The sequence below is a fragment of the Melospiza melodia genome, chromosome 15, assembly GCF_035770615.1.
Source record: "Melospiza melodia melodia isolate bMelMel2 chromosome 15, bMelMel2.pri, whole genome shotgun sequence".
Classification (NCBI taxonomy): domain Eukaryota; kingdom Metazoa; phylum Chordata; class Aves; order Passeriformes; family Passerellidae; genus Melospiza; species Melospiza melodia.
The window spans coordinates 2037169-2503282 of record NC_086208.1 but is presented as its reverse complement, the minus strand read 5'-3'; the positions used below and the strand labels follow the sequence as shown (position 1 = coordinate 2503282).

At 52.7% G+C, this 466114-nt stretch overlaps 20 protein-coding genes, 1 long non-coding RNA gene and 1 other non-coding gene across 40 annotated transcripts; 14 read left to right on the top strand and 8 right to left on the bottom strand.

The window, feature by feature from the left end:
• Window positions 1–2154: 2154 nt before the first annotated feature.
• On the top strand, window positions 2155–4084 carry LOC134425493 (uncharacterized). Of its 2 annotated transcripts, none has more exons than XM_063170162.1 (7): window positions 2155–2233; window positions 2359–2376; window positions 2606–2680; window positions 2814–2831; window positions 3101–3302; window positions 3413–3645; window positions 3738–4084. In XM_063170162.1, the coding sequence occupies exons 2-7, from the start codon at window positions 2359–2361 to the stop codon at window positions 3756–3758; spliced, it is 567 nt and encodes a 188-aa protein (XP_063026232.1). In that variant the 5' UTR covers window positions 2155–2233; the 3' UTR covers window positions 3759–4084. The 2 variants fall into 2 exon arrangements, with proteins under 2 accessions (XP_063026232.1, XP_063026231.1); XM_063170161.1 differs by having other exon boundaries at window positions 3065–3302.
• A 2085-nt stretch (window positions 4085–6169) lies between these two features.
• Window positions 6170–18267, top strand: AP3B2 (adaptor related protein complex 3 subunit beta 2). Of its 3 annotated transcripts, none has more exons than XM_063169339.1 (27): window positions 6170–6332; window positions 9132–9207; window positions 9318–9392; window positions 9503–9598; window positions 9685–9845; window positions 10387–10453; window positions 10994–11176; window positions 11281–11460; window positions 11694–11791; window positions 12068–12122; window positions 12203–12274; window positions 12430–12492; window positions 12709–12841; window positions 12924–13033; window positions 13107–13283; window positions 13368–13554; window positions 13658–13776; window positions 13985–14096; window positions 14405–14606; window positions 14683–14848; window positions 14932–14986; window positions 15566–15672; window positions 15804–16035; window positions 16132–16216; window positions 16654–16751; window positions 17416–17554; window positions 17784–18267. In XM_063169339.1, exons 1-27 carry the CDS (start codon window positions 6220–6222, stop codon window positions 17932–17934), a joined length of 3312 nt encoding a protein of 1103 aa, XP_063025409.1. In that variant the 5' UTR covers window positions 6170–6219; the 3' UTR covers window positions 17935–18267. The 3 variants fall into 3 exon arrangements, with proteins under 3 accessions (XP_063025409.1, XP_063025408.1, XP_063025410.1); XM_063169338.1 differs by having other exon boundaries at window positions 6171–6332; window positions 9318–9401; window positions 9512–9598; XM_063169340.1 differs by having other exon boundaries at window positions 6172–6332; window positions 11284–11460.
• A 7763-nt stretch (window positions 18268–26030) lies between these two features.
• CPEB1 (cytoplasmic polyadenylation element binding protein 1) lies at window positions 26031–59677 on the top strand. Of its 6 annotated transcripts, none has more exons than XM_063169331.1 (12): window positions 26031–26096; window positions 27009–27186; window positions 36761–36949; window positions 51234–51448; window positions 52891–53140; window positions 53382–53495; window positions 53609–53713; window positions 54510–54646; window positions 55579–55777; window positions 57244–57338; window positions 57530–57610; window positions 58257–59677. In XM_063169331.1, exons 2-12 carry the CDS (start codon window positions 27111–27113, stop codon window positions 58365–58367), a joined length of 1572 nt encoding a protein of 523 aa, XP_063025401.1. In that variant the 5' UTR covers window positions 26031–26096; window positions 27009–27110; the 3' UTR covers window positions 58368–59677. The 6 variants fall into 6 exon arrangements, with proteins under 6 accessions (XP_063025401.1, XP_063025403.1, XP_063025402.1 ...); XM_063169333.1 differs by having other exon boundaries at window positions 26032–26096; window positions 53609–53662; XM_063169332.1 differs by having other exon boundaries at window positions 26033–26096; window positions 53609–53698.
• Window positions 59678–60471: 794 nt separating this feature from the next.
• RPS17 (ribosomal protein S17) lies at window positions 60472–63085 on the top strand. Its single transcript, XM_063169330.1, has 5 exons — window positions 60472–60555; window positions 60755–60906; window positions 61385–61490; window positions 62532–62597; window positions 62961–63085. The coding sequence occupies exons 1-5, from the start codon at window positions 60553–60555 to the stop codon at window positions 63039–63041; spliced, it is 408 nt and encodes a 135-aa protein (XP_063025400.1). The 5' UTR covers window positions 60472–60552; the 3' UTR covers window positions 63042–63085.
• On the top strand, window positions 61089–61216 carry LOC134425504 (small nucleolar RNA SNORA71). Its single transcript, XR_010029697.1, has one exon. It is a non-coding gene; the product is annotated as a small nucleolar RNA SNORA71 (small nucleolar RNA).
• A 471-nt stretch (window positions 63086–63556) lies between the features above and the next one.
• On the bottom strand, window positions 63557–68713 carry TERB2 (telomere repeat binding bouquet formation protein 2). Its single transcript, XM_063169329.1, has 7 exons — window positions 68650–68713; window positions 68154–68235; window positions 66657–66802; window positions 65740–65798; window positions 64148–64236; window positions 63951–64039; window positions 63557–63882 (listed from the first exon to the last, which is right to left on the bottom strand). The coding sequence occupies exons 1-7, from the start codon at window positions 68711–68713 to the stop codon at window positions 63740–63742; spliced, it is 672 nt and encodes a 223-aa protein (XP_063025399.1). The 3' UTR covers window positions 63557–63739.
• Window positions 68714–70712: 1999 nt separating this feature from the next.
• B2M (beta-2-microglobulin) lies at window positions 70713–73307 on the bottom strand. The gene is made up of 4 exons (XM_063169328.1): window positions 73196–73307; window positions 72781–73059; window positions 72281–72316; window positions 70713–71120 (listed from the first exon to the last, which is right to left on the bottom strand). Exons 1-3 carry the CDS (start codon window positions 73263–73265, stop codon window positions 72303–72305), a joined length of 363 nt encoding a protein of 120 aa, XP_063025398.1. The 5' UTR covers window positions 73266–73307; the 3' UTR covers window positions 70713–71120; window positions 72281–72302.
• Window positions 73308–75647: 2340 nt separating this feature from the next.
• Window positions 75648–81562, top strand: PATL2 (PAT1 homolog 2). 2 transcript variants are annotated; one of them, XM_063170160.1, is made up of 19 exons: window positions 75648–75688; window positions 76399–76501; window positions 76639–76919; window positions 77038–77106; window positions 77215–77277; window positions 77647–77814; window positions 77927–78013; window positions 78205–78359; window positions 78460–78537; window positions 78613–78751; window positions 78866–78980; window positions 79060–79160; window positions 79438–79482; window positions 79658–79800; window positions 80046–80205; window positions 80484–80624; window positions 80698–80795; window positions 80873–81025; window positions 81191–81562. In XM_063170160.1, the coding sequence occupies exons 1-19, from the start codon at window positions 75665–75667 to the stop codon at window positions 81228–81230; spliced, it is 2163 nt and encodes a 720-aa protein (XP_063026230.1). In that variant the 5' UTR covers window positions 75648–75664; the 3' UTR covers window positions 81231–81562. The 2 variants fall into 2 exon arrangements, with proteins under 2 accessions (XP_063026230.1, XP_063026228.1); XM_063170158.1 differs by having other exon boundaries at window positions 76624–76919.
• Window positions 81563–84345: 2783 nt separating this feature from the next.
• On the top strand, window positions 84346–97081 carry SNX1 (sorting nexin 1). The gene is made up of 15 exons (XM_063169327.1): window positions 84346–84483; window positions 87348–87450; window positions 88261–88394; window positions 88914–88980; window positions 90689–90732; window positions 91640–91781; window positions 92234–92312; window positions 92558–92633; window positions 93656–93769; window positions 93895–93988; window positions 94880–95085; window positions 95662–95805; window positions 96115–96195; window positions 96483–96554; window positions 96664–97081. The coding sequence occupies exons 1-15, from the start codon at window positions 84352–84354 to the stop codon at window positions 96712–96714; spliced, it is 1539 nt and encodes a 512-aa protein (XP_063025397.1). The 5' UTR covers window positions 84346–84351; the 3' UTR covers window positions 96715–97081.
• A 543-nt stretch (window positions 97082–97624) lies between these two features.
• On the top strand, window positions 97625–101393 carry SNX22 (sorting nexin 22). Of its 3 annotated transcripts, none has more exons than XM_063169323.1 (6): window positions 97625–97696; window positions 100257–100340; window positions 100429–100533; window positions 100638–100691; window positions 100853–100929; window positions 101037–101393. In XM_063169323.1, exons 1-6 carry the CDS (start codon window positions 97625–97627, stop codon window positions 101188–101190), a joined length of 546 nt encoding a protein of 181 aa, XP_063025393.1. In that variant the 3' UTR covers window positions 101191–101393. The 3 variants fall into 3 exon arrangements, with proteins under 3 accessions (XP_063025393.1, XP_063025395.1, XP_063025394.1); XM_063169325.1 differs by having other exon boundaries at window positions 100638–100732; window positions 100856–100929; XM_063169324.1 differs by having other exon boundaries at window positions 100638–100732.
• A 183-nt stretch (window positions 101394–101576) lies between these two features.
• On the bottom strand, window positions 101577–103476 carry PPIB (peptidylprolyl isomerase B). The gene is made up of 5 exons (XM_063169322.1): window positions 103321–103476; window positions 102759–102872; window positions 102536–102629; window positions 101989–102173; window positions 101577–101901 (listed from the first exon to the last, which is right to left on the bottom strand). The coding sequence occupies exons 1-5, from the start codon at window positions 103474–103476 to the stop codon at window positions 101779–101781; spliced, it is 672 nt and encodes a 223-aa protein (XP_063025392.1). The 3' UTR covers window positions 101577–101778.
• Window positions 103477–104864: 1388 nt separating this feature from the next.
• CSNK1G1 (casein kinase 1 gamma 1) lies at window positions 104865–204488 on the bottom strand. 2 transcript variants are annotated; one of them, XM_063169320.1, is made up of 15 exons: window positions 204425–204488; window positions 184742–184849; window positions 162545–162960; window positions 156964–157004; window positions 152721–152790; window positions 135019–135170; window positions 129222–129456; window positions 126597–126682; window positions 124501–124585; window positions 122760–122908; window positions 120665–120769; window positions 115920–116027; window positions 113191–113297; window positions 111066–111089; window positions 104865–108169 (listed from the first exon to the last, which is right to left on the bottom strand). In XM_063169320.1, exons 3-15 carry the CDS (start codon window positions 162720–162722, stop codon window positions 108115–108117), a joined length of 1395 nt encoding a protein of 464 aa, XP_063025390.1. In that variant the 5' UTR covers window positions 162723–162960; window positions 184742–184849; window positions 204425–204488; the 3' UTR covers window positions 104865–108114. The 2 variants fall into 2 exon arrangements, with proteins under 2 accessions (XP_063025390.1, XP_063025391.1); XM_063169321.1 differs by lacking the exon at window positions 111066–111089.
• Window positions 204489–211907: 7419 nt separating this feature from the next.
• PCLAF (PCNA clamp associated factor) lies at window positions 211908–215632 on the bottom strand. The gene is made up of 4 exons (XM_063169319.1): window positions 215534–215632; window positions 214556–214642; window positions 213623–213764; window positions 211908–212316 (listed from the first exon to the last, which is right to left on the bottom strand). The coding sequence occupies exons 1-4, from the start codon at window positions 215577–215579 to the stop codon at window positions 212259–212261; spliced, it is 333 nt and encodes a 110-aa protein (XP_063025389.1). The 5' UTR covers window positions 215580–215632; the 3' UTR covers window positions 211908–212258.
• A 344-nt stretch (window positions 215633–215976) lies between these two features.
• Window positions 215977–246111, top strand: TRIP4 (thyroid hormone receptor interactor 4). Its single transcript, XM_063169317.1, has 13 exons — window positions 215977–216105; window positions 216442–216608; window positions 218104–218234; window positions 220648–220881; window positions 222055–222133; window positions 224069–224198; window positions 225230–225445; window positions 225768–225894; window positions 226536–226723; window positions 227679–227803; window positions 228104–228195; window positions 242026–242128; window positions 245868–246111. Exons 1-13 carry the CDS (start codon window positions 216020–216022, stop codon window positions 245933–245935), a joined length of 1746 nt encoding a protein of 581 aa, XP_063025387.1. The 5' UTR covers window positions 215977–216019; the 3' UTR covers window positions 245936–246111.
• On the top strand, window positions 245944–312334 carry ZNF609 (zinc finger protein 609). 3 transcript variants are annotated; one of them, XM_063169315.1, is made up of 10 exons: window positions 245944–246055; window positions 262406–263270; window positions 296325–296550; window positions 304530–304617; window positions 305036–307391; window positions 307806–308172; window positions 308332–308507; window positions 308968–309184; window positions 309296–309374; window positions 309520–312334. In XM_063169315.1, exons 2-9 carry the CDS (start codon window positions 262524–262526, stop codon window positions 309367–309369), a joined length of 4251 nt encoding a protein of 1416 aa, XP_063025385.1. In that variant the 5' UTR covers window positions 245944–246055; window positions 262406–262523; the 3' UTR covers window positions 309370–309374; window positions 309520–312334. The 3 variants fall into 3 exon arrangements, with proteins under 3 accessions (XP_063025385.1, XP_063025384.1, XP_063025386.1); XM_063169314.1 differs by lacking the exon at window positions 245944–246055 and adding an exon at window positions 248917–249003; XM_063169316.1 differs by lacking the exon at window positions 245944–246055 and adding an exon at window positions 248952–249003 and having other exon boundaries at window positions 262409–263270.
• Window positions 312335–313718: 1384 nt separating this feature from the next.
• Window positions 313719–325963, bottom strand: OAZ2 (ornithine decarboxylase antizyme 2). Its single transcript, XM_063169313.1, is given in 6 exon segments — window positions 313719–314449; window positions 316173–316258; window positions 318055–318230; window positions 322597–322677; window positions 322679–322754; window positions 325821–325963. Coding segments are annotated over 6 exon segments (573 nt in total). The 5' UTR covers window positions 325841–325963; the 3' UTR covers window positions 313719–314315.
• A 16305-nt stretch (window positions 325964–342268) lies between these two features.
• On the top strand, window positions 342269–348204 carry LOC134425083 (uncharacterized). The gene is made up of 3 exons (XR_010029599.1): window positions 342269–342516; window positions 343368–343525; window positions 348109–348204. It is a non-coding gene; the product is annotated as an uncharacterized LOC134425083 (long non-coding RNA).
• A 3142-nt stretch (window positions 348205–351346) lies between these two features.
• On the top strand, window positions 351347–375740 carry RBPMS2 (RNA binding protein, mRNA processing factor 2). 3 transcript variants are annotated; one of them, XR_010029597.1, is made up of 9 exons: window positions 351347–351481; window positions 363322–363399; window positions 363985–364023; window positions 364615–364677; window positions 365477–365627; window positions 366186–366334; window positions 368776–368938; window positions 374194–374263; window positions 374492–375740. XR_010029597.1 is itself a non-coding variant. In XM_063169312.1 (8 exons), exons 1-7 carry the CDS (start codon window positions 351422–351424, stop codon window positions 374254–374256), a joined length of 603 nt encoding a protein of 200 aa, XP_063025382.1. In that variant the 5' UTR covers window positions 351347–351421; the 3' UTR covers window positions 374257–374263; window positions 374492–375740. The 3 variants fall into 3 exon arrangements, 1 of the variants encoding a protein (XP_063025382.1); XR_010029598.1 differs by having other exon boundaries at window positions 368776–368943; XM_063169312.1 differs by lacking the exon at window positions 368776–368938.
• A 15672-nt stretch (window positions 375741–391412) lies between these two features.
• On the top strand, window positions 391413–410131 carry SORD (sorbitol dehydrogenase). Its single transcript, XM_063169309.1, has 9 exons — window positions 391413–391536; window positions 394932–394965; window positions 395659–395823; window positions 398592–398751; window positions 401531–401649; window positions 401849–401914; window positions 406835–407010; window positions 407796–407917; window positions 409055–410131. The coding sequence occupies exons 1-9, from the start codon at window positions 391477–391479 to the stop codon at window positions 409218–409220; spliced, it is 1068 nt and encodes a 355-aa protein (XP_063025379.1). The 5' UTR covers window positions 391413–391476; the 3' UTR covers window positions 409221–410131.
• A 224-nt stretch (window positions 410132–410355) lies between these two features.
• On the bottom strand, window positions 410356–444684 carry DUOX2 (dual oxidase 2). Of its 2 annotated transcripts, none has more exons than XM_063169304.1 (34): window positions 444547–444684; window positions 434576–434663; window positions 433790–433873; window positions 431045–431209; window positions 428741–428928; window positions 427481–427682; window positions 426781–426947; window positions 426639–426699; window positions 426050–426146; window positions 424296–424383; window positions 423853–423955; window positions 423545–423708; window positions 422980–423146; window positions 422718–422836; window positions 421794–421931; window positions 421059–421172; window positions 420288–420490; window positions 419908–420093; window positions 419262–419487; window positions 418579–418672; window positions 418236–418411; window positions 417551–417620; window positions 417011–417106; window positions 416094–416272; window positions 414952–415182; window positions 414612–414711; window positions 414444–414493; window positions 414166–414293; window positions 413798–413951; window positions 413446–413678; window positions 412153–412311; window positions 411810–411965; window positions 411577–411705; window positions 410356–411193 (listed from the first exon to the last, which is right to left on the bottom strand). In XM_063169304.1, the coding sequence occupies exons 2-34, from the start codon at window positions 434637–434639 to the stop codon at window positions 411071–411073; spliced, it is 4614 nt and encodes a 1537-aa protein (XP_063025374.1). In that variant the 5' UTR covers window positions 434640–434663; window positions 444547–444684; the 3' UTR covers window positions 410356–411070. The 2 variants fall into 2 exon arrangements, with proteins under 2 accessions (XP_063025374.1, XP_063025375.1); XM_063169305.1 differs by having other exon boundaries at window positions 411810–411935.
• Window positions 441718–448183, top strand: DUOXA2 (dual oxidase maturation factor 2). Its single transcript, XM_063169308.1, has 6 exons — window positions 441718–441878; window positions 442740–442797; window positions 444907–445041; window positions 445205–445418; window positions 446884–447098; window positions 447466–448183. The coding sequence occupies exons 1-6, from the start codon at window positions 441732–441734 to the stop codon at window positions 447645–447647; spliced, it is 951 nt and encodes a 316-aa protein (XP_063025378.1). The 5' UTR covers window positions 441718–441731; the 3' UTR covers window positions 447648–448183.
• Window positions 448184–449615: 1432 nt separating this feature from the next.
• LOC134425079 (dual oxidase maturation factor 1-like) lies at window positions 449616–458039 on the bottom strand. Of its 2 annotated transcripts, none has more exons than XM_063169306.1 (7): window positions 457929–458039; window positions 456799–456969; window positions 455901–455958; window positions 454346–454480; window positions 453969–454182; window positions 450532–450746; window positions 449616–449973 (listed from the first exon to the last, which is right to left on the bottom strand). In XM_063169306.1, the coding sequence occupies exons 2-7, from the start codon at window positions 456943–456945 to the stop codon at window positions 449765–449767; spliced, it is 978 nt and encodes a 325-aa protein (XP_063025376.1). In that variant the 5' UTR covers window positions 456946–456969; window positions 457929–458039; the 3' UTR covers window positions 449616–449764. The 2 variants fall into 2 exon arrangements, with proteins under 2 accessions (XP_063025376.1, XP_063025377.1); XM_063169307.1 differs by having other exon boundaries at window positions 456799–456953.
• Window positions 458040–466114: the final 8075 nt, after the last annotated feature.

The following is a 466114-nucleotide window of genomic DNA, read 5'->3' as shown; positions in this document are numbered from 1 at the left end:
TGACCGCCGCCATCTGCGGCAGGGGCCGCCTCCTCCTCCCGCGGCAGAATTATGACGCTGGGCTAATGCAGAAGGAGCAAGCTGTCACCTCCCTGCCCGGCCCCTGGGTGCCTCCACACCTCTCACCCAAGGGTGGAACACTCCTGAGGATGCAGGGACCCTGGCATACCGGGTGCCAGCCCTTCCGTGGGGACACGGGCCACCAGCACCAGGGACAGCAGGGAGGGCCGGCATGGCGGTGCAGCTGAGTTAGGCTAATTTACCATCCCCTCCTTGCTGTTGGGTAAAAGCCAGCTCTGGAGCAGGGATTTGGGAGGGGGATTAGCTGGGCCAACCATCTGCTGCCAGCCAATCATCAGCACCCCAGGAAAGCCAATAATTACAAAAATATGGTTTCCCACCCCGTTTCTCCATTGCACCCTGATGGGCGCTGTGCCTGTGGTGGAATCCCCATGGAGCAGCACCCTGTCCTCTTCCCAGGGATGAGGGCTCCATGAGCACCCAGCTGGGCCCTGCTGGGAGCCCAACCCAGCCCAGCCTGTTTGGGTGGGACACGAGCAGGCCTGAGGCCTGGAGGGGCTCTGGGTGTGGGGGGGGGTGAAGGAGCAAACGTTAAAGCCCGAGGCGGGGTCGTGACTCGGCTCGGTCACAGATGCTGGGGCAGATGCCACAGGATTACCCAGCCTAAAACCTTGGGATCTGCCCCCCTTCCCCCCAGCAGGCAGAGAGCGTTTAATTACTAATTTACTAATTACCTAAAGATGCTGGAGATGGGCTGGAGAGCTGCGGTCAGGAGCAGCCCCAGGGCTGCAGCCACCCTAATCCCACTGGCTGTGGGGAGCTGGTGGATGCACCCTGGCCAGGGACAGCTTGGCTGGGGACACTGAGTGACCCAGGGAAGCACCACTGTCCTGGCAGTCCTGCTCTGCTGGTGATGGCATGGAGTGGTGGGGAATGGGACAGGACAGTGGGGACAAGGAGGGAGACAATGGGGACAAGGAGAACATGATGGGAACCAGGAGGAGATATTGGGGATCGAGGGGTGCATCCCCCCAGAGGGGATGATGGAGACCAAGAGGAGCCAATGGGGCAGGAGGGGAGATGATGGGGACCAAGAGGTGACAACAAGGATCAGGAGGGGGTGATGGGAACAAGAAGGAGGTGATGAGGACTGGGAGGCAATAATGAGGATCATGAGGGGACAATGGGAACCTGGATGTTTAGATAGTGACCCTGAGACAACGACAAATGGGAAGAGCAGGAGGTGACAGCAGTGACCAGGAAGGGATGATGGAGACCAGGACATGGCAATAGGGACAATGCAAGGATGATGGGGACCAGGAAGGTGTGACATAGATCATGAGGGGGCAGTGGGATGCAATAGGGTGATGGAGATCATGAGGGGATGGTAAGGACTGAGATGGGACGCTGGGGACTGAGAGGGGAGGATGGGAATGAGAAGGATGTGATGGGTACATGTGGGCAAGACAACAGAGACCAGGAGAGGATGGCGGAGATCAGAAGGGGACAAGGCCAACAAAAGGTGACATGAAGTTCCAGGAGGGTGGCTGTGGGACCGGAGGTGGCTGGGAAGGGTTAATGTGGCCGCCTGCACTGAGCTGGGCCCAGGCCAGGCTCGGGTTTCACCTGTAATTAGCTCTTGTTTATTGGAGGCTCCTTGATAAATGATTCTTTGGAGGTTGCCCGATGACAGAGGGTGACAGTCACCCACCTGAGCCCTGCTAAAGCCTTCACTGACCCCTGGCACCAGGATTAAAGTTTAATGTGACTCTGGAGCTGACCCCGGGCATGCACCATTCTGGGGTGACAGGGCTGGGGACAGGCTGGTGGCCATCCCTGGGACATGGGGCCGGGCACAGGCTGATGGCCTCACAGAGCCAGAGGGTTTTGGCACCCAGAGGTGATTTGTGATAAGCCCGGTGGCCAGTGGTTACCAAGGCATTGTGGCCACAGGGCTGTTTCCTGCCTCCTTTGGGGTCACCCAAGAAGTTTGTGGATGAAATGTCACACCAGGTTGGGTTTGTCCCCTGGGGACTGGCCCTCCAGGATGGGCACGGTGCCACGGTGCAGCCGGTCGGGGCACATTCCCAGAGCCGTGTGCCACCGCCAGGAGCCACCGCCGTGCCGGGGGCGGGCCGAGCTCCTGCCCCGCGGGCACCTTGGGAGCTGCGGCAGCTCGGGAAGCACCGAGGGGACCCTGGAGGTGACCAAGGTGAGGCAGCAGGGAACAGAACGAGCCCTGAGGGGTGACGTGTCACCACAACTGTGGGGACAGAGTAGACCCCCAGGTATGGGGTACCTGTCCCCACTCCTGGACATGGTGTTTTCTCCTTGCAGATGAATCTCCTCGCCCAGGTAAAGGGGGAGCCAGCAGGAAGGACACCTGCAGCAGGTGATCCCAGCCCTCTGCCATGGTACCCAGGGCCCTGGTCCCCACAGCTGGCACCTGCCTGGTGCTGGCTCTGGGCTGGGGGGGCAGGCTGTGGCCTGGGGGGCTGGGCTGTGCTGGCAGAGATGGGGGTGGCAAAGGACAGGGGTCAGAAGGGGACGGGTCCTCGTCTTGCCCTGCCCTCTCTCCCCACAGGTGAGCTCCCTCCTTCAGGCCCTGCAAGCCCTGGACTGGCTGTTCCTCCAGCCCTGGCACTGGCTGGGCTCCTGGGTATGGCAGGTTTGGGGGTGCTGGCATGAGAACCCCAGCCAGGTGCTCGGGCAGGGGGTGGCAACAGCCCAGGCCAGGGCTGAGCCACGCCACACGTGCCACTGGGGCTGACGCAAGGTGTTTGTCCCTCCAGGTGAGCAGCTCCAGGCAGGTAAGTGCTGGCATTGCCCCTGTGCCCTGCACTGCCATCTCACCCCTGGCACAACTGAGCCAAGTCCTGCCCACCCTGCCTTTTCCTTGGCACCCATGGGTGCCTCAGCACCTGGAGGAGGCAGCGCCTTCCCAAAGGGTTTCCATCCATGGAGACCTGAGACCCAAGCTGTGTTTAAGCCACCAATGGTGTGGGATGAGCCAGCAGGTCAGTGACACTGCTGGTGTCCCCAGGGCACCGGTGGCCCTGAAACACAGCTGGGTCCCCAGGCAGTGAGCGGGGCAGTGACCACGGCAGGGTTCTTCCTCTGCGAGGGGCTGCTGGGACAACACTTCCACATCGTCCCCAACGGGGTGGCTGAGCCCCAGCCTGGGGACCTCTTCCTCTTCCCGCTGGCCTCGGGGGGCCCTGGCTGGTGGGGCGCCCACGCTGGCATCTACTGCGGCGACGGGGAGATCATCCACCTGGAAGGTGAGCCCTGGGAGCTGGCACGGCATGGGACATCTCCATGGAAGGGCATCTCCATGGAAGGACATCTCCATGGAAGGGACGCGGGGTACAGAGCCCTGTTTGCCCTGCAGGCAGCTCAGGGGTGTCCCCATCGGGCGTGGTGGCCAAGCACAGCAAGAGGCACCTGCTGCGGACGCGGGGCCGGGCGCGGGTGCTGCGCAGGAGGGTTGCCCTGGACGTGGCCGCGCTGCAGCGCCGGGTGCGCGCGGCCATGGAGCAGCCCCTGGACTACGACGCCGTCTCCTGCAACTGCATCCACTTCGCCCTCGCCCTCCTGGGGCTGGGCCACCTGGCTGGTGCCATGGTGGGTGCCGCCCTCAGATCAGGTGTCACCAGCCTGGGGTGCTTTGGCATCTGCTCCAGCCATGTGTCACCAAACCTCTCCTGTTTTCCCAGGTGTCCCCAGCGCTGCAGTGATGGAGGTGATGGTGTGTCACAGACATATTTCATGAAAAATCCTTTTGCCAGGATCATTTCTCTTGAGAAGCTGAGAAGCTTCAGCTTCTCTGTGTTTTGCTGCTTTGGAATGTGATTTGGAGAATTGTTTAGCCAGCATGTGAAATTGTTTTTACTTGATGACCAATGACAGCCACCTGTGTCAAGGCTGTGAGCAGTCACAAGAATTTTATTATCATTCCTTTTCATTCCTTCTGATGAAATCCTTTCTTCTATTCTTTTAGTATAGTTTTAATACATAATTTTCCTTTAATATATATCATAAAATAATAAATCAGCCTTCTGAAGCATGGATTCAAGATTCTCATTTCTTCCCTCGTCCTGGGACCCCTGTGAACACCACCACAATGCGGAATATGTGGGGCTGGAGCGTCCTCCCCTGGGCACCAGAACTGCACCAGAACTGCACCAGTGGTTTGCCAGTCCTCCTGTGTGGCAATAAACAGTTGCATGGAAACCCTGTGCCAAGCCTGTTTGATTTGTTGTTTTCTCACTTTTCCCAGAAGCTGCTGTCAAGGCATGTCCCACCTTGACACCCCTTGAAGGGAGAGGCTGCTCTTTGCTCCCTGTGGCCTCCTGAGACAATCATCTGCCTCTTCCACTGCTGACATTTAATTTTGAGCGTAAAAATGAATATTCCATGGGCTGCTGGGTTGGAAATGGGCCAAAAGGCTGCATCAGGTGTACCCCAGGGGTCAGCTCTGTGTCCAGTCCTGGTCAAGCTCTTCGTTACTGGTCCGGTTGATGAGGTGGAGTGTATCTGCAGTGAGGGGGAGCATCACCAACCCATGGGGGTGCTGGTGCCAGAAGGGGAGTGCTGGGTCTGTGCTGGGCTCTCCCTGATGAGAGACACAGGGACACGCTGGAGAGACACCACAAGGGTACACCGAGGCTCTGGAGCATTTCCCTGGGAAGGGAACCTGAAAGAGCTGGGAGAAGGGAATGTCCAGTGGGATTTTATCACTGTTTATTGCGCGGGGGAAGAAAGGGGGAATCTTCTCTGCGTCTTCTGAGGGTTGGGGTCTCCAGGAAGGTCTGAGCTCCAAGCAGGGCTGGGGGCCCTGGGAGGGCTGGAGTGAGTGTGCTTCTGTGCTAAAGATTAATTGGTGTCCATTAATATTCAATTCTGCAATCTGAATCATGGCCATTTTCCCTCGCTGCCCCATTCCTGTGGGATGGGGTGAGTGCTGCCCCATCCACACAGCTCCAGGGCTGGTCAGTTGCCTGGAGAAACAATAATGGGAATATCTGCCAATAGTATAAAGTACCTGGGAAAAATCAAAGAAATGCAAACAGAATCTCAACTATAATAAATAATGATAACTTATGACTGATATAATTTATATATATATATAAAATATATATATATGAAACATCATAGTCATATCTACAATAATATTTGTATTTAACATCTGTAGTATAGTTAATATATGATCATATATCTAGTATATCATTCCTATCATGTTATTGATAATAATATTAAGTATAAATTACAATATCTATAAGAATAATATAAATTAATACCATACCTAATATATATAATAATTTAGATATCATACATCACATATACTACCATGTGGAATATAGATCATAAAATATTAAATTTTATAATATAGTAGATAATACATAATACAATATGTAGTATGTACCACATTAAATGCTATATAATAGAATTCATATAATCTGCAATATAATATAACATATAGCAAAACATATAGCATATATAACATACTGCATATATTATATAATATATAAACTGTAGAATGGTTTATGGATTATCTATAACACAGTATGTTATAGATATGCCATTGAATATAGCAAATATATAGTATTGCATACTTAATGAAATCTGTAACGTATTATAATGTAATGTAACAAATAACATGCAATATACGGTATACAGTATGCAGCATGTAATAGAGTCTATAAATTATATGTAATGCATGAATAAATGTATATTATGTATACTGCACACTGTATTACATTAAAATAATAATAAAATGTAATACAGTAGGATTTAATAATACATATTATAACAGCCGAACATATAGCATTCTTTACTATAATGTAATCTATTTTAAACACATCTAATTATAACCATACACAGTCATGCCTATTGCAATAATGATAGATTTTGGTGGTTCTGGACGGGTATGTGTGCGGCTGTGAGCCCAGTGGCTGTCACTGTGTCACAGCCGCGTCCCCAGCATTGCTCTGCTGAGGCGCCCCGTGTCCCGCTCCCAGAGCCGCGCAGGTGCGGGCCCGCAGGGACCCCTCCGGTGCACCCGGGCTGCCCTCGGGCCGCATTCCCGGTGTGGCGGGGTCGGTGCTGTCCGGGGGCCGGGCCCGTCCCCGCCCGCGCTGACATCAGTTCCCTCCCGCGTCCCCCCCGCATCCCGCATCCCGCATCCCGCCCGCCGCCATGGCCGCCAGCCCGGCCTACGGCGAGGAGAAGGGCGGCTCCTCCAGCCTGGGCGAGCCCGAGTACGGCCACGACCCCGCCAGCGGCGGCATCTTCTCCTCCGACTACAAGAGGTGGGGACAATGCGGGCGCAGGGGACAAGGGCGAGCCGGCCCGGGCGGCCGCCGCTGAGGCCTTGGCCGCCGGGCTCGGCGGGATGCGGGACCCGAGGCGGGCTGAGGCGGCCCCCGACGAGGGGACAGGGACGGGGACGGGGATGGGGATGGTGATGGGGATGTGGATAGGGATAAGGATGGGGATGGGGACAGGGATGGGGCAGGGAATGCGGTCACGCCGCCGCCACCGTCATTGCAGGTTGCAAAGGCCGGAGAGGGTGGGAACCCCGCGGGATTTGGAGATGGTGTGGCTGGGGGAGATGTGCGGGGATCCCCCCTGAACCTCCCTCCCACCCTCGGGCTGGGGCATCCCGGGCACGGTGTTCCCCCCACGGGATCTGCTGGCTCCTGTGGCTCTCCTGAGCTGACACCCCCCCACCGCATCGAGGGTGGGATGTTGGGAATGTCACCCTGCCGTGGGACAGGCTCCTGCGGGGGACAGGGGTGAAGAGGAACGGGGGATGTGCTCCTGGAGCTGCAGGAATGTCTCTTGGCCCTCCTGACCATGTCAGTATCCCCCACTCTGGCACTGTCCCCCGCTCCCTGCTGCCCCAGCAGGAAATCACTGAATCACCGTCTGACAGCATCACGCTCTCTACCCCGGCTGTGTCCCCCAGCCCAGCAGGGCCTCCCCATCCCTGCCCCTCTGGTGGTGTCCCCCCATATGACAATGTCCCTCCTGTCCTGATTCCCTGGTAGTGTCCCCCATCCCGACCTCTTGGCAATGTCCCCCGTTTGGGAGTGTCCCCTCTCTCCCTGTACTCCTCCCTTGTGCTGCCGAGTGTCCCCCATTCTGGATGTGTCCCTGATCTGTGATCTGCTGGCAGTGTCCCCATCTCACTGGGTCTCCCCTTCCCTGAACCCCTGGCAGTGTCCCCTTCCCCCTGATACTCTGGCAATGTCCCCCAGTATGACAGTGTCCTGCCAGTCCTGAGCCCCTGGCACTGTCCCCCACTCTGGATGTGCCCTCCATCCATGACCTTCCAGCAGTATCCCCATCTCATGGTGTCCCCCCCTTTCCTGATCCCTTAGTAGTGTCCCTTGCAGTGTGACACTCCCTACCCCTGGCTGTGTCCCCAGTATGACAATTTCCCCCAGCCCTGATCCACTAGCAGTGTCTTCCAGTCTGGCAGTGCCCTCTATCCATGACCCACTAGCAGTGTCCCCATCTCAGAGTATTTGTCCCTCCCATGTGCCCTTGGCAGTGTCCCCCAGTTTGTCCAAGTCTCCCCCTCTCTGATCCCTCCTTGGCAATGACTCCCAGCCTGGAAATACTCCCCTGCTCCCATGTCTGCCAGTGTCCCCTGACCCCCACTGGCATGTCCCCCACTCTGGAAGCATCCCCCAGCCCTGACACCCTGGCTGTGTCTCCCCGTCTGTCCAGGTTACCTCAGTGATCTGCCATGAGTGCCTCCCACTCTGGCAGTGTCACCGCCCTCACGGCAGTGTCCCCTTACCCCTGACCTCCTGGCAATGTCCCTCACACCCACAGTGTCCCCCACACCCATAGTGTCACTATAATCTGCATGCTGCTCTTTGCCAGAGCCACACCAGGTCTGTCACCAGTCCTGTGAGCCATCCATGGCATCCATGGCACATGGGACAAGACAAATGCACCAAGTGTGATCCCACCTCCCAGGCTGGACACCCACGGGTGCCCCATCATGCCACCCTACCACCCAGGCAGAGTGTCCCACCATGATGTGCATTCCCTGCCCAGGACTGAGCCACTCAGCACTGGGGAAGGAGCTCCCTGCAGTGTCCCCAGGTCCCAGCTGCAGGTCAGATGTCACTTTGGACCTGACATCCCAAGGTGGCCTCACCCACTGGGAGCTGCGTCCTGATCTAGGCTGCAACCCAACCCCAACCACGGCATCAGGTTTCAGCCCACTGTGCTGGGCAGAGGAGCGGGGCCACAGCCCTGTCACCATCCCCAGGGCCACTGCCGCCTGTCACAGCCATGATGTCCCTGCCGCCAGTGCAGAAGCTGCTGCGGCAGCTGCCGGTGGTGCCGGCTGGCTGGCCGAAAACACCAGAGGGTGCTGGTGTGGCCGAGGAGGTGACAAGCCCGGTGCTGGCCCCCGAGGCTGGACAAGCCGCCTGCTACAGCGCCCTGCGAGCCGATGAGCTGCGGCCACTCGCCGGCACCAAGCCCGCAGGGGACACTGGCACCGGGCCACCGCCGCGGTAAGACTCCCCCAGGGAGCGCCCCCAGGACCCTCTGGTGTTGGTGGCTCTGGACGAGCATTGTCCCATGGGTGTCACCCTCAGATGCAGCCTTGCAGGGGCCCCAGTGTAGGGGGTGACCAGTGTCCCTTAGGAAAGAGGACAGTGGTAACAACTTTACTAAAGGCTGGTGGCATTTTCCCAGTCCAGGGAGGGGACCAGGGAAGGACTTTGCATTGGGGTGTGCTGGCACATCTATGCCACTATGGCCATGAGGGGACAAGGGACACTCAGCCAAGCCAGGATGGAGCTGGTGATGGGCACCTATGGTTTAGGGTGACAACCACAGCCAGGATGGGACAGGGTTCTTGTCCCAGTGCCTGCGATGAGGATGGCACTGGGTGCTAGCACCATGCCAGTCCCTCCGGTTCATCTTTCACCTTGCTGTAACCCAACTCCTGTCCCCATAAATATTTCATGATGAAGGGTTGGATTGCCAGCCTGATGGAAGGCTGGAAGCAGAAAAAAAAAAAGACTAAAAACAGGTAAAAATGTGAAAATGGTATTTTTTTTCCTCCTGGTGTGGTTCAGGCATGATGATCTCAAGGAGATGCTCGACAGCAACAAGGATTCACTCAAGCTGGAGGCCATGAAGAGGATTGTGGCGGTGGGTGTTGTTGTCACTGGTGGGGACATTGCTGGTGCCAAGCTGTCTCACGCTGTACCAGCCCCTGCTGTGCCAGCTGCCCAGTGTCACACCACTTCTTTTCCCCCTAGATGATTGCCCGTGGTAAAAACGCCTCCGATCTCTTCCCAGCTGTGGTGAAAAACGTTGCCTGCAAGAACATTGAGGTGAGGAAGGTCTTGGGTGGCCCTGGCAGCATGCCAGGGTCTGGCACTTTCCCTGTTTTTGGGGATTGGCTGGAGTTTGGGGGCTCTGAGGTGGCACCTTCACCCTGCAGGTGAAAAAGCTGGTGTACGTGTACCTGGTGCGCTACGCAGAGGAGCAGCAGGATCTAGCCCTGCTCTCCATCTCCACCTTCCAGCGAGGACTCAAGGTGGGCTGCTCTGAGGACCCAGGGGAGGTCTGGAGGAGCACTGAGCCTCCCACAGCTGCACTGCAGCCCCCCACATGTCCCCCCAGGACCCCAACCAGCTGATCCGTGCCAGCGCCCTGCGGGTCCTGTCCAGCATCCGCGTGCCCATCATCGTGCCCATCATGATGCTGGCCATCAAGGAGGCCGCCTCGGACATGTCCCCGTACGTGCGCAAGACAGCCGCCCATGCCATCCCCAAGCTGTACAGGTAACGGGCAGGGGATCAGCTGCTTTGTGTAAGGCACACCAATTGTTGTGATAAAGCAGCCAGGACTCGGTTTCTTCATGCAGAAGAGCCAATTCTTTAGTCACAAAGCTGATATTTGTAGGAAATATCAGAAGGCACTGTGTTAGATCTAATTGGCTAATAATACACTGACACTCAGTTTATTAGTCAGTAAATGGCTAGGGTGTACATTTGTCAAATCTCTCCATTTTTGGTTAGTTTACATATTTTGTTCACTGGTTCCCATGGGAGAGATTTCTTGTTTATTACAGGTGCAAATGGTTTTCTTACTAGAATAGTTTGTTATGCTAACTGCTTTCACTCTTGTGATTTTTCACATGGGAAGTTACAACCTAACTGCTAGCTTAGCTAGAGTAATAGGGCCTAAACCATATTTTATAAGACCTTTCTTTTATAATACCTTTACCTGTATGCAACATCAATAAGGGTCTTGGCTGCTTGGTACAGGCAGGGATGGGGAGGAGTTTGATCCAGTATCACCTGCCCTGTTCCTCCCTCACAGCCTCGACTCAGACCAGAAGGACCAGCTCATCGAAGTGATCGAGAAGCTGCTGGCTGACAAAACCACAGTGAGCAGGATTCTGTGTCTCCTTCACCCCTAAATCTGGGAACATCACTGGCCTTGTGCCCTCATGGGGCACAAGGCATGGGGATGGAGGTGTTCTCACCAAATTGGTGTCATCTTGGGGATGCAGCCATCCCCCACAGCGGGGATGCCATTGTCCTCACTGATCCAGCATCCATGAAGGGATGCAGCCATCTCCCAAACCAACATCTTTGTGGGGATGTCACTGTCCCTAGCAAGACAGAATCCACATGAGGATGCCACTGTCCCCACTGATCCAGCATCTTCACAGGAATGCAGATGTTCCCACAAAATAGTGTCCTTGTGGGGATGAAGCCATCCCTGGAGAGCTGGCATCCTTGTGGGAGTGCTGCTGTCCCTACTGGGCCAACAGCCTCACCAACTCCACTGAGCTGGCATCCCTACATGGAAGGGCTGCCCACCAAACCAGCACCCGTATGGAGATGCCACCATCCCCACCAAACCAACATCTTTTTGATGATCCCACCACTCCAGGAAGTCACCCCAAGCTTTTCTTTTGCAGCTGGTGGCTGGCAGCGTGGTGATGGCATTCGAGGAGGTTTGCCCAGAGCGCATAGACCTCATCCACAAGAACTACCGCAAGCTCTGCAACCTGCTCATTGATGTGGAGGAGTGGGGGCAGGTGGTCATCATCAACATGCTGACCCGCTACGCCCGCACCCAGTTCCTCAGCCCCAACCAGAATGTGAGTTCAGAATGCCCTGGGAGCCTTGGGATGTCCTGGGAGCCCGTGGGGAGGTGGGGTGAAGGGGGAGTGTTCTTGGGAATGAAAATGATCCCACCTGCCAGCAGGAGTCCTTGCTGGAGGAAAACACTGAGAAGGCTTTCTATGGCTCTGAGGAGGAGGACGCCAAGGATGCCAAGGCAGAGGCAGCCTCGCTGGCCAAGCGCAAGCCCTACGTCATGGACCCCGACCACCGCCTCCTCCTGCGCAACACCAAGCCCCTGCTGCAGAGCCGCAACGCCGCAGTGAGACCCTCACTCCACCCTGTTCCTCCCCCAGGGCCATGGGTGGTGTCCATCTGTCTGGGCTTATGATGTCCCCACAGGCTAGGACTCACTGGGATGGCTGAGGAACACCCAGAAATGGGTGTCCTCAGGGTCAAGCTACCTCCAAGTGCTGAGAATGGGGCTGGGGGACATGGCCATTCCTCAGGGTGTCCCCCATTCCCACCATGTGACACTTGGGTGTGTGTCCATAGGTGGTGATGGCCGTGGCACAGCTCTACTTCCACCTGGCACCCAAGGCAGAGGTTGGAGTCATTGCCAAGGCGCTGGTACGGCTCCTGCGGAGTCACAGGTCTGTGGCACCTCGGCTGTGGTGATGTCCTACCCTTCCACCCCAGTTGTTGGAACCCGTGGGGAGCTCCAAGACCCTTTTTGAGAGACCCCCAAAAAGCCCATCCCTTGAGGGACATCAGGCTGGAGGCCTTTTTTGGCTGGTCCAGTCCAGACATGGGGTGACAGCATCTTGGTGGCACCAGGCTGGTGGTGGGTCCTGGCCCATATTCACAGGGACTTGCTGAGGGTGTTTGACCCTTGCCCCAGTGATCATGTCCCCTCTTTGTCCCCACAGTGAGGTGCAGTATGTTGTGCTACAGAATGTGGCCACCATGTCCATCAAGCGGAGGGTGAGTCTCAGACTTGGTGTGGGAGGAGTTGGCCCTGTTGACCCAGAAAATGACACTAATGTCTCTGGCTGTACCTGCAGGGGATGTTTGAGCCCTATCTGAAAAGTTTCTACATCCGCTCAACGGACCCCACACAGATCAAGATCCTCAAGGTGAGCTGGAAACACCTGTCAGGAGTGGGTTTGGGGCTTCATTGAGCCCTTTCTTTGGGTCAGCTGTCCTCATGCCCTGGGGACACAGGGACATCAAGACCCCTGTGCCCTGTCACCATGCCCCTATGTCGCTCATCTCTTCCTCATTTCCACAGCTGGAGGTCCTCACCAACCTGGCCAATGAGACCAACATCTCCACCATCCTGAGAGAGTTCCAGGTAAGCCATGGCCATACTGAGGCTGCCACCCTGGCATGGCTCTTGGTGCCAAACCACCACCATGGAGGGGGCAGAGGAGACCCCTCCAGGAGGAGTGGGCTGAGGCCATACCAACCCCATCAGCGGTTCCAAAGGGCCCCAGTGTGTGACCACTGCCAGGGGGGATATCCAGCACTGGCACATGGGTGACATGTCATGTGTGCCCTTCATGTGCAGACCTACATCCGCAGCATGGACAAGGACTTTGTGGCAGCCACCATCCAAGCCATCGGGCGCTGTGCCACCAACATAGGGAAGGTGCGGGACACCTGCCTCAATGGCCTGGTCCAGCTGCTCTCCAACAGGGATGGTGAGTACACACAGCAGGGGTGAAATGGGAGCTCCATCGCTCTCAGGGCAGGACCCAACTGAGGCTGGGTCTCTGCCCACAGAGCTGGTGGTGGCTGAATCCGTGGTGGTCATCAAAAAGCTGCTGCAGATGCAGCCGGCCCAGCACAGCGAGATCATCAAGCACATGGCCAAGCTCACTGACAACATCCAGGTTGGTTGGGGTGCTGCTGACCCACAGGAGCAGGGGATGGCAGCAGTGCCACATGTCTGGGGGCATTTCACAGGTGCCAATGGCGCGGGCCAGCATCTTGTGGCTCATCGGCGAGTACTGCGAGCACGTGCCCAAGATCGCACCTGATGTGCTGCGCAAGATGGCCAAGTCCTTCACCAATGAGGAGGACATTGTCAAGCTGCAGGTCATCAATCTGGCAGCTAAGCTCTACCTGACCAACTCCAAGCAGGTACCGGGGATGTGATCCCAGCGTGGGCCTCGGTTTCCCTGCCAGGGAAGGAGAGGCCAGCCCTGAGCATGTTCTCTGCTGCAGAGCAAGCTGCTGACCCAGTACGTCCTCAACTTGGCCAAGTACGACCAGAATTATGACATCCGTGACCGGGCTCGCTTCATCCGCCAGCTCATTGTGCCCACTGAGAAGAGCGGGGCCCTCAATAAATACGCCAAGAAGCTCTTCCTGGCCCAAAAACCGGCTCCCATCTTGGAATCTTCTTTCAAAGGTACCCATCCCTGGTCACAGGGCATTGGGACATGGGGCACAAGCTGTCACCACAATGCTGCATGGCTCTACCTGAGCTGCTGCCTCCTTTCACCTTGTTGTAGATCGGGACCATTTCCAACTGGGCTCCCTGTCCCATCTGCTCAACGCCAAGGCTGTGGGCTACCAGGAGCTGCCTGACTGGCCAGACGAGGCCCCTGACCCCTCTGTGAGGAATGTGGAGGTGTGTGGAGCACCTTGGGTGCATGGGGGACGAGGGGCCAAGGTGGGGACACTGACTCAAGAGCCCCAGAAGGTGCCTAGGTACTGCTCACCTGCCCCTGTTCCCTCTCTAGTGCTCACACATCCGCTTGGGGATGGGGGGACAAGGGTGGGTGTTTGGATCCCCCAGTCATGGGGATGGCCCTGCTCCATCAACCCTGTGCCAGCAGGTTCCTGAGTGGACCAAGTGCACCAGCCGGGAGAAGAGGAAGGAGAAAGTGGAGAAGCCTTTCTACTCTGACTCAGAGGGCGAGTCAGGGCCCACGGAGTCGGCAGACAGTGGTGAGGACCTGAGGGCATGAGATATTGGGCAGTGGTCACTGTGGCCATCAGGCAGGTCCCACAATGGTGGGGCATTGGACAGGGGACATGACAGTGGAGACACCCCATCATGGGAGGGACATGGCAGGAGATGTGGAGGGAGGCAGTGGTGGGCAGTGGGACTATCCAGGAATGCAGTGGGAGGATGCAGTGGCAAGGCAGCAGCAGGTGTGGGGATGCACTGGGAGGATGGAGGATGTAGTGAGATGAAATGGGAGATGGAGGAATGTGGGGGGACACAGCAGCAAGGCTGAGCTGTGCCCCCACAGAGCCCGAGTCCGGCAGCGAAGAGAACGGCAGCAGCAGCAGCTCTGGCAGCTCCAGCTCTGGCAGTGAGGAGGAAGATGAGGAAGAGGAGGAGGACGACAGCGGGGAGCAGTCGGAGGACAAGGAGGAGGAGGAGGAGGAGAAGAGGCCAAAGAGGAAGGACAAGGAAGGTTCCCATAAGGCAGTCTTGGGGACTGCAGGCAGGTACGCCCTGGGAAGGCAGGGGGATGCTCCCAGTGAAACCCCCACCCCAACCCCCTGAGCTGGGCTCTCCCTGCAGCCCCAGCGAGGAAGAGGAGGAGGAGGAAGGGGCAAAGAAGGCCAAGAAGAAGGCCCCGCAGGGGAGGAAAGGCCGTGCTGAAACCTCATCAGAGGCCAGCACCTCCGAGAGCAGCTCCTCTGGCTCCGACTCGGGCTCCGAGGCAGAGACCAAGCCAAGGAAGGCGGTGAGGGCTGGGATGGGCTGGGATGGGGGCTGCACAGGGATACCTGGACCCCCTATTGAACTCCCATCTCTGCCCCACTGCAGCCCCCCAGCAGCAAGGCCAGCTCCAAGGAGATCTCCCTGCTTGACCTGGATGACTGTGAGTGGCTGCCTGGAATACACAAATGGCTGTGGTGGTGGTGCTGGGGAAACTGAGGCATGAGCAGTCATCCCAGTGCCATCAGGACTCCATGGGTCCTTTGGGAGCTGCAAAGCTGGGACAAGAACAGGTGTGGTGAGGGGTCCTTGTCCCCAGAGGATGGCTGTGGGACAGGCAGCTGTGCCTATTGGATTGTCCCTGTGTGGCTGTGCACAGGGACAGCCTACAGGGTTGTGTCTGCACCAATGGAGCTGTGCCACTGGGCTGTCTTTGTGTGGCTGTCCCCATGGGACTGTGCCACCAGGGCTGACCCCACATGGCTGTCCCCATGGGGCTATCCTCATGAGGCTGTCCCTATGGAGTTGTCCCCATGGCACTATGCCACCATTCTGTCCTCATATGGTTGTCCCCATGTGCTTGTCCCCATGGAGCTGTGGCATTGGGCCTGTGCCCATGCTATTGTCCCCATGGAGCTGAGCCACTAGAACTGTCCTGTGTGAGTGTCCCCATGGGGCTATGCTCACAGCCATGGGGCTGTGAGCTCTGTTAACCCTTTCCTCACCCTTCCCCACCTTGCAGTCACTCCGCCTCCTCCCCAACCCATCCCCTCCAGCAGCATCATCTCCACCAGCCTGGTGACTGACCTGGAGGGCCTCACTCTCACCGACACCTCCCTGACACCCACCGTAAGTGTCCCCCGTGCTCTCCCTGGGGAGGTCCCAGGCCTCCTCCTGTCACCTGTGGTGGCTCCTGGGCCCTCTGCCAGCTGCAGGGGTTGCAGGGAGCCCTGAGCAGCCCCCGCTGTCCCCTGGTGCAGCTGCTGAGCCCGGCGTTCAGCGCGGTGAAGACCTACGAGCTGCTGCACCGCATGGCGGGCGAGGGGCTGGCGGTGGAGTACTGCTTCAGCCGCCGGCCCTTCCCCAGCGACCCCCACATGGTGGCCGTGCAGATCCAGATCTCCAACAACACCGACACCGAGGTGAAGAACCTGCGGGTCAACGAACCCAAGCCACTGTCCGGCATGCGGATACAGGAGTTCCCTGAGATCGGTATGGCATGACACGGCGTGGCCGTGATGCTGAGGGGGGAGTGGGGACAGGGGTTGGGTGGGAATGTGGGATGTAGTGGCAGCCCTGTGGTTCCAGAGCACCTGGCGCCAGGGGACACAGCCACCGTGGTGATGGGCATCGACTTCTGCGACTCCACCCAGGCAGCAAACTTCCAGCTGTGGTGAGCATCTGGCGCCGGGCAGGGCAGGATGGGTGTTGCCAGGGATTCAGGGCATCAGGTGCTCCAGAGATGAAGAAAGTGGGATAGGTATCAACATCCCTCCACACAGCAAGAGACAGGAGACATAGCAAGAGCAGAAGCAGGGCATGAGGGGATGGAGGGCAGCAGGACAGGCACCAGAGTCCTTCCGGGGAAGGAGGAGACAGTCAGATGGGTGTGGGGTGGGTGGGGGACACCAGGAAATGCACAGGCCTCTCTGCAAGGGGACAAGGAGGCAGCAGCAGCTCCAGGTTCAGCCTGACAGGTTCCCCCCATTCCTGAGCCCTTTTGTGCCACAGTTTCAGCAGTCACCCCTGCCCAGGGCAGGGATGGGAAGCAGGACATGGAGAGGGGACATAATCGGAGCACATGCCCCTCTGACCCGCCTGTCTCCCCAGCACCCACACGCGCCAGTTCTACGTCTCCATCCAGCCACCCGTGGGGGAGCTCATGGCCCCTGTCTTCATGAGCGAGAACGAGTTCAAGAAGGAGCAGGGTGAGTGGGGCCAGGGATGGCGACAGAGTGCTGCACGGGCACCCACCACTGACACTCACCCCCAATTTTGTCCCCTCTGCCGCCCTCGCTGTGGCCCTAGAGCACCTGGCACGGCCGGGTGAGGGTAAGTGGCTGCTCAGCTGGCCCCTAGACTAGCTCTGCTCCCCTCACCCCCCCCTGCACCCCCAGCCTGTGGGCTGGGGTGACCACCCTGGTGCCAGGGTGGCTTTGTTGGGTCTCCACAAAGTGTGAAGGGCCCATGTCACCCTGGCGCTCCCAGAACTGTGTCTGTGAATGACACCCTGTGTCCCCATGCTTCTGGATCAGCACATCCCCACCCTGACCCCATGGATGGTGGCAGTGTTGAGTAGGGGGTGTTTGGTGCCCTGTAGCACCTGGCCCCATTGCTGCCACTATCCAGAGGAGCACATCCCCAGGGATGTGGCTGCTGCCACCAGGCAGGCACATGGGATGAGCCCAGGAAGGGTTATGAATGATTTTCCCAACTCCACTGAATGCTGAACCAAGAGCAAGCAGACCAGCCAGCTCAGGATGTCATGGGGAACCTGAACTCAAGCTGGTGGGCTTGCTTTGGGCGTGTCAAAGCAGGGCCCAGCAGGGTGTGTGGCCAGAGACAGGCAGGTGCCTCTGTTGCCTGCTCTAGGGAAGCTGATGGGCATGAGCGAGATCACAGAGAAGCTGACGCTGCCTGAGAAATGCCGAAGTGACCACACCATCGTCCAGCAAGTGACCTCAGCTGCCAACGTGGGCCGTGTGCCCTGCGGTGCCAGCAATGAGTACAGGTAACTGCGCCCCCAGACCTGGATCAGGCAGGCGCTGTCACCCCTCCGTTCCCACCCGAATCACAGGGGGACACTCAGGGCTTCCTTTAGGATGAGGAGCCTGCATGAACCCAAATGGGACAGCGGCCGTGGGTGGCAGGCACCTGCCTGTCCCCACCAGAGCATCCCATGGGACCAGAGAGTGACAGGGGACAGCTTGCCTTGAAGCCCTGTGTTTACAACCCAACAGGTTTGCAGCCAAGACGGTGACAAGCGGGAGCCTGGTGCTCATCACCCTGGAGCGGCGGGAGGGCTCCACGGCCCAGCTGACCATCAACAGCGAGAAGATGGTCATCGGCACCATGCTGGTGAAGGACATCATCCAGGCCCTGACACAGTGACAGCCAGGCTCTGCTGCGCCCATGGCCCTGCCCTCCCACCCCTTCTGCCCCATGCTGCTCCCCAAAACACTCCCTTGCCCCTGTTTCTGCCAGGTTGTTCCCTGCCCCAATCCCAAAAGGGGTGGCAGGCAGCGGCCCTCAGGCCAGCTTTGCTGCTGGGCGGAAGGAGCAGGATGCAGCAGATGGGATGCAGGGAGGTGTCCTACTCGGAAGGGCAGAAGCAGTTCCAGCCCCCATGGAGCACAGTGTGGCCCCAGTCCCTCACTGTCATCTCCCGATGTAACCCTTATTTATTATGTCCAGCATCTCCCAATAAAGTTCTTCTCCAACGTGCTCTGTTTCCCTCCTCTGTTCTGTGGGCACATCAACTCCAGATTCCCCCCATGCCGGGCTCTGCCAGCCTCCCCGGGGCAGCCACAGGGGACAGCGGGGGACCAGCCATCCCTTAGCTGAGTGGAAACATGCAGATTGTCCCAGGGGTGGGTGGCTGCTGCGTCCTGGAGAAAACCTGGCACATGGTGTGGGAGTGAACCCCCCAGGGCAGGAGGTGCTCCGTCAGAGCAGGGATCTGAGGAGTTTTGGGAGGGTTCCAGCTATTTATTCAAGGCAGAATTGCTCATGCTTCGACCGCAGAAATACCTGCTACGTCAGGGCTGGGTCTGTTCTGCAGTGTCACTGGAGGGATTCCTGGGGCCAGCTCGGGGAGGCGTTTCATCTCCAAACTGGGATTACAAAAAAAGAAGGAAATCTGACTCTTTATTAAGATCTCTCCTCCCAGCACAGGCTGGGTGGGATTTCAGTGAGCACTGGCTCTCTCCATCCAAAGCTGCAGCTCAGCTCAGCACAGAGTCAGGCCCGGCACCAGAGGCAGAGGATGAGCAAAGGACGCGCGGGAAGGTCTGAATCCAGAACCGCCTCCGCTGCCACAAAAAGGGTGAGGGGCTTTCTGCTTTTTCCGGGTAAGAGATGAAAAAAACCCCTTTGTGTTTTCTGATGGGTGAGGAATCCCTGGCTGGAGCAGCAGCAGCAACCACTGCGTGTCAAGTGCTTGTTCCATAGGGAAAAAGCCCATTCCCATAAGGACGGGGGCTGGAGCTGCAGCTGCCTCACAGGGAGCACAATGATGCCACCACCCTATTTTCTTTAGGGAGGCTGATTTAACCCTTGGGCTCCTATCCCTTCATGGGCTCAGCGAGTGCCGCAGCCTGTGTGCGGAGAGATGCCCTTGGGGACCTCACTTTAACCCCCTGGAGGTCCCATTCACTCATGGGGGGCTCAGTGAGCACCACAGCCTGTGTGTGGGAGCTGCCAGCACTGAGGCATCCCTGGGAGGGAGTTTGCAGCCAGGCATCACAGTGTCACCACTCCATTCTCCTTAGGGGGACTGATTTAAGCCCTTGGGAGACGCATTCTCCCAAGGGGAGCCCAGAGTGCTGAGCCTGTGTGTGGAGAGCTGCTGGAGCCAAAGGGGGTCTGGAAGGGCTAAAGCCAGGCACCACAGCACTGCCACCACCCCATTTTCCTTGGGGAACCCATTTTAACCCCTTTGGGTCCCATTCCACTCAGAGTGGGCTCAGTGAACACCCAGCCTGTGTGTGGCAAGTGACTGGCACTATGGTGGCCCTGGGGGTTGTGAAGCTGAGAGCCACAGCACTGCCACCATTCCAGTACCTCAGAGGAACTGATTTGAGTCCTTAGGGGCATGATTTTAGCCCCTGGGGATCCCATTCCCCACAGAGTGGGTTTAGCGAGCACCACAGCCTGTGTGTGGGAGCTGAGAGCACTGAGGTGTCCCTGTGAAGGCTCCAGATGGACACTGCAGTGCCACCACCATGCCATTCCCCTCACAGGGGCTCATTTAACCCCTCTGGGGTCCCATTTCCTCATGGGATGCTCAGTGAGCACCACAGCCAGTGAGGGGACAGGTACTGGCCCTGAGGTATCCCCTGGAGAGCTCCATCCAGGCACGACAGTGCCATCATCCCATTCCCCTTAGAGGGGCTCGTTTAACCCCTTGGGGGTCCCATCCCTTCACAGGGGTCACAGTGAATGCCACAGCTCATCTGTAGGAGCTGCCAGCACTGAGGCTACCCTTGGGGAACCCCTCTTTTAGTCATGGGGTGCCCCATCCCCTCAGAGGGGGCTCAGTGAGTGCCACAACCTGTGTGTGTGGAGAGATGCTGGTGCTGAGGTGTCCCTGGGGGGCTTCAGATGGGCACTGCCACCAACACATTGCCTTCATGGGGGGGGGTCATTTGAGAGCCCTTTGGGGGTCTCATCCATCAGGAGCACAGTGAGCGCCGCAGCCCGTGCATGGAATGCTGCTGGCACTAAGGGTCCTCAGAAGGACTCCAGCCAGGCAGTGCCACCATTGCATTCCCTTTAGAGGGACTGATTTAAGCCCTTGGAGGTCCCATCCCCTCACGAGGGGCTCAGTGTACATCACAGCCTGTGATTTGTGTGTGGGAATTGCCAGCACTGAGGCTGCTCTTGGGGAACCCCATTCCCCTTGACAGGAAAGATGTGTGCTCATGTATCTAAAAACAATTCCATGGGTGAGGGGACGGGTATGAAAGCCTTCGAAATGGTTCTTAATGTCTCTACCAACTTCAAGCCGCAGGTTTGTTAGAGAAACCAGACAGTTTGGCTCCTGAAACAGACAAACTCAGCCTGAGTTTCTGATCTTTGGGGGAAAATGACGTGTTTAAAGGGGGAATATGTGGTAGGCTGTTCGGGAAGGCTGCACCTTCCGAGTGCCTCAGCTGATGGGGAAAGGAAGAGGGCAACATGCGGCCGGGAGTTTAGGCTAAAAGGAGGCTGTGCCCTCTGAAACCGAGAGAGAAAGAAAACCCCACGGGTGTATGCCCCAGTGGACAATCTCTCCCTTTATTCTAATAAAGTTATAGGATTCTTCTATCTCTTTTACGGACACTGACTTTTCAGAATGTGATTTTCTGCACATCCTCACACAAGGGCACCCGGTGAACACGCAGCCTCTGTGTGGTGGGTGGCCCCAGAGGTACCGAAGCAAAAGTCAGAACCGCTACCATCCCCATCCTAGACGCCTCAGAGGGGCTGATTTAAGTCCTGAACTCCCGTCACTGGCCTTGGGGTCTCGCTCCCCTCAGAGGAACAAGAAGTGTTGCCAGTGCTGAGATGTCCCCAGGGGGCTCCAGCTGGGCAGTGCCACCACCATCCCACTCCCTTTAGGGGAGCTGAGTTAACCCCTCCAGAGTCCTATTCCCTCATGAGGTGTTCAGTGGGCACCACAGCCCATGAGTGGAGAGCTTCTGGTACTGAGATGACCTGAGGGGCTACAGCTGGGCACCACAGTGCCACCACCACCCCATTGCACTCAGACGGGGCTGATTTAACCGCTCAGGGCTTCCATCCCCTCTGAGGGGCTGAGTGAGCACCACAGCCCATGTGTGAAGAAATGGTGACACCAAGCCTGCCCTTGGGGCCCTCAATTTAACGCCTAGGGGATCCCATTCCCCTCACGGCGGGGGGCAGAGCGAGTGTCACATCCTGCAGGTGGCTGCTGCCAGCGCTGAGGCGTCCCTAGGAGAGTGGTTGAAGCCGGACAGCACAGTGCCGATCTCAGAGGGGCTGAGAGAATGCCTCGCGTGACGCCACGTCAACCCGCGGCTGCCCGCTCCCCTCACGGCGAGGCGGCTCCGCGGGGCTGTGGCGGGAACCGCCCGATGGCGGCGGGGCAGCCGCCACGCGGCCGTCGCGTGCTGCGCGCATGCGCAGCAGCCCCGCCCCTCAGCGGCACCCCCGCCCCTCCCTCCACGCCCTTACCCCCCCCCGCCCCCGCCTCCGGCCCGGCCCGGTCCATAAAAGCCGGGGGCCGGTAGAGGGGCTGCGCCGCTCTCGGTGTCCTCGCTCTCCGTTTGGCTCGTCCGTGCTGCATTTCGGGACCGCTCTGTCCGTCCGTAGTGCTGCCCATGGCCTTCCCGCCGGTAAGTGCGAGCACGTGCCGCCTCGCGAGGCCGCCCCGCCACGTGGTTCCACGCGGTGGAGCTGCCGGGGGCGGCGTTCCCGCCCGTTCCACCTGCCTGAAGAGGGCAGCGGGACACCGAGCCCTCAGGGCGGCCCTGCGGGAATCGCCCCGCGTGCCGGTGGAGCGCTGCCATGGGATCCCCGTTCCCTTCGGACTGGCCTCGAGGGGGCCCTGCTGCTGAGGTACCCGCGGGGAACACGGGCTCTGGTGGAGCTCAGGGAGCACAACTGACCCTGCCTTCAGGGAAACGCCACGGAACCGCTGCCTAGCCTAGCAACCTGCCCTTCCACCCTTCCCGGGGCTTTAGGGGGATGAAGCTGGGCTCAGGTGTGCATGGTGGGGTATATTTTGGCTAGAGTGGGCACTTGTACTCATGCAAGTGGTATTTTTGCCACTTCTAAGCTGCTTTTTTTCTTTTAGTGTAAAAGGTGACCAAAGATGCTGTTTTATTTGTAAACCAAACTGAAAGCTCCATGTAGTGTCTGGCTGGGGTGAGGGGTGACACAGGAGACTCGGCTCATAACTGAGTATGGACAAAGGTGATTCTTCTGAGTGAGACAAGTCTGCTGAAAAACAAGTTCTTTTTTTTACCCTTTGCCGTTCCCCAGCTGAAGCCAATTAACGCTCATTAGTGGTGCCTGTGTTACGGGCTAACAAGGTGTGCTGGCACCTGGAGTGCTGATGAGGGACTTGGGGTACAGCTGGGCTCCGGGAAGAGCTCCAGGACCCCGTTACTTTCCTGCAGTTTGTCCCAACTGGAACAGTCTCCCAAAACCAATTAAAACCTTATTCAGCTTTGACAGTCTGCTGCAACAGGCAGCTGTGGGTATTGCTCATGTACGAAGCTGCTGGTGAGTGATGCCACCAAAAATAAAAAAAAAGAAAAAAAATAGCTGCCCTGATGGTGAAATGCCTTTTAAAAAAAGGGATTTTGGCAAAACTGGAGTTGTTCTGAAGTCAGTGCTCCCCTGTGAATTAAGACCAGTCTTAATTCAAACCAGGTGTGTTCAAGATGTCTCTACTCACTGAACCCCAGGACAGCTGCTGGTCGTTAGCCTTGCTGATGGTGGGAGAGCTTGCGTGGCCTTGCCTAACACTTTTTGGGATGAGCTGGGGTGGGAGTGTGTGCCTGGTGGAAACAGTTACACCAATGTTGTGTTTTGCACGGGTGTAGCTGACTTAAATTTGGGAAGCAAAACATACCAACAATAAAGGATTTTCTGAGTTCCCTTTTATTGAAGTGCGGAGCCATCTCAGCTTGGTTATGTTGACATGGGCACCATTTTAACAGCATCTTAAATTTTGCCTTGGGATTGCAGGCTCTCTTGGCTGTAGCTACAGCTCCCAGAACCCCTCTAGGCATCAGCATGGTGCTGCCTGGGTGAGATTTCCATGGAAGATGTAAAAAGCAAAGGCTGGATTGTAGCTGAGGTGGATGAGCCTTGCCTGCTCCCCAGCATCCCCAGGAGCTAACGCACATCTTGGCCATCCTGGCAGCCAGGCTGTGTTTAATGACTTCCCTAAGGATTAGGCTACCCTAATCCTGTGCTAGTGCTGTTGTGATGCTGCAGGTTCTGCCTAGCCCTGGGATTTCATTATCTCCAGGTTTCCTGCAGGTGTGTGTGCCTCGGAGGTTCCTCATTTCCCCTTGCCTTGGACATCTTTGGGGTGTTTTGCTGCACAGGTGTGTGTTGTAGCACTGAGTGCTGCTGCCTGGAGTGGCCCCTCCTGCAGGTGAACTCTGCTTGGGGCTGGTGGGGTGGGAGCTCCAGGGACCTGCCAGCTTCCTGATGCACAGCAGGAAAACAAGAGCTCTCTGCCGTGGTGGTAAGGCTTGCTGTGCTCTGTTACTCTGAGAGAGGGCAGCTCCTCCCTGTTTCTTGGCGCTCCTTTTCTCAATGCCATGTGTTTGTTTGGGGTTGCAAGAGGGATCTGGAGCCTTTCAACACCCTCCTTGAAGCCTCAGTGTTGTTGGGAATGAATTTTCCTGCCTGGAAGCTCTTGGTTGAGTCAGGATGTGGACGACTGCTCTCCTGCCTGAGCTTCCTCTTGCTGTGTGTCTGTGTATGATGCTGCTTGGGTCTGTGTTTCTGACATCCAGGGACTTAACCTGCAATCTCACAATCATTTGCTCTGTGAGCCTGCAGCAAAGAACTGAGTTGTCCTTCTCCTTTGGTTCTTTTCCAGGGGCTTCTGTAGAAACTTGCAACTCTCTTAAGAGGCTGGGTGTCTTACCAGGTGTTAAGAAGTGGTGTTTGACTCCTGGTGGCTTTAAAGCACCTGTCAGCTGGATCAGCTTCTCCATTGACTCGTTTATCCCCTGATAAAACTGTCTGTGCCTCTGGATTGGGATTGTGAGGTATAGCAGGATGGAATGGCTGTTGGGTCTCTGCTTACACCCCAGGGTGTTCATATGGTGCCAGGAGAGCCCACCACTGGAAGCAGAGGGGGTTTGTAGTTTGTAGCTGCAGTGTGGAGCCTGCTAGGGAAGCCTGGAGAGGCACTGTGCTGAATTTGCCAAACCCTTCCAGGCGGGGCAGGGACAGCAAATCCTCCCTGGGCTCTGGAGTTGCTCGTCTTGGCTGGGGATGATGAGCAGCACCGGCTCTGGGGGTGCTGCCTCAGGTGTTTCCCTAGGATTTAGTGTTGACAGAAGCACTTGGTGGATTCTCCAGTTTGCAAACTCCTCCACCATCCTCTGCAGGCTCTTGGGGGTGGTTTGGGCAGGCTCTGAGTGCTCTGGAGACCTCTTCTCAAAGGAGTATTTTATTTTCAGGTTTAGGAGAGGGGAGGGTGCGCTACAAGCCCCTTCCTACAAGGGGTTGCAGTGCTGCAGGATCCCCCCACCCTGTGTCCAGCATGACTGCAGTATCCCAAGGATATCCTTGACAGTCTAGGGTTAAAATCTCTCCAGCAGAAGGGATTCTTGTGGAAAGGCTTGTCTGTGTTCTCGCTGGTTTCTGTGCCCGTTTGGAGCCGGACTGGTGCTGCCAGTCGTGGAGGCTAAAGGAGAAGGAGCGGGTGGGGCGTTCGGCTGGCTGCTCCGGGTTATTTTGTCTCGCTAGTGCAGACTCCTCGGGAAAAGCTTTGCCTCCCGCTGGAAGTGGTTCTTTTACCAGGAGCGGGAGTAGAATGCGGAGTTTCATCCTTAGGCCAAGGCAGCCTGATGCGGCACTCCTTTTTATTAAAGATGACTGGCAATACTTTTGTAATTTGAGCTTCTGTACTCCAGCTGCTCTTTATAAAGATGACTTAAAGCGCGCTCTGTCTCTTCTCTCAGCCTTCAGCTCGCTTTTAGCCTTACCTGTGTCACTCTTCTAAATGTTCACTTCTTTGGTGGTGGGCTCTGATATTCGTGCATTTGCAAACAATTCCATGGGTGTTAATTCTTTTAAATGGTTCTTAATGTCTCTCCCAACTTCAAGCCGCAGGTTTGTTAGAGAAACCAGACAGTTTGGCTCCTGAAACAGACAAACTCAGCCTTTCTGATCTTTGGGGTTAAAATGACGTGTTTAAAGGGGGAATATGTGGTAGGCGGTTCGGGAGGGCTGCACCTTCCGAGTCCCTCAGCTGATGGGGGAAGGAGGAGGGCAACATGCGGCCGGGAGTTTAGGCTAAAAGGAGGCTGTGCCCTCTGAAACCGAGAGAGAAGGAAAACCCGTGAGGGAGAAAACCTCAGTGGACAATCTCTCCCTTTATTCGAATAAAGTTGCAGGAGTCCTCTGTCTCCTTTATGGGCACTGACTTTTCATTGCGTGATTTTCTGCACAGCTCTGAGCATTTCAAAAGCCAAAGATCGCAGCCCTCAGCGCCGAAGAAATGCCAATAGCCGTAAACGGGCTGGAGTTCTGCAGGGATTGTTCAGGTCCCTGCTGAAGGCACGGTGCGAGCTGTCCGTGTTCCTGCTTCTCCCTGGTCTGGCTTTCCTGTGGTTTTTACCCGTGTGGTGGGTAGCTGGAGGAAAGGCTCACATCGTGCGCGTCTAATGACGAGCTGGGGGGTGGAATGCAAGTGCCAGGCGTGGGCTGGGCTAATGCTCCCGTCTCCATGTGAAGTTCAGTTTAGACCAGCCTCCTTGAACGATCCGCAAGGGGTCATTTGAAAGTAAAACCAGCTCGGTGCTCCAGGCTTGTTTGCGAGTGAAGCAGAGCGGGAGGTGAGTGAGGCCCGAGCCTTGCAGGAGCACAGCCCAGCCGTGCCTGAATTGTTTCCTTGACAAGAACAAACGGCCCCGTTCAGAGCGTCGGTGTGTGCTGCAGGAGCAGGGGCTCGCTTGCCACACTTGATGCTCTTCAGTTCTTTGGGTTTCAGTTTAACTTGATTCAGTGGAGGGGTTTGATGTTTCTCAGGCAGAAGCTTTACAAGGGGTGATCCTCTTTTAGGGTGCTGGTGTGTCCATGTCCATGCTGGGTTGTGCTAAAGCAGAGATGCTTTGGGGTAACTTCCTTTGTGGTCAGGTGCTGCTGCCTGAAGGGAAGATAAGGATTTTATCTTCTGCCTTTCCTCGGGATTTGGGGCTGTTTACCTGGGAAGGAGTGTTTTTTGGGTTTTTTTTTTTCTGCAAACCTGAAGTGATTGCTGCTGACTTAGATAATTTTGACGTACTGTTCAGAGCTCTATGGTGGGTAGTGAGATGAGCCTTGTGCTCCCTGCTGTGCATGAGAGGAACTGCTGTGGCTCCTTGTGGTGTCTGCCTCCACCGCGAGCATCCCGCTTGTCCCTTGGTGTCAGGAGACCGATTGTGGGGTAGAAGGTGTTGTACCCTCATTAATCAAATCTCTGCTGGACAAACAGCCAGGAGCTGTGTTCACAACCCAGCTGGTTTGCTGTGGCTGTCAGCCTGGAGTCCGTCCCTGCTCCCTGTGTGTGATGGGCACTCTGCTCCAGTGTGCTGTGCTGACAAATTACTGACCCGTTTGCTTAACTGCTTCTTTAATGCCACGAATTGGGTTTGAGTGTTGCTAAGACCTAAGCTAATGTGAATATTGGAGGCAGTCCAGGCTTTCCACAATGTGTTGAAAGCTGAGTGCTTGCCTATTTGACAAACATACTGGTTCTTTTTTACCAGAAAGAAGATCCTGTGAGGAGCATAAAAGACTGCTGGGATAGCCCGAATGCCCCTGCACTTTCCACTTGCAGCAATGCAGATATTTTCCGCCGAATAAATGCCATGTTGGACAACTCTCTGGATTTCAGTGGAGTCTGCACCACGCCTGTCACAAAAGGCAAATGTGACACCCTGCCAGGTGATGGAGGGGGGATGCAGGGGTGGGGAGGTGCTTGGTGGGACCTGGTGAACAGGTGGTGGTGGTCCTCAGTGGTGTGGGTGTTGGCATGCTTGGTACCAGGGGGTCTTTGCTTGTGTGCCTGAAATGAGTGCCCTGTGTATTCCCTGGCAGCGTGGAGGTGCCTGGGAAGGCTTGCTTGCCTCCCTGTGGTGCTGTGGGTTATTGTGGGCAGGATGTGAGTGCTCCCTGCCTGACCTGCTGGTGGGAGTACCTCCAGCAGACTCCTTTAGTCTGCCTCTCCTGAGGCAGCATTCATCTGCTCCCAAGGTCAGCCAGGCTGAGTTGCTGTCTGCATACATTGAAATTGCAAGAGTTTTGAAAACCACAGGTCAGCCAACATGTGTGTAAGAGCACAGGTGGGTGCAGACTTCCCTGCAAAGCAAGCTTGGTGTGATGAAATCAGTGCTGCAAGCTTCTGTTTGCTCCAGGCTGAGGGGAGTGGGCATGTTCTGCTGCCTCAAGACAGAAGGTCTGTGCCAAAGCAGAGAGTGTTTGGTCTGGTCTTACTTTTATCCAAGTGAAGGACGTGCTTTTGTCCTTTTGCAGCAGCCCAGGTCTGCCAGTAAATGTACCTGTGCCTGACTCTCCTTTTGCCAGCACACCTCTGAGCAGCAGTGCTTGCTTGTGCCAGGATTTGGGCACTTGAAAGGGATTGCTCTTGCCTCTCCAGCCTCTGAATTGTGGGGTCAATAAACACTTCAGCCATTATTGGAAACAAGCTGACCCCTCAGGATAGATTCCCAAAACCAAGTGGGAAGTGAAGGGCCGAGCCTCCCCAGCTGGTGACCTTGCAGGGTTCCCTGGGCAGAGCAGGTTTCTCTGCAGTCACATGGAGGCAGGGCTGCCTTGGCCCGGTGGGTAATCTGAGTTTAATCAAATGGGTGTGGAAAAAAGCTCTAAATGAGTGGCTGCACACCGTGTGGGTCTGCTTGATGCCTGTACAGTGCAACTTTGTTCTGGGCTAACAAAATGACTGCTACCAGATGACTTCCAGTGCAGCTTAATCTCCTGGGTATTTGAGGACTTAGCAGTGTGGACCTGGGGCTGATCTGGCCATGTGATCCTGTGCTGGCGCTGCAGAAATACCAGGGGAAGTGAATTGCCTGCTTGGAGGCCTGGATCCATGGCCAGCATTGCTTGAAACCTGTCTGGTAAAGTGGCACTGGGGGCTGTGCTGGCTACTCCTGAGCAGTGGTGTAGTGAATATTAACCCTTTCAGGTTAGTGGTGCATTGTGCTGGGCTGGTTTGTTGGTTTTTTTGGTGTTTTTTTTTTTTGGTCCCCTGGCACAGTAGTAGCCAGTGCTGTATCTGATCTGGATGCACTGGAAGCATAAAGGAGAAATAAATTTAATGCTTTTATCTCCTTGCAGTGGGTTAATGAAAGAGTTGTTTCTGGCTTCCTTGTTGAAATCTTTGCTATAGCCCTTCCTACCCCATTTGGAATGGGGATATTTCATAGACTCTTAGAACATGTTCATGGTATTTCCTGATTAAGTTTCAGCTTCCCAAAGTTAACCTGATTTATAAAGGAGGTGTCTCTGCCTGCTAGAGCAGATTGATCATGTGAAGGTGTGGGTTAGTTCTGGTTTTGTGTCTGGGCTTAAGAGCTGGCACAGCAATTTTAACTTGCAGTGCTGTGTCTGACTTGGAGAACTCTTCTCTGAGGGATGGGGGTGTTTGCCTGGCACTGAAGTAGGAACTTTTACTGACCTGCTGCTTGCAAATCTGTGTGCTCTGTCATTTACTCTGGTTTTTCCTAGGGATGTCTGGAGCAGAGGGTCTTGCTGGTGATGCCTTGTCTGGAAACTCCTGAGTTTCCCAGTGGTGTTAAACTGCTTGTTTCAGGTGATAAGTCCTGTGGAAGACCTCTCATAGGGCAAATACACTGGCACTGGGGTGTAAAACAGAGGGCCTTCCTCTAGCAGATGTTATTTTTGCTGCAGGGAAACCAAAGTTGTGCTTTGGGGGCACTCTAAGCAGCTTTTATTCCTGCTTTGGCAGCTGAGGACCAGTCTGACCAGTGAGTGCTGGGGAGCTGGGTGGGAGCCTTGCTCAGCAGTAGTTATCCACACAGGAGGGCTTTAGCTTGTGTCAAATCCCTTGTGTAGTGGCACAAATGCTTATGGTGTTGTGAGGAAAGAATTCTTCAGTTCTCAAAGGATGCTGGGCTGTAGGAGGGCTGCCTTGGGACAATAGAAATTGATAAGGGAGCAACCTGGGCCAGCAGTTATCAGCTGTAAATTCGTGGATGAGTCAGCATCTGCCAAAGCATCAGCAGCTCAGAGTTATTGGTCTCCTTGCAGTCTCAGCCTTGTTTCCTTTATGTTGGAGCTGGGTTCTCTGGGTAGGTAAGGAGGGCCTGAATGCAGCAGCTCTGCAGGCTTTGTCCTGTCTTTGGAGCTGGAAAGTGCAGGAGCTGCTCCTAATGTTTGGTAAGTTGCTAGTGAGAGTCTTCTCCATGAAAAAGCTGGCAGTGACAGCAAAGATGTGAATCCTGGGGCATCTGTGATCTATAAATGGGGGAGTGAGTTTGGCACCTGGACCTTGGCTTGGGTTGTGCAGAAATTCACACCTGATGGCTGTAAGGCTGAGCAGCTGATTGCTAAAATGCAGAATATGGTGCAGGTGGCTAAGCCTGGAACAGGTTGTTGGAGCTGCTTGCCTTGCCCTTGAATCACTTCTGGGTAGGTGATCAATGGAGCAGAGACCCTTCATCTCATGTGGTGTTTTGTCTCTGCTCCAAGTCAAGTCACTCCTGAAGAATTCCTGAGTCTGTGGGGTTTTTACTTGTGCAGGAGCCACTGTTAGACTAGATTATCATGTAATTCCTTGCTTCCTTGTAATTCCTTGTAATTCCAGGGTTTTGAATCTGGAGATCCACCATGAATGTAGTAGCTATAACAGGTGAAAGGACTGTCTTTTTACAACTTAAACTCTTTAAAGGGCAGAGCTTGGGGAAGAGACTTTATTCCAGCAGTAAATGCTTGGACTTTAATCTATTCATGGTCCCTCAAGCTTTTCAGTCGTCATCTTCAGGTCAAACTAAATTTATCCCAGCTTGCACTTGGGTTGAAGAAGCCCCTTTGAGCACTAAGAGGATTACACGTGGTGGAGAGGAGATGGCAGAAGTTTGTGACCTTTCACTAATGCTCTTGGGGAAGCACGTGTGGAGACACTTTACTGTAGGGCTGACAGCGAGGCTGTGCTGGGATCAGCCTGGGCAATGTGAGGGGGCGGGCTGATTCAGCACTCTGCATGCACACAGGCAGGGTTATCCATCCCCTTCTGGGCACAGCTGGGACTGCTGCTGCAGGTGCAGCCTCTGGGACTGCTGCTGCAGGTGCAGCCTCTGGGACTGCTGCTGCAGGTGCAGCCTCTGGGACTGCTGCTGCAGGTGCAGCCTCTGGGACTGCTGCTGCAGGTGCAGCCTCTGGGACTGCTGCTGCAGGTGCAGCCTCTGGGACTGCTGCTGCAGGTGCAGCCTCTGGGACTGCTGCTGCAGGTGCAGCCTCTGGGACTGCTGCTGCAGGTGCAGCCTCTGGGACTGCTGCTGCAGGTGCAGCCTCTGGGACTGCTGCTGCAGGTGCAGCCTCTGGGACTGCTGCTGCAGGTGCAGCCTCTGGGACTGCTGCTGCAGGTGCAGCTTGCCACAGCTACGGTTGGGTGTGTGTAAAGATCAGTTTGCAGCTGATGATACTCCTTGGTGAACTTTGCCCCTTGTCAGAGCCAGCTGTGCTGAGATGGCCAGGCTGACCAACCCCTGAGGTTTGTGGGTTGCTGTTCCAGGGGCTCTCCAAGCACCACGCTTGGGGTTGCAGTGGTGTCATTGTAGAACCTGTCTGGTGGCTTCAGGGACAGGGTCATGGTGCTTCACAACTGCTGCACGTCTGGCTCAGTCCTCTCTTGAGAAAGGCAGCACCTCCTCAGTGCAGGCTTTAACCTTTAGTGGCTTTTGTGTGGTGCTGGAGATGGGAGAGGCAGCGTGGCCTTGACAGAGGCAGGAGTCAGCATCTCCTGGAGCAGCTGCCTGTCCTTGAGCAGCTGCTGCACAAGGAGTGTGATTTTAAAGCTGTTGCATATGTTTATCACCTCTCTGGATAAGAGTGTGGGCAAGGACAGTTTCTTAGCTTGGCTGCTGGTTCGTTTTAAAGCCTGCTGCCAGGCTTTAAAGCTGGGCCTTGCTGGGTGCTGCTACATACACCAGCTTTTGAAACTAGGCACAACTTCTAGCTTTGGTAGAGCTGGGAGTAAAGCTCCCACGGTAGCTTTTGTGTACCTGTGGCTGGTTTCAGCTGAAGGCAGTGCTTTGTTTTCAAGGAACTTTGAAGACATGTAGGTACCCCAAATGTCCCAGCAACATTGATATCTCATTCATTAAGCTCTGCTCATTTAACAGCAACAAAGCAGGCATTATTTTGCTCTAACTTGACAGTCCATTGTGTGAAGAAATGGGAGATGCTTAAATGACTTCCTTCGAATAGGAGAGGCTTCAGGTGCCAAGTTTAAAGGCTGTTAGTTGTGGCCCATCAGGCTTTAATGACTCTGTGGCTGCTTTATTTAAGGAAAACTGAAGGACAAATGCAAACCCAGACTAGCTGATGACTAAATCGGCTTCCTGTTTGCTCTTAACTGCAGTCAATTAATGACCTATCACTTGTTTAGCTGTCCAAAAAGTGTCTCTGATACTGTAATGTAAATTCCTCTGCTCTTCCTCTGCAGCCCCAAGGAAACATTCCAGACAGCGCTGGATGCAGCTGACCTGATATACATGGCCTTGAATCAGAGAATAAAATGCTCTAGGATGCAGGGACCCCAAAGGTAGCTCTGCTTACCTGGAGGTACTGAGGCAGAGTAAGACCTCTGAACAGGAGCTCACCTGAAGCTGACAGAACCATTCTGCCTGCCCCAGAGAAATGCTGGATGCCACGTACACATCCAGAATAGGGAGATTCCACACCTGTGCCCCAGAAAAGGAGCACACTTAAATCCCTTGGTCTTGTTGGCCTTTAGATTTGGAGTGTCACATGGCCAGGTTTTTGCCTATACAATCATGATGCTTCTCTCTCCTGGAAAGTGCCTCTAGTAATTGGGTTTTGTATCAGAAATGCAGATAGAAGCAGGTCAGTGTTCTGCAGAGCAGGGACTTGGCCTAGAGCTGTCGTGTTCTGCTGTGGTCACAGGCTGGTGGTGTTCCTGAAGATCCAGCAGTTGTATGATTTGTTCTGAGCTCTGTCACTCAGGTTTTTGGTGCTGTAATTCTGTGGCAGTCTCTGTTACTCTTGGAAGAGGGAGGCAGAGCAGCAAGACTGTTGCAGTGTCTCTTCCTTGGTTTCTGAAGTAGCTGTTTGCCAGCTGCTCAAGTGTTTGTGGCTATGGAGTAAGGCAGACTCCTTCATCTGGCTGTGAGACAGGTCACACAGCAGCAAGTGTCTCCACTTTCAGATTACAGGGGAGATGCTTAGTTGTGTTTCAGAAAAGCCTCTTGTAACTAGTAGGTTTATGGTGAACAAGTGCTTTTCTAAGTCCCTAATGATCTCCACTGCACTTTGGGAGTACAAGTGACTCATCTGACAGCTTTCACTTGGGTATTTGTCTTGTGTGCAGAAGGCACTTGAGAGGCTTAATTTTCAGGGATGCAATTCCCAGCCTTTACAGTTGGAGGTGCAGGGAAGCATGAAAGGCAAAGCAATGCTGCTGCTGGCTGCTGCCTTCCTGTTTGTCTTCTGAAGGCTTCTCCCTCTGCCTCTGGCTTCTCCAGGTTTGCTTTGCAAGTTCAGCCTTGGTCAGAGCTCTAGTCCACGGGGTGAATCTGGTTTTGTCAGAGAGGAGAGCTTACAGCTGAGCTGGGCTTGTCATTCTACTGCCCTCAATGCTTGGGGTGCATTCAAGGAGGGGTTTCATGTGTATTCAGGCTCTGGTGGAAACCAGTGTGTGGGAGCAAAGGGAGAGCTGTCCTGGCTGTGGAGGTGGTAGGAATGGAATCTGACTTGGTTCGTGTTTGCTTAACAGTTCTGAGAAAACCCAGAGGAAGAAAAGCCCTGTTTGCTGGATTGTTAGCTGGCCTTCCCAGGTCTGGAAGGCTCCAATATCTGAACCCCTCTGTGCTAGGTGGAAGCACCACCTTTCCAGGCTGACGGCACAGAGATGCTGCTGCCATGGGCTGGGAACTGAATCGTGCTCCTCCTGCTCCCTTAACCCACAACCTGCCTGTGGATCACAGCTTCTGCTGCCAGGCCCTGTGGATCCTTCCCACGCAGGCTTAGGCTGTAATTTCCTAAATATTTTCTTGTTTGAAGTGCCTGGTTGGTGCAGCCATGCTGCATACCAGATCAGGGGAGAGAACCAGGTTTAAAACTAGCTCCCTGTGGCTTGGTTTTAACCAGACGAGCTCCCCAGCCCAGCTTCCTGTGTGGAAACTCACCTGCCTCAAGTGGTGTGAGTGGGGTGGGGACAGGGGCTGGGCCTGTGGGAGCTGTCCTTGCCTGCAGGTGAGAGCTGAGCTCTGGAGATCCTCATCTTCTAGACCCTTTGGAATGCCTTAAATCCAGGGCTCACAGTTAAAATCTGGAAAATGCAGCTTTCCATGTGGGCAGTGGTGTGGAAAGCTGTCTGGCGTGTGGTGTGCTACAGGGATCTCCTGGGCAGGCCAGGAGGGAGTGACCCGGGAGAGAGACACTTGCTCCAAGGCCAGTGAGGGAGTGTTTTGTTAAGGACTTTGTTCTCATAATGCTGTTGAAATCAAACCCAACAGGCTTGGGAGGCAGAAGCTCAGTCTCTCCCAGACGCTCGGGCACGAGCCCAGTGCAGTGCCGCTCCCTCTGCCAGGATGGTTGGCTTCCAGTGGCAACTCCAGGGAAAAATCCAGGTTGGAAGGGCTTGTGCTGGTGGTTGGGGCTTGGAAAAAGCTGCAGTGAAGCATTTGGGTTGGGCTGTGTCAGGTTGCAAAGTGAAGTTGTTCAGTATTTGGTAGTCATTTAGTTATGAATAACTTGAGTTTATGACTCTTAGACTGAATTTTTGTCAGAAATTTAATTCTTCCTGCTCTAGTATCTGATTAGTTTTTTCTGCCTACAACAATTGATTGCTTTGTAACAAATCTCCAGACTTTTGACTTTTAAAAATAACTAGTCCAGAAATCTGTGTAAGTTCTTTGTTTTTTTAGTTGACGTTTTGTCTGGATGACCTGTATCTGTCTCTCAGCCTGGCTGGGAGTATTAAAGGGGAAGCAGCTTGGGCTGGTTGTTGGCTTCCGATGGGAAAAGATCTAATTAAGAACTGCTGCTTATCTGAGTGGATTTTGCTGTGTGCTTCCACAGTTAGAGCTGTAACTGGATTGCAGGGAGTTTGTTTTTAATGTGAATTGAAGTCATCAGAGGGAATCATGGATCTTTTGCTTGAATCTGATTTGGTTTGATTAAATGAAACAGTTTATTTCCTGAAGAATGCAGATAGTTAGGGAAAGCTTGGCTGGATACTGTGGAATGAGTGCTTCCTGTCACAGATAAATTTGTTCCGTATTTTTCTTATTTTTTCATTTGTGGGTTTCATCCAAGCTGTTGGGATTCAGGTTTTGCTGTGTGTCAGTACTCTGTGTCCATGCTTTCCAGAAGATGAAGCTTGGTGGGATTTAGTCTTTTGAGACCTAGCAAGATCCCTGGTTCCCAAAGGGAAGGGAGTCTCCTGCTGCCGGGGATCTGTGCACAGCACTTGTGCCTTTTCATAAAGGCAGGAATGTTCCATATTCATATGGACAAGTTATGGTTGCTGTGGGAACTGAGTTGGCTGAGCACTGTGTCTTGATCCTTTCCTCCCTATGTTAGATGTCCAAAACAAGCCATCAAAAAACTGTCTGGGAAGAATTGATGCAGTGCAATACCATGCTGGAGATGCGGTGTGATGCTGTTACAGGTGCTTGGTAGTAATGTGACTGAATTGGCACTACAGCTTGTACTAGTACTACTAGGAGTAGGAAACACCCTGGTGGGGTGCTGTGGAGGAGGCTGCAGCTGGGAGGAGGGAAGGTGACATGTTGCCAGCAGGTGATGGTTTTAAATGCTCTGATCCTGCCTGTGGTGCCTCAGTCCCCTCCCTGGGGTCTGGCCATGCTGGTGCTCCCAAAGTGCCATGGGGTGGAGGGAAGGGTCCTGCCTCTGGCAGCAGTGGTCTGTGTCACACGTGGGCCACCCAGCTGCCACCAGCCTCTGCCTGGGCTTTGCTCGTGGGCATCCGAGTGGCATGGGATGTGGAAAAGGAGGCCAGGAACGCTGCTGGTCTGCCTGGGGTGGCTGGGACTGCACGTGAGGGATAATGTGACAGACCGGAGCGACTGCAGCGCCTGCGGAAGAGCCGGGAGCGGTGTGTGGAGTGAGGTGTACATCTGATGGCACAGTGGGAGGCTGTGGGGGCAGGGGGAGGAGGAGGAGACAGCTGCTGCTGCTTGGGAGTTGGCTTATAAATGCCCTCTGACTCAGATTTCGGGTAGCACAGCTGAGCATCTTGTGGTTTCACCAGCCCCCAGATCCCTGCGTTAAACTGGAATTCTCAGACTATGAACCTGCTGCGTTTCCTTAGGCTGTTGGCACGGGCTTAAGCCAAGGCGAGAATCCACATCTCCAGTACTGTAGGCTTGTGAACACCCTGCGAGGGAGGGGAGGGCTGGGAAAGGGAGGACCAGGCAGGCTAAAGGTAAACAGGCCGTGAAAAATTCCTGATGTGGAATGGATCTGCTTGGTCCTCTTCCTCCTGTACCAGTGGGATGTGCCCGCCTGGGCTGGAGCAGGGATGATGGGCTGCTCTCCGGGCAGTGGGGGTTGAAGGTTATCCTTGTTACTCAGGGGTAAACAATGCCGAGTCAGTGAGGCACAGTGGCCGGGCTCAACCAAACAGATTATGCCAGCAGAATTGCGAAGCTTTGCATCGGCTCTGAATCGGAGCCAGCAGCTGGAAGCTGGCCAGGACTAAAGTGTTTTTGGGTTTTGTGGGTGGAGGGAGGCGGGGACAGGAGAGCTGGGTAGCACTAAAACTAACTGTGCTCTGTCGCTGCTGCTCTCGTCGTTGCTGGGGGGATTGCTGCCTCCAGCCTGGTGTCTGCTGTGTCGACGAGCCCTGCTTTGTGCTGCCTGCCTCCCCTGATTTACTGGAACTGCTCCTCTTTGCTCCTGCTACCGTCTTGTCTGTCAGGGGAAATCTTCTCCTTTCTTCTTACCTTTATTTTGTAAGAGCTGATGCAGTTCTCTTGCATGGCAGAGTGACGTCACTGTCAGCACAGTAAGCATCAGCAGCCTGGTCACATGCTGACCCAGTCAGTAATGCAGACGGGATAGGAAGGTGGAGGGGCCGAGGGGGGTGGGGGGCTGGATTCTGGACATATGGTAGCCCTCCCTTTTGGGGTGCAACTGCTGGTTGCAGGAGCTGTGGCTTCAGAGCGACACGAGACCTGGCTTGGGGCTTAATGCTTTGGAAAACTCCTGCTTTAAAAAGAAAAAAGCAGCCCTGAACTCTCAAGCTTCTGTTTGTTCTCCATCCGAGCAGACATCCAGGACTCTGAAGAAGCAGTGGCAAGCAGGATGCTCTTCCCTACGCCCACGCAAGAGTCTTCCCGTGGCCTCCCAGACACCAACGATCTGTGCCTTGGCCTGCAGTCTCTCAACCTGACAGGGTGGGACAGACCCTGGAGCACCCAGGACTCTGACACTGCAGCACAAACCAGCACACAGTCCGGTGAGTCTGCTGACACATGCAGCAACAGTTGTTGGGTTGTGTGTGTGTTTTTGGCTGGTTTCAAGCTAACGTGGAGCGATGTGCTTGTGTAACAGGGCGCTGGCGGTGGCTAATGGGGGCTTCTCGAGCTGTGCTGCTTGTGTAATGTGACAGCTGAGTTGGGGAGGCTGTGGCTGCCTGTGCCACAGCCCCCTCTGCTCTGCTGTCAGCTCACTGCAGATGAGAAGTGCCCGGGGTTGTTTTGCTCAGAGCTGTAACGCTGCTGGAGGAATAACCTCACCGGGAGAGGAGAAATCCTCTTGCTGTGTTTGGAAGGAGTGGGTGGGGGGTGTGGTGTCAGGAGGCTGAACACGCTGGGTAGGAGTGAGGCTGAACTTCGCTCCGGCAGCCTGAGGAAATCCCTGGTGGCAGGGAGCTCTGCAGGTGGGGAGGGGTGTGCTTGCCAGAGGGTCCCCCCCGTGCCTGATTCCCAAAGTCCCGGCAGCCTCGCTTGCCCAACTCTGCCGTGGGGTGTGGTACAGCCAGCACCCAACAACTTCAGCCAGGTTGGGGCTGGGTGGGAGACTCGGAGGGATCCTTCACCACTCCCACGCTCAACTAGAAATAGCGGGCTGTGCCTGGCAGTGGGCTGCAGGAGATGCAGTGGAATGGCTTCTTGTTTTAACTCTTGTGGTCCAGCGCAAACCTACGTGATGGACAGGGTGTGGGCTTGCAGCCACGCGCTGCTGGCTGCTGTGCCCTTCCCCCTTGATCCTCTCCAGTCTGCTCTTGCAGCTGGGATCGGCTGGGGGATTCCAGGCGTGCTGGGTGCCCCCCTGGAGTGATGTGGGGTCCAGTTAACTGTTTGAGACACCGGCCTTCCCTGTAAAATCCCAGGAGGGGAGGAAGGGGTGCTGCATGCACAAACTTAATGCATCCTGTCAGCCTGGTGTTGGAGCAGAGGGGTAAAACAGGGAAGAGTTCACTTGGTAGCCTTTGAGGCATGTAAAAATCAGTTTCACAAACAGTGTGTTCGTTTAAGTATCAGTCTGTGGAAAGATCTAGTGCTTTGGCAGAGTTTGTACAAGTACAGCCTGGTTGCTACAGAAACTCATCCCTTTATAGCAGCATGCTGCTGCTTTGTTAAAAGGAGAGTGCATCGCTGTGCAGGCTTGGGTGACACTGAGGCCCCAGGCATGGAGCTGGTGCTGACAGGAGTTACAGACAGATTCTTGGCTGGGGGAGCTGGGCAGTGGGGCTTGCCTGTGTAGATGTTTGGAGGGGCAAGGGGGTGCTGTACTGAGCAGAGGAAGAGCTTCTGGGACACATCCCTGAGTTGCTGCCTGAGTTGTAAAAGAGAAAAAAAAAAAGTACCAGTGGGGTAGCAGAGTTTGAACAGCTCAATCTGCACAGCTCATTTGAGTTTCTGCATTTAATTTCCACGAGACTTGGCATGTGGGGCCTGGCATGGGCACTTGAGGTCTGCCTGCAGCCCAGCTGCGGTAGCTTTATTAAGCTTTGCTCTGCTCCAGTGAGCAAACCTCCACATGGTCCTGTGGGCTTCCCCTAATGAACCAGGGAATACCACACACTCCTGCCTGTACTTCCATTGCCAGCTGAGACCTTGAAGGAGGAAGGAGAGAAAAGTTGTTAGTGTGCAGTGGGCCAGCCAGGTGCCTCAGAGCTCTGCTCTGAGCCCCTTCTGGCTGTTGGCAGATGGAGCCCTGCTGTTCCCTGTGTCACAGGGTCTTTAATGGATGAAGAGCACGCCTTGAGCAGGTGACATCCCCTGGAGTGACCCTGGCACTGGGCTGGGTGCACAGCGCGCTGCGGAGCGGGGCTGTCACACACGGGGGCAGCCCCTTGGTGCGGGTGTCCCAGCTCCACCTGCTCCTCTGGAGCCATCTCCAGAGCTCTTTTGGCAAGTTCCTGCCAGCCTGCCTTGGCAGAGGCGTGGATGTCTCCGCAGTGCTCCGGCAGGCAGGCGAGCAGTGCTGGCATGAGCCCGGCGCGGGCTCTGCGCCTCGGAGCTTGGATGGCGGGGCTGCCATGGCCGTGCTGCTGGTGGGAATTCACTGCTGAGGGGGTGGAAGGGCTGCTGGTTTCAGGAGAGAGATTGAGTTGGAGAGGATTTGAAGGTGCTCTGGTGACCTCTCTGCTCACAGAGGGTGTATCTGGTGTCAGGTGCCCCCACTGACTGCAGTGCTTTGTGCTGGAGCTCCTGCCTGCCGCAGAGGCCTGGGTAGAGCTGTGGAAAGGACCTTGCCTCAAGCACAGCCCTGGGCTCTGATGATCTGTGCCCACTGGGTGGTTGTGACAAGTGTGGTAACAGCTGGTGGAAGATGGCGCCCAGTGCTGTCTGAAAAGGCCTGTTCCTTCACTTCTGACTCCTGGTATTCCCATTAGTACAGAGAGGGACTTGGTGGGGTGTGAGGCCTGCCCAAGTGCAGCTGTACTGCTTGTACAGAGCAGCTCTGGCCTTCAGTGGCTGTGCAGAGGGCCCAGTGCCCCGTGGCTGGCGGTGTTGTGACCCTGAGACAATGTTCTCCTTCTCACTCCCACACGCCCTTTGCAGGTGAGCAGCAGCTGGGCCAGGAGCGCTTCACGCTCTGGGCTGCTGTTACTCTCCTGCTCTGAGAGCTGTGGGGATGGTAGGAGCTGCCTGGGGAGGTGGAAAGCTGGTCCTGTGCACAGCTTTGTATTGCTTCAGCCACCCACCCCTCCCGTCTCTGCGGGGCCTTAGCCCTTCCTCAGGGCCCTGGAGGAGTGGCAGTGGAGCTCCTTGGGAGCAGAGGGCCTGTAGCTCAGAAGTGTTTGCTGGAAGGTTGTGGCACACTCTGGGTGGCAGAAAAGTGTCCCAAGTCTGACAGCTCTGTGGGTCTGAGGAGGTGTCGGGAGCTGGTGCTTCCAGGTGGCCACTGTGCACGCAGAGATGGAAAGAGGGAGGATACGGAGAGGATGTTGCTGTGCCTGGGTGCTGCCGAGGCCTCCATGGGGTGTCCTGCAGGCCGGTGAGGCTGCGGCAGTGCTGGCCATGGGGGAGGGCTGGCACTGCCAAGCAAACTGTTGTGCTGCTGGCACCCGAGCGCTTGGAAGGTTCCAGCAGTGACTCAGCTGTGCGGACCCACGGAGAGGTGGCTGGAAGGGTGGAAATGCAACAAAATAGCGAACAATCAGGCTAAAAATATTGCTGATGTGGTCCCCTGCAGTGCTGTGCTTGAGTACTGATGAGCTGGGACCTCTTCTCCTCTGTCTGGTCCCTGCCAGCTCGGAGCTTCCTCAGCTTGGGAAGGACCTTTGGCTGCAAAGCCTGCTGGTGTCACCTTGTGCTCCCAGGGCGTTGTCACCACACAGCTTGGTGCAGTAGGAGCACATGCCAGCTGACTGGAGGCTGGAGAGCAGCGGGGCTGGTTTTTTATGCCCCAGTCCTGCCTACACCCCCTGTTCCCAAAGGGCTGCTGAGCCCCCTGTGCCCAGGCAGGGTTATTTGTGAGAAGCTTTCCTTCTGCACCAGGCCTGTAAGGCACAGAGGGCGTGTGCTGAGCTCTGGGGAGCGTGCCAGAGGCACTGCTGGTGCCTGGAGAGCCTCTCTGGAGGCAGTGGCTGCTGCAGGCTCGAGCTGCTGGCACTTCCTGGCTGTAGCATGGAACTGCTGTCTCACAGCCGGCAAAGTTGTCTCAAACCCTCTGCTGCCGCTGGATCTGTCAGGCTGGAAATACTTCAGCAAGTCCCAGCAACCTGCTCTGTGACCTGGGGAGGGACTTGTGTGGGAGGCTGGCCTTTAACACTTGCAGTCCTGCTGTTCTGTGTTTCTTGAGGCCGTGTTTCCCTGTCTTTAGTCTCTGAGAAGGCAGGCAGGTGTGCTGAGATCTCTGAGGGGTTAAGAGGCAGCGAGGTGGGACTGCCCTTGATGGTATCCTTTACCTTCACTGCCCTGTTTCTCAAGAGGTGCAGGCAAACGGGGTCTTGATCCAGTTTTTGCCTGGAGAGCAGCAGATCTGTGTGCAGATTTTGGGTCTCCCTGCCTGGCTTTCAGCCTGCGTGCCAGCTGCTCGGTCTGGCTGGTCTGTCCTGCCCTACATTGGGAGCTGTCCCTATGTGGGACAGCAGACTTGCCCACAGGGAAATCATCCTAAAACCAGTCTGTTAACACTAAGTCTGCAGTGCTAACCTGGGAGTGTTTTTAGCAGGATCAGATCCTCTGGGAGAGGATGTTGGGCTCTCGAGGTAAGGTCTTCCTGCTGGCATCCGATGGAGCATCTTGCTGCATCTGCCTCTCTGCTTGTTGTGTGGCCCTAAAGCTGCTGGTGCAGCAACAGCTCTGAGCTTTTCCTTGGATTTGCTCTTGAGGCTGCAGCTCCAGCCTCATCTGTGCCCTCTGCGGGGTGGCTGCTGCTGTCTCATTCTCCAGCCTGCCCGCTTGCAGCTCCTGTCGCTCTGCTTCTGGGGAAATGGCCCATGGTAGGAAAATGCTGCTGAGTCTTTCCAGCCCTTGGCTCTTCTGCTTCCCAGAGCACAGCAACTCATTTTTGCAATAAGCTTGCTTATCTGTAGCTGCTTAAACTCTGCCAGGCTGGAGCTGCGGGCAGTCTGTTGTGTGTTGCCTGGCAGATAGCGAGGCCTCAGAGCACAAATCTCTCTGAAGTCTTCAAGGCAAAGCCCCATCTGAAAGATGAAAGAAAAGACCTGTTGCACAGGAAGAACAGTTGTTGTCATGGACTCCTTGCCTTTCTTCTTGATAACAGCAGGAGGGATTCATAAGCTGCTGCCCGAGGTCAGGCTGTTTTCAGAGTGTCCTCAAATGCTGTGTGTGGTGCAGGGCACCTGAGCCCCCCAGGGGAGAGTTGCTGCTCAGCCTGGGGTGGCTGTTTATAAATACAGCATGGCAATCACTGGCTTTCCTCAAGCTGCTGGTTTGAGTGGTCGGATGCAGAGCTTGGGGCAGAGGGTTTGGGTCTCCAGTTCTCCATCTGTTTAATTTGCTGCTTGGCTAACCCGTGCCAAGCTCCATAGATCTCTCCTTTGTGCATGCCCAGGTCTCTCTCTGCTGTTTTTCCTGCTGTCTTTTGGACAAGGTGTGTCCTCAGCTCCTGTGTATTCTGGTTTGGCTGTGTGTAAATCCTTCTCCTTGTGCTGGAGGAAGATTGCAGAGGTGCATCCTGATGGAGAGCTCAGTGTGTGGGCAACACTAGGTGGGCATCAGAGTGCCCAAGGAGGATTTTTCCTGCTCTGTAATGAAAGGGGTGCTTGGGGTGAGGAGGGGAGAGCACTTCACCTGGGTGATCCTTACTTCCATGTATGCCTAGGAAACTCAGTGAAATGTTCCTTTGTCCTGCTGGGATGAGCAGGGAAGGGCAACTCCTGCTGACCCTGGACCTGTGCCTGGTTCAGGAAAACAGGTATCCAGAGTTTTGGTGGTGGTCCTGAATTACATGTTCTTGGCATGCTTTGTTCCCTTGAAAGGAGGACAGACTTTCCAGCAACCTGGTTCTTTGGGAGCAGCTTGCTGGTGTTCAGAGTGCAGAGATGGAAGCAGAGATGTGGTGTTGCTTTCTGTGTGAAGGTTGTGGATGATGATAATGTACGGATGTAAAGGCACAAAGCTGGGAGCTGGTTTGGCTCTCTGGGTCTCCTGCTTGGTGCTGGTATTCCAGGAGTACCTGAGACAGCTTTACTAAGAGCTTGTCCCATGCCATCCTAGTGCTTGTAGCACTCTTCTAAGGATTTACTCGATGTGGGTACTTAATGGGCACTTGTTCCTTGAATGTGTTTCCATGAGAGCTGCTCATGCTCAGTGGTCTCATTCCTCAGTGCTTGGCTCCAGCCACCCGTGCTGAGGAGTGGGAAGCACTTAAAAGCTGCACACTGCTCATGTGGCAGCAGTATTTGATCCTTAACAGAATAAAATATGTATCAAATAAGTAAAAGAAGTATCAAACCTCAGCTTGCAATTGGTTTCTAAAGGAAGTTGCTCTCAGTCCAACTCTTGATGCTTCCATTTGAGCAGCTTCTCCTAAAACAGATTTATTTTTATCTGCGCTGATGCTGTAAAACAGAAGATGCAAATAGAGGGAGTAACTGGAACAGGAACCCAACCAGCATCTCTGCTTGTATCCAGCCAGGCCTGAAGTGGGTCAGGGCAGCTCCAGTCCTATGCTGGAGGCAGCCTGTGGGAGCAGGCAGGTACCACCCAAACCCTCCCCTTGGCTTCTGCCAGGGAGGGCTGTTTGATTGTGGCCTCTGGAGCAGCCCTGTGGCACTGTTCAGTGGTGATTTGGAGAACGTTTCTCTTGGCTCACTCTGGATTTGAGCCTTAAAAGGCACATTCCCTTCCAGGGAGAGCACTGGAGCTGCTGTTTGGTGGGTCTGAACTGCCCCAGGCAATTCATGGCTTAGTCTTTGCTGTGATTGATATGGAGGTAGCAGCAGGGAGAGTGGTTTAGTGTGTGCAAGCCCTGGCCTGGAGTATTCATCCCCAAAATTGCATCAGTCAAATGAGAGATGAGGTTTTCCTCCAGCCCTTGCACTGCTGCATGTCCAAGCAGTGGATGTGAGGGTTCCTTGCTGGGCAGAGCTGACTCCGAAGGCTGTGCTGCAGCTCCATCAGGAGCATGGGAGCTTTCTGGAAGAGGTCTTGAATGTGTTTTTGACTCAGTGCCTTTACTGCAAACTCTACAGCACGTGCTGACATGAGTGTTTCCACATGGAGCTGGGTAGGGAAAGTTTTTGGGCCTGCTCTCCCAATGTGCCTGTAGCAGAGGCTGTGGGCCCTCTGCAGTGCTCTTGGCAGGCTGGGGATTTGAGGGAAGCTCCATGTGGAAGGTGAGGTTATCCAGTCCAGCTCTTGCTCAGAGCAGGGTAGGAAAGCTGCTGGAGGGGGGCAGAAATAATGTAGCCCAAGGGGGCTCCAGAAATGAATTCTGCCTCTTGTTCCCACAAAAACAGTCTTGTAGTGGGTACCTCCCCTGAGCTGGCTCGGGAATGATCCCCTTCCAAAGGGTGCTGCAGTCCTTGAGCTGTCACTGCACAGAGGCTCAGTGGTGCTGCTGTAGGGCTGGGGTGCTGAGCAAGGCACCTCCAGCCAGGGCTGCACCTTCTGTCCCCATCTGCAGCTCACTGCCCTGTGCCTGGTCCCTTAGGTGGTGGCAAAAGAGCTGAATCACAGGTGCTGTGTGTGCTGCTGCCAGCGCAGAGGCTGCTCTCGGGCACAGCAGCTGGTGCCACACGTGTGAGATGGCCATGGGGACGTCCCTCCTTGTCCTTCTGCCTGGCTTGCTCCCCCAGAGTGTGGAGGGGAAGGTGAGGCAGACTCCCAAGCTGTGATGCTAAGGGGTGCAGAGCTCTGGAAGGGAACTGGGAGCCTGCATCCCTGGTGGGGCTTGGGAATGCCAGTCTGGCAGTGGCTTTATGCCAGCTGAGGCTTGTGTGCCATTTCCCAAGGAAAATTGAGTTTGGGACTAAAGTCTGTCTTTTTTTCAGTTGTTTTTCCCTCACTGCAGCCTGCAGAGGGGTCTGGCCAACACCCTGTCCCCTTCCAGAGAGTCCCCCCTTCCAAAGGTGCATCCTGGCCTTGGCACCCCCAAACTGTGATGCAGCTGAGGATGAGTCAGTCACCCTTGTTATCACGTCAGGTAACACACACAGCACAGTTTGCACCCTAGATGTTGCAGCAGATAATTGAGAAGAGTTTGGTACTTAAATATAGAAGTGTTTGTTCTTGAGGCTTGCAAAGCTGAAGCTTGTTGTGCAGAATTTGACCTGAATATGTTGGCTTTTAAATCTCTCTGGGAGTGATACATGTTAAAAACTGCTGTATTTCAGCGTTCTGATCTTTTTAAAGACAACTGTGGTTGTGGCAGCCTGCTTAGTGAATGCAATTACCTGGGCACTTGTAATCCTGAATTGCATTTTAGCTGTCTTTTCTGATTTTTTTATATTTACCTTGGGCAGCTGTTTTCTCTTCCTAGAAACACACAGGAGTAAATTCCCTGCCTCAGGAAGCTGTGAGCCTTGTTGTCAGCCAGGCCCTGCTCTCAGAGCCAGTGCTCTCAGATGTTAATGCAATAATCTTCTTCTTGTTCCCAGTTACACTGCTGTTTCCATTTTTCAGGGCAAGTGACTTTACCATGTTGGTGTCAGAACCAAGAATAGACCTCAGGTGTCCTGACTCTAATTCTGTGGTTCAGCTGTGGGATCATGCTGCCTTTTTTATTCCCCTGCCCCCTTCTTAGCAGACCAGAAATAGCTGCCAGAATATCTTCAGCTTTTCTTTGCCCCAAATGAAGAATCTGTGAGGGCAGAGGTTCCTCTTTTGTAGTTCAGGAAAAAAAATGGGCTGTGCTGTAGGTCCTACTTAGTTGGTGTTTGCTGCTGCTTTGATTACATCTGCAGTTCTGGGAGCTGCTTTTCTCCAGAGCTCAAGATTGTTGGGGCTTCTGTGGTGATACAGCTTGGAGAGGACAGTGTGCTTGGACTTTGCATGGCTCCTCTAATATCAGCACTGTTATTAGACTGTTTCTTCAGTGGAGTAATGGGAATGTAATGAAAGTTGGAGGATTTGAGCTGGGCAGATCCTCTGGATGTATCCAGTGTGCTGCTCAGGCTCTAAGGACACTGTTCCCTCTACCTCTGGGCCTTATCCCACAGCTGCTCCACTGAAGAGGAAGAAACTTTTGTGCCACTGCTCTTGCTGCAGCTTTTCCTTGGCTTTTTTGTGAGAATTTGGTAAACAGGGAGAATCCAGTGTCTGCCTTCCCTGTGCCAAGCAAAGCCTGTCCCTGTCCTGTGTGCTCCAGCTCCACATCTGCCCCTGCAGCTGCTGCTGGCCACGTTTCAGTCAATGTTCCTGTGCAGGCTCCTTGCAGGCAGCTCCAGGTCCCACAGCTGCAGGTGAGAAGTGCTGAAATTCAGGATTAGACTGGAGTGTTGATCACCCCTTCCCTGCCATGAGCTTTGAGCTGTTTGGTGAGGGTAAGCTGCTCACCCTGGCGGCTTGTCTGGCTGTGTCACTGCTGAACCACAGCTCTAGGAGCTGCTTGAGGTGCCCATTTGCTTTTCAGACATGCAAATGTTGCTCTTGCCACGGAGTTTCTCAGTGTCTGTAGGAGGTGCTGCTTTTTGGCTGACTAAAACATTCAGCTTGCTCCCACCCCACCAGGGCAGAGCTTGGTTGGGTGGTAAAAACTGCAGACGAGCTGTTTTTCTGGAATTGCAGCAGGCTATTGTTTAGGACATTAGCTTTTTTTTTTTTTTTTTTTTTTTTTTAAACTTTACAGGCTTATTTGATGCATGACAAAAGAAAGTGCACTGTATTCAGTCTCCAGGGCCTCAGTCACACTGCTGCTCTCCTCTGCTGCCCTGCCCCAAATGTGTGTATGGTGCTGCAGCCTCTGGGCATGGCAGGTGTCACTGAAGCCTGGCTGTTCCCCTGGTGGAGAGCATTCCTGTTCTGTGGGGAGATCCAGGCAGAAGGGTGGACTTCCAGCCTGTGTAGTAGTTGGTGGATGCAGGGGGAGGTGTTAACAGCCTTGCCATCCTTGTTGTGCTGAGTAATCTCTGAGCAGATAAACTTGTGGAGATGGCAGTGTCCCTCTTGCTGGAGGTGCCAGCCTGCAGAGGTGACCTAGCTCAGACAAGTCCTGGACTTTTCAAAGTAGGATTTCTCAGCCCTGCAGAAAGTTTATAAAGGCTGGAACGCCTCTCCAGAGCATTACTTCTGAGAGTGTGTGTGCTCCTCTGGCCCTGGGGCTGTGTCCAGCTGCCTGTGCACAGTCTGGGTGCCAGACACAGCTGGCAGCTCAAGGACTGGGCCTGGCACGCTGCTCCTGCAGCAGGAGGTCCTTGGCCCACTCTCCATGTGTCTGCAGGGCCCTGTGGCAAGTGTTGCTCTCAGCCATGAGGGAGCTCCCACTGATGTTCTGAGTGTGGAGAAAGAGCTTGAGTGGAAGGACCTGGGTAGCTGCAGGATAAGAGAGATTTTTTGCTCTGGGCAAGACTCAGTTTCTGGATAATTTGATTAAACTTGATGGACCAGGGAGTGAAGAGCATCAGCACTGATGTTGTATGGTGGTGGCTGGGTGGTCTCCCACAGAGCTGAGCTGAGGCATTTTGTTCAAAGGGCACTGTGGGGGTGGCTGAGGTTCTGGCCAGCTCTGTCCATCAGGCATGAACTCGGGGGATGCTCCATGTGAAATGTCAGGATGTGGCACTTGGTGCTCTGGTCTAGCTGGCAAAGTGGTGATTGGTCAAAGGTTGAGCTCTATATTGGAGGTCTTTTTCAACCTAAATGATCCTGTTGGCCTTAAGGTGTTATCCATGGCAATAAACTGTCATTTGTCATCAGCATAGTGGTTATTCTCCCAGAGCCCTTCTTCCCCTGAGCTGCCACCACCAGCAATCCTTGGGGCTCATTTTATATTCCTGTCTTACAGAATGGGCATGGGCAAAGCTGCTAGGAAGGTCTACATATCAAATGGCTGCAAATTACAGTGTACAGAGAAGAACTGTGTGCTCCAAGGTCCTGGGCAGGTGCTTAAATTGCATATTTTAACTAGTGGATGGAATATGAAAGCTGTTCTTAGTGCTTGGATTGGGCATCTTGCTGTTGGGACACTTTGCCAAAGTGTGCTCTGCATTGCAGCTTGTGCTGGATCTGCTTGTTAGTGTAAGCTCACATTCAGTGGGGTAGTTCAGTGCTTGGTAGTGGGATTTAAAGGATAACCTGGGCTCTGCAGGTAGAGATGACCTCAGGAGTTGAAACCAGCACTGTGGGCTCATTGATTGTTTCTGTCAGGTATCTTGGCTCAGGTGTGATGGGTCTGAGAGTCTTGAGTGTGCTCCCCTGGGCTTCTTTAGGGCCCTGGGTTGATGCAGGAATAATGGAATAACCCCAAACAGCAGTTACCAGGGAAAGCCCAGCTGAGGAAGAGAGGAGCAGTTTGAAAAATGCTCCTTCTCCAGGGAGTGGCCTGTGTGGCCAGGACCTGGCAGTGTCCTGTGGTGTCAGGGCTGCTCCACAGAGCCCAGAGGTGCCCGTGCTGGGCTGGCACACCCAGAGATGGAGCAGAGCTGCCTCTGTGTCAGGCACTGGAGCTGCAGCAGCCAGTCAAAAGGCAGTGCCCAGATTCTATTAAAAGCTGCTTTTCTGCTGTCCCCTGCAGAGGAGCATTGCCATGTGCCTCCCTTGCTGCATTGAGCAGAGGCAGGAGAAGTTCCAGAAGCTCTTGGTGTGTGAGTGGTGAATGGGGATGTTGACCCCCCCAAGTTAAAGTTTCCCCTCTAGGTGTGAAAAATCCTTCTTTGCACTCATGTTCTCTTCTTACCCTGAGTAGTTCCATGGTACTTGCTTTGTCACTTTGGGACTTTCAGGGATGCTCTTAACTCCAGGAATTGCTGATGCATCTTGCATGTGTGTTGGGAATGATTTTTCCCTTGCATGAGCTGTCTGCTTGGATGGGGGAACAAGGCCAACTCCCCTGGGAGAAGTGTGGCCCCAGTGCCTTGAAAGCTTTTTTTAGATGGGCAGCCTGTGTTGGGCTCTTGTGCCCCTTTCCTCAGGAAGGGTTTGGTGGGTTGGAGCAGGGGGTTAGATCAGGATGCCTTTGGGATAGTGCTGAGGAATAAGATCTGGGTGTCTCATGCAGGTGTTTCCTAGGCTGCCTGCACAGCTTGGCATCAGAGCCCACAGCCTGGTCACTGTAAAAATGCTGAGTTTGACTCATGGCTTTTCCTCCTAGTGTCCCTGTGAGGGGCTGTTGGTTCCAGGTGAAGCTGAGTCAGGCCCACTGGGGTGATGTGGGGTCTCCCATGAGCTCAGTTTGTCCTGCAGAGTGTATAATCAAGTGCTGCCAGTGCAGAGCTGTCAGAGCTGCTGGACTGGATGGAATCCATCCGTGTTAACAGCAGGATGTCAGCACTTCCAGGACGTGAGGTTAGGATTGGGGCAGCTGAAGCTGGCAGGGTTTTGTGTGGTGGTAAATGCCCAGACAGTAGATCCTTTTCAAGGCCAGTAATCCTGCCACTTCAGTGTGCTTGTGCTGGCCTTACTGGTTTGGTAGCTGCTGTGAGAGCTGAGAAATCATGGGAGACAAGGACGTCATAAATAGGGCAGAGCAGCTGGACCCTGTAATACCACTGGGAGCTCTTGATGAGCCCGAAACCCTTGCTGTTGCATCCTAAACAGAGTTCTGATTCCACATCTCTGCTAACCGGGAGATCCAGGGCAGAGCAGCATTATCTGGCAGCAGCCTGCTTGGCGTGAGCTGCTGCAGGTCTCAGGAATGCTGTGCAGCTGGGGTCAGCACAGGGCTGCAGCGTTCCAAGCCCACGGCCCTCGCTGGCCGGGCAAGGAGAGGAGGGTGTCAGCGCGGGAGCGTTTGTTGGCAGCAAGGCTTGGGCTGTGGGATCAGCTGCTTTGCTTTGCCTCTTGTGCTGTTTAGTGACTAATCAGATTTTGGAGCCTGTCGGACAGATTCAGCTGTCTCCCCAGAACAATACGCCGGCTGTATTTTTAAACACATCACGTGGCTTCAGAGAAGTCAGCAGAGCAGCAAGTGCGGCTTGCCGGGGCTGGGAGATGCTGTGCCCTGCTCGGAGCTGTGACTAGGAGGGAGCAGCTCCTCCCCAGCTGTGTCACATTCCCTCGGTCCCAGGGCTGCTGCTGCCCAGGTAAGGACTGCCAGGCTGGCTGCTATTTTCCTGTGGCTGCAGGGCTGGGTGTGAACACAGGTGCTGCCTGTCCAGGAGAGCCAGGGGCAGGAGGTCCCTTTCTCAGTGTGGTCAGAGGTGAGTTCCTAGTCCTGTGATGTAGCCAGAATAGGGGAATCTTGCAGGGATAAGGCTCTGCAAATGTGGGAAGATGTAGTGACTGTTGCTGAGGTCTCTGCCTTGAGTTGAGGGAGATACTTCAAGGAGCTGTACCTGTGTGCTGTTGGGGTGTGAGGTTTTTCCCCAGGTGTGGGGCTGGAGGTGCCAGCTTCACACTGGATGTGTGACTGGATAATGCAGCTTGGCATAGGGACATCCCAGCATGTTGCCTCCTCAGCTGTGCTCAGCAGCTCTCCCTGGCGCTGGCACCATGCTGTCCTGGTGTGGTGTGCCACTGGATAATGCAGTTTGGGATAGGGACATCCCAGCGTGTTGCCTCAGCTGTGCTCAGTAGCTCTCCCTGGCGCTGGCACCGTGCTGTCCTGGTGTCTGACCCACAGCAAGCTCAAGCACCGTGGTGTTGTCACTCTCCTGGTCTGGCTGGTGGTTTGGATTGTTAATCCTCATCTGCATAGGAGCTGCTGAAAATCTAGGTGAAAACCTCATGGTTCAGTTTGCTGAGATCTGGTGGGGCTTGGAGGATCTTGAGTGGATCCCAAATTTGCTTTGCTGAAAACTGAAAGCTTCAGGGCAAGCTGCCTTGTTTTGCAGCCTGTGAATAATTAAAACCATTTCTGAATGCTTTGCTCTTTTCACTTGGTTCTGGTACGCATTCAGCTTGCTGAGACTTGCTCTTTTTGAATAGGCTGCTTGGTGGTGTGCCCCTGTGGGATCCCTGCCCTGCATTCCCTCGCCTTGTGGGTGGCAGCTGCCCCCACATCACTGACCAGGATGTGACTTTGTGACCTTTGGATGGCCTGCTCCTCTGCTCAGAAGCAGCTCTCTTTGTAGGGAGGCATTTTCCTGGATTCTCCTCAGTGGGAGGAGAACCTGCAGTGTGAGGGAAGCAGTCTGACACATCCTTGTCTGCAGGCTCTGGGGCAGAGGCCTGACCAGACAGACTTGCTGTGAGCACACACCAGGGACAGCGAAGCCTCTCTGTCAGCAGCCCAGGCTGGCACCTTCCTGCCTGCCCACAGCCAGCTCCTGGCAGGGATGCTGGGAGCAGTGTCCCACCTCTGAGCATGGAAATCCCTGCTGCTGGGCCAGGTGTGTGTGCCCCCATCTCTGGGGAGCTGCCCCCTGAGCCCCAGCTTGCTCCAGGACAAGTGGCAGGGAATGGCTTGGACTGAGCAGAGGGCCCTGTCCCAGAGCCCTTCTGAGCTCTGTAATCTGGGACGTGGCATCTCTGAACTTCTCCCACATGAGGTGGGTTCTCCTGGCCTGTCTCTCTCATAACCCACCTTTGTGTTTGTCAGCCACACCAGCTGCTGTGGGTTCCATGCAGCACTGTGGCCCAAGTGATGGCAAACACCACAGGTGCCACCTCCCAGACATGACATTTGTGGGTTGACAGGAGCCTGGTGGCCTCCTGGGCCAAGGAGGAAGGAGCAGTGATGTGCTGCAGCCCTGACAGACTCTGTGTCCCTCTCTGTTGCAGTTCTCAGCATGCTGAGTAGCCCTCTTGGGAACGTCCTGGGGAAGCCCCCGCTGGGTTTTCTGCCTTTAGACCCCATTGGTTCAGACCTGCCAGAGAAGTTTTCCACGCCGCCGCTGAGGAACTCGCGCTCGCTCCTGGACTCCCGCTCCAGCAGCCCCTCGGACTCGGACACCAGTGGCTTCAGCTCTGGTTCTGACCACCTCTCAGACTTGATTGTAAGTGTGGCTCCTGGGGTCTTGCTGTGTTTTTTGGGGAACACAGAGCAGTGGAGCTGCTAGCCAGAGCCCTGCCTGCTCAGGAACGGGAGGGGATGCTGGGAGGACCTGTTGTGCACACACTGGCACAGCCCAGGGGTTGGGAGAAAGGCTGCTCATGCAGTCCTTCACCACAAGCCAGCAGTATCCTCGTATTTTTTTCTTCTAAGCTAATATTTTGGCTTTTTGGGTCTGTGCTTGCAGCCACACTGGGTTACAGTAGCTCCCAGAGGGATCTGGAGTGCTTGAGCTGGTGTGAGGCAGGGTGGTGTCTGTGCCCTGATCCCAGCAGGGAGGTGGCTGATCCAGCCTGGACTTCTGAGCAGCTACTGTCCTTTCATTGCTCTTCCCATTTGACTGCACTTCTCTATCTCAGGGCGGTTTCTTCTAGAGCAAACTGGGTCTGGCCTGCTCCCATTCCCTAAAGCACAGCTAAATTTGAAAGGCAGGGAGCAAGTGAGTGTCTGGCTGGCTGCCCCGGTCTGCTCTGAGGGTCTGTGGTGGGTGCAAGTGGCAGCTCTGGGTTGCCAGCAGGGCAGCCTGGCTCCAGCCAGCTCTGGGGTGCTGCTGCATGGCCTGGCCTTGGCACGGGAGGGTAAAGCCAGGAACTGCTTGGCCTCTGCTGTGGTGTTGCCATGGCCTTGGCCCCTGTGTTGGGGTGGGTGTGAAGGGCAGGCCTGACTGGCTGTGGGGTTGATGGTGCTGTGATGCACCCTGGAGGGTCAGGATGTGCTGGGTGCCTGCAGCAGGCAGGTGGTGCAGGGCTCTGTGCTGGCCTTGTTTGTGAAGGGCAGGGCTCTGAGCAGGGCCCGGCGTGGGCGGCTGCCGTGGCAGCGCGGGGACAGATCTGCAGCGCAGCTGGCACCGAGCTGTGCAGCATCCTGCCTCCCTGCTGTTCCATTAATCCAGCCTTCCCTCCTCCTGCCCTGGGAGGAGCTGTGGTGCACGGTGCTCGCTCCCTGGTCAGGCAGCCCTGGAGCTGGGCTGTGAGGATGAGATCCAGCTGGTGCCTGCAGAGTCCCTGAGCGCTTCCAGCAAGCCCTGCCCACTGCAGGCACAGCACAGAGCCTGAGGCTGGTGCTCCCCAGGGCTGACACTGCTCCTGAGGCTGTACAGCCAGGAGTAGCTGTTGGCTTGGTGGTCTCAAAGTGCCTCCTGCTTAATGATCCCTGCTGCTGATCATGGCCATGGGTTCAGTGGAGAACGGCCCAGGGCTTTCCTAGGGTGCCAGGATGTGTTGGGATTGCTGCTTTCTTGCCTCTGCCAAGCCTCAGAGGGACTCAGGGGATCCCTGAGAGCTCCCTCTCCTGCATGGGCAAGGGCAGGGCCCCAGTGTGATGCCTCACCACTGGCATTACGTGCTCTTACCAGAGCTGGAATTCAACATGGCCTCTCTCTTGCAGTCAAGCCTTCGCATTTCCCCTCCTCTGCCCTTCTTGCCTCTCAGTGGGGTGTCGAGAGACCCCTTGAAGATGGGAGTGGGATCCCAGCTGGATCAAGACCAAGCTGCCCTGGCTGCAGTCACTTCCTCCCCGGCCAGTGCATCGAAGAGATGGCCTGGAGCATCTGCGTGGCCTTCCTGGGATCTTCTGGACTCTCCAGAGGATCCCTTCAGCATTGAGAGAGAAGCCCGGCTTCATCGGCAGGCAGCAGGTGAGCTGGGAGGGGGACAGGGGACAGCCCCACACCTGGGGGGGCTGGTGGCATCTGTGCAGACACTGGCTGAGCATAGAGTTTGCTCCAAGCCCAAGCCTGGCTCTGGCTCCTGAGAGAACAGAGTGCTGCCTGTGGCTGTGCAGCTCTGCTCAGCCTGTAGTTGGGGAAGATGGGGAGACCTGTGGGAGAGAGGGAAGGAAATGATCCTGTACTGAGCATTACTGGTGTTTTCTACAAGCTGTGAACGAAGCAACCTGCACCTGGAGTGGGCAGCTGCCTCCCCGAAACTACAAGAACCCCGTCTACTCCTGCAAGGTGTTCCTGGGAGGAGTCCCATGGGACATTACAGAAGGTGAGCAGCCCTGGAAAGTGAGGCCCCACACCGAGGCCTTGGGTGCTGATATGGGGAGGGTGCAGGATGGAGCTTTCTGTGGGGAACACTGACCTCTCTGCTTCTCTCTGTAGCTGGGCTGATCAACACTTTCCGTGTTTTTGGCTCCCTGAGTGTGGAGTGGCCTGGTAAGGATGGCAAACACCCACGCTGTCCTCCCAAAGGTAATATGCCTAAAGGTAATAGCGAACACGGTAGGGTTACTTTTTTCCCATGCTATGTTACAGCACGGATGCTGGGATGGTACAGCTGCATGCTGGTGACTGGTTGGTACAGAGCACCTGGGGTAATCTCCTTCCCTCACTTGGGTCTGCACCTGGGCTGCAGAGCACTGGCACCCCAAACCCAGCCTCCTCACCCATCCATAGCAGTGTGGGACACAAGTGTGGGCTGGGGGAGCCCTCTCTGGGTGTTTTGGGAGGTCCATGTAGGGCTGTGGCTTTGGAGCAGCTGCCGATCCCACTGCCAGCATGTGCAGCTGGGCTGGCATTTTGTGTAAGCAGGAATTAGTTACAGGGTAGGAAGTGGCTGGTTTGGAGGCCCTGTAGTGCTGATGGCCTCATTCAGTCACCAGAGCAGCGTGAGGTAGAGCACTGACATCCATGGAAGGGACTTTATAACCCTGAACTGTATTTGAGCTGAGCCAGCCTAAATACATAGCAGGGTCTATTTCCTGCAGGTCTCATTTTGGCCAGGCTGGTGGTGCCCACCTGGGATGTCCACATGTGGTTTGTGGATGATGGACAGTGGCCCACATGGCCCTGGGCATCCTGCCCCTTGTGCTGAGCTTGGGTTTGGGCTCTTCAGTCTTGGCTTACATATTAAGAGAATAATATTGCTGGGAACAGCAAAAGCTACCACACAAATACTTCAGGTGGCACCCAGGAGTGATTTTGAGGATGTCTGCAAACTGGGATGATCTGCTCCTCCTCCACCACAGCTCTAACAGCTGCTGCTTTCCCTTCCCTTCCCAAGGCTACGTCTACCTGGTGTTTGAGTCGGAGAAGTCGGTGCGTGCGCTGCTCCAGGCCTGCTCCCAGGACCTGCTGAGCCCCGACGGGCTCAGTGAGTACTACTTCAAGATGTCCAGCCGCAGGATGCGCTGCAAAGAGGTGAGCAGGGCTGGGAGAGCAGCCTGGGGTGGCAGCAGGGAATGCAGAGGGACATCCCTGGAGGAAAGGGAAGCAGGGCTGGAACAGCAGCTGAAGGGGTGCTGGCTTTGACTGCTCTGTGCCTGTGTCAGCTCAGTGTTTGTGTCCCTCACACAGCTTGTGTTAAACCAACCTAGAGCTCCTGGGTTGGTGGCAGACTCTGCCTTCAGGCTTCAGCTAGCTGGGACAGAGCATGGAAATGGGGATTTGACTGCTCTCTGCTGCTTCCATCACACCTTTGCTTGCAGAAGCAGAGTGGGACCCCTCAGGTGCTTTGTCAGGCCTCCTCTGCATGCACAACAAGTAACTCACCCTCAGCAGGCAGATATTTTGGATCCCAGGCTGCTCCACAGTGTGGCCTTGGCTGGCTGACCTGTGTTTTGGGGGTGCTGGGGCTGCCAGAGGCTCCATTTGGGCTTATGGGAAAGATTGTCCTCAGATCATGGATAACTGCCTGAGTTCAGGGAGTTACAGGATGGAGATGCAGCTCTTAATGTAGACGGACACAAACTAATCGTGCTCTAGACAGCTCTCCTGCTGTCTGTCAATTGGCAGAGCTTCTGTGCTTGGTGGTTTAGTTCTGCCAGAAGCTTCTCTCCAGAGCTGCAGATGGAGCTGGCAGTGGGTGATATTCCAGTGGCCCCCTCCAACATTGGGCTCCTGTGCTGGGAGGTACCTGACTGGACCATATGGAGGGATGTGGGTTGTCCTCTGGCTGCCACCCCCAAGGAGCTGCTGGCTTGGGTTCCAGTTTGGCTGGAAGCAGAGTTGATTCTGTCCATGTGTGGGGTGTCTGGAGTAGGTGGATGTGGAGCCTGAGCAGCAATAGATAACAGATGACATTTGCAGCTTGGGGTGATGAGGTCTGAGGCTCAGGGCTGCTCTGGTTGCAGGTGCAGGTGATCCCCTGGGTGCTGGCCGACAGCAACTTCGTGCGCAGCCCGTCGCAGCGGCTGGACCCCAGCAAGACGGTGTTTGTGGGCGCCCTGCACGGCATGCTCAACGCCGAGGCCCTGGCCGCCGTCATGTACGACCTCTTTGGAGGGGTGGTCTACGCCGGCATCGACACCGACAAGCACAAGTACCCCATAGGTGAGGGATGGTTCCCCTGCATTGGTGCTCACCCCTGCCGTGCTGTGCTGCAGCGTGCCCTTGGCTTGTCCCGCTCTTGGAACGCTGCCCAGGTGCCAGGCTCAGGGAGCAGATGCTGTCCAACTCTTCTGCAGTCTGTGCTTGTCTCATCTCCTGGCCCTGGGGAGGCAAGAGCAGCCTTGGGGAGGGCTGATAGAGCTGATGTGCTGGGGAATTGGAAGGTCCTGGACCATTCCAGAGCAGACTGAAGTTTTTGAGTATGCCTTCAGGCACTGATGAAGGTTTCTCTGTCCTTGTTCAGTGCTGTTAGTGGTTGTTGGATGCTGCTGTAGCTGCTTTTCCCTTCCCAGGGCAGGGACAGTTGTGGGTCTTAACCCATTCTTGGGCTCTTGTCACCAGAGCTGAAACGTGGCATGTCATGATGTGTGTATGTCCCTGGAGACCTGATGGGCCAGGGGACAGCCCTGAGGTGGCTGTCTGTTGGAAAGGCCCCACAGCCTGTGTCTCAGGACCAGCTTTCTAGGCTCAGGCTGCAGCAAGTCACGGATTTGGAGAGATTGTGGATCTCCTGGTGTTGCCAGGCAGTAACAGCGTCAGAGCTTGGTGGTGCAGAGCTGTCACTGCTTGGTCACTGTGCTTGGATGGCAGTCAGGCTTTTCTGGGCAAGGCTCAGGTTTAGGGCCTGCATGTTGTGCTGCAAAGCCCCTGCAGTGCCTTCAGGGGGACAGTATCAAGGAGGGTGGGAATGGCACTATGAGACTTGAGGCAAATCCTCAGTGTGGCTGTGGATGAGGTGTCCCAGAACCTCCCTGTGCTGGCCCTGTGAGATCCCAGTGTGTGACACAGCCTCCTGAGGTTCATGCAGAGCTCAGGTTGCCCCAAGTAGGCAAGATCCATCTCCCACAGCTCAGTGGTGCTTTCACCTTTAGAGCTGTCCTAAAGTCACAACAATCAGAGCTCAGTTTTGGCAACTAAGCTGTGCCCTGGTTGGTTGTGCTGCTTGAGGGCATCTGTAACCCCAAACTGGATCCAGGCCCTCCTGCCTGTGTCCTGTGTGATGCTTTGGGAGTGGAATGGATGAGTTTTGGGTGGCACTTTGTCCTGTGGCTGAGCTGTGGGGATCTGCCAGTGTCAGTCCTGAAACTTAATAGATGTTGGCTGTAAGCAAGTGGTGCTGGAAAGCTGCTGACCAGCAATGAGGCTGCAGAACACAGGGCTCTGGGGTGAGGGGGCTGGGCTAAAAGCTGCTGTCTCAGCACTGGTGCATCTCAGGTGTAGCGTGAGGCACTCTGCTGATCCTGGGGATGTGGTGCCTGGAGAAGAGGCAGGAAGGGGGCTCTGGAAACCATCTCCCTGTCAAAGCTGCTTCCCTGTCTGAGTGGCACCAGGGAGGGGGTGGTGCTGGCAGGGGTTCCCTCTTGATCTCTGCTGTTCCTCTCTAACCTTTGTGGTCTGGCTCCTTGCAGGGTCGGGCCGTGTCACCTTCAACAACCAGCGCAGTTACCTGAAGGCTGTGACTGCTGCATTTGTGGAGATCAAAACCACCAAGTTTACCAAGAAGGTGAGTGGGGCTGGTGGGGCAGCCCAGGGAGGGGTGTGCATGGTGGGTGGGACTGCTGGGAGCACCAGTGTTCCTGGGGCTGCCCCACATTCCTGCTCAAGCACTGGGAAGGGGGGCTGCTGCTCTGCCAGCCCCAGGGGTGGTTCCAGGGGAAGGTGCTGCTCCATGCCCACTGCCTGGTTCTCCTGCAGGTTCAGATCGACCCATACCTGGAGGACTCCATGTGCCAAGTGTGCAATACCCAGCCTGGCCCATTCTTCTGTAGAGACCAGGTAAGGCCAGTTCTGCTGCAGCCTGTGCTTCTTGAGGAGGAGCAGGCCCTGCTGCTGGGTTTTGGGGAAATGTACACTGGTTGTTCCCCAGTGGGCAGGATGGGGCTCAGCTGGGAGCTGGGTGACCTTGTTTTGGAGGAGGTGCAGCCCTCATGGGGAGGACAGTGCTGGTGCTTGCCAGGAGGCCCAGGCAGGCAATGTCCAGCTGGCTTTGAGCCATGGGTGCTGCAGTTTGCTGGGGCTGTGCCAGCACTGGGACTTGGTGGTGCACCTGAGGGGAGGGGAGGCTGCTGCTCTGTGAGCCATGATGGGCTGGGGTTGAGGTGCATGGCCTTGGGGCTGGCTGAGGCACAGGGAGCTCTGGCTGCAGGCAGAGGACTTTGGCTGGGCTATGAGCAGGAGGCAGCAATGCCGTGGGAATGATGGGAGCCCTGGCAGAGCCCAGCTACTGCCCCAGTGCCCAGTCCCTGATTTTCAAACCTATTCAAAAGATGGAATCTGGGCACACCAGGCCCTGCACAGCATTGCTGGCATTCCCCGTCCAACCCACGGATCCACTGTGCTGCTGGGGGCTGCGAAACCGGGCGGGGGTGAAGGGAAGGGGAGTGGCTGTGCTGGTGTCACCAGCCCCGTGCTCTGCCCACAGATCTGCTTCAAGTACTTCTGCCGCTCGTGCTGGCACTGGCAGCACTCCATGGAGGTCCTGCGCCACCACCGCCCGCTGATGCGCAACCAGAAGAACCGGGACTCCAGCTAAGGGGCACCGGGCCCGGGGCTGGCACGGGCAGAGTCCTGGGAGAGCCTGCCACGAGGAGAGCGCAGCAGCGCCCGCCGGAGCCAGGCCCGGCTGGGGACGTTCTTCCTGAGGACTGATGGGGAAAAAACAAAAATCTTACATTCATGTTTGCACTTGCTGGTCTTTTTGTTTCTGCACTAATGCACAGTGAGTTTTGTTGGGGTTTGTTTGGGGGTGTTTTGAGGGGGGGAGTGCCCCTCAAGCCATTCTGCAGTTCCCAGACTTTGGTTCCTGGTTTGCTGACGAGAAGCAAAAATTGAAAACGAATAAACCCAACCAACCAAGGGCCATGTGTCGCGGGGGCGTCGCCGCAGGCGCCCCCGCCCTGGTTTTTTTATTTTTTAAAGGCGCTTTTTTACATTCCTTGCAATACTGGTGGAGAGAGCGCAGGTCTCATTGGTCATTGTTTTGCCGTTGCCATACAGTGCCTTTCCATTCATTTACCCCCACCTGGATGGTGTGACCTGGGTGTTCAGCTGGCGTTTTTTACTGTAACAACAAGGAGACTTTGCTCTTCATTTAAACGAAATCATATTTCATATTTTACGCTCGAGGGTTTTTACGAGTTCCTTTTTACACTCTTAAAAACAGTTTTTAAGTCGTTTGAAATGAGAGATTTTTTTCTTTTCCTGGCAGCTTTTAACATTATTGCAATTTGTGTCTGGGGGCTGATGGCAGGACGTTGTAAATCCAGGGGTTTGCAACGGGACAGGCTGGGCTTTTTTTTGTTTTTGGATTTGAAACTGGACGGGATGAGGATCTCTGAGCTGCTGTATATAGTTTTAAATAGTTTGTTGCACTTTTTTAAGTTGCACTTATGGGGGGTTGATAGAGGTTTTTAATCACACAAAGTCACAGGACTTACCTTTTCTTTTGTAACAAGCTAAAAAAGGGCTGCGTTTTGGTGGACGATGAAGGTTCCTGGGAGCCCTTTCTCTTAGAGGGGACAAGTAATTTTCCTTTCCTTCCCGAGATGTTTGGAGTATCAGTGCAGTCGACTGAAATGCTGCTGCTGGGATTTGAGACCTTAATTATGCTGATCACATTATTATTTTGTTACTTTCCCCTCTATTGGAAGCTGTGTGCCAAAGAACCAGTGTCATAATTTCTCCCTCTTTACTATGATTATTTTTTTTTCTTTCCTGCTGAGCTGATGTTGCATTGTTGCATATCCCAGCTGCTCTTTGTGGGGTTTTGTGAAGCTGTGTGTGAAGTCTCTACCTCATTGTAGTATATGCAGGCAAGACTGCACTCTCCTACAGACGTGTGGAGTAAGCTGTGGTGTAGTTTTTGGCACATAATAAACACGTTGCAGCAAAAAAAAAAAATTTTCTTGTGCCTTGTGTGCTTCATGGGAGATCTCTGCAGCTCGGAGGCTGTGGTGTCACTCCTGGAGGTGTGGAGGAAGGTGTGGATGTGGTTGGGGGGAGGGATGGATGGATGGAGCTATGAGTTGTGGATGCTGTTGGTGGGTGACTCAGCTGGGAGGGAGCTCTGTCTGCTGGGCAATGCATTTTTAGATCCTATTTACCTGAGGTCCCTGCAGGCTCCTGGGCTCCAGTCGGAGCTCTCCTAATTGCAACAAGAGGTTAATGAGGCTGATAGAGGGGCCTGTGCTGCCGTGTGCTCTCCCGCCGTGGCCGGGAGGTGTTAATCTTGCAGGGCTGGGAGGGGAGAGGGATCCGGGGCTCCTCTCTGTGGGGCTGGGGAGGGCCGAGTTGGACTGGGGCTGCCACAGAGGACACCTCGTGTGTCCCGTGTCCCAATGCAGGCTCCGGGCTCCTTCCCTGTCCCACAGCGGTGACTGCAGCAGCCTTGTCCTCACCCTCCTCCTCCTGTGGGCTGGGGGCTGCGAATTTGCGGCTGCTCCGCGTCCTCTCTCGGGACCGGCTGTGGGAGGGGCTGGTGCCGCTGGCACCGCCGCTCTCGGCAATTCCCTTCCCGAGCTGCTCCATCCTGTTCCGGGCCGCCAGCGCGGCGGGAGCGCCTCAGGCCGCGGCCCCGCCTCAGGCCGCTCCCGCCTGGGCTGGGCCCCGCCCGCCTTCCCGTCCGCCTTCCCCTCCGAGCCGCCAGGGGGCGCGCTGAGCTGCCCTGGCTTCCGGCGCCTCCCGCCACCCTCCGCTCTTTTTCCGCGGCCGCCGCCGACATGGTGAGTCCGGGTCCCGCCATCCGCCGCCATCCTCAGGCGGGCCCGCGCCCCCGCGGCGGGGAGCGACTGTGGGGACCGCAGGGGGCCGGGGCGAGGGGCATGAGGGGCGGTGAGAGCCCGGGCTGGCTGGGGAAGGGGGGGATTGCGGCAGCGGCCTCGGCGGAGCCTGACCGGCGGCCCTCCCGCCCACCCCGCGTAGGGACGCGTTCGGACGAAGACGGTGAAGAAGGCGGCACGGGTGATCATCGAGAAGTATTACACACGCCTCGGGAATGACTTCCACACCAACAAGCGCGTGTGCGAGGAGATCGCCATCATCCCCAGCAAGAAGCTGCGCAACAAGATTGCGGGGTGAGGCACTGCGGGCCCGGCTGGGCTTTGGGGGCTGAGGGGTACCGGGTGGGCTTTGGCTACCGGAGGGGTCGCTGGGGGTTCGGGCACCGCGGGGCTCCGGATGGGCTTCGGGCAGCTGGGGGTGTCCCGGGGGTTTGGGCATCGGAAGGGCCTGGGGGATTCGGGCACGGCGTGGGGGTTCCTGCATTCGAAAGTGATTACGGTCCCGCCTGTGGCCGGGTCATTGATAGTGCAGGGAGAGGAGAGCGAGAGTTTTCCCGTGTTTGGGGGAGTCTGTGTCTCCCCCAAACCCTGTTGCTGTCGGACACTTTGATCCTCTGGAGGTGATGGGATGGTGCCAGGGTGAGCGGTGGGACATTGCCGGGATAGAGGGTGACAGCTGTCCCCATCCTGCTGTGGTTCCGGGATTTGGGGTGTGGGGAAGAAGGGTGCCATGAGCCCTGGGAAAGCCCAGGACGCCGCCGTGTCCCCGCAGGTATGTCACCCACCTGATGAAGCGAATCCAGAGGGGCCCTGTCCGCGGCATCTCCATCAAACTGCAGGAGGAGGAGAGGGAGAGGAGGGACAACTACGTCCCGGAGGTGAGGCTCCAGCTTCCCCATCGCTCCATCCTGCCTCGCTGTATCTCCATAAATGCTCCCAAGTTTCTTTAAAACAAACCCCCAGCCAGGAGAAGCTGAGGAGGGTTTGGATCAAGGGGGTTGAGGTGGATCCCTCCAAAGCTGCCACCTGGGACAGGAAGGACAGCTGGCTTCTTGTGGTTTGGTTTTCCTAACTTTAAATTTGGGAAAAAAGAAATTTGATGGGAAGCAGGAGGATATTTCAGAATGGCTGAAAACCTGCCTTGCAGCTGGAATCCCCAGAGGGAAGTTTTGGTAAAATTGGGCGGGCTCAAGATCTCACCTGTCACCTGGGTGAGGTGGTCCAGGAGGGCTTCCCTTGTTCCAGAATGTGATCCTGTTGCTCCTAAATCCTGTAACCTTCAGGCACAGCACATCTTGCCCTTTCCCAGATCTTCCCAGTCAGCTCCTGGCAGAGCTGCTGGTTTCTGTGCAGGTGCCAGAGAGGGGTTACAGGGAAGGAATGTCCATGCTGCAGCTGTTGGTGCAGTGTTAGCACACAAAACCTGTGCTGTTTGTGGTTTCTTAGAAAAATCCTGGTCTTATGTAGCTCTTGGGGAAGGAAACCTCTGGAGGTAGAGTTTTTGGGGTCTGGAGGGGGCTGGAGGAAGTTTTGCTGGGATTAAAGAGCAGGAGAGCACAGGTGTCCTGGAGGTGGAACCGCCTTTGCTGGCACCGTGGTGGCCTTGTGTCACAAGGCAGCTGTGAGTGTCACTGCCCCGACTGGTGCAGTTGAGGGTCCAGTGCCAGCTCCTCCAGCCCTGGCCTGGAGCAGGTTGGGCCTCAGTTTCTAAAGATTTGTCATAAATCAGGCTGTGCCCTCTACTGCCAGTGGCCTCCTGCAGTGTTCAGTCAGGAAAGCTGTGTCCCATGAGGATGCTCCTGGCTCTGCTGCTGGAGCTGCTCCCCGCAGCAGTGGGATGAGACCAGAGTGGCTGTGGTGACATTTGGGTTGTTGTGGGGCTTTGTCAGTCACACCTTTTCTCTCCCCTCTGTCCCCAGGTCTCTGCCCTTGACCAGGAGATCATTGAAGTGGACCCGGACACCAAGGAAATGCTGAAGCTCCTGGTTAGTGGCCACAGCTATTCCTGCCCAGCTGCTGGCACATCCCTGGCACAGCTCCTGCTGCCCTGAGTGGCTGGGTGGTGTCAGGGGTGTCCCTCTGCCCTGGCTCCTGTGGGAGGATTAGTTCATATATGGCTTTGGGAAGGGCAGAGGCATGGGAGCATTGCCTCCAGCAGGGTGGGGGTGTTCCTTGCCCTCCATTCTGATGATTCCCTCTGCCAGGAGTCAATCTCTGCAGCACGGTGGTCTCTCCTCCTTAGAAGACCTTGTGCTGCCACAGCACCTTCCCACACCTCCCCAGAGGAGCCTGCCTCCACTGTCACTGGATGCTGTGACTGATCCCATTGTTGCTGTGCTGTTTTCCAGGATTTTGGCAGCCTGTCCAACCTGCAGGTGACACAGCCTACAGTGGGAATGAACTTCAAGACGCCCCGAGGAGCGCTCTGAGTCTGTCCCTGTGTGTCGCTTTTCCAATAAACGTGAGGAAACCACCCCAGCCTGCCTGGTCTTTAGACACCCAAGGGACGAGGGAGGGTGGGTTCTTGAGGACTCAGCACTTTCATGTGCACCAGCGTCTTTTTGGGTTCTTTCCTGGCAGTTTGGGGTGTGAGGTGCAAAGCTGTTTGATTTTAGAGGCTCTCCTGCCTTTGGGGCAATGGGAGAACAACCATGGTGGTTCCTTGGAGCCTGTGGGAGCCTGTCCTAGGTTTTCCTGTGTTTCCTTCAAGTGGACAACCCAAGGATCAGGCTGTACCACAATAAAGGTTGTTTGTGCAGCCCTATTGGTCATTTCCAAGTGCTTAAAAGGGAAAAAGTCTTCAAATTTTTGATTAAATGAAACTGAGGAGATGTCCCTCCATGGATTGTTCCTCCAAGAAAAACTTGCTTAAACTAGTTAAAACACATCTTAAACCACCACACACCCCACAGCCCCACAATAAAAAGAAAATATTTGTGTTTTGAGGAAAAATGTATTTATGTTTGTTGTGAAATTTAGTTTAGGTAGTTACTTAAAGAAGCAAAAACTGCTATAACTGTAGCCAGTATTTAAGTACACATTGAATGCTCTGAGCTGCAGTGGGATAATTTATAAATAATCTGGCAGCTCTTACATTGAAGTTTCTGCTGCTCCAGCCACCTGTTCCTTACCATTTCCTCTTCATTTTGGCCTTCTCACAGTAAATGCTGCATTTGCTTTGAACCCAGTACACTGCGTAGCCCGAGGTGCCAGGGATGAAGTCGTGGAGTTCCCCCTCATATTTCTTCATGTCCCGTGCAGAGGCATAGCCTGGGGAGGGAGGATGGGCTCACTGAGTCCTGCTCCATCTGCAGCCCTCTCCAGGTGCATTTATTTACCTGTCACCATGTTATTTATTGGGTATTCCTGGAGGGCACGGCATGGAAATTCTCCCTGGGTGGGTGCTTCAGACTCTGTTTCTTCAGTGCTGTATCAGGAAGGGAAAAAAAAAAAATCTGTGTGTTAGTTTCTATGTGTTAAGATTGGTTGGAATTGGAGGTGTATCCAAATCCCACCACCCAAGGTAGGAAAATACCTCTCAGCCAGGTCTAGCACTTCCTCCTCTGATTCTTCTTCACAGCTATTTCTTGTGGCTTCTGGTTCCTCTGTTGGATTTTCCTTGGGCTGTGAATGTCAGCACAAGAAGGAGTTAAAATTGTCCCTGGGTCACTAGAGCACCTAGGACACATTCCCAGTGCATGAATTTTTAGGGCTCATGATTTTAAGCATAATTCAGAGTTCAATTTTTAATTTAAGGGCATTCCTGCTTCAAAAGTGCTGGGAACTTGCTTTGAGAGGAGGGTGGGCAGTGACATGGGGAAGGAAAACACCAGCCCAAAGGGCTGAGCTCAGCCTGTGGCAGTTGGAATCCCTGGAACAGCACACTGGATGTGTCTGGGCAAGGGAGACAGTGCTTCCAGTGCTGTCCCCTCAGGGTGTCACGCAGGGACACACAACACAGCAAGCACAAGGAATCAGAATCAGCGATGTTGGAAAAGACCATCAGGTCCAACCAGTGACCAATCACCACCTTCCCAAGCAGACCAGAGCACTGAATGCCACATGCAGTCATTCCAGGCAGCCCATTCCAGTGCCTGATCATCCCTTCTGGGAAAAAATTCTTTCTGATGTGCAACATCAACCTCTCCTGGTGCAGCTTAAGACAGCGTCCTCTCATCCCGTCCCTTGGTCCCTGGGAGCAGTGCCTTGCCCCCACCCAGCTGCCCCCTCCTGTCAGGGAGTTGTGCACAGTCAGGTCCCTCCTGAGCCTCCTTTTCTCCAGGCTGAGCCCCCCCAGCTCCCTCCTGGTGCTCCAGATCCTTCCCTGGCTCAGTTCCTTCTCTGGACCTTCTCCAGCACCAAAATGTCCTTGAATTGAATTCAGGGGTCCAGAACTGGACACAGCACTCAAGTTGGGGCCTCAGCAGTGCCCAGTACAGGGGAGAATTCACTTCCTGCTCCTGCTGGCCACACAGGCCAGGTGCCACTGGCATTCTTGGCCACCTGGGCTCATGTTCAGCTGCTGCTGATCAGCAATCCCAGGACCTTTCTTGCCGGGCTGCTTTCCAGGCACTCCTCTCAGTCTGTAGCTCTGCAGGGTTATTGTGGCCAAAGTGCAGGACCCAGACCTTGGCCTTGACCCTCCTACAGGTGACCCTGGTCCATTGATCCATCCTGTCCAGGTCCCTCAGCAGAGCCTTCCCAGCCTCCAGTAGAACCAAACTCCCACTCAGCTTGGTGTCGCCTGTCTGTCTGCCAGTGGTGGGCTCAGTCCCCTCATGCAGATCTTCAGGAAAGGTGTTGAATAGGGCTGGGCCCAACATTGATCCCTGGGGGACACCACTGGTGCCCAGACACCAACTGTGTCCTCCTTTTATATATATAATTTATAAAAATATTATCCTTTATAGAGGTGGCCAGATTAAGTTCTAACCAAGCTTTCACTGCTCTAATTTTCTTCTTTCTGCATGACCTAAAGACTTCTTTAAATGCTTCCTGAGTTGCCTGCCCCTTTTCCCAAAATTTATATTTGCTCTTCTTTCCCCCCTGAATTCCTGTGCAAGCTCCCTGCTCGGCACAAGCTCCTCCTCCAGCACATACATGTGTAGCACAAATTTTTCATCTTACCTGTTCTTCAAGGGCATCTGCCTTCTCCCAAATAAACCGGCCAATTTTCCTTCTGATTTCTGACAAGAACAACAAAACTAGTGACTGTGAGAGCACCAAAAAACACAACTCTGGCACTTGCTGCCAGTGTGGTGCCCTGCAGGTACCTCTAGGGACAAGCCCAAATGCAAGGTGCTGCCCCTGGGCCAGGGCAATCCCAAGCACAAATTCAGGGTGGGGAAGAGTGGATTGAAAGCAGCCCTGAGGAGAGCTTGGGGGTGTTGGTGCATGAGAAGCTCATGGATGTGAGGTTCCATGTGTCCTGGGCTGCTCCCGCAGTGTGGGCAGCAGGTGAGGGGAGGATTCTGCCCCTCTCAGGAGCAGCAGTGCTCCTCCAGCTCTGGGTCCCCAACAGCAGCAGGACACGGAGCTGTTGGAGCAAGTCCAGAGGAGGTCACAGAGATGCTCCAAGGACTGGAGCCCCTTTGCTCTGGACAGCTGGGGGTGCTCACCTGGATGGAAGGCTCCAGAGACACCTCAGGGCCCCTTCCAGTGCCTAAAGGGGCTCCAGGAGAGCTGGAGAGGGACCTGGGGACAAGGGCCTGAAATGCCAGGACAAAGGGGAAAGGCTTCAAACTGCCAGAGGGCAGGGTTAGATGGGATACTGGGAAGAAATTCTTCCCTGTGAGGGTGGTGAGGGCCTGGCACAGGTTTCCCAGAGCAGCTGTGGCTGCCCCATCCCTGGGAATGTTCAAGGTCAAGCCATTCTGTGGTAATAGATGGATCATACTCTGTCCTCTGGGAGGAAGAGCCACTCCCAAGCAGAAGGAAAAGTCCCTCCCTGCAGACAAGTAACTGTCAGCTCTAGTTTGCACCAAGGCTGTACTCAAGGGGGATTTCCACGGGAAAATATCCCCAGATGATTGTTTGTGACTGACCTTCATGCAGGCAGGCAGGGGGCAGGATGAAGTGGCCCAGAACCACCGAGGGCCTCTCTGCAGCTCGGGTGCTCGCACACACTGAGAGGTAACGGGAGTGAAAGACCGTGGCTTTGCCCTCCAGGTAACTGAGGCTCTCGTGTATGCTGCAAGAGAGAAACAGAGCTGCTTTCCAAAGAGAACCTGGAAGCAAACCAAAACCAAAACGTTTAGACGGGTGTTATCATGAAACTTGCTCTGAATTTTTTGCCAAAAGCCCCTAATTTTCTGTGATTTTCTACCAGTCACGTCCTGGCTACCAGCACCTCCCAGGGGCAGCCTGGAGGAAGGACAAGGGTAAACGTATTTTTAGGGATTACACAGTCCCACTCTGCTCTTGAGGTGAAACTGCTTCGGGGAGGGCAAAGACAGGATTTTTCTACAATTATCCTTCACCACACTGGTTCCTGCTCATACAGCTGAGCTCCAGCCCTCACTGTCCTCCTTAGAGAGGAATTAAATCTTGTTTGCTGGGTTTAAGGATGTGTAGAATGATTGCATTTTTTCACAAGAAACTATCTAACAATATACATTGAATATATATATATATATATGTGTGTGTGTGTGTGTGTATAATTTTATAATTACTAATAGTATATATATGTTTATATATAGTTATATCATATATAGTATATATACTATACATATAGTATAGTATACTCTATATAAATAGTATATATACCATATATAATATACCATATATATAATTTATATATAAACATAAACATATATATATATGTAAATTATCCAAAATTCCCCTGGGGGAGCAAGCAGGTCTGGCAGCACATTGTTGCAGAATAAAAGATGTTATTCTGTGTTTACTGGAATTCCCCTCGCTTAGCTGGAGCAGGTGGCTGAAAGATTCCAAAATTCAAAGCCAGTTTTAAGCACTGGTCTGTTAGAGAAACTATTTAATTCAGCCTAGCAAAGCCTAAGGGAAATATTGCAGCTTCCTTCCCCATACATATGTTTACATGACTAAATAATGAATAAATACAAATACTCGCTGATATTGAGGAAGTGAGAAAGATCCTTAAGACTTTCCTTATATATGTATAAATGTTCCATAGCTCTCTATTTTTTTTAAGCATTTCTGTCCTTTTCTGTCCATTTTTAATCCAGGGCTTCCTTTTAGCATTAATTCACGCTGGATTTTTGGAACCAGCTTCCTTCCTTGGGAACTGTATCACCTCTGTTTTAGATGCTGATTTTCCAGCAGACCAGCAAGAAACCAGCACACTTAATTTAATTTATATCACTGTTAAGCCATTCTCAACCCATGGATGGTTTTTCTCTGTCTATCTATAGCTTAGTGTGGGCGTGAGTTCTCCTGAGCCCACTGGCCAATGGCAGATCCACACCCTGACTTTAAAAACACACCCTTAAATTTTACAGGATGTCAATATCCATGAAATACTTTTCACTAAATACATTAAAATTAAAGCCTCCTGTGCCCACCTGCGGGTGTCGGGGTGGGCAGCATCGCTGCTGAACAGGTAGTCAGCATCCAGCCAGTGGGCAATGGTCCCGCCGCCATCGGCTGCAGGGGACAGGGAGCCAGGTGAGCATGGCCATCCAGGGGTTCCCACCTCGGGGTGACCCGGGGAGGGGACAGCTGCTTGTGGGGCCACCCTGAAGCAGAAGCTCCCCATGCCTGTGGGACTCCCATTGCTCCCCTGAGGGTTGGGCAGGGCTTTTCCTCAATGTGGGCGCACCGTGGATTGGCCAAACTCGTGCTCTGTCCTGTTGTGTGGGTCTCAGTCCCACAAAGGGATGACAGGGCTGTGTCCCCACTGCTGTGCCCTGCTGAGGAATGATGGATGGGTTGTGCTCCCCCCCCCCCAGTTCCCTCTGAGCGGTGACACGGCCGTGCCCCTGCCAATTCCCCCGCGGATTCCTGCCCGCTCCGTGCCCCAGGGCTCCCCTGGACTTGGCTGTGGTGTGGCTCCCTCACCCCAGAGCCCCCGCGGGCCCGGGCTGACGCTCTGCGAGAACCAAGCGCGGTGTCCGCGGAACATCGCGGCGGGAGCCGCCCGGGGAGGAGACGAGAGAGGGAACCGCCCTGAGGGGCTGGAAGGAGGCAGGAACCGCCCTGAGGGGAACGGCCGTGAGGGGCTGGAAAGGAGGCAGGAACCGCCCTGAGGGGAGACGAGGGCGGGAACGGCCGTGAGGGGCTGGAAGAAGGCAGGGAACGGCCGTGAGGGGCTGGAAAGGAGGCAGGAACTGCCCTGAGAGGAGACGAGGGCGGGAACGGCCGTGAGGGGGTGGGGGAAGACAGGAAACGCCCTGAGGGGAACGGCCCTGAGGGGAAACGAGGGCGGGAATGGCCCTGAGGCGATGGAAAGGAGGCGGGAACCGCCCTGAGGGGAACGGCCGTGAGGGGCTGGAAGAAGGCAGGGAACAGCCGTGAGGGGCTGGAAAGGAGGCAGGGAACAGCCGTGAGGGGCTGGAAAGGAGGGAGGAACCGCCCTGAGAGAAGACGAGGGCGGGAACGGCCGTGAGGGGGTGGGCCAAGACAGGAACCGCCCTGAGGGGAACGGCCCTGAGGGGAAATGAGGGCGGGAGCGTCCGTGAGGGGCTGGAAAGGAGGCGGGAATGGCCGTGAGGGGAAACGAAGGAGGGAACGGCCCTGAGGGGCTGGAAAGGAGGCGTGAACCGCCCTGAGGGGAAATGAGGGCGGGAACGGCCGTGAGGGCAAGCGGTGGGGGGAAAACCCGGTGAGGGGAGAACGGCTGAAGCTGCGCCAGGAAGCCTTAAGCTGGATATTAGGGAAAGGTTCTTCCCCCACAGCATGGGCGGGCACTGGAGCAGCTCCCCAGGGCAGCCCCAAGCCTGACAGGGCTCAAAGGGCACTTGGACAACACTCTGAGGCACAGGGCGGGGTTTTGCCCTCACTCGGTGTCCCGTGCAGAGTTAGGAGCTGGACTCGATCCTTTTTCTCCTAAGACTTTTCTCAGAAAAACCCTTGCATTTTGCTGATTCCAGAAACTGCTTGCAGAAAAACTGCTTTTGTTTCACAAAGCACAAATGAGGCTTGTTTCATGCTCGAAGCTTCCCAAGATATCCCTCAGCATAACTCATCCCCTGGGAGCTGTTGCCAGCAGCAGCAGCGCAGCAAGATCCCGAGTACCTCAGAACCCCAAGGATGCTGGATAAAACTGAGAAGGTATTTCCGGACATGGTCCTGAAATCCACAGTTAAAAGGAAATGAGCCTCTGGTGTGGTCACGTGTTGCTCTCCCACAGACAGGGGATTTTTGAGTAAACCATCAAAACAGGAGCAGAAAAATCCCACAGATGCAATCAGGGCAGACCTCTCCAATGTGTAAAGATGATAATGTGCCCTTTGGAGACAGGGTCACTTCACATTGCTTCCACTGAATCTTCAGTTCTGCAGTTGTCTCCACTCCTGTCCTAATTAGGGTGAAGCTCTCTTGGTGGAGTGGTTACCCAGCAATTATTCTGGTGCTCTTGAGGATATGAAAGGTGGAGTGGAGGTGGTGGAAAGCACTTTGGTGGCCCTTCATGATCCAGGGGAGGAGGCCAGGATATGTTCCACAGCTCCTTGGGTTCACACAGCACCCAGTGCTGCTCCACTGGGGTGTCTGGGAGAGAAACTGAAACCTTGATCCCATACAAGTGCTCCTGGTTAAATCCATTTGGATACAATATTCCTCAAGCAATCATTCCGATTTCTTCATAAAATAAAAGTGAGCTGATGGCAGCAGCATTGCTTTTGGGTAGTGTGAATCCCCCACAGTGTAGCAGAGGACTGGCCTCAACTTCTCCATGGGCTCAAGCACAGAGAGAACCAGAACTGAAATTCACCTACACACATCTCTGCTTCCCCCAGGCTCAGCTTTACACCACACACTCCAAAATGCATCTGCCAGAGTTCTCCCCATCCCTCCTTCTGTGTCCCACCCTATGTCCCCAAGGTTCTTCATCCCTTGTGCCTTCCCTTCAGACCCATACAGGAGCCTCCAGCCAGGCAGATACCACACCAGCAAAAGAAAAATTAAAAAATTTAATTCTCTTTTATTGATGGAAAAGTGATCTTGCATCTTCTCACTGGGATAAAAAAAAAAGCACAACTGCCCATCATGCCACCAAGGCTACGTATCCACCCCACAACCCAGAGGCCATCAGAGCCTGTGAAATCAGCTTGTCAAATGACTCTGAAGAAACATTTTATGGACTAGCAGTTTATTAAAGGATAAAAATCCTCCAAAATTTTGAGCAATGAAAAGATATCATTTTTTAAGCAGTAAAATTTTTAGCTGAAAAAGCCTGCACAGCTCTTTGATGCTGTGGCTAAGAGATATTATTAGCAAATTTTGGAAAGAAGTTCATCAACCTCGTGGCTATGATGAAGAATGGACAGAAGCTCGAGAAGTCCCTGACTTGCATGAAGAATGTCTCAAATCTGCATGGAGAGAGTACATTGACATGAGTCACTCTAGTGACACCTTCAACTGCAATTATTTTAGGACTAAAAACCAGTTTCCTCAGAGCAGTCTGGTTCCCTGCAGAACCACCTTCCAGTGAGGTTTAGGTAAAAATCCTGCAGAAACTCCTTTTCTGTCCCCTCCTTGGTGGAGTTCAGAGTCCAACAAGTCAAGAGGATCCTTGTTCTCCACCCCAGGGAGGAGTTTGTCCTGCTCTCAACTCTTTCCAGGCCAGCTCAGTAAATCCTCATCCCCAGAGCACAGTGAAGTCACCCACATCCCCCTCCAGCCAGACGTGGCATCCCTCACCAGTGTCCCAGCAACCCAAGCCATGGTGCTGTGTGAGCCCAGAACATTCCAGACCCTGCCTTGGGGCCAGGCTCACACCCCACTGCCCAAAGGTGAGTGACAGACCACAGCAGTGACTGTAAACAACTTTTCATAGCTCTGCAGGAACTGGGGCAGTTCATATGAGGGTCCTGTCAAGGCTTGTCCCAGAACAGTTAATCATTATTCCAGCCTCTAACTGGACACATAATTTGGCTGTTTCAGCCAGGGTTACATCAGCTGAGCCACATATTCAGTTTCTTTTCCCTACCAAGTATTAAACTGGAATTTCCCCATTGCTACATCCAGATCAGTTACGCGCAGGCAGTTTGAACAACTTGGAGCCCTCACACAGAGAGACACTGGTGAATAAACCCCAAAATGTTTCTGGTTTGTGCCTCATAAATCCCACAGGGTGCTGGTTAACCACCCTGCCACCCAACCTGGGGCACAGGGACTTTGGGTACGGCGACTTCCGGCTCCTCCCCTGACAGGAAACAGCACTCGGGGCCTGAGGGAGCTTTAGGGACTGCGACAACTCTCTGCGGTATCTAGCTGACGCAGCAACAACATGCAGGGAAGATTTTCTTCAAAGCTCTCCTTTTTTAGGAGAAAAGGACTCTTGTAGGCACGGGATGGACAAAACCAGACCAAAATAGTGGGCAGAAAGGGTGTGGGAACAAGTTTCTTTGTGTCCCAAATATGATCTACTTTTAGGGTGTGGTGCTTTGTTTCTCGGCTTTTCAAACCCCCCCTCCCTACAGAAATGGGTCTGTGTTTCCCTTACCAGCACAACACGGGAATAACTCACCATGGATTATCCCAGACGCAGCTCAGAAGTCTGGTTCTGCAGGAAGGAAGTGCAGAGCGTTAGACCTGGGGCTAATGGCACCTCTTGTCCCCTGTCCCCACAAGGTTCCCCACGGAAACAGCCCCATTACGGCGACCAGAGCTGCCTTCAGCTGTAGCTGAGGCCAGGTCTACACCACCATCAGCCCTTCTTTATACTCACACAACATAAAGCAAAAATTCCCTGCATGACCCATCGCCTTCCAGTTAAATTCACCACGGCAGAGATCGGGTGACACGGCATCACCAAATCCCTGTGGATTAACGCCAGCGCGTGTCCTCCCTGAATCCTTCACAAGCACGTGTAACAGCCTTTTCAGCTAAAAGCAAGTTCGCTTTCTATCTCTAACACAAGACCTTCAAACCCCGCTCCATTTCACCCTGCTTCCCAGGAAAAGGAACAGACACAGCACGGATATAAAGCAAGGAGCTCCTGCACGCAGGAGGGGAGGCACAGCATACCCCAGATGTAACTGCGTGCCTCCGGCATGGTGGAATGCGCCACCCTACAAGAGAAGATGTCATCCTTCGTGGGGGTGAAGCGCGCATAGACCAGGCGCTGGAACTGCCACTTGTCGTTGAAGGACAAGTCCCCGTACGTGACGCCGGGAATGGGCACGCCGTTCTTCAGGAGTTCGATGTCAATCTTGGGTGGGTGAAAGCCAGTGACAAAGCAGTGGAGAGTGTTCTCCTTCCCCTCCTCGGCGCGGGAACGGGCGTACACTTCCACCTTCGGCGCCTCTGGAGAGAGGGGCGAGGGCGCGTCAGAAGCGGGGCTGCCGCGGGCACCGCCGCGATGCCAACACTCGCCCGCCCACCCGGGACCCCGCAGCCCCTCACCCCCGTCAGGACCCTTCGCGCCGCCCCAGGCACTCACCAGCGGCCGCCCCCAGACCGAGCAGCGCCAGCAGAGCGAGCACCCCGAGCGCCAGGGCCCTCCGCGCCATCGCCGCTCCTCTTTGCCCCGCCGTTTCCCGGAATGTCCCACCCCCGCCCGCTCTCCGCGTTTTATAGCCTCCGGAACACACGGCCAATCGTGGCGCGGAGCGGCCTCTACGTCATCGGTTTCCAGGTAGAACGGGAGCTCCGGGGTTGTGCGAGCCAGCGGGGAAGCGCTTTCGCTTTCAGTTGGGTGCTGAGTGGGGGGAAAATCCGGGCAGAGATCCCGGGGCGTCAGCGGGCAACAGCGGCTGGACGTGAGCCCGGATGGGCAATGGCACCTGCTCGGGACCAGCCCCGGTGTGGCCACAGGCCCAGGGCAGCGCCCGTCCCCTGTGCTGGGCACTGCTGAGGCCACACCCCAAACCCTGGGGTCAGTTCTGCGTCTTTCACTCCAAGAAGGACATCGAGGGGCTGGAGCGTGTCCAGGGAAAGGCACAGAGCCGAGGAAGGGGCTGGAGCACCAGGAGCAGCTGAGGGAGCTGGGAGGGCTCAGCCTGGAGAAAAGGAGGCTCGGGGGACCTTCTTCCTACAACTCCCTGACGGAAGGGGGCAGCCGGGATTGTGCTCCACCCCCAGGGAACAAAGGAGAGGACAAGAGGAAACAGCTTCAAGTAGCGCCAGGAAAGGTTTAGATTGGATCTTAGAGAAAAGTTACTCTCTGAAAGGGCTGTCCAGCCTTGCCACAGGCTGCCAGGGCAGTGGTGGAATCCACATCCCCTGAGGGATTTAAAAGCACTTGGGGACGTGGGTTAGTAGTGGCCTTGGCAGTGCTGGAGGAATGATTTGACTTGATGGTCACAGAGAGCTTTTCCAACCTAAATTGGGGTAAGAGTCACCTCTTGCAAATTTTGCATCCAGGGCTGGTATTACACCAACAGCCTGTGGTGGAGCAAGCCATCCACCTTCCTTTTTTAACCTCTTTCAAAACCTGTGTGTTATGGCTCATTCCAGCAGCTGCAGGGTGGGAAATTGACTGTTGTTGGAGCACACACACAGCACACATAAAACATGAGAATTCCCTGACATAAAGCACGAGAATTCTAACACCAAAGAACCAGGTTTTCTGCCAGAAGAACTGTGAGCACCAAAGCCCAGCAAGGCTAGGAATGCCACTGAGTGTCCCAGTAGTGCTGCTTGGAAGGAAAATAAAGGGAAAAGAAAGTCAAGTCACTGCTAGTGGGGAGAAAACAGCAGCATGGTCTACGTACCAAAACACTAAGTCCCCTTAGGACTACTTAATGTATCTCATTAAAACGCAAATTAAATTAATAAAGCATGTATGGTGAACACCCCAAAGACAGCAGGTAAATCAGGAGAGGCCAAGCAAAGGAAAATCTTGAAAACACTTGTTATCAGTTCCCACTGGCCCAGCTCCTGCTGGGTTTGCTGGCTGCTCAGTGAGCAGTGCCAGCTGAAAACACTCAATGTTTTCCTCAGTGTGGGATAAACAGATGCAGCTGTGGCCAGAGCCTTATCAGGGATCTCAGGCTCCAACAGAAATAATCCCTGAGTGCTCCGTTGGTGGCAGAGTTGTTGTTAGAGTCACCACAGCAGGAGTCACCAGCCCAGTCCAGCTGTCCCAGGGGTGAATCTGGCTCTGCCCACGTGAACACTCCCTCGCCTCGGGCAGAGGATGGCAGGACATGGATCCTTTCCATGGGCCCTTTGGGATGGGGATGGGAACCCCTGCCAACGACTCTGCTCTAACCCGCACCACCTGTCGGAATTTCCCAGTAAAGAGAAGCACAACTCTTCCACGTGATGTTTATTAAAAGCCGCAGTGATTTGGTTAGAGTAACCAAATCTTCCACTTTGGGGACACTTCTGCTTTTATTAGCAGAGTTATTTGGGAGTGGGTGACATGACCAATGTGCTCCGGGTATTCAGGGGGATAATTCAGGGAGATAAGGGCAACCCGCTATGCTTTGTGAGATGCAGACATTTATAGTGTTAGTGTTGACACCTGTGCTCGGCGTTACCCGCCAGAATACTCAGAGCACATCCCACCAGATTTCCATAACTCCTCAGAGGGATATCAGCTCTGAGAACAGCACGGTGGGAGCAGCGGGGAAAGCCGGGCTGGGCCGTTCTGCGCCCCGAGAGCCGCAGGTGCGGTCACCGAACCCCTCCATCCCCGCTACCCCCGGCTCCGGGCTCCGGTGCAGCGCAGTGCGCAGGCGCGAGGCTCCGCTGGGGGCCGCCATGTTGTACGGCAGGCTCCTGGTGCAGAGCAGTGCGCAGGCGCGTGGGCCGCTGGGGGCCGCCATGCTGTACGGCAGGCGCATGCCGGGGCGGTGGGGGCGGCCCATAAAAGGGGCGGCGGGGGCACCGTGCCCCCGTACAGGGACCCGGGACGGACGGAGGGTGGGTGAGCGGGAGGAGGAGGCGGCGGCACCACCGCGGGATGGCGGAGGGCGGCGAGCGCGTTGTGAGTGCCTGCCCTGCTCCGCTACCCCCTGCCCGCTGCCGCCTCCCGGCGTCCCGCTCCCTGTGCGGTGCGCGTTCTCCGGGGCTGGCGCTCCCCAGCGCGGTCGGTCTCGGAGCAGGCTCTGCCCTGGAGGTGCTGGTGGGATGCTCTCGTAGCGGGTGTTCACTCTGAAGCCTAAAGGCGTCCCAGCCCAGCTGCGCTGGTGCCGCTCCGTGCCGGCTTTCGCTGGTGCCGGCACAGCCGTGGGCTGAGCTGCGCCTCCTGTCCTCGCCGGCAGCGCCGCTGGCTCCTGCTTTTCCCTTTTCCAGCTGTGAGCCCTGGGGGTTGCTCCCGCTTTTCCCAGCTGTGAGCCCTGGAGGTTGCTCCTGCTTTTCCCTTTTCCAGCTGTGAACCCTGGGGGTTGCTCCCGCTTTTCCCAGCTGTGAGCCCTGGAGGTTGCTCCTGCTTTTCCCTTTTCCAGCTGTGAGCCCTGAGGGTTGCTCCCGCTTTTCCCTTTTCCAGCTGTGAGCCCTGGGGGTTGCTCCCGCTTTTCCCTTTTCCAGCTGTGAGCCCTGAGGGTTGCTCCCGCTTTTCCCTTTTCCAGCTGTGAGCCCTGGGGGTTGCCTGGCACCAGCAGTAGAGTGAGGGGGAGGTTGGGTGTTCCTCCCCGCTTTAGGAGTATACTAGGGGTACCTCTCCCTTAGAGAGGAATCTGCTGCTTCCAAATCCAGATTATCGAGGATTTTCTGCTGGTGGAAGATGCAGTTCTGCTGGAAGAGATGGCTGAGGAGGATGAGGAGCTCGACCTGTACAACGAGATGACTTTTGGGTTAGGTAAGACCTTGGGGGAGTCCTGGTGTTGGAGAGACCTGCCAGCACTCAGGGGGAGCACACACCCTGGTGGGCACTGCCAAAGCGTTCACCCACCCTGCTGTGTGCTGCTTCCCCCCTCTAAGACCGAGACTCCACAGAGGAGGATGTCCCAAAACTCCTGGTGGTACCAGAGATAAGCCCTGAGGTGGCCAAAGCACTGGAAGATGCAACTGGAAGAGCAGCTGAGCAGCTGGAGGAGCTGGCCGAGGAGGAAGGTGGGATGGAGGCAGAGATGGAGCAGGTTAACTCTCAGCTGGAGGAAGAGGTAGAGGAGCTGGGCACTGAGGAACAGGAGGAAGATCAGGAGTGCTTTGAGGAGCCCAGTGAACTGGGAGACCCAGCAGTGATGAGAGCTGTGCGGAGCAAACCCACGCTGGAGGTGATGTGTGAGCAGACAGGGCTCCTGCTGCTCCCCCTCCATCCCCACACCTGTGGCTCCTGCCCCACAGAGGGCACTGGGGCAGGGAGACAGGCCTTTAACTCCCCTTTCCTTGCAGAGCCAGGACTCAGCAGTGCTGGACAGTGGGATTGGGACTTGCTGGGAAGAGTTTGACAAGGAGGACATGGTAAAAATGTCCCCACCCATCTGGTGATGAGGCAGGGTGGCTCCTGTGGTGTTCCCTGCTCTCTCCTCCTGTTCACTTGGCTCATGCCAGCCTCTCCCTGTTTTCCAGCTGGCGATGGATCCCACGTGGGGCTCCTGCCCTGGCAGTGTCCCTCGCCACCTCATGCTGGAGGTGGGTACATGCTGGAGCTAAGGGCTCCCCAATACTCTGGAACAAGGGTCTCACAGGGAATTTGGGACACCTGGGGCATCTCCAAATGGCTCTAGAGGTGCACAGATATGTCTTGGGTACAAGGCTGTGAGTGCCCACCCAAAGCAGAGCATGGGTTTGAAGGCAAAGTTGTTGAGACTGGGGGGACTGGGACCCCCATGCTGGGTGTTCCCACGGGTCTCCAGCTGCTCCACACTACGAGGATGGGAGCACAGCTGCTCTTGGTTGAGCAGTGACCACAGGTTTTAGTGAGCTAACTATTGCTGAGGGACCTAAACTGTTCCCAGCTGTGCCTTGTTCCCTGTACCTGCTGCTGCCTCCTCCCCACAGGATAAAGCCATCCTCCAGGTGCTGGAGAGACCTCCACCATCTCCCAGCATGGCTCTCGACTTCCTCGGCTCTCCTGTGCAGAGGGGCTACGGGGGCTCTTCCCGGCTCAAGTGCCCTGATCTAAGACTGATGTCCCCCAAGCCTTTCCCCCAGTGCTTTCTCCAGCAGGTAACAGGTTTGGGGGTGCTCTTGCACCCCTTCTTTCTCTGCCTTCCCTCCTTGGAGGTGCAGCCTCGAGGACAGGCTTGTCTGACACCTCCTGTCTCCTGCTCTGCACCAGGCACCCATGATGTCTCCTCGCTCCCCGTGCTCTCCTCAGCCCTTCCCACCAGCCTGCAGACCCCCTGCACTCTTCAGTCCCAGCCAGGTAACGTGGTGGGCTCTGAGCCACTGCCACGGCCCCACTGAGGTGGCCCTGGTGTGGCAGGGGATGGAGACAGTGGCACTGTAGCACTTTGCCAGAGGGATGGGAGCCAGAAGCCAGCACAGAGCTGTCTGACCCCTCTGGGATGCTCAGAGGGGAAGGCTCACACCCTTTATCCCCTCTCTCCCTCTCAGACAGCAGGGTTTGCACCCCCAAGCCCTTTCCAGCCTGGCTCCCCCACCGTGGGCAGCCCACCCCAGCCCCTGGGCGTGCACTTCAGGCCCATGGCCTCTTCTTTGGACCCTGCTGTCTTCTTCAGCCCCTCAGCCATGGGCCAGCTGAACTTCAGGTAGCAGGAGTGGGATGTTGGGGTGGGGCTGGAGGGGTCCTACAAAGCAGCTGGGGGTGTCCCAAAACCTCCTCTGACCCCTGTCTGGTGTCTCCTGCAGCACACCCAGCCACATGACCCAGCTGCACCCCCAGCACCAGCGCATCCTGATGCAGCGGCAGGGCAGGCAGGTGCAGAGGTATGGGGGTCTTCTGGGTGCAGGGCAGGGGGGCTCTGGGTGGGCACAGTGGGCTGAGTTCTTCTCCTGTGCCAGTGTCTCCCCCAAGAAGCTGTGGTCTCGGAAGGTGGACCCTTATGCCGGGCTGATGACTTCCAAGGAGAAGGACTGGGTTGTCAAGGTGGAGATGATGCAGCTGCAGAGTGAGAATATAGATGATGACTACTACTACCAGGTGAGCTCCTGCTGGCAGCACCTGCAGCTTGTTCCCCTCAGGGTGGGGCTTTGGGAGCTGGAGAAACCCTTGAGCACTGGTGGAGGGGACTCCTGGCTTCTCCTGTTCTTACAGACCTACTACCGCCGGCTGGAGCGCAAACAGGCGGAGGAGGAGCTGCTGGGCAGGCGCAACAAGCCCCCCAAGCTGGTCACACCTTTCATCCAAAAAGTGGAGACCTATGACTCTGGTGAGAGGCTGGGGCAGGCATGGGGGGCTGGGTGAGGAGTTCTGGGGTGTGGTGTCACCGTGTTCCTGCTGTCCCGCAGTGGTGCGCATCGCAGGCTCCTTGGGCCAGGTCACAGTGTCCACCTGCTACAGCCCCCGCCGGGCCATCGATGCTGTGCACCACGCCCTCGTGGAGGAGGAGGTAGGTGGAGGGAAGCTGGGCTGGTTGGGGCTCTGAATTGCCAGGAGTGCTGCTTTAGCAGCTGTCCTGAGCAGTGGGATGGGGCACACAGTTGGAGGAGGTACCACCTCAGCAGTTGCATTTGTACCTGGCCAAGGGGTGAGATTGGGCTCTGGCCATGGTTTCCCCAGGGAAAAGTCACTTCTGATCCCCAGGGAGCAGCTGGCCCAGTGCTGGGCTGGTGGCAGTGTCTGGGGATGGCTGTAACCTTTGTGCCTTCCTTTCTACCCTCCCAAAGGCTGCAGGGACCCACCGGCTGCGGGCGCTGCACAGGATCGAGAAGGTGAGTGAGTGGTGATTTGGGGAAGGGCAGCATGGCCCAGGTTTTCTGTTTTCATCCATGGATTTCTCAAAGGGTATGACTACCTAGGCAGGGTCCTGGATAGCCAGTTGATAGAAGATGTCCAAGCTTCCTCCTTACCCTGTGACCTCCTGTGTACTCCTTCCTCCTTCTCCAGCTCTTCCTGCAACTGCTGGAAGTAGAGGAGGTGCAACAGAAAACGTCCCCAGGGGAGCAACAGCCCCAGAAGCAGGAGCAGAAGAGCCAAAAAGTGGAGAGTATCTACCAAGCCTTGAAAATCAGGGCTTGCAGCAGTGAAGAGTGAGTCTGTGCTGTGGGAAAGGGGAGCAGGCAGCATGTCCTGGTCCTCGTGGATCTGAGATGGTCACTGATGAGCAGGTCTGGGTCACAGGAGGATTGGGTCCTTCCTTCCATCCTGTCACTGCAGCCTGTGCTGACCCTGCCTGTGAACCTTGTCCTCCAGTGGAGCTGATGCTGGTCCTCTTGTGTGGACAGACATGCTCCAAGTCCCTTGGGATTTGTGCCAATGCAGGCTTTGTTCCCAGGGAGGCAGAAGATGAATTCCTGCAGCTGCTGTGTGTGCGGAAGGGCAAGAAGCTCGTGGCCCGGCTGCTGCCCCACCTGATGGGAGAGCAGAGGGAGAAGATCCTGCTGGCAATCACCTACCACCTGCCCTTCCTCATGAAGAAGGACGTGCTGGATGAGGCAAGCACCTCCAGCCAGGGCAGGGGTGACCTGGGCTGTCTCCCTCCTCTGTTCTTGCTGGGGGTGGCACCCTGGGCAATGAGGGGGGCCTGCCTTGGTGGGGTTAGCATGACACAGGAGCCCCTTCCCATCCATGGGGAGGAGAAGGTCTCCAGGAGTCAGCCACCAGCAGTGACCCTCTGCTGGCAGTGACCCTCCCCTCCACGGGCTGGGGTGGGGCTGTGGCTGTGACAGGTCCAAGGATCTCAGACTCCTGCTCTCCCCTCTGCCCTGCCCAGTCTCTCCCCCTGCTCTACAGCCCCTTGAATGAGGTGGTGGGTGAGATGACCTTCAGCAAACTCGTCGAGGTCCTGCAGGAGCTTACCCGGCCTCTGCCTGAGTCTACAGAGCTCCCCCTCACCATGGCCTTGAAGAACCAGGTACTTGGCCCTGAGCCTGTGTCCCTGGGGTGCCACTGCTGCCGGCTGTGACACTCCTGGTGCTCTCCTGCAGTTTGGCATCTCCTTGCTGTACTCCCTGCTGAGCCACGGAGAGAGGCTGCTGTCCTCACACACGCCGCTGAAGCCGTGCAGAGGGGACTTCGAGGCCTGGTGAGGGACGGGCTGAGCTGGGGGGAGGGTTTGTCACTGCTCCCCGGGGTGCTCACCCCCTGTGCTGGTGTCCCCAGGACGGACACGGTGTACCTGATGTCCCAGGAGCTGTCACGCCTGCCCACAGCCTCGCTGGCAGAGCCTCTCTTCCTGCCCAGCAACCTCGTCCTGCTCTTCTGCCGCTACCTGGACAAGCAGACAGTTTACCACCTGGCAGCCAAGATGGCTGAGTGAGTACTGCTGCAATGGCCCTGCTGGGGACAGCACTGGGGGCTCACTGCTTCCATCCCCCTCGGAATCATCTCCAGCTGGGCTGAGCTGATGCTGCTGCCTTTGCTGCTGTGTCTTTGGGGCAGATCAGCACCCTGACACCCCAATCCCATCCTTTCCTGCAGGTGCTCCCCGCTGCCCACCGAGGCCGACATGCTCTGCTGAGCCCCGGCAGCGGGGGTGGCGTCTGCAGCCGGGAAAGGGCAGGGCCCGATGCCGCGGCTTTGGAAACGAACACTGACCCTGGTGCAGGGCACTCTGGGTGACACGGGCAGCGGCGGGGATGGCACCGATGTGATGCCACCCTGTCCCGGTGCCCCGGAGCACGGGGGTGGGTGGGTGTAACTTATTTTGGCCTCTCCCCTGGCAGTGGTGGGTGCTGGGTCATGGCAGGGACCGAGGCAGGGCACAGGGGCGCTGGGAGCACCTGGGGAGGGGGTTTTGTCTATGGCACGTTCTGTACAGTGCTTGAAATAAAATAAAAAGGTGATGAATGAGCTCCTCTGGCTCCTGGGGCAGCTTATGTTGGATGCACAAGTGGTCCCATGGGCATTGCTGGGCAGGGAGACCCCTGGCAAAAGGCAAGGAGAAGGGAGGGATGCTCAAAGGATTGAGGAGGAGAAGAAAGGAGTGCTTGGAGAGGGGATTAGAGGCCCCACACAGCTGAGCACACAGGGAGTTGAATGGGCTGGAAAAAGGATGTGGTGGGGAAGGTAAGTTAGAGCTTGTCCTGATAGGGAAATAGAGATTGATGCACACCTGGGGAGGTGTTAAACATGTGGATGGGTAATAAAGCACCTCTTGCCTCTGATGAGCTCCCAAAGGCTGTTTAGTCTGAAGTCTTCCAGCTGGAAGTACTTTGAGGCATCCTGCTAAGCAATTCTGACCCCTCCAAGCTGATCCTCACTTTTCTATCTGAGGCTGAGTGCATACAATGTCTGCTCCCACTGTAGGAATCTTGGTAGCTCTTGCCTGGCTTTATGGTGGGATTTCTCCTGATCCTGTGGGAGAGCTGGGACTGGGCCAACCTCCACCCCCTAGAGTTCTAAACCTGACACCCAAAGCCTGGTGTGTACCCAAAAGAGATTTGCAGCAGAAAGTTGTCTCATCCTCAGACTGCCCAAGCTCTAACCCTGAGTGGATCAAACTATTCCTTTAAAAGGACATCCTTTAGGGGCCAAAGGGAGAATTTACAGAGAATAAGGCTGTGGGGGCTTGAGTGGGATTTATCTCCACTGCTCATCAAGGTAGCTCAGTTTCTTCTCCTTCAGAGAGTGCAGAGTCCACTGGCAAAACCTCCCAATCCTCCTGGCAGCTCTATCTCCTCCTGCTCATCCTAAAGGATGTACATGCTCCTCATGCTTTATCCTTAGGGAGTTTTCTGGCACAGCTCTGTTCATTCCTAGCCATCCTCTTCCAAAGAGTGACACTGGCAAGTTCTCCATGGGGTAAACCCCTTGTTCCAACCCCACTGAGGCAACTGGGGAGAATTCCAGTGTGGGTCTCACCTGCCAGTGAAAGAACAGACCTTGCTGTTACAAATCCCAGGGAGAATTTCAGGCAGGAGGGAATGAGCAGCTGCTCATTGATAGCAGGAGCTGGGGAGGACACTGGCAAGTCCTTCAGATAAAGATAAGCTGTGCTCTGTTTTCTGTTTGCTCCTTGCCTGAGTGGATGGAGGATGAAAGTGTGACCTGGCTGCAAATGTGTGCTATAACAAGTTCTCTAGCATGGAAGGTTGGAGATCTCTGCTGGATTTTGCTTCTCTATTACAGGAGAAAGCTGAGGGAAAAGAAGCAAAAGACCCATCTCTGTTACTCTCCCATAGCACCCAGTGCTTCCCACCTGCAGGAACAGACCCTCTCCATGGGCAGACCCAGGAATGAATCCAGCTCAGGGGTGTCTTGCAGGTCAGGGACCCCCAAATCATTCACCTGCATCTGGATGCTCTCCCTTAATCAGAGCTGATGGAAGTTTAGGGTGTCTCACCTGCCCAGCTCCTCCTGGTGCTCTCCTGAGAGCATTGTTGGCCCCACAGGATGATGGTGACCCATGACCATGGGCTGTCACTGTCCTGAGGGGGAACAGGGAGTGTGGGGCTCATCCTGGAGTGTTTTGGGGTGTATGGAGCTCATCCAGGGCCCCATACCTGAAGATGCCCCAGGATGAAGCCCATACACCTACCAAAGCCTCCCAGGATTAATTTCAGGATTAACCCCATACAATACCCAAATTGTATGGGGTTAATCCTGAAACACCTTCAAGGTGTGTGTGTCATCCTGGGATGTCTTGGGGTTTATCTGGAGATGTCTTGTGGGAGTGTGGGGTTAATCCTGGGATGTCTTGAGGTTATGGAGCTCATCCTGGAAGGTTTGGTAGGTGAATTTGTCTTCATCCTGGAGCATCTTTAGGATATGGGGCTCATCCTGGGCTGTTCTGGGGTCATTAAGGGCTCGTCCTGGTCTAACTCCAGGGTATGAGGCTTAACCTGGGATGGTTTTGGTGGGATAGGATTTATCTTGAGGTGCTTTGAAGGGTATGGGTCTCATCCTGGGATGTCTCAGTAGGGTGTAGGGTGCATTCTGGGCGTTTTTAAGGTCTGAGGCTCATCCTGCAAAATCATGGTGAGTATAGGACTCATCCTGGGATAACTTAAGTGTTTTAGGGCTCATCCTGGGATGTCTTGGCGAATATATGGGGTTCATGCTGTGCCATTGTCAGGGTCTGGGACTTATCCTGGAACATCCTGGGGGCGAATATAGCTCATCCTGGGACATCTTCAAGGTCGGTGGCTCATCCTGCGACACCTGGAGTGGTATAGGGCTCATTCTGGATGCCCTGGACTTTGTACGGGGTTCATGCTGGGGCATTTCTAGGTTATGGGGCTAATTCAAGGCACAGGGCTCACCCTGCGATGTTTTTGCGGGGGGGAGGGGCTCAGCCTGGCCTGTTCTGGGTGATACGGGAGCACTCCCCGGGCTGTGAGAGCACACGGGATCGGTGTCGGGGTCCCGCTGTCCCTCAGCCGGGGCGCGGCGGGGACAGAGCGCCCGGAGCTCCCCGCGCTCCTCCTTCCGCCGCCACAACGGCACGGCCGCACCCCCGTTTCCATGGTGACGACGCGCCGCCTGCCAGCGCCGCCGCCCATTGGCTGTCGCTGTCGGCGGGGGCGGGGCGAGCAGGGACGCTGCCCAATCCGCAGCCCGCCCGCATCCGAGGCCCCGCCCCGCGGGCTGAGGCGTGGCGGGCGCTTCCGGCGGGGCGGGCGCGGGCGGAAGCGGCGGCGATGGCGTCGGGCGGCAGCCGCGGGTCCCGCTCGCCCTCCCCGGCCGAGCGCCGCCCGCCCCCCTTCCCTGAGCACCAAGGGCTGGGCGCCCCCGACAGCGACTCGGAGGGCGAGGACATCTTCACCGGCAGCGTGAGTGCGCGCCGCCCCGGGGCGCTGCGGGGCCGGGCCCGTGTGCGAGGAGTTGCCCGGGGGCATCCTCTGGGCTTGGTGAAAATTGTGCGGAACAAATCCCCCGAGTAAAGCGTGAGGGGGCGATGCCTGTGGTGTGGTGTCCCCTCAGGGGGAGCCCGGGCGGGGCTCGGAGCGCTCCCGGGGCTGCGGGACCGAGGGAAGGGTTGTGCCCGGGCTGTTCCCTCTCCGATCCTGCTGAAATCCTGCCCAAGGCCGGGCTGGGTGGAGCTGGGAGCAGCCTGCTCTGCTGGAAGGTGTTGTGCCCATGGCAGCTGGTGGAGCAGTGTGGGGTTCAGGGTCCCTCAGGGGCAGCCACAGCTCAGCCTCTTCACCATGAGGCTTCCGTGGGGGAAAGGCTCCGTCTGCCTTCCCCACATCGTCAGCTCTGCTCCCCTCCACACCCACAGCGTGCTGCCGTGGTGCCTTCATGCTGAGATTGAGCCTGGTGAGGTGACAGGAGCCATCCAGTGTCCCCTGCTCACCAGGGCTCTGTGCTGGGGGGTTTACGTACCACCAAATATTCCAAAACCCTCCTGGGGCTGTGGGAGGGGTTTGGAGCCTCTGGTGGCACTGGTTCAGCAAACCAGGGGCTGCTGCACAAATCCGTGCTGAAGGGGAAGGTGTGAAGGGGGTCAGCAGCTTTCCTCGTTTCCAGCAGTCTCCTGTGCAGCACATCCAGGTTGCTGAAGGCTCCTGCTGGCATTTCCCGGGTTTGCTCCAGGCAGGGACCAGCAGGCAGGAGGGGAGCTAAAGCTGGCTGGTGCTTTCCCAGTCTGCTCAATTTGCCCAGTCAGCCTCTGGTCCTTGGAATCAGCATCTTCATGGGGCAGGGATCTCAGCTAGAGGGGCCCCAGAAGCCCTTCCTGCAGGCTGGAATGCTGTGGGGGTGATTCCCTGAGCTCTGGGAGCCTCTGCCCACCTCACCCAGGCTTTTTGCAGCCTACCAGGTCCAGCTGGAGGCGCAGGAGGAGTTGGTGTCTGTGGCAGGAAGTTCTCCAGGGATGTTCTGCTGTTTCCCAGCCCGGGGAGGCCTCGAGCAGGAGATTGTGGCCATGACCAGATGAACCTGCTGGGAATGGCCTGGCCAAGCTTCTCCTGCCCCTGCCACAAAGCCCTGGGGCAGCTCCTGCCTGCTGTCTGTGAGCTGTGCTTGTGCTGTGCAGCAGGGAAAAAGAGATTTGGGCAATGTGGATGGACTGTGACCTTGTGAGGGTGGAACTCACACTGCTCTGGGCAGAACAGCAGCTGGGTTTGTTTGCAGACCTGGGAAAGTCCAGCCCTGGGCCTTGCAGGAGGAAGGTGCTGGTCCCTGTGGCAGGCACCAGGTCACGGAGATGGTCTGGAACTTCACAGGAGCTTCCTTTGGTGAGGAACTGGAGGGTGTGGGAGGTGGATGGATGGTCTGCGGCCCACCAGGAGGGGTGAGCACCGAGTGCCGTGGGATTTCATGGGAACAACAATCCCAGTGCTGGCAGGGGAGGCTGCTGAGCCCCAGCAGCTTATCAGTGTTTGTGGAAGCCTGTTGTAACTAACACAGGCCTGTTCTTGTGACCTGGTGCCTTTGCTTGGCTGTGCCCTTGAGCGTTAGGCAAACACTCTGTGGGCAGCAGGGGAGGCAGATCAGCCTGGCTGCTGCTCAGGAGGCTCAGCAGCACCTGGGAACCAGCAGGGCAGGGTTTGGGTCAGACCTGAGCAGGAGCAGAGCTCACAGGACCTCTCCTGTGTGTTGGCAGGGTTGGATCCCTGTGCGAGCACAGCCCTTTCTGGGCTGCCCCCAAGGATCAGCCCTTCCCAAGGAGCTGTGTTTCCCTGTGTGAGGGTCAGCCTGGCACAGCAGGGGCACGTTGGGGTGCTGAATCAGCCCAGACAGGGCTGGTGTCCTCTATGGGCTGATCTGAGCAGGCCACAGCTCCTCTGCAGCAGCAGATGGAGAAGTGGGAGCAGGGCGTGGTGCTCTCATGTCTGAGGAACTGAAGGAACTGAGGAACTAAATTCAAGGCAAGCTGGGAAGCAGTTACAGCAGAAAACCACTTTGTCCATGCACAGTGGGCTTCTTTATGAGCCTGAATATTCCCTGGGGGAGCAGAGGAGCAGTGTGAGCCCTTTCCTCATGGGTCACCACTGGCACCAGGCCTCTCGTTGGCTCGGACACCAGTCTGGAGGGATGTTTGCCATGGAGGGCTCTGCTCCCCATTTCCATTACTAACACACACAGCTCCTGCCTTTAACTGCTGAGAGCCCTCCCTCCTCTAGGAAAACATCCTAAAATGCAGCAGCTCTTGCCACCAAGTGAGTGTTTTGATGGCTGTTTTGTTTTTACCACCTTAAACAAAAGCTGCCTCAGCACAGCCTCACTCCTTCAGGAGCGACCTGATCCCATGGCACTGCCCTGCTGGAGAGAGTGCCAAGGATTCTCTGTTAGAGCTCCATTACTGCCCATCAATGACCTGTTCTGTTCTCTGCTGGGACCTGCAGAGCAGCACTGGCTGTCCCCTTCTTCCTTGGGGGAAGATATCCTTGGGATATCTGCCTGCCTGCAAAATGAGGGATGGTGTGGGATGCAGGCGTCCGTAACAGGAATGCTGGAGCAACTCTGTCTTCTGCTGGGGAGGACTGGTTGGCATGAAAGCTCTCAGGTGGGCTGTCCCCTTGTCCCCAAGTCTGTCCCAGCAGACAGCATAGTCCTTTCTGGGTGGAGAGTAGCTCCAGAGTTTGGTGTGAGTGGCATTCCTTAAGAGTGGCTGAAGGGCAAGGAGGGTGACACATTTTCTCCTCCATCCCTCAGTGTGTGACCTGCCTTTGACCTTTTAATCCTCTCACAGAGCAACTCCACAGCCCTGAAAGAGGAACCTCCTCTCCCTGTGAGCAGCTCCTCCCAAGAGAACGGAGTTCATGTGGAGCAGGATGACCAGGACCTGTTTGCAGGTGAGTCTGGGTGTGCTGGGCCTCTCTCAGCCCCAGGCCTGGAGTGATAGCCCTGAAATCCCCATAACCAAAAGCAGATCATCAATCCTTATCTCAGACACATGTTTGAGTTTGCTCTGGTGTTCTGTTCAGGAAGGTTGGAGCAGCCCCTGCCACAGGAGAAACTGTTTGGGAGCTGAGGAGGATTAAAATGAGATTTTTGTTGCCTTAAGCCCTGAGGTGATGAGTGTCTCCTCAGAGTTTTCCTTCTCCACCTTCTCCTGGCTCCAAGCCAGTGGAAGAAGCATCTCTAGTAGAGACCTGGCTGTTCCCAAGGGACAGGAAACACAAACCCCCTCAGCAGGGGAAAGTGAGGAGAGTCAGACATCCCCCAGCACTGGCATGATGGGCTGAGAGTCAGTTCTGCATAATTCTGCTAAGAGGTGGGGGTTTTAACATATCCCAGGTGGAGAGGTGGCCTGGGAAGGATTCTTCCTCCCAGGTACAATCATCTGCCTTGGCTTTAGCTGCTCCAGGGTGCAGCTCCCCATCAAGGAGGTGATCAGTGAGAGGTGATGCCTGGCTCCTTCTGGAACAAGAACTTCCTTGGATTGCCATGCTGCTCTCCAGCAGGAGTGTTCAAATGCTCTTTCTGCAGTGACAGTGCTTTGTTGTGCTCTTCCACTGCTTACAGGTGTTCTCCCCATGGATTTCTTTGATCATTAGGGTTGTTGTTACCTCCTGGATCCCACAAATCAGAGAATATTGCAATTGCCTTTCCAGAAACCCCAAAAAAGAGAGAGGCTGACCCTTGCAAACTTCTTTTGGCAGATGCCACCGTGGAGCTGTCCCTTGACAACACTCAGAACAACCAGAAGAAGGAGGTGCCCAAACCCTCCAGTCCTGTGCCCTCATTAGATGTAGCAGCAAGTTCTTCTAGAAACCTTTCAAAGAGCTATGAGGAGGTGAGAATTCCAAACTGGCTTTGGCAGGGACCTCTCTGTGTTCTCAGTTGGAAACATGAATCTTAAATGATGTCATTAATATATAATTGCCTTATTGAATGCCCTGATTTGTATCTCAGGCCATCAGTCTGGGACTGATAAGCACTGCAGCGGGGCTCAGCTCAGCCTGGTGGCATTCCTGCTCCTGTGGAGGTCCAGATTCCTTCCAGAGCTGTCACAGTGCTGGATTCTGCTCCTGAGAGGGTCCCAGCTGTGAATGGGAGCTCTGCAGATTCTTCCTGGGGCTGAGCACTTTGTGCATCAGTCTGGGCAGAGAGTGGGGTGGGAACAACAAGCCCAGTGTGGGATCCTTGCCTGGACACAGCAAGGAGGAGCTGGAATGGTTTATAGGACAGTGCTGGCCAAACTGAGGTGCTAGAGCTGCCCTGCAGGAGGACAAGCTCACCATGATGCTCTGGGGTGGGTTCAACCCTGATTTCCTGTTTTCACTTGCTGTCCCTCTGTGCTTTGTCCAAACAGCTGGAGGAGGAGGAGCAGGAGGACAAATTTGACCTGACTGTGGGAGTGAGTGACCCAGAGAAAGTTGGTGAGTACAATCCTGTAGGGAAAAGGGCTGGGGGAGCCAGGCTGGGCTCTGCAGCTCCTGCCTCTGAGCACTAACCTGAGCCTTGAATAACATTTCCAAGGCTTCCTCTGGCATTTTAAAGAAATGATGCTGCACAAAGCCCAGGGTGAGAATGAGCCAGGCAGAGTTAGGTTCTGGAAAGCCCAGAGCCAGGTTTTTGGGACTGTGGTGACCAGCTTGGCATGACCTCCAGGCAGCACTGCCCCGTGTGCAGCTGGCATGGGCTAAGCAAAATTCCCTTAACCTGAAGCTGAGGGCATTGCTCCATGCTCTGGCACATTCCCTGGAAGCTGGGCTTGCCAGGGAAACGACTCTGGCTTCAAAATGAGAAGCAAGAGGGTTTCTGTCTGTTGAAAGAGGGGTCAGTGTCTGTCGCTGACGGACACGAAAGAACACAAGCACACTACTTCTTTCAAGGTGAAGGAAAAAAGGGAAGTTTTATTCTCTGATTCCAATATTTATAGTTTTACAAAAGTGACAGTGGATTGGAAGGTGACAGTAACACCTCTGCAATGGCACAGGTCAAACTAACAGTCTATCAACTCTCTCTTCTTCTATAAAGGAATGAAAAACAATGAGTTATTTACCGAAAGTGTGTGAGAAAGTTCACTACAAGAATGTCAACATCAGAAGGCTTAGAAAATCTCAAAAAACTAGGGCGACAAGTGTCACAACCAGCCATGTGGAAGTTCTGGGGTGCAGAAAACCCAGGGGGACAACAGATCCCAGGCAGCAGAGCAGCCCCACGAGTGTTCCCACTCCATGGCCCGTGACCCCTGGAGCTGCGAGGTGTCAGTCAGATGCATCTTAAGGGCAGCACTGGAGCTCAGAGGGTGCCCTTCAGATGAACTGCCAGGTGAACAAGGGGATTTCTGTGTGAGCTGGAGCAAACTGCCTGTGGTGTTCCAGGACCCAGCCCCATCCAGGCTGCCTTGCATCCCCTGAATGGACTGTTTCATGTGCCCCACAGCCCGTGAATTGTTGGGTGTGAGCAGATGTGTGGAGCCAGCCCAGAGGCTGCTGGCACAACAAGTGCCCAATTGTCAGGGCTGGCTCTGTAGGAAGTGTGGGGAGGCAGAAGCAGGTTGGGAAGTGGCTGCTGGGCAGGAGTCCAGGGCCATGCAGCAGGATGCTGCCTCTGGTTCTGCAGGAAGATCCAGGGCTCCATCAGACCCGAAATCAGGATCACTGAGGCAGGAAAAGGTCAGGAGCCTTGTGCTTTGTGCTCAGGGAATAGTGGAAAGTGCTGATGCTGTGATCCCAACATGTGATGGCATTCACAGGAATGAGGGAAGAGACAAAGATCTGACTCCGTGTTTCAGAAGGCTTGATCTATTATTTTATGATATATATTACATTAAAACTATACTAAAAGAATAGAAGAAAAGGTTTCATCAGAAGGCTGGCTAAGAATAGAATAGCCAAGAATGATAACAAAGGCTTGTGGCTCGGCTCTGTGTCTGAGCCAGCTGACTGTGATTGGCCATTAATTAGAAACAACCACATGACACCAATCACAGATGCACCTGTTGCATTCCACAGCAGCAGATAACCATTGTTTACATTTTGTTCCTGAGGCCTCTCAGCTTCTCAGGAGGAAAAATCCCAAGGAAAGGATTTTCCATAAATGTTGTCTGCAACACCAACACCTCCTTTCTGTTTTCCTTAGGGGATGGCATGAATGCCTACGTAGCCTACAAAGTGTCAACACAGGTATGTCTGACCCCTCTGTGTCTCATTTTCCATTATTTTTCCATGCTTAAAGGCAGCTGGACTGTGTGTCCTCAGCCAAGCCAGCAGTGACCTAAATAAACAGGAGGCCTGAATGCCTTGTTCTGTGGATTCAGGAGTTATAATCCACAAAGGATGAGCCCAGCAGAGGAATAGGGTTGGAATCTGTTTGAAAGGAGACTGGCTTTATTTTCACAGCCAGTTCCCTCTTTGCAGCCTTGGCTGAGAGGGATGCTCAGCATTGCAGGGAGCAGCAGGAATGGCATCCAGTGGGAGAGTCCCTGAGCCCGGGGCTGCTGCTGAGGGTTCTGTGCCAGTGGCAGCAGCAGACTGAGCTGACCTGAGCTCAGCACTCTCTGCAGAGTGCTGCTGTGGTTGCATTCACATCAGCACCTTCTCCCCTCAGTTTCCATGAGAAATGCAGCTGCTGGAATGCTTTGGAGTCTGGCTCTGGGCTCTGGAAAGTTGCTCCAGCTGCCTGTACCATGGCTGCTGGGCTACATCCTGTGGTCTGAAGAAGAGACAAGAGGATTTGTTATCCTTAATTCCTGCTCTGCAAACTCAGTCCAAAGCACTGGTGGGTCTAGGTGGCCTGAGGGGTGTGTCCCTGTTCCCGTGTGGAGCAGGGATGATGGGATTAGGCAATGGGCAGGGCTTACTAAGCAGCCCACGGCTGCAGGAACAGCTGTTTGTTATTTATTGCCAATAATTCTCCTGCTGGCTCCAGGGAGAACCCAGCTAGGAAAGAAACAATGGAAAACCTGGCCAAAACTTGCTCTGCTCACCGCTGACATCTTGCAGAGCTTGTGCTGTCCCACTCCAGCCCAGAGGTGCCAGCGGGGCCAGGCTGTCCTGGGGGAGTGTGACCCACGTGCCATGTGTTCCCCAGACCAGCATGCCCATGTTCAGGAGCAAGCAGTTCTCAGTGAAGAGGAGGTTCAGTGACTTCCTGGGGCTCTATGAGAAGCTGTCGGAGAAGCACGCCCAGAACGGCTTCATCGTCCCTCCGCCGCCCGAGAAGAGCCTCATCGGTGAGTCAGGGCTGCCCTGCACCAGGGCTGCCCCTCCACAGCTCCCCTGGGCCCAGGGACTGCCCTGCAGCAGCCTCAGAGCTGGCAGGGAAATTAATCTGGGTTCCGTGGCACACACAAAGCTCTGGCTCCACACCTGGAGCTCTGCACTTAAATCCTTGATGGAGTTCACAGGTGCCTCCCCACCTGCTTGGTGAAGAGTAAAACCTCAGTGGTGTCACTGAATTGCTGTTCACTTGAGTTCAGCCCATTGCTTTGCCTCTTTCCTGCATGTCAGTTCCTTGGGTGTGAGCAGATTTCAAATTTCCAAAGTCTCATTCCTATTGTAAGATTCCTCTCCTCCACTGTCACCCTGATAGTCTGTAATAAACCACTTTCCCTTGTAATAAACCACTTTACCTCGTGTGTAGAGTTTGGAGCAGCTCATTAATCACATCTTCCCTCTGTGCTAGGCATGACCAAAGTGAAAGTTGGGAAAGAAGATTCCTCCTCTGCAGAGTTCCTAGAAAAACGTCGGGCTGCTCTAGAGAGGTATGACCCCCTCAGCTGTCCCTGAGCTGGTGAGGGACCTCAGAGAGAGCTGCTCTTCATGGTGGCACCCCCAAATTCCCCAGGGAGACAGGAGAGCTGCTGGGTGAATCAGAACAGTTGCTGGCTCTGATTTCCAGCCCCCCAGCTGCTGTTCTGGAGTAAATACCGAGCTGTGATGGACAGATTTAAAATCAGAAGCTGGATTTGCTGCAGCCAGAGTGACTCCTGGAGTTGTTCTCCCACAGGTACCTACGGAGGGTGGTCAGCCATCCAACCATGCTGCAGGACCCCGACGTCAGGGAGTTCTTGGAGAAGGAGGAGGTCAGTAGGGTGCAGTGAGGAACGCTTGGGAGTGCTGAAGGAAATGGTTCTTGAGCAGTTAATGAGGCAGGGTCCCCCCAAAGCTCAGTGGGGAGTGGGAGCTGCTGCTGGCACCAGGTGCCCACCAAAGCTGCTGAACCATCCCCTCAGCTGGGAGAAAACAAACAAAAGGCTTGTGGGTTGAGGTAAGGGTAGGGAGAGATCACTCAGCAGGTGCCTCATGGGCAAAACAGAATCATCAGAACCACTTAATGTAATGGCTGCCAGATGAAGAAGGTGAAAGAACTACAGTGCCTTTGTAAATAACATTATTTTAGTATGGTCAGACAAGCATTTTATTCAACTTCATTCTGACAGGGTTGTTTTTGGAACAATTGACTAACCCTCACCTTTGAAGGTTGAGTAAATTCCTTTTTATTGTCTATATATATTTATTTTGACATCAGAATAGGTTCTGTTATACAAATGTTCTCAAGACAGATGTGATGTTTAAGTGCATAAATAGGTAAAGACAACACTGGAAAAGGAGGGAACAGGGCAGAAGCTCCTGCAGTGAGTCAATTCCAGATTGAAGACATTACAAGAAATATATGAACACAGTTTAAAGCTTCCAGCTTGGGCTGGAAGGGATTTCAAAAAGCCCAACTCATTCCACCCCCTGCCAGGGCAGGAGCACCTGCTGCTCTCCCAGCTTGCTCCAAGCCTCATCCACTGTCCTTGGACACTTCCAGGGGTGGGGCAGCCACAGCTGCCCTGGGAAACCTGTGCCAGAGGCTTATCACCCTCACAGGGAAGAATTTCATCCCAATATCCCATCTGTCCCTGCCCTCTGGCAGTGGAAACTCATTTCCTCTTGCCCTGTCACTCCAGGCCTTGTCCCCAGTCCCTCCCCAGCTCTCTTGGAGACCCTTTAGACACTCAGGGGCTCTGAGCTCTCCCTGGAGCCTTCTCCTCTCCAGGTGAGCACCCCCAGCTCTCCCTCCATCTCCTATGGCAAAGCAAACTTTTCCATTTCTTTCCAGCTCCCAAGAGCAGTAGGAACCCAGACCCTGAGTGGAGCAGGAATAATGAAGATGTTCAACAAAGCCACGGATGCAGTCAGTAAAATGACCATCAAGATGAACGAATCGGACATGGTGAGTGTGGGGCACCTCTGGGTGTCCCTGTCCTCACTCCAGAGCTCTGTGCCCTTCCCAGCTGCAGCTCTGGGTGCAGGGAAAGCCTCCCCCGTGAGAATCAGCCCTGCATTTGCCCATTGCAGTGGTTTGAGGAGAAGCTGCAGGAGGTGGAGTGCGAGGACCAGCGGCTGCGGAAGCTGCACGCGGTGGTGGAGACGCTGGTGAACCACCGCAAAGGTGACAAGGGACACGCCTGGGCTGGGCCTGGAGAGGGTCACCATCGTCCCAGGGACACTCCCGAGGAGCTGGGACAGTGCTGTAAAGGACCCTCTGTCCCTTCCTCCTGGGAGATCAGAAATGGTCACCCCCGTTCTTGTGTGCAGCTCCACAAGATGGGATGGCAGCGTGGAAGGGAACCGGGGTCCTGTGGGATCACGGAATCCCAGGGTGGCTTGGGGGCTAAAGGAGCCTTAAAGTCCATCTTGTTCTACCCCCTGCTGTGGGCAGGGACACCTCCCACTGTCCCAGGGTGCTCCAAGCCCTGTCCAGCCTGGCCTTGGGCACTGCCAGGGATGCAGGGGCAGCCCCAGCTGCTCTGGGCACCCTGTGCCAGGGCCTCAGTTCCCTCACTGGGAAGAATTCCTTCCCAATATCCCATCCATGCCTGCCCTCTGGCAGTGGGAGCCGTTCCCTGTGTCCTGTCCCTCCATCCCTTGTTCCCAGTCCCTCTCCAGCTCTCCTGGAGCCCCTTCAGGCCCTGGAAGGGGCTCTGAGCTCTCCCTGGAGCCTTCTCTTCTGCAGGCTGATCATCCCTAACTCCCTCAGCCTGTCCTCATGGGCCTGAATGCTGCTGCAGCAAACCTGAGCAGAGCTGACCTCTGAGACTGGGGATGTTTCCCTTCCTCTGCATTTTTCACCGACTTCTGCAAAGCTGTGCCTGTCCTTGGGCTCAGCTGCTTCCCTTTTCCTTCCCTTTCCTGCTTCCCTTTTCCTCACGGCTGGGAGCTGCTGGCTCTCCCTGCTGGTACCTCCTGGAGCTGTGGGGAGGCAGCTCCAAGGGCTGGACCCTCTGCTGGGGAGCTCCTGGTGCAGCCAGGCCCTTCTCCTGACCCCCATCCCGTTCCCCAGAGCTGGCATTGAACACAGCCCAGTTTGCCAAGAGCCTGGCCATGCTGGGGAGCTCAGAGGACAACACAGCCCTGTCCAGGGCCCTGTCCCAGCTGGCTGAGGTGGAGGAGAAGATCGAGCAGCTGCACCATGAACAGGCTAACAATGATTTCTTCCTCCTGGCCGAGCTCCTGGGGGATTACATCCGCCTGCTCTCGGTTGTGAAGGTGAGGATTCCTTTGCTCCTGCTCCTTGTGCCCATTGTAGGCTCAGGGATGCCAGGAGGTGTTCCAAACTCAAGCACAGGGCAGAGCAGAGGGTGTGCAGGGCATGGCCTCCTCAGGCAGAGGGAAGCCTTGCTGGTTGGGCAGGAGTGCCCTTGGGTGGGTTGGAAAATGGTTGTGGGTCAGGCCTGGCTGTGCTGCTCTTCTCCAGAGGGGATGTGGAGCAAGCTCAGGGCTTGTGGGTGACCCCAGCCCTTCCAGAGGTGAAGGCTGAAGCTGTGAGCTGCTAACCTGTGATACAGGGGTGAAAACTGACCTGCCAAGTGCCTGCTGTGGCAGGGCCTGAGTGCTGAGTGCTCCTGAACCTGGGCATCAAATCCACACAGCCCAGCTGGTGCACTGGGAAGAGCAAGTCCAGCAAGCTGACCCCTTCCTGCCCCAAAGGCCAGAACCACCATATCCTGGGCCCACTGCTCCGTACAGGAGCTGTGGATGCTCCAGTCTGTGGTGTGGCTCAGCTTTGGTCCAGGAGCTGCAGTGTCCCCTTGTCAGGAGAGCTGTGCCCCTCCTTCCCCCCAGGGAGCCTTTGACCAGCGCATGAGGACCTGGCAGCGGTGGCAGGATGCCCAGACCATGCTCCAGAAGAAGAGGGAGATGGAGGCCAGGCTGCTGTGGGCAAACAAACCCGACAAGCTGCAGCAGGCCAAGGATGAGATCTCGGAGGTAGGGAACGGAGCGTGGGGTCTCTGCTCTGCTCCTGCCCTCCCTGCTGCAGTGGGGAAGGATCTCCTGGGCTGGGGGGCCCCTCCTGAGCAGGAGGGAGAGGTGTTTGTGGCCGGGTTACACCAAGGACCAAGCCAGCCTTGAGTGAGGCTGCCGGTGCCTCCTGTGACTTCCACGCCAAGGCGGTGCCCAGGGCTGAGCTCTGCTCCAGCAGCCCCTCTCACAGGCACAGTGGTGGCTCCAAACGCCCATGGAGAGGGGGCAGGGGCTCCTCTTCCCGTGCCCACGGTGCCCTTGCTGTCCCTGCAGTGGGAGTCGCGGGTGACGCAGTACGAGCGGGACTTTGAGCGCATTTCTGCCGTCATCCGCAAGGAGGTGATCCGCTTCGAGGTACGTGGGGCAGCCCCTGGCACTGACCCGGGCTCCTGCCCCTGCTCCTGCCACAGCAGCATCCCTGAATCCCAGCAGGTGTGAGCTGGGCTGTCGCTGAGGGGGCTTCCCACAGGGAATCTTAAAATGGAGCTGGGTGGGCGAAGATCCTCTGTGTCCCTCCCGTGTGCTGCTCTCCTCACGGGGCCCCAGGAGGAACAGCAAAATCCTGCTGGTTTCTCCTTCCCCCTCCCACCCTCTCTGGAGGGTTTTGGTGGCTGCTCCAGCCTCATGGCCATCTCTTGCAGAAAGAGAAATCTAAGGACTTCAGAAATCATGTCACGAAATACCTTGAGACGTTGTTGAACTCTCAGCAGCAGGTGAGTGCTCCCTGATGTGGGTTTATGTCCAAGTTCAGGCCGTGCTTGTGAATCTCTCAAGCATGACCCATCCTCAAGGCTCCTGACTCTCTCCCTCTCCTCCCTGCAGCTGGTGAAGTACTGGGAAGCGTTCCTGCCCGAAGCCAAGGCCATTTCTTAATTGGACTGAGCAAACAAACCTGAATTTTGCCTTTTTTTTTTTTTTTTTTTTTTTTATATACACTATACCTCCTCCTCTTTTCCACGTGAGCGACCCCTCGTTCCACATGCTGGGGCTGGTAGAGGTGTCACCCCCAGAAGAACAGCTTGTGAGCCAGTAACTCTTCTAACTGTATATTTTTCATTTAGCAACATATATTTTCTTACTGAAGAGAAACTAGTTTCCTGCTTCCAGACCAGACCCGCAGCCAGGGGGTTAATGATATCTGGCAAATATCTATTTTTCAGGCTGGGTTTTAAGGCTCTAATGAATTATCTTACTCCTGCAGTGCCATTAAAGTTCTGTAATAAAACTTCTATCAGGGCAAGCAGGCTCTGGGTGTTTGGGGTGGACGGGGAGGGGTAAGGGTGCATCCCTGGAGGCAGCAGAGCCTCCCCCGTGTTGTGACGGGACAGAGGTGACCTTGGACTGCTCTGGCCACCTGTCCCCGCTCTTGATTAGGCTTTGGCTCTGTGCCTTTCCCCCGGTGGAAGCCGTTTTTGGGATCTGAGCTCAGCGGGGCTCTGTGGCGATCCCACTCTGTGGCGTTCCCCAGGAATCAATCCACGCTGGAGCTCTCGGGGCTGCGGTGCTCCTGCCCGCCCTCCCTTACCCGGGATTGCTCCTTCCCCCCCTCCCAGCCTCGCGTGTGCGCTTTATCAAAACCGATACCCGCTCAAAAAGCGAAAAGGCAGCTCGGGCTGACTTCCCTCTTTCCTTTCCCCTTATCCCTGGAGCCGGCTCCCTCAGAGTGCGCTCCGGGCCCGCCGCATCCCCCGGGCTGCCCGGGGCCCTGACCCGCCGGGGGCGCTCGGGGCGGTCCCTGCCCGGCCCCGGCCCCGCTCCGGGCCGTGATCGCCGTGTCCCGGCCATGATCGCCGTGTCCATCCCCGCGGCGGAGCCCCCGGCGGCGGCAGCGCGCAGCCCCGAGCGGGCGCACACGGTGAGGGACGGGACGGGACTCGGGGCTGAGGGCGGGTGAGGGTGGCTCCTCCTGCCCCGGGAGCTGGCGGTCGCCGCTTGTCCCCAGGGTGCCCTCTCGGAGTGCGAGTCCCTCCCTGCCTCTCCCCTTTCTCCCTGCTCTAGGGGTTCGCTCCCTGGCACTGGAGGTCCCCGAGTTCCGGCGGGGTGTCACCCTCCCGGGGGATTTGTCGCTCTCTGCCCCCGGAGTCTTCCACGTGCCCTGGGAATGGAGGTCCCTGCGTGTCCCTGGGGCCTCCCTGCCGGTGGCAGACACAGAACCCCTGCCTTTGAAAGGCGGTGGCCGTCTCTGCTCCCGGGGCTGTCCCTGCTCCGGGCTTGTGGGATCCAGCGTTTTGCTGTCCCCGCTGGCTGCGGGGTTTGCAGGTTTCTGCCTCTCCCCAGGGCTCTCTCCGTGCCCAGCGGGGCTTCCACCCTAACCCAGGGGCTGGGGCGCTCTCCTGTCCCACCTCCCCCATGTCCTGTTCGTGCCCGGGGTCGGGGTGTCCCTGTGGGCTTAGAGGACCCCAAACAGGCCGGGGAGAGTCCCCGGCAGCCCCAGCAGATCCCTGACCCGGGGCTTCGGGCGGGATCCCCACAGGGGCCGCTGCCCATGGGGACCCTTTGCCCTTGAAGGAGGGGATGGGGGACGTGGGCAAGGTGAGGTTGTTTTGGCCTGGGGAGGGAGGGGCTGCAGGCCTCTGCCTGTCCCTGCAGGGTCCCAGCCAGGGGAGCACAGACCCTTCACCTTTGAAAGGGGAGAGGTCCCTGTAGCCCCCATTGCTGGGGGTTCCCTTCTTTCCCCGGGATGCCCCTCCGGCTCTGGCACTGGAGGTCCCCTCGTTCCCTCAGGCCACCCTGAAGTGTCCCAGCCTCAAGGGTTGCAGGTCCTCAGGTGCCCCTGGGTGGTGCCCCCCTGTCCTGGGCCCTGCCGGGGGCACCTCCTGCCCTGGAAGTCGGGAGTGTGTGTGTGTGTGTCTGTCCCGCAGCTTCCCTGTCACCCCGAGGTGCAGGGTCCTGCCTTGTCCCCAGGGGTCCCCACTTGCCCCAGGGGTTGGAGGCTCTTTCTGCCCACCCCGGGGTCCTGTTCTGGGGATCTTGTCTCTCCCATGGGCTCCCCACCTGCCCCCGAGGGTATCTCTATGTGAGTAGGGACTGAGGGTCCCAGGTGTAACTGGGGAGCCCCACTTGGCCCAGGGGCTGCCCCAGGGGCTGTTCCTTTACCCTGGGGATCCCCTCTGACCAGGTGCCCCCTGGCCAGGATGTTGGGGTCCCTGTCTGTCTCTGGGTGCCTGCTTGCCCGGGTGTGGAGGGTGTGGGGCTCTTAATGTGCCACCAGGGTGTCCCCAAATCCTCCAAGTGCTTGGGGGGTTCCCAGCAGCCCTTACCTCCTCTCAGGGGTCCCAACTGTGCAGTGAGTGAGGAGGCACATGGAGAGAGGGGCAGATGGGATCATTGCCCTGAGGAGGAGAGGTCCCCAGCTGTCCTCAGGGATCCCTTTGTGGGAAGGGGGACACAAAGCCCTTGAAGGGGAGGGGATGGGGGTCCCTGGCCCAGGGGGTGCTGGGCAGAAGCCCCCACAGGGTTCCTGTCTGAGGTGGGTCCTCTGCCCTTCTACCTTGGCCTGGGGGGTCCCTGTGGGATGGAGATGTCTGTCTGTCCTCAGGGGCCCACCCTTGACAGCAGGGGCTGTCCCTGGCCTGGGGGATCCCCACTGGAGCTGGGGGGACCCCTTGCCATGGGGGAAAGAAGGGTTCTCCTGCCTTCCCCAGGAGGGTGGAGATCCATGACTATCCTTAGGTAGGGGACCTCACCTGCCTTGGGGAAAAGGGGTTGTCTCCCTCTGTCCCATTGGTTTGATGTCCCCACGTGTCCCTTCCTGGTGTCCCTGCACACCCCAAGGTGTTGGGGGTCCCTGCCGGCCCCAGGGTCGCTGTCTGGTGGGGTTTGGGATGTCACACCTTTCTGTGTTCCCCTTGGAAGGGGGGAATTGTGTCCCATCTGCTTGTGGGGGTCCTGCCTGGTCCCATGGTGCCCCCCTTGGCCATGGGGGTGTTGGGGGTCTGCCGTGGAGATTGGGGGTCTCTGCCTGTCCTGGAGAAGTGGGGGTGGAGTGTCCCACGTGCTCTCCACAGGTGTGTGAGTTGGAGGCCCCTACCTCCTCTGGGGGCTGATGAGTGTGGTGAGGGTGCTGAGGCTGGGGATGGTGAGGATGAGGAGAAAGGTGAAGATGATAAGGCTGCAGCTGATGAGCATGATGAGGGATGGTGAGGGTGATGAAGATGGTGAGAACAACAAGCATGGTGAGGCTGGGGCTGATCAGGATGGTGAGGATGCTGAGAATGCTGAAGATGATGAGGCTGGAGCTGCTGAGGATGATGAGAGGTGGTGAGGATGATGAAGACAGTGAGCACAGTGAGGCTGGGGCTGATGAGAAGGGTGAGGATGATGAGGGATGGTGAGGATGAAGACAGAACAGTGAGCCCGGTGAGGCTGGGGCTGACGAGGAGCACGCTGTCTGTCTGTCTGTCTGTCCCCTGCAGGTGTTCCGGGTGGAGGTGCTGTGCAATGGCCGGCGGCACACGGTGACCAAGCGCTACAGCGAGTTCCAGGCGCTGCACAAGCGGGTGAGAGCCCCCAGCTCTGCAGGAGGGGGTGAGGGAGGCCTGGCCTCACCCTCTCTGGCCTGCCCTGATCCCCCCACACCTTCCCCAGATCAAGAAGACCTGCAAGGTGCCCGACTTCCCCCCGCGCCACGTGCCCAACTGGATGCCCAAAGCGCTGGAGCAGCGCCGGCAGGCCCTGGAGGTTTACCTGCAGGTGAGGGTCTATGGCAGGGTCAGGCTGGGTTTAGGGGTGAGGAACACACGGTGGTGGGTTTGGGAGGGGTTTATGGGGTGCTGACCCCCCCTGGGGCATTGCAGGGTGTGCTGTACCACAACAAGGAGCTGCCCCAGGACATCCTGGACTTCCTGAAGGTGCGGCGGTGCCAGCAGAGCCCCAAGGGCAGCAGCCCCCCGTGAGTAATGAGTTCTGCTGGCACCAGGGTTATCCCACACGGCTCTGGGATTGTCCCCCTGCCCCTAACAAGTACCTGGGGTTGGGGACAGGCTGAGGACTGGTGTCCCCTCTCCCACAGCAGCACCAGACTCCTGCCCCCCCAGCGCCCCACTGTCGGCTTCTGCTCGGATCCCTACGTGCGGCCACACAGCCCCGGTAAGGAGCAGGGCTCCAAAACCTCCAAGAGGCTCCTACAAAGGTGCTTCTCCTTCAGTGGGGCCCAGGAGGGACCCAGCTGTTACAGCACCCCCATTTCCTCACAGAGCTGCTCCCCAACACCGTCCTCAGCGGGGTCCTGCAGGGCCTCTACCTCCCCCTGAGCCGTGTCCCGGCCTGGCAGCACCCCCAGCCTCTGGAATGATGAGTTCCACCCAGCACCTGGGGATGCAGTGGGGAGAGAAAGGATCCCTGTGGTGAAACTCACTCCTCCCTGCTGGGAGAAGCCAAAGGGATGTTGGGAATGCTCTCCCACCACCATGCAAAGTGCCTTTGTTGGCAGAGCAGGAGCTCTGCCTTCCCCCCTGCTGCTGTGGGCAGTAAGAGCCTTTGGATGCTGAATGGTGCTGGAAAACCTCTCTGCATCCAGGCTTTGGTGCAATAAATCTCCTGGATTTGACTGACTGGCAAAGTGCTGTGCTGTGGAATTCTCCAAAGCAAACCCAGGGCCAACTGTGGCACTGCTCCCAGCTGGATGAGATGATAAAAAAGGAAGGCTGGAAGGGGGGCTGGAAGGTTGAGGGGTGCATCTGGCTGAGGGATGCAGAGTGATCTGCACCCCTCTGAAGGCAGGAGAGAAGCAGCTCTTTAAAAAACACATTGGTCACATTTATTGGTGCATGTGCTTCTTACAAAAGTGATGGAAGAGCAGCCTGTGCCCTGTCCCACTGGCTGGAGGCAGCAGGGAGAGGGGCTGGCACTGGGGCACAGCGGGACCCAGGGCAGGGGAAGCACAGCAGCCCCATCCCACAGCCCCTCACAGCCTGGCAGGGCTGGTCCCTGGTCCCGTCACTCCTTGGCGATGGCAAAGGGCTTCTCCACCTCGATGGTGCCACAGTCGACGATGGTGACGTCCTTGAGGGGCTTGTCCCGGCTGTCTGTCTTTGTGCTCTCCACCTTCCTCACCACGTCCTGGTGGGGCACAGTGGGACACTGAGCACACCCAGCTCAGCCAAGCCCTTCCCAGAGCGCCAACCCCTCTCCCTGTCCCTGGCTCACCATTCCCTCCAGCACTTTGCCGAACACCACGTGCTTCCCGTCCAGCCACGGCGTCTTCACGGTGGTGATGAAGAACTGGGAGCCGTTGGTGTCCTTGCCAGCGTTGGCCATGCTCACCCAGCCCGGCCCGTAATGCTTCAGCTTGAAGTTCTCGTCAGGGAAACGGTCCCCGTAGATGCTTTTACCTAAAGGGGGGACGAAAAGGCCACAGAGGTCTCATGGAATATGGCAGGTAGGGGTGGTGGTGGTGGTAGCTCCAACATGAGGCGGGTGGGGGAATGAGCAATTCCAGAGCAGGGACAAGCACTGATGCCACAGGGATGAATGAGCCATGGGCTGCTGCAGGGAGCTGGGCAGGGGTGTTGTGCCAAGGGAGAGGAGCAGGAGGCTCCCAGCACTCAATTCTGAGGCCATGTCTTTGTGAGCTCCATGCCCCCTTGATTCCACCCAGCTCCAGCTCTACTCTGGTGCCAGGGACAGCCCTGCAGTGGTTGGAATTGCAGCTGCTGTGTCACTCCAAGACAATGGCTTGGATCCACCAGGTTACCTCCAGTGCCGTCACCACGGGTGAAGTCTCCTCCCTGGATCATGAAGTCCTTGATCACACGGTGGAACTTGCTGCCCTTGAAGCCAAATCCTTTCTGGGGGTGTGGAGGGAGAACAGGGAGTGAGGCAAAGGGCCAGACCTACACCAGAGCTCCGTGGCCCCAGCGCTGCCCCAGGGCACCAAGCAGGGGCAGGGGAGGCCCAGGGTGCCGTGGTCCCCTCACCTCTCCGGTGGCCAAGGCCATGAAGTTCTCCACAGTTTTGGGCACTGTCTTGCCGAAGAGCCCGATGACGACACGGCCCACATCCTCCTCACCGATCCGCAGGTCGAAAAACACCTTGAAGGGGGGCGGAGGAAGGTTAGGGGGAGTCAGGGGAGCCAGACTCACCCCCGAAAGTCCAACTTTTAACTCCAACCAGGCCCAAAGCCTCCCTAGGGGAGGTTGGTTGGTGCCCACAGCCCTGGCTGCATCCCCCCAGCAGCCTCACACGCACCCCAGCTGGAGCCTTCAGCCCAGTGTCCCCCCTCAGCTTCCCCAGAGCTGGGCTGAGCTCTCCCCAGGCCACCTCCCCCTTTCAGCTGTCCCCAATCACCCCGCACTGGGCCCTCCCTCCCTCCCTCAGGCCTCTCCCCATCCTCCCCATCCGGCCCCTCGATCCCAGCCCCATCCAGGGCCCCTCATCCCAAGCTCTCCCTCTCCAGGTCTCCCCCGCCCCATCCGGGCTCCCACTCCCCGGAGTCTCCCCCGATCCCCCCCGCCGGCCCCGCCTCGGTTCCCCCCTGACCTTGGCGGTGACCTTGGGTCCCTTCTTGCGCTCGTCGGCGCGGGAGGCCGCGGGCAGCAGGAGCAGGAGGGCCGCGCCCAGCGCCGCCGCCGCCACCAGCACCTTCATCCTGCGCCGCTCGCAGCCCGGCCACAGCGCCCGCCGCGCCGCCGGCATCCGGCCACGCCCGCCGCGCACCCCCGCCCGCACCGCCTCTTGGTACCGCCCGCGCCGCTCGCCCGCCCGCTCCGCCCGCCTGGGCGCGACCAACAGGGTCCCAGAGGGGGGGAAAGTAGCCCCTTCCGGCCGGGCGGAGCGCGGGCGTATGCCACGTTGCCCCTCGCTGGGCGGCCGCGGCGCTGTCAATCATGAGCGGAACGCCGCGATGATTGGTCATTGAGGGGGAGGAGGCGGGAGGGGGGCGGGACCGAGGATTGCGGTGGCCAATGGGCACGGGCGGAGGGCGGGGCTGAGGAAGGCCGGGGGTGCTGTCCCTGCTTTGTCCCCGCTCTGTCCTCGGGGCCCGGCGTGTCCCTGCTTTGTCCCCGCTCTGTCCTCGGGCCCGGTGTGTCCCCGGTAGCAGCAGCCGCGGCCCCCGGCGAGGTGAATGGCTGCGGTCAATGGCTGAGCGGGCGCGTTGCAGATGCCACCCCAGAGCCAAAGCGCCTCTGAGAGCAGCTGGCGCTGTACCCGCTCAGACACCTGAACCAAAGTGTTCCCACCCTTGGAACCTGCTCCACGCTCTGATCTCCCGTGTGACATTTTTTCCCCTAATTCCCAGCCTTAGATGCATTATTTTTAGCATGATCTTTCATTTCTTGCTCCCAAAAATTTGTCTGGGGACATGTGCGCTCTGAGATGAGCCTCCAAGATTCCCTCCCTGACCCTTGGAACCTCCCTCCCTCAGGCCTCACCCCACCCTCCCAATCCGGCCCCTCAATCCCAGCCCCATCCAGGGCCCCATTTCTACCTTTGAGGTTTATCTTTGTGGGGACTGACAGTGCCCCAGACCTGATGCAAACTTAATTCCCACATGTCTAACTGCCTGCAGGATTTGCAATCACAGACTGGTTTGGGTTCGAAGGGACCTTTACAAGTCTAACCCGTGCCATGGGCAGTGACACCTTCAGTGATCAGTGATGGTGCTAAGCTGAACATAGGCATCTGCAACACCACAGAAAATCCTGTGGGCTTCCATCTCGGCCTCTCCAGGTATTTAAGAGGAATTAGGGCTTCTCTCACTCCTTCCTTCAGTTTTTATCCCACAGCCTTGCCAAAGGGGCAGGTCCCAGTACCCTTCTCCCTGTGGTCCCTTCTGCCTCAGGGACAAGGCATCCTGCATTCCAGGACGGCTGAAGTGGGAATGTGTGTGCCCAGGGAGAAGGGACATCAGCACCACCATGCCCTGGCCCAGCTCCATAGGGCTGAACCACCCACGGCTGTAAAGCATGAAGAGTTGAGAAGGTCCCACAAGGTCCCACCCATGCATAGTCCCCTCCAAAGGGAACAGAGGGTGACACAAGCGCCCAGCAGAGCCAAAGGAAGACAAAACACAAGTGCCGTGGTCAGGCTGAGGTAATAAATACTTCTATTCATGGAGAACAATGCAGCAGTGCAATGTTTTATTGAAAAAAAAAAAAAATCATCTCACTTGATACCTCAGAAGACTGCATCGCAACGTTGGAGGGCCGAGAGCGGCGTCAGAGGCACCTGCACCAGGAGCCCCAGGAGCCCTCCCCTGCCTGGGGCCTCCTGGCTGCCAACTGCTCCCGGCACGGCGAGGAGGGATTGCCCAGGATAATGCCCTACATCCTTCCACAGCATGGCTGGCTCAGTCTGGCTGCTCACCTTGTCACCTCCCAGCTCCCCGGGGACAGCGGTTCCCTCAAGCACAGGACTTGCTGGTAACCTGCTTTCTTTTCTTTCTTTTTTTTTAAATTTTTTTTATTTTTTAATTTTTTTTTGTTAAAAAGCCACCCCACATCTTTGCCCTGTTTTTTTTTTTTTTTTTGAAGAGTCCAACGTACGATTATAGTGCAAGAGGGCTTGGTACAAGTGAGCATTACCAGCATGCCGTGGGGGGACAGTCCTCCCCTACAAACACATCATTGTAGGATTAAAAGAACACCGTTATCTCTGGAGAGAAGCTGTAGTGGGTCACCATGAAACAGCTTTCAAACCAACCCACTTAAAAACAAGGTCAGGAAAGTTTCTAAACGATCAAATACATTCACTTAAAAAAACAAAAAACAAAAAACAAAAAACCCCCCAAAAAACAACGAAACAAAAAGAAACCAAAAACATTTAGGAACAAAACCTGTTGAGATGGCCCCTTTCCCCCCCGCCCTCCCTCACCCTGCAAACACTTACATATGCTGCAACTACAAGCTGCTCCTTGAGTGGAGGCAGCGAGGAATGACCAAACACGGCAGGAGATGCAGAAGGAATCGAGTTCTGGTGACAGGCACTTAGTGGGGCTTGGGAGGGCAGCAACGGAAGTGTCTCAGGGCCAGCTCTGTGGGCAGCGGGCAGGGGGAGCGCCCCTGCCCCTGGACACCCTCCCAAGATGCCAAACCATGGTTTCCTACAGCGGAGAGAGGAATGCCTGTGCCACGGACGCGGCTTCTGGGAACCACTGGCAGCCGAGGAGTTGGAGGGAGAAAGGTGGAATGTGCCCGTGGCCGTGCCCTCCCTGCGGCACACCTGGCACCTGCCTGTGGGAGGGGAGTGTGCCCTTCCTGCCCCGCTCCCAGCCCAGCCCAGCCCACGGCCTGGCTGGAGGAAAGCTCTTTGCTGAGGGGGAAGGAAGGAGGTGCACGTGTGAACCGAGGGCTCTGCGCCTCCGTCGCGCTCTCTGGGGTAAGGCATGGAGAGAACGCAGCCGAGAATGGAGGAGAGATGCCCTGCTGGCATCGTGGCCAGGAGGGAGGCTTTAACACCCTGGCACCACACCAGTGTCTGCCTGACTCAGGAATGCACCAGGAGCAAGCCCAGAGCTTGCTGCCCAGGCTGATCTCGTGCCCTCTAAGCCTGCTCCTACCCAGCCAGGGAAACTGAACCTCCTGGCAATGCTGCTCTGTGAACTCCAAGCTACACAGCTTAGCATTAAATCCAATAAACAAGAATGAGATCTAGTCTCTCCCTTTCCTCCCTTCATGCTCTCCATGAGTTTTGGGTAAGCCAGGCCCAAGTTTATGACAACTGAACTATTCCAGCCTGATCTGGTGTCACACATGGAAAGACAAAGTCCAATTACTTATAACCTCCCCAAAGCTGCTTGAGTTCTCCCACAGCCCTGCCACCTCTCCAGTAACCCCTGGACAGCCTCCTCTCCAGTTTGGGAAACACTGCAGTTGGATGCATGATTTCAGTATTTTTCTGGGTGTGCAAAGCACCCCAAGCCCTTTCCTTGCTATTGGTTTGGCTCAAAGTGGTGCAGGAGAAGCGTGGCTGCTGCAGGGCTGGGATGGTGCCCCGTGCTCACAGAGAGGATGTGAAGGCGATTCCAGTCAAACCTATCTGACCACCGGCAGATGGGATCAGTGTTAAGGCATGAAGTATCCTCTCCCCTGCTGGGGATGCTTTCCTCCCACTAATATGTTCTTGCAGAAGGTTCCCAACCAGCCCAAGGAGGGATTTGGGAAGGCTGCCTGGCTACCCACACCGAGAAACGCCCACATTTCAGGAAATGGCTGTTTCCCAGGAACCTCAATCCTGATCTACCTCTCAGACCAGCACAAATTTCTCTGGCCTGGCAAAAGCCATGCCGCTCCCTCCAGCCCATGCCGGGCATCAGCCTCGCCTCTCTGGCCAGCTGGGTCAGGCACGGCGTAGGAAACCATGGCAAGGACATTCACTGGCAGCTAGGAAGGGTGATTGGAAATTCAAGTATGCTTTCCTCAGCGCGCGGCCCAAGGTGGGCGTCAGGAGCCCCAGACTGGCACGAGGGTTGTGGACATCCCCACTCCACCAAGGGCATTTCCGTGCACCCCACCATCCTCCCCGCTGGATGTCTGCCTGCGCTGGCGTGGCCACGCAGAGATCCACAGATACAATGTGCATCTGTAAATGCTAAAAATAATAAAAAGTGCAACGACGTCAGCTTCTTTAAAACAATCCACACTGCTCTGTTACTGTCACAGGAGGGAGGTGTCAAGGGAGCCGGAAAAAAAAACCCTAACTGGAACAGTAGATTGCAAATTTCTCACAGCTTGCACATTACAGTGTAACTGTTCCCAAGGAGCCACAGAGAGAACCCGTCTCTTCCTGCTGCAGCAGTCAGGCCCTTCTCCTAGCAACTCTCCTGCCTGCCCCGCATCCTCCTGCCCTCTCCACAGCCAATCGAGCCTATGGAATTTCTTCACTTAATTAAGGAGGGAGGAGGACAGAGGAGCAGAGTGCAGGGGAGGGAGGGGAGGAAAGTGAGCAGGAACTAAGCACAGTCCTCAGGTTTGCGTCAACGATGCCTTCACCGTAAACAATGGGAAGGAGGGTCAGCCAGCCAGCCCCCCTCCCAGGGCGACCAAGACCTGAGCCAGCCACAGTCCTGGTCCCAAAAGGAGCTTCAGGCTTGGAGTGAATGAGGGAGACCATTCAGCAGATCCACCCCAGAGTGGTTTGTTTTGGAACGTTTTCTTCTCTTTTTGGTTTAAAATGTCACTTGGGTTTGTTTTTTTTTTTTCTTTTTTTTCTATTTTCACTTTTCTCTCTTCCTCCTATGCCTCCTCCTCCTCCCTCCTAAAGAGAAGCCCCTTCCAGTAAGACAGGGCAGGAGCTGCAGGCGTGGTGGTTCCTGCAAGGCCCAGGAGGCACCGGTCACTTGTGACGCTGAGCCGTCTTCTTCCGTTTCCTCTTAAAGAAGCAGCAGCACCTGGGGCACAAAGGACAAGCAGGGAGAGTCAGCCCCACGCCTGGCAGCCTGTGATGTCCCCACAATGTCCCCATGATGTCCCTGCCGTCCCCCCACCTGTCCTCATGCAACAGCATCTCTGCCTGCCCGGCCTGGGCCCCACCACGCTGCTGGGATGGGTGACACCTCCAGCCTGCACTGGGACAGCAGGGGTGTCTCACTGCCAGGCCCCAGAGTGCCAGCCAGGCTTCTCCCTCCCAGCTGGGCTTCTCCCTCCCAGGCTCCACTGGAAGGCAAGGAGCCATCTGGGAAAGCAGTAAAACAGGGACCCAGGTGCTCCACTCCCTCTGTCCCACCCCAGAGGAACTGGGCTGGGGAGGTGAGCTCTGGCTGCTTTTCCCAGCCACAAACACACGGTTTTCACCACTGCTCACTAACAAAACAAGTTCCAAAGAGACCTTGGCTCAGGGACCAGGTTTCTTTACTGAACCTTTCACAATAACCAGAGCTTCCACCTTGGATCAATCACTCAGTGCTGGGATGCAGAACCCCTGCTTCTTCCCCCATCCGCTGTGAGGGTGGTGCACAGGGTTAGGGGAAGCAAGAAGGATGGAGAGTGGAGGCTGAGGTGGGGAGGGAACGCCCAGCGCAGCTGAACCGTGAGGAGCGGTGGGTTCCCTGTGGGATGCACTGGGAGCAGTCCTCCAGAGCCTGAACTCCTCCTGGCTTCCTGCAGAATTCCTTGGTGCTGAACATGTATCTACCTTCCTGCCCTGGGCCCACTGTCAGGAATGCTCTGCACATCTGTCAGAGTCCTCCCAAGCTACGTGTCTTTCTCCATCTGCTGGGACAGCTGTCCCTGGAGAAGCCTGGGTGTTGCTGGAAGACTGCTCTTTCAGGCTGCTGGAAGGGATGCTTGGATAAACAACCAGAGTAGACCACAGAGTCTTAGAAGATCCTGAGTTGGAAGAGACCCACAAGGATCATTGAGTCCAACTCCTGGCTGGACAGCCCCAAGAATCCAACATGTGCCTGAGTGTGTCGTTCAAATGCTCCCTGAGCTCTGGCAGGCAAACATGAGGACGCAAAGACTGTTTTTTCCTACAACCATCTGTTGTAGGCTAAAAACATTCCAAACCACTCTAACATCTTCTCCAGACTATTTTTCATTGGGTCCTTTGTGGAGTGTCAGCTTTACACCCCTGTCCTCTCAGAGCTGGAGGAACTCTCACCCAAACACTTGTCCCTGGGTGCACAAGCTTCACTCTGGGGTGCAAAAGTGATGTGTGAGCACAACCTGCCATGAGCTGAGCCTGCCAGCACAGATCCACTGCCTGGGAGAACAAACAGCTCTCCCTGTGACATGGAGAGCTCCCACAGCCCCTCAAGAGGAGGGACTCCTCCCAGTGCATGGACTGATGTCCATGATTTGTCTCTAGGCTCCTGAAAGGCCCAGTTCAGTGGTGGGACGAGGAGAAATGCGAAGCCCTTGTCCTTGCAGGGCAAGTGATGCCTCCATGGCTGCCCACCCACCCTGAGGTGTTTGTCTGCCACCTCAGCACCCCCACCCCAGGCTGGAACCCTCACCCCAGGACTGCTCTGGCATTTTGCTGTCCCGGGCCATCTGGCACCATCTCCTGCTTTAGCCTGTTGCAGTATTTGTCCCACAGCAGCCACCTTCCTCCATGGCTTGTGCGATGGAGAGTCAGGGGGACGTCACAGGGAGAGGATGGAGGATGCATGAGTGATGGTTTGGCATGCAGCGGGTAAGGGAAGAAGGGGCTGAGCAGCACTCGACTCCTTAGGCACCGAACAAAGGGAGCTGACTGACTTCTGGCTGGTTTTCTTGTGACTGTCTTTTTAGGCTCTTACTCAAGAGGTCCAGGGAAGGGTTCAGGAAAGGAAGTCCTGGCAGTTCAGACAGGCAGAGGCAAAACACCAAAATAAAAGGATAAGGCAGGCTGACAATTACAGAACGTGATCTCTCTGCATGCAGATGATGCCCAAGAGAACAGCCCCAGACTACGACATACAGAGAAGCCAGAGATGCCAGAGGTATTGGAGGCAATGCCTATGGAGAGCAGGGCAGAGTCAGTCTCCCATCCAACAAGGACATTCCTCGCCACACACAGCCCTGGCCCCCTCACTCTGTGGCAATTTCCACCCGTCAGCCCACCCTGGAACCTACAAACTCATCTGAGTGTCTGCATGGCCCTTCCCTTACTGGGTACGTGGCTTCCCCAAGGGGCACCTCCTGGGACAACCTGAGACTGGAACACTATAGCTTCAAAGGTCTGATAAAACCCCAAGCTGAGCTTGGACCAGTGCTGATCCCAACCTTCCCACCCCTTCTTTCTTGGAGAAGCCCATTCACCTGCACCTTAGCTGGCTGGAAAGGAGCTACCTGTCCTCTCTCAGTAGGGGCTCTGTGACTAATGAGGACTCCCTGGCCTTGTCCTTCCATCCTCTCTGGCCTGTGCTTCTCCAAGAGAAGACTTTCCAAGGAAGTGAGTGGCCCTTCTCCTCAACACTCAGTGCAGGGTTTTCCCTTTGTAACCGTCTGTGTGAGGAATTCCTGCAAGAGGCTCAGCCAGCCTAGGCCTGACTCTGCCCAACTCCATCAGGCATCATCTGCTCACAGACGTAAACGTTTGGGGGAGATGGAAAGCCAAATAGGAAAGGATTCAAATCTGATTTTGCATCCATCCATTCAGAGATCAGCCAAATCCCTCAGCCTAGTGTGGCCGGTCAGACACAGCCCATGCCCTCCCCAATATTGCAAATGGTCCTAAAATCAAAACGGCTCTGGGTTGGCTTTGACTTTGTGCCTTTTTAGCGTTTGGTGGGTTTGGTTTTGCCAACCCCAGTCTAGTCTGGTCCGCTCCCCCTTGCATGTGGACTGGAGAGAGGGACTCACCACAAGTTGAGCATTTTCAGGCAGCTACAGAGAGTATAGAGAAAAAACACAGAAAGGAAGAAAGAGCGATTAGTTCACAGAGGTGGGATGGAAGCGAGTCACTGCAGCCATGCAAACATGCAGTGCAGAGCGGCAGACACACAGCAGGCCTGCCCGCCGCCCGCCCCGGCACTCACACCACTCTGCCCTCAGGTCCTCAGCTGAAGGAACTCCAGGCCACCATCAGCTCTTGTCCCCTGCAGCTCCAGCAGCAGCAGAAGGGCCTGATGATGGATCTGCACCTGGGCCTGCCCTCCAGCGACACCCACTGCCAGGATCAGGAGCTTCTCTCCAGCACGCTCCAAGCAGGAGCGCTGGCACAGCTCTGCCTGTGGAGTGCCAGGGAAAGCCCAGCCCACTACTGCACAGCATCTCAAAACACAGAGCCCAGCTCCAGCTCCTGCCAGCTCTCTCTGGCACCCTTTCCTGCAGAGCAGAATCCCAAAGTCCTTTGTCCTTGAGTGATCAGATGTAAGGGAAGACAAACTCTCCCTGTGGCAAACAGAATGAAGTGACCTATGCCTGGGAATTACAAACCTGTCAGTGCAAAGCAACATATGCTCTGCTTCCCAGCACCTCCAAAACCGATCTGGGAGCACACAAACAAGGGCTGGAGAGAGACAGGACAGCTCCATGTGCAGTGGGATAGGGCCTGGGTGGCACAGCTCCTTCCCACCTGGCTTGATGTCTCCCTAGTACACAAGAGTGGGGCTGGACCTGGCCTCACTGCACAAACATGGGCTGGAGATGTTCCTGGTTCTTCCTTGCACTGGGTTGTTGGATCAGAACTGATGAGGATGACAATCTGCCCCATCCTAGGAGACACATGCCTGGGGGGACCCCCTTCAGAGCCCGTGATGCCAAGCTGGTGGTCTCTGCTGGCCACACAACCCACATCTAACAGGAATGTTGCCCACTCTGGAAGTTGCTCCTCAAGATCTCCCCCACCCTCCCAGCTTGATGAGGAGCCTGCAGCAAATGTGAGGCTTCCTGGGCTGGGAGGAGAAGGTGTGTCTGTGGCTGCTGGGATCAAGGCAAGGCCACCTACCAGTGAGCAAGATCCCACACACATGGCTGCCCAAGGGACTGGGGAATCCCTGAGGGAGTGGGGAACAGAGAGCACAAGACCTTCAGGACAACCAGCACAGATGACACACACCTAGGGACCTTTTCCATCCATGCACCCTTCCTTACACCTGCCACTTTTCCTCTTCATACAGAAGTGCCTGCACAGGTAGAGGCAGACAATGGGGGACAGTGGCACCAGGATAACCCAGTCAAATAATAACCAGGCAGCTGGGCCATGTGTCAGCACTGACCAGCTCAAAGGCAGCCCTGGGCCTACTGGCCCCTCGCTTGGGGATGCCAGAACTCTGTGGTGACCCTGCAGTGACAGGTCCTGGTTTAGTTCAGAGGTGGTGACAACGTGCAAAAGGTGACATGATGGTGCTGGATACAGGACAGGAGCCAAAATGGTCAAAGCAGCAGCTCCAACAGCAGTTCTCACACCTACAGGAGAGGTCAGCTTAGAGGGAGCACTTTCCCCTCCACAAGCTGCTTCTGGTTCCTCTCACTCAGCTTCTCAGGGCTGGACCAAGAGAACCCCCAGGGAGAACAACCCATCCCTGCAGGAGTTACTTCCAGCCTGTTCTGGATACCTGTCACACACCTCTCACAGCCAGAAATGAAGTGACAACTCTCAGACCAAGGATCTCTTTGCTGAGCTATGCTCAAGCTACTCCTACACTCTCAGCACAAAAGCACAGCGTGTTCTCCCTCTGCAATGGGGGCTGCTCACTGGGATTCCTGAGATCAGCTCCCAGGATTTTGGTATCTGTGCTCCTGAAATGTCTATCTGGCAATACATGCTCTGAGTAAGAATTATGTTCTCCAGGCATGACAAGTGTCAAAGAGAAGCAGCAGCAGCAGCAGCACTGAAGGCACCATGCACAAAAGCAGCAATAGGCAAGGAAAAGGGCATGGGACACAAGCACTGAGGACTTTGCCACAGAGAAATGTCCCCACTCGCTTCCCAGGAGAAGGATAATGACCAACCAGTGGAAAGGCTGTGGTAAAGCAAACGTACTTAGCTTCCTCCACCACCTCCACCTCCGCCTGCGCTGTGATGGGTGCGTTGGAGTGTGCTCCTGTGGGGTCGTCCACGTTCAGCTCCCCGTTGGTTGAGCTCACCACCTGCAACACAAAGAACACCCTGTTCACGAGGCTCCCTGCTGAGGGCATGGGAAAGCTGACAAATCACCATGTACTCCTGTCTCTTTTCACCTTCTCAGGAGGCTGCTGAGTTTTGTGGGTGCCTTGGAGGCTCCAGGCTGGAGCAGCCAAGGCAGAGCAGCAGGCAGGGGGCCATGTGTGGGCTCCCCTGCTCACACTCCTATGCCAGCCCATGACTTGGCATTGAGAGGCCCCTCTGGGAGTGCAGGCACTGGTGTGAGCACTGACTGCCAGCCCTATCTACTCACATGAGCTCTACCATGCTGATTGTTTCCTCCTGGCATTTTTACAGGTGAGCAGCTCAGTCCTGTTGCCTGACAGGACCTCCTCTTAGCCTTTCTACAAGGTAAAAGGAGGCATTTCCCATGGGGTGGGGATAGGGGTGGTACTCAGAACTCCTGGTGGCTCTGGATGATCTGACCACCAGGGATGAAGGGAAGGAAGCCCTTGGAGCAAATGTCCCCTAGTCGGCACATTATGTTAATTCTGAATACACACTAATTTGAACACCAGGAGCTGCTGTTTCTGCCAACCAGGCCCCTTGGGCTCTGCCAGGACAGGTTAGAACTCGGCTCACATGATGCTCAGAGCTCTCCTCAAGTGACAACTCCTTGGTCTTCACCTCTTCCCTTACTCATCATGCCTGGGCTGCCCTGGGTTCTCCAGACCCCCATGCTTCCCATGCAGTTCTGCAGAGCACTGGCACTTAACTGTGTTGTTCGCAGGGCTCTTCCCACACTTTGTTCAGTTACTTGTTAAATTCCATGTTACAAAAGGCTTTGATTTTCCTCCTTGCTTTTCACTTCATCTTCATGTGGCAAATTCTGCCTTAAAGGGAATGGAGACTGGAAGCTGCTGACCTGCCAAAGTCCAGCATGAGCTGGGGCATCTGCTGAGGAACAATCCCAGCCTCTGCAGCTTAGCAGCCACACACAGCACATTTCCTGTTCTCAACTGCAGGTAAGCAGAATTTTAGTGCTTACAGTGGCACAAGGAGCTCGTAAACTGCTCAGGTTGGCAACTCTTCCCATTTGATTCTAGGGCTGCTTCAGTGCTGCTGTCAGAACATTCCCCTCACTGAGAGGGACCAATCTGATTTTTATCATGGCTCAACATATGTTATACATGAGATGAAAGACTCCTGTAAGAGCTGTACATGCTGTGCTAGCAGCCCCGTCCCTGGGGAGGTTTCTCACAGCCAGTCAGGGCAGAGAAAGCCTCCATGACCAGACTGTGAGTGACCTCTCCCACTTGCCCATGAAGGATGCTTGGGGAATTCAGGCTGTGGGAAGAAGATTAACACATAAAAGCAGCTAACTACAACACAAGGAGAGCCATTTACTTTGGGTTGCTAGGAGGGAGCAGGGGATCACTTGTAGGATTTGTAGTCTTTCTTGTAGGCTCATTTTATCGTGGAACGGAACACTCACATAAAAAAAGGTAAATAAGAACATTACTCTGTACTGAGTGCTGAAGTTGTACAATCACAGATTGGTTTGTGTCAGAAAGAACCTTTACAGTTCATCCAATCCAACCCCTTGACATGGGCAGGGACACCTTCCACTAGAACAGGTTGCTCCAAACTCCACCCAACCTGACCTTGGACTCTTCTCCAGGTTACTCTCTGCTCACATCTGGGAGCAGAGCTACACATTCATCAGGTCCTCCTTATTTTTGTTTTTCTGTTACTCACTAAAATATTTTTAAATTAAAAGAGAACCAAGGCTAATCAAGCCAAAACCACATTAAACCCAAGTTAGTATCAAGAATGACTAAAAATGTCAACCTAATCTGCATTTTCCTTAGGGACACCTTGCACTACCTGTCTCCTTGGCTCAGCTCTGTCCTGCTCCAAGCACTAATTCCCATTTCACCAGAGCCATTGTTCAGGGTGTTGTGTCTGACAGCAGAGCCAGCTCTCACAGGAAAGCTGTGCCAAAGAGGCAGCAATAGCAGAGTTCTTCTTTGCTTGGATGACTCCTGCACCTTCTCTCCAGCTTGTCCAGCCAGCTCATTCACGCTTTAGTGCCAGACAGTCCCTCAGCAAGCCTCAGTGACAACCAGGACACGTAGGGCTTCACAAATAGGAATTTTTCAGGAATTTAAAAACACTGGTAGTGCCAGCTCTAACACTGTCTGTTGCACATCCTCTGCTCATCTCCTGGCAGTGCAACCCCCTGGAGATCCACCTTGTACCCACTGTGCCCTCAAACTGGTGGTGATCTGCTGTGGAACAGCTCAACTCTTCCCAATATTAATGGGGACTATGTACAACAAATCCTACTTCAGCTGCCTTGAGCATCTCAAAGATAGAATAGAGGGTACTTTATAGACCAGATCTACTAATGCCACTCCTTTTTGTTTTCAGTTTAACAAATTTGGGCTCAAAACTTAAAAAAAGCTTAAAAATTTTTGTTGAAACAGTAAAAGCCATGGTGTTGGCCATCACAGCCTGGGTCCCTCCCAAACCATGGCTTGAGCATGATGTATGGGACAGCACCAGTGAAACTGCTCTCCTGACCACAGCATTGCTGCAATTTGAGGAGAATTCAGGGGGTTTAACACAACAGAAGGAAGAGGTACCTGCACAGATCCTCCATGTCGATCTGCAGCCAAATGAGATGTCAAGTACGAGGTATTTGTCTGCCGGCTGGGCTGGATCTCCCACTCCCCTCGGCGATCCGATGACGCCTGCTCAGGAGTTCAGGAGCATGAAAGAAACAGAAGGGAGGGCAAAAGGTGAACGAGGAGAAGAAATAAAGGTGTATTGGTTAGTGAGTTAGTTTCTCTGCAGAAAGCAAGGCATTGACACTTTTAGCTGGGCTAAAATTCCCCTTTACCACGTGCACCTCATCATTTACTTCCGTGGTGGCTGCAGTGACCCACTGTGGGAGTGGATTTCATCTCCTTTAGCTGCTGAATGGAGGGAAAGATCTATTCTGGAAATTATTTCTTTAGAACAGCTTCACTTCCATGGATTTCAGCACAGCCACAATTACACTGACAGTATTTAACTATGTCTGTCAGGCCACACACAGCAGAGCACTTGGCTCGGCAGCAGGATGGGATTCACAAAGCTCAACCTCCCTCAAACACATCTTTTTAAACTAAAATTTGCAACATAAACTGAGGCCAAACATTTAATTTCACCCAAAGGCAGTTCCACACGCTGATTCACCTGTGCAGTGCAGAAGGAAACATCCACACCTGCTTTACTGAAGAGAGGGTTGGGGGCTTTTTGGGTTTCTGCAGAAAAGTAGATAAGATGCTTCTGCTAACAAGTTTCCTCTTTGCCCTCAACAGAAGAACATCAGGTAATTTAAATTATTAGAACTTCATTTATTTTCTTAGAAGAATCACTCTGCACTTGCACGTGAAGCTCAGGTGGGTCACTGTTGGGGGTGAGGGTTTTTCCTTTTGTTTCTTTCTCTCAGGAAATGTCCCATCTGTTGCTAAGATACTTAAGAGAACAAAAGATGTGACTGGGAGGAGGAGGAGGAGGGGAAAGTGTGCAGCTGGCTACTTGAGGGGTTTCTCTGGGGAAGGGCAGAGTTACCATGAGATTTTAGACTGAGTGAAGGGGCTGGGTGCAGCTCCCCTCTCGCTGTCAGATTTTAGGCTGAGGGAAAGGGCTGGGTGCAGTTTCCCTCTCCCTCTCAGATTTTAGGCTGAGGGAAGGGGCTGGGTGCAGCTCCCCTCTCGCTGTCAGATTTTAGGCTGAGGGAAGGGGCTGGGTGCAGTTTCCCTCTCGCTGTCAGATTTTAGGCTGAGGGAAGGGGCTGGGTGCAGCTCCCCTCTCACTGTCAGATTTTAGGCTGAGGGAAGGGGCTGGGTGCAGCTCCCCTCTCACTGTCAGATTTTAGGCTGAGGGAAGGGGCTGGGTGCAGCTCCCCTCTCACTGTCAGATTTTAGGCTGAGGGAAGGGGCTGGGTGCAGTTTCCCTCTCGCTGTCAGATTTTAGGCTGAGGGAAGGGGCTGGGTGCAGCTCCGCTCTCACTGTCAGCATCAGGGGAGAATGTTTGAGCTGTTGTTTACTGTGGGGAGAATTGACTGCCACTGCTGGAGCCCTGTACTGCCGCTTCCTTACTGTGGGTGAGCCTTTGCTCGTAAGAGAAGCTGTAGGACTGGGATCTTATTAACTAACATCTGATCAAACTGGAAAGGACCCTTAACATCTAGTGGGATGCCTAAGAGGAAAAACAAGGACTGTGAGCCCCCTCCCTGCTCCAAGGGAGCCTCTCACGGCCATGTTCAGGAGCCTGGCTGCCACTGCCCAGCCCCGCCTGCCAGGACACCCCATGGATCCTGCTACAGCTGTGGAGTTTCTGATACATGCATTCACTACTCTGGGATCTGCCTGTCCCAGCCATGACAGCCACGGCTCTGAGGTTCCGGCTGCAGCCCTGAACGTCAGTCGGGCCCGGCCGCCATCCCCGCGTGAGGGAGCGGCGGCCGCGCCACAGCGCCCCCTGCAGGCGCGGGGGAGTCACCGCAGCCCTGCCCGGCCCGCAGCCAGCAGCGCCCCTGGCGGCCGAGCCCGGAACTGCAGCGGGGGGAAAGAGCCGCGGGCGGGAGAAGCCGGGCTGGGACTGGGACTGGGACTGGGAATGGGATTATGCTGGGATTGGGAATGGGATTGAGCTGGGATTATGCTGGGATTGGGAACTGGATTGATCTGGGATTGGGAATGGGATTGAGCTGGGATTATGCTGGGATTGGGAACTGGATTGATCTGGGATTGGGAATGGGATTGAGCTGGGATTATGCTGGGATTGGGAATGGCATTGTGCTGGGATTGGGAATGGGATTGAGCTGGGATTTGGACTGGAATTGAGCTAGGACTGTGACTGGGATTATGCTGGGATTGGGGCTGGGATTGTGCTGGGGTTGGGAATGGGATTGAGCTGGGATTTGGACTGGAATTGAGCTGGGATTGTGACTGGGATTATGCTGGGATTGGGGCTGGGATTGTGCTGGGATTGGGAAGGGATTGAGCTGGGATTGGGACTGGAATTGAGCTGGGATTTGGACTGGGATTGTGCTGGGATTGGGAATGGGATTGTGCTGGGATTGGGGCTGGGATTGTGCTGGGATTGTGCTGGGATTGGGAATGGGATTGGGACTGGCATTGGGGTTGGGATTGTGTTGGGATTGTGCTGGGTTTGGGGCTGGGGTTGTGCTGGGATTGGGAATGGGATTGTGCTGGGTTGGGGCTGGGATTGTGCTGGGTTTGGGATTGGGATTGTGCTGGGATTGTGCTGGTTTTGGGCTCAGTGCCAGAGCTGGGCTCTGTGGGCCTTGTTATACACACACACTGGTAAAGAACTGTTCATCCTTTCCCCATCTCTGCCTGAAAGCCCCTTCATTTCAAAGCTGTAATAACTGAGAGGGAAAGGGGTCATGTTTTTTCCATTCCCAAGGGAGGTTCCCACCTTCCTTGGCAGACCCCTGTCTTTCAAACCAAGACAGTCACCCAGCTTGGATGACAACATATCCAGTGCTCACCTAAGACCCAGGAGGATTTCAGCACACCTGAACCCAAGTGACCAGTATTAAGAATGCTTCCCAGGTCTGGGAAGTGTGGGACAAACACGTCTGTGTTGGCCTCAGCTGAATGAGCCACCATGGATCTGGGCAGGAAACAAGAGGCTCCAGTGGATAAACCCAGGTTGTGAGCAGTGAAAGTGTGCCCAGGGAAAGATTCCAGAAACCCCCCCAAATCACATGGCAAAACTAAAGACAGAGGGGGGAAAGGCTCACTCATCTTTGATTAAAACACTTCACTTTCCAGAGGAAAAGGCTACAAAGAGGTGATTCCACGTTAGCTCTTTACTAGGAGTCAAATATTGTAAGAGAGAATCTGCATTATTAGACCCAAGAACAAAAATTAGGCCATTAAATCTGGAGACCCAAACCCATGCCTCCAATTCACTTCTCGAGACATTTATTTTTTGCTTTTTTTCCTTTAGAGAAATGCTTTGCTCCAGACTTTAAGGGAACATCCTTCAGAAGAGAATTGTTTGTGTTTTTGTGAGAAGAACTTGATTTCCTTCGTGGCATATTAAACAATTCATCATCCTATAATGTTTAGGTGAAAACATGAGAAAAGCTGCTGTGCAATCCAGAACTGTGCAGCTCAGAAGAACAAGGCCTGCAGGCTGCCTGCATATTTTGGGATTTCTTTGTGCCTTTGTGAACTAAAATGCCTGAAAACGAAGCCAGGTGTCACTGTGCTGTCAAGGAAACACGATGCCTCACACATACACAATGTGAAGGTCTGTGGTAAAGGTGGACAATAGGAGACTGGCTGAACAATCCCCCCAAAACCAGGGGGTTACTGCATCCATCAGGGTATTTATTAAAGCAGATGACTCTATCAGGGCTCACACAGCAGCCCACACTCATCACCATGCTCACATGCTGCAAACAACCCGGCCTCCTCCAGCCACACTACCCAAGGAGGGGTTATCCTGACTGTAGCTGATGGACTGGGATGTGTCCTACCCTGTGCTAGCTGTGTGACCCTTCAGAGCCCAGGAAGGCTGAGCCCAGACAGGCTGTGACACCCCAGGCTTGGTTCTGTACCCACAAACCCCAGCTCGAGGAGCTGAGCAGAACCTGGAGGTTGGGGAGCAGAATAAACCTGGAACCACCGCCTGAGAATAACAGCAGCAACAGCTCCAGCTGGGAGATCTACTGCAAGTCTGAGAATTCTGTTAACACAGAAAACCCAAACTCTAAACACCAACAAAACAGCACAACGACAAAGGAAAAAATGGGAAATTCAATTTCCCCGTGGCAGCTCATCCAGACTGTGCTGCCTTCTGAGGGTTCTGCCCTGCCTGTCCTTTGTGTTCTGCAACCCTCCCACTGTGAACTGGACACTCCAAGAAGGACACATGGATGTTTTTGGGACACGCATCCCTGTCACAGCCACAAGCTCTGTGGGCAGAGGGCACCTGGGAACAGGCTGCTATCAGCACAACTCTCAGTCTGCTCCAGTCCATGTGTTATGATTAAAAGCACCTCAAAAATGTGGTAGTTACAGAATTTAACCATGCTGGATGATCAACTTTAACCTGTATACCCACAAACTGCAGAAAAACAACCCCATTCCAAAGTGGACTCTGGTTAGCTCACGATACTGAGGAATTCCACTGGTTGATACCTTATTTCAACAACCTTCAACATTCTCCTCAAATCACCATCTCTAAGTTAAGCAGGATTTGTCCCTGCTATGACCAAGAATCAGCCCCAGCTATCTATAATGCCATGTGGCTCCTGCTTGCCCAGCGCCAGGGAACTGGGAGAGGAGCCAAGGAACACACCTGATTGCGAAGGGCCTGCTGGGATGGCCGGTCCCGGTGGATGTGGCTGTCTCTGGTCACTGCAGAGGTCCCAGAATCCACATGGACAGATCCCACGGGAGTAGGCTGGAAAATAAGGTGTTGGTTAGGGCTAAGATTCTCACACGCACAAACCCACCTTGTCAAGCCAGCGGGAAGAAGAAAAACATCAAATCACTGCCCAAAGGAGCCAAGGAGAATTACAGCCAGGGATATAAAATCCCTGTGATTTACAGACATGAAATGCGGTGGTGGATACCAGCACCAAATGTCTTGTATAAAAATCAATTAAGAAGATACAGTTAGTTGCCTGTCTCGATGTCAGATCACACCTAGTGTGTCTCACACAGAATTATTACAACTGAAAATATACAGACTTGTTTTCCTCATCCCATTGTCTCACCACTTGTAAAAATCACGCTTGCATAGAAACAGGACGTGTTAAAATTAAAGCTTCATCTGCTCTCTTCTCACCAAAGTCATAATCCCTGCTCCCAACATCGAGATCTCCATGGCAACCACCGTGGTTGTCAGCAATAGCACACTTGTCTTACAAGGTGCTCTTTATCAACTGCCTTTGTAATTAAAGAAAAATGAAGGGAAAATCTTGATTCACAAAGGGAATGATTTCTTAGGAACTCTGTTGAGCACAGTAAGCATGGGGAACACTAAATATAGTTGGGACACTAAAGCATTGGTACCAAGTTTAGCACTGATGGCGTTTGATCTGGCACCAATGACAATTCATTTACAGATGTCATTACTGCTCTTTGGGGTGGGTTATGAGCAGAATGATCCAATGATCCAGAACAAAGAGCTTTAGATTCTTCTACCATATTTCCCCATGATACATCCTTTGGCTAAGGTCTTCCTGAGTTTAACTGGGTTTTGATCGTAAAAGTCATGCAATGAGATCAGGATGATGGTGTATGTACATGGAGTCATGGAACTGCTAAATGGAGGTTGGTTTCTCCCATATTTCCTTTCCATGTACTGCACAGAGCTGGTTTGGCCTCTGAGTGTCCTCCAGGATATTATGAGTTCAGGAGAGCAAGTTTAGATTAGATATTTGAGAAGAAATTCCTCCCTGTGAGGGTGGTGAGGCCCTGGCACAGGCTGCCCAGAGAAGCTGTGGCTGCCCCACCCCTGGCAGTGTCCAAGGCCAGGTGGGACACAGGGCTTGGAGTAACCCGGGACAGTGGAACAGTGGAACGTGTCCCTGTCCATGGCAGGAGGTTGGAACAAAGTGGGCATCACAATCTTGCCTTCCAACCCAAACCATTCGGTGATTCTACTATCCACTGAACATCCATCACAAACTCTGTTTCTTTTTGATGGGAATGTGACCATTATAGAGGGTTTCTGTGATTCTCCTGCTTTAAGGTGGATTTTAGATATTGGTCTCCAATCCTGTGCTGGACTAGTTCTAGCAGTCTCATCATGATCATTGTCACAAATAGGAAAATGAGGCTTGAATGTCCAGAGAGGTGGATGGGGCCTCTGTCCCTCAGGCACTGCAAGAACCCCCTGAACACAATGTCAGGACATCTCGCTGTGTTGAGATTTGAAAGATTCTGTCACTGACACATTTTATGAAAAATCCTTTTGCTAGGATTGTTCTCCTGAGAAGCTGAGAGGCCTCAGAAATGAAATGTAAACAATGGTTATCTGCTGCTGTGGAATGCAACAGGTGCATCTGTGATTGGTCTCATGTGGTTGTTTCTAATTAATGGCCAATCACAGTCCAGCTGTCTCAGACTCTCTAGTCAGTCACAAGATTTTATTATCATTCCTTTCTATTCCTTGCTAGCCTTCTGATGAAATCGTTTCTCTATTCTTTAGTGTAGTTTTAATATATAATTTTCTTTTAATATAATATAAATCATAAATAATAAATCAGCCTTCTCACACACGGAGTCAAGATTCTCAGCTCTTCCCATGTCAGGACTGCCTGCAAATTCCACAAGATTCGATCCTAAACTCACGGGCATTAACTGGGATTACTGGGAACAAGAAGGCAGTGCTGGGGAAGCAGCACCTGGAAGGCAAGGCATGGGATGTGGCAGGGACAACTCACAATTGGCCTGCCGACCCAGTCGTAGGCGTAGTCGAAGGTGTAGCCTTTCTTCTCAAAGAGCTCTGTGAAGATGGTCCGCAGGTAATCGTAGTCTGGTCTCTCAAAGAAGTCTAATCGCCGCACGTAGCGGAGGTACGTGGCCATCTCCTCTGTCAGAAAGGGCAAAAAGCGGCAGATTTTATCCTGAACCTTCCAAATGAGTTCCTAGAAACCAATGTCTGGGCTGCCAGCGCTACCTCTGGCTTTTCTCCTACAAGTCCTCGACGAAAAGCAATTCAAACACTTCTCAAGCAAAGATGGAAGTCCCACCTCTGCTCAAATCTGACTTCCACACCTTGATTTATTCTATAAATTTGTATAAAAATAAACAGAGTGAGAAATAAGCTCACTGAACCTGACAACAGGCTGCTCACAGGTATTTAGAATGCTCTTGCCCAGAGAAGCTGTGGCTGCCTCATTCCTGAAAGTGTCCAAAGCCAGGCTGGATAGGACTTGGAGCATCCTGGAATAGTAGAAGGTGTCCCACCATGACATTGGCACTGCCTGAATATTCAAAACTAGACTAGAAGGGGAGGCTCCAAGGTTAATTTACCTGAAGAGGGTTAATTTACAGACCAGGGTTTGGTGTTAAGATAATTAATTGCTTTCCTGCATCTGGGTCTCACTTTGCACGCACAGAATATTGAGTCCTAGGAGCTCATGTCCTGCCTTTTCCCAGCTCTCCCTTGGCTCATGGCCTTGACTTCAGCTGACAAAAATAAGAACAGTACTGCTTATTGATACTTAACTGTGTCTGTGGCTTGTGGCTTCCATGGAGGTAAAAAAGGGGGAAAAGAAAGGAGAAGAAAGAATCCTCTCTTTTAAGTACCTCCAGAAGGTGGAGAACAACCAGTTTCAGGCAAGGAAGGGACACAGCTCAGCTCTCTCATCTCCTGTCAGCCCAGACCTGAAGGAGCTGTGAGGAGGAGTACTGGCTAAAAGATGAGAACAGCCAACCTGAAGCTGTTCTGCTTGGAACCAGGTGGATTTTGGAATGAGACATCTGGGGAATTACAGTGACTTGAGTGAACAATGATCCCATTCCAGGCTTGCTGCTCCTCATGCTGGGAAAGACATGTGGCAGTACAGGAATGGGATTAATTGTGGGTGCTCTCCCTGGTGTCAGGCCTTCAGAATCACTCCACAAAACCTCCCAAGCCCACTCTGTGCACAAGGGACCCTGGAGAAGGCACTAACTCTGTACCCTGCTCCTCCAGCTCCAAGGTCTGTTAAACTGGAGATCAGGTGCTGGGCTTGGCTAGAAGCACTCTTTAGTAACACCCTCCTTAAAACTGCTCCCAGGAGGTGGGATTCATGGACAGACACATCATCCCACCTTCCAAGCTGGCCACCTACACCTGCAACACCTTCCATTTGGAAAAGAATTAACTCAGTAGTTTTAGCATGGTCATTTGGGAGAGGGAAAATAATGAGGAGCTCTTTTGGAAGGAAGCCAAGAAGTAAAACAGGCACACAAGGCCCTTGAGCACTGTCCAGCCTCCTTAATGAGAAGAGTTTTGTTCAATTTAAGACCTCAGGCCCTGCTAATTTATAGCAGCAGCTTCAGTTGTTTGCCAGCATGATGGATACACATAATCCAATACTTTCTGACAGAGAAAGTGTCAGAGATGTGCAGGCTCATCCCATTTAACAAGGTATGGCCACCTCCAGCTGCACTCACACAATCCCATCAGGGCTTTACCTGGAAAGTTCTCACAGAGAACTTCAACTGGAGTGTTTCTCTTTGTGTCCCCAATCTTCTGATATCTCTCTTTTAAGGTGTCAGCCTGCAGCACACAAAGACAAAACAGTTGTGGAGAAAGAGTTCAACCATGTGAGAAAGGACATGCTGTGTGGGAAGAAAAACAAGGTATTTAATGCCCATTCTGGGTGACATCAGGAGATGCTACTTGTAACTGAACTGCATCCTGGACTACACCAGTGGGAATATTTCACAGGAGAGAACATCCAAGGATGTTCAAACATCTTTGTTCATGAAAGGCAGGACCCTCATTAGTGTCTTACAGGGCTCATTTCTCACAGCCCAGTCCTGAGGACTGTGCAGGGAAGGTTTTATGGGAGAAGGAGATAAAGGTGCATGAACTGTGATGGCACATCTGGGCCTCCCCAGCCATCGAGCTGCCTCCACAAACAAAAATGCACAGCAGTTGCACAGCACATTCACAGCAATTTGGGTGAAATTCACAGACAATGCACAGCAATTTGGCTTTTCCTATGTGCAACAGAATGTTACCACATTGAATATGACTCTAGACCAGTGCACTTCTCCCAAATCCCAGGCTGCTCCCACACAGCCTTTCCTTTCACCCCCAAAGCATCCATCACTCAGCACTGGTTTAATATCTGGTCAACAAGAAAATGAAACTATTTGCACTTGGATTTCCCACCTAAATCAACCTGAGGCAGAGAACTCTGCTCCAGTTGGCACCCTAAAAGTGGGGTTTCTTGCCTCCATTTCAAAGTATGTCAGTTAGACCTGGCAGCAGCATAATTAGCACTGTAGACATTCTCTGCAGATACAGCCCTGACAGCGCAGACCAAAAATCTAAGCTGAGGAGACCTAGAAGGGCAAAGATGCCACATTCTAAATCCAGCTGGAGAGTCTGCATTTGCCCTGGACCTCCAAAAGGAGTCAACTAATTCTTATCAAGTTTAACACTGAACTGAGGGACTTTTGTAGAACTTTGTATAAACTTGGAATTATTTTAGAATAATTTACAGGATTAATTTAAGGCAGATGAGTTCAACTAAGCCAGAAAGAAAATACATACTAGAATAACACACTTACAGAGAGGCGTGGACATAAAATCAGAGAGACTCTGATTTCTTTCACAATCCCTTTCATGCTTGAAAAACCTTTTGTTGCTTTTAGGAGCTGTTGCCAACATTTCTGGCATGTGCCTGATGAGGCTGAGCTGAGACTGACTCTGGATAGGTGGTAAAAAAAAGCTGGACAAGTTCTATCAACCCAATTGGAAGCCACTGACCAATGCAGAGCTCTGCCAAGCAGCTCCTGAACCCAAAGCCTTGGCTCCTTTTTCCAACAGGAGCTGCTGTCTTTCCTGATGAGCCTAACTTGATCAGTCCCTTCACTCCCTTCAATGCCAAAGCTGAACACAGTAGCTTAATCATCAGGGAGGTGATGGAGAAGTGAAGATGCAGCTTCCAACAGCTCTGGAGCCAGCAAATGACTTACTCCTTGTTAGCTCAGCTGATGGATGTTGGCGGCAGTCAGCAACTCAATTTCTTGCAGCTCTCCACATTGTACACAGCATCTCATAAACTCCCCAGCACTGAGTGTCCAGTGTCTCTGGAGGGAAGCCAAGTCCAATACTTGTGCCAGAAAACCAGTTTTTCAAGCTGAAGTCCATCTGTGCATCTAAAGCCATCAAACTGCTCCATTATAAGCAGGGATCACAGATGCAGCTGGGGGATTGTGTTGCCGTAACTGGAATTTCAGAAACAATCACTGTGTCCCAGTCACGCTCCAGTTCAGGGCAGCTTCCAATCACAGCTCTCTTACTGCTGTCCCTGCCTCTCTCTGTTCAACTTTCTCTCCAAAATTGTACCAATCTGGCAATTTAAAGTGCCAGGTAAAGTATTTCTACCTTAAAATCTTCTCTGCAGCTAAACTCAATGCCTGGGTGTTAGGCTGCAAGGACACAAAGGAGAGGACAGTGTTTCTGGCTGGGTTTTGCCAATGTTTCCCCAGTGGATTCTCCTCTGGGTAGAGACTAGCCAAAGTTTTAAAGGACAAAACCTGAAGCTTGAACCTACCTTCAGTCCTTGCCAGGGCAGGCTGCCTCGGAGGAAATACATGAACATATGGCCAAGGGCTTCCAAGTCATCTCGACGACTTTGCTCTGAAAGAGAAGAGATGACAAATTATTGCTGCAGAAGCAGAAATGGCTCTGAGATCTCAGCAGCAGCCACACCTGTACCTGAGATAAAGGTACTACAGGGACATTCACTCACTGTCTGCAGCTCAGACTTTGTGCAAAACCAGAAGCTGTTTCAGAAAGCCAGAAAATGTGTAAAATCAGCCAGAAGCCATGAGGTAACATGGGAACTGCACAATCCAGCCTGAGGCAGAATGGACAACTCTTAATTGCAAAGGAATAAAGCAGTGCCTCGATTCTTCTCTGACCTAGCAGTGTCAGCGTTGCCATGTGGTGCTGGATCATTTCCTCTGGACTAAATGGGAATGGGATGCTCACAGCCAGCTGCAGGGATCTACCCTTGCACAGTGCCAACCCTTTCCCAATTTCCTCTGCTGCTCATCAGAGCAGATCAAAAATAGCTCCTTCCAGCACCGTGGAACACTTGCTGCTGCTGCCACATGCAGATGTTGTAATTATAAATGAGAGGGGGGGGAAAGAGGCACAGAGCCAAAGGAAAAATATCCTAAACAAGCGGCCAAAATGTATCCAAAACCCCTGGGGAGGATAGAAGAGAACAACAGATGTGGAGGCAACACTGGGCTGGGCTGAGCTGCACTCTTGGGTTCACTGAGCTTGTGGACTCATTTGGTGCACCCTCACCTCCTCTGAACCCCACCTGCTCCAAACAACATGATCCATGATCCATGATCCAGAGCAGATCCACTGCAGCCACTGAACCTGCAGGAGATGCTGGGAGTGGGAACACTCAGGAAAAGGGAACTGGAACGACAGTCCCTGCAGTTATCCTGGTAAAAAGGGGAAAAAAGGAGGATGCCCTGGGTAATTTAGTGCACCGATGCAGATGGCCTTCTAGGAAGATGGTTGAGTGCACTTGTCTCTCAGAAAAGCTGGAGTCAGACTCCTGTGTTTGAAACATGAAAAGATTGACTCCACCTGGGCTGGTCTCACCAGCGAAGCATCAGCTCCTCACAACCCCTGTGGGCAGGGACAGCCCACTCAAACACACCCCCAGAGCTGATGTGGACCCTTCCCCTGCATGAGCCACGGTGGGAGCTGAAATCCTGTGGGAGATGGGTCCTAAGGAAGGCACATGGTGCACTTCAAACACAAACACATCTTCCCTCCACATCGCCCTCATCAGCAGCTTCCCAGCCTGCTCCCGCTGCAGCCTCCCATTCCTCCATCCCTGCCTGACTCCTCACTTTCCAAAATTAGAAACCAGGCTCATCCCTCCTTACTCCCCAAAGACAGTGAGCTCTCCAAGTGGGAGCCAACATGCTAGGAGGCCTCCTGGAAAATATTCCATTATCTCACTGCTTGTATAGATTTAAGAGAATATAAACATTTAATAAGTTATTTTTTGCCTTTCAGCCACAGAAATGTAATCTTCTGTTAGGAAAGAAAGCAGCGAGGAGAGGAGAGGAGAGGAGAGGAGAGGAAGAGGAGAGGAGAGGAGAGGAGAGGAGAGGAGAGGAGAGGAGAGGAGAGGAGAGGAGAGGAGAGGAGAGGAGAGGAGAGGAGAGGAGAGGAGAGGAGAGGAGAGGAGAGGAGAGGAGAGGAGAGGAGAGGAGAGGAGAGGAGAGGAGAGGAGAGGAGAGGAGAGGAGAGGAGAGGAGAGGAGAGGAGAGGAGAGGAGAGGAGAGGAGAGGAGATGAAAGCCAGGTTTAAAGTTATTTAAATCATTCATTTTCTCCAACCAGTTACTAGGTCAGGGAACATCCAACTCTTAACACCTGGAACTGGAAGGCATTGGGACAGTGCTGTGCTATAAAAATCTATTTGTCTATCATCCAGTGCAGCAATCACTGCCTGCCTGCTTGTCTTTTATCAGTGCAGGGCTGCTCCCAGTCATTTAGTTCCTAATAAAAACTGTAATTATCAGGCTTCCAACATTTCAGCTGGCTCAATTCCTCAAAAGAAGGGAGGAAAAAAAAAAAAAAAAAAAAAGAGGCACACAACTGTAAACGGCATTGGGAGCTTCAGGGGCACAAGAGAGCTCAGCCAAAATGCTATGGGAGGTCTGCAGGATTCAAATGGCAAGCTGGAATGTGTCCAGGGAAGGAGTACAGCACCAGGAGCAGCTGAAGGTGCTGGGGAGGCTCAGCCTGCAGAAAAGGAGGCTCAGGAGGGACCTTCTGGCTGTGCAGAATCCTCTGACAGGAGAGGGAAGCCAGGGGGGCGGGGTTGGGCTCTGCTCCCAGGGAACAAAGGACAGAGGAACAAAGGACAAGAGGAAACAGCCTCAAGCAGCACCAGGGAAGGTTTAGGTTGGATATTAGAGCAAATAATTCACTGAGAGGGCTGTCAAGCATTGAACAGGCCGCCCAGGGCACGATGGAGTCACCATGCTGGGGAGTGTTCAAGAGACACGTGAATGTGACACTTGGGGACGTGGTTTAGAGGTGAACACTGCAGTGCTGGTCAGCTGTTGGACTCAGTGACCTCAGAGAGCTCCTCCAGCCTGAAGCGCACTCTGCAAGCTGCCCCCACGCAGACAAACCTTTGCCAAGGTGCGTGTTGATGGACATGTATCTCGCTGTTCCAGTGAGACTCTTGTGCTCCCTGTAGGGAATGTGTTTTTTGGTTTCGGGGTCGATGTACTCCTTGGCCAGCCCAAAGTCTATGATGTGGATGACGTGCTCCTTCTTGTTGCCCTGCCGGCCGATGAGGAAGTTCTCCGGCTTGACGTCGCGGTAGATGAGGTTCTTGGAATGCACGTACTCCATCCGAGAGATCTGCAAAAAGGAGGGAAATGTGAGCAGAGCTCTGGCTCCCAGCAGAGCTGCAAGAGGAATGTGTCATCCCCTCCTTTCCAAGGCTATCGTGCTGTGCTCGCTGCTTTATTCCCACGGAAATGGCAAGGGCTGTTTCTGAGGCGTTACCACTGGGATGCAGCTCTTGGCAGGGTGCCACGGGAGCTGCAGCAGCCTTTTTGTATTGATTTTAAACATACTAAACCGGTTACCAAGAGCTCTTCCCTTGCCCACCTCCTTCCCCTGTTGCTCTGTGTCTTACCACCTTCCTCCCTCGACCCATATGTTGTCTTAGACATGCCAGATTCTTTGTGGAGGGGGATTTTTGGGCAGGCACGAGCTTTACGATCTTCAAAGCTGACTAAAATAATAATTAATCTCATTGCTGTCAACTAGGAATGGCTGGAATATTTTTCAGCTTTTGACTGATGTTTTTCTGGAAGTTTGAGTGAATGGGAAGGTGGAAGGGCAGGAACCTCACTTCTGAGGTGACAGAGTGCCTCTAACAACACACCTTGCTCAGAAGAACATCATTAAAATTGCATTTGAAAACAAACATATTGCAGGTGTATTGTCAAGCAGTTCTCCTTGGGTCCTGAATTTAGGAGATGATTCTAAAGGAAAATAATTCTCAATTCCATTTAATTTATTACCTTTAATTGCCTTTACCTGTTTCAAATGAACACACAAGAACCCCCATTTATGGCTGTCCTGGTCACAGCTGCCCTGCACGCCAAAGATGCTTCTTTGGAAAGGCTACTGGGATTCACACAGACATTTGTGGGCTGGCAATGCTACGAAAGCCCTGCAAAGTTGCACCAAGTCCCAGTTTTGCACTAACGAGCCTCAGTCCCCAGAGGTCACTGCCACACCGCTGTGAGGGACAGCACAGGGACATCCAGGGTGAGGGCCACCAGCTGCTCACCCCCACTGGGTGGATCCTGCTGGGAAAGCTCTGCAGGATGGAGTCTCTGCCTCACTGAGCCATCTCTGCCCCAGGCAAGCATCAGGAACCCCCCATCAGCCCTTCCACCCCCTGCTCACCCTGCTGGGCTGGCACACCCTGGCTGCTCCTTCATTCCGCACTGAACCCAGACACACTCCCACCTGGCAAACCCAGACCACTCTTTCTCTTTACACATCCTGGACCCACACCTGGTTTTAAAAGTCCACAAGCATGTGATCCTCCATCACACTCCCAGGCCCTTATCATGCACCCTGTTTTAAAGGAAAATCTGCTGCATTTCCACCTCTTGGAAAGAAGGAGCAGGCAGGAGGGGGCAGCCCTCCTTATAAAACAAACAGCTGTACAGGGAGGGCAGCAGGCAGGAGAAAACTGGCTGCAGGTGAATCAGGCTTAAAAACCAGAATTTGCTCCAAGACTCTTCAAAGAAGGGAACAGCACGTGCTGCCGCTCCCTCCCCTCCACGCAGTGATTGATTCCAATGTGCAGACAAAATGGGTTTCACGGCTAACAGCCATTATTTCCAATCAATTACAGCCTGGTGCAGAGCAGAGCAGATGTTCTTCAGTCATTCTTCACACTTTGAATCACCTACAGGACACAGCAGCAGGTCGTGAGACAAAAAGCCACGTTGGGAGGCAATTCAAATGAAGATGCAACCCTTGAAAGTGGAACAAAGAGTTTCCTCGCCTCTCCACACATAACAAGCTTCCAAGTGGAGCCTGACTGCCTCATTTGATTTGTTCCTGCTACCAAAGCAGCTCAGTTGTTGAAATCCCAACAGCAATTAGAGAGCCTGAAAAGGGCCCATTTTTTTTCTTCTTTAAAAACTCTCTGCAAGTTGCAGCAGGCAGGACAACAACCTGGACAGCTGAGGTGTCAGGTGAGCCATTATGCTCCAGCAGCAATCAAGGGCACTTATTTTCCTGCCTTTTTTCCTCCCACCTGCCTTTTTTTGCTTCTACCACACACACACACACACACACACACACACACACACACAGAGCTGCTGTGGGGTCTTTCATATTCCTTCTTTACTTCCAACCTGCCTGGACGCTTCATGCTGGAGAGCTTTGCTCAGCCATGGCAGCTCAAAGACACTCCCCGAGTCAGAAAGATGTTTCTTGGAGCAGCTTCCACGCTTTATTCAGCCTGACAAGCCAGTGTCCCTGCTGGTGGCTGCTGTGATGTGGAGTGTCTGGGCTGCATGTCCCTCCCAGGCTCTGCCTGAGCACACAAGAACAGCAGTGCTGGGGCACAACCTCAGCACCAACCCCGGCTGAAGAAAAGGGGAGGTGGAGCTGCCACTCCAGAAATGTGCTGGATGCACAGGTGCCTGCTCCTCTGGGTTTGAACTACAGGCTCAAAACACTCTGAATTAATTCTTTTAGGGGCAGAGAAACCACTCCAGGAATGGAATGCTGTTTTTCCATTGCTCTGACACTGGAAAACCAGCAAGCAGGGGAGCACTGGGGTAGATGGAAGGCTGTAAATTACAGAGGGATTTCCATGGGCACGGCTGGCTGAGTCCATCCTTGGAGCCATAAATTTCCATTTCAGATGTCAGAGAAACCTTTAGGAGGGGGAGAATCCCTTGGCACACGGCAGGACCCCTGTGCTGTGGTGGAGAAATGAGAGGAAATTGTGACATTTAGCAGGTGCCAAAGAAACCCGTGCTTTCGTGTGCCTTCCTCCTGCCAAGGCAGCAAGTGTAACAAACCCTCTGATCCCAGAAAGGTAACCCTTAAGAGACTGATCTTGACAGCAGCTCCATCTCTAGACCTTCCTGATAAATTTGAGCCCTTCTTCCACACAGCAGCTGCTTAAATACAGATCAGACCAGCAGAGAATGAAATTAATCTTGTTCAAAGGCAATTTTGATGGTCACTGGTAGAAAAACATCCTGCCACAACTCGGTCCAGATCACATCCAGAGTATTTTTCCAGTGCCTGGTGGCACAACAGACCTTGCTGTAAGCTGTCAGTGAGCTTTGTACAGGCTGGGCTTGGCCAAGAGCGAAAACCAGAAGTCTGAATAAAAAAACATTCTCCCCTGAATTATGGGCCGTGGGGACTCACATAGTGACCACACTTTAATTGCCAGGCTTGGCTTTGTTCAGGAGTTTCACCCACTGGAGCTGATCTACTGGATGTCTTCAGCTGCATGTGGAGTATGGAGGAAGCAGTTTGAGTCTGAACAATTCCCAAAACAAGCTGCCTTCCTTGAAGATTCATTGTCATCCAGTCTCTCTTGCCCTCAGCCAGGAGAGCCTTCCTGATGTAAAACTATGTTTGAATTCTCCTGTAACCCCACGTGGCACTTCTTAAGAGACATTGCCCTTGTTTTTCCTAGAGAAACTCCTCTTTCTTCTAACATCTGGAAAGGATCCACCCCAGCCCTGAGATGCTGCAGCCTGTCAAGCTCATTCACAACAGACAAGCAGAAATACGTATCAAAAAATATCAAAAAAGTGCCTCTGGTTAAAAACTGACCACAGGACTGGATGCTCCTACAGACATGGGGATCACCCTAAGTATGAGGAGAAAATCAGGGGACAAATGCCCATGGCTAGAATTACAGCTTAAACAGACTTGGCCACTGAGAAGCAGGAATGAAATGTAGTTCATGGATGTGAGCCCAAGGAGTTTGAGAGTCCAGCTTTCCTTTCTGATGTGCCTCACACAGGAGTGTGACACAGTGACTGCAATCATTTAGTGTGGGAGAAAGATTTTCCCTAAAGCCTTGTGGCTAGAGCAGAGTGTTTTCATTTCATTTGAGCAGTAAATGCCAGCCCCTCTGGAAAACACTTCTGTCAGGGCCAGGTGATGTGGCACACCTGAGCATGTCTGATCTGTCCCCTTAGATGTGCACACTCCTGTAACCCCCCTGAGGAGACTGAGAAGGCCCTACAGCATCTCCCCACGGCCAGAGGAGCACCTGATCCTCTGGGAGAACATCAGCTCCTGCATTTCCAGCTGCTTTTGCTGTCCCCCTGCATGTGTTTTCCACCTGGCACCAGTGTCCTGCTGAGCTGCAGCCTGGCCACAAGTCCAAAAGGTGATGCCAGTGAGGAACATCCAAGCCCAGAGCTGAGCTGCAGCCCCAGGGCACAGCAGAAGGCAGCAGCCATGGCTGTGACAGTCTTAATTTCCCCAGCAGCCCCTTGGGAATGAATTTACATCTTTATATTTTCCCTGCAAAGGTCACACAAGCTGCATCTGAGGCTTTGCCAGCTGTTGCCACTTGATTTAATCAAAGCCAATACTATAAATTGGTTTTCCATTGATAAGGAAACATTCAAAACCAAAAGAACTTGACTGCTTTGCTGGGGAGGCCTCAGCACCAGGCAGGTGCTGCTCAAACTTGTGCAGTTCTGACCTCAGTTTTCCATCTGCTGTGTCAAACTTCAGTTTACCTGGAAAGGATTGTGTTCCTCATCCCTTACATCTCCTCTTTCCTACCATGCTTCTATCCACAGAGATATTAATGTGAATATACAATTCCAACTCTGCTGTGGAGTATCTGGGTGATCCCAAGGTCCAGCTATGCAAGATCTGGATATCTGCAGATATTTAGGAATCTGCAAGCTAGTGTGAAAATCAAAAAAGCCAAACTGACTGGCAGGCCCCACTGACTTGTGGAAGTATCCACACCACATTTAGTATGTTCAGCTTTCATGTTGATCACTTTTAACACAAACCCAAATCCAAGCTGGATCTCTTCCAGCTTGACTTCCTTTCCTTTTCAGGTACATTAAAGGCTCTGTGATGTTGCCCATAGAATATTTTATTACAAGTGTCAGGAATTTAAACCCACTTGATTGACCAAATTCTGACCACATTTGACAGAGGCAGAGCTCTCAAAGGCTGCTGTTTTGGCTGGGGAGGGCTCAGCCCCCACTGCCCGGTGAGGTTTCAGTCTATGGGCTGCCCAGCAGCACCAAACCAGCAGAACTGGTAGGAGTGTGGGAGGGTGCTGTGCTCGGTGTGTCCCACGGAGAGGGTGAGAAATGAGATGTTCCTGGGATGTCCAAAGAGAGGGAGGGACCTTGGCTGTGCAGGGGATGCGAGGTCATAGGAATCCAGCTGCACTGGTTCTGCTGTGCAGGGAGCCACCTCCTCGTCAACATCACCCGACCTCCCTCCATGGGCACGAGTCCTCCTCACCCCTGAGAGGTTTTCTTTTATAGGAAAGATGGACAGGGACCTTGGACAAGGGACTGGAGTGACAGCACAAGGGGAAATTGCTCCCTGCAGCCAGAACACAGGGTTAGATGGGATATTGGGGAGAATGTGGGACTGGGGAGGCCCTGGGACAGGTTTCCCAGAGAAGCTGTGGCTGCCCCATGCCTGGAAATGTTCCAGGCCAGGTTGGACAGGGCTTGGAGCACCCTTGTGTAGTGGAAGCTGTCCCTGCCCATGGCAGGCAGAGTGAGATTAGATCTTTGAAGGTTCCTTCCAAATCAAACCTGGTGATTCTGTGATGGAAGAGGATTCTCCCAGCACTGCACCTTGCACTGTGCCCACCCCAGGATGGAAGGACACCCAGGACACCCCAGGGCAGGCCCTGCCATCACTCACCAGCTGAATGGCAATCATTAACACCGTCTTCAGAGTGAAGGTCCTGTCACAGAGGTCAAACAGATCTTCCAGGCTGGGACCAAGCAGCTCCAATACCATGGCATTGTACTTCCCACAGGGTCCAAAGTAATACACCTGGGGGAGCCCTTCAGCTGGAAGAATAGGGAAAAAAACTGGAATCAGTCAATGGGACAAAGTTAATTCCCCTCCCTCTGTGTGCACACCTTTTGTTAGGCAGTTTTACTGTCACTTCTTGAGGGTTCTATCTGCTGCTGCTGCCCAGCAAGGAAATAAAAGTCCCAGCACAAACTGTGACTGAACCAAAGGCCAAACCTGAGCAGTGCAGGCTCTGCTCAGCTACACCCCTGCACAGACAAAAGGGATTTCAGAGCAATTAACAAGTCCACCTCAAAGCATTGAGCTTTGGCAGCTTAAAGGCTTGGATTTAGGGAACACGACACAAAGTTCCTTGTGTTCCACTAAAAACCAGGCAGAGAACAGCCCCAGATGTGGGTTGGCATTTGCTGGAGCAGTTAGGAAGATGACAGTCCTTGGAGAAAATGAAGCATGGCCAAAAAAGGGCTGCTTTGTCACCAAAAATAGCACCCAGCCCTTGCTTTTCAGCACAACCTTAGACAAAGTTTACACTCAATAAAAAGGAAAAAAAAATCTTTTTTCTATAAAATAGGAAAAAGTTTTAAATTTTGACCAATCACCACACAAAAACAGGTGATTATGGTCATTAGCATATGTGCACACAACACATCTATCAACATTGAACTGGCAGGAGCCAGAGCCCATCTTCCCACCCAACAGACTGCTCTGTGGGAGTGCAGGGTTGATACTCAGCTGGCAGGGGATTTTTGGGTGGATCAGCTTTCTGAAAGGCATCAGAAGCAGAGGGGAAAAACCAGCCTTGATGTTGGAAGACTCAGAGAGCTGCACAGCACTCCTGGAATTACCTTTGAGTCAAAAAGGAAACCACAGCAGCCCATACAGGAGGAATTTAGCACAGGCCCAACTGCTCATTTTGCTAATCAGCACCTGCACCAACCCTCGGCGTCCTACAAGCTGGGTAGCATGTTTAAATATCTCTGTATTTCCAGTCTACACCTCATAAGCAGCTCCAAAACACAACAGAAAGGGTTTGTTTTGAAATACAGGGCTTTGTCTTATGTCAAAACAAAATATGTGCTTGAATGCCCCAAGATTTGGCGTCCTGCTATTCGGTGTAAGGGCTGAGCACGGGGAGCACTGCTATGTTTTTTTCCCACAGAGATCCACAAATTATAGTGCACAGGACCTGAAAGCACTGTGATTACTAATTTTATGGCATGTTTTAAACAAGTGCAGGCATGCACCTGGATTTGAATGAGTGATCAATGTTAGATATAGCAAAATACTTGACTAATTAAGTGCAGAGTTTGGTGTGAGGTGCTCAGTGAAACATTCCAGGCTGGAGAGAATGTCAGCAACACAACAAGTGCAAGTCCTACTCCAGATTTAGGGAAACCCTGCTAATCCACCCGGTGGCACTCAGAACTCTGCAACCTGCCAACAACATAACAAAGCAGCACTGAGATCACCAAACTGTAAATATCACAGAACTCCTGCTCCAAAAGAACAAACTGCAGTTTGACAAAGATTACCTGAGGAGGGTTTTAATCTCATTAATTCACATGCTCTGGGAATCTGTCAGCAGGATGCATTAATGGGATATTACAGGGCATTGCAGGAATTCCCTGCCTAACCAGTGTTTTGTGTCCCATGTAAAACACTGACCCAACCTGGGGTTGGGAGGCTGCTGCTCCTAACAGAGCTCCATGCTTCAGGAAGCAGTCACACTCATTAAATCCTCTAGGAACACAGGATGGTTTGATGCAGAAGCAATTCAGAAAGCCAAACAATGACGGGATATGATCCAGGCAGCTCCAAAATGCTTTCAAATATCCCAAAATCAACACAAATGGCAATTTAATGTCATCAGCCTAGTGCTGACGGCTGGAATAATTGCAACAGCTCTTGAAGTGACTCACGGTGAGCCACTGGGTATTCAGTGAAGTCTGATGAGGACTTACCTGCAAAGTCATCTCTAACACCAAGATAAGCATCTCTATTTTTTAGAGAATAATAGAATAATAATAGAGAAGAAGAGAGTAACAGAATATTTTATGCAAAGTTTAAACCTGAGCCCATTATAGATTCTAGATACAGACAGACAATGAGCACCTCTACCACAATTTCTACAAGTCTCAAATAGTGGAACTGAGGAAGGAATTAGTTAGGACTCTGCTAACTAAGGCATGCAGGAGAATAAAATTGTAGAAAGGCTCTTAAAGAAGGTGAAGGATCCCATTTAATATCAATATTCCCAGGGGAATATGAGAACATTTACAGCCTCACGTGGTAAGGGGCAAGCACTGCAATCAAAATGAATTTCCTACCGGGCATAAGACCCAGAAAAACAGACTGCAGCAAGACCCAAAAGGTGGGGATTTCATGTAGGGAAGGAAGCAACACTGCTTAGTGCTCACTGGGATCCCAATTCCTTCAGCTTTACCTATTCAGAGCTCACAGCCCAGAGCTTGGAGTACCCTCTTTGTCTTAAACCCCCAGGAAAGCTCTGCCTTCTGTGGGAGCTCTGGCAAAGTGAGGCCTTAGTGAAGAACATTAAAAAATCATCCTAAATGTCAGAATACAGGAGACATCATTGGCTTCAGGCGTGTTTTTAGGGTTCGATTTTTCCCTGAGGGTTTTCTCCGACTGCCAGCTCTGCAGTCAAAGACTTCCCTCTTGCCCTTGCCAGGATAAAGCTGCTGTGACATCCCTCTGGATCCAAAGGAATATTGCTGATGAGCCCTGTGGAGCTCCCAGCCCACACCAGCGATCCTCAGCTCCACACTAGTTAGGGAAATAAAGTTGAGAAGAACTCAGCATAACATATCCTCAGCTCACTCAAGCTCAACTCAACATTCACCATCTTTTTGGGAGGAGGAAAAACTCCACAGATGAACTTGATGTACACATTAAAAGGTGTGTTGGCAGATAAACTGGATGGAACCTGAGATACAGGCAGCTCCACAACCACTCTGAACAGTAAAAAGGGTCAGCCTAAAAAAATCTGCATAAAATTTGATTTTGTCACAGCCCATCTGCATAATTTATTACGTAGCTTGGCTCTATTTCAGCGAAGAGCATTGTGTCCTGGTGCTGAGTCCATTGTCACAGTGAACCACAGGAACTCCATAAATACCAGCAGAAGATCTGTAAATACCTAAGAAGGATGTTGCCAACTGAAAAGATTGATGGAGGAAAAAGGACTTTTTTTGCCTGGGCAGTTGGAGTTGAGGTTTTTAATGGAAAGTAATCTCAGTGGGAGAGGACTGGAAAGGTCACACAAAGCCATGGTGTCATGCTGTAGGTGAGCAGCTCTGAATTCAGAGATGAAAAGCCACCAGCAGAGCAGAATCTCACACTGAGGACTCAAAGGTACAACTCAACACTTGAAGTACAAACCAGGATCTGTTTAATGCAATTAATGCATGAAATCACATCACAACCAAGAATTTCTCCATGGTATCAAACAAGAGCAATACACTAAGGGAAGAAAATACAGGCATGCTATGTGCAGGTTCTCCTTTGGAGGAAAAGCAGTTTATTACAGCAGAGACTGCTGCGAGCAGAAATCATCTCAATTTGCTTAACGGCTTTGGTCTCGCTGCTGAGTGATTTGGCTCAGCCACATGGAAAAGGGCCCACTCCACCCTCACTCTCGCAGGAAGTTTATCACCCCAATAAACACAGACTGATTGCTGCACCGGAATCCACAGGCAAATTCTGCTATTTCAGCAGAGTGATGTCTTGGAAGAAATTCAAGCTGAGCGCAGCGAAAACCTAGCAAAGCATTTTGTAGATTAAAGCATCACTGCTGGAACGAGAGCAAATGCAGACATCAAAGCCAAAAACTCAAGACTTTGATTCCCCCACACTCCTGAGACTGGCCTTGGCTTTCTGGGGATGCTAAACCCTCGCTGCTCTGGGCTGCCACCAAAAGGGACCTTCCCATCCTTCCTCATGCTCTGAGGCTGAGCAATATGTTGGATCAACCCAAAAAACACTTGGCTTGAGCTTCAACACAAGAATGGGAACTGTAGCAAGGAGCAAGATCACAGCTCTTCCACAGAGCTGGATTAACACCTGGAGCAACACCTTCCAGGAACTTCCACCACAAGATGATTCGAGCAATGTTATCCACTCCATGCCACCCTGGATGATTTCAGTAATGTTATCTTGCTGCCATATCTTTTAGAGCATGACTAATGGCCACAAAACTCCTCAGACATCCGACATACTCCAAAAAAACTCACTGGTTCAGGCACACAGACATTCCAAAGCCATTTCCAGGCCTGGTTATGAAATGGTGATGGGCAGAGATGCCAATCTAAGGTTATGCCCGAGGGAATAATCAGAGTTTGCAGCACCTGCCCTGCATGGAGGGCACAGGAAGCAGAACCCACCTGCTCCAGAAGAACACCTGGCCTGAGGCTCTGTGAATAAACTTCATCAACAGCAAGTAAAATACACCCAAGGAGGAAGGAGGGAGCAAGTGCAGGAAGATGCACGTGGCATCTACATCTATGGAGGGACAAGTGCCACATCCCCATACAGGAAATCCCCAGAAACATCCAGAGCTTGGGATCAATACCAGCAGTTTCTGAACCACCCATGGCTTTTGCTCCCGTGGGAGCAAAAAGGTGGAGGTGTAGGCAAAGAGAGAAGCTGATGTCTTCAATTTCAAGAATTTAAGAAGAATTCAGACCCTCTCCTCATGCAGGTTTTGACACTGAGCTTTGTTGCAAAGGGGAGACACTCCTGAAGAGCCCCAAATTCCACACCCAGAGTGGGGAGGAATCCAAGGCCAGCAAAAAGCTGATGCTTGATGCAAACCCACGCTCTGTGTGGGCAGCAGGAACTCTTTCTCACTGAAAGAGATGCAGACACACACACACCAGAAGCATCAGTGCACAGAAAGTTCTGTGTGGTTTTAAAGAGGCTCTGATGAATGGGCCGTAGATTGTCACAAAATTCTCATTCAGAGCAGAAAGTTTATTTTTACAAATCACAGAACACAAAATTACACGATGAACACCATAAATAGCAACTGTGAGAGGGCTGAGTATCTATAGCTAAAATTAAACATGTTCCAAACAAATTAAACAAATTGCTTTAGAGTAGTCAACCCATTTAAGCTGATTACACTAATGAGGATCTACCCTTCTCTTAATTTTCAAATCGGAATAAAATCCTGGCTGAAAGAGAAGATTTGTGATCAGCATTGACTGGGCCAAGATCTCAGCTTTTAATGTCTTCAAACATGTCCCATGTAAATCTACCTGAGCACGTTACTTAACAGGTTATTTCTGTGAGCTGCAAGTAAAAAGACTCATCCTGCCCTTCAGATTTTGGAATAGTCTGCTTCAAAAATAGAAAGATGGAACAAAAGTTGAGATTGGGCTTGTTACTGGGAATGACCTGGTCCTAAGGGTCTTTCACACATTTGATTGGATGCCTTTCAGAGAGATCTTCCTTCAAAGTACAGCTGCAAAAGCTTTATAATACAGTCCTTCACCTTAAATCTTCACTGGAGGAGCTCAGGGAATGACAGAGATTTTGGGTGATTGAAAGTGTTTTCTCTTGTTTGAGAAACAGCAGTTGAGATGTGGAGGAAAACAAGCAGAAAATGCAATTTGTGACTCCAGCACCAGCTCACCTGCAGGTGGAAAAAGAGGTTGTGGAAAAGGTCTGCCACAATCTCACCAACCACTCCTAGGCTTCACCAACCTTGAACTAGCATAAGATTAGGGAAAGAACCTAAAAACAGGGATCTGATCCAACAGCCTCACACAGAAACATCCACATGGAGAAGAGGGGTTGGAGGAGCTGGAGGAAGGCAGCTCCAGTGGTGACCCACAGAGAGCACCACCATGCTGAGAGTGCTTCCAGCCTGTAAAGCTCCTGAACAGTTTCCTTGCTCTCCTGAGCTCCGATACTGTGGTTTGAGAGCCCAAAATTCACCTTTAGTTCTTTCTCACTCACCTGCACAAGGTGAAGAGCAGCCAGGCCCGTCCAGACCCCTCACACATCTCCTGCTGTGTGCTCCAGCTGCTGCCAGACTCTGCTGGCTCTCTGCTGCCAGCTCCTCACAGCATCCTGTCCCTGCTTTGTCTGGGCAATAAATCACTTCTCCTAGCAATGCTGGATGCTCCTGTGCGACCGTGCTCACAGGGATTTTCAGGAGAGGGAAGAGACGAGAATGTTGACTCCATGTTCAGAAGGCTTGATTTATTATTTTATGATATGCATTACATTAAAACTATACTAAAAAGAATAGAAGAAAATGTTTAATCTCAGAAGGCTGGCTAGGAATAGAAAGGAACGAATGATAACAAAGGCAGCTACCTCAGACTCTCTGTCCCAGCCAGCTGACTGTGATTGGCCATTAATTACAAACAACCTCATGAGACCAATCACAGATGCACCTGTTGCATTCCACAGCAGCAGATAATCAATGTTTACATTTTGTTCCTGAGGCCTCTCAGCTTCTCAGGAAGAAAAATCTCAAGGAAAGATTTTTAATGAAAAGATGTCTGCGACACTCCTGCACCACTGCCTAGCAGGAATTCCTGTAGCAGGACCTGCTTTAGCCCATCGGTAGGTGAGGAGGAGGAGGAGAGGCAGAGCAAGGCCCTGCTCCTGGCCTTGGATGTGGAAAAGGCACAGCTCAAACACTCTGAACTCGAGAGCAAATCACTCAAGGGAGAACCTCAGAAGCTGGAAGGGACCTCAGAGCTGCCATGGGCAGGGACACCTTCCAGTAGGGCCAGGTTGCTCCGAGACCCATCCAACCCGGCCTGGAACACTTCCAGGGATGGGAAAGGCACAGGAAGGTACTGGATCAACACCTTCTCCCTGATGATGGCAGAGAGAGCTGAGCCTTCCACGGGAAGAGATGACACTGAGCACAGTGTAAGGCAACAGCTGTGCATGAGCTGGGAGGAGACATAGCTACTGTCATCTCCTGGGAGTTCCATGTGCACTCCAAGACTCCAGCCTCACTCCAGTTTATCTCACATTATGCAGGATGCATTTTAACCCTGCTGTTTTTTGTTTCATTTTGGTAATATCTGAACCTACAAAAAGAAAAGGTAGGGGAAAAGGAACAGGAGAAAAACAGACTGGGGAAGGACAGAAGGAAGAACATATTTGTTCTTGATGCTGGTAAAAATCCAAACAATTTGATTTTTACTTCAACTGCAGAAAAACAAATCTCAGGATCGTTGTGTTATTAGAACAGGGTGGCATTTCATCTTTCTTGAGTGGTACAAGCTGGTTTCCTGACATCATGGCTTCTCTCAATTAAACAACTCTTCACATCCACAAAGCACTTGAAGAGGGGGTACCAAGGAGACATTCATATTTGTATTCATAAAGATAAAAAAAGGTTGGGAGAAGAATCAACCCTATCTGGAAAGGTCAAATGCAGGAAAACTTTCAAAATCTGGGAAGCTTACCCAGAAACACCCATTCACAGGCAGTTTCTTAGCTCTAACAACTAAATTCGTCAAGTGAAATTGTTTCTGTTCTTGACAAACACAGAAGAATAAAGAACAGCACAATAAACTGATTTTTTTCTCAAGTTTCAAAAGACTGAATTCACATTTCTAGGGTTTGGGGGAAATGACTGCATTCAAATCTCCACGTTACTGTTGGATTTTGTATCCAACTCAACATCTTGCTCCAGTGATGATGGCAGCTGGCACATAGAACAACACCTTAAAAGAAGGATAAAACCAGTAAATAACTTTAGAAGAGTTATTTCAAACCATCCACAAAAGTTCTAGTTAATTACCTTTTCCCACACACCTGCAATACAGGGACAAGGATGAAAGAAAACCACTGGAACTGCCCAGGGCAGTGGTGGAGCCAGTCAATAACATTCCTGCAGGGATTTAAGAGCCACTGTGGATGTGGCACTTGGGAACAGGGGGTCATGGTGGCCTTGTCAGTGCTGCTGGGGTGTGGTTGAGATGGATTCTTTTCTTTGATGGTTTGAGAAGGATTCTTTTCCAACCTAAACAATTCTGTGACTCTGCTCCTCTGCAGGTCACATACCTGTGTGAGCACATCTGGGTGGCCAAGTGGGCTCTGCTTTTAAGAACACCCACAAGAACCCAACCAAAAAGAAAGAAAAAAACCAAGAAAGAAAGAAATTCCCTCCTTTCCCCCACAAAAAATAAAAATCCAAGGAGCAACTGGAAGTTGCTCCTGATCAGTTTTCCTTTGCTGGGCCCTACCTGCTGAGGGGGAGTTGAGATGAAATCATGGGATTCTTAGGTAATTTCTTTTCTTTTGGGAACAAATTCATAGAATCATGGAATATCCTGCACTGGAAGGGACTTACAAGGACCAACAAGTTCAAGTCCTGTCCCTGCACAGACACCCCAACAATCCCACCCTGTGCCTGAGAGCATTTTCCAAACACTCCTGAGCCGTGGCAGCCCTGGGGCTGTGACCATTCCCTGGGAGCCCCTCTGGGGGAGGAACCTTTTCCCAAAATCCAACCTAAACCTCCCTAATACAGCTCCAACTCTTCCCTTGGGTGGTGTTCCTGGTGACAGGGAGCAGAGAGCAGAACTGTCCCTCAGCAACACGTTATGCACATGAAGTGATGTGTGCTAATGACATTACAGGTATAACCTCGAGAAAAAATCAACAACAAGAGTTCTTGGTTGCTCAGCAGCACTCAAATTTAACTCCAGAAGCAGTGCCAGGGAAGAAGCTACTTCTGGGCAGATGAAAAATGCCACAAAAGCAGCAAAAACAAACTGCTTGTGCTGAATTGCCCCTCTGGTGCCCAGAGAACCATTTTGGTTTGCTCTCAGCAAGTCCCAGGTGGCTCCTGCTGTTCCTCAGCTCATCTCCATTGGCTGGGGGCAGAGCTTTCCCTGCTCCCTCCCCAGCTGCACACAGGGTGACATTTCCACGATGACAATGCAGGAGGCTCTGCCAGCCTGAGCTGCAGCCACAGCCCTGAGCAGGGGCCACAGGCAGTGCCACCAGCACAGCACAGCCACCTAAGGCCAAACTGGCACACAACAGGCAGGATTTGTCCTGGATCCAGCAGCGTTTTTACCTGAGATGGCAGATGAGGGGTCAGACCCGGCTGGATAAAGCAGATGTGGTATTGGATATGTACCCTGGGTGCTCAGGAGGAAGAGGATGCTCGGCCTTGCTCAGGCAGCTGAAGGCCAGGTTCCCACCAGACTGTGCTGGGACAATCTGGGGCCATTTCTGGCAGCACAGCCCTTTGTGTCACCCCAGAGCTGTGCTGGGATCTTCCTGCAACCCAGGCCCCCAGAACTCCCACTGGGAGGGAGGATTTCTGCAGGTCTGCCCCTGCAGCAGCAGCAAAGTACAAAGTGATGGATAAGAATGAAATCATGTGAACTCTCCACAACAAGGCAAGAGATTGGCTCCCATCAGTCCCATCACTACTGTAGGACTGGAGGGAAAAAGGGATTTTTCACATGAGTAGGGAAGTGTTACCAACACAGTCCTTCCAGCCTGAGGGAAAACCTCCCACTCCCTCTAATGGCAGGAGAACCTGCTGCCAACAGAAGTTCAGAGGCACCAAATCAGATCCTGCCTCCAGATCCCATCTCTGTTTCACCTTAAGAGAGTCAAGTGAGAGCGGGTAGGAATTTTCAAACAGAAAAATTTTTACAAAACTTCACAACTCCAGCCTGACCCATCACACTCAGGCAGAGCCTCTGCCTTATCTTTCAGCAATGAGAGGAGGTTTTTCAATAGCAGGCAGGGCACAGCTCCAAAACACAAATTCCACACCCATTGGAGAGCCTGTCTGGGAGGTGGGCAGCCCTCCATAACAGGACTTTCCTGGCACAGCTCAGTGTTTCACCTTAGAAACCTCCAGTGTGTGCAGCATGCCTCTGCTGCACTGGAAGGGATCCCACTAAATCCAAAGGGGAAAGAGCTTTGGGTCAAGGCAGCGCTCAACACCTGACACAGCAGCCCCTCTCAAAGCTAATTTTATCACTTTAAACCTCAATTAGTTCCTAAGTGCAGCATCCCCATGGCTTGAAGAATGTTCATAGAAGGGGAATGTTCATAGAAAGAGGAACAAGCAGAATAGCAAACCAGCTCCTAATGCTCATTAATTATCCTGGCCCCCATTGCCAAACTGGGTTTTTGATTCAATGTAAATATAAATTCCAAAGTTTATCTTCAAACATCACGTGTCACGTGGACTCTCCATCCCTGGAAGCTCTCAAATCCAGGCTGGACAGGGCTTGGAGCAGCTGGGATAGTGGGAGGTGTCCCTGCCCATGGCAAGGATGTAGTGGGATGAGCATTAAGGTCCCTCCCAACCAAAGCAGTCTGTGGTTCTGTGGTCTCCACCTCCCCACTGAGGAACTCCAGTTCCCAAGCACAGCCAGCAAGGCTTATTTCAGCTCAGGCTCTGCTAGAAGGTACCAGAAGCAGCACAGATGATGAAATGTCTGTCCCTCTCCTCGAGTCCTGCTGGATCCTCAGGGCAACAGCACATCCCACAACCCACAGCCTGCTCTCAGTGGGCATTGCTGACCACGAGGAGAAGCCAGTGGGACATCTGGGATGACCTGGATGGGACCAGCTGCTCCAGGTTTATGGAAAAGTGTCTCCAGGAAAGGCATTTTCCAGCTTCCCAGCATCCTGCTGCTCCCCTTCAGTGGCTGGTGTTTGATTTGGAGCTGCTGCCTGGAGCTGCTGGTGTTTGATTTGTGATCACTGCCACAAATACCGGAAGAGCAGGAGATGCACGAGGACTTTTCGGAACATGAAAAGGAAACTGCCCTAATCTCATATTCAAATATTAATGGCCTTGCTCTAAAAGCATCTGATAACTTCCAATTGACAAAATCTAAATTTAGCCCAAGGAAGTCAAAACTTCTGATGCTGAGATGCTGAAATGTGCACATTCAGGAAGCCCTTCCTAACAAGGGAATGGCCACATGAAAGAAAAGCCATGTATTTTTAAATAGTGAAACATAATTCTCTGGAGATCAACAGCAAGCCAGCCCTGAAAGCAGCAGGGTCTAACTGAGCACTTTACAGTAATCCTCTACATTTCATTCTGCAATTCAAAAGCTTGGAAGTCCAGGATCCCTCAGGTTCAAGCTCCTTGGACTACTCTGACTTTACAATGAAGCTGCTGATCACCATTCCTTAATATGCAGCTCAGCATTAGGGTCTCCAATTTTTGCCTGAAAACATCTTCAGCAGAATGAAATTGTATCTCCATTGCTGAATGTGTCCCACCTCAGGTCAAGGGCTCACTTCTGGGCAGGATTTGAGAATGGAGACAATTTTCCTCACTGGTAGAAAATTAACCCAACATCTTAAAACCTTCAGGTCTACTGCAGGCATCTGAGGTAGGGAATGAGTGACATGAGATGTGTCCCAAAGCTGATTCCTTGTGAAGAGACGTCAGTTTTGTATCCCCTTGCACAGATGAGTCACTTATTGAATGCTTACAGTCACTGAACACTGGCAATATAAAACATTTCCAGTATTTCAAAGGAGGAGGCTGCAGTGCTCATCCAGAGTGTTGCAGTGTGACAGGTAGGAACAAACCCATACAACAAGTAGGACATAAAATACCTCAGGTGACAGCCATGTGTTGCCCCACACAAGTTCAAACTCACTTTGGGATGCAAAGGGGAGCCCTTGGGAATGTTCAAGGCCAGGTTGGACAGAGTTCTGAGCAAGCTGGTCTAGTGGAAGCCATATGGTCTGGCTCCCATATGGCCACGAGATGAGCTGGAAGGTCCCTTCCAACCCAAACCACTCCATGATTTTATGATCAGTCCCCCCAAACCAGCTCCTGCTGAGGGGTGACCTGGCTCAGCTCCTGCCCACAGCAATGTTTCCATCCAGGTGGCAAATACCAGTGGGAATTCTGAAGATTACAGTACTGTAGCCACTGTTAATGGGCATGTTCACACTTCTTAATTAAACGAGGGTGGGGACCACTTGCACTAACCCTCCCTCCCATGGCCGGGAGTTACTTCTGCTCCCTTGGGGCAGAGAGTTGTGCTCAACGACCTCCCCATAAAATTGTGGTGTTGGCAGCTCCCCCACGGAGACTTGTTTACATCCATCCCATAACGAGCTTCATCAAAATGACCCCTAATTGCCACGTGAATGACAGCATTGTGCAACTGGCATGGAAAGAATTTCTTCATAAAGCACACCGATACATACAAAGGTGCGTGGGTGTCACAGACATCTTTTATGAAAAATCCTCTCCTTGGGAGTTTTCCTCCTGAGAAGCTGAGAGGCCTCAGGAACAAAATGTAAACAATGATTATCTGCTGCTGTGAGATGCAACAGGTGCATCTGTGATTGGTCTTGTGGGGTTGTTTGTAATTAATGGCCAATCACAGTCAGCTGGCTCAGACAGAGTCCGAGCCACAAACCTTTGTTATCATTCTTTCTTTTGCTATTCTTAGCCAGCCTTCTGATGAAATCCTTTCTTCTATTCTTTTTAGTATAGTTTTAATGTAATATATATTATAAAATAACAAATCAAGCCTTCTGAAACATGGATTCAGATCCTTGTCTCTTCCCTCATCCTAAAACCCCCATGAACACCATCACATGTGGGTAAAGCAAGAGCAACACAGGAAAAGGTGCTCAACAGGAGCAATCCCAACAGGAGAGCTCCACAGGCAGCATGGATAGCAGACAGCTCAGCCACACTGAGGAATATATATGCAAATATTGACTAGACTATGCAAAGGATTGGTTATTTATAACACCTTCATTTCCCTCAGTCCTACCTCCTGACAAGTAAACAGACTGCTTCGCTCTGGCGAGTTGTGCAACACAGAGAGATCCCAAAGTAAACACACAGACTCCATACTTCATTAGAGGTGAACTTGTTTACAGAGCAGGAATTAAAACAAAACCGCAGAATCCGTCAATATTCTATATGCACTGACACAGCCCTCCTCCCTGACTCAGAACGTTCTGCTCCTACTCTGTGACTCATCCCCTGCGTGGGCCGGGCACTGCAGAGATCTCGGTTCCCTGGGATTCTCCAGCCTATCACACTCCTCTGCTGCTCCTCACCACGCCACTCTGGGGGCTCATGACGTCCCACGGCCACTTGCCAGTGTCACCTCCCCGTGCTGGGAATGACCAGTGGCTCCAGAGCAGTGGCACAGTGCACGTGTGTGAATGAATCAATCGCATGTGCCAAGGTGGGGCTGAGAGGGCTGGGAGAAGGTGTGACTCATCTGCCAGCTGATATAAAAATAAACTACTACTGAATCAAAAATGCATGACTTGTGCACACGACGTGCACAGGCAGAAGCTGTCACTATGTGGAAGCTTGAGCATCAGCTCCATGCAGCCAGAAGAAACCTGGAAGTTTTTACTGCCATTTTACCTTCCCAAGGTGATGCTTCAGGGAGAGATGCCAGAGGTGCTCTGAAACGTGGTAACAAAGCCCAGAATAGTTTGGGTTGGGAAGGACCTTAAAGTTCATCTAATTTTACCCCCTCATGGGCAGGGGCACCTTCCACTATCCCAGGTTGCTCCAAGCCCCATCCAACCTGGCCTTGGACACTTCCAGGGATGGGGAACCTGTGCCAGGGCCTCACCACCCTCACAGAAAAGAATTCCTTCCCCAATATCCCATCCATCCCTGCCCTCTGGCAGTGGGAGCCATTCCCTGTGTGCTGTCCCTCCATCCCTTGTCCCCAGTCCCTCTCCAGCTCTCCTGGAGCCCCTTCAGGCCCTGCCAGGGGCTCTGAGCTCTCCTGGAGCCTTCTCTGGTCCAGGTGAGCACCCCCAGCTCTGCCAGCCTGGCTCCAGCCCCTGAAACATTTCTGTGCTCTTCTCTGGGCTTGTTCCAGCAGCTCCTGAAAAGAAGATTAGATTCTTCTAATCTGGAATCAGCCTCAAAACAAAAAGACCATTTCTGTTATCCACAGGACACACTCAGTGAGACCCTGGTGTGCCACCAGCAGGACCCCTTGCTGCAGGACTCCTGCAAGCCATGGGAAAAGCAGTGGCTTTTCCTCATCCCAAACCAAGCAAGAGGGTCCTGGGATGCTGCTGGGTGTGCAGGGTGCAGTCCAAGCAAAGCCAAAGCTTTGTCCTTTGCTAACTGCCCAAGAAGTTGAATTATTCCAGGAAGGACCTGGGTGTGTTAGACCATGGACAAATAACTCAGTTTATTTCCAAACTCCAAAGTACAGGGGACAAGTGACATGCTCAAATGATTTATCCAGTACCAGAAACATGTTGGAGACTTGAATGATCCTGACTCCAGTCAGGATGCTGGAGCAATGTGACTTTTAGGACAAAAAACAATCATTAAACAGTTCAGTACAACACTGGCACTAGAGGACTGATGAGAGCAATGCAACTGGTTAGCACAGAGCTGATTAAAACTATTTCAATTACCTTGGTGAGCAAATGGATCATATCCCAGACTACCCAAAACCTAAATTAATTACATTTCCTAAAGGAAAGATGTGCTTTCCTGAGACACCCTATGGACTGACCATCAGGTCTCTGACTCCATGCCCAAGTTTGCTGCTTTGTTTTGCTGCTCACATGAAAGCAAAGTGCTCAGACACTATTTTAGGTTGTTAGATATTTAATTCCACAGTGAGAAGGAAGAAGCTAGCAGATGGTCACTGTGCAGCAGGGCTTTGCTTGACTTCTGCAGGGAGAAATGTTCAAGGAAGAATCACAAAAATCCATTTCTATGTGCAAACATTCCTCCAGTTAGAGGAAGGGAATTACAAGGCAGGAATTTTACTGCCTCCCTTAAAACAAGGAGGCACTAAAACATCAGAGACAGCATCAAATATCCAAAGCAGCACAGAGACATCTGTGAGTTGGTTACTCCTCACTCAGGACTTTCTCCGAACCCCCTGGATCCATCCACCAGTATTGAGCATTCTGAAAAGCACCAAGAGGAGCCACATTCCTGCAGTTTAGATCCCTTTGACAACATTCTCCCTGCTCTATCACTTAATCTAGTGTGAAGCATCTTAAGATGTCTGAGACACATGAAATCCAGTCTGCTCCTTTGCTAATCCAAGCTGACTGGGAGGGAACAGATGCAACTTCAGTGCCCTGTCAGAAAGTCTTGGAACATGGAAGCTGATGGAGCACGTGGCACAGGGAGAGCCACTGCTAAGGAACAGGCAGTTATCACATCCTCTCTTCATGTGGAAACATCTCACATGGAAGCTCATCTCAGGATTTAGCTTCTGAATTGCTGGGCTGTTTGCTACTCTGTCCAGCTGAACCAAGGGAAATGCAAAACTTGACTGAACAGCTTAGAAATAGGAAAAAAATACTATTTTCACTAGTTTTTGATGATGTCAAGTGCAGCAGGTTATTGATACCACATACATCCTTCAGGCACTGGCCAAGTAGGTCGGTCCTTTCCAGCCCAAGTTTTCCTCTGACTACTACCCAAGAGTAACACATTTAAAAATGTTTATTCTGAACATCCAAGAAGGAAATCACCATTAAAACCCTTCTTATTAGGAAAAAATCCTCCATTTTTTCTCCCAAAGCCGCATGTGATGACAACTCTGACATCTCAGAGCTCAAGAGCTCACTGGGACCATCTGGCTGTGGAGCAAGGACGAGGTGGCTCCTGTGGTGTCACAACCAGGCTCCCTCTGCTCTCCCTCCTCCAGCTAACAGTGGGAGCTGCAGCCAGACACGTCACTTGGCAGCATTAATTGGCTGATTTATTGAGCAGAATGTCACATGCAGTGCTACTGTTGCTCTCTCTGAGTCATGCACACCATGCCTTCGGACACTCCTAGTCTGTAGGACAATTCCAAGGAACCAGACATCCCTACTGGAAGCTCAAGCTTGGCTGTTTGAGCAGCTCCAGAGCAAGGACCATTACCACAACATCACTGAGAACAAACCCCTCTATCACCCCAATGTTGGCACTTATTTATCTGTTTTTCCAGCCAGACACTCTTCCCAAGCCAAGCCTCCCTGCTCCTGGCAGCTTGACTCCACCAAAATTTGTTTTGCTGGGATTCCACGTTTCATGGCGAGACCAGAATTGAAGTTCACATCCTCCACTCAAGTCTTGGCCAATTTCCAACTGTTTTAGCAGAACTGCAGCACAAGAGCTTCCAAAGGCATCCAGAGCTGGGTGTGTGACACCCGTGGGACCACAGAGACAGAAACACAGTCAGGGTCTTCAGGAGGCTTCTCAGCAGCCCCTGCACAAATGCTGCATGATCAGGAGGGAATTCCTCCCTGTGAGGGTGGGCAGGCCCTGGCACAGGGTGCCCAGAGCAGCTCTGGCTGCCCCTGCATCCCTGGGAGGATCCAAGGCCATGCTGGACAGGGCTTGGAGCACCCTGGGACAGTGGGATGTGTCCCTGACCATGGCAGAGGTGAAATGAGATGGGCTTTAAGCCCTTTAAACCATTCCATGAATGTTCTGAGTGGGTAAATATCACAGGATGGAAAGCTTAAATTCTTTAGGAATAGAAGAAAACCTACAAATACTTAATCTGACCAAAATAAAGCCACTCCTTCAACTTTGATCATTTTATAATTCTGTAATAACATCTTTAAAGAGTGGAAGGAAGCCAAGTGGTGTAGAAGAAGCAGGCTGGGATTCACTCATGTGTCACAAGACATGTGGGCTGGGGTATCCCAGACATCACAAGCACCAACAGAACTCCAGCAGAAGTTCAACTAAGTGTTTTGGTAATATATTATCACCAAAGGATTTCTGGATGTCCATCAGACACCCTCTGCAAGTGGAAGCTGGGTCCATTCAAGGAAAACAGGGAAAATAAAATCAGAAGTATAAAAACACTACAGTAATGTAAGAAACTTGTCAAAAGCCAAAGTCAATACAGGATCAAGGCAAGAAGGAGAAGAGAAGGTTGTTGCTTCACAGAGATTTCCTTGAACAGTGGAACGCCCTGCATGAGGCTGTGGAAATCCCTGGCATGGGAAACAGCACATGCTAAAAGGCTCTGCAGGCTTAAAAAACAACCATAAATTCAGGGAAGAAAAATCCAAACACTGTTATACACAGCTCAAGCTCTGTATCAGGGAAATCAGAGACTGCCAGAAAAAAAGTACAAAAAATTCCACCTTTGGCTGATCCTGCTCTGCTTTTCTCCTGTTTGCTGTAGACCATGATTCCACACAGGAGCCATGGGGCTTGTGGACACTCTTATGATTTAACAAGTAAAAATGAAAACAGTTTCCTAGGTTTAGACTTTAGATCACCTACTTAAGGGGTGTTGTTCTATGCACAAATAACTTTCCATCCATTGGCAATTCCTATGTTTTACAAACACACTTGCAGGAGTATTTCCATATCAGCAAATCCTCACAAACTCAAGGTTTTAGGCCCACACAATCACCCAACATCATCATTATGATCCCATTCTCACCAAATTGCTTCCAAAACCTGTGTGAGGCTAAAAGGAATTGGCCCAGATCCCTAAGTTCAAGTCAGAGTTACACAACAAATACTATGGTGGTGTTTGATTTAATAAAGAAATCCCTTTATTAAAGAAATTTTATAAAACTTTTGATAAGCTTAAGGTAGGTTTACTCACCTGCACTTCCAAGTTGTTTATAAAATCTGTACTCTAAATGAAGCTGTGGTGCCCGGGATTTAATTGGTTCCTAGGACAAAAATAAATAAATTGGTTAAAATGAGTTTGACTAAAAGAAGTTCTGTCCTATACTTGAAGATTTGTGCAGTATTAATACACCTCAAATTGAAATTCCAGCAACTGACTTCACCATTAAATGCCATTTAAATAAGAAAGGAACAAAAAGCAGTAAGATTTGCTCTCTGGAGGAGAAATAACATCCTCATTTAAATACAAAGCTCATTCATTGCAGTGATGAAATTCAAGGATCATTCCATAGAGCTGCTGGTCCTTGAAGAACAACCCTGGACATTGGCAGAGGGAAGTCAAGGGTGCAGAAGCTCAAGCCCCAGTTCACTCTGTGGCCTCTGTGACTGCCCACAGTGCTTTTGCTGGTCTCCAGCCTGTATTTCTCAAAAATGTTGAGTCATACAAGTGTTTTAGATCAGACCACAGTCACTCACAGCAAGCACCACAGTGCAGCCAGTTGGGAAAAAGGAAGAAGTCTCCCCGTCCTCGTGGCAGCTGTCAGTCAAACATCTTGAAACACTCAAAAATATTCTATTTTTGTCCACAAAACACAAAAAAAATACGAGGGTAAGTCTGCAATGCACCCAAACCATCCCATTCATTAACTGTTACTCATCTGTGTTTTACATACAAGACTTAATGCCTACAATCCATCAAGGCATTAACGTGCAAGATTACACAGGTTCTAAAAATATAAAGTTAATATGGAGAGGATTAAGAGACTGGAGTAATTACATTTGCAATAAAACTGTGCACTTGGGATGGGCATGGATGGGGTTTACCAACAGCCCTGGAGATAGGAGTTCACACTGCCTCAATTTTTGCTGACCTCTCGTCTGCACTGACAGACTGATGTCCACACTGGCTGTGAACTCCACAGCCCAGCCTTCTTTCTAAGTGTGAAGAAGGAATTCTGTGCAGGAATTCAGGCAGTTTGACTTGTAGCCAAGCTGTTCCCCATCAGCTCAAGTCATCCCATCCATTTCCCAGCAAGGGGAATGAACGCTCCTGGTTACATCTCAGCTTAATCATAGAATCATTGAGGTAGGAAAAGGACTCTAAAGTCATCAAATTCCTGATGTTTTATAGCTCCAGAAGACAAACATGACCAAATACTCAGCAAACAATGTGAAAAAATATTCTGGAGGAAAAACTGAACCTGCACCCAAGGCAAACACAAACAAATTTGTTATATAAAAATAAAGATAATTGTTGGTGGCTTGAGGGAGGGTCTACAGACACCTGCAGAGCACAGGGATTCAGGGCAACAGGAGCTCAGCATGGTCAGGGAGTAGTTTATTTATCCAAACATGCAAAGGGGAAGGATTGATGCAGCAGGACGTGATGCTGCTCATGACAAAATCAGGAGAGGCAGCCCTGAGCTGCTTCTGCATCAGGAGCTGCTGCAGCCACAGCTCTGGACACTTGCCAGAGTCATGGCAGCTTCTGAGAAGATCATACCAGCACAGATGGTTGTCCTGTAGGCCAAGGGCTTAGGGATGATGGCAGATTTTGTGTTTGTAGCAAAAATAACCAAATTGCTGCTGCCTAACAGAGACAATCCACAGCTGGAACCAGGGGTGCGAGGGGATGGGCTGGTGCTGTGCTCTGACTGCAGCTGGGGGGCACCAGGCTGGCTGCTGCCAGGGAAGAAATTCCTCATGTGGGCACAGCAGAGCAGCTTGGAAAACCCTCAGAAGCATAAACCAGATGGCCCTGACCAAGTAAGGCAGCTGAAGAGCAGAACCAGAAGCTACATGGTGACGCCACACCCATCAACACCGGGACCAACCTCCACTGCCAGCAGTTTTCCAAAGGGGAGCCTCAGTCCCAAAAAGAAACCATGAGGCATTAGCATGGAATTTCACAGCACTTTCTGATGGGCTCTTGGTGTCTATCACACAATTCCCTCATTTCCCAGCTCTAACAGGAGGCAGGAATAGCTGAGACAGCAGGGCTGCAGTGCTGGGAGAGGATCTCACAGCTCGAAGGACTTGGAGCAGAGCTTTGACTCAGTCCAACAATGGAAATAAAAGAAAATGCTGCCTGTAAGTACATCTTACAGCTACTCCACCACTAATCCCCAAATTATTTGAAGGATAAAGAAAATAGCAGTTAAGTCCACATGTAAGAAAAGTGTATTTGCTGCTGAGGAGGCTGAGTCATTCTTATTCCTGTGGAATTTTGTCTAAGATTAGGAGATCAAGAAACCCCCATCTCTCCTACTGCTCCCTCCTTAAACTTCTCCAAAACAGAGCATGGATATGGACACCTGGATGGCCATCAGATGGCAATTCCAGCCCCTCACACAAGAAGAACCTGAGATCTTTAAGCCTGGATCACAACAGGGCAAATGAAACTGGAGAGTGGTGCAGAGAAACTGCTTTAACACTCAGTTATTTGGGGGGAATAACAGTAAGAAAAATGAAGAATGTGACCAGAAGAACAGGCTGAGGCAGCCATGAGGCAATGCCATTGAGTCCTGCCATATGGAAAAGCTTCAGGTTACTGAGAGGTGTCACTGCAGCCACTTTTCTGAGAGAAAAAAGCACCCTTTGGACTGGTACAGCTGTGTTCTAACTTACAGTTTCCAATGCAACAGCTTTGTGGGATTATCTGTGGAACAAACTAGAAGCATTATTGCCTCAATAAAACACCTTGTCTGAGTACACAGCACGTCTTCTAAGGCCTAAAAGCAACAATTCTCCTTTCTGATGTGCATCCATATCAAGGGCATCTCCTCTGGAGCCAGGCTGGCAGAGCTGGGGGTGCTCACCTGGACCAGAGAAGGCTCCAGGGAGAGCTCAGAGCCCCTGGCAGGGCCTGAAGGGGCTCCAGGAGAGCTGGAGAGGGACTGGGGACAAGGGATGGGGGGACAGCACACAGGGAATAGCTCCCACTGCCAGAGGGCAGGGCTGGATGGGATATTGGGAAGGAATTCCTGGCTGTGAGGGTGCTGAGGCCCTGGCACAGGGTGCCCAGAGCAGCTGTGGCTGCCCTGGATCCCTGGCAGTGCCCAAAGCCAGGCTGGACAGGGCTTGGAGCAGCCTGGGACAGTGGGAGGTGTCCTTGGTGTTCCACCATGGCAGGGGGTGGGATAAGAAGAACTTTAAGGTCCCTTCCAGGATACCAAACCTGTGTGGGATACTCTGTTCCTGAACTCCTCTGCAGACATTTATTTATTTACTTTGGGCAACATCTTCTGGCATTTGCCAACAGGTGTGAAAACAAGTCTCTCCTGCAAAGCTGTAATTATTTTTTATCTACTAGACGTCATAAGAGGAATGCCAGAGGTATGGAATCTGAGGCACTCAAATGTGATGACAATTAATACACCAAATCCATCCTGATTTTCTGTCACCAGAGTGGTTCCTTTTATTTTGCCAGATCCCATCAACTGGGCAAACTGGGGGGTTTGCTGCAGTGTCAATACAGCACCACAACTTTAACTTCAGATTTTAGGGCTTGGGTTATGTTTACAGAGTGTTCACATGAGAACTCAGCCCATCAGGAATCTGAAACCCCAAGGGACTAATGAAAGCCTGAGCTTAGAGATAGGAAAAGTTAATGCCTAAACACAAACTACTGGGCTGTGAGTTCATAAATGCTGAAGAGCTACAAGTTAGGGAGTTCCTCATCCCCCAGATTCCACAGATGATGAAACTGTATCTCTGCAATCCAAGGAAGACTGATCTTCACCAAACTGGATCTTGTTTTGCCTGTTGCATCTGCAGGCTCTCAGTACCACACCAGACCAAATTGTACTCTGCTCTCCCAGGGAATTTTAACCAAAGGAACACCCTCTTTCCTGCCTCTGGACTCCAAAAACATGGACCACCAGGCTGCACAGTGCCATGCTCCTAAACAAACATTCTGGAGTCCTGAATGGAAAGGTCTGAGCCACAGCAAACCCCACCACCAGTGCCCTTCACTGGGATCCAGGCAGAGGAACAAGGCTCTCACTGCTCTAACACACCTACAGATCCTTTAGGTACCAAAAAACTTCCAAAAGTAGAAGAATGAGGTTTTTTCCTGCTTTTAAGAACTTATTTTAGTTTTGACAAATCATTCCCAGCTAAGGGTGGGAGCAGCACTGAACCCAAACTGAAAAACTTGCTTTTGGTCTGAATTTTTCAGATGAAGTCATTGAAAGACACCTGAAGCTACTACTTACCAGTTTGATAGCTACATATTCATTGGTGTAGAGATTTTTACCTGCAAAGGAAGAAGAAGAAAAAAAATCTTTTAGTTCCACATTCAACACTTGCAGCTCGAGGCACAATGAGAAATAATGACACTGATGCCAAAGGGCTGGTTTCCCAATTCCCCATGAAGTTCCTGCCTTTAACAAAGCATTTGCCTGAAAATAATCAAAATAATGAACAGTTTGCAAGCAGTTTAGCAGGGCAGGTAAATAACACCTTCCACTTAGCACAAGGCAATTGTATTTTGCTCCATGAGGTATCACAGACACACTAGGCTTCATTATCCATGATGCCAAAAAGGTCTGGGAACAAAAATTGAAGAGTCAGAGTGTCATTGCTTTTGGAAATGCCTTGGATCTGCTGGACACTGAACAATTCCATCCTGGGATGTGCAGGGAGTTGCACTGGGAAGCAGGAAGGGCAGGAGCGTGAGATGAGCACAACAAGCTGAGCTCAACCCTGGTGCACTGAAGCAGAGCTGGCACCCATGTGTGCTACAGCTGGAGGGGAATTGTCCTCCAGGAGCCTGTCTGGTGTCTGCAGGCAGCCCTGGGCCTCCCCAGTGATGCGAGGCAGTGATGCACAGCTCTGTGTCACAGAGCATCTCTCCTGTGCTCTGACACTGCCACTTATCCTATCCCTCAGTGTCCTCTGCTTCCCCTGGCAGGGAACTGCAGCAGTCACTCCCCTCCGCCTGGATCACGCCTCACAGCAAACTCTCCTGCAAGAGACACCACAGGGAAAATGCTTGGGCAGTCCCTGGAGCCCCTCTGTCCCAGTCCCACTGTGCCCCTGGAGGGAGGGAGCCCCACCACAGAAGCTCCCTGTGGATTTATTTAGGGAAATGTTGATCTCTGTCATCCGTGTCACAGCACAAGTCATGCTTTTACTGAGCAACTCCAAATTCAGGAGTTATCAGTTATCAGGGCTTATTTGTAGCATCAGCTTTGCTCAGCTCTCTTACTCATTTATTTTCTAATTCCTGTAATGGATATTGATGCAGGGAGAGCCCAGCTCTTGAGAAAGCCCAGGACATGGAGTGACATCATTCAGAGCAGGCAGGAGCTGCAGCAGCTCCTCCATATCCACATGGCAGCACTAAAAAACCTTCCATGTCCTCCTCAGCACAGGATACAACAGCACAGGGAGACCCAATGAAATTAAACACATTATGAACATGGGAAAAGACACACAGTCATCTTTAAATCCTGAAATATCCGAGGAAATTCAGTTTACTTTATAACAGCTTCATGTTTTCTGCATTTAACTTCTTTTGGTGCATTCCCTGTTGTATCACTCAGGGTATTTCTGGGCTCTAAATCTGTGACTGGGTGTTCCCAGGCCCAGTCTGAACCAAGCAGATTTTTTCTGACATCCCTCAGTAATAGAAGACATCATAGCTCCAAGCTGGTGATGCACAGGAGAGGGATTTGAATGTGAGCTTAGATACCTTCAGAGGGTGTTTTCTGCCAGCAGAGCTGAAAGCTGAGCTCCAGCACTAACCCCTGACACACAAGGAGGGGTTTTCCATGTATTTCTTTCCGTGTTTTAGAAAAAACCATAATATTATGCCCAGACTGTAACTAAGGGTAGAAAGGAGATTTTGCAGTTTCATCAGGAACCCACTGACAGCAGGAAGCACTGAAGGAGCTCACAGGCCAAATCCATGGAAAAGCAGGTGGCAGATAAACCCCTCCAGGGCTGCAGCCAGCAGCTGGGGGCAGAAGATGTGAGGACATTAAGGGAAGGAAATCTAAATACACTTGGATTATCTGCTCTGCTCTGCATTAGCTACCAGCAAATAAGCCCCAGTGGCAGCCCCAGCTTCATTTTGCTGGATTGATCTTTTTGCTCTGATTGAAACATTATCTGGCATTTTCAAAACAGTGTATAATTTAAAAATTATTTCAGGTACCATTTAAAAATGGCAGTTCACACAGTTTTTCCACCCTGCTTGAAACTGGAAAAATTGTTAGAAGAGCAGCAGGCCCCAAACCAGCAGAAAAGCTGCTTCTTTGTAGGTTGCCAGGTCAGAGCAGTTCCACTGGAACTGGGAAGGAGCTCCCAAAAGTGAGAATCACTCAGCTGCCTCCCAGGTTGCAGTTTGAAGCCAGGAACTCTGCTTCAAAACAAGCCAACCAGTAAAATAAATACTTAAACATGGTAATAGCATCTGATACTGGGGCTATAATTCCAAAATAACCAAATTTGGGAAATAACCAGTATTTCATGATTTGACTGGAATAATGTTAGATGTGGAGGGCAGGGCAGGAGCAGGTCCTGGGAAGCTCCTACACCAGGAGCTGTAGAAGGGACAGCAAATCAGGCATGTCCCAAGTGCCCAATGGTCTGTCCCTGGGCAGATGCATCATTTTGGAGATGGATCTTCTTGGGCTTCTCTGCTGCCCCCAATCCATCCATACATTCACATCTCACTGCCAAGGCCTGGAGAAATCCTGCTGGGGAAGTTTCCCACGTGAATGCTGGTGACTTAATGCATCCCTTCTCCTTTGGAATATGACAGAATTGTCAGTGGAACTACCAGAACTGAGCCATGGACTTGCTGCTCCATCAAAAGCATTGCCTCAGCTTGAAAGGCTTTAGGAGCACAGTGACATCCCCTGACTGCGCTGCAGATCTGTGCTGAGTGAAGGTGCAGCCTCTGTTTCAGATCACACAACTAATTTTGTAAAAGACATCCAAGATCATCAAGGCCAGTATTCGAACAAGTCCCACCATTCCCACTAAACCACATCTCCTCCTTTTCTGGACACTTCCAGGGATGGTGACTTCAGCTCTTCCCTGAGGAGCCTGCTCCAATGCTCATCCACCCTTTCAGGGAGGAATTTTTTCCTAATGTCCAGCCTTACCCTCCCCTGGTACGACTTGTGGCCGTTTCCCCTGTCCTATCAAATGCTAAGTTTTGTGTTCAGCTCCCCATCTCAGCCCTTTGAGGGCTGGAATCCAACTGTGCTGCTCCCACATGCTCCAAAAAAGTCATGTCCTTGGGTGATCTGTATTTTCAGGAAGAAAGATCAGCCCTGAGCAGTGAGCTGGGTATATACAGCAAACAGCTTCATTAGGTAAGTGCCATCTCCTCCCTGAAGAATCAAACAAGAGCAGCCTCAGCTGAAACACAACACCTCAAAAAAGAGAAATTCTTCAGGGAATTGGAAAAGCCTATTTTCCCTTTGCTTCTCAGTGCATGACTTTGTTCTGCCTGTGATATTGGTGCTCTGAAACCATGTAAAAAATAGGCAAAAAAGCAGAGGGCACATCATTCATCTTCACAGGACAAAACTGTTATCAGAGACTTGCGTGTGCTCGGATTTCAGCTGCTGCTTCTCCTTCCCCCCAGCGATAATTACTATGGGCTGTGCTAGAGAAATAGCTGCTATTTGAGCAAACAGGAACTCTTAAAGTGATAGTGACTGGCAAAAAGCAAGAGAAATTTAAAAAAAGAGTAATACAGCTTCTGTGAGAACCTTGCAACAAATTGCTGTTATCAGTATGTGTGGCTCATTGCCTAAATTTTTAGTAAACTAGAATTAACATTACATGTATCATTAAAAAAAAAAGAAACGCTCAATTAACAGGTGTTGCAATTTAAAATTGAATTTCTCTGTAAACTCACTTTTTCAGAAGTGAAATCTCTTCTGTAAAGCCCATGCCATGAAACTTTACATGAGTCACAAAATCAGTATCACTAAAATTTTAAGAAATGTGAAAAAGAATCCTGGAAACAGGAGCTGCCTCCCTGCAGTGTGGGCAGCAGGGCAGGGCGGGATTCTGTCCCTTTGCCCCCCTCAGGTGAGACCCCACCTGCAGAGCTGCCCCAGCACAGGGAGGACACAGAGCTGCTGGAGAGAGCCCAGAGGGGGCCATGGAGATGCTCTGAGGGTGGAGCCCCTCTGCTCTGGAGCCAGGCTGGGAGAGCTGGGGGCGCTCACCTGGACAAGAGAAGGATCCAGGGAGATTTTGGGGCTCCCTCCAGTGTCTAAAGGGGTTCCACAAGAGCTGGAGAGGGACTGAGGACAAGGGATGGAGGGACAACACAGGCAGGGGTAATGTCTTCCCACTGCCAGAGGGCAGGGTTAGATGGGATATTGGGAAGGAATTCCTCCCTGTGAGGGTGGGCAGGCCCTGGCACAGGGTGCCCAGAGCAGCTGTGGCTGCCCCTGGATCCCTGGAAGTGTTCCAGGCCAGGCTGGACAGGGCTGGGAGCAACCTGGGCTAGTGGGAGATGTCCCTGCCCATGGCAGAGGTGGAATGGGATGGGCTTTAGGTGCCTCTCAACACAAACCAGGCTGTGATTCTGTGATTTGGGCACCAGCTGAATAAACTCAAGAGCCATATAACCAGAGGGATCCACTACAGGTGCTAAACCTCAGAGCAGAGCTTGGATTACAAAGCAGTTCAACATCTCCCTGGGGATCCTGAGCTCGTGACGTTTGCTAGGGGAGGCTTTGAGAACCCAACAGAGCAATTCATGTTATGTCACTGTAAGGATCCAAATTTATCTGAGCTGCCAGTTATACTCATGTGCAGGAAGGTGGGAGTTTCCACCCTTGCCCTTGGTTTCTCTCCACCTTAGGAGTGTTATCTCTGCTTGGATGAATCAATAAAACTTCTCTGATGCAATGCTGAAACCAAAATACGCATTTACTGAGACACACCAGAGGTGAGCTGATTGATCTTCAAACCATGCATTTGTGCAATAACCCAACCTCAGAGAGGGAAATCACACAGATTCATTTAGGATGACAGATTTTGAGCAGGAATCCACAAAGACACTATCAGTAGTGTTACGACCCATGAGTTATGTGAAGCAACACCAGCTGCTTCCCCCATCTCATTTAAAACACAACCATTGTTTTTTTAGGAGGACTTAAGGGCCCAGTGCCCTGCTCTGCATTGGTCTCTTAAGTAGCCCTAAACAAACAATGCAGCAGTGGGACCATCTGCTTTGGGCAACCAGCTGCAAGACGTGGTCAGGAAACCAACAGACCATGAACAAATGTGGGGCTGGCTGAGGGAGCCAGATGGCCACTCTGCACATCCTGCTCCTCGCCAGCAAGCCCAGCACACAGACAGAGCAGGCACGGAGTGATGGGGCTGGAATTAGGGCAGTGAGGCTAGAGGAGGACATGGAATTGAGTCTGAGTGCTGGGAAAGAGTCTTACCCATCCCTTTATATGGGTGTTTTAGCTTTACAAACAAAAAATTGAGAGCAAGAATCAGCAATTCACAGCTGAGATTTTTTTTCACCTTAGGGAAGACATTCAGCGCTGTGAACAGTCGTCATTTGTTGGGATTGTTCAAAATTTGCATCTTTGGCCTCTCCAGTGTATTCCCTTTGACTTTATGCAAATCAAAATCATTCTAAGAGTTACATCTTCTGAGTCAGAAGCTTCGGATAAGACAGCTCAACACTTGGGAAACAAGACAGCGCATGCATTTCTCGAGCCAGGGTAGGTTTCTATGCATTCATATTCCAGTGGTGAAACGCTAATTTGCACAATGCAGGCCACTGAAACGCTTGCTTCTTACCTAGTCTGAGTTCTCCAAAGTTCCCACAGCCAATCTTCTTGCCCACTCTGAAGTTGGGTCCCACCATGAGCACGCCGGAGGATGCCGACGAGCTCGGCCGCGATCCGTGCCCGCTCCTGCCCGGCATTCCCTTCGTCGTCCGCTGCCTTTCATCCTTATCCCTACTGGGATGGTCCATGATCTTAGTGAAATTCCTCTGCCAGCAAGCTGGCAGAAAGGAGTTGGAGTACACACTCTCCTCCTTAGAACAGAAATTTATATCCAAAAGTATCCGCGCTGGAGTTCAAGAGAGTCATGGAAACTCATGGAGTTCTTTTGGCACCAGATCCAGTTTCCTAATGCATCTTGATAATGTACCAAAGGGTCGGCTGCGTTCTTGAGAATTCAATAAAGGCAGGTTGCTTTTGGTTTCTTACCTGGGGAAAAGAAGAAATGCATGAAATAAAAATCATTATTTTAAAATACCAGGTGAGAAAGGAACAATGTCCAGAGCTTTCCTGGCCTCGAGGAATTTAACAGCTATATGGAAACTTTATCATTTTCTTAAAAAGCCTTGATGCCATGAAGAAATGTAAGTGCTGTCCATCCACTGCTGCTACTTGTCCCATTCTTGGAAGTGTCTCAGGCCAGGCTGGATGGGGTTTGGAGCAACCTGTCTAGTGGAAAGTGTCCCTGCCCGTGGCTGTGGGTGGATCCAGCTGAGCTTTAAGGTCCCTTCCAACCCAAACCAGTCTGTAATTCCATGATTCCACTGGAGTTATCAGGACAGACGCCACATGCAGTAACCAGAGCCATTCCAACCACACCAGCACGTCAGGTGGACACTGTGAGGAAAACACATCCCACCTTTAAAGCCCCTGTGAGGAGCAGGTTTGGGTTTTCCTCACTTCATACATTTATCAAGTACTACAGAAAAGCCAGATGAAAAATACAAAGGAGCCAATAAAAAGTGCCAAGAGAAGAAGAAAATTTTGTATCGTTTAAATAAAATCTCCTTCCTTTTACCTCTTTTCAAGTTGATCTAGATTATCTTGAATAACCTAAGTTGAAAGGGACCCATGAGAATCACTGAAGTCCAAACTGACCTCAGATATATTTGCTAATTCAAACTGCTGACCTACAGAGATGACCAAAATCAAGAGCCAAAGCATGATTAATTAATTTTTAAAAGCTGATAATTCAGTCTAAAGGGGACAAAACATAGATGCCTCTCAACCCTTGCAGGCTAAATGGTTCTTCAGTGCTCAGGAACGAGACCAGAGGAGATTGGCAGGAGTTGCAAGGACCCAGGAGGTCCTGCCCCACAAGGACAGTCCAGAGGTACCAGCCTGGTGGTTTGAGCTTCCCCTCATTTCCCAAGAAATCTGCACAATAAAGGGAAAGGTTGCAGGGTGTCTGGTCTGCACAGGTGCTGCATCAGGAGATGGTATCGGGCACTCTTGGGGTGCAGTTCTCAAGCAAGGATTAGAATAAACACACCTGCAACTACCCCCCATATCCCAGGATACAAAGGTACAGGAACACTGCTGCATTCAGATTTTCCAGATGTCAATAGAACAGTTCCTGTATAATTTTATCAACAAGTAAAATTTCTGTCCTACTTCCAACACCTCCAAAGCAATCACACAAGTGCTCAATGACACCACCCAACCAAGAGTCCCATGGAAGGACACAAAAAACAGACAAGGGCTCAGAAGTTACTCTACTCGGGCAGCTGGCTCACTTCTCCTGCAGCAATACCTCTGTAGAGGGCTTAGCAAGAGTTCCTCCTGTTCATTTTGCCATGAAATCATTAAGTTTGGAAAAGACCTCCAAGATGATCGAGTCCAACCATTAACCCATTCAATGATGATCCTCTGGTCCACCACAGGACGAAGCTAAGCTACTTACTCCCAGTTATTAAAAAATAAAAGACAGGGATGATTACCCACCCACACAGAACAGAAGCCCCTCTGAATTCTGCTTTCCCTGGCCTCCAGCTGTGGAACACATCTGTTTCTGGAGACTTTTTGTTTGACCTAAGGCACCTGGATAGAAGGTGGTGGGGTCACTCATGCTGGATGCACAAAGTGCAGGGAACTACCAGTTGGGAATTCCAGTTCTTGAGTACTTATAGAATCACAGAATGTTTTGGTTGGAAGAGACTTTAAAGCCCATCTCATTTAATTCCATCCTCTGCCGTGGGCAGGGACGCCTTCCACTGTCCCAGGTTGCTCCAAGCCCTGTCCAACCTGGCTTTGGATTCTTCCAGGGATGGGGCAGCCACAGCTGCTCTGGGCACCCTGTGCCAGGGCATCCCCATCCTCACAGGGAAGAATTTCTCCCTAATATCCAATCTAAACACATCCTTTCAGCTTAAAGCCCCCTTGTCCTGTCACTTCTTGCTCTTGTAACAAGTCTCTCCTCGGCCTTCCCGTATGCCTGTCCCCTTTAGGTACTGGAATTCTCCTTGTCACTTAGGACAGCTGTGGATCCCTGCAGAAAATGTCACACAGCAGCACATCCAGGAGGTCTGACAATCACCAGGTCACCTGAGAACCTCCAGGTCACAGCCACAACACCAGTGTAGCCATAAACCAAAGTGACAAGCTCCCAAGCAATGTGTGAAACACCACCTGTACCTCTGGCCTAGACAAAAGAGCTGGAGATGTCCATGTACAAGAAATTATTTAGCATTACCAAGCTTTAGTTGTCCCTCAAATTAATCCCAGATTTAATACTGAGAGTTGAATATGGATAAGCAGGAAGCCTCCGTTACCAGTGAACTGGCTGAGCTGGTTTTTCATCACAGACATCCCCACATACTCTCAGCTTGGCACACACACAGCAGAGCTGTGTCTGCCCTGTGAAACCAGGCAGCAGCAGCAGTGATGAGGCTCTATCAGATATCAGAAAATCACTTTGACTGGACTCCACCCCAGGCTGTCCTGGGAGGAGAGACTGCCTTCAAAACAAACAACATGGAAAAGAACCATCAGTGAAACTACAGAGTTATACTGCTGAGCTCACACCAAACGTGAGAATGACTTCGAGTAGCAGGTGGATTTACTCACATTCACATTTTATCAGGTCTTTCTGATAAAATTTTGGAAAAACAAAACTGAAGCATGGGGAGTTTAGGCCTATCTGGTGTATCTCTGCCATGGCAAGAGAAGTAGACACAGAACATTCCAGCCAAATGTTTTATGTGTAGTTAAAGCTATTTATCTTCCATGTGATACAAGATATGGGTCTGGCACTTGGGGACCTGGGAGAGTGGCTGGATTCTGTGATCTCACAGGGCTTTCCTCACCTAAATGATTCCATTGTGCTGGAATGTTCCTAGGGTGGGATCACTAAGGAAGATGAGCAGGACAGAGGAATTCTATGAGTAAAAACCCAGTAACACTTTGGAAATCACAGCAGAACTTGCCAAAGCCAGAGAAGAATTTTTTCTCCCTGGAGACCAAAGTCATTATTTCACTCAAGACTGAATAATTTATGACAGAGAACTACCTACAACCTCAGAAATGGAAACAGAAAAAAATCTCCAGCAAGAGCACAAACCCTGCTGAGTTCATACCTTGCTCAGCACACCTCAGATGGGACAAGCAAGCCCATTATCCTCAGGCAAACCAAGCACAAGTCCCACCACACATCTTGTGGCTCACAAAGGAAGATGTTAACAGTTATGAGCTCCTTCCCCCGCTCCCCATCTGGATCAGCTCTCCCTGGGGAGAAGGATGGAAAGGTCAGCCTGGCAGTCTGCAAACACCAACCATTCTCTCAGCTGAAAACCTCCTGCAAACATGAATTCAGAGCAGCAGTAGGTGAGGGAACCACACCTCTGAGAAGCTCACACAAAGATCTCACACCATCATTACCACCTACTAAAAGTGCAAGTAATAAATACTTAGGCATCAAATATGGCCTTTGAGGACCAGCAGAGAACTCTGCTGGCTTTGGAGGGGAAGCAGCAGCAGAATGAAGACCAGACTGTCAGTCACATTAATATTTAAAGGCTGCTCAGAACACCAGGATGACTTCCTGTCATGATTGAAACTTTTTTATAATGATTCCTTCCTACCTTTCCACCCACTCAGCAAGATTGCTCCACCAAGTTACTTCCATTTGAACAGAGCTGCATGAAGATATTTGCCTAATGGTGAATCAGCCCAATTCCAGGATTGATTTCACTACAATACAGTTGGAGACACGGGAACAGTTATTTAATGAAAGAAACAGGCGTGACAGGAAATTATTTGCAGCACAGTTAGCTGAGTAAAAAACAACAGCACTTCTAAACATTTAGACCCAAATCTATGTCACAACCTGTCCTCCACTGATAAACCCACAGCACTACAGCTAGAAACCAGCTTGCAGGTGGTGTTAAATCATGGAATGGTTTGGGATGGAAGGGACCTTAAAGCCATTTTGTTTCACCCTCTTCCACTATCCCAGGTGCTCCAAGCCTGGTCCTGGACAGGAACAATTCCAGGCAGGTCTGGAGGGCAGCTGCTGTTTGTGTTGATATCCACAATGCAGCATAAGGAGTGTTTAATGAATGGCACAGAGACTCTGCTCACAGCCACACCATCTTTCAGGGGAGCCCTTCAGATGCAGGAAAGGACATCACAAATGAGAGGCTGGTGCAATGAAGCCAAAGCCATTCTTGTTCCTCCTTTCCCTTGTTTCCCAAAGGAAAAGCTCACTTCCCTTGAACTCAAAACTTCTTTGACCTCCTTGAGTTACTCTGGAGACCATTCCATGACAGGAACAAGTTTTCTTAAAGTCTTGGTTTGTGGCACAATTTCAGAAATCTGCCCAAACTGAAATAGTCAACCAACATCCCCTTCTTCAAATTGAAGCAAGCAGGCCTGGTCCAGGTCTGTGTGTGGTTTTGATCCCTGAAGGAGTCACTACATGCCAGAAATAAAACTGAAAATGCCGGGTGGATGGAGCAACACCCTGAAAAGCAGCAATTCAGCCCCATAATTCCTTTTTTAATCTTTTAAGAAGAAATGTCCAAGAAAGCCCCATTTTCTGCTGGGATGGGTGAACTCACCCTGCTCTCCACAGACACAGGACCACAACTCCTCAAAGCAGCTCCAAGATCATTGCTTTAGGACAAGGCACATGCCTTCCCACTGGCTTTTCCAACATCCACCCCACGTGCCTGTGTGAATACGTCTGGTAAGTCTCCTGATGTGGAGAGCACTTTCCAGACAAGATCTGCTACTTCCCACATGACTTCAAAGACTAGAAAATCCTCCAGGGCTCTCAACTGACACGTTATAAACACACAGATATGAGCTCACCAGCTTCCACCCTCACACTGTGGAAAAAGTAGAGCCTTCAGCAGCACAAAACTTTGCCACAGACTGGGACAAAGCACTCACCCTCTGGAAAAGGGAGAGCAGCCAAGCTGCAGGTAAGGAGAAATGTTGAAACCAGGACACACACGATGTGTTGCTCATGTTTTTAGCATCTACCAACTCGTTTTATGCTTACACCCCCAAGTTTAGAGGATCAAGCTGGCTTTGTGTGCTCTGCCTCACTGTGTGCCTTAACAGCTTCCAGGGTGTCAGTGCTCTGCCTTTATTCAAGTGCAATTAGGAAAGCCTTCATTCCCAGCTCTGCTCTCTTCTGCATGGTCACACATCTCCAGAGGCTTCACATCCCTTAAAGCCTTTTCATCCCACTGCTTTTATGTTGCATTTCTTATCCTGCTTCTGTCCTTCCAACTGGCCACAACAAAATTTTCTTCTTCTGCAGCCTTCCTGTTATTACTCCTGACAAAGTCACTGTTCTAATAATAAGAGTTTTGAGGTTTGCCCTGCTCCTGAGGAGACAAATGAACAGATTATTATTAACAAATATCTTATGTTAGATTTACAGAATCCATAAGGTTGGAAAAGCTTTCTAAGCTCATCAATCCAATCATTAACCCAGCACTGCCCAGGTCACCACTTAACCATGTCCCCAGGTGCCACATCCACACATCTTCTGAACACTTCCAGGCGTGGTGACTCCACCACTGCCCTGGGCAGCCTGTTCCAACCTTTAACAAAGTTTTCTATGAAGAACTTTTCCCCAATACCCAAACCAACCCTCACCTGGCACAGCTTGAGGTTGTTTCCTCTTGTCCTGTGTTTGTTCCCTTGGAGCAGAGCCTGAGCCCCCCTCAGCTGTCCCCTCCTGTCAGGGAGCTGTGCAGAGCCAGAAGGTCCCTCTGAGCCTCCTTTCCTTCAGGCTGAGCCCCTCCAGCTCCCTCAGCTGCTCCTGGTGCTCCATTCCCTTCCCTGGACACCCCTCAGTGCCTTTCTGGCTGTGAGAGGTCCAGAACTGAGCCCAGGATTCCAGGTGTGGCCTCAGCAGTGCCCAGCACAGGTGGTCAATCCTTACCTGCTCCTGCTGGTCACACTATTGCTGGCACAAGCCTGAACACTGTTGGTTTTTTGGGCACACCTGGGCTCATATTGACCATTACAGGTCCTTTTTCACCAGGCACCAACTCCACACCTGGAGTGTTCCACAGGGCTGCTGTCACTGAAGTGCTGTACCTGCATTTGTCCCTATTGACCCTCACACCCCTGGCCTGTCCAGATCCCTCTGCAGAGCCCTCCTGCCCTCCAGCAGATCCACACTCCTGGTGTCACCTGGAACAGGGCCCTGCTCTGGGCTTGGCAATTACCCAAGCCAAGGAAGGGAAGATGGAAGTCAAATACATTCCCCACTCAGACATGAGAAATATCTTTTTTTTGGGTTTGTTTTTTTTTTTTTTTTTTTTGCCTTTTTGTCTCCCTGGTTACTTCAAGGATCTTCCAGTGGATGGATTCCAGCTCCCCTGCTGCACCCCAGCAGCACCTCTCCACAGAGATCAGCATTTATCTGTGCTTCCCCAACCAGCACTACACTGACCTGGTTTCAGTGTCCTCAATGTTGTGCAAAACAACAGAAAAACTGAAAAAGTAGGTCAAAATTCTCTGCTGCAATTTAGAGCTGGGAACAGCAGTGACAAAGCTGGCTGCCAGCTACAGCAAGCAGGTGCACATCAGATGCCCCTCACTTGGGAGATTCTGCCCAGCTTTGGAGGCTGCACATGCCTTTTAAACATTATGAATTGCTTCTGTTGAATCATTTGACCCAACAATTTAATCTTCAGCTTGTGCAGTTAGTTTTGCTCAGTGCTTCACAGAAGGCAAATAAGGAGGCACACAACCAATATTTAAGTCTATATTGCTGGGAAGGGACAGGGATGGACAGCTGTGGATCACTACACTCATTCATTACTCATGAATGCCCAGGACTGTCAAGTTTGCATCCTCCAATTACAGTTTGTACAAACAGGGGTGAACCCAAACGAACTCGTGCCTTTTTCCAGCCAAGTGAAGTGAACTTCCAAGAGCTCTTTTTTTTCCTTGAAGGCCTTGTGAACATGCTAAAACACATTAATTGTATAATCCCCAACTAAATACATTGGCAAGTTACTTTTCCAAGTGATCCCAGTTGATTGTTTCACTGAGAGTGATCCAAGCACCCATTCCCTAAGTTCACTCCTGAACTTTGCTCCCAATCCCCTCTACAGAAGCTCAGCACGAAAGCCAGGAATGTTTCCAAGGGAAAAACTAATTTAGTTGGAAATTTAGTTCTTCCACATGAGCAGAGTCAAAGCAAAGCAGAGTCCAAACAAAGCAGAGAGCATTTTCCAGGGAATGGATTGTGTGATGTGAGATCAATTCATCGACTCCCCTCCCCGAACTGAGTCCCAGCAGCCAGGGATGCACATCCCTACAGATGTAAAAAGGGCTAGAGACCATAATCTGTCAGAAAAGGAGGGTTAGTGCTGTCTGTGAACAGGGAGATTATGCTGGGACAGCTAAAGAAGCAGCTGAATGCTGGAATAAAAAGAAAAATCCCCTCATGAAACCTGAGCTCTACACATTTTGGGCTGTCCCTGCCTGGAGGGGACTCTCACACCCACAGCACCTTTGGGATCTACCACCTAAGAATATAGCAGCTGACCCAGCTTTACCATCCAGTGTTTAGAATCCCTAAGGTCAGAAAAGACCTCCTAGATCATCAACTCCAAGCTTTGAACAGCTTCCCAAGGAGCCTGGTGGTCAGGATACATCTCTGCTGGCAAAACAGGCTGTGAAAGGCCACAAAAGATCAGGTTTCAGCAGAAATATGTATTTATGGGGATGCTACAGAGGAAATGAGGAAAAACCTGCCAGCAGCAAAAGCTCTACAACAGACCCTGCAGAAGTTCTCTGATATCCAGGCATTGTAAACCTGTAGGTTTGTTTTTCCTCTTAAAATACCAGGTTGTTTAACAAAAGAGAGGTGCAGATGTCCCTATACCATCCCCTTCCTTCCAGGCCATGGATTTGAAGAAGAAAAGGGCAAAGATGACTTCTGGGCAACCATGTGCATCCATCACCAAGGAATAATCCACAGCACATGGATTCAGGTGCATCAGGACCCCAGCTTTACCATCCAGTGTTTAGAATCACTAAAGTCAGAAAAGATTTCCAAGATCATCAACTCCAAGCTTTGAACAGCTTCCCAAGGAGCCTGGTGGTCAGGATACATCTCTGCTGGCAAAACAGGCTGTGAAAGGCCACAAAAGATCAGGTTTCAGCAGAAATATGTATTTATGGGGATGCTACAGAGGAAATGAGGAAAAACCTGCCAGCAGCAAAAGCTCTACAACAGACCCTGCAGAAGTTGTTTGATATCCAGGCATCATAAACCTGTAGGTTTGTTTTTCCTCTGAAAATACCAGGTTGTTTAACAGCAAAAAGAGAGGTGCAGATGTCCCTATACCATCCCCTTCCTTCCAGACCATGGATTTAGAGAAGAAAAATGCAAAGATGACTTCTAGACAGCCATGTGCATCCATCACCAAGGAATAATCCACAGCACATGGATTCAGGTGCCCCCATGGTGGTTGATGGATGTAGTTTGCAGTTAATGGTATCAAAGTCCTCGACAAGACCACCAGGGGAGCTCAGGCTCTGGAGCAGCCTTGGATCACTGGCAGCAACATCACTTTTCCAGATTTACAGCCTAATTTAACACAGATGCACCTCAATCATCTACGACTGTTTTATCTGCTCTGTCTGGCAGGGAAAAGCAGCACAGGGGATAAATTGCAGACAGGCTCAGACAGCCTGGAAGGACTGGTGAGCTTGGCAGCCAAACACAACTTCCCCCACCCCCAAAAGCCTTGGTAGTCTCCAAACCATGAAGTGCTTTCTTCTTCTTCAGAAAGGAATGCAAATATCAAGCTTAGAGCCAAGGCAGCTTCCACAGTGTGTGTGGGGTGGGGAAGAGCCTCTCACCAGAAGAGAAGTCCTTGTGAAGTTGAGGAGATGGACCAAAGAAAACTGAAGACACCTTGATGGCAGGGGTGGGTGGAACCCAGCTTGGGATAACAGGCTGCTGAGAGCCTTCTGGCCCTGTCCAAGGTGAATCCAACAGGTATTTGTGTTTCCCCTATGGAAGGACGTTCCTGTCAAGTGCCATCCATAAAAAGTATCCATAAAAAGTGTCCTAACAGAACAGCAGTGAGGTGGGATTCAGATGCAGGGTCTTTGTATTCCAATATAAGAAAGCCCCAGGTCCCCAGGCTTGGCTTGTGGTCACCTGTGGGAACAGGCTGTCCCCTCTCTGTCCCACCAATACCTTGAGCTCTTCCAAAAGCTGAGGACAAACAAGCAGAATGGTTTCTTTGCTGCCTCAGCTCAAAATGACACCAAACTCCTGCTAAGCCTCTTACCAGCTCCTAAAATGATCTTCAGACAGCACTGGTTAGACCCAGGATCAGCCTCTGGTGCTCAAATGGATCAGGAGACAGGAAAACATCTGGACTCTCACAGCACTGAGCTCTGAACATGCTGCAAGGGCTCTCTCAATGTCCAAATGTCCAGCACAGAGCAGCCAAGCCTTGGAGAAGATTCCACTTCCATGCAACAGGAATGAAGTTATGAGGGTGCACCAGAAGTAGGTGGCCTCAGAAAGGGATTTTCACACAAGTACCTAATTCAGTGAGATGGTTTAGTCACCAAGTGCCAAATGCACCACAAATTTGGCACGATTCAGCCTGGCTCAGGTGTGTCCTGCAGGGATGAACAGCAGCCACCAGGCAGAGTTGGTGTGGCTGTAGGAGACTGTGCATCCATGTCCTCCTGTGATTCCAGGGACTGTGCATCCATGTCCTCCTGTGATTCCAGGGACTGTGCATCCATGTCCTCCTGTGATTCCAGGGACTGTGCATCCATGTCCTCCTGTGATTCCAGGGACTCTGCATCCATGTCCTCCTGTGATTCCAGGGACTGTGCATCCATGTCCTTCTGTGATTCCAGGGATGACCCCACAGTAACTCCAGTGTTCTTCACCACCACTCAGCCTCACACAAAGAGAGGATGAAAAGGCAAGAAGGGTGCAGTGGGTAGAAGTCTCAAGTACATTCTGTGCAGATGAACTTTAAGTCCTGGCCTGGCAGGCAAAGCCCAAATGCCCCACAGCAAACGGGGAAGAGAACTTTGCCAAGTCTGTGTCATTCCACCCCACAGACTCTTGATGGTGCCCAACAGACTTCATTCAAGGCTGCTCATCACTAAAATCTCCTTCTAAGAGCTGGGTAATAAACTGGAAACATGGTGATGTAAGAGCTGGAACTGCAGCACGTTGTAAAAAATAGCAATGGTGATGCCACCAGGAGAGAGAGGGAGTGTATTAAGGGAAAACACAAGAAAATCTGAAAATCCATGATTTAATGGACATATTTTTTTCTTTTAATGCCTGAACTTTACCTTTTCATTTCATGAAGATACTGCCTTTTCCAGCAGATAAGGAGAGAGGAGCAGACCACCCTGTCCTTCATATAATGAGACATTTGGCAGGAATTTGACTGACATCACGTACATATTTTATTTGCAACTAAACCATGTCTTGAAGAGGAAACTTTGTACCTGAGACCTACACAGCGAGAGAAATCTGCCCCAGCCTTTTATGGGCTGCTTTTATGGAGGTGAATGGCTGTCAGATGGGGTGACAAACCATTCACCTGCTTATGAACCATTCACCTGCTTAGGAACCACTCACCTGCTTGTGAGGCTTAGAGCACAAGGGAGCTGGAAAGGTAAGAACAACCCCTAAGTAATAAATCCTACTGATTTGGGCTTAATAAATCAATGTTTCAGCCTAAGCAACCCAATGCTGTTGCCAGCACCCTGATTATTTGCTACCTCTGTTTTGGGAGAGGAAGGTTTTTATTGGGATAATGTCCATTAAAAACTGCCAGAATTTGATATTTAAGGCGCTGTTACCACTCAAAGCCTGAAACCTGCTGCAGCAATCCCCTTCCTGGTATGGGATTATAAAAACTCCATGATGTCAAAACAAGCTGTCTCACCCCAAAACCCACCTGTCCCACAGGGCAGCATCCTTATGGCACATAAAGAGCCATCATTTCCTTCCTCTCTGATAAGACTCCCTGTATCTCCCAGATCTCCCAGCTCTGTGTCCTGATGAGGCAGCTCAGCTGTCAGAAGGATTTGGATTACCTGTGTGACTGAAAGGTGCTGGGAATTACATCCAGACCAAGCAAAATACCCCCTGGAGAAGCACAACCCCCTTGCAGGCAGGCCAGAAGATGTTTAGATCCTGTCTCTTGCCATTTAAATTTTCATTTAGTATAATTTATTTGTCTTCATTTATTTCTAGAAGAAGCAAAGGTCGCTGTGTTTGCTGGCAGGAGGAGCTGCCTCCTCCCCAGGGCAAGGTCCAGTCCTGGTTACTGGTCTGATTCTGTGCTGGTGGCTACACCCACACAAACACCATCAGCCCCATAAAAATCTGCACTTCCTCAGAAGGGCAATTAGGCACTGTGATCCCAAAATACACAGGCAAACAGTTGCATTTGTTCACAGAAACAAAATGTTTTTGGCAAGGAAGTGGCCCATGGCACCTGCCCGCAGGAGGAGGCCAAGCAGGAGCCACCAACACTCCAGGAGCAGCCACATGGCTTTAAAAAATCATAATACTTGAAGGTTTGTGCTGTTGGTTGGTTTTCTGGGTTTCTTCTTCCTCAAATTTGAAGCTGTCTCGGGTTGCTGTTATTTGCTGCCCTGAGATGTGCAGGATGTCTCTGTTTCAGCCTGTGCAACAGAAGAACCAGTCTGGATTCTCCACTCTTCAGTCCTGAGGTTGTTTATTAATTCTTATCTATAAAATTTTCTTTCTGCCCAGACGAGATCTGCTCAGCAGGGCAGCCACAGGCACTCTTTGTGTTGTCCTTTTATACTACAAACTACATATAACATATTTACACTTAATTCCCAATACCTATCACCTATGTTAGACAGTGCACTCCTACTCTAAACCAATCCCAAAGTGCCAACATCACTGCAGAAAATGGAGAACAAGAAGAAGGTTGGATATTAGGAAAAATTTCTTCCCCCGGAGGGTGTTCAGGCACTGAACAGGCTCCCCAGGGAATGGTCCTGGCCCCAAGGCTGCTGCCACAGCTCAAGGAGGGTTTGGACAATGCTCTCAGGGATGTGGGATTATTGGGGTGTCCTGTGCAAGGCCAGGTGTTGGACCTGATGATCCCTGTGGCTCCCTTCCAAGTCAGGATATTCCCTAAGCAATGATTTTTCTAGTCACAAGCAGTAACTCCAAAGCCATATCCAGCTTCAACAGCACATTTATTTTCATTATAAAGCCAAATTTCAGAAATGCTGCTGGGCTAAGGTCATGGCAGTGGATTTAATTCATGTCAGCTGCTGTCACTGACACTGATAACCCTTTATGTGCATCTCAGCACGGTGTCACTGCCTGGTGCTTATCTGACAGGTCAATCAAAGGCACTTCAACAGCGAGTGAACACCTGAGCTCCCTCTCTGAGGTCACCTTGCTGTTTTGGTTACATCCATTACAATCTGTGCCAGAAGAGCTTTACCCTGGAGCTCCTCAATGCCCTAAAAGAGGGATACTGGATTATCAATCCCCAGCACAGCCACGGAGGGCAGGAACAGGCAGCGCTGACACAAACCTTCAACCTCACAGTGCATCCATGGAGCAGCGTCAGCTCGAGGGAGCAGCCTGGAAACCAGCAGGGAAATCAACTGAAGGGATGGCTCAGTTTCACAGAGGTAATTTTACATGACAACTCTTCCTGCTTCTCTCCTTTCCCTCCTGGTAAGGACTTTGCACAGTTCACGGCCTGGCTCCGTTTGCTCTCAACTCCGGACGTGCCCATGGAAAGGGAATGTGGTGCCAAAACAAACAAATCTTCCACCCACTTGTGCTCCAGCAATCCATTAGGAAGGAAAGACAAGGCACACACCACTAAAACTATAAATACCCACCAGTATGGACAAGAGTGAAGGCTTGTGGTTAACAAAAAGAAGGATTTTGTTGCAGTCCTCAAGGCATTAGCCTTATATTTGAGACTCCTGTTTCAGAAGTTTCCAGCCCTCTCCTGTGTTTATGGACTGGCTTGGGTCGGAAGTTCAGTTTGTTCCACCCCCTGTCATGGGCAAGAACACTTCCCCCTAGAGCAGGTTGCTTCAAACCCCATCCAGCCTGGCCTTGGGCACTTCCAGGGATGGGGTAACCACAGCTGCTCTGGAAAACCTGTGCCAGGGGCTCCCCATCCTCAGAGAGAAGAATTCCTTCCCAATATCCCATCTAACCCTGCCCTCTGGCAGTGGGAGCCATTCCTTGTGTGCTGTCCCTCCATCCCTTGTCCCCAGTCCCTCTCCAGCTCTCCTGGAGCCCCTTCAGGCCCTGGCAGGGGCTCTGAGCTCTCCCTGGAGCCTTTTTGAGATGAGCACCCCCAGCTCTGCCAGCCTGGCCCCAAAGCAGAGGGGGCTCCACCCTCAGAGCATCTCCACGGCCTCCTCTGGACTGGCTGCAGCAGCTCTGTGTCCTTTCTTTGGTGGGACCCCTGAGCTGGGGCAGCTCTGCAGGTGGGGTCTCACCTGAGTGGGGCAGATTCCCCCCTGCCCTGCTGCCCATCTGTGGAATCATGCAGGGCACTGGGATTTGGGGGGCTGTGCTCAGTCCCTTTCCCCCCAGGCTGTGTTTGTGCTGGGCATGGCCCTGGCCCAGGGCAGGACACTGCACTTGGCCTTGCTGAGCTCCATGAGCTCCCCACAGTCCCACCTCTCCAGGTCCCTCTGCCTGCCACCCCTTCCCACCAGCCTGCTGACCACAACAAACTGGCATCAATCCCACTTAACAAAGAATTCAAACACCCTGAATTTTTCCACTGATATGATAAAGTCATAGGAGACCTATCCACACATATTCCCTCAGTGAGGAAAATAATGAAGTACCAGCTCAGCTGTGCAGCACTACACAAAGGAATCCACATGGGAATGGAGTTGCTTATCCCTGTTCACAGAAAAAGAACTTCAGAACTTGGGCCTTATTAGATACTGGATCATCCAAGAACTGGAACCACATTTCCTAAGACATCCTTGAATTCACTCACTCCAGCAGCAGAAGCTATAGGAAGTGTGTGCAGCTCCATGAAACTGTACTTCCCATCCTAGAATGACTTAAAAATTAGTGACACTGCAGAGAGAAGCCTAAAGGTTCCTCAAGAACGAAAGCTGTGATATAGCAACAGTTTGGTGCAGAGACATTATAAAACACCTTATGGACTCCTTGGATTAGCAATGGGAGAAACTGAAACCAATGCCCTGTAAGAAAACCATGAAAGAAATGCCCTGAACAAGGAGTGATGATCAGAGCAAGTACTGGAGCTGGAGGAGAAAGCTGTTTATTCTACCTCTCACACTCATCTGGACTTCAGAGTTGAGTTTATCTTTTAAAATGAAGCAGAGATGTCACACAGGTACTCACAGAGATGCCCATCCCGATGACAGCATTGCTTCATCCTGCACTGCATGGCCCTGGACTGATCACAGCTGGCACATTTCTTCACACTGAACCCCAGCACTTGTTTCACAGGCAGTAACCTCACTGAGCAGAGACACAACACCTTTTCCCACCCTCTTAGCTTAAAAACCATCCTCTGAAACAAGACATGGAGGGCTGTTCCATGCAGGACTTGCCTCCAAACCATGGGAGAAGCCAGTTACTGCTGAGCCTCTCTGCCCTCTGAGAGGCACAAATCTCCCATCTAAATCCTCCCCCACCACCAAATCTTCACTGAAACACAGGCTGAGCTCTAAGAATCCTTTGCTGGAACCCTGCCTCTCCCAACCACAGATCCCCTTTAGGTGCTATCTTAAACTGTATTTCCAAGAGTAATTACTCCATTGCAGCACCAGTTCCCCCTCCTATGCCAGCAACATGACCTTGAGAAAGCTGGAAAAACAAGCCCAATTCTTCTGCCTACAAGGCAGTTCTTCCACAAGGAAAGGCAGCACCTCTTGATCACATCTCTAGACAACAGCCCAGTACTTTAGGCACTTTTTCAAACATTGTTTTTGTGGTTTGAAACCCAAAAATGGCTCTGTGCTCAGCCCTTTTGAATCACCACGCGCGGAAGAAAATTCAGGCTATTTCTAGCTGAGTCTTCTCAGTCAGATCATGAACACAGGCAGGTGGCACAAGGGCATTCCAGATTGTTCCTGAGAAGCTGATGCCATGGCAGTGCAGGTGTGATGCACAAACACCAGGCAGCCAAGCCCTGGGAGCATGGAGAGAGCACAGCAATGCTCTGTGTTGGAGTGAAGGACTTCAAAACCATCTCAGAACTTGCAATATTATCAGTGCTGGGCTGGCTTTCCCCAGCTGACTGAACTCACCCTGCTCTGGGTGAATCTGTGCAGCCTCCTGTTCCCACAGCTCAGAGACAATGGAAAATGGAAAGAGACAGCTCATCCCTTCTTGAACCTGTGACCTTCAGAGCTCAGCTGGGGTCAGCCACCATCCTTGTTCACAGGAGCAGCTCCATGTCCCCAGAGATGGCATCCCAGAAAAATCAAAGCTCGATACAATTTCACTGTGGCCAAATTAAACATCTGCATCAAAAAGGTCTTTTTAACCCATTTTCCATTGATAGGCAAGACAACAAGAATTGGAAGAATGCTGTTTTTTCACAGAAACTGCCCAGATTTGATTCTCACTCACCTGGAGAAGAAAGTTTAGGTGAGAAGGAAGCTGAGGGCCATCTGCCTCCTACTATATCAAATGTTAACAATTAGACCTCCCAGAACCTGAGGACAACATTAACATGGAAAGCAAACTCTCAGCCATGCTGGTCTGGCCATCTTCCCTCCCAGGATGCATCTCACAAGGAGAAGCTGCACATGGGAAAGGAAACAACCCACCTAAATATAGCCAGCCCCTTGTTTGTGATGGGGCATTGCTTGACCACATCTATAAAGTGCCAGTCTGGTGTCCCCAAGGGACCTGGCTTCATTACCTGCACTCCCTGAAGTGATTTCCAGCCCTGCAAACCTCTGCTGCTGCTGCTGCTTGAGGAAGAGAAGATGACAACAACCACGTGTTTGCCTGTAGAAATCACATCACCAGCTGGCCAGGGAGGAGGCTGGACAGTCCCTGGCTGCAGCTGATCTCTCCTCTTGCACAGCACAGCCTGGGAGCACTCACACCAAAGGACATCTGACAGCAACAGGAGATGCCCCTTCCAGCAGCCAAGCTCTTCTGGTGCCCCCTGAAACACCACCAGATACAGGTGAAGATGCCCAAGTATTCTTTGGCATCTCTTACACACCTGCATGCTGAGAAAATGAAAGGATTCATATGGTTTTATAATTTTTTCCAGGGATTATTCCCTGGATTACTGTGATGGTGCATGTTAGCAGTGGGGTTTGTTTGTTCTAAGGAAAGGTCAGTGGTACTGTAGGACAATTTTCCCGACACACACACATACAAAAAGCAACTTACACCTGATCTAGGTGGTGATCAGGTACAAAACTTAGCAGTCAAGCTTTAGTTTTCCTGGTGGTGGGGTTTTTGCCAGGAAAGCAGTCAGTGAGACCAAACCTCCAGCACAGCTCAAAACCAACTCTGTTTACAACAGCACAACCACAGAGTCTGGGTGTGAGTCAAAGCTCCATATGTACAGCAATCCACACACTGGTGGAATCATGGAATGGTTTGGGTGAGAAGGGCCCTTAAAGCTCATCTCATTCCAATCCCACTGGCAGGGATGCCACTCACTGTGACAGGTCCCTTCTAGATTCGATCTTAGTCTTTTAATCATCTGCAAGTGCTGGAGCTCAGAAAGAGGGGTTGAAGTGATGAGAAAAAGCACCTAACCCTTAGAATTAAAACAATTCAGTGTTTACAACTTCAGAGTCATGACCCAAAGGAAGTGAGCAGCAAGGAAACCTTCCCAGATAAAAATCAGTTTATCCCATCTTCTATCCTGTCCACAAGCACTTACAGCAGCTGCCCTCAGGTGAACCCCCAAAATGCCCCACAGCACCCCAGGGGCCTGAAGCAGAGCAGCTCAGGCTCCTCCAGCCATTCCAGGGATGGGACAGACCACGAGCACAGCATTAGCAGCTCAGCAGCCAGGCTGAGACAGGCTCAAAGCTGAAACTAGGCAAAACCAAGGTAATTCCAGCCCAGTGGAGCCTCCAGCATTGCAGTCACAGGCCAGGGTCACACCTGCCACTGCTGGGAGGGACAGGGCAGCTCCATGGGCAGAGAGCCCCATATGGCACGGTTACACTGGGGAAGGAGAGAGGGAGGCAAAGCCAGGCTTTAGGTGCCTCACTGGGGCTGAGGATGGGAGGACAAGGCCTCAGTCTGTGCCAGGGCAAGTTCAGGCTGGACATTTCTTCTCAGGAGGAGTTATGGAGCATCAGAATGGGCTGCTCAGGGAGGTGGTGGAGTCACCATCACTGGGGGTGTTCAAAAAACAACTGTTGGTAGGACTCGGTGCTCTGTTCTAGTTCAAAAGGTGGGACTGCTCAAAAGCCGGACTTCATCTTAAAGGTCTTTTCCAACCTAAATGATTCTGTAATTCTGGGATGAGATAATTCTGACTGCAGAGCTCAACAGCCCCCAGGTTACCACATCAGGTGTGTACCCCAGTTAACATCCAGCTCCCCCAAAAGGCACCTTCCTGGTGCTCCATCCACCAGACACCCTCAGGGCCCTCCTTTTCACCTGCTCTGGCACTGGTTTGACCTCTCAGTGAGTCCCTCCAGAACTGCAGGGCTGGCTCCCAGCTGAATCCCACACTGGATTGGAATTACCCAAAAGCTCACCCAGCTCCATCCCCCTGCCATGGGCAGGGACACCTCCCACTAGCCCAGAGTGCTCCAAGCCCTGTCCAACCTGGCCTTGAGATACTCTCATCTCCAAAATATTGAAAACATCTGCAGAGCTGACCTTCTCTGCTCAATCCTTACTTCTCAGGCACAGAGCTATCACCAGTACCCCCATTACAGACCAGTACATCTCCTCTTGAAGATCATCTGTCCCATGCACACATCTGTGCCCAAACTGCACAAGAAGCAGCAAAATATCCTTGTGGAGAAGGGAAATAGCACACAGCCCTGCCTTGATTTATGTAGTCTCTGCAGACCTGGACAATAAAACAACAGACCCAAAAAATCCAGGCTGCACATAATTCACCCCTATCAAAGGATCCCTGTGCAGTTTCCCACACAAGGTGGCCCTGGATGGACAGAACAAACCCCCAGAATGGGGATGGACACAAGAGCTGCCGGGAACTTCTTGCAGTGACCACCAGGACCACTCACCCCACTGGGTCACTCTCTTCCCCCAGCTGGAAAACTGAGGTAGGAGTTGGTTTCCCATGGAAATATGAAATAAGAATAGTCTAGCAAAGCACAAGGTTGATCACAGAAGACCTACAGACAGCAGGATTACCACTAAATACAATTAATCCATATAGAGCTAATTGCCCAAGCAACACTAAGAGTTGTAAGACAGCTTGATCCCATCCCCCAGCTCCCAACACCACCACATTTATGGAAACACTAAACACCACAGACAAGGCCTCACAGTGCACCACAGAAATCAGGATCCCTCACTGCTGGAATCAAACTGCAGGGCCTGCAGTGGGGTTGGAGCAAGGAAATGGAAATCACACTGGCACACAATTGTTCCGCCTCCCTGTTCGCCTTCACACATTTCTCACAGGTCAATTTTAAAGAATTAAGTCTTGTTCAGTGAAACATCTGGTGGCTGTTGCTAGAGGAAACCGACTATCTGCAACATTCGAGCAAAAATAATGAGTTACATAAAAGCCAGACTGCAGAAGCAAGGACAAGTGTTTTGCCAGTCTGTGAATCTCAGAAGCTTACATGAAACCTCATGTTTCATTTCTGGGTTAGAAAACAATGAAGTCAACTCACACACATTACAAAACCCATGAAAATCTGAGCTTTCTCTAAGTTTTTGAGGATATGATTGTGCTGTATTGGAATTAACTTTCTAGCTAGAAGCTGTCATAAAGACTTTCTGCCAACAGCATGGACAGATGAATTACAGCTTAAAAATGGAGCATTTCAGCTTTAGGCACTTTCAGACTCAGCTCCAGACAGAACAAGTTCAAGAGTTAGAGAAGAGGGTTTTGGTCTGCCACTGTTTGAGTTTTCCTGTGCCTAATGGAAGAATATTTCCCTTTATGCTCCAGATCACCTTCTCCTCAGGGTTCTCAGTGTCTGGAGACCAACACAGACCAGCTGAGGCTGCACTGGGCTGAACAGGAGGAGAGATTTCATGGGAGAAGCTGAGAGGAGCTCTGATGTATCAACCTACACATCCACAAGACCAACCAGAAGCCTTTAAGATCTCAGAGCTTTGATGGGGCCTCTCCAGCTCCTGAAGTCCCACAACTGGAAGGGCAAAATTCCCAAGAACACCTCCAGCAGGCAGCTCTAACGTGCTGGAATTGCTCTTCACACGATGTACCTTTCTACAAATAGATATTGCTGGGTTTTTGAGGAGTGCTCGAGCACTTAAATAATCCAGAAGCCTGATGGATGACTAATACAACTAGAAAGCTCCACGTAGAAAGAGAAATTTAGGCTTCCCCACATTGCCAGGGCTGCTCTCAGGATGCAAGCAGGGTACAGAGGAGGCACCCATGGCCCTCACAGGTGTCTCCCTGATTTTGGACATCAGCTTGAGGCTGCAGCTGCTGTTGCTCTTGCTCATTTGTGCCATCCAGGAAAAAAAAATTTGCACCTAAGGCCAAATTCCTCAAGCTGGACGTGGCTGACTGAGCACACTGAGGTCACTAAGGCAGGGCCAAGAGCCAGCTCCTCACTCACATGTGTCTTTAAATATTAAATTAAAATACACAGAAAGATTAAAGGAGGCAGGAACAGGAAACAAGCTTCCCCCAAGTGAAAAAGCATGCTAGAAACACAAACCTTGGGAAATAGGTGCATCTGAGGCAAAAACCTTGCCAAGATCCTAGACATCTTACAGAAAAGCAAGCCAGTGACTTCAGCTCCAAAATAAACCCTCCACAATATCACAACAGCAAAGCTTTAGGCTGCAGGGGCTTCTCTTTGAGAAAAAAATAAACGTGAAAGAAGGCCCAGGCAGATGACACAGCCTCTGCTGGGCTCACAGGAGATATTAAAGCACTGCACCAGCCTGAAGTGCTCAAACTAAACACTTTTCAACAATTAATGACACTCCTACTACTGGCACCAAAAATAGACAAATTGGTTTTAGGGAATGAAGCTGCAAAAAAAAACTGAGATACAATATCAAGCAAAATTGGAAGCAGATTTCTGCTCCAGGCTGGAAGCTGCTGAGAGGATGAAACTGTGGCACATCCACCGTGTCCCCCCTGCCCCCAGCTGAAATTACCAAAAGGCAAGAGCTCATCAAACTTTCTACAGAGAAAATTCTAAATGGAAATTACAATTTTAAAAGAATTTGTTTTGTTGAATCACTTTGAAAAAAACAGAAACAAATTCCCAAAGGATGCTGCACAATTATGGCCCTAAACAAAACATCCAAGTGACTTAATCAGGATCACTTAGTCTGCACAGAAAAAAATTGTTTATCACTACATAAAGTCCAGAAAGGGAACTCTGGTGCCAGTTTCAGCCTTCAGGTACACCCCAAAAATCTTTTGTGCCAAGCAGGGACTTGCACTCCCCGAAGGTCACCATCCTCACCAAACCAGAACACTCACTGGTTTATTTTCATGAAATCGAGGGATCTACCCCCACTGCAACCAGTCCAACACCCCCACCTACAAATACTATTCCATTTGATTTCTGGAGAGGAAAATTTTCCCAACAACTTCAGTTTTGAATTTTCTGCTCATTCCATAGGTGAGCTATTATAGATTAGATAACCTGGCCATTATTTTGTTTGTCACACAAACAAACTTATACACACAACACAACAACTCTGCTCTGAGTTCACCACAGGAGACTCTGGACTCTCCCTGCCTTTAATCCTGCCCAATTTCCTTGTTAGTCACTGACAAGCAACACTGCAGCACCTACTTCTCAGCTCCACACGTGTCTTTCTAAAAATAATGCCAGGGAAAGGAAATCAGGGATGTAAGTTCCCAGATAAGTTACCTCAGATGAAAAATGCTGACAAAACTGAGAGGAAAAAAAAGAACAAAATGGAAATAAGGAATAAGAATTGAACAACTTACATTTAGGTCTCTAAGCATCCTTCCATAGGCTTGGTAGGTATTTTATTGATACTCCAGATAAGATACTGGATTTTTAGTGCCTTGCCTTATACAGAGAATCAGTGAATCACAGAATGGTTTGGGTTGGGTGGGACCTTAAAGATCAGCTTGTTCCACCCCCTGCCATGGGCAGGGACACCTTCCACCAGCCCAGGGTGCTCCAAGCCCTGTCCTGGCCTTGGACACTGCCAGGGATGGGGCAGCCACAGCTGCTCTGGGGAGCCTGTGCCAGGGTCTCCCACCCTCACAGGGAACAATTTCTTTCTTGTATTTAACCTAAATTTCCCCTATTTTAGTTTGAAGTCATTCTCCCTTGTCTTGTTCTGGATGAACAGTCCTTCTCCAGCTTCCCTGTAGCCCCTTCAGATCCTGGAAGGCTCTCTGGGGTGTCCATGCAACCTTCCCTTCTCCAGGCTGAACAACCTCAGTTCTCCCTGCTTCCACAAGGGAGGTGCCTCCTATCAAACACAGGTGAGTTTGGGTTTTTTAGGAATGACTGTTTGAGCTCCAAGCGAGGACATCCCAGAACATCAAAGGCATGTGACACTCACCAGCTGATGTGTAATTCACTTCTTAGGCTTGTTATCCAAAATCACAGGGCAGGGAGTGCTGGGGCACGGGAGCAGCAGGGCAGCCAGGCACTCATATCTGTACCAAACCTGGGAAGGAAGAAAACACACTTTAGGAGGTCTCCATGCAACAGTTGACACCAGTGACTTCCAATCTTATTGTATTCTGCTTAAAAAACAAAAAAGGCATTGTTTGGTTTCAGCTGGATATGGCAGCATTCAAGTATGGGGATGAAACAGAGCCAAACCCCACTGCTCATAGGAAAATCTTTACCCTTTGTCAGGACAAACTCAAAGCTTTCCGTGCAATAAATAATGTGAATGTCAGTGAGTTCTTTAAAAACACATCTTTCTGTCTCTTCAGTAATTGGAGGGTTGGTATTTGGTGAACTGTGCTTCCCCACCTTGGCAAACAGGTTCCCAAACCTGAACTGCCCTGACGCAGAGTGCCTGGGCTGGCTCCATCTCCTGCCCTGCTCCAGGCACTTTGGTCAGCAGGAAGCACAAGGGGTTTCTGCTTGTTTGTGACTTTCTTCCTTAAAAACCACCCTCCAAACAGTGATTTCTGAGGGGGAGTGCACTGTAAGACACACGTGGAAGTCAAACTGAAATGAAACTATTTCTGGGTAACTCTGCCCAGAGCAGCCAGAGACAGCCTGTTCTGTTCTGCACTCAGAACTTGGGCATGTAATGCTCTTTGGAAGAAAACACATGGAGAGTGCTAACAAAAATGAAAATTTTAAAAAGCAACTTTGAGTTCTGACTGTCATCTAAAGAAGATCCTTCTGAAACACCACAGGAGAGTCCCTTACACAGCTCTCCATTGAGTATTCCAAGCTAAGTTAGCACTCTATCCTTATTTTTCCATTATAGCAAGGTAACAGTAAAGGTCCACATTAATAACCTAAAACAGAGGGTATTTTTGCTTTCTCCAACATGAAGTGCAAGACAGACTGAAGCCACCGTGGCTGTGCTGTGAGTGACACCACTTTGACTGAAGCACGTGGGAATTTGGTGTCCACCTCTGACCTGTCCTTTCAGGAGCTTGTGGTCAGTGCAGCCCAAGTCACACCCCTGCTTTTCTGATGTTGTTCATGGTTTCTGTCCTTCAGAAGCCTGGAGGATTTCTCAGTGGGGTTGTAGCAGACTTTGAAAGTCCTCACGAGCTCCCAACAGCTGTCATTAATTAATCCTCCTCTGCAATTATCCAGCACCAGCTTCAGAACGAAGCCAAGCGCCATTGTGAGGAACACATACCTCTACTCCAGTGTACAAGCAGTGACACTCACTCCTCACAAATGAAAAGGTATTAGGGAGCTGAATGGAGCCCTCAATATAAAATTTACTGTGAAGCATTTAAGGCCACCTTTTGTTCTTCTTTATTTGACCAGGTCAGAGGCTGCAGCAAGGAAGAACCAGCCAAACTTGTACCAAACCAACCAAGACCTCAAAGCAAGGAAAAACACAAGCACCTATTCACAGGAAAACAGAGACTGCAGCTTTATTTAGTCACTTGTCATCCACTCCTGGGCAAAAAACTGGAGCATCCCATTAACATGACAGTCCACATACTTAAATGCTGAACACCCTTTCAGCTCTGTTGTCTTGCCACTTGGAACATGCCCTACTTAAACTTAGAAAACCAAAAGCTGTGCATAAAAATTCCAGATGGGTTCATTCATTCCTCAGTTTCCTTACACCAATCCCGATGTTTGGTGATGACTCCAAACAAGGAAGCAGAACAGAAGACTCTATTTATAATGCACTCCATGGTACAATGATTCACTTGAGGAATAAAGGTAAATAAATCATCTCATGCCATCCTAAGGTTCAGGTCTGAACCAGGGGTTAGGCATTACTCATGTTCTGCTCAAAGAACAAGACGACCAGCACGTTACAGAGGATCAAAGTGTAACGTGGGAAAATCCCCGTGCCAGTCTGACCCTGCCACTTCCTACTGCCGAGGCCAAGTGGCAAAACCCATCCCAAGCTCATCCAAGACCTTTTTTTAACAGGGCACAGCAAAGCACAGCAAACATGACTCCCACGTTCACACAGATGTGACTCCAGCATCTTGAGAGAACCCCAGGTTCAAAATGCAGAGCTTGGTCTCCATCCTTTCCCTGGCCACACACCCAGAAATCCTGCCCGTGTTAAACATGGCCAGGAACCTCATTTAGCTGCAAGCATGGCATGGAGCAGAAGGGCACCTCTGGCAATGGTTAGCAAGTGAGAATATGTGGACAGCCCTGTTAGAGCACCAGTTTATCATGGGAACAAGCTCCAGCCTCTCCCTTTCCATCCAGCCTTGATGTGCAAAGCCTGACATTGAAGAGAATCCAGGGACCACATCCCTGGGTGAAGGGAAGAATAAGGCAGAATGAAGAATGACAACAAAAGAGGAAACCTGAAACTATGACTGGCAAGTGGGACCTTTCCTAGCTCTTGACAAATAATTAACCCTTTTTGCACTTAATTAGCATCTTCAGACACTGAGCCCATTTCCTGTGGCATGTCCTAGCATGGACAGCTCCAGAGAGGCCTCAGGCCCAGAGACACACACCTGGAGCTGAACAGGCCTTGATGTTTTACAGCCACGCAGGATCCTTCCATGAGGATGCCTTGCTTTGTACCAGGCACTTCAGCAATAAGTCACTGATTTTCCAGAGTGCCAAAGGCAGGAGGACATGAAGCAGTCAGGGGTGTGGGGCTGGGCAGGGGTCCCACACACCTGTATTCAGGAGAAGACCCCCTGTATCAGTCAAGAGAACCACAGCAAAGTGGTCTGTTCCCAGCACAGGGCCAAAAGCAGCATGCTGCTCACTTGAGGAAGAAGTTCTTTACTTCTCCCAGGTGAGGCACTGGAACAGACACACTGTGGACTCTCCATCCCTGGAAGTATCCAAGGCCAGGTGGGACAGGGCTCTGGCCCAGGGGAAGGTGTCCCTGCCCATGGTAGGGGTCAGAATGAGATGAGCTTCGAGGGGCCACTCAATCTAAACCATTACCTGAACATCACAGAGTCGCTGGCTGGAGAATCCACAAAGACCCCAAAAACTCTTTGAGCTGTCAGTGTGAGAGAACAGGGCTCCACCAGAAGCTTTAAGCCTTGCTGGTTATTTTCCACATTACCTTTCAAAGCAAGGAGCAGAGGAGAAGTTTGTTTCAGCTCCAGATAAAAGCTAACATCCTTGAGGGCATGGTGTGAAAAGCCAGCATTTGCTACCTAGAGTACACAGCCAGGTCTTTCCTCTCCTCCAGGGAAATCCTTGGCAGCCTGAGCCAGGAGGACATGACTCCTGCCACAGCAGAGGAGTTACTACAAATCCACTTCTCCATAGTTCTCCATGGAAGCTGGGACACAGTTTTTGGATCTTTCATACTTCAGCTCATTATTATTTTATTACCAGTACAAAACTCAGGCTAGCACTTTGAAAAAGCTTCTCATCTTTAGGCTGGAGGTGTTTGTACTCTTCCCAAATTAAAGCACAAGAACAATATTCAGATTCCAACCTAATGGACACTGCCCTGCTCCAAAGTGTTCACACCACTGAGCACAGCAGAAAAGGAACAACTGTTCCCACCAGTCTCAGATGATGGAACACAAGCTCAGGAGCCAACATGATGCTCCAGCCCTTGTGCTGAGCTCAGACCATGAGAACCTGGCTCAGCAGTGCCCAGGATGTGCAATTCTCCAGAAACAAGTGACTTATGTGAAAAGCAACCCAGCAGTTGTGGATCAGTGGGGGCTCACATGAGCAGACTCTCAATCAAAGCATTCCACACTGATATGGAAAAACACAAGGTGTCTGCAGGCCATGTCTGGTGTGTGGTAAAGCCTCTCCAGGACACCTCAACTCTGCCAGACAGCTTCAGCATAAACCTTGAATACATGAAGCTGTGTCAGGGGAGGGTTAGGTTGGATATTAGGAGAAGGTTCTGCCCCAGGGGGTGGCCAGGCACTGAACAGGCTCCTCAGGGCATGGTCACAGCTCAGGGACCTTTTGGACAGCACTCTCAAAAAGTGGGTGGGAATCAGTCCAGCTGATAGGGTGGGATTGCTGGGGGGGCTGTGCAGCACCAGGAGCTGGACTGATGATCCCATTCAGACCTCGTGTCACATCCTGCAAGAGGCAAAGAGGTGAACCAAAGAACAGGGCACAGATAGCTTGGAAGAGCACCCATGCACACATGTTTGGGAAGGGAAGGAAGAGAGCAAGAATACTAAACATTTTCCCACTTTCAGTGGTTTGTATTTCTGGGCCTCCCCAAGTCAGTGTGGGCACCTGAGTGTTCTGGGGGTGATTGTTAGGGTTGTCCTGTGCAAGGTAATGGACTTTGCTGGTCCTGGTGGGTCCCTTCCAACCCAGGCCATTCTGCAGGGCTACAGAGAACTCTCAGTGCAGCCTCTTGGTGAGGGTGTCCAGTTCTTCTCCAGACTCTGTACACAAAGTTTTCACAGCCACAGCAATCCCTGGCTACCTGAACAACATCTGAGGAGGTGTCCTCAGCCCCATTTAACCCTCTCTGGACCTCATGGCAGCAGGAGGGGACTGTCCTGCCACAGGCACCCTGATGGCTCTGTGACCTGACCCTCGAGTGGCAGACAGGTCTAAACAATCACTTCTTGGCAGAAGGGAAAGAGACATGAACTTTGGCTGCACACACTCAATAAACAGCATTTGCTGTGAATAAATCAGTGACATCATCTGCTGGTTATCAGCAGATATCAAAACCAGCAGAGCAGCAGTGAAGCAGAAAGGACCTCAATGACACATTAAGGCTGTCTGCCCTCAAAACATGAAATGTAGCAGGGTCAAAAGGGGAAAAGTCATACATTGTTGAGTAGATTTTGCTGCCTTTTTGTCAAAACCAAACACATTCCACGCCTGAGGAAGAGCTGGACAGAAAGATGAATGCCTTCATGACTGCACTTGAAGCAAAGCTCCTGCTGGGACTCAGTAATTTGCAAATTCCTCCCTGAATACACCCCAAAGCTGATATCTGCATTCATTCTGCTCAGCTGAAGCAAGAGAGTCAGCCTTTGTAACACACTGTACTTGGGCACTGCTCAGAACAGCCTTTATCAGCTCACACCAAGGTAAAAAAATAAAATCATACAAACCTGTGGCTCACAAAACCCATTTGACATCTCTCTCCCAATTCCCTTAACTCATGAGCAGCCTGCATACCTCCAACACAGCAAGGAAATGCTGCAAACAGGTCAAGATCTCAATTCTGTATTTACAAAAGGAAAACTGCAAATGTTTTTGGAGTTACCTAATGCCATCCTGTCACAATGTTCAGAGGGGTTTTCAGATGAGGGAAGAGACGGAGATTTGACTCCATGTTTCAGAAGGCTTGATTTATATTTTATGATATATATAACATTAAAACTGTACTAAAATAATAGAAGAAAAATGTTTCATCAGAAGGCTGGCTAAGCTAAGAATAGAATAGAAAGAATGATAACAAAGGCAGCTGTCTGGGACTCTTGTCTGAGCCAGCTGACTGTGATTGGCCATTAATTAGAAACAACCACATGAGACCAATCACAGATGCACCTGTTGCACTCCACAGCAGCAGATAATCAATGTTTGCATTTTGTTCCTGAGGCTTCCCAGCTTCTCAGGAGGAAAAATCCTAAAGAAAGGATTTTCCATAAAAGATGTCTGCAACACCATCGCAGCACATGAAGGTTTGATATTCTCAGTAAGCTGACTGTCCCTAACACATAACAGGGGCCCACACTTCAATAACAGCAAAATATTGAAGGCTTCCAAAGTGATGCTAACCATCTTTGTGATCAAAGGGAACAGAACAGTGCCTCAAATAATACAAGAATAAAAAAATCAGAGAAAACATGAAGGCAACTTCAAGTAGAGTCTTGCAACACAGGAATATCATGGAACTAGATTCTTTAAATCTTTTAACTCACCAGGAACAGAGGCCTGCTTATTCTAAATTAAAATTCATTATATTTTCCCTGCCTATAGCTGAGGTACCCCAGCATGGAGCTGCCCTGTGTGCTTCCAGCAGATCATTCCATGGGATGTGTTTTGGTGACACCTCAGCCTGGGAGCACAGAGATGTGACAGCTCAGCTGGGCACTCTCACGAACAGAACTCTAATTTATCCTTCCAATGTGAGCCTCTGCTCCCAAACCCTGACCTGCCTGGTACAGCTTCCAGAGCCTGAAACTCCAACAGGGAAAGCCCACCCAAGGAGTATTTTACTTTTCACTTTGAGATGATTTAACCTTTCCCCCTGCAGCAGCTGCAGATACTGTGCAAGGAACAGTGGTCTGGAGGAAGGAGAGAGTGTGGCTCAGGGAAACACGAGCACATATTTTAATATGAAACATCTGCTTTTTACTCCTTTTTTATGGCAAAGAAATTGAGTTTTTCCCTTTTGGCTTCCCCTGCAGCAAGAACAAAGGGCACCCCACACCAGCACCCAGTAAGGGTCTGGGTGCCCTGAGTTCACAGAGAAGGGTCAAAACTGAGCATCCACCTTGACTAAACACTGAGTTATGAAAAATACTTAAAAGTGAGAATTTGAACTCCCACTATCTTGTGGAAAAAGGCTTTGAGGAAGACTCTGCTCACAATCTGCCCCAAGTGCCTCTGCACAGCACTCACTCACCTTACACCCCCTCTGAAGCACACAGCATGCAGCTCACACACTCTCTATTACCATTATCACACCGCACTTTGCTCATATTTTGTATTATTATTATTATTTTCTTCTTTCTCAAGGATCCCTTTATGGGTTTCGTGAATCACACAGGTAATATCCTTCTGTCATCTGCACAAGAAATGTCACCACTCCCAGAGCCTCTGGGAAGAGGGACAGACCCCTCCTAAGTTTAAAGTCACACTAAATGGCATTTGCTGCCAGCCATGGCCAAGTTCACACTCCAGGTCTCAATCTCAACCCAGACCATTGTGCAGTAATACTTTAAAAAATAAGAATAATAATAAAAAAAACCCCTTGAAAATAATCCCCTCTAGTCTAAGGAATTTTCTTGCAAGATCCTTTTGATTCACATCTGAAGGAGAGCTGCTTCAGTTCTTCACATCCTTTTGAAGAGAGGATAACAGAGCTGCTGGAGCACTCGCTGCTCCCAACCTGCACAGCAATGACGATTTGCTCCACATTTCCCCCTTACTACATGGGATTACTCAATCATTAACAGACTCTTGATTTAGTGCTCTTTCAGCTCATAGCCCTCTCCAGACCTAAGCACAAGCCAGTAACACAAATGCAGATATTTAAGATCCTGTTTCCTCACTGGAGAGATCCAGAGAGCTCATCACACACTCAGGTGACACCATGGCTCTCTAAAGAGAGGGAACAACACTAAATTATCTGAGTAGTCTCCATTCCTCAGGGCCTCTGCTGCTGCTCCTCAAGTTTTTAGGAGACCTAAAGATATTTTGCTGGTTCTGGTTCTCCTCCTCCATGTGTGAAGCCCACAACAATCCAGATATGCCCTAAAAGCTGGGGAGATGCCTGCAGCCTAGAACTGACCCCAGGATGAAACAGCAGCTCTGAAGGAAAACCCACAGGTGCTCTCTGGACCATGGAGCAACCAAGGAGCTGCAGGAACTCCCAAGTGGCTTCTCCCCTCATCACAGCCACTGCTGAGCAAGTCTAACTCATCACAGCAACAGGGGAAAGCCAACCCAACAATACCTGGAGAGCTCTGTGCCACGTTAGAAACTCAGGGCAGTTCAGGAACAGGTTTGACAAGCAGTATATGGGAAAGGCAGGACAAAATCTCCACTTTTGGGCACAGCAGGTACCTCTGTGGAGGTAACAAAAAAAGACTTCAAGCTGTGAACATTCCACAATAGGATATTTCAATCCCAGGGAAAGTATTGAAACACTGAGTGTCACGTTTAGGTATGAAACCACATTAATGGCTCCTCATCCATGCTTAAAGTTATTAATTTAATAGGTCAGTGTCTGATTAAAACTAGATTTTAGCAGGCACAGAAGCTAAAAAGCAACCCACAGTTGGTCAGCCACGACATGAACACAAGGGAAACAGCCCCAGGGACATATTGGGATCACCCCTATATACATACATATATATATATACATATACATACACACACATGCATACATACACTGCATGTAATTTGTATGACACAGAGTAGGACATTAACTTGTGCTTGTCTTGGCTGTCCCTGCCCCATTCTGGGCTACCAGCTGATTGCCAGCCCAGCTCCTGCTGGATCCCACACTGGCAAAGCTGAAGAGAGGCATTATGATCACCTCCTCCCACTTTCTGCATAGAAAGGTGGAATTTCAGTAATTTTTCCCTTTTAAAGGGACCGAGAACTTTATGTTCAACTCCTTTCTTCATCCCTAATTTCTAATTTTATTATTTCCCTCCTTTCCATTTCTATCTACCCTCCCTGGAATGCTTTTACTCACAAGCCTCAGTACATTGTAGAGCAAATCTTCTTTGAAGAGCACAGCATGGGAGGCCTGTAGATATGGACAGTATCCTGGAAACAGCTGGAGATTTCCCCTCCTCTGAGAATCCCTGAGGCATCCTCCAGAGCTCTTCAGAAACACCACCTCCTCATGCTGCCCCAGGATTCTGGAAAGGCAGGAGGCTCATAAAGGTGGAATTAACAGGAGGAGAGCATCAGTGTCAACTGGCAATTGAGGATGATCCAGGGAGCAGCAAACTTCTGCAGTCTGCTCCAGGATCTGCCATTCCTGGATTACAGATGTTGGCATGGACACAACTGCCCAGCCCTACCAGCATTCATTTCATGGACATGCTGATCCTGGGTTTGTCCAGCTTCCTAAACCAACAGCTTCTACACAGCCACAGAGCAACATTCAGAAATTTGCTGCCAGCTTTTTAATGTAATCCTCCCAATCCCAAGAGTCTCAGGCATTTCAGACTGCCCAGGACAGGCAGCTTCTCATTCATCTTCAACTCCACTTTCTCTCTCTCCACATGTTTTCCAACCCTGGTAAAGATGCAATGACCAGAAATGCACAACACAATAGGAGTAGTCACACACTCACCCACTGCAATTTACTCAGTGCATTACTCAGCGACCCCAATCCTTAATCAGATTAATATTTCAGCCTTCCAAGAAATAAAACAATGTGCGCTATCTGTAGCAAGCAAGAAACCAGTGCTCCAACAACAACTGAGTCAATGCCAGAGAGATGAATCCCAATGGCTCCAAGCCATGCCCATGCCAACCATAAAGGTTTTTGCCCACTCCCCTGCAAATGAGTTTCTTTCAGAAGGCAAAAAACCCCACACCACTCACTGTGCTCCTGAACAGCATGGCAGACACTCCAAAATCCTACTGCAGTTCCCAGCAACTTTTCCCATTCAGCTGGCAGCGTGCTGCCAACTTCAGGGGAGCCTGGCATTTTTGAGCATGGCAGAAGAGCTCCTGAAGTGCTCTGAGTACACATTGAGGGCATCTTCTTCATCATGCTTGTAGGTTGCATTATATATTTAATTAGAAGCAGCTTCAAGGAGAAGCTGCTGAAGTTGAACATGGAGGATAAGTCTCACTTCACACGAGGAGCAAACCCACACAAGGTGCCAAACTGGCCACCTCTGTGCACCAGCTCACACACGCTGCTAAATTCTCCCAGAAGCTGAAAAGTTATTTTGCACAGATAAGCTTCATGTTACCTTGAAGGCAAACTTTACATCTCCCACAATTCGGAAATTGCATCTGCATGAAGCCTCTTTGGTTCAACTTCCATTTTCAAGCCCCAATTTTCAGCATAGCTGTCAATTAGAAATGTCTGTTAGCAACTAATCTGCCTCACCCACCACACCATGCCTGCCTCCTTTGAAGCCTTAATACCCACTGGAGAGGATGGCTTTGTACCAGAAGATCATTCATGAACCTTTTGCACTGCATTCAGGTCCCGAGGGAATTCCTGCCAACAGCCACGCTGGAAGCGTTGGCCAGTGACAAACACAAAAAGCTGTTTGGCATCCTCGAGCCTCAAAGCTCTGTCCACCACACAAAAACAGTGTTTATGTGTTGAGGGAGATACAAGTAGAAAGTCCTTGCAGCACAAGGTCGTACCAAGCTCGCTGGAAGACTAAATTTAGCCAACCTGTGCCTCAGGCAAGTCTGTTAGTTATGGGAAGCTCGGATACTGGTGTGGAGCACTGTTCCTAGGGTAAATCCCATGGCAGACTTGGCTCCATTTAATTGCAAATGATCTTGAAGCTATAAATGGGGAGCCTGATCCCAACCCATCAAAGAGGAGCTGTCTCTGAGTACCCCACAAACTCAGCAATGGGACACTGCCATCCTGTTAGGGCTGCTTGGCTTGAAACTACTACATTCAGAGTGAGCAGGAGGAGCTCAAGGAGGTTTAACAGATGGCGTTTCAGCACAAATATATTTCAGAACACCTCCTTAGCAAGCACATTTCCTCCTCTACCTCACCTCACACTACACTTCTAACAGCTACACCAGAGCAGATAGACAAGAACTCAGGGATTATTCCCAGCTTCTGTAAATGTTAGCAGAGGCTGACTGAACAGTTTGTGAAGACAAGCCCCAGTTTACCAAAAAGTGTATCAGCCAACAGTTTTGTCAAACATTTAATAATTTTCCAAGCCAAACAGGCACAGGTGACTCAGTTTCTTCAACTGTATCAGGTCTTAGGGTCAGCATCAGCCACGAGCCCACGGAAGGACCAGAGCAGTCAGCTGAGCTTTGATGTCCAGCATCACTGCAAGAATCTATCTGTAGGAAAATACAATTTAAACAATCTGGTTTCAAGACACCACTGAGGAATTTCTGAACTATCTGCCTCAGCCCTACAGGTCTTTAAAGATGCTCAAGAACTTATTTTCATGCCAGAAATTCAAACAGAAGCATTAACTCGAGCACGCAAAGCCAGGATCACTAAGATGACCACACCAAGTCCAACCAGGCACAAGGTTTCTCACATTACATGTTGAGTGTGTATGGTCCAAAAGGCATCTGGAAGTCAGGCTCCATCCCCTGATGCCTCTGCAAACAGATGGTGACACAGAAGGCCACCTGAACATCAAACAGCCACCCTGCACATCACTGTTCTCAATAAATTTGTCCTTGCAGAGGCCCCAGCCAGGAGGATGCCATCACCCCTAGGTCCCCCAGCCAAAACCTGTAGCTGTCACCGCAGCAGCCAAGTTCCACCAAACCCCCATCTTCAATCACACTGTCCCTATAAAGTTAAAGCATCAGGAAAAACAGAACAAGCGGCTCCAAAACATCCCACTCCCAGTCCCAGATCATGACAGGAAAAGCCATTCTGGCATGCCCAGTAATTCCTAACACTTAGAAGGGATAAATCCACCAAGTGCCAGCACTGTGCCCAGCAAATCCACACAAAACCAGAGAGCTGTGAATTGTGTTGGAGCCTAATACCAGGCTTGGATTTTAATCACAGAATGCCAGGGATCTGAGCAGAGATATCCCCCCAGAGATGCAGAGCACAGCCCAGGGATGATTTACCTCACTGGCAGTGCATCTATCACAAATCAAACTGAAGCCTCAGCGCTGCCAACACTGCACAGAGCTGCTCCAGAATGGGAAACTGGTCAAAGCCTTTCCAAAGAGAGAGGACAGCTGGGAAGCAGGATCACATGCCAAAGTGGCTCCAGGCCTGATGTCAGCTGCAGGATGATCATTTGGAGAACCCGAGGGCTTCCAAAGCATCCAACCCAGCACTGAAGGCTAGCCAGCCGAGGGTGGCTAGAAAAATGAGAGAGCAACCAGGGAGTGAAAATTATTCAGGATGGGGAAGAATCATAAAATCCCAGACTGATGTGGGTTGGAATGGACATTAAAGACCACCTTGTTCCTCCTCCTGCCATGGGCAGGGACACCTTCCACTAGACAAGGCTGCTCCAAGCCCCACCCAGCACGGCCTTGGACACTTTCAGGAGCCTCACCAGCTGGGGGAATGAGGTATTTTGGAAGTGTTTATTGCCATCTAAAGCACGTGCTGCCCCAGTCCCTTCCCCCAGCACAAACCAGAGTGCTGTGACCTGCCAAAAAGCGACACCAAGGATGAGTCTGCATCATGAAACTCCTGAAGGCGAGACCTTTGAAGTCCAACCCGGACTTGAAAAGAGACAACTACAAAGCCTGTGGCCTCTGCTTCATTAAAATAAGATGTTAAAGGTTCTTAAGTTTCATTTGCTCATTGAAACTTGTTCTTGTAAGATCTAGGAAATAAAAATAAACTGCAGAAACTAAACTGGCCTCGTGCATTACAAAGGAAGACAGTTAGAAGGTAACTAAGGACAGCCAGGATGGGATTTATTGCTGCACAATGAAGGAGCTTGTTCCAGCCTTGGGAAGAGTCAAACTCTTCCCTGACACTTGCCAGAACTGCCACCTTCCATGCATGATATTAAAGCTGTATTTTAGAGAACTGCCTCTTATTTGTTGTAATAGATCCAAACAAACAGCAGTCAGATCTGGAAGGAATTTTGAGTGATGAGGAATGAAAGCTTGGAGATCCAGCAAGTCTGAGAGACTTCAAACTTCTATTCTTCCAAACTGCTACTCTTCCAAAACCCACCTAAAGAATTTTAGACATGAGAAGTAACATTAATGGCTGGGCTCAATGATCTTAAAGGTGATGCCAACCTGAACAAATCAATGAGTCAATCTATGAACCCCTCCTTGCTGAGCACAAGACTGATGCAGACAGATTTCCTGTGTTAATTTTCCCTGTTGTGAGCCCTCCATTAATGTGAAGGATGACAGCTGAAATTATCTGAATCTATCCTCTGACTTGTAACTCAGAAATGAATGTGCAAAACAAAGGAACAGTGAGTCTGGCTTATTTCTACAAACAAGATATTACCTGTGCCAGGGCCTCACCATCCTCACAGAGAATTTATTCCCAATATCAAATCTAACCCTGGCCTCTGGCAGTGGGAAACCATTCTGCCTTGTCCTGGCACTCCAGGCTCTTGTCCCAACTCCCTCTTCAGTTCTCTTGGAGCCTCTTTAGGCTCTGAGGTTTCCCTGGAGCCTTCTCTGGTCCAGGTGAGCTCCCCCAGCTCTCCCAGCCTGGCTCCAGAGCAAAGGGGCTCCAGCCCTTGGAGCCCTGGACTCCTCTGGATTTTCTCCAGCACCTCCATGTCCTGTTGATGCTGGATCCCTGCAGGCTGGGGCAGCTCTGCAGGTGGGGTCTCACCTGAGCAGAGCAGAGGGACAGAATCCCCCCCAGCCCTGTCCTGCTGCCCACGTTGGGGGATCAGCCCAGGGCATGGCAGGGGTTAAACCATGAACTGAGCTCTGCAGCAAATCAGTAAGATGGAAGAGATCATCTTCTCTAACATAAAACAAATAGCTCCAGGAAACACGTCAGGCAGGTTGGTTTCACAGAGTTCAAATAGGTTTTGCCTACAAGTTGATGTAACTACCTCTGGCACTGATGCACAGCAATTCCTTGTGGGCTGGGAAAAAGGAGCAGCTCTATAGGAACCAGGTATTTCAGAGCTTTTTTAACCTCAGCACTGAACTCCTCAGGCTTTATCACCAGACATTAAAACATGTATATAGGACAGCAGCTGCTCAGGATATTTAATAAATGATGTGGCCTCCTCTAATGCACCCCACACAACGTGGCCAACTCATCCAAGAGAGAGCTACAGAGACAGGATGACCTCAGGAAAAAGATTTGGGGCTGTAGAAAAACCTTCACATCTTTGTAAACAGCCACAATATTCCCAGCCTAAAGGAATGTCACAATAGAACTGTAAGAAGAAGGGGAAAAAAAAAGGAGCAGGAGAGCAGAGGCAGACAGGAAAACAATTTTCCCATCTCCCTGGTGAATATCCCCAATTCCTGCATTAAATGCTCAGAGTAGCAAATCCAAGCTATTCCATTGTCTTCCACAACACAGAAATTGTCAGGCTGATCTTGAGGGTGGAATCACTGTCAGCTTTTCAGGCTTTTAAGCTGTTCTCCTGAAGAGATTTGCTCAAAGATGAGCGAAGCAAACCAGAAGATTCAGACAGGTAAGAGACACCTATCCATTGCAGGAGATCCAAATGGATCTGACAAGAAGGAAGAACATATGAAAAGCCAGGAGAAATTGGTAATTTCACGCCTAGTGAGTTCCATTGTTGCTTTTGCCAATTTCTAGGAAAAAAGGGATTGTTTAAAAGGTAGGGAGAGTCTGATGAACCAGAAATTAAATGGGCCATTTAACAAGAAATTAAAATATCTCCTCCCTCAAGTGAAAAAACAAAGGTCAGGGGCTGGGGGGGTGTTAATGTGCAACACAGAGATAAAGCAGGTACAAAAATTCTGAGATTTTACCTCTTCATAGAATCCCAGAATGGTTTGGGTTGGAAGGATCTTTAAGCAAGCCCATCCCATTCCATGGGCAGGGACACCTCCCACTATCCCAGGCTGCTCCGGGTCCCATCCAACCTGACCTTGGACACTGCCACGGGTGGGGCAGCCACAGCTGCTCTGGAAAAGCCGTGCCAGGGCTTTACCACCCTCACAGAGAGGAATTTCTCCCCCAGCAACCCAAATAACCCCATCCTCTGGCAGTGGGGAGCCGTTCCCCCTTGTCTGCAAGGGTACAGAGGCAAAACTCAGGCTGAGAATAGGAAGGCAGAGAGAGCAAGAGCTGTGTGACAGCACCTCAAAGAATGGCTCCCACACTCGGGCTTGGGTTCATTTAGGATCTGAGAAGGTTTTGGGACAACTGGAAGCCTGTAAAAGAACGAGGACTGAATGGAGCAAAACAGCACCGTGACAGTGGCCCCTGCAATCAGAATCAAAGGTTCCTCTCACAGTGAAGAAGAGCAGGGAAAGCCAGCAGATCCAAGGAAGAGTGTATATCTGAGGAGGATGCATCTTTGGGGGGAAAGAAGGTGATTCATAAGAGCCTCATCTCCTCAGGAACTCCTACAGATGGGACAAGAATTAGCCATGTGAAAATCCACAGCTAGAAAAAAAATATCAACACAGTGCAAGTCAGCTGGAAAGACAAAAAAAAAGGGTCAGGAGTGTTTCTTCACAAATGCTGTAAGTCTAAAAGCATGATGGAAAAAACCTCAAATGTCTGGTTTGCAAGTGGACAGAGCAAGTTCATTCAAGTCACAGTGGAGAGTAAGGAGCCACTAGACATTAAAAAAACACAAGGAGTAAAAAATATTCAGAGGACCTAAGCTGACACCACCATTTGAGCACCTCAAGTTTTTTGTGTCAACACTAAATCCCCTGTACATCAGAATTACAAGTTTAAAGCAGACAAGCAGAGCCTTTGGGTGCCCCAAATCCTGTACAGCCTGGCCTTGGACACTTCCAGGGATGGGGCAGACACAGCTTCCCTGTGCCACCCGTGCCAGGGCCTCACCACCCTCACAGAGAAGAACTTCATCTAAACATCTCATCTAAATTAACTCCTGCCTTCACCCTGGATAGCAGCTGGAATATTGGTGTGAGCCCTGCAGTGTGATCTGACCAAGCAATCAAAGCCAGCCCATCTATACAGCAAGGCTAAATGTCCAAGAAGGAAAACAAAATCTAAAATTACAAAATCTAAATTACTAAAAATCACTTTTAGTAAGGCAAAAAAGGTTAGAAGCCCACACGATCCATTATTGTGTTAATCAATCATGGGACAACATCTCCCAAAAAATAAAATTGTGTTTTACCCAAGCTCAACAGAGTTTGTATATCTCCTCTCTCCCTGCTTGAAATCAGACTTGAAAAATCAGAGTTTTGGTGGCAAAAGATGATGAGGTGACAGCAACAGCCTCACTTTACCCCAGAGTCAGACAGGAGGAGATGGGGAAGTGCCCTTGGTTAAAGCTGGTACCCCAAAGTCTCCTGGCCCAGCTTTCACAGAACCATTCAGCAGAGCCTGGGCAAACCAGAGCTGGCCTAAAGACAGCCTAGACTGCTGCAGGGATAATTATATTGTACAAAATGAAGCCATGTCTCAGGAGTCAGGGGCTGCTGTTCTTTTTTCCCCTTTTCCTTCTTCCTTTTGCACTGGACAGAGCACATCAACAAGGGGAAAATCAGCTGATATACTCCATTGAAAAAAGCAAGATACTACATGGCAGAATCCATCAAAGCTCTCTGGAGAGAAAAACTACAGGATAAAAGGAAAAATCCTTCATGTACGTAAATAACAGGTAAAGGAGGGGGAAGAATGTATCACTGGTCCGTTCTGCAGCAGGAGGGACTCACCAAAGGATTCTGCTTTGCACTGAGCTGTGCTACTAAGATGACAACATTTGCTACTCTGAATAATTCAGGATGAGAAGTAAATAAGAGCAATGACTCCAAGGAATTGCAGTAAAATCTCGTGATATGAGTGGGTGATACAATTCACAGAGCAGCACATCAGGAACAACCACCCTAAAACCAACTTCAGGAGACACGAGGGACTGAACTCAAACCAACCCTGGGAAAGCAGGACTACAGCAGAATATTCCACCAAAAACCATGGCTCCAAGATCACTAATGAACAAGCACAACACTTGTAATTACAGAGACGATAATATAGGAAAAATACCTCTAAAATATCTCTAAAAATATAAATATATTTTTATACCATAAATATAACCCAGCACCTCTGTCAATGTCCTCTGTTGTCCTGTGCCCCACCCCTTACCTGTCTCAAGGAGGCTGGAGCAGAGCTGGCAATGACATGAGATACAACAAGAGCCACAGAAAGTCAAAATATATGAGGACAATTCAGCCAAGAGACTACCAGGAATGGAAAAAGTATTTTCCTAAAATCATGACTATCATGAAGAGCAGTGTGAAGGTTCCTAAATTCGACACCTGGCTCAGGGAGGTCATGAACTGCTGGAGAGAGAAGAATAAAGCACTATTTCCCTGGATTAGATCTGCTGTGTTTGTGTTCTCCCCTCCCCAAGCATCTGCTCCTGGTTACCAGTGAGCAGGATACCAGGCCAGATGGATTCCTGGTCTCATCTGGTAGCACTTTTTAAGGCATTACACAGGATTTCATCTGTTAACCTGAAAACACACAGGGGCTGACTGCTTCCTAAGGGCTGGAAAAGGGAGCAGGGAAAGCAGCAAGTGGACCAGGATGGACTCAGGGTCCTGCCCAGCTCACAGCTCCCCTCAGAGTGGAGCTCGGAACCTGCCTGAATGTTTTCCACCACTGACTCTGGCACAGCAAGCCAGGCCGCTGCCAACACAGAGAACTGGAGCAGCGTGAAAACTCCTGTGGAAGAGCAAGATAGATGGGCTGGGATGAGGCACTTCACAACAGACACTGCTATGAACTGGAAAACTCTTTAACCCAAGGAAAAAGAGAGGCGGGATATGAGCTTGTTGCCATGCTGTGAGCCACCAACCTGTCTCAGCCACGAAGGATACCAGCACAAAGGAATTATCCATGGCATGGCACAGCATCCCAGAGAGTCCTCCCCTGCCATTCCCTGCCCTGCAAATGTGTGCAGGAAAGAGAGCAACAGAGAACATGGAAAAGAGTGACTGTGCTTTGAAAACAAGGAGCCAACAGCTGGGCCAAGCTTTCCAAAAGCACCAGTGCACAGAAGAGCTGATTTATAGGAAGCAACTCTGGCATAAGTACAGGCAGGTATGTCCAAGATAAATTTATTGTGAGAATGTGGTGTGAGTTTCCGGATCTCATGTCCAGAAAACAGAACTTACACAAAACACAGCAAGGAGCCCAAACTTGTGAGGACTTTTGGCCAGCAGTTGAAAACACACAGTTATAGACTTGCAGAGGAAAGCAGAGAGATGAGACTCCTCTTCCTCAGCACCCAACATCTCCTAAAGAATACAAAATGCACCAGCCCAGTCCAGCAAAAGCGATTTCAGGGCAGGAACTGTTTCAAGAAACACTTGTATCTGAAAAAAGCCGAGGTGCTTACGCAGGGTGTGAGCATAAAGGCCTGATTTTATCAGGCCAATAGTCTAAGATTTCACTGGAGTCAGCAAGGTTTTTGCCAAAAGGCTGGAGCATCAGTGGCGCCCGGGGCCGCTACACCGGCGGCCAGACCTTCAGCATGGAAAGTGAGATCTGCCTGGCACCCCTCACCTGCATCCTCCCTCTTCCTAAGTACATCCGCGTGGGTTTTTACTAATAATGATTTTTTTTTTTTATTGCACACCATGATATTTAAATTCTTTTCTTATCGGGTCACACCTTGCCAGCGGTCACCTTCCCTGAACAGAACTCCTGCTGGTATTTATCACTGGCAGCACCTCCAGCTCATCCCGGGCTCCAAGAGCTCCAGTGTGAGCCCAGCTTCATGTGGAAATCACTACTGTGAGCATTCTCTACAACAGCAATACCATGAAACCCAAACTCTCTCATCAGTAACATTCCACCACCCAGGTGGCACTTCTAAAACTTGAGCCACTGGCAAGCACTGAGCAATTCTGCAGCCTGAAATCTCTGCAAATAATTCATAATTCAAAGGCACTCTTTGTGTTTTTTGGAATGTGTCTGTGGGAAAATGCTGCTAATATTTGATAAGAGCTTCTCAATAGGAACAAAGCTCGTGATTCCCAGTTCAACCATCATCCTCTCCCAAGAGGGACTGAGTTACCAGCACAGCACAGAACCAGGGATGTGGAGATGGTTTGTCTGGGTAAATCACAGCTGGGGAGCTGAGAGAAGGAAAAGCAGATCCTGAAGAACTTGGGGAGTGGCTGCACAAGCTGACAGGCATTAGGTCACTAGTAAAAAAAACCAGTCCAGTCTGAGGTCACACCCGTGACAGTGGGACTGCAGGCAGGTCACGGTGAGCCCACAAATGAGCGAGGTAGAAAATGTCACACGAGTCAGGCACGGGAGGCAGCTCAACAGAGCTTGGACTCTGCTCAGAAGACTTCCCAGGAACAGAGAAGTCCCTGTCGAGACAGGCTAAAGGGGACTGCGGGTAGCAGTGAAACATTTGGAAGGGCAGATGTCACCCTCCTGAGGCAGCAGAGGCTGCCCCATCCCTGGAGGTGCCCAAGGCCAGCCTGGCCGTGGTTTGGAGCAGCCTGCTCTGGTGAAAGGGGTCCCTACCCATGGCAAGGGCTGGAATGAGATGACCTTTGAGATCTTTCCAACCCAAACCATCCCGACTCCATTATTTGAATAAGACAACAAACCCCAACCCTTAGAGTTCCACAGTGTGCCAAACACCGTATGGAAACACTTCCCAGACGTAGGGGGGATACACAACTTCTTCACACAAATAAGTTGCTGATACACCTCCAGCTCCACAGAGCACTGCGAACACCACCAGGGAGGAAGGTGGCACCTCCCGTTCCTCTCCGGGCAGGTCCGTGCCCGGCTCTCCCGGGACAGCCTCTCAGCTCGGGCTGCCGCCTTCCCCCGATCCGATCCCGCCGCTCCGCCCCGCCGGCAGCACCAGCCCGGCGCCCCGAGCCCGCCCCGCTCCCCTCGCCCACACCCGGCGGAGCCGCGACCCCCGCCCGCCGCCCCGCTCGGGGCTCCCTGGGGCCGCCCCACGGCGGCTGCTCCGCCCGCCCGCCCGCCCGGCCGGAGCCGCTCCCGCCGCACCGGCAGCGCCGAGCCCGGCGGAGGCTCCGCGGCGGGCGGGCCGCGAGCACCGCCCCCCGCCCGGGCCCCGCCGCCCGCGCCCCGCGGCCGTACCTGCTCCGCCGGCGCTGCGCTCCCCGGGCGGGCCGGGCCGGGCTGGGCCGGGCCGGAGCCGCCGCTGCTCTCCCCGCGCCCGCCGCAGCTCCTCCCTCACGGCACTCGACGGCCACAGCCCGACCCGGCAGCGCTCGGCGCCGGCACCGCCCCGCGCGGCTCCGCCCTATGGCCGCGCCGCGCCCGCGCCGCTTCCGGGGCACCGCCGGCCCTGGAAACCGCGTGGCGTTGCCAGGAGGAAGCGGCGGGCGGGAAGCGCGGCGGGACCGGGGCCGCGGGGGCTGCGCTGCCGGCCGGGCTCAGCAGCAGCCGCGCTCAGCACCCCGCTGCGGCTCAGTGTCAGCCGGGGCTCAGCACCCACTGGAGCTCCGCAGCAACCGGGCTCAGCACCCACTGGAGCTCCGCATCAGCCGGGGCTCTGTATCAGCCGGGGCTCAGCACCCACTGGAGCTCCGCATCAGCCGGGGCTCTGTATCAGCCGGGGCTCAGCACCCACTGGAGCTCAGCATCAGCCGGGCTCAGCACCCACTGCGGCTCAGCACCCACCGGAGCTCAGCACCCGCCGGGGCTCAGCATCAACCGGGCTCAGCACCCGCCGGGGCTCAGCACCCACTGCGGCTCAGCATCAGCCGGGGCTCAGCAGCAGCCGGGCTCAGCACCACACTGCGGCTCAGCACCCTCGGGGTTCTGTATCAGCCAGGGCTCAGCATCAGCCAGGACTCAGCACCCTTCGGCTCATCACGCACTGGAGCTCAGCATCAACCGGGCTGAGCACAGAGCTGGGCTCAGCAGCCAATGGGGCTCTGCTTCCTCTGGCGCTCAGCATCAGTCAGGGCTCAGCACCCTCCAGGTCTCACTGCCAGCCTGGCTCAGCATCAACTGGAGCTCAGTACCCTCCGGGGCTCAGCTTGGTATTCCACTGGAGCTCACTATCTTCCGTGGCTCAGCACAAAGCTGGGCTCAGCACCGAGTGGAGCTCTGCATCCTCTGGGGCTCAGCATCAGCCGGGGCTCAGCACCCTCTGGGGTTCAGCACCCACTGCAGCTCAGCATCAGTCGGGCTCAGCACCCTCTGGAGCTCAGCTTGGTACTCCACTGGAGCTCACCACCTTCCGTGGCTCAGCACAAAGCTGGGCTCAGCACCGAGTGGAGCTCTGCATCCTCTGGGGCTCAGCTTGGCACTCTGTTGGTTCTGAGCACAAAGCTGGGCTCAGCACCGAGTGGAGCTCTGCATCCTCTGGGGCTCGATACCAACCTGGCCCAGCACCCAATGGAGCTCTGCATCCTCTGTGGCTCAGCATCAGCCAGGGCTCAGCTCAGCACCCCACTGGGGCTCAGCATCCTCCAGGCTTCAGCACCCACTGGGGTGGTCCCTTCCAACCCAAACCATTCCTTGAGTCTGTGGAAGAGGAGCAGAAACCCACTGGTGTTGTCGCCTGGATGCTGCCAAGCTGATTCTGGTGAAGAACTTGGCATTTAAACTGACATATTCATGGAATCACAGACTGCTTTGGGTTGGAAGGGACCTTAAAGACCATCTTATTCCCTCCCTGCCATGGCCTGTGACACCTTCCACCCAACCAGGTTGCTCATGCCTTGGAAATGGTTAAAAACACCGTGAGGAAAACCTTCCTCCCTGGTGTGCAGGCCTCCACCCTGGGGACAATCCCATTATCCAGCCACACACATAACAGCTTGCCAGCATATGGGCCCCACCAAGGATAAAGCAAAGGTTTATTTGGAAAATGTGTGCAGATCCAGAATTTAAGCATTAAAATTATTTATTTCCCCTACTACTTCATAATCCTGAGACTGAGCTTAGAAATTTTTCCCTGATGCCATAGTTAACCAGAAAACAGAGCCCAGTTCTAATAAAAATGGACATTTCACTTTAGGTTTTTGCTTTCTCTTTTCAGAGATATACACACTCGCCTGACTCAGTATAGGTTTAATAAAGGCTTAATATTTCTGATTAAACCTTTTAAGTTGTCAATATCAAAAGCAGAATGTCTCAATCCAGGCACCTGAAAAGCCTGTCCTGGCAGCATCCTGTCAAACCCTACCCTGAACCTCTGCTCCAAAATGAGCTTATTTTGCTCATTCTTTGTGCTATTATCTGTGGAAAATAATAATAATAATAATGTGGATATCATATAATATTGACAATACCTTTGATCAAAGGGAGAGGCATTTTTGCAATTCAGCTCCCATTTTTTTTTCTGCTCTGAACCCTCTGGGCACTCCCAAGGAGCATTTTAATTCTGAAAACTGATTTATCATCAATTTTAGTCCGAGCAGTTCTTCTGCTAAGTCCTATTAAACGTGTGAATTCTCATTAGCCCTGTGATAATCCCTTAGGAGTTTGTCTGAACACCAGCCTGTGTGTTGAATAAAGGGGGGGTCAAAACTGACCCAAAAACGTTTGGGGTGAGTGAGGAGCACCCCAGTGGAAGTTCCTTGCCTCCTCATACTCAGCCCAGACAGGTGAGATTCCAGCCTGATTCCCAAGCACCTTATCATGTGGAGAAGGGAAACCTCCTGCTTTTCTTCCTGCATCTCTGGTCGGGATGGAGCAGCTCGTGGTGGGCAGGACAATCCCCCTTTGTCCCAGCAGAGGGAAGGACAATGAAGCTCCTGTTGAGCATCAGGCACAGGGAGGCACCGCCCCAGCGTGGGCAGGGGGACCCTGCAGACACAGACCTCATATCCTTCTGAGAAACGTCCAAAGGGGAAAAAGCAAAGTTAAAGGGGAGACAAAGCTTTAAAGCGCATGTTTTGGCAGAGAGGTGAAACCAGAGGGGTACTGAGGTCTCACTTGTCTCTCTTCCCGTAGACACAGCCCTGTAAATACTCAATCCAGAGCAGGAATTTACATGAACAGGTTTGGAATTTAGCAGAATTAGCTCTAGGAGGAGTCGAGTGTACCTCCCTTAACACAAGCAGGCAACACCTGAACTCTACAGCACAGTGTCCCCAGCAGGCAGGCTGCGCTCCAAAGATGGGAAGTCAACAATCATGGCTATAAATTGGGCATGGTCTGGTAACAGAAAAAGCCTTGAAAATCAGAAAAAAAATGATGAAACTCCCTCATGTGGGGATGAGATCCCCGAGATTTGGCAGTGGATTTCCCACTCATGTGGGGTAAGAGGTCGGCAGCCTGACAGCTGATGGCCCTGCTCCCCTCCCCTCTGTCTGTGTCCCCATGGCCCAGACATCTGCTGTCCCCGCCGAGCAGCTGCCCCCCTGAGCAGGACAGCAGCAGGGGATCCTTCCCTCCTTCCTTCCTTCCAGCTAAATCCAACAGAAATGGGCTGTCTGGCCTGCTCAGGGGAGAAGGGGTCTGCAAGGAAAAGCTCAAAAATGCTCTGGAGCAGCAGCACTTTGTGATTATCCCTGTGAGAAAAAGCCTTAGGCTATGGGGATGAGATGGGATGGTGTCTGTTCCATCACTGTCTCTTGCCCAAACAAAGATCATTTTGCCCAGTAAGGTTTAAAATTCAATATATTAGGCCCTCGGGAATTGTTATTTCCTAAACACTTCCATCCCCTCTCCTTTGTTTGCTCACTTTGCAGCTGTCTTTGGAGCATCCAACAGCTCCTGCTGATCCACATGCCCGGCTGTGCCAGCAGTGACCCCCTGAGCTCTCATGGTGATGTGGGTACATCCAAAATCCCCTGGGGAAAGGTGTGGGCGCCCCAGCCCGGGTCACAAGGAGCTCTTGGACCTTCAGGCGTGAATAGCAGGCTCAGCTGAGGGCAGTTTATTGCTCATTAGTGCTCGCAGGGCCGTGCTGTTCTCAAGGTCAGGGGTCAGATAAATCATTATTTGGACTATTGGAAGAAAATTCCATGTGTGAGGATGGAAATAAAGCTGCTGGGGGGAGTGGGTTGCCCATCCCTGACCCTGCACACGGCTGGGTTCAAGGAAGCCACAGGGATTCAGCCGGTGACATGGAGGGTGATTTTGCTGGAGCCATTTCCTTACCTGGCAAGATAGCACAGGCTCGGGAAATGAGCAATTCCAGTCTCCCGTCCATACATTTATACATTCTCTTCACGTTTCCTAAATAAGCTGGTCCGAGGCAGGAGGAGCCTTGTGTGGTTGCTGGCACAGCCCAGCGTTTGTAGCTGAAGCTGCTGCTGACATCTACGGTCAGCCCGGGGTACTGAAAAGTGTTTGAAAGTGTTGGAGCCACGGGCTGGACTGGGCTGGAAAATGTCTTTAAATTCCTCTCAATCCATCCCCCTGGAACACTTTCCACTCTCCCTGGGTGCTCTAAACCCCATCAAACTTGGCCTTGGCAGCCACAGCTGCTCTGGGCACCCTGTGCCAGGGCCTGCCCACCCTCACAGGGAGGAATTTCTCCCCAATATCCCATCCATCCCTGCCCTCTGGCAGTGGGAAGCCATTCCCTGTGTGCTGTCCCTCCATCCCTTGTCCCCAGTCCCTCTCCAGCTCTCCTGGAGCCCCTTTAGGCACTGGAAGGGGCTGTCAATGAGTTGTGGTGCTCATATGGATTTAACCAAAATATCATTATTATAGAACAATCCCTTAAAATTACAAGAAGTTACCTCAGAAGTAAAAACTACTCTGAAAAAATAAAAGTAATACTGACTGGATTTCCAGCTGATTGCTCCCCTTAGGAGGTTTCTCTGCACCACACCTCTTGCCCTAAGACTGTGGAAATCCCATTTCACAGGGAAAACCTGTTAGGTGCTGTAACATTACACCCAGTACAGTGATACAGACAATTTATCTGTAAATTAATTTTCAGCACTGTGCATGACCCCTCTTTACCACATTAAATTTCACTATTAATTATGTCACTGGGCTGAAGCACTTCTTGAGATTGATGGAAATCCTTCAGCACAGGTGTCAGCATAGGGGCAGCTCTCTTCAGCATTCTAAGGAGATTTTTATTGGAACAACAGTAGTTGGAAAAAAAACCCAAAAAACACAACCAGGCAAGCTTTTGGACATGGAAACCTCTTACAAGTCTGGTCTTAGTTCTAAATTTTATTTTGGGTTGACTGAAGCTCCTGAGCTTTAGCACTCTCTCCCTTTCTAATTTTTTCCCTTATTTTCAGAAGATCTGGGTGCTGTTCCTGTTTCCCTATAGAACCAAAGATTGGCAGCAGGGGCACAGCTGGAGATAAATCAGCTCCAGCCCCAGGGAGGGTGGCCTGAAGGTCACCCTCCTGTATTCCCATTGGGGCAGGAAAGCAGCCAAGTAAACATCTTCTCCTGCATTTTGCTCCTATTGAAAACTCAGCTTTAAGGCTGCAGGTCCTGTTGCAAACATTTGGATTTTATCTGTGCAGAGGGAGCATGTTTATTTATTTATTTATTAGAGGCCAAAGCAGTTTAGTTGCTCCTCAGTCCCCAGTGCTGCTCTTTCCTGAGGTTCCCAGCAGGGTGGGAGGCTCCACTGAGGCCCATATTTGATGCCAGGCTCTTTGTGTGCACCTCCCATCCCTGCACAGCCTGGTGAGCTCCAGCTCCATCAGATTTTATGAGAGCAATCCAGCACGGGAAGGACGTGGAGCTGTTGGAGTGAGGCCAGAGGAGGCACCAGAAGGTTCAGAGGATGGAGCAGCTCAGCTAGGAGGAGAGGCTGGGAGAATTGGGGTTGTTCAGCCTTGGGGTGATCTGAAGGAGGCAGCAAGAAACATGGAGAGAGATTGTTTTTACAAGGGCCTGGAATGCCAGGGAATGGTTTCCCGCTGCCAGAGGGCAGGGTTAGATGGGATATTGGGAAGGAATTTTTCCTTGCGAGGGTGGGGAGGCTCTGGCACAGACTTTCCAGAGAAGCTGCCCCATCCCTGGAAGTGTCCAAAGCCAGGGCTTGGAGCACCCTGGGCTAGTAGAAGGTGTCCCTGCCCATGGCAGGGGATGAGCTTTGAGGTCCCTTCAAAGCCAAACCATTCTGGGATCTGTGATTCAGGTCTCCATGAGCATTGCTCTGTGGGAACCCAGAGCATCCCTCTGGCTGGCCAGGATGGCCAAGACCCTGCCAGGGGACTCAGAAGCTCAAACAAAACCACAAAACACCTGTGGGTTTGTTTATCACCTGTGGAGCAAATTACCAACTTTATATGAAGATCAGCAAGCCACAACAGTTTAGGCAGAATAATAATGAAGTTATCACGGGGTGGAAAAGTAGATTTTGGGGTTTCTGGTATGGGGGTTCAGGGGGCAAGATGGAGGGAACTGGGTGTGTCCAGCCTTTCTCCTTCTTCTTCCTGGCCTCCATCTTCTGCTGTGATGTTGGCACTTTTGGATTGGTTTAGAGTAGAAGCTCACTGTCTAACACAGGTGATAGGTATTGGGAAGTAATTGTAAACATTGTATATGTAGTTTGTAGTATAAAGAGATAACCCCACCCCAGGGGCAGGCAGAGTGCCTGGGACTGTCCTGCTGAGCTGACCTTGGCAGGACAGGAGAAAGAATTTTATAGATAAGAAACAATAAACAACCTTGAGACCGAGAAACGAAGAGCCCTGACTCCTTCTTCAAGTGCCAGGCTGGCTAAAGAGACTTTCCAACTTTTCTCAGGGTCACTGTGACCAGCTGAGATCCCAACGTTGCTCCTTGGTGAGCAGCTCCTCATCCTTCCCCTCCCAGCTGGCAGCTGCACAGCCCTGAGGGAGCAGCTGAACACAGATGGCAGCTGAGGGCACGCAGGAGATGGGATCTGATCAGAGCCCCCGGGTGTTTGCTGCCTCCCAGGCACTTTTAGAGGAGAAATGGAACTGAGGGTACGCTGGTTTGGCAGGTCAAAGGGACAGGAAAGAGCTGCCATTAGTGCCACCTGTCACTGTGATGATGGTTTGTGTGGTGCTAGGGCAGAGAAGTCTGGCTTGTTCAGATTTTCCCCTTAAATTTACATAATCTTAAAAAAAAATTCTGTTAAGGAGCAATCAATTGCTGCTTCTCATTCAGACTTGAATTGCTTCTCTGTGACAACTCTCCTTTTTATCAATAGACTTTTAGGAAGAGGTTTTTACAGCACTCACTGCTTTCCCAACCAGGCTGACCTACAAGAGCTACCACTAAACTCTCCTGGTGTGCTAAATTTAAATTTTAATCTCCTCCTAACTTCCCCTTCTCATTTGCTCAACAATATCACGATAATTTCAGGGAACTTCTGAGGAAGAGCAGAAGCAGAACCCCTGACATCAAGATCTAGCACAAGGCCCCACTTGCTTTTTTCCTATGAATTTCCCCAAAAGTTATGTGGCAATGTTAAAACATCCACAATAACAAGATTTATTTAGTTTTAGCCATTTACTGCCGCCTCAGCTTTCAGAGTTCTGATTCTTTAGAACAACCAGTTTGTTTGAATTAAACTTCACCTCTAATCAGAGCAAATTTCAGCTGCCCACCCACCTCTCCAGTGTCTTTCCAAGTCCAGTTTCTTATTTTTGGACAAAGAAATCTTCATTAACTGCTTTTACTGCAGTAAAGACACAGCACAGGTGTGTGCTCAGATGGTTTCAGTTTATTAAAAACGAGGATCTGCTTTGCAGTAACGGAACAACCATGATCATGCAAGTCTTGCACAAACACAAGGCAGGCAGAAGATGAAAGACAAAAGCAGGGGGAACTCAGGCAAACCAAGATAAAAATAAAACCAGTGCTTTACAATGAACATTAAGTGCCAAACAGTAAAAACTAATTAATTTCTCCAGTGTTTGTGCCATCTCTCAGACTTTTAGGCTTGTACAAAAGTCGAAAGGAAGTAATAAAAAAAAAGTAAAGAGCTATGCAAATGTACAAAACCCAGCTGGAGTAGGAGGAGCATTTTAACATGAAAATCGAGGCCAGGTCACATCTACTCTTCCTCCAAGCACTCTCTCTCTTCGGCAGGATCCAGTGGCAGGGGCCGAGCTCTGAAAGGAGCATTATTTCAGAAGCATTAGCAGGAACCAGCTCTGGTTTGAAGGGCTTCTCCCAAAGCCCAATGACTTAGTTAGACCTTGAGGCATCAGGACTGACAGGGGCACCTTTATCCTGTGTTCTCTTCCCACCACCTTGTTCTTGTTCAGCACAACAAACTCCAAATTAAAGGGATGAAGGTTTCCCTGTGCTACAGCAAACATTTTCTGTTTCACCAACAGGTGGGATGCACTTAAAAGCCTTTGTCTGCTTGTCCTGCAGGACAATTTGGGGCCAGTTCTTATGGCATCTTATAGGTATTTCCAAACTCCCCCTAGCAGTTTAGAAATACCTATATCTGGTGGAAAAATGGGAGTTCCAACCCAGAATTCCCTATGGAAAACAGTAAGATAATATTTTATACTGCTGCCCTTTTAGTCAGCAGTGCAGCCTACAGTTAATCTCTGAGGCTGTGGATTCATTTCTACATTCAATTCCTGGCACGTGGAAGTTGTTAGTGCTCTCCTAAACTTCTCCAAAACTTCACTGTGCTGGCAAAGTTAGTTATGCCTGAACAGTAAGAACTTGCCTGAACTACCAGTTACTCCACCTTGATGAGGTCCCTGAAAACTTTGCCAGATTTGGTGAGAAACATCACTTCCACGAGGACACAGAGGTCAGGAGACACACTGTCAACTTGCCCCTTCAAAAATGGAGTTTCACAGAGAAAAAATAATCACAGCTTGCTTCCCTGTGGGGGTCCCAGTTGTTGGTTTCTCTGGGTCTGGACTGAAGGCACTTGAGAGGGTAGTTCATGTTTGGACTCAGGTGTTTATTATTTCTTATCACTTAAACAGTCTCACTACTGTGAGTTGGGCACAAAATGGCCAACAATCTCTTGTTACAAGGCCTTTTAAGACTAAACTATCCAATTAAGATCTGACACCTATTTATTTTCCCTTTTAACCCAATGACTGATCCCAAAGAGCTGCAATGGGGACTTTTCTGCCCGATTACAAAATGCCACCACAACCCATGAAGAAGTATGAATAAGAAACCCAGGATGACACCCTGCGCCCTCCATCTTGCTTCCATCCACAACACACTAAAAACCCCAAAACCTAAATTCCTCACCAAGTGACACACCTACACTACTCTCTATATTTCACACTTTTGTGGATTACAGTTTATCTTGAAGTCTAGGAAACTTCCTCCATGAATGAGGGTCAAAGTCAGTGCTCCCCTGGGGGTCGGGGCACCCCAGAGCAGACACAGAAACATTCCCTGGGTTTCCACACCTCCCCTTGCCCCAATACCCACTGCAGGCCGCTGGTCCCGGGCGTGTCTCCGTCGGATGCCCGGCTCTCCTTGGATGGCAGCTGCAGGAAGTCGCTGATGCCCCTCTGCCAGGCGGGCACCGGCCTCACACACACCCGGTTCAGCCCCACGGGGCGCTGCTCACCTGCGGGGAGCGCCGGCTCAGCATGGGCAGGGACAGAGGGAGGGAGGGGCAAAGAGAGGGAGGGAGGAAGGAGAGAGAGAGGAGGAGGAGGGAAGAAAAGAAGAAAGAACTAAGTGTGAAAAACGTGTATTTTATGACTGGCTTTTTGCAAATATTATATGTATTATGTTAGAAAGCTATGCTGTGTTAATTTTCTTAAGTAGCGTGTTCAATATAGTTTTAGGTTATAACATAATGTGACAATAGCAACTATGCTATGTAAGGTACTTTTTCAAAGAGGGGACTTGCACTGAGATAGCAGCCACAGGACACCTAAATCTTTCAGAGAAAAATAATTTATTGCTATTTTATCGAGTTCTTCCCACCTCGCTCAGCCCTGAAGATGCAGTCAGGATTCAGAGGAAGAAGCTGACACTGACCAGACAGAACCCTGTGTTTGAACGGAATTTATGCATCATATATGAGGTGCATGAATATGCAACAGGCTGTTGCTTTTAAGGGTTAATCCTCTGTTAAAGTGTGTCCTTTTTCGGGCTTATTTCGCCCAGGAAGAGGTACCCGGACCTCTTTGCTCTTACTGTCTTGTATTGTCCTAAATCGTAATTGTCCAAATTTTTATTACTCTAATTATATTACTATATTCACAACCATTTTATTACTATTAAACTTTTAAAATTTTAACAACAAGTGGTTGGCGTTTTTCACAGTAGCGAGGGAGAGAGGGAAAGAAGGACGGAAGGAAAGGAAAAAGCGATGGAGGGAAGGGAGGCAGGAGAAGGGGCTGCGCTCACCTCTCCGGCCGGGCACTGCCGGCCCCGCTCTGATGCTGCCGCTGCTGCCGGAGCCCAGCGCCTTGCGGGGAGCGCGGGCGACCAACACTGCGGGCAAAGGGACAGCGAGGGTCAGCAGCGGCGCTCGGAACCCCCACAGCCCTGCCCGTTCCCACTCAGAACCCCCCTCAGCACTGCCCGTCACGTTCGGAACCCCCCTCAGCTCTGCCCGTTCCCACTCAGAACCCCCCTCAGCCCTGCCCGTCACGTTCGGAACCCCCCTCAGCTCTGCCCGTTCCCACTCAGAACCCCCCTCAGCACTGCCCGTCACGTTCGGAACCCCCCTCAGCCCTGCCCGTTCCCACTCAGAACCCCCCTCAGCACTGCCCGTCACGTTCGGAACCCCCCTCAGCCCTGCCCTGCCCGTTCCCTTCCCGCCCCCTCAGCCCTGCCCGTCCCGTTCCGTTCCCGCAAGGAACCCCCCTGAGCCTCTCCTGCCCGTCCCGTCTGGCTCGGAACTCCCCTGAGCCCTGCCCGTCCCGTTCCCGCTCGGAACTCCCCTGAGCCCTGCCCGTCCCGTTCCTCCGTTCCTCCCCCGCTCGGAATCCCCCTGAGCCCTGCCCTGCCCGTTCCCTTCCCGCTCCCTCAGCCCTGCCCGTCCCGTTCCCTTCCCGCTCGGAATCCCCCCTGAGCCCTGCCCTGCCCGTCACGTTCGGAACCCCCCCTGAGCCCTGCCCTGCCCGTCACGTTCGGAATCCCCCCCGAGCCCTGCCCTGCCCGTTCCCTTCCCGCCCCCTGAGGAGCCCTGCCCGTCCCGTTCCCGCTCGGAACCCCCATGAGCCTCTCCTGCCCGGCCCGCTCGGAACCCCCTCAGCTCAGCTCAGCCCTGCCCTGCCCGTTCCCGTCCCGTTCTCTTCCCGCTCGGAATCCCCCTGAGCCCGTCCCGTTCCCTTCCCGCCCCCCAGCCCGTTCCATCCCCGTCCCGTTTCGTTCCCGCACCCTTGCGGAAGGCACGACCACGCTGATCCACCTTGGTCCGCGCCATCCCTGCCCGGCACGGCCCGGCCCCGCCCCGGCAGCGCTATTGGCCACAGCCCGCCAATGGAGCGCGGGGCCGTCCCCGTCCCGCTGCCCTTCCCGCTCTCCTCTGCTCCGGCGGGGAGAAATTCCCCGTGAGGGGAGCGAGGCCCTGGCTGCACGGAGCGTCTGTGGCTGCCCCGGCTCTGGAAGTGTTTAAAGCCGCGGTGAACGGGGCTTAGAATAACGTGGTCTAGCGGGAGGTGTCGCTGCCCATGGTGCGGGAATGAAATGGAATGGAATGGGATAAGATAAGATGGGGATTTACGGTCCCGTCCAACCCAAGCCATTCCCGGTTTGAATGAACCGCTCCCGGAACGGTCGCTCCGCGCTCGCGTTCCCGGAGGGAAGGGAAAGGAAGGGGAGGGTGCCGGGCGGTGCGGCGGCGTTTCCCGTCCCCCGCGGAAGATGGCGGCGCCCAGCGCGCTCCTGGCCTGGTGCGTCCAACACCTGCGCGGGGACTTCGGGCTGGACGTGGGCGAGGACGTGGTGAGGTGAGCGGGGCCGGGGCCGGGCGGGGCCCTCCTGCCCTCTGACAGGGGCTCCTCGGAGGAAACACGGTGTGCCAGAGCAGCTGCCGGGAGTTTGCCCGGGGCTGTGGCTCGGGTGGAGACTCGGGGAGGAGAGGTGGCGGCAGGTGGGATGTGAGGTGACAGAATCACAGATTGCTCTTAGTCGGGAGGGATCTTAAAGGTGACATCGTTCCACCTCCTGCCATGGCCTTACCACAGAGACCTGATGGAAAAGGAAAGATAAACGTCACGCCTGTGCCATGAGAGCGCGGACCATCCTCCCCCTCACCCATTTTTACCCACCCCGGCCCGCCCCAGGTACATCTTGTCCATCACGAACGAGGAGGAGATCCGGGAGTACGTTGTGGACCTTGTTCAAGGCACGGACGGGAAGAAGAGCTGGTTTGTGGAAGAGCTGCTGAGCCGGTGGAGGAAATCTGCCCAGCTGCCCTCCGAGCCCTTCCCTGCCTACCGGAAAAAGGACGGTGAGTGCTGCAGGGTGGGAAACTCCCAGATAAACCCGCTTGTTGTGCTCACAAACAGCTCCATGCCACGAATCCATGTGTGGATACCATCCCATCCCTGACTGGGGGCAGTTTAAAGCCCAATTTTGTGGTAGCAGGCCCCCAGCCAGGTAATAATGAGCATTGGCTTTGTGGTCCAGAAGTATGAAAAACGCCAGTCAGTTGTTTTTAAAATTTTAAAAGTTTAATAGTAATAAAATGGTTATAAAAGTAGTAATATGATTAAAGTAATGACAATTTGGACAATTTGAATTAGGACAATATGAGACAATAGAGACAAAGAGTTATGGACAGTCTGGGTACCTTTGCCGGGCAAAATAAGCCCAAAAAAGGACCCACCTTAACAGAGGATTAACCCTTAAAAGCAACAGCCTGTTGCATGTTCATACACCTCATACATGATGCATAAATTCCATTCAAACACAGGATTCTGTCTGGGCAGTGTCAGCTTCTTCCTCCAAATCCTAGCAGTGCCTTGGAGGCAGGAAGAAGTTCATTTCTTCTGATAATGGGGCAATAAATTCTCTTTCTCTGAAAGATTTGGTGTCCTGTGGCTGCTATCTCACTGTAAGTCCTTTCTTTAAAGTATCCTACATAGCATAGTTTCTATTTTAACATTTTCTATAACCTAAAACTATATTTAACACACTACTTAATAGAATTAATGCAGCATTACTTTCTAACACAACACATATAATGCTCATTTTAATATTTGCAAAAAAACCAATCATAAAATACCCATTTTTCACAAGAAGGCATGAAAGACACTTTATTATTAGAAATCTACAGTTCTTATAGAAACAATGCTGGACCTAAGACCTGATTGGTGTCGAAGTGAAAACCTCTCACACATTTATTGGTGGCTATCAATAACACACTCTGGAGAACCATATATAGAACCATATCTATAAACAGTGGTTACAGAAGGAGAGATAATAAGGGTTTGAATTCTTTTTCTCTAAGTTTCCCACAGCTTCCTAGGATTTTTCTGGCAAAGTCTGTGGCCAGAGAGCTGCTGCCACACGTTTTCAGTCATGAAGTAGAGTCCAGGGACATCTTCCTTCTGCTGGCACTTACCCAGCCTCTCTTGATTTATTTATTAGAGGCCAAAGCAGTTTAGCTGCTCCTCAGTCCCCAGTGCTGCTCTTTCCTGAGGTTCCCAGCAGGGTGGGAGGCTCCACAGAGGCCCATATTTGATGCCAGGCTCTTTCTGTGCACCTCCCATCCCTGCACAGCCTGGTGAGCTCCAGCTCCATCAGATTTTATGAGAGCAATCCAGCACGGGAAGGACGTGGAGCTGTTGGAGTGAGGCCCAGAGGAGGCACCAGAAGGTTCAGAGGATGGAGCAGCTCATCTGGGAGGAGAGGCTGGGAGAATTGGGGTTGTTCAGCCTGGAGAGGAGAAGCTTTGGGGTGACCTGAGTGTTGCTCCTGTGTCTGTGCTTCTCCCACTGCAGAGGCTCTGGAGATGCTGCGGGACCAGGGCAAGAAGGGGAAGCGCAAAGGGAGGAACAGGCAGGAGACCCCGGCACAGCCCGAGCCCAGCGCTCGTGGGGAGGAGGTGAAAACCCCCCTGGACCTGGCCAAGGTGAGTGTGGGGCCAGGGGGGCACTGGAGAGGCTTGCTTGGGGTAAGAAGGTGTCAGACACTGGTGAAGATGTGGTTGGGAAGTGGAAATGAGAGTCTGGGACATTGGGGTGCCCAGGTGGGCGCTGCTCAGGACGCACCTCAAATCCTGGGGTCAGTTTTGGGCCCCTCACAAGAAAGGCAGTGAGGGGCTGGAGCGTGTCCAGGGAAGGGTCTGGAGCACCAGGAGCAGCTGCAGGAGCTGGGGGGGCTCAGCCTGGAGAAAAGGAGGCTCAGGAGGGACCTTCTGGCTCTGCACAGCTCCCTGACAGGAGGGGGCAGCTGGGTGGGGTTGGCATGTGCTCCCAGGAAACAGGGACAGGATGAGAGGAAATGGCCTCAAGCTGTGCCAGGAGAGGTTTAGGTTGGATATTAGGGAAAAAAAATCATGGAAATCATGGTCAGATACTGGAATGGCCTATCTGGGACAGTGGTGGAGTCACCATCACTGGAGGGTTCAAAATCCACGTGGATGTGGCACTTGGGGAGGGAGAGAGGACGGAGAGAAGGAAAGGAGGATGAGGGAAAAGGAGGGAGAGGGAGAAAGAGGAAAGGAAGGAGAGTTATTGATGTGTCTCTGTGATCTTGGAGGGCTTTTCCAACCTAACCATTTCCATGTTTCTATGGTGTCCAGGCTGGGGAGAAAGGTTGTGTCTGTTTGTGTCTGTAACTGGGATAAAATAATCAAGTAGCAAATATGCCAGCATGGATTTTTCTCCCCCAGAAAGCCTGAGAGGAGAAAGCAGGTGAAGGAAGTTGAGGCTCTAATTAGGAATAAAAGGGATTTCTTTAAATCAGATATGAGGGTGGGGAATTGAAGCCACCAAGTGGTTAGAACATCCTTTCCTACTGTATTTAAACTATCTCAGTCACACTGGTTGAAGCTTTAATTAGAAACTGAAATACTTCAGAAAGAAACTGTGGAATAAGAGCATATAAACACCAAAACCTGAGAAATGCTGCAATTCCTGAGTAAGGAGTGGAACTGAAATTCATGTTTTTAAATTGAACTTTTTGGAGCAGGGAGGCTGCAAAGGCTGAAAGTATTTTGTAAAAGTGTTTATAGGATAAACCACAACATTTTTGAATTGGTGGGTTAAAAGTGGACAGTAATGTTCCATTTCCTTGTAGTTACCCTCTAACTTAATTGAAATTAAAAAAAAAAAAAAAGTGAGAAAGATCTACCAAAGTCACTTTATCTCGTTTTGGGTATTTTAGGGTGGCAGTGTTTGAATCTGGCAGTGGCACTAAAACCAATAGGACTTTACTGGGAGGACTGGAAATGCTGCATCTGCTTGTCACTAAACCAGATTGAAACTCAGGGGTGAATCATGAAACCACTGAGGCCAGATCACAGAAGGAGGAGCAGAATTTATTTCACAGCTCAGTACTTGAACCCTCCTGTGTGGAAAACCTCTGCTGAGGTGGCTGTGGGATTTGGGGAGGTGACATGGCTGGGAATGCCCTGCTGCCACCCCAGCTGTGTCTGGGGACAGGTGTGCCCAGGGTGACAGCTACAAACAGGGAATCTGAATCATCCTTGGAAATCTGAATAATCCTTGGGAGTGATGCCTTGTGAAGGCTGACCCAGAACAGAGACTAGACTGAGCTAAAGAATAAAGTAGGGATTTACTAAGAGGCCTCAATGGATCCACCTCGGGCAGCACAACCCAAAATGGCCACAAAATGGACCACAGGTTTTGGGGTCACACACTTTTATCAGTTTGGTCCATTTGCATATTGGACCAAAACAGTTACAGCTCCAGCAGCCCATGAAGTCCCAGTTTTGGTTCTATTGGCATATTGGCCTAAAACAATTACAGTTTCAGCCCATGAAGTCCCATCCTTCTTGTTTTCTCTCTTCAGCCCACATTGTTTGTGCTCTTGGGGCTGAGATTTGGATCATTTGTCCTTGGGTCCCCAACTGGAGCAGGAGTTGTTGTGTCTCCCTGATCTGTGAAGAGAGCTCACTGTCTCCTGATATGAAACCTGGACTTGCACACTAAAGCAGAACAGAATCTGAAAAGTAGAAAAGCCAAACCCTGAGGTATCAGGGGTAGCTGAGCTGCTGTTTGGAGCTGTTAAACAAGCACGAGGCTGTGCAGAGCAGAGAGAGCAGCACTCACTGCCCAAATCCCACCAGCTCCAGCTGGCATGGATGGCAAACTTCGAGTGCATCCTGGTGTCCTTGCTTTGTTTGGATTCCTTAGAGCTTTTCTGGCAGGCCTGAGCTTGTCTTTCTGCTCAGTCTGGGGTCTGGTCCAAGTTTCATTGCAGTGAGGCAGAGTAACACTTGTCTGGGCTCCTGGCCTGCCCAGGGGTCAGTGCTGGCTCTCTGCTGCCCAGTTTGTTTGTTTATTTTTTTTCCTTCCCAGGCCCAGGAGAGCAGCAGTGGGGTCAGCAGCAGTAGCATTTCCTGCAAGAAGAAGCCCAAGTATGTCAGCCTGTACACCAGGGAGGGGCAGGACAGGCTGGCTGTGCTCATCCCAGGCCGACACGCCTGCGAGTGCCTGGGCCAGAAGCACAAACTCATCAACAACTGCCTGGAGTGCGGGCGCATTGTGTGTGAGCAGGAGGGCTCTGGGCCCTGCCTCTTCTGTGGGGCCCTGGTGAGTAACCAGGGAGTCACTGTGAGGGGATTGGAGCACAAGCCTTGGGAGGAACAGCTGAGGGAGCTGGGGGTGCTCAGCCTGGAGAAAAGGAGATTCAGGGGTGACCTCATCACTCTACAGTGCCTGAAAGGTGCCTGTGCTCAGCCAGGCTTGGGCTCTTTCTCCAGAACCAAAGGACACAGTCTCAAGCTGCACCAATGGAAATTTAGTTTAGATATGAGGAAAAAGTTTTTCACAGAAAGGGTGATAAAGTTCTGGAATGCCTGCCCATGGAAGTGGTGGAGCCACCATCCCTGGGTGTGTTTAACAAAGCCTGGATGTGGCACTCAATGCCATAGTTTATTTGAGGTGATGGGTTGGACTCGATGATCTTTAAGGTCTCTTCCAGCCCAGTGATTCTGTGAATTCTGTGCCCTGCTTGGACCTGGAGAATTTGGCTGAATTAGCCCTTCAGATTGAATTTCTTCTTGCAAAGTTCTAAACCAGGGAAGGAAAGAACCTGTTAGGAGGTTTTTCCCATAATTTACATGGCTTTGGAGCTTGTCTGGTTTCTGACAGTCTCCTGTGTGTCACTGCAGTGTCCAAAATCTCTGCAAGGCTTCAGCCCCATCCCAGGCACAGCCCTGATCTCCTTGTCAGGAGCAGTGTCCTGCTTTTCCTTCAACTCCTGTGTGATATGGATCCTTTCGGATACCAGATTCAGTTCAAGGGTTACCTTTTGAAGAAGGGAGACAAGTTATTGATGGCAGAGGAAATTCTTCTTCATGTGAGAGGAGAATTTTAACTGGGTAGAGCAAAATGTTTTAAAGCAGATTGGTTGCTATTTTGAAAGATCAGTTTAACTCCCAGTGGCCAAGAAGGAGAGAAAAACTGTTGAGTTAAGGGTTGGGGTTGTGCCTGGGATGATTCTGAGCTCATCTCTTGTCCTTTGAGCTCAGTCAGCAGCATATCCACCCACAGAACAGGGAAAGACCAAACTCTACTTTTCTCTTTAGTAAAGAATGAGCTTCCAGGGTTCTCCCCATGTCAGTGGGGAAGAGAAGGAGGTGTGGACTGTCACTGCCACTTTAAACAGCCTGAATTGTTGTCCAGGGCTCTGAAACTGGTCAAGCTGTGGCATCCTTCCCGTGTGATGTCCTTCCCAAGCCTTCATTTCCTTCTGTTGCTCAGGTGTGCACCAAAGAAGAGCAGGACATTCTTCAGCGGGACTCCAACAAGAGCCAGAAGCTGCTGAAGAAGCTCATGGCAGGTCAGTGGCCACTCCATACCTGGAATAGAATGAATCCCAATGCTTTGTGTGCATTATTTCCTTCAGACTTCACTGAGCCACTTGCCCTCATTGCTGCCCTTTGTCTGGCATTAAAGGGATGGATTGGAAGTTGTTCCTTGGTTCCTCCTGCAAGCCCTAGGCAGCATTGCCAGGCTTCAGCAGAGGTGACAGTGGCAAGTGTCACATGGCAGTGTGTGCTGTCCTTTCCCTGAGGCCCCAAGGCTGCTCATTCAGCATTCCAGAATCAATCCCATGAGCTGGATTGTTGTAGCAGTCCTTGGAAATTAGGATAAGTCTCCTGTGGAATGTGTGCTGTGCAAGATAAAGTGCTGCTGTCTGATTTGCTGGGCTTAGAGAGGTGGTGGTTAATATTTTCTAATGGCTCTTCTTGTCTCACACTTACCTTGGGAGCTAGAAATGGGAACAGAGCCAAGGAAAGCAAGAGGAAATACAACCCAGTGTCCCAGCAAGGGCCTGTGCATTGTGGGGATGTTTGTCTGAGTTTAGCTGAACTGCAGCCAAGGTTGTGGTGTTCTTGGTTGGAAACTTTGCTGAGGAGCTGGGGAAATATTTACTGCAGATCTGGGCTTCTCCTTAGAGCTGTGGAGATGGCAGGAGGATGGAAGTCCTTGAGAGCACCAGCCAGTCTGTTCTGTCCTTCCAATACAGATTTGGCACATTTCAGGATCTCTTTTCTTACCTGTTTTGTCTCTTTCCCTCCTGGCCCTGCCAGCTCTTGTTTTGTTCTCTGTGTAGGTAAAAGCTGGAATGTGGTTTGCTGTTTGCCTTGGGAGTAAAAATTGTACATCAGTGACCAAAGGGAAATACAGGCAATTGTTTCCCTGAAATGAAGGCATTTCCCAGTCTGGTGAAGTGCACCGGTTTGTTCCATCATGGCCTGGGTTCAAACCTTTTATTGTGGCTTTTTTTGGTTATTCCCTGTTGGTTGGGTGGGTTTGGGCCCCTTGCCAGGAGGGGTAAGAAGGAAGAGCATTTGCTGGGAATAGATTTCTCCATCCCTGGAAACAGCTGGTTTGGGAATCTGGCGTGGTATGTCAGAAGAGGATATTGTTTGAGGGAGGCACAAACAGCAGCAGAAGGCTCTGGGTCTCCCTGGAATCTGTCCTGGGCAAGAGGCTCTTTGTGGGGGTAACAACATGTAGGAAGGGTTTGGCTTTTAGGAGGGGACTCCTAAAAAACTGGGGTTGTTACTGAAGAAGAAAGGCCTCCAGACCTTTGAGCCCTTCCCAGTCTTAGAGGGCTTATGAAAAGAAGGGAGAAAGACTACTTAAATGGGCAGTGATAGGACAAGAAGGAATGGTTTTAAACTAAAATATGAGAAATTTAGACTGGATTTTGGAAAGAAATCCTTCTCTGTGAGGGTGGTGAGGCTCTGGCACAGGTTTCCCAAAGAGGCTGTGGCTGTCCTATCCCTGGAAGTGTTCCAGGCCAGGTTGGATGGGGCTTGGAGCACCCTGGGATCGTGGGAGGTGTCCTTGGTGTTCCACCATGGCAGGGGGTGGAATGAGATGAGCTTTAAGGTCCTTTTCAACCCAAACCATTCCATGGTTCTGTGACCTGAGGCCCGTGGTTGGTGATGGGAAGGATTTTGACTGCCCAAATTGTTAGGGAAGGGTGAAGGAAAACCAAAGGCCAAGAGCTTCTCCTTAGCCTCTACCCAGACTTTATCACTGTGATATTTAAGTGATTCCTTCTCTTTGGAGGAAGGAGTTTTTAAAATGGGCTTGAGGGAAAATTGTGGCTTTAACCTCGCAGAAAGATGCTGATCTTGCAGCAAAGCTGTACTTTCAGCTCCTGCCATGCCATTTAGTTTAAGGGACATTATTGCAGCCTGGCCCACCCAAATGGCTTTAACTCACTGAGTGCTGAGCTGTGGTTTGTTTTGTGCCTCAGGTGCTGAAAGTTCAGGGAATTTGGATGCCATAAGCAAAGGCTTGCTGCCTCAGCAGGAAGCGAGACTCAAATCAGGCCTGGAGATGGCTGTGAAGCACAAGGACAAACTGCTGGAGTTTGATAGGACAAGGTAAGATTCTAGGTGGGAGACTCTTATGAACAGCATAAATGACCTGGCAGGTGAGGTGCCTTTAGCAGAAATGTTGGGAATTCCTTCTAAAACCCACAGCCACTTGTTGTGGTGTTGGGGGTACCCAGGACAAGGTGAGAGATGAGAATCTAAGTTCTCAGAAGGTTGATTTATTATATTATGATATTATATTAAAAGAAAATGATGTACTAAAACTATACTAAAGAAAGAGAGAAAGGAGACATCAGAAGGCTAAAATAAGAATAAATAATAAAAACTTATGACTGACCAGAGAATCTGACACAGCTGGACTGGGATTGGTCATGAAGTAAAAACAATTCACATGGAACCAATCCAAGATGCTCCTGTTGGTGAGCAACCTCCAAACCACATTCCAAGCAATCAGATAATTATTGTTTACATTTCTTTTCTGAGCCTTCTCAGGAGAAAAATCCGGACAAAGGGATTTTTGATAAAATATTACAGTGACAGCCACTGACACCTTAACTATGGCCCTCGGTGGGACAGGAGTGAGTCTCTGGAATGGATCCTTTTGGGTGTCTTTGCTTTTTGTCCCTGACAGTCCAGCTCTCCGGAGGGATGGGAAAGAGCACGTTTATGGAATTTGCAGGCAGCCCTGATGACGGGGAGAGAATGATGCATCTGACTCCATCCTATCAGAAGGCTAATTAATGACTTTATTATACTAGATTATATTACATCTAAACTGAATCTGCCAAGCACTCAACTCTGCACACACTGCACAGAATCTTGTGACTGTCAGCGACAGTCCCAACACACACAGTCCCCTGACAGGCCAAGGAAACAAAACCCCATCACTTTGGGTAAACAATCTCCATATTGCATTCTCCTTTGGCACAAACGCAGGCACAGCAAACGAGATAAGAACATTCTTGGGAGGAACTGTGCCTTGCTTTTCTCTGTGAGGAGAAACGTGGGGCTGCACAGCTTGGAGGGTGGCTCTGAGGCTGTGCCATGCTCACCTTCTCCTGTGGGGGCTGCTCTCCCAGCGTGCGTCGGACGCAGGTCATTGATGACGAGTCGGATTACTTTGCCACGGACTCCAACCAGTGGCTGTCCAAGCAGGAGAGGGAAGCGCTCCAGAAGAGGGAGCAGGAGCTGCGGGAGCTGCGCCACGCCTCCCGGCTGGCCAGGAAAATCACCATCGACTTCGCTGGCAGGCAGATCTTGGAGGAGGACAGCAACATGGCTGAGTACCACAGCAAGTGAGTGAGGGCTGGCAGCGTGCCCGGGGGCAAGGAGGTGCAAATCCTTGTGGAGAGTGGTCTGACACGCCTGGTAAAGCTGCCTGGGAAAGAGGTGTTTCAGAAGGCCTGTCTCAACGGAGCCACTTGAGCTCAGATTCACACCAAGCTGAGTTTCTGCACTAGAGAGCAGTGAGTCCTCAGACTGGAAATCAGATTAAGCAAGGAAGTCATTTAGTTGGGGAGAATGGGGCAAAAATGCTTTGAGTCAGAGTGTGTGGGGAGAAGGGAGATGTTCCCAGGGGAAGCAGGGGATGTTCATCCCTCTCCTTTGTGCTTGCAGACTGGATGAGACCATTGCAGCCATGAGCTGTGGTGCACTGAGCGAGCCAGCCAGGAGCCCTGGGGCAGAGATGACACCAAACTCGGGGGTTTTGGTGAATCCCCGTCTCCTCCAGCCTGCTCCTTTGGTCAGTGGGGCTTCTGTGGTTTATTCCAGAGTAGTGACTAATTCTGGGGAGTAGAGCTTGAGAATTGCCTGTAGAAGGGGATCTTTTGGGGAAAAGATCACAGGATGGTTTGGGTTGAAAGGGACTTTAAAGACCATCTCATTCCATCCCCTGCCATGGGCAGGGACGCCTTTCACCAGTCCAGCCTGGCCAAGAACACTTTCAGAGATGGGGTCACTTCTCTAGACAAGCTGTTTCAGCATCTCACAGCTCTCACAGTGAAGAATTTCTCCCTGATATCCAATCTAACCCTGCCCTCTGCCAGTGGGAAGCCATTCCCCGTTTCCCCCTGTTTCCTCCCCTGTGTCCCTCATTGGCCATCTCAGTCTGGGATGGAGAAGGTTTGACAATGCCCTGCTCCTGGTGGGTTGGTTTATTGGATTTTTAGCATCCTGCCTCCTTTTCAGGCATGCAGAACAGTTTCTGAGAGTCAGCCTAAGGCTGTGTCACCCTTTCACCTCTATTTTTTGAAGCCTTTTCTGCTAGATTCCCATTTCCCAAAGAGCATAAGGGTAATGAAGGAAAACTTCAAGATAGGATTTGCACACATTACTCCTGGAGAGGTGCTAACCTTTTTCCTGTTTCTTTTGAACACTCCCAAGTGGGTGGACCAAACTGGTTTGCTGCCACCAAGGAAAGCTGCTCATTCCATGGAGGCTGGAAGCGAGTGCGGCTCGGAGCGGAGCCGCCTGCGGATCCAGGACCGGGAGCTGCAGGAGATCTCGGATGATGGTTGGTGCCTCAGCCTGCACCAGCCTTGGGCTTCCCTGCTTGTGAGAGGCATCAAAAGGTGAAGGTGTCCCAGGCAGCTGCTGCTCCCCAGGGAGGTGGGAGGTTGTGTTCCTCAGAGCATCTCTGTGGCCTGTGCAGTCACCGATACCTGTGATAGCTCCAGGTGGGGAAGCTGTGCTTCCTCTTCCAGTGGGTTGAGGAGCTAGAAAATCTTTTTTTTTTTTTTTTTTTGGCATAGTACCTAACCTGTAAGGGACAAATTTCTTCACAGTGGGTGAGTGAGTGTAGAGAGAGGCTGAGATTTCACTGCTATAGCTGGGGCGTTCCTGTGTGGAATTTGAAAAGCAAATAAGGTAATCACTTGAAATATGTTCTTCTGGGTTTTTTGTTCAGCATAAAGAAGGCAACAGTGGCACCAGGCTTTGTTTAAAAGAAACCCAACCCTTGCCACTACCTTCAGCCTCCTGGGCTGGGAATTGGGTTACAAAAGGGAGCTGCTACTGTTAATAGTGAACAAAGAATCTCCTTTAGCCTTTTTTTCCCTTCACCACATTTCTCATTTTGGAGACCAAAGCTTTTTCACTTCCCAAGCTAAAGATGCTGTAAATCTTAATGTGCCAGGATTGTTCATCCAGGTGTTCTGGGGATGCTCCAGCTGCAGAATTCCAGGATCTCCAGACAACTGTTCCATGCAGAGACTTAATCCCTTATTGCTCCCTTGATTTTTCTGTGTGACTTTGGGAGCTTGTGAGGGACTTGTGTGAGCAGATTGTCCTGTATATGTGTTCTGCTGGCCCTGCTGGGGATTGATGTCCTCTAAAGCCCTGAGGACATGCTCTGCTTTATTTGTGACATTGTTTTTTGCCTATCTCAGCTTTTCTTTGTGGCCCTGACACATTGCTTGAGTTGGGCTAATCAGGGCAAAGCTTAGCAGCAGGAATTGACTATGTTTGAATGAAAATGTGGGGGATTTCTGCTGAAGTTTTAGTCCTGCATTTTCCTCTGTTCTTTAGGGTGGAGGGCAGGACCTGGTACACATCTCATCGAGGCAGGTTATGGATTGCAGCTACTGCTAAAAGACCTTCCCCTCAGGAAATCTCAGAGCTGGAGGCCACCTACAGAATGCTGCACAGGAAAGGTGAACTCCTCTCCTTGGTTCTTGGAGTGATTTGGTACACTGAGCCATGTAATGAGCAGTGTCAGAAATCCCTCTCTGCTGAGTAGGGAGTGCTGTACATAAAATTAAATGTCCCAGCCCTTTATGAGGAAGATCCTGACGTGGAAAAGGCACAAAAAAAAGTGTTAAAATTGCTGTGTGTGTTCTTGTGCCTCAAAAAGTAGAGGTGCCTGGAGGAGATGGAAGGGCACTTGGGGACTGGGAGACCCCAGCTGTGTGTGGGAATATGGGCTCCCTGAAGAGCTGTTTCTTGTGCTGCAGATGTGGAATTTCCAAGTGATTATCCCTCAGGATGCCTCCTGGGCTGTGTGGACGTGACTGACTGTTTATCACAGGAACAATTTCAGGAGCAGGTGAGTACAGAAATGAACCTTCCCATGCTTGCAGTAACCAGCAGGCTTTTAAAGCAGTGGAACTTGTCTCTGGAGGAGACATTGAGTGGAAATTTTAGATTGTGTTGAGAAGACACAAGTTACTGCAGGGATTTCTATGGCAGAGGACATGAGGGGTCCTGGCAATTCAGGACAGCATGGAAACGTGGACAGCTCTGCCCCAGTGGTGGTGCTGTGCCTTGGGAGCTTGTCCCTGCCCTGTGGTGCCAGTGGCACTCACTGCCCTGCTGTAGGACACATGGCTTGGCCTGTGCAGAGGGATCATGGGCCAGAGCTGCTGGATCTTCTTCCAGGAGCTGGAGATCACAGTGGCCTCACTGGTGCTGTCACACTGGTGAGAGTTGTGCCCTGTCTGGGGCACTGAGTGGCCTGGAGATGCAGCCATGGACAGGTGAGCTCTTTCCCTCCAGGGAGGATGGACAGGAGAGCCACAGGACTACCTGCAGTGAGGCAAGGCTGGAATCAGGAGTCCCCTGAGAAATCTCAGCCTGTGAAAGTCCATGGGTGATGATGATGTGTTCCAGATGTGCTGAGAGCATTGGCCCATGGCCTTGTGAGGCCACTCTTAGCTTGGGATGGTTATGGAAAGCAGGAGAGGACTCTCCTGCAGCTGTGGTTAAAAAGGGAAGGGATCTGGACACTTCAGGCCAGTCAGCTTCACCTTGGACTCTGGGAACCTCATAGAGATTGCTCTTGGAAGCCAGTTTACATTTGTTTTTGTTTATAAAACCAATAAAACAGTTTTGGGCACGTGGAGGAAGGGGACATTAGGACTAGCAAGTGTGGATTTACCTAAGAATAAACTCATGCTTTACTAACCCCATGACCTTCTTGCATCCAGTAGGTAGAATGGAGAGTATCCATTAACCTGCTATCCTGGAGTAGGCACAAATCCCAGAGGAGTCAAAACCAGTAGAAACTGGTAACTATGTGTTGGTTAACCCACATCTAGAGTACTTGGGTCACCATAAAATTGTTGAAAAACTGGAGCAAGTCCCATGGAGACCACAAGGTGGTTAGGGGCTCCAGCCCTGTGGGGAGAGGCAGGAGACACAGAGATCTTCCCCTTCCTGCAAGGAGAGTGTTGGGAGACAGAGCTGGGCTCTGTGCTGACATACAAGGCAGGAAGGTCATAAATTGAAAAGGGAGGGTTCAATGTGGCTTAAGGGAACAAATCACCATAAGGATGGCCCAGCAGTGGGGCAGGCACTGCCCAAGGGGTTGGGAAAATTTTCAAGACCCAAGAAGACAAAGCTGTGGGCAGCCTCACCTGAATTCAGTGTTTTTCTTGCTTTGGTTGGGAGGTTGGACTAGAGACCTTCAGAGACCTGAGCCTGATGCTGTGACTGACTCCATGCTCCCAAAATCTGGAGCAGGAGCTTTCCTTGAGCTGTGTTTTATGGATTTATAAAACCTGCACTCAGCACCCAGCCCAGCATGGCTGTTCCTGATCCCATTTCATCCCTGCTCACTCCACTGCCCCTTGTGCATGTCAGGTTTGAATCACCAAACCTTGTAGGGCTTGATAGTGAACCATGACCATCTTGTGAGGTGCAATAAATGAGTTCCTTGGGAAGGAATGCACCAGGATGATCTTGCTGTGCAGAGCTGGAGAGGCAGCAGGAGTTGGGGCTGTGTTTCAGGGAGTTCTTCTCTGCCTTTCCTAACCCCGTGAGGTTTTTACCTGGGAGAGATGCCTGGAAAGACAGGGAGTGTATTTCTGATGAGGTTGTGTCTCTTAGTCACAGGAGGAAGGCAGAGAAGTTAGAGCATGAGCAGCAGAGGGAGCTTTGGGACTGGAATACCATGAAACCTCCTGGAATATTTGGCTTTGTATGGAAACAAGCCATGGGAGAGGGAGAGGAAGGGGCACCCAGGCCATTGTAGGGATTTTCTTTTGTAGCATCCACTAATTTTCAGTTTGGGCTTCAGTGTAGGTTCCTGTCCATCTCCTGCTGTGGTGGAAAATAGATCTTGGTCTCTTACAAGTACTTTTCTGTTTGTCACAATCCCTGCTCTTGCTTTGTGGATGGTTCAGGCATTGGTGGAATGGCTGTGACAGCATCTCTGAGCTGGGAATTGTGCTGTAGGTAACTAGCTTTAATCTTCCCAGGAAGGACCTTCCCAATTAACCACATTCTCTGGGAATCCCTCCCAGTCTGTGGGCACTGCTTGGCTGCAGAGGGGCTGGAGGCAGAGCAGTGTATCCAGGAGCACCATTATCCAACCTGTTAGTGGCAGATTTCCCTTTCTCTTCAATTTCCCTTTCTCTTCAATGCTGTGGCATTTCCTAGGTTGCATTTCTCTGCCTTTTTGCTGCTCCCATATTCCAAACTCCTTATAATCCCTAATTTCCTGCTTTTTCTGGTGATTTTGTCTGTTTTTCCCAGGATTCCTTTAAGCAGTGGTAATTTCCCTCACTTGTGAGCTAAAATCCAGAGATTTGAGCCTTTCTGCAGTTGCTTTCTTAGGAAATACCTGTTTTTTTAGGCTCTCAGGAGCAGCAAGTGCATCTGAAGGAAGCTGAGCTGAATTTAATTGCAATTGTCAGCAAGATGACAAAGCTCAGAAATGTGAGTTGGGTCTCGCCAGGAGTAAGAAATTCCTGTTGCTCACGTGGGTGTTTCAGCCTGGCTTCATCAGCAGTGTCAGCACTGTGATCCAGTGTGCAAAGGTTCCTTGTAGCTCAGGCAGAGAGGCAAGGAACATGATGCTTTCCCACCACTCAGGGCGTGCAGAAACATTGGGTATTTTCAGGGAATGTGTGAGCAGGCGAGGGGAGGTGATGCAGAGCAGAGACCTCTCGGGGATTGAGCTCTGGTGGAGCTTTTCCAGGCTCTGTGCTTTGGCTCACACCTCTCCTCCTCACCACCTCCTGTTGGAGGCTCCTGCATGTTCCAGAAGAAATCATTTCACAAGTGCAGGGTGAGCCTCACTTGCAGGTTATACCAACCTCCTGAGGATGAAATAGTTCCTGGCTTGCTCACGGTGTTTTGGTGGTGATCCAGTGTTTTTTGGCAGCCACTAAGGTTTGGTTTGACTCTTGTGACTATTTGTTCCCATAGGCAAGGGAGACTGTTCCTGGTCTTAGGTCTGTTTGTCTTTATCCTGGGGGTGTTCAGCCTGGAGAGGAGAAGGCTCTGAGGAGGCCTTGGAGTCCCCTGCAGTGCCTGAAGGGGCTCCAGGAGAGCTGGGGAGGGACTGGGACAAGGAGTGCCAGGGTATGGGGGAATGGCTGCCCACTGCCAGAGGGCAGGGCTGGGTGGCATACTGAAAGGAATTGTTTCCTGTGAGGGTGGGCAGGCCCTGGCACAGGGTGCCCAGAGCAGCTGTGGCTGCCCCTGCATCCCTGGAAGTGTTCCAGGCCAGGCTGGACAGGGCTTGGAGCACTTTGTTTAGTGGGAGGTGTCCCTGCCCACAGCAGGGGTGGAATGGGATGAGCTTTAAGGTCCCTTCCACCTTTACCCAGTCTGTAATTCCATGGCTTTGTGGTGTGTCCCACTGTAACTCTCCCATTACCTCTCAGCCCTTTCACTGCTGTCACCCACTCCCTGTTTAGCACTGTCTGCAGATTTAATTTCCCTGCTGTTTGCATCCTCTCTCAAGTTGCTAATGAAGATGTTGTGGCACCCCGCTGGTATTTTTCTATCATTATCCTCATTTAATTTTATTTTTTTTTTACACTTGTGCTCAAAAAACCAAAATTAAGCAACGCTGCCCCAGCAGAGTCAGACCCATTCCCTGCCAGAGCTCTTGCATTATGGCCAGGGAGGGGTTATTTAACCACATTTTTGCTGCACATGTAAGCCTGGCCTTTCATCACCACTGAGAGGGGGCGGTTCCTACCTTCCCCTGCCCTACCTGCAGCATTGGAGGCCCAGCTGACGTTGCTGAGATGGTTTGCAGATCCTGAGGACGTGTGGGAAGTGATGATGGAACAGGATCTGTGGTGCTGGAGCTGGCAGGGAGCAGAGGAAGAGCAGAGATGTCCTTGTGATTAGGATCAGTCAGGTGCCCTAATCCCAGTTGATGCTGCCTATTGCATGAGCTGGTTAAATCTGCTCCTCTGGGTCTCTTTCCCACGTGAAAAATAAATCAGTTCTTCCAGGCAGAGGTTATTTACACCACATCTTGCTGCTCAGAGCTGTGATCTTTGGCTTGAAGCTGCTCTGGCAGCAGGAGGGTCCAGCCCAGGTGTTCAGCGTCCCTTGTTGTGTTTGCAGGGAGCTCAGCCCTGCTTGCCTGCTGCCTGCAGATCCCTCTGAAATCTCAGGATTTCCACTTGAGCTTTGCACATCTTGCCCCTCCTCAGAGCACATTCTGGGCTCATTTCCTCCTCTCCCTGGCAGCAGCCCAAAAATCCCTGCTCAAGACCAGAATGATTCCTTTGTTACACTTCTCAGCTAGAGGTGACCTGGAAACTTTTTTCCCCCTTGGAGATCCAAGTGTTCACCGAGGCTTTTCCTTGCTGGGAGCTGATGTCAGTGACACCTTGAGCAGGGCAAGGAGCTGCCCTTGTTTTCCTCAGGAGGTGTCAGTGACCTCAGCAGTGCCCACTTGGGGTCTGTGGCATGGGGCAGGCAGGCCTTGGCGCAGCACCAAAGCCAGCAGGGAGGTGTTTACATTGATGCCATTTCCATGTGCTCTCAAGTCCATGTTCCTTTTGCTAATGGCTTTGATCTGAGAGGTTATTTAGCTGGAAAAAGAGAGTTTCCTGCTGCTGTTTGGGTGGTTGATGGGTGTGCTTGGTTTATTTCAAGTGCCAATACCTGGATGGAGCCATTATACCAGGCTGAACTATTGGCTAATTATGTTTGATGGGAGTTAAGTGTTTATTTTTCATTTCTAGGTGATCACTTAGTGTCCTAAATCTGCTCAGGGAACATGTAGAAGCTATTTTTTGTGCCACGAGATTGCAGCTATCATTTAAATAGGCTCCAGCTTTCCCACTCAGGAAATTTGGGTTTAAACTTTTGGCCTCCTCTTCCCTCTCTGGTGAAAAGAACAACAAAAAAAGTGAACTCAGGTGCCCAGTGTACAGAACTTGGTTTAGATTCTCAAATGGGAGTGAAGAAGGGTAGAGACTTTCTATATTTAGACTCCAGAAGGTGCCTGTTTAGATTATCTCCAAATAAAGGAACAATAGCCCTCTGGGAGTATTTTCCTTAGGAGTTAATGGGAGGGGAGAAACACAAACACAGACATTGATGTGTGCTTCTAGGAACAGTATAAATGCATAGAGACTTTTTATGGGGACCTGGTCCCTGAGGGAAGGGTTTCCTGGTGCAGGCTCTGAGTGAGACAAATGCCTGTTTGTGTGGTGCTGTGGCTGTCCTGGCCCCTTCCTTGCCTCCCCACCACCAGGATATTTGCCTTCTCATTCCTGAGGCACCTCTCCCAGTGAAGGATTTTTAGCTAGGTCAGATATCCTTCCTTCTGGAGCAGTCTAGGTGGTTGTTAATGATTGCAGCCCACAAAAGGCCTTTGAACTTTACAGGGCCCTGCATTCTCCTGAGCTGAATTTGTCTTTTCTGTGCAGCCAGATGCCAGATCCAGTGGTGTCAGGCATTAGGCTGGCTCACAGGGTGATGCATCTCTTTAATTCAGGTTCTCACCCCACAAAATCCCCCGATTTGTGGTTCTGGGAGCAGAGCAGGAATGCAGCTGGTTTGGATTAGGGACGGTAAGAGATGGGGGAGTTTTTCCATATGGGAAGTGCTTTGGTTTTCATCAGAGGCTCTTCTGAGGCTCCAGCTGCCTTGCATAAGCCAGCAGGTTTGCTCAGGTCACTGCTCAGGCTGTTAAGATGAAGGAGAGATTGTCACTTGATGATGATTAATTTAGGAATGCATTAGCATGCCAAAGAAATCGAATGATAGAGGCCTGCTTGCCCTCTCCTCTGGTTTCCTAGACCCAAGGGAGAAAGCCAAGCCAAGGCTGAAGCATATGACTTAATTAATGATGACTGTGGACTTTGCCTCTGCTACCATTTCAGCAAACTACTCATGAGCTGGCAGGGCTTTTTCCCTCTCTCAGATGTGGTCACTGATACTTGCTGCCTTCTCACTGTTTGGGTTTTATTTAATCCTGAAACCGAGGGTTAGATAAAACTGACCCGGAGCCCCAGGTCTGGTGCCCCACTGTCTTCCCATCCAGGCTGGGCTGTGACCACCCTTTCCATGGTGACCCCAAATGATGTGTCAGCTGCAGAATGCAGCCCCCACAGTAACGCAGAGTGCCCAAGGACTCTGCTTGCTTAAGCTTTTGTTGTGTGTCACTGATTTCCCAACCCTGAACAGACCGGTCGCTCCAATGCGTTTCCTGGTCCTGTGAGAGATCCCATCCCATCCGGGGGGTTGAATCAGTTCTGGGGGCAGGTGCTGGCATCCTTCCTCCTTGGGGAGCAGCAGCAAGGGTCAGCAAGGGGAGAGGCAGCTGCCCATGTGAGCCAGGGCAGGGGCAGGGCTGTGTTCCCAACGTTTGCGTTTTCCAGCTCAGCTGTGTGTTCTACCCCTGTTCTTCCCAGCTCTGACTGTGAAAGGCCTTTGTGAAGCTGCTTGAAGTCTGACTGTGTGCAGCCAGCTGAGCCACCCTGACTCCCCTCAGCTCCTCCTCCCTGTTGCTTTTCCCTTCTCCTTGCTGATGGTGCAGGTGATGGGGCTGTGTTGGAGCTGAGCTTAGCCCTGTCCCTTGGTATGGGGCATGCCAACAGCCCTTTCAGCCCAGTGCCTTCCCAAATATTATTCCAAGTCCACCCGGTTTCTCCTGAACTGGTTGTCAGGCACTCCATAAATACCTCCAGCCTTTCCAGGGTTTACCATGGGCGGGTTTTGGGCTGGGATGTGAGGGCAGGAGGGTGTTGGTGGCTGTAGGTCCTGCACTGCCGGTTCAGGGAGAGCAGGGCTGTGCAGCTGAGCCCTGACAGGCAGCTTAGAGTGCACCAGCACAAGGCCGAATTTGAAATCTACATTTCAAAGTCCTGTTATTACTTACTATGTTTTAATTGCTTCCCCTGCCCTTCAAATCAAAGCACAGCCTGTGGTGTAGAGACACCTCGATGGGAGCTGGGCTCTGAGAACACCCACCCGATGGATCCGCCCCTCCAGGGAAGGATCCCGCGGCCATCCCAGCAGCATCTGGTTCTACCAGCCAGGCATGGAGGGGCAGAGCAGCCCAGGGCTGCCAGGCATTGTGGTGGGAAGAAGGGGAAAGGAAGGCAGGCTCACAAAATTCCTTGTGCATCCTGGTGCAGGGAGCATGTGCCAGCACACAGAGCTGCCAGCAGCAGCTGTAAGCGCTCAGGAACAGCAGGGAGGATGTTGACTGCAACAATGCATCAAGGCTGTGGTTTGTAGCCTCAATAGTCAGGCAGTTAACTTTTTTTCTCTTTTTTTTTTTTTAACAAAGACATTTTGATTGCCAAATCCATAACCATTAGCAGCTGTGGTTTCGAGCTGTTCCTTCCTCACACGTTGCAGTCTAGACCTGACAGGCTTTCAAACAAAAGTTTGGCTGACGGCTTTTGTTTGGATTTCTTTGTGATCCTACTTTTTTTCCCTGCTTTTCGTGTTCTCTTGATTTGAACTGAACATCAGCGTGCATCCCTTTGCTAACTCAGCCTCTGTGGAGCAGCTCTGCTGCATCCCTGAGCTCTTCCATGGCCAAGGACAGCTTGTAGTGTTCTTTGGGTGCATGTTCTGGATGTTTCTGCCTCGAGCTAGAAAATTTGGCATTTCTAGAAACTTGGATGTGCTTTAGGGTTTCTATTTAGGAAAATGTTACGTTTCTCATGGGCCAAAGGCTGGTTGGCATATGACCTTAAAAAATGGTGCTTGACAATGTGCTTGGAGCTGGAAGTGTGATGCAAGACTGTGTCATGAGGGTGATCAAAACTCGGAGTGAAGCACTTGCTGCTCTGCAAGCGCTTTTCAGGACTGGAGGGCTGAATCAGGAGGTGACACAGTGGTGGTAAACCTGAATCTGCTGTTGGCAGTTGGGTGTCACCTGTGTGTGAGCGTGCCCTGGGGCACTCAGGGTGAAGGCTGTGTTGGGAGAATTGGCTGGATAATTCCCCAAAGGGAACGTCCTTGTAAAGAGATGATGGAGACCACTGCTGTCAGAACAAATGACAGGGAGCTGATGCTCCTAAACCACTCTCCTTGGAAAAGTGACAGGCCAAATGTGGCTTGGGCACAGTGGCACCCACATCCAATTAAGCATTATCTCTCAGATTTGATGGCTTCAATTCTCCTGGATCCATGTGTTTGTGGTGCAGGCATTGCTGCGAGTGCCCTTATTTGGCTGCAGCACCCCCATCCCTCCCAAAAAGCTGCCCATTTTCTTTTCCCTCTTGCAAACCACTGAAGAAACATTTTCTAGCTGGATGGTGAGCAATTTCCCTCCGGAGAGGAGGAGAAAATGGCTGTTTAGTAGTTAATTACCTGTTACGTGTCTGTGGCAGCGATGAAGCTTATGAGGCATGAAAGAAGAGCGGATCCGCCTCTCCCACAAATCACCAAGAAAAGGGGGTGAAGGAACTTGGGCTCCCAGGGGCTCCCTTGCATCCCACTCCTCTTTTTGCACGTGGCCAAGGGGTGTCTCCCACAGCCAGGACGAGCCCAGTGTGTGTTTCTGCCTGCTGGGGGGCGCTGATTTATTGCCCCTGCTGGATGCAGCAGCCCCGCTCTGCCAGAGGAGATGCTGCCTCCACCAGGATGATTTTTTTTCCCCTTTGAATGCATTTATGGTGAATTGTCTTGCCAACACACGGGGTCTGCTTGCTTTTATTCTTTCCAGACAGCGTTGCTTTCCAGTGCTGTCTCTTTTATTTCAAGGCTCTTGGAGAGCAGCAGGGAAATGAAGGCTGGAGCGGGTGTCCTGGCCCGGCGCTGCCTGGCAGAGCGAGCCGTGTTTTCCCTCTTGTTCACCGGGGAGCCACGCCAGGAAAATGATTCACCCCTTTCCATCGTGAACCTTGCAGAGCATCTCAAGCACCTCCTGGCTGCTGGTGTCCCCAGCAGCTGCAAGATGGAGAGACAGTGGCAGTGACCAGGGCAAGGACCACAGGTTCCAGCGTGCAATTCTCCGCCGCTGACCGCGATGTGCGCTCCCATGGCAAGCGCAGCTCGGGCTGCATTGCAGGGCTCCACAGGCTGGCTGCCGTGCGTGAAACCAGGACTGTTCCCACCCCTTTTGTGTCCCCAGGCCCTAATGAGAGCAGGAATGCTCCTGGAGGGTCGCTAGAGAAGCTGCGGAGCGCGCTGGGGCTTTGTGCTGTGCGGAGCCGCTGCTCGGTGCACGCGGTGCCTTTGTTCCTGCCTCGGATGCACCAGAGCAGAGCTCATCTCGTTAGTGATGGTTTGGCTTCCCCCCAGGACGTTTTCCTTCTGCTCTTTCCATTCCCTGCCTCCGGGTCACAGCAGTTGGGTTCAAGCCAGTGCAGCTTATTGGGGAGAGGAGCAGAAATTGAAGGGTTTGGGATGGTTTGTTTTTTTTCTCCTGTGGAGATGCGATCAGGATGAGCAAAGGGTCCCAAATGCTGCATTAAGTACCAGGAATGCTGGGTGAGCCTGCCCGGCCCCACCATCCTGCTGCAGGCTTTACCTAAATTGGGAAAGGAAAAAGTGTAACAGATTGGTGTGGGGGGGGAAAATCTAGCAGGATTTTTTTTCCTCAGATGTCAGAGAAGGTGGGTTTGTGTCTCTGCTGGCTCCGAGCTGGCTCGTCCCCTCCTTTGCTCTTTTGCTGTGGGCTGTGGAGCGGGAGGCTGGCAGCCCTGCTGCTATTCCTGGTGGTGACAAGCTGGTGATGGGAGACGAGGGATGGTGAAAACAAAGTGTAGGGAACATTCATTAGCAATTATCCCTGCTTGCAGCTTGAGCTGGGTGGCTGTTGGGGACATCTGATAGCCACTTAATTCGTGTGCCAAGCGCTGGCTCTGGCGTCAGGGTGAGTCTGGTGGGCAGTTTTTGGAGGAGCCCAGTGCTCAGCTCCCTTTTCCACCTTCCTTTAACCTCGAGCTCTTCCTGCAGGTGTTAAGCTGCCTTGAGATGTGCTTTTCCCTTCCCTCCCACCTAATCTCCTCACAGCTGGGGTCTCCCAGACCTGTTAGCAGCAAAGTGAAGCCCAGCTGGAGAGGTGGGACGAGCAGGGGGGGCAGTGGCTGTGTGTGGAGTGTGTCTGTGGGGTGTTGGTGTGAAGCAGTGGGAGGAGCAGCTCTTGGTGAGCCACATCAGCTGCTTTCAGCCCACACAGCCCACTGGCCTCCCACCTCCCTTGCTGCCTGCTGACTACAAGGTGGCAGAAGGTCTGAAAGGAGGCTGAATCTCCTTTTTCACACTGTAGTTGCATTGCATAACCTCTCTCTTTCGAGCTTCTCTGGTCATCTGCAGGACTGGAGAAGGGTAGGTTTGCTCCTTTTTGAGGGACAATCTGGTCTCTGGACTGTGTTGTATCCAGGTTGCTTCCAGGGAGAGGCAGTGTAAAGCTGGAGTATCAGCCCCTATCTTATTAACACCACCAATACAAGAGAGATGAGTGCTGTTGAATTTAAGAAGGGACATCCCCCATCAGACTCCTGGCTGGGTTTGATTCTTTGGTCTCTGGAAGAGAGGGAGCATGGTTTCACTCTGAACTGACCTTTTATTTGAAGAACTGCTGCTGGAGATTGTCTTTACTGGGGGTCACAGAATCCCAGACTGGTTGGGGTTGGGAGTGACCGTAGAGTTCATCTCATTTTATTCCCTGCCATGGGGTGAAGCACACCTCCCACTAGAGCCAGTGACACCAAGCCTGTCCAACCTGAGCAACATGACAGGATGTGCTCTGTCCTCCCCCTCTGCCACACCAGCTCTGGGTTTGGGCTTTTATTCCAAGCTCAGGTTTACTGAAGTGATGATGGGCTGCCTGTGGGGTGGAGTAGTTGGGAATAAATTTCTTCTCTGCCTCCTAAACTTCCGGCTTTTCAGACAGTAGAATAACACAACTGACTTTTCACAGCAGAAACAGTGAGAAATTAGGTTTTGGTACTTCAATTTGGGCAGCTTTGGACAATGTAACAGAGGCTGACCTGTTTGGTGTCTTGATGGCAGCATCTCTTTTGAGAATGGAGCTTTCTGTGGGATGAATGAATGGAATTTAGTCATGGAAGGCACTAGGGGAAGAAGGGAGCTGGGCTGTTGGCTTGGCTCAGCATCTTGTGGGAGCTCAGCCTCATCTTCCTTGCTTGGGAACATCCTGACTCTAGGCAAAGGAAAGGGTTATGGCTCTTTCTCGGCTCCAGCCCACAGGAATATTCTGGATCCTTGTCCACCTGGATGGGATAAGAGGTTTCTGGGGTAGGTACAATAGGAAGCCTTAAATGCAGTGGCTGGATGAGAGGCTCCTTCCCTGCCTCCTGGAAGTGAGATGCCAGGGGAAGGACCAAAGCTTTTCAAAATTAAAAAGGACACAAAGAAGTTTGGCTCACAGACAGAAATGCACCCTGGCAGCAAAGATGAAAGGCTGTGGTGTGGAAGCAGGAATTCAAGTCACAGTGTGGCAGCCACCTTGGCCTTGAGATTGGATTGAGCGGGAACTGCTGGAGCTGAAGGCTCCATCCAGGTTTGAATGAAAGCTGTCAGTGGAGAAATCAGCTGGCTGTTGCTTCCCTGCAGGTGCCTGTTTGGGAGGTGTTCCTAGCATGGGGCTGTAAAAGGTGTGAAGGGGACATGGTGGTGTCCAGGTCCACCTGGGAGATGTGGCTGAGGGCATTTGGGGAGCAGCTGTGTTCCAGCAGCAGCACCTCTGCCACACACCCGTCCTGGCTGCCCCACGGGCTGAAGCAGGGGTAGTGGAGCAGGAAGGATCTCCTCTGCAGCCAGGTTTGGGTAGCCTTTGCTCCTCCAGCCTTGAAGGACCTTGGGCCTTTGGCTTGTCCTCATCTCCAGCCACGGAGGTGCCACTGGTCACCCAGGAGATACTGACAGTGACAGAGCAGGGCCAGCATTTCACACTCTCCAGGCACTGACTGGGATATTCACATTGGCTCTTCCTAACCTTCCAAGATCCTCCTTCCCTGCAGATGGGAAATGAAAATCCTTGGCATGGGCACGGAGCAGTGGAAGCAAGTCAAGTAAGGTGACTCAGCCAAAAGAGAACAGAGAGGAGGAAAGCTGTCCAAGGCTGGGTTGGTGCAGCAGGGCATGGGCACATGGAGCAGATCAGGGCAGCTCCTCCTCCCCAGCACAGAGCAGCTGAGTGCTTGTACCTCTCTCTTACCCAGTGCACAGCTCTTCCAGGCTGTGGAAAATGAGAGGGCTTGGAAACGCTTCCCCTGGTTGATCCAATCCCAGCGTTGGGCTTCTGTAAATCTCCCTGAGCTGCTGGCAGTGCTGCCAAGCCCTGCTGCAGTGTGGGCAGAGCAGGTCTCTCCCTGCTTCCCTCGCCGTGCCCAGCTGTTCCAGGGCAAATCCAAACTCATCTTGGCAGGTCGGTGAGAGCTTTTCAAACACCCGGCCTAGGAGTCATTTGTTACTAACAAATGGGGGATTTGCCAGGACACGCAGCTCCATCTGCTCTGGCATCCTGTCCCCTCCAGCAGCCTTGATGGATCTGCTCGAGGAAGGCAAGGGAGCAGGGAAAAAAAAGAAGGCATTTTTCCCATGGAAGGAAAAGCACTTCCGCAGTCTGTTTGAGCAGGGTTTCCTGGGCTGGAGCATCCTCTGCCATGTGCTGGCCTCAGTGCTGTCAGCACCAGCTCTGCAGCTCATGGACAGTCTGAGGTGAGAGCTGAGACATGCATTTTTTATGACTGTTTTGCATTTCACCTCTGAATGCCGGGGAGGCTGAGCTGCAGCCAGCCAGGATCTTGGTGTGCTTCCTGCATGGAGTGGGTTTTTTCTCTTTTTTCCCCACATGGTTAATGAGAGAAACAATTTTAGAGGTCTTTTTCCAACCTAAATGCTTCTGTGATTCTATAATCTGTTTATTCTCTTCCTGTAAAATTCCCCCATGTGTTGAGTGTGTTAAAATCCCTCCAATGATTCTGTGAATGGAGCCAGCCCTGAGCTGGCCTCTCTGAGCCATCACCTTGGTGTGTAGCAGGTGTGTTGCTCACCCTTTATAGGCAAGTGAATATCAAGGAATGTGTGTCCCACAGCAGGACTGTGCACACTCTCCAAGTCTCAAATCCTTGTGTTTGGGATTGAGCTTTGTGGGGAACATTTGGGGATGTATCTGTAGCTGGGACAGCTGGTGGTGGCCACCTCTCTAGTGGTCGTTTCAGGCTGAGTTTGGCAGGTTGTTTTGGTTGTGGTGCTGGTGTGCTGTCCATGACCTGTTAGGGATTAGTGTGAATATTCACATTCCTGGTCACCTGAATCTGGGGATGCATCAGGCTGAAAATCTGTCCCTTGCGTGTCCCAGTGAACAGGTGGGCTGGTGATGGTAGGGCTCCAACCACGTCCCTCTCAAGGTCCCAGGGTTCTGATCTGCCTAAATCAAGTGTGAAACCACAGGGGTGGCACAGGGGGTGCCAAAGGGGGCTGAAAGGGGCTTGGGAACACCCAGGGTGAGCAGATCCAAAGAGGCACAGTGAGAAGAGCCTGAGCAAGGGACTTGCGGAATAAGACCCAAACCTGGAATTGTTGGGTTTTCTTTCATTAGAAGTTCTTGAAGTGGTTTGGTCTGAGCTGCTACAGCCTCCACATAACCCATGTCTTGGCTAAGATCCCTCTGTCTTGCCCACTGAGCTCTGTCTGTGCCCATGCAGCCGTCCTGACTCTGCTCTCTGTGTCTCTCTGTGTTTCACAGTATCCGGACCTGAGCCAGGAGTCCGGCTCTCCATTTGTCTTTATCTGCACGAATCCCCAGGAGATGGTTCTCAAGTTTCCCATCAAAGGAAAACACAAAATCTGTAAGTAGTAAAGTTTCCCCAGGTGCCCCCCCAGCCCTCAGAGCCTTGCCACCCCAGCTTGCTGCTGCCAGATGAGTTCCCAACCTTCGCCGGCTGCTCTTTGATCTGGAGGTGTTTGTTTAATGGCTTGAGTACATCTGTAATATTTTTTTTTTTTTGTCTTCAGTTCCCCCTTTCCCCAGATGTTGCTTCCTTCCAAATACATCCTCTGCAAACACTTGGGGAGTCAAAGAGCAGTTGTGTCAGTGGCTGATCTGCCAGCACCAGCATGGGTCAGGATGGGAATTGGTGCAGCAGTGCCAGATCCAGGCAACCTTCGTGTCCTGCAGCTCCAAACCACACTCTTGCCCCTGAGGGCTTGAACAGCAAGAGCTGCAGGGCCAGATGGACGTTCCCCATCTGCAGGCCGATGGGATGGGCTGGGGTGGGATGCCCTGTCCTGGCAGAGCACACAGGGAAGCGCCGCAGCATCTGCCCGCGCCGCGCTCGCCAGCGCCGTCAGTCCCTTTTACGAGGCACCAGCCCCTCCGCAGGCTGCCAGTTATCCCTGCTGTAAAAAGGGTGGAGGAGGGAATGCGGCAGCTGGGGAGCCCGCAGTCAGCTCCGTCCTTATTAGCAGCCTCCCTCCCCAGCACACAGCCCGGGGAAGGCACCGCACGCGCTTGCAGGGCATGTGAAAAATTAATTTGACGGGCTAAAAGCAGCAGAAGCAGGAAGGGTCTCGGCTGTTTGTTCAGCAGAGCTGACAACTGGGTGATCTCCCTCCTTTCCACATGGATCCTTGGGCTAGTACCTGGGGTTCAGGAGTGCTGGGATATTTCTCAGGTTAATAAGGGCTTTTTTGAAGCACAGCAGAGAGTTGTTTTTGTTGGCTTTGAGGGTTTTTTTCCCCTCTCTTCTCAGGGAATCACCTTTCTCCCACAGCTGGGTGTTGGGATGTCCTGCAAAACCATTTGGTTTCTTCCTTGCCTTTTTGAGCAGCAGCTGGGAGGTGTATTCAGCCAATGCTGACCAGTGCTTGGAGACCTGTGGGCCTTTGAATCTCGCTCGTGGTCCTCCCCCTAGATGGGTTATTCTGAGTGCCAGTGAGCAGGCAGGAGTTATTTAGGATGCAAATCTTGGCTGTGGGTTAGCCTCGTGGCCCTTGTGTGCTGGTGCAGCCACTGCATCCTTTTTTCCTCTTGTTTTAACCTCTCCTTTGCCCTCTCTCTGCCAGGCTCTCGAGCTCCTTCACTCCCACCTCTGCCTCTGCGTGGCCGTGGGTGGGAGAGGGTGAAGCTGCTCTGCGGCTCCTGCCCGTCTGCCTTGCCGGGTGCAGGTGCTGCCAGTCCCCTCCCCATCTGTCACATCATCTCCTTTGTGTTGTGACACTTTCCTGCTTGGAGAGGGATCAGTCTAACAGCCTGGAAGGGAGCCGGCTGTGCTGGCGGCTGCCTGTGCTCCCACTGCCACTGCTGGCCCTGCCTTCCTTGCCCTCCATCCCAGTAGGAGCTGTCACAGGAGCAGCACAGGGGGGCCGTGGAGCTGTGTGCTCACCTCCCAGGAGGGACATGGTCCGTCTGGGTGATATTTATGACAGCCTGGGGAAGGAGCAGGGAAGCCTTTGACCTTTCATCGGCGCAAGGCGCTGTTTTAATAGAAGCTGGCATTGCATCCCAGGCAGTCAGAAGCTTAATTCTCCCAGCTGGAAGCTGAGCAGAGGGAAGGTGCCAGCTCACATCCTCGCTTGGGCTTGCTGGCTGCCCTGGTCTCCTTCAAACCTGGCTCAAACCATGACAAAATGCCAGTTTGTCCTGTTGGGAAGCCAAGCCAGAGCAGTTTTCCTTGCCAGATAACAGCATGGACCTCGCCACAGTGACATCCGGATGCTTCTCTGTTGCAAATTGTTTCTAGCAGCCTGGGGATGGGAAAAAAACCCTAGCATGGCTCAATTTTTGCTCTCAGGGTCATTGTTTTTGTGGAAGGGGTGGGCACAGTGTTGCATCTGGGAGCACAGCTCTCCCCAGATATGTTCCCTTATAGTTTTAGTGCAAGAGGACAAAGCTCATTGGCCTTTCTCATGGGAGAGTTCCTTGAATCCAGGCAAAGCTACCCTGAAGCATCAATTAGAAGCCTCCCTCCAACAGCCAGTGTCTGGAAGAGTGAAGAGGAGCAGAGGACATGGTGTGAGACAAGAGGCCTTGAATCATTGAGCAGAAAGAGCAAGGGACCCTGGGGCTTTGCCTTATTTTTAGCCTTTTCTTAAAGGTTACCTGTGTGGTGTTTGCAAGCTGGAAGAGCAGAGGAGCTCCCAGTGTTTTTGGGTCCAGGAGAAGCAGGCACATGAAGAGCAACAGCCCTGGTGACAGTAGGTGGTGTTGGGGGACCAGAGCATGGAGAGAAGGTGAACTTGCTGCCTTTCTCCTGCCAAAGCCACCCCTGACGTGGGGACAGGGTGGTCTGACACACTGCTGGGCTGGCTCAGCCTGCTGGGTGCCAGTGACTGGAAACAGCAATTGCAAGGAGGGGGCTTCTTCCCCATCCTAAGGTGGTTGGGGAATGTTTTCTCTGGGGTGACCAAGGGGATGGAGGATCTCCCAGAACATCTTCAAGCCATGTTTCAGTTTGTGGATCTGTGGCATTTGTGGTCTGCACGCTTTGTTGAACTGCAATTGAGAAGGTTTCTTGGTTTGAAGAGAAGGTGATGGTCACTGGCTGGTTAGGAGCCATTTTCTCTGGAGAAGCACCTGCTTCTTGTGGCACATGGACATTTAGCAGCAGATTTTGGAGCAGTGGTTGAAGCAGAACTTTGGAGCCTGGTGTACCTTGCCCTATCTCTGTTCCCAGCTGCAGAGACAGGAGGAGGCTGGCATTTAGAGGATGGGAAGATCCAAGGGAGCAGCAGGAAGGCAGGTCCTGGGGAGATGTGGCATTAGAGGAGGGACCAGTGTTGGCTGCTGGCAGAGCCTCTCTGGGAGCTGGGAGAGCAGGAGCATCCCTGCGTTTTTACTGACAGGAAGAAGAGGACAAGGACACTCCTATGAGGAAGCACATCACAATGCCTGGCTGCTGGCTTCTTCAGCAGGAGTTACCCAAAATCTCATGTTCTGGTGTCCTGCTCCTCTCCCAGGTGGGAAAGCAGAGCTGGCAGTGAAGCCCCCAAGGGCTGTGAAGGACAAGGAGCAGGCAGTGTTTGCTCCAGGTCCCATTGGAGCTGCTGGCTGAGGTTTTCCCTGGTGGCAAAGGCAGCAGGTGGCCTTGGAGACCACCAGCCTGGCACGTAGCAACGTGGAGCAGGTGTCCCCATCACACTGGGTGTGATTGCACCACCGTCCCAAGCTGAGGGTTTGCTGTCCCACTCCTGCCTTTTGCCGCGCCGTGCAGCAACACATCCCCGCCACATTTCTGGGTGGTTCCCATCTCCTCCAAGCATCCTGTGGGCAGGCACAGGGATTGGTTTCCCCCCTGGTAGTGTCAGGCGAGTGCTGGATGTGAATTCACTCCTCTCCTGGCTGAATTTCCCCCCCTTGGCCACGTTGGACACGCTGCCCCTGGCTGGCGGGTGTCGCGCCTGCAGAGGGAGGCCAGGGCGGCTGGAAACGCCTGGCTCCTCAAGCACGATAATTGGATGTGACAGGAACACACTAACTAGGAGACCTCGCTGCCTCCAGCTCATTTGCATTGCAAATAGCATTTAAAAATAAAGAGTGATGAGGGTTTGTTGTGTTCTTCTTTTTTTTCTTTAATCCCCTCTTTACAGGGAAGCTGGATGCAAAGATCCACCAGGGAGCAAAGAAGGGGTTAATGAAGCAGAAAGCCGTGGGGTGAGCGCCGGGGGAGCAGCACTGGTTCCCATGAAGCACCCAACTGCCTCTGAAGGGAGCCAGGATGGTCTTCAGCTCTGGAAGGCAGGTGCAAGATGGATCCCTGATCCCAGATTGTGTTTAGGTATTGCTTTCTCTCTTGTATTCCAAAATATTAAAAGAGACTTGTTTTCACCAAGACCTGGCCCAGCAGCCCTGTGCTTCCAGGGAGGTCCCACGCTGCAGACAAGGGTGGGTGGGAGGATGCAGTTCAGCAATCACTGGCACCCACAGGAGCAGCATGGGGCACGGGGAGCTCTCTGGCAGCAGGCAGCCCAGCTCCAGCCTGGCTTTGGCAGGATCTCCCTCTCCAAAAAATGCCTTGAGGTATTTTGTGCTCTGTGGGGTCAAACACATGGAGGAGAAAGGTGAGGGGATGAGGGGGATGGCTCCCAACAGCCAGAGAGCCAAGTGGGGATGGGAGGTCTGGGGTTAGAGGTGGGCTCTGTGCCTGCCCACAGGTGCTCTTCCAGCCCTTGGGAATCACTGCTGTGTGCCCAACCTTACATCCTTGTGCTGATTGGTACCAAAGCAGCAGCCTGGCCCCAGCAGCTGTGTGTAGAACACCTTTGGAATAAGCTGAATTTTGCCTTTTTCTCCCTCACGCTGTGCCTCTCCCCACATTACCACGCTCATCATGCACTGGTGTGTGCTGGGCTGTGATCCCTTCGTGCTGGGCTGCTCCAGGCTCTGCCTTGCCATGGTCTAAGAGCTCCTCCTCATTACCCTGAGCCCACCCTGCTCTGGTGGGGATGGAGTGATCCCCCCAGCACTCCCAGCATCCCTTTTCCTCCTCTTTCCCAGGAATGTGGTGGGAGCTGCCAGCTCAACTGCTGGGCACAGGCCCTGGGTGTGGGTTATCCCAGCCCTCTGCCCCATGGGTGAGGAGGAGGAGGGTGCAGAGCCTTCATGCTGCAGCACTGCCATTTGCCCTGAGAGTTGTCTTCTGGCTCCATTTGCTGCCTGTGGGATCTCTGAGGTGCTGGAAATGATGGGGCTGGATCCAAGGCCCACCCACGTTATCCCTCAGTGGGAAAACCCTTGTGGGTGTTTCAGCTCTGAGCTGCCCACGACTGGCACAGAGGTTATGGTGTGGGAGCTGTTGTTCAGTGTGCCTCTACCAGCTCTGTGATCCATCAAAATCCCACCTGCATCACACCTAGTTCCTCTTAAAATCCCCATCCCAAGGTACTGCTTCTCCAGATGGGTCACCCATCCCATGCCTGAGCCAGGCTTTGATATGAATCCATGATTTGGCTCCATATTAAACCAGATCCATCTGTGGCTTCTGCCTTGTCGCCTCCCTGTCCTTTGTCACTCACAGCTCACCTGGTGCCTGCAGGTTTCACCCCTAAGAGTTCCACATCCACCATGGTCTGTAGGATCCTGTGGGATCTCCAGCACCTGCAGGCAGGCTGGATCACAGGCCCTGCTCATGCCAAAACATCGTTGGAGCGATGCAGAGATCATTCCCAATGGAACTGCCTTGCCTGGCAGGGGTTTTGTTTTCCTTCTGTGTTAGTGGCATCACAATTTTGCCAGGAAAGATGCACTGGCCCATCCCTGGTTCATCCTGTGTTCCTGACTGACGCTGGTTTTTCCACCTTGGAAGCACCATTCCTGGTCTGAGATTTGCTGAGCATCAACACTAAATGCCCATAAAACCTTTTACCCAATCCTTGAAAATACTCCAGTAAAAACTGACCTGGTTTTATTAATACATAATATAATATAATTGGAGCCTGCTAGCATTGGCTCTGTGCTCTGTGAGGACAGTTTCTCCTCATCAAGATAAGGAAGGATTTCTCCTCTTTATTTTGGGCTGTCAGAATTCTCATCCCTCTTTTCCTGTTGATTTGAACATCCTCTGGCTCCCTCCTGCTTTCCCCAGCCCCAAAAGCTGGTGAGACACCCAGACCTCTGGGCTTCTTGGCACTCTTTGCCAGGGATTTGGGTCTTGTCCTTGTTTGGGGCACAAAGCATCAGAAGAAATTGGCATCTCCTTTGATGGTCTCCTAAAACCACAGTGGATGGTGGCACACTCAAGGAATGGTGGCACCTCTTTGTGCTGGAATACTTACAGCAGACCCTGGCTGTGTGGATGGAGCTGGTGCTGCCCTCTCCCTCTGCAGGACCTGCAGATTTGTGCATATTCCTGCTCCATGCCCAAGCCTGACAGATGCCAGCTGGGATCCTGCATCCCACCTCCCATTGGCACAGCTCGCTGCACTGCTTCACCTTCCTGGCTTTGGGGTGTCACGGAGACGGCACTGGGGCATCCCCACTGAGCTGAACCGAAATTTCCTCACCAAACAGCGGGGCTGATGCTGAGGCTTTGGGGAAAGGAGCAGAGGTTTTGGATTGTCTGGGGACTGGGGTTGAGATGAGATGGAATTTCCTCCCTGGTCCGCAGGGTTGGTGCTGAGGCTTTAGGTGGGAAGTGGAGAGTTTAGGGGACATGAGAACGGCTGGGGACCCAGGTGCTCTCTCCATCCAGAAGAGTTTGGAAAGGAAAAGTGGCAGCGTGTGGGGCATGATGGTGGATTTTGAGGTAGGTGTGGATGCCCGGGTGGTGATGATTCCCGCCCCCTCCCTTTCTGTGCTGGCTCAGGGAGCTAAAAGCATGGCCCTGGGGAACCGTGCCGGCCTGAGGTCTCACAAGACACCACCCAGAGCGTGAAACACCCCCGAAAGAATCACCCCGCCATTTCCGAGGAGGCGCTACGGCGGCTCCGGCTCCCAAGGCAGGGCCCGCTCCGCTCCGGGCTTTGTCTGTCTCCGGCTCCCGATGCTTCAGGCGGGGAATCCGCTCCGCGTTTTCCCGCCGCCCGGGGACGCCGCTCCACGTTCCGCCCTCCGCGTTTTGCGCCGCGTCCGCCCCGCCCCGCCCGGCGGACCCGGCGCGGCCTGCGCGGCGCGGCCTCAGCGCGTGGCGGCCCCGGCCGGCCCGGCCCGGCCCCGGCCCCGGCCCGCAGCGCCGGCCCCGGCGCGACCCACATGGAGCGCACCTAGGGCGGATACCCCAGCGACCGGGTGAGTGCGCGCCCGGCCGGGCCCGCGCCACGCCGCCCGACCCGCCGCGGGCGGGGGGGGGGTGTGTGGGGGGGTGGCGATTGGGGCTCCCCTCGGGCCTCGGGCACCCCCCGCCCCTTCTGCACGGGCTGGGCCCGGGCCGCCGCTCTGAGCCGTGACGGGGATGTGTGCCCTCCCCGCTTTTCCTTGTGACCCCCGGGAAGGCGGCTGTGCCCTCCCCCACCCCCCGCGCCCCCCCCGTGACCCTTACACGGACGGGGATCCGGGTACCCCTCCCCGGGACCACGGGGAACGGGAATTTCAGTGCCCCCCCACAGTCTCTGTGCCCCCTGGGAATGGGGCCGTGCGCCCCCCCCGGGCTCTGGGGCAGTCTGTGTGCCCCCCACCTCTGCGACCACTGGGGACGGGCATATGGGATATGTGCGTCCCCCTCGCTCATCTCTGCCGTGGGGATGGGGCTCCGCAGCCCCCCCGGCACCACGGGGACGAGAGTCTGTGTGTGTGCCCCTGCCCCCCTCCCCGGGGCCCGGGGGCGGTTGCGGGTCCCTCCCGCGGCCGTTGGGAAGGAGCCCCGCGGGTGTCGCGGCCGTTGGGGTCGGGTCCCCCCGGGCGGAGCGGGGCCCGCCTTTGCCGTCGCGAGGGTCGCGCTCGGGTCCCCACGGCTGGCAGCGGTGTCCCTCCCCTGCGTGGGGTCACCGCCATGCCAGGTTGTGTGGGGAGGGTCGGGGCTGCGGGCGGGGAGGATGGCGGTGTTGCTGGGCGGAGGCGGGGGTCACCCCTCCTGACCCCCGCGCAGGGAGGGTTTGGGGGGCACAGGGACAGCGCGAGCACAGGTTCACTGGATCTCAGCTCTTTTGTGGCGCCGGTCAGGGGTCGGTTCTCCCCTCAAATCCCGGAAGATTGAATGTTCCCCAACGCGTTTAGCGAGTCCCTGTGAGTTTGGGGCGGGTCAGGCCCCGAGAGCGGAGCCCCTCCGGGCAGCACCCCCGGGGCCGGGCCCTGTGCCGCAGTACGAGCCGCTCTCATTCGAGTCCTTGGAGCCCCCCCGTCGGCCAGCGGGGCCCGTCTGGAGGTGACCCCGCCGGTGACAACGTGGCCGGGTGTCCCGCGAGGGCTGGGGCGGCCGGCGGGGCAAGCGCTCCTGCCGTGCGCTCTCCCGCCCGTTGTGTACACGGGGAAGGTCACAGGTTCAGCTCTGGTCTGCGAGACTTGGCTCCCCTCCATCTCCCAGCAGCCTTCCTTTTGCCTTTCCTTTCCTTTTTCCCCGCTTTCTGGGAAGGCCCTTTCCCTTGGAGGAGGCTTTGTACGCTCATTTTCCGAAGTGTGCGCTGAGGAGCCCCATGGGCTCTTTCCCCCTCCTCCGGAATGTCCGAGGATGCCGGTGTTGGGGGTCTGCCTTTTGGGCTCCTTCGTGTGCAGGCAGTTCCTTGCCTGGACATCCTCAGGAAAACCTATTTCCACGCTTTGTGCGATGACTCCAGCATCAGATTATGCCGCACATTTCTAGGTCTTTGTTGGCAGTACGCGACCGCACATGCACGGCACTCAGAAAATCCAGGCAGCTGATTTTATTGATTAGCTCTTGACCAAAAATAATTTATGTTTTATTATTTTGAAGCTGTTTGAGTCACAAAACACAAATGCTTGCCGTTTTACACCCTTGTTCATCCAGTGAGGTTTTCCCCTCTCCTGTGAGGAGGAGAAGGGAGATGTGTGCAGCGCAGGGAGCGTGGTGTCTCTGTGGTGGAAAAGGACAAGGATTTAATGTTTCACCTGGACTGGCCTGGCATGGAGGGCAAGGGCTGCCTCTGATCAGAGCCACTGGAGGAAATTAATTATCAAGCAAGTTGGAATGGCCTGTAATTGAGTATGGCCAGAGCACGGGGAGCGGGTTTTATTCCTTTCTCCAAGCCAGGCACTCCACTTGGTCTGTGTTTGGTGAGTCACCATTAGGCTCAGTAGCCTCGGGGGCCAGTGTGTGTGTGTGCATGGATGTGTCTCTTAACATCCTTGTTATCTCTCTGTGTGCTGAAAGTGGTGTGATTTTTTGAAGGGGGTCCATCTGTCTGTCTGGAGCCCTGTGCTGGGTGGTAGCCCCAGATTATCCTTCCCTTGCCTCAGTTGCAAAGTCCCCTCACACTTCCTTGCACCTGGCTCGTCTTATGTCGGTGGTGATGACATTGCTGCTTCTGCTTGAAAAGCTTTTTCCCTGTAAATTGAGCTGAAAAGGTGCATTTCTGGGAAGAAAGGGCTCACAAAGGTGGTTGAGGTTCTCTCACATGGTGTTGGATTTACCCAACAGCTTGTGCGTGTCTCTTTATTTTGAATTAACAAGAGGAGCAGACCAAAGTTCACTCCGTCTGGTTTATTCTCTTGGAGAACAGGGTTGCCTTGAATCAAAAATTGCCTCCAGGTTATATTTACAGTGTATCTTTAGTTGTGATTGCATAAATTAAAGAAAACCAGGAGCTGCCTGGTCTTTGGAGCATGTCCATGTGGGCATCATTCTCCAGACAAAGTCAACGTATGTGTTGTGTCTAGGCCGGGACAGGTGGGACACCCACATCTGGGATCCCACTTCTGGGTTGAGGACCAAAGTCACATATTGTGCCTGATTTAATTGGCATTTCCAGGGTGTAGGGATCTTTCTGTGCATGTTGTGGTGGGGAGAGCGTTGAGCTGGACCCTGTGGGGCTGCCCCTCGGCCCTGTCCCACCACACCCCGGCAGCGCAGCTCTGAGTGGGATTAGGGCCTGTGGGCGCTGATGCAATCCTAGTCCCAGATGTAATGCAGTAAGCCTCTTTGTCCCCTTTATCCAGAGCATTATGTAAATAAGATGGTATTTGTGGTGCCAGGTATGTTGTTCCGGGGCTGTGTGAGTGACATGGTGCGTGCGCAGCGATGCCCTTTGAGCGTTGGCTTGGCTGCCGGTGTTCCTGGCCAGAGACAGGGACCTGCTGGGGACAGGACCTCTGGGGGCTGTGTCACATGCAGGTGAGGCTCCAGGTGACCTTGCCAGGAGCTGGTGACAATATCGGTGTGCTCAGTTGCTTGTAGTGGTGGAGGCAGCGAGTGGATCCGTGCTGGAGTCACTGGGGCCCACTGAGGTCATGGACAAGTCCATGGTTGTCATAGCAGGCTTCCTGCAGGTTATGGACTGCTGGTTCCCCAACCTTGGGGATGGGAGAGTCGTGTGTCTGTTCCCAAAACTGTGTTCTATTCCACCTGATGGTGGTTTGTGGAGATATTTTTTGGGAAGCACCAAAGTCTGTGAAGCGCCTGGAAATGGGCCAGGATGTTTGCAGTTCTTCTGTGACTCCTCTTCTGATGCTTCATGGGCTCTCTGGGCATGGGGAGAGCTTGTAATTTTCTCTTGGGTCTTGCCTGCTTGCTAGGGAAGATCTAATTTGGGTGTTTGTGGCAGAGGGTGGAGGGATGAGGGTGCATTGCATGGGGGTTTGGAGTTGGGGTGTGGTGTGCTGAGGAGCCCATGTGGGTGTGGAGGACCTTTTCTAAGATCTGGGTGAGTAGATGAGCTGGCTTAGAGCATGTAACTGTCCTGGGAGCTCATTGTGGCTCCTGAACCAGAGCTTTGGCCACCCTGGCAGCAACCAGTCTGCTTTATGTCCCCAAGCTGGGTTGACTTGGATGAGGAAGGGTGTTGCTTTATGTTGGGAAAGGGCAGGAAAAGGGATCCCACTGGGATATGGCTTATTTTGCCATGCAGACACGTTTTCCTGCTACTGAGGGTCAGTGCCTTGAGGTGTGACATTGTGTCAGAGGAAGGAGTGAGGTTGAGCTTGAACAATCTGAGTAAGAAAATAGGGAATGGCTGCCTGACCAGGAAACTTGCTCTGGGGTTCCAGTTGCTCTTGTGATTGATTTTTTTTCTTTAAAGGAAACCAATTCCCATCTGCATTTGGGTGAAAAATCAGTTTTTGTGATGAGTCCAAGAGGTTGTTTTGTTTTTGCTGCAGCTGAGTGTCCTTCACATGCACAAAACCCACTGACGTAGCTGCTGAGCGTCAGCTCAGATGTGGTGTGAGGAGTATGAAAGGATGCAAGTGCAGTTTTTTGTGGATGAATGAGGATAGTTTCAGGACAACCTTGATATTTTGTATTGAAACATTAAATGCCCAACTTCTACAATTGCCATGTTCATGATGTAAGAAAAGGAGAGATGATGTTGTTGCTTTATGTTTCTCTTTCCTCAAGCACAGAAAGGTTTTGTGGCATTGGATTTTTTCCTCTCAGCTGTTCTTGGGCCACTCTCATTCTTCTGATGAGACCTCCACAGTGCACCATCATGTGTGATGGGGCTACGCTGATTTAATGACAAAAAATTGATTTTAATGAATTTGCTGAGCCCATTTGTGCTTTGGATTGGCAGAGCATTGTTGGTTCAACTGGGTCCAAAGATTTGACTTGGAGTTTTCCTGGTGCTTCTCCAAGTGGATGAAGGGTGGATCAGGAGCAGTGTGCTGTGTGACTTTAAAGGAGTGGAAAGGAGGTGTGTAATGACTTCACTGACACTAAACACTATGAATCCAATAGGAGAGGAAGAATCCTGCTCATCTCTGGGGGAATTACATCTCCTTTCCCAAAGGTTTAGTAGCCTTGTTGAAATTTCTTCTTGTCCTGAGGATTTCTTGTGTATCTTTGAGGGGGTTTCACATCTCATCTGCATGTCCCCTCTGCATCCATTGCCACAAGTAATTCCAAGTGCACTAGTACTCCCCAAATAAGCCCAGCCTGCTTTGATGCATGGTTTTCATTGGATTTTATTGTATTCCTGTGTGCTGGCTAATTCACAAAATTCAGCAATTTGCAATGGGTCATTAGCACGAATTAGCAACTTTCTGATGGATATCAGAGCTCTGCAAATGTGCCGTATTAATCTGGGAGATACACCTATTTATTATCCCTCCCAGGGAAAAAAAAAAAAAAGGGATTTCTCTGGCATGGCACTTGCTCTGCTTGCATTTGTCCCTGTCTGCATCTGCCTTCCCTCCTCCTTTACTTCACAGTCTGGTTGTTTTTTTTCCCAAAGTGTTCCCAGGCTGATGATGTGACAGGAAGAGGGATTACAGCCGCACGCACTGGCCTTGCTACAAAGGGAGCCTCAGCTTTGGGAGCCAAGGTGCCCTAATTGGTTATCGAATGAAGGGAATTAAAGGCATTAATAGGTGAAGTGGCAGCTCCTTCGGTTTTGGAGCAGTGGAGAGATGTTCATCGTCTTCTGAAGGCTGGAAAACAGCCAAGACTGGCTGCGTGCTCTGCTCCTAAAAGGAAGGATAAAGAAAATAAAACCCAGGAGCTCTCCCTTCCCTGGGAGCAAGCAAAGCAGTGGCTGTCTGTCCTCTCTGAGCAATGCTGTGCCCTTCTCCTGTTGAGACACTGGGACACTGCTCAGCTGGGATCACTTCAGTGCTCTTCCTTTGGATGGAGAAGATGGAAAGGAGATGTTGACTTTGGTGCAGCTAATGGTTTGCTGTTTCTGCGGTGCCTCTGTGGAGGGTGATCCTTGTTGGATACCTGCATCTCTGTGACCATGAGAACCCAGTTTGGGACTGGGCCAGCCATGGGCCTGGGGGACAGCAGGGTGACCAGGAGCAAGGTGAGGAGCCACGCTGCCTCCATTGTCCTGTAAGGAAAGGGAGCAAATGGCTGATTGAGTAGTGCCCACCCTGCTCCCACAACACCCTGAGCTCAGGATGCTGCCAGCACCTGGGTGTCCTCGTGCATCCCTGCTGACAGCGTTGAGTGAGCAGGGGAAAAGGGCAAGCTCCCTTTTCTGGCACTTATTCCAGTGGTTATTTATGCCCTTGGTTGTCTTCAGTCTCTGCCAGGTCTTCTTTCCTCCCATCTCCGTGACTGATGCTTCGAGGATCTTCCCTGGTCACATCCGTCTTGCTGCTTCCTCTCACTGCTGGCAGTCTTCCAGCCTGCATGGAGTGCTGAAGTTTGGGAACCTCTTGGGTTATTTTTATGTGCCCTCTACCCCCTTCTAGGCTGTGCAAAAGGGCAGGCCACCAGTTCAGATACCTTTAAGCCTCTCATAAATCAGTTCACTTGTGTGTTGGGGTTAGCAAGGATGTAACTGCCCTGGTTTTAAACCCACACGGCTCTCCCACTTTCCCAGTGGAAACCAGCTCTGTTCAAGGGGCAGTCATTCCCCAGGTTTATCACTATGGGAAGCATTGCAGTGCCAAGCAGATTGGCTCAGATGTCTCATTTTGAGTGTTTAATGTTATTTTTGGCACCAGCCAGCAGCGACACGGCTGGCTGGGCTCAACAGGAATGGCCTTTGTGGTGGTAGAGGAGCACCAGGGCCGTGTCTGGTGCTGCAGGAATGCACTGGCTGTTCTGGGGTACACTCACCCAAAGGGCTTCTGTGCTAATCCTGGCTGCTTATTGCTCATGGTGTTGCTTTGCTTTTGCTGCTGTGTCAGCCTTCAGCAGCCAAACCCTGTGGCAGCGCTGCTCTGCTCCTCTGGCACTGCCAGTGCCTGCCGGGCACCTGCTGGGTGCCAGTGATGCCATGCCACCCACAGGGTGGCACATGAAGATTGTGGGGCAAGCAGGGGATGCAGATTTTGGGTGAAGATGGGGCTGTGTTTGTGATTCTTTTTAAAACAACGTGTGCAGGTGTCTGGGCATGGCAGTTACACAGGGGTGTCTTCCAGCATGCAGACACAGCAGTGAAGGCTGTCCAACCCAATCCTTGTTGGGCAGCCCTGAGCCAGGGTAGATCTGAGAGCTGAGCTTGCAGGAAGGAAGCTGCTCTGTCCTTTTACCTACTGAATACTTTTTCTCCCGTACTTGTGGATTTTTCAGTTCCTCTTTCTCTGTACAGCAGAAAGTTTAGACACTGGGCACCAGTTTGTTTTTGTGGATTTGGGATCTCTTTGAAAAATCTTGGCCACATTCAGCGGCCTGAGATTTTAGAGTCTGCAAGGTCATGCTTGCTGGAAGATGTCTGTCCTGGCATTTTTGGATGAACATGCTGTGATCCAGAGCCTGAGCCTTGCTGCTCCCTGCTCATCTCCCTGGCAAAGGCTTGGGAAGGGGACGTGGCTCACTCAGAAGAGATCCTGCTGTCAGAGCTGTAACAAAGCACTGGCATGACTCTTGCCTGCTCGTGCTGTGCTTGATGCTCCTGCAGTCCATGCCCCTGTGTTATCCTAGCACCATGGCCTTCCCTGCAAACCTGGCTCCTGCCTGGCTGGAGGTCACTCAGCTCTTTGCAGGGGGGCTGTGTATGCAGGAACATTGCTGGACTTGAGGCGCCCACAGAGAGGAGCCATGTGGAGAAGTCAAGGCACTGGGAGAGGTTTCATCTCAACATAAGAAAGAAATTTTTTATAGGCACTCCTGGGAGCAATCCCCTCCAGGACACAGTAGGGGTCTGTGCTGGTGGAGATTTTCAAGATGTGACTGGACAGGGTAGTAGGTAATCTCACCTGATCTCCCTTTTTCTCAAAAGGCTGGAGCAGGTGACCCTTCAAGGTCCCTTCCAACATGTTCTGCTCTATGGTTCTGTGACCTGAGTCATGTAGACACATACATTCAAGCTTGTGTGTAGCAATGGCCCTTGCTCAGCTTCCCAGAGAAGTGATTCCAGCAGTGCACATGTTCTGAGGAGGTGCTGTTTGCCAGCCATCCTTCACAGGAACAGAATGGAGGGTTTGGTGTAGGTGTCAATGTGCCTCCTGCTTGACCTGAGAACCACGTGCTGAGGACCATGGGATGGTTCTCTTGCTGATAATTTTCTTGAAATATGAAACTCTTGGACTTCCTTGTGAGTTGGTGGAAGAAATGTGAGCTGTGTTTTATTCAGAAGTACATACAGAAGTGATACCTTGAAAAAAAATGCACAAGTTGGGAGACATCAAAATCAAATAATTGTAAATCTGAACTTTGGAGTCTCTTGGCATGAATAGACAAAAAATTTGGACTTTGGTGATGACACTTGCAGAACTGATGGGAGGATTAAAGAGGTACTTGTTCCAGTTTTCCCCATTTCAATGATATAAAGGAAAAGCTGAAACTCTTGGTCCTCTTTGTGTTCCCCCTTTCTGTGTGCCTCATGTATCAGGGCTGTGTATAGCCTGTTGGGAGCTGAGGGAAGTGAGGGGTTCTCAAGAGGATGTCTTTGCTAGTCAGACATGTTCTATAACCCTGGGTTTTTCCACCTTACCTTGAGTTGATCCTCATTGAGATTACACAAGTGTCAATAAGAGGCAAATGCCAGGTTTTAGCTATTCTGGTATTTTCTTCAAACAGCCTAGCACTGTGTGTCTATCTTTTGTATTGACAGCTTTGTTGGACGTTGACATGTGCTGCAATTGTGTGGAGTTTTGCTGGAAAAGTCATGTTTTAAGGTTATGGGTGAATGAGAGTGGGTGTGAGGTTGAATTTTGATCCCAGGAGCATCTTTTGCCTGATGATGAATGTGAAGCTGAGGCCCGAGTGTGTATTTGGGAGCAGGTGGGTGTTGTGGCTGATGAGTCTCTGGAGTTTTGTTTCAGGTGGGGTGATTGCCTGGCTGCCCTGCACCAAAGTGCTCTCTGCTCATCTCTCCACTTTCCTCCATCTCCAGCCTCTTCCAGTGACCTTGTATGTCCTGCTTTTGTCATGCCTGTACTGAGGTATTTCAAGCTTTTCTCAAGAACGCCAACAAATGACTCATCTCTCGAGTGCTGCCCTGTCTCAGGTTCATCTCCAGTGTCAAGGCTCAGCCTTTGGAAACTTGGGAGTCCTGGCCTAAGTTTGTGGGTGTCTCTCTGAGCCCTCTGGCTGCAGTGCATGCTGGAAGATGTAGTCTTGGTGGGGTGCACCTCCATATTAAAAAAAAGAAGGGTGGCTCCATTTTATTCAAATTGGGTTCAGCCTTCTCCCTGCTGGCAGCTTGCTGACACTGTCCCGCTCAGCCCTGAGAGCCACTGAAGTTCTGCGGGCGCCCTGTGTGAGTGCAGAGGCGGGAGCACAACTCCTCCATTCAAAATCTTGCTTAATTCCACATTGAGCAGCCTGTTTTGAAGCTCTGCGCCTTGGCGTGTTTTGCAACAGCTCGGACTCCCGCAGGGCGCAGGCGGTGGAGGGATCCTGCCCCCGTTGGGTGGCAGTTCTGGAGGGTGTCATGGCAAATCTCCTTTGTCTGCTACAGCCTGACTGATGTCTGGGGGAGAGTGAACCCTCCTCCCCTGCGTGATTTCTTGAGCTGAAAGCAGCAAGTGAGTGAGGAAGCTCCTTTGTGCAGATTTCTCCGTCTCCTCTTGTTCGTGCCAGCTGGCTCGCGTTCAACATTTCTCTTTTTTTTTCTCTCTCTCTTTTTTTCTCTCCTCTCTCCCCCAGCTCTAGAGAGAGGGGGCGGGGAGAAAGGGAACATCTTAAAAAGAAATCTGCAGAAAAGACATGGGAGTTACTTAACAAAAATCCAACCCAAACAAGCCCAGCTGGGGGATTACAGGCGCGGTGGTAGGAGCTGAGTGGGGAGTGAGTGCAGCAGCGTGGGGAAGGCAGTGTGTCCCCCCCCACCACCACCCCGAGTTTCTTTAGTCGTAAAAGGAAACAAAAAGGGATCTCATGCAGAGGCAGGGGATGGGGAGAGCAGCCGACTGGCTGCCAGCAGCTGGAGGAAGGGCCTCAGCACTGCAGCCCCTGGTGCTGCTGCCTCAGCTGGGGGCTTGCGGGGAGCCCTTTGGGGGTTTGGCAGGCTGGGGGGGCAGCATCCCTTCTGTGCCCCTTTGCCTCTTTAGGGAGGGAGCAGAGGGCTCTGCTCTCCCGGGTCATGCCGGCCAGAGCAACCATCTCACCAAACCTTCTGCTCCCTGCCTTGTGCCCGCTGGAGGAAATGCTGCATCCTGCAGATTTTGCTCCCCCCTTCCCTGTCCTCTTTGCCGCTCCTTCTTGTGGGCATTCCTGAAAGTTAATCAGGGTGAAAATTGCAGTCAGTCATGTCTGGAAGCCACCAGAGGCTAATCCTGGAGCGCTGCAGGCTGGAGCACATGGCTATGAGACAGTCTCCCTATGTGTGGGCTGGCTGCTGCCAGGAGAAGAGCTTTCTCCTACATCTTGTCGCCCTTGGGCGGTCAATCCTTCCCAGCTTTGGTCTCCTGGCCTCCAGCAACCAGCGGAGAAAGCCGGGGTGGTGCGGGTTCGGCAGGTTCTGAGCATCCTGCACGGGTTTTAGCACATAGAGCCAGGGGCTGGCGTGGTTTCCTTGCTGCCTTTTGGAAGTGGAGCTGTTCTGGTGGAAGAGCCGTCTCTAGGTGTGTGTGCAGCCCTGAAAGTGAACTTTCAGGTTTGTGTCTGAATAGGGTTTGGCTCTGTCCCAGCCCGTAGATGTGGATTATAGAGGTCTCAGCACCTAATGGAGCTGAATTATTCATGTCTGGTGCTGTGTGTGTGCAGCATTCCCAAGCAGAAAGCTGTCTCCTTGTAGGATCTGCGCTCCAGGACTGCTCTTAAAACGCTTTGTTGGCAGGTCTCCAGGCCAACAAGTGAGCACATGCTTTTCATGTTGTGCGGGGATCAATCCTGCGATGGCAGGAGGTAAGGGGAAGGACACGTTTACAGCTGAATCAATCTCCTCGCTCTGTTTTCTGAGAGGCTGTGATTTGTGGCAGCCTTACTCCCCCGGCAGGAGGGTGGGGAGGATCTGGATACCACCCGGTGCTTCTCCAGCTTGGGCAAAGGAGGCGCTGGGAAAGGAGCTCTTTCTCTGGGCCATGGGGTGTGCTAGCCAGGGGCTCCTGTGCACCCAGAATGATGATGGTGGGTCTGGCTGGGGAGAGGGACTCCAGATGCTCCTCTGGCTGCGGAGGCTGAGCCTGCAGTAGTGGAGTAGAGAAACGGGGAGCTGGGATGGGAGTTTTGGGGAGGGAAGAAGCTGTTGAAAATGCTTTAGAACCACATGCAATAGAGCATATTCAGGAGATCCCCCCCAGATCACGTTCCAGGGTCCCAGCCTCCAGCTCTGCTCTGGAAAGGGCTGATCCCTGCCCCAGTCCCTCTTCCTGTGGTGGCATGTCTTGAGTTCTCTGCCTCACTCTCGTCACAACGTGCCTTTGCCCTGCTCTTGCCAATCCAGCATGTTCCTGTCCGTCCTGTTTGTGGTTCCCTTCTGTCTGCCTTAGCAGAGCCTGGGCTCCCTCGGCACCTCCTCTGCAGGGTGAGGGTTTTGCTCCTCTTGTTTTCTAACCCTTTGATTGTTCCTGGCTCTCCAATTGCCAGGGACCCAGCGGACTTCTGGGCTCCTTCTTGCTTTTGTTGTGGTAGGAATTGGCAAAAGCTGCTGCTGTTTGCAGAGTTTCAGACCCAAGTCCCGCTCATCTGCTGTCCTTATTCTACATGTATAAATAATACTTATGGAGATGTGTGTGCGTGTGTATGTGCACGTTTGGAGCAGCAAGGTGAATTCCAGGGCGGGAGTGGAGAGCTGGCCAAGCTGGCATTGTGCAGGTGTTGCATGGAGCAGGTGATGCTACACGTTACAGTACAGCCCTGTGGATTGTCTGTTGTTTTCCTGTCACTGCAAGGTCAGATCCTTGTCTGCTTTGCCCTCGGACCTGAGCTCACTGTGGCTCTTTGCCTGCTCCAGCTTTGGGTTGACAGCTCTTGGGTTTGGAGACTTGAACTTCATCCTCTGCTTTCAGCTCTTGTGGGTTTTTCCTGGGCATCAGTAGTCCACTGGTTCATTGGGATTGTTCCTGGATTCCATGCCTCAGCTTAGGGCTGGGAAGGGATTGATATCAGCCAAAAAACTGGTTCATCCAGCTCACTACTGGCTTTGCCCACCTGCAGAAGGGAATTGCCTTGGATCCATGACACGAAGAGTGTCGTGCAGGGGTGAGGTGGTCGCTGCCAATTGCTGGCCCCATTGATGGTTTGGAGAGAGGCTCTGGAGAGGCAGGTTGATGGGATTGGACACACCAGCTTGGGACTGGGGAGCAGGTGCTGGAGCAGGAGGAGGAGGAGGCGGCCGTAGAAACACGCAGGTCAGCTTTGGGAAGCTGCACAAAGTGATCTCCTGATTCGGCACTTTCCCTGCCGCTGAAATGAGAGGTCAGTGCTTTTCATTTCCAGCTTGCACGCAAGCCCCCCAGCTCCTGGGGTTAAAAATCTCCGTAATGACCTGTCAGAGAGCGGATTATTAGCTGTACAGAGCTGAGGATGCTGTGGGGAGCAGATGGAAAATGGTCTGGCTGCGGCAGCCTGGCTGATGAAAGAATCCCTGGCATTTTTACAGTGTTTGCATCTCTGGAAACGCACCGTGAAGCTGCTTTCCAGGCTCCTGCCTGCTGGGGTTTGAAGAAATTTGTGTGTGTGTGTGTGTGTGTGTGTGGTGTGGGGTTTTTTTGGATTGTTTTTTGGTTATTTTTACTTCTCATTTCTCTTTAAGTCACCTGTTTTTGAAGTGTCACTTGTAAATAGTACCAGGAGCAGGCAGGCCTGGAGCTTGACGGCCAAGGGGAGGACAGTGCTCCTGGAGAGAAGCCTCATCCAAATGGGTGGTCAAGGATATTTCTTAAGGATTCTGGAGAGCAGGTGGCCTTGCTGGGCGGTGCTGGGAAGAAGCTGTTACATGTGTTAATTATGTCTCGTCAGGGTAATTGCCGTGACTCGGGTGCTGTGTCAGGTTGCGCGTGGGTGTCTTTTTTGTTTCTCTCCCTGGGGGCGAGGCTGGGAAGCCGGGAGGAGATATTTTGGGCTCACCAGGGTCAGCTGTGGCGTGGGCAGGTAGGGCTGAGCCCCCTCTTCCCAGTTAAGACTGGCTACTTATACAATTGCATCTCTGTTTCCATTGGAAGCTTATCGTGACCAGAGGTAATGGTGGTAAATGCTCCAAATCTGGGTACTGTGTTTCTCTGCCCAGAGGTGTGGGATGGGAACCCTTGTGCTTCCCACTGCAGTTTGCCCTTTGGTGATTGCTCTGACACATCCCAAGTGTCACAGGCACTCTGAAAGCCTGGGATTTATTTCCCACCCAGGCACTTGACTCCCCTGGTGAGCAGCTCTTGTGCCTCGCAGTGAGGCTGGCGTGGAGAGGAGCCCTCCCTCTGGGTGGCATTGGCAGGAGAGGAATCAATCCTCCCTCCCAGGGGCAGCGCTCGATAATTCCGAGGGAAATGGTGAGCGGGGAAATGTGTGAGTAATGTCTTGTTGGAGCCGAGAGCCGTGACCTGCCAGGGCTGGTATCGATCGAGGAGCGGTGCCAGATGGCCGCTGCTGCGGGGGCGGCTGTGGAGCAGCCCCAGCCCGGGGGGTGGCAGAAGGATGCTGAGAGGGGGATTTGGGAGGTTGGGGGTTTCACTCTGCCCACATCCCTCCTGCCTGCAGGTGTGCCTGTCCGTGGCTCTTCGTGTGTAACCCTGTTCTCTTTGCTCTCCCTTCCAGCAGCGATGCCGTCCCCTGGGCAGACCCGGACCACTGGAAGCCCCCCAAGGACGTAGGAGACCCCCAGGGCGTAGAGGCAGGGAAGAGCCTTGAATCGTGAGGGGCCGTTAACTCTAAGATGTCCTTGAGCAGCGGAGCTTCCGGAGGGAAAGGAATTGATGCGAACCCGGTTGAGACGTATGACAGTGGGGATGAGTGGGACATTGGTGTAGGGAATCTCATCATTGACCTGGACGCTGATTTGGAGAAGGATCAGCAGAAATTGGAAATGTCGGGCTCCAAGGAGGTGGGGCTGCCGGCACCCAACGCAGTGGCAACGCTACCGGATAACATCAAGTTTGTGAGCCCAGTGCCAGGCCCGCAAGGCAAGGAGGGCAAATCGAAGTCGAAAAGGAGCAAGACTGGTAAGGACAGTGGGAAGCCGACCCCAGGGTCCTCCCTGTTCACTCCCAGTGAGGGAGCTGGTGGCAAGAAGGAGGTTCAAGGACGCTCTGGGGATGGTGCGAACTCGGGTGGTTTGGTGCCCGCCGTCGCCCCGAAGAGCTCGGAGAAGTCAGCCAAGGCGTCTCGCAGTGTGGCTGGCTCCAAGAAGGAGAAGGAGGGCGGCTCATCCAAAAGCAAGAAGGAAAGGAGTGAGGGTGCGGGGACTGCGGCAGAGAAGGAGCCCAGCGTGCTGCAGCCCCTGGCCCTGGCAGTGAGGGTGGGACAGTATGATGGGGGCCAGGGGACAGAGCCTGCTGCTGCTGAGCAGCTTGGGAGTATAGCTATTGACACGGGAGCTGCGCTCAATCCCTTGGGAGTAAAGTCGGAGCTGGAGGATGGAGAAAGTGAGTGCCGGCAGCTGAAAAAGGTGAAGTCAGAAAAGGTAAGAAAGGTGTTGGGGCGTGGGTGCCATTGCTGCTGCTCACATGGCGTTTGCAGTGACATGGTGTTGTGGGTGACAAGGGGTGGGACTGTGTGTCTTGTACTGCTGGGGCCAGCACTGCCATGTGGCTGGTGCCTCCTGGTTTTGGTGTGAGTGTGGTTTGGCCGTGTGATGTGCTGGTGTCTGGGCATGGCGGTGGAATGACACTGGTCAAGCTTGGCTTCTGGGAGCCATGTGAATAAATCACCTGCAGACTGTGTTCTCTGAGCCATCCTGCTGAGATTTGGTTTTCCTCAGTGCTTTGGCTGTATGGAATAGGTCCAGGCCTCTCTGGTCTCTGTCACTCTGAAGTGACAGAGGTGGTGTCCTGGTGCTTTGTCTGCTACATATCCCAAGGGGACACAAAGAGTGTGTGCTGTGCTCCGTGTCATGCTGGCTTCACCGTGTGTGTCAAGGTTTCCTGCAGCTCCCAGAGGAATGTATTTCTCTCCAGTTGCATCATGTGCAGAGAAGGATCCCTTAACACATTAGTGGATGTGGGATCTGCCTGGGCATGTGGGTGAGCACAAGGAGCAGGGCTGGCAGGAGTCACCGCCTCGTTCCCAGGTCTGTCAATGGTACAGGGGCTCTGTCCCACTTGTGGTGGTGATCCAGGGCTGGTGGGTGGCTGTGGGTGATGTTTGACGTGTCAGTCTTCTGCTAACACGTGGCAGTGATGCTGAGCTGGCCAAGCTGCTCTTCCAGGTCACCAGAGGCACAAAAAGCCCTGTCAATGGCAGATGGCCATTGGGTGAGTGGCTGCTTGTCCATCTGGGTGCTGCTGGGCTCTGGGTGGCTACTCTGTGTCTGGATGTAACTTTTCAGGACTCTTCTCTGGTTTCTGAGGAATCACAGTGTCTGATGTGATTTCTGGTTCAGATGGGGAAGGCTTTAAGTGTGTGCTTTTAAGTGTGTGCTTTTCCTCTGTGCCAGCTGCACACAGGGTGTTGCTGGTGTGTGCCTGTGAAGCTGTGTGTGTGTCACACACAGGGTGAGCATCACAAGCCTGTGTGCTTGGGTCAGCTTGGCCCTGTTGCCATCAACATGTGCCAGGGTGTCAGGACAGTGGCTGGGGAGTATGAAAAGCATTGTCACCATGTTTGCAGCCAGAGGTTCCCTGGGAGGATTTCTGCTTTGGCACGGGGATCACAATGTGGGCACTGGGATGGGTGGGGAGGGCACAGTGGCGTCCTGGGGCGGGTAATTGAAGCCTGTAAAATTCAGGAGTGGCGTGGAGACATCTTGTTCCTTTGTCTGTGCTGGCAAAGAAACCAAAGTGGATGAAACCAGGAAGAGCAGCAGATGCTCTTTTGCATGATGGACTGGAATGCTGCTGCTAAAAGCTGTGGATGCTGAAAGTCCACCTGTGATTTGGGGCACCTGAGTGGGTTTGTGGAGGAGAAACTCATCAGGGGGGTGTACAGGGCAATGTGTTTTGGCTTGGGGAAAGCATGAGGAGGACAGAAGCTTGGGAATTGGTTTGGGAAATACCTCAACATGCTTGGCTGTTATGTTCCCTCATAGCCATCTGTGCTGGCTGCAGTGACAGCCAGCCCTGGAGCTGGCTGGACCTTGGGTCATACCCTGCACGGCTTTGCTGTGTTCTTGCAATTAAAGATTCATTTCTTGCACTGATACTGCTGCAGAAACTCTTTGCAGTTGGAGATACCAATGTGATGTGTGGTGTTGGTGGATGAGAAGCTCCACACACCCTGGTTATGTGTGCTGGCACCTGGAAACCCCTCTGTGTTCTGGGCTCGTTCCCCCTCTGGGCAGCAGGGGAGGTGGGGGCGATTTTGTCCCTGCTCAGGTGAGACTGCACCTGCAGAGCTGCCTCCAGCCATGAGATCCCAACATGAGGAGAATGTGAAACTGCTGGAGTGAGTCCACAGGAGGCCATGGAGATGCTCTGCTCTGGAGCCAGGCTGGCAGAGCTGGGGGTGCTCACCTGGACAAGAGAAGGCTCCAGGGAGAACTCAGAGCCCCTTCCAGTGCCTAAAGGGTCTCCAGGAGAGCTGGAGAGGGACTTTGATCAAGGAGTGCCAGGACATGGGGCAGTGGCTTCCCACTTGGAGAAGACAGGGCTAGATAGGGTATTGGGAAAAAACCCTTTCCTGTGAGGGTGGTGAGGCCCTGGCATGGGTTCCTCTTGGGAAACTGTGGCTGCCCCATCCCTGGAAGTGTTCCAGGCCAGGTTGGACAGGGCTTGAAGCAGCCTGATCTAGTGGAGGTGTTCCTACCCATGGCAGGAGGTGGAAAATATGGGCATTAAGGTCACTTCTAACCCAAACGATTCTATCTTCTCCATGCTGACACCTGGTGAGATGATGCTGCCATTTTACTTGTCCAGACTGAAGCATAACCCCCTTGCTGAAAGCTCAGGCTGGAGGGCTGTTCCCTGTTTTTGAGAAGGGATTTGATGTCTGGATCTGCAGGAACATGTGTCACTTAGGAGGAGGCATTGTCTGTGTTTCATCAGCTTCCTGGGGGCAGCTGGATGGCTTCCTTTGGGTCGGGAAAGCCGTGGGTGAGGAGAAGAAAGGTGTCTGCATGGTAAGGGCTGGGAAAGCAGTTTTGTGTCTTGAGGAAGAGACTGAGGCTGGGTGGATGCCTGGGGCAGGGTGGAGGACCAATGGGATGCAATGGGGGATGTGGCCTTGGGCTCATTCTGTCTCCCAAAAGCTGCAGCCATGTCCCAAAAACTGCGTGTGGAGTCCAAAGGACAAGCCAAGAGCAGAGGTATGTGCTGGCTGTGGGAGGGAGGGCAGCTCCTCCAGGCAGTGCATCGAGAGCATTAAGGTGGCAGGTTCATTCTGGCCTGGGGACAAACCCTGCTTGGCAAGCGAGAAACTTGCTCAGACTGAAACAGGAACAGGCAGAGCGTGACTCAGCCCAACCTTTGGTCTCCGTCAGCTTGTCCTTTGCTTAACCCTGCGCTGCTCCCACTTCCGTTTCGGGCAGGGGAGCTGGTCTCCATCTGCACATGAAGAAAGGCAGTCTGTCTGTCCCTCCCCTGCTGCAGCCTGGGCTGGGTGACCTCCCTGGGGTCAGACACAAGGGATGTGTGCTGAGCCAGAAGCTGCCAGCCAGGAGGCTCTGTTATCTCCATGGCTGGAATAATGAGCACTTTGGCAGGGAGTGCTTTTCCTTGATGAGGTGCTTCAGTGCTGCAGCCAGCTCTTGCCCCAACCAGCTCGCCCCATTTGCCTCTACTTCTGCTTTTGTGTTCTTCCAGTATCTTGCTGTAGGGTTTGGCAGCCCTTGTTGGGTGTAGGAAGGAGCTTTGGGTTTTGCCAGACGCTTTTCCACATCAGTTGGTGCTCCATGGCTCTGTCCATAGCGGGGTTCACCCTTGCTCCCATGTCTGACACAGCAGTGATGCAGCCTGTGGACATGGCCCTTGGGCTCCACTGGATGTCTTTTGCCAGTGTGACCCCCTGGTTCTGGTTGTTGCTTCCTGGGGTGAAGCCTCAGGAGCTGAATATCCCAAATATCCTTTTTCTTGGTGTGGATCTTGGCTTGTTACGTGCTCTCCTCAAACCTGACGCCGTCAGTGTGTTGGGGCACAGGCAATAACTTCTCCAGGGATGGGGCTGATCTTGATGAAACCCACTGGTGATAACCCTGCTGAGACTTTCCAGGATCTCTGGGATGGGCTGAGCCCCTTGAGAAGGTTTGGCTGTGGTCAGTGCCTGGGCTTGGTCAGTCCTTGGAGCTCCAAAAAATATTTGGAGGGGCAGCAGTGGGAGCTTAAAATACATCAGGGAGAGAAAAGAGCTTATGCTGGTGGACACATGAGCGTGGCTGGGTCAGTCCCTGGGTCACTGGGGATGGCTGGAGCTGAGCTGGGGTTTAGTTTGCTTTGCTTTGCTTTGCTTTGCAGGGACGCTGGTGCTGGGAGGGAATGGCAGCTCGGTGAGCAGCCGAGCTCAGCAAAATGGCCGTGCACGGAGGAGCAGCGCTGCTTTTGCCCCACCAGCTGCCGTGGCACGGCTGAGCTGGCCTTGGGGCTGGGGGCTGAGCTGGCCCTGTGCTCAGCAGCCCTGCACCCACCCCAGTGCCCACCCCGGGCCCCTGCGCCCGCTGCCAGCGCTCCGGGGCGTGCTGGCCCAGCCCGGGGATGTTGAGCATTAAACAAAAGAGCCTCCCAGCTCTTGGCTGCCGCTCCGGCTTTGTTTTGATTGAGAGGTTGTTCAGCAGGAGGAGGGAGGTTTTTTTTTTTTTTTTTTTTTTTTTTCCTTCTCTTCTGACGAGCATCCAGATGTGATGCTGCTGCAGACAAGGGAAAGGCAAACAGAAGCCGCTGGAGACTTGGCTCTTCTGAAAAGCCTCTCTGGGTCACGTGTGCTGCGGTTTTGGGCAGCCAGGAGGGTGGGTTCGTCCCTGTCCCTCTGAGGGAGAGGGGGTGGAAGCCACCGGGGCATTTTCTTCTTCTGAATTTCTCCCAGGGCACAAATTAGTGATGCCCTGTGCGTGCTCAGAGCAGACATCCCTGCTGTGGGTGACCTGATAGAGAGGGGCTCTTGTAAGATGGGAGACACTGCGGTGTGTTCGCACCAAAACTGGTGAGAAAATGCAAGAGGGAGTGCTTGGGGTCAGGTGACAATGGGGACAGTGGGGTGGTGACACCACACCAGTGGCAGCTTCCAAAAAAGAAATACACCCAAAAATGCATCTGTGCACTGTCCCTGCTGCTGCTGGCTTATCCAGCCGTTTGCAGGGTGGCTTTGGTGTCACCTTTGTGGACCTTCTTGCCCTAATCCAGGATTGCAGACCTGCGTGGTGCCTCCAGTGCTGGTCCTATAGCCTCAGTGGGACCCCCAGGTGCCAGATGTCCTGCACCATTACTGCTTGACCTGGAGTGAAAACATGGTTGCCTTTTTTCAGCCATTTTTCTACTGCTGGGGGAAGGGATGAAACTTGGCTGTGCGTGCAGCAGCAAGGATTGGGGTGAGGGATTCCTGTGTGACCCCAGCTCAAAGAGCTGAGATCTCCCAGTCCCTCTGCTGGGTCCAACAGGAGATGGCCACAGACACTCTTAGGATCATTTCTTGATGTGGGGGAGAACCTGGATGAGATGTTGGGGGTAGTCCCAGCCTTCTGCTTTGAAGACGTGCTTGGGATTTTGACTCCTGTGAGGTTCCTTGTCTTGGGGCCAGAGTTTGGATGGAGAAACTCCCAGTGGAGCTGTTTTGGTGAAAACAGTTGTTTCTTTTTCAGCCTCTCCAAAGCTGGCTTTGGAGCTGGTGCTCACCCTGTTCTTTGTTTACCCCAGGGATTTTCAGGGCATGTGGGAAGGCCAGTGCTTGGGTAGGGACCTGGAGAAGTTCTGCAGGGATTGTTTCTTTCCAGGCAGTGGCAGCCAGCCTGGCATGGGCAGCTCAGGGAGGTGGCAGGGACGTGCAGGCAGCTACCGGCTCTTGCCTGATCCTCTCGCTGTGGTTCTTTTTCTCCAGCAGTGCTGGAATTGGCTGCCTCCAGAGCTGCTGACAGAGCTGTGTTGGGAGTCCTTGGGAATGACACCACTCGTTTCCTTATTGTCCCCGGCTCCGCCGCCCAGAGCCTTCTGCTCTAGGAACAAGGCAAGAAGGGGGCACGCAGCCAACATGTGTCAAGAGCTACAAAGGAGGAAATTGGCCTCGTTCACTTCAAACCATGGGGTTACTGCTGGAGTTTTGGCTCCTGCTGAGAGGTTATTTATATGTGGGCTTTCTTTTATAACCACTGGATGTAGCAGGCTGGGAGTTCCAGCTGATCCCACCTCTGAAGGCTTTGCAAAGGGAAAATTGCATCTTTCCCTGGTTGCTTTCCCAGACGGCCGTGTTAGGAAGGACTAAAAGGCTGAGTTAGCTTTGATGCCCGACCCATCAGCATTGCTGTATCGCAGTGAATTGGCTGTCATGCCAAAACATGGCTCAATCTCCACCAGAATGGACAGCAGGACATGTGGCTCCCTGTCAAGGACATGGTGGTAGGAAATGGAGCAGTGCTGGGAAAGAAGAGAAAAATCCTCCCCGCTCCTGAAGCGTGAGAGCAGAATGACACCGTGGTAATCAGGGGGCTGATGGAGGGGAGACAGAGGTGGAACAGCCCCTTCTCAGCTTCCTTGGTGCAAGTGACCTGCGAATGTGCTCCCCCAGTGCTTTGATGACAGATTTTGGTGAGAAGGCCGGCGGGTGATTGATCCTGCTGACTCACGGACCTGATTCCTCCCTTGAGAGCGATGGCAGCTGCTGGAGATGGGTCACATTTTGAGGCTAACGGGCTCCGGTAGACTCTGTGGTGTTTTTTTGCTTTGCTTCCAGGCTGGCGGTAGCTGCTCATTAGCCTAATGACCCCAGTTACCCAGCACCATTTATCTGCCGAGGGAGATTTCTTTAAAGGAAGATTTGCGCCTCTGGAGCGCTGTGCAAGCCCGAAGGCTTCAAAACGCAGCGAGCTGCTCCCGCAGCCCTGCCGGGGAGCTGATGCAGGGGGAGTGTGCCAGGAATAACCCGCTAATGAGCAAAGCTGCTTCTCCACCCGGCAGCCAGGGAGGCCACAGGAAAGGGCAGCAGAGCACAGGCTGCCTGCATTTCCCCTCCTATGCTTTTAGAGGCTGCTTGGTTGGGGATTCGCTGCCTTTTCCTTGTTTGCTGCAGGCATGACATCTTCTGTGCCACTGCTTTCACAGTGCTGCATTGCTCTGCTGCTGCTCTCGAGGATGCTTTGGGCTGGAGCTGTGAAATCCATCTTCCCTGTGAATCCTTGTGTGCATGCAACCCTGGAGATGTGTTGGGCAAGAGGGCACTTAAATAAATCCCCAGAGCTGAAGTTGGGCAGGAGAAAAGGCAGTGATGATTGCTGTGGACTTTCTGGGGTGGTTTTGTGACATTCCTAGCCCGTGGTGATCAGTGCCTGGAGCTTGAGCGCTCATTGGGTGCAGGAGGAGCCACCCCAGGGCTCAGAGCTGTGGAGCAGCAGCTGGGAGAGCAGCCCAGGGCTGGGATGATTTAAAGCCACCAGCAGCCTGACGATATGTTGTATTCGGTGACAACATCTGCTCGAGTTATTCCTGTCCCTGTTACTCATTCCTGCCCACAGACCAGCTCAGGGAACTGATCTGATGTAAATAAATGTGCTCAGGGTTTTCTGGGGTGAGCTCAGCTTGTGGGCTGGCATGGATGGGGCATGGGCAGTGGTGATGGCACTGGGGCTGCAGATGGGGTATGGCAGTGATGGTGGCATCTGGGGCTGGACATGGGGGCTTTGCTGGGCCCATGCTCTGGTGTGTAGGTTTAGGGGCTCACTGGCCTCTCACAGGGCTCACAGTAGCTTTGGCAAGCTCTTCTGAACCCAGGAAAGCACGTGGTGCCTGTGCTCCCCATCCCTCCTCCTCCTGTGCCCCCAGCCTTGCCAGCTGAATGGTGCCAGCTCCATCCCAGTGTTCTGTGGGCAGGATAAATCCCTTTGCAGGAAGATGCTACCGTGGAACTTTTGTACTGTGTGGTGATGGCATCTACTCACATCTGCTGACTTTTTTCCTGTCCTTGACACTGAGGTGGCTTTTTGGTATCTAGGTTTACCTTAAAATACTTTCTGGCCCTTGTTCACTTGGGATGTCTTGGAATGTGTTGTGGTGAATAGTGCAGAGAGCATGCCTGCTCTGCAGGCCTGAGCTGGAATTCTGGTTGGCATGTGGATGTGAGGTCACCATGTTTTAGTGAGGGGATGGGATGTGATGAAACTCAAAAGTGGATTTTGTTTGGTGCTCAGAGAGTAAGAGAAGCCCCTGGGCTGCCCTCCCTTAATGCAATTGCTGGAGCCTGTGTGTCTCAGTTTCCCCTGTGCTCTGCATGGATTGACTGCTCTTGTTAGGCTTGAGCATGGGGTTTGCTGGGGGGGAGCATGAGGGTGCAGAAGGCACCATTGCAGCTACAAATCCCATGGTTGTCGTACCACAGGTTGTGGTTTGGTTTTTTTCCCAAGGCAGAAAGTAATTTCCTTCTGGGAAGCTCTCTGTCTCCCCCAGTTCCCCCAGAAACGCAGTTGTGATATTTCCCCAGGTACAATGCAAATGAAAGCTGTTCCCAGACTCCCCTGCTGGCCTATCCCTCTCTGCACTCTTTGGGATGCAGGTACACTGCCTCCCACACTGGGAATGGCACTCTCATGTGGTTAACAGATAGCTGAGGCATGTTCTGGAGTCAACTGCATGCCATGTGGCTGGTGGTCATCATCCTAGGATCAGCCCACAGAAAAAGGACCCTGGAGCTGGGGCTTGGTCCTGTGTTCAAGCCTGACTGGAGGAGGGAGAGCTGCAGCCACCCAATGGGTTGTCTGTGGATGGTGGCAAATGGAGTCTTGGGATCTGTTACCTGAAAGGGAAGGTCATCCCAAAAATCACTGGTACCAGTGCAGCTGGGCTGCTCCATCATGGTGGTGGTGGAGAGGGAAGGCTCTGATGTCCCTGTGGTCCCACACCAGACATGGTGCACACTGAGAGCCATGGCTACTGTGACTACACCAGCTCCAGGCAAGGATTTCCAGCTGGAGCTGCCCTGCCAGCTTGGGATCCTGACCAAGCCCCAGGTCTGCACTTCTGTGTCCCTCTGACCCATGTGGTGTAAAGAATGGATGCCCCTTGGAAAGGGTTTGGTGAAAGGGTGGTGAGGCATTGGGACAGGCTGCCCAAGGAATTGGTGGAATCACCATCCCTGGAAGTGCTCAAAAACTGTGTGGCTGTGGCACTTGGGGTTTGGTGGTGAGTGTGGTGGCACTGGGTTAGTGACTGGTCTAGAGGTGCAGCCACTGGAGGTCTTCTTCAGACTTTATGAATCTGTGAAAGCTGGAGCCAAGTTCAGGGGATAAATGGCCAAGGGAGGCTTGGAGGAACAGAAGGGCACTGGGTCTGGGCTCTGTGTGCTCAGAGGCCAGGGGAAGTTGCTTTCCAAGGCTGAAAGGGGAGGATGGCTGGGCTCCAGGCAGCTCTTGGAGGTGGTGACAGGGTCATCAAACAAAGCAAAGCCTCTCCTGCCCGGGTGGGACCAGTGGATCTATGGGGGCTTTGTACACAGAGAGAGGTTTCAGGGTTTGCAGGGCTGTTTGCTGTTCTGTGCCTTGCAGGGGAGGAAGGTGACTGTGTCTATGTATCATGGACCTGGTTTGCTGACAGCAAGGTTTCTTTCTTTGCTCAGCATTTACATTTCAAGGTGCAGGAACTCTTTGGGCATTAGTGTTTTATGGTTTCACAGGCTGGCTGGTAATGCTTTTCTTTGTGGGTAGGCTGAGGGAGCTGGAGGGGCTGAGTGGTGAATGGCCCTTTGAAGGAAACCAGCCTTTTGGTCAAACCCCTGTGGCCATGGGAAGAGCTGCCTGACCTGGGGGAAGAGTCAGAGCCCCTTGGTAGTGGGGAGAGCAGGCGGTTTAGCTCTCAGACTGGGTCTGGATTCTGCGTACAAAAAGCCAAGGTTGCCTGTGAAGCCACACCCAAACATGACCAAATAGGCCATGGCTTTGCCAGATCACTGCCTGGCTTGTGGAAGAGCCAGGTCCCAGAAGAGGCCCTGCTTTGGAGGGGCTCACAGCCTGTGCTCCCACTGCTGCTTCCTCCAGACCAAGGAAACAGGAGCTGTTGGTGTTCCCTGTGATGGATCCCTCAGCAGCAGCTTGGATCAGGGTGTGTCCTGTCCACGTGGTCTCTCAGTAGGGTCAGTGTATTCCTGTTCCCTCATGGACCATGAGGAGGTTCACAGCATTAACAAATGGAAGTGTTGGGATTTTCAGGCTGTGCACTCATCAGCAATGCCTGGGCTCTGGCAGGAGCAGCTCCCTGTGTGGGGCCCTGCAAAAGAGGAGGACACAGCAGAGAGGGCAGCAGCACATCTGGTTCTGGTTTTTCTTGTATGAACAGAGGCTGTTTTGGGGTTCCCTTGCACCACCCCTGTACAGTGTGCCTGAGCCCCAGGGCCAAATGTATCTGCCTGCTGACAGGGTGGGGGCTCTCCTCACCAGGAGCCATCTTCATGGTGACCTGATGGCCTCCAGCCTTCGGCCACAGGAACCAGTGACTAGACTGGCAGGTGCCTGTTTCTGGGCAAGAAACCAATGCTTTCATCCTCCAGGCCACCAAAGCAGACAGATTTTTCTGGGCAAAGAGAGGATCCAGTTTGGTGCAAATCTCAAGGTGGTAGCACAAGGAGCCTGTGATGAGAGGTTGTGATGAGAGGTTGCCTTCTCTTTTGAAGTCACCATCATGAACCAGAGCATGTCAAGTAGTGCTGAGAGACTGGAGTAAATGGGATGTTTTTGGGCAGGGAGGTGTGTTACAGTGCAGTGCTTTACTCCTTACCCCTGCTCCACTGTTGTGTGTTGTCCCAAAGCCTTTGGGAATGTTCCTTCCTGGCTGACCTGTTTCAAACATGATGCTGAAGCAGCACCCAGTGAGGTGGCTCAGCAGCCTCTGTCAGCTGAGCAATCCCAGCCTCCTGCCAGGGAGTGAGGCCATTAAATCCCAGCCTCCTCTGGGAGCTGATGGTCTGATATGGGAGATGGAAGGAGCGTTGCTTTCAATTTCCTTTTGATCCTAATGAGCCAGTGTGGGAGACTCAGATGGCTTGGCTGTGTTGGGGGCTGTTAGCTCCAGCACTCAGAGCTGCTCTCAGATCTGCTTTACTTCTCAGTTCTAGGAAATGGAATAAAGAGAAAACCACTTAGGAGGATTTTAATCAGAAATTGGCAGAAGAACTTAAGGAAACCCAAGAAATCTTCTGACAACCACACTTCACGCTGAGATTGCCAGTGAATGGGAAGGGTAAAGACAGGGCTTTGGCTCAGGTGGGTTGGGTTTCTTCTGGCTCCTTTAATGGGATGCCATTAGCATTCCTGCCCTCCCTGGCTGGGAGGGGAGGGGGAAAATAAACCTTCAAAATGCTGGAGACTTGTCAGCTGGAAATGAGGCTGAGTCCTCTGGGAGTAGATGATGAAAGTCATCCCAGACCTGCTGGAGATGGCCAGCGTGGTTCAGGAGGAGGAGTTGATGTAATTTTTACTGATAGTGTCCTTGGAGTTCGAGAGACTCTCGTGGTATGGTTGGATTTCTTCAAGAGTTGATCTTGGCAGGCTGGAGAGGTGGGTCTGTGTGAAGCTCATGAAGTTCAGCAAGGCCAAGTACAAGGTCCTGCCCTGGGCTGGTGCCATCCCTAGCACAAAAACAGGCTGGGTGGAGAATAGATTGAGCACTGCCCTGGGAGAGGGGCCTGGGGATACTGGTGGGTGACACATTGGATGTGACCTGGCAGTGTCTGCTTGTAGCCCAGAAACCAACCTGGGCTGCATCCAGAGGGGTGGAGCTGGCAGGTGGAGGGAGGGGGCTCTGCCCTGCTCAGGTGATTCCCCACCTGCAGAGTGCCTCCAGTCTGGAGGTCCAACATCAGAAGCTGCAGGAGTGAGTCCAGAGAATGCCCTGGAGATGCTCAGAGAGCTGGAGCTCCTCTGCTCTGCAGCCAGGCTGGGAGGACTGGAGGTGTTCACCTGGAGAAGAGAAGGCTCCAGGAAGACCTCAGAGCCCCTTTGACTGCCTAAATGGTCTCCAGGAGAGCTGGAGAGGGACTTTGGACAAGGGTCTGGAGTGCTAGGACAAGGGGAAATGGCTCCCCACTGCTAGATGGGATATTGGGAATAAATTGTTTCCTATGAGGGTGGTGAGGCCCTGGCACAGGTTTCCTAGAGAAGATGTGGCTGCATCATCCTTGGATGTGTTCCAGACCAGGTTGGATGGGGGTTGGAGCACCCTGGTCCAGTGGGAGGTGTCCCTGCCCATGGCAGGAGATTGGGAAGAGATGAGTTTGAAGATACTTTCCAACCCAAACTGGTCTGTGATTCAGGGGTGCTGAGCTGTTGCTGGTGAGTGCTCTTGGGAGTGAGAAATCTGCTAGGAGGTTCAAAGTCCTTGTGGATGATGTCCATTTTCAAACTGAGAAGTGTGAGGAGTGGACAAACCTGTTGCTGTGAGGGGAGATTTCATCAACTCTCCAGATCCTCACTTAGAGCTGATGGCGAGTTTCCCATAACATCTTTCTTGTCTCAGCTGTAACTCCTTTTGTAAATTGTTATTTTGGAATATTTGATTAAAAATCCATGGAGTGGTATGAGTAGCTTGACCATTTAGGGGCAGGAGAGTTGCAAGAGCAGTTCTTGCATGTGTGTCCTGCAGCTGGGTAACCCAAAGCAGCTTTTGTTTTCTGATTCCTGGGGAGGGGAACATGTAGTTCTGGTTTATGAGTGTGGGCCTGGCAGAAACCAGAAATTGCTGAGCAGAAACCCCCCCAAGTTGTGTTTATTTGTAAAGGGCTTTTCAAGACTGCATTGTACCACTGCTTTTTGTTTTACTGATATTCCAGCATCTGGACTGTTTTCCTAAATGTGCTTTCATCCAAGGAGAGATTAAGGGAGTGAGAAGTGTTCTGATAAAGCTGCCAAAAATAATCTTTGCTTGAGACTAAGTACCGCTCTTGGGACTTTGTCTTGTAAAACAATTTGTGGGTGAGCATGAAGAACCATCCTAGGAAGCCCCAAATGCTCAGATTGTTGTTCCTGCTGGGGGCTTGGAGGACTATAAATTTTCCACAAGAGTGTTTGAATTTGTCACGTGTTGCCCGAGGTGATCTAATAGCAGTCAGGGAAGTTTTGGGAGTTTGTGGCTGAGTGACTGAGAGTCAGAATCCAGGCAGAATCCCTGAGAGGAAAGATCTGTATGCAGTGTGGTTGGATTGATGGGAGCACTGCTGATGCACACATCCATCTTCCTCACACCCCACAATGGATTGCTCATGGATGGGTTGGCATCTCCTGTGACAAGCTGATGTAATGAGGGTGATAGCTGGTGTAACTTTAGGTGCTGAGGATGTGATGGTGGCAGTGTGATGCAGATAATCTGTGAGGTTTTGTATGAAGATCCATCTGAAAGTAGGTTGGTGCCACATTGGAGGAGTTTGGCTCTCAGCACCTGCCGAGGTGCTGAGCTCAGCAGAGCACAGCAGCCTTGATGCTGCCCCCTTTGTCATCCTCCTTCTGGCAGTGTTTTTGCTAAAAATCACATGTCCTTATGCTGTGACTTTGTTTGACAACTTGTGCAGTGACAGGGAGCTGAACTTCTTCCTTGATGAGATATGTAGGTACACACGGCATGTGTTCTCCAAACTTGCGTGGCCCTGAAGCAAAATATGGTTTGGATGCCATCTGCTTCCTGAAGGGCAGAGTCAGAGCTGCTGGAGGGAGCTCAACACACTTGTATGGGCTGTGTGTTGCCTGTGCCTCTCCCAAAGGAGCTGGGATTGGGTCAGCTCAGTTAATTCACAAGCAGCAAGGCACTGTTACCAAAAGCATGCTCACAGGAGGACTTGCTCTGAAACTCTTGGCTAGTGGCTTGTGTATCCCACCTGGGAATCACACCATGGCCTGTGAGCAGGTGATTGAAGTCATGAGCCATTGAATATCCTGAGTTGGAAGTAACCCACAAGGATCATCAAGTCCTACTCCTGGTAGGCTTGACTCCATGAAGTTATGGTATTAACCTGGAGGAGATAGTGTTGGTGGGTCAGTGTTCCTACTCAGGGATTTCTGTTGGCTCTAGGAACAGCAACTCTGGAAAACACCATCAAAAACCACCTTGGTGTCTCTGCCTGTGGAGCTCCTCAAACCCCCAGGATGGCTGAACACATGAGTGCTGGCTGGGAGCCCTTCTGGCTCCTGCCTGGGGTCATGGTGCAGGATGGGGGCCCTGGCTCTGGAGGCTCACTCAAGGTTCCAGCTGGCTTGTGACCCAGTGAGGCTGAAAGTAGCCACTCTTCCATCTGGGCCAAGAATTTGTAAGGGTTTAATCACCCTGTCCTGGCACTGGGCTGGCACGCTCTTCCAGTGTCAGATTTACTGCTGTTGGCCCCTGAATGCCCAGTGCAGCTTGCTTTTATGGAACCCTGCTTGCTTTTATGGGACCAAAATTAACATCTCAGCATAGTTAGACTTTTTAATATCATTTGAATGTCCAACACTGCAGCTCTTCAGCTGGTTTCTTATGGTGAGGTGATTGTACTGTGTGTGTGCTTTTGAGTGAAGTGTGACCAATTTGGTGAAAACTTTGGTTTTCTCCTTTACTCGTATATTCTCTGCACAGGAGAAAAGAGTCTTTTATTTGGGTGTATCTTTTGTGGCCAGGGCTCCACGTTCCTTCCTGAGCTGTGTGCAGCCTGGTAGTGTTTAATAGGAAGAAACAAATGGCTGAAGCAGCTGCCTGGGCTTCACCCTACAGAGGAGATGGTTTGGGGGGAGTGGGGATGCAGAGGGGGACTGCCTTGGGCTTGAGGCAGAGTTTCATCCCTGAATCCCTGCAGGATGTGGGATGTTGACACATGGATGTGAGTGCACCACCTGGAGAAGTTTGAAGGTATCTCTGCCCATGGCAGGGGCTTGGAACTGGGTGAGCTTTAAGGCCCCCTCCAACCCAAGCTTTTTTGTGGTTCTGTAAGCTGAGTTTGGTTCTGGCAGGTAATCATTTCAGATCAGTGATGTCCTTCTCTGTGGTCTTTGCCCCAACATTGTCTGTTTTCTTGCTGCTGACAGCTTCAGTGCCTCTGCCATTCCCTGCTGTTGTCCTGGTGCAAGAAGCAAGAAAGCTGGAGGAGCCAGGTGTGGTTCCATTAGTGTTTCATAGATTCACAGGCTGCTTTGAGTTGGAAGGGTCTTTTAAACTCACCTCATCATCTTGCCTTTGTCCTAAACCACTCTCAGCCCAGCCAGGTTTTAGGAACAAGCTCTCTGCATATAGCTAGTGATGATTTGGTGATGATCTCTTGGAAGATGGGGGATCTCAGTGGAGAGCTTCTTCACAGGTTTGTGTTCAGCCTAAACCTGGGCACAGGAGCCTTCCTGCCTCCTTGTGCAGTCACTGGAGCTTTGCTGCTCCCCCAGGAAGTGTCCTGGCTGCTCCTGGCCACCCCTTCCCACATGGACGCTCAAGGGTTTGTGCAACCATGTGGGGAATTGGGTCAGGGACATGATCCAATTAAAAGCTGTGCTGAGTGGCATCGAAAGCAGGTTTTAACCAGGCAGTTTCCTGACAGTCCACAAATGCCTGTTGTTAGGAAAAGAGGGCTTTGGACCACAGCAGGAATAAACAGCCATGGGTGGATTGTGGTGGGATGGTTTCTTCTGGTGGTGGTGGTGCTGGTCCATGAAGGCTTGCTGTGTTGGTAGGCAACTGTAGGGACAACAAACCTGACTCCCACTTGGATTCTGGCTGGTGAGTGTTTGTTTTCTTCCCAGGGAGCCCAGTCTCACTCCCTTGTGTCTGTTTTGAGGCTGCCATCGCCCATGGAGAGCCTCTCATCAGGCGTTTCTCAGGTTCCTTCTCTTCAAGGGTGCAGCCAAGGGCTGTGGTCACAGGGGAGGGCTGGAATTGCACTGCACCCATGCCCATCCTCAGTGCCTGGGGCCAGGGGGGGTTGCCTTCAGTAATCCTGACTAATCCTTTAATCTGTATCAACACTGATAGGTATTAAAGCAGCAGATAAGGTTCAGACCATGGCTTGGAGCTCAGCGATATCCCCACCCTCTTCCAGCTAAATCTGGGCTGATTGTGCTTTCTCTTAAGGGGACCGTGCTTGTTTGCTGAGCAGCTGCACTGGCTTGAGAGGGTGGATTAGCTGTTCACAGCTGGAACATGCCCTTGTTGCTGGGCTCCAGCTTGCCAGACAAGTCCATTGATCTGTCTCTGTGTGTTCCTGGTGACCAGCATCCCGTGCTTCCTGGAGCAAACCCCTCCAGGTTTGTGTTCCTCTGGCAGTCAGCAGCAGATCTGTAGCCTCCTGCTTTTTATCTGTGTTATTCACCTGGATATAAGCCTGATTCAGTTGTAGACACTTCACAGAGTTCTTAAGCAAGAGCACAAAGCTTTCCAGTGCTGTGGATCTGTGGTTCCTTGCTGCCTGCTGCTCACAGCAGGATTTCCCTCCTCCCCCACCTCCAGAGCACCATGTCCTTCCCTTCCAGACCTTCTGCACTCTCTTCTTTTTGGGCACCTTTCCTCATGGCTGAGATCTGTGATGTTCTCACTTGTATGGCTCCTGGGCACCTCCAGTTACCCAGTGATCTCTCTCTGTGAAGGCAGGACTCCAGAGCTGCCTGTCCCGTGTTTGGTGGCACCAAACCAAGCTGGTCATGCTGGGAAGAGCTGCTCCTGGTTGAGTTCACTGTGCAAAACAAACTGTCCCTATTGTTTTTGTTGTTGTAGGCTCATCTGCCCTTTCCCTGTCCTCTTCCAGCTTCTCCCCATGCTCCTGGGATTGCTCTGAGTTTGCCACTGGTTCCCTCATCAGCAAAGCCATGGTTAATCCTTCCCATAAATCCTTTAAGCTGTTAGCAAACAACCCCTTCTTAAAATTCTAGCACGCAAGCTGGGCTGGGACGGAGCCTGGCTCACAACCCCAAAGTTCCATTTTTGTTCCCAGATTATCACCTCTGGTCCTTCCAGGTCCCACTTTTGGCTGGCACTGCAGGCTTCTCACCGTGGCTGTGGAGCAGTGGATGGCTCATGCAGGTGTGTGGCCTTCCATGGTACATCTGAGGTGTAAAAACACTCAGGTTCTGGATTAGCTAATGAGGGGGTCCAGGTGTGGCAGGTGCTTTGAAGTCACAGATGGGAGTATGTTCCTTAGGTTGCATGTGGATGAAGTCTCACCTCTCTGTCCTGTGTTGGTCCTGTGTCTTGTCTACACAAGCTCAACATGCAGCTGATGGGGCCAAAATGGGCTAAAAAAATAAGAGTAAAGCTTTTTTGTGGTATGCTCACCTGTCTGCACCCAAACTCTCACATCTTTGCTGTTTTGCTCTCAGTCATGACTGTTTGGCTCTTTTGGATTTGTTTGTTCCTGTAAAAACACAAGGTTGGTCAATGTTTTGGGCTGTATTTTCATTGGTGATTAGGTTAGGAGCTTCAGGTGTTGCACATCTTTGTTGGAGGATCTCTGAATATCCCTTCCTTCAAAAGTTGACATCCTCCAAGGCATTTGGCAGAATTCAAGAGAACAAAAAATTGGTTTCTCAAAGTCTCAGCCCACGTCTTGAGTTTCTCTTCTGTGAAATTTGGTTTCTCCCTTACAAACTCCTGATGAAATACAGTTCAGAATTTATGGGATTCTCATTACAAGACTGTCATACAAGAACCACAAACCTTTTTCCACTGTTGATCCCAGTGGGAGGAAAGGCCCTGAGACTCCCTGAGGAGTATTGAATGGCATCTTGCTGCTGAGTGGCTGCATCTGGGAATTACTCAGTAAAACAGAAGGAAGGGGAAAAAAAGGTTAATGCAGTGTTGGCAGCAGGCAGCTCCAGAAGCTCGTGTCCTTCAGGCTGCCGTGATTCAGCTCGGTGACTTGAGTGCAGGTGGTTCTCAGCTTATCCCTCAGGTCTGCCAGAGGAAAAAGGATTTGGAGGAAATACCATATTAAATCTAAATTTCTGAAAAATTGATTTCTTAAAATTGATTTTTTGGGAAAAAAGTGCATTTGTCAGCAGGGGCTAATTGTAAAAGGCACGTGGCTTGTGCACACAGCCCTGTGAGCATCCTCTTTGCACAGGCTGCTTTCCTGCTTCTGTAGCTCTGCACCAGTGTTGGGATTCATGGAGCAACCAGCTCTATCCTGAAGCCTGTAACAGCACAGAAACCCCAGGGCTGGGTTTGGGGTGAGTTGAGGAGGGAAAAGACCCACGGGCAGATGCCAGGCAGCTGCAGAGAGCTCCCATGAGCCCTGCTCCTGCTGCCAGCTGCCATTGTGCTTTCCAGGAGCTCTGGTGAGGGTCAGCCTGCAGGCATTACCTGCTTCCTGCAGGCTGCTGTGATGATCTCCTACCACCAGCGAGCATGGGCTTGAGCAAAAGCCGGTCACCTGCATCTACAGGGTTGTATTTATTATTATTATTTTTTTTTTGCAAGCAAGCTGGGTGATCTGAGCTGGGCTGTTGGCATTGCATCCTGTAGCATATGACAGATAATCAGCCTGGCTGCTGGCCCACGGAGGAGGTGAGGCTCCTGTGGATGTGTGACCTGGGAAGGCACAGCAGCTCCATAAATCACTGCCTGCTGCTGCCCGTGCCTTGTGCCTCTCTCTCTTCAGCTTCTTGGCAAATTCAATATCTGCTGCAGAGCTCTGGATGGCTCCTTGCCACTGGGTGAGCTTGCAGTCAGTGTCTGTGCAGGGCAGGGAGGCAGGGCAGGCTTCTGTCCAGTCCCTCACCCCCTTTTATGTCATTCCTCAGACAGAGAAAATAACTTGGATAAATGGCTGTCTTGCTGTGTTCCTTGTGCTGGGGAGCACGGCTCCTTATGGACACCAGGACTCTCCTGCCTAATCCTCCTGATAATGGCCTGAGTCTTTATCACCAAGGATTGGTGATAAAGGGTGGGTTTTCTGGGTTTTGAGTGCTGGTGCTCAGTCATGGGGTGCATCAGGTTTCTGGTTTATGGGGGTTCAACTTAGCCAGGTCATTGCTGCTCTGCTGTGCTCATTCCCAAACTGCCCTGGGAGCAGCCACATGCTGGAAATGGGGTCTGTGCTGCTGAGCCTTTTTGCAGAAGCAGTGAAAGCTCCTTTGGGGGTGCCAAACACCCCATTCCTGGAGGTATCCTGAGAGAGGTCACTGCTGCCAGCACCCTGCTCCAGGAGATGGGAGATGCTCAGCTCAAGGAACAGGATCCCAGCAGTCTGTGAGGAGCTGTGGAGACTGCCAGCACAGAGGGCAGAGAGGGCACTTGCTGCTCTCTGGGTGGGAAGGGAAGTTGCTGATGTGATGGAGAAAGGCTTTTTCCCTCTGCCAAGCTGCCTCCCACGTCTCTCCCTGCCTGCACGGTGCTGCCCAAGGCGGTGTCCTCGGCATGACTCCAGCTGCGTGCCAGCTCTGCCTTTCACTTGCTCCTCTGGGGTGTCTGTACTTCTCCACTTAGTTTGGTGCATCTCCTTGGCTTTTCCCAGGCTTGTTTGTTACTTATTTGCCTAGCTACTGTTACCATATCCAGGAGGGTTCTTCAGGTCCCCTTATTCCTCCTGTCCTTTGGTGTTCCTCCATGTCAAAGGAGTGATTTCCAGGCTTTTTACCAAGTTTCAACTGTTTAATCCCATTGAGCCCCTCCCAGCCCTAGGTCCTTTCCCAGTGCCCATGCAGCTTTTCTCAGGTGTGGGATCTCAGCGCCTCAGGACTGAGGTGCAGAGTGACCGAGACCACCCTTGGGGGGCTCGGGAGTCCTGGAATGTTGCCAGAAGTGTCTGGTGGCTGGACTTTGATCCTGCACAGGAGATGACACCTGTATGAGGATGGGAGGATTTCACTGGGTGAATGGTGAAGGGATAAGTTAATTAGAGAGTGAAACACAGGGTTTGGGATTTCTGTACAGGGGGGTCTAAAGAAGTAAGATGGAGGAATTGGGGCGTGTCCTGTCCTTCTTCTTCTTCTTCTTGGCCTCCATCTTCTGTGGTGATGTTGGCACTTTGGGATTGGTTATTACTAAAAGTGCACTGGTTAATAAGGGTAAAAGGTATTGGGGAAAAATGATAAATATTGTATATGTAGTTTTGAGTATAAAGATAGGTGACTGCCCCGGGGGCTCTCAGTGTGCCCATGGCTGGCTGCTGTGCAGACCTCTGTCGGGCCGAGAGAAAATCTTTTAGATAAACAATTAATAAACACCGAGACCGAGGAAAGATCTGAAGCCTCTTCTCGTCCTTTGAAGCGCGGGCTGTCCGAGGCCACCCCGGGCCTTCCCAGGTCACCCAAACAGCCGAGAAACCGACACTCAGGCTTTCATCCCTGCAGCCATCAGCTTCCTTCTCTGAGACACTGCCCTTCAAATGCCAGTGTTTGGTTTTTTTGGCCAAGAAGCATCTCTGGGATGTGCCGTATCAGCTGTGCCCCTCTCCTTTGCCAGCAGCCTCTTGAAGGCCCTTGGGAAGCTCTCTGGTTGTGAGCTATGTGATGTTTAGGGGACACTGCCATGGTCTCTGCTCTAAAGAACACCTGGATGGTGTTCAGACAGGCACCACTCCCCTGCTTTGGCTTGGGAAAAGCCAGCATCAGGTCAGATGTTGGCAGAGATCCCAAATGATGGGAAGGGTGAGCAGTGAGGACTTTTGCTGCCAACACTACTCTGAGCACAGGGGTTGCACAAGTATCCATCCATCCATCCATCCATCCATCCATCCATCCATCCATCCATCCATCCATCCATCCATCCATCCATCCATCCATCCATCCATCCATCCATCCATCCATCCATCCATCCATCATCTTGCCTTCATGCACATTTTCCTGCCTTGCAAAGCCCTGGTTCTCCCTGGCCAGTGCCTGCTTTCCTATCCCCAACCTGCAGACCAGCAGCTCATTAGCATGTCCTGGCCATCCCAGAGCTGCTGGTTGGCACTGTGGGAACCTTCTCTGTCTGTCCAAACAACATCTTGTGTGATTATTATCAATAAAAAGCTGTTGTTCCTTTTCCTCAGGTGTGAGCAGGAGTACAGGATGTGTATGGACATGCTGCCTGTGTGTTTCCAGGAGAGACAGTGTGATTAAAGGTCAGATGGGTTTATTACTGACAGAAATGCATTTTGGCTGCTTCAGGCTGGAGCAGAGGTATCAAAAACTGTTGGACAACCATTGCAGGGGTTGTGGAACTTCCAGAGTAGGCTCTGGAAGACTGTCCCACTGATAATGAGGAATTGTCTCTTACAGGGTTCCATTAGATCATGGCACTGAACAAGTGGCATTCCTGGGAGGGGTTCTGGTGTCCTGCTTGTCCTACCTGCCTTTGTATTTTTGTTGTTCTTTTTTTGTTTTAACTTTCCAAGATCCTATATAAAAGACTATAAAAAAGAGTTATGTCACTAATTAAGAATTAAATGCCAAGAAACACTATGGAACTGTCTTCCCAAAGAACCTGGAAATGTGGAGCTGTGGGGTCGTGGCTTCCCCTGTGCTAAGGACATTCTTTTTATGCATGTGACCCCAAACCCTCAGCATTTCTTGGTCAAAGTGACTCTTTTATCATCCCTCAAAGCTAACTATTGGGCAGGGAGAGCCCTGGAGAGGAGATGTGGAGCTCCCTGATCCCTCCCACCTTTCTCCAATGCAGGAGAGGAGATGGAACCATGCAGCCAGCAGGTTGTTGAGCCCAATGCTGGCTCCTTGTTGACTTTTCTTGCCTTGGAAGAGCTCTCTGCAGCTGGGACCCTTGGCATGCAGGCAAGGGGTGCTTAATGACCACTGTGGGCTAATCCATTGCTGAGCTCATGGCTGCTTTCCCAGGCCAGCACTGGCTCCCCATTCCTGCCCTCTATTTATGCCCCTCTTGCTGGGCATAAAAACCTTCCAGGCTCTGATTTGTGACTCTGTTGTGTGTTTCCAAACACAACTTGTGTTATCCTCCATGGGCTGCCTGTTGGAGCTGACAGCACCGTGGTCCCTCTGGCCCCCAGGGGAATGGTTGAATTTTAATCATGTGTGGCCAGGTTTGGGTCTGTGGTGGCCAGCAAACCCCAATACTCAAGCTTGGGGCTAAAACTTCCTTATTTATTATCATTCCACTCTTCCTCATGCAATTAGGATTTCTCTGCCGTAGCTGGCTGGAAATTTGAAGAATCAAAGAAATTCTGGCAGGGCAAGAAATGAAATTTATGGAGATCTGGGCTTGCTTATGATGAGTCTAACTCCAGCAGCATCTTTGCCTTATTTTAGAGATGCCAGCTAAAAATCCAGTGTTGATTGAATATAAACTTGGCCCTGCTACTCCCTGATCTGTGTGCCCACCAGCCCCTGGCATCTTCATTTTGACATGTCTGTGTGCTGTCTGAGGTGCTGCTGGGTGGAAGGAAGCATAGTGACTGCTGGCATTGGATGGTGTTTTTTCAGTGGTGACTGTTTTCTCTCTCATTTTGCTTTGTTTTGTGGCAAAGGGGAACAATTTCTCATTAGCTGGAATTTGCTGACCCGTGGGTGTCCCAGCACATAGCCTGAGAAATGTGAGGTTAGAGGCTAAAAACCTTCCTGGAGCTTAATTGGACTAACAGAAAGCTTCAGCCATGGGTGGTGTCAGCATCCATCCCTGTTTGGTGGAGGCTGATTTGGATTTCAATGCAAGCTCTTCCCCTTGGTGTGGTCCAGAGGAGCTGATGAAGCAGCTACTTGAAGCTATTTTTCTATTTTTATGTGAAGCACTCTCAAGGAGAGCATGGCTGCGAGCGGCACAGTCCTGTGATGCGAATCACAAAGCTCCCTCTGCTCCCTGGGATGTGCTGAAAGCCCCACAGTGGCTGCAGTGCTCCCTGGCTGTAGGTGGCCTGCAGGTGATGAGTTACACTCTGGCCTGGCTCTGGCTCAGCTCCTCTGCTCCCTGGCTGCTCAGCTTTCCCTGCAGGGAGCCATCGATCCTCCCCAGCCGTGCTGCTCGACCGCTGGCGGCTGCTGCTCGTCAGCACAGGCCCTGCCAGGTGAGACCTTGAGGCATCACAGCCCAGCTGTGTCCTGCAGCCAGGCACTGGCTCCCACAGGAGCACAGGCTCTGCCTCCTCCTGGCAAATGGCCCTGCCTGCAGTGGGGGCTTGGATCTAGATGAGCTTTGAGATTGCTTCTAACACAAACCAGTCTGTGATTCTGTCATCAGAGCAGAGGCACCAAGAGGCATTTGAGCCAAGGACAGGAAAACTGCTTTTCATCCTCGAGGCTGGAATTAAAGTCTGGAGTGAGGGTAGGTGATGGGAGCCTGTGGGTTCACGTGGAAAGCTCGTTCCTGCTCCTCTTGCAGCTCAGCTAGAGGTTTCATGGCAATATGAGCACATGCTGTGCTGCTTTGGGGTCGGTGTCCGGGCACTGTTCTGTGCAGGCAGCATCTTGATTTCAGTAATTTATAAAACCTTGGGAATTGGCTTTAAAAACTTCTGTGGCATTTGCTGTGTCCTGCATGTTCCTGATGGGAGCTGATGGACATGGGTGCAAACTGTTGCTTGAAGGGTTGGGATGAGCCCAGCATTTATTGGCCAGAATAGGAATATCGACTCTTTTAAAAACAGCATGATTGAAAGAACTTGCTGAAAAACTGGGGTTTGGGGAGTGGGGGTGATGTAGTCATGGGACACAGCACATTTGTCATTCCTGTGTTAGCTTGAGGTTTCCCTCTTGTGTGCTGGGAGACAGAGGCACATTCCAGACACCAGTGCCCTCTCTGTGGCCACTGCTATGAGACACATGTGGTGACACCATCTTCCTCACCCACATTCTTGTGTGTCATGTGATTGGGCTCATTTCTTGCTCTCTCTTCTCTTGTAACCTCCCCATCAGGCCATGGAACAGAGCTGGCTTTGTGTCTGGAAAGCACCAGGATCTCTCCTGGCAACTGGAGCAAAACCTACAAAGAAGAGGAGATGAGAGCCAAGTGGGCGGCTTCCTAAACGTGCAGCCTGCAGGGGCTGGGACGTGCACATCATACCAAAGCAGGTTTTTAGTATTAAATAGATGGAAGGAAGATGTCTCCTTTTGCCTGAGGGATAAATAGATCTGAAACTCATCCTAGACTTTGCTGCTTGTTGCATCTGAAATATGTGTGTCTCACCCTGGAATCGAGCCTCTCCAGGAGCTGCCAATACCTGGCTACAACCCATGTGTAAAAATGCTCTGGTGTTCATGGTGTATGTGGGATGTGATGGAAATTCTCTGGGAGAAGCATCCAGTGAATGGATTTGCCTCTTTTTCCCCCAGTCCATTGCTGTGTGCACCCCATGGTCTGGACACAGCGCTTCTCATGGTGCCACCATGGTGTCACAGCTGTGGTACTCTGGTGCCCTCCCAGTGCTAGACCTCCTCCAGGGGCTGTGTGGGTGCTTCAGGAGGTGCACCCTGCTTTGCAGGGACCGAGCACTGTCTCCTTCCCTCCCAGCCCTTCCCTAAACAAATTTTACAGGTGTGAGCCCTGAGCACCTGGCTTGGCTTCTCATCCATGATCCACAGGCCCTTCAGGACCAAATGCTCTTTGTAGCTGTGGGCAGACAGCTTATTGTGCACGAGAACTGCTTAGAAAACTCTCCATCTTGCCACTGCCATTTGCTGGGAGATGGATGGGATAAGAGAAGGATTTTTTTTCTTATCTGCTTGGCCATGAACCTCCTGGTCCAGCCATGGAGGTGGATCATAGAGCTGAAGCTGCTCTCTTGTCAGAGATGCTTGTTATCATGGTTGCAGTGTGGAAGAACATCAAGAAAAGATAACTCTGCCAAAATTTAAGTAAAACCCTGCCAAAACCTGGCAAATCTAATCTGAACTTGGGCAGTTCCAAAGCTGCTGGATGTTGGCTCTCTAAAAGGAGAAGCTGCTGCTGTGTCTTGGGAAGACCTGGAATGTGACTTGTTGGGGATTCAGAGCCTGGCACGGGGTGGATCTGGGGTGTCAGCAGCATTTAGGAGGTGCTGTGGGGAATGATGTATGTTGTATGATATTAATGGAGGGTTGTAGGAAAGAAAGAAGGAGCAGAGCAAGGGAAGGATGAAGGATTTTCTCACTTGGAAAATACTGGTATACTTAGGAACAGTTTCCCTGCCAGAAAGCTGTGGCCAATGTCTGTCTTAAACGTTCCTCTCATTGATTCATCCCATTTCCTCCTTGCTCCTCTGCATCATCCTCTGCGTAATTCCTCTCTCTCCTTTGATGTTTTCATCCCCCATGTATTTGTAGATTATGGCTGTGTCCCCACATAGCTGTAACTGAACCAAGCTATCCATATTTAGCTCTTCTAATCTTCTCTTCCAAACCAATCCCCTCAGCCTGTTATTTTTGTGCCTCTTCTTTGAACTTCCTTCAGTTTGTCTCTTGTGTCCTTTTCTGTCATGAATGGACCTGTGAGAGGTGTCCCTGCCCGTGGCAGGGGGATGCAATGAGATAAGTTTTAAGGTCCCTTCCAAGCCAAGCCATTCTGGGATATTAAGATGGCATCTTGGAGATGATCCCCTCCAGGTCACTGAAAGGATCACCTTGGATTGGTGCTTGGCTGTTTTATGTATGTCTGTAACTCCATATTCCCCCAGTTTCTTGCACAGGGACTCTGAATGTGAGTGGGATTTGCTTTTGGCCCTCTTTGAGGCCTTGGAGGCACAACTCAGTGCCACAGCTTTGGCTGTTGTGGAAGGTCCAGCTGTCCCACACCACATTCACAGCTTGGTTGATCAAAACACCCCCAAACAAAGCCCATCTTTTACCCTACACTCCATCTCTTCTTTGTCAGCTCTGCTCTGAAAACACCAGGGCCTTTTACCACATCAACTCTTGTGCTTTATGAGTATAAAAGTTGGTGTCTTAGTGATGTGATAAAACCACATCCCTGCACGTGGTTGTGTTGTCTGCCATGGGTCTACAGTGACAGAGTGGTTGTGGTGGCTTTGTCCACTCTCACCTGCAAGTGGGCACTGGCTTTTGGGATGGATGTGGACAAAGCTGGTCCCTGGACTTGTGCACCAAGCAAGCAGAGGAGCCCATCCTAGATGAGACAGGTCTGAGCCCAGCTCATTTTTACTTTGAGTCTTGGATCCATCTTCTCCCTTCTGTATTTACAAGAATCCAATTTTGTGCTGAAATGATTTGTAAATCCCGAGCTGTCTCCCCTCTCTGACTGATTCCTGTGTACTGCAGCTTTTCAAAGGTAAGGACTTTGTGCCTGGATAAGCATTAATTAAAAGTGATTAAATTATTAATGCTCTGAGTTTGCATGTAGGGTTGTGGGTGTGTGTGCACACGTGGCTGTGCCCTGACATGAATTGCTGGAGGCCTTGCAGCCACATTGTCCATGTTTTAGGGGTTTAGATTGGTGAGACTGAGGTAGAGGAAAAAATGGGTGAAAAAACTGAAGGAAAAGTTGAGGCAGGCAGGTGGAGTTGTGTTATTCCCTAACAGAGAGCTGAACTGCTGTGCCAGCTTCTTTCCTCAGCCCTGACCTACCAAGTGTCAGCTTTGGCTTGCAGTCCTTGCTTGGTGATCCGTGCCAAGGTTTGTTGGTAACTTTTGTGTTCTTGCTGTCTCCAGGAGCCTGCTTTTCCAGCCTCCTTCAGACTCATCTCTTGATCTGTTGGAATGAAGATTCCAAGCTCTACAATATGTTTTTCATCCCTAGGGTGGTGGGGTCTGTGCTTGGTGCTCAGGATGCTGGCCAGTGTGCTGTGTAGCACAAGGCAGACCCTGTAGGCAAGTGAAAGCCACTTGCCATGAAAATCCTTCTTTTTCATCTGATTTCTCATGCCTGCCTTGCAAATTTGGGTTTTAGGGATGTCTGTAGTTTGGCTGTTTCAGCCTCTGTGTCATTTGGCCAGGTTTGTGGAGCTGGTGGTTATCAGATGGCTCTTAACAGTGGCTGGAGCTGCCAGTGGTTTGTGAAAGGTCTCATAGATTTGTATCCTCCCTGCAGGAGATTGATGCACTGAGGCACTGTGAAACCTTTTATGTTCTCCTTTGCCTGCTTAAATGTGCTGGTCAGCAAGTGCTGTTAATGGCAGCTATTGAGCACTGCTCGGATCCTCGGGTGCAGCTGCCTGGTTATTTTGGTGGAAAAAAAATAGCAAAAGCAAGACTTTCCCTCACAGTGGTTCTTCCACATAGAAACCTGACTTGCAGCAGACATGGCTGGGGATGCTGGAGGATGGAGATGTAGGAAACAGAAATACAAGAAGCTGCATGCATCTGTGATGGTTGGCTGTGTTGGCAGAAGGGTGGTACAGGTTGTGGGGGGTAATGGGGGACCTGGGTTCCCAGTGGGAAGTCACTTGCTGTCTTTAGAGCTTTCCTGCTCAGGCAGCACTGCCAGAGGTGAGGATGACAGCTGACCATGGCAGCAGCAGTGCTGAAGAAGGAGCAGGAGGCTGGGTTGGTCATTGTGAAGGGTACTTGTGGCCATCTGTGGTCAGGCTCTATGTTTCTAATAGTTTCTGCTCTGCTATGACCCAGATGCATCTCCATTGCTTTTCCACATGGGATCTTTCCCTTTTTCCCCACCAACTGAGCTGCTTCATATTTTAATTCAATAAATGAGGAGACCTGTGGCCCATATGTGGGATATCAGTGCTTGATGAGGCTGAATGGAGACCCATTGACATGTGGTGGGACTGATGCACAGAGGTCCCAGCTTGGATTTCTTTCCCATGTCTCTCACTTATGTCACCTGTCCCCTTTCATCACTGCTCTTCACTACCTCTCTCCTGCTGGAGACACCTTTTTTTCCCTTCCAGGAGCAGATCTGATAGTCTTGTAAGTGGTTGGAGCAGGTGACTTGGTGCCAGCACGTCTGCCTTGGATACTATTCCTGGCTTTATTGGAGACACAGTAATATGCAAGGCTGTGCCTCTGCGGTGTCTGCCTCCTCTTGATCTCAAAACGCTGCAAGCACTGAGATAAGACAGGCTGTGTTCAAGCAGTGATTTTATTCCCCTCTCCTCTGCAGAGAGAAAGCTCCTCGTAAGTCATGCTGGGTTGTATTTGCATTTCCCCAGCAGTGTGGCTGAGGTTGATAGCACCCAGCTGTCTGCATCAGCTGGGTACTTGGATCAGCCCCCAGCACTGGCATGGTGGGAGGTTGTGCCTCCAGTGTCACTGGGTGGGATGGCTCACCCTGATATTCCCAGTAACTGTGACCAGATGTGGTTTTGGTGGTGCTGGTGGTGGGGCTGGGAGCTTTATGCAGGTAATCCTCTTCCAGGTTTTGGTTCCTGTGGCCAGAACAGACTTGCTCAGCCAGGTCTGCCCAAAAGTGCCCAGATAAAACTGATCTGAGTTGGGAATGTGCTGCCAACGCCAGCACTGGGCTGCATTGTGCCATCCTTTTGGCCACCATCTGCTCTGGCCATTCTGCAGGGACTTGCTGGCCAGGGAGAGTGTTTGCATGGATGGAGCAAACCCCCTCCTGGATCTCAGAGCTGGAGCATGGGCAGGAAAGGACACAGAGGCACCTTTTGTAGGTACTGCATTCCCATTACACCTTGGCATCAGCAGCCCCACAGCTGGGAGATGCCATGAATCCCAAGTCTGATGGGTGGAAGCAGATGGTGATGAGCACTGGGAACAAGTTGTGAAGGAGAGTGGTGGGGAATTGGCCTCTCTTGGCATGTTTTTAGGGGGATGCTGAGAGCCCTGGGGCTGGGAAGTTGGGATCTCTGCTCCTTAAAACTCCTTACTTCCCATCTGAATTGCCTGGCTCTTTGGTGGTGGTGCTGGCCAGGAGGTCCCACACTCACTTGTCTTCTCTGAGTGGCAAACTCAGGGAGTGCAACGCTGAACCCACTGCATTCTGCACAGATGGAAGCACATGGAAGCATTAATCCTTCCTTGTGGCATTTACTGCTTCTTGATAAGGGAGGGCTGTCACAAATGTCAATCTCTTTTTCTTAGAGCAACTGCCCTGTTGCCCTGTGGGCTCAGATTTGCCAGCTAAGGAACCCATATGTTCCCCAAGTGTTCCTGTGGCCTGTAGAAATAACTAGCTTTGTTTATTTGAGCTTGTGTTTATCCAGGGAAAGGCAGACTTTTGTCTAGAACAGAATCCTTTTTTCACATCTTGATGTCAGCAACCTCAACTTCCTGCTACAGCAAGAGGGGAGAGCAATGGGCAGCAGGATTGGGATCAGTGTCCCAGGCCACCCTCCTGGCTCCATCCTTGGACCTGACACTTGTGCCACCATTATTTCCCTGCATGTGGGTGTTTGTTGGAAGCTCTTGTTCTCTTGTTGGCCGCTTTCTTGCTGGAGAACTCCAGCCAGCAAACAGTCAGGGTTAAGTGGCACCTGCACTGTTTGGGATGGGGATCTTCTGGAGCCTGTACCTCCAGTGTGTTGGGATGATGATGTTGGGATGATGTGACTGGGAGTTCTGCTTGCAGGTGGATTTAAGATGGAATTAGAGACATAGTGGGCACCAGAGCCAACAAAGGGATTTTGTCTTTAGGCTCTGCATACCCAGCTTTGGGGGTCAGGTTGGAGAAGACTCTTTGAAATTCCTTCCAGGGTCAGCAGAGGGGAAGAGGCACTGTGGTGCTGTGGTTTGGGGGTCTAGAGATGCCCGGGTGGATCTGCTCCCTGGGGGTCTCTCACCAAGGAGCTGGAAGCTAACATTCCCAGCTCCTACTCTGAAAAAGAAAAGCTGTGGGGCATGTGGTGACAGGAGTGAAAACATCAGAGCACCCAAATGTTGAGCTGAGCTGATCAGTGACATGGGACGTGTTGAGAGCAATGCTCCTGTGATGGAGCACCTTTGGTCCATATTCTGTCTTCTGACACAGAGTCATGAGTTTGTGACTAGTAACAAAGCTCCCTCTTGGCTTTTCTTGTCTCTGTGTCTGCAGGAGTGAAAGGACCTTGTAGGTGAGAAAAATGGTACATGGTGCTGCATAGCTTCTTCATGTGGGGATACACTGGAGCCTAGAACCATCTCACATGCTTTGGTGGTCTCACCCTGAGTTCTGCTGACAGATCCGGGGGTGCCCTGCACCTTCACACCCTCTCTGCCCTTGGAAATGCACTGCAGATATCTCTGCTAGTTGCTCTTCTTGGGGATTTTTGCTTTTGGCTTTTATCACTCCAAAATGCATTTTTCTTGCCTGACTTTTATTATTGAGGACAAACCAAAATTCTCATAAATATGAATGGGTGGTCTAGATGACATTAAAACCAGTGGGGTGTTTTTATTTCTGGTTTGCCCTCTTCTCACTCTCTCATTAATAATTGCTGCTGTTCTGTCCCCTTGAGGGCAGCTGATGCACTAACCAGTGCTGCTAAGATGGCAGGCACTGCTCTGTGTGCATCTCTCCATGCCAGCACCCACCGTGGCACCCCATTGCACCTTCCTGGGGGCGGCTGTAACGAGGGGTAGGATTTAATGATCCCCCAGAGCCTGGCATGCCACGGCGCCGTTGGCATCGCCGGGCACTCTGGGTGGATTTGCTTTTCCCCCAGCGAGCAGAGGCTGTGCCGGCCGCTGCCGCCCGGGCTTGGCTCCGTTCCACTTGTGTCCTCGGCGCTGGGGAGAGCACGTTCCTCGTGATGGGAAAGCCTCCGCCACAAACACAAAGGGCTTTCAGCAGGGGAGGCAGCGGCGGGCGGACACGGATGGCCAGCGCTGGCACACTGCAGCCTCGCCCCATCTCACTCCCCTGCACACACACCAGCTTCCTCCAGCAGTCTGAGTGCAGCCGGTGTTTCATCTTAGAGCTTGGAAAGAGAAAGAAATTTTATTTCTGCAAGGGGGAGTTAGGGCCTAAAAGCGGTATGGGGGGTGGCCAGAAGGTACAGTGCTCGTTTTTGGAGCTGGGGATCTCGGTCAGTACAGCCCTGGAGGTGATGAGAAATGCACTGCTGTGGGGCGTGAGTGCTGCCCACCACCCCCAGCCAGCATTGCCCCAGGCTCCCTCTCTCCCTCCGAGGGGAAGAGCAGCCAGGGGAGCTGCCCCGTGATATGCAGGGCTCTCCCAGCCATCCTGCATCTCCTGACCTTGCTCAGCAAGCTGGAGGGTGAAAAGATCATGGCAACGAGAGATAAGGCACACACAGAGGGGGAGCTGAATCTCAGGGATTGATCCATGTGTCTTTTCCTCCAGCATGGCTTTCAGTTGTTTTTTTTTCGGTTGTGTCCCAGTGGAGAACCTCTGCTCCTGCCCTCACCCTTGAAGAACCATCCTGAACCTTTTTATTTTGCTCTGGAGCTTGGGGCAAGGGAGCAGGAGAGCCGCCTTGTCTCCCCACGGCTGCTGAAAGAGGCTGCTTATTACAGAGCAGGGTGAGATATGAAATCCCATCAAGCTGCCTTGCTTATTAGAGATCTCAGTGAGCTGCTTATTATGCACCATGGCATAATGCAGATTACGAATGTGACCGGGCAATAATTAGCAGAGCTGGAACTGTAATTAAACGCTCCTGAGCTGCGCTGTGGTTTCTGTTGCAGAGTGGAAGGAAGCTGAACGGTCTCAGCAGGTCTCCAACATGCACACACAGCCTCCACTCCCTGGGCAATGGGGGAAAGTGATCCCTGCCACTCCCTGGGCTCTTCCTGCTGCCCACCACCCTCCTTTGCTGGTGACTGATGTGTGTTTTGCAGAATGGGGCATTGAGGAACCCCTTCTAAGAAGCATCCCACTTCCTTGGAGCATGTTGCCCTGGATGTGCTGATGAGCTTGCTGTGTTTTGGGGGGTGATTTTCCTGTGGGAGTCTTCTGGAAGCTCCTCTGGCAGCCTTCTGGGGCGGTTTTATGCCAAAACCACCCTTCTTGAATCACATGGGGTGCAGTTGGGCCACTGGCCCTATGGCAGCCTTGGAGGTGGATGGTCTGGAGATGGGCTCCTGGGGGAGAGCTGGTTCTGTTGCTGGGAGATTGGAGGTGGTTGTGGATGACAAGCTGTGCTGCTGGGGAGGGCACTGTGGGGTCCAACCACTGCTGTTAGAGACCTCCAGGCCATCTTTAGTGCCAGGTGGGCTGCATGTTGCTCTGATGAGCTGTCTAGAGAGAGGATGGATGCAATACTGGGAGAGGGCTGTAGACAGAAGGTGCTTTGTGTTCTGCTGGAAAAGCAAATCCACTTGCCCTATCAGAGCCAGGATGTGATGTCCTCATCTCTGCTCCTCTGCCTAGAGATTTGTGTCACCAGGGCTGTGGAGAGAATCTGTGGGTCAGCAGTTGGTGGGGAGATGTGATGCTCCAGGCGCTTGCTGTGGTTACCCCATCGGGTGGGGCAGGCTGGGTTGGACATGAAAGGTTCTGCTGGAGTTGTTTCCCCTGCTGGAAGGAGGGAGATGTGTGAGCAAGAGAGAGAGCAGGGAAATTTAGCAGCTGGTCAGGACCAGGATGGGAGTCAGCAGCTAGGCTGGGCTGGTGCCCATGTCCACACTTGGTAACCACAAACCTGGGCTCTCCAGGTCTATTGTTTTCCCTCAGAAGAGTTTCAGAGGGTCTGGGAGTGCAACTGGGTGCTCTAGAGGAATCTTTGCCTGCTTGAAACAGGAACCCAGGTCAGCACTTGCTGTGGATGTGATGGGTTTCCTCAGTCTGCTTCTCTTCTGAGGTAGCCCAGTGCCTAAAGATCACAAATGGTGAAGAGGGGAAGTCTCAGCTGAAGAGGAGCCGCTCGCCCCTTGCTGCAGGTCCTCTCAAGCCAAGGTGTAGGGGTGCCTGGCTGTGGCTGGCTTGGCTGATGAGCCCCAAAGAGGAGAAGGTCTCCACCTTGCCTTGGCCAGCCACAGAATCAGCCCATCAGCCATCCTCCTCCTGACACTGCTGTAATCTGCCTGCGTGGCAGAGCGGCCAAGGGCCTTGGCTTCTCAGCAGCAGGGTTGCTTGGCTGGCCTTCCACTTGGCATGTTGGCTTGTTGGCTTTCCAAGCCCAGCTCTGGCTGTGGGATCTGGTTTCTGTGTGCAAAGAGAGCACAATGGCTGGATCAGGCTCTGAAGCAGATACTTGCATAGGGAAGAGGGATGTGATCCAAGTGCCTGTGTCTGCAGGTGGTCACAGGGTGGTTCTGGAAGGAGAAGGATGTTGGTTTTCATGGGTGCCAGAGGGAGTCTGCTACTCGTTTGTCCTGTCCTGCTGGTTGAGCAGAAGCTCTTCTAGGGAGCCATGGGGTCCAAAGTCATTGACTGCATTAACATCTGAGCCATAGCCAAGAGGCATCCTCAGCGGGCATGATTACAGAAGCCGTCGGGGAAGGAACTTGCCACGAGCTCTTTCAAGCAGGAGCACAGATATCTCCTGCACAAGGACTTTTGGCTGTGATCTCTGTGACTACAGAGCTCCCCAGGGTTACATGGGCATGGCAGCAGAGCCCTGCGAGATCCTTGTCCTCTGATGGCGTGTGGGCCGTGAACTGAAGGTGGCAGTTCTGAGCTTGAGGTTCTCCAGAAATGTAAATATCTGTTGATACTTGCTCTCCTTGCTGTGTTACCAGCAGTAATCCTGACAATGACCACACTTCTCTTTTTCCCCGCAGATGGAATCTCCAGTCTCTACGCCTGCAGTGTTGCCCTTGCATCTCCTCGTCCCCGTGGTGAACAACGACATCTCGTCGCCGTGCGAGCAGATCATGGTGCGCACGCGCTCGGTGGGGGTGAACACGTGCGACGTGGCCCTGGCCACCGAGCCCGAGTGCCTGGGCCCCTGCGAGCCTGGCACCAGCGTCAACCTGGAGGGCATCGTCTGGCAGGAGACAGAGGATGGTGAGTGTCATGGAGCTTCATCACGGGGGAGTTGTGGCAGTCCCTTCCTTCCCATGTCCCTGCTGTCCTGGGCTTTCCTGCCACCAGGTGGGTGGTCAGGACAGAGGAGCCGTGTGAGAGCAGTCCATAATCCGTCCAGTAAAGGGAGTAATGGGCCAGTACTTGCATCAGCCCCATGTGTTGCGTTATCCTTTTGCCCAGACAGCAGGCAAAAATCTGAGCTGCCATTTCTCTGCCCTTGGACAAGAGCTGACTTGTTTTGGAGGTGCCAGGGGAAAGGCCGTGCCAGCCGGCAGGGGAATTCGACAGAGTTGACTTCATTTTTGCTTGGCAACCCGCAGGTCTGTCACAAAAACACTCAAACCCTGGGAGGTGGCAGAAATCTCCTGCTGGATTAAAAAACCCCAGTGGAGCTCTCAAAATCGACTCAGTGGGAGATCAGCCTCTCGCCTCTCTTGCCAAGCCAATCCAATCTTTTTTTTCCACTGGAGCTCATCTCATCCGTGCACAGCTTGGTGTGCTTTCCCAGGTCCTTTGATGGGTTTTCATTGCTCTTGGGGCTCTGCCAAGGAATGCAGGGATGAATAGGTGGCTCAGTGGCCCATGGCAAGTGCTGGAACTTGGCCTTCCCTCTAGCCTGAGTGGGATGCTGGAGGTTTCTGCCTTGGGAGGCATGGGGGGGACTCCTTGTGTTGGTGTGTGGAAGCAGAAACAGTCCAGAAGCACAAAGGTGGGAGAGAGCAGTGGTGGTGGAGGCTGCTTGTTGGGTCATCTCAGCCAGGTATCCATGTGCTCCTCTTGGACATCTGCTCCCACTCTTCCATTGCTGTTCTGTGCAGAGAATGAAGCTGTTGGCCTTTATCCCAGCCACTCCTCACTGAGACTGTTATTGGGGATGGAAGCTGAGCTGAAATCTCCATTCCCATTATCTGTTCCAGTGAGGTCCCATGCTTTGGGAAGTTGGGAGTTGGCCCAGTTTGCCTTTTCTCTCTTCCTGCTCGCAAACTGGTTTTGAAACCGTGGTTGGCACAGGACCAGGTGCTGCTGTGGCTGCTTGGAAAAAGCATATTGAGAAATAGCACCTGAGCTGTTTGGGAAGAGAGCAGTGGATGGACCATGCCAGGGAAGACTGGGGTGTCTAGCTTGGGATGGGGACCTTGGCACTCTTCTCCTTTACTATCCATTCCATATAGGAAAAAAATCACCCTGGTTGAGGCAGCTGGGAGCTGTAAGTGTGTTTATTCTGCTGCTCCAAAGCAGAAGGATGCCACATGTTAGACCTGTAAGAAGAAACACAAAACAGGAGAGTTTGGAAGTCCTGCTCTGCACATGCCAGGGCCAGGGGATCTGCAGGGTGGATCTGCTCCAAAGAAATCTGTGGAAGGTGTGCACTCATCTACCACCTCCCCAGCACTGTGTGATCAATGTCTCCAAGAGCCTGGTCACTTTGTAGGATATACCACCTTCAGCTGGGGAAACTGAGGCACAGCTGGGCTGGGTTTTGGGAAACACAGCAGCACAAAGGAACATTGGCACCCTTCACTTGTGGGGCTCCCCCATTTCCCCAGCCCCATCAGCCTGTTGTCCTGGTGTGATTTCCCTCAACACAAAAGCCCTGGAGGTGCAGAGTTCCCTGAAAATCCCAGGGCTGCTGGAGAACCCCATGGGCAGCAGCAAAGCTGGGAAAGCTTGGACTTTGTAGGGTGGTTTTGGGTGGAAATCAGAAGAGGGTCGCAGTGGCCGTGCCAGGATGAGGCAGGGAGCACAGAAACATCCCTCCCTGCCAGTTCCTGGTTGGGAGGCCTTGCCATGGGAGTGGTTGCTGTTCTTTTCTCCTGCTCTTCACCCCACCGTGGAGCTCCATGCCTGCCCCTGGCTTCTGCAGCCACCATTTCAGAGCATGCCTTGGAGGTGTCCTGTGATTTCCCACAGCCCAGGTATTTTTAGTCTGTGGTAATTCAGTGAACTCGCACAGAGATGATGCTCTGCCAGCTGCTGATGGTTGCCACTGGTGGGAGCAAGGATTTCACATCCAGTCCTGCACAAAAAGCCCTGATACTGCCTTTGGTCTCTTTGGGTCTGCTGCATGCCTTGGCTCAGTCACACAGCATCTCTTGTCCTTGACTGTAAAGGCGGGGGGAGCCAGAACTGGTTTTTGCCTGGCATCTCTCCCCTGCCTTCCCCTTGTCAAAGATGGAGTCAAGGGTGGTGCTGGATCTGGCTGTTGGAAGCTGGAGCTTGTGAAATGTCCAGGGATGCAGCAGCCATCTCCCCTTGCCCAAAGGATACAGAGGAGAAAGCTACACCAAGGGCATGTCTGCAAAGTCAAAGCATCTGGAGACTCTCCTCAATATCTCCAGAGGGATCAATTTCTCCCCTTGCTCCTTGGGATGTAGCAGCCTCACTGGACTGCTTGGAAGGACCCCAGAGCAGTGGAGCAGCTCTTGGCTTGAATCAAGTTTAGAATCACTGAACTGAGGAATGGTTTAGTTTGAAAGGGACCTTAAAGCCCAGTTCATTCCAGCCCCTGCTGTGGAACCAGTTCATTCCACCCCCACCTTCCACTAGCCAGGGTTGCTCCAAGTCCCATCCAAGTCCCATTGAACACTTTTAGGGATGGGGCAGCCAGAGCTTCTCTGGGAAACTTGTTCCAGGGCCTCACTATCCTGCCAGGAAGGAATTTTTTTCCTAATATCCAATCTAAATCTCCCCTCTTACAGCTAAAGCCATTACTCTTTGGCCTGTCACTTCTTGGCCTTGTAAAAATCCCTCTTCAGCATTCTTTTAGAGATCCCCTTCAGGCTCTGGAAAGGACTCTTAAGATCTCCCTGAAGCCAGCCTGCTCCTCTCCATGTGGGTCTGCAGAATCACAGAGAAAAGCTTCTAAAGCCAAAGCTATTGGAATAAAGCTCCCAATATTGCCAGTTAGATTGTGCCTGGGCCAGTCTGACCCTCGCTGCTGGGCCAAAGGCAGCAACTGCGGTGTGTCACCCCAGAGATACCTTGGCTTGCTGGTGGTTGCAGCTGGGCACTGAACAAGTCCAGGCTTGTTATGAACTCCGTTTACCTCAGGAGGAATGGCTTCAGGCGATGGTGAAGAGAAAAAGGAGAGGATTCTGCTGGAGGGTTTAATGTCCAGAGGTTTATTCCATGGTTACAGAGGTCTGAACGTGAGCAACTGCTCCAACAGAATCCCGGCCGCATGGTCTGATCACCTTTTAAGCTCAGGGACAGGGGGAGGGGAGGGACAGGTGAGCCACCAACCAGGTGAGAGGGGCAGGGTCTCAGGGGAAGATGACACCCAGACAGGCCAATGACCCCTGGGCACAGGGGCATCCTTTGAACTTGACCAACCACACGACGCCTTGCTGGAATGTTCAGCCTGATTGACAGGACTCACTCAGCAAGGGGGCAAGGGGGAAGGGAGAGAGGTACAGGCACACCTGGGGAAGTGACCTGGAAGTCTAAAATGGGACATTACAGCACACCACAACACAAAGCCTGGCAATGCTTGGAAGGGTAAGGTAGGCAAGAAGGACAAGTCCATCTGAGCTGGGAGTGTGAAGCTCCAGTGAACCTCATGATGTCCTTCTTCCCTGAACCAACTTTGTCCTCATGTCCCACTAGAAAATCTGCCATGAGTCCATGAGCTTTGCTAAAGCCATCCCAGAGGGCTCCCCACCATCTGTCTGTGGGCTGGGTCCACCTTCTCCTCCACCATTGCAGGCTGGTGTTGGCCCAAGGTCTGGTGTAGCTGGCAGTGACACTGTTATTCTTGCTCTCCTGTGGCCGTGCTGGTGACACTGTCCCTTTGCTGAGCCTGGCTTGCACAGGGATGTGTTTTATCAGGCCACTTTCAGTGGGGAGCAGCTGTGCTGGGAGCTCCTCTGGCGCTGCTGTGTGTAATTCTGATCCTCAGGAACTGAGGAACAGATTATCTGATGTGATCACACCAGGAAGCATTGCTCTCGTGGCTGCCTCACGAGCTGCCAGCTCTCCTCCATCCCCCTCAGTGAAGCTGGTGTCACCTGGCTTGGATCATGTCACCTTGTCACCTCCCCATGGTGCCACACCAGTGCTGATCCCAGCAAAACAAACACAAACCCTCTGAGCTATGAGGATCATGGTGTGGCAGCACCTGGAAAACATCAGCACAGTGGACATCCCTTCCTCCAGCTCCTTGCTGGGGTGTCAGTGGCAGGTTACCCACGGCTCAGATTTCTGTGCACCAGACATTTGGATTGTCCTTTTGCAAACTTCTCATGAAGGTGTGGTGGAGCACAAGCCTGCCCAAGGTTGGCACATGCCAGTGGACGTGTCCTTGCTTGGAGCAGGAGGGAAATGCAAGAGATAGGGATAGAATGGAGAAGATGGGAGGGTGAGAGCAAAGACTTCTCAAATACAATGGGTAGTGGCTTAGATGCTTCCTCTGCCAGCTCTCATGGGAACTGTGAGGTCTCATCAGGTCTCATGGATTTACACACCTTGGACTTCTCTTACAGGTGTTCTTCCTTCTCCCAGTCCCTGTCTTTGCCTCCTCCATCAGGTGGTGTGGCTGGAGCAGGTGTTGCTGGTGAAAATCAAGGCACACAAGTCATTGAGCCCCTTAGCTGTGGGTTACCCCAGCTGCAGGCTTCCTTTGTGTGTTTGAGTTTCTCCAAGAGTTCCTTGTTAATCCATCAAGCCTTCTGGCATTTCCACCTGAGTTTTCTTTGTTGGGATGCATTGCTCCTAAATTAAGGGATGATCCTGGGATGTCACCCAGCTTCCTTGTGTCCCACTCCCCTCCAGGGCTCTGTCCCATGGCACTCTGTCATATGGGTCTCTGAAGAGGCCATAGTCCTCTCTCCTGGAGTCCAGGGCAGTGTTCCTTCTGTGTGCTGCAGTCCTGGAAAGCAGTTGGATGGCCAGGGACACTCCTGCACCATCTGAGCATCCATCCCTGCATGGTGTGATGGGATGATGCTGTCTCCCTCTGGCCCTGTCAGGGAAACCATGTTCCAGTTGCCTGTTGAGGTTTGATAGAGGGCACTTCTCTGTGAGAAGACACCAGAGACTTCCCCCATGTTGGACAAGGTCAGCTAAAGCAGAGCCTATCACCCATGAGGGCAGGATAATGTATTTAGGAAGGGGAGGAAAAGCAGCTCCCATTCTATATCCCCCTGTGCTGTTTAGGGGCAGAAATGTAGAAATCAGAAGTAAAGTTGAGCCTGGGAAGAAGCCAGGAAAAGGTCTTTTAAGGTTTGGTTTTATTTCTCATTACCCTAGTCTGATTTCATCCATAATAAATTAAATTAGTTTCCCCAGGGTGAGTCTCTTTTGCCCGTGATGGTAATTGGTGAGCGATCTCTCCTCACTGGGTGAGGTGACAATTATGCTGGACAGCCCTGTGGTGTCCCCTGTCTCCTGGCAGGAGCATGGTGGCCATGAGCAGCTTTGGTGTTGTGTCCCAAAGCTTGGGCACTACAGGTCAGGTGGGATCTCTGCACATGGGGTGAAAAGCTGGAGCACCCTGGAAGTAATGCAGCTGGAGGGGAAACAACAAAGATCATTTTAAAGATGATGCAGCTGGGGAAGAAATTAATGGAAGAGTGGGCATCCCAAAGCCAGGGCATCCTGGAAGTGATGCAGGTGGAGGAGGAATTCATGGAGATGTTCTTGGTTGGGCTTGGGGGGTTTGTCTTTGAAAAAGGGGGAAATGTGCTTCAATAGAATGGCTCCTGGTGTCCACAGCACCTTTTCCTCCATCCCACATAATGCCAGGATTTTCTCATACTCTGCCTTCCTGAATGGCAACTTTGCACCATCACCAACCCCTGATTTCTCCAGCCGGGATACAACTCTGATGTGAGCACTTGGTGAGCAGGATGCTGAGTGGTTTGCATCCAGATTTGGGTGATATTGATTCCTTAAGAGCTTCAGAGATGTCACCTTCCCATAAACCAGGTGGGGTGGGAGTGACCCAAGTGGGATTCCTTCTGTTCAAGAGCATCGGCGTTCTTGGAGATGTGAAAGCATTGCTTCCTCACTGCTGCCCTTGTCATGCCTGCTCATCATCCTGCCGTGGGAGGGGGACACAGTGGGTGAAAAAAGCTGCTTAGGATCTATCCTGGGGTTTAAATTGTCCTGGGTTATTGTTGGAGGATTAGGAGGGGATTTGGTATGATTGGTTGCAGCGGGTTAAATATAGGCTGGTGTGTATTGGAGGTCTGGTGTTCCAACAGGGAAGGAGACACGGTGCCAGCTTGTTTTGCCCCTTCCTCTTTCATCTCTCTCTTGTGACTGTGGTGGTCGGGATGAAAAATGCCAGCACTTGTTTCTAATATCACACACTGGCCCCGGGATGCACAAGAGACTCCAGTGGTTTGCCATGCAATTAACTTGCAGTGGCTCACGTGGCCTTCTCTGCCTTCAGAGGGATTGAGCTGGCAGGGAGAGCAGAAGGACTGGGAGGGATTTGGGCTGGGTTGGGGTGCAGGAGGCAGCCAGGAGCTTCTTTGGATTTTAAGGAAAGGGGGACAGGCTCCTGCCTGCCATAAACTGCTGCATTAGGAGGAACAGAAGGCCATATTCCATGTGCCCTCTTTGGGATGCCTGGAACCATGAGTTGGGCTGTGGATTCCCAGCAGTTGGTTTCTCCCTCAGGTTGTCTCCATCATCACAGCCTGGCCATGTCTTCGTTAGGGCAGGTCCCCAGCACCTTCCTCTGAAGGCAGAGCCCAGCATCTCTTGCTCACTGGGATGAGCCAGTTGTGCCTCTTAGCCATGTGCTGGCACCATGATCTAATCGCAACGTTTTCCAGGAGGAAAAGGAGAAAGAGAAGGTCTGCATTTCATTTCTGTCTCTGAAGGAGCCCCACGTGTCTGGCCTTGGCTCCATGCATTATCCATGCCGAAGCCTGCAGCTGGCTGCTGGCATAGCACAACGGGGGATGTGGGCTGAGATTTATAAACATGCTTCAGGCGCAGCTGCTCCGGGCTCCCTCGGCTCCATCCATCTCCCAGGGCCGTATATCTTGCTGCACTCATCAACCCTTGCAAATGTGTTTCCGAGTTTTACCTTGCTTGGATAAATGTGCCTGGCACAACAGACTCTGCTCCAGTGATCCGTGGCAAGGAGGAGATGCCACAATGCTGAGGGGTGCTGTGGAAGACCCCTCTGCCTCCCAGAAGAGGTACTGAGAGTCCTTCACCTCAGTGTGGGTGTGAGCCAGGCAGTTCCTCTTCTGAATTAGTGTGGAAAAGCTGAAACTCCAAGGTTTTCTGAATGCCCAGTGACTTTGCTCTGCGATGGCAGGCTGTGACCCCATGGATGGTTCTCCAGAGGAAAATACAGGGCAGAGGGATTCCCGTGGAGGTGCTGAAGCAAAGTGGCCCCGGGCAACAGAGGATTACTCTGCCAGGATTGGGTTTCCCTGCCAGGGACAGTCTTCTGGGCAGGAATGCTGGGCTCAGCTTGCCATCTAGTGGCAGTAGCAGCTTTTTCTGAAGAGGCATGAGGTTCATGGCCGTGCTGGTTCATAGCCCTCCTGGGAGGTCTGCAGCTCCACTTTGGGGTGCACAGCCCTTTCTAGGAGCTTTCTGCACTTTCCCCAAGGTCTTTCCAGCTCTTTCACATTCCCTACCCTACCTGAGCACACACGGAGCCAATGTGGATCTTCAGGTCCTCCCTGAAGGGCTGAAATCCCACAACCCTTTGGGGGTCACTGGGTTTTCACATCCCATGAAAGTAGGGAATGGAAAGAGAGGTTAGGTGAGACATGGCAAGAGAAGGGATGAGCTGGGAGTCTCCTAATCCCATCTTGGTGTCCCTCCAGCCCTGAGCCCAGTGTCTTAACTCTTCTGAGAGCCCATGACCACTTGTCCACCCTCCTTCAACTCTAGAGCTAATCCCTTCCTCCTGCCTGTCTTGAGGGGCAGGTTCCTGGCATCATGGGATCACACCTGGCCCTGTCTGACCCTTTCCCCTTGCCTTGCAGGGATGCTGGTGGTCAACGTCACCTGGAGAAACAAGACATACGTGGGGACACTGCTGGACTGCACGCAGCATGACTGGGCACCTCCCCGGTGAGTGCGTGGGGGGCTCTGGTGGGCTCCTGGTGCTGAGGGCAGATCTGGGCCTCTATGGCCCCCATGGCACCTGGGACACTCTGCCATGTGCCCATGGGGCTGCCACTGGGGTTGGCATCTCAGGCTCCCAAGGCACCTGGAACACTCTGCCATGTGCCCATGGGGCTGCCACTGGGGTTGGCATGTCCTCCATGCCCAACCCAGCTGCTCCCATGGCTCTTTGCCTCTGCAGTCACATGTGGGGGGACTGGAGACAGTTTAGCACTTCCCAGGGAACCTCTCTGGTTCCTCTTTATCGGCCAGTGGAGAGAGAAGTGTATGGGATTGGTAGTGAGGGGAGTAAGGGGGTCCCCCCTGTGCCTTGGGGACAGCACAGCCATGTGTCTGTTCAAGCCTCTGTGTCCCCCTCCTGTAGGTTCTGTGACTCTCCCACCAGTGACCTGGAGATGCGCAACGGCCGGGGCAGGGGCAAGCGGATGCGCCCCAACAGCAACACGCCGGTGAACGAGACGGCCGCCGCCTCGGACAGCAAAGGCAGCAGCAACAGCAGCAAGACCCGGGCGGGAGCCAACAGCAAGGGCCGCCGGGGCAGCCAGAACTCCTCGGACCACCGCACCCCGCCCGGGGGCACCGCCGAGGACGTGAAGGCCAGCCCCTCCTCGGTCACCAAGAGGAAGAGCAAGCCCCTCTCCGACATGGACCTGAACTCCAGCTCGGAGGACTCCAAGGGCAGCAAGCGCATCCGCACCAACTCCATGGGCTCGGCCTCGGTGCCGCCTGCCGCGGTCAAGGTGGAGCCGGCTGTCCTGGAGCGCAACTGCCCCTCGCCCATCCTCATCGACTGCCCCCACCCCAACTGTAACAAGAAGTACAAGCATATCAATGGGCTCAAGTACCACCAGGCCCACGCGCACACGGATGATGACAGCAAGCTAGAAGCAGATGTGGATAGTGAGTATGGCGAGGAGCCCTCCCTGCATGCCGACATTGGGAGCTGCAATGGTGCTGCTGGAACGCAGAAGGGCTCCCTCTCGCCCGCGCGCTCGGCCACCCCCAAGGTGCGTTTGATGGAGCCGCACAGCCCCTCCCCATCCAGCAAGTTCAGCGCCAAGGTCCCCTGCAAGAAGAAGGTGGGTGGGGAAGGGGACACAGACCTGGGTGCTCTGTCCAATGATGGCTCTGAGGATGGTCCCTCGGTGGCCGATGAGACGAGTAACGATGACTTTGACTCTCTGGAGAAGCGATGCATTGATAAGGACAAGTCAAAGAAGGCCTCTGGTGCTAAACAGGAGAAGATTCCTTCCAAAAGCTTGAAGTCTGCCAGACCCATTGCACCAGCCATCCCCCCGCAGCCGATTTACACCTTCCAGACTGCCACGCTGACCACAGCCAGCCCCGGCTCCTCCGCTGGCCTGGCCACAACTGTGGTCCAGACCATGCCCAACAGCCCCCAGCTCAAACCCATCCAGCCCAAGCCAACAGTGATGGGAGAGCCCTTCGCTGTCAACCCTGCCCTCACCCCTTCCAAGGAGAAGAAGAAGAAAGACAAGAAGAAGAAAGAGCCCAAAGAGGTGGAAAACCCTTTGACTCCTGGCAAAGCCTGCAGAGCAGAGGAAGGTAAGAGCCCTTTCCGGGGGGAATCCAGTGAGCTGGGAATGAAAGGAGAGGGACTGCTGAACGGTTCATCTGACCCCCACCAGAGCCGGCTCGCCAGCATCAAGGCCGAGGCAGATAAAATCTACAGCTTCACTGACAACGCCCCCAGTCCCTCCATCGGCGGGGCCAGCAGGCTGGAGAACACCAACCCAGCCCAGCCCCTGACCCCGCTGCACGTTGTCACCCAGAATGGGGCAGAGGCCAGCTCGGTGAAGACCAACAGCCCGGCCTACTCGGACATCTCTGATGCTGGGGAGGATGGGGAGGGCAAGCTGGAGAGTGTGAAGGCGAAGGATCCAGAGCAGCTGGTCAAGGAAGGCGCCAAAAAAGCTCTTTTCCCACCACAACCGCAGAGCAAAGAGTCTCCCTTCTACCAAGGCTTTGAAACCTACTATTCCCCTGGCTACCCCCAGGCTAGCCCAGGACCCCTGAACCCCGGCGGGCAGTCTGCAGCCGAGACACAGACCTTGAAGCTGAAGAAGGACGAGGAGCAGGAGAGCCCGGAGGTGAAGGTGAAGAGTGAAGGCTGTGAAGAGAAGAAGGCAGAGCTCGGCAGTGGCTCCAGCCAGCAGCCCTCGGTCATCCAGCAGCGCCCCAACATGTACATGCAGTCCCTTTACTACAACCAGTACGCCTACGTGCCACCCTACGGCTACAGCGAGCAGGGCTACCATGCCCACCTGCTGAGCACCAACCCTGCCTACCGCCAGCAGTACGAGGAGCAGCAGAAGCAGAGGCAGAGCCTGGAGCAGCAGCAGCAGCGAGGGCTGGAGAAGAAGGCAGAGCTGGGCTTGAAAGAGAGGGAGGCGGCACTCAAAGAAGAATGGAAGCAGAAGCCACCCATGCCCCCAACGCTGACCAAAGCCCCAAGCCTCACAGACCTCGTCAAGTCGGGGCTGAGCAAGCCCAAGGAGCAGGGAGGTCCTGATATGGCCAAATCCGTCATCATCCCCAAGCTGGAGGACTCGTCCAAGCTGTCCAGCAGCCAGGTCGCTGAGGGGCTGAAGGTGAAGCTGGGTGAGCCTGGTCACCTGGGGAAGGAGACGGCTGAGACGAAGGCTGGCTCCGAGTGTGGCCGGCAGGCGGAGGTGGACCCTGTTCTCTGGTACAGACAGGTAATGCCCTGCCCTGTCTGCCAGCCCAGCCTTCCTTGGGTTTGCTCCTGGAGGAAGCTGCTCACTGGGCTTTGATGGGGCCATCACCTCAGAGAGCACGTGGGGAGACTCCATGAGAGAAAAAGGGCGGGGCTGTGAGGCCGCAGATGAGCTAGGGAGAGCCTGGGGAAGGGGAATGAATGGAGTTTGCTGGTCTCCTCCAAACCCAGCCTGGATTTGGGACAGGTGGGGCTATGGAGAGGCAGCTGCTCTGGTGGTTGGCTTGTTCTTGCAGGAAGTGGAGGCCATGGGTGGGCCAAGGAGAGCTCAGAGAAAGGGAATGGGGTTTGCCAGTCTTCTCCAAACACAGGCTGGTTTTGGGACAGGGCAGCACCAGAGGGAGGCAGCTGTTCTGATGGCTGGCTGTTCTTGCAGGAAGCTGAGCCCCGGATGTGGACCTACGTGTACCCAGCAAAGTACTCAGACATCAAGACAGAGGATGAGCGGTGGAAAGAGGAGAGGGACCGAAAGTTGAAGGAAGAAAGAAATCGAAGCAAAGAAGCCTCATCCAAGGAGGACGGGAAGGAGAGCAGCAGCTCCGAGTGCAAGCTGACCCCCACCGAGGAGGCTCGCATGGTGGGGAAGGACCCCAGGCCCAGTGTCCACGTCCCCGTGTCCTCACCCCTCACGCAGCATCAGTCCTACATCCCGTACATGCACGGCTACTCCTACAGCCAGTCGTATGACCCCAACCACCCCAGCTACCGTGCCATGCCCACCGTCATGATGCAGAACTACCCAGGTAGGGAGCTGGGGCCTTCAGGGGGTGTCCATTGCCAGCTGTCCCTGCTCTCGGGGTGGGGGGTGGCTGTGGGACATCCTCTCACACACGTACAGAGCCACGTGCTCCCACTGTGCTGCCTGAATGCTCCGGGTGCCCTGACTGCTTTTTTCCCCCCAGGATCATACCTACCCTCCAGCTACTCCTTCTCTCCATATGGGAGCAAGGCATCTGGCAGTGATGACAGTGACAAGTCCCGGGCCAGCCCCAGCGTGAGCTGTAAATCCAGCTCGGAGTCCAAGGCCCTGGACATCCTGCAGCAGCATGCCAGCCACTACAAGAGCAAATCACCCACGGTGAGCATCAGCAGGGTGCTGGCTTCACCCAGCTCTGTGGGATAGTCCCTAGATCCTATAATGAGGTGGGAGCAGCTCTGTTTGTCATGTGGTTTTGCTGTTTCTATTGCTGTGGGGGAACCTGCAGCCATGGATTCCTACATTACAAATCCTTTGGGATGGACCGGCCAAACTTGTGCCCCAGTGCTGGGGCATCTCCAGACCCTGCAAGCAACCAGGTGACACTTGTCCTCAGCCCTGGAGCTGGCAGGTGGGATGTGGGGGCTGTCTCCATTCCATGGCTCCTGCTGGGCTGAGCTGGGAGGCACAGTGAGGAAAGAGTGGTCCTCAAACAGGCCCTGTATCCTCCACATGGCTTTTGTCTGTCCCACCCCATGGGCAAAGGCAGAGGGAACGTCCTGATACGTGCCCTGGGGCCACTGGTCATGTCCCTCAGCAGTGTGTGCTTTCTCCTCCGCAGATAAGCGAGAAGACGTCTCAGGAGCGGGAGCGCAGTGGCTGTGGGGTGGTGGGGGGCAGTGGCAGCTGCAGCAGCGTTGGAGGAGCGGGGGCAGGGGAGAGGAGCGGTGACCGGCCCCGCACGTCGCCCTCGCAGCGCCTGCTCTCCACACATCACCACCACCACCACCTCGGGTACTCGCTGCTGCCGGCACAGTACAACCTGCCCTATGCAACAGGTGAGAGTGGGGCTGGGCTGGAGGGGGCTGCACCTGCCCTTGGGCCGCGAGACCCTTACTCTGTCCCCGAGGGCCCGGCCCAGCCGCTGCTGACCCCTCTTGTCCCCGCAGGTCTCTCCTCCACAGCCATCGTGGCCAGCCAGCAAGGCTCCGCCCCATCCCTGTACCCGCCTCCCCGGAGGTGAGAACGGTAAGGCTCCGCTCCTGCCGCACTCCCCAGCCGGGCCGGGCCCCAGGTGCCCGGCATGGGCACTCACGGGATGCCCTCGAGGGTTTAGGGTTTGCCCGTGCCTCTTGGGGCTCGTGGGAGCTGACTTGCCCTTGGGTCGTGGCAGGATGTGACACACCGGGATGCCTGGGCTGTGCAAGACGTGTGACTGGCTCACATGGAGAAGCGCTGGAGACTCCTTTAGACATCAGTTGAATGGTGTTAATTGTACTGCTTGACGTTCCTGCCGTGATCTGAGGCAGACTCTGTCTTCTCCCCTCGTCGGACACACACTGACTCCCCACCCCACCCCTCTCTGGGGACTGGGTGAGCTGGTACCTGCGGATATATTTATTCTACTGAGCACCAGCACTTGGGGTGGAGGCGACTCACCTGCCTGGTGCATATGAAGAGGAAACAGAAGCACTGAGGTTTCTTGATGAATTTGGGACCCTGCCGTGTCTCTGTGAGCTGCTGCTTCACGATAGGACTGGGGGCAGGCGGGGACTTGGAACATGGGGCCGAGCCTGCCGTGTGGCCACAGTCTCAGGAAAGGAAGGAAGGACTGGCTCACAGAGCCTTGGCGGGTGTCAGGGGGCTGGTGTGAGCCAGGTGGGTGGGTGGCAGCCTGGCTGGAGGCAGCTGTGGGGCTCTCCCAGTCCCTCATCTGGTCCTGCACCCCACAGCACCCACAACTCTGTGCCTGTGGCCAGAAGCCACCAGCACCTGGCCAGTGGCCAGAGTGGGGCTGGATAAGCTCTTGGCCCCAGCAAAGCAGCCTCTGCCCTTGGGGTCTGGGTCTCTGTGGGGCTGGGGGCAGCAGGGGACAGAGCTGGGGGCTGTGTCTGTCACCCCACAGGCTGTCTGGGCCCCCCAGGCTGTGCACGGCCAAGACCTGCCTGAAGCTCCTGCCTGTGGCTTTTGCTTTGGTTTCGGAGCCGCAGCTCTACAAATCCCAGCCTTTTCTCTGCCCCACTATCACGGCAAGTGCCCCCCACACCCTGGGGCAGCACATCCTGCTGTTGGGGGGGCTGTGGCTCCCCTTTTCATCCACCTTTTCTTTGAGGGCAGCTTCCCCAGGCCGCAGGCAGGGCGCAGCAAGAAACAAGCACACTTAGGTTCTGCCGGAGGCGTGTGGGGCCGTGCCGGTCCCCGCTCCAGCCTCGTGCCAGGGCTGGGGGCACCAGGTCCTGGAGGAAGATGGTCCCCACTCCTGGCTGCTCCCAGCTCTGAGGACAGGGGCTTTCTGGTCCTCTGCCCCCAGCCCCAGCGCGGCTCACCCCAGGCCGACACTCTACCTCGGCCCCGCAGCGGCCGGGCCGCCGCCCCGCCCCGCCCCGCCTCTCCCGCTGCCCGGCCGGGGGACAGGGGCCGTCGCTCTCAGCTGTGTGTGTCCGTGTCGCACCCGGCCCCGAGGGCCGCTGTACGGGGATGCTCTGCCTGCTGGGCTCTGTACATACTGTAAAAAGCAATTGTTTGAAAGCTGTTGTTTTGGGTTTTGTTTTCTTTCCCCGTTTCTTCCCCATCCCACTGTACCCAGTTGGAAAGGAGGTGCTGGCTGCTCTCGGCCCGCTTCAGGTGCCGGCAGCACAGTGGCCCCAGCCTGCTCTTGTTGTCTGACTCATTTTTCTTCCACCTTTTGTTGTGTTTGGAAGGAGACGGGGCCGCGTGGCCCGGCACACTCTGCAGGGACAAGGTGGGTTGATGGACCCGCCCCGCACCCGGCACAGAGCCACACACAGCCACGGGAGCGGGCACCGGCGGGCTCGGGGTGCTCTGAGAGCCCCACATCCACCGTGGAGGGGTGTCCTGACTGGCAGGGTTGGGGTGCTCTGATAGCCCCACATCCACCGTGGAGCAGTGTCCTGACTGGCAGGGTTGGTTGGGGTGCTCTGATAGCCCCACATCCCACCGTGGAGCAGTGAGTGTCCTGACTGGCAGGGTTGGTTGGGGTGCTCAGAGCCCCACATCCCACCATGGAGCAGTGTCCTGACTGGCAGGGTTGGGGTGCTTGCTCTGAGAGCCCCACATCCACCGTGGAGGAGTGTCCTGACTGGCAGGGTTGGGGTGCTCTGAGAGCCCCACATCCCACCGTGGAGCAGTGAGTGTCCTGACTGGCAGGGTTGGTTGGGGTGCTCAGAGCCCCACATCCCACCATGGAGCAGTGTCCTGACTGGCAGGGTTGGGGTGCTCAGGGCCCCACATCCCACCGTGGAGCAGTGTCCTGACTGGCAGGGTTGGGGTGCTCAGGGCCCCACATCCCACCGTGGAGGGGTGTCCCGACTGGCAGGGTTGGGGTGCTCAGGGCCCCACATCCCACCGTGGAGGGGTGTCCCGACTGGCAGGATTGGGGTGCTCAGGGCCCCACATCCACCGTGGAGGGGTGTCCTGACTGGCAGGGTCAGGGTGCTCAGGGCCCCACATCCACCGTGGAGGGGTGTCCTGCTGGCTGCTCCTACCTCCAGCCCCGGCCGGCCCGGCCCAGCCGGGCTCCCAGCACGGCCGGGGCCCACAGCGGCCCCAGCGGCGCAGAGGAAGTGCCTGGGGGTGTTGGGGGTGCCACAGGCTTTGCTGGCAGGCAGAGGGGCTCGGGGGGCTGCTCCCCACCTTCCCACTTGGGTCCCAGTTGAGTCTCCCTTTAGGTGTTAAATGAAACAACAGTTTTTGCAGAATAGGTTTGAGGTTTGACGTTTTCGGGGTTCTCTGGGCCAGCCCCGGTGTCAGACCGTTGGTGTTTATAGCTCGTTTCCATTGGCGTTGCTGTGTTGGGTTTCATTTCAGTCTTCCTGACTCTGCCCTTCTGTAAAGTGTACATTATTACCAAGTTCCTTGTTTTTTTATATATATATATATAAATATATATATATACAAACTGTACTCTTCTTGCCTTTGTACATTTAGGCAAGGAGGGAGAATAAATCTTTTTAAGAGACAATCACAAACCTGTGAGGGTGGCTTTTTCTTGCTGTTCCCCCAAGTCTGGTCCTTTATCCCTAAAGAGCGTGGCCAGTTATTTTTAGGGGCGGGAGAGGGGATTTCCCTGCCTCAGGCATCTGAGCAGGCTCCTGGTTCTCACTGACCCCTAGATCCACCTCTGGCCCAGCACTCACGGCTCTGGTGGGTGCTGCAGCTGAGCTCAGAGCTGGTAATTGGGGGCAGAACCCCCTAGGGCTGAACCCCTGGGCACCAAGGGCCTGCCCTACACCATGGCCTGAGGGTTCAGGAGGTACAGGGCAGAGGCACCTTGCACATTTTCCAGAGGTGCTTTTGGAAGGCATTTGATGATCTTGGAAATCCACATTTGCCCTCCTTTACTTGAGGCAGGGCAGGAGAGGATTTGAAATTGTCCGAGAAGCACATGCAGTCACACAGCCTCGTATCTCCAGCAGAATGATGAGCTCGGATCAGCCTCATTCCAGCTCCTGTGATTAGAATCCTACATTTTACCAGTCAAATTTACCAGTAAGAAGCAGCAAAGTGGTTCCCATCCCATCAGCTGGGATGTGCCAGCCACTGGCACGTGCAGGGACACCCAGGAGGCACCCACCAGTCTCGGGCCACAGTTGGGGCAGCTCCAGCCACAAGAAGGGGTAAAACTGCACCCTTCTCAAGGCAGCAGCAGCACTCAGCAGTTTCAGCCAGGAACACCCATTCCCAAGGGCTCCTCTTTCAGAGGACAGCCTCTGATTTTAAACTGGTAGAGGGTCTAATGCCCTGCTGGAGAGAGCAGAGCTCCTTTCCCTCTTGGCTTCATGGAGGTGAAAGAGGGCAAAAGAGACCCAAATTTATGATTATTTATTCACCCTCACTCATATCCCAGCCCCACCTCTCCCTAACCACTCACCATGGTGGATATGGAATGATGCAGGTCCAGCTTCCCAGTAGAATCATCTGTGAAGGGCAAGGGCACAACAGGAGCAATCCCACAACAAGGAGCCAGGCCAGGAAGAGCTGAGGGCACTGCCCTGGGGCACAGCCCAATTCCCTGCCAGAGAGAGCCAGCCCAAGTACAGGGACAGGGCTGAGCCATGACCTACTGCTGGCACCATGTGGCCCCTTCCTGCAAAAGCCCCTGGGTGGGGAGAATATCCCAGCACCTGCCCCCACACAACCCTTTGGTTTGGACACAGCCATTGGTGGCATCTCAAGCCTTGAGCTCATCGCTGTGGGAAGATGAGTAGGAGCAGAGCTGAGGGCTTGGGGTTACTCCAAACCCATCCTGGGGGTAAAGGCAGGAGCTTTTCTTGGCTCTTTGGACCATCCCAGCCAGCACGGTGCAGGTCAGGAAACTGCTCCTCCCAAATAAGCAGTCCCAGGTGTGTCAAGTTCATCTGAATGCCCCTTTTATTGAATGCTGTGATAGTGTAGTGGGAACATGGAACAGGGTTAAGACTGCGTAAAACAAAAGCTGGAAGAGCAAGAAGTTTCAAAAAAAAAGGGAAAAAAAAAAGGTTAGACCAGTTAAACCAGCATTGGAGTGGAGATGTATGGGGGGTTTAATGTAGTGTTAAAGGATAAACTTGAGTGTCTCCTGCATGTGCCCCACACCAAGCCAGGCTGTTTGTAAGGTCTTGAGTGGGACATGGAGGGGCCGTGTCCCAGCTGAGCCCACGCAGGGCGGGCAGGAGGAGTCCCCAAGGTGGTACCGACCCCGGGGCTCCCACACCATGCAGCTGCATGGGAAGAGCTCCTATGCCAGTTCATAAACATCTTCCTTTTCCTAGTGATGATTACATGTGTGATAGATAGTTCTCTAGGCAACATGTTTCAATGAGAGTCAACTCTGGGGGTACACAGCCCAATCTAACAATGAGAAATGCGCTCGCAGTCCAACAGAAGCTCTGCTTCCCTCTCCTCAGGAAAGGAGGTGGTCCTCTCTCCCCTCCACAGCATGTAGGGTCCCACTGGAGTTGCCCTCTGCAGCTATTCTTCGTCGGAGGAAGAGCTCTGATCCAGGGGGTACACCATGAACATCACGTCGGGCCGGGCTGGGACAGCGGGGTGGCCGGGCCGCACGATCTCAAAGCCCAAGAAGCTGAACGTCTTCAGGAGTGGAGCTACCAAAGACAAGGAGATGTGTTACCACCAGGAATAACCCTCTTTGCCTCTCCCTTGAGCCATCAGTATCAAACTGCGTGGGACACCCTCTGTGAGTGCATCCACAGCTTCCTGTGCAGAGAAGCACAGCCCTCCCCAGCAGGCTGGGGGCTTTTGTCTCCTCCTGTGCTCACTGCAGCTGCTCCTGAGTGTCAAGGGATTTTAGCTGTGCAGCTGAGCAGCTCTGTCCATGTTTCTCCTGCAATATTTTTTCTATCCCCTGTGAGAAACAGCAATCCTTGGTTGTGTGCCTGCACCAGCTGCACATCCCTGCTTTCCCAGGATGTGGGTGGCCATCCCAGAGGATTTGTCCAGGCCCAGCACCCCTTGAGCACCGAGAGAGGACAGACAGCAGCAAGGAGGAATCTCTTTGGGGACAAGGGTGACATTTGCTGTCTCCACAAGGAGGTGCTGGAGCTCAGCAGAAACTCCAGACAGCTCTGCACAGGTCGGGGTGGGACCCCAGGAAAGCCACTTATGGTTCCCTGTGGGAATTCAGAGTGGGGCCAGCCCACACAGATCCAGTTCTGTGGCACCGTGCCTGTGTCACTGAAGCAACGGCTGCCCTGTGACCTGTGATACCCTGGTGCAGTGTCCCACCCTGTGGCACCCTCGGGCAATCAGCTCCAGGACACTGAGTGATAACACAGAGGAGCTCCTGAAGCTGTTTTCTGGCAGCACTGAATTCCAGCTGCATAGACAAGGACCCAGGATCTGACCACTCCAGAACTACAAACAACCCCTGGCACTGGCTCTGTCCCCTGTCCCCAGCCTCTGCAGTGCTAGTGTGACATAACAGCCAGGACTTGATTTGGAAATTATTCTTGGCATGGTAATGAGGGATGATGACATCTTCCTGGGCTCAGCTCAGCTTTACTAAGGCTCTTCATTTCAGAGAAGCCGGGACAGCTCGTGAAGCTGCAGAGTAAAATTAGAATTGGGGTTGGAATTACTGGCTGGGATACAGCCTGGCTCTGGTGGGATTTGCAGTGACACATTCCCAGCCTGGTACATCCCCCAGCCCCCAGGCTGTAATCCCTCACCCAGCATGTCTATCTTTAGACCCTAATGCAGCCCCCAAAGCCATAAGTATCTCAAGCTAGGGCCAGGATTACCTGTAAGCCTGGAAAGGACAGGAGTGTCAGGAGATCTTTAAAAAGCTGATGAATTTCAGGACAACAGTGCTTGTTTTGTGTCTAGTAACTCCTCCCTTTCACCTTCCATGTCACAGCAGCCTGGTGCCAAACAGAGACTTCACTGCTCACCAAAAGGGGGAATATTAACTGACACTGGATGAAAAAATCACCCCAAATCATTCAGGAGCAGCATTTTGCACCAGAGTATTTAATGGCAGGGCAGCAAAGCAGATGAACGGAATCCCACATGGAATCCCAGATGGTTTGGGCTGGAAGGGATCTTAAAGCTCATTGAATTCCACCCCACTGCCACGGGCCAGGACAGCTTCCACTGGACTAGGCTGCTCCAAGCCCTATCCAGCACATCTGCTGGAGAAACCACAGCACTCCCTCACCCTTACCCTCCACACAAAACTATTCCTGTAGGAATTATGCACATAACAATCCCTGCACTGGGAGGGTCCCCTGGGATGACCAAGTTTCTTTAAAGTCTCAGCAGCACCGTGTAGGATGTCAGGAGCAAACGCGAGCACAGACCAGCTCTCACCTCGATCTTCTCTGCTTTTTCTGAAGCAGATGAAGACATAGTTGACTTTCATTTTTTCTTCAGCAAATTCCAGCAGTGCTGACAACCTGCCAAGGAGGGAGAAGACAAAAGGACATGAGCTCTGGGAAGTCCTGTCCTGAGGAAGCCTCTGAGCATTATCAAATTATCAACTGTTTGGATGATTTCGGACACAAAGATTGTTTACAGCACCCTTCCAGCGAACAATGGGTGCTGAAACAATGGGCTTCCTGCCCTGCAGATCCAAGAGCTGTCCTTGCTCCCAGTCAGGATCAGTTCCTGTCCTCACAGCCACAAACACCCTCCCCACCCGTGGTGCTTTGGGACCGAAGCCTTCGTGGTCAGGAAGCGGAATATTGCAGCTGCTCCCAGGCCAGGCTGCATTCCCTGGCAATGCACGTGGGGGCTCTGGGAGTTCTGTGCTTTCTGGGAAGGAAAAGCGCCCAGAACCGAGCTCGTGGCAGGCAGAAAAGGAGAACAAACCATCCCCAGAGAACACGTGCACAGGCAAAGCCATTTCCTGAGCTGGATGGCACAGCTGCTGCCCCCTGAATCCTGGCTTCCTGCCTTCCCAGCTGGATTATTTCTGCCACCTCCTGATGGAAGCGGTGCTGCAGGAACCCCTCTGCAGCCTCCAGGGTGGCTCACTGATCAACTGCTGTCACTTGGAACCGCTGGCGCTGCCACAGCAGTGACAAACAGGCCTTCACTCCACATCTCAGCAACCAGCTGTCAGAGCAGAGCAGGAGATTAAATTTGCAAGGCTTCTGTTAATATGTTAATGAACTACTTTAATTATGGCTTCTGGCCTCTCCTGGGCTGTTTCACCCAGCTAAAAATAACCTGACAAAATTGCGCTTTAAGTCACAATGACAGTGGCAAATAAATCCCCTCCCAGAAGGACCCATTCCAGGGAGAGCCCAGAGATTTACAGGCCAACTGGAGAAACTACACAAACATTTATCTGGACTCAGAGGCAAATGAGACAAGTGTGAGACAGCAACAACACTGCCACTTTCCTGAAGGTGCCCAGCCATGGGTTTTTCCTTAATGAGCTCGTGTCACTGAGGGATGAAGCCTGCTTGGAGATTTAGGAGGAGCTGAGGAATCCAGCAAAGCCACATCTCCACTGCAGCAGAGACCTCTGGCACAGAGACTTGGCAGGAAGGAGCTGCTCTGGAAGCTGCATTTACACAAACTTCCCATAGCAGAGCTGTCTGGACAAAACATGACCGGATTCTGCCAAGAGAAAAATCAGAGCTCCTGGCAGAGCCCAGCACCAGGGCTCCAAGAGCAGATCCACCTACTGAGGAGGACAGCATCAATAGCATGGAGGGGTTTTTAGTTCCCTGAAAAAGAGGAAAATCTGCCAAGATTGGCTTGCCAAGTGGCCAGAGAAAAATAAAATCAAAAAATAATAAAATATCAGAGGAAATCTTGTTGGCTTTCTATACCAAAGTATACAAAGATTCACTCTGCTCATTTATTGCTTGTTTTTCATTAGGCTTGGGACTCAAAAAATGTAACTCACTTGGAATATCACTGGGGGGAAAAATATTCCTATGGAGGACTCCACAGACCAGGGAGCAGCATGTGCACAGACCACAATCAGAGCTGCTATTGCACAGCCCATTTTCCCCACACACACCATGGAATCCCAGGATGGTTTGGTTTGGAAGGGACCTTTAATCATCTCATTCCAACTCCTGCCAAGGGACACTTTCCACTAGACCATGTTGCTCCAGGCTCCATTCAGCCTGGCCTGGAACACTTCCAGGGATGAGGTGTCCGTCCACAATCACTTATGTAACCCAAGTCCTGCCCTCCAGGAGCCATGGCTGCACCTTTGGGATGCAGAACTTACCCTTCTTTGCTTCCATCAGCTAATAATCCATCAGGGATTTCCACAAAGAGGCTCTGGTTTGAGAGCACTGCATCCCAGGAGGAGGTCTTCACCTCTGTGACCTTGTACTGGAAGTGGACAATGTGAGGCTTCCCTTCATGCACTGGGACATCTTGGCTAACAGTGATCTTCTCATCCTGGGAAAAGGAAAAAGGTAAAGTCCTGAACAGCCAGAAGACAACTGGAGAAAGCAAATGCAAAGGAATGGTCTCAGGGTTTTACTAAGAAGAGGATTATGCTTTTCCCTTCTCCTTTTGCTGGCTCAGGGACACATCACACAGTTCTCAGCCCTCAGAGGGATTTCTAGCTATGTTTTCCTGTTAAGGAATGTAGTTTTACATATTGACATGGTATTAAATTTCTGAGTAGAAGACTCCACTCCCTCCCTGCAGGCTCCAGCCACAGCTGGTGGTGCTTCAGGAACTGCCCTTCCAAGAACACAACTGGACCCAACACCCAACACAGAGCTGCTGCTACCACAGCCCAGCCAGGTTTGGTGCCTCCCCCATCCCCAACACAGCCTTTCTGTTCCAGGAGTGACCACAAATTGCTTTCCCAGATTTTATGGTTTGCCTCCTGGTGTAAGGGAGGAAAACACAGAGCATGGGGAAATTCCAGCAGATCTGAAGCTTCTGAGGAGGTCTCCTCCAGAGACCACAAATGCACATGTCCTTCCCCAGTCCTGCCCCATGAGGATGCCAAGCATGCAGATTACTTGGGATCAGCTCAGCAGTTCCTAGAAAACAATTCAGTGGTTAAGCCCCATTCCTTCAGACAATTCCTGCAGGCACTTGGCTTGCCCAGTCATGATTTCCATGTTTCAGTGCAGAGCCCTGAGTTAACACTGTTACTGCAGTGGAGATGAATGTCCCCTGTGCTTGGTGGCAGCTCCTGTGTCCCTGTCCCTCATCACAGGCACCTGGGCAGCTCTGAAACCTGGAAAGCCACGTGTCCCCCTGTCCTCAGCAGGTGGGTGGGCAGTGGTTCTCTCCTCTGGGACATTGGGTGAGCGCTGTCCAGCCTCCAGATATTTTATTTTAACAGGGTGATTAATTCAGCAGCTCTTTCCAAGCTCCTCAAGCCACTGTCCCAGTGCTTTAATTCCTATGACCTCCTGTCTTAAACCAGATGTCCCTTGGTTTGAGAGCTGTATGACAGAGCAGCCTCTGAGGACACTGACACTGGTGACAAAGTAATACCATGGGCAAACTGGGAGCTGCCTGGCCTCTGAAAGCTGAGCAGAGGAAGTTGCCTTTCATTGAAAGTTCACAAAGCTGAGCTGGAAAACAAGCTTACACTTCACCAGAATAAATATCCTGTAGGAAACAAGTTTATTCATTGAGTTTGAAGGAAGTCTGAGTGGCTGAGTGCACCAAGAAATGTACTGAGAGCTGTTCCAATGAGGTCAAGTTGTGGCTGTGATGGAGCCAGCAGAGAGAGGCAGGGCTGAATACAGAGATTCTTACAAAACACAAATCCAAGGGGCTCATGTGTAAATCCTCCAGCAGTGACTTTACAGGACCCTTTACAGGTCTTGTTTCAGTGCAGAAAGTGTTTCTATTCCAGAAAACATCCTTCTCTCCAGAAAAGCTCACAGCTCTTCCCATGCTCACAAAAGTAAAACTGGGTGAGGAGGGTAAGGGGAGCAGGCTGGGATTGACACGTGGGAGGTGTGCCTTTGATGGCACTGCCACAGTGAAGGGAAAAGCTTTCTGAGCCCTTTGGTTCAGAACTTCCTTGGCACCACAAGTTGTGTCCAGTGCCCTAAACCCAGTGAGATTGTTCCACTGAACCCCCTGTGACAGCCCAGGAGCCAAAGGCAGCAGGACCACAGGGATTAGCAGAACCAGTTCCCCTGGTTCACTGGGAATTAGGTTTACACAGCCTGCCTGGGCCAGCTGACACTTTATTTCTAGGCATCCAGAGATGCTGGGGAAGAGAAAAACTCTGTGGGCTGCAGCAACAACAGCCCAAAATTCTTTGGAAGCTGCTCAAAGCAAAATCCTGTTTACACAACAAGCACTCGGTTTTAGCTCACCGTGGAAAAATCCCCCCACAAAATCCCCCTGCCACGTTCCTGTGGACAAAACCCTCTGCCACCAGAGTGGATTTCACCCAGCTGCCCAAACCCTGGCTCCCCAGCCCTGCAGCTCCATTTCAGCAGTGCAAAGCTGCAAGGAGCACTTCCACTTGGTTCCAACTCACCAAACACAGGATTTCCCAGCCCTGCTCTGCTCCTCAGATGTCCCAGGAAGGATGGGGGGAGGCCCTGGTGTGGTGGCAGGGTCAGAGGAAGGATGGTACAACCCACCCTGGCCAAGGGGCTGGAGAAAGCTGTGGGAGCCCTCCCTGCTGCCATGTGCTGCACCTGCAGGGCACATCTCAGCTGTGCAGCACCCACATCAGTCACTGTGGCACTCCCAGCTCCAGCAAAGCTCCCTGCACGGAGAGCTGAGCTCAAAGTCTCTTAACACAAAAATCCCAACACCTAAAGCGATCCCAAATTTATGGCAGTGGCGTATCTGAGTCCTGCTGGCAGAGGCAGGTGTGTTCAGAAAGGTCATCCCTTGGACTGGAACAGCTGATACAGCTGGAAAAAGGACTGCAGCTTTCAGATCCAGATGCCTTTGCAGGTCATGCTGGTTGGAAAGCTCAGCTGCTCTAACTGCAGCACTGCCAGACTGAGCAGGTGACCAGAATCCAGTGTGACACACCTCAAACCCTGGGGTCACCTCTGGGCCCCTCATTCCAGGACAGCACAAATCTGATGAGGGGCAGCTGGGGGGGCTCAGCCTGGAGAAAAGAAGGTTCATGGGGGCCCTTGTTGCTCTCCACAGCTCCTTTGCAGGGGGGAGCAGCCAGGTGGGAGTCGTGCTCTGCTCCCAGGGAACAAGGGGTGGGATGAGAGGAAATTACCTCAACCACTTGCAGGCCACAGCAGGTTGGGTATTAGGGAAAATGTTGTCACTGAAAGGACTGTCCAGGCCTGGCAGAGGCTGCCCAGAGAAGTGGAGTCACCATCACTGAGGGGTTTAAAAGCCCTGTGGATTTGGCACATGGAACATGGGCAGTGCTGATGGAACAGCTGGACTGAATGACCTTAGAGGGTTTTTCCAACCCAAACTATTCCATGATTCTTTGCTACAGAAGGGGCTGATCTTCTAACAGATTCTGCTAGTTTTTGTCAAGCAATAAATCCAGGAGGAATTCCATCCATATTTCTGGGATGCAGTTATCTGGATGACATCCCCCCTGCCTACACACCACTGCCAAAATCTGCAATGTTGGGGCTGTACTGGAATCAAACACTCCAAAGTCTCCAAATAATGATTCCTTCCACCTTCCTCCTCCATGCTGAGCCCATTTTTTTGCCTCTGGGCCTTGCCTGGTGCACACACAAGGCTTGGCAAAGCTGGGCAGCAGGAGTTCAGGCTGCAGGGTCCCATTTCCCACCCAGAGGGGATTCATTACTTCTGCTGAGCCCACCTGATGCTGTTTTTGTATCTTCCTTCTGTGACAGGAAGCCCATTGTGCAGCTTCTCTGGAGTTTGTACCCCCAAACATCTGTGACAATTCACCCTGAGCATTAAACTGATGGGACCTTATCACTGGAGGCTCAGAGGTTGGCATTTTGCAAGGTGAGGAAAGTGCTGAAAACTCACCAAAGGAAACTCAGAGCAACCAGGAGCTCTGTGATTCTCTCAGGAACTCCCAGAGGAGTCTCTGGGAGCTGTGGCCCAAAAGGGTCTGTATCTTTTCATCAGGTGACGTCTGTGTGCCACCCACAGGTTAATTAAAATCAGGTCTAACACCTCTGACAACAGCCAAATCTGCAGGGTCAGCAGAAATTCAGCCTGCCTCATCTGCAAGGAAAAGCAGCCCTTGTCCCAGCAAGGAGACAGCTGTGAGCCAAGGCACACAAATCACTCCACAGGAAGGAGCAGCCAGGGCTCCTCACTGGAAAGGAGAGGTCCCATGGAATGAGGAGGAACACCAAATGAGACAGCTGCAGGCCTGCAGACACAAAGCCTTGCTGATCCTGCCCTGCCTGTGCTCATGCTCTGGGAACAGCCCTGTCTGGGAGCTGCCTCTCCCATCTGCTCCTGGGTTCAGGCAGCTCCCAGGCCCTGAGAGCTTCACCTTCCAGAGCAGGGGGCAGGAAGGAGCTTATCAACCCTCCCCTGCTGCATTTCACCTTTCTGCTTCTCACTTCCTTTCTCTGCCAGCCATTTCAGAGGCCCTTTCACGTTTTGATAATGCAGGTTCCCTGTACAATAGCTGCAGCAGGCCCCTGGGGACAGCCTGGTGAATGACCTGCTGCACAATGGGCTCTCATTTCTTAATAACCAGGTGATATTTAAGCAGCAGAGACCTGAACAATTACCTGTTCTCCCACTTATTATCTCAGAATTCTTTGCATTTATTCCCACCAGAGTGTGCAAGGAACTGAGCAGAGCTGTAACACAGGCAGAGGTGAATGTTTAGAGGTTAAATGTGTCTCACCTTATAAATCAGAGCTGAAAGAGAAGGATCCCTGCCACCCCCTCGCCCACCGGGGATCTTCGACAGTGGGTGAGGGGCATCAGGAGCACCACAGAGGCCCTGGAACGATGTGCCTGCAGCACTGCAGCTGGGGACAGTTACTCAAAGGTAAAATACTACTGCAAGAAAAACAGAGAGAACACCCTGTTACATTAGCAGGGATGGCGTTTGGGAGGCTCAAACCCCCACATGGTTTGTATCCTCGCTCCTCCACAGCACCCAGGGGTCAGCACAGAAACCACCCACTGCCCCCGGTGGCACCAGAACCCGCAGGGGGCTTTGCTGGGAATGGAGGAGGGGCCAGAGCCGGGAACCCGGAGAGTGCTGAGCAACCTCATGCTAATCAGGGAGCCCTGGAAGGCTGCCAGGAGCAGATGGCTGGGAACACATGACCAGATGAGCACACATTTTCTAGAGGCAAATATCTACAAATAGATCAACAGGGCCTAGGAGGAGAAGGTTTAAGTTTCACATTTTCAAAGCCAGGAGAAGTGAAAGGGTTGGTTCTTCAATACACTCCACAACATCCATGGCAATATTTTCACACACACATGAAGCACCATGCAAGCATCTTCCATCCCACCCTAAAAATTACTAGTTCACCCCAGGAACTACTTTGAACAGCAAGAAAACACATTTCCTTTGCAGTTTCCAAGTTTGTTTGGAAGTTCTACACATGGTCCTCCAGAATTGCTTTGGACACAGCCTTCAATACCTGCTCTGGCTTTTAGGAAACTCATCAAAGCAAATTATTTTACTTCTGGAGCCTTGGTTCCTCTCTCAGCACCACAACAGCTCTGTGCTGAGGCCCAGCAATGTTCCTTCAGCACAGCCCTTCCCAGTGCTCCCATTCTGGAACACACAGCTCAAAGCTGTGCAAGCACCACCAAAACAACACAGTGAGGGGGGTTTGTGAGCACAGAGCCAGCAGTGAGGCTGAGTGGATAAATTCTGCAGCTGCTCTGACAGCCACTGTCTGCCCTTAAACTTCTCACTTGCAGTGATTACCAGTGCAGTGTTTTTCCACTCTAATCCCTGTCCACGAGGCAGACAGGCTTAAGTATCCAAACAGAGCTGCACTGTCAGAACCACCTCAGATGCCAGAAACAGGGAATCAGTCTGGTTTGGGCTGGGAGGGACCTTAAAGCCCTCCCAGTTCCACGGGGACACCTCCCACTGGACCTGCTTGCTCCAATCCACCCTGGCCTTGTCACTTGCCCGTGCCAGCTGCAAACAAAACTACTACAGGTTGGTGTTTCTGAGTGCCAAAAACAACTCACAAATGCACAGGGCAGAATTCACCACGGATCTCTGCTTACCACCCACCACCAAAGCCATCTTTCTACAGAAAACACTGATATTTTCCTGCACATATTCCCTGCCCCAGGTTTGCTAGAGGGGGCACTGGGGCAGCATTGCCATGTCAGGCAGCTCTTGGAGGAAAAGCAGTTTCACTACACCAGGAGATGTCTGGGAGCAGAGCAGGGTGTTGTGTGCTCCCTGCTGTGCCCGGGGCCATCAATGGGCCAGTGTGTGCTCAGTAGTAGAGGATGTCGAGAGGATGACAAAGCACTTTGTGCCGTCCCCACCCCCGAAAGCTGTTGGCAGCTTTGTTATTCCCTTCCCTCCTCCCTCTAGCCTCCAGCCAACAATGTACTATTGATAGCTCTTTGCAACTTGCGGCCAAGGCATCGAGAAACTGGATAATGAAGTGGAGTTGTGGGAAAAAAAAAAAAAAAAATTAAACCAGAGAGGCAGCCAAAGACACTTCCCGGTTTCACTTCCTCTGGCACACGCAGAAGTCAAAACACCAGCCCCCTTCAGCTGCTGCCTGCACACCTCCACCATCCTCCCCCAAAATCAGGGTCCCTGCACACCACCACGACCCCACCGAGGATTGGGGTTCTGAGAGCAGCACCCTCAGGGAAGAGAGTGCAAAAAAGGGCTTTTGCTTTCTCCAGCTGGGCTTCAGCTCACTGGGGGGAAATTCATGCAAACACCCAACAGCATCTGATCCCTCCACCCATCCTCGCTACAAACTCTCCCCGAGGTCTGTTTGTAGCTTAAAAGTTAGGCTTGTGCTCCCTTCTGACGTCTGTCCTCCTTGGAGAAGCTGCTTTCCTGCTGCTTGGTAGAAATTAGGATGCATTTAGATCACCAAGGCCTTTCCGTGGAGGAACTCCTCAGTTCGAGCTCCCCGTCTGTGCTCTGCCCGCAAGGGGAGCTGGAAGTCCATGTTGAGCTCTCAGCTCTCATCCCGCGGGTGTAATTTTAACTCACTAAGCTCCCAGCGATCCCAAGCCCGTGCCCTGTCCCTGGGAAGAGCAAAGGGCAGCTCAGCAACTTCAGAACCCCATCATCGCTGCTCGTGGCACACAGAGCCAGGCTGAGAGCACCACCAGGGGCTGAAATCGACACATTTCCCTCGCGTTTTGGGGGTTTTATTTGCTTGGAACACTTAGACCAGATGGAAGGATCTAGAGAGCTCTCCTGACGTTGGAGAAATGACTGTTTTGTTTGTTTTCCTTTCTGCCCCTTCCTAAAACAGGCGCTGGAGATGCAACTGTACCTGAATAATAATAATACTAATAACAACAATAATAGGAACAATTATTATTACATTATTATTATTATTATTGCTGGACACATATCCAGGAGTCCGATTTGAGGGGTAAATTGTAAATAACCATCTGCTGAACACAGCACAGCTCAAGCATCTCCCACACAGGCAAGGGGCAAGAACCGAGGCTGCCCCACACGCATCCTCTGGGCTCTTATCGGCCACAGGGGCGCAGGAAATGACACTCTGGGGACTCCAAACAAGGAACACACACACAAGATAGGTCGGCCAGCTGAGAAAAACACACAGATGCTGCAAGTTCGTGCCTGGAAAAGCACCTTCCTCCGGGCAGAGGGGGGCGCGGGGAGGGAGCGCTCGGACCCCGCCGCGGCCGGGGCTGCTCAGCGAGGGGCGCTCAGGCCCTGACGAGCCCAGACCCATCCCCGGGGGGTTCCTCCGCGGGGAAGCAACGCCTCGATGGGGATTTTAAACGAGGAAAGGCGGAGCGGCCTCCCCACGTCCCGCGGCCTCCCCGCCGCCTCAGCGCCCGCCCGCGCCCCAGGCCCGCCCGCCGCCGCCGCCGCCGCGCTGAGGAGCGAGGGAGGGCGGGGAGCGCGCTGCACACCTGTCCTGGGTGTTTATCATGGTGCGCTCGTTCCGGTGCGGCTGACGGTGGCTATCGGCGCTGCTGGTGCTGGTGCGCGGCTGTGTCCCGGCTATCCCCTCCTGCTCCGCTCGGCGCCGCGCTCCGACTGACCCCGCGGGCCCGCGCGCCGTCACGCCCCCCGCGCCGCGCGCCCCCGGCCCCGCCCCCGGCCCCGCCCCCGGCCCCGCCCCGCGGCGCGCGGGCAGCCTGGGAACGGCCGCCCCAAACAAAGGCGCGCGCCCGGCCGCGCCCCCGCCTCGCCCCGCCCCGCGCCCGTGACGTCACCGCCCCGCGCGGGCGCGCGCGCCTGCTGCGTCCCTGACGGGGCTGAGGGGAGCGCGCCCGAGAGCCCCGGCTCTGCCCTGACTGCCGGCTCTGCCCAGGGTCCTCCTGGTCACCCACAGGGCCCCGGCTCTGCCCTGACTGCCGGCTCTGCCCTGGCTCCTCCTGGTCACCCACAGGGCCCCGGCTCTGCCCAGACTGCCGGCTCTGCCCTGGCTCCTCCTGGTCACCCACAGGGCCCCGGCTCTGCCCAGACTGCCGGCTCTGCCCTGACTCCTCCTGGTCACCCACAGGGCCCCGGCTCTGCCCAGACTGCCGGCTCTGCCCTGGCTCCTCCTGGTCACCCACAGGGCCCCGGCTCTGCCCAGACTGCCGGCTCTGCCCAGGGTCCTCCTGGTCACCCACAGGGCCCCGGCTCTGCCCTGGCTCCCGGCTCTGCCCTGGCTCCTCCTGGTCACCCACAGGGCCCCGGCTCTGCCCTGACTGCCGGCTCTGCCCTGGCTCCTCCTGGTCACCCACAGGGCCCCGGCTCTGCCCTGGCTCCCGGCTCTGCCCAGGGTCCTCCTGGTCACCCACAGGGCCCCGGCTCTGCCCTGGCTCCTCCTGGTCACCCACAGAGCCCTGGCTCTGCCCTGGGTCCTCCTGGTCACCCACAGGGCCCCGGCTCTGCCCAGGGTCCTCCTGGTCACCCACAGGGCCCCAGCTCTGCCCTCAGGCTCCTCCTGGTCACCCACAGAGCCCTGGCTCTCCCCACAGGCGTCTTCTGGTCACGCACAGGGCCCTGGCTCTCCCCTCAGGTTCCCGAATCTCCTCATGGTCTGGTTCTCCCCAAGGTCCCAGCTCTCCCCTCAGGCTCCTGGCTGTCTTCATGATCCGGTTCTCCCCAGGATCCTGGTTCTCCCCTCAGGCTCTTGGCTCTCATCATGGTCTGGTTCTCCCCAGGGTCCCAGTTCTCCCCATGGGTTCCCGGGGCTCCCCTCAAGTTCCCTGTTCTTCTGGGGCTCCCAGTTCTCCCCCAACACCCCTGTGGGGCAGGTCTTAGGTAGTGACAAGGCCCAGGCAGGAACAGGGGCACAGGTGGCAGGAGGAGAGGTTGGGGAACAGGGCCAGGGAATGGGTAGCAGAGCCACGTAGAAGAAGCCACTGGTGCAGAGGTAATTGGGAAGAGATTCCTCCCTGTGAGGGTGGGGAAGCCCTGGTACCCAGGTTGCCCAGAGAAGCTGTGGCTGCCCCATCTGTTGAAGTGTCCAAGGCCAAGTTGGACAGGGCTTGGAGCAACCTGGGATAGTGGAAGGTGTCCCTGCCATGCAGGTTGTAACTAGATGGGATCTAATATCCCTTTCAATCTCCTGACATGATGATTCTATATCCTGCTTAAAGTATGTTGCTGGTGCATAAAATGTGGCCTGAGATACAACAGGAAAGTAGGAGCCAGTGTAAAGATTGAACACGTGGATAACAGAATGTGGAGCTGCCCATGACAGGGTTCTGCAGGGGCTTTTGGTGAGCAATGTATCCATGAGAGAAAAGAAGTCACACAGCCAAAGATGAGGCTCCTGGAGAACCAGGCAGACGGAAGAGATCTTGGTGGGTGCTGAGCCTTCACATGGGGTCAGGGACTGAGCATCCCTCTGGAAGAGAAGCTCTGGAGTGCCTGTGGCTGCCAGCCCAGCCCCCAGGGCTGGAGCCCTGCAGGGTCTCACACCTGGGCAGGGCAGAGGCAGCTCCTGAGTGGCACCTGCAGCAGCCTGGGGTGCCAGCCCCGGTGGGCTCAGGGGCTCTGGGCTCTGACAAGCATCCCTGGGCTGGCGCTTCCCAGTTCCCAGTGCAGCGGCGCTGCCCCTGGCTCGGCAGGAAAGGACCAGATGTTCTGCAGAAAGCTGGACATCAGCCAGGGCCCAAGTTCAAACAGAGCCCATTAAATGGCCTTTTCCCCCTTCCTTCGCATTTCCAGCCCTGCTTGAAGCCCTGATGCTATTTATAATGCCCAGGAAAAGCGAACTGAGACTTTCCCACAGTGCCGGCTTCTCAGGCGATTGTTGTTTGGGAAGCTGGAATGTACATAGTATTATTTTTGCATCTCCCTGGGAAGGCTTTTTATTTTTTATTGCGTGTCGCTCCGTGTCCCCATCTGTGGTGAGGAGGAGAGGGTGTGAAGCACAAGGTGCCTGGTGCTGCTCACAGCTCTCCAGTGCTCTGCCACTGCTGGCTGAGGGGTCTGTGCCCATGAGCCCACCCAGGGAGGGTGCTGGGTGCACTGAGAGGTGTCCTGAGGATGGAGGCCAAAGAGGGGCATTGCCCTCAAGAAATTGTTTCAGTGCCAAACCCTAGGAGCACCCAGCACCCATGATTTTGGCAGTGAGAAGAGCTGTTGCACCGTATTTTTGGACATTTCTTTTTGCCACAGCCAGTCTGAGGAAGGACAGACACCTCCAAACAGCTTTACTCTGTCACACTGGTTTTCTGGGGTTGACTGTCCCAAACTCTAGATGCAAAACAGATGCAGTCTGCAACCTCTCTGTTTTAGAAGCTTGCAAGCACTAATTGAGCATCTCCCTAATTATTGTGATTAAATGTGGACTGTGTAGCTGCTAAAAAAAACTATGGACAGAAGTGATCAGTGATTCCCAGCTATTTAAAAACGTTGTTAGAAATGTGTCATTCAGAACTTTCTCGGGCTGGACATGTACCTAGGGATGTAATTAAGTTTTCAACAGTGCCTTTTCATCCCCCTTCTATGACTGATCCTCCTTTGAAGGTGAGGATCTTGTTTTCCTAAGGAAAAAACAGAAATGAACCCTGCCAGAGAATTTTGTTTTCATACCTCAGTCCCAGCCCTTCTGCCAGCTTGTTCTTCCTGTGCTGACATGTCTGTGTCTGTTACAACCAAAACAGCACCGGGAGCATTCCTGGGATTTTGGTTCCCTGTGTTTTGAGGTGAGCTGTGCATAAATCCCCTAAAGCTGGCCCATCAGTGCATCTGGAATTGTCTTGAGAGCCCACCTGTAAATCTGCAAGGTGGGTTTTAATTGTTTGAACAGTCAAATTGGTTGGTGTCCCTCACCCGTGTCTTCGATCTGCTTCACGTCTGTAACAACAAATGAGGTTCCTTCCAAACCACGCCGATTGCTTTCTGCTCTCCCTTTATATTTCCAGCAGGATGACTTGATTTCCTGGCAGACCTGCCTGGAGCTGAGGGTCAGGTTTAAGGCATGCTGCTGACATCAGTGGCTTTCTTTTTTAATGAGCTTTGTCAGAATTCGTTCTTTAGCCATTAAGCGGTGCCAGCGTGGAGTTCATGCATGAGTTGAGCTGAAACCTGCTCGGTGTGAATTAGTGATGAGGGAAAAGGAGGTCAGGGATCTTCTTGTTTCAGGAAATGGTGATAACTGGTGTGTCCAAGGCCTGGAACCAGGGAATGGGCAGAAGAAAGCTTAGAAATCATGGCAAGGGATGAGTTGCCACTGGTGTGCTCTGAGGAGGCCTTGTCCCTCCTCATGCCAGTGGGTGTGATCAGCACCAGGCAAAGGTGGGCAGCCTGAATTTGGGTGGCATTGGGGTGGGCTGGTGATCTGACACGGTGGCCCACCATGAGAAGGTTCTGTCACAAACTTGTGTCCTTGATGAGCCCTGTGGGTCAATGCCTTTGGAAAGGGCTCTGCTGGTAGGATGGGATGGCCATGGGGAACACATGCCAGAGCAAATCCCTGACTGTCCCTCCAAGCAGTGAGTGTTGGAGTGTGTTGCCCTGAACAGGCAGAGGGCTTTCACTGTCAAACACTGAAAAACAAGGCAGTTCCTCCCCCTGTGGTGATGTTGCACAACAGCACCTGGGGATGGGTGTGATGGAGAAGGCGATCCATGGGGTGTGATGGAGAAGGTGATCCATGGGGTGTGATGGAGAAGGCGATCCATGGGGTGTGAAGGAGAAGGTGATCCATGGGGTGGGATGGAGAAGGTGATCCATGGGGTGGGATGGAGAAGGTGATCCATGGGGTGGGATGGAGAAGGTGATCCATGGGGTGAGATGGAGAAGGTGATCCATGGAATGGGATGGAGAAGGTGATCCATGGGGTGTGATGGAGAAGGTGAGCCATGGGGTGGGATGGAGAAGGTGAGCCATGGGGTGTGATGGAGAAGGTGAGCCATGGGGTGGGATGGAGAAGGTGATCCATGGGGTGGGATGGAGAAGGTGATCCATGGGGTGGGATGGAGAAGGTGAGCCATGGGGTGGGATGGAGAAGGTGATCCATGGGGTGGGATGGAGAAGGGGATCCATGGGGTGTGATAGGGAAGGTGATCCATGGGGTGGGATGGAGAAGGTGATCCATGGGGTGGGATGGAGAAGGTGATCCATGGGGTGGGATGGAGAAGGTGAGCCATGGGGTGGGATGGAGAAGGTGAGCCATGGGGTGGGATGGAGAAGGTGATCCATGGGGTGCAGAGGCTCCAGCCCGCCAGGAACGTGGGCATGGTTGGCTCAGGCATGCAGCTCCCGGCTCTGGACTGTGTCAGCCGAGCTGGCAGTGAGAATATCTGTGGCAGCTGGGGTTTGCTCCAGAGGTCACTTCTTCCTTGGCCAAAATAAATACTTCTGTGATTCCCTGTCCCTGTTTCCACTGCCTGTAGCTTGTCTGCATCATCCCTGCTTCTCTGTGCCCAATGCTCTTTTCCTTGGTGTTTGTGGAGTACGACACACTCCAGGGTACTCAGTGCAAGGTCTGGTGGGTGGCACAAAGAGACAAAAAAGGGATAAAATCAAGGCCAAATTGATAAAAAGGAGCATACAGGAAAGCCCTTGTGTGGTGGGGAGGTGCCCTGCTGCTAGCATTTGCACATCTGAATCCAGTCAGGGCTTTGTATTGATTCCTTTAAAAGCTCATTCAATTATTTTTACAATGAGCTCATCTTTCCTGGCACATCCCTGCTCCCTGTGCATTCCATGCTGGCATGGCAGGTGTTGTTCACCACATAGAAGCTGGGAACAGCAGCTCTGCTGCTTGTCCCTGGAGAAGAAGAGGTCTTGTCTTGGCTGCTTGTAGGCACTGTGTGGAGGTGGGATGGATGGAGCTGGAGGTGTTTCTGATGGAGCTGCCTGAACTTGGCCAAAACAGGGCCTGTGCTCTGCCTCTGAGCAGTGGGACTTGCCCAAAAGCTGTTTTTTTGTGGTCAATACTTCAGGAAAAGCTCCCATGGACAGAGGTGGAGTTGTGGAACAGACTGGGTGGTGTGTTGGGACATGGTGATGAGCCACTGTACTCCAGCCAAAAATCCAAAAGGCCTCTTGGAGTCGTGTTTTTAAGGCCACAAGGTGACTGCACACTGCAAGGACAGTAAAAATGAAAGTCTTGTGTCTGCCCATGGCATTCACAGTACTACCTGAGTGAGCTTCTTAGAAATTTCACATGACAAGAGGTCAGAACTGTGTCTTGGGAGAGCTTGTTTTGTATAATTCCTCTTAACCTAAGGCAGTTTCATAAACCAGGAAATCTTGGAACCCCCAAATCTGGAAATCTGGAGTCCCTGCAGATCTGAAATCCTTTGCTGTCCCAAAGCTCCCTGAGCAGAGGGTGCTCACCTCACTCTCCCTTCATGTTTAAGGAGTGAACCAAGGAGTGGGCCCATGGATCTGACACAGGAGCTTGGCCTTGGGGATGCTGCAGGGCAGCACCAGGGGTTCAGGGCTGAGCATTCACCCCCAGCTGCAGAGCTCCTGTCTGCTGACACCTCCTGTGCTGCTGCTGAAGCCGTTGGAAACAAAGAGCCAAGAAGGACCTGTCCAGGCAAAACACCTCCTTTTGCTTTAATAATTTTGTTTTTCTCAATTCTACACCCCCATGATAATGTGTCCAGGCCTGTTTCACTGTACTGCTTCACTCAGAGGATTCATTCTGAGATCCAGATATTTCTAGAACATGATCATGCCTCTGTCCCATCCTCTGCAAAAAAGGTAACGTTGTTTCTCTCTTTCCATGCCACACATGCAAACGTGGATTTTGCCAGCTGGGTTTGGGGATGCAGTACTCCCTGCAGAACACCCAGATCTGTGTGGATTCTTCCTCTCTGTGCCTTGGTGTGTGTGTGTGAGATGTGTGCTGGGCACATTTCTGTTCAGTGCAGTCGGATTCATAAAGCTCCTGTTTTTGCAGCCCCACAGGAATTTGCAGGCTCAGTGAAATTGCTGGGGGCTCCCTGCAGAGGCTGGCTGGGTGTTAGCCCTCTGCATCATCTGCAAGCAGAGGCAAAGGGCTGATGGAAGAGAATTTTTCTGCAAAGCTGCATTCCCTGCTCCAGCCTCTGACTCCTGTCAGCAGCTGCAGTGTGTTAAAATCTGTATTAAAATCTGAGCACCCATTGGTTTGACTACAGCATCCCAGAATTCCCATTTTCCGGTCAAACCAGCACAACCACAAGCCAAGGTGCTGCTATTCCTCAGGTTGCTCATTTTATGGAAATGAGCTCCTCTATAATACCCAAATAGTGTTAAAATTGTCCTCTGGATAGTTTTATTATGAATGTCTGTGTAGGTAGGTTCTTGTCTTCTTTTTTTGGTCTAATGTACATTCTTCCAAGTGATACAGCTCGCTTATTTATTCACAATATGCTAAATATCTTAATCTAATACAAACTTAGGATCCTTTCATGTTCCAAACCCACCAAATATGCCTTTCTCTGTGATTCAAAGTTACTGTGGTTTTGGATTTTTTTAAGATTCAATTAATTTACTCTTGTAAAATTACATTCTTTGTTCGAATCTCTCCAGGAAACCACTGCTTGGGCACGCAGAGGGAGAGAAAAAGCTTGGATTCTGGAGGAGCTGAAAGTTTAATTTAGGAGGGGCAGTTTGGGAGAAGAATTAGCAAAATGCCATGAGCTCTTTTACAGACAAAGGTCTACACAACCATCACGGAGGACTCAAAAGCTCAAAACTTCCATCACCTGGAACTCTGAGGGCAAACAAAGTAAAATCAGGGTTCCTCACGCAGTTTCCTGTTACAATAGATGATGAATGACTTGGTTTTACCTCACAAAGATGACTGCAAATCTTTTGGGAGTTGTTGGCACATATCCACAGCAAGCTGAGTGTGTGTGTGTGTGTTTGCCTGGGAGCAGGGAACACAGCTGGGAAGGTTCTGTGCCTCCATGAGGTAGGAGAGGAGGATCTTTCACTCCCAGAGCTCCTGTGGGTGTCTGTGGGTGCCTGCAGTGGTATTTTGTGCTTCTCTGCCTGTTGGGGCTCATGGCAGGGGTGTGTTCTGAGTGTGGCTTTGCAGTATTGTTATAACTGCACTGGGACACGGGGTGAGGGTTTGTCAGCTCAGAAGGTGGCCACATGCCAAACCTTTTCATCCCAATTACCTTGCAGCTCTCCTTGTCCCACGGAAGTGTTATTGCAACACAGCTTTGCTCGAAGAATGGAGAGGAAAGAAACAAGAGGGAGGCAGGAAAAGGGCCTCCCAGGCTCTGCATGGCTTTGCCAGTGATTTGGGACAGGAACACCTTTGAGTTGCAGGTGACTACAGCTGGATTGATCCTGAGTTGACCATCAGGTGGGGCCCCTAAGAAATCAAATGTTTGTCTTCAAGACCCCACAGCTAAACAGATTTCCAGAGACTTCCGTCCTTCAGGAGAGCCAAACAAGGTGCAAACTGGGCTGTAGTTGTCACCATGTGCAGGGGCAGCCTGCTGTCCTGGAGCTCCAGTTCTAACCTCTAAGTGATCCTAAGCTCCAGAAAATCTAATTGTTTTGCAAGAAGAAACAACTTGAGAACATACCTACCAAAAAACTGTCAGGGTTTCATGAGCTGCCATCTGGAGTGCTCTGGAACACTGATAAAAACCTCCCCAAGACATGTACATGGAGGCCATTCCCAAATTCAGTTTCTGGATAGCTTTGCCCTGTCATGTGTGTGATGGGTCTGTGTGGAACATACCTAAGACAGATTTCTCTATGAGCTCTGGTGCCCAGTGTGAGCAGGGAAGCACTGCTGCTCCCTGCACATCTGCCTTCTCCTGCACATCTCTCAAAGAAGGGATGTGTCGCAGACATCTTTTAATGAAAAATCCTTTCCTTAGGATTTTTCCTCCTGAGAAGCTGGGAGGCCTCAGGAACAAAATGTAAACAATGATTATCTGCTGCTGTGGAATGCAACAGGTGCATCTGTGATTGGTCTCATGTTGGATGTTTCTAATTAATGGCCAATCACAGCTGGCTCAGACTCTCTGTCTGAGATTATCATTCCTTTCTATTCTTAGCTTAGCTAGCCTTCTGATGAGATCTTTTTCTTCCATTCTTTCAGTATAGTTTCAATGTAATACATATCATAAAATAATAAATCAAGGTGAGTTAGATGCTCATCTCTTCCCTCGTCCAAGACCCCTGTGAACGCCGTCACAGGGATGGAACCACTGCAGGGCTGGGAGCACCTGCCTCCTGCAGTGCCCCCTCTCAGCCGGCCTATCTGCTGCAACGGGAAATGGTTTTGGGCTGGAGCCAACCCCGGGGCATTTTACAAACTCATATAATGGCTCTGCTTGGGGTACAGCCCTGTGGACAAGCAGCAGAAATCTCTGGGGACCGAGTTTCCCAAGAGCTGCCGTCCCAGAGCATCCCCCGAGCGGCTGCGGGCAGGCAGAGCGGCATCCCCCGAGCGGCCGGCGGCGGATCCCCCCGCGGTGTCACGGCCGTGGGGAACATCGCATGGAGGCCGTTCCCAGGCTGTTCCTGCCCTCGGCCTCTCCTTCCGCACCACGTCCCAGAGCCGTGCAGCCGCCGGCAGCGCAGGAAGTGCAGCGGGTCGTGGGAACGGCCCGGGGAGGGCGCTGGGCCAGGACAGCACCCGGCACAGCGCCTCCCTCCATCCCTCCATCCATCCATCCATCCATCCATCCATCCATCCATCCATCCATCCATCCATCCATCCATCCATCCATCCATCCCTCCATCCATCCATCCATCCATCCATCCATCCATCCATCCATCCATCCATCCATCCATCCATCCATCCATCCATCCCCGGGCGAGGTACACACACAGCTCCATCCTGGGCACACGGCCCCTCCCTGCCCAGCTTTGTGTTCCCATCGTTGCACCCCGTGTGCTCCTCACCCAGCACACCCTGTGCCCTCCTCAGCCATCACTGCCCTGTCTGACTGGGCACTGGGTGCTGTGTGAAGCTGGGCAGGTTGTTATGGACCAGCTGAAATGCCTCACATGCCTTTTAGTGTTTTCCTTCTTTTTATTAAGAGAGGAGCCGCCTCTGAACACCAAAACCTCTGAGTGCTTGGGAATTATTAAAGCGTCACTTTTAGCCCTGACAGCATATTTGTTATAGTATTCTAAAACCATTTGCCAAGTTTTCCTTTCAGTTGCTCAAAAAGGGCTGTGTTTGGGAGGTCCTTGTCCTCCAGATCTCTCCCAGGACTTGCTGGGGCCGTTGTCCTGCAGGAAGATCCCCAGGAATACGAGTGCAGCTGTGCCCTGTCCCAAGGTCAGCCTTGCCAGGCCTGCTTCCACCAACAGCCCTGTGGGGCTTTTATGGGACATTCAGCTCAGCCACCATCTTCCAGCTGTTTTCTCCATGCATTTCCAGGTCACTCTTGCAGCAGGGCTGGATGCATGTAAAGAAAGTACTTTATTTGGGACAGGAATGTGGGACTGCTTGGAAGCCAAAGCAAGCAACAACAGAGCAGGGAAGCAGTGGCAAGATGCAGAGCTTTTCCTGTAGAAATTTCTATTTGTGGCAGTGAAAAAATTCCTACCCAAAGCTGTGGTTGCCCTCTTCGTTGGTCCTTGGGACACTGGACAATGATCACAGCCTCTGGGAGGTGTGGGGTGGGTTTTCAGGCAGCTGGTGGGTTATATCCTGCAGCATCATTCCCAGGCCAGTCCATGTTTCCCTGGCTTGTGTCAGTTGCTGAGGGTGTCCTAGGCTGTGATGGAGTGAATCCAGGGGTGACTGATGCTGAGGGGGCTGTTCCCCATCTCCCCTGCAGCCAGAGGGGAGCCCTGTGGGGTGAGGGCCCCTTGGGACCAAACCCAGGCTTCACCTTCACCCCACAGCCACCCTGTTCCTGCTGTGCCACATCTCCAGGCAGCCCTGTCAGTGTCACTTGTCACCTCCTCCATTACTGGTCTTTGTCCCTCCCTTGGTCCTTGTCCCCTACATTCCCAGTAGTGACTCTATTCTCCTTTTTGGGGTTCATGTCAGCTCATGTGCCTCTGTAGGGGCACAGGTGGCTGGTGTGGGCCAGGAGGGCTCCCAGTGACACCAGGAACAGTGCTGTGTCTCAGTGCTGCGTCTCAGTGCTGCTGGCAGTGAAAATGGAGAGCTAAGTGCATTTAAATCCCAGCTGAATTATAAGGACTCAAATGTATTTCTCAATGTTTTAATGCCAAACCATCCTGCTTTACTGTCCCTGCAGCTGGAGAAGGACAGGGAGCCGAGTCCCCCGTGAGACCCAGGAACTTCTGTTCCTGTCTTGTGTCTCCCCTCAGTGGTTTCACTTTTTGCCCCAGAGATTTCATCTCTCTGTGCCTGGCGTCACACAGCAGAGCAGCAGCCGAGGCTCCCAGCCGAGCTCTCCAGCAGTGTTTCCTTCCATCACGACAGCTGGGGTCACTCTTTCACAAGGAGCGTTTTCCTCCCGAGCTCCGGCTGCGCTTTCCGACAGGACGAGCTCTGAGCGCTGCATCCTGTGCCGGCTGGGATCTCAAGCTCCCAGGGCTCTTCACTGGGCCAGCAATATCTCTGATTTTAATATTGAAACCATACAGGAATGTGCTTTTTCTGTTGTCTTGGAAGCTTGATTAATTAGCGTTCAAGCTCCCTGGGTTCCTCGGGGTGTGGATCCAGCAAAGGAACTGGAGCCTGCTCTTTGTCTGGCCATTCCTGGCTGTCATGGGTGGGGAGGCAGTGATGTGGCTTAAACTCACCGTGTCATCGCCAGGTCTGGCATGTGGGCACATGCCATGGCTTTCATCGCAGCCTCCTTAGCACCCCAAACCCTCCATGGTGCCACGAGGGGGAGTGTGAGGTGATGTCAGGACTCTGCAGGGCTTCCTGTGAGGAGGCTTGGTTTTCCCCTGTCCTTGGTGTGAGCAGGGCACCGACCCACCAAAGCCGTGCCTGGTGTGCCAGCACACACCCTGCAGCCCCTGCCTGGCCAGGGAGAGCAGCTGAAGCCATGGTGGTGCATGGGGCTGGCTTGTGGGGGCACAGCAAGGCCCCCCCCCAGTGCCCCCAGGCCCTGGTAGTCAGGCTGGAGCATCCTCAGGGGGTCCCGTGTGAACGTGGCTGCTCCAGCCCTGCACAGCCAGGTGGGAATGTCCTGCCCTGGGCGTGGAGGTGGGGGTGGGAATGAAGCATCACCCAGTGATGGGAACTGATTGTACCATGGAGGGGTCTTCAGGGGTAAATTCAGTGGTGCTGAAGGAGCCCAGCTGGCTCTCTCTTGTCACTGACATCTTTTATGAAAAATCCTTTCCTTAGGAGTTTTCCTCCTGAGAAGCTGAGAGGCCTCAGGAACAAAATGTAAACATTGATTATCTGCTGCTGTGGAATGCAACAGGTGCATCTGTGATTGGTCTCATGAGGTTGTTTCTAATTAATGGCCAATCACAGTCAGCTGGCTGGGACACAGAACAGAGCCACAAACCTTTGTTATCATTCCTTCCTTTCTATTATTAGCTTAGCCAGCCTTCTGATGAAACCTTTTCTTCTATTCTTTTAGTACAGTTTTAATGTAATATATATATAATAAAATAATAAATCAAGCCTTCTGAAACATGGAGTCAGATCCTCGTCTCTTCCCTCATCCTGAGACGCCTGTGAACACTGTCACCCTCTCTGCCTGATGGGTGTTGAGCCAAGTGTGCCAGGAGTGTCTGTGGTTCCTGCTGTCACTGGGTGGCAAAGCCCTGGACACCCCATGGGACAGGAAGATGGGGTGGGAAGGGGCAGCAGTGACCCAAAGCAGCAACTCCAGCCAGCTCCTTGGTGGCTCCACTGTCACTTAAGGAAGAAGAGCTTGGAGAAGACATGCCAGGGCTGATTTGAGAAGCAGGTCACCCAAGTGCAGGGTGCTTAGCAATTCCAGGACAGGGACTCTGTGGTGTCACACCAGGGCCATGCTGGTCCTTGAAGGACGTGCCCAGTGCTGGGAGCCAGCCCCAGCCTGGGGGCTGAGGAGATAATGTGCTGTGTTAACAGTGAAGGTGGGGGTCCCATCTGCTAAGCTAGGCCTGGTGACACCCTGCTGCCACCTCACAGGGGACATGGTGACAGCAATGGCCCAGCCCTAACTGAGTGGCCAATCTGTCGTGTGGCAGGGAGGTGTAAAGGGCCATATTTGGAAGGGCAAAAATATTTCCTTCTCTGGGCTTGATCCAAGGTCAGGCTGGAAGGAGCTTGGAGTGACCTGGTCCAATGTCCCAGCCAATGGCAGGGGGTGGAACAAGATGGTCTTGAAGGTCCCTTCCAAGCCAAACTGATTCCATGGTCCTGATAAGCAGGACCAGCCCTGCATGGTGCTCCCTTGGGAAACGGTGCTGGCAGGTAGCCTCTCTCACTGCTTTTATGTTTCCCTGTGCTCCCTCTTGTGTCAATCCTGGAAATCCCATCCCCTGGCTTTTCCTTTGGCACTTACCTCCCTGGCCCACATTAGGTGATGTCCATATGCTGCTGCAGTGTTCATCCCACCTCCTTTCCTGCCTTACATCTCACTTCTTGTGAAGATGTTCACAAGGACACCCAAACCTCTTCCAGAGAGGCAGCCAGGCTCAGATGCCAAGCCATGCCACCCTCTCACACTCATCCCTGGAAGTGTTCCAGGCCAGGTTGGACAGGGATCTGAGCAGCCTGGTCTAGTGGAAGGTGTCCCTGCTGTGGCAGGGCATTGGAAGGAGGTGGGGTTCAAGGACCCTCCCAACCCAAACCAGTCTATGGCTCTCCTTGCATCCAGCATGTTGGACTGGCTGTGGCAAACCAGCCCCTTTGAACAGAGCTGGACATCTCTCCTTCCCACTGCCTGGGGTTCCCACAGGTGACTTTCCACCAGCCTCTTTGTACAAAGCAGAATAATTTTGTGCCTCTTTCCTGTGTCGGGCAGCAGTTGCCATGTTATTAATTAACCCAGTTACTCACATAACCACAGTGCTGCACTCACTGTTGTTTAAACCAGTGAACCTGAGCCTCAATTCACTCCCTTCCCTCTGCTCCAAGGTACTGCAGCTCCAAGGAGGGGGAAGTTTGCACTGTCAGCTGCCCTGGGAGAGCTGAATACAGAGGGCAGAGAGGCATTTGCAGGAGAGGAGGGAACCCTTTGCCTGGTGCACGCCAGGGCTCAGGGTGTTCCCAGAGCCTGGGCTTGGTTTGGGTCTGCACGTGGTCAGCTGTGGGGCTGTGCCTCTGCCTCTGCATGTGCCAGCAGTGCCACTGTTCCTTCCACCTCGCTGAACAGCAGCCAGCCCAAGCAGGGCCTGTTTAATTCAGCAAGTCATAAATTCATAATGCTTATTTACCACACAGCGCCATCAATATTTGATAGCGGCCACTGGCCTGCTGCAGCGTGGCCTGCACAGGAAGGGAATGGGGCTGGAATGGGGCTGGAATGGGGCTGGCAATGGGGCTGGCAATGGGGCTGGCATGCAGTGGGGCTGCCCAGGTCAGCCTGGTGGTGCTGGGATGGGGCTGGAGAGATGTGAGCTCCTCCTCCAGCCCTGCAAACCTGCCAGCGGTGGGACGTGGCCTCTGCAGAGGGATGTGTGGGGGCCGGGCCGGCAGCTGGAGGCTGTCAGGTTGAGGGAGGAATGAAGCAGGGAGCTGGGTGCAGGGGGGGACCCAGCAGCTGCTGGTCGGGAGGGGAGTTTGCAGACTTTGGGACACACACACAGTCAGTTTGGCTGTACCCAGAGTGTCCCAGGCCAGCCATGGGCACTGCCCTGCCTGTGCCGCTCGGCGCTGGCGGCGCTCGGCCGCGGCTCAGAGAGGCGCCATGAACTCGGGAAGGCCCCTGACCCCCGACCCCAGCTCTCTAATTGACTGCGAGGAGGAGCCCTGCCCTTCGAGGAGGGCGAGCAGGAAGGAACCTTCTCCCCGAGAGCTGCCCGAGGCCTCAGGGAGAAGGAGTGAGCGGGGGAGTGTAGCTGTGCAAGGACAACATTTTGTGTTCACTCCAAAAGAGCCTCTTCCTGCTTATGGATCTCGAGTGTTTTGCTCGTCGTAAGCAAAAGTTGCTGCAGCCTGTGGCTTCTCCCCCAGCTCCTGCTGGGTATGCTCAGCACTGGGAGAGCTGAGGGTCTCATTTCTTACTCCTTTGGAGGGGGCTGCTCTCTCCTGCCTTCCCTTTGTCTGAGCTGCCTCTCCCTTGTGTGCAGAGGGTGATGGAGGGAACCAGGCATGGCTGTATCCCTGGAAACCCTGGGCTCACCCAGGAGCCATCCCAACTTCCCACTGAAGGGCTGCAGTGGCACGGGGATGGTGTGTGGACCAGCTGGCCACTGGAGCTGGATGGGATGTGGTGGCTCCAATTGGGCATAGGCTGCAGGTTGCCATCACAGAGGGGACAGAGCTGAGGCTGCTCAGAGGTGCCTGGTGAGTTGGTGCCTTCCCTGGCAGCACTCAGCAATCCCTGAGCTGTGACATGCAGTGATAAGGTGGCCCTCAGCCCCTGGAGCTGCAGTGGCACCCGCCTGCTGAGTGGTGCTCCACTCTCCCCGCCGTGCTGAGACAAGCCAGGCCAGCCTGAGTGACAGCTCTCCCCTTTTAGGGCTGCTTTTATCTCTCCCTGGGGAACGTGGCCCCAGTGCTGGTTGAGTCTGGCGGCAGTGCCGACAGCCATGCTGCCCTGCCTCCTGCTACCCCAGAGTTTCCCATCCGCCAGTCACATCCCTGCTCTGCTGGCCCCTGGACCTGCTGCTGCCATTCCTGGGGGATGTAGCAGGAGTCAAAGCCCCTTCCCAGCACACTGGAGTCCTGCCCTGCGCTGACTCTGCTGGAGCAAAGAGGGCATGGGTCCTTTGGTGGCTTGCAGCTCCGTGCCAGGCAGGGACAGCGAGGTGCCAACGCATCCTTTGGCAGTGCATCCCAAACCCCACAGCCTTTACTCTGCCCCAGAAGCTCTTCTGGCTTGGACGTGACCTTTTCACCCAGGACGTGACTCCCCACACTCCCCTGGTCCTTGCAAAACCAGCGCTGGTGGGGCTGCTCTGGGGCTGGGGCTTAGGGGATTTGGGAGCGTGGCAGATAGGGGCAGGTCTGCTTTAATTTACAGTGACAAGTGTTTATGGGCCTCATGTACAGCCCACACTTCACTGTCCATGTAGTCAGATCCCTCCTTGTACAGCCTGGAAAGGAGCAGACTGTGTGGACAGGGGTGAGGAGAGGGATTTTTCCATGGTGGGATGAATGTCCTCTGTACCAATGCTGTCACCTTCCCCCTGCAGTGAGCCCAGCATGTGGGGTGACAGTGTGGGAGCACAGTGACCACACTGCTTGGAGGGGATGAGTGAGATGGGGGGAGCTGGGAGGAGCTGGGGAGATGGAATCTGCCTTGCTGCTTGCCAGGATCAGGAATTATGTGGGATACAGGCAATAAGAGTGATGCAGGGAAAGGCTTAGCAAGGGGTGCCAGGCTTGGTACAACAGTTCAGCCTTTGAGGAGTTGACCCTTGCTGCTCAGTGTGCTGAGGCACCCGAGTAACTCATTATTCTGATTAATTCCCCAGCAGTTTTGACCAAATAAGTCAAGAAAGTTGAAAAATATCTGAAGAGCTTCTTGCCCCTTGCTGTTGTGCCTGAGGTGGGGCTGGGAGCTCTCTCTGTGGTGCCAAGGCCAGTTCCTGGCCCCTCAGCTGGTTTTACTGGTCTTGAGGATGGAGGGAAGCTGAGGTGACTCACGCTGGGGACACAGTGGAACATGTCTGGCCCCATCCCATGCCTCACCCCACTCCTTGTGGGGCTCTTTCTCCACCTCCCTGCTCTAGGAGTTAAAACCCTCCCTCCAGCCTGGCGTTGCTCATGGAAAGTTTATATATAGCCTTTTGTTTTTGCCAGCGTCCCCCTTGAGCTTAAATAGCCCTTCCCCGTGCCTGGTGCTGACCCCGGATGTATTTATAGAGAGCAATAATCAGATCTGTGCTATCATCGAGCACACCAAGCTCGGGTGGGTGCCCCGAGGGAGGCCCTTCCCTCACACTGAGCCTTGCCCTGAGCAGGAGGAGGCCTGGAGGGCTGGCAGGAGCTGCCCAGCAGGCTCAAAGCTGGGCACGGCTTCCTTTGGGATGACAGTGCCAAATCTGGCTGTGGAGCTGCTTTTCGGATCGCCGTCACTCGGGCTCAGGGCGCTGTGAGGCCAGCGCTGTTCCTCTCTGAAACTGTTTCGTGTTGTGGAGGTGAGCCGCGTCCCCACAGGCCGCTCCGGGCCGGGGCTGTGGGCATGGTTTAACTCTCCTGGGTTAAACGTGAGGCTCTGGCAGCTCCCCTGAGCAGCCAGCTCCCGCCGCGGGTGCCAGCCCCGCTCCCACCCCGGAGGCCCGCGCCGCCGGGCGCCTTCCCCTCCATCCTCAGCTCTTGACTATTTAAGGCAAATCTCCTTGCTGGACTTTTAAACAAAACCCGAGCTCCTCTCGCTCTGCTCGTTTTAAATAACTCGCCTGGCGTAAACAGAACGAAGCATAACACCATAAATCAGGCGTTCCCGGGATCTGCCTGGCAGGCTGCGTGCAGGGGCTCACCAGGCCCCCGAGCTCCCCTGCAAGCTCTCTCTGGGGCCTGGGGGAGCGATAAGAGGGCAAGAGGGGCTCGGGCTTTCTCAAGGAGACTAATGTGATTACAGGCTGCCAGCCTTTGGGGTAAAGTAATTAAGGTTGCAAAATAGTTTCCATCGCAGCCCCTTGCTTGTTGTTCCCCACTGAGGCTGGAATTTTCCAAGCTGTATTCCTTGCGTGAAAATGAATTTTTTCCAGGGAAGTTTGCACTGGTGATGGTCAGTGAGGTTTCATAGGGATTTGGGGGGAAATGCCTGGACTTCAGATGGGAGCTCAGCACGTTCCTTGCAGGGGCATGGGCACTTTGCACCACAGTTTGTCCCACCAGCTGAAGGGATCAGCTCTGGAAAATCAACCCTTGTGCCGTCAGTCCTCGGTGTTTATGCACTGTGGTCGAAGCAGGACAAAAATAATTACAGCTCATCTCAGGGATCAGGGCTTCCCATGATAAAATTCTTTGTTTTCCTTGGTTTTAGTGCTTTGCCAAACGTTCATCGTGAGCTGAATCTTTCAGGCTGGGTGTCCAACATACACGAAGTCATCTAAACAACCCACTTTAAACAAGCCTGGCCTTGCTGGGATTGAAAAGTGGGAGGATGTGCTGGTTTGCTGCCAAGGCTGGAAACTCCAAAGGGTGAGACTTGGGGTGCCCTGGGGATGGGGACAGGCCACTAACTGTGCCTGTGGGGAACTCTGGGCTGTGGCCAGGCTGAGGAATGTATGAAAACCCTGCAGGTGTGCAGGAGCCTTGGCTGTGGTGCATCCCTATGTGGGATCAGCATGGGAAGGGTGTTGCTGTGCCTTTCACTGTACCCCCAGCTCCAGGAGGGACAGTGGAGCCCTGCTGCCATGCCTGGCCTGCCCCAGGGCTGCCCTCCACCTTCCCTTCTCTGCCCAAAGACAAGGATGGATGGAGCAGCCCCTTGCAAGGCCATGCTTCATTTAGCTCTCATCCTCCCAACTCGTTAATACCTCTCATTATTCACATGACTGAGGAACAGCCTTCAGAGTTCTGGCAGCAGCTTTTACACAGCAGGTTGCACCCCTGGATGGGCAGTGTCCTCTCCAGGAGGGGAGCACGGGCCCTGCTTTGCCAGAGGAGATGGGAAGCTGGAGTCAGCAGGAATGCCACATCACGCTGGGATCTCCCCCGTGCTGGGTGCTGAACAATGGGGGTGTCCCTGGCTGTCCTGCACAGTGCTCAGCACCAGGAGAACAGCAGAGGAGGAGGTGCAAGGAGGTTTATTTCCCACCCTTGAGGGCGCCCATGGACACATCCCCGGGGTGGATGTGCAGAGGGGCTGCCTGAGGGGCACCCACGGGAGCTGCGAGTGTCCTGGGGAAGGACGCGATAAGTGAGCTGATAAAGAGCTTTCCCAAGCTTGCAGCTGCCACAGAGGCAGTGCCACAGCCAGGCTGGAGTGATGCTCATCCCCTCCTGCTCCCTGGCATGCTCCAGAGGCTCTGGGACTCGTGGCACATCCCGGGCCGGCGCCAGTGGCTGGGGAGCTGAGCCGTGCCGCGAGTGGCGGCAGCGCTCACTTGGGTTTTGGACAAGCTGTTTTCCAAGTCGGGAGGTCATGTGTATGTTGGTCGTGTTGCCAAGGATTCCTCCACAACAAGTCTTTTTGTTTTGTTTGACAAGGTCTCCAGTGTGCAGAGGGGCTGGACATTAATAACCTTGGTGAAAATGGGACGCCTTCCTCTCGGGCAGTTCGGGTTGGTGTGTTCTGCTGTGACCAGGGCACAGCTCAAAGGTGCCCATCTCCTCCCTTACAGAGGTGGCCCTCTTTGGCTGCCCAGATACCTAATGGCAAACTCTGGGAGTATTTCTCTCCTCCATATGATCTGTAATGTCTGTTAATTAGGGATGAAGATGATGTAGCAGAGGATGAGGCCTGCAGAGCCCTGTTGGTGGTCAGAGGTGGCTCTGGAGAGGATGGGACATGGTTCTCTATTGGGTAGCACCTGGCTGAGAGATCCAGAGCTGGATCTGCTGACACCCTGAGGGGGCAGGGCCACACATGAAGGCTCAGGACACCAATGCCACTGATCGTCTCTCAGTGCTCTGGGTCAAGCCACGTCCTGTTCCTCTGCTCCACATCCCTGTTGGCACTGAAGCTGATCATCTCACTGAGCACCTGGTCAAACCCTCACTCAAACAACTGCAGAGCAGGGAAGGGGCCTGGCAGACTTGCCAGAGGTGCTGGGCCTCATTCCTGCTGCTGGGACAGGTCTGGTGACCATTGGTGCCACTTGGTTAATGCCAAGTGCCAGGCTCTGGAGTGGAGCTGTGCCTGCTAACTTGGGCAGTGACAGTGGGGCTGGGGGCACTGTCCCTCTGCCAGGGGGGCAGCTCCTGACACAGCTCCAGTGAGGAAGGACAGATTCTACTGCAGAAATCCCTCCGTTACAGCTGGCATGGGACCACTGCAACCTGGGCAGCTCCCAGCTCCTCTGTGGATGAGGCAATGGAAACCTCTTGCTGAAGTTCAGTTGCACTATGAGGATTTTAGCCCACAAGAGCACCGTGGTGGTGGCAGCAGCTGCTCTCATGGCTGAAGGATGGTGGAAGGAGCTGCAGGGGATGGACACAGAGGGAGAGCCCCAATGCTCCAACATGTCCACCAGGTCTGGACCTGGAGCTGAGAGAGCCTGCACCCCACACTTCAAAAAGGCCTCATTAAAAATCAGCCATGGATGTTCAGTGCAGTGTCTAGAGCCAGGTGTGTGGCCATCCCATGCACAGGGCTGAATTGGCTTTGGGGTCTTTAGTTAAGAAATCCTCTACAAAGGATTCCCCCTGGTTAATGTCCTCATAATTAATATGCCTGCCAGTGCAAATGACACATTAATTATGAAACTAAAGAGATAAGAGTGCACTGTTTCAGTGCTGCACAAGCAGGGAGGAGCACTGCCCTGTTTCTTCTTTGTATTTCATCTTCTAGGCAAAAAAAGTATGAGCATGGGACAGACTAAAGCCCTGTCTTCATTTCTAAGTGACCAAGTGCCAGATCCCTCCACGAAGCCGTGCTTTTTCCACCAGCTCACCAGCAACGCTGCGTCTGCAACCCATCAGAGAGAGCGTTTGGGTTTATTGTCCCTGCTCCTGGCTCCTGAGAGGCTTTTCTGTTTGGTGCTATCTTTTCATTCGAGCAGTGTAAACACGAGCTCTCCTCCTCACCCGTTTTTGGTGGGGAGCCCACTCGGCGCTTGGCGCTGTCGTGGGGCACCGCAGCATCCCCGGAGCGCGGCGCTGCCAGGAGCGGCTCTGAAATGCCCATAAAAGCAGCTCTGCAGCGCTGAGATGTGTCTGAGCGAACATTTGCGCACACCTCCGAGCCCTTGTCTGTCTCGCTTAGCTTCAGCGGGTCCTCCTGGGGAAGGCGGGGCGGCAGGACACCAGCGGTGACGTCTGGGAAGGAATTAAAGTTTGAAAGCGCTCGCTGCCGTCCTCGGAGCAGCCACTCCAGGCGTGTGATGCTGGACGAGCTCTGCAATTCCACTGCTGCCCATCTCTGCCCTGCACACGCCGGGCCACCCAGAGGCCTGCACAGCTCCCAGGATGGGGCTAACTGCAGCCTGCGATTTGGTGCCCAAATATCATTGTAATTTGTCTGCCACACCTTTTATCCTCTGCCCTTTGTGGTGCTTAGGGCTGTTGTAGCCTCATGGTCCAATGGAAGGAACAAATCCATGGAAAGGTGTTGGGAGCTCCTCTTGAGCTTGGCCTTGACCAAGTGCCATCCCTGCTGGCTGGGGACAGACAGACCAAAAGAGGCTCCAGGCTGGGCAGGCTCTGTGTCACACAGAGATGCAGAATGGGAGGGGGAAAGCACAGAAGGTGCTGCTGAGGGGTCAGCAAGGAACTGGGCTGGGTTAGCCTGGCCAAAAGAGCTCGAACAGGGGTCTGTTTGCAGCTTTCAGCTCCCTGGAGGGGAAGTGCAAAGATGCTGGAGTTACACTTTCCTTGACAGGGGCAGCAGATGATGTAACATGGGGCAGCAGCCACACTTGGTGGCTTGAGAGAGTCAGGATAGGTGCTAGGGAAGACTTGTTCCCTGCTGGATGGTGCAGCTTTGGGATGGACACCTGGAGAGGTGGGGTTGGTCCATCCTTAGGGATTTTCAAGGCAGGACCAAGCTGACCCAGCACTAGTGAGAGTCCTGCAGGATGCTGGATGGGTGAGTTCTGAGGTCCCTTCCCACCTTTGCTATAACAAGTCTCCAGATGTTTGCATGCTGATCCCAAAAGCAGCCCCAAAGCCTTTGCCTGCCTGCAGCCAGAAAGTTCTCTGAGAACTTTCCCTCATCTGAGGCCCTGTAAAGAGTCTTTGGTGGCACCAACACTCAGCCTGTTTGTGCCCATCACTGGTCTGGGTGTTGTCTGGTCTCACTGCTTGCTTGGAAATCAGTGTTCCTCCCTGTCCCATGGTTGGTGGACTCCTTCCAACCAGCATAGCAAATCCCAGTCTGGAATAATTAACCAGAAAGATTAAGAGCATGAGGATACAGCAGCTGGAATGGGCAGAGGAAGGAGGAAAGCAGCAGAGCAGTCTGGGGAGATGAGAGAACTCCTGGACAAGGACAGGAGGAGGAGAAATTGGTGCCAGTGGCAAGCAGAGGAAATCCTCCCTTCTCCGTACCTCAGCAATGTTGGAAGTGGCATGGGAGCATCCTCTCTGCCCTGGGACAAGTGCCAAGGCTCAGTTGTTGTCCCAGATAAGCAGTGAGGAGCAGCAAAAACAATCCAGCAGCTCAGCCAGAGTGTGGCACTGCCTGTGATGGGCTCAGCAGGAGCAGGGGCCTAAAGTGCCCCCTGTGACGACCACCATGACACCCAAAATTAAATCCATTGCCTTTCTACAGGTGGGTGAAGGGGGTCTGGGATCACAGAATGGGTGGGCAGGATGCAGGAGCCCAGCTGGAGAGAGACACCCCTCGTTATCACCTGAGCTGGTCACCTGCTTGTTTAGGAGTGAGAAAGAGCCCTTGGACAATGCAAAGCTGAGAAACTGTATGAAAGCACAAGAGTGTCCACAACTGGCTGTCATTTCAAGTCTCACCTTGATTTCTCAGCTGATTTCAACCTGTTTCTGTCTCAAGTACTTTGTTAACCCCCTTTCTAGGCCTGCTAGACCAAGCTTGTTGGTTGTGTGCACCTCACAGCTTTTACTCCTTTTCCCTGGTGAGGCTCTGCCATTCTCATTGTCTGCAGGCAGGACAGCCTGGTGTGAGCTGCTTGTGTGGGACATTATCACAGGGTTCACTGTCCACGTGTCCACCCTGATGAGGAATCGATGTGGGAGAGGTAAGTGGATGCTGAATGGGTCACAGCATCACATCTTAGTGGGGGTGGTATCACAAGGACACAGCTCTGGGGCAGCCCTTGGGCAGACTGCAGAGCCAGATGCTGTTGAGTGATACTTTGGGAGGAAAGGTGCTGGTGTAAAAATACATCTCTGTAAGGCATGGATAAGCAAAGTCCAAACCCAAGTGTCTCCTGCTCTGGTTCAGCTGGTGTGGCCTTGGATCACATAAAGCTGAGCATCTCCAGGTGGAAGTGGAATCCTCAGCCAAAATCTCTGCAGGGCCATCACCATTTTCTGGCGGACTGGCTCACCTGCACAAGCTGGTAGCAGTGGCAGCTTCATTTGTCCCACTTTCTGTCCATCCCTTTGAGCTCCTGAGGGGAGAAAACATCTCCTCTGTGTGCAGCTGGTTGGCCCATCAAGGGCTCCATGTGTTGAAGCACATGCTGCAGTGCTTTGGGAGGGGATGGCCTGGGTGTGATGTTTGTGAAGATATCAAAGATTCTGTGAGCCACAAGAAAAGGGGATGAAGGGATGCTGCCACCACACACAGCTCTGGGGGGTGGGTGTGCGAGGAGGACACTTATCTCCACCCCATGGGTTTGCCTACAAAGTAAACCAGAGGTTGTGGCCATCAGTATGGTAGTGACGTGGTGGACCCACTGTTATTGCCCCAGCATGATGGATACATGAACCCTTCTGCTTGTGGCCAGGGTTTTCCTGCTCTGGAAGAGGCAGAATGTCTCCTCTGCATGTGTGTGCAGCACTGGGGTCCTTGGGGGTCTGATGAAAACCCACTGCTGCTCCTGACTCCCACCCTTTTGTGCCTTCTTCCACTTGCCTCAGGCTCTGCACTCAAAGTCTGCAGAAAGTGAAGCACCAAACCTAAACACAGAGAAAGTGCTGTGAGGTTACACTGGGTTTTGCTCAATTAGCACAGGAAGCAAATATTCCTGGTCTTTTTGACAGGGTGGGCTCTCTCAGGGTCTTTGAGCAATGGTAGGCAACACTCTTCCTGGGAGTTATTCCTGCACGGCCACATGGGACTGTCCCCAGCCTTGGGGACAAAGTTATGGTGAAGGGCAGCATCCCTGAGGAGCGGGGAAAGTCCTTGCTCTGATCTGGATCTGTGCTGAGCTCCATGGGTGGCTTGGGGAGCTCTTGCTGTGGTGCTCACAGCTGGTATGTGAAGTCTCTCCAAAACCCTTCTGTAGGACAGCATTTTAAATAAATAAAGTCAAAAAGTGGGAGTTTTCTCCCCTCCTGCAGAACCTGGCAGGGATGAGGCTCTCTCAGCACCTGATCTCTCTCAGCAGCTCATTGCAAAGCCTTGAAAAAAGAAGCAGTCACTTTGCCACTGTGTGAGGGCTCCATGCACAAACCAAACCCTCCGTGCTGCATGCAAACAGCAGCTGCTGCTGAAAGCCAGAACCTAGAAAGGAGGGGAACATAAAGCTGATGCTCCCAGGGGATGTTGCATCCCCTCCAATACACCTCCTAATTCCTGTGACGGAATTCCTTGGCCCCACACGCTCTTGGCTGTGGCACCACCTCGGTGATGGTGTTTCCTGCACTGCCAGTCTGGAGCCAGACTCAGAGTGCTGTGGTTGTGCTGGACAGTGCTTGTGCATGGGGATGGCTCACTTTGGGGTTACATTTTCACAGGGTGCTGGGAACTCAGCTGTGGTTACCCCCAGCTAGGCTCACACCTCTTCACAACATTCGCATGAGCAAATCCACATATCCCTGAGCTCCTGCTGGAATGACACTGTCACTCAGAGCCAGGAGTGGACTCAGTTTGGCTTTGAAGTGACATTCAGTGCCACGGGGACAGCACAGGTGTCTCCAGCCCGGCCAGTGGAGGACAGGGAACAAATTTTGGCTTTTGCAGTTTGAGGAGGCTGTGGGACACCTAGGGCAGGACAGGGATGATGTTTCCCCTCTTTCACCTGGCCTCAGTGCTGGGGAAGCAGCACGGGCTGGGCACAAGAAATGCTGGTTAAGACAACAGGGCTCAGATCCCTGGACATCTCTCACTCAGCAGGGTGACCCAAGCTCTTGGGTTTTTATACTTATAGCTCACATAGGACCAAGCTGGGGGCTGCAGTGTGGAGGAATGTTTATGTATTTCATTTTCTGCTCATGTTATCCAACCACAGGCCGTGCTTTAGGATGTGGCCAACTGGGCACCCATGTGGGCAGGGAGAAAGGAAAGAAGATGGATAATGAGGGTGGTGAGCCCCTGGCTCAGAAAAGCTGTGGCTGCCCCATTCCTGCAAATGTCCAAGGCCAGGTTGGATGGGACTTGGAGCAACCATGGCAGGGGGTTTGAACGAGATGAAATTTAAGGTCCCTTCCCACCCACACCACACACGGATTCCACGATTCTGTGCCTCAACCCTGCTCCTCCTCCCCGGCCCAAGATCAGGGCTTTGCACACAGGGATGTCCATGAGGATGGTTGTGGGGCTGCCCAGTTGTCCCTGCTGTCCCCAGGGCACCGGGGATGCTGTCGGGGCAGATTTGGGGCCGCTCTCCTGAGGCTCAGAGCCGCTGTCCCGGAGTTGCAGGATCCCCGTGCTGAGCTCCCAGGGCTGCCGTTCTTGGGGCTCGGGGCTCTCACCGGGGGTCACAAGGATGCCGTCCCGGGGCTCTCGGACCCCGGCGGGGCTGAGCCGCATCTCCCCGGCCCGGGGATGCGCGGAGAGACCGGCACAGCCCCGCCGAGAGATCAGAGCCCGGCGGGCCCTTTAAGAAAGTCGAAACCCGAAAGTTCATCAAAGTTGACAAAGTTTTTCGTGGAAAGGAGGGGGAAAAAATAATTAAAATAACTCGAGCCCAACAACAAAAAAAACCCTCCCCGCGGTCCCGGGGGGCCGGGCCGGGCCGGGATTGGCGGCGTCGGCGGCCGGGGGCGGCCCCGGGCGGGGCAGGCGGGCGGGTCCCGGCCCCGCTGCTCGGTGCGCGGTGGCGGCACCGGGAGCGGCGGCTCGGGCTGGGGCTGGGGCGCGTCGGCCCCGCAGCTGCGGCTCGTTGCGCTCCGCTCGGCCCCGCTCCGCCCGGCCCTTAACAGCGGCGCCGTCCCGGGCCGCCGTATGTGAGCCGGGAGGGCAGCGCCGCCCCGCACCGCCCCCGCCACCAGCACCGCACCGGCACCCGCACCCGGCTCGGCCCTCGGAGCTCCGGAGCAGCCGGCACACCCCCGCCCCGGCACCCCACCATGAGCAACCTCAACAAGGACACCGAGCACACCAACGGCGGCGGCACCGTCGAGGAGGAGGTGGGAGCCGGGACAGCGGAGCGGCGCCGGGACAGCGGAGCGGCCGGGGCTCGGGAACGGGGCTGGGGCTGGGGCTGGGTCAGAGCGGCGGCGGGGATGGAACGCGCGGGTGTCGGGGAACGGCGGGCGGAGCGCAGGCAGCGCCGTCGGGGAACCGCGGCTGGGGTACCGGGGATGGAGCTGGGCGGGATCGGGGACCGCGGACGGGAAGCGGCGAAGGAGCGCAGCGCCTCTTTGGGGAATAGAGGAGCCGGTGTCAGGGCTGGAGCCCCGGGTCGTCGAGGAACCGGAGCCCAGACGCCGGGGCTGCTGCGGGCTGGGGAGCTGGGGCCAGGCTGTGGGAAACAGAGTACGGAGGTGCTGGTGAGCTGGTGCTGGAGTCCCCGGGCTGCCCTGAGGAGGGGCTGGGGCCGGGCAGGGCGAGTCCCGTGCTCAGCCCGGTGTCCCTGCAGCCCTGTGGGGCAGAGGGCTGGCAGGTCCCCGCTCCATCTAGCACAGCCGGTGCCCGTGGGCATGGTGTCCTGTTGCCACGTCCCTGTAGCTGGAGGGCTCCTGGATCCAGCACCGTTCTGCCCGTGTGGGCTGCAAGGGAGACACTTGGACGATAGTGGAGGAGCCCCTGCCCTGCTCCGTGTGTGCTGGCAGCCTGGCTGGGGCTGCAGGACTGAGCTGACCTGCTGGCAGCCCCTTCCCCCAGATACCACTGCAAACCACAGCGTGGATGCTGCTGGATTCAGGGCTGGGAAGGCTAATGAGGGTCAGTCCTCTGTAGCCACATGCCAGAGCTTGCAGCCCTCCACATTTGCACTTTGGCTGTTGGAGCCATTGGCTGATGCCATCACTGCACCCCTGGAGCAGGTATTGCCACAGTGGGTCACTAGCTGCCCTCCACCTTGGAGAGGGCTCTGGAAAATGCCTGGCCATGGCGACGATTTGCTGCAGTCCTCAGCGCCGGGAGGTGCTCAGTCCCCTCCCCTCGCTGTCCTCCGTGCGCTCTCGCCGCCGCAACATGGCGCCTGGCTTGCTCCACCACCCACCGGGCAGCGCGGCCCGCACGCCAGCTGACACGGGGCCACCACGTCCCCTGGGCCCCAGCCCCGGCCAGGGGCACCCGAGCAATGGCCTGGAATGGATTGGCAGGTGGTGGCTGGAGCGGTGCTGTCCGCAGCGTGGAGCAGGGCAGAGGCGATGCGCTGGCGCAGTGGGATGGGGATGCTGTGGGTGGCGTGTCCCGGTGTCACCGGGTGCCACTGCTGTGGGTGGGCTGAGAGCCTGAGCTCCTGGGGCCCTGTGCCACACCTGGGGCCCTGTGCTGCTCCTGGTGGAGGGAGGTTTGGTACCTGGGGGTTTCACAGGCTGTGCATGAGCGCTCAGAAGATTCTATGCCGCTCTTCAATCCAATTATTGACTGGCGTTCAAAGGTCCCTGAGGTTGGTGCCACTTGGTGAATCCCAGCCCAGTGGTGTTGCTCCAGCTGGGCTGGTGCCTCACAGGTGGTGATCAGGTGAGCTCCTGGTGCTGGGCAAGAGCCAGTCTGTTCCCCACTGCCGGGTGGTTGTTTGGCAAAGCGGGTGCTGGAGCATTTCAGGAAATCGTCACCCTCTGGAGAGGCTGGTCCTCCCAGGAGTGGAGCTTGATGGCTGGAAAGCTGAGTTGAAGATGGCATCCCTGGGGAGCGTGCAGGGGCTGGACAGAAGGGGCTCCTGCTCTCCGATGTGCAGCCTCCAGGAGCTGCAGGGAGGAGCACGGTCTGCCCGCCGTGTTGGATGGTCTGTGTCCTTGCTGGGTGTGTCCGTCCCCCTGCACCCAGGGCTGCAGCAAAAGGCCTGCCACCTGGGTTAGGCTGGGACTGGTGAGGGTTAATGTCCCCATCCCTGGTGGGGTTGCTGTTGGAAAGTCCTTTCTCCACCAGAATCCAACAGAAATAACACTGTGGGTGGCGAGCACGGTTTGGGCTCCATGGTGGCTACCCTGAGCCTGCTCTGAATCCTTGTTTTCCCAGTACCTCCTGGCTGGCCAGGAGCTGTTCCTCACTGCAGAGCCTAGTGGAGGCATAAGGAGTGACCTTGTGTCCAGGATCCCAGCACGGTCCGGGGGCCCAAATTCTTGCCCAGAAGCTCCCCTTGATACAGAGCGATAAATACGTTCGGTGCAAAGTGGAATCCTTCAGTCCCAGCACATGCAGGAGGGTGTGCTGGAATATTTTCCCACACTGCAAGGATAACACTGCCAGATCCCGGCGCTGTGGACACTCCCCCGGTCCCCCCCAGCACGCACCTCCTTCCCTGCCTCCCCACGGAAGGGCGCCGTGTGCCCCAGATACAGCGGGGCGAAGCTCCCAAATTCAGCCTCTCCCTTTATCTTATCTGCGAGCCCCTGGATCTCGCAGCAGCCGCTTCCTGGCGGGTGACATGCGGAGGACAGGAATGCCTCTCGCTCCTCTCGAGGTCGTTAACGGGAATGTTAAACAAACAGGGCCTAATGTCAGTCCCTGCTGTTCCTCACCAGACACCTCCCCAAACGCCATCCCTCCCCACTCGCTGCTATCTTCTGTTTAATTTTCCAGGCAGCCCAGGCACCAATCTGCGTGGCTGCATCTCTCCTGGCAGCCCCGAAGGGTAGTGTGGGACAGGCCTGGGTGCTGCACTCCCACCCCTGGGGCAGGCAGAGCTTTTTTCCAGCAGCTGGAGGAGCTCTCATGCTGCCCGTGGACGCTGGGTGTTGTGGCCATGGCTGCATGGCAATCAAACCCGGTGTGTTCACCCTGCTCTCCGGAGTGCCTGGTGCAGAAATGTTGGTTCTACTCTAGAAATTAGTTCTTGCTCTGCTGGGAGGTCACTGGGAAGTTGTAGGTGTGCCACGAGCAGGAGGGATCTGGAGCTGGCAGCTGAAGTCTGTGGTGATCCTGTGTATCCTCCTGGCTGGTCTGAAGGGCCTGTGTGCAGCTCCATGGCTGCTGCTCTTGAGGTGGAGCTTGGGGCTCCTGGATGCTGAAGGTGGGAAGTTTTAAATGTGAGGTGTGCTGGGAGAGCCCAGGCGAGGAGCTGGCTAAGCTCTGCCAGAGAGGGTCGTCCTAGGAAGAAATAATTCCCTGTGGTAGGGTGAGGTCCTGGCTCAGGCTGCCCAGAGCAGCTGTGGCTGTCCCATCCCTGGAAGTGCTCAAGGCCAGGCTGGATGGGATTTGCAGCCACCTGGTCTAGTGGAGGGTGTCCCTGTCCATGCAGGGGATGGAATGGAATGGTCTTAAGGATCCTTTCTGAACTAAATCTTGTGTAATTCTGTGATCTTCCCTGTTGGTCCCTGAAAGGCTGTGGGTTAGAAAACTGTGTTGGAGAGGCAGAAGACTCTTGGCTTGCAGACAACCTCTTCAGTAGCAAATCCTACATCCCTTTTTCCTTAGCTGCTGCACTCCAGGGCTGCTGGAGCTGCCTGGGAATGCTGCTGGCGAGTGGGCTGTGTTATGTGCTGGATGTCTGTAGCGCTTCATGGACTGGTGCCAGGCATCTCTTGACTTCTGTAATCTCTGCTTGAGTGGACCTAGATACCTCGTGCATGTGTGGATTCCAGCTCTGCAGCTGCAAACAAATAAGGTTAGTGTGAGTCCTGGAGTCAAATGTCTCCTCTGATGCTGCTCTTCACTGTGAGGAACATGAAGCTGCAGTAGTTACAATCACCACTTGTTAATCCTCCTGCACTTGGCCTGGCTGAGGCAGGACGGTGCCTCAGAGCTGTTTTCATGCCTCCTAAAGCCCCCCAAGTGTTGGGTGCAGCTTTCTGTCAGTGACAGATTGTTGGCTGAGCAGACACCCTGGAGTCACCATGCACACAGGGGTGCTGGGAACTGCTGTGTTCCCAGACATCCTCTCGGTCTCGGGTTGAGCACTGAGTTGCCCTGACAGGAGGAGGGATGTGGGAATCTGCCCATTATCTCCTTGTGTCCTGTGGATACCCTTTCAAGGAGCTTCCTTCTCCTGTCTCACTCTCTCAAATCTCAATTTCTTAGATGTGAGTCTGAGCGTCGACATCCCAGCTCAACTAGTCCCTGTGATGGGGTAATTTCTTTCCCCTGCCAGCTGGGCTATTAAATGAGACCCAGCTTCAGAATGAGTCTTCCTGAGGAGCTGCTGAGCAGCACTTTCCCTCCTTAGCCTCACAATTAATGGATTTTTGGTGGTGCCTGTGGAAGTTAGGAAGGGCCAAACTCAATGGTTCCCTTTCTAGGTCTCTGCTTTGCCCTCACCAAACTAGGAAGGATGCCCTTTGAGATGTCTGGGAGACAACTAAGAGTAGTCCAGGCTTTGTGGTCCTTCCTCATAGCTCTGCTTGAGGATCTGGCACTGTAGGAATTCAAGACTCTTGCTGGAACTAATGTGGCAAGTTGTGGAGTGAAAGATCCTTTGACTTTGCTGGTCTTGGCCATGCCAAGTCATGGAGACTTTGCTGCTTTTTGTGTCAGAGCAACTCTGCTGCCTGTTGTGGAGCTCTGCCTGAAATAAAGGCTTCATTTTGAAGCTTCACAGTGGCATGGCTGCAGAAGTGAGGTGGTTAGACCTTGCTACAAGACTCAGCATCTTCCTGCACCTGTGGGATAGTGGAAACCTGGTTCCCCCTGTGTGCCTGACCCCTGATGAGGGGCAGGGCAGTGGGGCTCAGCTCCAACACTGGAGCTGCTGGCCCTGGCCCATAGTGAGTGTGATCCTGAGCCAGGCAGCACGTCTGATGAGGAGGGAGTAGTGGCACCTGGTGACCCTTGGCATGGCAGAAGTGGGTGCTACAGGCTTGGCAAGGGTGCTCTGGGTCCTGGTGTGCTGGGATGGCTGGAAACCTGAGGGCCCAGTGGGTGGCCTTACCCTTGTGGAGGTTCTCCAGCCCTGCTGCAGAGCCCAGGAGAAGCTGTGGAGGTGTTTGGGCTGGTGCCTGCCCTCCTGTGCTGCAGGGGGTGTCAGGTTCTTGCACTGCTGTGGGGCCAGTCGTGGGGTGTGTCTGTGGGTCAGAAGCTGTTGGATGTGTGTCCTTCCCATCTGCTCCGAGGACAGGAGTTCTGTCTCCCTCGATGTGTAGCTGCCCTGGGTCACCTGTAGCAATGGCCTGAAGTGCAACGTGGGCCATGGGTTGGGAGAGATCAGCCAGAGGACATGTTGTGGATTTAGGTTGGCACTTCTGGTCCATATTTTGGCAGCACAGCCCTTCCCTTCTCTCTGGTGGCGCTGTCTTGCTGAGAGCTGGGCTGATGCAGTGTTGGCTCAGTCCTGGGGTGCTTGTCATCCTCCTGGTGTCCCCAGAGGTCTCTCAGTGTTGGGGTGACACTCCAATAACTGCTGTCCACGGTGAGGAGCTGCTGTGAGCTTCCAGCTCTCCATCACCTGGGTTTTATGGAGCACTGGTTTGCTGGGCTGTGGAGGTACCTGACACGCTGCATGGGGCTGGGGCATGGCCACTGGTGTGCTGCCCAAATTGGGTTGGTTTGAGGAGAGATTCCTCTGTCTCTGGGTGTGTCCTGGGAGGCACAGCACTGAGGAGTGCCCAGGAGTCATCCTGTGGTGGGCTGAGGCAGATACAGATGTGCTCAATGAAGGGTCTGAGGTGAGAATGTTTCTGGTGAGGGTCCTGCTTGCAGACCCATGTCTCCTGCCAGTCTCTGCCCTGGGGAGGAGCCCCTTTCACCTCTGTCGAGAGCAGGTGCCTGGGTGTGGGCAGGAAAAGCTGCTCCATAGCAGGTGAAGCCCATGGCTCCAGCTGATGGTGACAGGTGTCCCCAACACCAGAGAGTGGCAGGTGAGGGTGTCTGCAGCCCAGGGCTCAGTGTGGTGGCTGGGTAGGGCCAGCATGGATGTGAGTGTCCTTCAGCACGTTGGCTGGGGCACTGGTGCCTGTCCCCTCTTGGCAAGGTGGTGAAGGCAGCCTGAGGGTGCTCAGCCAGCCCCTCCCTGTGCTGGGAGCTGCCCTGGTGGACAGAAATGTCTTGGGGATTGTGGGCCTGACCTTACCAAAAGTTCCATCAGCTTTGAGCCCCTGTTGTGGCCCAAACCCATCTGGGTGCTGTTCTTTCTGTGAGAGGCTGCAGAGACAGAGGTGATGGGACCTGATAGCAGGAGCAGGCATCATGGCCAAGCCACACCAGCAGAGCTTCCTCTGCCAGGCCAAGGTCTATTCTTGGGTGCTGTGCTGTTGTGCCTGGGTTTATCAGCCCCCATGTGCTTCCTGCTCTCCCCGAGTGGGGCTGGTGCCTCTCCTGTTTCCCCCTTGTCAGAGTGTCTTCCTCCTCCCCTGACCACAGGGGTGGCTGAGCCCCGCTGACGTCCCGGGCCTGATGTGGGGGAGAGGCTGCTCTGGCTGTGAGCAGTGTGGGACACCAGAGCCTTGGGGACAATGCTGTACTTGGGCTGGCTTGTGGTCAGCCCTCTTTCCTCTGGGCTGGGTCCCTTTTGTGCAAAGGCTGGTTTTGGGGGGAAATGCCTGAAGTGCTGGGGGATGTTCAAGGCCCTCTTTCCCCTCTGGGGATGGGTGAGCATCTTTCCAGTGCCTGGGAGGCTCTGGGCATCCGGGCTGGAGCAGCTCCCGATCCTCTGCCGGGGCTCGGTGCGATCCTGCCAGGGCAGCAGCCCCGGCTCTTGCCGCCTCTCCTCTGGCTGTTGGAGGGGAAACTGAGGCACGGAGCAGTGCTGCAGCCAGTTGCGAGCCCCTTCTCTCGGGATTCCTGCCCTGTGATGGAGGCTGCCCTGCTCGCCTGCCCGGCTGTCCCTCACACACCACACATCCCTCTCTCCCCGTTTTCTCCTCCTTGCGGTTCCTGGCGCTTCGTGCTGAGGACCAAACCAGCTCCAGGTTGCAATGGCAGGACTCTGCATCCCCAGAGACACCGAGGGGAGGATCCCGTCCCATTTTCCAGCGCAGTCGGTGCGTTCCCCTCCCCGCAGCCCTGTTGTGCAAGCTCCCGTCCGTGCCTTATAAGTCGCGGCTCCGGGGCAGCGCAGCCCCGCCGCATTCCAGCGCTCTGGCGTCAAGTGGCCCTGGCGGCATCACAGCCACCAGCACCGGGCTCTGTGTCCCCTCCGGCCTCCCCGATAGCAGGCAGGCACTGGGAAAAGCTGTGGGTCCATGTCCCTGTGGTCCATGTCCCTGTGGTGCATGTCCCTGAGCTCCTGGCAGCAGAATGGGAAGTGCCCTTGGGATGCTGTGGCAGAGCTTTGTCCCCGTCCTCAGCAGGGTGGCACGGGCTGGTGGCACAGGAAGAAGGCTCAGTGGACGTGTTGGTGTGAACTAGTGGGAAATGGTTTTTCCTGGTTTCTAGGAAAAGCTGGTGTGAGACTGGGGTGGCTTCCTGGAGAGGGGAAGTGTCCAACAGCACAGTGTGGGGGAGGCATTAGAGCACATTCCTGCCCTGCTGTGGGTCTTTTGGGAATGCTCTGTGGAGCTCATGCTGAGGTGTTTGAGGCAGGCAGCAAGCCAGGGAGCAGTGGCATTGTCCCCTCTGTCCAGGCATGGGGTGGCCTTGGAGTGGTGCCTTAAACACAACCTGTGCTCAGGTGTCTCTGAGCCACTGCTGTGCTGCAGGTGCTGCAAGTATGGATCCAGGACCAGCCCAGTTCTGGGGGGCTGGAGTAGCCCAAGCTGTGCTGTGGGTGATGCAGTTAAAGGGCCGAGCTCTCCAGAGGGGAGGGTCAGCCTTGCTGGCTCCAGGAGGGGGATTTTGAGCAGTGCTCTAACAGAAAAACCCCAATCACTGCACCCTCAGGGTACCTGTGCCCTTGCATCAGACACTTCTGACATTACTCAACCCTTTTGGGGCTGCAGAGCAGCTCAGAACTCTCTTTTGAGAGCTCTTACTGCAAAGCAGCTGTGGCCAGGAGCTGTGGGAGCACAAGGCAGGTGCTGCTCCTTGGCTCCTTTGCAGCCTTGGTGTGCCCTCCTGGCTGTGCTGGCCCGAGGTGTGTGTCCCTTGTGCAAGGGCTGACGCTGAGAACTGGAGGGTGAATGGTTTGTCCTGTCCCTCCTCCCCCTGCGTGGGAAGCTGTGCTGGGATCCTCCCTCTCTGGCATGGCCTGGATGGTCCTGTCCCTCCTGGCATGAATGCTGTTTTCCATGGCTCTCCTCCATCTCTATCAGGTGTTTGGGCTGGGGGCATCCCCCGAGGGGAAGGGAGAGTGTTTTCAGCAGGGCCTGCAGCAGGGTGACCCTGCTGGGCTGTCCCAGGTGAGGGCTGCTCCCTGTCCTGCTTCCCCCATGCCCGTGTGTCCAGTGCAGATCCCTGGGTGGGATGGGACTGCTCTCACCTGGCATCACAGCCTAAGGATGAGCAGAAGAACACGGCATTCCTGGAGATCTGCTCCTGCTGGATGTCTGCACGTGTAGTTTGGCCCAGGCAGTTCCTGGTCCAGCCCTGGATGGATATTTTTGGTGGTGGTTTTGTTTGGTTTGGTGGTTTTTGTCCTGTGCCTTTCCCCCTGTGGGGAGGCTGGATTTGGTGTTGTGTGGCAGGGACCTGAAGCAGGGCATGTTTTAGCAGAGGTTATCCTGTTGTGGCATGCTGGATTTGTCAGCCCTGGGTGGTATCACTGGGATCTCAAAGCCTGCAGGACTTGGGCTGTAGGAGAGTCCCACTTTGGTAAATCCACTGGAAGATGCTTGTCTAGACCCTGCTGCCCTCATCTACAGCTTCCTCTCTTTTGGGAGCAGGGGAAGAGGCTGGAGCACGTTGCCCACAGTGCACAGGAGGCTCAGACTGGTGAGCTGCCTCCTGCTTCCCTCCTGTGGGGTAACCTAAATCTCCTTTGCTTTATTCCTGCTGTTGGAAGTGAGCTCCCTCTGGCTTTGCTCACTCTGTCCCTTGAGAATATTGCTCAGGTCTCCCACCAGCCTCACCCTCCCTTAATTAACTTGGTCTCCCTCTTTCCTTACCCTTCTCTAGATCACTTGTGGATGTGCTGAATTGCAGAGGTAAAACCAGCTCCTTGGTCTTGTTGCTTCCAACAAGCCATTCTGAGCAGGGCCTTCCTTGGTTTGCCTTGAGCCCCTCTTTGGAGAGGTTGGCTGGTGGCATTTGGAATTTCCCAGGCTTTGGAGCAGTGGTAGCCCTTGCTGGGTGCTGTGGCTTGGCTTTCCAAAGCCTTTTCAATGCTGTGGATGGTGACAAACAGGACTTGGAGGCCAAAGGGAAACTTCTGGGCAGCGACAGGAGATTTCTTGCTCCTGTCCTTGGCAGCAGCTTATGGGGCTGGCACTGGGAGGCTGTTCCCTCTGACAAAGAGCTTTCCTGGGCTGTGTTCAGGCTGATGTGAGGGCCCCAGCTCTGGCTCCCCCTTCCCTGAGCCGCCACCATCTCCCATCCTGTCACGCCTGTCGCAAGGAGTTACCCAGTGACGCATCACGGGGCCATTTACAGCCCCAACAGGGATGTGGATTTCATCTGCTCGGAAGGAAAAATCCATTCTGGGGGCTGAGCGCACTTGGATGCTGAAATATTGAAAAGGGACAATGCTTTCACATGGCTGAGGCACATGTGTGCCACCACTCTCTGCAGTCCTCCCTGCCAGAGATGGCTGTGGGTCTGTTGGGAACGCTCTGTGGAGCTCGCGCTGAGGCCTTTGAGGCAGGCAGCAAGCCAGGGAGCAGTGGCATTGTCCCCTCTGTCCAGCATGGGGTGGCCTTGGAGCAGTGCCTTAAAGCATCAGATGTGGGGTGGGATGGCTGGGGAGCCTGTCAGACTGAGCCTGGGCTTGGAAAGTGTTCCTGAGGGCTCCATGTGGCATCCTGCTTCCCAAGGCAGGGCTAAGCAAGAGTGTGTGCTGGGGGCATCCATGTTGAAGGGTGAGGGAGTGGGAAGGGTGCTCTGGTTCTGCTCCTGAGCTGTGCTGGGCCACAGAAGGCTCCTCACACTAATGGGGGACAGTGGCAGCCCTGAGCCTCAGCATGCACAGGAGAGCAGGAGCACCCCAAGCTTTCCACAGTCACTGTTCATCCTGAGGGGCTGTACCCTGGGAATGGGATTTGTCTGCCTGAGCACAGGAGCTCAAGGAGGTGAGTTTCCATCTGAAAGCAAGAGAAACTTCCCTGTGTGGTGGAGTCTCTATCTGGCTGCCCCCAAAGAATTACAGAGGCAGGGGCTCCTGTGTTCCCAGGTCTGCCTCCAGCCCAGGAGCAGGGCAAGCACATGCTTGGTAAAAGTTGCATTTGGTAGCTCCTGGTTTTGGATGCAGCCCACTCTGCCTGGAGAATGGGAAATGGCTGAACAAAACAAAACAGGGAGCAGAGCCCATCTGCCCTGCAAACGTAATGGGGTCAGTCTGAGCTGGAAGCAGGCCAGGAGATGAACTCTGGCCTGGGGTTCCTGCTCCTTGTTCACATTGACAAGTGTCTTCATGACTTTGGTTGTGCATAACTTCCAGCTCTGTGCTGATTTACAAAAACCCTCTGCAGCTCCATCAAGCTGCTTCCTATGGGAATGGTGCAGGGAGAAGGTGCTCATGGTGAGCCTGACTGCTGAGCAGAGTTCTCCCAGGCCGTGAGCCTTCAGCACTTTCTCTTCCTGGTTATTCAAGTGAACTATTTTCTATAACTTTAATGGATTATCTATTGAAATCCTCCCCTGGCACTGTGTTTTTTTTTGCTTTGACATGAGTGTGTTTGGACTTGGTCCATGGTTGAACAGCCTGGGAAGAGCAGATGGCCACAGGGGTTTGACCCAGCACAGCTGCTCTTGGCTGGGCACAGCAGAACTGCTCTGAGAGGGGGTTTGGAGCAACTCCTGAAGGGTCTGAGGTGTGCTGGGAAGGTGCTGGGATGGACCCAAAAATCTTCATGCAGTGATGTTCTGGGACTGCTACAGAAGTCAAAAGCTACAAGTGGGGCAGTGAGATGTTTCTCAAAATCGAGGGCTGTCTTTGAATTGGTGATGGAATTAAAGTGCCACGGTGGGTTGAGGAGAGGAGATCCAGTGTGGGATCTGGAGAAAGATCTGGAGAGAACTGGGGTTTGTTCTGGTCACCTTGGACCTTTGGGATGTGCCAAACTTGGTTCTTGTGGCAGTGTGTGGTCTTTGCCAGTTTAGCCATCATGCCCTGTCAGGCTGTGGGGCTGCTGTCCTTGCCTTCATCAACCCAGGCCACGGTGCCAGGGACTGAATTTTTGTAAAGGCATCAATCCTTTGAGGTGGAGGTCAAAGGGCTGGGTGTGTTTAATCCTGGACAACACTCCCTAATGCAGGGAAGGGTTAGTGGATCTTTGATGCAGGGTGTCCTGTTCTTAGTGCACTTCTGAGCTGGCTCTGTGCTCCTGCTTGGGCACCAGACATCTCAGTGCAGCTGCTTGGGCACCAAACCTCACCAGACATCTCAGTACAGCTGCTTGGGCACCAAACAAACATCACCAAACATCTCAGTACAGCTGCTTGGGCACCAAACAAACATCACCAAACATCTCAGTACAGCTGCTTGGGCACCAAACAAACATCACCAAACATCTCAGTGCAGCTGCTTGGGCACCAAACATCATCACCAAACATCTCAGTGCTCCTGCTTGGGCACCAGACATCTCAGTACAGCTGCTTGGGCACCAAACAAACATCACCAAACATCTCAGTGCAGCTGCTTGGGCACCAAACATCATCACCAAACATCTCAGTGCTCCTGCTTGGGCACCAGACATCTCAGTACAGCTGCTTGGGCACCAAACAAACATCACCAAACATCTCAGTACAGCTGCTTGGGCACCAAACAAACATCACCAAACATCTCAGTACAGCTGCTTGGGCACCAAACAAACATCACCAAACATCTCAGTACAGCTGCTTGGGCACCAAACATCACCAAACATCTCAGTACAGCTGCTTGGCCTCTCCCCAGGTACGGACGCTGTTTGTCAGTGGCCTTCCTGTGGATATCAAACCCAGAGAGCTCTACCTTCTCTTCCGACCTTTCAAGGTAAGGAGATCTTCAGATCTGGTTTTTGGATGGAAAGATGCTGGTTTGTGGGTGACCTGGCACCAAAGCTCTGTCAGGGGAAGTAGGGATGGCATGGGAGCCTGAAGCCATGACTTGTGCTCAGCTGGAGCCTGCCATTGGAATTGTGCTGCTTGGTTAGCCCTGCTGCTCAGCTGGACCAGCCCTTCATTAAGGATGTGTCCTCATCCCCCAGACCCTCCATCCTTCTCCAATAACCACCCAGGCTGTCTCAGGGCACGTGGGGTTCCCTTCTCTGTGCTCCTCTGGCACAGGGAGGGTGCTCTGCTTTCTCCAGGCATTAGCCAGGGCAGGGTGCTCACCTTTGTAGCTGGATGAAGAGCTAGAAAATCGAATTCTTCCCCAAAGGGCCAGGATGGAAGAGCTAAAAGACCTGCTCTGTCCCCAGTCTTCTCTACTGGTGGAGAAGAGGTGTTACTGTCCCTGTTTGTACTGTGGCCCTGCCCTGTGGAGGGCTGTGGAGCTCCTGGAGCTGTCGTGTTGTGTCTTGGTTGTAGCGTGGCCTCCTCAGGAGCCTGACACTGACTTGTTTCTTCTCTCCTGCAGGGTTATGAGGGGTCACTGATCAAGCTGACTTCAAAGCAGGTACCTCCTTCCAGCCTGGGTATTTTTGGCTTTTGCTGTCAAACTGGACATGCCAGGAGGGGAGAGGGGACAGATCCCATTCCAGTGTGTAATGCAGTGTCTGGGCCAGCACCAGCCACACTGAGGGGCTCTACTGACCCAGCATGTCCTCAATGTCTCCATGTCTCCTCCTGCTGCCCTGGGTGAGCCCTGAGGCTTCAGCCCCAAACCTTGTGCTGCCATCAGCCTTCCCTTCTGCCATGCTGGGGGCTTGTCAGGGTGAGCTGTGTCCCCACATGTAAGAACACCAAAACTTTTATGGTGGGAGCAGATCAGAGCAGGAATCTTGAGCCAATGCCCCAAGCTCTGCTTAAAGGTCCTGTGCAGCTTGGGATGGTCTCTTGTGCTGGCTGTCTGGGACAGAGGGGGTGGCAAGGCAGCCTGAGGAGCTGGAAGAGCCTCCCAGACTGAAATGGGTGCTGTTTCTTTTGGCCAGACTGAAATGGGTGCTGTTTCTTTTGGCCAGACTGAAATGGGTGCTGTTTCTTTTGGCCAAACTGAAATGGGTGCTGTTTCTTTTGGCCAGACTGAAATGGGTGTTGTTTCTTTTAGCCAGTGGGTTTTGTGACCTTCGACAGCCGAGCTGGCGCTGAAGCAGCCAAGAACGCCTTGAATGTGAGTACCCAAAGTGCTGGGGGCTGCAGGGCTGGGGCCACGTGCCTTGCTGGGCCCAGAGTGAGGGCAGAGACAGGGCAGGGCATCTACCAGCGTGCCCTGGACTGTGGAAGTGAAATGGGCCTGCAGCATCCCAGCAGGGAGGCAGGAGAGCTGCTCAAGGCTGACATCAGCCTGCGCAAATGGATGCAAGTGGTCTCTGTGTAGTTTTTGACCACTGGAAGGCAGCTCTGAGGGTGTGGAGACCTGCTGTGACTCAAGAAAATATGGTGAGGGTGGTCAGCATGGAAAGGACACCCAAAACGATGCCCATCCTGAAGGAGTGTTGGTGGGATCTGGTCAGCAAGACATGGTTCTGCTGTGCTGTAGACCTTGCCTTGTGCTTTGTGACACCTGCTAGTGCCTCTGCTCAGGCTGGCAGAAGGTGTAGATGGGAGCTCCCACACAGATGGGGTTATTTCAATGCCAGTATAGACAGTTACCCCAGCTTCAGCTCACAGACCTTTCCTGAGCCATGTTGATATCCATCCCTGCGGTAGTGGTTGGTGAACTGCACATAAGGAGCAGAACTGTGTCCCTCATGTTGGAAAGAGTGGTCTAATGTTAGTCAGGCCAGCTAGAAGTAAAAATAAAAGTACATGGGAATTTGAGTGTTGCAGTGAGGTGACAAAAACCTGGGCACGTGACTGCAGAGTGGTGGCCTTGGTTCCTCAGCTGGCCTTTGCTCCATGAATAACCACAGCCTGTGCTTGGGCTGGAGCTCCACCTCTGAAAGGGCCCTGTGCTCTCTCTGTGACAGGGCATCCGCTTCGACCCCGAGAACCCGCAGACCTTGCGGTTAGAGTTCGCCAAAGCCAACACCAAGATGGCCAAGAGCAAGCTGATGGCCACCCCGAACCCCACCAACATCCACCCTGCCCTGGGTGCACACTTCATTGCACGGGACCCCTGTGAGTATGCTGGGAGGGGCTGGGGGCTCGTGGCTCCAACCTGAGACAGGCCCAGCTCTGAGAATGGAGAGGAGCCCAGACCCACCTCTGAAATCTGCCTGGGGCAGGGAGGCCAGCAGGTTGGTGGAGCCACAGGAGAGTCACAGGCATCTGGGCAGCCCAGAACTGTTGAGACGTGAAAGTTGATACTATAAATCTTTTAAAGCATCCCTAAATGTGAAGCATAAAGGATGAGTCCTGTGCCATCACCCTCTGTGTAGCCTGGTGGGCTGAGTAGCCCTGCTGAGGCTTATGGGGTGAGCTGTAATGTGGCTCTGAGCTCCCTGCCCTGCATCCTGTGGCTGCTGTGTGGACCAGTGTCCAGAACCCATGCGGGGCTGTAATGTGACACGTTCCTGGGTTCTCCTGTCGAGGCTGAGGCTGGAGCAGCAGCTTGCACGCAGATTGTATTCCTGATCAAGGTGGCAGCGCAAAGCTGTAGCCCGGGGTGGGGAATCCAGAGCCTGTCCCCAAAGCAGGACAGCCCTGGGACGCTGTCCCCTGTCTCCCCCTCCTTAGACGACCTGACTGGAGCGGCTCTCATCCCGGCGTCCCCGGAGGCGTGGGCTCCCTACCCGCTGTACACCACGGAGCTGACCCCGGCCATCCCCCACGCCGCCTTCACGTACCCGGCAGCGGCAGCCGCGGCCGCCGCTCTGCACGCTCAGGTGAGTCTGTCCCCGTCCCGGGCCGGGCTGGTCCCTCCCGTGTCCCCCCCCAGCCCCGCGGGCCGCGCTCGGCCGCCCCCGCCCTGCCCTCTGCACCTTGGCTCCGCTGCAGGGAGAGCAGGCAGGGCTGGCTGGGGATCCCTGACCCCGCACTCAGGGCAGGGCTCCGTTTCTGGCTGTTCCTGTCGGTCCCCATGGCCAGAGAGCTCCACTGAGGGAGTGCTGGGAGGAAACGCTTCCTGCACGTAACATAGCTGTGAAATGTCATCCCGAGTCACAGCAAAAGCAGCAGAGCTCAATTGAGGGGCTCAGCCACACTCCCAAAGCTGGAGGAGGGTGTCCTGCAGGAGATAAGTGACCAGAGCCTTGCCAGGGTGAGGATTGTGATGGAGCAGGGTGTTAGCCACCCTTGGTGCAGGCCAGTGAGGAGAGTCATTCCATGCATGAGCCCCTGGAGGTGCAACAGCTACCTGCTCTCCCCAGGTTTGCCTGCTGACACCTGAGGATGTAGGGTTGCCTGTACTGATCTGACAGATGCTTTAATGTACAGAGACCACACAAACCTTGAAACCATCAACATGCAAAGTGAAAGTCAAAACAGAGTAGCAGTGTCCTGGTTCCAAGTTGAGGTGCCTGGTTTGAAGCCCTTGTCCCTCCCTGCTCAGTGTGACCAACCAGCTGTGCTCTGCCTGCTTCTGTGGTGCCATGGGAGACTGGGGCACTGGGACTGAGCACTGGGGCTTAACCTCTGCTCTCTGCCCTGCCAGGCAGGCTGTTGACTCCTACTCTTCCCTGCCTGAGTGGAGAGCAGGAGGAGCTGTGTCCTCTCCCCTTGCTGTCCTGGCTGGCAGTGAGCTGTGTTGGGCCCCTCCTGTTGCTTCCTGCAAGCTTTGTGATGGTAACTGCCCAGCTTCAAGCCAAGCTTGCTTCCCAAATGCCATGTGGGGTGGATGCCAACTCCTGTCCTCTGTCCTGCCCCTCTCACACCTGCAGATCTCTCCTTCTGCCCCTCTACAGGTGAGCTGTTGTTGGGCTGAAGCTCCAGGGGGGTAGGGAGAAGCACATTGGGGTTCAGGACAGGGCCAGGAGGAGCACTGGAATGTTCTTCCAAGGACCTCCAGAGCCAAGCTGCTTCTTCACTGGGAACGTTGTGCTTGCTGGTGTTTTCCAGGAGTTGGTGGTGGTGCCCACACCTACAGGGCAGTGCTGTGCTCCTCAGTGGCCCAGGAGAGAAGTGTCTCCCTGCCCCTTGTGTGTGTAGGGTGGTGGTCAAGGCTGAATTGTCCCTGGAAGGGAGGACCAGGAAAAATCAACCCCTCTGGCCTGGCTGAGGTGGTTGAGGGAGGTGAAACTTTAACTGCAGTTTCTTCCAGGGTGGTCAGTGGTGACTGTGTAGGGACCCTGAGTGTGAGGGTTAGACACCCAAACTTCATGGTGCAAAGTTGGGGAGAAAAGTCCACTTTTCTGGAGGGTATTAAGGAGGCCTCCAGCTGCTTCTTTTCCTTCTGGGTCTTAGTTCCTGCCCTCCACCTGGTGAGCTGCTGGTTTCTGGCCTCATCCTAAGACCTGAGGAGCTCCGTGTGTAGGTAGAGCTCCCTGTCCAAGGGTGGTGATGGGCTCCAAGCCTTAGGGAGCCCCCTTAGTGCAGCCCCTCCAGGCTGTTTTCTCTTTCCCAAAGAGGCTGCTGGGCAGTCCCAGCCGCTCCTGGCTGTGCTGAGCCAGTGCTGACCCTGCAGGGGCATGTCCTGGCACAGGATATGTTACCAATAAAATTTACTGGGGTTAAACATTACTCGTGCTGGCAGCTCTGGGCTGGAGCCCTGTCCCTTGCAGAGCTGAGGGTGGAGCACAGCAGGGAGATGACTTTTGCTCACAAACTGGGCTGAAAGCTGTGCCCTTAGCCCCGTGTGCTGAGCCCTCTGCCCTCGCTGGGAGGGGCTGGCTCACTCCTGTGGTGGGCTTATGGCTCAGAGCAGTCACAGCTCTTCCTCCTGCTGGACTGGTGCTGGCTGCAGGGCATCCATGGGGATGGCCAGAGCTGCAGCAGCTCCACAGTGATCAGCCTTGAGGATGTAGCTAAACCAAGGTCTTGTCACAAGAGATTTCAACCTGAAGGGCTCATCTTCTTGCAGAGCTGAGTTCAGCAGCGGGGAGAGGAGGAGGCCTGGCCTGGCCTCCTGAAGAGCTGCCCCGAGGGCTGGCAGGAGGGATGAGGGGCAGGAGGTGGTGAGAGGCTGGCCTGGCCTCGGGAACCCTTGGTAAGCCACTCCCAGCTTACTGGGATGTCCACGCCTTGGCGCTGCTCCAGGCAGGCACCAGGCTGCTGCAGCTGGGACTGTAGCCTGACCCTGCCCCTCCGGGGACTCTGCTGACTTTAAGATTGTCCCATCTGCCTTCCCTCCCTCCCACCCTCTCTCAAATCCCTCCTTTGATGTCCCTAGTGAACTCCAGCCATGATGCCAGCGCAGGCTAGCCCCGAAGCTCAGAGCTGTCCCTGGAGATGGGACGCCCTAGTGATGCCTTATTGCAGCTAGTGGAGTGGCTGTACCACAGCTCCATTCCTAGAAGTGTTAAGCATGATGGCAGCCACGTCTGGAAAGACTGGTAAGGTAACCATCTCTCCTCCAAGGTGCACTGTGGGATTTGCAAGCTTCTGCCCATCTCTGTAGCCCGTATCTCCTTGGCAACCCAGTGCATGGGCCTCACGCTACCCACCCACCAGAGCCTGGGGAATGAGATGCCAGGCCTTCTTTCTAACCCACATCTCCGACTTGGCAGCACATGACATGGCGCACACAGCATGGCACCATCTTACATCAGCTCCTCCAGCTGGGCCAGCCTCAGCCAGGCCCTGCCTGGGAGGGGAGCAGCCCGGTTGGGCTGGGGCAGACACCACCCTGCCACCCAGCCTGAAAGAAACCTGGTTTCTCCCCAACCTCGACCCTTAGAGGGCAACCAGAAGTACACCTTGACCTCACTCCTGGCACACGGTGGGGGAGGTGAGTGACGTGGTAGTTGATAGCACACGACTAAATTTTAGTGGGCACCGTAGACAACAGCACTTGCCGGTCACTTTGTTCCAGAATCGCCTCCCGGGACAGACCCTGCCCTGATCGTGGGTCTAATCTCACTGCTTTCCTCTCTGGTAATGGAAATGGAGCCCAGTTCCTCCCTGGAGCTTGACTTCTCTCTTGCAAGCTGAAATCCCAGGCAGGACCCAGGTTGTGTGAGCTGTAATGGAGGGAATCGGCAGCCTTGGGAGAGAGGGGTGTGTGGTGTAGGACACTGGGAGCTTGGGAAGAGGGAAGGGATGGAACTGGTTGGCAGGGGGATGGTTGATGTGTGACTGAAGGAAATGAGCCCTGGTTCAGTTCCCCCTGCTGTGGTTCTGAGCAGACATTTTCCTCTCTCTGTGGAAGTGATGATAAGAAGAGAAGCCACCAATGATGAGAGGCCAGGTCTGCCTTTGCCCCTCACAGTTTTCTGAGTTATAATTTTCCCTCCTGGGAAGATGTGAAGAGCTTGACACAGGCACAGAGACCATGATACAGCTTGTCTTGTTCTGCTTGGTCCTGACAGACAGAGCTGTCCATTGCTGGGAGGATGGAGTTGGGCTGCACTGTCTCTGAGGTGGAGCTGCTGGTCTGGGGTGCCTCTATACCAGGCTGTGAGTGAGCAGCAGGGGATGCCAGGGCTATTCATGCTTCTAGAACTCTTCTGCAGAGATGCTTTCAGCTGTGGCAGGACTCTGCTCTGGGCAGGACTTGCCATGGAAGCAGGATTTGCCCATAAAAACATGGCCACAGAGTGTTGCTGGGGACACAGCTGATGTGTTGGAGTCCCTGGTGTGTGTTTCCAAGGCAGTCAGCCAGGTCAAGGCCTGAGGGCATACAGATGCCAGTATTTTTGGGGAGGGGGCTGCCCAAGGTTCCCTTGAAGCATCTCCTTGAGGAGATGCAGAAGTGGTCTCTGGTTCTGGGTCCAAGTCAGTGGTGGGTGGAGGGAGCAGTCCAGCATCGTGGTTATGCAAGAGCCTGGAAGGACCTTGGGACCTCCTGGTGCTGGTTGAGGCTGATCCCATTGATGAAAGCTGAGGTTGGTCCCAAACCCCTTTCCCTTGCAGGGGAACAGCTGACAGACCCACCCTAGCCTGGAGACAGGATGAATTTTCTGTCCCTAATAACTTGCTGCCTGTCGGTGCTGTTGTGTAGGGACTTCCCAGGATCATTTCTCTCTGGGCAAGCTCCAGAGATGTGAAGCCTCTTGTTCAAGATGTTCATGGCTGTGGCAGCTTTCTAAACTGCAGTGACAGTGGTGGCATAGCTGGCCAAGCAGCCCCCAGCCAGAAGTCCCCTCCTAGGCAGGGAGAAGCAGGCAGGAGATGGTCCTGAGTAGCTGTCCTTGATAAGTGGTGGTGAAAGGGACTGCTGGGCCATCAGAAGACACTTGTGGCCAGCAGTGGCTCTCCCTGACTGGCTGAACACAAAAGAAAATAACACAACTTGCTGTAAAAAGGGAAATGCTTCTTTGCTGCAGTCTCAGAGAGGGGTGTTTGTCCCTGAGCCATAGGAGTGCAAGGTATTGAACTGATGGATGGATGCACACCTGTTAAAATGTCCCTGAGAGGATGGATCAGTGCCTGCCTTGTCCCAGATGCTCCTTGCCCTGCTGTGGGATGGTTGCTGATCCTCACCAGAGCTCCTTGGGGAGATGCACGGGCTGGATCCCACTGCATCTGGTGTTCCTGGTGCTGGGCTGAGCTGCTCTGGTCCCACACCAGCCCCTGAGGGACCTTCCAGCAGGTGCCAGGGTGCAGTGCCCGCTCTGGGGTGGGTGTGGATCTCTCCAGGCTGAGCATCTCAGCAGCACCAGTGAGGATGTGCTCTGCACTTCAGCACCCTGGCAGCAAGATGCAGCCCTTAGATGTGTTGTTTGGATCTCCCTGGAGACCATTCCAGCTGTAGATAGGTCAGAGCTCTGAGATGCTGGGGCTGGCTGCAGACCTAGAGGTAATAAGGAGGAAAGGCAAGTCCTCCAAGCCAAAGGTGCCCTGAGGAGGGTCCTGTGTGTTTGGGCCTTGCTCCACCTCTTCTGAAGGATTTGCCCTCCCTGAGGATGGTGGACAGTTGGATACTTAAATTCTGAGGGCAATTGGGAGAGACAAAGGAGGTGTTGACAAGGAGAGTGAGGCTCTGATGGGCTGTTTCTCTGCCCCATTTATAATTTCATTGTGACTTTCAGGCAGCTGCTGGTGTTGTGCTGCAGAAAGGGAGAGGTTCCTGCCTCTGGGAGGGGTGGCAGGCAGAGGCACACATTTCTCCTCTCCAGCTGCTCCTGGGACAGATGTTGAAGGCTGCTGCAGTTGGCCAGCAGTGGCTGCCTCATCCCTGTGAGCAGGAGATGTGTTGGTGGTGTGACCAGACTCCTTTCCAACTGTGAGCTAATGCCTCTCCAGAAACAACAGTGTCTCTTCCAGTAAAAACCTCTCTTGCTCTGCTTTCCTCACCCAGTGCTGAACATCTCCATCAGTTCTCAGCTTCCTCCTTGATGGATGTAGTATTTGGAGGAGTGTGAAGAGAAAACTGCCTAGAGCATGTCCTCTTGGCTATCTGCTCCCTCTAATCCAGTGTTTTCTGCTGGCTTTGGGAACTTCCCCCCTACTGAGTTCCTGCCTGGTCCCATCAAGCCCTTAATCTTTCTGTGGGCTGAAAGGCCTGGCAGGTCACTCCCTCCCCCTGCCAGCATGTCAGGGCCTTGGGCTGTACCCAGGATTGTCACATCTGCAGCAGCTCCTGCAGGGCTGGGCTGTGGGGCCGCGGTGGCTCAGCTGGCTGGGTTTGGTGTGTGAGCACTGCAGACCTGCAGGAGGAGGGCAAGGAGGGGTGGTCCATTGCACCGATGGTTTAGTGGCCATGAACTACGAGCTGATTAGCTCAGAACAGAGCTACAGGGCATGTTTTAAGAGCAAAGCAGCACTTCTGTTCAAAGTGCTGAGGTTCTGCAGGGGGGGCAGAAGGTGGCTCTGAGGCAGGATGGAGGGCACCAGGCTGGGCTGGCTGTGCATGGGCTGGCTGTGCTGCTTCTCCAGCAGCTCTCAGGGTTAAGCTCTTGCAGCCTTGTGAAGGAAGGGGGAGTTTCCTGTGGGCAGCAGGAAACTGCTTCCAGCTGTGGGAGACACTGGCCAGGGAGCACGGCTGCAGAGGAGATGTGGCTCAGCTGAGCAAGCTCCTCCTGGTGACAGGGACAAGGAACCCCTGTCCTTGCTCTGGCAGCTGCTGTGGTGGCCCTGGAAGGTGTCAGTGATGCTGCTGCCCGTGCCCAGCCTTCCTGGGTGGTGGCTGTGCACAGTGACTGGGCAGCAAAGATCCCTCTCCAGGCTAGAGGAGAAGGGAAAGGACACTCTGGGTGGCACTTTGGTGCTGGCACCAGGTGGGACCCCTCACTGGGGAGGAGGGTCTCCATGTCCTTGATTGCCATGGCTGGAGTGACTGGGATGCTGTGCCATGGAGTGAGGTATGGGCTCAGCTGGGAGCTGGTTTAGGGGCACCCCTTTGCCTTGTGAAGGTGTCTGGCAAGAGCCCAGCAGATGATGGAACCATGGAATGGTTCGAGTTAGTAAAGACCTTAAACCAATCCCATTCCACCCCCATGCCATGTGCAGCGACATTAGACCAGGTTGATCAAGTCTGGCCCAAGACTGGCTTTGTTCTGAGCTGATGAGAGGCTCCTGTGAGGACAGAGCTGCTGCTGACTGGCAGGGCTCAGTTAGGAGCCTTCTCAAGGCCCATGGCTCGTGTGGCTGCAGTTCCTGGCACTGCAGTCCCAATGGGGGAACTTGGGATTCTGTTCTCCCTGTGGTGGGGGGAACTTGGCCACTGCAGGCAGCAGTGCAGAGGTTGTGGCAGCCTGCTGCACATCCTTGGGAGAGGAGCATCTAGCCAGGCTTGTCTGGGTGAGGGGACAGCTGTGCCAGGATGAATGGGACAAGGGGAGTGGCTCACAGGGGGCTCCAGGGGGTTTTCTGCCACTTTCTCCCCATCTTAGAACCAGGTCCATCATTGTGCTGGTTCCCAGCCCTGAACGTGCTGGGGCTGTGCTTCTCTCCTGGTGGCTGGGGAGGGAGGACTGAGGGGTGGCTCCAGCAGCAGGACCAAGCTCCAAGCTGCAGTTGCTGCTCCTGCTGCTGGATCAGTGCTCAGTCAAGTGCCATGGGCTTGTCTCCTCTGCTGTCAGGCTTGGAGCTGCTGATGCAGCCCAGCTGGACACACAGGCCCTGCTGACCAGATGGGATCATCTGGATGTCCCAGGCTGTGGGGCTGGGAGTTGCCAGCTCATTGTGTCTCCTAAGGGGCTGGAAAGTGTCTGTTCAGCTACTGTCCCTTGTTTGTTTGTCTGTTAGGTCCCCATCCAGCCATTTCCTTGGCAAGGAGCAGGTCTGAGAAATAGATGTGGCAGCAAGCACCTGCCTCCAAGGCTTCCAAGGGAAGCCTCCAAGTCTTGCTGGTTTGCAGCTCTTCCAAGTTCTTCCCATGCTGTGGTTTGCCTGGAGCCACTCCTGGTAGCAGAGTTGGGGCTTGGAAAACTCCATGGGCATCTGCTGTAGTAGATGAGCCACTTCTTTCCCCCTTCATGTCCTTTAGAGGTTGTCTGGTTTTAATGTGTGGTCTTGAGATCTTCCTTTGGCTGGCTGAGGGTGGAGCTACTCAAGGAGTATTTGGAGCTCACCCTGGAGCCTCCTTTCCCGTGCTGGAGACATCTTTGCTCCATGGACCTTGCACATGGCTTGGAGGAGCTGAAGGTTTGTGCTCTGGCTGAGGTGATCCTGGATCATGGACCTCTGCCGTGGCTTTCTTTTCCAGATGCGCTGGTACCCTCCCTCTGAAGCTACCCAGCAAGGATGGAAGTCTCGTCAGTTTTGTTAGTTCATTAGTAAGTAATTAATTACTCTTGGAGTCAGGTCTTTGTCTTGCTCTTCCTTGGGCTCTTGTGGGGAGGAGGGATGGGAGCTTGGGCTCAGCCCAACACCCACCCAGGGATGTGGTTGGGTTTCCTGGACGGGAGCAGGGAGACCCCAAGCCCTGGGCTGGGGTGGAGGCAGTGGGGGACCCTCAGGACACGGCTCCAGCTGGCCCTGCTCACCGTGCTCCTCTCCCACAGTGTCTCTCCTGGGCTTGTGTTCCTCCTCCCTGCCTCTCCTCAGCGGGATGTGCCAGGGACGATCGCTCCCCTCCTCTGGATTGGGTACGTGGCCAGAGGACAACGCGCCCGCCCCGCCGCGCTGCCCCCGGGGCTGCCAGCACCCCTTTCCCTGGACTGTGAAGCCATCGTGGCCCCAGCCACGGGCTGTGTGCTGCCTCCATCCCTCCCTCCGTCCATCCCCAGGACCTCCTCCCTGCCTGAGCTTTGCCATCCGGCTGCACTGAAACCCAGCCGGGGCCAGGTCCTGGGCGTCCCCAGCTCCCCCTGCCCCGGGGGCAGCTCGGCTGAAGGAATCGAAAGGCAAAAATGGGTTTTGCATGTTTTCTGGCATGAATTAAAACACTTAACTTGTGTCTGTGTGAGTGTAAGTTTGTTTGTTCTAGCGTTTGTGTAACCGTTAGCAACAGGTCTTGGCCCAACGGATTGATCCATCAAGGTTTTCCTCTTGCTTCGGTGAAGACTTGGCTTTGAGAAATACTAACTGTCCTTGTCTCACCCCTTCTCCCACCTCCACCCTCCCCTCCCCAGGATGACCAGAAAAAATTTGAAAAATGCTTTTTTTTTTTCTTTTTTTTTTTTTAAAGTATGATGCACTGGGTTTTTGTTCTCATCCATTCTGCTTGTTTTAAAGTCAGGGTTATTATATTATTTTTTTCCTTCTTCAAACTTCTATATATAGAACAGCTGTAAAATATCTAACCTCTTTTTTTTTTTTTCCCCACATTCTTCTGATTGGAGAGCATCCAGTCTTGCCAAATAATCAGCCATCCTTATGGGAATACCGAACAAAAAAAATAAAAGTACGAGTATTTTTGTACCATGTGTAATAAGGAAATATTTATGCATCATAAAGAATTTCTTGTGTGTTTGTGTGCAATTAATTATTATTATTATTATTAAAGAGAAATTGTAATCCTGTAAGATAAGTTAATGTTCAGTTAAAAGCTTGAAAAAGAACGGTTGTCTTCTGTACCAATGATTCAGTCAGGCATAGTAAACAAGAAATTGTGCAATTTTTGTTTTAGCATCTTATTGCTTGGTATTGAAGTGCTTTAAGTATTATCTGACCATGGCTGTCTCGCTTGTATTAAAAGATTTGAGAATAAGTTGCTCTATAATTGCTGATCCTATGAGAATGTGAAACTGGATAATATATGAAATGCAACCAAAAAAAAAATATATATACCCAGAGGCTGCTGTGACTTTTTCTGTGGTCTGGGGTGTTTTCTTGTGGGAATGGTGTGGGATGCTGCAGGCCTGGCCTGGCCCCGTTTCCCAGGCTGGGAGGATGCGGGCTGCTTTGGGATGCAGCTGAGGATGAGGAGCTGGCTCTTCCCTACCCCTGGGAGCAGGGCAAGCCCTGGCCTGGCTGGGGCTGTGCTGTGGGGGTTGGTGGTGTGAAGCTCTGCTGGAGGCCTCTGTGAGGGCAGCCCTGAGCTCTCTTGGATGTTTTTGTTCCCCCTTCCCAGTGGCTGTGAGGCTGAGGCCTCTCCTCTGTGCCAGCAGAGCAGGAGGAGATCTCCATAGAAGGCAAACGCTCTCCATGGCTGGAGCGTTCCCCGTGCGCCCGCCCAGCTCCTGCTCTGCTGCCTGCGCTGCCCGACCTTCCTGAGGCCTGATCTGTACCTGCTGGAGCAGCGCTGGCAATGGCAGCCTTGGGCCAGAGTGGGAATCTCCTTGTAGGAGCCGGGGGCTGCTTGTCCCGCCGGGAATCTCTGTGCAGGAGCCCAGGGCCTGCTTGTCCTGGTGGAAATGGCAGCCCTGGGGCAGGGGCTGCTTGTCCCAGGGGCAATCTCCTTGTAGGAGCCAGGGGCTCCTTCTCCCGGTAGGAATGGCAGTCCTGGGCCAGGGGCTGCTTGTCCTGCTGGGAATCTCCTTGTAGGAGCCAGGGGCTGCTTGTCCCGCTAGGAATCTTCTTGTAGGAGCCAGGGCCTGCTTGTCATGAGGAGAATCTCCTTGCAAGGGTTGGGGCCTGCTTGTCCCTGTTGGAATGGCAGTCCTGGGCCCAGGGCTGCTTGGCCCAGTGGGAATCTCCTTGTAGGAGCCAGGGCTTGCTTGTCACGGGGAGAAACTCCATGCAGGAGCCTGGGGCCTGCTTGTCCCAGTGGTAATGGCAGTCCTGGGCCAGGGGCTGCTTGTCCTGCTGGGAATCTCCATGTGAGGGCCAGGGGCTGCTTGTCCCAGTGGGAATCTCTGTGCAGGGGTTGGGGGCTGCTTGTCCCCAGGGGAATGGCAGTCCTGAGCCCGGGGCTGCTTGTCCCGGTGGGAATCTCCGTGCGGGGCCCGGGGCTCTCCCTGCGGTGCCCCAGCGTCCCCATGGCCCGGCTGGCTGACCCCCGTGTGGGGCACTCCGGAGCCTCCCACGCAGCTTCCCGCCCCAGGGATCAGTGTTTTCCTCCCTCCCCAGGCCTTCGAGGGCAGGGCTGAACAGAAAGCAAGGCAAAAAAAAAAAAAAAAAAAAAAAAAAAAAAAAAAAAAAGAAAAGAAAAGAAATTAGCAAAAGAAAAAGGCAGATCTAAAAATAGGCGGCCTGGCCCCCGTGCCTGGGAATGGAGCGGAGCGAGCGCTGCTGCTCCGGGAAGTGACTCGCTGTGGGGCTGCCCGCACACAGCAGGCTGCCAGCCCCTTCCCATGGGATCCCCCGCCCGCAGCCCGAGCTTTGGAGCTCTGCCTTCATCCCGGCTCCCAACCCCATCCCAGCTCCGGCCCTTCCCTGCGGCCTCCATCCGCATCCCTGCTCACCTGAGCGGAAACACTCCGGGAGCAGCGGGCCATGGTGACGGCAGCGTGCAAGGCTTTAAATTATACAGCAGACTTTATCCTGTTCGGGTGTTTTTTTCTTTTTTTTTTTTTTTTTTTTAAAGCCTTTAGCACATGCATTAACATGGCCAGGCCATGAATAATTGACGCCTGGCTCTACGAAGCTTTTACACGGGGACTCGCCTCGGAGCTAAAGTAGGTCACGTCTGCTCCGAGGGTCCCCGGGCGCCCCTTCCCCGGCTGCGGGCACACGTGTGCCCTGCCCCCGGCTGCTCCCGATGGGGTCCTGCTCGGACACACCCTCTGCGAGGGGATCTGGGGACATGGGATGTCCCCAAAATGTCCCCATCGCCAGACAGGATGGAGCTCGAGGTGCGGGGATGCTCTGTTTGCATCACCAGGGAAGGATGCAGGTCCATGGCACCTTTGGTCCTTGTGCTGCCTGGGCGTGTCAGCCCGTAGCCAAAGGACAAACCTGCCAGGGAATAGAGAGGATGACACTGAAGCTGGAAAAATATAGGGGGGAAAGGCTGCTTTTGTCATGCTTTTGTTTTACACTTTACTGGAAACTCCTCTTTTCCTTGTTTTGAAGATAAATCTTGGAGCTTTTGGACTCTTCTCCTGAGCATGCTGCGCTCTGCCACAGTGTGTGGTCTGGGCACTGAGGCAAGGAACACTTTGGGAATAGAAAATCCAGCTGTTGGGATGCAAAAGGGCCTCTCAGCAGGCTGTGCTGGATAAGCTGCTCCCGTTGGAGGTGATCACAGCCAGCCAGGGGGGGCAGATCCAAAACTCTGTCCCTGTGGCACCCAGAGAGGTAGGAAGGGGTTCAGGCCATCTCACAGCAGCACTCACACACGGATGGGGCATCCCACAGCTCTGGGGCTCCCCTCATGCCCCACACACCCCTGCTGGTGGCTGAGGGTCCCCAGATGCAGCTCAGTCATGTCAGTGCTTTTCACCCATTTCTCTGGAAAATGTGATGAAGAGCAACTCAAAGGGTTTTGTAAAGGATCAAACCCCATCTGCTGGTCTGTGCCAGCCCTGCTGCCACTGTCTCCTTCCCTGTCCTCTCCCAGGCCAAAGCCTGTCATGGCTAGAGATCATTGTGGACATCACTGCTGACCTGCTGCTGTTTGTCCATCAGGCAGAGAACAATGGCCACAGCTGTGGAGAAACGTCTCAGAGAGCCCCAGCTCCATCCTGCAGCAGCATTTAGCAGCTACTGCTCCCTCCTGATTTCCATGGATCATGGAATCACAGCATTTTTAAGGCTGGAAAAGCCCTCTAAGGTCATCGAGTACATCCATTCCCCAGCACTGCCACCACTAAACCAACATTCCCAATCACCACGGGTGTGAATGGTTCAAGGGAGGATCACTCCACTGCTCCCTGGGAAGCTCCTTACAATGCCTAATCACCCCTTCAGGAAACAAATTTTCCCCAACAACTTGGGGTGTTTTCCTCTCATCCTCTCCCTTGTTCCCTGGGAGCAGAGCCCAACTTCCCCCCATCTGTCCCCTCCTGTCAAGAGTTGTGCAGAGCCAGAAGGTCCCTCCTGAGCCTCCTTTTCTCCACACTGAGCCCCTCTAGCTCCCTGAGCTGCTCCTGGTGCTGCAGCCCCTTCCCCAGCTCAGTTGCCTTCCCTGGATGTGCTCCAGACCCAGGGGCCCAAAGCTGAGCACAGGATCTGAGCTGTGGCAAGCAGCTGCATCTCATGGAAGGTTGCTGGGATTCCCAGGCAAACATGTGCTGTCCACCCCTGTGAGGGTGAGGAGCAGATCTCCTGTGGCCAGGGAGCATCACACATGTGTGGGGCAGATAAAATGACTGTCTGAGATGTGCAATGATGGATGAGCACCTCTGGAAGAGGCAGGTTGGGCTGGCAGCTGTACAAGCAAGCTCAGCCAGGCCTGAAATATCCCCAGGAGGGCAGGAGGAGGCAGGGAATGATGGACACCAAGCAGGGAGGAGACAGCGCTGTGGCTGCCTCACCATTCCTTGTGGCACAGTGCCCCCTCTCAGGAGCTCTGGGGGATATCACCACACTCACAGCTCCAAGAGCACCTCTGCTCTTCCCCTGCCGAACATCTTCTTGTTGAATTATCCCCCAACCCAGCAACAAGTCTGTAGAGACTTGGAATTGTCATCCCATGGATGACGCAGGTGATAAACAATGGATGCCGCGGGGATCATGTAACAAAATCACCCCAAAAACAACTGCTAGGGAAAGGTGAGAGGGGACAGATCCCACCCCCAAAGGGATGGGGGACATCCCAGAGAGGTTTTGGGACTCGAGGTGCTGCTGCAGTGGGATCCTGAGGGTCAATAATCACAGGAGGTAATTCCTGTATGGGGTCAGCTCCGCAAAGAGCAAAAGCCGCTCTGAGCCAGGCCGGCTTTAACGCCGCTGTTATTTGGGATGGTGTGATGGGAAATGCGCTCCCGGCCGGCGCTGTCGCGACATGGACAGTTCAGCAGCAAAGCCGGGAGGTGGCACCCGAGACCTGAGCAAACAGCAACAGCCGCAGCCCGAGCGCGATCTCAGCGCGGACAGTGCGGGAAACACGCGTGAGTCGCAGGCATCTTTTATGGAAAACCCTTTCCGTAGGATTTTTCCTCCTGAGAAGCTGACAGGCCTCAGGAACAAAATGTAAACGATGGTTATCTGCTGCTGTGGGATGCAACAGGTGCATCTGTGATTGGTCTCATGTGGTTGTTTCTAATTAATGGCCAATCACAGTCAGCTGCCTCCAACAGAGTCCGAGCCACAAACCTTTGTTATTAATTCCTTATTTTTCTATTCTTAGCCAGCCTTCTGATGAAATCCTTTCTTCTATTCTTTTAGTATAGTTTTAATGTAATATATATCATAAAATAATAAATCAGCCTTCTGAAACACGGAGTCAGATCCTCATCTCTTTCCCAATCTGGAAACCCCTCTGAACACCGTCACATTAGGGCATAGGTTGGACTCTATGATCTTAAAGGTCTCTTCCAACCTCATGACTCTGTGATTCTGCGATACTTTAGGCAAAGAAGCTCTATATTAAGTTCATAAAAGAAAATATTATCTGGTTTTCTGGTCAGCTACAGCGTAGTTATCAAAAATACCCAGAATTTGAGCTGGAACGGGACGGGATGGGGGTGTTGCTTCACAGTCCAAGCGGGCTGAGGTGGCACTGTCACCACTCAGGCCGGTCCTGGCTTGTTCCAGCCAAGCCTGTCACTCTCCTATGCATAGCTGCTGGTATTACTCATTTAACTCAAAAAGAAGAAGTGTGATGCCTTCTGCGATGACGCACTGGGCTCTCCATCCCGCGGGGCATCGGAGCCGCTCCTTTGGGAGTGAGCCGGGATGGGCGGAGTGGCACTGCCAGCCCTCGGTGTGCCGGGACAGACGGCAGGTGGCACTGGAGACTGGCACGGGACAAGAGGCCACTCGGTGCCTTCCTGCATCTTGCTGCTTAATGCTAAATTCAATTTGTCTCTTATTCTTTAAAGGTTATAAACTGGTGTTGCACATATTCACATATTCACATATTCACATATTCACATATTCACATATTCACATATTCACTTATTCACATATTCACATATCCAAAGTGGCTCCAGTCTTCATAGTTGAGACACCATGGTCATTTATGGAAAAGTTGAACCAGGGTCAAAAGCAAATTCAAAGCATAGTTATTCATCTAATAGACATTTCAGGGCATCTCCAATAGGTATTCATATAATCTTAGAAGTGTCACCATTTCTTTTTTAAAATTTGTCAGGAGAATGAGAAAGTGACAGCATCAAAAACAGTAGAAGTTGTTTCAAACATTTTCTGAAGGAATTCAAAGTCCTCTCCTCCACTCTGCCAGAATTTTAACATTCAATCTGTTCTTGGTGGAATCTGTGCCTGTCACTTCTTTTGATTTAAAGAAATTTTATTGTATCAAAATTCAGGTCTCAGCCCAGCACAGGCAGGAGATCAATAACCAGCTGCAGCAACCTCTGGGACAGGGGAGCACCAGCTCCTGATAAAACCCTGGAAGGATCTCCAAACTCATCTCAAATGTCCTGCTCTGCTGGTCTGGGGTGCTCAGCTCAGGAGAAATCCCAGCTTTTCCCTGGGATGCAGATGGGTTGGAGTCTCTGGAGTGTTTGTCCTGCTATGGGAGCCCCGAGCTCTCCCATTCCCCTCCATCTCCCACTGTTCCTAGGCATGGCAGAGCCTGCCTCACCTCCTGGCCTTCACCCTGAGCTTCTTCAGGTGGGATTCACCTGGTGGGCTTCATCCATTGAGCATCATCCCCTGGGCTTTGTCCATTTGGCTTCACCTGCTGGGCTCAGCTGAGGCTGACCCATTCCCGCATGCTCCTCTGGGTGCCAGGAGTGAGTCTGACCCCCTGAATCTCCCCTGGGTTGAGGTCTCCATCATTTCCTGCTCCTCTGGGTGCCAGGAGTGAGTCTGACCCCCTGAATCTCCCCTGGGTTGAGGTCTCCATCATTTCCTGCTCCTCTGGGTGCCAGGAGTGAGTCTGACCCCCTGAATCTCCCCTGGGTCCCAGGTCTCCATCCTTTCCTGCTCCTCTGGGTGCCAGGAGTGAGTCTGACCCCCTGAATCTCCCCTGGGTTCCAGGTCTCCATCCTTTCCTGCTCCTCTGGGTCCCAGGAGTGAGTCTGACCCCCTGAATCTCCCCTGGGTCCCAGGTCTCCATCCTTTCCTGCTCCTCTGGGTGCCAGGAGTGAGTCTGACCCCCTGAATCTCCCCTGGGTTGAGGTCTCCATCCTTTCCTGCTCCTCTGGGTGCCAGGAGTGAGTCTGACCCCCTGAATCTCCCCTGGGTTCCAGGTCTCCATCCTTTCCTGCTCCTCTGGGTCCCAGGAGTGGGTCTGACCCCCTGAATCTCCCCTGGGTTGAGGTCTCCCTGCTGCTGACCCAGGAGAGCAGCTCCAGCAGCCAAGGGAGAGGGGCAGCTTGTGTCAAAGCCAGGGCAGCAATGGGTTAAAGCCAATTGCTGGCAGCAATTACTGATTGTCAGGGCAGGCTGGTCCCACCACTGATGTGCTCCCATCACTTCTCTTGTCCCCGCAGTGTCCTTGGCATCATGCTCAGGGCTGGGTGGGTTGCTCAGGGCTCTGTGTGTGACAGCACAGTCCCCTCAGGGCACAGCTACAGGTGCTCTTCTCTCTCTGGTGGCAAAGACAGCACACCCTGACACCCCCAGGTGCAGTCAGAATGTGCTGGACCTTCCCAGGGATCTGTCACCCTTCAGGGTCACGAGCAAGGTGTTGGCAGAGGAGCCTGATCCTTGCAAATGTCTGGGGAAGGCTGGAACTGCTCTCTGTGCACGGTGTCCTGAGCTGGGTCATTCTTCCCTCAGCAGGAAGAGTGATGGCTGCCAGCTCCAAACATCTGCCAGGGGTTGCTTCATGTCTCCCATTGTGCCCAGGAGGTCCCTGCACTGGTGGGTGACCCTGGGGGGCATTTCCAGAGGTGCCAGCTGGTGCAGGTGGATTTCAACTCCCTGATCCCTACGGGTTTCCCTGGGAGCCAAGTTCTGAGCCTCCAGTGTCACAGCAGGGCCCCTGATGGGGTGAGAAACCCCTGGTAACACCTCCCACATCACAAAACCTCCTGTGGCTTCTCCAGACAGAGCTGCTGCTCTACCTCTGCCTCCCAAATCCCACTGGATGTAATGAGGAAATATGGGGAGGGGTTGGGAGCACCAGGAGCAGCTGAGGGAGCTGGAAAGGGGCTCAGCTGGAGAAAAGGAGGCTCAGGAGGGACCTTCTGGCTCTGCACAGCTCCTGACAGGAGGGGACAGCCAGGTGGGGATCAGGCTCTGCTCCCAGGGAACAGAGGAAATGGCCTCAGGTCACACCAGGGGAGGCTTAGAGTGGATATTATTTTATAAATACAGTTTAACAGGGTGCCCAGGGCAGAAGTGGAGTCACCATCCCTGGAAATGTTGAAGAATTATGTGGATGTGGCACCTGGGGATGTGGTTTAGTGGTGAACCCAGCAGTGCTGGGGGAGCAGCTGGGCTGGATCACCCCAGAGGCCTTTTTCAGCCCAAATGATTCCATAATTCTGTGATCCTGTTCCAGCCTTGCCTTTGTGCCCCAAGCACATTAAAATGCTCACAAGAACAACACAGGGTAAAATTTGATTAATTAAATACCCTTATTTTAGGTTGCCCCTCTGGTGTAGAACTTCAATGTGAGCTGGGAATCAGCAAGGAAATGTTGATTTTCCATGGAAGTTGGCACTTGTAGGTAGTTGCCTTTTTAGGGGAAATTTTTGGGAGTTGGAGAGAAATTTTTCTTATGAGGATCAGCCTGGTTGTGCCAGTATCCTCCTGAAAGGCAGCAACTGGATTTGAACAGAACATTTTGACATGGACCTACTTCCTTAATATTTACCAAGGAAAGGTTTACCTGGAAATCCAAAGGACCACCGTGCCTGTTTTCTTGGTTTCTTTTCTAAAAGAAAAAAAAAAAATTAAAAAAAATAGGGAGAGAGAGAAAAGAAGAAAAAATTTTAAAAGCCAATTCTGAAAAATTTCTCCATGCCATAGATACAAAAATTCTAGGGTCCCTCTTGGGATGATATGCTTGAGTTCCTGTGATGAGTTTGGCTTTATTAAAGGCATGGAAAACTTATATCCAATATATGTAAAAAAAAATGGGCTTAGTGGAACATTAAAAACTAAGTGAGCATTTAATGAAGGCTAAAAATCCTCTCTTAGCATTTCACAGTATAAAATTCTTATTTTTCACTTCTGATGGAGAGAGCCTGTTTCTGGGGCACAACTTTGGTGGGAAATGGGAGAAATTCCAGTTGGATACAAGGGAAAAAAAATTACATTGAGAGTGGCAAAGTGACTGGACAGGCTATGGAGCAGTGGTGAGGGGTCTCTTCATCCTTGGAGATCTCCAGAATTGCCTCCACTCAAAACTTTCCCTGTTTCTTGCAATTTAGGGGACTTTGCATGGGAGAGGAGTAACACTGGCTAAACTTGATTTGCAGAAACATCTAATTGTGTGTCTCACAGTCTGTAGTCATTTATCACTCAATAAATGAGGATTAACAGATATTTTTTTCTTAAAAAGAAAAGCTTTTAGCTAGAATAAAAAATATCTATTGTTTTAGAGGTTAAATATATGACACTGAATGCAGACAATGTTTTCCAGAAGGTTTAAACCTTTCTAGAGTGTCCGAGCCCTGCTTGGTGTTCTCTTCTCTTCATGCCTGCCCTTAAAAGAAGCATTATATAAAACAAAACAGGAACATAACTTCTTTTTAATCTGTTTGTATTCTTCAAAAATATTATTACAAACAGACACACAAATCCCATGCCAGTAAGTACACCTTGGGTTTCTAAAGAAAATATGCTGTGGTGAAGGAAAAGGTGATCTCCAGCAGTGTGTGTTTGTGTATGGGATCAGAGCAAAGCTCCCATGCACGGCAGGTCCTGGAGGTGGAAACTGAAAGCAAATGCTGGTGACACTCACACAAAGTGCTTTGGGATGAGCAATGAAAAAAAAAAAATTCAGGTTTTCTCATGTTTTTTTCTCAGTGGAAATAATCAGAACTATGGGTTTTTCCCTTTCTGGGCAAAGTTTGAGGCATGAATGTCAGAGCTTGCAGCCCCAAGGATGGAGAGGGAGTGATCAAAGCCAACATCAGGGTGAGAAAGGGGAGAGTTGGGTGGAGCTGTTCAAGATAAAATCACCCCTGAGCCACCCCATGGAGTGCTCTGTGCAGTGGACTGTGGAAAATAGTGGCTTTGTAACCACTTCCACTGAATTTCATGTCTCTTCCTCCAAGCACAGCCCTGCACAAATGAGGCAGGGTGAAGGCAGCACTTTGGAACAGTCCCAGAAGAAAAGCATGTGGTTGTACTCACAGGGGTCCCAGGATGAGGGAAGGGATGAGAATCTTGGATCCATGTTTCAAAAGGCTGATTTATTACTTTATGATATATATTATATTAAAAGAAAATGATATATTAAAACTACACTAAAGAACAGAAGAAAGGATTTCATCAGAAGGCTAGCAAGGAAAAGAGTGTAATGATAATAAAATCTTGTGACTGACCAGAGAGTCTGAGAGAGCTGGCCTGTGATTTGCCATTAATTAAAAACAACCACGTGAGACCAATCAAAAATTCACCTGTTGCATTCCACAGCAGCAGATAATTATTGTTTTTCTTTTCCTCTGAGGCTTCTCAGCTTCTCAGGAGAAAAACTCCTAGCAAAGGGTTTTTCAGAAAATGTGTCTGTGACAAAAGCCAAATGGTGGAGCACTGCTAGGAGAGGTGAGGAAGAGCATCTCCAAGGCTGTGAGGAAGGAGAGATGCAAGGAGAGGAGACATCTCCTCCCTGAGATAAAGGAGCAGGGATGGACACCTTCCCTTGGACAAGCTGCTCCACAAAACCATCCCAGGGAGAGGAGAGGCCTTGGCTGGGTGAGGCAGCTCCATGCCAGCCTGGCAAACCCTGTGGGGCCTGAGCTGTGTGCAGGGGCACATCTCCAGGGTTGGCACTGCTCAGAAATGCCAGCTGGTGTCAGGAAAGCATCCAGCAGCCTTTGTTCTGTACTTAGAAGGATGTGCCTCGAGGTGCCCTGACTTGCCCACAGAAATCCCACTGCTGCTCAGAGCAGAGCCTTTGGGTAAACATGGGCAAACCCAACCTGCTCAGGGGAGTTCTGGGGCTAGAGGGACACACACACATCCAGAGAGTGCTCCTAGGTACACATTCCTGACCTCCCACTCCATGGATCTTGCACTGATTTATGTATTTCTTCTCTCTGTCACTTGCATCCCACTCTTTAATTCCTTTTCTAGGATCTCCTGCTACAGTGATATTTCTGGTCACTATTAAAAGATGTGTAAACTCTTTGTGGGGGAAATGGGTCAGCTGGTTCAGATAATTTTGAAAATATTCCTCTAGGGAACAGCAAATACAGTTTTACACCAGCACTGGTGCTTGTGTGACTGAGGCCTTTAGCAGGAAAGCTTGGGCTGAATGCCTTGCTCTGCTGATTTGAACCAATAAGTCATTGAATCACATAACCATGGAATATCCTGAGTTAGAAGGGATCCAGTCCAACTCCTTGCCCTGCACAGGACAACCCAGGAATCCCTCCATGCATCTGAGAGCGTTGTCCAAATGGCCCTGGTGATAATCCACAACGTGCAGCCAGCAAGCCTGGGAAACTGGGACAGGGCTTAGCTCCTATGGAGGCTGGAGATGAGATTGGCAGAGGAATTCTGGCAGCCTCTTGGATGAAAAGTGTCTGTAACATCAGTACAATTGTACTTCAAAGAGAAGGGGATCAGAGCAGGCAGGTGGGGCCACAGCAACACCACTAAGAGAACGATGCTGGTGCATGGACATGGAAAGGTGGGATTTGTCTGCTCTTGGGGTGGCAATATCAGAACAAGGAATGAAGCAGCATGGGAGGCATCAAAATAGGTTACCAAGAAGATCTTGCTGATTGTAAAGCCGTTTTAAACCCACAGACACCTGGGAGAAGAGAGAAGGGCTGTTTGTGGGCACGTAGAGCAGGAGTTAGTCACAAATCAAAGCAGAGATTCTGTGAGTTATGACCCTGATCCTGAGCTCCACCAAACTCCTGGGTGGCTCTTGCAGCCTGCACCCTGCCCTGGCATGGCCTGCCAGTCTCCAGCATGACTCACACAGCGACAGGATTTACCAGGAAAGCACACACACAAAATTAGGTGGACACATTGCCCCAGTGCCAACTACCACCACCTATCCCAGATCCACCACTGCCACTCAAAGCTCATTTGCAGAAGAGTTTGATGGTGAGCTCTGTAATTCTGGGGGTGAGCACACAGTGCAGAGGGACTGTCAGCCACTGTGCTCCTGTCCACCTCAGGCTTGGGACAGGGTGGCTGTCCTGCAGGGAACAGCCACCTCTCCCAGGAACAGGGAACTTAAAAATCTGGCACTCAGTCCCTAAATGTTTGTCTCATAAGGAAAAGTCAAATGATTTCCTGAGCGGTGTTTCTCTGGGGACAGTTGTGTTAAATATTAAGTGATGGGATGATATGTGATGTCATGTCTTATCAAAAGCAGAGCTGAGAGCAAGGGTGGACAAGGAAGTCAGGGCTGAGGATGGCTTCTGTGGAAAGCACAAATCTGAGCAAGCAAACAGTTCCATGTTTAGTAAATACCCAACTGACGGAGTCATGCCATTGATAGAAGAGGTGGAGGGAGCAGCAGCACGTACGAGAAGGTGGATGAAAATCTTGATCCAGAATAGAATAGTAATGCAAAAACTTGCAACCAGCAGCCACAACAGAGCCTTCTTCTCCCACTGGATTGTTTGATCATTATTTCATAATCTGATTGTCCCCACGTGGAGATATTCCATAGGATTACTGAACCTCACCCTAATCTAGGGTGGGTGGTGGTAGGTCACTACCTTACACAGCCCTACCACTCAAGGTCCATTTGTTTCAGAGGGGAGATAAGACTGTCACAGGATGATGGCTTTACAGCTGAGTGCAGTTATCACAGTTACTGGAATAACTTATTGAGTTATTTTTCCAACTCTGTCAAAGGTGATGGTAGATCTTGGACAGGCACCTTAGAATTTTCTGCAGCAGTTCTGGAGAAAATACTTTGATGTAGTTGGTCAGAAATAGAATTGTGGTGTTGGGAGGTGGAAGAAGCTCCAGGGCAATTCTGTTGGGGGTGACACCTCCTAGGCAAACACCAGAGTCCTCTATAAGGTAAAGGGAAATATTCTCCTAAGGGAAGGAGAACAGGAGCATCTGCCTCCAATGTGAGTCCTGCCTGCCCTGTGCATGGAGATGGAGAGTTCATGCAGATGGAGAGACTGAGCCCAGGCTGCAGAGAATTCAGCAGAATTCACCCTCCAAGACCTGGGGATGCATCTCCCTGAGGTCATGCCCCAATCTCCTCACTGAGTTAGTTCTGAGGTGTTTAATCATTTGCACACAAGGAAAACACACTCTGAGTTTGACTGCTGCAGGTGAAGTGATTTATTGTCATGTCAACAAAGCAGTGATTTATTGTCATGTCCTCTTCCAGCAGGACCACAAGCATCCTGATCACAGAATGAATGGGCAAACATTTGGTTGAGTTAATGAGCAGTGAAATGGCTGTGGTAATAAGGGTTGCTGTGAGAGCTCACACCATGCCTATGACATAATCCCACAGCACTGCTCCTGTGTGCCTGGAGGAACGTGAACTGCCTCGCCAGGGAAAGCCAGACACCCACACACACAGAGGTGAGAGAGAAATTAATTAGGACTGAGTCCTACAGGTGTTTTGTCTTTGGGTGGCAGTCAAAAGGGCCTGCCAGGCAAAGCTGAAGGCAAACAAAGAGAAATTGGCCATTGCAAGGTCTTCAAACATCTTTTATAGGAGGATCTTGGAGGATTTGTAATGGCTGGTGAAGTGCTTGTGGTCCAGAAGGAAGAGCAGGCCCAGCAGGCGCAGGCAGCAAATTCTGGAAGAGAAAACATGGAAGTGTGAAGGGAATCTGATTCAGAAAGGAAGGGCAAGAGAAGGGAAGAAAACTGAGGGCAGAGTGCTGACAGTCATGGCAGGGAGGAGCAGAAGAGCTGAAGGAATCAGCTTCCCTGCCCCAACAAAAAGTCACTTCTTGCCCAAAGTCTGGCAAGGAACTGATGTGAGAACCCAAAGGGGTGTATCACAGCAAGAGCCCTGAGTTCCCAGTGGAGCTCCCAGCCCATGTCTCCAGCATTTTTTCAGATTTAGGGAGGCAGATTTAGTGCTGTGCTGGCAGAGCTGCAGGCTTTCATGGTGAATCCCACACAGATAATTTGAGTGGCAAGGCAAGTCTGGAGGCAAATACACCCTAAAAAGGAAAGGCACAAGCAGGTACCTTGATAAAACAAGCATATCCAGGAAGAAATAACTGTTGCCAACCTTTCCATAAAATACAAATATTGCTTCTTCTGTTGAAGTATCAGGAATTATATTGCTGTATAAACACTGAGTAAGGTGTTTTGTCACAGCCTCCCATGAACTTGCTTCCCTACCCTCAGAGTAATGACTGCAAGGATGATGACTCTGACTGCAATAAATATTTCAGGGAATGACCTTGAAAGGGAAAAAAATTAAAAAGCATGAGACTTCATGTGTCTGGGAGGTGAAACATTTTTAGGGAAACTAAATTCATGCAAGGAGGATGACAAAATAATATTAGAAACACATTTTTCGGCCATTTTTAGCTGGTTCTGGTAATTTTACATATTAAATCCTGTATATTTTCTGTGTTTCCAAGGAAGTCAAGCTTGGAAAGCTCCCAGCTATGGAATGTTCTTAGAATGCTCTTCCCTCTGGTGACCTATGACAGGACAAAGGGAACAGCTGGAGCTGTGTCAGGGGAGGATTAGGTTTGATATGAGTAAAGGCTCTTCCTCAGAGGGTGGTGGGACACAGAACAGGCTCCCAGGGAATGGTCACAGCCCCAGGGCTGCCACAGCTCAGGGAGAGTTTGGACAATTTCTCAGGCACAGGGTGGGATTGTTGGGCTGTCTGTGCAGGGACAGGACTTGGACTCAATGGTCCTTGTAGGTACCTTAAACCCTGAATATTCCATGATTCAATGACACTGGAGGGGATAATCTATTCGAGGTGTTTGTCAACTCCACTAGAGCAGGAAACCTCTTGTCCCCAAAACCCAGAATCCCTGAAGTCTCCTTTTTTTTCCCCCCAATAAGCTATTTCTGCAGATGAAATAACCACATTCCAATTGTGTCATGTCCAGGGCAAGCCCACAGGTCATATTTTATTGAATTTTAGTCAAAGTGCAGGGTGCAGTGTTGTCATCAGCATGGCCTGGAGCTGGGGCTGGGATTGGGCCTGGAAGCAGTGATTTAGGCTGGAATTGGGGTCGGGAATGGGGATGGGGCTGGAGCTGCACCTGGAGCAGGGGCTGGAGCTGGAATTGGAGCAGGGGCCTGGGGGTGAGGCTGGAACAGGCCTGGGAGCCAAGGCTGGAAGAGACACTGGAGCTGGGGCTGGCATTGGGCCTGGAAGCAGTGATTTGGGCTGGAATTGGGGTCGGGAATGGAGATGGGGCTGGGGCTGGAATTGGAGTTGGAGCTGGGCCTGGGGTGAGGCTGGAAGTGGCCTGGGAGCCAGGGCTGGAGCAGACACTGGAGCTAGGGCTCGGATTTGGCCTGGAAGCACTGGTTTGGGCTGGAATTGGAGTCAAGACTGGGGATGGGGCTGGGGCTGGAGCTGGAATTGGAGTTGGAGCTGAGACTGGAGCTGGGGCTGGACCCAGGGCCTGAAACTGGAGCTGAGGTTACAGCCTGGAGTTGGGGCTGGAGCTGGGGTTGGAACTCGAGCTGGGGTTACAGGCTAGAGCTGGGGCTGCACTTGGGGCTGGAGCTGGAGCTGAGGCCTGGATTGGGGCTGGTGCTGCACCTGGAGCAGGGACTGAGGCCTGGAATCAGAGCTGGGGCTGGAACTGGAGCTGGGGTTAGAGCCTGGAGCTGGTGCTGGAGCTGGAGGAGCTGTGCTAGGAGATGGGCCTGGAGCTGGTGCCAGGGTAGGGGCTGAGGCTGCAGCTGGGGCTGGAGCAGGGGCTGAGGCCTGGAATCAGAGCTGGGGCTGGAGCTGGGGCTGGGGTTAGAGCCTGGAGCTGTGGCTGCATCTGGGGCTTGGAGCTGGGAGTGCACCCAGAGCAGGATTCGGAGCAGAGGCTGAGGTCTGGATTAGAGCTGGGGGAGCTGGGCCCAGAGATGGGCCTGGAGCTGGTGCCAGGGTCGAGACTGAGGCTGAAGCTGAGGCTGGAGCAGGGGCTGAGGCCTGGAATCAGAGCTGGGGCTGGGGTTACAGTCTGGAGCTGTGGCGGCAGCTGGGGCTGGAACTGGGGCTGGAGCAGGGGCTGAGGCCTGGACTGGAGCTGCGGCCTGGAGCTGGAGCACCCGGGCCCGGAGATGGGCCTGGAGCTGTGGCTGTGGCTGTGGCTGGCGCTGGGGTCGGGGCCGCAGCCGTGCCCGGAGTCGTGCCCGGAGCCGGCCGTGCCCGCTCGGTGCCGGGGGCGGTGCCGGGCCCGCGGGCGGGCGGGGGCCGGAGCGCGGGCGGCCCCCCCAGCAGGGAGCGATCCTTGGACCCGGGGCCGCGCCGAGCCGAGGCGAGCCAAGCCAAGCCATGGCGGCGCCGGGGCAGAACGTGGCCGTGGTGGTTCACCGAGCCGGGGACCTGCGCCTGGTACGGCCGCGGGGAGCCGGGCCCGGGCGGGGGCGGCGGGGCGGGAGCGGCCCCGCGGCCTGCGGGGGGCACCGGGGCTGTCCGCACGGCGGCCCCGGGTCCTCCCGCTTCCTCCGGCTCCGGGAGAGCCTGAACCGGCCCCGGGAGAGCCTGAACCGGCCCCGGCTGCCCGCGGCCATGGCAGGGGGTGGCGGGGGGGACCCGCATTCGGGGGTGTCCCATGGCTGGGCCCTCCTCCCATCCCCTATGAGGGGAAGCCCGCGGCCGCTTCGGGCTCTGCACAGCGTTACGGGGAATGACCCGGACAGGGAAAAAAACCCAAACCAAACCAAAACAAAACAAAAAGCACCAGCCCTCGTGTGCATGGGAGGTGCAACATTTTTGCAAGAGAAATCAATTCACGGATACACTCATTCATGCATGCTAGAGGCACGCTCATTCCTTCTGCTAGGAGGATGTAACACTATCGGAAGTGTGATTTATTTTTAGCTAGTTCCGGCAACTTTGTGTGTATATTTTTCTGTTTTTCCGATCTTGGAAAGGTTTCAGCTGCAGAATGCGCTTTGGGGACACAGGAGGGGATAATCTTGAGATCTTTGCCAGCTCTGGGTGGAGAATATTTTATCCCTGAAACCCAGAATCCCCAAAAAACTTCTCCTTCCCCCAAATTAGCGATTCTCACAGCTGGGATGGGCCCTCCCAGGCAGCAGGTGGAGGGTGGGTGGTTGATGCTCCTTTGGGCTGTCAGAGCCCAGGTGACAGCAGGACAGAGTTCAGGGGGCGCAGGTGCTGGAGGACTCTCCCAGACAGGGAGGCGTTTTATTTTGTACTTTTAAATTACTTCAATCTCATTCTGTCTCTCTCTAGGCTGCTAATGCTGGGCCCTTTCTGGGTGCTGAATCACTATGGCGCTGCTGGAGAGCCGAGTGCTCCAGCTTGGGGAGTGCCAAAGGGGGAAGGAAGGTTTCCCCGGGCAGGCATTGGCAGGCAGCTCTCTGTACACAGAGCCCTGGCAGGAGCGCTCTGGGGAGCACACAGACTTTGGACACACGCCTTGTTTAGGGGATGATTACCAGGGAAGGGGTTGATTCTTTACCAATCCCGCCCAGCTGAAGCCACACGTGCCGTGGGTGGCTCCTGGTGGCTCCCAGGCACCTTTGGCACAATTGGGCTTTCCCTGCAGTCACATGGAGCCTGACTACCCAAAGAAATCAAAATGGGTTAAGGACTGACGTGCTTCCTCTAGCTCAAGAACGCATTTCCAAACCCCTGTGATTTAACAAAAGGTGTCTGAGACTTGTGAAAGTGGGCACTCCATCACATCTGTGTGGCTGGTCTCTAAACTGGCTTACACCCAGATGTGTGAGTTTTCCTTGGATATTTGTATTGCTGGAGACCTTAGAGCTGGTCAGCAGTGCCCTCCTGCCTCACTGGCAGCACCCTGTGTGTTCCTCCTGGGCTTCCCTGAAGTTTGTTTCCATCACGTGAATGGTGCTCATGGTATTGACCCACTGGTGGCGGGAGTAGTCCCAGCAGTGAACTCTGAACTTGTTATCTGTTATTGATACCCAAAACTGGGTGACTCCATCTTCCTGTAATTCCCACACCTTTCTTGTTTTCTGGACGTATTTCCTGTGGGCAGAGTTGCTGTGATCCCTGTGCTGTGTGAAAATGTGTTTGCTTTCATTTTGTTGAGCCTCCTCTTGTCCTTAGGTAGTTGCCCAGGTTCCTCTTTGCTGCCCATTGAGGATTTCTTGGTTTTATACCTGTACCATGGCTTCTCTTTCCATGTCTCCTTTCACAGAAAATATTTACTGTGTTTACTTTACCAGTCACCATTTCTGAACTTCTCAGTGAACAACAGACAACAAGCAGAATTTGTGGTTTTCTCCACTTTGGTCACCCCTATTTTCACCAAACCAGGCTGGAGAATTCACTTCCCACCAAGGTGTCTAGGTTTTCTAGGCACAGTTGTTATTGCCAAAAAAAAAAACCCAAAAACCCAAACAACAACAACAACAACAAGAGTGGTTTTGGGATTTTTTTCACGCACACATTTTCAGCTAGAAGTTGCCTTTATCTGTCACTGTGGATTTCTGCTCACTCTGAGGTGGTCTGTACCTCTGGTGTGTCACCACATCCTGTGCTTATTGCATTTCTGTAAAAGAGGTTACATCTAGTTTGACCTCTTTTAGAAATAATGCCCTGGGCTGTGTCCTCAGCGTAACAAAACAAACCCCCCCACACAGAAAAATTGCAGATACAAGTCTGAACGTGGAAAATTTCAGTCAGTTTAGTCATATGAGAACATGTTTCCAGAGCTGGTCTTTCCATGATGTCTAGAATGCTGAAGTACAAAATATGCTGGGATTTAAGCAGTTAAAATGCAGAACAGTTTGAGCAACAAATGAATTTTTAGGGGTTTCCTGTTGGCACTACTCTGCGGGGCTTTTCTTAGAGACATAATCCTCAGGGTGGGTATTGCATTGTCCTGATGCTGTAAAACCCAGCAAAATCATTCCTTTGGCTTTTGAGGCAGCTGAGGGAGCTCAGTGAAGCCAAAAGCCCTGCAGAGCTTGTGGGTGGAAGGGTAATATGGGGCACTTTCCTAACTCTGGTTTTGCCATTCATCCCATAAAGAGGTGCCATGGCAATTACAAGAGAGAGTAAATTTATATATTAATAGGTATAAATAATTATGTCTGTATTAGGTATAAAAGTTATTACTGGCACAGGTTGGTGAGGCCTGGCACAGAGAAGCTGTGGCTGCCCCATCCCTGGAAGTGTTCAAGGATGTGGCTTGGAGCAACCTGGCCTAGTGGAAGGCATCCCTGCCCATGGCAGGGTGTAGCATGAGATGGGCTTTAAGACCCTTTCCAACCCAAACCATTCTGTGATTCTGTTATTCTATCATTATGTAGTAAAAAAAGTTTTGTATTATTTAAAATAATAATATAAGCCCTGCAATATTAAAGTTTTATAGAACAGGTTGTTCAGAATCTTCCTGGCTACAAAAGGTGATTTTTTTGTCAGCCAGTGAGATGGATGAAGGATTCAGCTGAAATTTGGGGCTGCCCCAGTACAGGGAAATTTAGTATGTGTCTCTTGTCTGGGCTGGGAAAAGGGAATTTACTAAAAAATAATTTGGAGGGTGGGTTTACGAGCTGGCAGTGTGCTTACTCCTACAGCTCCCTGTGTTATCCACTGAGTGTGGAAAATGAGGGCAGCTCAAGAGCAGGTCCATGTGGCACTGCTGTGTCTCATGGAGCAGACAGAACCAAAAACCTTGTCTGCTTATGGATTTACCTGAGCTGACCAGAGCTAAGCTTCCACAGATATTCCCAGGGATATGAACAAGCAGCTAAATGCCTTTATTTTTTTCCTTTTGTCCATAGGAAAACCGTCCAATCCCAGAGCCAGGCCCTAATGGTAGGTCTATAGATGACTAATTCTGGCTGCTTCCTTTACTTCTCTCTTTGTTTTCTCATTCTATTTTGTTGCTCCTTGATAATTTAAAATATTTCTGAGGAAGTATAAAATTACCAAAAAAACAATTGTGTGGCTGAAACAGATAATGCTGCTTTTCCAGCTGAAAAGAAGAGAGCTGGAGCAGTCACAGATAAACCTCTTTATCTGTCTTTTTTTGCTTCCTGTTCCATCATTTGGTGTATGTCACAGTAAATGGCTCTTGGGACATTCCAGATGATCTTATGCAGGACTAAACATTAATAGAATGGGCATATGGGCTGATAGAAATTCAATTCACTAACTCTCTGGGCCTCAAATCATACCTTTGGGAGAAGGGAAAATTAAATGGACTTGCTATTTCTTCCCTGCCCCAGCAATAATAACATTGCTCTTAAACTGCATCACTCTGTTGCCCATATTTTTATTGACATCATCTTTTGCCTTACCCCATTTTGAGCCTTCTTGCTTTGTGAATCACTGCACAGTTTCGTGTGGCTCACGAACGTGCCGCTCTCCTAACGCGCGCACGAGCAATTCTGTGTTGACTGAATGCCAGTAAATTTGGATGTGTCCACACTGGCTCAGCCTTTGCTGCTCTCCCAGTGCCTGAGAAGGTTGGTTTTCTACAAGGAACCTTCTCTCCTTCCCTGGCAGAGGTGCTGCTGCGCATGCATTCCGTGGGGATCTGCGGCTCCGACGTTCACTACTGGCAGCACGGCCGCATCGGGGATTTTGTTGTCAAGGATCCCATGGTGCTGGGACACGAAGCTTCCGGGACTGTGGTGAAAGTGGGCTCTGGGGTGACTCATCTGAAACCAGGTATCTGCAACCAAACCCATTTGTTTGTTTTCCTCCTAATCAGTTCCGAGAATGTGTCGATAACGGGCTGTGTTTCTTTCTGTGTCGTGTGAATTTATCTGAAGTTCTGACCTCCTTCAAGAAGTGTCACTGTGCTGCTGTTAGTCACCCATCTTGGCCACTGGTGTGTGATATTCCTTAGGTAGCTTTATCTGGGGATGTGTTGAGCTGGCCAGGCTGTATTTTATACTTTAATGCAGAGCAGAGTGTATACTGGTACAAGGTGCCTTTTAAGGAAGCTTGATAAAGCTTCAGAAACCACATCTATAGCTCTTGCCAGCAGCCTGCTGTGAGTGTTTCTTCTCTGTGTGTGCTCTGGAAGGAGCAAACAGCCTCCTGCAGTGCAGAGGTCACTGGAGCCACTGCTCCAGGCCCTGTGGTGGGACCTCCACAGCTCACTGTGCTCATGAATATCCTAAAAAATGGACTGAGCAGGGAATTTTGGAAAGTTTGCTGATGACAGCAACGTAGGCAAGGTGGAGAGATGTGGGGAAGAGCCAGCAAGAGTTACAGAGAGACCAGAGAGGTGCCAGGGAGATGCAAGTGGGATTCAAGGCAGGCAAACACTAAGTTATATTCACTACAGAACAAACAAAACCAGTTTCATATCTAAAATGCTGTGCTGACCATCACTGCTGAGGGGTGAGAGCTTTGGCTCTGACTCTGTGCATAGCAACATTGGCTCCACAGCAGTGAAAATGCAAATTACTGTTGGGAAGGGGACTCAGAGGATGTCAGTGCACATCTGGAACTCTGCATGCAGTTCTGGTCTCCTCCTTCCCAAAAGGATATAAAACAAGGGAGAAGGGTTCAGAGGAGGATAAGGAGATAACAACATGTGCAGCAGCATCTCTGACAAATGTCCAAGTCAGGAACTCGAGCTGAGAGCTAGAGAGACAACTCAAGGATGTGAGGGCTCATGGAGGGCTGGCAGAACAGGTTGCCCATTCTCTGGTTGCTCCAGCACCAGGGCAAGGCACAGTGAGGTGCAGCATTCACCTGAGATGCTGCACACCATGTGGTTTATGTGGTGGAAGGAGGAGAAGTTGTTGAGTGTTGCTGAATACAAACAAACCGCCTGTGACTTGGGAGGCCTCTCAGCTGTGTACAGTGTGAGAGTATTCAGGATGTGCCTGTCCTGTGTCCTGTCAGACACCTGTTGTTGGCCAGCTCAGAGGGGATGCAGTGGCCTAGATGGCTCTTTGCTTCCATCCTCCTTATCCCTGTGTCTGCCTGAAAGCCTGTTGGCGGAGAGCTTTGCTCAGAGGTTTGGCTCTGATTCCTCTGCCGGATAAGTGTGAGGCTTTGTGTCCCCTGCAAGTTGTACTATGCTCACACTGCTTTCTCTGGTCCATCCTGCTTTGTGACTGCAATTAAATAACAGCTCTTTGTCCTGCAGCCTGTGTCCTTCCAGCATCTCTGCTGTAGCACCAAGCTGTCTCTGTTCCCAGATAAATCCTGCCAGGCTCCTGGGTGTTCTGCTCCTTAATTTTCCTTCCCTGTGAAGGTGGTGAGGCCCTGGCCCAGGTTGCCCAGAGAAGCTGTGCCTTCCCCATCCCTGGAAGTGTCCAAGGCTGGGTTGGACAAGGCTTGGAGCACCCTGGGATAGTGGAAGGTGTCCCTGCCCACAGCAGGGAGTGGAACAAGTTGAGATTTAAGGTCCCTTCCAACACAAATTCTTCCATGATTCTATGATTCCTAAGGAAGAGCCCTTTCCAGCTGGCAGTGTGGTGGCTAGCCAAGCTCACCTGCTCCATCCTCAGTGTTTCCACTTCTACAGATTCAGCAAAATATCTGCTCACAGAGTGATTGCCTGGGGGCTGCCCCTTAACCTGCTGAGGTTGGCTGCAAGGCAGCTGGAGGAAGGTCTGTGTGGGGCTGAGCTTCCATCTGTGCCTCTGAAACACCATCTCTTCCCAAGTACCTGGGAAGATCTCAGTGATGAGTTTGAAAAATGCATGTTTTATGATTGGCTTTTCCCAAATATTAAAATGAAAATGAATATTATATGTGTTGTGTTAGAAAGTGATGCTGTATTCATTTTTTAAGTAGTGTGTTATACATAGTTTTAGGTTATAACATAATGTTAAAATAGAAACTATGTATGTGAGATATTTTTTTAAGAAAGAAATGAAGTACTCGCACCAGATGGCAACCACTCCTAAATCTTTCAGAGAAACAGAATTTATTGCTCTTTTATCAGAAGAAACAAAGTTCTTCCTGCCTCATTCAGCCCTGAAGATGCAGTCAGGATTAAGAGGAAGAAGCTGACACTGCCCTGACAGAATCCTGTGTTTGAATGGAATTTATGCATCATGTATGAGGTGTATGAATATGCAACAGGATGTTGCTTTTAAGGGTTAATCCTCTGTTAATGTGTGTCCTTTTTTGGGCTTATTTTGCCCAGAAAAGGTATTTGGGCTGTCTGTAACTCTTTGCTCTTATTGTCATGTATTGTCCTAAATCTCAATTGTTCAAATTTTTATTACTCTAATTACATTACTATTTTCATAACCATTTTATTACAATTAAACTTATAAAATTTTAAAAAGCAAGTGCTTGGTGTTTTTCACATGAGGCTGCTGTGAAGGGAGCATTGGGAACCAGCCTGGTGTGTGCAGCAGGACCTCCCTCGTGACACGGTGCCAGCGTTTCTGTGGGTTTTGGTGCTACTCCTGCTTGTGTGCCACCCTGTCCCTGACCCACTGCCTCTGCTTTCATCCTGCCAGGTGACCGTGTGGCCATCGAGCCGGGTGTGCCGAGGGAGATGGATGAATTCTGCAAATCTGGGCGCTACAACCTGTCCCCAACCATCTTCTTCTGCGCCACGCCGCCCGACGACGGCAACCTGTGCCGCTACTACAAGCACAGCGCGAGCTACTGCTACAAGTCAGTCCCTGCTCCCTCCTCACCGAGAGAAATAGACACTCCCTGGGGGGAGATTAGCTGCAGCAATCACCTCTTGGCCCTTTGGAACACTCTTGATGTGATCCCAACAGGTTTTATTGCTTTCTGATCCATAAATAACATGCCTAAGCTTGGATGGCAGCCACTTTGCAAAGGGTTTGTCAGGCAGACAGTTTATCCCCTCGGGTGCCAGACATAAACATTTCTTGCATTGTCTTCTGGGATGTCACCACTGGTTTACCCTTTAATTATTTTCCTTTTCCCATTTGCTCTGTGCTCTTGGTTTCTCTCCTGTCTCTTTTCATATCCTTGCCTTCCTAGGCTGGTGCCTGAAGGTCTTTGGTTTTTTGAGCTGTTTTGCTGCTGCTTTTCAGTAAGCACCCGGGTGACTGCTGACATCTCACTCTGTTGTTTGAAACAAAGTCATCCCACTTTGAGCAGAGCAGGAGCAGAAAGCAGTAGCCCTGCTGAGCTGTTTCTTCAAGTGTGTCTGAGTGTCTGCACTAAGCTACCAGCATTACAGCATATCTGTTTTCATGTCCAGTTCAGCAAACTTGAGTATATTATTAATTGTGGCGGCACTGGCACATTTGCTTAGAAGCAAATCTGTGCTTAAACAGATCATAGAATCCCCAAACAGTTCAGTTTGGAGGAGACCTTAAAGCTCTTCCCACTCCACCCCCTACAAATGGGCAGGAACACCTTCCACAAAGCCAGCTTGCTCCAAGCCCCATTCAGCCTGACCTTGAACACTTCCTGGGATGGGGCAGCCACAATTTCTCTGGGCTACCTCTGCCAGAGCTCAAATACTCCAAAGACGTGAAAAAACTTGTTATACCCACTTAAGTGCCTTTAACAAGTGCCTTTGAGGCTGCTCTACCTGTGGAGCTTGTTCTTTTTCAGTGTGTATGGAGCTGGTGCTTCCATAAGCAGGAACATTCTTGGGATTGATCTTTGGTGTCGGCACAGAAATCAGGATCATGTCAGTCTGAAGGAGGCACTTGACTGCTCTTCTCCTGGGAATCCTCAGGCAGGAACTTTCAAAGCAGACACCAAGAGCTGCTGTCAGGATGAGGGGCTGGTCTGGATGGGATTGGCATCTCACTGCCCAGACCCACTGTCATCGATTTCCTGTGTATCAAAATAACATTTTCTGACAACATCATAAGTTTTTGTTGGAGAGGAAGTGGTTGGTTTGTAGCTGGCTTCTTCTAGGCTTTTGCTCTTTTCCTCCAATTTGAGCAAATATTACTTTGCCTGCATATATATATATATATATATATATATATATATATATATGCAGGCAAAGTAATATTTGCTCAAATTCGAGGGAAAAAATCAATAATATATATATAATGTATTATAAAATATATAATATACAATATATAATAATGTATTTTTATATTTGTATTAAATATATTTTTATATATACAGCCAAAGTAATATTTGCTTAAACTGGAGGAAAGAAATCAATAATACGCACACACACACGCACACACACACATATATATATATATATATATAAAAAATAATTTTTTTTGTAATTTTTTTAAGCTTTGGGATGCAAAGCCTGCTCCCAGTTTCAGATCAGCAGTGCTGTGGCTGGCTCATGTAGAACAGATTCCCTGGCACACAGTCATTCTGCCAGCACAGATTTGCTAAGAACAGATGATGGCTGAGCTCAGTGAGTTGTTACACGTTTGGGCAGTTGCTGTGTGTCCTGCTGGTGGACAGACTCTGTGTTGGGTGCTCTGAGTAACTTGATGGAGGTGGGATCATGCCCTCCCCATTGACAAGGTACTGCCCAAACCCAGCAGTAGCAGACATGATGCCAGACTCTGTGACAAGGGAACTCTTGGAGTCAGACCTTTAAATCCTCCTGGAAATAAGGGATATGCAGATATCTTACAGCTGTCTTCCCAGAGCCATCATTTCCATTTCCTTGGCTTCACATTGGCCTGGCTGAGATCTGACCTTGAGCTTCCCAGTGTTGTCACTGTCCCTGCTAACCTTCCTGGCAGGCACAGCTCCCAGAGCAGTGTGAGAACAACACTGGTGGCTTGCTGGTGAGCAGTGTTTTGGGGTTGAGATTGATTTCTTTCAGCAGTTCAGAAGAGTTTCACTGCCTCTGCTTTCTTCTGTCACTTATGTTGGCTGCGTTACAGGGCTGGTTTTGTCCAAAACATGTTTGATACCCACTGACTGCTGGGAGGATGCATACTGGGACCAGTCCACTTGTTAAAGTACTTGGTGCATCAGGAAAGGTGTTCCTGGTTGTTACCAGGAAGGGAGACCTGGATCTGGCTGCCTTTCCTGGTGGCCTCACCTTTGGCAGCAGGATGTTTTCTGAAAGCTGATTCAGCCCTGGTGAGGGTTCTGGGAGCTCACTGGTGGTGAGCCATAGGGCAGCTTTGGGGTGGTGCATATGCAACTGGGGGGGGTTATTCTAAAGGGAATGAGTGGCAAAGGAGTCCTTGTTGACTCACCAAACACTGGAGAGTTGATGTGGGGAAGTTTGTGGGTCCCTGGGTGTGGTGCTGGGGCAAACCTCACTGAAAAATGCTTCAGGTACATTTGATGCTGCTTCACAGGAGGGAAAGAAGCAGTGGAATCTCTTAAAGTGTATTCCAGGATGTTTCCCTGACCCCAGTGTGTTTTGCCGCTGTGTTTTACACCCATGTTTGTTTTTTGAGTCTCATGGCTTTCCCCATCACCCTCATGAACTACATTGGTGACTGTTCCTTGTGTCCCATTCTTGCAGGCTCCCAGACAATGTCACCTTTGAGGAAGGAGCCCTCATCGAGCCCCTCTCAGTGGGAATCCACGCCTGCAAAAGAGCAGGAGTCACTCTGGGGAGCAAAGTCTTCGTGTCTGGCTCTGGTACAGTGAGCACAGCCAGTCCTTGGCTTCCCTGCCTGCTGGGAGGGCATGGGCAGGCTCAGGCTCTGCCTCTGGGCTCTGCTGGAAGGGATGAGGGATGAGGGGAACCAAAGGGGCTGCCAGAGCTCTGGGCAGTTCAGAGGTGTTGCTGGTGCTGCCTGGCAGTGGTACATGTTCTCTTTCTCCCCTGTGTCCCCAGGACCAATCGGCCTGGTCAATGTGATTGTTGCCAAGATGATGGGTGCAGCAGCTGTGGTAGTTACAGGTAAGTCCCTTTAGCCTTTCAAAGTGTGCCTGTTTCCCACCATACAGAACCACAAAATCATTAAGGTTGGAAAAAAACACTTAGATCATCGAGTCCAGCCATTGATCCAGCACTGTCAAGCCCAACCCTGTCTGTATAAGTGCCTCATCCACGTGGTTTTTGAACAGTTCCAGGGATGGTGATTCCACCACTTCCCTGGACAGCCTGTCCCAGTACCTGACCACCCTTCCAGGCAGGTTTGATCTTAGGTTATTTTTACCTCTGGTAATGCTGGATATGGCCCAGACAGCGTTTGCCCACTGTTTCCTGTGTGCAGCCACACTGTGCTTCTCCACTGTCTTTCTCTGCCCTTCTGTCTGCTCCTGCTGGGGGTTTCATTTTTCATTGATTATCTACAATGACTGAAATGGCCTTTTCAGGGTCTCTGCATTTCAGAAATGGATGTTTCTTGCATAACTGTATCCTGGATGTTTCTAGTTGAGCTGCTGCTTCAGGAATGTCCAGCTGTGTCAGGAAAATCTCTGAGGAAGGAGATCCCATCTTTCTAAATACCTTTTCCAGGTTTGCATCTCTCAATGATGAAGCTTTTTCTAGGGTCCATTCACAAGCTGTCATTTATGGAGATTTCCCATTTATGGAAGAGCTGAAATGAGTCTTTATCACCTTTGCAGCTGCCCTTCAGGTTGCTGAGACAGCAATTCCATCCTCCCCTTATTTTGCCTTGCTAACCTAGCCCAGCTCCTCCTAGCTCTCCTCTAAGGGTTCAGGCCCTCTCTCTCTGTAGCTTGCCCAGAAGGATGGAGAGCTGGAGTAACCTCAGCATGTTCTCTGGTTGAAATTCCCACCTGGGAATTGAACAGGGTCTGGAAATGGTGCTTCCAACTCCCACTATGAGTCTTCACCCTTTCTGAGTGGTGATGGCCAGGAGGAGCAGTTAGAGGTGCCACTGGACATTGAGCACAGCCTGCTGCAGTTTTTCTGTCAAAGCCCTAAAGGATCTTGACCTTTCAGAAGGCTGTTATTCACCTCCCATACTTTGAGCCAGATATATTTTTGACCTTTCCATTACTGTATTGCTTGACCTACTTTGGGTCAAGAGATAAAATTCGGGTCCCACCCTCCTGAAACAGAAACATCCTTCAGTAGTAGCTGAGGTCAAAGCAGAAAACACAAGGCCTTTTCCTCCCTTAATCCCTTTGCTGTTGAGTCCAGGGCATTTTTAGCTGTGCTGGCCTCACCCTGCAGGCGTGTGTGCTTGATGAATGTGGCTAGTCCACACCTCAGATTTTGTGAAGTGCTGTCATTTGAGGATGATATTTGCTGTAGCAGGAAAAACAGCTCTGCCTCCTGAATCATGCACGAGGAACCCTGTGCCCAGCTGGGCTGTGCAGGGGCTGGGGGTGTCCATTCCCTGGGTGGGGAGGCTTGGTCAGTGGGGTTGGTGGGGCTGAGGCAGCTGGCTCAGCCTGGCCCTCAGCCCTGCTCCAGGAATGGGTGTGTCTTCCCCTGGTACCAGGAGCTGCTCCTGATGGGGACCTTGGCAAGCTGAGCTGGCTGTCATGTGCTGGCTCCCTGTGCCACAGGAGGTGCCTGCTGCTGGGTTTGTAGGATCAGCAAGCTTGGATACATGGAATTACCCTTTCTTATCTTTCTGTGCTAGCCTAGGTGCTGATTCTGCCTCGTGGATGTCTCTTCCACACGAGAGGGGTTTGGCTGAGGTGCTCAAACCATGAAGGTGCTGTCCCAAATCAAATATTTGAGCGTGACACGAGCTGAGGAATGGGTTTGGTTTGGCTTGTGCTGCTGGAGATTTTGCTGCCTGTCTCAAGGAACTGCTTTTTGTTTTGGCTTTAGGAGCCAACACCTGTGAGGCGCCTGTCTGCCCACAGAGGCCCCCTCTTGTACTTTGCTACCAGATTATCTGAAGTCATTGCCCTGTGTTTTTATCATGTCTGTGAGGAGCTTTGTCTGTGCAGCACTTATGGCTTTAAAAATTGGTGTCTGTTTTGACAAGAGTCTTACAGATCTAGAAATATTTAGAAAAGCTTTTTTGTGAGAACTCACCTCCTACAACTTCTGTCTTGGCTTGCCTGGAGTGTTTGATATATTTCATGGACTCCAGATGGGTGAGAAGATCAATTTGTTTCATGGGTCCTCACCTACTCTTCCAAAAGATCTCTCTCTTTCTCCAATCCACTCCACTCCTGAATGGGCAACCTTCTCCTGTCCTTCTGCCTTGCTGTTGCTCTGAAAAGCTGCTTTTCTCCTCAGATGCATGTAAAAGATCAGCCTTCCTCCCCAGAAGGTGAAGGGGCAGTTTAGGTGCTCATGTTGGGCTGTCTTGCATTGCACTGTCTGTCACTGAAGGTGCACTTAATGATTCTTGCTTAAGGGAAATTATTCTCCTTGTTCTATCTGAACCTGAAGTTCTGGGTGTTGATGCCTCCAGAAACCCTGGAATTCAAGGTCAGGGGAGGTGATTAACTGTACAGAGCTCAGCTCTTTTGATAAAGAAGATGAACAAAGAAAATCTGAGAATAATCAAGAGTACTTATTTGCTTGTTAAGTTGGCTCATAAACCATCATGAGAAGCTTAAGGGTAATTTGATAACTTCACTGGAAGCAAACCAAACTTTAATTAGCTCCAGGGGCTAGGAAGCGAAAACAAACTTCTGACTAAGGCAAGATGCAAGCCATTATTTGTTTAATTGACCAGTTTCCAAGAGCTGTGTGGGTTTAAAGTGCAAAGGGTTTGATCCTTCCTAAGACTCCCAAGTGTCTGGAGCTCTAACAATGCAGTGAGCTGCAGATCTGTCTGCTTCACCAAGTGCTTCCTGGTGATTCAGGTGTGCTGGGATGCTATTGCAGCCCTGGCCAGGGCTGACAGTGCTGCTGCTGCATTCCATGGGCTGCTTAGAGCCAGGGCTTCCTTCCCAAGCAGCTCAGCAAAGCAGAGGCCAGCTACAGGGAAGATGTGGGGGTTTTTTTGCTGCCTGGGAGTGGTTTTGTGGCCACTTTGAAATGCACTGCCTGCCTTGTTACTCTAGGGCACTGCCTGTCGATTATTTCTGCTAGAGAGAAAGTATGAAATATGTAAAATATAGACTAGAATATCTCTAATATTTATATATTATACATGTGTAATATTTTAAATATCTATTTATAGTTTAAAATACATTAGTGCCTCAGGAGAAGTTAAAAATGGTAGAATCCAAAATCTGTGCCTGCTGTCAAGTGGTATTGTGATACCAACCTTCACAGGGAGTTTTGTTGTACTGTTGAACCCCCGTGGTCTCCTTGCCACACACTGAGATTTGGGAGACACCAACCATGCTGGGCCAAAGTATTTCATGGCACTTGAAGTGCCTCAGGAAGCTCCTGGCCATACAATTGGTGAGTGCAGCTCAGCTGGGGCCAAGCATGGGCCTGGAGCCCAATGCTCAGAGCTTGGGAGGGACAGAGGTGACTCCTGCAGCCACAGGAACGAGCCCATTTTGGGGCTTCTAGGGTGATCCTGCCCTTTCTTTTCAGCCTTGGCTTTTCCTCTTTTGTCTGCATTTTATTACCCTTTGCTACCCCTTCTTGAAACACCCTCCACAGCTCTCTTGGGTGCTCAGCTTGGCAGTTGTGCCCACACTTGGCATCCTGAGCCTTCCAGCTGCCAGTGGGTGCCATCATTTTTGCTGTGGGCTGGGCAGGGTAGAGCCTCTGGCTCACTCCCAGGACTGCAGCTGAGTCAGACTGGCTCATTCTGGAGAATTGGCCTTCTCCTCCTCCTCTTCCCCTTGATGTTTTCACCCCACCCCATCTCTGACTTCTCTGAAGACTGTGCCCTGGTGAGAGGGGTGTTTTCCTCTTTGCTGTGTGTGCCCCTACCACAGGCATCATTTTCTGAGTCTTCAAGCCCAGCACCTCTGGGAGGAGACCACCCCTCAATTTTGGGTTTAGGAAATCTTGGCTGTTCCATCTTTTTCAGTGCCAGCATGCAGACCCCTGTAGACACTGCTTTAGTGTAGGGAAAAGAGGTAATTCCTTCCTGGGCAATCCCACTCTTCTCCTCAGCTATCCACATCCTTATCTCCAGAGGAGATAAGGTTACCAGTGGTGCCTGGAGAGGAATAGGTGGCTTTCCTCCAGGGGGTGTGGGATGCCCCAGCAGGTTCAAACCCCTGTGATCTTCAGGTGATACTTACAGCCCTGTCAAGATCCCCCAGGGCAGAGTACAGAGTACAGCCATGCCCTCACAGATGTTTATCATCACCAGCTTTATTGCTCCATGTTAATGGGTATCTCAGGTCCATCTTATTACCAGATCCACTCCCTTTTGTTTTATGGGCTTGCCTGCTCATTCATCTGTGACAGAAACTGTCTGAGAGATGCTCAGCAGCCTCCAGAGCTGCTACAGGGAGGGTAAAGAGCAGAACAGGTCGGTGACCATGCAGACACCCTGAGTGTTTACAATGAATGCATTCTGCAGCTTGCTCAGCTGAAGGCACCTGCTGAGGGTTCCTCGAGGGAGCCCTTGGAGAGCTCATGGTCTGTTCTCATTGGGTACTGTTAGAAGTGAAATGGCCCCATTAATGACCCTCTGAGCCTGTTGTCTCCTGTTGGAAGGATTTCTTGGTGCTGCCCATAGCCATGTTTATTGCCTTGATGCACTCTCAGTCTTCTGGCAGAACCAAAGAGAAACACCCATGGCAGGGAATGGAACTTCAAAGTGGAGTGGAGCTTTGAAGTCACTTCCAACACAAACTATTCCAGGATTTTATGATCATTCTCTGCCTGCCAGGAAGGGGTGAATCCTCACCTCTTCTGGTTGTGCACTGTCCTGTGCACACATGTAGTGAGCAGATGCCAGGTTCAGGTTCTTCCCCCTCTTTCACTAATACTCCAAATCTTGGCTTGGTTTTCTTTCCACAGACTTATCTGCCTCTCGCCTGCAGAAAGCCAAGGAGGTGGGGGCAGATTTCACCATCCAGGTGCAGAAAGAGACCCCTCAGGAGGTGGCCTCCAAAGTGGAAAGTGTGCTTGGCTGCATGCCTGAGATAACAGTGGAGTGCACAGGAGTGCAAGCCTGTATCCAGGCTGGAATTTATGTGAGTACCACTTGTTCCAAAGGCAGAACAGTGATGGTGTTGGTCTGGTTTTTTTCTGGGATGGTTCAGTGAATGACCTATTTCACTCTCACTGTGCTTAATTTAAGTGGGCTTGGTTTGGGGAGAGGAGCTGCTCCTTAGACAATAAACTGGGAGAGATAATTAAAGGGTTAACATCAGCGTGGGGATAATTGATTTGATGCTTGGGTGCTTAAAAACTTACCAGGGAGACTCCAATAAGATCCCCAAACCCAGGGAGTAGGACAGCAGCTTCCATTGAAGTCATGTCCACATAAGAAGAGTGATCAAGAAAATTAATTCCAGAAGGAATGAAAGAAGCAATTAAGAAAGGGATGTTTTGCTGCCACGAGCATCCTAACAGGAGGATGAGGGGAAGGTTAATGTGGAGTTTCACAGTGAAAGGACAGGAGGGGAATGGGACAAACTTCAAAAAGAGAAACTCCAGTAGAGCATCAGGCTCTTAGTTTTAAATCTCTCCCACTGAAATCCCAAAGTACCTTTTGAAGTCATAAATGCCAGCTATTTTTCAGAATGGGGTTTTCAGAATAGGAAATTTGGATTCCTACCAAAATCCTTTATGCTTTAATTACCACACATTTCACTCTTACAGACTCCTGACAGCATCCTGCCTCTCCCTGGTGCTTCTCTGCTGTGCCCCAGACAGTCCATCGCAGCCACAAAGATGCCTTCATTTTTGACAGACCCTGCACAGTCTCCTGCAGTGTGCTCTGCAGAATGTAACCCGTTTGTGTGTTGGTCTGCAGGCCACTCGTTCTGGTGGGACCCTGGTTCTGGTGGGGCTGGGCCCTGAGATGGTGACGGTGCCCATCATGAACGCGGCCGTGCGGGAGGTGGACATCCGCGGGATATTCCGCTACTGCAACACGTGAGTCTCCTCTGGGGGGCTCATGTGCCTCCAAGCCAAAATTCTTCAGAGCTCTTCTTTCTTGCTGATGGAGAAAGTCTCTTTTCTTAATCTGTAGCTCTCCAGGAAGGATTTATGGGATGTCGTCACACTCCTCCGTAAAATGAGAAGTGTTATTAAGTAGGCAGTTTGGGATTAGCTGCTGCTTTGTATCCCTGTTGCTCTAATTTGGCCCATTCAAGGTTGGACTTGATGATCTTGAAGGCCTTTTTCAATCTCAGTGTTTCTATGATTCTAAACAGAGTGGCAACACAATCCCTGTGAGGGACTCTGTGCCAGAGAAGATGCTGGAAGCTGGATGAGGCTTTTCCTTTTTTCTCCCTGCACTGAGTCCACGAGTTTGAGCTCCACCATGGTCAGTGTGCAGGCAAGAGGCAGGGCAAGAGGAGAGCAGAGCATGGCAGTTTTGGTTTTCCTTCAGGCCTTCCAAAGTAGTAGATTCCTGTGATTTTCACTTGCTTCCTGTGATTTCACTTACTCTCTCAGCTGTTTGGGTAGCAGTGCCTGCCTTCTCAGAGCTCAACAGCCCAGAGCTGTTGGCTTTTCCCATCTCCCATGCCAGACACTGTTGTGGTGTTGTGAGGGTCCCCAGGATGAGGTGAGAGATGAGAATCTGACTTCAAGTTCTTAGAAGGCTGATTTATTATATTATGATATGATATGATATGATATGATATGATATGATATGATAAGAAAATGATATACTCAAACTATACTAAAGAAAGAGAAAGGAGACATCAAAAGGCTAGACAAGAATGAATAATAAAAACCCATGACAGACTCAGAGAGTCTGACACAGCTGGCTGTGGTTGGACATTAAATTAAAACAATTCACATGCTGGATAAACAATTCTCCAAATCACATTTCAAAGTAGCAAAACATGGAGAAGCTGAAGCTTCCCAGCTTCTCAGGAGAAAAAATCCTGGTGAAGGGACTTTTCATAATATATCATGGTGACAAGACACCAGAAAATTCTTTGCAGGCAAAGCTTCTCTGGGCTAGGGAAATAACTGTGATGATCCAGGCTGCTCCATGCTCTTTTCCTGGACTCCAGAGTGGTGGCTGCTCTCATCCCCTGCTCTCTGCTTCCCTTGCAGGTGGCCTGTGGCCATCTCTCTTCTGGCATCCAAGCGGATCAACGTCAAGCCCTTGGTCACGCACCGCTTTCCCCTGGAGAAGGCTCTGGAGGCCTTCGAGACCACCAAGAGGGGTGAGGGGGTCAAAGTCATGCTGAAGTGTGACCCCACTGATCAGAACCCCTGAGCTGTCCCAGTGGCCAGCCCTCATCCCTGCTGCTTGTAACTAGAAAATCACATGTAATGAGGGTGAATGGTACTGGGAGACACCATTAGAGCATTAACAGGTTACTACAAATGGACAACCAATAGTTTGAATCAAAATGCTGAATTAGAGATGATGGGTTGCACAGTTGGTGGCTCTTCTTCACAGACCACAGAGCCTGGCCAGGTTCCTCCATGCCAGGGAGGAGCTGGCATGTGGCACAGCAAGGGTGGAGGTGCTGGCACTCCTCCCTTGCTGTCCTGCACTGCCCTGGCTGCAGCATTTCCTGCATGGCAATCCCTGGATGCAAGATAACCCTATGTGAACAGCCTCCCTTCCCTCATGGGTGCTCAGGGAGTGGACAGCCTGTGGAACAAAGCCTGGCCCTCCCCACTGCACGGGAAGCACTGGCACATTCAGGTCATTCTCTCCACGCTCTTCTCAGAGCTCAGAGCTGGGGTTTGGGGAAATTGGAGGCCAGCTGGGACCATGTCTGCTGTGTCACCCCCAGCAGCTCCCTGTGGGACCACTGCAGGCAGGGAAACTGGGAGTGCTGAGAGCCCTGTCCTCATGTGCCTCCCATGAAGGGGCTGTTGGGGGGCACAGCTGCTTTTGACATGGAAAGGAGCACAGATGAGACATGACAGGACAGCACCTCTCAAAGGTTTTACCACTGCTTTGAGTGAGCATCACTCAAGGGTTTTACCACTGCAAACATATCATAATTATTTGGGAGTATCAAGCCTTCCTGCTGAGTTTGTGAGCCACAAAAAAGGTACTAATGAGGTAGAAAAAAATCTAATCTTTGATTACACTCATGTTAATTTTAGTACTGAGAGATCAGTTCCTTGCTTGGTACTGAATTTTCCTCAATAAATTCTGGCTGCCTGAGACCTTCCAGAGTGTGTCTCTTGAAGTGTGGGGTGGTGGGTTGGAGGGGCTTGCAGGGTGTGGGAATTTATAAAATTAGAGGGTTTTAGGGAGCTTGTAAGAGACAGGCTGTAGATGTAGTGGAATTGTGAACAGTGCTAAAGCAGCACTTGATGCTGAAAAATAAATAGTTTAAGACACTCCTAGCAGCCCCAAGACCAAGACCCAACTACAGGAGGCAAGAAAGTGTTTGAAGACTTCAGTCAGCTTTATTTGAGCTCAACCACAGCCTGTAAAAGCAGCAGTGATGCAAAGCCAGGCATTACTTAACCAAGTACAACCGATTCCTGATTGAAGGGCTGACACTGCTGGAAGAAGCCAATGCAAACACAACTAAGGCCTTATGCAAACCCAGGACAGTTAACTCCCCCTCCTTGGAGAGTTAACAAGCAGGCACTGAAGAGTGTGTGAGGAGAGCTGTTTCAAAAAGAGGGCTAGCAGGGAGCTTGCTGGCTCCTCACCCCATCTGTTCACCATATGGGTCTTGGAACAAAGTGCTGTAAATTCAGATTGTGCAGGCACCAAGCTGTTCCCCAAAACTGGATTGACATTCCTTGAGTCCCCCAGCAAGGCAGAAGCTCTGTCCTGTGCTATTAAGGGGGCAGAGCTGGGTTTAACTGGACTGGGACACCAGCATGCCCCTGTCTGTGGGGCTGCAGGGATGTGTGGATGGTAGTAGGGCTCAGGGGTTCTCACTGGGGCCATGTAGGGCAGTGCTGGGGTGATAAGGCTTTACTAGCACACAGATCTCTGCTGTGTGGGTCTCAGTGTCCCTGCACTCAGCTCTGCATGGCTTTCACCTGAGGAAGGTGCCTGGGACTGTGGCTGCTGGAATTATTGCTGCTAGGTGCTAGGGTGAAATAATGCAGCTGCAGCCAGAGGGTGGAACAGTGTGGGTAGGGTCAGAAATTCTCGTAGTGATGTGCAAAGTAGGTCTGGTCCTTCTTGTTCATGTGCCGGCACGCCTGCTCCACACTCTTTGTCATCCCGGGCGGGCCGCAGCTGAACACGCCGATCTTCTGCACCTGGGGAAGGAGGGAGCCAAAGGGTCAGGCTGCAGCACCAGCTCTCCCCACAGGCAGCCCCCCTTGCTCTCTGACAGCTTTGGGCATGGTTGTCCCATTCCCAAGGAGCTGCCAGGGCCGTGGAGGAAGGATGGGAACCCCCCAGCTCAGGTCAGAGGTTGCAGCTGGGGCCCTGCAATAGCAGGGGGTGTTTGGCTGGTACGGGGCATTGCTGACTCCTGCAGCTCAGCCTGGCTCCAGAGGAAAAACAGGATTCATTCCCCTTCTGCACTGTTCTTGGTGCAGATGCCACTGAGGTCTCCAGGACCTTGGGGACAGGTTGGGACCAGTCCTCCACAATGGCCAGTGGGTGCACCTCCTCCTGTCCCCAGCTGGACACTGACCTCAGGGTGCACCTCCTGCAGCGAGCTGAAAAAGGGCACGAAGGGAGGGCGCCCAAAGTGGGTGATGGAGCGCAGCCCCGTGAACAGGCTCTTGTTCAGCACCTTCTGGAAGTGCCGCTCACAGATGTACTGAAAGAGAGATTGGTGCACATCAGATGGCCCAGCACAGCCCGGCATGGCCTGGCATGGCGTGGCATGGCACGGCACCCTTGCCCTTGGATGCCCAGGCTCACCAGCATGGTGGTGCGCAGATCGAACTTCTCGGCCAGCTGTGTGATGTAGATGTGCACAGAGACCAAGCCGTTCTTGTCTGACTCCTCCACCTCCCGGATGATGTCTGTCAGCCACTCAAACTGCCGCTGCGTGCGGGTCACCCAGATGAAGTAGATCTGTGGAATGGGGCCCAGAGTGGGGCCAGCATCCCCATGAATGTCTGTGGACTCCACAGAGGATTTTACCCCCAAAGAGGCCAGCAGCAGCAGGAGGCATCTCAGAATCACGAATCAATTAGGTTGGAAAAGATCTCTGAGATCAAGTCCAACCTCTCAGGGGGGCTTGTCTTTCAGACACTCTTACCTTCTTACAGAGCAGCTTGGAGTTTATGGATGACTTGAAGACCAGGTCCTTGAGAATGGATGCGAAGGGAGTCACCCCGATGCCTCCTCCCACCAACACCGACACCTCAAACTTGTTCCACTCCTGGTGGCCCTCCCCAAAGGGCCCGTCCAGGTAGAGCTGGAAGGGAGACAGCAGTTAGCAGAAGTGTCTGCTTGCCCCGGCCTTGGAAGGGCTGGAGGCGTGCCTCACGCTTGGCACAACCCATTGCTGAGATGCTCTCTTGGTCTAGATGTCCCCAAGGGTGACATGCTGTGCAGGGCTCACCTTGGCCAGATGTCTAGGTGTCCCCAAGGGTGACATGCTGTGCAGGGCTCACCTTGGGCAGATGTCTGTGTGTCCCCATGGGTGCCATGCTGAGCAGGGCTCACCTTGGGCAGATGTCTATGTGACCCAAGGGTGACATGCTGAGCAGGGCTCACCTTGGGCAGATGTCTAGGTGTCCCCAAGGGTGACATGCTGTGCAGGGCTCACCTTGGGCAGATGTCTAGGTGTCCCCAAGGGTGCCATGCTGAGCAGGGCTCACCTTGGGCAGATGTCTAGGTGTCCCCAAGGGTGACATGCTGAGCAGGGCTCACCTTGGGCAGATGTCTATGTGTCCCCAAGGGTGACATGCTGAGCAGGGCTCACCTTGGGCAGATGTCTAGGTGTCCCCAAGGGTGACATGCTGAGCAGGGCTCACCTTGGGCAGATGTCTATGTGTCCCCAAGGGTGACATGCTGAGCAGGGCTCACCTTGGGCAGATGTCTAGGTGTCCCCAAGGGTGACATGCTGTGCAGGGCTCACCTTGGGCAGATGTCTAGGTGTCCCCAAGGGTGACATGCTGAGCAGGGCTCACCTTGGGCAGATGTCTAGGTGTCCCCATGGGTGCCATGCTGAGCAGGGCTCACCTTGGGCAGATGTCTAGGTGTCCCCAAGGGTGACATGCTGAGCAGGGCTCACCTTGGGCAGATGTCTAGGTGTCCCCAAGTGTGACATGCTGAGCAGGGCTCACCTTGGGCAGATCTCTGTGTGTCCCCAAGGGTGACATGCTGAGCAGGGCTCACCTTGGGCAGATGTCTAGGTGTCCCCATGGGTGACATGCTGAGCAGGGCTCACCTTGGGCAGATGTCTAGGTGTCCCCAAGGGTGACATGCTGAGCAGGGCTCACCTTGGGCAGATGTCTAGGTGTCCCCAAGGGTGACATGCTGAGCAGGGCTCACCTTGGGCAGATGTCTAGGTGTCCCCAAGGGTGACATGCTGTGCAGGGCTCACCTTGGGCAGCGTGCCGAGGAGGGCCAGGCTCTTGGGCGAGTAGAGCTCGCGCAGGCGGGTGGTCCAGGGCCCCACGGCGCGGATGTGCAGGCTCAGCGTGTCGTCGTGCGGGGCCGAGGTCAGCGTGAACGGGTGGTACTCCGTGGTGCCCAGCCCCACGCAGGCGATGCGCACCCACTGCCCGGACTTGTAGTCAAAGTCCTGCGGCCGCTGGAACTGCAGGTGGGTGACACCTGTGGGGAGGTTGTTGGAGATGTTGGGGGGTTGATGCTCCTGCAGCGCTGCAGCCCCTGATGCTCTCGCAGGGAGCCTGGGCTGGGCTGGTGCGGGGTGGCCAGGGATGCTGTGGTACCTGAGGGCAGGAGCTCGGCTTTCACCACACTGATCTCCACCTTCTTCCTGCTCAGGCTGTACAGCTTGTCTGCGCTGTAGATGAGGGCTGGGATGATGAAGTAGATGTGGAAACGGGGCTGCTGGATCAGTGCGTAGCTGCCGTGGATGATGACCTGGGCAGGGAGCAGCAGAACCCTTTAGCAAGGTGAGTCATCAGCCCAGGGATGATTTGGTGGCAGATCAACAGCAATGGGGAGCCAGGAGTGGGGCTACCATCTCCCTTGGGACTACCCCAAGCTATTCCATCTCATCAGCTGCACTGAATTCACCTACAGGCTTGCAGTGCATGGGCACCACCATCCCTCCCTTCCAGCCCCAACCCTTTACCAGGATGTAGAGCAGCATGTAGAGGTGGTGAGTGATCCAAAACCCCTGGAAGCTGACGCGCCGGAAGTGGCGTGTGGCAAACACGTACATCACAGCAAGGACCACGAGCAGCAGCACTCCTGTCATGCCTGTGAGAGAAGAGTTAAGAGGGGCTCTGACTGGACTGGGCAGAGGGCAGCCCATCCTGGACACAGGTGTGCCAGTCTGTCTGCGAGGACAGACCTGGAATAGTTTGGAAGAACCACCTGGAATAGTTTGGAAGAACTCCCTATTCTCACCTGGAACAGTTTGGAAGAACCACCAGTAATACTTCTGTGGGAGCTGTGACCTGGAGAAGGACAAGAGATTGCACCATGGAGTGACCAGAATGAACGAATGGTTTCCATTTTCATTTCTGTCCATGCCCAGGACACCCTTGAATGGACTCTGCTTCAAATTCCACTTACCCATCATTTGTAAAGACAGTGGAGAAAAGGCAGGACAGCACACTGAGAGGTGTGACTGAGAAGATGTAGACGTTCACTACGTGACCTGCAGTGTGGAGCACTGTAAGAGAAAAAACACAGAGAAAGAAGCATCACTTGATGTGGATGGAGATGTGTCAGACTCTGATGATGTTCCCTGGGACCTGGAGTGACTCAGAGGACTCCTTTTTTGTAGTGCAAGGCATCTACGTCTCTGCAAGGTCTTTAAGCTTATGTCTCTGGTCCTGCCATGGTGGTCCTGCCACGGGATGATTGGCTGGTCCTGTGCTGGTGGGTGGCAATGCCCCAGCAGCCCACCCACCTGAGAAAATCAGGGCTGCCATGGCAACCCAGCGGTGGAAGTCGACGGCGGCGTCGAAGGGGATGTAGTGATTGAGGAAGGTCTCCCGCAGGACGGTGATGAGGTTGCGGCACATGGTGAGGAGGATGTAGGAGTACATGAAGGAGATGGAGGCAGCTGAACCCCTGGAGATGATGATCCCCACGAAGGTGGTCTGTGCAATTCCAGTGCTGGGGGATGCGAAGGCGTAGTCTGGGGAGAGAGAGCGGAGGGGGTGTCGTGTGCCCAGCGCTGAGGGACATCACCCTCCCTGCGGCAAGGGGACAGCCACCTGCGTGGCTCCACCAAAAACGGGACACCAGGAGTGGGTTTGTGGGGGGAAAGGGGCGCAACGACCCAGAACGGCTGGATGACAGGGTTTCCTTGGAGATCCAGGGTGGTGAATGTCCACCTGGGAATCTGCACATTGGGACTGTGGCCTCAGATGGGGAATCCAATATAAGAGGTGTCCATAAACTGGAATAAGTCCAGTGGAGACCACCAGGATGGGTGGGAGCTGCAGGACATCATAGAGCTATGTCTATGAAAGGGAAAGGCTGAGGGAAATGGTATAAGAGGTGTCCATAAACTGGAAAGAGCCCAGTGGAGACCACCAGGATGGGTGGGGGCTGCAGGATATCAGAGAGCTTTGTCTATAAAAGGGAAAAGCTGAGAGAAATGGACTTGTTCAGGCTGGAGGAGATGGGTCAGGGAAGCTGGCTGTCTGCAGCCATCTCATGGGCACACAGAGCAAGTCTTGCTTAGGCATGCAGAGTAGAAGGATGTGAGGCAAGAGCACGAGTTTCACTGTAGAAAACTCCGGTTCGAATCCTTGAAATTCTCCACAGGGAGAATGGTCAAAAACCAGCACAGACCCAGCAAGGCGGCGGAATCACCAGCCTTGCAACTCCTCACACCTTCTCTAGACAAGGCCTTCAGCAGCCTCATTCAGCTTTGGAAAAGGGTTTTCTCTGAGCAGGGCATTGGACCAGACCCTTCCAGAGATCTCAGTCCAGGGGAGGACTGACACTGTTGCCCAAAGTTGTGCCCATCACGCCCCAGGCAATCCACCAGCACTGAGGCAGGCAGCCCGTGCCCCTCAGCAGGGCAGGGTGGGCACTCACAGTAGGCTCTCTCAGCAAAGACACCAGCAGTGATGGCAGAGAAGAGGGTGACACAGACGATGTGGCGCCGGTAATTCTCAACGAAGCGCTTGAACTCCTGGATCTTCTGCTGGACTTTGTTCCTCTCGTACTTCTTCCGTCGCGCTTCCGTGTACAGACGCAGCTGGTACTGGTTTGCCCTGGAAAATGCAGGAGTGCTGGTGTCACCCTGAGGTTTTCCCGGCAAGGAATGGCTCAGGGCCCAGGTTTGGGATTCGTTTTTTCCCTGTCACATCAGCGGCAGGGGAGATCTGCACAGCACACACCATCTGAGGGTGATCTCAGGTCAGCCTGCTCTGCAATGCCTTCAAAAGCTGGTAGTAAATGTGGAGGCAATGACTCACAAATGAAACTGTAGATGAGAACTGTAAATTTCATAGCGCCATCAAAAAACTCTCTGGAAAAGGGGAACTTCCTTAATTGGTGCAATTAAGGCAATCCAAGATATTATGGCCAAAAATAACAGCAGCTGAACTGCTGCCTTGAAATACTTGCTTCCAAGAAATACTTGCTGCTGCCACAGCAGGGAGGACAAATTCTCTCCTGCAGCTCTTGTAGGCAGCCCAGGTGAACCAGGAGGAGCACAGGCAGGAACTGTCAGACAAAACCCCTCTCTGAAAGCCACTATTCCAACCTCTGGAGTTGGCCACTTCATCTGTTTGAAGTTTTTTGGGTTTTTTTGTAGAGGCACATCGCCCAGACCCAGCTACGGCACTGTCCTGCCAAGATGGGATTCTTTCTGTAGCTCCTTGGCTATTGAGTGCCTCCTTGGAGCAGTGACATGTGACTAGAGGGCTACCCAGTCTGACATGGAAGTGTGAGAAGCAGCAAACAGGACAAGCCCAAGCCCCAAAAGCACAGCTGGGGAGGGGACTCACTTTCTTCCTGGTCTCTTCCTCAGTTCTTGGCCTTTTCGCTCCATGTAGTGACTCACAGTGTCCAGGTTTGGGTCTTGCTTCTCCTCTGAGATGATTCTGTGGAAATAGAGCTGTGTCTAGCCCAGAGTTCTATTTGCTAGAAGTGCTTGTTGACATTTTCCCCTTTTCTCCACCTCCCATCTCAGGCTTAGCTGGGGACATGTCCAGCTCTTTCCTGCAAGCCTGCCTGCATTAACTCCACTTGCACATGGTCTGGATTCACTCCACGATAAACCCCCCATCTGAAGGGCAATGCAGGACTCCCATCCCCACACAGAGGATGGAACAGGGCTCTGCAGGAGGCAATTCCCCCTTCTGGCTGTGCCTGGGGAGGGGACGGCAGCCCCCTGCAGCATGCACTTTCCACTCCTTCCCCAGCTCTGGGAGCTCCAACACCTGGTGGGAGCATTGTTGGAAGGCTTGGGGTGGAGGACAGATGTGAGCCAGGGCAGGAAGAGAAGGAATAGCCACAGTGCCACTAAGGAAGGGAAGGGAGCTTACCCTTTTGGCTCATTCTTTTTTATGAAGGAGACACAGTTGCGCAGATTTTGCTTGGAGACCTCAGGGATACCTTTGAGGAGACAAAATGACAAACAGCCATTCAGAAGGTGCAGGACAAAGTTTAGGAATCTCCTGTGGGCAGGGAAAAGCTGTGAACTGGCCCCAAACATCACACATGAAGCAACAGCTGATGTGACCATGTTCACAGGGGTTCTTGGATGAGGGAAGAGACGAGGATTTCACTCCATGTTTCAGAAGGCTTGATTTATTATTTTATGATGTGTATTATATTAAAAACTATACTAAAAGAATAGAAGAAAGGATTTCATCAGAAGGCTGGCTAAGAATAGAATAGAAAAGAATGATAAAGGTTTGTGGCTCAGACCTCTGTCCATGCCAGCTCTCTGTGATTGGCCATTAATTACAAACATCCAACATGGGCCAATCACAGGTGCACCTGTTGCATTCCACAGCAGCAGATAATCAAGGTTTACATTTTGTTCCTGAGGCCTCCCATCTTCTCAGGAGAAAAAAACCCTAAGGAAAGGATTTTCCATAAAAGACGTCTGTGACAAGCTGAAGCCCCATTACTGCAGTTGGTGTGGGGGTGCTGACGGGGCAGGATTTGAGAGGTGCCCACTGCCTGCAGCCTTGCAGGAGCTGGGCTGTGCCAGTGCCCACTGACCTCTGACGCAGAGCTGGGTGAGGCGCAGCTCGCTGTCGTGGTCCCGCAGCATGTAATGGAAATTCTCCCACGTCAGCTCCTCGCGGTCCTGGAAGCCCGAGGCCCGGAACATGGACTCGGTCACCTGCTCTGCCTGCTCACTTGACAGGCAGTTGTTGGAGATCTCAATGAAGGACCTGGAGCAAGGAGGAGACATGGGAACACCAGCTGAGTCCCAGGCCAGTTTCATGGGAGAAATGGGCACTTGGTTGCACTTGTGCACAGAAGCAGAGAAACTGGGAGCTGCTGCTGAAGACATGTCTATCAACATTGTGAAAACAGTAGGAGAGAGGAGGGAGAGTACCTGAGCATCCTCAGAAACTCCTCCTTGGAGAGGAACCCATTCTCATCAGTGTCATACATCCTGAACATCATCTTGGACTTTTCCTCTGGGGACCCTGGTGGGGAGAGGAAGAGGCAAAGTTAGAAGAAGATCCAATCTTCATCAACAAAGATGATTTCATATGTTGTTTTTGAGTGTCTGGACCCTGCAGCAGTGGAGCCTCACCCTTCCACTTGACTTTCTCAAGTGCAAGGTAAATATTGGGTAGACACACATTCTTTCTTGTGCATTATTTTTCAAAGTGTGCTTTTGCAGAGCAATGATTTTCCTGGGAGTTGTTTTGACTGAATCTGACATTCAACACCTCCACCTGTTAATCCATCATTCCAGTGGTCATTTATGGAGAATCAGATATCAGACACAGTTACCATGACCTCCCAGGCACAGGATGTCCCTTCAGGAGAAAGGGCTGACGTGTCTGTGGTGGTGGAAGACAGCTCCCCTCATGAACCATCTTTCAGAAAACACATTCACGTTGTCATGCCCCATGACCCAAGCTGAAGCTGTCCTGAGTGAAGGAAATTTTAACTTGTAGCAGTGTCTACAGGTTGACCTGCTGTGTGAATCACGTCCTCCACTCTCACAGAGCCCAGAAACAGGTCCAAGGGCAGCAGACAGGGGCATTAACCAGCTCCAGCTCCCACCTTTCATGAAGACCACCAAGATGTCCAGGAACTCCCGAAAGGAGATGTAGCCATTGCCATCTTTGTCAGCCAGGGAGAACATGGACTCCACAAACATGGAGTGCTCCTTGAGCCCCAGAGCTTCAGCAAACTCAGCCCTGCTCAGCTCACAGGTGAGAGACTCCCTTGCCATCTGTGAAGATTCAAAGCTGAGCTCCCCAGCATCGGATCTGTCGATTTCCAGCACCTGCAGGTTGTGTCCCACAAAAGAAATGCTGTGAGTGATGGCTGAGCAGAAGGCTGGTGTTTCCTTCCTGACTTATAGCACAAAGACTGGTGGCTCCCTGGCACCAAACTCATGGCAGATGCCATGGAGAACATTCCGTGTCCCTCCTACACAATGTGACTTGTCACACTTGACGTGACTGATCACTCTGGAGACCTGTTACATCACCCAATAGTCTCTTTGCCACTTTAGACACTTGCGTCACTGCAGGAGATCTCCCTTTGTCCTCTGCAGAGGAAAATGTATTTACTGGAAGCATTGGCAGCTTCCTTGTGGATGATTTACGAGCTCTTCCCGAAAGCACCAGCCCTGATGTTCATTGTTTAACCAACACAGAAATACCTTCCCCCATGCATCAGGGCTTGCTACACCTCTACACACCTGAGCAAACAGGTGCCTGAAGAAAGTCTCTAGAATTTGTTTTCTCTGCTCCTGGGTGACTGCCCGTTTCATCAGGTTCTGCTCCCTCATCTCGGACAGATGCAGGTCAAAGCTGCTCTCCTTCAAGTAGTCTCTGAGCTTCCCAACAAAGATGCTCCTCTCGGCCTCCCCATTGAAGAGCAGCACCTGCAAAGGGCCCACGGACTGGCTGTGATCACCAGAGGCTCAGCTCCACGGTATTTGCTGGCCCTGGTGGTTCTCAGGAGGCCACAACCTCCCTCCAAGGCCTTACAGTGCTCCCAGTGCCCCCAGCTGGGTGGTGCAGAGGACTGTGGAGGCTCCAGGGCAAGGTGCCATCCCCCAGGCACCATGGCACTTACCAGGTCGTACTCCTTGGGGCTCTTCAGGAGCAGAGCTTTGTTGCCTCTGTTGTTGGAGACAATCACCTCCACCCTTGGCTGGGCTTTCAGGTTGATGCTCCGCAGCACAGACCCTCTGCTGTCCAGCACTTTGAGCTCTTTGTCAGCTTGGAGCTGAATGTAGACAGGACAGCTGTCTGCCTTGGGCCCATGCCACTCCATGGCTGGTGGGAGAGAGCACAGGACTCAGTTGGAAAGGTTCCTGCTCGTCTCAGAACCTCCTGCACTGAGAGGCGGTTTGGGAGTGATTTCATGACCAGGAAGGTCTCAAAAGAATAATGATATCTCCTAACTGCAGAGCTCAAGCACATGGGCACAGGAGGAGTCCAGGCTAGGGAGCAGGGAGGCAGAGCAAGGAGATACTGTCCCTGTCCTGGAGCTACTGGTGCAATTGCTCTGCACAGGTTTCCTCGAGGCAAGGTGGGGCCTGGGGAAGATTGGAATTGGAGTAGCACAGGATGACTCAGGTTGGAAGGGAATCTTGCCCAACCTCCTGCCCGGAGCAGGACCGGCCACAGGTCAGGCTGCTCAGTGCTGTATCTGGTCAGGCCTTGAGCAGGATGGGCTACCAAGCCCTGGGCTCCCTGTCCCACTGCTGGCTGTGCTCCTGGGGAAGCTGTTCCTCCTTAAATCCGCCCTGGGTACAAGCCTCAGGCCCAGCCCTGCCTCAGAGAGTGCCCTGGCAGCAGCAGCAGCAGCAGATGCCACCGCAGGGCTGGCAGTGCCACTCACCATGCATGGCCTCACCAGACACCTCCCTGCGCACGCTGGTGCCCTGCTTCCTCTGCAGCTTCTGGAAATCCCTCCTGCGCAGAGCAGCAACCACCCAGGCCACAAACAGAGTCACTGGGGACACAGGGGAGAAAGGGGCATGAGTGTCACAGACATCTTTTGTGAAAAATGCTTTCCGTAGGATTTTTCCTCCTGAGAAGCTGGGAGGCCTCAGGAACAAAATGCAAACAATGATTATCTGCTGCTGTGGAGTGCAACAGGTGCATCTGTGATTGGCCCATGTTGGATGTAATTTGTAATTAATGGCCAATCACAGCCCAGCTGGCTTGGACAGAGAGTCTGAGACAGAGCTTTTGTTATCATTCTTTTCTATTCTATTCTTAGCTAGCCTTCTGATGAAATCTTTCCTTCTATTCTTTTAGTATAGTTTTAATGTAATCTATATAACAAAATAATAGATCAAGCCTTCTGATATATTAAACATAAAGTCAAATCCTTATCTCTTCCCTCATCCTTGGACCCCTGTGAACATGGTCACACGTGAGAGATCACAGAGCTCCTTCCCCCCTTGGCTCCCTCCTGGTGCCCAAGGACCCTGCCAGCTGAAGCCCCCCAGCAGAGACTAGGACTCAGCAGCTCCTGCTGGGAGGTGCTCTGTCCATGGGCACTCAGCCCCTTTCTGTGGAGAGGTGGAAGAGGAGGACAGTGACAGGAAGAGGGAACAGAATGACAAACCCAGGGGCAGGCAGCAGAGGACAACGATGATGATGCCGAAGCCCGCGCCGCTGCCTGCAAAGTAGTCCAGCACCATCATGGGCGTGCAGTTGGCCAGGAGTTGAGCTGTCAGCTGCTGGGGCTGGGGGCACGGGTCCCCTGCAAGGGGGAAACAGGCTGTGAGTGTCAGTGGCCTTGCACCCAGCCCACCTGCATCCCCCCAGGAGCCTCTGCATGAAGATGTTGATGGGGGTCATGGCTGAGCGACCCAGAAGTGCAGAACTGGGGGGCTTGATTTAGACTCCACCTCTTGGGGACAGCAGAATTGGGGTGCTTGATTTAAACTCCACCTCTTGGGGACAGCCTTTGGGTTTGGGTTCAACTTTTGCCTGCCACAGCAAACTGGACTCAAGTGCTCTGCAGGTTCAGCACCATCCCCTCTCCTGCTGGGATGGGCTGAGCAAGACCCTGGGCCACAGCAATCTGGGGCTCAGAGCCTGCACTCATCTGGATCCTGCAGGAAGTCCTCCTGGTGTGACTACAAGGAACACACACCATGGGAATGAAAGCACTTTGCAAGGTCTGGAACGTTGCCCAAATGTAATGCTTCCAGTAAATGGGAAGGTGTGGCAATATTCCAAGAGGAAAAGGCATTTTGCCAGACAGTAATATGCATTTTTCCCTTGGGATCATGCTTGCCTGCACTACAGCCCTCCTTCAACATCTACACCGTGTGTGAACATCTTGCTCACAAGCAACCCCTGCATTTTGTGCCCATTTTGCTGGTTTAGGGTCATAGCAGGTGTGAGGCTTGAGAAACCCCAAACCTGATGTGTTCCCTGTGCCATTTACTCACCAGCTGTGTCACTGGGGTGGCTCTGTTTCCCTTGCTGCCTTGCAGGAGCCATTCCCTCCCTGTGCCCTCCCACTGCAGGGTGCACTCACCCTGTGTCCACGTGAACACGTGGGGCTGGAGGTCTGTGGGTTGGGCAGAGGTGACAGAAGTCAGCACGCTGTAGAAGGTGGTGTTACGGATCTCCCTGATCTCCTCCTCCGTGAACAGCCTGAGGAAAAGGACATGGAGACAAGTGGTTGTCACTGACCAGCATCAGGAGGGAACTGAGGAAGCTGGAGGATGCTTTTCCTCCAGTTTTCATGTGTTACTGGGGTTTGCAGAGCAACTCTCAGACAGGGATGAGGCCGTTACCCATTCTTGGTGTTTTCGAACCAAAACCTGTCGGCATCACGCAGGCGCAGGAACTGTTCCAGGATGATGGTGGAGAAGAGGGAGCCATCAGCCTCCAGCATGCCTCCAGGGAGCAGCTCCAGCCCAGCCAGGTTGTTGCCATACAGGGCAGCAACCTTCTGCAGGACCTGGTGAGAAACCCCAAGCACACATCCGTGAGCACAGGGAGTTCTGCCAGGGCACCATAAAGTGTTGGCAAGCCTTGGGAGGTGTAAGGAATGTGCATTTCCCAGGCATCACACATCTGTGGGCTGGGAGGATGCTGAGCCTCACACAGCCTGGAGCCCATTGCTTGAGCTTGAGCAGCTGAGCATCACTCCCAGGGCACACCAGATCTAGGAGGAGCAGAGTGCCTGGTGGCACTGGGACAGGATGGTTTATTCATGACATGAAATTACAGTTACCCCCTGCAGCATGAAAATCAGGACATGCACTGATCTCCCCCTTCCTATGAAGCTGCAGAATTCAGTTCCTGCCTGGAACAACCCATCCCCCTTTGTCCCACAAGCATTCCCTGCCCTGTTACCTGTGGCTCCAGGTGTGGGGCAAGGCTTGACCAGTTTTGGAGAGGTTCCAACCCAAAATGCTGCCGGGCTTGGTTGTAGGTGGGCAGGCCAAAGTCCCTCCCTCGCTGGATCCAGCTGGCCACGTAGTCAGTGCGGGAATACTTCAGGGGCCCATACCAGAAATCTGTGGGGGCACATGCTCTGTGTGTCTGTAGCTCTCTGCACCTCCTTTAAAGAGGCTGAGCTGTGTGGCTGGGTGCTGATGAAGGAGGCGATGGCACCTGCCTCCCCACCCTGCCCCCAGCACCGGCACAGCTGCAGTACAGACCTTGCAGATCCTCCACCACAACGTTGTCCTCCTGCTCTGCTATCTGGGAGCTCATCCCCAGCAGGATCTCGTCCACATCCTCTGCCTGCTGTAGCCCAGGGCTCTGACAGGCATGGGAAGAACCAGTGATTCCTCTTGCACAAGGGAGGACAGAAAGCAGCCCCACAACCCTGACCTGGTGCCCCCAGGGGTGCAGGGGAATCAGGGACCCCTTCCAGGCTCATTTTCTCCACATCAGCTCAGCCTCGAGGTCTGAGCCTGACACAGCTGAAGGCTGGGGAGGCTGGATGGGGAGGATCCCTCACCCCTTGTCTGGCTGTCATGATCTGCACCCAATTTCCCTCACAGACCCCTGTGGGGTGCCCCATAACCCAGAGCAAGGGGTGAAGACCCCTGGCCAGCCTGCCACATCCCCAGGGACCCCCGTGCTCCCCACCCTGTACCTCTCTGCTCCAGTAGCTGTTGCAGAGCCGCGCTGCAGGGAACGAGGCACCGGAGACAGACACGTTCTGGAACCTGCACCTGGTGTCCCTGGAAGAACAGAGAGGGATTGCACCTGCCCCTGGTGTCCCTGGAACAGCAGAGAGGGATTGAACCTGCCCCTGGTGTCCCTGGAACAGCAGAGGAGGATTGAACCTGCCCCTGGAAGAACAGCGGAGGATTGAACCTGCCCCTGGTGTCCCTGGAAGAACAGAGGAGGATTGAACCTGCCCCTGGTATCCCTAGAAGAACAGAGAGGGATTGAACCTGCCCCTGGTGTCCCTGGAACAGCAGAGAGGGATTGAACCTGCCCCTGGTGTCCCTAGAAGAACAGAGAGGGATTGAACCTGTCCCTGGAAAAACAGAGAAGGATTGAACCTGCCCCTGGTGTCCCTGGAAGAACAGAGGAGGATTGAACCTGCCCCTGGAAGAACAGAGAAGGATTGAATCTGCCCCTGGTGTCCCTGGAAGAACAGAGAGGGATTGAACCTGTCCCTGGTGTCCCTGGAACAGCAGAGAGGGATTGAACCTGCCCCTGGTGTCCCTGGAAGAACAGAGGAGGATTGAACCTGCCCCTGGAAGAACAGAGAGGGATTGAACCTGCCCCTGGTGTCCCTGGAACAGCAGAGAGGGATTGAACCTGCCCCTGGAAGAACAGAGAAGGATTGAACCTGCCCCTGGTGTCCCTAGAAGAACAGAGGTGGATTGAACCTCTCCCTGGTGTCCCTAGAAGAATAGAGGTGGATTCAACCTCTCCCTGGTGTCCCTAGAAGAACAGAGAGGGATTGAACCTGCCCCTGGAAGAACAGAGAGGGATTGAACCTGCCCCTGGTGTCCCTAGAAGAATAGAGGTGGATTGAACCTGCCCCTGGTGTCCCTGGAACAGCAGAGAGGGATTGAACCTGCCCCTGGTGTCCCTGGAAGAACAGAGGAGGATTGAGCCCACAGCCCTGAGCCAGGGGTGCCCAAAGATGCCAGGACTTGGCTGTCTCAGCTGAGACATGGGGAAGGGACAGAAACCATTGGTAGGAGTGACTGTGGGGTAGGATGGTTGGGACAGATGGAGATTAGAGATTTTTGATGTTAGGTTGTGGAATTTATGATTTATTGTAAAGGGGATCTTTACAAGTTCTTTACTTTTACTAGTTGCAGCTCGCAGCAGGCTTGAGAGAAGAGTGATAAAGAGGATGAGAGAGAGAGAGTAAAGGAGGATAAAAGATTTATTGTATTTATTATTAAAATACAATAAACCTTTTTTTGTGTTGAATATTCTAATTTTTACTAACTCATTCAGTTCAATATATACATTTTATCGTATTTACATACACTTCATAAGAATTATTACATTACTATATTATGTTACATTTTAAATTTTAAAAATTACTCTTTGGACTTTTTTTGCTAAGTTAGTAGGGTCTGCTCTGACTTTTGGACTTGGTTGCAAGCAGAGGTTATTGTTTCATTAAAAGGGGATTACCTTTAGCTGGTCATACTATATTTTTGTAGTTGTTTAGTAAGGTATCTCAAAGTTTGCTTTCATTTCAATTTTGCTTATAGTTTCTATATTCTCAAAATCTTTTGCTAGACAATCATATTTATAATGCTTTCTTTCATCTCCCCCAACAACCATCCCAACAAAGACCATTCCCAGTCACCAGCCCAGCTTGGGCATCCCCTCCCCTCACACAGTCCCATGGTCCCACCGGGCTGCTCCTACCTCTTGTAAACTCCTGGAGGCACCATGGTGGCCAGGAACTGCCTGGCAGCTGCCACAAATTCAGGGGAGATGCTGGGGTCCAGGTGCTGCTGGTAACCTGTGGGGGAGTGTGGCATCTTTTATGAAAAATCCTTTCCTTGGGATTTTTCCTCCTGAGAAGCTAAGGGGCCTCAGGAACAAAATTTAAACATTGATTATCTGCTGCTATGGAATGCAACAGGTGCACCTGTGATTGGTCTCATGTTGGTTGTTTCTAATTAATGGCCAATCACAGTCAGCTGGCTCGGACACAGAGCAGAGCCACAAACCTTTGTTACCATTCCTTCCTTTCTATTATTAGCTTAGCCAGCCTTCTGATGAAACCTTTTCTTCTATTCTTTTAGTACAGTTTTAATGTAATATATATATAATAAAATAATAAATCAAGCCTTTTGAAACATAGAATCAGATCCTCGTCTCTTCCCTCGACATAACACCCCTGTGAACACTGTCAGGCTGGAGGGAAAAGGGGCCAAGCCCCCTCTCCCTCCCCACCCACCAGCTCCCCTGTCCCCTCCCCTGCTCCCAGCCCTGCTCTGCCCACCCTCACCTTGGTACTCGGGGACCTGTGTGCCCAGCAGGGTTGGCAGCCACTCGTACAGAACGATGCTCTAGGAACAGGGAAACGGGTCAGGGCCGGAACCAGGCAAGATCCTGGGGGTCCCAGCAGAGCTGGGGGTGCCAGCCCTCACCTGGAAGGTGGCGATGACCCTCTTGCGGGCGTGCTGGAAGAGATCCTCATCGGACCAGGCGGGATGCTGCTGGGCCAGGGCTGCGGCCACGCGGTTGTGGTAGCGGAACCAGGCGATGCTCTCGGCCTGCAGGAAGGGGCTCTCATTCCCCCAGGCACTCCCCAGGTCTGCAAGAGCCACCACGACCATCACTGGGGGTGTCACCGCTGGGTCTGGCTTTGCCCGTGGCTGGAGGAGCTCACCCAGCCCCGTGGGTCCAGCCCAGTGTCCCCCTGTCCCTGGAGGAGCACCCCCAGCCCAGTGTCCCCTTGTCCCCTCACCCTTCCTTCCCCCCAGCCAGAGCAGCAACCTGGGCCAGTGAGAAGCAGCACCAGGCCCCCAGCATGGACTAAATGTTGGGCAGGTGAGGAGCTCCAAGCAAGCTGGGTGGGTTTGTGTCCGCAGCAGCCCCTTTCCCCAGAGTTCAGCTGGGATCAGAGCTGCTCTCTGACATTGCCACCAGGATATGTGGCCTCTGGAGTTCCTGGTGCGTCCTGCTGGGGCTCAAATCTCCCACCCCTTGGGAACCTGCCACAGCCCTCCTGATCCACAAATCCTGCATCTTCTGCCCTTTCCCCTTTCCTGGGCTCAGCTCTGGGCTCAGCTCCAGGGACCCCCTGCTCCCTGCAGGGATGAGGAACCATTGGGATGCCCCCCTTACCGTAGATCCCTTGGGGACCGCCCTGTCCCGTGGATGGATCCAGAGCCTTCCACATGGGCACCCTCCCGTCTGTCTGCCTGGGGAGGCTCCCGTTGGGCCCTGCTGCCAGCTGTCCTCCCTGGAAGCTCCTCAGGGCATCGCTCCAGGAGTGAGAGGGGCCGTAGATGGAGCTGCCATCCAGCCAGCCCGTCACCCCGTTGGTCTAGGGCAGGCACAGGGAAGAGGCATTAACAGGGGACAGGGTTTCACTGGAAAGGTGCAAAAAAGAGGTCTGGAAAGCCCCAATCTGCCTCTTTTGCTCTTGCAAAGCAGTCTGTTTTAACCTCATTTTAACCAGAGCTCTCAGGAAGCAAATACAATCTCTATGCAAGCTTCAGGAGTTAGTGCCAGGTAGAGGAAATAACCAGGTACAAGCTTTTCAAAAGTACATTTGGGATTGATTTTTCCCCAATTATTTTGGCTATGCCCAGAAGCAGACATCTGTGAATCCCTATGTAGGCTGGAAAGGGACTAAACCCATCTCTGGGGAAACTGGGAACACCAGAGCTTTCCCCTCTGATCTCACAGTAGGAAAGCCCACTATCCTGGAAGCATGTTGAACATCTCCCCTTCCAAATGTTTGCATGGAAACATGCTTTTTATTCTGAAAACATGCTGGTGTTTCCAATTTTTTAAGCTTTTAAATATTGATAAAAACATGACTTGCTAAATTGGTCTCTTCAGGGTTGGTCCCCTGAAAGGTTTAGGGGGGTGTTTTACTTTGGTGATTTTGGCTGGAGAGATCTCCAGCATGAAAGAAATCTGGGGAACACAATCAGAACAGCAAAATCCAGAGAAACTGGGGGAAAACCTGGATTTATTTTCCAAAATTACTGAAATTCAGGGGAGCACCACATCTTTGTGGCAGGGCCAGCTCAGCTTTGTGAAACATTATTAAAGACAGAACTTGGTGCCTAAAACAACGTGCAATAATTGACTGACCTATTTCTTTGTCAGTCAAAGAAATAGGTCAGTCAATTTCTTCATTTTCTTCATTGGGGAAATGCTTTGACTCTGGGCAATCACTAGCATTGCTCAATGTGAAACTGGAAGTTGGCTTTGGGTTCATTTAGTTGGTTTAAGTGCTTGAGAGATGTTTATTTTTAGGGATGTAGTAGTGCTATCAGGTATTTCTGTAAATTATATTGGGTGTTACTGACCCCAGTGGTGGGTGGAGAAGAATTTGGATGAAAGGCAAAGAGCAGAGGAGAGTACACCCACCTGCTCCCGGGGACTGTTGGGGCTCTGTCCTGTCTCTGCTGCCCAGCGGACACGCTGGAAGGGCAGGACCACGTCTCCAGTGCCAGCAGGGTCAAACGTGGGGTCTCCAGAGGGGATGTGGATGTTGAGGAACTCAGCAGGGCAGCCGGGCTTCTCTGTCTCCAGGATGTCCAGGAGCACGTGGAAACCTGGCAGACACCAAAGCCTGGTCAGCAGCTGGAGCAGGACAGCAGGGAGGGCAGCTGTGGGCGGGCTGAGGGCACCAACACGAGCAGCCAGGGTGACCCAGGCCAGGCTGAACAGGGCTGGAAGGAACCTTGAACAAAATGACCATTGAGATCCCTTCCAACCCACACATTCTGGGATTCCATGATTCCCCAGAGACAAACATCTCCAGGCCTGGAGACCTAAGACCCCACTGAGCTCCTGGGAGACTGAAAAAGCTGCTCCAGCTTGCAGCAGTGCAGCCCAGCACGGCTCTTATCACACCTGTCTTGTGTTTTTGCCGTGGGGCAACTCTGGTGCTAAAAGAAATGAGGAAGTTCCCAAATGACAAATATCAGCACTTGGGTCACCTGGCAAAGGTCACCAAAAACCCACATGATCTCTCCTAGCCAGACAGTGCTGTGGTGAAGTCAGATCCTGTCAGGGGTCTCTGTGGGCAGCATAACTCCCAGATGTGTCAGAGAGTCTCCTTTCCCAGCCTGGCAACTAAGGAAGGAGTTGGCATTCTTCTGTCCTGGTTTTCAATGTTGTTTCTTTTCTGTTGTCTAGAACATTCTTTCTCTGACCTGCCGAGGTCTCTCTGGCAGGTTGGGTTGAGGCACACTGACTGCCTTCTGTTATCTTTTATACTAAAAACTATGTGTATACTATTTACAGTAATTTCCCAATACCTATCACCTATGTTAGACAGTGAGTTTCTACTCTAAACCAATCCAAAAGTGCCAGCATGACCCAGAAGATGGAGGTTAGGAAGAAGGAGAAAAAAGGCCAAGGCACACCCAAATTCCTCCATCTTGGGACCCCGAGCCCTCATTCTAAAAACCCCAAAATTCTACTTTTCCACCCTGTGACAAACTAACTATCATTCGACTTAAACTTTTGTGGCTTGTAAATCCTCATATAAGGTTGGTAATTTTTTCCATGGGTCAAAATCAAAGGCACAGGGGTCTTGGACTCTGTGCCAAGGTCTCTGAGCCCCCTCGCAGGGGCTTGAGACATCCAGGAGGGATGTCCTGGGTTCTGACAATACCCAAGGAGTGTGATATCCACAAGTGTCTGTGGATCTGATATCCACAAGTGTCTGCTGGGTCTGATATTCACAAGTGGGTCTGCTGCAGAGCACTGGGTGAGGAGCATTCCCATGCACGGCCTTGGGTGTGTGACAAACCAACTTTTTTTCACCCAAACCACCATTTTTGCAGTGGATGTGGGGTCTTGTAGGATTGATGGGGGGGTTGCACTGTCGGGACGGATGGAGACGAGAGATCTCTGCAGCCAGGTCGTGGAACTTGGGGTTTATTGCAAAGGGCCTGGGTGCAGGGCCCTGCTGGGAGCTGCCAAACACAGCTCAGAGCAGGCCCCAAAGAGGGAAAGAGAGATAAAGAGAGTGGTAAAGAGAGAATGAGAGAGTAAAAGAGAGGATCATAGGGTGAGGTTCCCGTTACAATACAATAAATCTTCTTCTGGTCTTGGAATTTGAGGTTTATTGCAAAGGGCCTGGGTGCAGGGCCCTGCTGGGAGCTGCCAGCCACAGCTCAGAGCAGGCCCGAGAGAAGAGAGGGGGAGAGAGGATGAGAGGGTAAGAGGGTAAAAGCATAAGAGAGTAAAATGAGAGACAAGAGGTAAGAGTAAGAGCTAAGAGGTAAGAGCATAGAAAAGTAAGTGAGCAAAGTTCCTGTTATACCATAAATCTTCTTCTGTGTTGAATATTCTAATTCTCACTAACCAATATAGTACAAGATACAAATCCTACAGCATTTCCATACAGCCTATAAGAATCATTACATTACCATACTGTGCTACATTTTAAACCCTAAAAACTCCTCTATGGACCCCCTCTGCCAAGCTGTAGGGTCTGCTCAGACCCTTGGGCCTGTCTGCTAGCAGAGGATGTTGTTCCATCAAAAGGGGATCACCTTCAGCTGGCCACACCATTGTTTTCCAGTTGTTCAGTAACTGAGGTATCTCAAAGCTTGCTTTCACTTCCATCTCGCTTATAGTTTCCATATCTCAAAATCTTTTGCCAGGCAATCATATTTATAAGGCTTTCCTGTTTCGCCTTCCCCAGCAGGGTCTTACCAAAGAAGACGGCCAGCACGGTGCTGTTCCTGCGCGAGGGCAGCCCCGAGGGGCCCCGTGCCAGGGCGGTGCTCAGCTGGCGCGCGTTGGGCACGCGGGGCTCCTGCAGCGCCTGGTACACGCCGTCCGCGAAATGTGCCGGCAGCAGGCGCAGCAGCCTGGCTCCTGCAGCACCAAAACACACAGGGGAGATTGGTTAACGTGGGTCCTCTGCTGCCCAGCCATGGCAGGACACGTGGATTGTGTGTTCTGGACCCAGAGGACAGCGAGAGCACAGCGTGGTGTGACCGTGTTCGCAGGGGTCCCATGATGAGAGAAGAGATAAAGATCTGACTCCATGTTTTAGAAGGCTTGATTTATTGTTTTATGATGTAAATTGTGGGAAATCCACAAAATTAGAGGGTTTTGGGGAAAGCTGCAAAAGGCAGGCCTCAGATACAGCAGAACTGTGAGCAGAGCTAAGCAGCAGCCATGAGATAGGTCAGCAGAAAAATTATTTAAACTGTAGAAAAAGCAGGGGCAAATAGAACAATGGCCTGTGTATTAATGCTTGTCTGAATAGCTCTCTAAGCTGCAGAAAGTTTATCTAGCAAGATATTAGGAAGGTTAAAGCTTAATAATGGAGCTCTGTGCATTGTGTTTTAAAGCTTACAAGCAGGTATTATATTCTAAATACAAGCATTGTTTTAACCAAAGGTACATGTGCTTATGGTGATTGGATAGAACTACTGTCAATGTGCTTTTGCTTTGTGTGAGTGGTCAAGAAGCTTATAAAGTAAGTTGTAACATTAAGTTTTTTGGCCTGCTGCCTGGATTGTGAGCTGGTGGCATCTTCCCATTGTCATAATCATGTAATGAGACTGATGCCGTAAAATAAACAGCTCAAGGCGCTTTCCCTGTCTCGTTCATAGTTTGTAAATAGCCCCCCTTTGCCAGCTTCAAATATTATATTAAAACTATACTAAAAGAATAGGAGAAAGGATTTCATCAGAAGGCTGGCTAAAAATAGAATAATAAAGAATGATAACAAAGGTTTGTGTCTCAAACAGAGAGTCCGAGCCAGCTGGCTGTGATCGGCCATTAATTAGAAACAACTAACATGAGACCAATCACAGATGCACCTGTTGCATTCCACAGCAGCAGATGATCAATATTTACATTCTGTTCCTGAGGCCTCTCAACTTCTCAGGAGGAAAAATCTTAAAGAAAAGATTTTTCATAAAAGTTGTCTGTGATGGCATGGGTTCTCAGAGTGGCCAAGAACATGCAAGGATTGGTGGCATCGCCCAAAACTGCTTGCAACAGTGGAATCAGTACTCTTAGAGCCAGGAGGGACCCTCCTCTCTTCCAGCTGTCCTTCTCTCGTCTGTGTGCATCCCTGGTGCCTCCTGAAGGTCTGGGATGGTGCTCCAGTGGGTAACTGGAGTGATGTTGAGCTGTCCCATATTAACAGCGTAATCCTACAGAGGTGTGGTGTTTTCCAGCACCATAGGGAATGGGAAAGGGAACAGCCAGAGACAAGTGTGAAGACGAGAGAGAAACACCCTGATTTTGCACACACTGCTGGTCCCAAAACTGAAAGGCCCAGAGGCCTCCTGGTCATTTCTCACTGGTTTTAAAAGCCTTGTCACCATTTACTGGAGTTCCCCAGAACTGGGGGAAATCCTGAATTCCTGCCTTAGTTTGTGGCTTGGTTTCCACATATTGGTTTCCAAAACTTAAAGTCTGATCTGTCTACTCTAGAAGAAGAAGACCTGGTCTGTCAGGGCTGGTTTTTCCTGTCAGGCTTTGGTGTTACTAAAGGCTGGTGACACACATGTCGTGTGGGAGAGCCAGTGTGTCACCAGAGCAGTGACCAACCTGCCAGAAATGAGGATTCAGAATCTTCAGTGTTTTAAGTAAGATCCTGCCTGATCTGTCCTGGCCCCTGGCTCAGGGACATCTAGAGTTGAGCCCATGGCTGTAGCATGAGGAAACAGTTCACCAATGGCACAGGGAAATCCCTAATGCCTCTCCCAGCACATGGTATCACCTCTCTGTAGGGCAGAAAATCAAAGGTTCAGCATGCCTGTGTCACAGACATCTTTTATGAAAAATCCTTTCCTTAGTGTTTTTCCTCCTGATAAGCTGACAGGCCTCAGGAACAAAATGTAAACAATGATTATCTGCTGCTGTGGAATGCAACAGGTGCATCTGGGATTGGTCTCATGTGGTTGTTTCTAATTAATGGCCAATCACAGCCAGCTGGCTGGGACAGAGAGTCTGGGACAGCTGCCTTTGTTATTCATTCTTTCTTTTCTATTCTTTGCTAGCCTTCTGATGAGATCCTTTTCTTCTATTCTTTTAGTATAGTTTTAATGTAATATATATCATAAAATAATAAATCAGCCTTCTGAAACATGGAGTCAGATCTTCATCTCTTCCCTCATCCAAGAACCCCTGTGAACACCATCACATGACCATGAGGTCTTCTGCCTTGTGTTGGATCCTTGTTTAACTGTGTGCTGATTTTGGCTAAAGATTTTTTTTTTTTTTTTTTTTTTTTTTTTTGCAGCTCTGGGATCCCTGACCACCACAGAAATGCCTGCTGAAAAGAGCTGGGTCCATTCTGAGCTATGTCACAGAGGCACAAAGCTTTGCTCTGGGACTGATCCAACACCAGAAAGACCTGTAGATTGTCAGAAAGCCCAGTGCCCAGGGGGCAGCTCACGGTGCCCATGCCACCCTGGCACCCCTGGCACTCACCCACAGAGCCGTGGCTGTGGTGCAGCAGGTTGTTGTACCAGCCATCGTAGCGCTGCACCTCCCACGAGATGCTCTCCTGGGCTCCTGCAACACACAGAACACACCTCAGCAGCAGCAAGAAAAAAGCATGAAAGCATCACCACTGGAGGATTATATTTATATTGGGATTTTTTTTCCCCATATTCTTTCTGAAACTTCCCAATTATGCAGGTTTCCAGGCAAGTTTTGCACTCCTTTTGAGGAACAATAGCTAAAATTAGAAAGTCATGCTTGTGATCCTGATGTCCCCTGATCAATTTGGGGCCACCACCAGTCTAATCCCAAAAGACAATCCTTTTCTCCTTCTGTCTCACTGGATCAGAAACCTCTCCTTACTTCTGACCCCCACAAAGTCCATGTGAGTCAAGGAAATACTTGGCGCTTTTGCATCAACCTTATTTCCTTCACGTTAATTTTTATTACTTTTACTTTTGATTTTGCTAATACTAGCAAAGACTTCCAGCTCCAGCCAACAAGCTGCGTGCTCAGCTGCCATGGGGCAGTCTCTCCACCTGCACTTTGCTCCAATTGTTTTCTTATCTCCTCACAAGCTGCATCACAGAATGATGGAATTTGTGTTGGAAGGGACCATGAACACACCCTGGTTCCATTCCCCCTGGGCAGAGACACCTCCACAAGAGCAGGGTGCTCTGAAATGATATCCTGTGGCTCAGAGGAAATTCCCCTGAGGGGCACCAACTCCCCAGGATCTCCATTTGTGTTCCCCATCCCAAATATCACACTTACCCGCCAAGGTCCATGTTCCCACCAGAGCCACCACCAAGCTCAGCATCACTGCTGCAGGTTCCATCTGCCCCTGGATGGAAGCAGCAACCTGCAAATGGAGAGGAGAGGGAGGGAGCTGCAGGGGGGCTCTTCCCAGAAATGTGGAAAGAGCAAACCTCAGCTCCTTGTTGTGGTTTGTGCTGCTGGGTAAAACCCCCCTGCTGCCATCATCCATCAGCAGTGCCTGCTGATGTGGGCTCTGGGAAGCTGGCAAGAGTTGGGTGAGACCCCACCACCTTGGGAAGGTTCTGCTGGAGCAGGACCAGTGTTCCTGCCTTGGGGTGTCCCAGTTCAGACTCACAGCTCACCAACTAGCTGTGTCTGCTCCGTTACAGAAAGAGAAAAGCTTGACATTTCATCACAGAAACAGGCACATTTCAGGTGGAAATTCCCCCTGCATTGCCCCACCCAAGCAAATCCAGCTGTGAACACGATGGAACAGCCTCAGCACACAGTCAGCCATCCCAGGGTGTGTGAGTCCTGCAGACAGCACAACCTGATCCCCTCTGAGCTGACCTGATGGCCATCCCTCCTGCCCAGCCTTTCTCATGGTGCTTTACCACCTCCCTTTCCACAAAAACCCTGGATCCAGAGCAGATTTCACCAGTGGGAACTGAACATTTAAAATCCCAGGCAATACCTGGTAAAAGAGAGGGATTCCCAGTCTGAATTGTGAAGTGACTCAGAGTCACAAATGTGACAATTCCACCCACCACTGGCTTTCCATGCGCAGAAATGCCAAACCTGAATTTAACTCCAAGACAGGATTTTTCACTAAATACAGCTCTTTGTCCCTGGTTCAGTGTGCATCCAAAGATCAGCACTATTTCAGAAGAGCTGTGCTGCCAGGAGATGCAGCAGCACACAGGTTTCAGCTTTTCCTACACCACTCTGTCACATCCAAATTTATGTTTCTAATTTTTAGTATTTTTTCATTAATTCAATTAAAACTGAAATAAAATCTGGCTTTGGAAAGGCTTACACATTTCCAGCAGCTCTGTAGGCTTTATATTTCATTTACTGAGAATTGCAGTGTGGATTTTTCACCTGTAACTCCCAGTGGTGCAAACTGCAAAACATCAGTTCATGTTGAACTGTCTGCTTGGAAAACAAAGTGATCTGAGACTTAAATATTATCATTTGCACTCACATTGATTGCATCCATCAATTTGAGCACTCATCACCAGGCTGTGAGCAGAGCACGTGACCTGTGGTTACATCTGCCAAAAATTCCTGCACTTTTGGGTTTTTTTGCATTAGAAAATAAGTTGTGTCTCAAGAAGTGACATTTCCACACTCCTTGGCCATCACCACAGCTCTTCCATCCTTTCCACCCTGTGCTGAGCATGGTCTGGGGGATGTGGGATTTATTTTGTGCAGCTGCTGGGCTGCACCAGGGGCTCTGTGAGCCCCATTCTGCACAAAGAAGAGGGAAGTTTGGCTCACAGAGACACAAGGAGGTGCCTGTGGTCACTGGCAGGATGGGCACAGTGCTGTCACCATGGGACTGGGACTGTGCTGCCTGAAAGCTCTCCCTGGTGAAGCAGCTCCTTCCCTTAGGGGGGACAGAGTTGGGGACTTGTGCAGAAAGGTCCACACAGCCCCCTGTGCTGCAGAAAGGGAGATCCCAGAGACACAGCTGGATTCATCAGACACAGCTGGATTCATCAGACACAGCTGGATTCATCAGGTACAGCTGGATTTATCAGACACAGCTGGATTTATCTCCTCCTGACTCCAAATGTGCAGCTGCCCCCCTCCCCAGAGCAAGGTCTGAAGGTGGCTCAGGAGACACAGAGCAGAGGCAAGGCTCAAAACACATCACCACAGCCACAGCACACATCATCTCTGTCCCTCTGTTTTTTGAAGATTTTTCTAAGCCTTCTGATGCTGGCATTCTTGTAGTGAACTTTCTCACACACTCTCTGTAAATAACTCATTTTTTTGCATTCCTTTATAGAGGAGGAGAGAGTTGGTGGACTGTCAGTCTGTCCAGTGTCATTGGAGAGGTGGCACTGCCACCCTCCAATCCACGCTTACTCTTAGAAAACTATAAATGTTAGAGTAAGAAAATAAACTTCCCTTTGTTCTTCACCTTGAGAACAGCGGTGTGCACATACGTTCTTCCATGTCCTATAACAACACATCTCCCCTTTCCCCCTGGGTCTTCTCACAGAGTTCCAGCACAACAAGTGTTTTAAAATCCCTTCTATCACTGAGCACCCCTCCCTTGTCCTCAGGTATGGCAATAACTCTTGTCCCAAGTCATGAGATGACATGCCAGTTCTCATGAATCCTTTATCTCCTTACACCCAGGAATTCAAATCTAGTTATCTTATGCCTTGTCAATACAAGGCTCTGGAGGCTTTCCAGTCTGGATCATGGCCAGTGTGATACAGTCACAGTAGCCATCTCACAGACTGGCCCTGGTGCAGCTTTGCTGAGGAAAAGTTTGGCAAGTTTGGATTATTTCCACAGCCTTGTCAAGCTTCCCAGGAATATTGTAATGATGAGCCCTCCAAATTCTGCTTTTCCAGAGATTCCCTGTGCCACCTTTGGAAACTCCCTTCCTCCCTCTGCACCTAGTGAAATTAAACTGGTCTTCTCCCGTCAGAGAGGATCCCTGTGTCCTGTCAGAGCCCGGAGCTTCACACCCCTCCAAAAACCATGTGTCAGTGCAAACACACAGCTTTCCACAGAGCAAGGACCTCCTGTCCCGCCTGATCTGCGCCGTGCCTGCTCCCCGAGTGCCAGGGATGATGTGCGGGGCTCCACCGCACCCTGCAGGCGAGGCCACGCACGGCTCCGGCTCACCGTGCTCACAAATCACAGCACCCGCAGCCTCGGGACACGGGGACACGGGGACACGGCCCGACCCCTTCATCCCCCGGGCTCCATCTCGCCGTGCTCACTCACACACCACCCGGAGCCTCGGGACACAGGGACATGGGAACCCTTCCATCCCCGGGGCTCCAGCTCGCCGTGCTCACTCACACATCACCCCGAGCCCTCGGGACACGGGGACACGGGGACACGGGGACACCTCCCGACCCTTCCATCCCCCGGGCACGGCCCCGTCCCAGCGTGTCCCCACAGCGGGATGTGGGGAGGAGTAGCTCCAGCCCCTGTCCCCTCTAAAAGTGACAATCCCATCCCCTGTCCCCTGCAGCAGTGACAGCCCCAGCCCTGTCCCCTCAGAAGTGACAGCCCCAGCCCTGTCCCCTCAGCAGTGACACTCCCATCCCCTGTCCCCTCAGCAGTGACACTCCCATCCCCTGTCCCCTGCAGCAGCGACACTCCCAGCCCCTGTCCCCTGCAGCAGTGACAGTCCCATCCCCTGTCCCCTCAGAAGTGACAGCCCCAGCCCCTGTCCCCTGCAGCAGTGACACTCCCAGCCCCTGTCCCCTCAGCAGTGACAGCCCCATCCCCTGTCCCCTCAGCAGTGACACTCCCATCCCCTGTCCCCTCAGCAGTGACACTCCCAGCCCCTGTCCCCTGCAGCAGTGACAGCCCCAGCCCCTGTCCCCTCAGCAGTGACAGCCCCAGCCCTGTCCCCTGCAGCAGTGACAGCCCCAGCCCTGTCCCCTCAGAAGCGACAGCCCCATCCCCTGTCCCCTCAGCAGTGACAGCCCCAGCCCCTGTCCCCTCAGCAGTGACACTCCCAGCCCCTGTCCCCTCAGAAGTGACACTCCCATCCCCTGTCCCCTGCAGCAGCGACACTCCCAGCCCCTGTCCCCTGCAGCAGTGACAGCCCCAGCCCCTGTCCCCTCAGCAGTGACAGCCCCAGCCCCTGTCCCCTGCAGCAGTGACAGCCCCAGCCCCTGTCCCCTCAGCAGTGACAGCCCCAGCCCCTGTCCCCTCAGCAGTGACACTCCCAGCCCCTGTCCCCTGCAGCAGTGACAGCCCCAGCCCCTGTCCCCTCAGCAGTGACACTCCCAGCCCTGTCCCCTCAGCAGTGACAGCCCCAGCCCTGTCCCCTCAGCAGTGACACTCCCAGCCCCTGTCCCCTCAGCAGTGACAGCCCCAGCCCCGCAGGTCGCACCGTGCGCGGCCCTGGCAGTGCGCGGCGCCGGAGGGGTCGGGCGCGCTCCCGGCGCCGCAGCTCCCACACAGGCGGGAACGCGCGGTGCCGACCCCGCAGACAGGCAGGGACACGCATGACCCCGGTCCCTCAGACAGGCAGGGACACGCGTGGGCTCGGTCCCGGTCCCGCAGACAGGCAGGGACACGCGTGGGCTCGGTCCCGACCCCAGGCAGGGACACGCGTGGCCCCGGCCCCTCAGACATCCTCCAAGCGCGGACACCACGGCCTCAGACACACGCACGACGGGGACCGCGAGTGTCCCTGTACCCCGAGCCGCTGCACCTCCCTTTCCCCCACCCGTGTGCCCTCCATTCCGACCCCCTTCCGGGCAGTTACCGCGTGTCCCCGGTGTGCCGCTGTGCTGTCCCCCCGGTGTCCCCGGTGCCGCCGCGGCCTCGCCGGGAGCGCTGCGGGCGGCGGCAGTGCGCTGGGGCGGGCGCTCCGCGGGTTACATACGGCCCGCGCCCTATAAGAGCGCCGAGCGGGACGGAGCCGCCCGCAAGAACGGCGGCAGCAGGAGGAAGAGGAGGAGGAGGAGGAACAGGTATGTGGAGGGAGGGGGCGGCACCCCCACCCCGGCCCCTGCTGCGGGGGGCTGCCAGGGGAGGATGCTCCACCTGCACTAACCCTCGGTTCCTTCTATTCCATCCTGTTACAAGGGCAGGAAAGCGCAGCCAGGTTCCCTCCTCGCCCCTCTTTCCCCCGCTGGGAGTTGCAGTTCTGATGTTTCAGTTTCCAGGGGACGGGGTTATTTTTTTCCGATGGAAAATACCAATCTGCAGCCCCGAGCGACCCAGCTAGGATTGTTGTTAGCCCCAGCCAGGATTGCTGTTTGCTCTGCCACCAGAAGTTTTTTGGCTGAGCACTTCCAAAAAAAATCCCTTTATCCTGATCCATTCTGGAGCACGGAAGTGGAGATTCTGTAAGGAGAAACTTCTGGGGTTTGGGCAAACTTTCTGCCTCCTTTGTCTTTTTCTCCTCCAGATCCCCACTATTTTAAAATATGAGATTAACTTGTCTGTTTCCGCTGAACTGCTGATCCTTCCTTGGAGATATTTGCAGCTTTTCCCCCCTCCATATGCTGTGACAGAGGGACCCCCAGGTCCCCTCTAAGGTCACAGCTTCAGAGTGGAGGATGCTTCACAAGGTGCAACAAGCTCCGTTTCTCCTGCTGTGAGCTGTAGGCATCACTTTTCTACTTAAAGCTGCAAAAAGTGCCAAAGAGCTGCAAAAATGCCAGAAGAGCAATCAAGGGAGAAAGATGGACAGACATCCAGAGTTGTTTCCCTGGAAATTCTCTATAAAACGAGTCCCAGCCTACAGAAATGCAAACATCCATTGGCGTTGGTTGAAATCTAAATTTAAATTTAAGAAGACAGCATTCTCCATGCTATGTTCTGGTTTTTAAAGTTTTAAACTCCGAAGAGTTGTGTTTTGGTGAACGTACACTTGGAAATGTTTCCTGCTTCATTGTATCTCATAGGAAATTTAGGCAAAGGTACCAGGAACAAGTGGAATTCAAGCCATTATGATTTAATCTGTCCTAGGTTAAACTACTTCTTTTCTTGCAGCAGCTCTGACTGTTTTGTGGGCGCTTTTGCTGGGCTTCAGGAGCATCAGGAATCAGCTGCAGCTCCTCTTGCCAGGTAAATAAATACACTTGAAATCTGCCTTTCTCCAGGTTTGGCTTTCCAAGAAATAAACCCAAACCTGTTACAGCAAAATAGCCCCAAAAAAGATTTTTAAAAGCACACAACAGCTCTGTAGGTCTGTAGCAGTCAAGTTAAATTCAGAGCCATTGTAAAATTCCAGTTTCTGTTCCACTCTTTGCTGTTATTATCTGGGCTGCTGGACAGAACATGATTCTCAAACCAAATATTGCTTTATGTATTGAAAAGCAATTCAGCTGCCTAAACAAACTGTTTTATGATAATTATTGTGGTCCCCACTCACCTCCAGGCATTTGGGACCAGCTTTTTGTGGCTGAATTGCTCTGGGTTGGATCTTACCCAAAAATATGATTAAAACCGTTTTTGTGAAAATGAGAATAAAATCACCTGCTCTGTACAGGAACAGAATAAAATGCAGCTTGGACAAGAGTCAGACCAGCTCTGGCATTCCCTGACTTTAGCAAACTTCCTGGGGCTGTAACATGCAGAGAGGTTATTAAATGAGCAAAACAAGAGGACTAAGCAAATTATCAGTTGTGGTGGAGAAGATCTAACGCAGGCACAGGAATAAGGTGTGTAATTGCTGGAAGCAGAGTGCCAGAGGAAGGTCAAGGTCGTCTGTGTGAATCGCACACACCTTTTAATTTTATATCATTCAGCTTCCTTCAGCCTTGAGATGTGCTGATAGAGTTTTGAGTGTTCTTTGGACCCTCATGCTGGGAATGGGGGCTGCTTCTGGCCCCTCTCAGCCACGTGCAGGACCAATCCTTCCTCCTCCTCCTTCACCAGACCAGCAGCTCCTGGGAAAATCTTCTTGGAGGAAACGGGCAGGAATGGGAGAAATGGGCTTTGTTCCACTTGGCACTGCTGGCCCCTGGCTGGGGATCATTTTGCTATTGTGAAATCCACATTTTCAGCGGTTCCTTGTCATTTTGAAGGAAAATACTTCTGCGTTCTTTCCCCACTGGGAAGTTCCCCCAGTGGGCTTTGGCACTTCCACCCCAAGGAGGAAAGAAAGGCCCTGTGCAGGCAGGAGCTGCTCGACAGGTTCCTGCTCTGGGGCTGCTCCTCAGGACCAGGGCTGGTGTCTCCTGGGGTGCCACGGCCCCTGAGGCTGCTGGGCCTGCCCCAGGCACCTCCTCTCCTCCAGGAGGGATTTGGGTGGCGTGTCCTCTGCTGGGAGTGTTCTGAGCGCTCTGCCCGCCTCGCTGCCAGCGTCACATTTCCTTGTCCCTCTGGGGACCCTTCAGGTGCACCTCCCTCAGCTGGTTATTCCAGAACGGAGCCACCGCCGGCCGGAGGCACCCGGGCAGGGCAGCACAGGGTGTCACAGCTCTGTCCCGCAGGCTCCTGGAGGTGCAGGATGACTCTGTTCGATGGCGTCTACCCCTTCTACCCGCAGCAGAGGAAGGCTGCCGTGTTTGACATCAGCACCATCATAGTCACCGTGGTGTTCCTCACGCTGGCTTGCTGCTTCCTGCTCATCATCCCGGGCATCCGCGGCCGGGCGGTGCGTGACCCTGGGCATGGGGTGCCCCACAGGCTGGGACCCCGGGGATGGGCGGCTCTGGGTGCTGGAACCCCAGGCATGGGGTACCCCGCATGCTGGGACCCCGGGGATGGGGTGCCCTGGGTGTTGGGACCCCAGGGATGGGGTGCCCTGGGTGCTGGAACCCTGGCCATGGGGGCTCTGGGACCCCGAGCATGGGGTGCCCTGCATGCTGGGACCCCGGGGATGGGGGCTCTGGGTGTTGGGACCCTGGGCATGGGCGGCTCTGGGTGCTGGGACCCCGAGCATGGGGTGCCCCACATGCTGGGACCCTGGGCATGGGCGGCTCTGGGTGCTGGGACCCCGAGCATGGGGTGGCCTGCATGCTGGGACCCCGGGGAGGGGGTGCCCTGGGTGCTGGGACCCTCCTGGGCATGGGCGGCCCTGGGTGCCGGGACCCCAGGCATGGGCGACCCTGGGTTCTGGGACCCTGGGCATGGGGTGCTCCACGTGCTGGGACCCTGGGGATGGGGTGCCCCGCATGCTGGGACTCCGGGCATGGGGGCTCTGGGACCCCGGGCATGGGGTACTCCGCATGCTGGGACCCCGGGGATGGGGTGCCCTGGGTGTTGGGACCCCGGGGATGGGGTGCCCTGGGTGCTAGAACCCCGGGCATGGGGGCTCTGGGACCCTGGGCATGGGGTACCCCGCATGCTGGGACCCCGGGGATGGGTGTCTCTGGGTGCTGGGACCCCGGGCATGAGGGCTCTGGGTGCTGGGACCCCGAGGATGGGCGGCTCTGGGGTTCAGGGAGAGGCAGGAGCAGAGGCAGGGCTGTTGCTGCTGTTCCTGCTGCCTCATGTCCCACCTCTGTCCCTGCAGAGGCTGTACTGGACTCTCCGTGTTCTCCTCAGCCTCTTCGTGGGAGTGGTGATTGTCGGTGAGTGCAGGGCAGTCCCTGGGTTTGGATAGCTCAGGGCAGCTCTGGGGATGGATGGATGGCTCTGGGCAGCCCCCCGGGTTTGGATGGCTCAGGAGGAAGGATTGAACCTGTGGGGAAGGACTGAACCCTGGGGCTGGGAAATGTGAGCTGAGGGGCACAACCACAGCTGCTCGTGGCGTCTGCCTTAGCCTTGCTCTTCAAAGCAGTCACACAGTTCTCAAAATGGCTTTCCCTTCCTTTCCTTTTCCCTTCCCTGGGCTGAGGGCGCTTGGAGGTGTCTGTGGTTATTTCTGAGGGTTTTGCTGGTGTAACTCAAGCAGCCCCAGCTCCTTCAGGCTGCACAGCCCCGTGTTCCTCCAGCTGTGTGTACAACCTGACACAGGCAGGGTGAGGAACAAGCACAAAGGCATGGATGAAATGCAGAGAGCAGGTTTATTTTAATTTTCCTGCCCTCCAAGGGACCCCCAGAGCAGCACTGGGTAGAGACAGGGAGGGCACTGGCACCAAGGGTCACCAAACCTGCTGTTTGCACCTGGTTTGCAGGGATTTGTGCAGGTGTAGCTCACTGATGTGCTTTGATCTTCCCTCGTTCAATAGGTGCTCCTCTTCCCCAACACACAGGGCTAGGCAGTGCTCACTGTGATCTCTGGGGTTTCCTACACATTGCTTGATGTGTTTGCAGTCCTCCTCACCAGTTTTCCATGGTTCCCCTCACTCTGTGAGCCCTCTTGTGCTGCAGCCAGGCGTGTTTGGAGATTGTGAGGAGCCTGGCAGCGATGTGGAGGGAGCAGGTTGGAATAAAGCACAGGCAGGGCAGAGATTGCAGTGGTGGGGTAAACACCTCCCAAGGAGCAAGGTCAGAGGAGACGAAGGAGAGGATTTAATTTGATAAAAAACCAGGAAATCTGCTATAATAACTGATGGTGGAAACCAGGCAGTGGGATTTCCAGCTCTGGGCAACAGGATGGGTAAGAAAAGATGTACTGAGGGGACAGAAGATGCCAGTGGCAAGAGAAACCAGCCCTGACCCTAAATCAAAGCATCCCTTTTGCTGTGAAGGACAAGACGGACTGCTTAGAGAGAGATGATGGTGACCTAAAAGATTCAGCTCTGATTTGACTAGACACCAGGATTAGGCAGCCAGGCTGGGATGAGCTGAGGGGCACAGGGACCATCCCAGGGTGTGGGAGATGCCACCAGAGCCACCTGAGACCCTGGTGCCAGGCTGGAGGGGGCACAGGGGTGGAGGCCAGGGCTGGTGCCACAGCCACAGCCCAGCCCTGCAGAGGCACAGCCCCACTGTGGGACAGGGCTCTGCTGGGGCACAGGGAGGAACACTCTGTTCCTGAGGCAGCGTCAGAGTTTCCGTCTGGCAGCAGCAGGGCACACTCACCCCTGCAGCCAGAAACATTCCTGTGGAGCTCCCACTGCATCAGTGCCCTCACAAGTTGACTCAGCAACTGAACATTTTCTCAGGAAGGTTTTGTTCAGCCCAGCATCAAACCATCGGCTTTACCTTCACTGGAAAATGAACCACACTGCAAAGTGGAAGTGCTTCCAAAAAGATACCTTGTTCCCAAAAACATAGACCAGAAAAGCTTCCGATTTTTCTTTTTTTCCCAGCTGGAATGGCTGCCCAAGCTGTGATGGCACTTCCCACCCCTCTCAACCTCTCCTTTTGACAAGGACTTTTACTATTCACTAACAGTGCAATTCAGGGAGCTGGATGTGGGAAATGAGACTCACCCCTGTTCCTGTGGCTCATCTCTGAACCCTGGGTGCTGTGGTGCTTGCCATGGTGGGCAGCTGGCAGGGAAGCTCTGGAGAAGATGTCCAAGCAGGAATCAGATCAGGATGTCCATGCCTGGGGATCAGAGCCCTGCTGTTCCCGGATCCAGGGAGTGGATGCTTAGCAAGGGGAGGACCCGAGCTCTGCAGGGTGTGGGAGCTGGTTGGGGCACGTCCTGGTGGCTGAATCAGCATTCCTGCCCTCCCAACACTCCCTCCCAGTGCCATGGTGGGAATGCTGCCACTCACCTGTGATTCTCCCCTTGAGCACAGCAAAGCCTGGACCTGCTTTAACCCCTGCTTCATTTTTCCTGGCAGTTGTGCAGTTCACAGGGGACTGGGAGCGTGGCTGGGTGCAGGCCAACACCTCCTACAAGTCCTTCAGCCCCGCGCAGGTGAGCGCTGACATCGGGCTGCACATCGGCCTGGCCGGGCTCAACGTCACGCTCAGGGGTGAGTCTGTGTCCCCTGTGCCCCTCTGCAGCGGCCCCAGCAGCTGCACAGCTGCCCTGCAGGGCCCTGGCAGGGTCTGGGCCCTGCTGTGCCCGTGCTGCTGCTGCTGCTGCTGGCAGTGCCCAGGGCTGGCACAGCAGAGCTCAGCCCGTGCCCCCCGCAGGAAACCCGGTGCAGCAGATCAACGAGACCATCAACTACAACGAGCACTTTTCCTGGAGCTTTGGGGAGGATTATGAGCTCAGCTACAGCCAGGGGCTGCACAGGGGGCTGCCCAGCCCCATCCTGTACGTGGCAGAGAAGTTCAGCGGGCAGAGCCCCTGTGGGGTGCACGGGCAGTACCGCATCGCCGGGCACTACGCCTCAGCCATGCTCTGGTGAGCTCTCCTGCCCTGTCCTGTCCTGTCCTGCTGCCAGCACAGGGGTGTGGGGAGCTTGGCTGCCCTTCCCCATGGCCTTTGGGATGGGTGGGATTGCATCCTGCAGGAGGGAAGCTGTGTGCATGGAGGGGGCCCTGCCGGGCTCTGTAGACACTTTGGGATGAGCAGAGGAGAAGTTCAGGTTCTCCCTGCTGGACAAACCCACAGGGTGGGCACAGGAGAGAGGAACGTGCTGCAGGTCCCTGCTGTGGTGTGGTGATGGTGGCACAAGTCCATCCCCATGGATGGAGCTGAAGCTGCTGTCCTTGGTGGCCCAGAGAGGCCCATGGCCCATGAAGGACTCTCCCAGCCCTACCTGTGAGGGGATTTTGTATCTAAGATTGGATCAGGTGGGGAAAAGTTCCTGCTGCTGTTACTGTGGAGCTGATCTCGACTCTTTGGCAAGGTCAGAGATCTGTCAGTGCCCACGTGGGCTGGGGGAGAGCTGTCCCCAGCTGGCAGGAGATGGGGACCCGCTTCCACCATGTGCTGGCCATCACGAACCATTGCAGGGCTGCTCTCCCTGCCTGGGGTTTGACAGCTTGTGGTGGTGTTCACAGGGGTCTGGGGATGAGGGATGAGATGAGGATGTGACTCCATGTTTCAGAAGGCTTGATTTATTTTATGACATATATTATATTAAAACTATACTAAAAGAATAGGAGAAAGGATTTCATCAGAAGGCTGGCTAAAAATAGAATAATAAAGAATGATAACAAAGGTTTATGTCTGGGACAGAGAGTCTGAGCCAGCTGACTGTGATTGGCCATTAATTAGAAACAACCATATGAGACCAATCACAGGTGCACCTGTTGCATTCCACAGCAGCAGATAATCAATGTTTACATTTTGTTCCTGAGGCCTCTCAGCTTCTCAGGAGGAAAAATCTTAAAGAAAGGACTTTTCATAAAAGACGTCTGTGACAGACAGCAGGGACATGGAAAATAGGGAAGGAGCCTGGTTCTACCATGGATCAGGAGCTCCTGGCCCATAGCAGAGGCTTTCTTCTGTAGCCCAGCTCCTCAGCAAGTGCAGAGCTACTGCTCATGGCCTTTGCCTGCTGCTGCACTCATCCCAGTCCTGGTGCTGCTCTCAGGGACCAGGCTGCCCGATGTGTGGCAGGACAGGTAGCTGGGATGGTCCAGATGCTCTGAGGGGGCTGCCACAGCCTCCTTGGGGCTGGTGATGTGTGTGGGCTGAGCAATGGGAGGAGGAGAGGCTTCTGGATGGAGCAATGTGAGCCTGGCACGTGCACTTGCTCAGCGTGGGGATTAGGGATCATTCCTGCCTGCCCACAGAGCTTCTCCTCCTCCTGCAGTGCTCCTGGAGCCCAAAGTGCTCCCAACACATGGAAATCCTCACACAGAGCACCCTGACCCATGGCACTCTCACCACTCATCCCTTGGTCTCCTCCTGCCTCCAGGGTCGCCTTTTGCACGTGGATCATCTCCAACATCCTGCTCTCCATGCCTGCCCTGGTTTATGGAGGATACATGCTCCTGGCCACTGGGGCCTTCATGATCTTCTCCCTGCTCTCCTTCTCCACCGTGAGGAACTCCCCGATGTGCCCCATCCAGATTGGGAGCAGCACCCTGCACGTGGCCTATGGGGGATCCTTCTGGCTCATGCTAGCAGTTGGTGAGAGCATCGGGGTGCCCCAGGAAACATCCCTGAGTCCCAGGATTTCCCCCAAAATGGGAAGTGCATCTCCCCAGAGCCCCAGCCTGGGCCTTGGCATCCAGATCCTGGCAGAGGTGTGGAGAGGGGTGGGAAAAGGACAAGCACCATCCTCATCTCAAGGCATTCACAGCTCCTGAGGTGCATTGGGGTCACCCTCCTGGGTTTTCAGACCTGTGCCTGGGCTTGAGGATGCTTAGAACAGCTCATGCAATGGAAGGCCACCTTCCATAAGGAAAGGCATTGTCCTCTGGCAGGGGACAATCCTACAAGGGGTGGGGACACTGCTGGGGTGACAGGACCCCATCAGAGCGTGTGTTTGTTCCAGGCCTGCTCTGTTTGGTGGCTGGGACCACCGTCGTGGCAATGCACCACCTCAACCTGGACCTGCTGAAAACTTTCTTTGATCTCCGTGAGGACAAAGCAGAGGAGCTGCCTGAGGTGTTCATGAACCCTCACTTTGTCAGCAAGAGCCAGTTTCCTGAGCCCACTGAAATCAACAGTGTCTAGAAGAAAGTCCTCACTTTTTCCCTGAGGATGGACCCAAAAGGGCAGAACAAATCCTCCTTGATGTCCCCAGAGATGCCTTTCCCCATCCAGCTGCCTTTGAACCCACACTGGGATGGGTCCTTGCTGGCAGGCCCTTCCCAGGCTGTGCCTCCTGTGATCTGTGCCAGAGCAGCTCACTGAGACTGGGGCTGCACACCCGCCTGGGCACCCTGTCCCAGGAGGAACCCAGGCCCTTCCTGCTCCATTCTCCAAGGATCTGTTCCCAAAGAAACTGAGAAACACTCATGGCTCACATTTCTGCCTGGGACCACCTGCCACTCCAAAAGCCTGGGGTTAAACTGCTCATTTCTTCCCCAAACATGACATTTTTTGTGTAGGTGTATCCAGGAAAGCCAGGTATGGATCCAGCTTCTGCAGGAGCAGGAATAAAAAAACCTGCTCCAGAAACAAACACTGAGTAAATGTACCATGGAGTCTGCTGAGGGGCACGTGCTGATTTGATCCTTTTCACTTTCAAATTTGGCCTTTATTAGATGAAATTGTAGCCTAGTGTGGGCCAAAGAAATGCCATAGGAGAGGGAGGAGAGTGGGGAATGAATCCCTGTCCAGCTGGAGCACACTCAGATGGCTGGGATGGAGGGGAGGGAGGGGGGTTCTGTCCCTCTGCCCCACTCAGGTGAGACCCCACCTGCAGAGCTGCCTCCAGAGAGGACACAGAGCTGCTGGAGAGCCCAGAGGGGGCCATGGAGATGCTCTGAGGGCTGGAGCCAGGCTGGGAGAGCTGGGGGTGCTCACCTGGACCAGAGAAGGCTCCAGGGAAACCTCAGAGCCCCTGGCAGGGCCTGAAGGGGCTCCAGGAGAGCTGGAGAGGGACTGGGGACAAGGGATGGAGGGACAGCACACAGGGAATGGCTCCCACTGCCAGAGGGCAGGGATGGATGGGATATTGGGAAGGAATTCTTCCCTGTGAGGGTCATGAGGCCCTGGCACAGGGTGCCCAGAGCAGCTGTGGTTGCCCCATCCCTGCAAGTGTTCCAGGCCAGGCTGGACAGGCTTGGAGCACCCTGGGATAGTGGAAAGTGTCCCTGCCCATGGTAGGGGGGTGGAACAAGATGAGCTTTAAGGCCCCTTTCCAACCCAAACCATGCTGGGATTCCATATCTGAATGCTGGAAACCTGGGCACCTTCATTCCAATTAACTGTAAACTACATCATTTCAATATTTTTACTTTTCTTACCGAGATCCTTGCTGGCAAGTTACTCATTTCTGTCGGATGATGTTTGTGTGTCACTAACGTGCTTTGTTCTGCACTGGAATTATTTTCAATAAAACTTTACTAAAACCCCTCTGCTTTGAAACACTGTGGACATTTAGGGGGCTGGTTTCTTAAGAACGGCCCACGGGGCACATCTGGAGGTCACTCCTGCCAAGCAGCCAGCAGCAGCATTTCCTTCCCATGGGGACAAATGTCTCCTTGGCACATTTCAGGGGCTAAGAAACCCACTAAGGAACCTTTGGCATGAGGAACCCAGGAGGAACCCAGACTGGAGATGCTGCTCAGCTCTCCCTAATTAGTTACAGCTGCTCTCCAAGGCACTGTTGCTCCTCCTTTCCCACCTCCTCCTCCCTCCTGGTCTGGTTCCTCCATCATCCTCCTGAATTGTGTTCTCTCTGCCATCCTGCTCATCCCCTGACACTGAGAGCAGGCATGGTAGCACAGCTCCATCTCAGCCTCCTGCCTGCTGGTGGAGCAGCACCCAAGGGAGGGGGGGATTTTCGAGGGTCTTCAGGGTGAGGGGCACTTGTGGGCTCTGATTTTCCTTTGGTTCATGGCTGTGAGTCTGCAGTTACTTGTTTTGTCCCCAGTTTGTTGTGATTTAATCTCTGTATGCTGGGGAGGACACGGGGTTTGCTGGGATGGCAGTAAAACAGAAAAAAAGAAGAAACACAACCAAAAAACACCCAAAACCCAACAAAAATGGTTGCATTTGAAACACTTTTTCAGCTCTGGGTACTTTTATCACTTGGTCCTTGTCCTGTCCCTTCCCAGCCGGGCTCCTGATGGATTTGGTGGGTTCAGGAGCGGCCCCTGCAGCCCTGCCCTGTCCCCTGTGCCTCAGAGCCGGGTGGCTGTCCCAGGGCAGAGCTCCCCAAGGGGCACCATGAACCCGCCCTGTGCAGAGCAGCTGGGCTGGGCTGGCAGCCAGGACTGCTCCCACTGCTCCTCCTCGCTGCTCCTGTCCAGGCTGAAGATGAGCTTCAGCTTCTGTGGCTGCATTGAGTTGAGGATGATGATGGCCAGCCCCAGGAGCAGGCACAGCAGCCCTGCAAACACACAGAGAGACAGCTCTGCAGGTCCCAGCTGCACACCAGGGATGTGTGGCATCACCCAGCAGGCAGGAAAAGGCTTTTTTCTCTTTCCCCACCTCAATTATGGCATCACTGTGGGCTCCCCAGCGCAAAAGAGAGGTCAGTGGATGGGGGCAGAGCTGGGGCTGGAGCCCACCATGCACAGGGAAAGGCTGGAGAATTTGGATTTGTTTAGCCTGTTGGAGCACCAGGGGGATTTAGTCACCACCTGGTCTCCCTGGAGGTGATTTTGTGACACGGAAAATTCTGGTTTGAGCAAAGGAAACGATTGCTGCAGGTCCTGAAAGGCAGAGGGAATCTCTATCCAGCAGGCGACTTCAAACATTCAATTCTCTGCGCTGTTCATCTCTCTCTCCCCCCAACCTTGATAATTCTAATCTAAAACCTTCTAACCTAAAATTATCATTTTCTGTGGCCAGCCATGGAGAAGGAAGGGATGAGGTGCTGAGGGCCATCACCTCTGGAGGGATGGAGGAGGAAAGCAAAGCCCCAGAAGCAGGGCTGAGCACTCACCTGTGGCCAGTGCCAGCCAGAAGGACTCCCCATAGTCTGTCCTCAAGGAAACTGGGCCAAACTGGATGGGGCACCTCAGGCTGTTCCTGGCAGTGGAGAAGAGCAGCAGGGAGGAGAGGATCAGCGTGCCAGTGAGCAGGAGCATCTGGCCACCATAGAGCAGGATGGACATGGAGAAGAGCAGGATGGAGATGAGCCACGTGCAGAAGGCCAGCCTGAAAAAGGACCACAAAACAGCACAAAACACCAGGCTTGGAGAATCTGCTCTCCAGGGTCTGCTCTCCATATCCCAATGGAGGGATAAAGCCCTGGACAACGTGGTCCAGCTGGCCTTGCTCCAGCAGATATCTGGATATCTGTTGTAGAGATCAACCCAAACAACTGAGTAAGGACATGAGTGGTGGAGCTGTGGGACACAACCTGCAGCAGTGGAGAGGGATCTCCACACCTGGGAATGTTCAGCATTGAATTTCCTGAAGCCCCCCAAGCACCTTGGTGCAGCTTTGGCATCAGCCCTGCTCTGGCTGTGGGCCTGGAGTGGAAATCTCTGGAGGTTCCTGTGAGAGACTGAAATATCTGAAATATTAGTGTTTAATAGCTCGAACATTTGGCCATTTGCAGAGGTAGCAGGAGCTTTGTAGGGGGGAAAAGGAGGGGTTTTGGGTGTGTGATGGGAAGGAGGGATTTGGGGGAAGGAGAGTTTTGGGGTGTGTGCTGGCAAGCCCTCTGATGTGCATAAGAGGAGGAAGCTCTGGGATTTGAGGCAGATGAGGGAAAAGGCTGGTGAGAAGCAGACCCTGGAGAGGCAGGGTGTGAAAAGTGCACATTATCTGGGTCTGTGCAAATATTTACCATATGTATTTTCATGTATTGATTAGTAGTGCTGTATTAACGTTTTAATACTAAGTGTAGTCTTGTAATTAAAAGGTAACTTTTGTAGTTAAAATGAGAACTATGCTAGCGGGATTTTTTAAGAAAGGAATGAGGTACTTGCACCAGATAGCAGCCACAGGACACCTGAATCTTTCAGAGAAAGAGAATTTATTGCTCTCTTATCAGAAGAAACCAACTTCTTCCCACCTCAAAGCCGCTGTTAGGATTAGAAGGAAAAAGCTGATGATGATCAGACAGAATCCTGTGTTTGAATGGAATTTATGCATCATGTATGAGGTGTATGAATATGCAACAGGTTATTGTTTTTAAGGGTTAATCCTTTGTTAATGTGGGTCCTTTTTCAGGCTTGTGCTGCCCAGAAAAGGTACCTGGACATCCATAACTCTTTGTCTCTATTGTCTCAAATTGTCCTAATTCAAATTGTCCAAATGATCATTCCTCTAATTGCATTACTATTTTTATAACCATTTTATAACTATTAAACTCTTAAAATTTTAAAAAAACCAAGTGACTGGCGTTTTTCACACAGGGTGCTGTCTGTCACCGTGCCAAATGCCCTCCATCACACAACAGGCTCAGCTGGAACGCTGCCCTCCCTTCCCAGGAAGGTCACAGGGGACACTGTGTGTGTTCACACCTCGGCCTGGGGGCTCTCACCCCTCCTGGGGGGGCAGAGCTGCTTCAGCACCGGTGTGAGAGGCTGGGCAGTGTCACAGAAGGGGCCACGAGCCCCCAGAGCCCCCCGAGGGTCTGAGCCCTTGCAGGGAGCAATGCCCTGGAAGTAAACTGTGAAGGGAAGGTGCCTGGGTGCTCTCATCAAACCTGAGCCAGCCCTGGGCTCTCCCCACCTCTGGAAGACCAGAAGGGCATCCATGGGGCACTGTCTGGTTCCATGGGTGGTCACATCTTCTTTCTTAATTTCTCTCTCTCTTCCCAGTTTCTCTTTTCTATTTCTTTCCATCTTTGTCTACATCATATTTCCTGTGACATAAAATCCATACTATGGACTTCAGCATGTGGCCTCACTTGCACCCTCATTTGGCCTCATCTGCACCCTCATTTGGCCTCATTTGCACCCTCATTTGGGCAGAGGGGTCTCTAACAAACAGATTGTAACAGTCTTGCCAAGTAACTTCTTCCCTGATTCTTGTGGTTGTCCACAGCTGGTCACCCCCAGCGTTCAGAGGGACACTGGCACGGAGGGACAATGGCCTGCAGGGACAATGGCATGGAGGGACAATGGCACACAGGGACAATGGCACGGAGGGACAATGGCCTGCAGGGACAATGGCATGCAGGGACACCTTTGTTTGGAGAGCTGCACCATTAGCCATGCCCACCCCTGATCCAGCACCTGGAGTGCACCCAGCTGCCAGCCCTACCCTGTGCTTGGGCTTGCATTCAGCTCCCTGGGAAGGTGAGCCTAACAGATTTTTCTGATTCAAAGGGAAAAAAACCCCTAAAAAATAAATTTTCATTAATATTTCTGTCTTGAAATACAGGAAGGTTTGGGTGGGGATAATTATTTTTCCTGAACATGAGAAAGGAGATGGGTGCAGGGACCTGGGACCTGCATTCATGGGGGAATTGCAAGGCTCTCCCTTCCCTGCAGTGCCTTTCCCAAGACCTCTGAGACTCGTGGGGATGCTCTGGGACCCCACAATCACAGCACACACCAGGGCTCCAAGCTCCATGAGCTCCCTCCTGATGGTCCCTCCCCAGGGAGGACCATCCTGACCATGGGACAGCTCTGTGCCCACTTGGACAGGCAAAGGAAGACCCTCCACAGTGGGTCTCAATTTGGACTCTTTATCCTGGTCCTTGGGTGAAATCTGCAACCACGAGCCCCACAGCTGTGTCTGCTTTCCCCTCAATGACATTTCTGACTGCAGTTTTGGACATCAAGGCAGAGGACATGTAAGAGGAGTCTGGGGACGTGGACAGAAGATGCTCCAAGGGCTGCAGCCCCTCTGCTCCAGAGCCAGGGAGAGCTTGAGGTGTTGAGAGAGGAGAGAAAGCTCTGGAGAGAGCTCAGAGCCCCTGCCAGGGCCTGGAGGGGCTCCAGGAGAGCTGGAGAGGGACTGGAGACAAGGGATGGAGGGACAGGATGAGGATGAACAACTTCCCACAGTCAGAGGGCAGGGTTAGATGGGATATTGGGAAGGAATTCCTCCCTGTGAGGGTGGTGAGGCCCAGAGGAGCTCTGGCTGCCTGTCCTGGCTTTACATGGGAGACATTTAGGTAAGTGATCCCTGGAAGTGTTCCAGGCCAGGTGAAGGGGACTTGGAGCAACCTGGGAGAGTGGAAGTTGTCCCTGCCCATGGTGGGGGGTTAGAGCAACATAAGCTTTAAGATCCCACCCAACCCAAATCACTCCATGATCCCACAATTCTGTGACTCTGTGACAAGCCAGGAAGCAGGAAAACCCCAAATCCTGCAGACAGGCTTTGCCGCCATTACAGTGACAAGGGTGGCTCCATAAACATCTCTTTGGTGTCCCTGGTGCTCCCCAGCCCCCAGGGCAGGGCAGGGCTGTAACTCACCACAGGGTGAGGGACACGTAGTGCCCGGCGATGCGGTACTGCCCGTGCACCCCACAGGGGCTCTGCCCGCTGAACTTCTCTGCCACGTACAGGATGGGGCTGGGCAGCCCCCTGTGCAGCCCCTGGCTGTAGCTGAGCTCATAATCCTCCCCAAAGCTCCAGGAAAAGTGCTCGTTGTAGTTGATGGTCTCGTTGATCTGCTGCACCGGGTTTCCTGCGGGAGGCACGGGCTGAGCTCTGCTGTGCCAGCCCTGGGCACTGCCAGCAGCAGCAGCAGCAGCACGGGCACAGCAGGGCCCAGACCCTGCCAGGGCCCTGCAGGGCAGCTGTGCAGCTGCTGGGGCCGCTGCAGAGGGGCACAGGGGACACAGACTCACCCCTGAGCGTGACGTTGAGCCCGGCCAGGCCGATGTGCAGCCCGATGTCAGCGCTCACCTGCGCGGGGCTGAAGGCCTTGTAGGAGGTGTTGGCCTGCACCCAGCCACGCTCCCAGTCTCTGGTGAACTGCACATCTGTGGAGGCCTCAGGGGTTAGTCACAGCTGGCAGCAAGATGCCTGGTGCTGGAAGCACCTGCCAGGATGGTCACCATGGCCTCAGCATCACCTAGCTCACCTCAAATGCAGGGCTGTGCTGTTCACCCCAAGGGGAGGAAGTCCTAGATGTCCCTCCTGTATCCCTGTGTGTCCCTTCTGTGTCCCTGTGTGCCATTCCTGTATCCCTGTGTGTCCCTCCTGTATCCCTGTGTGTCATTCCTGTCTCCCTGTGTGTCCCTCCTGTATCCCTGTGTGTCCCTCCTGTAACCCTGTGTGCCATTCCTGTATCCCTGTGTGTCCCTCCTGTATCCCTGTGTGTCATTCCTGTCTCCCTGTGTGTCCCTCCTGTATCCCTGTGTGTCCCTCCTGTAACCCTGTGTGTCCCTCCTGTATCCCTGTGTGTCCTTCCTGAATCCCTGTGTGTCCCTCCTGTATCCCTGTGTGTCCCTCCTGAATCCCTGTGTGTCCCTCCCGTATCCCTGTGTGTCCCTCCTGTATCCCTGTGTGTCCCTCCTGTATCCCTGTGTGTCCTTCCTGAATCCCTGTGTGTCCCTCCTGTATCCCTGGATGTCATTCCTGTTTCCCTGTGTGTCCCTCCTGTGTCCCTGTGTGTCCCTCCTGTATCCCTGTGTGTCATTCCTGTATCCCTGTGTGTCCCTCCTGTATCCCTGTGTGTCCCTCCTGTATTCCTGTGTGCCATTCCTGTGTCCCTGTGTGTCCCTCCTGTGTCCCTGTGTGTCATTCCTGTGTCCCTGTGTGTCCCTCCTGTGTCCCTGTGTGCCATTCCTGTGTCCCTGTGTGTCCCTCCTGTGTCCCTGTGTGTCCCTCCTGTATCCCTGGATGTCATTCCTGTGTCCCTGTGTGTCATTCCTGTGTCCCTGTGTGTCCCTCCTGTGTCCCTGTGTGCCATTCCTGTATCCCTGTGTGCCATTCCTGTTTCCCTGTGTGTCCCTCCTGAATCCCTGTGTGTCCCTCCTGTATCCCTGTGTGTCCCTCCTGTATCCCTGTGTGTCCCTCCTCATTATCACCCCATTAATGACCCTCAAAGCCCCTCTTGGGTTGGTTTCTCCCCAGCCCAGCACAGATCCTCGCCCTGGTGGCAGTGGGGTGAAGTGTGGGCACTGCCTGGGCACTGCTTTGCCCCTGAGCCCCTGATCCCCCTGGAAGGTGGTGTTGAGCCTTTGGTCACTGCCCTGGAGGTGGCCACCAGCCTTCAGACCCCAGGCAGATGGATGGGTGCCTTCCACCATGGCTGGAGCCACCTCCCACACACAGGACATGTGTCCACCTTCCCCATGAGCTCATCCCACAGGCTGGGCTTGGTTCTTGAGGGATCCCTCCACCCTCTCCCACCTTTCCCCCCCATTTCTGGGCCTCCATGGGCCCCCCAGCACTCACTGAGGATCACTGCTCCCACGAAGAGCCCCAGCACCAGCTGCAGGAACCACAGGAGTCTCTGTAAGAGGGGAGAGAGGAGGCACAGGGCTCAGCCAGAGGTTACCACAGGCACCTCAGCACCAAGCACATCATTTAGAAATGTGAAATGGTGAGAAACAGCCCTGTCCCTGCCCTGCAGAGTCACCCATGTGCTGGGTGGGTGGGTGGCAGGGGGTACCTGTGGCATCCCAGCTGGGGTGGGGGGAGGCAGCAGGGAGATCCTGGCAGAGGAAGAAAATCATCAAAAGAACCCACTGGAGAAAGCTGTGACAGCCCTTTTTTTGGGAAGGGATGTTTGGGAACATTCCCTCTAAAAATCTTCAGCTGCAATTCCCACCCTTACCCAAACCTCAGTGTGTTGACAGCTGGCCACAGCTGCAACAAAAAGGAGCCACCAGGCATTTGTAGGGTGTCCCCTGGGGGACAGGAGCCCCTCAAGCAGCCCTGCAGCAGCACCAGCACAGAGGCAGCCCCTGGTGTGGCTCCAGCAGGGTCTGCGGGGCACAGGGAGCAGTGCTGGGACATGCCCTGTACACACCTCCCTCTTTCACCCAGATCTCTGGCAAGGTGGGGTGAGATCTCTGAGCCTCACCCTGCCATTCCACTCTGCTGAAAGAATTTCACAGAGAAATCCAGCCAAGATCAGCTCTAGCAGCCTCAGAAACCTGGGCTGGTGGAGTTTGGTGCTGATGCGGGGATGGAGCTCCCCCAGCCCCATGGCATTCAGAGACCCCAGAGCTCTGGCCATAGCCCCGAGCAGCCTTGCTTGCCAAATCTGCTCTGGAGGCTGGGACGGGGAGGAATGTGGGATGCACAGGCAGGGAGCAGAGGTCTGAAGTGCCCCTGCCCCTCCACTTACCCTCCTGCCCGGGATGCCCGGCAGGATGATGATGAAGGTGGCCAGCATGGAGAGGAACACGGTGACAATGACAGCCCGGGTGGTGTCAAAGGGGAAGCAGGCATTGGCCCCGGGGTAGAAGGGGTAGGAGCCATTCCACAGAGTCATCCTGCTGCCTGGAAGGGCCCAAAACTGGCAGAAAATCATCTCCACACATGCACTCCGTCAGCCTTCCCCACAGAGCTGTGTCCTGCCCCTTGTCCCGTTCAGGGCTGTGCGTGCACCCTGTGCCCCTGGGCACTGCAATCCCACAGCCAGGGATCTCCCTCATCGGGAACCCTCCATCCCGCACGGCCAAGCTGCCTTGGAGCCACCAGGGCATTGCTGCAAGGCTCAACTGTCCCCAGGGAGGGACAGCAAGGCGTGCAAACGCCACAGGGCAGCTCGCTCCAATCTGTTCTCCATCCCCAAAATGTTCCCTGTGCTCCCACCTGTCACAGACATCTATTCATGGAAAATCCTTTCCTTAGGATTTTTCCTCCTGAGAAGCTGAGAGGCCTCAGGAACAAAATGTAAACAATGATTATCAGCTGCTGTGGAGTGCAACAGGGGGATCTGTGGTTGTTTGTAATTAATGGCCAATCACAGTCAGCTGGCTCAGACAGAGAGTCTGGGACAGCTGCCTTTGTTTTCATTCTTTCTTTTGCTATTCTTAGCCAGCCTTCTGAGGAGAATCTTTTCTTCTATTTTAGTGTAGTTTTAATGTAATATATATCATAAAATAATAAATCAAGCCTTCTGAAACACGGAGTCGGATCCTCATCTCTCCCCTCACCCTCAGACCGCTGCGAGCACGGTCACATTCACCCTGGCTGGTTCAGCTCTTTCGGAGCAGCCTGGCCCCGCTGCTGGGTGAATCACGGCACAAACACGGCTGCAGTTAACCCTTCACCGCCCGGGGATGACCCGGAGGGCGCAGGGACAGCGCCAGCCCGTGTGCCAGCCCCCGGCAGCCAGCCGGGAGACCCAACGCTGCTTTTACACCGCAGCACTCGAGCAGCTCCTTCTCCTGCTGGGAATGGGCTGCTCAGCATCCCCGGGGAACGGGGGCAGCAGGAACAGCCCCAGCCCCTTCCCCAAGCCCTGCCTACCTCGGTGCCGGGATGCGAGCGCCGGGATGCTCCGGGATGAACCGGGATGAACTGGGATGAGCTGGGAAGCTCCGGGAAGCTCCGGGAAGCTCCGGGATGAGCCCTGGCGCCGCCCGCTCCCTCCTCCTGCCAAGGCTGCGGGCGAGCAGCCAGCCTGGCTGCGCTGCTCCCGGTGGTTTCTGCAGTGCCCGCCTCCCAAAGTGCTTGGATGATCCAGCCTAAGTGTGAAAAATGTGTATTTTATGATTGGCTTTTTGCAAATATTAAAATGAATATTATACGTGTTGTGGTAGAAAGTAACAATAATAATGATGTATTAATTCTCCTAAGTACTGTGTTGAATATAGTTTTGGGTTATAAAAATTGTTAAAATAGAAACGATGCTATGTAGGATACCTTTTTTTTTTTTTTTTTTTGTAAAGAAAGGACTTGCAGCAAGATAGCAGCCACAGGACACCCGAATCTTGCAGAGAAAGAGAATTTATTGCCCCATTATCAGAAGAAACGAACTTCTTCCTGCCTCAAAGGTGCTGTCGGCATTCAGAGGAAGAAGCTGACACTGCCCAGACAGAATCCTGAGTTTGAATGGAATTTATGCATCATGTATGAGGTGTATGAATATGCAACAGGCTGTTGTTTTTAAGGGTTAATCCTCTGTTAACGTGGGTCCTTTTTCAGGCTCGTGCTGCCCAGAAAAGGTACCCAGACATCCACAACCCTTTGTCTCTATTGTCTCATATTGTCCCAATTCAAATTATCCAAATTATTATTACTCTAATTGTATTACTATTTTTAAAACCACTTTATTACTATTAAACTTTTAAAATTTTAAAAACAAGTGACTGGCGTTTTTCATGCTAAGCCAGAGCTCCCAGCTCCTCTGAGGGCACCAAGGGGATCTGCAGGTGGGCACATCTCTGGGAAGGGTCAGCTTCACCTCCTGCAGTTTTCTTGGAGAACAGCAAATAGTCCATTTCCACGTGGCACGAACAGCCTGGAGCTGCCAGGCCCCTCTGTGGGACCAGAGGTGTCCAAGCCCCCATTCCTGGTGGGTTCCCACTGGGATCATCCAGCAGGGCTGTGCCTGCCTGGCCTCCTGGTGGCCCTGGCTCCATCCCTGGGAAGGTCCTGGCAAGGTCTCCAAGGGTGGTCCCAGCCCCATCATGCAGGAGATGCTCGGGTTTGTGACCTGGCCATGGCGTGGAGATGATGGAAATTCAAGTTTTTTGGGGTTTGCTCCTCTACTTTGGCATTTCAGCTGGCTGAAGAAGGTTGTATTGATGCTGAGAAGGACCAGCGTGGCAGAAACACTCCCCTGACCCATCTTTGGGGTCTCCCCTCTGAAACTGATGGAAATATCCATCCCCTGGGTATTTCTTGTTTGCATCCCAGTGAACGGGCTGGCTGGGTACCACCCCTTGGCAGAGGGAGGTAAAAATGAGTATTCCAACAGGGAATAAAGGCATTTTTTGGGCAAAAACTTTGCCACTTCCCTTGAAATTCCCAGTCGATCTGAGCAGTGAATCCCTCCCCTGGAGCTGTTTACAGAAATCCAAGGGTGGGAAGGGTGATGTGGCTGGGGACTGTGAGTGCAGAGAGGGGCTGAGGGGCTCTCTGGTGGGGATGGGCTCCAGCTGCAGCTCTGGCAGCCTCTGCAAAGCAGAGGGAGGCACAAAATTGCTCACAGCAAATGGAGCAGATCCTCAGGGGTGGTCACAGGGACAGCCCTGGGGCTTTGGACCTGTTGGAAAGGTGGAACCACCTCTGCCTGCAGTGTGGGAAAGGATAACTGAGGGGTGGCAGGAGGAAATGAATCCAGATGTGAAGGGTGGGATGAGGGTCTAAATCATCCCCCATTGCACTCCCTGGAGCTGGGAGAGGCAGCAGAGGGGTGAGCCCTGCCCTGGCTTGGACAAAGCAGCGTGTGGAGTTTGCCTTGGGAAGGGATTGAGGCACGGTGGGTCTGGGGCTGCTCAGACAAACATCACCAATGTCCCTTTGGGGGGATATCCTGTTCCAAAAAATACAAACAAGGGGGAGGGAGCTCCCCTCTTTCTCTAAAGGTGACCAGCACCACAAGGTTTGTGTGCAAGGACATCAGAAATGCTCTGGTTCCCTCATGTCCCCCAGCAGGGATGGGAATGGGGAATGATTTTGGCAGGGGATGCTCCCCTTCCCTGGAGTGCTGATGGGATCATTCCCTGGGAAATGTGAGAAAGCTGCTTGATTTACCCCTCACCCAGCACTCTGAATGTAGGAAGAGGCTATTATTCCAGCTGGGTGTTTGTGTTTTCCTCCTTTTTTAAATGTTACATTTTCTGAGTGTTCCTGCAGGCGGCAAAGTTGTAAAAGCATTTCATCACACAGTTTCCAAGGAGCACTGCACATTTTCCAGGGAGTTTCTTCTGCCAGTGTCAGCACCCTGCCCTTGCTGGGGCAGCCCTCCTGCTTGGGAAGCTTCTGTGGAGAGATGGAGCCCCAGATTAGGGCTGAGTCACTGGATCCAGGTCACCAGCGAGGTGGGGGCAGCTCCCAGCAGCTCTTGTGCAAGAGGATGGGAGTGCTGGATCAGCCACCCCTCTCAGGGCTGGCAGTGAGCAAAGAGTGGGGGCATGCCTGGGCAGGGAGGTGATGCTGGGCATGGACAGGGAGCGTTTCTGCCCGGCCCGTGGCAGCCAGGGTGGTGGATGTGCTGCTTGTCTGCAGGAGTCACCCTGCCCCAGAGCTGCGCCCATCTCCCCTCTGCCCTTTTCTCTGACAGGGACAGCGCTGCACGTGGGGATCTGCTGTGGGGAAACCCAGCCTGAGGATGGATCCTTGTCCAGGAACCTTTGGGGCATGATGGAGCAGCTTGAAGGGAATGACAGGGAGAAAAGGAAGGAGAAGGAGAAGGAGAAGGAAAAGGAGAAGGAAAAGGAAGAGGAAAAGGAAAAGGAAAAGGAAAAGGAAAAGGAAAAGGAAAAGGAAAAGGAAAAGGAAAAGGAAAAGGAAAAGGAAAAGGAAAAGGAAAAGGAAAAGGAAAAGGAAAAGGAAAAGGAAGGAAGGAAAGGGAAGGGGAAAGGGAAAGGGAAAGGGAAAGGGAAAGGGAAAGGGAAAGGGAAAGGGAAAGGGAAAGGGAATGGAAAGAAGGAGGGAGGAAGGAAGGAAGGATTCCAGGAAGGAAGGAAGGAAAGATTCCAGGAAGGATTCCAGGAAGGAAGGATTCCAGGAAGGAAGGATTCCAGGAAGGATTCCAGGAAGGATTCCAGGAAGGAAGGATTCCAGGAAGGATTCCAGGAAGGAAGGATTCCAGGAAGGAAGGATTCCAGGAAGGATTCCAGGAAGGAAGGATTCCAGGAAGGAAGGAAGGAAACATTCCAGGAAGGAAGGAAGGATTCCAGGAAGGAAGAATTCCAGGAAGGATTCCAGGAAGGATTCCAGGAAGGAAGGATTCCAGGAAGGATTCCAGGAAGGATTCCAGGAAGGAAGGATTCCAGGAAGGATTCCAGGAAGGAAGGATTCCAGGAAGGAAGGATTCCAGGAAGGATTCCAGGATTCCAGGAAGGAAGGATTCCAGGAAGGAAGAATTCCAGGAAGGTAGGCAGGCCCCTCTGGTCAGCTCCACCTTGATGAGCAGAGCTTGCTGTGGCCTTGGTTTGGCTCTAGGTGTATTTTCAACGAGGATCTGTTTTTCCAGCTCTAATTGGAAGTTACACATTTTGAGAGAAGCAGAAGCTGTTGCTACTCACTACACTGACCTGTGGGTTTCATATCTTGTGATGGAGACAGCTCAAGTGGAAGCACTGCCAGGAGATGGAGGCAGAGCCCAGCAGGAGCCACAAACCATCCCTGTGGGAGCTGAACCAGGAGGGGTTTCAGCCACACTGAGGAAATCCTCATCCAGAAATTGGGCTGGGAGTTCAGCACTCTGCCCCTCCAGGAGCCCTTGTGCAGGAGAGGAACCAGGCTGTGGGCATGGTCTGGACCTTCTGTGGCACATGACGGGAAGAGCATCTTGCTTTGGGTGCTTGATCATCTCTACTTCTAGTCCCAAACTCTCACATTCACATTTTCTGGAAAAATCCCTTTGCCCAGGGTTTTCTCCTGGGAAGCTGAGGAGCCTCAGAGAAAAGGAAAACAATTCTTATCTCATTTGCTTCTCCTGTGTTGTGCTCATGTGGAATGTGTTTGGAGATTGTTCATCCACAGCTGATTGTTCCATTGGATTCTGCTCTGAGTTGTTTTCACTCTTTGGCCAACCAGGGCCAAGCTGTGGCGGGACTCTGGAAAGAGTCAGGAGTTTTTGTTTTTATCTTTTCAGCATTCTGTAAGTATCCTTTCTGTATTCTTTAGTAGAATAGAATAGAATAGAATAGAATAGAATAGAATAGAATAGAATAGAATAGAATAGAATAGAATAGAATAATAAATTAGCCTTCTGAGATTCATCATTCCTTCCTCCTGCCATGGGGCACCCCACAAATACAATCCCAAACAGCTCCTTTCAGCTCCTGCCACTGTTCCAGTTCCCGTGGGTTCTCAGAGATGCAGGGGACAGGGACACAGCTGTCCCACTGCCCACCCAAATATTTCCATCCATCCCAGAGACTCTGTGTTCACCCCATGGGCTCTGAGACCCGTGTGTGAGTGGGGAAGGGGCTGGGGCTTCTCCCATTCCTTCCCTTGCTCCTCCCAGGCTGGCCACCCAGCCTGGATGAGGGGCTGCAGGTGCCCCTTCCAGGCTGCCCCAACCCCAGCTCTGAGCAGGGATCAGGATAGGGGCCTGAGCTGATCCCTGGGAGCTGGGAGGAGAGGGGACAATGACAATGTCACCTCTTGCATCTCTCACGGGTGTTTCCTCTCCATCAGAGAGCATTTGCCAGCTCCCAAACTGCCCCTCCAGGCTCATCCCAGTGTCGCAGACATCTTTTCATGGAAAAATCCTTTCCTTAGGGTTATTCCTCCTGAGAAGCTGAGGGGCCTCAGGAACAAAATGTAAACAATGATTATCTGCTGCTGTGGAATGCAACAGGTGCATCTGTGATTGGTCTCATAGATTTGTTTCTAATTAATGGCCAATCACAATCTGCTGGCTCAGACTCTCTGTCCAAGCCACAAGCCTTTGTTATCATTTTTTCTTATTGTATTCTTAGCCAGCCTTCTGATGAAATCCTTTCTTCTATTCTTTTAGTACAGTTTTAATATAATATATATATCATAAAATAATAAATTAAGCCTTCTGAAACACGGAGTCAGATCCTCACCTCTTCCCTCAGACCCCTGTGAACACGGTCACACATCCCAGAGCATCTCCCTCACCCAGCAGAGCTTTTCCTTGCCCTGGGGTGGCCCTCAGGAAGGGCAGTACCTGTGGGATCCATGATTTATTTGTGGGGTTTCACTGTCCCAGCTTGGGGAACCCTGTCCCCATGGACAGCAGCCCTTCCTGCCAGTTTGATGTCACCATCAGGGAGGTGAACATTTCCCAGCTGTGCTGAGGCTTGTTGGTGATGCACTGTGTGCTAATCACCACTTTCATCCTTGGCTGCAGCTTAGAGAGCTTTCTCCTGTAATCCCTGCCATTAGAGGCCAACTTTAAGCAACAAACATTTTTCCATGGAAACTCCTCTGCATTCTATCTCCCTGCCAGCCTTGGAATCCCTTCACAGCAGCTCCTGAGGGGTGTGAGCTGCCAGATCTCACATCAGCAGGGTGAACTTTGTGCTGGAAGATATCCAAGGCAGATTTGGGGTTGGCCAGGTCTCCTCTGCATGTTCTCTACCAGCTCTGGGTGTCACAAAAGCTTTATGGAGACAAATTTCAGGAGGAAATGCCCTGGATTGAGTGTTTCCTCTGAGGGCTTCAGTAACTCTTTTATCTTCTGCCCATGAGAGGAATGGATACCAGGGGATGAAAGTGAAATTTAAAAAAAGGTAAAACTGTTCATTATCAAAGCAAGATACCTGCAAAGCACAGAAAAATATTGAACCTGACACCCCAACCCCACCTCACTGTGTGGCTGAGAGGTGAAGGTGGTGGCTGAATTTCTCTGGGAAAGGGGGAGAAAAGAATTCACAGAGCAGCTGGGAACCTCTTGGACTTCTGGTGTGGGTCTTCTCCTCACTGCAGCCAGAGCTGCTGGATTTTAATGTTTTAATGTCCTTTCTCATGTTGGTTCAGCTCCTCCAAGGTCCCCACTGCCTCCCCAGAAGGGCTGAAAGGAAAAATGAGAAATGCCAAAAACATTTCAAGGGTGGGGGAAAAAAAGGGGGAAGGGAAGGGAAGGGAAGGGAAGGGAAGGGAAGGGAAGGGAAGGGAAGGGAAGGGAAGGGAAGGGAAGGGAAGGGAAGGGAAGGGAAGGGAAGGGAAGGGAAGGGAAGGGAAGGGAAGGGAAGGGAAGGGAAGGGAAGGGAAGGGAAGGGAAGGGAAGGGAAGGGAAGGGAAGGGAAGGGAAGGGAAGGGAAGGGAGGAAGGGAAGGGAACCTTCTGGCTTGGAGCTAGCTAAAAACCAACCCCACAAAAATCTAATGCAGTGTCCCTGGTCCAGCCTGGAGAGAGATTGAACCAAAAGCATGCAGGAGCCCAAATCTCCCCATCCCACCCCTGGGTCCATCTGAAATCTACAGCAGCCATGGTCAGGGTGTGACGCAGACAATTAGGGAATAAAACATCATTACAAAATCATGGAGCTGCTTCCCTTATCAGTACCACCACCCTGGGGCAGTTTTTGCTGGGTTTGGCTTGAAAACCCTTGGAACAGGCAAAGATCCACTCCTGAGGGCAAAGTGAGAGGGTGGGAGATGCCAGCGAGGCTGTGGGAGCAGGAAAGGAACCACAGGAGGGCCCTGAGCTCACTCTTTGTGTTTCCTACCTGGGGCAGGAAGGGTCTCACTGCCCCCACCTCTGCCTCCTCCTTTGGGAGGGAGATCTGCCCAAATTCCAGCTGGGCTGCTCTCCCCACAGGAGGAAAACACCTCTGTGGTGCTACTGAGCTGCACATGTTCTATAAATCCATCAATTCCACGGCAATTCTGGTTTGTGGCACAGCAGGACCAGCAGGGCTGGCTGCTGTCCCTGCTGCATTCCCCACTGCTAGGCCAGCTGTATCGTGCTTGCTGCATTTTGCACTGCTCCAGCCTGAAAAACCAAAAATTTTATGATTTCCTTATTCCTGCTGCAGCCCCTGGCTTCTCCTCAGCCCTGCATGGAGGTTACAAGGAATAGAAAGGAAAAGAAGGTGTCAGATGGTGCTGGGCCTTCTCTCAGTGCACTCCAGCACCCTGGGGATTTTGGGAGTCCTGTGGGAGGGTCCTGGGGCAGAAGGGCTCTCTGTCGCAGACATCTCGTTATGAAAATCTCCTTTTTTAAAGATTTTTTCCTTTCTGAGAAGCTGAGAAGCCTCAGAGACAAAATGTAAACAGTGATTGTCTGCTGCCGTGGAATGCATCAAGTAGATTTTTGATTAGCCTGTCTTAAATGTTTATAATTAATGCCAATCACAGCTCAGCTAGCTCGGCTCTCTGTCCGAGACACAAACTTTTGTTATTTATTCTTTTCTGCTTTCAGCTTAGCTAGTCTTCTGAGAAACATTTTCTCCTATTTTTTTTTAGTATAGTTTTAATGTAATACATATCATAAAATAACAAATCCAGCTTTCTGAAATATAGAGTCAAATTTTCTCTTCTTTCACCTTGAGACCCCTGTGACCACCGTCACAGCTGCCATCCAGCCCCACAGCTGGTGCTGTCCCTGCTGCCCTGGAGCTGCTTTCATCCTTCATGTGCACTGCAGGAACTTTATCCCATTCTACTGTCCCTGAAGGTCTGGGCAGGGCAGGGTCAGCCCAACAGGGAGATGCTGGTGCTGCCTGAGCAGTAGTTGGCCTTTGTTGAAAGTTTGAAGGTCCCATCACCCTCTCACCAGTGTCACCTTCACCAGTCTGATGCTTCCGGAGGCTGGTGAGTGACAGGGAAAAGTGAGCTGGTGGGTCATAGAATCAGGAAAAGGCCTTTGTATGCCTTTTACAGAATTACAGGGTCATTGAGGTTGGAAAAGGCCTCCAAGACCATCGAGTCCAATATGTGACCAATCCCCACTTTGCCAGCTGGACCAGAGCACTGAATGCCACATGAAATCATTCCTTGAACACCTCCAGGGATGGGGACTCCTGTCACCATCACATTTTCTGAAAAATCCTCTCTGCCCAG

Bases quoted from the DNA above. Each gene is read 5' to 3' on its own strand.
- SORD (XM_063169309.1), top strand. From the start codon at position 391,477: ATGGCGGCGCCGGGGCAGAACGTGGCCGTGGTGGTTCACCGAGCCGGG. The intron at 401,915-406,834 runs GTAAGTCCCTTT...TTCTTTCCACAG, and splicing joins AGCAGCTGTGGTAGTTACAG to ACTTATCTGCCTCTCGCCTG. The intron at 407,918-409,054 runs GTGAGTCTCCTC...CTTCCCTTGCAG, and splicing joins ATATTCCGCTACTGCAACAC to GTGGCCTGTGGCCATCTCTC.
- DUOX2 (XM_063169304.1), bottom strand. From the start codon at position 434,639: ATGGAACCTGCAGCAGTGATGCTGAGCTTGGTGGTGGCTCTGGTGGGA. The intron at 416,273-417,010 runs GTGAGTCCCCTC...TGCATTTTCCAG, and splicing joins AGGAAGAGACCAGGAAGAAA to GGCAAACCAGTACCAGCTGC. The intron at 411,966-412,152 runs GTAAGAGTGTCT...CCCATTCCACAG, and splicing joins CCAAGCTGCTCTGTAAGAAG to ATCTACTTCATCTGGGTGAC.
- PATL2 (XM_063170158.1), top strand. From the start codon at position 75,665: ATGGCGGAGGGCGGCGAGCGCGTT. The intron at 79,483-79,657 runs GTGAGTGAGTGG...CTCCTTCTCCAG, and splicing joins CGCTGCACAGGATCGAGAAG to CTCTTCCTGCAACTGCTGGA. The intron at 79,801-80,045 runs GTGAGTCTGTGC...CTTTGTTCCCAG, and splicing joins AGGGCTTGCAGCAGTGAAGA to GGAGGCAGAAGATGAATTCC.
- PCLAF (XM_063169319.1), bottom strand. From the start codon at position 215,579: ATGGCGCGGACCAAGGTGGATCAGCGTGGTCGTGCCTTCCGCAAGG. The intron at 214,643-215,533 runs GTGCGGGAACGA...CTTTGCCCGCAG, and splicing joins TGGTCGTGCCTTCCGCAAGG to TGTTGGTCGCCCGCGCTCCC. The intron at 212,317-213,622 runs GTGGGTATTGGG...TGCTCCTTTCAG, and splicing joins CCCGGGACCAGCGGCCTGCA to AGCTCGGCCCCTGCCACTGG.
- SNX1 (XM_063169327.1), top strand. From the start codon at position 84,352: ATGGCGTCGGGCGGCAGCCGCGGGTCCCGCTCGCCCTCCCCGGCCGAG. The intron at 92,634-93,655 runs GTCAGTAGGGTG...ATTTCTTTCCAG, and splicing joins AGTTCTTGGAGAAGGAGGAG to CTCCCAAGAGCAGTAGGAAC. The intron at 93,989-94,879 runs GTGACAAGGGAC...CCCGTTCCCCAG, and splicing joins GCTGGTGAACCACCGCAAAG to AGCTGGCATTGAACACAGCC.
- CSNK1G1 (XM_063169320.1), bottom strand. From the start codon at position 162,722: ATGGACCATCCCAGTAGGGATAAGGATGAAAGGCAGCGGACGACGAAG. The intron at 113,298-115,919 runs GTACCTCTTCCT...TTTGTGTTGCAG, and splicing joins GACATGGAGGATCTGTGCAG to GTGGTGAGCTCAACCAACGG. The intron at 111,090-113,190 runs GTACGTTTGCTT...TACTCTCTGTAG, and splicing joins GAGGTGGTGGAGGAAGCTAA to CTGCCTGAAAATGCTCAACT.
- AP3B2 (XM_063169339.1), top strand. From the start codon at position 6,220: ATGGCCGCCAGCCCGGCCTACGGCGAGGAGAAGGGCGGCTCCTCCAGC. The intron at 12,123-12,202 runs GTGAGTCTCAGA...CTGTACCTGCAG, and splicing joins CCATGTCCATCAAGCGGAGG to GGGATGTTTGAGCCCTATCT. The intron at 12,275-12,429 runs GTGAGCTGGAAA...TCATTTCCACAG, and splicing joins CACAGATCAAGATCCTCAAG to CTGGAGGTCCTCACCAACCT.
- B2M (XM_063169328.1), bottom strand. From the start codon at position 73,265: ATGGCGCGGAGGGCCCTGGCGCTCGGGGTGCTCGCTCTGCTGGCGCTG. The intron at 73,060-73,195 runs GTGAGTGCCTGG...CCCTCTCTCCAG, and splicing joins CGGTCTGGGGGCGGCCGCTG to AGGCGCCGAAGGTGGAAGTG.
- PPIB (XM_063169322.1), bottom strand. From the start codon at position 103,476: ATGCCGGCGGCGCGGCGGGCGCTGTGGCCGGGCTGCGAGCGGCGCAGG. The intron at 102,630-102,758 runs GTGAGGGGACCA...CCACACCCCCAG, and splicing joins TGGCCTTGGCCACCGGAGAG to AAAGGATTTGGCTTCAAGGG. The intron at 101,902-101,988 runs GTGAGCCAGGGA...GTGCCCCACCAG, and splicing joins GCAAAGTGCTGGAGGGAATG to GACGTGGTGAGGAAGGTGGA.
- LOC134425493 (XM_063170161.1), top strand. The intron at 3,303-3,412 runs GTGAGCCCTGGG...TTTGCCCTGCAG, and splicing joins GGAGATCATCCACCTGGAAG to GCAGCTCAGGGGTGTCCCCA. The intron at 3,646-3,737 runs GTGGGTGCCGCC...CTGTTTTCCCAG, and splicing joins GCCACCTGGCTGGTGCCATG to GTGTCCCCAGCGCTGCAGTG.
- RPS17 (XM_063169330.1), top strand. The intron at 60,907-61,384 runs GTGAGGCACTGC...GTGTCCCCGCAG, and splicing joins CTGCGCAACAAGATTGCGGG to GTATGTCACCCACCTGATGA. The intron at 62,598-62,960 runs GTTAGTGGCCAC...GCTGTTTTCCAG, and splicing joins AGGAAATGCTGAAGCTCCTG to GATTTTGGCAGCCTGTCCAA.
- LOC134425079 (XM_063169306.1), bottom strand. From the start codon at position 456,945: ATGACTCTGTGGAATGGCTCCTACCCCTTCTACCCCGGGGCCAATGCC. The intron at 450,747-453,968 runs GTGAGTTACAGC...GTCCTTTTTCAG, and splicing joins TACGTGTCCCTCACCCTGTG to GCTGGCCTTCTGCACGTGGC. The intron at 449,974-450,531 runs GTGAGTGCTCAG...GTGTGTTTGCAG, and splicing joins CTGGCTGGCACTGGCCACAG to GGCTGCTGTGCCTGCTCCTG.
- TRIP4 (XM_063169317.1), top strand. From the start codon at position 216,020: ATGGCGGCGCCCAGCGCGCTCCTGGCCTGGTGCGTCCAACACCTGCGC. The intron at 218,235-220,647 runs GTGAGTGTGGGG...TTTCCTTCCCAG, and splicing joins CCCCCCTGGACCTGGCCAAG to GCCCAGGAGAGCAGCAGTGG. The intron at 225,446-225,767 runs GTGAGTGAGGGC...TTGTGCTTGCAG, and splicing joins ATGGCTGAGTACCACAGCAA to ACTGGATGAGACCATTGCAG.
- SNX22 (XM_063169323.1), top strand. From the start codon at position 97,625: ATGATCGCCGTGTCCATCCCCGCGGCGGAGCCCCCGGCGGCGGCAGCG. The intron at 100,534-100,637 runs GTGAGGGTCTAT...GGGGCATTGCAG, and splicing joins CCCTGGAGGTTTACCTGCAG to GGTGTGCTGTACCACAACAA. The intron at 100,692-100,852 runs GTGCGGCGGTGC...CCTCTCCCACAG, and splicing joins ACATCCTGGACTTCCTGAAG to CAGCACCAGACTCCTGCCCC.
- TERB2 (XM_063169329.1), bottom strand. From the start codon at position 68,713: ATGTTCCGCGGACACCGCGCTTGGTTCTCGCAGAGCGTCAGCCCGGGC. The intron at 64,237-65,739 runs GTAAGATGAAAA...TGACATTCACAG, and splicing joins CAGATGCCCTTGAAGAACAG to CCCAAGGAAAATCCAACAGA. The intron at 63,883-63,950 runs GTAAATAAATGC...CTCCCTCCCCAG, and splicing joins AATAAATAACATGGTGACAG to GCTATGCCTCTGCACGGGAC.
- RBPMS2 (XM_063169312.1), top strand. From the start codon at position 351,422: ATGAGCAACCTCAACAAGGACACCGAGCACACCAACGGCGGCGGCACC. The intron at 363,400-363,984 runs GTAAGGAGATCT...TCTCTCCTGCAG, and splicing joins TTCTCTTCCGACCTTTCAAG to GGTTATGAGGGGTCACTGAT. The intron at 364,024-364,614 runs GTACCTCCTTCC...TGTTTCTTTTAG, and splicing joins TCAAGCTGACTTCAAAGCAG to CCAGTGGGTTTTGTGACCTT.
- CPEB1 (XM_063169331.1), top strand. From the start codon at position 27,111: ATGTTGGACAACTCTCTGGATTTCAGTGGAGTCTGCACCACGCCTGTC. The intron at 27,187-36,760 runs GTGATGGAGGGG...CCATCCGAGCAG, and splicing joins CAAATGTGACACCCTGCCAG to ACATCCAGGACTCTGAAGAA. The intron at 53,141-53,381 runs GTGAGCTGGGAG...GTTTTCTACAAG, and splicing joins GCTTCATCGGCAGGCAGCAG to CTGTGAACGAAGCAACCTGC.
- ZNF609 (XM_063169315.1), top strand. From the start codon at position 262,524: ATGTCCTTGAGCAGCGGAGCTTCCGGAGGGAAAGGAATTGATGCGAAC. The intron at 263,271-296,324 runs GTAAGAAAGGTG...TTTTCCCCGCAG, and splicing joins AAAAGGTGAAGTCAGAAAAG to ATGGAATCTCCAGTCTCTAC. The intron at 307,392-307,805 runs GTAATGCCCTGC...CTGTTCTTGCAG, and splicing joins CTGTTCTCTGGTACAGACAG to GAAGCTGAGCCCCGGATGTG.
- DUOXA2 (XM_063169308.1), top strand. From the start codon at position 441,732: ATGACTCTGTTCGATGGCGTCTACCCCTTCTACCCGCAGCAGAGGAAG. The intron at 442,798-444,906 runs GTGAGTGCAGGG...TTTTCCTGGCAG, and splicing joins CGTGGGAGTGGTGATTGTCG to TTGTGCAGTTCACAGGGGAC. The intron at 445,042-445,204 runs GTGAGTCTGTGT...TGCCCCCCGCAG, and splicing joins GCTCAACGTCACGCTCAGGG to GAAACCCGGTGCAGCAGATC.